Source organism: Lygodium microphyllum, chromosome 24 (genome assembly GCF_053477565.2).
Source record: "Lygodium microphyllum isolate KBCC chromosome 24, Lygodium_microphyllum_v1.1.10, whole genome shotgun sequence".
NCBI lineage: Eukaryota > Viridiplantae > Streptophyta > Polypodiopsida > Schizaeales > Lygodiaceae > Lygodium > Lygodium microphyllum.
In genome coordinates, this window is record NC_141158.1 from 20,028,289 (window position 1) to 20,605,004 (window position 576,716).

At 42.7% G+C, this 576,716-nt stretch overlaps 4 protein-coding genes and 1 pseudogene across 5 annotated transcripts; 2 read left to right on the plus strand and 3 right to left on the minus strand.

Moving 5' to 3' along the window:
- Positions 1-4,915: 4,915 nt before the first annotated feature.
- LOC148014895 (isocitrate lyase-like) lies at positions 4,916-7,678 on the minus strand. Its single transcript, XM_087665404.1, has 3 exons — positions 7,553-7,678; positions 5,859-7,431; positions 4,916-5,203 (listed from the first exon to the last, which is right to left on the minus strand). The coding sequence occupies exons 1-3, from the start codon at positions 7,574-7,576 to the stop codon at positions 5,106-5,108; spliced, it is 1,695 nt and encodes a 564-aa protein (XP_087521530.1). The 5' UTR covers positions 7,577-7,678; the 3' UTR covers positions 4,916-5,105.
- Positions 7,679-50,806: 43,128 nt separating this feature from the next.
- On the minus strand, positions 50,807-75,628 carry LOC148014896 (uncharacterized). Its single transcript, XM_087664980.1, has 3 exons — positions 75,473-75,628; positions 63,679-63,885; positions 50,807-51,539 (listed from the first exon to the last, which is right to left on the minus strand). Exons 1-3 carry the CDS (start codon positions 75,540-75,542, stop codon positions 51,175-51,177), a joined length of 642 nt encoding a protein of 213 aa, XP_087521106.1. The 5' UTR covers positions 75,543-75,628; the 3' UTR covers positions 50,807-51,174.
- A 93,748-nt stretch (positions 75,629-169,376) lies between these two features.
- On the plus strand, positions 169,377-460,764 carry LOC148014897 (RNA helicase family protein). Of its 2 annotated transcripts, XM_087665508.1 has the most exons (23): positions 169,378-169,726; positions 169,836-169,983; positions 215,348-215,422; positions 215,509-215,598; positions 254,390-254,469; positions 295,208-295,277; positions 295,392-295,477; positions 330,343-330,412; positions 330,519-330,614; positions 341,208-341,304; positions 349,956-350,002; positions 350,116-350,199; positions 350,299-350,352; positions 378,705-378,805; positions 395,655-395,745; positions 395,936-396,100; positions 396,291-396,380; positions 396,505-396,576; positions 441,610-441,708; positions 442,016-442,102; positions 442,174-442,227; positions 459,605-459,684; positions 459,792-460,761. In XM_087665508.1, the coding sequence occupies exons 1-23, from the start codon at positions 169,629-169,631 to the stop codon at positions 459,931-459,933; spliced, it is 2,076 nt and encodes a 691-aa protein (XP_087521634.1). In that variant the 5' UTR covers positions 169,378-169,628; the 3' UTR covers positions 459,934-460,761. The 2 variants fall into 2 exon arrangements, with proteins under 2 accessions (XP_087521635.1, XP_087521634.1); XM_087665509.1 differs by lacking the exons at positions 396,291-396,380; positions 396,505-396,576 and having other exon boundaries at positions 169,377-169,726; positions 459,792-460,764.
- On the minus strand, positions 453,863-454,675 carry LOC148014898 (uncharacterized; annotated as a pseudogene).
- A 49,437-nt stretch (positions 460,765-510,201) lies between the features above and the next one.
- LOC148014899 (stress response NST1-like protein) lies at positions 510,202-561,786 on the plus strand. Its single transcript, XM_087665289.1, has 2 exons — positions 510,202-510,882; positions 561,204-561,786. The coding sequence occupies exons 1-2, from the start codon at positions 510,352-510,354 to the stop codon at positions 561,372-561,374; spliced, it is 702 nt and encodes a 233-aa protein (XP_087521415.1). The 5' UTR covers positions 510,202-510,351; the 3' UTR covers positions 561,375-561,786.
- The last annotated feature ends 14,930 nt before the right edge of the window (positions 561,787-576,716 follow it).

A 576,716-nucleotide genomic window follows, 5' to 3' on the forward strand; every position in this document is an offset into this window, starting at 1 on the left:
TGTAACTCAAAAAGAAAAATAGAGAGATAGAAAGAAAGAAAGAAAGAAAGAAGGAAAGAAAAGGCAAGAAAGTACCAAACAAAAATAAAAACAAAGAGAATGGAAATGGAAAGAGAGAATCACACAAAGACACAATGAGCTGCTTATAGACCATAGTCACTACACCTAAGGGTTCTCAAGTTAGGCACGTCCGGTGGCCTCGGTCGACAGCCCGGCTCCGTGTCTAACCCCCTAGCCCTTTTTGATCCCCCACGACACACGCTTAGGGCACCTCAAGGGCAGGACATACCTAGGGAGATAACATTCGCTTACATGTCTCCCTGAGCTGTAACCACTATACCTCACTTCCACACGCACAAGGTCCTCAAGTGTGGGACATCACCCATGCTTAGCTCCCCATTCCACCAGCACAAGCACGATGCACTACATGGTGAGGTAGACACTCCCCCTAGGTAGAGCACATCTTTTCTTTTTAGATACTCCTGGATGTTGCAACCACCAACATCGGAGGCCCTGCCATCCACTCAACATAACCTCGGTCTCTAACAACGCCATCATTGCCAAGCTTCTCAACTACTACCAATCAACACAAGGCCCCATCATCCACTTAGGCAACCACCCTTCGAACACAAAACCCTCGACAACAAAGCCTCCCAAGTGCCATGGGACTGGCACTCGTTTACGAGGGGATAATGTTAAACCCATCTCAAGATGGAAGCAAAAGAAGTGAAATGCGGATGAAATGGAAGAAGCAAGACAAAGAACAAGCAAAGGCGCAAGGGCAGTCGCTAAAATCAAGTTAAAGGAAAAAGTGCATTTTTAAGTGAAAGGTGCCCCAAAACTTTTGTAAAAAAGCATTAGGCTCCATCTTGTGTAATTTGTAAAAGGGTAGACATGCATATACTAAAGAAATAGGCCAAGTAGAAGGGAATGGAAAAGAGGACTTTGCCACAATGGCCGGTCATGTAAAAAAGGGGATGGGTGCCCATGGGATTTTAGGGCATGTATATAAAGTTCAAAAAGTAAATGAGAGCTCATTCTTTGGTGTGTGGCAAAGGTGGGCTCATCTTATTCACTCCTTCTCTTCTCTTTGCTTGCTTTGTGTGTGCTTGAGAGAGGGAGTGTGAGGGAGTGAGTGTGTGAGGGTGAGGGATCAAGGAGGTGAAGCTCTCCACCATCTCCTCTCTTCTTCTTCTCTTCTATTCTCTTCTCTTCTCTTGTCTCGTGTGCGACTATGGAGGATGGAGCTTGGAGGTGGAGGCTTAAGGATGCTTGAGCTTGCATCAAGAATCGTGGAGCTACCGATGCGCTTGAGGGAGGAGGCAACTCATTTGGGCATCGAGGTAAGCTCACTACACCTCAGTAGGATTGAAGGCGCATCGACTAGGTGGGAGATAGCCATAGGTACTCGCTTGAAATGCTTGAATGAAAAAGTGGTCCGTGGGTCTTGGTGGTTGAGCATGAGCTCCCCTCTATAGTCTCTAAAGAACCAAGCTCTACAAAGAAAATACAAATGTCTCCCACTAGAAGTAAATTCGAAATGTAAAGTGAGAAAGCAAAGCTCAAGACATAAGTGTCATAATATCTAGGAAGACCAAGTACATTATAAATACATTTGGGAGTATATACATGCAATATGTCTTCAACCAGAAAGTGAAGAATCATTGAAGCAAATGTCCAATGCCTATATACATCCAATGGAGATCAAATACAAAGCTCAAAGCACCCCATAAGCATATCTAGGCACATGCATTAATATCAAGCATCCATATAAGCATGTAACATCCTTGATTGGCATTCAAAGCATAAAGCTCCATTGTTATATGCTTGCTGTCTAAATTGTATTACATCAACAAATCCTACTAATAATGATCTAAATAAGCTCTATCCAATCCAAATAGCACTGCAAGGCATTAACATAATATTTGGGCATCAAAATAGCATCCTAGAAGCATCACATAAGTATTATGGAATTCAATGAGTACTGTCCACCATAGTATATGACAACTATTTCAAGCAGTGAGGCAATGGTTGAGATCTCCTTCCTTGAATAGTGCCCATATTGTTTCAAAGTACAATGTGGACATCCGATCACATTGGCCTTTACCCTAACATATATAGTTAGGGTTAGTGAGTACGATGGACATCCGATCACATTGGTCTTTACCCTAACATATTCTTTGCCACCAAGGAGTCTAATGGACCCAACTGTTGAAAATAACATTTGTCTAAATATTGAAGTTGTAAAAAGTTAAAACTACTAAAAATAACATTTTTCTAAAGATTGTAGTTCAACTTGCCAAAAATGGAAAAAAGGTAAAAATAGCAAATTGAGTATAAGAGGCCAAAAATAGCCATATGACACTAAATTAAAAACCAAAACAATACAAGCATAACATGCTAAGTCATGCAAAGTCATTTTTAAGTTTCAATAGTATCAGGTATAGTGTGCTAGTATAAAGTCCTAAGTCTCATGAAAATTGGCGATAAGTTTCAAAATCTTGCATCATGAGTCTTGGGATACTCGCTTATCATTTATAAACATCATTACTTGAATATTTTTCCAAAAATTTCAAATAAAAGAAGCCTATGAGCCTTGTAAATAGGTAGACTTTAAAGAGAGAAAAGCAATGGATATTCGTTAATGTGAAAAAGTCAATTCTTGTGTGTGCAGTCATTAAGTCTCTTTCTTTTCTTCTTCTCCATCCTCCATAGCCCACAAGAGAGAGAGAGAGAGAGAGAGAGAGAGAGAGAGAGAGAGAGAGAGAGAGAGAGAGAGAGAGAGAGAGAGAGAGAGAGAAGCAAAGGATATTCGTCAATACAGCATGGGATTTTTGAATTTCAAACTTAATGCGAAAAAGTCAATTCTTGTGTGTGCAATCATTAAGTCTCTTTCTTTTCTTCTTCTCCATCCTCCGTAGCCAAGTGTTGGGAGAGGGAGAGAGAGCTTCACAAAGAGAGAGAGAGAGAGAGAGAGAGAGAGAGAGAGAGAGAGAGAGAGAGAGAGAGAGAGAGAGAGAGAGAGAGAGAGAGAGAGAGAGAGAGAGAGAGAGAGAGGGAGGTTTCTTCTCCCTTACTTCCTCTTTTATGGCTTTTCTGTTTCTTAGAAAGGAGCATTACAAGCTTGCACATAAGGATGATGATCGAAACATTGTGGTATCTCTTACATCAAGATAACTACAATGAGCAATCAAGGAGCATTCATAAGTTCTCCTATTTAAGCATAATAGAGATTGTTGCTTTTCTTTTTGTAATGTGTTGCCATATGGATTTTATTATAAGACATCCCCGAAAGAGCCTGAAGGGAACCATGTCAAGGGATGACAAGTGTTGTAGAGCCATGCAACAACAATTGGGAGGAATTGATACTTGGGACTAGTTGAAATGCACACACCCACGTTACCCGACTCAGCTACAGCCTACATTCTTTCACATGGACGATATGTCTTTCGTATCATGCTCCATTGAGCTATCATTAGGCTAAACAAATGGAGTGTCTGATGAGTTGTACCATTGATCAAGCTTGCACCTTCCATTCATCAAGGGATATCCTATTATTACAAAAAGTAACCCCCATTTGGAGGCATCTTCAAGAGATCATAGATGCATGTGTGCCTATAATCATCAACCCTTCATGTGGAAGATATTTACATTGTCCTAGAAAGGCTATCCTAATAGCATTTAGATGATTGCTAAAGCAAACTAGTTCCCAAAAAAGCATCATCATTTCCTTGCAAGACTCATGTACTAGCTTTCATGAATTTATCTCTTTTGGAGTTTGCACAAGCTCTAGCTACATTTTGGAGGGTTGGTGCATGCATCTTTAAAATTTCCACATTCATGTTGAGGAAGTTTATGTTGAAGCTTTGTGCTAGAGTATCTTCCCAATCTATACCTCACCTATCCTCTTTGAACTTAATAAATAGGGGGGTTGTTCATGTGGCACTCTCTTATGGTATGACTTGAGCTCTCATTTCACATCAAATAGTTGTTGTTTCCTCCTCTTCTATAAAATACAACAAAGCATATCGTTTTGGAAAGAATGGAAAATGGATCTATTGTTACCACCAAGCAAACTTTGTGCTTTAGGCGTCTTCCCTATTTGATCTTCATTGGAGGAGTTGTGTTGTTCACTAGCTGGGCCATAAGTTGAATGGTTGTGTTGGTTTCTACACTCATATTCATCATTCCATGTTAGGGATGTTGGTTTCAAGAGTAGGGAAAAAAGAAATCTTCTTTGAAATCTCATCCACAATGTCATACTCCTTGTAAGAAGCTTCACCAAATCTTAAACATCATATAAGATCATTCATTCTGAATCCTTTGAAAGGAGGCTTCGTTAATGAAGCTTCATCAAATCTTAAACATCATGTAAGATCATTCATTCTCAATCCTTGCAAGAAGGCTTCATTAATGAAGCTTAAACATCAAGTGAAGATTAATCTTCCTTAGAAATCCCTTCCATGATGTCACACTCCTTGCAAGGAGGCTTCATCAAACCTTAAATGTCGCATAAGTTCCCTAGAATCATTCAATTTCAATCCTTGCAAAGGAAGCTCCATTGAAGCTTAAACATCATGTGAGATTATTCATTTTAACTCATGGGAGATCATTCATTCTAACATTTGAGAAGTGCCTAAACTTGTGATACTTTTTAAAATAATTGTGATAAGTAGTCGTGCCTGAATTCATGGAAAGGGAAATAATCATTTTATTGGCTCGGCCATAATACATTTACTTTCCAATTTCTTTTTTCCAAGGATAGATTGAAGTGAAAATCAACCTTCATTGAAGTAAATATTAGAGTAATGTGCCAGCAATACAATAAGAGTAGCAATACTTAAAAGAATTGCACTTTTGATGTGAACATATTTGAAAAGTGCCAATCCTCTATTATAAGAGTAGGAACCACAAACAATACAAGAATAGACTTCAACAATTTTTGCTGATGAACGGTAGTTGATAGAGGAAATATTATTATTTGAGGGAGAGGAGCAAATGGTAGTGAAGTAGAAGATCAGCCTAGGTGACAAGAAGCTTACTTGTGAAAATAATAACATTCATAAGGCCATTGGAGGGGGATGAAAAACAATTGGAGCCTTGCTTCACAATTTGGCAGCCTTGGCAAGAACTATGTCGACTTCCAAGCGGTCACTTGTAGAACTACCACTCCACGAGTCCTTGAATTGGTCCTCTGTCACACCTGAGACATAGAGATAATAGAAGATTTGTTACTAAGTCTAGGTGAATCTAACTTCTTGGCAAGGATTGACCCATAGATGTGATTAATCATTTTGTGTGTTTTTAATGGTTGATTAAATATTATATAGACCATACACATAACCTCATAATTGTATTCACTTAAATGGTAAATTGATTTCAATATATATCAACCATTAGACATAATTCATATTCATATGTACTAAACTAATTTGAGAATTTTTTATCTTTGCCGTCGTAGGTACATTGAAGGCATAATTAATAGACACATAAGAGGTGAATATAACTTCCTAAGGTTAATTCAACCATAGATTGATAGAATGGAATTTGTTAGGACACACACTAAAAGAGGGGAAAATAACTTCCTATGATTAATTGAACCAAGGACGCAATTAACAAGTTTGTGTGGACTTAATGGTGAATTTAATTATGACGTCAACGTATTCGGAAGATATCAACCATAAGGAATTGGGGTAATTAAGTAGTATAACAACCATTAGGATTTGGGGTAATTAAGTATAATATCAACCATTAGGAAGGGGGACTAAGTAATGATGAAATCAACGACGATAGTGATAATTCGAGGCTGTGCGATACTTAAAGATGGGAAAGCTGAATTGTGAAGCAAGTGATTTTACCTTTGTCCATGGCAGCGGTGGCGGAGAAGCCGCCCTGGACGGTCTTGAGGAAGTGGTCGAAGTAGTTGGCGCCGGACCACTTCTGGTGGGCGAGGGTTTCGACGGCGCGGGCGCGCTCCTGGCGCTGGATGGAGTGGACGTAGGCCAGAACGCCGCGCTCCAGGAAGTCCTTGGCGAAGGAGTCCACCACCAGGGAGTTGGCGTGGAAGCCGCCGAGGGTGATGAACTGCCATACGTACCCCAGCTTGGCCAGCTCGGGGATGAACCTCTCCATCTGCGCCTCGCTCATGCCGGCCGCGTCCCAGTTGAACGACGGCGACAGGTTGTAGGCCAGCAGGATGGTCGGGTAGCGGGCCCGGACGCCGGTCGCGAACTCGCGTGCCTGGCCGTAATGCGGCCCCGCCGACTCCATCCACAGCATGTCCGCATGCGGCGCGAACGCCACCCCGCGGGCGATCGCCGCCCGCGTCCCGCCCTGGAAGCGATAGAACCCCTCCCTCGTCCTGGGCAGATCCCAGTCCCAGAACACCCCCCCGGCCCCCAGCCTCTCCGCCAGCCCCCGCGCCTCGTAGTGGGACAGCCCGTCCGCCCTCGCCAGCCACTCTGCCCTCTTCCCTCCATCCTCTATCGCCTCCGCCACCACGTCCTTGTACAGCCTCAGCCTTGCCTGCCCCATCCACGCCTCCTCCACCGCCTGCAGCTCCGCCCCCGACTTCCCCTCCGCCGTCGCCTCGTTCAAGAGCAGCGCCAGATGCCTGCCTCTCAGAGCCGGGTTCGTCACCCCCAGTATGAAGGGGTGGTCCCTCTTGTCGATGTTTGTCTGCAGCAGCGTTGCCGCCTCCGCGTCGGTTCGCGCCACCAGCACCGTCTCCACCCCCATCAGGTCGAACTGCAGGCGCGCCGCCACCAGGCGGTTGATGTGCTCCGAGATCGCCACCAGGACCTTCCCGGACATGTGCCCGCACTTCTTCGTGACAGAGGCCTGGTCCTCGATATGCACCCCGGCAGCCCCGCGCTCCACGAAGAGCTTACAGAGCTTCGCGGTGGCGGTCGTGCCGCCGAAGCCCGTGTCGCCGTCTGCGATGAGGGGTCGGAGGTAGTCGACGAAGGGCGTGCGGGCGCGCTCCTGCGGGGTCATTGCCATGCGGGCCTCCCTCTGCTTGCGGTCGTGGAAGAGCTGCGCGAAGAAGAGGTGTTCGGCCTTGTTGGGGACGGTGTCGTAAGGGTAGTCGGCCAGGTCGGGGCCCGGCTCGTTGGTGGAGGTATGAGTCGACGAACACTGCCAGCCGGATATGTAGATGGTGTCCAGATACTTGCTCATCTGCGCCACCTGCACCGGGTCCAGGCACCCGAACGTCCTCGAGCACGTTCCCTGCGCCTGATGTGCCTTCAGTGTCCGCCACAGCTTCTTCGCCATCACGTCTGACGCGTACTGCTGCCTCAGGCCGCCCCTCAGCCGCACCACGTCCCGCGCCTTGTAGGGCCGAGACGTGAGGCTGAACCTCTCCGTCTTCCACCATGCTTCCATCTCCCTCACCTCTGCTTCGAACATGGCCTCCTCCTCCATCACGAACTGCAGTTTTTCCAGACATTATTAACACAGTTCTTCCATCCATGCGGAGTTGCAGTAAAAACCTACTTCGATTAGCCTCAAGTCCGCTATATTCTTAGACAATTAATCAAAGAGTACTCACCTGCTCAGCTGCACTTGGCCCCATTGTCACTGGTTTCTCTCCGGTGGTGAGAACGGAGAGAAACTATATTAGTCCCACCACCCACGAACACGAAGCAAAGCAAAAGCAAGCAGCTCTATATCGGATCGACTCCGAAAAAAAGCCTGAAAACAGACAGCACCCTTGGGGCATTTTAAAGGTGTTGGACAGATTCCATTCCCTCCGATCGCTGCGCTATTTTCGACATCGCCAAACTCAGAAGTAAGAGACGTCCTGCATCTCGTAGTCATCATCATTGATGATGAACAGCGCGCGCAATTTTCTCTCCCAGGCTAATTTAGCGATTATTCTTTCATCGTAACCCGGTCAAACCTTAAACCAGTTCGACCAACCCAACGTTTCATCGACCTACATCTTGTCGATGCATGCTTCTATAATGTGTGCGAAAGCGGGAGAGCAGACATCCTGTTAATGGTGAAACGGAGCCTACAGGCGACCTTCGTGGCCAATGAGGAGATTGTATCGAGTTTTGAAAAGTATATGCAAATCGAACAAAAGCCTTTTTCTTTAATGCGTGAAATTGGAGAACATATTAACATTACATCACTGTGCTAGTTATTGCTCGACAATCTACCCAGATGGTAATTTCAAATGTCTCTCCGAGAGTGCTTCTTAAAAAGAACCTTACATCCTAGAGTTAGGCGAGTAGATGTTTTTATAGGGGTGTAGCAAATCTTAGAGGTAATAAGCATCCACCCAACCAATGGGATGGAGACACTATATTAGTGTCAACATCCACTTGAGCCACCCTCCCTAGAATAAATGTGGGAGCAAGAAGTAGTAAGTGGCCATAGAGTGATGCATCCTCGAGCCTCCCTCTGTGACTAGCTTAGAGCATTGACTTTGCCTGCTAGAGATCGATGCGTTGGAGCATACCGAGGTAGAACATGCTTGTGAATGCCTAGACAACAATCGGGACAACTCCTAGTTTGCTATATCTCTGAAGTGTGTCATTTGATCCGGAGACATATGCATTAAGATCTCCTACAGCTCCTCATTTGTCACCCCTCAGCTCATCTTGCTCTCTAGATCATCTATAGTGACCTGCATAGCCAAATTAAAGATTTTAGCACAATCAATATAAGGGAAAATGCGAAGCACGATAAAATATATATTTACAAAGAAAGATTTTAGTTTCAAAACATGTTATAAAATACCGATGAAAGCGAATAGTCAATGAATTTGACAAGGGAATGCAAATATACAAGTCCATAATAATTTGGGGGAGTCGTTCATTATGTATATATAACGTGAGTTCAAAATAAGGGGTTTTAAAAATACAATTCCTATAAATTTTTTACATATAGAAGGGTGTCATATACAGGGATTACTTACAGATTGAATAAAAAGAGTTGTATCTTATTCAAGAAAAATTCACAAATTAGGATATCTATAAATAGATCACGAGCACACATTATATAGAGGATATATATATATATATATATAGTGAACTCCTTGAGCATGATAAGCTCTTGGCATAGCTTGGCATATACTAGAAGGTCTATGCATAGGTCTCCACAAAAAGAGGAATCTACCTCATTCTTGAAGTATTCTTATACTCCAGACTCTTCACCTAGATTTCCTATGGTTGTCTTCATCCGCATGCTGTAAGCCATCCTCGTCCTCCACTCCTTGCAATAACGACTCCTCTACTTGTGTACTCTCATCAACAATGCTAGGAACATTGTTTTCATCATACACTCGAGTGCTCTGAGGTGTCGATAGCATAACATATCACCAATGTGATTGTCGTGGGTTTGGTAGAAGATTACCTATTTAATAATATGTCATGAGAGCTTACTGCGAAGAACGAGATTGTTATGGGTTTGGATAGAAGATTACCTGTCCATAGTGAACTGGCAAGACAAACATGTTGTGCCATCCATTCTTCTCTCTATTCCATTTTCCACCTCCAAGAATCCAGAGGGTCCTCTCGTCGAATGGTTGCCCTTGTTCCGTCTAGTACTACTTTAAACCATTGTACATTAAATATGATCATCCAGAAGCTACAGTAATAAACTAAAAGAACACTTTGTAGGTTGCCAAAATACTCCATCTAATCCACTATAATATTCAAATCTGTGGCCCACCATCGACTTTCTTGCTCAACCTTCACCATGACCCCATAGTTGATCATGGAATGCATTTTATCAATGCGTTCATCTCAAAAATGTCACCCATGTGACCATGCCACAATCTAGATTTGGTAATGTATATTGAAATGCCCAAGTAAGCTACTGCTTATAATTGTTAGATACAATAACAAAGACAATGTGTGGTTATCTTTGGATTATATCCTCTCGAAAACTCCCAACATTTTCTCCTCTCTTTGTTTGTGTATTTTCTTCTCTTCTCTTTATTTTCTTGTTTGTGAAAAGATGCATTGAGAGAGAGGGAGAGAGATAGAGAGTGGAAGGGAGGGAGAGAGAAAGAAGAAGGGAGAAAAACAAAGAGGGAAAGAGAGGGGGGAGAAAGAAATATAGAGAGAGGAAGGGAAAGAAAGAGAGAGGAGGGAAAGGGAGGGAGAGAAGAAAAGAGAGAGAAAAAAATTGGAGAGGGAGGGAGGGAGAGAGGGAGGGAGAAAGAAAACAGGGGAAGAGAGGGAAAGAGAAACAAAGAGAGGGAGGAAAGAGGGCGAGATAAAGAGAGGGAGTGAGAGAGAAATAAAGAGGAGAGAGGTAGAGAGAAATAAAGATACAAAGGGAGGGAGAGAGATAAAGAAATGGAGGGAGAGAGAAAATATATATAAAAGGAGAAAGAGAGAGAGGGGGGAGAAGAGAGAGAGAGAATGAGAGAAGGGGAGAAAAGCCAAGAGAAAGGGATGGTGGGTAGAGAAACAAAGAGGTAGGGAGAGAGGGAAGAGATAAAAATAGAGAGATGGAGGGAGGGAGAAAAAGAAATAGAAACAAAGAGAGAAGGGGAGAGAGATAAATAAAATATAGAGGGGAGAGAGAAAAAAGGAAATAGAGGGAGCAAGGGAGAAATATACAAAGTGGAGGGAGAGAAAAAAATAGACATGGGAAAAAGAGGGAGAGAAACAAGCCGAGAGAGAGAGAGAGAGAGAGAGAGAGAGAGACAGAGAGAGAGAGAGAAAGGATTTGGGATAGAGAAACAAAGAGGTAGAGAGAGAGGGGAAGATAAAAAAATAGAGAGATGGAGGGATAGAGAAAGAAATAGAAACAAAGAGATGGGGGAGAGAAATACAAATATAGAGGGGAGAGAGAAAAATAAAGAAATAGAGGGATGGAGAGAAAGAAATAAAAATTTAACAAATAAATAAAGGAAAGGGGAGAGAGAGGGAGTGAGAGAAACAAAGAGAGAGGGGGAGGGAGAGAGAAATAAAGATGCAAGGAGAAGGGGGAAGAGAGAGATAAAAAGAGTGAGGGAGAGAGAAAATGAGACAAGGGGAGAGAAATAAAGAGAGAGAGAGAGAGAGAGAGAGAGAGAGAGAGAGAGAGAGGAAGAAATAAATATGTAAAGGGAGGGAGAGGGGAGAGAGAGAAAAATAGAGAAGGGGAGAGAGAAACAATGAAATAGGATGGAGGGAGAGAGAGAAAAATTGAGAGAGGATGTAGAAACAAAGAGATAGGGGGATAAAAATAAAGGTGTGAAGGGCAGAGAATAAGAAATAAAGAGGGGAGAGAGAAAAATAAAGAGAGGATGTGGGAATAAATAAATATGTGAAGGGAGAGAGAGAAGTGTATTGTTCACCATGACATAGAGAAGATGGACAATGATGAGAGATGTGACGTTCAAGATCGAGAGACATATCTCAATTGACATATCCCATGTCTATGCACTCAATGCAAGCTTGCAATTTGACGAAAACATCACTTATCTATAGACTGCATGTGACAGTTTAGCGAGTTTTAATAAAAATTTGTCAACCAAGCAGTCTTAGACTTTGAGTTACCAGTGAGTAAAGTGTGTATCATTTACACTTTGTAATCAAACTCTAGCGGAAATAAGCTTCAATAATATTAAATATGACTTGTAAATGTTCACAGGGAGGTGCCAATCCATCTCAAGCAATGCACCTATTACAGTCCCTAAGAAGAGTTTGTGGCTGTAGAGTGAAAGGATCACTCGAGCCAATAAATCTGTTAGAGGGTACTTTGCCAACTGCATTCTTGATACTACAATACATTGGGGAATGTCTAGACCTTTCTCAAATACTAGAGCATGAGATGGAGGCTATGATCGATGCATTACTGCCTATGGATATGAGATCATCTGATCCATTAAGAGAGGAGACATCATACAATTATACGATGGGTATTGAGTTTCTCTCTTAAGGCTACTCCTTGTGTTCCTAGGTATACATGCAAAGTACGAATGGAGTGATGCAAGTGTGACCAAGCTGTTCAGACACATATTACACTCCTTTATCTTGATGTATAAATAAAAACAAATTTTAATTTCTTCAAAGGTGTTGGATGTTTTTCAAGTTGCTAAAATGTCACATACTGTCATCTCAAAACATGATGTCAAAGTCTCGTGATGATGCATGACAAGTGTTACCGAAGCTTGGCATGGATTGCTAACCCCACTATAGGACAAAAAAAAGAAAGAAAAAAACAAATCTAAGAAAATTCTAAAATGCGGACCCAATGAAGTCAACAAGAAGAAGAAAAGGAAAAAGACACAAAAGCAATCTTAGAAAAATGCAAAAGACGGAAGGTGAAAGTTTAAATGAAAAACGCCCCTAAAATTTTGCAAAAGAGCGCCAGGCTCCATCCTATGCAAATTGTAAAATCTAGACAGGCATAAGTCAAGGGATAAGGTAAAGGGAAGGGAATAGGAAAAGAGGTGCCCGATCATGTAAAAAAGGGGATGGGTACATGGGATTTAGGGCTTGTATATAAACTCAAAAAGTGAATGAGAAGCTCATTCTTGGTGTGTGGCAAAATTAGTAGCTCTCTTCTTCTCTAGCTTGTGCTTGTGCTTGAGAGAGGGAGTGTGAGGGAGTGAGTGTGTGAGGGTGAGGGACCATGGTGGAGAAGCTCTCCATCTTCTCCTCTCTTTTTCTCTTCTCTTCTCTTCTCTTGTCTCACATAGGCGTGGCTATGGTGGATGGAGCTTGACGGTAGAGGGTTGAGCTTGCTTGAGCTCACATCATGGATCGTGGAGCTACTAGAGTGCTTGAGGGAGGAGGCTACTCATTCAAGCATCAAGGTAAGCTCACTACACTCGTAGGATCGGAGACACATCGGCTAGGTAAGAGATAGCCATTGGAGCTCATTTGAAATGCTTGATACAATAAGCGGTCCGTGGGTCTTAGCAGTCAAGCATGAGCTCCCACTTCATTTTGGTTCTATTGGGCCGGGACCAACGGATTCAATCTTGAGCACTTGGGCACTTCAAATCGAGCGTCGAAGTAGGGTTTCATCCCCGAACTGGTACTTGATGTAGGTAGGAGATTGGGAGTTTAATCTTTGAAGCAAGTAAGTATTTTGAGTTTTTAATTATTAGGCAAGTAGGGTAAATTATTTCAATACTCGAACTTTGATTTTTGTTGCATTTAGAGTAGGATAGGACCAAGCAATTGAAGTGAATCGCTTTTGGGTTGCTGCTGTAAACAGGTCCAAAACAAGGAAAAAAAAGGAGTTGAAGTCCATTGACAAGGCAAGAGCATGAACAGGGCAACACTTGGGCACTAGAACGGGGGGTTAAAACCCAAGGAAGAGGGGGTGAAGGCTCAATTTCAGTCTCAGTAGAGTGAATGAGTGAGAGAGAGAGAGAGCTTGAGAGAGAAGAGAAAGTTCCAAGGCAAAGCATGGATCGATCATCGCATACGAGTGCTTTCCAGCTATGTTAGGTATATACAAACCTTGCTCCTTGTCTATTCTTGCATTCTGAAAGTTTGTGTGGCTTGGCATGCCCAGAATCATCACTGGCGATTCGATTTTCACCTTGTCTGGAACCACGGCCGTCAGAATCAGACTCGCTCGATAGGGTCCAAATTCAAGAATCGGGCTCAAACATCCAATTTTGGATCATTGGATGGTCCGATTTTGAAAATTGGACCACTTGGACACCACGCAACCCATCCGATTGGACATGTGGCTCATCTAATTTGGACAATTGGATAATTGGATAATCGAACCATTGACAATCGGACATAGTAAATCGAACATTGCAAATTGGACCAGAAGCTAATAAGAAATTTGCCAGATCCAGCACATCTCGGGCTAGGTGGAGCACCTCTCGCAATAGGGAAACCTTTCGACCACCTTCTAGATGCATTTGACGGCTCATAGAGCCTCCCGAATACAGAAAGTGTAACTTGACGACCTACAAGTGACAGTTAGAAAACTCATTAGCTGTCTACCCATTTAGAGCCTCAACTTGACCCACAAACCTTGATTATTTCTTATCCAAGCTAAGAAATGCAGTAGAGGCCCTAGAGAACCTATAAGAGCGGCCACCAATTGCGCTTGAAGCCATATTTGGCCAAGAACAAAAGAGGGGGAAAGTGAGAACTGCATTCATCATCTTGCATTTGCACCCCACATTGTTTGTCTCACTAGAAGTGCACTTGAAAGTTGAAATCCTGATTTCACACCATGCATGAAAAGATCATCACGCACACATTGAGTGGACATAAGTTGAGGGCTCTTTGTTATTAGAAGGAACACACTTAGATATAACAAGCGGAACGAACCCACTAATAGGAGACGATCCTCAAACTTAGACAAATGATCGAGAACCTTAGTTTTAGTAGGACCAAGAGAGAGCCAACACAGAATGCTAGAGGCATCGACGAACGGATACCATTGGAGATGCAACACTGTCTGACTTAATTAACCTCATTGATAGCCTAGTGCAGCAAGAATATGCAGACATGTGAGGACCCAACTCCAACTGCGAGAATGACGAGCTCGACTTGGGAGAATTCCCAGTTGACATCTAATAGATGGTGAACAAATATGACTTACAAACCAGGATGGATATTACAGTAGGCCATCGAAAGACATCATAGTATACCTTGAGGAGGAGAGGAGATTAGCACATCTAGTACTATAGAAGATAGCAACTTAAAACCATGAGCATCGAACTAGGATGTTGCAGCAAGACATTGAGATGCAAGAAGTCTAACGTGTTTTAGCTCTAGCTAGTAGGAATTGTATGGGACCTAATGTGGAAAGGGAGAGAGCATTAGTGGAAGTTTTAATGCCAAGAAAGCTTCTCACAAAGTGGCTCATAGACAGTATCTCTGCACAACAAAGTGCAACAGCCTTAGCAACCTTGTTGCTTGCAGGTTTAGGAGTCACCTGGGGCTCCAACAACCAGTCAAAAATCCCCATAGTCACATAGCAACTAAACAAATACCAGCTAGGCAACAACTCGTATGGTTTTGTAGAGTAGTTCGAGCAAGTCTGCAAGGCTAATGGCCTCATGGATCTTACCCAATGCTCGCAAGATTTTGGACTTTGCCTAGGAGATAAGGGTAGGATATGGTACACCAACTTAGACGTGGCAGAGCGCAACAACTTCAACAACCTCAAGAATCTCTTCATCAAGAGGCTCTTTGAGGTTGGGTATTTTGACAATCTCATAGTTAGGTTGATGAATGTCAAGCAGAAGGACAAGGAGGAGATCAGGGATTACGTTACCCATGTGCAGAGTCTCTCTTTAAGAGAATCCCGACCAACAAGTGACCCACTGAGAGAGCAGTCTCCATAGTCTTTGTGAATGGAATTCGTAGCGAGGAACTCTACACAAGGCCTTAGTAGGCAACTCAAGCTTGCTAAGAGACACGCTAGCCAAGGTCTTCAAAGAGGCCATACAAACAACTCAAAGAGAGAAGCTTTAGGAACTCATCGAACTGAGACGATGCTAACTCTGGATTCTCTGATAGAACCATGACATCTGGCAAATGGTCAACTCCAGGGATCCAAGATAAAGGGAAAAGCATTGACCCAAGTCAAGAGCTAGTAGAGATGGAGATGGAGCTAGCAAGGCTATAGGAAATAGGGAGGAGACCTACACATCCACATGTCTAGTGTATGGATTGCAATAGAAATCACCTCCCAGTGGAATTTTAGGACCCTAGATCTCAACCATGCAGCAATTGCGATAGGTTCAGCCATGACACCATGCATTACAGGCTATCAAGGAGGACACTTTCATACTCGCAACCATACAACCAATCATACCTAGGGAATAGGCCACCAAACTTCCTTGGAAGGGGAGCCCCATTGGCTCTTCCAACGCCTAACGATATGAAACTGACCATCCCTAGAATGGAGATTAATCCCCTTGGCATCCCTAGGCCACCTGGACATTTCATTACCCATCCACCGAGTGATGCTTCAGTCCATTAGATGGAGGAACCAAATGATGAGGAGGCATATGTAAACCCTTACGTCTCATACAATGAAGAGGGCAACCCCATTCTCGTGGACTATCGACCTGTGCCGGTGATGGCATTAGTTAGAGGTAGAGGTAGAGGCCTGGGAGGGCAGAACCAAGAGCCAAATGGACTTGTGGTCACCAAGGACACATTTCTTCATGTTGCCCCAAGAGAAGCAAGCCAATAGAGAGAAGGCTGATCTCAGATGTCCAAAGTGTGGAATCACCCATTTGTTCACCATTTCCCGTAGAAGAAAACCATCCTCTAGCTCAAAAATTGTGCCAGCAGTGCCATTGGGGTTGTTCGGAGTTGAGACACTCAACGAAGAGACTATGCCCATTTGTTCACCATTTCTCGTAGAAGAAAACCATCCTCTAGCTCAAAAATTGTGCCGTCAGTGCCATTGGGGTTGTTCGGAGTTTAGATACTCAACGAAGAGACTATGCCCATCTCGTTGCATGTTATGACCTGAGCTAGTAACCTAAACGCAACCTCTATAGGAAAAAAAGTCGTAGGCAAAGAAAGATGAGAACTGAGACAAAGGTCACGCTCAAGACACAGAGAGTGCCATGATGCTACCCGCTGCAGGAAAAAGAGTCACAAATGTAGAGGCAGAAACATTTGCTTTGAAGACTGCAGAAAAAGAGAGTGCTAAGGTTGGGAAGAACCCTAACCCGAGGTGCCAACTTGAAGCCATAGATAAGGTCAAGGAGTGGGTGAGGGAAGCCCAAGAGCACTTAAAGGATGCAGAGCCCATAGTAGAAGATGAAATCAATGAGCTCTCTAGTGTGAGCACACCGGTCTTGTCGACTCAACTAACATCAAGAGACGAATCTGCACCACGAGTAGTACCGCATAGACAAAGCTTAGATGCCATGGGCTAGTAAACTAGCCAAGACCATTGGCCAAGAAGCATGGAGTTAGGAGGGAAGTGGATAGCTAGTAACCTTCTTATGATGCTAGTATCAACCCTTGTGACTCTACACTTAGAAGACCTACTTACAGCATCCAACGTTGTGGTATGTAAGCATCCAACATTGTGGTAAGAGTTGAAGCAGTGGATAGAAGGACCAACCAAGCAAGGGGCAGCTGGCTTGCATGACCTCGATGTAAAAATGTCAGATCTAGAGCATGGCTATGGAGGTTGAAAGAGGAAGAGTGAGCTCACGAGGTAATAAACATCAAGACCAAATGTAACACAAGTGAATTAGGTTCCAAGATGGAAGCTTGGACTCATAAACACAATCTTGTGTGTTGACAATTATACATACACTTTTTTGGAAGTACAAAAGTATTATGACATTGTATTCAAAATGAGAGCAAGTACAATGCTTTATAGGAATAGACTAGGCTACATTTTCTACCACTGTGCATTTGGGATTTTGTATCCTGAGCCCACACTGCTCCATACAAAAAGGCTAAGCGAAGTGTGATTTTCAATATCTCAACACCTCTCCTCAATCACAACAACCAGAGAAGTATAAACTGTGTAAAGGCTTTAGTGAGCAACCACTTGCAAACTGTGGGCACACCACAAACATGGTAAACACCAAAGGTTGTCGCAGAAAAGGCTAAGTGTGGGTACTAAAGATATGGTGGACATCCAAAGGCTATAATAGAGTGTACAGAGGTTGTAGTACAAGGTTTACATGAGGAGTTTACAAGTTTATGTCAAAAGCATTAGGGCTAGGCAATACAAGGCTAAAAAATTCTATCAAAATAGAAGGACTAATGAGGCTTGTCCTTCTCTTGGTGGTCTTCTTCTTCTTTTGCTCCATGTTCTTCTTTTTCTTTAACAACAACTAGATAGGCCTTTTGGGAGCTTGTCCTGGCATAACAAAATTTCTCCGTGGGCCTGATCCTTTTGCAGAAATCACATATCTGTTGATCTTTCTTGCCCTTGTACTTGGTACCTATATATAACATTTATTCATCTTTAGAGGTGCTTGGTTCTTCTTTGGATTTTACCTTCTTTTCTTCTTCTAGCACAAAAGGCCTTAATGTCAACCAGTTTAGGACTAGGCATGTTGATCAACGTAGTTGACACATTATTATAGTCAAGAGGCAGGCTTTTTAACAACACACCAACACAAATATCTTCATCCATCTTGAGATCAATTCTTGCAAGCTGAGTTAAGAGACTTTCCATGTAGTTTAAGTGAATTACAAGAGATATGTTCGATTTCATATCTAGCCTGAAAAATTCAATCAATAATCCATACTTAGATGACTTTGATTGTGCACCAAACAAAGTAATTTAATCTCTTCCATGTATCATTAGAGGTTTCACATGTATCCACATGGTGGATGTAGGTGTCATCCAATTCCAGCATAATGATGGCATGTGCTTTGTCATCATTATTTTGCCAAGTAACTGCAAGGTACGCATCCCAAGGCTTCTTCTCCTTGCCATTGGTAATGGCCCAAAGACCCTTCTTCATCAGAATGATCTTGATGTGGGTTTGCCAAGTGTGGAACCTAACCCCTTTGAACCGAATAGTTGGAGAGTCTTTGCCCATGCTAGAGCAGCAAATCAGCACTAAAACTCTCATATTTGAGCAGCAAAAGATTTAATTGTGTCAAGGGACACAATGAATGTAGTGTCAAATAACACTTGATAAGTATCAATAGATACTATGCTTTCAGGCACTTGAGTTTGATGCTTTAATGCTTAGATTTCTCCCCTCCTTGCTAATTTGATGGGAAATGCTTTCTAAGAACTTCAAATCAGAGTGGCCTTGGCTTGGTTTAAGTGACAAGAGAGAGAAAATGAAGGAAAAAATGAGCTTGAAGGTAAGTGGCTATGGTTGCTAGTTAGAGTTTCAGGACAATAGCCTGATATTTTGGTTGTAGCAGCTCACATAGTGAACCATTTGAGTTGAAATTTTCTCAGGAGGTAGCCCGTATGATAAACTTCAAAAGCCCTATGGTAGCCCTTGACATTGTGAGGCATGATGATGGCACCATCAGTTGAACAACATCACGCTAGCTATGGTTTTTTGCAGTGCCACCTCTGAGTAATCTTCTAATATCTCTCTGCTGGAGCCCTCTTAGCTGAATTAAGTCACCTATATAACCAACAAATGTCCTATGATAACTTATGGAATAATGCTCATTGCATGGTGACATGTTGTATAAGATGACACCCCTCTTAGACAAGTGCTAGTTCTAGGACACTTGCGATTTTGAATTGATGAAGGTTCGATGGTTTAAAAGGGTGGTCATGTGAGTCAATGATGATGGGGTCTTAGGGGAATTGGTCTTGGAAAAAAGCTGATCAACTAATAAGTAGTGAAATTTGTGCCATATCTATGTTTTTCAACAATGTCGGGCTGTATGTTGAACAATGTTAGGAAATTTTGAGCTGGAAAGATGCACCTTGATCTAAGGAACAAATCTCGAGAAGAAAGCTTGAAGAGATATGGCTACTACAACAAAGGTAGGTAAGTGCTATCTATGGCAGCCAAGAGGGATAGAGTGAAGATGGAGGTGGAAAATGAAGGGTTTATGTCAAGCTGAGCTAAACAAAGGTTGAGAGGAGCTGAAGGAGTGATTTATAGAGCTAAGCCATGCCCAAATAGGCTCTGATACCATGTAAGAATGTCAGATCTAGAGCATGCCTACGGAGATTGAAAGAGGAAGAGTGACCTCATGAGGTAACAGACATCAAGACCAAATGTCACACAACTGAATTAGGTTCCAAGATGGAAGCTTGGACTCATAAACACAATCTTGTGTGTTGACAATGATACAGACACTTTGTTGGAAGTACAAAAGTACTATGACATTGTATTCAAAATGAGAGCAAGTATAATGCTTTATAGTAATAGACTAGGCTGCACTTTCCTCCACTATGCATATATGGGATTCTGCATCTTGAGCCTACACTGCTCCATACAAAGAGGCTAAGATGAGTGTGATTGTCAATATCTCAACACTTGATGTAGTGACTCAAATACTGAGCTTGATGCTACACTCAGTACCTAAGTCCTTACATGTTACTGCCTTCTGGGAAGGCGCTAAGATGCATGTGGTCTTGCCCGTTCTAGCACTAGGACACGCTACAAGGAAAGAAATCATAGACACGGGGGCAAAAGTCAATGTACTTAGCCATGGAGTGCTCCAAGCTTGGGATAACCCGCCTGTTAAGAATGCCACGTTAAATGTCACACTCGCCAATGGGATGAAAGTTAAGCCATTTGGGGTGTTGAAGAATTGACCATTGAAGATCGCAGGAATCTTATTTTCAATGGATTTCATTGTCATGAAGGGAGTAGACTACGACATCCTACTAGGCTAACCTTGGATGCACAATCACTACAAGATATAGGCCTTATACCGACGTTAAAAGCGACGAAAATACAAATAACAAAATTTGCCCCCGTCGTCGCAAAAAGCATCGTTATTGGCGACGCCATAGAACAGTCGGTATCAGCGTCGATACCGACGCCAATACCGATGCTGATAGCAATGGTTTGCGATGAAAATAACGACACCAATAATGACACGAGTAGTAAAATTTGCAACGCTAATAGCGACGGTAACAGGGAAAAAAAATTGTGGCATATAGCACTGTGTGCTTTATTAGAGCCATACAAAATAGTTTCTGCACTGTGTACAATGCGCTTGCAAACAAAAACAAAGTATACTGAAATCATAACACTGATACATGAAATAAATACATGATTTCATAATAAGCAATTGGTACAATCATGACAAGATATCACTAATGCATAGAAAATGCCCACATACATTAGGCGACCCAAAAATAAAGGTGTGTGAGCTCCAAGGATCCAAGGGCGAGCTACATATCCTCGCCCTCCAAAAGCTCATGCCGTCGCAAAGGATCATCAAACGGACTCTGCAAAAAAAGAAACAACACATGAGTCCACCATATAATAATGCATTCTAATTAAACATGGTAACTACGGACAAGAAAGATGAGTGACTTACAGGGCCGCAGCGTCTATACAATCGGTCAATCAATGAAGTGAGACCATGCCTCTCTGCATATCAAGTCTCAAGGCTGGTTGGATTGCGATTTGTAATGGAGTGCTGCAAAGAAAATAAAATGCTAGCTGTTAGAAACATGATTGTCAGTACAAAGGATATTGCAAAAAAAAAAACAAGCAAAACAAAAGAAAAACTTACAAAGTCCTCCAAATATGTCATGTGGCCGCCACTCCCAAGATGATGGACCACTCCGGCCTCAAGTCATGCCCTCGCCGCCTCGCGTTGCTGACTCCAACGTCCTGTAGAATCTGTAGCCTCCTTCCTCAGTCGGCGCCAGTTGTCTACATCTAACCACTTGGGCTTTGCAACCCCACTCTTGATTGCCTTGCGTGCGTCGGATTGTCTGTGTGACATATATGCACGCATGCAATCCATCATCCAGCCCGTAGAAAATCTATCTACTGAGGCTGGAACCAGAAACTCCTCATGCAAGGATGCTACTATGTAGTCCTTGCTCCCCTCCGGTATGTTCTTCCAATGATCTAAGACGTTGTGCCGAAAAAATTGTTGGCACAACTCTCTTATGCGAGCCATCACCCTCCTCCCCTCATCATTCATGATGATGGCTCCTGACCTATCATCGACTAGATATCCATATCCCCCTGGAGTCTGCCTAAGATGGGTCCTCTCCCATCTGTGTCCACACTCCTGGGCATATCCAGGAGACCCCTGTGCATTCGGTGTGTACCGACCAGGGTAATATCTCTCGGAGTGGCACTCATAGGGGTGCCACCTGCTGATGGCGGCTGAGTAAAAGCTGGAGTAATTGGTGTAGACGTCCCCACAGGTGTGACAAATTCCTAAGGTGACGCAACTCCAGCTGAACGATGAGACGAAGACACCGTGTCCATGCCTCCACAGCATCCACCTGAGCCTGAGCCTGAGCCACGCTCCCTAGAAGGGCCATGAGAGCGAGGAGTCACACATGTATCATGTGTCCACAGCGGGGTCACCGCATCCGTATCTCTGCAGCATCCCCCTAACCCTGAAGCACTCTCTCCCTCTAGCCCAAGTCTGGAGCATCGAGCTCGTTTGCTCGAAGCTAAAGCATCCGATCGCGCTGAAGTAGATCTAGCAGAGCGCCCTGACGAAGACCGAGACAGCTCCTGGTCTACCATATCTCTGAATCTCGCGATCTGATTTGGAGACATGCGTGTGAAGATATCCTGTAACTCCTCATCGCTCATCCCTCGACTCATCCTGAAAATGTCACCTGCACAAACAAAAAATGATGTTAGAATAATCAATTTAAATCATACAAATCACAGTAATATAAATCCTTTAAAAAAAGATCTCTTTTAAAATGCATATCTTATGTATCCTTATAAGCGATTGGTCAACGAATTGAGTAAGTGGATGCTCCAAGTATGAAGTATCCTATGGTCCCATGTCAATCTCCTGACACAACTCCGCATACACTGGAAGGTCGATAGACATGTCACCACAAAAGGATGAGTCCACCTCGTTCTCAAAGAATTCTTGGACTCCTGTATTTCCATCATTATTAGCCGATGCTGGCTCCAAGCTTTCGGTGGTCTCCACCCCTTGCAATATCGACCCCTCTATTTGCATATTATCTTCATCTATGCTCGGAACATCGCTTTGATCATATACTCTCGCACTTCGGGGAGTTGAAGGTATAACATACCACCATCGAGGTTGTCGGAGGTTTGGATAGAAGATTACCTTTTCACAAACACGTACAAGAGAGTTTAAACCATTGTGACATAAACCATGTCGTAATACAATTAGCAAAGAAATGAGTCCATGCACCTGTTCACAATGGGCCGGCAACACAAAGGTGTCGCGCAAATCCGTCCATTTTTTTTCAGAATCTATTTTGAGAAATCCAGATGAACCTCGTCGAATTGTTGCTCCAACTCCTCCAAGTACCACTTTGAACCACTGCACATCGAATAGTATCATGAAAAAGCTACGGTAATCCACCGTAACAATACTTTGCAAGTTTCCAAAATACTCCATCTCATCCACAACCGTGTTTGGATCCATTGCTCATCGCCGGCTCTCTTGCTCGAACCTTGCCATGATACCACAGTCCATTGTGGAGCGCATTTTGTCAATACGCTCCACACGAAAATACCGTCCGCGCGACCATGCTGCGCTATATATTTTGCACTGTACATTGAAACACTCAAATTAGATATCGCATATAAAATTTAGATACGACAAATCCTAAACCCCTCATCACCTTTGGACTACATCCCCTCGAGAATTTCCACTCCTCCATTGAGAGCTCTGTCCCTTCGTGAGACACTGCGGTCAAAGCTCCATGCAACCATCGTGTTGACATGAACTGCGGCATCTCCTCCATGCCCTCGGGATATCAAATCGGTCGATGATGCGTACTGCATCGGAATTCAGCTCGCGCTTCCTCTCAATCTTGCCTAGCGATCTGGTACTTGGCAAGCCACGTCTCCATAGAGGCATGGTGCAACATACAAATTGAGGCATCCATTCTTTTTTCTACCCCATTTCCAACCACCACATCTCCAGTCAATCTATCATCGTCCTTCAGGATCATAGCATTTCGTTGTCTGGATCCACCATTGGTAGCCATTGTGAAATATGCACCTAGCGTCTCAGACACCAACCAACCTTCAACCATGCTACCTTCTGGCCGAGCTCGTTGTCGCACAAAACCTTTCAGGGTTTTCATGAAGCGCTCCAAGAAGAACATCCATCGTGTATGGACAGGTCCAGCAATCTCCACTTCATCTACAAGATGCACAAGAAGGTGGATTTGTATCGTGAGCATGCTGGTGGGCAGGTATTTCTCAAAGGGACAGACCGTCTCCACTGCTCCCCACCTCGTGGATTCAATAGAGGATGTCTTAATCTCCTTCTATGAGATCCATTGTACCAAAGTTGACAACCTGTAAATGGCCCCGCGTATTTCTGGAGTAAGACATCCTGCGATCGCGATCAGTAGTACAAACTGCCACAAATGAGAAAGCATTATGAATAATGGCTACACTCCAAATAGCAAAATGCGCACACCAATTACAATCCATTCGTAGTACAAACCTGACATATCTTATGCCAGTCATGGGATTTTAGCCCTGATAATTGGTCGTCTTTAGAAAATGCAGACCTGAGAGAACGCATCATACCCGTTGGAGTGCGGATAGACTTGACTACTTGCTTCACAATGCGCTCTTCTTTAGTGGACAAAACCCAAGGAGCGCGAGGTAGATGCACGTGACCATTAGCACTCGACTGTGGCCAAGCGCCTCCATCTTATCTACCTCCTTCAAATCCATTCGTGCCCCTATAGTTTCTCTCTTTCCTGTGATGTGCTCCCGTAGCAAGCTGCCCACATTCTTGAAAATATGCATGGGATCCAACAAGTGGTTGACCTATAAGTGGGTCCAATATGGCAACTCGTAGAAAACTGAGAACCGCCGCATTCTGTTTGGATGTGATTCTACGTGGACCATTTTCAGCTCGTACCAGCTTGCGACGTTCATACGTGTTGGAGGTCGTCCAAGAAAACCTTCCCTGAGTTCATGATCCTCTGGCAAGAAAGTAGCGTGTCCTTGATATACCATCTTCTTCATGGTTCGTGACCTTCGAGAGTCTAACTGTGGCCCGCACAATGGACATGCATGATAACTGAGGTAACCAGACTTGTTTCGACACCACAACCTAGTGAATACTTGCTTGGACAAGATAAAATATAGATATTACCAACGAGAACAGAGGCCTGTTCACCTGAGCACTCTCCGAATCCCGAAAAGTCATGCATCGTCCACATGAGAATGGCTTAAATATTGGCTGATCGCCGACCATCGCACCTGCTCATATCTTGCATGGTGACCCCCTCCTCCCACAAAATCTTAAGCTCGTCGACTAATGGACGAAGATACACGTCCATATTTTTGACTTTGTAGCATCCGGGGACAAGTAAGCTAAGGATGAGATGTCCTTTCTTCGTAGAAAGCCATGGAGGGATATTGTAAGGCTAACAAATGCACCGGCCACATTCCAATGGCTCATGTGTGCCATCTTCAAGGACATGCTTAGGAGAGAGTTAGAAGTGTTCGTCAACAATCTGTGTGTTCACTTGAGTTGGAAGGAACACCTAGACAAGACGCCGCAGTCTTTGAATGATGCAAATTGTATCTCATTGAACCCCCTCAAGTGCCAATTCTGGGTGAAACATGGATGCATCCTAGGGAATGTGGTATTTGAGAATGGCATTGCCACCAACTTCTTAAAATTCAAGGTTACTGTCAATCTCCCACCGCCAACCAACTACAAGGGAGTTCAGTGCTTCCTAGGACATTCATGATACTATCAGCGATTCGTGTTGAACTATGCATTAATCATAGACCACTTTACAAACTACTGATAATATTTGAACAGATCAAGGAATGCCAATGCGCATATGAATAGTTGAAAAAGGCTCTGACAATTGCATCCATTCTATGAGCCCCAAACTAGACCATCATCTTTCATGCACACATTGACGCCTCAAAGTTTGCTCTGGGAGTTGTTTTGTGTCAACCTGGAGAACACAACTTAGACTATCCTATGAGTTTTGCTAGTAGACAACTCATGGATATCAAGATGAACCATTCCATGACTGAGAGAGAGGGTTTGGCCATGGCCTTTGCTGTAAATAAATTTTGACATTATCTTCTAGCAACGCCATTCATCTTCTTTGTTGACCATCAAGCCTTGGTTTATCTTGTAAATAAACCTTGTGCTATAGGAGGCATTCCTCGATGGTTACTTCTGCTTTTAGAATTCGACTTCTCCATGGTGGTACGCAAAGGAAAGTAGCACTACATGGCTGATCACATGTCCCGCATACCCACGGGAGAAGTTGCCAGACAAGGCATAGTAGATGACTTACCAAATGCACATCTCTTCAACTTGTCTAGCAAAAAGGACTTGTTTAGAGCCGGCTTGATGCCATACTGGGCGGATGACATAGTCCAAGTACTAGAGCATGGACTACCCAAAATACCTACTAAGAAGGCTTGGCTTAGGTGACTTATCCTCAAGATATAACCCTATCAATTGATAGACATTCAAATCTATAGGTTAGGATAAGATGGCTTACTATGACAATGTGTGTGCAAACATGAGATGCATGATGTACTCATGGAGGCACACGGCGAAATCATGGAAGGACACTTCAACAAAGATATGATAGTAACTTAAACAAATATATGATAGTACACAAGGTGCTGCAATCCCAATTATGGTGGCCCGCACTTTTCTATGACGTAGCACAATTCATGAAGCGCTGTGATGAGTGCCAATAGACCAAAGTTTCAATTTTCAAGGACAAGATGGAGCTCACCCCAATCATCACAAGACAACCATTCAAAAAATGGGGGATTGACTTCATTGGGTCGATTAGTCATGCAGCAGAAAAATTGCAAGCAAAGTACATCATAGTCGCCACACAGACTACCTCACAAAGTCGGCAAAAACACAAGCCATGAGGAGAACCAATGCTCAAACCATGATCAAGTTACTGTGAGAGCAAGTAATCTCACAATTCAGCTACCCCATTGAACTAGTCAATGATCAAGGGGCACACATTTCATCAATGAAGTGATTGCCTACCTCATGTTTACCTTTCTAATCATCCATAGGAAATCTTCACCTTACTACCCTCAAGCTAATGGCCAGGCTGAGTCCACAAATAAGATCTTAGTGAATGTCTTGACCAAGGTAGTCTCTACTTCTCGCAGGGACTAGGACAACAAGCTGATGGCAGCTTTATGGGCTTATCGAATAGCCTATAAAATAGCTATGGGGCAGACTCCCTTTAAGCTGACCTATGGAACTGAAGCCATTCTACTAGTAGAATTCTTTGTCCCTAGCTTGAGAGTGGCCATCCAAGAGAGATGGGATGGAAAGGAGGCTACAACACCTGTCAAAGACTCGACTTCTAGCCACCCATCCACTGATTTGCAAAAAAAGCATGACATAAAAGCTGGTTTGACAAGCACGTCAAGTAGCAAGACTTTGACCAAGGTGACCTAGTGTTGTTATACTCAGTCAAAAGCCATAAATAGAAGATGAATTTTAGGAGATTAGGGCCTTTCAAAGTCTGTACCATCGACCAAATCGTCAATGTTGAGCTTGAAACCCTAGACGGTGAGGGCATGGGCTTCTTCAATGGTAGCTACATAAAGAAGTATTACCCTCCCGCACATCCATCACACGAGCCTCCAATGCTAGAGTCCTCTGTGAATGTACAAGTTACCACGATCATATTTTTTTAGGACGAATATGAGGAAGCAGTAGCACCTGCTTACCTATGCATAATAGTCACCACCCCATGAATGCATACCTTTGATACCTTGATCGATGAGGGAGCTGATTGTAATATCCTAACTCACTATCATTGGACTCAAATTGGTCGATCGCAACTACAACCCACAAACACTAAACTCAGTCCATTTGGAGGTCAATCATACACACTTTTGGAAAAGTACAAAGTCATGTCAAGTCTAAGAGTGTACTCACGATCTTTTATGTGTTACCAAACACAAAGGATGCCGATAAGGAATCATTGTTAGGATGTGCATTTAAGAAGCAAACACATTGCAATGTTGATTATGAATCATAGCGCATTCACCTTACCGTGGTTAGCAATGTATGCATAGTGAAAGCTTTTAGCAAGGGCAGTGCAGCCACACCAAAGCCCACAAAGCCACCAATAGAGAAACCTACAACCAAGTCTAAGCAGAGGGGTCGTGACTTGTCACAACCCACCAAGCCTCAATGCCAATAATGCGCGATCGAGAGTGCAATCAAAGCCAATGAACCCAAATTCAAATGGGTACCTAAACACCTAGGATTGCCACCTAGAAATTTGCAGACACAATCCCGCAATGCTATAAACTCATACTCAAGTCCTAGGAGGAAAAAAAGGCACTATAGGCATCAATGCATGGTCAAGCTGCGATGGGTTTCCAAAACCCTATTGCAAGCACAAGGCTATTATGAGGGAAATATATGGATGTGGGTGCCTAAAGCCAAGACTGCCAAGGGCATTGCTCAAGTGCAACCCCCAAACTTGTTAAAATAGGCCAACACAATAGTTAAGGAGCTAAAGCCACAAAATACTCAAGCTGTGAAGCCCATAAAGCCCAAACTCACTATGCTTGCAAAGCCTCAATAAGTCCATCAACTAAACACGTAGCTTGTTGCCTCCAAACTACCTGAACGTAGCATTGCTAGTGTTTCAAGAGCCTTGCAAAAGCATCTAGCAGTACTAGAACAAAATTGCAAAAACCACGCCCAATGCCCAATAATCAGAATTGACCTTGCCAACTCCACAAAAGCCACAGCCATCAGCTATTGAACTCTCAAACCCAGTTAAACCCCAACCTCCTACTAGCCTTAAACCCTCTTACAAGCGGCAATCTATTCTTGCCTTGGCCTCAGCCTTAACTGACAATATGAGGGATGACTTGGTCACTTGCATTTGATGCTTAGATGCTACGTTCACCATCCTTGCTAAAAGTTATGATCGATTCGACTTAGGTATTTTAGATGAGCCTTTAGCAACTAAAGTGTGCACGCTCCTGGGAGGAATCTGAATTTGTATTCCTTAATGCTCCCATGATAACTGAAGAATTAATTGACAATGAGATCTCTCGCGAGCAAGCGCGCAAATGACTCATCACATCTTATGATATGTGCACGATATCTGCTATAATCTCGAAAATTGAAGTGTTAAAAGCCCTAACTGACACTGAGTCTACATTCTTGCGTAGATGGTATGCCTCTGACTCCAATGGAAATAGTAGGTCTGCCACATCATGACCAACGCAGAGCAAAGATGTGTAATTAATGATGAGATATTGGCAATCACACCCAGCTTAGCCTCTTTGTATGGAGCAATGTGGACTCAGGATGTAGAATCCCATATGCACAGTGGTGAAAAGTATAGCCTAGTCTATTCCTATAAAGCATTGTACTTACTCTCCTTTTTAATAAAATATATCATGATGCTTTCCTCTTTTAGTTAGTGTCGTTGTCATTGTCAATCCAATACACAAGTTTGTTTTCATGACTCCAAGCTTCCATCTTGGAACCTAATTCATTTGTGGAACAATTGTCTACTCATTGTCTATGCCAATATGAGTCTAACCTTCATCTTCTATCCACCATAGCTTTTTCCATGCTCTAGATTTGGCATTCCAACATGGTATCAGAGCTCAGGTGAGCATGGCCTAGCTCTCCTTTCACTCCTCTCAGCTCCCTTCATCTCAGCCCAGCTCAGTTTGAGTGCATGACCTTGTTTCTTCACCTAAATCTCATACCACTGCCTAGCAACCATAGCCTCTACCCTGTCCACTTGGAGCCTTCATATCTCACTCTACAAGTCATATTTCTTAGTGCTTCCTTTTGGAGTTGTTCCTCTCCTTAAGGCATTGGTTCTTGGCACCTCAAAGTGCAACATTGGCCACTATATGCTCTAGCATTATTCAAAATTGTGCTTCACTACTATGTGTCTACATCATGCGCTTGGTTGCATCATCAATTCTCCTCCTACGCATCGTGATGTTGACCATGATTATAGGGCAATGAAAGCCCATCACCTAAGGCACCCCTAGCTCAAATCTTGTCCAAAATAGTTCACTGTATGAGATGCACAGAGAAAAAAACCAGGCCCCAGTCCTGCAAAACCTAATCTGCCATAGCCATCTTACTTCAATCTCAAAACTACTTCACTTTCTCTCTCATCCTACCACTCAAATCAATCTTCTACCACTCTAGTCTGACTAAGAATTGAAGATTCCAATAAGCTTTTTCCATCAAATCAACGAGGAGGGGAGAAATCCAAGCATCAAACTCAACATCAAGTGCTTAAAAGCATAGTATCTATTGATACTTATCAAGTGTTATTTGACACTACATTCCTTGTGTCTCTTGACACAATTAAATCTTATGCTACTCAAATCTGAGAGTTTTTTGGTGATGATTTGCTGCTCCATCATGGGCAAAAACTCTCCAACTCTTCGGTTCAAAGGGATTTGGTTTCATAACTGGTGGCAAACCTGCATCAAGCTCATCCTAACGAAGAAGGGTCTTTGGGCCATTACCAATGGCAAAGAGAAGAAGCCTCGGGATGCGGACCTTGCAGTTACTTGGAAAAAGAATGATGACAAAGCACAAGCCATCATTAAGCTAGAATTGGATGACAGCTACATCCACCATGTGGATACCTATGAAACCTCTAACGATACATGGAAGAGATTAGATACTTTGTTTGGGGCACAATCAAAGTCATCTAAGTATGGATTACTTATTGAATTTTTCAAGCTAGATATGAAATCAAACACATCTCTTTCAACTCATTTAAACTACATGCAAAGTCTCCTAACTCAGCTTGTAGGAATTGATCTCAATATGGATGAAGATATTTGTATGGGTATATTGTTAAAAAACCTGCCTCCTGACTATAATAATGTGTCAACTACATTAATCAACATGCCTAGTCCTTAACCGGTTGATATTAAGGCTTCCCTACTAGAAGAAGAATAGAAGATAAAATCCAAAGAAGAACCAAGAACCTCTAAAGATGAACAATTGTTATATGTCGGTAATAAGTACGAAGACAAGAAAGATCAGCTGGTATGTGACTTCTACAAAAATATTGGGCACACGAAGAAATTCTATCATGCCAGGAAGAGGTCTCAAAAGGCTTATCTAGTTGTTGTTAAAGAAGAAGAGGACCATGGAGCAAAAGAATAAGAAGAAAAAGAAGAAGAAGAAGAAGACCACCAGGAGAAGGACAAACCTCATCAGTCCTTCTATTTTGATAGATTTTTTTAGCCTTGTATTGCTATCCCTAATGCTTCTGATATAAGCTTGTAAACTCCTCATGTAACCTTGTACTACAGCCTGTGTACACTTTGTGAGGCTCCTATTACAGCCTTTGGATATCCACCATGTCTTTGGTACCCACACTTAGCCTTTTTTGTGACAACCTTTGGTGTTTACCATGTTTGTGGTGTGCATACACTTTGCATGTGGTTGATCACTAAAGCCTCTACACACTTTGTACTTCTCTAGTTGTGATTGAGGAGGAGTGTTGAGATATTGGCAATCACACCCAGCTTAGTCTCTTTGCATGGAGCAGTGTGGTCTCAAGATGCTGAATCCCATATGCACAGTGGTGGAAAAAGTACAGCCTAGTCTATTCCTATAAAGCATTGTTCTTGCTCTCCTTTTTAATAAAATATATCATGATGCTTTCCTCTTTTAGTTAGTGTCATTGTCATTATCAGTCCAATACAAAGATTGTTTTTATGAGTCCAAGCTTCCATCTTGGAATCTAATTTACTTGTGGAATAGTTGTTTACTCATTGTCTATGTCAACATGAGTCTAACCTTCATCTTCTATCCACCATAGCTTCTGCCATGCTCTAAATCTGACATTCCAACAATTAAAACATCAAAGTATGATCCCACTCATGCAGCTCCTACCTCATTCAGAGTCTTAGTCATCACTCATAGTAGTCAAACTATAGATAACCATGAACTCTCCTATCCCTACCTCAACCGTGTCCTTGACTGAGGAGGAATTACATATTGCTAGTTGAATCGCCTCTAGTGACCTTCTAATGGATGTCTTGACCTACATAACATGCATTGGCATTTGACCTTTCGACATGGATTGCAACGTCCACTTGGACTACAACCCACACTTCTATACTTGGCTTATGAAGAAGTAGAACACTATGAATGCACGCTGACTACCCTTAATCCTTCACCCTCTAATCCTAGGAAGGATTCCTCTCATTTCCAAGGGAGGAGGGGGTAAGGTGGAAAAACATACTTTAAGAAAATTTTCATGGATTTTTATTGGATTGTATGGATTGCTTGAATAAAAATTCTCTTTCTGTACTTCAGCATTTCATGCTTCTGTAAGTGCACAATCATTCTCTACTCATCTTCTTGTAAGGAATCATCTACGAAAACTAATGTGTGTCTGTTGTGTTATGATAGGGACACACAATGGCAAGTTAGGAGAAAAATAGCAAACTTCCATTCTCAGAAGAGGAACAAGCTAAGTACAACCTATTTTAGTAGAGACAAGGGCCCTCAACTAGTTTAGGTTCAGGCATGTCCTGAACTTGGAGGATGTAGCTATGGAAGAGCAGCTCCATAAAAATAAATTGTGAAGCAATGCAATCTACAAAAGTACCTAAATAAATTTGGGCAAGCCGTGGATTATTAAAAGTGTGCAGAGTTCCTTCGAACCTTCAATAGGAACCATGGCACTATAACGGTGTGAGAAGAAGAGGAAACCTACCAAGTGGAGAGCTGAGCCCTGAGTTGGTGGAGAGAGCATTGGGCCTGACCAACAAGGTTGAGAGACGACCCAGAAGGGATGTGTATAATATGCTAGGAATGGAAAAGATTTTGGTACATCCCAATGACAACATTAGCCTCACTGGCATCCCAGATCTCTGGAAGTCCAGTGTTGCAAGCAAAGATGGTGCATGCCTTGTTCTCTAGTCATAGGTACAATGCACTAATGAGCTAGATCAACGTGCCTATGCTGGAAAGCATTACAGTGCCAAATCCCTAGACGAAGTGAACCTGAATGGCTTCGTGCGAAAGATGATAGAAACTTCAACAAAAGCATTGGCCACAGGTGGAATACCAGCAGAAGGAGAGTCTTCGACCGCCAAGGCAAGGAAGAAGTCATCCTCCAAGACCTCAACCATAGGATTTGGTGGAGTATTGACGGCCATAGTCCAGGAGGCAATAGGAGAGGTGTGAAGCGAAGAACAAGTTGGGGAGACACCCACTGAAAAGTCACCTTTCCGTGAGCAAGCACAATCCAGCAAAAGAATGGTGAGTAAGGAAGGAGAGCACGAGGCACAATCTAGCCAAGGAGGGGCTAAGAATAAGAAGGAGACGACTGCCCAAAAGAAGGCAAAAGAAGAGAGAAGGAAGAAAGAAAGAACTGACTTCCTTGAGGTACAAAAGGAGTCCAAGAAGGCCAAAGAGGATAAAAAGAGAAAGGCAGATGAAGAGGCTGAGTTTAGAAGGAGAGAAGAAGAGGACAGAGCAAGGGTCATCCACATGTTAGTAAAACATCCCTCCAGCAAGGAGGAGTTGGCTTCCATGAGCCCTTTAGAGAAGAATGCCCAAGAACTAGTGCCCAAGCACTAGACAACATACCACCCTCGATGGCAAAAGGCAAGGGCAAGGGCTTACTTCACCCAATATCCCCCGCATTCATGCTACCTACCCCAGCTACCACAATCGCCTAGAGCACAATGCCCAAAGTAGATGCCAACAATCTCATGGCCTAGGTGTAGTTCGTGCTGAGCAAGGCATAGGAGACAACCCTAAATGTAAGCATAGGAGCCCCAATGATTGGAATCAAGAGACCGATAACTGTGGACACTGAGACAAGTCAGGCCTCCACCACCTCCATTCCCACTGTCATGCCGCTTTCTATAGGCTACGATGAATACATCAAAGAGCTTCTCTCACAACTAGAGAAAGTTAAGGAGGATAAGAAGATAGCAGTAGCTAAGTTGGAGGCTAAGAAGGAGACACTAGTAGCCTACCAACTTGAGAAAACACACCAAGTTTCGAGCTACCAGAAAGAAATAAGTGAGCTAAAAGCAGAGCTCAAGGCTAAAGAAGGAGAATAAGATAAGTGGTAGAAAGGGCTTGAGGAAGACATTAGGAGCTGATCACCCTACAAAGGTAATACAAACTCCTCATAGTGCAGAATGAAGAACTGACAAGGCAAATGGACAAGATCCAAGAAGCCATGGATCGGCTTGCAACAGAAGAAGTAGTGAAAGATCTAGAAGGAGAGGAGTATAAAAAACAAATGGATGAAATGATAGGTAGGTTAATAATGGAAATGGAAGAGCAAGGGAGATTAGAGAGAGAGATTGAATACTTGAAGAAAGAGAAGGAGACAATAACAGAAAAGTGGAAAGAGCAAGAATTGACCATAGTGGTCTTAGAGAAAAGACAAAATAAAAGCTTGGAGGAGATGAAACAAAAAGCCAACAAATGGGTGACAAAGAGTGAGAGAAGAGTGAAAGACCTGGCAAGCCACTTGGCTCTTACAAAAGGAAATAGAGTGTTAGCAGAGAGCAGGGCAGCAGAGGCTACACATACAAGACTAGAACCCCAATGACATGCCTTCCTCAGCACTATATTGGATGTCACATAGTTAGAGGAAGAGGAGGGCATTGAATCACTAAAGAAAAAGCTAGGGTCACCCATAGCAAAGCCATAAGGCATGGGTTGTGTGCTCAATTGCAAGGAGAAGGGACTAGCCTGAGCCGACAAGATCAAAGAGATTATTTGCTAAGGGTAGCACTAACAGTCGAAGAGGTGGACCTACTAGGATTCAAGAAAGGAGAACCACAAGAGCCTAGGAGCAAAGTTGAAATGTAGAGGCCACTTCTAGAAGCAGGATTGAAATTTGAAATGGGACAACCAGACAAGGAACTAGTACTGCAATCTCCCTCTCCACAACTAGAAATGCAACAACAGGTGGACACCACTGCAGAGAGAAAAGCAAAACTCAATAAGAAAAGGGTGAGGATGTTGGAGTAGGCAAGGAGAAGATTAAAATACCAACCAAAAATAGCCCCAAAAACCATACCATCTCCTTGCTAATTTCTCTTTCTCAAGAGGAGAAACAAATACTTCAGCCATAAGTGCCTTGAAAGCTTCCCAATTCTCTACAAGTATGTTTTCTTTTTTAATATACCTCCACCAGGTATGGGCAAATCCCTCCAAATGCAAGGAAGCAAAATAAATCTTCATGTCATCATTTTTAGGGATTATGTCAAAGTAGGACTCCATCTTAGAGGTCCACTCCTCTTAAATCAGATGGTGAAGATGACTGACCATTAAATTTGGCTAGAACAATTTTGTCCTTTAGCTCTCTTTCATGAAAGGGTTGCTGTCCCAAAATAGGCTGATCATGATTACCATGTATGGAACCTCCAAATTGAGACAAAAATCTTCCAACAGGTGGCTGAGAACTACTATGTAATCTTCTTGTTGGTAGAGCACCCCTAGAAATTTGAGTATTCAGTTCAAAATCTTGAGAATTGGCTCCATTCAAACTGCCCAAATAGTCATCATGCCTCTATGAAGCCTCTCCTACTTCATACTAGCTATTTGGAATGCCTCTTCTTCCAATAATCCCATATCCATGACCATTTTGGTTAGATGGCTGAAGTGGGACTGAAGGGTCATTGTTTGAACAAGCTCTCTCCTTAGCTTCTTTTGGTCCCATTTGCATTTGCATCCATTGAGAAAATTGTGCCATAAGTTGAGCATTAGATTCCACTAACTTATCAATAGAAGCCTTTGTTTGAGTCATTGAATCCACCAACTTCTCAATGAAAGACTTTGTTTGATCAATAGATAAAACCATTTGTTCCATTCTTATCAAGAATGAATATTCTAATCAATCAGCATGAGATGCATTTCTGAAATATTCATTCAGCCTTTCATGAGATACAATTGAATGGAAACTTGAAAGTTTGGATAGGAGAAGGGTCTTACCAATGCAATTCAGTGACTCACTGATTGCTAGTACTTACCCTTTTACAATATTTCAGCTTTGGTAAAAGAAATTCAGCCAATCAATGGATTAGAGTAAACAAGTTCATCAATCAATAGATTCAATCAATGGGATTCAATTATTATGCTAGAAATTTCAGATTGAAGCCTCTAATTCACTGATTGGAACTAGTATGCATAAAGCAAGCATTGCATTCATGAATGGATTGATTCAAGCAAAGGTTGGCTGAAATTTGATGGATATTATTCAATTCTTTAATCTCTCAATCAAATGGATTAAGCTCAGCAATTGGATTAATGAGAGAGACTAAGAATTGAAGAAGAGTACCTTTGACATGGTTGATGATGACTTGATCAATCTTCATATGCTTGATAAGCCTCCGGTTGTCCAATGTTGGTAAAATAATCCCCAAGGCTTGTGTATTCAGTACTTAGGAACAATCTTGAAGCTTCAAATGCTTGAAATTAAAGCATTAAACCCGTTTTCCCCAAATTTTTGCTCCATGGAAGCTCTTGAGCTTCAATCTTTGACCATTTCGTGATTGATGAGCTTAAGGGGGCTCGATTTTTACAAAGATTGACTTGAGGTCATGGAATCATCAGATTCGCATGCGAGAGGGTGATGAAGTCAAGTCTGCTTTCAGGATTGATCATGGGCTCTATCATTTCTTAGTGATGCCATTTGGGCTTACAAACACTACAACTACCTTCCAAAGCCTGATGAATAATATTTTACAACCTTTCCTCTTTCAGTTTGTCTTGGTGTTCTTTGACGACATTTTGATCTACAGCAAGACTTTATAGGATCACTTGGCACATATGAGGAGGGTTTTTGATGTATTGAGACATCATAGGCTTTTTGCTAAGGAGAAGAAGTGTTCTTTCATGTAGACTGAAGTGGAATACTTGGGACATATTGTCAGTGAAAAAGGAATACAGGCTAATCCCAAGAAGATGCAATGTATAAAAGATTGGCCAACGCCTACTACTACTATCTCTCTTAGAGGATTCCTTGGTTTATCTTCATTCTATCGCCGATTTATTAAGCATTATACGGCAATTGCAACTCCTTTGACTGATAGGTTGAAGAAGGAGGCTTTCTTTTGGGATGCTCTTGCAGATAGCAGCTTCAACCAGTTAAAGGAACTCCTTACCTTTGCTCCTATCTTAGTATGCCCCGACTTTTCCAAAGAATTTACTATACAGTGTGACGCTAGTGGCCATGGCATTGGGGTTGTTTTGCTTCAGGAGAATGGAGTAATTGCATTTGGGAGCCGTAAGCTTACAGATAAAGAAATGGCCATGAATGTTTATGACCAGTAGATGTTGGCTATCTTGCATGCAATCAAGAAGTGGCACCATTACTTATATGGCAGCCGATTCAAAGTACATAGTGATCATAGGGTACTTAAGTATTTCCTTACTCAGTAGTCCAATCTTACTCCAAAGCAACGTCGTTGGGTAGCTACATTACAGATTTATGATTTTGACATCACTCATACAAGGGGCAAAGATAACATAGTGGCTGATTCTCTTTCTCGTATGGGGGCCTGCAAAGTTTCAGCTATGACAGAATTGCATAATGACTGAATTGAAGAATTACATGAGGCTTATCTTCTAGATGAGGAATTCAGCCAAATTTTTTAAAAATTACAGCAATGTCTTATGGAAGAAAACTCGCATTACCAGCTTAAAAATGGCCGTATTTGGTTGAAAGGCAAGATTGTAATTCCTTCTACTTCTTCTTTTAAGCGAAAATTTATGGAGGAGCTACATTCTTCGCCTCTAGCTGGACATTTAGGAGTTTTCAAGACCTATGACAGGATCAGTAAAAGCTTTTATTGGAAAGGACTGTGGAAAGATGTCAAGGACTTTGTTATGAAGTGTATGCCTTGTCAGCAGAATAAGGACAGCGCCCATAAGCCAGGAGGTTTGTTATAGCCATTGCCTATTCCTACTGGTAAATGGACTCATATTACTATGGATTTCATTACTGCTTACCTACTACCAAGAAGGGATGGAATAGTATTTATGTGGTGGTTGACAAACTCACCAAGGCAGCCCATTTTATTCCAACCAAGATTCAGTTTACTGCTTCTCAAGTGGCTAGTTAGTTTATGGAGCAAATTTTTAGACTACATGGATTATCGCAGGTGATTGTACATGATAGGGACTCAAAGTTTATGAGTAACTTTTGGCAGGTGGTATTTACATCTATGGGCACTAAATTGGCACCATCTACAGCTTATCATCCTCAAACTGATGGACAGACAGAAAGAGTTAATAAATGGTTGGAGACTTATCTTCACCATTTTTGCTATGATATCCAAACCTCATGGGATTCTTGGTTACACTTGGCTGAGTTTGCTTATAAGAATTCTACTCATACTAGTATTGGAGTTTCACCCTTTGAGGCTTTGTATGGTTACAAGGTGCCCTTACCCACAGTCATCTTTAATGAAAAGATCAATCCTCATGGGAAGGAAGAGTTGGAAAGAATGCAGACCCTTCTTCGGCAATGTAAGGTGAATCTAAGGAAGGCTCAAGATCAAATGAAGATGTATGCTGATGAGAAGAGGAGGCCTTTAGAGTTCCAAGAAGGAGAGTTGGTTTTATTGAAGGTGCCCAAGTCTAAGTACTCTACATTAAAAGATGGATCTAGTAATAAGCTTGCCCACAGGTTTTATGGCCCTTACCGGATCCTTAAGCAAATTGGAGATTTGGCATACAGACTAGAGCTTCCCTCTTCTACAAAGATTCATAATGTCTTCCATGTTAGTCAGCTCAAGCCCTTTTATGATGATCCAGTGGATATAGTTGATGAGCTACCACCTATTGATGAAGGCGGTCTTATTCGGTATATCCTAAAGGCTGTTATAGGTCAGCGTGAGAAGAAGTTTTGATCACGTTCTATTGTGGAATATTTGATCAAATGGAGAGGTTTACCACTTGAAGAAGCTTCTTGGAGACCTCTTAGAGGTCCACTTCTCTAAATTAGATGGTGAAGATGATTGACCATTAAATTTAGCTACAATAATTTTGTCCTTTAGCTCTCTTTCATGAAAGAGTTGTTGTCCCAAAATAGGCTGATCATGATTACCATGTATGGAACCTCCAAATTGAGACGGAAATCTTCCAACAGGTGGCTGAGAACTACTATGTAATCTTCCTGTTGGTAGAGCACCCCTAGAAATTTGAGTATTCAGTCCAAAAGCTTGAGAATTGGCTCCATTCAAACTGCCCAAATAGTCATCATGCCTCTATGAAGCCTCTCCTACTTCATACTGGCTATTTGGAATGCCTCTTCTTCCAATAATCCCATATCCATGACTATTTTGGTTAGATGGCTGAAGTGGGACTGAAGGATCATTGTTTGAACAAGCTCTCTCCTTAGCTTCTTTTGGTCCCATTTGCATTTGCATCCATTGAGAAAATTGTGCCATAAGTTGAGCATTAGATTCCACTAGCTTATCAATAGAAGCCTTTGTTTGAGTCGTTGAATCCACCAACTTCTCAATGGAAGACTTCGTTTGATCAGTAGATAAAACCATTTGCTCCATTCTTGATAAGATGGCCTCATGTCATTCCCTATGTCTTTGTTCATGGACGCACAAAGTATTATTAAGTATACTGACTTCTCCTTGTTGTTGAAGCTCTTTAGGGCTCTCTTGAGGTGTATTATCCAACATGGAATCCCTGATTTGTTGAGCATAATCTTCCTGGACCTTATTCTTACCCTTATGTCCTGCCATAATAGTACAGTCTTGCAGTACCCCTTGTCAGAAAAACGGCTAGAACTTTTGCTAGGGAACTTTGATTTCAGAACTTTTTATTTCAAATCGAAGCTAAGAATGCCCTCTTCGAGATGCGCTATAAGACGCTATAACAGATTTAGGACAGAAAATTCTGTAGCTAGATTTTTTAGTCTGAACTGTCTAGGCCTGCACCTTGTCTAGACCTATAAGTGCCCTGTTTTGACCCTGTAGTGCAAGATAGTAACCCCAAATGGTTACCAAACCCTGTAAAAGGGTGTACAGGATCTGTGGGTACCCTGTAGTACCTACACTTGTACTTCAGTATTGAATGGTGTACCTATAACCACCTATAAATACCCTATAAGTGCCCTATAAATTTCATGTTTTGGACTTGTAGGAACTTGAGCCTTTGGAAAGTCTTCAATCTTCAATTCTCTACTTCTTGTACCTGTGTGAGGGATAAAACAACATGACAGGCTCCCTACACAGGCTCCGAATCACCGAGAGGTGGGCAAAGTTCCCCCCGGGTCAGTTGGTTGCACCCCTTCGGGATCTTTGATAGTGAGGGAGGGTCACCTCTCTTTTGTCCCACTATCTCCCCCGGCATCCACCTTTTTCCTCGGTGGGTATATCAACATGGAAGAGGCTAGTATTCTAATCAATCAGCATGAGATGCATTTTTGAAATATTCATTCAGCCTTTCATGAGATGCAATTAAATGGAATCTTGAAAGTTTGGATAGGAGAAGGGTCTTACCAATGCAATTCAGTGACTCACTGATTGCTAGTACTTACCCTTTTACAATATTTCAGCTTGGGTAAAAGAAATTTAACCAGTCAATCGATTAGAGTAAACAAGTTCATCAATCAATAAATTCAATCAATGGGATTCAATTGTTATGCTGGAAATTTCAAATTGAAGCCTCTAATTCACTAATTGGAACTAGTATGCATAAAGTAAGCATTGCATTCATGAATGGATTGATTCAAGCAAAGGTTGGATGAAATTTGATGGATATTATTCAATTCTTTAATCTCTCAATCAAATGGATTAAGCTCAGCAATTGAATTAATGAGAGAGATTAAGAATTGAAGAAGAGTACCTTTGACATGGTTGATGATGACTTGATCAATTTTTATATGCTTGATAGAGCCTCCGGTTGTCCAATGTTGGTAAAATAATCCCCAAGGCTTGTGTATTCAGTACTTAGGAACAAACTTGAAGCTTCAAATGCTTGAAATTGAAGCATTAAACCCGTTTTCCCGAAATTTTTGCTCCATGGAAGCTCTTGAGCTTCAATCTTTGACCATTTCATGCTTAATCCTTACAATTTGTTGAAGAATCCTTGCTGAGATGATCCCACGGGCTAAAAGGATGAACAATCTTCAAGAAATTGTTGAGAAATGAAATCTTGGGCTGAAGCTTCATGGCTGCCCATGGACTGTTTATGTAGGGTTTCAAGAGAGTGAAAAGATGAAGAATATAGCCCCATTTTGGAGTATACACACCAGGAAGTTGAAGAAATAACTGCCAAAGATCATTTAGAAGCACCATAGCTGAAGATTGGCTGAAGAAAAGAACAAGGCTAGAAAAATCAGCGCAAATTTTGGGCTGCTATCCAGTCCACATGGTTGATCCTCCAGACCATAAAATGGTATGCAACCTGTTGCATTTGATGCCTAGAGTGCCATTATGCAAGCCATTGTTGAAGGAGAGCAATGATCAGTCAATAAGGAAGATATCTCAGCTAGAAAACTCCATGGAAGCTTGGGCAAAGCTTGGAGAAAGAGGAAAGGAAGACCTCTTTTTAAAAGTAACCATAGTTTAACCCCAAACTAAGCCCGGTTAACTCTTCTTTACCCTAATTACCTCCAATTTTTCTTAAAATTTTATGACGACCTGTCATTTAAGCCATCCTCCACCATATCTGACCTTGGATATCTCCAAATGTAGTCTCTTACTAACTGTAGATGATTTGCAGCACTCCACTAGTCACTGTCTTGTACAATTTTTGTCTGAAATTGATTTTGATAGAGGAAAATAGGACTGAAAATAGAAGAAAAGAATGGATCAAAGACCAATGCTCTAATACCACTTGTCAGAGAGAGAACTAGGGAGAGAGAAATAGGAGAGAGAAGACTGCAGAAGAGAGAGAAAGACTGCAGAAAGAGAGAGAAGAAGAGTGACGAGGAGAGAGAAAGACTAGATTTAGAGAGAGTAAGATAGGAAAGAGGGAGAAGCCATAGAAGCTATGAGCAAGATGGGAGAGAAAGACTGTAATTGTATTAATGTGTCAAAAAAGATGTGAAAAATTACATGTCCTCTCCTTTTATACCAATGTCAGTGTGACATGGCATAATATCAATGTTATTTACACTAAATCCTTATTCCCAGCTTCTTACAAAGTCTTCCTCATCTTTTATAGAGTGCTCTTCAGACTCCCTTGTGTCAAATTTTGGCAACTGCGATATGTCCATAGGGGGTGTCATGATAGTGGATGGCTCTAGCGTGATGGGAGAGGTTGATACATGTATGATTGTATAAGACATGTGCCTTCTCTAGTTCATGCAAGGTAGGTCTTCTCTAGTCTACTCATTAATTACAGTGGTCTCCTTTATTTTCTCCATGCATTCCAAGGTATTTGCAACCAATCCTAAATGAGCTTTGAGTTCTTCTAGGTCATCTGTGTGGGGTAAATGCCATCAATGCTACTTGTCTAAATAGCTCCTAATACTTGACCATCACAAATACTCTTTTCTTGGCTTGTGTGGTTTGGGAAGCTTGGTCTTCTTGTGTTTGACCCTATGTAGTAGATGTGCTACACATTGTCTTACTAACCTCCCCATGGGTGGCCAATCTCATTTAGGTTTCTTCATGCTATTACTTTGCTAGTTCAATATCTTTTTGCAATTATGCTTCTCCATCCTTCTCATTGGTGTTCATGGTAGAGTTGTTCTTGGTACTAGAAAACATGGTGTGTATACCAGCTTGTCTTGCTTGTGGTTCCCCTACCACCACATTCAAGTTTTGAATTTGTTTGCATTTTATGTTCCTATTCCTCAAAATATCTGGGTTTAAGCTATACTTAGCCTATTTGTCATCTATGAGGGGTATTTGGGGCTTCTTTTCCTCTCAAGCATAACCTTGTCACTAATTTCATCCATTCTCTTAGTGTATCTGCATAAATAAGGGCCATAATGAGGAATCCATAATTAAAAAGTTTGCAACATTTGAGTGATGTACTTATGATGCTCATGCCTTCAAATTGTTTTTTTGAAAATTTTAACTTTTCACTTCTCACTCTCTCCTCACTCATTGCCCCCATCTCCTTCCATGGAAATGTGCAATACTTTCTAGCATTGTGGAGGGTTAGGTGTTGGGTATGGAGATCATCCATGGTGCAAGCATTTTCTTCCTCTCTCTCTTTTTAAAATAAATAAGTAAATGGATACAATTTAAATTCACAATGCCTACATTAACTATAATTATGTATAAGATGATGGGGTGAAGTGATGATAGGTGGTTCTTACTACAATAGCCAATCATAAAAGAAAGGGTTATATTCCATTGACGCATACTAATCCATGTCGTAGGGCTAGATGCTACGTGGAGAGAGAATGAGGGATGAAGAAAAAACGTGGAGCAATATGGCGGCCGTTTTTTGCGCCCTCTTATGATGGAGATGGAGTATGCAGGCTGAAAGCAACCCATACAATCGATCATGGGGCTAATCTTCCCTCTCTTGGCTGGTCTTATCGCCTGTCTTCGCCCGTCAAATGGTGGCCTCAATGGAAATCTCTGATTTCAGTCTTTCTCTCTCCTCCCTCTCTCTTTTCTAAGGGCAGATTCATGTGGTGAAGAAGAAGAAGAAGAATGGATGACGGATGCTTGTCCAATGAAGACTGGATTGCTCCTGGTTCAAGAGGAATAAAGTTTGCAATGTAGGTGAAGACATCTGTGAGGAAATCCCCCCCAAACCTATATGACTAGCCACATGAAGCTCCTCCTCACTTAAAATCTAGTCCAAGTAAGGGTGTAACAAATGTAGACTTCCAATGATCAATTTTGAGTTAGAGCAAGCACTCAAAATGATGTTGGGGCAGTGTATGTGGGATCCAATTTGATCTTGTCATGATTGTGCATCATTGCGTAGCACAACCAACCCTTTTCTACTATCCACATCAAGAAAACCACTTCTACAAAAATGGGGACTCAAACTAGGTTAAGTGATCTAATTCATCTAGGTCTTGTTGTGTGGTCTACATGTAACTACCTTTAAAAGATGTGATCAATTGACCTTTGAGAGCTTACTATCTATCACTTGGGTAGCTGTCAATTCTTCTAAGATATCATGGAGACATTATCACTGGTACTAGTTGATGGCTGCTCCTTTGAAGGAGGTTGGATTTGAGAGTGAGTTGTGGTGGAGGATGATGAGGATTTAGTTATGCTAGCACATAAGATTGGTTCCATGATGTTCTTCTTGTTGGCATTGGTTGGGTCTATTAATGAAGTTGCAATCCTTGGTAGTTTGGATACCCATCTCATATTCCTCTAACCTGGAGTGATAGTAGTTGGTAGTGGTTGGGGCCTCTATTTACCTAGCCGATCTGGTTGTGATGAGGGAACCTTGGACTTGTTTGACTTTGTGGCATTCAAAACTAGCACAAAAGCTGGGGGTGTATTGAGCTTGGTCCTACTTGCCAGGGGGAGGTACACGATTGAGAATATTAAAAGATTCACTTTTTGTTTCAGTTTGTCAATGTGTACCAACTAAGGGATTAGGTTGTGGTGTGATGGTGGAATCAGCATTCTTTTCTATTTTTCTTCCTCTCAAATGTATGTGCAGTGGAGGAGAAAGTGAGAATACTCTCAATCGTTCACTTTAGGAGCCATTCTATTCATTTTGATTGAGCATACTAAAAAAGTTGTAGATAGCTATGGCAGCTTAATAGCACTTCAATATTTTGGTCAATAGCACTTCAATAATTTTGGTCATAAATTTTTAATCCAATATCAAATTGAGTGTACTATAGGTTTTAAAAAAGAGTGTGATGAGTGTTATAGATATTGATAATGATAGAGTTCATTGTATATAGTTTTTAGTTCTTTGTTTTACATTAAACACAAGATTTTTCTAGTTTGGACAACACTTTAAGATAATAGCTCATATTAGAGGCTCTCGTTATTCCCGCCTTTAGATTGCATACAAATTTTGAAGGTTTTTTCATCTTGAAGGATTTGCCATGATAGTTTATGCTCACTTTGCAAAGATTATGTGGGCTAAAATTGATTTTTTGTGAAGGCAGTTTATATGCACTTGGTCTCTAATACTTGCTTTATGCTCAAAAGATAGCCGAAGTACTTAGAAAAGCTTGCAAAAAAATTATATGTCTTTAGTAATTCTAAAGTTTTATTTTTGCATCAACTTTATGTGGGTTTGATGTTTGAATAGTAGTTGCTTAGCTTTGTAGGGAAATTTATTTGCAATTCCTTGGTCTATCTTGAGCTTATAGTTAGGTATATCTAGTTGTTTTTGCTTTACAAACATACTTTTGGCATTGGCATTGTTCAATATTGAAAAGCTTTATGGTATGAACCTTTCATATTGGAAAAAGTAAACATACAATGTATCAGTCCAAAAGAAGCAGAAATAGCCAATCAAATGTAGTGGGATTAAGCCTGAGGACATGGATGCAAATTTATGGGAGGAATTGGATGAACTATTATGTTGACACTCTCAAAGTCTGTGTATTATAATGTGAATGGCACATGGAAAAAGCTTAGGGACCTATATGAAAAAGAAAGTATAGCCTCTTGGGTTTATTAGCTAAAAAAACTCATTGATCTCCAAATGGGAGAGGGGGCCTTGATGTCTAGTTATCTTGATAATTTCAACACTATTTTCAATCAATTGACATCTCAGAAGATTGTCTTTTATGATTCAATGAAGCCCATGTTCTTGTTAGTCACTTTTCCTAAGATTTGGGATACTTCCCTAGGACTGCCATTAATAACTTTGCACATTTGCACATGCAAAGGTGTTCTTATGAGTGCTAATGTTGAGAGAAATTTTCTCCCACTGAGGAAATGAACGAAAATAATAATGCAACGTCAAAGAGCTCTTATAGACATGGTGAGAGGAAGGTCAAATGCCAAGGGGAACTCTCATGAGAGAGAGAGGCAAATCAAGAAGCAAGACATGTTATAAAAAGTTGTGGAATGGTAGTTCTGTAATAAGAAGGGGCACATAAAAAAGAATCCCTTTAAATGAAAGAGCAAGGAAATTAACAAATGTAAATGAGGATAATGAAAAAAAGGAAGAGAAACACAAGGCAAAGATAGAGGAGATAAATGTTGCAGCAGTAATGATGGTGATGTTTTATTTGTATCCTCTTTTGGTGATGCATTTTTGGTTGCCATAGATAATGACATGTCTCAAAATTGGCTTATGGATTCTGAAGCATCATTTTATTTTAGTCCACATAGGGAATGATTCTCTAATTAGGATGCTAGAAAGAGAGAATGTGTTCACCTTGCTAATAATTATGGATGTTGCATCGTTGGCATTGGGGATGCACACTTGTCATTGCCAAATGGTTCTTTTTTTGTCTTGTGGAATGTACTACATGTTCCAAACTTGACAAAAGGTTTAATCAGTACAAGATAGCTTGATGATTGTGGTTATAGAGTGATCTTTGGTGATCATGTGTGGAAGAATTGCAAGGGATCTCTTGTTGTGGCTAAAGCACCAAAATCTAGTACATTGAATCATTTTCATATTTCTAGTATTAAATATGATATTGTAACTGCCACCAAATAACCATCTATTTCCTTAACGTGCCACCATTTGGGATATATATCAATGATTGGAATGAAAGCTTTGTGTCATTTTTTCAATTGTCTTCTTTAGAAAGAAAACTAAAATCTCAAATAAGAGAGGTAGTGAGAGTAGAAGTTTAGAATGTCTTGATTTGGTTCATAGTAATTTGTGTGGGCCAATACCTATGGTTTCATTGGGTGGAGCATTACACTTTGTCAATTTTATAGATGATATCACAAGAAAGGTTTGGGCTTATCCTTTTCGCAAGAAGAGTAATGTGTTGAATGCATTTTGAAAAGTTATTGGCACTTGTAAAAATTCAAGCATACAAGAAGCTTAAGTGCTTGAGGACTAATACTGGCGAAGAGTGCACCTCACATGTCTTTACGAACTTTTGCACAAGCCATCGTATCAAGAGAGAGTTGAAAACTCTTGAACATCCTGCTCAATATGGTATGGCTGAGAAGATGAATGGAACCATTCATGAATGGATCCATAGTATGCTTTCCAATGATGGTCTCATTAATGGATTTTGAACTGATGTTGTAAAGATAGTAGTGCACTTAATCAATAAGTCTCGTAGCCATTGGATGGCAAGATACCAAAGGAGTTATGATCTAGCAAGAAACATAGTTATGATTATGTGTGTGTTTTTAGCTATGATGATTTATGCGTATACCTATGGATATGCGAATTAAGCTTGATCCTAAGTCTAAGAAATGCATTTTTCTTGACTATGGAGAGTCAATTGAAATGGGCTATAGCTTATGAAACCGTAAAGCAAAGAAAGTAGTACAGAGTCATGATGTCGTTTTTAATGACAATAACATGCGTAAAGAGGCCATTAGAATAGTTAACATCAGCAAAAAGCTATTTTAACCTAGCATATGAGTATAATGTATAGTTTGTTCCACATGATGCAAGGCTTAGACAACCGGAAAATGTTTAGGTGGGAGTGCCACCAAATAGTGGATAGCCTCATGTCTTACAAAATGGATAGTGGGATAGAGCTCCTGTTGAGTCAATGTTATGTAGGTCTGCGAGGATTTCTAAACTGCTAGATATACTCTATCTTTATACTATGTCATGGTCACAAATTATGGCAAGCCTTCGTGTTATGCAAATTCTATGGCTAGGATGAAAGTTATAAATGGAAGAGGACTATACATTTAGAAATAGATCCTTTGGAAAAGGATGCTTCATTCCTTTGCTTAAGGGCAAACTTGCACTGCCATATAAGTGGATCTACAAGCTGAAGGTATCTCCATCTAATGCATTGCCTGAGTATAATGCAAGATTGGTGGCCAAAGGATTTGAACAACAGAAGGGGATTGACTTTGATGACATCTTCTAACCAATAGTCAAGATGACCACACTTTGTATAGCCCTTACTTTAGTTGCTGGAGAGGATATAACGTTGGTTCAAATGGATGTAAAGATTGCTTTCTTACATAGGGACTTGCATGAGGATCTTTACATACAATAGCCTGAGGTATTTGTTGTGGAAGGCAAAAAGTAATTGGTGTGTAAGATGCATATGAGCTTATATGGTATTAAACAAGCCTCTAGGAAATGATATCATAAGTTCCTTTATGCAATATTAGGGGGGGTACACTAGAAGCGAGACTGATTACTGATCTTGATTATTTATGTGGATGACATGTTGATTGTTAGGAAGCCTGTTATGAATATGGATGTTTTAAAGAAAAGGTTGAATGAAACCTTTAATATGAAGGACTTGAAAAATGCTAGTCATATTCTTGGTATGTACACTATGTGAGATTGAGACAAAAACATACTCTATTTGTTTCAAAATAAATACATTGAAAATGTATTGGAGTATTTTGATATGGAGAGGGAAAAGGCTATCAATGTTCCATTGCCTCTGTATGTGAAACTTAGCCAAGAGGACAACCCTAAGTCAAATAAGTAGAAGACTAAAATGCCACTGAAATAGCCAATGTTCATTATGCATCCACAATTGGTAGCTTGATGTATACCATGGTTGCTACACGTCTAGACATTGCATATGCAGTGAGAGTGGTTAGTAAATATATGGCAAACCTTGTAAGAAGCATTTGGAAGTAGTGATGAGTATCATGAGATACTCGAATGATATTAAGTCTATGTGCATGTGCTTTAGAAAGAAGAATGTATTTGTTCTTAGATACATAGATGTTAATTTTATAGGGAGTGTAGACTTTAGGAGATCTACTATAGGTTTTGTCTTTACTTCATAGGTGGTACAATCTCTTGGGTCTCTTTATTGCAACCACATATGGCTACATCTACCACTAAGATAGAGTATATTGCAATCAATGAGGCCTACAATGAAGCTATATGGCTTACTCATCTAGTAGCAGACTTGGGTATTGCAAGAGCAATACCTATATTACACTATGATAGTCAAAGTACCATTTAGTTGACATGGAACCCTATCTTTCATACAAAAACAAAGCACATTAAGATGAAGTATCACTTCATTAGGGAGATTCTTAAGGACAAGTGCATTGAGATTATCAAGATTCATACAGATCATAACTTCTTGTAAAGATTTTATCTTCTAAGCTATTTGCATAATGTAGAGTGTTAATAAGCAAACCCGTTGGCCTTTAAGTAGGAAGTTTTGGAGTAAAGAGCAATGACATTCACTTTCTTATTATACTCCCATAAAGGTACATTGGCCTTTAAGTGGGAGATTGTTGAGATAAAGACCAATGGAATATAGTCGAGCATGCATCCTTACATATGCATATACTATACAATTATATATAAGTAAAGATAACAAAGACTAAGGGTACAATTCATTTTATGTCCACATAACTCTCGTGTTCTCTCTCTCAACCCTCTTGCACTCCATAGCTTCTACCTCACATCCCATGGTTGCTTCCCTCTCAATCTTGAAGACATGATCTCTTGCCTTCCAATATATACAAGTAGGCTTTACTATCATTTTTCTTCTTGTCTTTATCAACCTTCTTTACATTAATAGTATTTATAGATTTTTTCTTAATAGCAAAAAAGTAGCCTTTGCGTTTTTTATTAGCCACAAAAGCTTGATTTGCAATATACATAATTGACCTATGTTACCAAGATCATTCTTACAACAAAATCATACATGATGCATCATATAAGCCCATAACTGATAGTTAGTTTTATATAGCTTGTCTACAATAGCCAATATACAAAATACATCACTATTACCAACTATGACCATTGACTTCACTTCATGCAAAAGTTGCTTATATAAAGAAAAATTTGCACAAACTAACACTCTTTAAATCTCATTCAAATCACAAGAGATAAAGCAAAGAGTCTTGATAACTTTGTCCAAGATATCAAAGCCCACTCTTATACCAATTGTTAGATTTAAGCTTACAAGAATATGCACACACTGCTTGAGTAGAAGCTTGATAGCATAGGACACAAATTGTATTAAGAGATATTAATAGAGAAATTTTATAAGACTAAGTATGCCTTAAAAGTGCATATATGTATATACAAGGCCAATGAAAAGAACCTTCTAACAAGGGAAGAAGTGCCTCAATGGTCCCAAGTATACATACACACAACACTACAAAATTCGGTAACTTCCTCTACCTATAAATATTATTCCTTAATGAAAAATGTGATGTAAGAGCCAAATACACAAATGAATGCTGCAATAAAACTAGAAAAATATGAATAATAAACTTTTGCAACTATAGATACTTCACAATTAAGAATAAAGAAAGAGCCTTGACAAATTGTTGATATGAACCAAAGAAGCCATTAGTTCCTTATAGAAGTATTTTCATGCAAGAAATTGTGCCCCAACTAATGATATAGGTGCATTGCATGGCAATATATGACCATGATGCCAATGCTATGCAAAGCCCTTGAAATTGTTTGTTTGACCTCTATTCTTGCTACATATATTATATTTAAACTACTATCAATGCTTGATATATGATCAGCGAGGCCTATGTAGCCTAAATAAGTGGATCTATTTTTAATATTAACACACCCATAATATGCTTAGTCCACAAGCACAATCAACATGCTTTGGCTAGTCTTTCAAGACATTTTGTTGGTTATGATATCTTTTAAGCAACCAATCAATATGCAAGAATAGTTACTCTTGTGTGGCATGACCTAAAACCTATAATATGCATTGCATGCTTCTTCAAATAAATGGTTGGTGGTATAAGATTGTTTGTCTATTCAAATGTTTGATGCTTTCTGGGAGTCTTATGTACAAGCCCACATGGCATGCTTTTGCAAAATTTGTCTTGTCGCATAACACTTTCATTGTTAGTGATCTTAATAATACATCAATGTTTGCATAGAATTTAACAAGTTATTCCTTATAAGATTGTTAGAAAGGAACAATTGATTAGAAATGATCACTGAGCTGAATGCATTGTGCTGCCAATGTTCATCGTAATGATCCTAGTTACACATCTAACTAAATGCTCATGTTACATGTTCGCCAATGTGATGAAGATGTCTGCAAGTTTCTAATAGACTATATTGAATCGCATAAAATCACACTCCTTTTTAATTTGACCTCTTTTTTTATGTCAATGTGTGAGACCAAATTGTATTATGTTTGCTGCCCCTTTTGTATTGTACTTGTAATGGGAAGGCTATATTAATTTTCAAGCGTGCATGTCATGTAATATATCCTGTAGAAAGCATCAATATGTTAAGGAAAGGCCAACATACCATCATACACACTGCTTTTTTGGTGAAAAGATGTGTAATTGCAGTATCCACACCTCTATGTATGCTCAAATTTCCAGAACAAAGTACACATGCAAATGTGTGTGTGTGTGTGTGAGAGAGAGAGAGCATAAGTACACAGCCAAAAAATGACCACCATGAAAATCCCATGTTTTGAACTGGATACTGTTCCCTTTGCACTTGACATGACATGATATCATGTTGCTACTATCAAAAAATTATTCCTTGTAGCTCACTAAAATTTATGTCCTTACAATTTTGGTTTTTTGTAATCAATTTGCTAGCTAATAAGAGACTTCCTTTCTCAATTTGGTTTCTTGTAATCAATTTGCTAGCTAATAAGAGACTTCCTTTCTCTTAAGAAGTGCTTCAACAATGCCTTCTCTTCTTCCATTTGAGCCTCCTCGATCTTGTTCACTGGCTTTGTCTTCCTTTTTTCTGTAAGCATCCACTCAAAAAGGGTCTGCTCCTGGTCTCTTGAGAGTTTTGGCTGTGGCTGATGCTGCACTTGTGAAAGAACTGCAGCCTGTGTTACCAGATTAGCTGCATGTCTACCTTCAGTGATGAGGGATTGGTTCTCTTGCTTTGCCCCTTCAGCCTTGCCATCCCTATCTAGCTCTTGTGCTGCTTCATCTTTCATAGTTTGCGCATCCTCAGGGGTTACTGGTTTCCCCGTAGTTCTGAGGAATGAGTATCCTTAATTTATGCAAAATAAGATGGTAGGTGAGTGTAGTACAAGTATGCTTACTTTGTTCTCATACACAGTTCACCCTGCTAAACAGTACCAGCAGATCATCCCTGTCCACAGGGCAGAAAACAGAAACTACTTGTACTTGCAGACACTAAATCAAAATGCAAGCTATGAGTTGCTCTGAGTGACCAGGACACTTGCTTATTTAATATTCATCAATTCCTGAGATAGATATAGGCTTTGCACAAGCACATGCCATGCAATTTCATAAACTTTATGTTGAGACTTCAAGCTCGTGTGTGTGACCGACAGTGTCTTAGCTGTATCAGCATGTGTGGGACATTTAATAAGTTGGGTTAGTCGGTGTGACCTAACCAGAGTTAGTCATGGTTAGTTAAACCTAGTGTATGACTTACACTTGGGTAATGGAATAATATAGAGTAGGAGTAGAGTATGACTGTGCTCTCTCTCTTGGTTTTTCCACTCTCTCTCTCTTTCCATCTCTCTTAACATGGTATTAGAGCCATTGTGCTCCACGACGCTTTGAGACCTTTGTCAAATGCAATTGCTCTACAAGACCTATTGAGGCAGCATATGAAGGGATTAATGGCTTGCAATGGAGCTTTGCCTGTGAGCTGTGTGACCAAGGTACTTTAAACGAGTAACAAACACGTTGGGACAGAGTAGCCAAGACCAAGCCCTTCAGAAGATTGGCTGTGGCATCATGGAGCCATTCAAAGGATTAAATTGTACATGTTAAAGCTTTCATGAGTGAGCATTGGCTTAAAGAATACAAGCAGCAGCTCATGTGATGGGTTTTTCAGCCTGCGCCTGTTTTTGAAGGGAGAGAATGAAGGGCATTAAAGCCATGCTAAATCAGCATAGCTGTGATCAACGTGGACAGCACAAGGCGCAGTCTTCAGCTGAATACGTGATGGCTATGGCTGATACTATTCAGTAGCTACTATAGAGTAGCACCTCTACAACACTCTGAATATATCTGCTGGCTGAATACTTTGGATAATAACCAACAGCGAAAAGTAATGTGGACAGCAGGTAAAATGCACCAGTTTTCCCTAAACCTTGAAGACAATTTCAATAAGTCAAATTACTGAGATACTGAGCAGCAGCAGGGAATGAATCAAGAAGGCCTGAAGGTCACAAAGCTTGGATTGAAATGTACTTGATGCTCTCTTTGCATTGGCAATGATTAAGGCAGCCCATTGTTGATGAATGTCATACCTGCAGAAGGTAACCATGACTGATAAGTGATCATGCCATTACCTTTGGTTGATTATCTTCAGGGATGCTTGGCAAAGTATATGCGCTATCTCTCATGCATTTAAGCATTGGTTTGGAATGTTAAATGCTCAACTTTGAAAAGCTCTGACAGGCTGAAATCTGTCCTGGAATTTCCAACACCAATACAGGGCACCGTTTGATCCATAAATGCCTTGGAATGATGGAAATGACTATCTAGAATGCTGGGTGAATGTCCGGGCAATACCTGTGTACGACTTTGGAGTGCATTTACAGATCTGAAATTACAGACTGAAATTTGTAATTTGAATGTATGACAGTTATCACTCAAGGTTGAAACATACTGATATCCATTTGGTACCTATCAAGCTTGAATCATGCCATTGATGCTATAGGTATTTTTGTGGGAAATTGTGGGTATCAAATGCCCAAATTTGGACTGGTTTACTGCTGGTTATAACAGGGTATTAATTGGTTTTATTAGCTGGAAGAATATTTACTTCTAGACTTGATGTATAGGCACTGAATTGTACCCGCATGATCATGTATGGACTCTTACATGTACTAGCAGATGTCTGAGAGTTTTTTGGAGCATGTATGACATGTATGACATGTACCAGCAGATGTCTGAGAGTTTTTTGGAGCATGTATGACATGTATACATCTTAGTTTGGTCTTGAAAGAGCTGCTGGTCATTGACAATCTCTGCAGATTTCAGACTGCATGTTTGGTTGACTGCAGTAAGGTTGCATGATACAAAGTTACAACAACTACATGGTCTATGTGTTGACTGATGTATCTACAGGTTATACCACATGTCCATGGATGGTTTGGAGATGTTAATGGGCTGAAATACCCTGATTACAGCAGACAGTTAATTGCAGAAAACTGTCATAAATAGTCAAAGACTGCAGTTGGTCAGTTAGACTTGTTGGCTTGCAGGAAGTCGGGCATTGTTTGCAACATGGCAAATGCAGACAGAACTGACAACATAACCCAAATAGTGGGGAAAAGCTTGACAGTAATAATTATGCCATATGGAAGTTCCACATGGAAAACTTCTTGATAGGTAAAGGATATTGGAACTTGGTGACAGGTGTTGAAGCTGAACCTGAAATTCCAAAGAGAAATCCTACAGCTGATCAAAGACGAGCACACCGAGCTTGGTTGGAAAGAGCTCGTAGGGTGCTACACTGGTTATCTTTGTGTATCTCGGATGCTATGGTAATGCAAATCATGAACTACAAGTCACCAGCAGATGCATGGAACATATTGATCAGGTATTATGGCACAACTACCAGTGCCAAGAAGATACAGTTAAAGCAGAAATTCAACAACATGGAGAGAAAAGGAAAATCTATACAAGATTATGTCACAGAGATTAAGACTATTGCAGATCAACTGGCATCCATTGGCACACAAGTTGAGGATGAAGACATAGTTACAGTGACATTAAATGGTTTGGGATCTAAAAGTCATTTGATACTTCCATCTCTATGTGGGCTGAAATGTCGGATTTTAATGAGTTGGTTGCACTACTTATTCATGAGGAAGTTAAACTTGGATTGGCTACAAGCTTTAGCACTTCCAAGAGCAAGGATGTTGTCTTCTATTCGAATCAACGTGGCCGTGGCAGCCATGGTAGAAGTTATGGTTCTAGCAGAGAAGGCCAACAAAATGTATCCTATAGTCATAATAACCAACAAGGTTCAAATACATAAGGAGTTGAAAATTTTAAAGACACGGGGAAATCTAGCCCTAGAGGCAGAGGCTCCCGGCAGCAGCAACGTCCATCTAACAATCCTAATAAGGATAAGGATTGTCACTATTGTGGAAAGTATGGTCATATTGCCAAGGACTGCTGGAAAAAGCCGAGCAATCAAAAGGGCAAGCAACATGGACATTATGCATCGTCCAATCAAACAGATAATGCTTCTAGGGATAGACTATTTGCCGTGACATATGTGAAAGACAGGGCTGCTAAGAAGTCTACTAAGGATGCTATTTGGTATATTGATTTGGAGGCATCGGATCATATGACGCCTCATGGTGACTGGTTTATTGACGTGGTGTCTAAGAGGAATGGCTATGTATGCACAGGGGATGATACGTAGTATAGCATTGAACATAAAGGCAAAGTACCTTTGGTAATCCATGATGGCAAGAAGAACTTACATGATGTATTGCATGTCCCCTCAATTGCTAAAAATCTGTTATCTGTAGGCCAGATGACTAAGCAAAATTTGCAAGGTAGGTTTAATAAGCATGGTTGCTTCATTAAGGAGTTTGACAATGGCTGCAAATTGATTGCTCATGGTCATAGGAATGGCAGGATGTTTACTCTTGATACCACTTTGCCACACCTGAAATCAGCCATGTTTACCCATGGCTCTGGCATAGTTAGAGATTTAGAAATATGGCATAAAAGAGTGGGGAATATTATATCTTCAGCGGCTGCAAATGATGCAGAAAAAATAGCTTGTTACAGGTCTACCTAAGTTTTCTTACAGGGATATTAGTTATATCTGCGATGCTTGTCACTTTGGTAAACAGTCAAGGTTGCCATTTGTCAAGCATGTAGAAATAGTAAGCGACCGTTGCAGTCGGTTCACTCTGATGTGTGGGGACCGGCCCATAATGCATCTATGGGAGGCTCTAGGTATTATGTGACATTCATTGATGACTTTAGTTGCTATACTTGGGTTTATATACTGAAAACAAAGGATGAGATGTTTGTTGTTTTTTAGTAATTCAAAAAGCAAGTTGAAAAGGAATTTGATTGCTATATCTCTTGTTTGAGATCTAATAGTGATGGGGAGTATGTGTCAAATGAGTTTGACACTTTTTTGGCTGAAAATGGCTTATATGCAGCTAAACTCCACAGCAAAATGGGATAGCCGAATAGAAAAACAAGGTGTTAATGGAAGCTACTCGTGCAATGATGAATGAGAAGAAGATGCCCCTCTATTATTGGGTTGAGGCTGTTATGACAGCCATATATATCTTGAACACAACTCCCACTGCAGGTATTCATTGAACACAACTCCCACTGCAGGTATTCATGATATAACACCGTTTGAGAAGCTATAATCATATGTGCATTTCCCTGATGAGAAGAGGAAGAAGCTCAATCCGAAAGCACACAAGTCAGGTACCCTGTGGATAGGCTGACTTACAGTGGTTATTTTGCAAAGCATTATATGACGAAGGTTATGGAAGTTAAGGAACCTGCTACTTATGCTGAAGCAGTGATGGATAAGAATTGGTGCACAACTATGGATAAGGAAATAGATGCCTTGGCCGAAAATAGTACTTGGGATCTTGTTCCACTGTCAAAAGAAAAGAAGACCATTGGCTACAAATGGGTTTACAAGATTAAATACAAGTCGGATGGCAGTGTAGAGAGGTACAAAGCCAAAAGGATATGCTCAGCAATATAGATTAGACTATGAGGAAACATTCAGCCATGTTGCCAGGATGGCAACCATACGAAAAGTGATCGCATTGGCTGCTGCTAAAGACTAGAAATTGCAGCAAATGGATGTTAAGAATGCATTTCTCAATGGTGATTTAGCAAAGGATGTTTATATGGATTAGCCTGATAGGTATGTACACCCTGATTTTCGGCATTATGTATGCAAACTAAAAAAAGCATTGTATGGGCTGAAGCATGCTTCGAGAGCTTGGTATGCAAGGATCAATAATTACTTGCAGAGCTTGGGATTCACTATCATAATCTGTTTACGAAAAAGGCAGACAAAGGTTTGGTAGTATTGGTTATCTATGTTGATGATTTGATAATCACAGGTGATGATGACTTGGAGATACAGCATGTTATGCGAATGTTGAAATCTGAATTATATTTAAAAACTTAGGTGGACTGTAAGTATTTCTTGGGTATTGAGGTAATCAAGGCTGAAAATGGTTTATGACTGATGCAAAAACACTATGCCATGGAAATGCTAAAGAAATATGGCATAGCTGAATGTAAACCACTGGATGCACCTCTTGATCAGAATATCAAGTTGGCCATTAGCACTGAAGCTGAAATTGATGATGTGACTATGTACAAGCAAATGGTTGGAAGTCTGATCTACTTGACCATCACCAAGTCTAACTTGAGTTATACTGTTGGGCTCATAAGTCAGTTCATACAGAAGCCCAGAAAGCCACATTTGGATGGTGTTAGGCGGATTATGAGATATATAAAGTCCACTATAGATTATGGGCTGTTTTATGTGAAAGATAAGCCCTTGACACTAATTGGATACACAAATGCAAATTGGGCAAGATGCTCATATGATCGTAGATCTACAAGTGGTTATGCCTTTGGATTAAGCAGTGGAATGATCAGCTAGAGCAGCAAAAAGCAACCTACGGTTACATTGTCTAACACTGAGACAGAGTACAGGAATGCTGCATTGGTGGCATGTGAGATTGCATGGCTGCTCAAGCTTATGGCCGATTTGGACATACACGTGGATACTCTAGTGACATTGCTAAGCGACAATCTCATTAGTGTACTACTAGCAACAAATCCAGTTTATCATGCCAGGACTAAACACATTGAGATACACTACCATTTTATCAGAGATGATTCTTACAGGGAAAGTAAATCTTATGCATGTGAAGACTGATGAACAGGTTGCGGATATCTTTACCAAGTCTTTGAGTAAAGATAAGTTCAGTCGATTCCGACAGCTATTTGGTATACAAGTTTTATATTGAGCTTGAGAGGAAGTGTTGAGACTTCAGGCTCGTGTGTGACCGACGGTGTCTTAGTTGTGTCCAGCTGTATCAGCATGTGTGGGACATTTAATAAGTCGGGTTAGTCGGTGTGACCTAGCTAGAGTTAGTCATGGTTAGTTAAACCTAGCGTATGAATTACACTTGGGTAATGGTTTTTCCACTGTCTGTCTCTCTCCATCTCTCTTAACACTTTAGAGGCAAGAAAGGAATTCTAGAGACCTGCACTGTGGCTGGAAGTTTCCAAAGAACAGCAGTGGTAATTGACACGGACAAGGTCTGCAAGACACTTTGCACAACCTTGGAAGTTTTCCTCAACAACACAGTCATTTCAAAACATGGTGTGGCACCAATCATGCCAGCACCCAAAGGCCAAGATATGGCAAGTTCAGGTGATAAACTAAAGCTATTTAATCAAGATATTTACAAGGTGTCCCTCGCATTATTTAACTCCTGCCATGCATCTAGTGTGGTGACAGTCATTTTGATGTGTTAGGAGAAGAGACTGTTTAATCATGTAACTAGCTATATTGCTGATGTTTTGTATGCTCCCAATAGAACATATCCTGATCTCATGGATTTTATACTAGGGTATGCAAGGCAGTTTATTTTGATGAGCATGTGGAAGTTTATTGATCTTACCATAGGAGACATTTCAGCTACAGGTATTCAATGATGTTCTATTTAGACTCTCTCTCTCTCTTTTTTTTTTCGTAAAATAGACTCTCTCTCTCTCTCTCTCTCACACATTTCATACTAATTGAGAGAGAACAATCTGCATTCTCTAGAGCCCTCGGTTTGATTGCCATGCTCCTTGATTTGACCAGTGTATGGCATCAAAGTTTTGTTAATGATCGTTTTCTAGTTCGCAAAAGATCTCTAGACATGGCATAGTTACGTGTCTTCCCGCGCTCACAAAGCATTCATGAGGATGTACAGACTCTCTTAGGACAAGCAACATAGAGTTTGATTCCCAAGGAGGTGACTGACTGCTCCATGGGTATTTTTTATCTTGTTCATACGTGTTTGCATGGACCACAACAAACAGATTCTTTTACGGATGTTTTTCTATTTTTGTGATGTTGGTTGATGCTTATTCTTGCAAACCATGGATTTAATTTATAAATCAGAAATCGAAGGTAATTTCTAAACTTACCAAATAGCTTGGATTTGTTGAGATTAAGGCTAGCAATAGGGACTTTTGCAAAAAGAGAGGGGCATTTGGAGACAGCTCTTTGTTCCCTACACTACCCACAAAATGATAGTGGATGAAAAGAACCACACAATGGTTTGAGATGGCCAGTGCTATGTTGTATGGTCGCAACATGGTAGAGTAAGTATGCTATGCTGTCCAGTGTCTACTCATTAACCACAGCCCTACCTCAGCATTACATGGCATTACTTAGAGGAGGCAAATTCATGAAAAGCACTATGTTTGCTAGTATTTTAACTTAGTTGTGATGCTTATGTGCATGTTCAAGAGAAGAAGGTGGTGAAGCCAGATGCAAAGTCCACAGCATATTTAATTGACAAGTTCTTCCAAAGCCTATCAACGTTGGGATCCACAGTCACCATCCTTTATCATCTATAGAGCTTATATTTGACGAAACGTTTCCCTACACTAGAAAAGGTGTGAGTGCACATGCAGAAGCGGAGAGAGAGAGAGAGAAAGCGAGAGAGAGAGAGAGAGAGAATCAATGCAAAAGTGCATGATGGCCGCATACAAGCAGCCCTGCAGGGTGGCTGTGTGCCACATCAGTGAGGGCACACGACAGGAGCAGGAAGAAGAAAAAGCTGAAGATGATGAAGAGAGTGCCAGCGATGAAGAAGAGGACAAGATGATAACTTACCAAGTGGTGAGTAAGGGCTGTATGTACCCCCTGATGCCACATCTGGCCATATCGATAGAAATGGCCAGATTGCACATGAAATTTAGCTGATCTAGAAAAGTTGGCCTCCAAGCAGCATAGAAAACGAACTTTTAGTGAGATAAAACGGCTTGTTGGTCTTTCTGTAGTGAGGATTTTTTGCAGTTGAACAGGAGAGAGAAGTGAGAAAAGAGTATGTAAGTTATGTGATTCACCTCCAATACGACCTTATTCTGTTGATTTATGAGTCATAACCTTAGTCCTAGTGTGTGCATGTCTGCCACATCACCACCTAACAAGCTCATGGATCTTGACCTCCAAGATAGGAAAAGGAAAACCCATCTAGAAGTGTGTAAATCACAGAGAAAGAGAGAGAGAGAGAGAGAGAGAGAGAGAGTACCAGAAAAATCTGGACCCTCCTGACAGATATTTGGTGAGCTGTGGTTGTTGGGCCCCTCTGACTGGGTCTTTGCTAAGGCAGACTACCCCACTCCAGCACAGCCATGTATGAAGATATTGTTCCACTTTCTCTGATTTTGGGGCTGCTGGCACAACTAGGTCACCCAGAATGCATTTGTTTTTGACTCTGCCTTTGATGTTCACAGACATATTGCTAGGCTCAAGGGTCTTCTACATTGGCAGCTAGATCTCGTGCAGCGTGCTGGCCTTGTCCCTAGGGAGGACTTGGTCCCTTGGCATACAGCAATTTCTTCTGTTTCTTTGCCGTGACTTTTATATTCCTCATGTGATTTGATATAATATAACTGCTGCGCACGTGTGTGCATGTGTATCTGTGTGTGCACACGCGCATGCACTACAGCCCTTGTGTACATACATTAAATGGTTGTAGACCAATATTTAATCTGGCCTAAGTCCTTGTCACACAGGTCCCTTAACTGTGCTATTAGTCATGCACCCTTGAACCTTGTACAGGTATATTCTATATTACATGCACAGTCACAGCTCCTTAAAATACTTTCCCCATCAATGCCACATTAATTAATTAACACCTTGATTAACATGATACCCCTCCCCCCCCCCCCCCCCACCCAAAAAAAAAAAGTTTTCATCCTCAAAAATAGAACTGGAAAGGTCTAATTGCAACGTGAAAAACCTTGTTTGAATGGTGCTTACACACTCCCATGTTGAACTCTCTTCTAAGCAGTCCTTCCACATTACCAAGCACATTGGCAAAGAAAAGTTCTTGTGCATTTGCTGTGAACATTTAAAATCCTCTCAAGCTCATGTGGAATGGATTGCTTATCAAAGAGTTCCACTATCTCCCCTCCTGAGATGAGATTATCAACTTCACCCAATTTTTCCTTAGATTACTGACATGAAAATTCAGATATTATCTTAGTTGTGGCAAGAAGTCAAGAAGTTCGAGCTATAAATTATTTCACCTATCTTCTTAGGTATTATGAATGGACCACAATACCTAGGAGACAACTTTGTGCATTGTCCTATCATCGTGGTTTTAGATTGCTCAAGCACCCTCAGATACATTTGCTTTTCTTCCTCTGATACTAGAGGTCTTCTACGTAGATCAGCACAGGCTCTGGCTCTATCTTATGCCATCCTGATGTTGCTTTATGCAAGTTTTAACATTCCATTTACATCTTCTAAAAAATGTTTTAATTGCCTAAACCTTCTTCTTTCACAATCCCACCACATAAGGAGCTCTAGGTTTGAATGCATACATCAACATAAGGGGACTATATCCATTGGAGTGTCTGGCACTATTATATGCATACTCTACTATAGCTAAGTACTCTCCCAATTAATTTGCCTTCTCTTCACATATGCACTAAGTATATCTACTAGGATCTAATAAACTGTTTTGGATTGCCATCAGTTTGCAGATGATCTGCCGTACACTGTTACACATGCTAAATTTAGTGTCCAGCTGCCAAAACACAACTCTTCAAAAGTGACTATAAAACTTCCTATCCCAATTCTTGCGGGAAGTGGGTTGGAATTGCTACCACCACATCCAAGAACAGCTTGGAAGCTGTCGTCTGGTGCCAACAGGACAAAAAAATGTTGTTGCCTTGCCCAGAATGAAGTCACATGCTGCTGTCCACCTCCCAAATGCTGTTGCCTAGTGCTTGAGCCCTCTTTGATGGCTGGGAATGGCCAGAATGAAGTCACATGCTCCTGCCCACCTCCTGAATGCTGTCTCCTACTGATTGAGCCCTCTTTGATGGCTGGGAATAGCCAGAATCAGCTGGTGACTGCAGCAACAGTACTCTCAACTCCTCCCCCATTCACAGAATGGCTGGAATCAGCCTCAATCAGCCTTCCCCCAGCTTGCATGGGAAAGATTGCCACTTGGAAGCCTTCTAAATGCAATTTCCAGCAATAATTATATAATTTTCAGAATTTAATTTCTGAAAACCACTTAATCACTCATTGTCCCTGTCCAAGAACTGGTTGGTGCCCATTCACATTTAATGTGCTAAACCTGGAACATTAAGTTGTTCCAAACATTAATTGGAATATGATTAGCATTAATTAATACATAGTCCCAATGTCACCATTGGACATTTTAATAGCCCAATTAATGGCATAGACCAAACTAACACCAGGCATCACAAGTATTTGTCCATCGTAACTTTACACAACTTTTGCCATTGTCCCCCAATGCACTACTTACATTCTAGATTGTCACCATGCCTTAACTAACCTGCACTTCGCATGTGCTCCTCACATGTGCACAACTTAGTAATGCCAAAGTTAAGCATTAAAAATAAACATTTCCATGCAATTGTCCCCAATTGCACTGCAATGCAACTGAAGCAAAAGTACTCAACTGGAAAAAGCATAAGTATCATAGCCCAGCCAAGCAGTATATCTGTGAGCTCCTGGCAGGTTTCTCTTCTTTATACCACACAATGCTCCTCTGCCACAACTTCCAGCATCAATATCAGAGCTGCAACCCCTACATATGAATCCGTTCTTCTTACTCCTGGCTGACCAACTGCAAGAGGCTACCCCTTTAAGACAGCCAAAGGTACATCTTTCTGATCAGTTACGCCTCGACAGATTCCCCTCCAAGTGGACAGACTCCCAACCATCCCCCTTCTGCAGTCATACAAAACAGAACCCTGCTGGTCCATCTCAGTGATCAGCTGCTTACACTGTACAGACTGCACATCTAAAACATAACTAACTAACCAGCCATATTTTCCATGCTTCTCTTCTGACACAATTCCAAAGACCCACCATGGCTGCAGGCAGGCGACAGATTCCAGAAGGAGAGAAATTCCCACATGCTGCTTCTCCAGTTTCCTTTTTCCCTCTTATATAGTCTTTGCATGAATTCCCATTCAACCCTTTGAATTCCTAACCCTCACCTCCTAAGAAACATTCAGCTAGGATCAACACTTTCAAATCCAAACAAAGCATGTTTTCGTCTTCCCATCAACCTGCCCACACTCAATGCTATGTTCTTGGTCAGAGAAATCCATCTATCAACGTCACACAGTCTTCCCATCAACCTGTCTACCCTCCATGCGATGTTCTTGATCAAGGAAATTCATCTATCAATATCACACATTTAAATAATCCACTTGCACCCATAAAGAGAGTAAGTTCAACCAGACATGGGATGTTAGCACTAAGCATGGATATTGCATGCAATCTGCCCAAGTACTCCATTCAGGGAAAAATAAGCATGCATCAGCTACATATGCACATGAAAGCACAATCAATGTTTACCATACATCAATTTGTGTGAGTGCAAATCTAATAAAGGTGACACACTAAGGGGGACATATTTAAATAATCATCTTGCACCCCTGAAGAGAGTCAAGTTCACCCTCATTTGAATGAAGTCATGTGTTGGCTAGGATGAGAGTGCCTATGTAGCTTCAATTATCTGAAATCACCCACATACTTAAGATTTTTGAGCTAGTTCCACACAGGTCCAAAGTATGAAACTCTTCCTGATTACCACCCTCCCACTTCCAGACTTTCAAAACATTGAATAAAGCTCATACTTAGATGACAAGGAATCTAGAATTGATCAGGAAACATGCAATTTAAGCTCAAACAACAAACACACAAACCGAACGGCAGTAAGCTACTCCTGTTACATTTATGCAAAAAGACACAAGAAACAGCATATAAGGCAAAGCAATTGTGGAACTTATAACAGACACACGCATATAAGGCAAAACAATTGTCGAAGTTATAGCCGTAGCTCATTAAAGGAGAGTCAGTTGTTCAGCTTTGTTCAGAATTATCCAACAGAAGGGCTGATGTATACCAATAACGAGAGCATTGACAACTAAAAGTGTCGTAATTGCAGTTCTGAAACGGTACCACAGTGGTTGTTGTCCTCCTCCTCCCAGTGGAGCAGCAGAGCCTAGAGAGAAAGAATTTGTCCTCCCACCTCCGCTTGCCTTTCCTGAGTCTATTACAGAAGATGTTGAAGAAGAGTCTCTTGGCAAAGAAGCTTTTGTCGGTTGAGATGCTGAACACACACAACACATGCTATTTGTTAAATTCAGCAAGTTGAACTAAATCTTTCAATTAGAAGTTAAAACCAAATCATTTCTTGGCATAGGTCTTCAAACAGATACAAAAGCAACAAATAAATAGGATGTCAGGCTGATGCTGTTGAAAGAATGTGCGCACTTCTCATTGAAGTGCTTAAATGCAAAGCGAAATTGGACAGTGACACTCAATTCACTTGTATTGTCATTCTTGCCTTGGCACATTATTGATACACTTCCCTCTGGTGTCAAAACTAATGGATGTCTCACATGATGGATACTCTTGGACTGTGACACTAAATCTAAGAGAGAAGTGAATGGAACCACAAAAAGGTGGAAAATATAAACACGCACACACCCTATCCCCATGGGTGTGGGGTGGGGGAGGGTGAGTGGGTGGGTGGGTACAAAAGGCCAAAATGGCCTATGCGACCATGGGTTACTTACCATCTGTGGAGTGATACAGTTGTTTAGAAACGAAACACTCCGTAAAAGCTAGAAGCTAAAGGAAAATCCTCACTAGTACTACCATAGGTGATGAAGGAACTAAGATGCCTAAGGGCCACGGTACAAAAGCCATGGAGAAACATATCATCCTAAGAAATCCCTCATCGATCGTTGTCACATAGACTCAAATCTTGTCCCATGTGGAGAAGAAACATGGGGACCTGGCTCTAGGGGGGGTTTGATGCAAAAGGCCAAAATGGCCTATGAGACCATGAGTTACTAACATCTGAGGAGTGATACAATTGCCCAGAAGAGAAACACTCAACAAAAGCTAGAGCTAAATGAAAATCCTAGCTAGTACTATCATGATTAATGAAGATACTAAGATCCCAAAAGGCCAAGATACAAAAGTCATGGAGAAACATATCATCCAAAGAAAGCCCTCATTGATTGCTATCACATAGACTCAATCTCATCCCATGTGGAGAAGAATCTGGGGGGCCTAGCTCTAGCTCAAAAAAGAATCTCCTAGATTCTCCTATATATGTGTCATCGATGCATGGATCTAGATCTAGCCATCCAGATTGCCAAGCTGGACCACTAAATTAATCAGTATCCCTTGTGTAGATGCAAGTTGGGGCTGAAACCAACCTTCCTTCTCAGCAAGGGTGTTGATGACCTGATTTAACTCAAAATTACAGCAAGCATTAGATACACAAATCTGGAAACACACACTTTACCACTTAATCTTGGACAATCAACACCCGACTGGCCCCAACAACTAACACCCCTTGTTGGTATTTCTTTATCTTGCATTGCTATAAGGTTGAAGCACACTAAGATACAGGCTGATCTTCTTCAATCTTCAATACAATCGGCTATCATAAATGACCAGCACTGCTTGGGCACAATTTACCCATTGATTGTACAACAATCAGTGCTCAAATTAGGTCTTCAATCTCTCTCATGCATGCCACAATAATTTGAGAATGGGCTAGCCCTCATATTAGCTGCAAATTAATGCATTTAGCCACTACACAAGTACTTGGGTTGTGGAAACCCTAATGACTGCTGCAAATCAGGGTGTCAACAGTAATTTCTTCAATTGCTCTTCACCAATGGCTAGAATATATTGAGAATTGCTAAGCGAATGTCAAAGGATAAGAGAGAAAATCAGCTGAAAGGAGTATCCTTTGAACAAAAGCTCTTATGCCAATTTTGATGGTGCCAACAGTTTCAAAAGGGAGGTAATACCCCAATGCAACTAACGAGCCAGAGTCACCTCTCATTGAGGCAGAGAGAAACCTACATGCCCCCTATCCTATAGTTTTGTGCAATCAGTTGTCGCCTCTCTCAAAGCTCATCTAACAGTGGCTCCTTCCTCAGCCTCTAAATGCTAAAATGACTCTCAACCAGCCCCTGTACAACCTTCTCTCAGGTTGCATAGGTAATTTTGACAATGGCAACCCCTTTTGCCATTTGACAGCCTTCTAATTGTAATTTTCAACTTTAATTGATTAGTTTTTCAGAATTTAAATTCTGAAAATTGATTAATTATTTGACCCTGCCCAAGAACTAGCTAGTGCTCTTTCATAATTAATCTGCTAATCCCCATGGGACATTTAATGGTGTGCCCATTCACAATTAATTTGCCAATGCCCATGGGACATAATGGTCCCAACATTAATTGGCCTTGGACTAGCATTAAATTATTGACTAATGCCTAGTTCCACAATGTCACCTTGTACATTTAATGGCCCAATTAATAGCCTAGACCCCAAACAGGGTTGTCTCTTTACGTAGTATGGTACAATCCATACGGTACCATACAGTATGTATTAGTGCAATTTCCTTCAAAAAAAATAGGGAATAAAGGCCCTCGTGCCTTTAAATGTGCTCAGGTGTGAACACACCCTTAGCACTTGTACTTACACATATATATCTATCAAAAAACCTAAAGGTACACACTCGTCATTGTACCTACAAACGTGCACACTCTCTGCTCTACTCTCTCTGTCTCTCCGCGCCTGACGAACACCTACTGTCTCAATCTTCGTGCCTGACCCATCACTACAAACTGGTATCAAAGCGGTGGTTACAAGGTTCACGTTTCCAAGGAGTGTCATGTTGTAGAACTAACAGAAGTCCATTCGACAAGTGAGGCAGAGTGGGTCGCGTGCAAACGACATGTGTAGCATAGGTCGTGCAGAAGACCAGCAGGCAATCGTGTAGAGGACTACCGGCACAAGCAAGAGTCGGGGGCAGCAGCCGGCGCCTGACGGGTAGAAGACTCGCGGGTCGAGTAGAAGACTAGCAGGTCCAGCACGTGACAGGGGCAACAGCCGGTGCCTGATGAGGTAATAGCTGACACTTGCGCTCACGACACGAGGCACTCACAATGCGCAACGGCAAGCACATGAAGACAGAATAGAACCGGCAGCGGGGCTCACGGCGCACGACTGATGGGTCAACGGACCCGTCATCAAATTTTTTTTCTTCTTCAAAATCTTTTGAAATTCCCCCCTCTAACCAAGGTTCATGCACACAAGCACAAAATCTCAGATCTATGCAAAATTGAGCCAAAAATTTGGGGCTTTTCCCAAATTTGGGAATCTTAATGCAGAATTGGACAATCTGACTCAGAAATTGCAAAGTCAGTGCACATTTGCCCGGGAATTTTGGGGCTTTTCACATTTTAGTGAAATTCTTTCAATTCCACTAAAATTAGTGCACGCAAGACTTGGAAAATTTGGTGATTTGTCCAGATTTGGTGCGAGCAAGATGCAATAGTGATATCTGTCTCAAATTTTGCAGGAATTTTGTGACATTTTGTCCCCGACATTTGGGGATTTTCATGTACATGCACAAATTGGGCTGAAATTTACCCAATTTCTCAACATTGATGCATATTGGACCCCGTATAATTTGAGGCTTTTGCAGTTTGGGCAAAATCTGTACAGCATTTGGTCAATTTATGTACATGCAAGTTGAATTCCACGCAATTTAGACATCTACACTCGGTAAAATTTGGGGGTTTTGCTGAAATTGCTCTATTTTGGCAAAATTGGCTTGTCCTATGCATGACAAAGAAAATGCAGATGTGTGGTTGATGCTTTGAGAATAAAATTTTGGGGCCTTTGACCATTCGTGTCAAATTTTATGCCCGTGGGTACATGTACAACAGAAATTGCAGCTAAATTTTGGGATTTCTCATGTAATGTGATGTATATGCCCTTGGAACAGCTGTAATCAGTTGTGGAATGCTGTAGCACATGGTTTGGTGCTTCTAAAAATTTAATTACACATCTGATTGTAAGGATGGTGATAGGATCGAAATGCAGCTGAGAGTGCAGTAGACAGTGTGAGAGTGAGAGAGACAGAGTGAAGCACGACTCCCAATTCAATTGACTGAAAAAGTGTCACATGAAAGTACAAAGTACAACCCTTAAACCTTAGGGTTGTAAGGGGTGTTCACACCCGACATACGGTAAGTGCCCATAAGTGTGTAACAGAAGCACATAAGCACATACGAAAATAAGACTATAAGTCTGGGGGAAAAAACCTCTCCTACCGAGAGTAAAAAGTACCCCAGTGTCCTACTGATCACCGACACTCCCATATGAGCGTAGGCGTAAGTGAGGCGTGAGTCAAATACCCAACAAACCCCCCTACAGAGAAGAGTGATCAAGAGTACAAGGATCATCCGCCACCAAAGGATATCAAATTTAAAGCATCGCGAAATGCTTCAAATTTGTCACGAGGAAGAGCTTTGGTGAAGATGTCTGCCACATTACTGGTGGTAGGACAATAGACAAGGCTAATATTACCTGCATGTAGCCTCTCTTTGACAAAGTGATAATGGATCTCAATGTGTTTCGTGTGGGCATGAAACACTGGGTTCCGTGCCACTACAATGGCACTCTGACTGTCAGTGAACAAAGGAGTAGGCTCCATAACAGATACATCCAGATCAGCTAGCAAGCGTCTAAGCCATACGCATTCAACTGTGGTAGTGAAAGCTACCTTGTATTCAGCTTCACATGACGATGTGGCAATAGTGGATTGTTTGTTGCTAAGCCAAGAAATGCAAGAAGAGCCAAGAAAGAAACAATTGCCACTAGTGGAGTGACGTGTATCATAATCACCAGCCCAATCACAATCACTGTAAGCATGCAACTGCAGTGGTCCCCCCTTGGCATAAAGCAACTCAAGAGATCAAGTACCCTGCAAGTAACGAAAAACACACTTGACAGCTTGCCAATGTGACATACGTGGCTAATGCATATACCTGCTCAAAGCTGAAACTGCAAACTGTATGTCCGGCCTAGTGTTGCATAGGTAGATAAGACATCCAACTGCAGGAGCATATGTATGTATATCAAACAAATCACTGTCATCATGTAATGACAGTTTCAGTCTAGGTTCCATGGGGGTACAAACTGGCTTGCAATCCTGTAAGCCAAACTTCTCAAGAAGCTGCCCAATATACCTTGTCTGTGATAGCCCAATACCTCGAGCATCATGTATGAACTGGATGCCCAAGTAGTAATGCAAAACTCCCAAGTCAGACATGTCAAAAGTTTGCTGCAAATTTTGTTTGAATGCTGAAATCTGATCAGCATGTGTTCCAGTGAGCAAAAGGTCATCAACATAAAGACATATAATCAGCATAGATCCCCCTTCTTTACATACATAAAGGGTAGACTCAGATGAGCTGTTTAGAAACCCCTGACCAAGCAAGAAAGCATCTATTTTTGCATACCAAGCTCTAGGAGCTTGTTTCAAACCATATAGTGCCTTTTTGAGCTTGTATACCAAATGTTCTGAGCCTTCAATTGCAAAACCAATGGACTGCTGTACATAAACTTCCTCCTGAAGTTCCCCATGTAAAAATGCAGTTTTGATATCTAGCTGATACACTGTCCAACCATAATGTGCAGCCAAAGCAATCATAGACCTGATGGTCGTCATACGGGAAGTAGGAGCAAATGTCTCCTCATAGTCAATGCCCTTTTTCTGTGCGTAGCCTTTAGCTACAAGCCGTGCCTTGTATTTATCAATGGATTCATCTGCTTTCCTTTTCAGTTTATAGACCCATTTCGTTCCAATGGCTTTCTTCCCAAATGGCAAGGACACCAAATCCCAAGTTTGATTCTTAGTAATAGAATCTAATTCAGCTCGCATTGCTGCCATCCAATGCACACTGTGTTGTGCATCCTCAAAACATTCAGACTCTTCATTATCAAAAGTACTTGCTGCCATAACAAACTCCATAGTATGTGCTGAATCATGCAAACGAGTTTGCCTTCTAGTATGACCAGCCATGGGTGCATCCAAAGGACTATCTTGCATAGTCTGCAAATACCATCTAGGTAACTGTCTAGCTTCCTGACTGTGTGCAAGCTCTTGCTGAATTTCAGTTTCAACATTATGCTGAATATTCCGATCAGCCAATGGCTGAATTTCTGCACTTTCCATAGGAGCAGTTGGCTGAACATTAGGTTCATTTTCTGAAGCTCCAGCTGAATCACCAAAAGTAATGGGCAGCAGCCCTTCAAAAAAATCACGGGCAGCCTGATATGTGTCCAAACCAGCCAAGGATAATTCTGATTTTTCATCAGAAACAATATCCCTACTGACAAAAACCTTCTTTGTAACGGGATCATAGAGTCTGTAGCCTTTGCTCTCATTGCTATATCCCATAAAAATGCACTTAACAGCCTTGTTGTCCAACTTTTTTCTAAGTACCTGTGGAATATGGGCATAGGCAAGACACCCAAAGGTACGGAAGTGGCCAACAGAAGGTTTACGACTATTCCAAGCCTCAAAAGGTGTGATGGTCTTCAAGGCTTTGGTAGGGCATCTGTTCAAAATATGGCAAGCACACATGACTGCTTCCATCCAAAAACTATGAGGCAAGCTCTTTGCCTTCAGCATACATCTGGCCATCTCCATGAGTGACCGATTCTTCCTCTCTGCTACCCCATTCTGCTATGGAGTATAGGCAGTAGTGTACTGATGGACTATGCCTTTCTGCTTCAAAAAGGAATTCAGCATAGAGGACATGTATTCCCCCCCTCGGTCCGAACGGAGAGTCTTGATTTTGCATCCAGATTGATTTTCAACAAGTGCACTGAAAGCCAAAAATGCAGCATACACTTCTGACTTCTTTTTCAAACAGTAGACCCAACAAAAACGTGTAAAGTCATCAATGAATGTCACAAAATAGTAACAACCGCCCAATGACATTGTTTGCATAGGCCCAGAAACATCTGAATGCACCAACTGCAATCTAGTTGTTGCTCTGAAAGCAACATCACGGGAAATGAGAAACGATGCATTTTCCCCAAAATGCATCCCTCGCATAAGTGCTCAGGAGGTCTCTCCAAGAGAGGTACGCCATCCAGCAGCTGAGTACGCTGCAAAAGCATCAAGCTGCCAAAGTTTACATGCCCCAAACGAGCATGTCATAACTCCGCCTGTATCATAGCAGGAGTAAGAGTGGATGTCAAGTATGCCGACTGATCTACTGAAAGAGCATCTAGCTCATATAAACCATGACACAAAGATCCTGTCAAGACCAAAGTCATGCGTTCTTTATCTCTAACCATGCAACGGTCATCATCAAATGTGACCTGCAAACCACAACGTGCCAAAGAAGAAATAGAAAGCAAATTCTTCTTGATTCCAAGCACAAACAAAGCATCCTGCAGGCGGAGAATAGAGCCATCAATGGCTATGAGCTGAATCTCCCCAATACCACGACCAGGGTATGATGCATTATTGGCACACTGTATAGATTTCCCAATGGGAGGTGCACTAACTGAAGCAAACAGATCTCTACGAGATGTAATATGTCTAGAAGCACCACTGTCAAAGAACCAAGTGTCAGCATCCTCTGTAGAGCTAAGTGCTCTATCGGCCCAAGAGATGTCATAACTGCAAGTGTAAAAACAATAGTCCTTGTCCACAACAAAGGACGCGGACTCGCTAGCAGTGGAAGGAGTAGTAGAAACAGACATTCCTGACTCCTTCTTCTTCTCTTTGGCAATGCGCTTCCTGCACTCAGTAATATAGTGGCCTGGCTTCTTACAATAATGACATTTTTCCTTTTTAGCTTGCGTCCCCCTTGTGTCTGATTCTGTGAGGTGCCCGAAGTGCCAGAACTCTGTGGAGCATTTTTCACCTTGCTGTTTTTGCCTTTCTTTCTTGCCACAAAAGCCTGCTCAGAGAATATAGCATCCACACCACTATTTTTCCTTGATTGCTCCTCCTCTAGAAGCAAACTAACCAGCTGAATAAAAGTGAGTGGGTGCTCGGCAATCCTCATGGTGAGGTTCAATGCAGTATGAAAAGACAAGTACGAAGGAGATAAGGAATTCAAGGTGGTGGATATCAACTCTGCATCCGAAAAGTACTCATCTACATTCATAAGCTGCTCCCTCAAGTCCTGAATCTTATTCAAGTGATCCTGCATAGAATCACCCTCCTTCATCTTCAAAGTCTCTAACTCTTTCTTCAAGAAAGAGATCCGAGTCTCATTCTTTCCTGCAAACATATGCTCCAAAGTCAGCCATGCATCTCGTGAAGAAGATGCTGAACGAATGTGAGGGATGATGGACCGCTGAACGGCCAAAGCAATCAGCGACAAGGCCTGTGCATCACGTATATCCCAAGCTTTTTGAGCTGCAGTTCTTGGAGGAAGTGGCTGAGGTGGAGCGGGCTGAGGTCCCCGTTGTCCACGTGCCCCTTGAGGAGGAGGAGTAACGGGAGCTACAACTCCCGGTCGAGTTTCCTCTCCACTGACATAATCCCATAAATTCTTGGCCACTAATACATTCTTCATCATGAATGACCATAGCGAATAATTGTTTCCGTCCAATCTGTCTTCCTTGGATACATACGTAAATACATCACCTCCCTGATTTGCCATAATGGCAAATTTTCAAAGACAAATGAGCAATGTCAAAGCAGTAAGGACTGGAAATCTGCAAATTTCCAGAAATTGCAGCAAGCACACTTCTGCAATTAATGTGCAAGGGCGTACTCTGTCAAAAACTGTCTTTAATGCACGCTTCCTAAGGTGCAAACAGTACTCAGCAACACTGTAATATCAAAATCCCCAAAATTTTTGCCTCAAATGTGTTTAAAACAGTCTTTCTATGACTGTAACTGCAGTTCATATGCAATTGTCCTCAAAATACATAAAAGCCCCAAAATTTATGATAAATGTGCCCAGAAATTTGCATCTAATTTGTCCCACACATATATCCTGTATGCTGTGCCTGCTGCGTAGGAACCCCGTCTTCCAGAACTTTGTTTTGGAATAAAATGAAAAAAAAAATTCTAAATTACTTGACATGGACTGGGCAGACAGTCAGGTCGCTAACAAACAGGGCAGTCGGACGGGCGCCTGACGTAGACAGGGCGGACAGTCAAATCGCAGGCAGACGACGTGGAGCTGCAACGTCAACGATGCGACCAAACAGGTGGCGTTGGCCACAGGCAGGCGGGTGGAGCTGACGAGCAGGACGGGTGGAGCTGACGAACAGGAGTAGGCAGATGAGCTGCAGGTCGAGCCTGACAAGGATGAGGCGCTGCTAGGACAGGTGGCGTACGCAGGTACAGATGGTGCCTTTAGCTAACTGGCGAGAGCTGCAGAACTGACGGGGGCCGCAGACAGTGGGGGCTACAGTCTGCAGACTGCAGACTGCTCTGATACCAAATGTAAGGATGGTGATAGGATCGAAATGCAGCTGAAAGTGCAGTAGACAGTGTGAGAGTGAGAGAGATAGAGTGAAGCACTGTTAGAGAGATCACAGCCAGGCAGGTTTCAGCCTGGTGCAGTCCAGTCGGACTGCTGCAGTCGGACCTGCAGCAATCGGACTGCCACGTGGCAGTCCGACTGCCTGCTGCAGATTTATTCCAGGCTGCGCCCTATTTTGGCGCCCCGTTCTAGGTGGTTTTTCGCCTATTTATTGCCGACGTTTTCAACAGTCTGGACATTCTTCTCTGTCGCAGATTACAGACCGGTGCCGTGCAGATTTCTGTCTCTGTTCACAGATTTCAGACAACAGACAGTGCAGACTGCAGCAGACTTCGAGGTGGACAGCAGGTCGCATCGTCGAGGTGGAGACACGCAGTCCAGCGCACTGCGCCCGTGTATATCTTTGTATTCAGCATTCTTTATACAGCAGATCTTCAGTGTACACTGTCTCTTTCTCTTCCTTCTCTCTCTGCGTTCTCTCTCTCTCAGTCCTACGCTTCCGCACCGCTGCACTCTGACAAGCACGACTCCCAATTCAATTGACTGAAAAAGTGTCACATGAAAGTACAAAGTACAACCCTTAAACCTTAGGGTTGTAAGGGGTGTTCACACCCGACACACGGTAAGTGCCCATAAGTGTGTAACATAAGCACATAAGCACATACGAAAATAACACTATAAGTCTGGGGGAAAAAACCTCTCCTACCGAGAGTAAAAAGTACCCCAGTGTCCTACTGATCACCGACACTTCCATATGAGCGTAGGCGTAAGTGAGGCGTGAGTCAAATACCCAACACTGATATCTGTGCTTCTACGTGGTTATTTATTGCTGATTGGTACTTGCTTGTACCTTGGTCACTTGGATGACAGTTTTGGTCCTGTGTTTGCTGTTTTTTTGTCACATTTGAACTGAGAATCATGGCTGGCAGCAATGACACCAGTAATCTGATGCACATAAAGAAGCTTGAAGGAGCACGTAACTTTGCAATTTGGCAAAAACAATGCTACAAAATCCTGTTGCAAAAGAAGCAGGCAAAGCCGATTAAGACACAAGCGGCAAAGCCCACTGATATGGAACAGGACAATTAGGATGAGTTAAATGAGCTTGCATGCTCAACCATAGAGCTATTGATTTCTAATGCCTTGTTGTTCAACATTGAAGGTTTGGATTCTACATATGCTATATGGACTAGACTCGAAGAACTGTATGCACAGAAGAGTGCTGCAAGCAAAGTGTATTGGCTGAAAAAGCTTATGGATTTGCGTATGAAAGAAGGTACAGCAATGTCTACTCACTTGAGTGAGTTAAACTCCATTTTCAGCCAGCTAGTTGCCTTGAAGTTCATGATTGACGAGGAATTTAAGGCTACTTTCTTGCTTTGCACTCTACCAAAGAGTAATTGCTATGAGCAATTCTAATGTGATCCTTTTGTTTGTTGATGTAGAGAGTGCTCTACTCATGGAAAAAATGAATCGGCATAACAATGCATCCAGTAAGTCTTCCAGTGCTTTGCATACTAGGGGCAGATCATTGCAAAAAGGCAAATATGATAGCAAGGGACACAGTAAATCACATGGCAAAGATGTTGACTGCCATCATTGTGGCAAGAAGGGTTACTTTAAACGTGATTGCTACAAAGGCTATGTACAAGTGCCAAGGACTGATCATTCTTCTTTGTATTCAACTTTCTTATGGAGTTGATTGCAAATTTTCTTGTCCATTCTCTTCTTTCATTGCAGTATTTCTCCTCCCTTCTCTCTCCATGTTCATGTTTCCACTTCCGTTGCACCGTCTCACATATACACTCTATGTGTTTTGTACACTAGGAGCTTTCAAGAGACTCAAACTTGGGCCTTATTACACTGCAATTAATTTGAGTGTTCTGTAGAGTGGAGAGTTCCTGGATTCAATTATAACATTAGTTTAATGTGTAATTCTCATTGATCATGAAGCAAAGATGTTTCTATATATAGTTTTTGAAAAGCGGGTGCATGCAGCGACATTGCTTCAGACATGAGGCACCCATGGAGCATACAACAGCACAGAAGTTGAGCACACATCAACTAATCTAAAGTTTTGAATGAAACTCTCATGACAACATGTGCAGGGTTACAGTACAAATTTTAAACCGCTTGAATAGTGCACGCACTCCGGGATCAGGAGTCGGCAAGCGACGTTTCCATTGTAGCCTTCTGAGGCTTAAGGCTGAGACCAGACAAACTCGTATCTGGATGTTCAGATGCTATTGCATCACACGCGAGGCACCCATGGAGTACACAACAGCACAGGATGTAGCGCACATTACCTGGTTTAAAGTTTCAAAGCGCACGAAGGTGAGAATGTTAAGTACCTGCGGTGGTTCGCTGCGACTTCTTGGGCTTGTGAGTAAAGAGCTTCGGCGCTGGTGGCGGCTGAGTCATGTCTTTTGGCCTGGCTTGGTTTTCCAATCTCCTCACACAATCGAGAAGAGAGTTATAGAAGAAACCGTATGTATAATATAATGTCATGCTTCTACAATAATTTCATTATATCATACCTGTTGTGTAATGTGTACATGTATGTGTGATACATGCTTGATTGATCTCTCGTCTTTTCTTTCTTCCACTCATGTATACTTATTTTCTCACTTCCCCTTCTCCTCAATGTGCTTTGTCTTTGCATGAAAGATAGGGTTCCATGCCAACTGAATGGCATGTTGACTATCAGGGTACAATATAGATACCTCTCCTGTAATGCCCAGGTCTCCCATTAGATGAGTAACCCATTAAACTTTCTTACAAGTCTCAATGGCTACAACATACTTTGCCTCTGGTGCAGGAAATAAAACCGTACATAATTGCAATTAAGAGACTGAATAGACTATAGAACCTATGAAAGTGAAGACAAACCCTATAATAGACCTCGTAGAGTCTACACTCCCTACATCATCATCTACATATCCAAGAATAGATGTATTCTTCCTTTTGAAGCATATCCACATAGACCTAGTGTCATCCAAGTATCTCACAATAATCTTTAATACCTCCCAATGCTTTTTCCATATACCTCCTCACAACTCCCATTGCATAGGCAATGTCTAGACCTATAGCAACGATGGCATACATCAAGCTACCAATTGTGGATGCATAATAAACCTTGGATGTTTCAACCTTCTACTCATCTTATTTGGGGATGTCCTCTTGGGTAAGTTTCAATTATAAAGGCAATGGAACTATTGTTGATAATCCACCTTATTCCACAAATCCACTGGCTAAGTTAAAGTGGAATATAACACGAGAAAAATAGAGAGACAAGAGCACAAGAAAAACACAACACAAATTGGATAGAAACATCCCCCCATGCATTGAGAGGGCTCTCCCCAACATATGTAGCTATATATTGTCATTACTGTTGTGCCCAATATAACATATATTAAATATCTTGGGCTCAAAAAATAATTGTTTTCCCTAGTCTTACAAGCAAATGATAAAATGTGTAATGCTTGGATCTAGAGTGATGGGAGAGGTTGACTAGGGTATAATAGGTTGTATGAGACCTATGCTTTTAGCTCATGCTTCTCATATTCCTTCTTCCTTAGGTGTCAAAGTAGGCCTTCCTTGATCTCTTTCTCATTCATTAGAGTGATCTCCTTGATTTTCTCTATGCTTTCCAAGGTATTTAAGATCAACCCTAGCCGAGCCTTTAGTTCTTTTGGGTCATTTATGTGTGGATATGGACCATTAATGCAGTACAAACTTGTATACTTCTAACTACACCTTGTGTTGGCTTTCATTGAATAGTTTTGCACCTATAGGCCATTGGAGAGCTTCATTAGGATTGTTTCCTATAATCTTTGTATTTCATTCTCCGCCTAGCCACCAACAAATTCTATTAGACTAGCAAAGATTGCTTCTTGTAATCCTAGGTATGCAACCTTCCAATAGCCTTGTGCCTATTGATGCTCTGTTCTTTGCTTTTCATGTAATTTATTTTAGCTCTTTCTTGGATTAACTCAATGGAATTTTTTGTCCATTTTTTATTCATCTCAAGTATTTGCTTGAATAGCTTTTCTATGTCTTCCTCCTTGACTTTGAGCGTTTCATCTTTTTGTCAGAGCTCAAAGTCTTTCTCTTGCATCTTTGTGTCATGTCATGTAGTATTTACCTTAATTTTAGTCTTAAATCATGTGAACTAGGACTTAGGTATAAAAGGTGGAGATGTAACACTGCGTGGATCTTTTTCCCATTATCAATTTATAAGAACTTCTTCTTAAGGCTCTTCTTGGATGTCCCACCATAACATGTGGCAAGTTGCATGCTCCATATTACAAGAGGTGTGTTTCTTGTTGTTGATCAAGCATGTTCAATGGTGTATTTCATAGCTATAGCCTCATTAAGTCATATGTATAATGTGACTTGGCTATGGCTATTCATTTCCTTGATTTCTTGTAAGTGTTGTGGTTGATGCATTATCACACATATGGGCATTGTTCCATTTCTACCATCTCCATTATTCATAAGGATTGAATTCACAATATTCAAGTGGAATGTTTGTTGAATGTTAGATGATCAAGTTGCTAATACAATGAATAAATTACAACAAGACAAAGGAGAACAATATCCAATCTTTCGATGGCATAATGGACTTCTTTGGTATAAAGAAAGAGTGTACTTGACACTACAAATAACTTTCAATCATTGGATATTGTAAAAAACGCATTATTCACCATTGGTGTGTCATCATGGACTATTTAAGACATTGGCAACATTCATAAGAGCTTTCATTGGAAGGAAATTTGGCAGGATATCAGGGAGTATATTTCCCAATATTTGCCTTATCAATAAAGCAATAATTCCACTCTTCTGCCCAATGGTTTTCTTCAATCTTTACCTATTCCTTAAGGAAAATGGTCAAATATTAATAACGGGACTTCCAACTACTATCCATAAGTGGGATAGTATATTTTTTGTAGTGGATATATTGACTAAATTAGCTCACTTTATCCCAAAGTCCAATTCTTAGCAAAACAAGTTGAGGAGCAATTCATGGAAGGTGTTGTTAAGCTTCATGAACTCCCTCAAACATTGTGTTTGATAGAGATATAAAATTCATGGGTAAATTTTGGCTAAGTTTGTTAAGCTTCATGAACTCCCTCAAACATTGTGTTTGATAGAGATATAAAATTCATGGGTAAATTTTGGCTAAGTTTGTTTACCTTGACTCCAAGCATCACTTGTCATCCTCAAATGGATGGTTAAAACGAGCATGTTAACCAATTATTAAAAGCTTATTTGTGACATTTTCGTCATGACACTCAAACTTCGTGGGATCGATCGTTGCACCTTGCTGAATTTTGTTACAATAGTACTTCTCGTGTAAGCATTGGAATGTCTCCATTTGAGGGGCTTTATGAATACAAGATACAAATACCCTCAACCCTCTTCAATGAAGATGTGAATCCTCAAGCCAAGACCGAATTAGAGAAGATGGAAGCATTGATAGACTCAATGTAAAGAGAATATTTGCAAGTCAAAAGACAGCATGGAGACATGTGTTGATGAGAAGTGAAGGCCTTTGGACTTTGAAGAAGGAGATTGGGTTTTTTGAAGATTCCTAAATCTCAATATGCTAAGTTGGCTCATAGATATTATGTGCCTTACCAAATCATAAAAAATATTGGGGACCTTGCCTACAAACTTGAATCACCTTCTACTACCTACATTCATGATGCTTTCCATGTACCTCAACTTAATAAGTATGTAGGTCCAGAGATCAAAAGGTTTTAAGGAGTCGAATAGCATTGGAATATCTTACTAAATGGAATGGTTTTCCTATGGAGGAGTTCATTTGGCAACGCTCATTCTATCTCAACTCTTTTCCAAGGCCTTTACAAGAGGAAGATTGAATACATTGAGTAGAACATGTTGTTGTATAAAATATTTGCAACAAAATAAAAGAACTTACTCAAACTTGGATTTTTATGCTTTGACAACATGCCTATTTTTGTCTGCTTTGCCACAATACTTCATTTATGTGATTCAAAGCTTTCTATGTGAACTTGTGCCTATGTTCTTATTGTTAGTCATGTTCTCATAGCTTTGCAAGAAACTCACTAGATGATATTCTATTTGTGCATTCAATGGGTGGTCTTCACCATATTAATTGGAATCTTCAATGGGATCTACATCTTATGAAGCCAATTCTTAAAGCTTCCATTGTACACTCTCTATATTTTAATTTTGAGGACAAAACTCTTTCAGGCCAAGATGGCTTGTTAAGTAGCATTTACCTTAGTTTTAGTCTTAACTCATGTGAATTATGACTTAGGTATAAAAGACAAAGATGTAACATTGTGTGGATCTTTTTGCCATTATTAATTTACAAGAACTCCTTCATGAGGCTCTTCATAGATCTCCCACTATAGAATGTGGTAATTTGTGTGTTCCACCATTGCAACAGGTATATTTGTCTCATTAATCCATCATGTTCACCTTTGTATTTCATGGGCTATGGCTTCATTGAGCCATATGCATAATGTGACTTGGCTATGGCTATTCCTTTCCTTGATTTCTTTACAAGTGTTAGTTGTATTTCCTGGTTAAAGGTTAGCTTCATTACAATATGAGTCTTTTGCCTTAATCTAAGTAGCTCTATCACTTGGTCTTCGAATATAACCATGAACTTCCTATAGGCCTCCTGAGTTTCATCCAATCATTTATGTAAATCCTATCTCATTGCTATGGCCTGAGCCTCATCTCTTCTAAGCTCCTCACATAATCATTTCCAACCTTCAACTCTACTTCTTGCACTCTAGCCTCCGATAGGTGGTTAAAGGGTGTTTTTGCATGATTTTTATGGGTATGGTCTATTTTCTAGACTTGTGGTTTCTTTTGCCTTTGTGAGCTCATTTCTGCTTTCACACTCCCTAGTTGTCATTAACTCACAAAGATTTATTAACAGAGATGGTTGTGACTCCTCTAAGACTTTTTCCTTCCCTTTGTATGACTCTCCTTTCTCTGCCAAGATTTGTGCTACTTGTTGAGGGATTAATTCATTTTTTTAATGGAAGACCTCTTCACAAGGAAGCCTTAATTTCTCTCTCATGTTCTTCTTGACTTTGCTTCATTTTGACCTCCAGTTTTTTCCATGCTTTCCTTGATTACTTCTTATTAACTTTGACAATCATTCATCGCTCTTCTATTTTCCTTGATCCAAATCTCTTGATGATGATGATGAGCTAAGCTCAATCTTCTCCCTTTGTTTATTTATTTATTTTTTGGCTCCTTGATAGGGTTTAGATTTTTATATTCCTCCCTTTACCTCTTCTCCTTTCATGGGTGTTATGTTATGTTATGTGCTCCTTTGGTGGTTCATGCTATTGGACTACAAACACTAATGGCATGATGTCGTGCTTAGGCATATCCACACCGATTGCAATGACTTGAGTTAGTGCCCTAATATAATTGACATTGCAATTGTATGACTTTTTGTAATTTAGCTTCACATTTGGGTCATTCATCAGGAAAATCTTATGAGATTTTGAAAATGGTTATGTTACACATTTCAACCAAAGAGCATTCAAATCTTGAGCAAAAATATTCATTGTTATGATATCTTCCAATAACCACTTTGGAACTCAAGCTAGGATGGTGGTAGTCTTCTTATAAGTGAAGAGGTGATGGCCTATGTTATGGCTCAAAACTCTTCATTTGTAATGGCTTTTAATAGCACTTCTTCACTATTTATGATTGTGTTGTCCTACCTTTGTGCAGCTTGTGGTGTTTTCAATGACTTATTGTATTTGCATGCTTTAGCTTTTATTCTAAGAGTTTGTTCTATCAATTGTGGACTGAGCTCAAAACTTATTGTCCTCTTCACAAATCAATCACCTTGTTTTATAGCATAAGAAAACTTGCTGGATTTAGTGTTTAGATGGTTATTTCTTATGAGATCTAAACATACCATAAAGAGAACATTGGTATCCATAACGCAAACATAGTCAACTACGCCACATTTGGCTATCAATTCTTGAGTGGTCTATGAACAAGCCTCCTAGATTGGTCAAGACTTGGAATTGTAGCAATCCCACTCCCCACATGATTGCTTGTAGATCAAAATTAAACCAAACCTTAGCTTGTCCTCATTGAGGGGGTCTTTGATTTAGTATGGGACAAGGAATGGGCAACATATGGGGATAGGCCTGCCATCAACGACCAATTAAAGCTCTCTCTCAACTATGGTTATGGTAGCTTCACTTCCCTCTCTTAGCAGTTCCTCCCTTTGTAAAAGCTCTTCCTCTCTTTTAGTCATTCGTCCTCTCGTCCATTGGTACTGTAGATATGGTAGATGAAGCGCTGAAGATCTCAGAGAGAAAGAGGGAAAAGAAGAGGGCATAAGGTGTTACTGAGAAGATGCATGGGATAGTGGGAGAGGTGGAGATGCAATAGATTATGGTGCCAATGGTGAGAAAGATGTTGCAAACAATTGAGATGGTTCCAAAGATATTATTTATGCTTATGTTGCTCTTGATGTTGAAGACAACAATTATGCTCTATTGAGGATGATAATAAAGGGTAGCTAGGAGATGAAGATATGCATGACAATGGAAAGTGAAATATACAAATCAATGTGGGATCTACATTGTAGTCACAAGCAACAAGCTTGTACCCAATAGTAGTAAACAATTTGAAAAATTCAATGAAGATAATGATGTCGATGATGCCTCTAATGCTACCATGATTGGTCCATGCTTTGAGAAAATGGCTATCCCATGAATCAACAAGCAAACTATTGATAAAGGAGATAGAGATAACAATGTAGATGGTGTTGTTAATTATGGTGGTGATTATGGGAGCTTTATTGATCAAGATGTTGTTTGTGACAATGAAGACAAATCAGGGTAGTGTGTTGCAATAAGGCGGCCAACAATCAAGGCGATGTGGGGTAGAGTGGCAAGATGCAGGGCATTATGTTGCTACTAATGATGATATGATGACCTTGATGGAGATTATGATGCTACTTATGATGCTGATGATTGTGATGATGAAGTTGTAGTGTAGCTTGCGCACAATAGGGTGGCCTCTAGGCAAGGTGACGTGGGGTAGCACACTAATCATGATAGAGTGCAATCGTTTTTCACTTGATGATGATTATTGACTACTACTACAGCTCCAAATGGAGATGGAGATAATGATGATGGCATTGCTAGTCACAAACATAGTGAATGATGGCATGGGCAGTAGACAATAATCCCCCCCCAATGGGGCACTTGTGGATGCTCACGATGATGATGATATTGATGAAGAGGAGCTACCTTGAAAAAGCAATTGCATGTTTTTTTTTGCTCTTGTTTCTCCCTTCCTTTTTATGTTTCTCTATCTCTTTCAAAAGAAAAATCAATCTGGACTATATATATATATATATATATATATCTCTCTCTCTCTCTCTCTCTCTCCTATAATGGAAGCACCATATGCAGTAATATTCCTCACAAAATTCAATATATTTTTCTTTCAAATCCTCCACTACTTCCTTCTTCAAGCATGTTAATTTTCCTTATAATACATGTATACTACTTTTCTACCTTCCTTCGTACTCATTTCCAATAGTAGGAATGATGTTTCTAAGCATGTGACCTAAGACTATGACCATCTACTTCTCCCATTTTGAACTTAGCATGCAAGTGCCATATCCTATTCCACGGTCTTGGTGTGCACGAGTGGCTTTCTTCAATCGAAGTGTCCTTTGTCCTGGTAATAGAACCGAAATGTTATGCTTTACGAGCTTGACATTGAGACTATTGGACATGCTCTTATTATTTCAAGAGGTTCAACAAGCACAAAATCCACGACTAGCTCTTAAATAGCCTACTCACATGACATATTCATATAAGATTGGAGAACATGCTTACCTATACTTACCCTTATTGCAGTCCAAATATTAGCACACTTCATTCTCGATCCAAGTGTATGCTCCTTCACCTTTGATCTCACTTCCTTACTACTGGGATGGAGGGAAGATACCCCTGATGAGCTCAAGGAGATCAAGAGAAAGAAAAGGCTTCAGGTTCTAGACCCCTCACCCTCTTGCACTCTCAACTCACATGCTTTTTGCTCACAAGGTACTCACCATGAAGTGAGATGGAGAAGAGAAGATAGCATGCAAAGAGCTTCACACTCAATGTCCCTCACTCCACATGCTCTCACACTCCCTCTCCTTCACTCTCACTCTCAAAGGGTTGCAATAATTTAAGAGAGCAAAATTTTCACACACATGAATAGCTTTTTCCATTAGTTTTTGTCCTATTTATACATGAAATGTAGGGTTAGGGTTTTCCCATGCCCCTGGGGCATCCTGCTCCTTTTGTGGCCTTTTGACCAATCATGGTTCCTATTCTATGCTTATGGGCCTTAGTCTTGATTTAAAAATTGACTAATACAAGCTATAGCTTCTAAGTGCCATTAGACCATTACAATTCACTCGAGAGGGAGCATGGCTCTCAACAAAATAACATAATAAATTTTACAAATCTTTTATTTTTCCAAAAGTTTGAAGGTCCTTTTCTATTTCTAGTTCACAATGATAATATAATACTACTTTTCTTTTAATGTTCTTCTTTTCATGTTTTGATTATTGACTAATCTTGTTTTTGTCAAATAAGAAATACCAAAAATGTATTACAAATTGGCATGTACATTCTAAAGTAAAAGTACATTTTGTTGAAATTATCTATTGGTACATCACTTGCTTTTTAGTTGAGAGAGGTTGTTTTCTTAGTTGATTTGTGTAGTATTGTGCATACATGCTTGAAATTGACAATGTGCAAATATCAAACCCATTAGTCACAAATGTAAATTTACTATAGTGTCAATAGTTTTTAATGCACATTTTAAATATTTGTTAGTTTTTGGCAATGTTGTTTCTCATTACTGGTCATTGATATTATTGATCTTACTTATCATTGTGTTTCTATATTTAAATTTTTTTAATTTTTAGAGTGTTTCTTATCATGACTAATTTTGAGCTATGTGTTATGTTAGATGAAAATTTTTAGATTTTTTTAGTTGTCATTGCAATCTTATACTCAACGGTCTACTTGATTACATTCATTTCATCAAGTTACCACTCTACTCTTTGTTTTATCATATTTGGTATATTTTTAGTTCAAAATGTGTATATTGTCCTTAAATGTTCGTAAACAAGAAAGTTCATGTGGTTTCAAGGATCTTAATGTTAATGCAAATAGAGGCACACTACATTTCTTGACCACCACACAACTTGTATATTATAGATATGTTTTGAAGTATAGCTAATGTTTCAAATGAGTAATTAATAGCGGGGTTCTGAGGCTACATTCATCCATAAACATTCAATTAGTAGTTGAGACAAGGTAAAATTGAGTATTTGTGCTAAGCAATTGTGTAGCAAATGAGGTTGCCATAAGTTTGAAATTTGTGTATTGCTTGTATGCAGTTGATACAATGTGCACATTGCATGTTGTTTGAATAACTTGTAAGGATTTACAAGGTGTAGAATATATGACATTATGTTGCACATACCTTAGTTATGTCAAAAGACGTGGATCTAGAGCATGGCATGAGCTATGGAGGATAGAAGATGTAGATAAGACTCATGTAGACATAGACACAAACAAGACCAATTGTCACACAAGTGAATTAGGTTCCAAGATTGAGACTTGGACTCATAAACACAATCTTGTGTGTAAGACAATGACATAGACACTTGATTGAAGGCCAAAAGTACTATGACATTGCATTGAAAAGTGAACCAAGTATATCATTATAGTCTCAGACATTTCTTCCTCACTATGCATGTGGGATACAAGAGCCTCTGTTGGGCATCATCATTTGTTCTCTTTTTCAACAACCCCCTTCAAATGGTGAGTTCCTACACTTGTTGGCATTTGCATCCCCCTACATGTAGACATGGCCCAAGAGACTTGCTCTTAAGCAGCCTAGTCAGGTCAAGCTCGAAACTTTACATTCTTGGTAGGATTTTACAAGATAGCATCCATTATGGGAACATACAAAGAATTTTTTATCAAAACAATCTGTTAGAGTTGTTGTTATAGATAGCAGAAGCATCTTCTTCTTCTTCTCTTTCTTTCATGAATAGATTCTAGCGGTGATCATCTTGCACTTGTTGGGCTCTTTTCTTGTGAAAACATTCACTAGCTACATGGCTAGTCTTACCACAGTAGTGACATATAATCTGATCCTTGTTGTTGTTGTTGATGAATCCTCGACCTCTTTCTTTAGGTCTAGGAGCTCCTTTGGTGTATAAGAGGTTTTCCCTAGATGATGGGACACCATCTTTTGCATTCTCGTCCTTCTGTTTATTCTCTTCATCAAGAAGAGTGTGCTCAATATCTTTCTATGACAAATTAGGTACATTGCTGAAAGTAGAGACAAGATTTTCATAAGGATCCTGGTTTACACTTGTGGGAGCTTTTACTCAACCGTCAAGACCCACAGACCGCTTATTGTTTCAAGCGTTCCAAGCGAGCTCTAATGGCTATCTCTCACCTAGCCGATGCGCCGTCGATCCTACGAGTGTAGCGAGCTTACCTTGATACTTGATTGAGTACCCTTCTCTCTCTTGCACTTCGGTAGCTCCACGATTCTTGATGCTAGCTCAAGCATCCTCAAGCCCTCTCCATCTCCAAGCTCCATCCTCCATAGCCGCGTAAGAGAAGAGAAGAGAAGAGAAGAGAAGAGAAGAGAAGAAGAGGAGAGGAGATGGTGAAGAGCTTCACCCTCTTGATCCCTCACTTCCACACACACTCACTCCCTCACACTCTCACATGTTAGATATGATCAATGCACCACCCTCATTAGGTGCTACCAATGATCCATGGTGCTCAAAGTTGTAAGGCCCCCATTATGAGGAGAAGCCAAATGTGAGCCCGGACATTGGTTGAGTCCTGACTTGTATATCAGATGAGGTCTATGTGACCGGATGGCAAAAAAGGTGACTGTTGTGGGTCTAATCTTTGGGTTAGACGGAGTGGTTAAGCTGGTAGCAACTCGAGGCACATTGCATTGAGTTGCGTGGTAAGGAAGTTAAAAGGGGCCCCTATTGTGGGGTCCGGGGGCCGCGGAAGCGGCCCCTGGCTGGGGGGTCCCAGGGGGGCAGCGCCCCCGGCCCGATGGTAAAGGGAATATTCCCTGGAATATTCCCTGGCCGACTAGTGGAGGCTCATATGGTAGGTCGGTCAGCAGGCCGACCTAACGACCTTCGCGGGCTATAAAAGCTAAACCCCTTCGCAGCCATCTTACACTCATCTTTCACCCAGTCAGAGTTGTTGTTCCAGCTAGCCTTAAGCTCTTCACCTATCTTCTGTCTAGATCGCCATCTAAGCTTCACACAGTGGAAGCGCACGGGTGGACAGAGCCATCTTTGTATCAGTTGTTTGGAGTTAAAGAATTTACTGATTCTCCTCTTATCTGTTGTGTACTCTCTATCTCTTTCTCAGATTCTGTTCGCTGCGCCGTGTAATTTTTTTTTTTTTACATCACACTCCCTCTCTCAAGAGCACACACAAGCAAGAAGGAGAGAAGAAGAGAGGAAGAAGAAGACTCTTTTTGCCACACACCAAAGAATCAACTTCTCATTCACTTTTCAACTTTATATACAAAACCCTAAATCCCTTTTGGGCGGTCATCCCCTTTTTCCCTTTTTTATAAGGCCGACCGTAGCCTAGGCCCTTTTTCCCATTTCCCACCACTCTAATTTCATCCTATTCCCAACTAATGCGTACAATTTGCACAGGAGTGATCCTGGCACTCTTTTACAAGGATTTGGGAGCGCTTCCATATTTAATGGTGCGCCTTTTACTCTTTTGTCGCCTCGGGGCGACACTGAGACTTTCTGAGGGTCGTGCCCGAACCTTTAAATTTTTCAGGGTCTGGTTACCGGTCCAGGCGTATTTTTCGCTATTTCTCTTTTTTCCGTTTTCCACTCCTTTGTGCTGTGGGAAACACAGTGACATTACCCCCCTCCTAGCCAAGTGCCAGTCCCACGGCACTGCGATGGGAAGTAGTGGCTAGTTAGGGTTGCTGCGAGGTAGAACTGGTGGGTGGATGACACCTCTTCCAAGGTGGTTGTGTGAATGAGAGTTGATGGAGTTTAGTGACGATGACCAGGGGAGGTTCCGACGTGCTTTAGGCTCCATGAAGATGCTCGCCATCTTTCACACAGTTGTGGTGTCTGTTATGTAGCCGGTCTTCCCTTGAGCATCAGAAACGCTTGAAGCAATAAGCAATCCCTTAGGAGGATGGTATTGGAGGGATTTATTCTGGAGAAGCCCCCCCCCAAACTCTGTCTTGACAAAGACATGGTTTGTCTTCGTATTGAAAATCTGTGCCGTTGATTTGAAGGTCTTTGTCTTTGAGTTGAAGGTCTTTGTTTTTTAGTTGAAGGTCTTCATCTTTGAGTTGAAGGTCTTCATCTTTGAGTTGAAATTCTTTAGGCTTGTGGAATCAATAAGTGATCCGTAGATCTTGAGGCGTTGGGCATGCATCTTTGGAAGATGAGGTTCCAAGATCTATGCCAATGGCAGATCTATCTTGACTTGGTTCAATCATGGTAGCCATCAGCAAAAGCAGATGGCTTGATGTCGGCACATGGAGAGAAGTTTTGGTCATTAAAGGAGGCCGTGGGTGATCCTCTTGAGCGGAGTAGCCAGTTCTTGAAACTCGAACATAACCTGCAAGAAAAGTTGTGCACTCCCTAAGAGGTGTGTCTGCCTCTCCGTGTAGTGTGTGGTGCCCGTGGCAGTGGAACTGGGGGATGGGTCTAACCTTGGGCAAGCCCTTGGTAATGTCCCACACTTGAGGACCTAGTTCATGCGTCGTTGGAGGTGCGGTACGAGTCTTAGGGTGACATGTCTGAAAGTCCTGCCCTTGATGTGCCTTAAGTGTGAAGTGGGGAGGGGGCTAGGGAAAACCCTAGGTGCAGTGACTGTGGTGCATTTCTCTTCTTTCTTTTTCTCCTTTATTTTTATTTTTTGAAATGATAAATAGGCCTAATTGTCTTCATCGGAATGAGGAGGAGAAGGGAGTCGGATAGATTTGCTCAAAAACTGGCGACTTTGCATGTAATCTTTCAGATTCATGCGGACATGAAGAGAAGTGGTGGAGAGGAAAGGGTGATTGCACCTAGTGAATTGGTTGTCGTTCATATTTTCTAGGAGGGCTAGGCAAAAAGAGGGAAGGAGACTAGCCCTCATCATAAGACGAGCCATGGCGCAGTTGTCTATAGCGTTAGGATCAAAGAATAGGGGAGGTAGGCCGCGATCTTGTGGAGTCGGGTCCTACTTAAGAAGTAGCCTAAGTAACCTAAGATAATTACAAGTTGTTACAAAAGCGAGGTCAGGACATGAGGAGAAATCCGCAAGAAAGCGCATCATAGACTCATCTAGGCTTTTAGCGGTAAAAAGAAGGGCATGCTCGAAGGATACTACAGTGGAATTATAAATAATGGGGAAGTCGTACCGCCCGTGGAGGGTGGCATCAAAATCTACCCCTACCCTTCGAGGGTGCGCCATGTAGGCAAGGTTGTTCCGCTCGAATGGCAGGGTTTTACAAAACCCCATCCAGGCGAGCATGTTGATGTCGCATACGTGCCTCCTCCACAGGGGTTGGCTTTTGTAGCCCTGTACAGTGTGTGGGAAAAACTTTATTTTGCCACTAGTTGGCCGCTTTTGTGCCCCAAGAGGTCAGGGTCTTTTCCCGCTCTTCCAGCCATCTTTGCCCCAACTGGCCACCGACCTCGATTATCTCGTCCATCACCTTAAGCGACAAGACCCTCCGCAGACTGTTGGGTAGGAGGAAACTAAAGGGGAATGGATCCTTTCCTAGTTCCTGTATCTCCCACAACACTAGTTCTGCGTGGAATCCTGCGGGAAGATCATCAGGGCACAGTGGGAGAGGTGTGGATGGTAGCACGGCTGGCTTGGCTCTCAGCTTTTTCCTGGCTTCCTCTGCTAGCTTCTTGCGTCTTTCCCTAGAAATAGCTTTTCTTTCTGTAGATGGGTCCTCTTGTGGTGGCTCTTGAGACTGCGGCAAGGGGGGTTGTGGGACTACATCCACCCTAAATCGATTCATATCGATTTCCAATTCTGCTTCCTCCCCCTGCCGTTCTGCGTGTGCTGCTTCTTCCTCGAATCTGAGGGCGTCGATCTCCTGGGGGGTTAGGCCGGCCGGCAATAGGTATTTTCGTTGCTCATCCAAGCTCAGCCTAACCTTCGCAGGTAAGGGTGGCATCTGCAATCCAGCATGTAGGGCTCTTCGTGCCATGCCGAGCTTTCTCTGCATCACCTCCAATGGCTCTCCTTGCGCTACGTAGGTGGCGTCCAGGATGGTGTTGAGAAAGGCCTTCTGTTGAGTGCTGAAGGCCACTTGGGCCGCTTCTGCCTTGCTCTCTGCGATGATTTTCTCCTTTTCTGCTAGAGCAAGGCGCCGCGCCAGTGTCTTCACCCTCTTTTCATTGTGCGCAGTCCGCTCCTCTACTCTTTTGTTCATCACCTCCAAGCTCTCTCCCTGTTTTAGGGTTAGCATCATAAGTTTCTGCTCATAGTCTTCCAATTCCCTGATTAGCCTCTCTTGCTCTTCTTTTTCAGAGGTTAGCTGGTCTGTCAGGCGCTCGATTTCCTCCTACTGTTGCTTCATGCCTTGTTTTCTTTCTTTGTCCCTGGTATTCAACTCAGCCACAAGTGCATCAATCCGAGCAGATTTCGCAGCAAGCTCCTGGTATTGCACTATTAGGAGCTTGTGCTCTCTTTGCATTTTTACTAGTTCCTGTGTCTCGTTCTCGAGCTGCTGCCTCCAATGCTTCTCCCTCTCATCCTTAGCCTTCATTTCTTATCTGAGATCTGCGATCTCCCTCTGCTGCAAGGCTATCATTCTTGTTTTATCCAGTTGGAAGGCGGCCATTGATTCCTTCTCAGCTGCCAACTCAGCCACAACTATCTTGCGTTCCTCCTTAGCTTTCTCCAATTGGGAGAGCAGCTCGGCGAAGTATTTGTCATAATTAGCCGATGGTGTCATCGTTGTGTGGATGGGCGAGGTTGAGGCTTCGACTTTCTACTTTTTGGGCTCTTGCCTGGACTCCGCATCCGTAGTTGGCCTCTTCTGTCCTGTGGCCGTGGTTTATGTGCTCTGTCCCTGGCCCATCTCTTTGTTGATGAAATACTACATCCACGCCACGAAGTTTGACACGTCTGCACTGGTCGGGATGTTGGGGGTGATGGTGGTGGGTTCAGCGGAAGGCACCAGGAGGGTAGGAATCGGATGGATCGGAGCCTTGCCCTTGCCCTTAGGGACTAAAGGTGGCACAAACTCTGGCACCTGTGTGCTAGACCCTGGCCCCTCTTCTCTACGCGGGCTCGGGCTCCTCAGTTCGGCTCTATTGCTTGATGGACCGGCGACGGGTGGCTTTCGCCAGGTCCTCTTCCTCCTTCCTTCGTAGCTCTTCCTCTTCCTCATCCGCTTTTCTCTTCCTTTCCTCCTCCACTTTTCTCTGCTCTTCCTTCTTTTTTCCTTTTTCTTCTTTTTCCCTCCTTTTCTTCTCCTCTGCAACCTGGCCTCTGTGTCAGGGATGTCCTGGATGCTTAAACATTTGTGAGCAACTCTTCCTTCTTCATTTTCAGCATGGCACAAATATCCATTTTTTGTTTCCTTTCTGTCTTTGGTACCAATCCCAAAGCCTTCTCCACCAAAGCTGGATCCAACCGGACCTGTACCTGCTTTGCACCTTCTCCTCTGCCCACTGTTACAATACCACTTTCTTGGTCTGGGTTGTATGTTTTGAGGAACTCCACACACTTTAGGTGGTCCGGCTCCTGCGAGAATTTTTCAATATACTTTGTGAGGTTGCATTGTTCCACCACCCTCATGGCTGCCTCCTCCTTGGCCACCACGACTTCTATGTTGTGGATGGTTCGGAATTTGAGTTGGCTGAAGGCGCGGTTCTCTAGATGGATGCGGTATTGCTCCCTTTCCTCGTCTGTGAACGGGAGTCGATGGGCGCGGTCTTGCTGTGACATTTTATGCTCCTGCCATAACTCGTAACTTTCATTAGTATTTTCCACATATCAATTCGCTGGTTACATGAAAATAAAAACTCTTGAATGAATTTCTTAGGAAGCCATGTAGATTTTCCTTTTTAGACTTGGACTTTTGCCCTTTACTTCAAAGTTTTTCCTGCCCATTTTCCTAACCCGTCTGTTTTTTTTTTCATACTACATGCTTATGCTTTTCACTACCTTTACTTTATTGTGTCCCTTTTGATTCATTTTCCATCTGATTCCTTTCATCTTCACATCACCTTCACCATACCCCCTCCCCTTCCATCTTGAAAAGAATCCTTCCTAGGATTGGGGGTCAAAAGGTTAGGGGCTTTCGGCATGTTGGGGTAGGAGTTACTTGTGAAGGAGCCAAGTATAGAAATTTGGATTGTATTCCAGTTGAGCTGCGCGGTCCAGATCAAAGAGTCGAATTCCTACGTGTGTGACGTATGTGAGGACATCTGTGAGGAAGTCACCAGAGTCGACCCGACTCGCGATGTGGAGCTCTTCCTCTGTTAAGAGGCGGTCAAGGTAGGGATGCCCCTTGATATGCTCGTCCATGGGTCGGCCCTGAAGAGTGGTTAACACTCTATACGAGGTAGGCGCGACGTAAGTGGGATCATACTCTGCCGTTTTGATGGCTCGGCGTTGGACATTATGCGACATCCATCAACTTCCCATTGCAACCTAAGAGCGTACCACTGTCTCAAGAAAGGTGATCCAGTGTCAGCAAGGTGGGATAACCTTGCGAACTCTTGGTCAGTGATAACAGAAGTGGTCCGTGGATCGTATGACGTGATGAGACGTTGTTTAATGGCTTGCTCTTTGGAGATCTCGCTACTGAGCAACTCAGCAGCAGCAGAGCGAGAAGCTTTTGCAAATGCGAATTCAAACATCTCCCAAGAGCAAGGCATATTGCGCACTTCCATTGCAAAGGGTTCTTCTAATAGACCCAAGTCCAAGCGGTCGTAGTTGAGGGCTAGCGATACGAAGTGGCATCGAGTCATTTAATGCATTCCACTACGTCATCCTCGGTGTCCTCCGCAAGGTCAGCAGCTAGCGCCAAAAAGGATTTTCGTTCGTAGGAGGGCGTAGGGCCGACAGGTGGTTGAGGTTTGGCAGAACAAGAGTTTTTGACAATGAAAATGGGCAGTTGGGAGTTTCCTTGAGCTTGCGGTTGGGCTACTTGGAACATGGGTGGATTAGGGTCAGCCTTAACAGATGGACTGCTATATTCAGCTTTGCTTTGGGGAGTCGGATTGACTTGGTCGGGTGATGCCCCCTGTGACAGTGGCTGTTGCTTGGGCCGATAGGTTTGTGCGACTCTCTTGGGCCGAATCGTAGACGAGTCGGATGGTTGGGGCTCTGGAGAGTGCTGTGGTGTATGGTTTCGTTGTGTTGAGGGACGTGGGCTGATCAAGCTTGAGGGTGGCGTACGACTAGTGCCTTTGGCCGTGGGGGCCTTAGGGATCCACAGTGAGGTATTTCCCTCATAGTAGCCTTGCGCATGCAAGAGGGCTTTAGTGACCCATCTTTGCTTAATCACGCGGCTCTTCCTGTGATTGTGTCTTGGCCTCCTAGGTTTAGAGTGCTGGGTCTTATGAGAATAGGCGCATTTAGTCCTAGGCGATTGTCACAGTTGTGTAGGCACCCACTGGAGGCGAGGCTGTTGGGCCCTTGCTTTGGTCGCTGCGGGCTGCGGTTTATGGAAGTCGGGGAGCGGCAACCACGCTACCCCCTCCTTAGCCTTGCCTACGAATGTTTCTACCAGTGGCTTTGCGGACGGTGATGGTGTCGCGCAGCCCTTGCTAAAAGCTGTGACAATGCGCACGTTGCCTATTGCTAGGTGGATGCGCTGCGACTCATAATCAACATTGCAGTGAGTCTGCTTTTTGAAGGTTTGCCCCAGCAATGACTCCGTGCCTGTGTCTGTAGCACTTGGCAACACGCAAAAAAGCATTGGAACAGTCTCAGACTCGATAGAAACGGCGACTCTGCACTTGCCGAGAAGTGCGTATGATTGAGCTCCATATGGGTTTACCTTGGCAGTTGTGGGTTGAAGTAATGGTTTGCCAAGTTGGATCCAATGATTGTGGGTTAAGACATTGAAGTTTGCTCCCTCGTCAATCAAGGCGTTGAAAGCGCATGTTTGCTTGGCAGTGATCGTGACATGGAGATAAGCGGGTTCTACGGCTTCCTCATCATCTTCGTTGATTTCAGTGATTGTAGCTACTCGTACTTTGACCTAACATTGGTGGCTCATGCAAAGGATGAGTGGGAGGAAAGTATTTCTTGACACGTCTGCCATTGAAGAAGCCTATTCCCTCACCGTCTAGTGTCTCAAGCTCGACATTGCCGATTCGGTTGATTGCACGAACCTTGAAGGGTCTGAGACCTCTGAATTTCATTTTTTGCTTATGCCCTTTAACTGAGTAGAGGAGCACTAAGTCACCCTGTTCAAACTCACGCTGCTTGACATGCTTGTTAAACCAGCTCTTGCGTCGGGCTTTTTCACAGATAAGCACGTGGGTGGCTAGAAGACGAGTTTCTGATAGGCGTTCCAGCTCGACCAGGCATTGTGTCCATGCCTCCTAACCTTCCCATCGTTCTTGGAGTGCTATTCTCAGGCTAGGAACGAAGAATTCTAAAGGTAGAATTGCCTCAGTTCCATAGGTCAGCCTAAAGGGGGGTTTGGCCGACAGTCGTTATGGGGCAACCGAAGTGCGAGATCACTTGCTCCCATAAGAATTTGGCAATCGTCCTAGCGTCATTTTTTCATGTGGCTCTTGCCTCTGCCCATTTCGTGAGGTAATCCGTGGCCACTACGATGTACTTGGCTTGTGAGTACTGTGCCATAGGACTGATGGGTCCTATGAAGTCAATTTTCCATTTTTCGAAGGGTTGGCGAGCAATAATTGGGGTCAACTCCATGTGATCTTTATGAATCGGGACTTTTGTCCGTTGGCACTCGTCACAATGCTTGACGAATCGCGTGGCATCGCGGAAAAGTGTGGGCCACCATAGTTGAGACTGCAGCACCTTCCATGCTGTCGTGTCTCCACTAAAGTGTCCTCCCGCAATGCCGTTGTGCACCTCCGAGAGCACATCGTGCATCTCATGCTCACACATGCACCTACGCAGCAATCCGTCTTGCCCCAGCCTATAGAGTTGGCCTGCAATCAGCTGGTAGGGCTGGATCTTCAGGATCAAGCACCTAAGTCGGGGCCTTTTCTATTGGTCGCTCAGGTAGTCCGTGCTCGAGCACTTGGACTATGTCGTCCACCCAATACAACGTTAGATCAGCCTTAAACAAATCTCTCTTCCTGGACAGGTGGAATAAGAGGGCGTCAGGTAACTCGTCAACGATGCCTTGTCCAGCGGCTTCTCCTGTGGGGATGTGTGACATGTGATCAGCCATGTAACGCAGTTTTCCATTTCGTACTACCACAGAGAAATCGAACTCTAGGAGCAGGAGGAGCCATCGAGCTATGCGCCCTGTAGCACAAGGTTTGTTTACTAAATAGAGCAGGGCTTGATGGTCCACAAAGAAGATGAAGGGTGTGGCCAATAGATAATGCCGGAATTTCTTCACAGCGAACACCATGGCTAGTCCCTCTCTTTCTGTTGTCGAGTAGTTCATCTCCGTCTCAGTGAGTTGTCTGCTAGTAAAGCTCACTGGATAAATTAAGTTGTGCTCACCAGGTTGGCTCTCATCATCTTGTCAATTTCCTCTTTGATAGCATGAGCATGTTTTGGATTCATAGGGTACGGTCGCTGCTTGACTGGCGTTGCATCCATCGTCATGGGTATGTTGTGAGTTACAACACTCGGATCTACCCCTGTAGCTCTTCTAAGGACCAGGCAAACACGTCTATGTACTCCCGCAAGAGAGCGACAAGACTCATTTCTTCTTTACCAGTCAAGTCATCGGCAATAAACACTGGTCCGGGTTTTTCCCTTCCAGGGCTAGATCTACCTCCTTGACCTTGGTTGGTCCTTCGATTGGTTCACTCGTCTGCCCTTGACGTTTGGCACCTAACATAACTACCACCCTATCCCCTTGTTTGAATTTTGTGAAGCGTTTAGGGAGATCCTGCGGCTTTCGCTGTTCTTCTGATTGTGTATCCCTGGGGTGCTTTGCCTTTTCCTGCTTTAACCGTCTGCGCCTCAGGTGGACGGGTAGGTCCCCCTTGGTGCGTCTGGTTATGGGCGGCCTAGGGATCTCTGGATCACTGTTCGAAGTAACTTCCGATTCAGAGTCAAACCCTCCATCTTCACTAGAAGAGGTGGTTTCCCCTAGTGGCCGCAATTCAGATGGTGATTCAGTCCTAAGTATTGATGTCATTCCTGGGGCTGGGCTGGGCCTGCTTGCTCAAGGTCTATGGCTCCTATGCATTCCAACCAAGCACGATCACATTCCATGCGCATGACTCCTCGCTCTATTCTAGGGGTCTGCCTTCCCTGCGGCTTGGCGTCTGCTCGTATCTGCTCAATTTCTCGTCCTTCAGTATCGTATTCTATGGTATCTACTTCACCCTCGCTCTCATCACTGAAGGATTGGCAGTCCTCGTATTCCTCGCTGGAATCTTTGTCATCCGACTGCTCGTCGTCTCCTAGGGCTCGGCATTCCTCGTGTCGTTGGTTAGGAACTAGGGCCCAGTTATACATGAGGTTCAAATCATGCACCCTGGTCCATTGCCACTTGGATTCCTCTAAGAGATCCTGGAGTGGTTTGAAATTTGCAGCTGGGTTGCCAGCTAGCCGGTTCGTTAGGTATTCTAGTATCCCCTGGAGTTCCCTTTTGTTGGAAGGTACGTGGAAGGTGACGGGCTCACGCTTTCCTCGGCGGCTTCCTGCCATCATGCAGACTGGTGCAGAGAGTGCTTTGTTAGACTTGCCGATTGTTTTGATGGCCTGCTCATATGCCTCATGATCCGAGAATGGCAGGTCGATTGTAGCGAGAATGTGCATCCAATCCCACTCATCGTCTGGGCATGGGATATACTTGGTCAAGGGCCCATAGGGCTTCTTGACCTGAGTGTTCCCTTTGAGCATAGCAAAGATGGAGTCTAGGTCGACTGGTGTGGTCTTCCAAGTGTCCATCTCTATTCTTATGGCGTCTGTTTTATTGCCAAGGAAGATCAAGCCGTTACCCCAATCTTCGATGACTCTAGCGTTGCACATCCAGGGTCGGGCTAATAGAACATCGTAGTCCACTCCCTTCATGACTATAAAGTAGACAGAGAACTGGACACCTGCGATCTTCACTGGCCAATTCTTCAGTACCCCGAATGGCTTCACTCTCATACCATTTGCTAGCGTGACATTAAACCTAGTAGCTTCAACAGGCGGGTTTTCCCAAGTCTGAAGCACTGCGTGGCTAAGCACACTAACCCCAGCTCCCGTGTCTACGATTCCCTTTCTTGTTGTGTCACCCAGGGCTAGGACCGGCATGACTGTGTGCATCTCAGAGCCTTTCCAAAAGGTGTTGACATGCAAGGATTTAGGCACGGAGTGCAGCGTCAAACTTGGCAATTGCGTTTCTGCATCCTGGTCTCGAGGGTCTGCCGTGACCTGCTCTTGCGATCCTTCGACCCACTGCTTAAGGTCTTGCCATAGGGTAGGGTGCTGCTTAAGCAGATCTCCCAGGCTAAGTGTTACAGGAGTAGTCACTAGCGTGGTTAGGAGATCGTTAGATACTCGCCCTTCCCCTAACCTAGACTGTCTGGGCCAATGGCCGCGGCTAATCTACGGCTCTGTCGCGTCTAGGCTTAGTCTTAGCAACACTGCTTGTGGCACAGTTGCTCCTGCCGACTTAGGTTGCGGTGGTGATATTGGAGTGCTTACGCTGGAGAGGTCATCGATCTCATCCTTTATGATGGGCTCAATGTCTTTGAAGTGTTGTTGAGCCTCCTTCACCCATTCCTTCACCTTTTCTATGGCCTCTAACTGTCGCTTTGGATGCGAGTATTCCCCTACCTTAGCGCTTCCCTTTTCGGCTGTCTTAGGGGCTGAAGTCTCTGCCTCCGCATCTGAAACCTTCTTTCCCGCAGGTAGAGTATTAGCACTCTTGGTCTTTAGTGCAACCTTAGCTTTCGATCTCTTCTTTTTCCGCCTGCGGCTCTTCTTTCCTATTGAGGTTGCGTCAAGATTGCTAGGTCCTGGCAGAGAGATGTCGGCCTGCTTCATTTGGGCTCAGGTCATAACCCACAATGGAATAGGTGTGGCCTCCCAATCGGGGTTTTCGACACCAAACAACCCCAATGGGATGGATGGCAAGTTGGCTGAGCTAGAGGACGTCTTTCGCTTTGGGCACTCTATGAAAAGATGGGTGATTCCGCACTCTACGCACCTTTGATAAGCCTTGTCCCTATTTTGCTACTCTCTTTCAGGGCAACGTGATGAGACATGACCGGGGTGTCCGCAAGTCCAACAAGTGACCGGATCCTGCGGCTGCCCTCCTAGGCCTCTACCTCGTCCTCATCCTAACGCCATCACCGGCATGGGTCGATAATCCATGAGGACCGTGTTGCCCTTGTCGTCGTGCGAGACTTAAGGGTATATGTAGGTCTCTTCATCAGTCGGCTCCTCCACGTAGTGTACTGGAGCGTCGCTCGGTGGGTGGGTCACGTAAGGACCAGGCGGTCTAGGAATGCCTGTAGGATTTATGTCCATTCTAGGGGTGGCTGGTTTCATATTGTTAGGCGCGGGAAGAGCCAATGGGGCTCCCCTTCGGAAGAATGGCTGCAGCCTGTTCGCTAGATAAGGCTGGCCGTAGGGTTGCGAGTATGGAAGTCTTCTTGGTAGTCTACAATGCGCGATATCATGGCCGAACCTACCGCAGCTAGTGCAAGGTCTTGACCTAGGGTCTTGACACTCGGCCGGCAAGTGGTTTCCGCCACAGTATACGCATTGGACGTGGGGCCGCGTTGGTCGTCTCAATATGTCTTGTAACTTGGCCAATTCCATCTTGACCTCAGCCAAGCCTTGGTCTGTCTCGGTGGGCTTTCCCTTATCTTGGGATGATGGGATTGACCGCTCACTAGAGATTGACGTTCTCTCTGAGCTTCGCAAGTTGGGTTCTTCTAGATTTGAGCTCCTAGAGCTCCGCTCTTTCAACTGGTCATCGATTCTGATGGCTTCCTCAAACACTCTAGCCACCACGTCCCGTTGCAAGCTTGAATTGCCTACCAAAGCCTTATATAACTCCTCGTCCCGAATTCCGCTGATGAATACAATCAAAATTTCTCTATTAGTCATCAGTGGCTCGCCTAGAGGGATTCTCTTAAAGATACTCCTCACATGGGTCACGTACTCATGGATGTCCTCCTTCTCTTTCTGCTTGATGTTCATCAAGCGTACTAGCAGGTTATCGGAGTATCCGCGCTCGGCGAATCTCTTGACGAAGAGATCCTTGAGATTATTGAAGTTGGCTCACTCTACAGGGTCCAGGCTTGTATACCACGTCCTACACTTGTCGCCTAGGCAAAGCCCGAATGCTTGCGAACATTTGAGTTTAGTCGTTGAGGCTGTTGGCTTCGCAGACTTGCTCAAACTGCTCAACAAAGCTGTATGCATCGTCATGCGGTTGGTACTTATCGAGTTGCTTGGCAACAATCGGTATTTTGGCCTGGCTTTTTGAGCCTTGGTTCACCACTAATCCTGCAAGCAGCAACGTCGCTAGTGCGGTGGCACTCTGCTCTATTGCGGTGTTATCGAGTAGCCACTTCATGAGGAGCTCGCTCAACATCAAGTCTCCCTTTAGTGCTCTCTCGTGGTCTGTTCGGTTTCACCCAGCTAAGTTCAGCACTCGCTACACCTCATGCAGCTCCATGCTTTGCCTCTGGTTCCTAGCCTACTGATCCCTATTATACTCAGCCATTCCCTGCAGTGTCTTACGGGCTAGCCTTCTCTCCTCCTCTACATCTGCAACAATTGCATCCGTTGTCCTGCCGCGGTGCTCGTACCGAGCGTGCGCATCGTAACTGCTCACCAAATGCTGGATAGCATCTGGGAATACACTCAAATCGAGCTCCTCATTAGACCGATGGTTTGAGCTTTCTTCCGTCATGGTCGAATTCTTGCGCTCCACTATACTCTCGATCAGGTTGAATAGTCTTGACATATCTTCATCGTTGGCATTCCTTGCTTGGTCCTACTCTGTGCTTGATGGTTTGTCTATGTCTTGGGTTCTCTCCTATTGGTGGGTTCCTTGAGTGTTTTATTTGAGTGAGTCCCTTTGGTTATTGAATACAGACCTCAATTTAGGGTCTCTCGGTGAGTGTGTTGTTCCTCGTGCACTTGTGCCCAATCAGGCTTTCAGCTTTCTTAAGTGTACTTCAAGTGCGAAAATTCCATGTGAGTGCAGCAACCAATTCCTCAGCGTCCTACACACTCTCACTTGTTTCGGGCCTGATAGGCTTGTAGGTCCATTTTCTAGCCGTTTTGTCAGGGTCTAGGGTTTCCTTGTATGTTGCCTTGTTCGCTTTTGGTCGATCAAGTTTTACGGTTCAACGGCTCACGTCTAAGTCCTTGGGTCTTGCAACTGTCCACTCTTAGCTGCTAAGCGGCTGCATACTACAATTTCTCTTGTCACGTGTGCTAGAATCAAGTTCTGAGCGCCCGAAGGGTTTCGACAGTTTGCGCTCATGCGTATTTTCCCGGTCAGGTCAGATTTTTGACAGATTTGACAAAAAGTTACACTCGGACCAACTGGTCCGAATTGCAGGGTCCGAGTAGGTCACTCGGACGGGCTGAGGCATGGGGTCGAGGGCCGAATTTCCGGATTTGACTCGGACGATTTTGATTCGGACCGGCAGAATGGTGGATTCGGAACGGGCCGAACGGTGCTTGGCTGAGGGCCGAATCTCGGGCATGGCCGAGGGCCGAATTGGGTTTGGCCGAGTGGGCCAAGTGACAAGGGTTGAGGGCCGATTCTGGGACTCTGCCCAGGAGAGGCCACTCGGACGGGCCGAACGCAACGCACGTAACCTGCGCGAACGCGATTTCAATCGTTTCACCAAATGTAGGCCGGCGCCATGGTCATGCACTTCCAGATCCTATCTAGGGAAGTAGAATGAGAGGTTCGTATACCTGAGCGGGCCGGTAAGTGCGTCGGTGATGCGATCGAATCGACACAGGCTGGAGCTCTCTATCTCTCTCTCTCTCTCTCTCACTGAAATGGAACAAATGAGCTCTCTTTTGGCCTCCTGGCTCTTATATGCCTTCCCAAATGTGGCGTTGACGTCCCCAATCACTCACTTGCTGATCTTAGGCATCGTTAGCGAGCATTTTACACATTTTGCACGATTTTTTCCCTGTTTTGCCCTGTTTTGAAACAGTAAACCCTATCCTTTTCTGGTTCGATTTCCTAACTCTAACCTATGCTAAATGCAACAAAGATTGAAGGCAAAAAGCTGAAATAGATTCTCCATACTTTCCAATCATCAAACAATCAAAATATCCCAAAATACTTACTTGTTTTGAAGATTAAAAACACCCAAACTTCCTACCTATCTCAAGCTCCGTTTCGGGGATGAGTACCCTACTTCGATGCTCGATATGAGGCGCACAAGTGCTCAAGCTTGAATCTATTGGTCCCGGCAATGGAACCAAAATGTGGGAGCTTTCACTCAACCGCCAAGACCCACGGACTGCTTATTTTTTCAACCATTCCAAGCGAGCTCTAATGGCTATCTCTCACCTAGCCGACGCGCCATCAATCCTACGAGTGTAGTGAGCTTACCTTGATACTTGATCGAGCACCCTTCTCTCTCTTGCACTCCGGTAGCTCCATGATTCTTGATGCTAGCTCAAGCATCCTCAAGCTCCCTCCATCTCCAAGCTCCATTCTCCATAGCCGCGCACGCAAGAGAAGAGAAGAAGAGGAGAGGAGATGTTGAAGAGCTTCACCCTCTTGATCCCTCACTTCCACACACACTCACTCCCTCGCACTCTCACACTCCCTCTCTCAAGAGCACACACAAGCAAGAAGGAGAGAAGAAGAGAGGAAGAAGAAGACTCTATTTGCCACACACCAAAGAATCAGCTTCTCATTCACTTTTCAACTTTATATACAAAACCCTAAATCCCTTTTGGGCGGTCATCCCCTTTTTCCCTTTTTTACAAGGCCGGCCGTAGCCTAGGCCCTTTTTCCCATTTCCCACCACTCTAATTTCATCCTATTCTCAACTAATGCATACAATTTTCACAGGAGCGAGCTTGGCACTCTTTTACAAGGATTTGGGAGCGCTTCCATATTTAATGGTACGCCTTTTACTCTTTTGTCACCTCGGGGCGACACTGAGTCTTTCTGAGGGTCGTGCCCGAACCTTTAAATTTTTCAGGGTCTGGTTACCGGTCCAGGCGTCTTTTTCGCTATTTTCCTTTTTTCCGTTTTTCGCTCCTCTATGCTGCAAGAAACACGGTAATAACACTAGCAAGGAGCAATGGCTTCATCTAGTTGTCACTATCATAGAGATTGATTTCAAAGATGACAAACCAATATCACCAGCCTATCTAAAACTAAAAATTGCAACAAGAAAGAACCATGTCGTCAACACCCTAAATGATGAGAAAGTAGATCGCAACATCCTTGCTTACCAAGTTTGGACAAAAATAGGACAACCTCACCTAATACCAACAATGGCTAAGGTCAACCCATACAAGAGTACACCCTATTCCTTACTAGAGAAATGAAAGGTTGTAGGTGACCATTGAGATTGAGAGCATACTAGTGATTTTTTACATTCTTCAAAGTGCTAAAGGGATTGGGAAAGAAATGTTGTTGAAAAGAACATTCAAGCAACAAACACAATGCAATGTCAATTATGATTCCCAATGTATTCATCTTGCCCTAATGAATGTCAGAATAATCACATATTTTAGCAAGGGTAAGCCAACTCCTACAAAAAACCCTATTAAGTGCATAAGGGTACTATGAGGGAAATAGTTGGCTATGGCTTCTTAAGAATTCTAGAATATCTACTATTAGTACATCAAAGACCATGACCACAATAGGAGCCCCAAAGTCCCTCCCATTAGTACAACCAACAACTCTAGAATGTAGCAACTATGTTTATATGAAACTACATGTAAAATCTCTCATGATTGCAATGATCAATTTCCTTCTAGCACCACATGACTAGAGCCCACAAACCCTACGCGATCCTCAAAAATCTTAAAGCCAAGTCATGACAATACAACTTCATCACCTTCAATTGGGCCAAAGAATTAAAATACCCATCAATTTCCACCCTCTACTCGCATTAACATCCAACCAAATAAAAGTGCAAACCTCAATAGGAGAAAAGTACAATTTCACTAACGAATTCTCCCAAGAATAACCATGGTGACCCCAAGGAATTGATTCCAAAGGTCCTTATTGCTCCAATCATGACCAGCTCCCCAAACCAGCATTTTTTGAATGACCAAGCATCGACTAGCGCCAAAAAGATATATCACCCATGACCACGACCAACCCTATGGAATGTACAAAAAAATACCAAGTAAATGCTCCCACAAGGTCAGGTAATGGTATCCACTAGGTATGTAGCACCAAACCCAAACCACCTCCAGGATTGCATCTCTTATATGTCAGACCTCTACAATCAAACTCACTATAGACATGGCTATTGATACTAGTGAAAGTCTTGTCAATAGCATTCGACACCTTGATAATACTTTTACTTTGTATTTTCATAGTTATGAACATCTAGACCTAGGACTTTTGAATGATGATACAATTGCATTTGTCAAGGCACTTCCTTGCTCGTGGTGGGAAGAATAAGAATTTATTCTCACAAAATGCTCCACCATCTCAGAGGAACTAATAGCTACTCAATTCACTAGAGGGAAAGCTCTCAAGGGATGCTTGGTTACATCCTTTAAATGCAATTGTGTGGAGACCACACATGAGTAACTAGAGGAATTAGATAATCTTACCAAGTCCGTGTTTGTCTTTCTACAGAAATGGTTCACCCTATGAGCCCTATGGGAAAGGATCAATTGCCAAGTCATGACTAATATCGAGCAATGAAGAGAATACTTACTATTAAATATGATCCTACCTATTTTGCTCCTATGACATTGTGAGTGGTTACTCTTACTTGTGATTGACCCTTGGAGGATGATATCATGCTTCACCCTTATTTGGACCGAATCTTAAGTGAGAAATAACTTAATGTGGCTAGTCACATAGGCTCAGAGGATTTTTTGCTAATGTCCTCACTTACATTACACACTTAAACATAATGCCATGCGATATGGATCATTGTGCAGGAATAAAACTCTCACTTCTATGAATGGTTATTGTGTTGGGGGTAAAGGCGCCTCTGCCTAGCCGCCCATGTATTACTACACTGACAATCATTGCCACTGCACACTGCAGGTGGCGGGCGCCCATCACCGTCACTATATTCTTTATTCTTTTAGTGACAATTTGAATAAAGGAAGGCCCAATCACACATTGTGACTATTGGAGTTCCCATTTCTAGTCTCTCCCTTTCTTGCTCTTACTCTCCCGCCATAGCTCTCGAGTCCAACCTTCGATCCATCGCTCCCTTTCAACTAGTATCAGAGCTTTGCTTTCTGACTCTTGAGCTTGGTTCATGGCATTCTCAGCATCCAATCAACTCCCTACTTGCATTGGGTCTCCTTCCCCGCTTCCCGAGCACCTTCCCGGCATTGTTGGGCACCTTAGGGCATTACATCAGAGGTATTTGATCATTTTCTTCAAGGTTTACTTTAGTTCTCAGGTATCATAGGCTGTAAACAAGATTGGGGCAGCCACCATTGAAGCTCCCTTGCTTCATATCTCACTTGCCTTTGAATAAGACTTGCTAGAGATTGTTTGAGGCCTTCCTTAGCTTTAATCGGACCCCTCCGAAGCTTGGCCACCATTTTTTGCAGCCCCAGGACCAGCATTTATAGTTGGTGGAATCACGCAACCCTCCCATATGTGTCTTCAGCATTGACAGTCACAACAACAGCTCTCCCTCTCCATTGGCACTTGGAAAGGCTCCATTTCGGGCATATGAACATGCTTTGATGCTTGGTTTTCATGGTTGATGTGTTGGCATAGCATTTGGACTGATTTAACACTATTTTGGAACTGTCATAACAGTCCACAGGTAGTTTATGACAGTGTTACACTGATATTTGATGCTACAGCTTGTTTGGCATTGTCATTTGATGCCAGGTTGGTCCCGTTTGATGCCCGGATGTTAGGGGAATGTATGCCTATTGTTTGGCAACCATTTGGAGCTGATTTTGGTGTTAAAATTCTTAGTTTTGAACAGTAAATCACTTCTGTACACAGTTGGGATGAAGTCATTTTACTCATGTGTACTTATGCCTATGCTTTTCGGGCTATGTTTTGGGCATATATGGTGATGTATTAACACTTGGGGCTCGACATGGAGCTTGGTTTTGATTTGGGATCATTGGTTGAGCTTGATCTTACTTTGCAAAGCATTTGGATGCTCCGTCTTGGATGTACTTATGGCATGTATGTTGCTTATGTCTGACCGGTCTTGACATGCTTAGCCTATGCCATTACTACATGCTAGTTACATTGTTTGGAGCCTATTGCTACTGGAGCTTGGTCTTGGCTTGACCTTGGATTCTCGAAGCTTACTTGAGCTATTTATTGGCTTGCCAGAGTTGTATCTTGGGATGTACTTGATGTCTTACATGCTTATGGATGCTACATACGGATGCTCTACTGCCTACATGTTCGGGATGTACTATTGATGTATTGTCTTGGACTTATGTCATTGGCACTGTGTCTTGCCTTGGCTTGAGCTCTTGAGCTCGTACATATGGCTTTTTGCTGGTGGGAGCATTATTGAATGCTTATCAGACATTGAGTAGATGGTACTTTTATGCATTGAGCCGTTACATGCTATTGAGCAGTTATAGACACTTGAGACTTTGGGACTTCTTACCTTTTGGGATGATACATCATATGTCGTGGTTCATTGTATGCTTATGAGCTAAACCTCAGTTTTGGATCCATATCTTTGTAAACTTACACCTACTTGTGTCAAGTTTTGGTAGTGGTAGAAACACTTTGCCCCATTGCCTGGGGGTGTCCCTACTCACTGGCAGATGTTTGTATGACATACTTGGGTGTTGGATTCATGCTTATCGACCGTCATATGCTTATGCTATGCCCACATGATGCCAGCTTTGGCCTTGGCAGTACTGATTGCCTTGGGATCCGATTTTGGCACTGTTAGCTCTCTTTTACTGAAATCTGAAATTTATTATAGAAAGCATATATGTATGGACTAACATGGATTTTTCATGCTGAAACACTCTGAAATGATGTACTTTCACTAGTACTTGGTGGGCAGCAGCTTTGGTTCCACTTTCTTCCCCATTTTTCCTCGATTTTGGTGATTTTTTGGTCATTTTCTGTAGTAAATAGCAAGTAGTTTTGAACAGTCTACAGTCTTCCAGCCTGTGTTATGGCGAGTTCGTCCACTGATCATGCTATTTTCAACATCACTAAGCTTGATGGTACGAATTAATCTTATTGAAAGAGCCAGATTTGGCAGGTATTGGTACAAAAATCGTTGATCAAACCTTTGAGGTTAAGCGAGCATCCGCCTGCAACTATGCTAGATGAGGAATGGCTTGAGCTTGATGAGTTATGCAAGTCCACTATTGTATTGTCTCTCACAGAATAGGTTCACTATAATGTCTCTGAGGAAGAACAGAGTGCATGGCAGTTGTGAGAAAAGATCAAAAATCTCTACGACAAGAAAAGTCCAGCGAGTTAGATGTATTGGCTGAAGCAGCTTATGGATCTGCGCATGAAGGAGAATGTGACTATGTCTGCTCACTTGAGCCAGTTCCATGCTATACTCAAGAACTTGACTTCGTAGGACATCACTTTTGCAGAGGATGCACTCCTATTTTCTTGCTTGGTACTCTTAATGAGTCATGGGATGTATTCCGCACTACATTATGTGCCTCTACTACTACCTTGAAATTATCTGATGTTGAGAGTGCTCTTCTGCAGGAAGAGGTTAACCGTAAGAATTTGGATGCCTCTCGTGTGTCTCATGCTATGACAGTTAGAGGCAGGAATGATGGATACGGAAAGCATGGCAGTGGTAGTGGCCGTGGACGGGATTCTCAAAAATCTCGGTCCAAGTCTCGTGGGAAGTCACGTAGCAAATCCCATGGCAGAAATGCAGATGTTACTTGTCACAATTGTGGGAAAAAGGGCTATATTAGGCCATAATGCCATGAATTGCGCAATGAAAGGCGCAAAGATAGGAGGAAGGACAAAGTGCAGGATAAGTCTTCTGATCGCAGCATAGTACCTGCAAAGTCCAGTGTTAAAATTGAAGAGATCAATGTTATGCAGCCCGAGAATGTTGATGATGATGATTATATCCTAGCAGCTTCTTCTAGTGCTTCACAGATGACAGAGATACACTCTATGTATGCATAGTGTTGGCTCTTGGACTCAGGTGCGTCCTTTCATGTGACACCTTGCCGAGAGTGGTTTCATTCATATTGTACGGTTTCGGGTTCTGTTAGCTTGGGTGATGACAGCTCTCTTGATATTGTGGGCATTGGTGATGTTAGGCTGCAGTATCCTTCTGGCAGCAGTTTTGTTATGCAGGATGTACATCATGTACCTGCTTTGACGTGCAGTCTCATGTCAGCTGGACAGCTTGATGACACAGGATATCATATATGTTTTGGAGACTCTGCATGGAAGATCACTTGTGGCAGACTTGTGATTGCGAGAGGTGCCAAGGCTCGCAGTCTCTACCCCTTGATTGTATCAACTTCTTCCCTTGATCATGTTTTGTCTGTGGGTTCTATCCCACATGTACCTCTTTGGCATTCCCATTTGGGCCATATGTCTTTGAAGGAAATGAAAATGCTTTCTGGTTTGCAGTACTTACCGCCCCTTGATTATGCATGTTTTGATTCATGTGAGCATTGTCTTTATGGCAGGCAGACTAGGTCTATGCATAAGAAGTCTGGCAAGCCAGGCATGAGTGAGCCCTTGGCATTGGTACATTCGGATGTCTGTGGGTCCATGCCTTGTTAGTCTATGGGTGGTGCAGAGTATTTTGTTACGTTCATAGATGATTTTTCACAGAAAGTTTGGGCTTATCCCATTAAGCTGAAATCCGATGTCTTGGCTGTGTTTTAGAGATGGCTTACATTGGTTGAAAACCAATCTGGGTATAGGCTAAAATGCCTAAGGACAAATAATGGGGGTGAGTATGTCTCACGTGCTTTTGAGCAGTTATGTGATGAGAGGGGTATTAAGCGTCAGTTGACCGCCCCCTACCCCCCCCCCCCCCCCCCATAATGGTTTGGCTAAGTGGATGAATAGAACCATCCAGGAGCGTGTACGCAGTATGCTTAAACATGCAGGCCTACCACAGAGCTTTTGGGTTGAGGCAGTTAGTACAGTTGTGCATGTCATAAACAAATCACCCTCTAGTGGTTTAGATTTCCAGGTTGCAGAGGAGGTATGGACTGGAAAATCTCCCTCTTATGCGCATCTCGTGTCTTTGGATGTGAGGCATTTTGCCATGTGCCCAAGGACAAGAGAAGTAAGCTGGATCCCAAGAGTGTCAAATGCATTTTCCTTGGTTATGGGGATGCAGGCGAGATGGGTTACCGTCTCTGGGATTCGCAGGCACGGAAAGTCATCCACAGTCATGATGTAGTCTTCCATTAAGACAAAATGCATAGGCAGCCTGAGAGAAATGTTGAGATTCGCAGGGTCATATTTTAGGAGGAGTCAAGAGCTCTCGCACAGCCAGTTGGACAGGCTACAGGTGCAGCAGATACTCATGGTTAGGGTGTTGGACAGGTAGTTGGGCAGGCATCAGAGCATGCCGTGAGACAGTCTACTAGAGACAGACGTCCACCAGATAGATTTCAGTCCTCGATGCATTATGTCTTGGTTACAGATGCAGGAGAGCCTTTCACCTATGATGATGCTATGCGCAGAGGTGGCAATCACTCCTGGGAGAGGGCTATGCAGTCTGAGATAGACTCCCTGCATAAGAATGACACTTGGGATTTGGTTTCCTTACCTACGGCAAGAAGGCTTTGCCATGCAAGTGGGTGTACAAGCTAAAAAGTACCCCTGGACACCCCAAGCCGACATATAAGGCTAGATTGGTAGCAAAGGGTTTTAAGTAGGAGCATGATGTGGACTTTGATGAGGTCTTTTCTCCTGTGGTTAAGATGACCACCTTGCGCTTAGTCTTGGCTTTGGTTACTCAGCTTGACTTGGATTTATACCAGATGGATGTCAAGACGGCTTTCTTACATGGGGACTTGCATGATGAGATTTATATGGAGTAGCCTAAGGGCTTTGCAGAACCTAGCAGGCAGCACCTAGTGTGCAAATTGAAGCAAAGTCTTTATGGCTTGAAACAGGCACATAGGGAGTGGTATCATAAGTTTGATGCCTTTATGCAGTCATCACAGGGCTACAGTTGGAGTGCTATGGATCCGTGTTTTTACCCGAAGAAATCCCATGATGGTTCTTTATTGATTTTGGTACTCTATGTGGATGATATGTTGATAACAGGGAAAGCTCATGATGAGCTAGATGCTCTTAAGGCTCAACTCAAGAAGAGCTTTGAGATGAAAGATTTGGGACAGGCTGCTCGCATATTTGGTATGCACATTAGACGTGACAGGCATCAGGGACTCCTCTACTTGTCACAGAGGTAGTACATTCATAAAGTCCTTGAGCGCTTCCGCATGCAAGACGTAAAGCCTATTGGCTGTCCATTGCCTTCTTATGTGAAGGTATCACAGGTTGATTGTCCACAGACAAATGAGCAGAGGGCCGAGATGGCCAAGATTCCCTATGCATCCACAGTGGGCAGTCTTATGTATGCCATGATAGCCACTCGTCCAGATATTGCCTTTGTAGTTGGTGTTGTGGCACGCTTTATGGCTACATCTGGCAAGAAGCATTAGGATGCCATGAAGGGTATCATGAGGTACCTAAAGGGCACTGCAGATATGTGCATATGCTATGACAGCCGGGATACAAGAGTTGTGGGGTACACTAACTCTAATTATGCAGGACATGCAGATAATAGGAAGTCCACTTCTGGCTATGTATTCACATATGCTGGAGGTGCTGTTTCTTGGATGTCCAGGGTGCAGAAATGCACGGCCCTTTCTACTACAGAGGCCGAGTATGTTGCAGCCACTGAGGCTTGCAAGGAGGCCGTTTGGTTGGGTCGTTTGGTTGCTGACCTTGGTATTGATGCTATCCCTACACTGCATTCGGATTCTATGAGTGCTATTTAGCTAGCCAAGAATCCGGTCTTCCATGCGAAGACGAAACACATTGAGGTAAGGTATCACTTCATACGTGGGGTCGTTGAGGACAAGATTGTTGATCTTGTCAAGATCTCGACTGATTAGAATCATACGGATCTGCTCACGAAAAGCCTCTCTACTAAGCGCTTTGCTTGCCTTAGGAGGTTGATGGGCGTGGGATGAGATGACGTCTTTCCTCATCCTGTTATACATGTGTACATGTCTTTTTTCTTTTTCTTTTCACTGCTCACTGGGGCAGATTCGCCTTTAAGTGGGAAGTTGTTGGGGGTAAAGGCGCCTCTGCCTAGCCACCCATGTATTACTACATTGACAGTCATCACCACTGCACACTGCAGGTGGCAGACGCCCATCACCGTCACTTTATTCTTTATTCTTTTAGTGACAGTTTGAATAAAGGAAGGCCCGGTCAAACATTGTCTGTTAGAGTTCCCATTTCTAGTCTCTCCCTTTCTTGCTCTTGCTCTCCTGCCATAGCTCTCGACTCCAACCTTCGATCCGTCGCTCCCTTTCATATTGTAGTGAGCCCAACACCAACACAACATCCCTATAACCTTGTACATAAGTCCACTTAATTTAGAGAATCATCAAATTATCTTGCATGAGCATGCTTAGTTCTTCTTTCTTTCTTTCTTTATTCTTTAAAGAGGGGCTATAATCTTCACCTCAAGGATGACTTCTACATGCCCCAATAACCCCTTGCAAAGCTAGGAAGCATTGTAAGCTTTTAGGGAAGGGAGGGGGCAAAAGATAAGAAGAAAAGAAGAATAATCACAACTCGTCAAAGATTCTCACATCTAAGACACATATACCTTAACCATACAAATAAGGTATCTCTCATTAAGAATGGATTTTGTCATTTTCATCATGTTTTCTCAATTTTACAAACACGTTAAGACAGTGGTTGGCGTTAGTGAGAAAGTCATATGTGAAAAGCACGAAAAACCTAGATTCCCTTTACTGAGCAAGAGGAGAGAAAGTACAACATGAATTTTGACATACAGAGGCATGGAAATCTAAGATACAAGGTGATCCAAAATGTGAGATAAATATAGAAGGTGAAAAAGGAACTCAAGAGTTGGTGGAACAGTGCTCCCTCAAAAAGTATGTTTAGAAGTTTAGGGGAAGAATGAACCACTAGATCTGCACAAATTTCCTCAACAACTATGGTCATATTAGAGGATTGGGATAATCACTAGGGAGATGAATGAAGGCTTGTAGTATGGTAGATGGAAGTGCCCCTCACCCAGAGATTGTACACAGGGCTCTCAACTTGCCAAAACATCATGAGAGGGTGACTAAGAAAAGAGTGGACATAGGGTCCAAGTTCAAATTTTCCAAATTGGAAATGGGCCATGACTATATCAAAATTGAAGCAATTCTTGACTCAACCCCAAGGATGTTGTCTAAATTGATGTGCACTATGCTCTCCAACACCAAACACAACTCCACCACGAATAGAATTCATGCAAGGTTGTGAAGTCATAGTTGGAAGCAAGAAAACCCACTAGAGGAAAATCATAATGGAAGGTAGCTCTAGTTGTCTTTAGTGGAGTACTCACTACCATTATTGAAGAAGCTACGAGAGACCCTAACACAATCAAAGAACTCATCACAAGTGTAGTTGAGGGGATGACATTGTCATGGCCCAAGAAGTAACCTCAAAGCCCAAGGAGACTAGAGGAGGAGATGAAGAGGGAGCTCGATTGAAAAGAGAGGCTAACCTAGCAAAGAACCAATATGAAGAAACACAAAGAAACTTCGCTGCTCATAAGGAAGCTAGCATGACAACTCCTAGTTGTCTACCCAGCAAGCTAAATGCAAGAGAGTGAAGTCTCACAAACAACAGAAGGCAAAAAAAAGAGTGCTGACTCAAAGACTGAAGAAGAAAGAAGAAAAAGGACAAAAGAAGCTCAACACATCGAACTAGAAGCCATACAAAAACAAAAGGCTAAGAAAATAAAGTATTGAGAGGAGAATGACAATAGTAAAACCCCTACCAAGGGCAAAAAAAAGAAGGGTGCTACTAAAAATGATACAAAGTATTGAGGAAGACAATAGTAAAACCTCTGCCAAGGGTGAAAAAAAGAAGGGCACTACTAAAAATGATACAAATATATAGAAACTACCATTAGAAGAAGAGGATGCAATGGAAAGGACTTTGGAACACCCTAAGAAAACAAAAGCTGAATGAATAGCCAAACTCCAAGAAGAAGAAGAAGAGAAAATACAAAGGAAGTAGAAGATTACAACTTTGCCGTCTATAAGTCTATGGAATGCCAAGTAGAGCTAAAGAAGTGGCCACTAATATACCACCTCACCCTCTTGCGCTAGAAGCAAGTTCCAATAATATACCACCTCACCTCTTGTGCCAAAAGCAAGTTCCAATAAGGGCACAGAAAAGGTTGAAAGCACAATCAATGCTTATGTTCTAGTGCTAGCTGAAGGAAAGGGGAAGGAGCCTTTATGGGCTCTACCACCACAGCCACCCCCACCTCAACAAAAAGACTTAATCTGAATGCTATTGCAAAGGGAGGAGTAAGATATTATGGGAGCAAAGGTACTGCTAGCTTCAAAATGTCTACATGGTATGTCAAAAAGCCACTCAAAAGAATAGACACTCATAAGGTCAAAAAGGTGAGCAATTTAGGAGCTTGAGTTAGAAGAAGAGTAGAGAAGCTTCCCAAGATAGAAGGCACATCTATCCAAGTACCCCTCCTCATAGAAGGACCCTTGAGGACTTTGATGACCTACTTAAATCCCTAGAAGAGCAAATTGATCAAAAGGAGGAAGAAAGAAAGCAAGCAGTGCATGCCCTAGAAAAAGAAAAAGAAGCATGTATTGCTCTCCAAAGACAATACACCAAGCATGTGCATAACCTAAGGCTAGAAATGGCCACTCTAATGAAGAAGATACATAACCTAAGGCTAGAAATGGCCACTCTAATGTGCATAACCTAAGGCTAGAAATGGCCACTCTAATGAAGAAAGAAAGCAAGCAGTGCATGCCCTAGAAAAAGAAAAAGAAGCATGTATTGCTCTCCAAAGACAATACACCAAGCATGTGCATAAGCTAAGGCTAGAATACACCAAGTATAGTTGAGTAGTCAAGCCCTACAGATCAAGAAGAGGAAAGAAGATACAAAAGAGGCAGTTGAAAATAAGATACGACTACTAAAGGTAATAAAGAAGTGGGAAGAGGAAAAAGGAAATGTAGAACATCACGAATAATGAGTGGAGGAACCAGCCAAGGAAAACAAGGAGTCACGGTATTGCATCCCTCAAAGCATTGAACTAATACCAAGATAAAGAAGGCAATGAGAAAGATCAATTAGATGGAGGAAAGAGACATAGAAACCATCTAGGACTTAGGTTGCAAGCTAGCCAAAGAGCACTTGGAAAAGAAGTTGGCATTGGACAAGGTCAAAGTAGTAGATGAGTTCTTAAGGATTCAATAATGAAGCTTCACTCGCACAATGACAAACATCACAAACCCAAGTGAAGAAGACAATGTGGAGGAACTAAAAGGAAAACTCTTGGTAGCTAGAGAAGTTGTCCACATTAGGTGATGTAGCAACTACAAGAAAAAGGGGTCCCAATTGAAGTGCTTATCAAGATAGGATTCATGGATTGTGGAAAAAGACTAGTTTCATTGGTTAATTATGGAAAGTTCATAATATGGTAAGTCAGACAAGTTGACTTGATTATTTTCCTATGCTATAAATGGCAGAACCCTCTAAATCGGTATTCAATCTATGTTTCACCTACTCAACGTTCTTCCAACTAGTCTTAAGCTCTTCATCTATGATCTATCTTGCCATCTAGCTTCATAGTGGAAATTGTATCTTTTTTTAAATTATTAAGTTTATCTTCTTATCTTATATGCTATGTACTCTCTACTCATTATCCATATTCTATAGACTATGCTGTGTAATTTTTACAGGAACGCCCTAATTCAATTGTTAATCCAAGTTTACACCATGCATATCTAATGCTTTTTACACTTGTCTTGTCCTTCAACTCAATTTTTCATCATTTAAATCAATCAAACCCAATGCACACAATCCCTTCCTATTCATTTGGAGTGATATGTCCACCATATTAAGAGGAGAGAGTAAACTCAATCCAATATGCTAATCATATAGTTTGTGTTTAACCAATCTGATACAAATGTGAAGCTAACTAAAGAGAGTGTACACTCCATTCATTATCCTTATGCTGAAACCAAAATGTTGAGGAAAAACCATGAGCAAATAAGAATGAAACATGCATGGAACTCTTGCCCTTTAAGAGCTTCTCCACACTCTCATGGTTTCTTACCTTTCACTTATGATACTCTTCATTCACATAGCTTCTCTTGAGAAATCAAGCTAATATATTCTTATCCTCAATCAAAAAACTAGTCTAGATGGTGGGATGAACAAGTTTCAATGCTCCTTGATCCTTGTATATCCTCCAACAACTTCTTTATTTAATGCTTCAATAGTCTCCAATCTCTAGCTCAAACAAGCAAGGAAAGAGAAAAAGAAGGGAAGAAGAGGATGACAAGAGAATGTCCACTTCTCTCACACACTCACTCAAGCTCCCACCTCACACGCTCTTACTCTCTCACAAGCTATGGTTGTTGGAGAGGAAGAGAAGAATAAGATAGAGTAGACTCTAGTAGTTGTCACACACAGGAATGAGTTTCATCTATTAATTTTGAGCTTTGAATATATCGGTTCTTTTAAAGGTCACCCTTGAAATACTTCCCAATGGTTGGTTTTTACTAAGGCCTTTGCAGCTTGCCCATGGGAAATTCCTAATCTCTTTCGCCTATAGGATAGCCCAATGCTTGGATTTACAAGGAAATGGCTCCAAAACATGGCAATATCATATTTGTATATCTTCTTGCCATGTGTGTTCCAACTTCTGTTTGCTTCCTATACTTTTGCTCCTTTCTTCTCACTTTATTACTCGACTTCTTTTTTGTTACTTTTGCGATTTCTCACCATATCATTGCAACATTTAGAAATTGAAGCAAAGACAAAAATAATTGTTGCTCATTAAATTGTAGCTATGGTGCAAAGATTTTGATCTAATACTTTTACACTTATCGTATCAAAATTTTCCTAACTTACAAACCTAAGTAAATACTTCATTGTAGAGGTGACAACCGCCAAGACCCACGGACCACTTATTCTTTCAAGCGTTTCAAGCTGAGCACTAATGGCTAACTCTCACATAGCCGATGCGCTATCTCTCTCTATGAGTGTAGTGAGCTTACCTCCATGCCCGATCAGGTTGTCTCGTCTCCTGAGCACTCCAATAGCTGCATGATCCAAGTGCAAGCTTCAAGCAAGCTCGATCCTCAAGCTCCACGCTCCAAGCTCCATTGCCATGAGCAAGAGAAGAGAAGAGAAGAGAAGAGAAGAGAAGAGAAGAGAAGAAGAGAGGAGAAGATGGAGAGCTTCTCCACCATGGTCTCTCACCCTCACACACACACTCCCTCACACTCTCACACTCCCTCTCTCAAGCACAATCTCAAGCAAGCAAGAAGAAGAAGAAGAAGAAGAAGAAGAAGAAGAAGAAGAGGAGAGCTACTTTTTTGGCCACACACAAGAATGAGCTCCTCATTCACTTTTCAACTTTATATACAAAACCCTAACCCTATTTCCCTATTGGCATGCCCTAGACCTGTGCCTCTTTTACAATTTGCACGTGGCGCTCTTTTACAAAATAAATCATGGTGTGCCTTGCGCTCTTTTATAAAAGTATTGACTTACACGTTTTCTTGTGCGCCTCTCTCTTTGCTTTAGGACTTTTTTGCACTTATTGTATTTCCCGATTTTTCTTGGCACATCTTCATCTTCTGTTTCACTTTGCCTTGGCCTTGTCTTCTGCTTTAGATTTTTCACCTTGTTCTTTTGAGGGTTAACATTACCCCCCTCCTAGACGAGTGCCAGTCCCATGGCACTCTCCGTTATCATAGGTAGCAGGCTTTGGCATGCACCGAAGACGTGGGTGGAAGGGACTATTGTGGTTTGCTGTGAAGGAGTTTTAGTGGTGGTGCAGATGAAGGTCATTGGTGGCACTTTGTTGGCCTGATTGGCTGTTGTAGTTGGTGATAGGGCTATTCTTTGTTGGGAGTTACACTCATGGCTGGCACAGGTGTTGGTGTTCTCGGGATTCTACTCATGACAATTCTTTGGTAGGCTTGCATGATGATAAAGGACAATAGTTCAAAGTTGAGTGTTGATGAAGAGCTGACGGTACTTTCGTTGGGAGTCTTCAATACCTGCAATTGAAAACCTCTCATATGGTCTCTCCCTAGGGGTGATTAGTTTGGGAGACTGGTCAAACTCTAAGCAAGTCGAGAGTATTGTCCTGCTCTTGAGGACCAAACTGTGTATAGATTGTGGTGCATATATTCTGTGAGTGCATGTGTATACTTAGATATTACGTAGTTAGATGACTGATGGTTTAGTTCCTCGTAGCAATGTGTGGATGAAGAGAGGGTTCAATGGGGTGGAAAATTTTGTCAATGTTGAGGAGAAGTACACTTGAAGGCTTCTTGAGACATAAATTGTGATTTTGATAACACGATGTAGCATAATTGAGCTCATTGACGCCAATATTAGATTGCAAAGGCTGAGATTAGATTGAGCGGGTAGTGGAGGTCTTCAACGTCGATGGTTGATTGCTATTTTTGAGTATACTTGAGAAAAGAAAAATGAAGTGCACTACCCGGGGTTGTTTCTACCTCACTGTGTAGTGTTGTATGGTGTCCGTGTGCTAGTGAAATTGGGAATTGGGTTGCGAACCTCAGGGAAGCCTGTGGTGTTGTCCCACACTTGGGGTCCTAGTTTATGTACAGGGGAGGTGTTGTGGATGTCACTTAGGGAGACAGATCTAGCCATAGGCGAGCACAAACTCCCTAGGTGTGTCATGATGTGCCCTAAGTGTGAAGTGGGGGGACAAGAAGGGCTAGGGGTTTAGAGGCTTACCAAGGCCACTGGACATGCCTAACTTGAGGACCCCTAGGTGCAATGTTTGTGGTACTCTAATATACATGGAAAAGCTCATTGTTCCTTCCTTTTGCTATGTGTGGATCTTTTGTTTGTTTTCTCTTTTCTTTTTCTTTTTCTTTTTCTTTCTCTTTTATTTTTGTTTTGGAGATGCATTGGGAGGCGGCATGCCAGACATCATCTTGATTCTCTACAATAGTTACATTTTGAGGGGGCCTAGGAGATTTACCAAGGAATGCATGGCTTGGCATGGAGCTCTTTGCTCATCTGATTGTACTTGTTGTGGGCACAAAAAGGGCTTGGTTCCTGCACTTTTTCTTTCTTTTGTTAATCTAATTTAGAGTCATGCCCTCCTTCCTGGACCAACTCCAGTGGCTCTTGTTGAGGTGGTTGCATTTGTTCTTTTGGATCCCCAAGCCCTAGCAAGGAGAGTTCCTATGAGGTTCAAAGAGTTGAAATTAGGGGAGCACATTGCTCCTCTACTCCTAAGCCAATGTTAGGCTTAGGTGTCTTGGCATGGAGTCCATGTTGCAACAATGTGCCAGCTTGTAGGCTAAATCTTTTATTCCATCTTTGTTAGAGCAATTTCCTCCTCCCTTCTGCCTTAGTTGTTATTCCTCCTCTTCTGGCATTTTCTTGCGCTCTTTTTCTAGTCTCTTCGATTCCTCCTCCACCCTTTACAACTCTCTATTTTCTTTGGAGGTGGATCAAGTTCTTCTTATGGGGATTTTGAGAATGTGATCTTTTCCTCTCCCCTTGATTTGTCAATTTTTGAGCCTTGCTGCTCACGAATTGTCCTCTTGCTCGTCTCCCCCCTATTCTCCTGCTTTGCTGAAAGTGAGATGGTTGAGTTGATGGGGTGGGAGAGCGATGCTCCTCTCGGATTGGTGATTGCTCCGGGGTCTTCTCTGCTACTTCTCTTTCTGCCTCCCCCAAAGTTTCCCGAATGATGGCAGTTAACACTCCTCCAAATCCTACAGTAAAAACCCCTGGCGGTAGGTTGTTTCCTCTCGGACTCCGCTATAGTAGCCAGAGACTCATTTTCTACCACCCTTGGTGCTGTGGCTAGTACCTTTGCCCCAATGCATGTATTAACTTTCGAACGTAGGCGTTTCAATTTTCCTCATCTAAGACTTTGGCTACAAGACTCTCTAGCAATGGTACAACTATTTTGTTCCTGAGAGCATTGCATCTCAGCTTGTGAAGAGGATGTGGACCATTTTAATCATAGGTGAATAGTGGGGTGCTTGATGGCCATCGTGTTAATGTTTCTTTTTTCATCAAAAGTTCTTAGGAATTCTATGCATCTACCGTGATCATTTTTTGGCCAACCTTCTCCATATATTTGTGGAGATTGCAGTCATTGACTATTTGTCTCATCACACCTTCCTTATTCACCAGCTCTCTCAAATTGCTGACGATGTAGTACTTTGGTTGGTTGTAGACTTGTGTTTTAGTGGCCAATTGGTACCTGTTGTTCTTTTCCTCTGAGAATGGAAGTTGGCCTATCATCTTGAGTTCCTCTTTGTAGTAACATGTGAGACATCGAAACAATTGAGGTAGCAATTGGAGTGAGTTGTGCATGGACAAGGGACAGATCATCTGGCGAATTGAATCTTGGTTGATGAAGAAACGTTTGTTATTGTTGAGAGCATGGCTCCTACCTAGATGTAGAGTTTGCCCAACAAAGGGAGAGTAGCCAATGACTATACTTTGGGCCATGCTCAATGCAATGTGTGCAATCTGCAGGGGTGATTTTCTCTTCAAGCGGGGCTTCCATCATGGCTCTTTGTTTCTTGGTATTTCTATCAATTTTTCTGTAATGGTTCTTGTGGGGTTGGTGGTCTTGTGATGACTTGGACATTGAACACTTTCGTAAAGAGACTTGTGTCGTCCCGGAATTCACTTGGCAACTCATGAGAGTACATGCAAGTAATATGCTTCAACCATAATAAACATGTGCAACTCAAAAAGACATCACGTATCTGAATCCCATAGTGTTGACTTCGTTGCATATCACCTACGCTTGATTATCATTGCTTGTGTGTGTGCTGGCTTTACTTCTTTTGGTATTATTTATACACAGTCATAAAACACATTGTTTATTTATATACACATTTATGAATCCGTGTCACTTCATGAGGATAAAAACCAATTGTAGAACTCAAGATTGTAATGGAGTGTGGCATATGTATCTAGTAATCGTGGCAGCCTACTCAATAATAACAAATATTTTGCAACATCGAGTAGCATGGTGCCTTGTTCGAGTCTACTAACAACATGTAGCTCCTGTTGAGTGAGAATTTTATCGGTCAGAGAGTTCCCTTGGCTAGTTCCAGCTAAGTCCATACCCTGAACAATGGTCAATACTCGAAAGGAAGTTGGTGCCACATAGGTCGAGTCTCTTTGAGACCACCATTGGGCTAGTTGCTCCTCTGAGATTGTCAGGGCTCCAAGTTTGACCATTGTAGCGTAGTTTTCAAACCAATGTTTTTCAAATTGACTTCAACCCTTTGATTGTCGCTTTAGTTGCTCTATCTCTAAGAGATTTGGTTGGCAAAGTTCTTCGTTGAATGTCATAGTTAAGCGTAGTTCATTGGCTTCCTCGTCAAAGATGAGTTGCATGCATTCATGTAGGAGCTTGTCATAGTGCTCGTTATGACATTCCTGCTCTTCCCAAGATAGCATATATGACAAATATTACTCAAGTTTCTCCCTAAGGAATGTGCCCATGTCCGCCGCAAGGATGTAAGCATGTGCAAATAATTTGAGTTTAGCATCCAACTTAGTCACAAGCACTCTGTGACACTTCTATGTTTGATGACGGCTTGCTCTATTGCTATCTCATGCAGGGTTCTGGGAGTTTCCCTAGGCTTTAGCATAGCTGGGGGCTCAAGCCTAGATGAGCAAGATTTGTAAGTGCTAGGATTGCTTCTATCATCAGGGTTTTCATGTCTCTCCTGAGGCTTTGCTGCTATTGTGTCATGGTTCTCCTCAGATGTGATTGGTATAGTTTCGTCAACCTGTTGTGACAGTATTGTATCCACTCTTGATTCATCAATGTAAGTTCTGCTAATGGTGGATTGAGCATTGCAAGCAACCATTGATGTTAATGGTTGCTCTAATTTATCAGAATACACGGATGTGTCTGAGGTTTCATCACCGTTAGGAGAGATAGCAATGGGTTCATTCGTGGGTGGTAGACTCGATGCTTTATTCCTCAGCTCTTTAGCTCTCTTGGTCTCAATCTTCTTGGCGTCTATAGGCACTTGCAACTACCATTGTTTTCGTGTTTTCTCCTCTTTTTCTTTGGCAATCAAGGTGCATTCTTCAAAGGCTCGGGACCTTGAACTAGGTCAGTCGCCACCATTGATGTGCTTGGTTGGGCCTTAGAATTCTCTTTTTCTAGTGTGTCCTCATGGGACATAGCTGTGGCCTGTGCAGAACAATCTCGTGAGGTTGTGAGGGTACAACTGCCTCTCTTTTTGGAGAGTCTAGTTCTTCAGCTAATTCCCCTCCATTTAGCCCCTTAACTTAGATTTTTCTTAAGTTTAATTCTCTCTTCTAACGTACATAGGATATTGGCAGAGTAATACAGCTTGGGAATGCTTCTTCGTATTTCGAGTAATATACACATCAGCTATGCATTCTCTTGATATCAAATGGAGAAGTCAAGTTATGTGTATCTTCAACCAATTATATGATCCCTCTTCACTATACCATGAAAGATGTTGGATGTGGGATGGAAGATATTGCTAGATTGATAGTGATCATCTTCCTTACATCTAACTAAACTCAAGAGCATACAATGGATGGAGAATTTGAAAGTTGTTAAGGCTTTCACATTTTGCACATCCAGAAAGAACCCTAGCTTGTTTCACAAGCGGTCAACAAGTTCACGTAGACCACTATATCTATGATGAAGTGACAAAAGTGATCCTAGTTGATAGGATGATTGTACATGGTTACTTTAGTCATCGCAACTTTTGTATAGAGAAACTCCTTGATGTTCCTTGATAATATAGGATATTCGATATTAATAGAAGCTCATAGTTGTTGCTGATAATTAATCACTTGAAACATTAGCCATACTTAAGAATATATTTATAATATACATGTTGTGTGGTGCTAAAGAAACACAACATGCCATTATTTGCATTAACATTAAAATCTTGAAAATATGAATATTCTTGTTTACAAAGATTTCAAGAGGGTATACACATTTCTAACTAAAAATACACCAAAGATAATAAAACAACAAGTAAAGTGGTCACTAGATGAAACAAATGTAAACAAGTTGATCATTGAGTATAAGTTTGCAATGACAACTAAACAAATCATGAAACAAATCTAAAAGTTTTCAGCTAATATTATACACTACACAAACGTGACTAAAAGCAATATTTATGAATCTTTTCAAAAATCAAAAGAAAAAAGAAATACCTTCCACATATTAATACCAATTTTTTTAAAGGAAATATTGATGAACAAAGAGGAGAGAAATGTGGATATTATAAGTTGAAATAGAAACATTGATTCAATATGGAAAATCAAAGAATGGAAACTTATTGAGCTCCATGTAGGACAACAATATTGTATTATAAAAGAACAATAGCAAATGCTCATATTTACATATGTCGCTACTACAATCATATTTGCCCTAACATAGAATTCCCGTCCTACCTAGAATTTAGATGCAATATCTACGAGTAATAGGCAATATAAAGAAGAATGAAAGCCTAGAAGAGAACATGTGTGCTAATTGCACAAATTGTACCAAAGCACACAAATCTTTCACTGAAATGGTAATTGCAAGATTTTGCTTAATAAATTTTGCAAAACATAGAGTCGAACAATATAGAAACAAGATTACTTTCATTCCAAATAGCATTTGCACAAATTCAAGAACCTACACACATGCCCAATTATGTTTACAATGAAGTATAGAAAATGTAATGGTGGTGAAGGGTGAAGCATGGGTAGAAGAATGAGCAAGCAAAAGCAAGAGAGATCCAATCTATGGCAAATGGAATAAAAAAGTAAGAGAGAGAGACACAAGATGTGGAAACTCCAATAGTCGTAATATGTAAGCAACCTTCCCTTATTCAATAGTCACTGAAAGAATAAAGAATAAAGTAAAGTGATGGGTACACACCACCTACAATGCATAGGTGTGTGAGTACAATGTCTAGTGAATACAAGGTGGTATAGGCATAGGTGCATTTACCCCTAGCAACCTCCCACTTAAAAGGGAACATGCCTCGAGTGTGGAGTGAATAAGAAAAAAGCGACAAAGTACAAAGGTATGTAAAGTACAACAAGATGAATAATAGACATCATCACATCTTACACCTATCATCTTCCTAAGGAAGGCAAAATGTTCCATTGAGAGACTTGTAGTGAGCACATCTATAGGATTCTCATCAGTCAAGGACTCAATATTTGTCCTCTATTACCTCCTTGATGAAGTGATAGCACACCTCAATGTGTTTTTTCCTCATATGGAAGACTGAGAATTCTGGGGCAACTGAATGGCACTCATAGAATCTAAATGCAGTGTAGGAGTAACACTAATACCAAGGTGTAATCGTAGGGCCTCCTTGCAAGCATTAGTGGTTGCAATATACTCTATGTTAATAGTAGATAAGGCCATGCATTTCTCCATGGACATCCAAGAAATAATACCTCTAATAAAAGTGAAGATATACCCAGAGGTGGACTTCCTACTATCTACATGTCCTATATAGTCGGAGTCAGTGTAACCCATGATTGTAGTGTCTTGGCCAACATAACAAATGCACATATTTGTATTTCCTTTTCAGGTACCTCATGATACCCTTTACAACATCCCAATGTTACTGGCCAGTGTTGAGATGTCAAGCTCTACATGACCTCACATCTACTATGCGCTTTGGTGATATGGAATGGTATTATTCACTAGTATATTAGGTGAGTGACATGAGGGTGCACTATTGATTCTATAGTTGGACTACACCCATGTAGTCCATCCTTGGTTACGGAACATTCATTGTGCCACCTCTTCTTTCCTTATTAGATTCACACTTATTAATGATCGCAGTACATATGTTGTGGTTATTTCATATTAGTCTTTTGTCATGTTGTAGACTTAGTTGTTTTATGTGGAAGAAGAAGAATAAGAAGATTTTAGTCCTATGTCTTTGTGTGATCAAGTCTCCATTTCTTTTGCATGTGTACTCTTGGTCTCTTCATCTCTCTTCCCTCTTATATGTTTTCATGGTATTAGAGCCGTCCCATGGCTACGGGAGCTCGATTAAAGGCTAAGGTAAAGGATCTTGAGCATGAAAGCAAGCAATCAATGAGTAAGAAGCTCTTTCACCTTACTCTATTTACCGCGGGTTATAGCTACAAGAGGCCCTTGAGGCTAGCAAGGCTGCAACCTTTGATTGTAGTGAAACTTGGTTAGAGAGAAGAACAATGTATATATAAGTGATTTGCTATGATTTTAAGCATTTGAGATCATTTTGGCCTCTGTTCTAGACATGAAAGTGGTCTCAACAACAGTTTTTGGATATACTATAGTTTCAGCTATGTTAATCGTTTACGGGTGCACATGTTACAATTTTCGAATTTCTAAGGTTTCAAGTATTTGTTGGGTTACATACATAGAAGGCATCTACACTAGATTGCAGATTACGATTATTATTTTGCGATTTATGAAAGTAAACACAAAGGCCAGAAAGTTATAGCTCAAGGGAGAGCTAAACCAAGTCAAAAGAGGGAACATATCTATTAATGATTATACTTTGAAGATCATGAGTATTCTGTGGAAGCTCTTGGATCTATCAGTATAGTAGTTGATGATGATGTGTGTTCATTCTTAGATGGACTTGGAGATGAATACCAGAGCTTTAGGTTATCTATGAATACGAGGAATGATATCCCTGATTTTGTAGGCTTGATTTTGTAATACTTGAGAAGAATCTCAGCTTGGATTCCTCTCATTCTCAAAGTAAGAATATCTGAACATGTATTTTATACTACTAGCAAAGGTAAAGGTCATGGTAGAAACCAAGGTGGTGGACGTAGTCAAAGTTATGATGCATAGAAAAATAGAGAAGAATAGTCCCAAGGAAGGGGGAGTCAAAGAGGCCAAGTTGCAGATTCTAATAAGCGGAGATCTACTAGTGGTTTTATATTTTCCTTTGATAGTGTTACTATTACTTGGAGTAGCAAGAAATAGCCAAAATTTTCTATCTAGTACAAAGATAGAGTATAGAGGTGTTGCAATTGCAACATGTGAGCTAGCTTGGCTACACAAGCTACTTAGTGATTTGGGGATGCAAGTGAACAAGAAGGTTATTATCTAATGTGACAACCTCAGTAGCATTCAATTGGCTAGGAACCAAGTATATCATGTATGGACCAAACACATAAAGGTCCATTACCATTTCATTCGGAAGTGGGTTCCTGATGTTCATATGTAGTCGATGGTTGAACCATGTGGTATATAAGAAAAGGCACATAAGGCCCCTACTTTCCTTCTCTATTGCTTGTGGCTCTAGTGGGATGGCAAAAGTTGCTACTCACATGTGAATAAAGAAATACCATTGTTCTCATCCTTGGGACTTATATTAATGGGTTGATGAATTTGCATTTAGCATTAGGCTCCTTATCCTACACACATACAAGTGAGGGATCGATTTGCAGAACCTAGTACCCAATCCATGTTATCGGCCTCCGTCATTTAGGCCGGAGCTCCTGTCTTTGTGCCTATACGGACCCTACCTTGCCAGATGACATCATTACAAGACTACAGAGGATCAAGCAGTTGAAATTTTTACCAAGGCCTTGAGAGCTAATCCTAAAGCTTCAATGCTTCAAGACTATGCTTGGAGCTTATGAGCTCATGCTAAGCTTGAGGGGATGTTGAGATAACGAGCTCTATATGAGTTGGCATCCACCATGTGCCTTGGTGATATGGCAAGATATTATTCACTAGCATGTTAAGTGACCAACATGAGGATACACTTGTGATTCTACAAGTGGACTACACCCACATAGTCTATTCTTTGTTATGGCACATTCATTATGTTATCTCTTCTTTCCTTAATAGGTTCACAATAGTGATCTCATGTACATACATTGTGATACTTTCATATTAGTCTTTTATCATGTTGTAGACTTAGTTCGTTTTTGTGGGTTTCAAGCCATCCTTAGGCATATTAGCATACATGGTTGTACAAAAAGTATCCCATGACTCAGGAAGTATCACAAGGAAAAATAAGGGAGGTAGGTTATTCTTGAACTCAATGCCTTGCAAAGTCAACTAGCTGAAAATTGAGTGAAATCATTCAAATGTGCAAATACACTAGTGTCTTCATTCATGCAAAGGTGGATAAACTATTTCAAACAATACATCTATGAAGTAGGACTTTTCTTGTCACAAATATTGCATATCTTTTCCCATAACTTTCAAGCATTATCCTCAGATGTAATAACATTGAAATAAACCTATTTGGACAATGATAGTATAAGGGTGGATTTACATAACTCATCCAACTCATCCCAATCATCCTGATCCATGCCTTCAAGCCTTATGCTCTTGGTTTTCAATGCCTTAATCTGCTTATTTTGGACCAATACCTACAATACATGCATCTTGGTGAAATTAGTGCCATTGAGCATTTGAATATTGAAAATAGCACGATCATTTGAAGAACCAACCATAATGACAATATACCAATGCAAATTCAAGAGAATAGATATTGTAAATGATTGCCATGAGTTTTAGGTGCTTACCACTCTCATAGGAGAGTTCATAGTCTACTATAGCTTGATATGGTGCATAATTCTCCTCACTACATCAAAGTGGGATTTTCTAGGCTTCTGCATGAATTCACTAATAAGTCCAATTGAGTAACTGAGATCATGTCTAGTGATGGTAAAGTAGATGAGACTTTTTACCATTTACTTGTACATAGTAATATCTGAAATTTGAGCTTCAATATTTACATCTAGCTTAGTATTCCAATCCAATGGAGTATCCAAAGGTTTGAAATTTTTCATATCATATTTCTTTAGCATCTCAAGTGCATATCGTCTTTGCATAAACCAAATTCCATTAGCTGAATTTACAACCTCAATGCCAAGAAAGAACTTCAATTCTCCCAAATCCTTCATATCAAATTTAGTTTTCAACATAGTCATTACATCGTGTATCCCAATATTATCCTCGCCTACAATGATTAGATCATCTACATAGATGACTAGTATCACAAGTTTCACATCTATTTTCTTCGTAAGAGACTATGATTAGCCTTGTCAATTGCAAATCCAAGACTCTACTAGTAAGTACTAATCCATGCATGCCATGCTCTTGGATCCTATTTCAACCCATAGAGTGTTTTTTTTAGCTTGCAAACATAATTCAAATATTTAGGGTGCATATGCCCTCCTGATTGATCCATAAATGCTTCTTTTACTAAGTCTCCAGTTAGAAATGCATTCTTAACATCCATTTGCTATAATTTTCAGCCCTTTGTTGTTGCAACCAATGGAATCATTGTCCTGATAGTTGCCATTTTGGCAATAGGACATAATGTCTCTTCATAATCCAAACCACACTATTGTGCATAGCCTTTTGCCACTAACCTAGCTTTATACCTTTCAATGCTTCCATCAGACTTGCACTTAACTTTGTAAATCCATTTACAACCAATTACCTTCTTATTGTCACGCAATGCAACCAATTTTCAAGTTTGATTTTCAACCAATGCATTTACCTCCTCATCTGTTGCTTTACACCAATTCTTATCCACACCAACCTTACTATATGTAGCAGACTCTTTGTATTCCATGACCTTTGTCATATATGCATAATGCTTTATTGAAAATCCATTGTCTGTGAGCTTGTCAATAAGGTATCTCACCCTCTATGATCATCTCAATTGTGGTGGACTACTTGATTCCCCTCTTTCATGGGGTAGTATATATCTGGTCTACCTAACTCTAGGAGTATACTACTATAACGTACCCACCTTTATTACGTGACAAGTAACGTTTTAGTAGTTGCCCATAGTTTGCCTTCCATTGTACATCCAAGATTCTATCATGTTGAAGTTCAAGTATACCTTGGCTCAGCATTACAACTTGTTGATCATCAAGAATATGATCATGATTAGATACATAGGGCTTCAAGAGACATACATGGAATACATCATGAACTTTTAGGGTTTCAAGAAGTAGTAGCTTATAAGCATTAGGTCTAAGAGCCTTTATGACTTTGTAAGGTCCACAGTATCTTTGGCTTAGCTTCTTGAATTTTCCCAATGATAAAGAACTCCTTTTTGGGGATACACGGATAAAAACCTTTTACCAATTTCAATACCACATGTTTTTTTTTCTAAAAATTTCTATCTGAATTCAATAGAAATAAGATAAGTCTCTTAAGAAATATTGTGATCTTAGAGTATTCATTTCTAAATTATTAGAACATCTTATAGGCTAAAAACTATTAGGGAAACTTCAAAACTCTAGAACTCAAGAGAAATCATGATAAATTTTTCAAGATGGATTTGTTAAGAACCAAACCCCAAAGAAATTAGTCAAGGATATAGTTTACTCTAGAAGCTTTGATAGAAGGTTTTAAGATCGAAAATATCTCTAAGTTGAAGAGACGAACTGAAGGGCAAGAAACTTGGTTACAAGAATGTCATTGTAAACATAAAACTGAGAGGTTAGAGACCCCAAAATCTAGATATCCTAGGGGAAGAGCTCAATGGCTGAATTTCAAAGGTCGATTGCTACGAGATTAATCATCACTTGGAAGTTGCATGAGTGTTTGAAGCCATAATGGCTTGAAGACATCAATCTTGTTTGTGATTTTCTACATTAGATCCTGATTGAATTAAGTATTGAAGCAAATATAAACTGAGGAGCCCTATACCTCCCCCAAGGATAGATGTTGAATCCCCATACCAAGAGGGGATGTTTTGACCATCAGGAAAGCATGGACCGACTCCGATGGCGAGAGGTATCCCAACAGGGAACATATTAAGTAGGAGGTGGTTAAGGTGCGAGGGGGGCTCTGGCTAGTACATCCTTTACACACTTAGAAACTATTTGGTCCCGTGTATTACACAAGTTCTACTTGGGATACCTAAAAACGCTAGCTATAAGTGGATTTGATCTTGGTGACGTGCAGATATATGGCATGAGGTAGCACATGAAATTGTAAATTTTCTCCTGTATGTGCGAGAGAACACACATTATGGAAAATAATCAATGAATTTTTTTTACTATGATTGTATGTCCGTGAGTAAATTACGCAAATGAAAAACTCTGCATAAAGGGATTTTTAATTAAAGAAGATGTTTTTATGTGTTCCTCATAATGTGGTAGGTAATTAGATAACTAAGAACTTCCATAGAGGAAAGTAGGTGGATGGATCCCCGACGAATCCAGTCCTATGGCAGGGTGGTCTCGATTAGCCGAGAGGTTTCCCCAAAGAAAAAAACGCTAGGAAGAAACTCTAGGAAGGGCCGATTCATCAACTTACCTAGGGTTTAGTCTCAGAACCCGAATTGTAAATTATATTAGGGGAGAGGTACGGTGGTTGCGCTAGAGCACTGCGAGGGATTTCATAAATCCTTAGTCTACTATTGGAAAAAAAACATTGTACTCCATGAACCAAGGGTAATGGCAGTCGCTCCTTCCGGACAAGAAGCCTCTCGAAGAACACCTCTGGATGTGAGCTACTCATTGATAGGTGATTGTTAGGTCAATTAGGAAACTTAAGGTCGGTCTTCCATGGGTAAGGATAGGATGCTTCCCCTACAGGGTAGACCTAGGGTTCTGGTTAGAGTACGGATGGTGGCATCTAGGAGGTAGACTCTGAGCGACTACTAAAACGTTACTCGTCATGTAATAAAGGTGAGTATGTTATAAATGGTATCAAAGCCAAAAGAAATAAAAAAACTTGGTAATTGTAGCTTGAGATATGAGTTGTTTTTCCCTTTCCTTGCTAATATGTGTTTTTATCCTACCCAGAGAGACAAAGATTGGGAGCAGTTCCCAGTCTTCCGAGCAATGTTTACATCGGCAATGCATTCTGTAGATTACGGATGGAGAATGCAAGTAATGCGGATTCTAGATCGCATCTATGATCCTTCTCCACTATACCGGGAAAGACGATGGATGATAAGCGGTGGATATTGTTATATCGACACAAATCGTCTTGCCTTCCTTTAGATCAATTTGAAGAGGATAAGATGAATGGAAAACCTCAAAGTCATAAAGGTTTATTTATTCCATGAAGCCAAAGTGAATTCAAATTTATTCACTAGAGACCAGAAGGTTGAACTAAATTGATATATTTACAAGGAAGCGACAAAGGTCATCCCAATGGACCGAATTATAGTTGTTGGTCGCTCTAAATGTCACAACTATGTCAAAGATGGACTTCCTAATCTTCCTTTAAAGTACCGATTTTTAGATATCCATTCTTCAAAGCCTAATTATTACCCAACGGATGTATCCAAATGCCATGCTTACATTGTATTAAGGAAATTTTCTCTCCCAAATAACTAGCCATCCCAAAATAAACCATGTATTTTTCCCCTTCAGCAAAAGAAATTATTTTGTCTATCCATTGAAAATGAAATTGGTTACCATTCTAGCAATTAAGAATTATGAGTCATTAGATATATTTGAAATCCATGGTTAGATTCCTTAAGTTAATTCAAAAAACTCTATCATGATGTAACCTTCTTTGAAAAATTAATATAAATTATTTCTATAATTTTGAAATGATTTAGCATAGACACAATGCACGCACCTGGGCTGATAGTTGATTAATCACGGTAGCAACATCAGACCAACATGCAATTCAAAGTGATGAACCTAGGAACATATGAGTGCCTATTAGGAATGAACTCGTTAATTCCCAATGACACTCGTCTTCATTGTGAAAAGGGCCAAGTCACATCCTTGAATCTTGTAGGACAACAAGTGACCACACAAGGAGAAGCAAGGAAACCAAAGTTTCAATTAGCGAAAGCTTCTTGAATCACTAAAGGTTTAAGAAAAGACTCACCTGTATAGATAATCAAATCAAATAAGACTGAACAAGATAAAGAAGCTGAAGATGAACCATCGTGGCTTAGGGAATATGCTGATATTTTTCCTGAAGAATTAACTACACTTCCACCACAAAGAGAAGTCGACCATGAAATCAAGCTAGTACCAGGAGATGCACCAATTGCAAAGTGACCATATCGAATGTCCATTCTAGAAGCCATAGAACTAAAGGAATAACTCAAACAGCTCTTAGATTAGGGATACATTAGACCCAGTAACTTACCATGGGGAGCTCCACTGTTATTTCAGAAAGGATCAACGAACTACTTGATCGACTACAAGGAGCAAAGATTTTCTCCAAGATTGATCTCAAATCAAGATATTACCAGATCAGAATTAAGCAAGAAGATATCCCAAAAACCACTTTTAGCATAAGGTACGGTCATTTTGCAAGTTTATCATAATGTCATTTGGATTAACAAACACCCCCCCTGCTACCTTCAATAGATTAATGCAAGATATATTTAGACCTTATCTTGATGATTTTTTCATTGCATTCTTTGACGACACCTTAACATATTCCAAGGATGAAGGAAGTTACGAGTCACAACTGCGGATAGTTCTTGAGACAATGCAGACTCACAAGATGTATGCTAAGAAGAAGAAGCATGTGTTCTTCAAGAAGCAAATCGAGTATTTAGGGTTTATAGTTTCAGTAGAGGGAATTTCAATAGATCTCGGTCAAGGTCAAGGATGTACAAGATTGGCCGCCTCCAACCACCATAAGTGAAGTTCGTAGCTTTTTAGGTTTAACAAGATGGTATCGGATCTTTATCAAGAATTATGCTTTGATTGTTGCACCCCTCACTAACCTACTCAAGAAGTAAGTTGCGATTAAATGGACCCAAGTTGAATAGTCTAGCTTTGACATGCTCAAACTAAGCTTTCGATCCTCAAACTACCCAATCTTAGCAAAGAATTTGAAGTGGTGACCAATGCAAGTTCTCTTGCCTTGGGATGTGTACTTATGTAGAAAGGACATCTAGTAGCATATTCATCCAGAAAATTGAAGACTCACGAGGAAAATTATACTACTTATGATGTGGAATTACTTGCAATTATCCACACTCTTAAGTTATGGAGACATCATCTACTTGGGAAGAAATTCTCACTAGTAACTGGCCATAAAAGTCTTAAATGGATCTTCACTCAACCAGATCTAAATATGAGGCAACGTCAGTGGATTGAAGTCTTACAAGAATATGATTTTGAGATCAAATATAGATCGAGAAAAGAGAATGTAATTGCAAATGCTTTAAACCACAAATCATTTCTCAATGCACTTATCTCAGAAGAACCTCCTAGAGCTCAAACACTAACTACAATGATATCAATGCCTAGCAATCCCATCATCAAGCTAGCCAGGGAGAAAGCAAATAATGATCCCAAATATCAACAAATACTGAAGGAAATTTAGAATAAATAACAAAATTCTAAGCTTAAGACAATGTATCTTAACTTCTCTGTTGACGAAGGACTTGTCTACTTCAAGACAAGATTATGTATTCCTTTCAAGTCAAGAACTTAAGAAGAAGATACTATGGAAAGCTCATGATTCCCCATTTTCAAGACGTCCTAGCTATGCCAAAACTCTCAATGCAGTTAGGAAAAGCTATCATTGGAGAAGCTCAAAAGTGATGTACTTAAATACGTAATCGAATGCTTGAGTTGCCAATGAGCCAAATGAGTTAAGCTGCCAGGAAAGCTACAACCACTTGATATTCCTTAGATGAAATGGGAATTCATTAGTATGGATTTTGTAGTTGGATTACCCTCAGTTCAAGGAGGATACAACTCGATCATGGTAATTGTGGACATGTTGACTAAGGTTACCCTCCTTATTCCAATCAAAACTAGCTACAAGGCCTTAGATATTGCTAGGTTATTTGTCAAAGAAATCTTTAGACTTCACGGACTGCCAAAGAGAAATATCAACGATCGTGATTCTTTATTCACTTTGTACCTTTGGAAGGGATTATTTGAAGCTCTTGGTACACAACTTTGTTTTAGTATAGCTTATCACCCTCAAACTAATGGGCAGATAGAGCATGTAAATCAAGTCATTGAAGACATACTTAGGGTATATTGTTGCAAAGAACCTAGACAGTGGATACAATATCTACCTTTGGTAGAATTTGCTTACAATGCGTCCTATCATCAGAGCATTCAGATGACCCCATTTCAAGTTCTTTATGGGCAAGAATGCCTAACTCCGCTAAACTTCTCTGACCCTACCTTGAAGGTTGAAGATTCTAAGAAGATGCTTGAAGAGATGGACGAACAAGTCAAAACCATCAAGTAAGGCATACAAGCTGCTAAGGATCGACAAAAAGCCTATGTTGACCTAGGGAGAAAAGAGCGAATCTTCCAAGAAGGGGGACAAGACCAATCTTGATGAGGACAAGATGCTGACTGAGAAGAAGGAGACTTTATTCCACAAGACGAAGAGACATCATTCCATTCAACCCAAGGAAGGGGATATGTAGGTCTCTTATCCTCTTCTACTCTAATCTGAGAAGAGAAGACAGTGAAGAACTTTATCCTATTCTATCAATCTGGTTAGAAGTCATACCTCTACTCTCATCCCTATTTCATCTACTAGAGAGAGAGAAGTATTACTCTCCATAAGGCAAGAAGAACCATCTGCGAGGCCTATATCATTGAATCCCACAATAACCATCATCATCATTGAGAGTCTTACACCCTTGCTAACCGATATTATTGTCATGTTCTTCTTCTTCTAGAATCATATTTCCATCATGGCCCTGAAGAAAAAAAATTCAAAAGTGAAAATTGTGAATGACCCTACTAACGTGGAAGCAACAATTGGAGTTGTGAGCACCGAATTCACTAACATGGTCACGGGTGCAAATAACAGCCCTTTAGCAATTTTGATACCACGTGTTTTTTCCTTAAAATTTCTATCCGAATTCAATAGAAATAAGATAAGTCTATTAAGAAATACTGCGATCTTGGAGTATTCACTTGGTAAATTATTAGAACATCTTATAGGCTAAAAACTATTAGGGAAACTACAAAACTCTAGAACTCAAGAGAAATCATAAGGAATTTTTCAAGTCAGATTGATTAAGAACCAAACCCCAAAGAAATTAGTCAAGGATATAGTTTACTCTAGAAGCTTTGATAGAAGATTTTAAGACCTGAAATATCTCTAAGTTGAAGAAACGGACTTAGGGCCAAGAAACTTGGTTACAAAAATGTCATTTTAAACCTTAAAATGAGAGGTTAAAAACCCCAAAATCTAGATACCCCAGGGAAAGAGCGCATTGCAAGAATTTCAAAGGTCTATTGCTATGAGATTAATCATCACTTGGAAGTTGCATGAGTGTTTGAAGTCATAATTGCTTGAAGACATCAATCTTGTTTATGATTTTCTACATTAGATCTTGATTGAATTAAGTATTGGAATATATATAAATTGAGGAGCCATGTACCTCCCCCAAGGACAAGTGCTGAATCCCCATACCAAGAGGGGATGTTTTTGCTACCGTGGAAGCATGGACCACTCCGATGGTGAAAGGTCTCCCAACCGGGATCGTATTAAGTAGGAGGTGGTTAATGCCAAGGGGCTCTGGCTAGCATATCCTTTACACACCTAGGAACTACTTGGTCCCCTGTATGGCCCAAGTTCTACTTGGGACACCTAAAAATGGTAGCTACATGTGGATTTGACCTTGGTGACGTGTAGATGCGCGGGATGAGGCAACACATGAAATTGTAATTTTTCTCCAGTATGGGTAGAAGAACACACATTATAGAACATAATCAATGAATTTGTTTTATTTTGATTGTATGTTCGTGAGTAAATTACACAAACAAACAATTGTGCATAAAGTGATTTGTAATTAAAGAAGTTGTTTTTATGTGTTTCACGTGATGTGGTAGGTAATTAGATAACTAAGAACTTCGATAGAGGGAAGCGGGTGGATGGATTCCTGAAGAATCCAGTCCTGTGGAAGGGTGGTCTTGGTTAGCCGAGAGGTTTCCCCAAAAACAAATACTAGGAAGAAAATCTAGGAAGGGCCGATTCATTGACTTACCTAAGGTTTGGTCTCAAAACCTGAACTGTAAATTATCTTACTGGAAAGGTATGGTGGCTGTGCTAGAGCATTGCAAGGGATTTCATAAATCCTTAGTTTGCTATTGGAAAAAAGTGTTGTACTCCATGAACTAGGAAGAAAATCTAGGAAGGGCCGATTCATTGACTTACCTAAGGTTTGGTCTCAAAACCTGAACTGTAAATTATCTTATTGGAAAGGTATGGTGGATGTGCTAGAGCATTGCAAGGGATTTCATAAATCCTTAGTTTGCTATTGGAAAAAAGTGTTGTACTCCATGAACCAAGGGTAATGGAAGTCACTCCTTCCAGACAAGAAGCCTCTCAAAGGGCATCTCCAGATGTGAGCTAGTTGTTTGATAAGTGACTGTTAGGTCAATTAGGAACCTTCAGGTCGGTCCTCCGTGGGTAATGGCAGGAGGTTTCCCTTGTGGGGTAGATCTAGGGTTATAGAGCAAGAAAAAAATTAAAAAATTTGATCATTTTATTAGAGTATGGATGCGACGGTTGGAAGGTAAACTCTGGGTGACTACTAAAATGTTACTCGTCACGTAATAAAGGTGGGTATGTTACATATACACAGATGGAATTCCAAGCTCAGTATCCAAGCTGTCGATCAAATCATATCCAAAAGTTAAAATCCCAAGAGCATCATCAAGAACTTTCTCTTTTCCTTTTGATTTATTTCTCCCCCTCACTTACATAGTGCTATCAATGGATGGTGATGCATGATTGCATAAGCTGCTAGTCCAAGGCAAAACACTTGGAGATACATCACACGTAGGCCTAGACATAGTAGTACTCTACTGCAAAATATCAATAGATAAATTATTTGAAGATACATAATGTGGAATAGCAACATATGCTACCATCTAGGGAAAACAATACAATCATTTCCAAATTCCTCAACAAAACAACCATGTTTATTTAACCAAAATTGCAAATTTTTCTCAATTGATATAGCAGATTCTTAGTGATGGAAGGAACATTTCTTCTTCTTACAATCATGTGTAACTAAAGGAACCACACCCTTATGCTTACTATTATCCTAAGTATCATCACCTATACAGACATAACCATGCTTATCAGGAATCATATCAATGAACCATTCACCATGTGGAGTCATGTGATTAGAAGCTCCTGAATCAATGTACCATATATCATCTAACTTATCAAGTGTAGGGACATTCTTTTGAACATAGGTCTTAGTAAACAATCTGTCAGTAGTAGCATCCTCACAATGACTAGACAAAGCATAATATCCATGTTGCTTGCCTTTCTGATCTGCTTCCTTCTTCCAACATTCCTTAGCCATATGCCTATGCCTCCCACCAAAGTGGAAATCCTTATCCTTATTTGCATTCTCATGTGCATTTTTAGATTGCCATGAACCTCTGCCTCTAGAGTAGGATCTTCCCTTGCTCCGAAGTATCCACCACCTCTAGCATTCTGTACTTGCTAATTATTCACATTCTAAGTTGCATTCTGATTAGTCCCTTGACCACAAGAGGACCCTCTACCACGGTTGGCTTGGTCTCTTTAATTCAAGTAAAAAACTACATCTCTACCCTTTGAGCCATTAGAGCCTATGGGGCTAATCCAAGTTTAACCTCTTCATGAAGAAGCAATGAAACCAACTCATTAAAATTAGGCATCTTCGATCGTACTGAGATAGACATATCAAAGGACATGTACTCAGGTCCAAGGCCATTCAATGTAACTACAACCAAATATTTATCGTCAACTTCAAATCCAACAAAGGCTAGCTGATTAGCAATTGTATTTATCTCTGTGACATAGTCCTATATTGACCATCCTTTCCTATCGATGGTGTTCATAAACTTATGTTTCAGTTGGATTTTCTATGCACTAGTAGTAGTACCATAGTACCGCATCAAGATGTCCCATGCACCTTTCGGTGACTTGAAATCCATGATTTGCATGACCATTGCATCAAGATACATAATGAAAGCTAGTGGAAGACTCTGCGAGCTTCTTCAAGCCAAGCATGATGTGCTCCTTGTTGTTTCACTAGTGGGATTATTTTTCAGAATCTTAGGTTCAACCTCATCACTTGTAATCAAATCCCAATATCATTTTCCAATCAATAAACTCTCCATATGGAATTCCTATATTGCATAATTATTATTATCCAGCTTTTTGTGATATTGTCTATCCTATCAGTATTTGCCATGTTTGTAGATCTATGTATTTATTGCAATATTCCACCTATCAATACTTGACTCCCTACAAACCAAGATATCTTTTTATTACTAATAAAATGCTTACATAACATTCAAGCAACACATGTAATTTTTTTGGTACTTAATATCCAGTTCAGTTCCAACATGTAGCAAACGTTAGCTCTTCAATTAGAATCCCAAAAACTTTAGTCAATTCGCATTAGAAAATTTCAGTCCTAGAGTAAATGACAATAGAAACTCTACAACAATGAAGGTATTTTAGCTCAATAACATGCCAAGACATCTCTAAATATTTGCCATAACATCTATAAGTAGTAGCATATCATATAGATATCATTGACTACATAAACCTTGCACATAAATGAATAAGAATCTTCCAATAACCACTGACAAAAGAGTAGTATGAAATAATTAGCAACAAAACCTCTACTATAACTAAGGTATTCTCTATGCATAATAGTCTCAAGCAATATTAGACATGTGTCATAACCTCTAGAAGTTAATACGTGGTCATATGAACATCAATGCTTGTACATAAATCAAGTAGTAGTGACAAAGGAGCTTCTCATGGATCGTGACCAGTCAGTAGACCTATTAAACTAGCTATAAATAATTCTAAAACTGAGCATTCAATGCTCATAACCATATATAACCCATCCACCAATCATGTAGCATCATCTAAGAATTAATAGCCAATAAATCAAGCTTTAATGAGCTCCAAGCATTACATAAAAGTTGCCTCAAACTTTATGATAGCACTTGGTTTGTTACATAAGGCTTCAGATCACTTCAAGAGTACTCTACCACATGACAAGCATACTTTGGTGCCAATGCTTAGGAGAATCTTCCAATTTTTGTTATGCCAATTGCCAAATGAGCTACTAACTGCTCCAACCAATGCTCAGATGAGGCTCAGATAGCAAGCAAAATTCCCTACAACCCACACTCATCTATCCATGTGTTCTCTATTGCTTAGTTGTTGCCATTTCTAGCATTTAATGATGACTCTAATACCACGCAATAATGCCCAAGGTGTAGTAGAAAACATATAATGTGTCAGTTAGAAATGTGGCAGCCCTTTGAATATTTGAATGTTGTCCATGCTATCCTTAAAAAATAGGTGCAATTTAGGGATGTCTAGGATGATCAGATCCACATGTGTTTGCTCTACTGATTGAAACTCCAAATATTCAACACTCAATGCATCAAAGATGAACTACTTGTCTTCCTTGAATGCCTTAAGAAATCCTGATTAGAAGATATACCATGACATGCCTCTTACTTGAGATTCTCACTAACTGTAGTTCACATAAGCTCCCAATTATGCTTAAGCTCAGCAAAACCTGCTTTGATACCATGTAAGAAGATTCAAGTCAAGAAAGAAACAAAGAAAAGAGGATGAAATAAAAAAGAAAAGCCAAAGAGCTATGTGCTCTCATCTTCTTCCATTATTCTTTTTTCTATAACTCTCTACACTTAGTCTACAATAGTTAATAAGATAGGTCTAACTATTGACCATAGTTAAGTGACTAGAGTTACCCTACCCGACTTATTTATGAAGTCGCACATGGCTAGTGACAACTAGTCTATAGTTGTCAATGTCATGATAAGATGAGCTTGACTCTTAACAAAATTATAGTTGGTGGCTGTGATGATCTTTCTCTTAATCATACTCATGCATGTATATATAATCTAAGGGTTTGCCATCATCCCTGCCACTTACTCCAATTTGTGCTTTATAGCAATCCAAGTGTGTGACAATAAGCTCAACATGTGCAGATATTGATGATGGACCAACCACCTGGTTAGATGGGTCTGTATGTCTACACTTAGCATGTAGGTAGTCATTATGACTCTTACATGGTCATTGACTTGTCACTTATTATGTTTGGTTTGTTATACCTATCTATAACAATTGGTATAGTTATAGCACCAATTGATTAATATAGTCTATTATGTAATGTTTAACTTAGTAGGCCACTTTTCCTTATGTTGTAGGCTTATCTATACTTTGTGTACATTGAAAAGTGAGTGAAAGAAGAAAATATTTTAGTCTCCATCTCTCTTTTTGTGTTATTGAGAGTGAGCTTCTCCTTGTGTATATTATGTGTATTTGGCATTGCAACTTGAGTAAGTCCACCAATCATGCAATTTGTGACATGGTATCAAAGCTGCACAATTGATAGAGGCTAATTCTGGAGGCTAAAGTAAAATAGAAGAAGTAAGGATTTAAGCAAGTAAGAAACGGATAAGAAGCTCTCCCATTCTTCCACTCTTTCTCTTGGATAGTGCTTGTGGAGGCACTTGAAGAAGGAAGAGCAAAAATCTCAAATTGCTATGAGATTTGATGTGTAAATAGAGCACTATAATTCTACAAATAAACTCTTTAGGGCATTGTTATTGCTTTTTTGGCTATTCGACACTATTTCAAGCCTTGTTTTAGACCCACAAGATTGTAGATAACTGTTTTAGGATATATTGCAATTTCGGTTGTGTCGATATGAAAGTGGGTGCACATATTATATATTTCAAATCTATAAGTTCTAAGGTTTTTGCTATGAAGCAAAACAAGTTTTATCTGCAAATTGGTTACAGGTTACATTACTGTTGAGTAATCAATGAAAAAGGTTGCTTGGTGTGTTCTTGTATACTTATTGTGAAAGGTTACAAAAGACTTGCTTGTTATTTTGTATCAATTTTGCGATAATTGCAGAGAATAGTGGAAACCCTATCATTGAGAAACTAGACAAGAATAACTATCTATCATGAAAGTTCTGTGTGTGACAAACTTCTTGATTAAAAAATGTCTCTTCCAATATATTTTAGGTAAAGAAAAGGAGCTAGAGCTTAGTAACCCTGCAATTGTAGGTGAATTAAAGATGCAAAATGAATATAATATAAAAGAAAAAAGAATAATATATAAGCTACCTATAGTCATTGGTTACACTATGTTAGGTTATATTAAAAATGTAAAAAGCTCACATGCAACATGGACCGCATTTGAAATTATGTTTTTTGTAAAGAAGAAGATATGAAAGATTCAACTCAAGTAAGAATTGAATACTTTGAAGAAAGGAAAAATGCTTTGGTAAGGATTGATGCAATGCTTGATGATGACGATTTGGTATCATCTACTATGGGTGGCCTTAATAATGAAAAGGCTTAAAAATCATTTATCATTCTTTGTATATAAGGAAGCCATTTCAAGATTTTGATAACTTGGTCTCTCTTGTGATCACTAACGAGATCAACATGAAGGGTGAACCATTTTTAAAAAAAACTAGTGAACATGTCTATATATTTTACTCTATTTTAAAAAGGAGACATGGCAGGTCGTTTTCAAGAGATCATGGTATAGGATGTGCTGGTGATAACTGGCAAAATAGCTTAAATCAGCATTTTAGTGATATGTAGATTTCAGGAGGTCATGGCAACTTTAGAGATAGGGGAGCTCTAGAGAAAGAGGTGAATGGTAGAACAAAGCTTCTAGAAATTTTAGTATTGTTTGTCATTATGGAAAACAAAGTCATTTAGGGAAGCTCTAGAGAAAGAGGTGGATGGTAGAACAAAGCTTCTAGAGATTTTAGTATTGTTTGTCATTATGGAAAAACAAGTCATATTGTAGTCCAATGCTATGCTAAGAATGATGAAATTTGTAGTAGTAAATTATAGCAAAAAATTATCATCATCTTCACAATAGAATGAGAATAAAAATGAGTGTTTATTTATTATGCAACATATGATGAATGCTATTACAGGAAAGGAGATACATGATGATGTATGGCATGTTAATTCAACTACATCTAATCATATGACCAACCATGTTGAATAGTTTGGAGAAATGTAAGATTTACAAAATTCACACATTGAAAAAGTTCCCTTGTCCTTGCATGAAGGTCAAACAAAGAGTCTGTCAGATGTATTACATATGCCATCCATCACAAAGAATTTAGTGTTTGTTGGTTAGATAATAGAGTAAGGATTGCAAGTTTGATTTAATGCAAAAGGCTATTTTGTGGAAGATTTTAATGATAAGTGCAAATTGGTTATAAAAGGAAATAGAGTTCACTCCATGTTTGCTTTAGATACTTAAATCCTTGCTATGAATGTTGCTATATATGCTAAAGACAAAGAAGTGGTTGTAGACATTGAAATATGACACAAATATATTGGACATGCAAATGTACAAAGGCTGAAGTTAATGCAATCCAAAGGCTTGGTTACAAGGTTGACTGCTTTTAGAGTTATAGAACTTGGTGAAGCATGTGAATTTGGTAAAGCAAGCAATACAACTCTTTTTGCATAATAGAGATGTAAGCAAGAATATACCTAATATTATGCATATAGATGTTTGGAAGCCTACATAGAACATATCCCTTGGTGGTAACAAATATTTTGTCATGTGTATTGATGATTGTTCAAAAAATTTGTGGGTATATTTCATGAAAAAAATGTACTTTAGCAATTCAAAACCTTTAAGGCTATCTTTGAAATAAATATAACCTTGAAAATTAATGCTTGAGATCAAATGGAGGGAAAGAGTACCTCTCTAATGAGTTCAGTGACTTCTTAAGCTCTTATGGGATAAAGAGATAGTTTTATTTACAAGTATATCCCATAACAAAATGGGATTGTAGAAAGAGAAAATATGAATATTGTAGAAGTTGTATAGGCATTGATGGTTGAAAAAAACTTTCTAAAATATTATTGGTTTGAAGTTGTTCGTATTGATGTCTACATTATGAATAGAACTCCCACAGTTGTAGTTCATGGAATGACCCCCAAAGAATGCTTTATAGGAAAGAAGCCCAATGTGTCACACTTGAAAGTGTTTGGTTGTATTGCATATGTTCATGTGCCAGATGAGCCGTAAAATAAGCTTGATTCAAAGGTTGAAAAATGTATTTTTATTGGATATTGTTTAGACCAAAAAGGGTATCACTCTTATAACCCTATCATAGGTGAGTTCAAAGTGAGTAGGAAAGTTATTTTTAATTAGATGAGTAATTGGTATACATCTAGTGGTGATGCATTCAATGATGATGATGATCATAATAGTCATGTGCAAAAAGAAAAGCAAGAATCACAGAGTCTTACTGGACCAAAAACATCATTTGCTACTAGATCTATAGTTAGCCCTTAGTTTGGGAGACTAAGGAGGAGCAGTCCCATATCTTCAGGTGCATCTACTAGTATTGTAGGTAAAGACAAAGGAAAGAAGAAAGCGTTAGATGCTAATGATGTATCTGCTAGTCATTTGGGATTCGATCGAGATTGGAGTGGTTCAAAGAGTTTGGATTATGAGCCTAGTATTCCTGTAGTTAGAACACTAGGTGTAGAGAGAGCACAAGATGATGTAAAGGCTCCATTGAGTGATCCAATGGTACACAGGTCTAGCAAGATCAAATACCTTGTTAAAACATTTGGTTTTGAAGAATATGCACCTCACCATTATGCTTATATAGTAGAGGATATTGAGCCCACTTGTTTTGAGAATGCCATTGGTCATGCTCATTGTTAGGATGCGATAATGGATGAGGAGATGGCTACATTAGAGGCCAACAAGTCTTGGGATCTAGTACCATTTCCTAAGGGTAAGAAATCTCTTGGTTGTAAGTGGGTCTAGAAAATTATTTATAGTGTAGTTGGTTCTATTAGTGTAGGTATAAAGCTAGGCTAGTTGCAAAAAGCTATGCTCAAACATATGGCATAGATTACGAATAGACATTTGGTCTAGTTGCCAAGATTAAGATTGTTAGATGTGTGATTGCTTTGGCAGTAGAAAAAGGTTGTAGTTTGTACCACATGGATGTCTATGGGTTGAAGCAAGCACTTAGAGCATAGTTTAACAATATCGGAGAGCATCTTGTCAACATTGGCTTTTATGGTTTTGATGTTGATCACTTACTTTATGTGAGAAAGGAAGATGTAGGTTTGATCATTATAGTTATCTATGTGGATGACTTGATTATTATAGGTGACAGTGATAGTGGAATTGATGAAGTCAATGACCTTTTGAAGAAGAAGTTTGAGGTGAAGGATTTGGGTGAGCTTAGATACTTTCTTGACATTGAGATAATAAGATGTGATAATAGAATATGGTTGTCCCAAAAGTTGTATGGCTTGGATATGTCGTCCAATTATGATATGATAGCATGTAAGTCTCTTTCAGTGTCATTGGAGCAAAATGTGATGTTGAGTGCTAATAGGGGAATGAGATAAAAGATTCTGCTATCTTTAGAAGAATAGTAGGAAGTTTGATTTACATGGCTATCACAAGGCTATACTTAAGCTATGACGTTGGCCTTGTCAGCTAATTTTTACACATGCCTAGAAAGCATCATTTGGATGCAATCAGACACATATTAAGGTATACGAAGTCCACTTTGCGTTATGGAATTTTCTAATGAGACAGGTAAGGATATACAAGTGTTTGGATATACAAATGTAGATTGGGCTACTAGCATGTGAAAGAACATCTATGAGTGGATTCATGTTTTTCCCTAGTAGTGCAGCAATTATGTGAAATAGGAAAAAATAATAAAATCTACGATTACTTTATTAAGTACAAAGGCCAAGTATAGAGGTGTTGCTACTGTAGGATGCAAGATGGTATGGCTGCAAAAGTTATTGGGTGATTTGGATGTGCAAGTAGATGGTCCAATTGTCATTCATTGTGACAACATGAGTAGCATACAATTGGCTAGGAACCTTGTATTCCATGCTAGGGAAAAACACATTGAAGTGTATTAGCATCACTTTGTAAGAGAGAAGGTACTTGCAGGTGCGATTGACTTAGCACATAGAATCAAACAACTAACATCTTTATGAAGGGTTTGGGTGGAGAGAAGCTTTGAAAGTTTCAAAGCTTACTTGGAGCTGCAGAGATGCAATTCAACTTGAGGGGTAGTGTTGAGACATCAAGCTCAATGCATGAAAGAATTGATGATGGACCACCTTGTAGATGGATCTATATTCTACACTTAGCATGCCAGTGGTCATTATGACTCTTATACTGACTTATCACTTATTATATTTGGTTTGTTACATTTACATATACAACATGTATAATTATAGTGCCAGTTGATTAATATAGCATGTTATGCACAGTTTGACTTAAAAGGCCACTTTCCTTTATGTTGTATCTTATCTATACTATATGTACATTGAAAATTGTGTGAAAAAATAAGAAGAAACCATCATGAAAACATTTTGGCCTCAATCTCTCATTGTATGTTGTTCATTGAGATTCTTCTTGTGTGTATTGTATGTGTTCAATATAGCAGCTTGAGTAAGTTTTCTCACTACATGATTCATGATACATCAAAGGTCACAACACCTTCTGTGACTTTTCTTACCATTAGTAATTGTACTCTAGATTGTGATGGCCCTCCATCTTGTAGGGGTCAACAATCAATCACCTACACTACTATTTTTTTCTAGTCTATTGTTTGCATCCTTTGTTTCTTCTCATTCTTGGGAGAGGGCTATGCAGTCTAAGCTTGATTCGCTACACAAGGACAATATATGGGACTTAATTTCCTTGCTTGATTTAAAATTGATGAGATCTTCTCTCTTGTAGTCAAGATAACTACCTTATGCTTGATTTTGGCCTTGGTTACTTTGGATAAGAATCTTTATTAGATGGATGTTAAGATAGCTTTTCTATATGGGAACCTATATGAGGACATTTGTATGTAGTACCTTGTGGGCTTCATGGAAAGACGTAGGTGAAAAGAGGTAGGAAATATCTAGTGTACAAATTGAAAAAGAGTCTTTATGGGCTTAAGTAGGCACCTAGGGAGGGGTACCATAAGTTTGATGCTTTCATGCATTCATAGGTATATTCTTGTAGTGATATGGATTTCGTCTATACAAAAGAAAGTTTGTAATGGTAGCCTTATTATCTCGGTGCTTGATGTTGATAATATGCTTATAGTTGGGAGTGCTCCGACTGAGTTGGATTCTTTAAAGACTTAGCTAAGAGCTTTGGATGAAGGACATGGGGTTGGCCTCAAACATACTTGGCATGTGCATTACATGCAATTACTCTAAAGGACTTCTTTACTTGTCCTAGAAGGAGTACATGCATAGAGTACTTAAGTGATTATGTATGTAGGATGCTAAGCTTATTGGTGTTCATTTACCTTCTCATGTGAAGATTAGCGAGGCTGATTCTACAAACAAACAAAGAGGGACCATAAGAGGAGCAAGCTTAAGAAGGCTAAGAATTTCAAGTCTGGGGATAAGGACATAAAGTTTGACTCTTACTCCGGTAAGAGAGATCCTACCAAGGCGTCAGCCTTTGTCAAGCAATTTGAAGTTGCTTTTTTTAATGGTAATTTCTCAAAAAAGTCCAAGCTCAGGCATGTAGGCATGCACTTAAAAGATACCACTAGCAATTGGTGGTTGACTCTCATTTTGGAGGGAAGGAAACCTATGACTTGGGAAAATTTCAAGAAGAAGTTTTATCCTCAGTTCTTGCCTCCTGATTTTGAGAATGATGTCAAGAAGGAGTGGGATTGGCTAGGCCAGAAAGAGCATGAGAGGGTCACTAGTTATGTGGACAAGTTTTTGTCTACTCTTCTTAAGGTTACTCCTTTCATGGAGATCAGCAATGAAGAGAAGAAAAGGAAGTTTGAAGCTGGTCTACTCCCTCATTTACACAAAACCATGAAGGTGTATCCACATGAAACCTTATCTCGCATGATGGAGTCTACCATCATAGTTGAAAGGAACTAGAAGATGAGGAGGAGGAGGAACTTGAGTAATCAGGGGAGTACTTGGTTGCTGAGGGAGATTACTTCCTCCTTATCCACCTCACTTGAGGTGAGGTCTTTTTACTCTTCTTGACCTGAGAGTCCTTCTTCCTTCTAGGAAGCTTCTCAGCAATTGGATGCTTGGCACCATCACCATCAATTGGCGCAATGGTGTTTCCTCCAGTATCACCATCTTTTGGAGGATCCAATCCTTCATAAGTAGCTTCTTCCCTTGCCCTTAATTTGTTTATCAATTGACGTACTTCGGGAATTTCCAACATGATACAATACTTTGTGAATTGAGCCTCTAATTGCTCACTTGTAGGCACTTCATCAATTGCCATCTTTACCTTCTTCTTGCAAGGATCGCCTTTACTTTGAGAAAAGAAATGAGACCTACTTTGATACCACTATTATAAGATCCGAAATACACGCTCGACCTTCTTATATACTTAAAAGATATATGGGGAATATTATGCTGGCACAGAGAGAGAATAGATGAGAGAAAAGAAAGATGTAGAGAGAAAGAGAGAGAGATAGAGAGATTGACAACACACTAGAGACTGGAAGATGGGCCAATCCCCCCCCTTATGGAGTTATATTATTGACAAGGAGAAAGCTCCTCTGTTACACATAAACCAGTTCTTAACTTGTAGATCTTGGGGACAAGATCACGGTTCCTTGCATGGTATACAATCGACTAACACTTGCATAACTTGCAAGTTGGCACCTTTTGATCCTTCTTGGGTCTCTCCTTCTCTCCTACACAATATGTATAGGGATCTTCTCTTGGAGCTTGATTTCAGTAGAGCTTCCACAGCACTTGCACAACTCGAGCGTTGGCGAGCTTGAACTTACGCGGATCCTTACACGGTATACAACCGGCACAAGCACTTGCACAACTTCTCTCCTACACAATATGTGTAGGGATCTTCTCTTGGAGCTTGATTTTAGTAGAGCTTGAACTTACACAGATCCTTACACGGTATACAACCGGCAAGCACTTGCACAACTTCTCTCCTACACAATATGTGTAGGGATCTTCTCTTGGAGCTTGATTTCAGTAGAGCTTCCATAGCACTTGCACAACTCGAGCGTTGGCGAGCTTGAACTTACACAGATCCTTACATGGTATACAACCGGCAAGCACTTGCACAACTTAGAATTTGTCTCCTTTGATCTTCTTGATTTCTCTTTTTCTCTCCTACACAATATGTGTAAGGCTTTCTTCTTGGTGCTTGATTTTAGCAGAGCTTCCGCAGCACTTTGTGAGACTCGAACTGCTTTCTCTCCTCCTCTTGCATGCATACAAAGTGATGCTTCCTCCACCTCCTCCACACCCAAGGAGAGCCTCCCTTTTATAGGCTCCAAGAGCTTCTCTTATTAGAGAGAGACTTGAGTGCCAAGATTGGAAAGGTTGATCTTCATGCAAGATGTGGCTGTTTCAAGACCTACTTTGTAGCACCAATTTTGGAATATCTCTCTGTGCATTGCTCGGATGGAAAAACATCCAACACAAAAGTTGTAGATATCACCATTTATGTTAACCTTGCGGGCCATTTTTAGAGATCAGATTTCCATCGTGAGATATTGTAAAAATGGATTCACCATGTCTATTTTAAGAAAATCATCTTTTTAAACTCTACTCTTAACTTATGGTTCATACAACCACCTTGAGCCATAGATAAGGAGAGTTCATTAGATTGCCTTGGGTCTCAACCTTAAGATTGACTTCCACACAAAAGTTTGTGTCATCTTAGATCTTAGAAATAGAAAAGCACTTCTCTCCTCACTTCTAGAGGATCACGTCTCTTGTCTTTCTTAGTGAGAGAGTTACCTCTCTCGTCTTTCTTAGTAAAAGAATTACTTCTCTCCTTAATTCATTAAGAGAGAAAAGACCTTAAACCTCGACTTGTAAGGGAAAGGATGACTCAAAATGAATGCAATGCTCATTTCACACAAGTAAATGTTCCCAAGTGTCCCTGATGCACACATAAATACATATATATAATGCTAATGTACTTTATCTTTTTAGAACTCAATCCATCTTCATTTATGTGTAACTCCTTGGTTCTTTTGTACACTCTTACACTTGGCAGACACTTCCTTCCCCCTTCATAACTTGTACTGCATGTACCAGATATCCCCATCACAGTGCTCTGATCACCCCATTAAGTGATACACTAGGAATATTGGTCTCTAAATGGTCTCATAGCCATGCTAGATCATTATCAACACTTAAAGAAAAGTGAGTCAGTAATTTATTGACATAAATTTACTAAATAGAGAATGCATATAAAAAATCAATTTAGTAACAATTATCCAGTTGTCATTGTAGGGTATTGAATTTAAGACCAATCTTCCACCTTTATTCTTGTTGGTCACACTGCTTGAGTCTTAGGACACATTCCATACTGTTATGTGTGTAAAGATGCCCAAGAATGGGCTGAAATTGTCTGATGGAGAGGATGCACTCCTGACAGAGGACATAAATAGAAAGAATGTGGATGCTTCTCATACTTCTCATGCTTTGACTATTCACAATAAGTCCCATGGATGTAAGTCTGATTTGACATGCCATTATCATGAAAAAGCATAATATATCAGGCTGCACTACCATAAAATGTGCGATGACAAGCACAAGAAAAAGGGCAAAGGAAAGGCCCAGGACAAGTTTGATGGTCACAGCATTTTCCCTACTAAGTCCAATGTTAAGATCAAAGAGATCAATGTAGTGCAGTAACATGACTCTAATGATGATTAGATACTTGTAGCTTATTCTTTGGATGATTCACAAAGTTGACTAATGCCTCGCCTAGTTTTAGTTAGTACTGGTTGATGGATTCAGGGGCTTCCTTTCATGTGATCCCTCATAGAGAGTGCTTCCACTCCTATCGCACTATGACTAGATCTATCCATTTAGGGAATGACTTGGCATTGCAAATATTTGGTATTGGTGATATTAGGCTGTAATTTGGTGAGCCTCTTGCTCTCATATAGTTAGTTAGACATGTTGTAATAGCAGTTAATATTCTAGTAGCCCCCATGGCCATTATGTTCGATAGAATCTACAAGCTCCTTAGTCTACCTTGGGACACTTTGCTAGAGTCAGACATCCTCCTAAGTGATTTGAGCCCTCCGTTGATTATGTGATGGTGACAAATGCAAGTGAGCCTCTTATTTATGATGAGGCAATGCACTATGGTAATACTCACTCTTGGGAGAGGCCCATGCAGTCAAAGAGTTTTACTCTTTACAGAAAAATCATACGTGGGAGTTGGTTCCTTTGCCTAGTGGAAAGTGTGATTGCTATGCAAGTGGGTATACAAGTTGAAAAGCACCCCTGGACACCCCCAAGCTGCAGCCTATAAGGCCAGATTGGTTGCTAAAGGTTTTAAATAGGAGCACGGTATTGACTTCGAGGAAATCTTTTCTCCTGTAGTCAAGATGACTACCCTACGCCTAGTACTAGCATTGGTTACTCAATTAGATATGGACCTTTATCAGATGGATGTTAAGACAACTTTCTTACATGGGGAGTTGCATGAGAAGATTTAAATGCAATAGCCTAAGGTCTTTGAGGAAAAAGGTAGGGAACAACTAGTGTGCAAATTGAGAAAGAGCCTTTATGGCCTTAAGTAAACACCTAGGGAATGGTACCACAAGTCTGATGCTTTTATGCATTCACAAGGCTATACACGTAGTGATATGGATTCGTATAGGCTCGTGATGGTAGCCTTTCAATTTTGGCACTCTATGTGGATAGCATGTTGATCACTGGGAGAGCTCCTAATGAGCTAGATGCTTTGAAAAGTCAACTCAAGAAGAGCTTTGAGATGAAAGATATGGGATAGGCTTCACATATTCTTGGGATGCGCATTAGGCGTGATTACTCTCAGAAGCTCCTTTACTTGTCATTGAAGGAGTATATCTAGAAGGTCCTTGAGCGGTTTCATATGCAGGATGTTAAGCATATTGGTTGTCCCTTACCTTCTCATGTGAAGGTGAGCCAAGCCGATTGTCTGCAATTTGATGAGTAGAAGGCCGAGATGGCCAAGATCCCTTATGCATCCGCAATGGGCAGTTTGATGTATGTCATGATACCCCCTCATCCTAACATAGCTTTTGTGGTGGGAATTGTAGCATGCTATATGGCTACACCTTGCAGGCAGCATTGGGATGCCATCAGGGGTATCATGAGGTACCTGAAAGGGAACAACACATATGTACATATGTTATGGTGGCTAGGATACAGAAGATGTGGGGTACACTCACTCTGATTATGCAAGACGTGTAGATAGTAGGAAATCCATCCCTCCCTATGTGTTTATCTTTGTTGGGGGTGCTATTTCTTGGATGTCTAGGGTGCAGAAATGCATGGCCCTCTCTACTATAGAGGCCAGGTATGTTGCAGCAATTAAGGCTTGCAAGAAGGCTCTCTAGTTAGGCCTTTTGGTGGTAGACCTTGGTGTCACTGAGGTGGTCCCAACACTGCATTCGGATTCTATGAGTGCTATCCAGTTAGCTAAGAATCTACATCACGCTCTATATTAACTCAAAATAGATACAATGCTGAGTCTTAGCTCAATAAGCACTCAATTAGGCTCAAATAAGCCTTGGGAAGCTTCTCAAGCCGAGAGCAAGCCAAAATAAGATGGAAGAAGGGAAGACTCAATGTACACCTTGAGAGGAAAAAACAATGGCTACTATGAAATGTTAAGCTGAAGCTCTGAATCTAGTCTGAAGTAAAGGATGAAGAAGTTCCTCGAATTTCCACTTTGATACCATGTGAAAGGTAGAACCCAAGTGAAAGCACATAAGAAAAAGCAAGAGTAAAGCAAAAGCTATGGTAGATAGAGCAAGAGAGAAAGAGATAGAGACACCATATGCGGGAAATCAAATAATCACAATGTGTGACTGGCCTTCCCTTATTCAGTAGTCACTAAAAGAATAAAGAATAAAGTGACAATGATAGGCACCCGCTAATTGTAGCGTACGAGTATAGGGTCTCAGTGTGAAGTAAATACAAGGTGATGTAAGCATAGGTGCCTTGACCCCCAACATATATAACATCAAGTAAATGTGTGCTTACATGTTTATCATGGAAAAATATATACATTGTCTATTTTTAAAATTGACATCATGCTTCACACACTTTCTACATATGAGTCACTTTGAACTTAGGCAAGTCTATCACAATTTTATGTGACTAGATATTCTTCAACCATTGCACATTTACATAGCCAATATATTTATACCAATTGTCAATATCAATCGCAATACGTGCACCTTATGCAAACCTAGCAATCTTCAACTTGAGTACATTTACATCCAAGGTAAATATCATTCCCATATGCTTGCCTTTTGCAACTAGTTTATATCCATTCTTGAAATATTCTACACACTCGTCATTGTAATTGGACTTTACTTGCAATCCCTACTTAACCATTTGCCGCCCAACAGAGATCAAGTTCTTGGTGATGTCAAGCACATGCAACATGTCAATCAAACACTTAACTTTTCTATCCTATATAGACAACGAGATACTCCCAACATGAGCAATAGGATGTATTGTATTGTCACATGTTTCCACAAAACTAAGCATTTCAAGATTTCTCATTCCTCTAAACCATTCTTCATGAGACATCATATAGTTAGAGATACTTGAATCCAGATATCATACATCATCAGTCATTATTGCTTATGCATGCACATTCACTGCATTCATCATATGTTGCATAACAAACAACTTCTCATTATCAACTTGATTTTACTGATAGATGCATAATTATTATGCTACCTTCTCCCATTTCTATTGTTTCCATCTCTTCTCTTTTCTAAATAGTCATATGCAATGTGATCTTTTTTACCACAACTATAGCATTCTCTATTATGGTAAGTTGCACTCTATTTCCCACATCTCCTATGGCTCCCCTTGTTTGGCCTTTACCACTTGTATATGTCTAATTGTGTGAAATATGAGATTGTCTCTAATTTTGCCCATAATGGCCACCACCATGGCCTCTACCACCACAGCCTCTACCTCTACTTGTGTTGGAGTAGAGCACCTATTATACTTTGTGATGAAGATGCAGAAAGACGTAAGTTTTTATCTTCTAATATCAACATAGATATTAGATCTACAAAATCAAGAATGGTGTTTCTTTTATTGATGGAGATTCAAATCTACTTGAACTCCTCACCCAAGCCATCCAAACATATAACTATTATATCATCATCATCGACCTACACTTTAATAGGTCCAAAAGCTTCAATAATGCTCTTAATTTTCAATGCATAGTCATTATTAAATAGATTGCCATGCTTAATATTGTTTAACTCGGACTTCAATTGTAACTTTCTAGCTTTTGTATTTATACCAAGCAATTTGATCAAGTAATTCCATGATTTTGCATAATTATCTACATCATGTATATGCCCAATCATTATTTTTAAAATATTGATGGAAAGCCAAGTGGTGTTTTCCTTTGGTAACTCTAAAACCTTAGGATTATCTCCTTCAATGTAGTCCCAATGACCTTTATCCATAAAGAAATTGGTCAATCTGAACTTCCAAGCATGGAAGTTATGCTTGTAAAACTTGTCATTAATAATTTGATTAAATCCCTCACACATTGTGAAGCAAGACCCAAAAATTTGCTTTTATCAACAATTTGCTAATTCAGGTAAATCGTCACCTGTAGTAAACTCGATACATAAGCATATCTTGAGCAACACATATAATGTCTAAAAGTATTCAAATACTATCTACCACATTCAACACCTACAACGTGTTTGCAAAATAACAAAATTTGTAGAGTTCGTGTACCTTACCAAGTTTGCACACAAACAATCTCTAACACATGAACAAAGGCCAAAACATGCCCGAAATCAGAGATCGTATGAGAGAGATATCCAAAGGTGTACTCCACAATAGGGATTCTTTGTAGACTCTTATGCTTGGGACTCACAACTCCTTGGTTGAATCCCACTCTAATACAATGAAAAGACGGGGGAAAGAGAGGGAGGTTGAGCTCTTCCAAGACAGATAACACGCATAGAATGCACACAAGATAGAAAGTTGAAAACCCAAGTCTTTCTTCTTCTTCTTCTTCTTCTTCTTCTTCTTCTTCTTCTTCTTTCCCATTATATCAATTACTCAAGAATATGAGAGAGAACAACATACATAATATACAAGAAGTTCATAGTATGAATACACTGAGTAGAAATTAGATAAATATCTTGTGATTCGGGTAGGTAGACTAACCAATGTCCAAGTATAAAGTATCACTGGAATGATATGTCGATGCAAGTACCAATATATGAATACAAAAATGGTTATCTAGGTACGTGAGCATTAGCTTGTGTGTTGAGCTTGACATCTCAATACCTATCATTGTGCATCTTATGGGACTATTGCCTTATGTGACCTTGCTACTCATAACAATGACAAGTGAGAGAGGACTTAAGACCGTGGGGCTAATTACCCATGAGACTTAGACTTGCCCCTATTGGGCTATGGGTCTCTACTATGGTTATTATTCCCTCTACCATCATATTTGTCTCTAGCTATAAGTGTATGAGAAGTAAAGGTTGCATCAACGTTCTTTCTATTCACTTCTTCAATAAGCAATGCACTTTCTACGTTAGAGCATTTAAAGCCATCTCAAGGAGGATTAACACTCATACTAATATGAAATGTATTCCAAGTCACAGATAGTGTGACAAGCAAGAACAAATAGTTTATGTTATTCTTAAAGTGAATGCCTTATGAGATAAGTTAGTTCAAAATGGAGTGTAGCTCATTAAAGTGAGTGGACATAGGAGTGCCCTCCTTCATGGAAAATTCCATAAGCTTCTTCAACCAATACAACTATGAGGTAGAACTCGGCTTGTCATAAAGATCACATATGCTTTTCCATGAGTCATAAGCATTATCTTTAGTCACAAAAAAACATTGAAGTACACCTGCTTAGATAAGGAAAATATGATGGTGGCCTTGCATAGCTCATCGCAATCATCTCTATCTCAAAAATGTTGGCTTTATTCCCTTGGTTTTTAATGACCTCACATGCTTCTTTTTCACCAATACCTACCAAATCCGAGTCTTCAAATATTGGAAGTTATTGCCATCCAACTTCTCTATGTTATAAATAGCACTGTCATTGGATGCATTTGAAACACCTGACATTATGTCTATCAACCAAAGAGAGTATGGGCTACTATAATAACAGTAAATTAACCCCAAAAAACTAAGCCAAAATGCATGCAATAAGAGGAAGATTGAGCCCATACACTATTGCCCACAAGTAGGAAGCACACAATACAAGTGGTTGCTCTCAAAGAAACTGCTCGAAATTGAATTTTTTTATAGCTATTCATAAAACTACAATAAATAAATGTAACTATAGGCAAACGAACAAAACATAAGCTCCCTCTACGAAGAATATTAGAGTAGCAACGAGGATATACAATGCAAATAACAACGCAAAATAGAGCATAAACCACCAAGGTATCAAATACGTAGATGCAATTCTAAACATGAGTAGCACGTATATAAGCCACCTATGTATACAAGATCTCTAGAAGCAATAGAGATCAACGAGTTTGGAACTAACTCATTGCATATGAATAGTGAGGCTCAAGTACATAACCAAGCATGAATACAAAGTTGACAAACCCATTTGACAAGAGGAAGTGTTAAGTGTACAAACCAAAGCTAAATCAACCCACAATTTTCAATATCTACATGAAAAATGTAGGCCATAACCAATTGAGCATATATACATAGAGAAGTAAGAGTCTTCTAATGACTCAAGAGTCCAAGCTCTGCAAAGAAAATATCAAAGTGATCCTATGGAAGCAAACCAAGTGTCCCAGAGCAAAGCAAAGCTCAATAAATATGTCTCATAGCATCTAGGTGCCCAATGACATAAAGCAATACATCCGATAACATATACCCATAGTAAACCTTCAAGACCATAACTAGAAAATCAATGAAGCAAATAGCCACAACAAGTATGCAACCAACAAACTGTTGGGGGTAAAGGCGCCTCCGCCTAGCCGCCCGTGTATTACTACACTGACAATCACCGCCACTGCACACTGCAGGTGGTGGGCACCCGTCACCGTCACTGTATTCTTTATTCTTTTAGTGACAGTTTGAGTAAAGGAAGGTCCGGTCACACATTGTGACTGTTGGAGTTCCCATTTCTTGTATCTCTCTTTCTTGCTCTTGCTCTCCCGCCATAGCTCTTGAGTGCAAGATTCGATCCTTCTCACCTTTCAACTGGTATCAGAGCACAGCTTCTGACTCTTGAGCTTGGCTCGTGGCATTCTCAGCTTCCCATCGACTCCCCACTTGCATTGGGTCTCCTTCCCGACAGCCATAGCTCATTCTCTTGAGCTCCCGTCACCCCCCGGCTTCTCGAGCTTCTTCCCGGCCTATTGAGGCACCATTAGGGCATTGACATTGAGGTATTGATTCATTATTTCAAATATTTATCTCAGTCCACAGGTCTAGGTAAATAGGGTTTTCACAGGTTGTGGGCAGCCATAGCTCACACCTCTTGGAGCTTCCTTCATCTGGATCTTGCTTCCAGCCTATCAAGGCTTGCTGAGGCTTGGTGTAGGCCTTCTTTGGCCCCCATTTGTGCCCCCTTTGGACCCCATTGTTGACGTGTGGGACAGCATACCCCCCCCAGCCAGCTCACATTTTTTTTGCGCCTGTTTCAAAATCTGGCCGAAAAATAACTTTTTTGGTCATATCTCGAGCATTCAGAACCCGATTCAGGCAAAGTAAGAGTCTAAGTTGGGGTTTTGGCCACTCCGGACGTGATGGTGATGTCGAATTTGCCAAATTCTAATGACAGAATATTCTGCAATAAATTTCAGGTCTGAGACAGCATGTATTTGTATGCCTATGCTTGTTTGGACATGACTACATAACCGGTTTGATGCCTATTGCATCCCGATTGATTGGGGGATTGAAGCTACATGTAATGCTATGATTTTGGTCTGATTGTGGGGCTGGAAATACATAGTTTATAACAGTAAATGCATGCTAAATACCCTTGGGCTGAAGCTATATTTCATGCTTTGACATATGCCTATTGGTTCCGGGTGTATGTCTTGGGTTATACTATGATGTATTAATCATCGAGGGACAACTTCGAGCTTGTCATTGGATCTGGATGCTTTTGGAAGCTTGAGCTTATTTCAGCCCACACTTATTGACATCGGCCTATGCTTGACAATGGTCAGTGCTTTGATAGTTATATGCTCTTTGGGTACATGCTTACCTAACACCTACGGCTTGATGCATTTGTCTTGGCACAGTGTACCATGTACCTGTTGAGCTTTAGTGCTCTCTGAAGGCTTGGCTTGGATTTCCATTTGCTATTCCGAAATTTTGTATTAGATGTCACTTTGGTTGTCAGAGATCTTTATTAGGATGCATGTCTTGCTCATGGATGCTACCTACAATCGCTCTGTAGCCGTCATGCTCTTGGGATGCTATTGAGGCATTGTCTTGGTTACCTGTCTTTGGTACTTTGACTTGGTTTGCTTGAGTTGTTGAGCTCATTTATCCGCCTTTTTTTGCCAGTGGGAGCATCTTGTATGCTTGACCGATATTGAGCAGGAGGTTTATGCTATTTTGAGCATTTTGCAGATACTTGAGACTTTGGGATCTCTTACACTTAAATGTTGCATGGTTCATGAACTAATATGTGGAGTTGCTTTTGACCTGAGCTTGGGCTTTGCAATCTTGTGAGCATACACCTACTGTCTAGGGGATATGCCTACTCACTGACGGATGCTTTGGTGACATGTTTGGGTGTTTGCTCAAGGTCTTGATGACTGTTTGATACTGATTTATGCCCGTTTATGACTGGTCATGTCTTGGCTGTCATTTATTGACTTGGTGCAGTGATTTGGTCAGCAGTTGACTCTCACAGTACGCTGTTGTCATTTATTACAGCAAGCACATAACTTCAAACTGACATGGATTTTTCATGTTGAAATATTTTGAAATGATGTACTTTCACTAGTACTTGGTGGGCAGCAGCTTTTGGTTACACTTTTCTCGCTATTTTCTCTCAATTTTGGTGATTTTTTGGTCATTTTCAGCAATAAACAGCAAGCAGTTTTGAACTGTCTACAGTCTTCCAGCCTGCATTATGGCGAGTTCGTCCGCCACTGATCATGCTATTTTCAACATCACTAAGCTTGATGGTATAAATTACTCTTATTGGAAGAGCCAGATTTGGCAGGTATTGGTGCAAAAATCGCAGATCAAACCATTGAGGTTCAGCGGGCATCCGCCTGCAACCATGCCAGATAAGGAATGACTTGAGCTTGATGAGTTATGCAAGTCCACTATTATATTATCTCTCATAGAATAGATTCATTACAATGTATTTGAGGAAGAACAGAGTGTATGGCAGTTGTGGGATATACTCAAGAATTTGACTTCGCAGGACATCACTTTTGCGGAGGATGTCACTCCTCTTTTCTTGCTTGGTACTCTTAATGAGTCATGGGATGTATTCCGCACTGCATTATGTGCCTCTACTGCTACCTTGAAATTATCTAATGTTGAGAGTGCTCTTCTGTGGGAAGAGATTAATCGTAAGAATTTGGATGCCTCTCGTGTGTCGCATGCTATGACAGTTAGAGGCAGGAATGATGGATATGGAAAGCATGGCAGTGGTAGTAGCCATGGACAGGACTCTCAGAAATCTCGGTCCAAGTCTTGTGGGAAGTCACGTAGCAAATCCCGTGGCAGGAATGCAGATGTTACTTGCCACCATTGTGGGGAAAATGGCCATATTAGGCCACAATGTCATGAACTGCGCACTGAAAGGCACAAAGATAAGGGGAAAGACAAAGTGTAGGATAATCTCCTGATCGCAACATAGTGCCTGCAAAGTCCAGTGTTAAAATTGAAGAGATCAATGTTATGTAGCCTAAGGATGTTGATGATGATTATATCCTTGCAACTTCTTCTAGTGCTTCGTAGATGACAGAGATACACTCTATGTATGCACAGTGTTGGCTCTTGGACTCAGGTGTGTCCTTTCATGTGACACCTTGCCGAGAGTGGTTTCATTTATACCGTATTGTTTCGAGTTCTGTGCGCTTGGGTGATGACAACTCTCTTGATATTGTGGGCATAAGTGATGTTAGGCAGCAGTTTCCTTCTGGCAGCAGTTTTGTTATGCAGGATGTACGTCATGTACCTATTTTGACACGCAGTCTCATGTCAACTGGACAGCTTGATGATGCAAGTTATCATGTATCTTTTGGAGACTCTGCATGGAAGATCACTCATGGCAGACTTGTGATTGCGAGAGGTGCCAAGGCTGGTAGCCTCTATCCCTTGATTGTATCTGCTTCTTCCCTTGATCATGTTTTGTCTGTGGGTTCTATCCCACATGTATCTCTTTGACATGCCCGTTTGGGCCATATGTCTTTGAAGGGAATGAAAATGCTTTTTGGTTTGCAGTACTTACCGCCCCTTGATTATGCATGTTTTGATTCATGTGAGCATTGTCTTTATCGCAGGTAGACTAGGTCTACGCATAAGACGTATGGTAGGCCACGCATGAGTGAGCCCTTGGCGTTAGTACATTCGGATGTCTGTGGGCCCATGCCTTGTCAGTCTATGGGTGGTGCCAAGTATTTTGTTACTTTCATAGATGATTTTTCACGAAAATTTTGGGCTTATCCCATTAAGCTGAAATCCGATATCCTGGCTGTGTTTCAGAGATGACTTGCATTGGTTGAGAACCAATCTAGGTATAGGCTAAAATACCTAAGGATAGATAATGGGGGTGAGTATGTCTCACATGCTTTTGAGCAATCATGTGATGAGAGGGGTATTAAGCGTCAGTTGACCGCCACCTACACCCACCCCCCAAGAATGGTTTGGCTGAGCGGATGCATAGAACCATCCAGGAGCGTGTACGTAGTATGCTTAGCCACGCAGGCCTACCACAAAGCTTTTGGGCTGAGGCAGTTAGTACAGCTATGCATATTATAAACAGATCACCTTCTAGTGGTTTGGATTTCCAAGTTGCCGAGGAGGTATGGACTGGAAAACCTCCCTCTTATGTGCATCTCCGTGTCTTTGGATGTGAGGCATTTTTCCATGTGCCCAGGGACAAGAAAAGTAAGCTAGATCCTAAAAGTGTCAAATGCATTTTCCTTGGTTATGGGGATGCAGGCGAGATGGGTTACCATCTCTGGGATCCGCATGCACGAAAAGTCATCCGTAGTCATGATGTAGTCTTCCATGAAGACAAGATGCATCGGCAGCCTGAGAGAGTTGTTGAGATCCGCAGGGTCATATTTCAGAAGGAGCCGAGAGCTCCCGCACAGCCAGTTGGACAGCCTACATGCATTATGTCTTGGTTACAGATGCAGGAGAGCCTTTCACCTATGATGAGCCTATGCGCAGGGGTGACAACCACCTCCTGGGAGAGGGCTATGTTGTCTGAGATAGACTCCTTGGATAAGAATGAGACTTGGGATTTGGTTTCCTTGCCTGAGGGCAAGAAGGCTTTGCCATGCAAGTGGGTGTACAAGCTGAGAAGTACCCCTGGACACCCCAAGCCGCCATACAAGGCTAGATTGGTAGAAAAGGGTTTTAAGCAGGAGCATGGTGTGAACTTTGATGAGGACTTTTCTCCTATGGTTAAGATGACCACCCTACGCTTAGTCTTGGCTTTGATTGCTCAGCTTGACTTGGATTTATACCAGATGGATGTCAAGATGGCTTTCTTACATAAGGACTTTCATGATGAGATTTATATGGAGCAGCCTAAGGGCAGAACCTGGCAGGGAGCACCTAGTGTGCGAATTGAAGAAAATTCTTTATGGATTGAAATAGGCACCTAGGGAGTGGTATCATAAGTTTGATGCCTTTATACAGTCGCAGGGCTACAGCAGGAGTGCTATGGATCCGTGTCTTTACACGAAGAAAGCCCGTGATGGTTCTTTATTGATTTTGGTATTCTATGTGGATGATATGCTGATAGCAAGGAAAGCTCATGATATAGAAGCTCTTAAGGCTTAGCTCAAAAAAAGCTTTAAGATGAAAGATCTGGGACAGGCCTCTCACATACTTGGTATGTGTATTAGACGCGACAAGCATCAAGGACTCCTCTACTTGTCACAGAGGTAGTACATTCATAAAGTCCTTGAGCACTTTCGCATGCAGGACGTAAAGCCTATTCGTTGTCCATTGCCTTCTAATGTGAAGGTATCACAGGCTGATTGTCCGCAGATAGATGAATAGAGAGCCGAGATGGCCAACATTCCCTATGCATCCGCAGTGGGCAGTCTTATGTATACCATGATCGCCACTCGTCCAAATATTGCCTTTGTAGTTGGTGTTGTGGCACGCTATATGGCTACACATGGCAAGAAGCATTGGGATGCCGTGAAGGGTATCATGAGGTACCTAAAGGGCACTGCAGATATGTGCATATGCTATGGCAACCAGGATACAAGAGTTGTGGAGTACACTGACTCTGATTATGCAGGACATGCAGATAGTAGGAAGTCCACTTCCGGCTATGTATTCACCTATGCTGGAGGTGCTGTTTCTTGGATGTCCAGGGTGCAGAAATGCATGGCCCTTTCTACTACAGAGGCCGAGTATGTTGCAGCCACTAAGGTTTGCAAGGAGGCCATTTGGTTGGGTCGTTTGGTTGCTGACCTTGGTATTGATGCTATCCCTACACTGCATTTGGATTCTATGAGTGCTATTCAGTTAGCCAAGAATCCGGTCTTCCATGCGAAGATGAAACACATTGAGGTGAGGTATCACTTCTTATGTGGGGTCGTTGAGGACAAGTCTGTTGACCTTGTCAAGATCTCGACTGACCAGAATCTTGTAGATCTGCTCACGAAAAGCCTCTCTATAGAGCGCTTTGCCTTCCTTAGGAGGTTGATGGGCATGGGATGAGATGACGTCTTTCCTCATCCTGTTGTACATGTATACATGTTGCACTGTTTTTTTCTTTTTTCTTTTCACTCCTCACTAGGACAGATTCACCTTTAAGTGGGAGGTTCTTAGGGGTAAAGGCACCTCCGCCTAGCCACACGTGTATTACTTCACTGAGAGTCACTGCCACTGCACACTGCAGGTGGCGGGCGCCCGTCACCGTCACTTTATTCTTTATTCTTTTAGTGACAGTTTGAATAAAGGAAGGCCCGGTCACACATTGTGATTGTTGGAGTTCCCATTTCTTATCTCTCTCTTTCTTGCTCTTGCTCTCCCCCCATAGCTCTTGATTGCAAGCTTTGATCCTTCTCACCTTTCACAAACCTCAAATCCAAATCCTAGAGCTCAACAAAAGCAGATATGGCTATAATTACCAATATCAAGCATCAATACATCAATGTAGCATCCCCAAAGTATATGTAGACATTCAATACATAAGCCTTCATAGTGGATGATTGCTTCCCATAGGGTATTACAGCAAAGAACCCTTCAAGAAACTAAGCTAAACAAGCTCTAATCTATCCAAAAGCCTTTCTCAAGGATCAATAGATCATCTGGGTATTGCAAACTTATCCCATAAGCATTAATAGAACATAAAATAGGCAAATACTTGCTGTCTAAACACTGACCAATAGGTTTGTTATGAACTATAGAGCAATGCTTGATCCAAAGCTCTTCAAAACTATTGCTCAATATGAATTTAAAGTAAGCCAAAAATACTACTAAAGATTGGGCAAAGAACTAAGGAGAATGACATGACCAAATGGTAAGGGAGGAAGTAACAAGGAAGCCCCCTAAACATGTTGTGCCTCTACCTGCTATGGTTGACCCTTGTAGGTCACTTGGCAATGGAAGGAGGTGCTCTAAAGGCTGAAAAAAAAGCTAGAAAGAAAGGGGAGTTGCTATGTACCTCAAACAAACTGAAGTTGGGCTGCCATGGAAGCTCGGTTGAAGCTCTCTTCCTAGGCTAAAGTGTATATAAGTAAATGCTCCTTGAATGTCCACTCTGATCCCAATTGAAAGGTGGAGCAAGAGGTGAGAGCACAAGTTGAAGTAAAGAGAATCAAGAGCTATGAACGTTCAAGCAAGGGAGAGCAAGATGGTGCATGACAACTCCAACAATCACAACATGTGACCTTGCTTCCCTTATTCTATTGTCATAGAAAAAACAATGAATAAAGTGATAGTGATGGGTGGCTACACCCTCCTGTAGTGTATAGATGTGGGGGCACTATGTACAAAGTAAATGTAGGAAGTTAGGCACATATGGCCTTTAACCCCCGACAACCTACCTATCTCAAACTCTCTCCAAACAAAGAACGTATTCTTTCTCTCTATTCCAAGAAAGCAAAGAACAAAAGACTAACTATAACATGTAGTGAACTCAACAACTTACCTTCCCATGTTGTAGTCAAAAGCTTGAGGCCAAGTATGGTTCCACGATTCAAGTGATACACTCTTCACAAACAAACACCTCAACTCATGCATATCCATATCACGCATGCCCATTATTGAGAGAAAAAGACTGAGAAGAAGAACGAGAAGAAGTAGTCGTAGAAAACTTGGCATTGTTAGGTTCCTCATTCTCTCACAAACTCTTCCTTACATACAACTCCAAACTCAACCTCTTCTCAAATGGAAAGAAGACAAGGACGAACAACACAAAATTGAATTGGCGAGTGATCAAGGCACTCACTTCTTTAATGAAATGATGGAGCACCAATGATCGACTTTTATGGTCATACAAGTCATCTTCCTATTATCCCAAAGCTAATGGATCAATAGTCGATGAAAAAGGTCTCCATTATACCATCAACCAAGAAACTCTCTCCTTCGGGGGGAGACTAAGAGGCAAAGTAAGATGGTATATAAGATGGTCACATGCCAAAGACCATTCTTGTTAATGTATGGAGTTGATGTAATATTGCTAATGGAGCTCTTCTAGCTTGAGAATTGCAATGCAAGGGAATGCTTCAACGTATGGAGTTGATGTAATATTGCTAATGGAGCTCTTCTAGCTTGAGAATTGCAATGCAAGGGAATGCTTTAACGCAACAAATGATCAAAATGAAGAACTTGAGTAAAACCAGGTTATTAATAGACCATGCATTGATTGTGGATAAAGCCTCTAAACAAGCTTTGCGTGACAATCATGTTCAATAGAAGCTTTGATGTGACACAAAAATAATATACAATTGTGAGGACTAGGTCCTTGTGTGAGATAGATATGCACCTCCAATAATGTCCAAAATTAAAGACCCGATGACCAAGGGGATAACCCATTATATATGATAGCTACACTAAAAGAAATTATTTGCCTATAGAATGACATAAATGTATAACTCAAAGTCAAAGCGTCAAAAGGGAAAGTTCTACAGTTGTTCATGTTGATGCAAATTTAGGCTAAAATGTCCTACCATACGAAGTCTGGACATAATTAAGGGAACTAGGACTTGTGCCTACTAACATAAGAAATAATTATTATGATAATAAGTCCTATATATTGTTAGGAGAGTGACATGCCTTAATATGGTCAAAACATAGAGTAGTGATTATATGAAAGTTAGGACATCCCTAAGTGCAATAGCTGAAGATTTAGTTGTGGAGGATGTGTTGTAGCTCCCAAAAGAAGAAGAAGAAGAAGAAGAAGAAGAAGAAGAAGAAGAAGAAGAAGAAGAAGAAGAAGAAGAAGAAGAAGAAGAAGAAGAAGAAGGGGAAGCAAGAGCTTCTCCAATTGGTCCCTCACTCTACCTCACACACACACACACACACACACACACACTCTCTCTCTCTCTCTCTCTCTCTCTCTCTCTCTCTCTCTCTCTCTCTCTCTCTCTCTCTCTCTCTCTCTCTACTTTGAAATAACATATTATTATTTTAGTAAATATGTATGATAAAGAATATAATATGGATATAATAATTTATAATCACTTTAACTAATAAAGATTATTAATCAAAAGTAATAACCATTATTTCAATGATTAACTGATATATATGATATTTATAACAAATTATCAAAATCAATAATAGTTTATATTAATAAATTATTGATACATTTTATTAATATTTTAATAAAAATATTTGTTAGTTATTGATTCATATAACTAAGAAATATAACTATTACGAACAATATAATTGCCTAAATAATAATTATTAGTAATAAAAATTATTATCCTAATTTATCATTGATACAAATCTTTATAATCCTTTAAATATCGACTAAAAAGAATATTATACCAATATGATAAGTTATATATATAGTCAAGAATTGTGTAAAGATGTATCATAATAATGATTTGCACTAATTAAAAATATATGATACATAAATAAAGTTCTTTAAGTTATTTATGTCGAGGAGATTATTAACATAGAACAATGACATGGTGAGAACATTGACATGATGACAAAATACATCTTTTTATATTAAGAGATATTATTTATAATATATATTTTTGTAATATAATTAATATAACAATATTGATAACATAATTACAAACCTCCTAATAAAATATTATTAACAACATTATTAACATCAATAACGTTACATTAAATAATGCTATATAATTTTAGATGATAATGCTAACAACATAATTATTGAAAAAATATATGTCTTTATTATACTTATAGAATAAAATATTACACTACACATGTATGTGTGGTACACATTATAAATTATTATAAGCATTTTCATGATAAGAACACATTAATGGAGATGATATAGAATGAAAGGGAGTGTTGTTATTAAGATGACCTACAAATGTTGCAAGTTTAGGAGCTTTATCATATAATTTGCAAAATAGGGAACCATGGGAGGGAGAGCAAGTAACATGTTGAAGATGAACAAGTCTCTCTTTCTCTCTATTGTGTGAATTGAAGTATACTCTCTAACCGTGGATCATTGTGTATGATGTTATCATGCATATAATCATAGATAGATGGTGCTAAAAGGAGGAGAGGGAAGACAATGCTCCTTCTCATTTATTAATATTGTGTCTTATTGCCAAACATGAGCCAAAGTAGGAGGACAAGAAATGCAATAAGAGGAAGGCCAAAAGTAGTAGAAGGAGGAACATCACTAGCTTTAACTTTCTAATACATGGAGGAGTAGCATAATTATTAGTGTCTAATGGGCGTGCCCTCTTACATGCCACCTAGAAGGTGAACTCCCAAGAGGTACCCCAAGAAAGGTGTGGTGGTCATGTGGTAATTCTTGAGCACCATAGGTTCGCAGAGTGATACACTTACTTATTTGTAAAGAAAATTACATATAATCATGCTTTATCGACACATCTAATAAAGACCGAAAATCTTGTCACACTTTCCTTCAAAGAAAAATTGACAAGCTTTTCATAGTATAGAAGTACCTCATGGCACTATAGTTGGAACAAATAACTAGGCCATAGGAGGGTACCACTATAACTAGATCAAGCCATAAGAGGATAACATTAGGCCTATATCGAACCCTAAGAGGGTATGGAAATACCTAAGGGGATAGGAATAGATCAAGTATAGAACATATAAAATGCAATGATGGTATTCAATCATTCTCATGGAAGAAATATTTATGTCAACGACATATTGCAATCAAATATCATACGCAATTATTGGTAGATTTAAAAGATATCCACGGTCTTCTTTCCAATGTGTGATAGCGAAATGAGAGAGAGAGAGAGAGAGAGAGAGAGAGAGAGAGAGAGAGAGAGAGAGAGAGAGAGAGAGAGAGAGAGAGAGAGAGAGAGAGAGAGAGAGAGAAGTATTAGTAAATATTGGTATAGTTTATGGGTATGTAATTTTGTAGGTTCAATGTGTGTGGATAATATGCATGACAATATGATAGACTCAATGTAAATAAAAATCACCATTAAATTGTTGGTATTTAAGAAGCTTTGAGAAATGGTTATTAGGGCTCTTTAGAGATATAGATTAGGTTTGATCCCGTAAATGTTGGTCTTTTACTTCCTATATATCAAGGAGTGCCACATCCCTACATATTGCATTTTCATGAAGTCAACATTGTATACGTCTAAGTTGCAAAAGCTTTTAAAGTTTGGATTATCTTTGCTATATTAAGTGGGGGTGGGGGGTGGGGTGCCATGCATTGGAACCCCGTGAACTTGCCCATCGGTCCCGCTTGACCATTGCATGTGTGCCCGCATTGCCCTTCCTCCCCCCCTCCCCCCCCCCCGTCCCCCCCCACTTGCGTTTCTTGTGCACCCATCCGGCCCATCTGCGCAGCTAGTGGGCATTCGAACTTGCCCCTTACGTGTTTCTATAAGCACAATGAAGGTCACATGTACCACACAAACAAGTATAAAACAACGGTAGGGGGCAATGAACATACCATTTCTAGGTTCCCTGTGATATTCCGACTTTATTTTCAATCTTCCCAACTTCTCATAAATTAGATTTGAAGAATTCTAGGCCATTAAATAGAGGAATTCTCGAGCAAAATAGTCCGAGGTTTGTAACATGACACTTTCTTGGGTTGATAGGGACTGTAGCGTACGCGAACACGAGTCATGGGCCATAAGTCAAAATTAATCAAACCCATTTAAAACTTAGCAATGCAAGACAAGTCTAAAATCTTTAATCTTTAAAGCTTTATAAAGAAGAAGAAGAAGAAGAAGAGAAAAACGATGACAAACAGGCCACCCCCCCCTTTTATCCAAAAAAAAAAAGGCGCATGATTCTCCCAAATTTGGAGATCCTGATTGCACAAGAAAAAGTTTGAATTCTACTCCTGTATTACAATAGAAAACTCTAGCGATCTCCCTCTCTTTTGAGTTCATTGAGAAGCTTAGATTGAAGCAAGATCATCCAAGAGCCAGGCAAATCAATCGTGGTATCTCTGGCAGCATCTCTAGACCTCAAAGATCAAATCACCAGCATCAAATTGCATCTTGAAAGATTGCTGATTTGCCAAGATACCCTCCATAAAGAGCTCCTGTTCTTGGCCCCATAACCCTTCTTCTTTAATTTAACTATAAATACAAGGCATAAGGAGCCATTGAAAGGCAGATTGAGCAAGAGAGGAGAGGCTCTTTTAGAGAGTATAGAGCAAGAAGGAGTGGAGCAAGAGAAACGCAAGGATGGGAATTCTCATCACTAATTGCTCGCTCCACATTGAGCTAATAGCAATTGAGGACAATTGCTATCTCACCCGAGTGGGATGATACTAGGAGGCATATTCCACCGTAGATTTTGTGAGTTTTTTTAATTCCACGGTGGATTTCATAAAACTATATTTATTTGCCGGGGCTCGTACACAAGGTGAATTCCTTGTGCGAGAATGGAGACACCTATCCTTTTCGGGCATCATGTTAATTTAATGTCCACATGGGTGATTTCACAAAATACATATTTAAACTAATGGACGTTTGTGAGCTTAGAGTGCACTCATATTAAATTAGGGTTATGATAGAGTTCCAACCTATTTATTTATTTTGTAGTTGAAGACTACTAGGTATTCACTTTTGTCGGTTTAACTTTATTATTTTCTAACAATTGTGAATGCTTCGGTTGATGTGTAGAGCAGGCGATGGATACTCCAAAGGCTCTTGGAATCGAATCCTCCATCCGTTTTGCCCCACTTCCTTGTGGAATTAAGACTCTTCTTAATTTTTCTAAATTCCTAGTGATTGCCATCCCCCATCAAACAAATTTCCATCAATCCAATTGCGACAACCCCAAGCTCTTGCAAAAAATCCCTTCTACGATCTCGTAATTAAAAGGCCATGGCCCTGAAGAAGAAAGTTATGAAGGTCACAGAGGCAAATAATGCTACAGACACAATCATTATAAACAGGACGACAAGTATTGGGATTACAAATGAAGTTGCGAATACCATCAACCAAGCACTTATCATGGATCCCCAAGTACTATATTTTTATAATAAAGACACCTAGCATGCCATCATCCCATTAACTGGCAACAAAAGCTATATTCGTAAAATAGGATTTTATTTATTTTATGCATGTAATCTTTTAAAGGAATTCTTAACCGCAAAATTCAAGGGGCAATTTGGGTTTGTACAAGAAGTACCAAGGAGAGTACAAGTGTGTCCCTAAAAGACTTAATGTTTTTTATTTGTATTGTTTTAACAAAACCTCTTATGGATAATCAAGGATGCTAATTCTTGGTATATAAAAGACCTTGAGATGGAATTGTCAAAATAATACTTTTTGTAATAGAACTAACCGATATCTTTTTTTTATCACGGGGAATGACCCATGAAACTCCATTGAGAAAAGTCCACCAAGGGAGTCACTCTCAAAAATAGAGTTCTTGTTAAGATTTAATTCAAACTAGATCCTAAGGAAGGGGAAATCTAAGAAGACTATTGGGAGGTATTGCCACTCATGCTAACTTTTGCCTTGATATTATTATTTTTGGAAAGAAAAGTTTTGTCTCGTAAATAAATTTGTTAAAAGTTTATGTATAATGCATTCGAAAATAGATGTTCGTGATTGTAAGTTAGGTACTAATCTTTCCTAAAATCATTAGGCTAAAAGATGGATGACCGAGTATAGATGGCCGACTAAGGCATTATTCCGGTGAGCACAGAACACCGATTGAGGCAATGTTCTTGATGGCGCTAAACCTCCCCAAAGGCACATGAATAAAACCTACTCCAAAAGGTTTTCTTTTTTGTTTCGTGTTAGTGAGTATAGACAAATCATGACGTGAAAGGTCTGGTCGTAGAGAAGTCTAGTTGGCAGGAGGAGGTGAGGATACCAAGGGGCTCTAGTCATAAACTCCTTAGGCTCTTATGAACCTCCAACTACCCTTCGAATTTCGGATAGTATCATGGAAGTCCCAATACTAGTTTAGGAACTAAACTTGGAAAGAATAATACCTTCGGGTTGACATCACTCTAGTTAGAACAGAAAACATTATAAAAAGTTATTTTTCTTAAAGGAACTATTGAGAAGGGATTGCTTTACTTTGTTTTTGTGTCGTGAAATAAATGCATGTAACGAATTTGTATTAGGAGATAATTCAAAGAAGCTATTTTTATATGTTGAACCTAAGGTGGTAGGTAATTAGGTAACTGAAAATACTCGAGAGAGAGAAGCGGGAGGATGGATCCCCGATGGATCCAAATCTATGGTTGGCTGGTCTCGGTGAGCCGAGAGCTTCCTAAGAATAAATAAAAACCACATTTTGATAGACCATTAGAGATCAGAAAGCTTGACTTGCATCACTTTAGAACCATGGGCAGAAGGGATCAAAGTGCCACACTCTCCTTCGTCTCCCATTCTCTTTGAACCTAGCACAATGCAAACCCATTTCAGTCAGCAAATTCTATAAGGGGTGGAGACTTAAATCGCTGACACTAATCAACCATTAATCGTATATTTGTTTTGTACATATATTATTTAATCTATAAAATATACTATTTAGATTAAATACATGTAATAAGATCTATTATGTAAATATATGGATAAATAAAATATTTATTATTGAGATATTAATTGTTGTACACACACACACAGACACGTTAAGATATATATTTATGTAAATAAACTGTTTATTGTTGAGAATACATTTATGTAAGTATATATTAATAATCGAGGTTACAAATATATATTCATCAAATGTATTTATGCAATATATTACGTAGATATATATGCGAATATATATATATATATATACATATATATATATATATATATATCTCTCTCTTAATGTAAGTATAAATATATATTAACATACACACACATGTATGTATATATGCATATGTTTATAAATAGGTATATATGTGTATATATCTCTTACTATTATTAGGGGGTTGGAGGGTTGCCATTTGGCATGCAAGGAGTCCCCCTATGCAAGTTGTCGACATGGAGTGAGAAAGTGTGTGCACATCCTTGACGAGAGAGAGAGAGAGAGAGAGAGAGAGAGAGAGAGAGAGAGAGAGAGAGAGAGAGAGAGAGAGAGAGAGAGATCCTAAAGGTCTGCCTTTGAATCTTAGCATGAAGCGTCAAAGATTTGTTCAAAATCTTATCTTTCTTATATATTAAGGAGAGGTGGGGAGAGGGGGTGCCACATGGTGTGCACAAAGCCTCCTCTAGCACTGCTTCTCCAGCACTACCACATGGCGCATAGTGAGCCTCCACTCGCTCGAAAAGAACCCCTCGCCCGAGGCATCAACGGCTGCATGAATTGTGATTTTTCCCTCCACTACAACATAAAGTTGATGCTCCTGATCTCCTTTGCCTTTGGTCACAACCGTCTTACTTGTAGCGTAATGTTGCGCCTAGCTCAACCCATCTCTCCCCCCTCCCCCCCCAAAACCGGACTTTTGAGCACGTGTGCATGTATATATAAAAAATGAATATATATATATATATATATATATATATATATATATATATTCTCTCTCTCTCTATCTTTTTGTGGAGGTGATGATGTGAAAGTACATAAAACGTGCATTAAGACACAAACAATGGTGCCTTGAGCTTTAGTGCAAAACATTGAGACAATATTAGCACGAAGTGCCAGTACAAATGGCGCAAAGTGCTAGGAGAAATGTGTTAAGTAATAATAACAATAGTGCACCTTTGCACCAGGAAAGAATTAGGCACCTCGCGCCTAGTGTTTCTTATATCAATCTCCCATGAACCCTCTTAATGCACACCTAGAGAACACCAAGGCCAAAACGACGAGAAAATCTGAAGTGCAGAGCGTGTAGTTTTGCTTCGTAGATGGCTGGACTTACTGTTTTTTTAAAACGGCCGAAGTAGACCGTATAAAATTTTCATAGGAACCAGAATAATACAGACACTGCCTTAGCAGACAGGTCGTATACAGACAAGAATATTACAGACTACTCTCATAGCTTGCATTCTGCTGAGCTCACTGACGAGAGAGAGAGAGAGAGAGAGAGAGAGAGAGAGAGAGAGAGAGATGGCGCAGTTTTGGAGGCCAGGCTCAGAGAAGCCTCACGTTCCCCTGCCTGAAGACGACGATGGACTACTACCTTTCATGGCGCCACCCTCGCAGTAGTAAGTCTCACAAACTAAACCATAGACGAGCACCTACACCGTTGCGTAAGCGAGTAAAATTGACCGCATGTGCCTTTCGTTTCGTTTTTTTTTCCTCCTCCTCTGGTAGCTCCTCTGGATACATGACGATGGAGAAGCAGAGGCAGCGACTTCCAGCTTACAAGCACCGCACAGCGATCCTCTACCTCGTGGAAAACCATGCCACCACCGTCATTGTGGGAGAGACAGGCAGCGGAAAGACCACGCAAATCCCTCAGGTTCTTCTGACACACCAGTTTGGCTCTTCAACGAAGTTTGTACTCCTGAAAATTTTTACCTATGAAAACCATTTCACAATGCAAAGCTGAGCTGAAATTTATATCACCGAAAGGTCTTCATAGTTAAAAACTTTCCACACTGCCCCTCAGATGCTCTGGATTATATGCCACCAGATTGGTTGTTAACATGCCCATTGCATTTGTGATGTACTTGGCTACTCTTTACAGAGTCCTTTGCACTTTGTATTTTGTCTCAGGAGGGTTTGTTTCTCCGAGGACTTATTAATAGAAGCTTCTTTTCTTGGAAAAAGAAGTCTATGAAAACCATTTCACAATGCAAAGTTTTACCGAAACTTATACTACTAGATTTGACCTACGAAAACCTCTATCCACAGCTGGATAATACAACAAGGACATACCTGAATTTCCCATATGACATGCTCTCTCAAACATGCACACTCTTCTCTTAAAGGGTGGAATCAAATATCTGGCATGCATAATCATGTACGTCATGGTCTCTTAGGCAAACACACCTTTCCCTTAAAGGGTGGAAAATAATATGTGGCATGCATAATCATGGTTGCATTTGTAACCCCCTCTTTAGCCTTGGTCTCTATATTGACACTTTCATGATAGTGATCTCTATAGGTTTCCCTCTAAGCCCATGACTTAGCAAGTTAGCACTCTCATAGGCAGTCCTATGTTAATACTTGTGACTCAGTGACAATGGATACATTGAGATGAAGAAGAACTAGATAAAGTGGAAGTTGTTGGCAGATTAGACGTCTCATATATGACTCTGTGCCTTACATTGGGCATTTATTATTTCTAGATGTGATTGGCAGCCCACTTTATTGGTGCTATCTTTTTTGATTGGCCGACCTAATATTTTGGGTCCTATTTGGGTTGGTTGACTTTTGTTGGGTATTTCACTCACGACTCACTTATGCATACGCTCACAGAGGAGTGTCGGTGATCAGTAGGACACTGGGGCACCTTTTACTCTTGGTAGGAGAGACTTATGGTCTTATTTCGTATGTGCTTATGTCACATACGTATGTGCACTTATCGTGTTCGGGTGTGAACACCCCCTACAACCCTAAAGTTTAAGGGTTGTACCTTGTACTTTCACGGTTCACTCTTTCAGTCTATTGCATTGGGTGTCGTGCTTCACTCTCACACTGTCTATTGTTTTCTGTGCTGAGCTTCGATCCTGACTTCATCTCACATTTGGTATTAGAGCATTGGCTCTGTTTAGCTGAGGTTCGGTTCAGCTTAGCTCCGCTCAGCCTTTGGGAGCTCCTCGCTCAGTCAATACCTGCTCCTTGTCGCCATTGCCCAACAGGTCCGCTACTTGCTCCTGCCATTAGCTCCACTTGGTTCCTTACTGTGCCACCTAGCGCCAACGTTTTGCCTTGTGCTCTCGTCAGTCACACTGCCTCTAGCCACGCCTGCCACACTTGAGAACTGCTCGTCTGTGCCCGTCCGTCGTCAGAGTGCCGCCTGTCTGTGCCCGCTCGTTTGTCTGAAGCGCCGCCTTTGCAGCTCGCTGCTTGCTTAGACTGCCTGTTTGCTACTGCGGCCACCGTTTGGCCCTTGCACTGCCCGTCAGCACCACGCTGATCACCCCTCTGGCCTGACACCATCCGCCTGTGGTTAGCGACGTCTTTGCAACCTGCCGCTAGCTCATCATTTGTAAGGTATTTAACAAAATATTTTAATCTTTTTCTTCGAGAATTAATTTCTGGAAGAGGGGGTTTTTACCCATGCAGACACAGAACTATGGATATGTGTCCCGGACACGGTGGGTGCAAATTTCTAGGCAAATTTATCAAACATTTTGGGACTTTTGTGTTTTTTGAGGACAGTGGTACATGTATTGCAGTTTCAGCTGATAGATTGTTTTGAACAAATCTAGGGCAAGAAGTTTTGGGGATTTTGCTGATACAGTGTTGCTGAACACTGAATGCACTTTGGACTGAGTGTATTAAAGACAGTTTTGACAGAGTGCACCTCAATGTACTAACTGTAGAAAGTTATTTTTTGCAATTTTTGAAAATTTTCAGATTTCTAGTTTGGTCCCACTTAGACATTGCTCTTTTACTTCTTTTGGTAATTGATTATCATGGCAATTAGGGAGGAAATGTCTTTACCTATGTATCCAAGGAGGATAGGTTAGATGGAAACAACTATTCGCTTTGGTCCTTCATGTGACGAAGAATGTGCTTGTGGCGAAATTTTTTTGGGATTATGTTAGTGGAGAAGAAGCTAGACTTAGAGTTGTGGCTCTAGCTACTCTTCCTCCAGGAGGATGTGCACAACGGGCACCTCAGTTTGCTCTACTTCAGCCACTTTCCCAAAGATCAGTAGCTCAAAAAGCATGGGATACACGGGATGCACAAGCTTTATCGCTGATTGCATTGGAAGTTCAACGGTCCATCATCCCCCATATTTGTTCAACAGGTTCTTCACGAGAAGCTTGGCTAACTTTAAAGCAAATGTTTGTAGGAAAGAATGAGACTTGCATCTCTTTCTTAAAGAAAGAGCTAGAGACATTGAAAATGGATGAGGGTGATTCTATTCAGGATCACTGGAACAAAATTCAGGACTTGCGTGAGCAACTCATGAATGTTGATGAGTACTATTCGGATGCACAGATGATATCTACTACATTGAACTCATTACCTCCTTCATACTTGGCTTTTTACGGCCTTAAACCTCACCCTGAGGATTGCCACAGAGCCGATCACTTTTCTTCAGTTGGTCAGTTTGCTTCTAGAGGAGGAGCAAACAAAAAGAAATAGTGGTGTGGATGCTATAGTCTCTGAGCAGGCTTTTATGGCTAGACAAAAGGGCAAAGGCAGCCAAGTAAAGAATGCTCCGCAGAGCTTTGGGACTTCTGGTACATCACAGGCAAGTAAAAAACAAGGGGGTACGCAAGCCAAAAAGGGCAAATGCCATTATTGCAAGAAGCCAGGCCACTACATCACTGAGTGCAGAAAGCGAATCGCCAAGGATAAGGAGTCAGGAATGTCTGTTTCTGATGCTCCTTCCACTGCTACTGAGTCCGCATTCTTTGTTGGAGACAGGGACTACTGCTTTTATACATGCAGTTATGACACTTCTTGAGCTGATCAAGCATTTAGCTCTAGTGAGGATGTAGGCACTTGGTTTTTTGACAGTGGTGCTTCTAGGCATGTTACATCTCGCAGAGATTTATTTGCTTCTGTTGGTGCAGCTCCAGTTGGCAAGTTTGTATAGTGTGCCAACAATGCATCATACCCTGTTAGAGGTATTGGGGAGATTGTGCTAACAGCCATTGATGGCTCTATTCTCCGCCTACAGGATGCCTTGTTTGTGCCAGGCATAAAGAAGAATCTGCTCTCTATTTCTTCTTTAGCACGTTGCAGATTGCAGGTCACATTTGATGATGACAGATGCGTGGTGAGAGACAAAGAACACATGACTTTGGTTTTGACAGGCACTTTATGTTATGGGTTATACGAGTTGGATGCTTTTTCAGTTGATCAGTCAGTGTACTTGGCATCCACTCTTACTCTTGCTATGATACAGGTAGAGTTATGGCATGCTAGGATGGGGCATGTGAATTTTTGTAGCTTGATGCTCTTACAGCGTATACAGATGCTAGATGGATTACCTCTACTGGAGAGACCTCCTGAGCACTCGTGCGAAGGATGTATTTTGGAAAAAATGCATCGGTTTTCGTTTCCCCATGATGTTGCTTTTAGAGCCATAGCCAGGTTGCAGTTAGTGCATTGAGATGTCTATGGGTCTATGCAGACAAAGTCATTGGGAGGATGTTACTATTTTGTGACTTTTATTGATGACTTTACTCGATTTTGCTAGGTCTACTCTTTGGTCAAAAAGTCAGAAGTGTATGATGCATTCTTGGCTTTTGTTGCACTTGTTGAAAACCAGTCTGGTTGTAAAATTAAGACTCTCCGTTCGGACCGAGGGGGGGAATACATGTCCTCTATGGTGAATTCTTTTTTGAAGCAGGACATTGTCCGTCAGTACACTACTGCTTATACTCCACAGTAGAATGGGGTTATAGAGAGGAAGAATTGGTCACTCATGGAGATGGCCAGATGTATGCTGAAAGCAAAGAGCTTGCCACACAGTTTTTGGATGGAAGCTATTATGTGTGCTTGCTTTTTTTTTGAACAGATCCCACCAAAGCATTGAAGAAAATTACACCTTTTGAGGCTTGGAACAACCAGAAAACTTCTGTTGAACACTTTCGTACCTTTGGGTGCCTTGCATCTGCACACATTCCACAGGTACTCAAAAAAAAGCTGGATAACAAGGCTGTCAAATGCATTTTTGTGGGATATAGCAATGAGAGCAAAGGCTACAGACTCTATGATCCTGTCTCTAAAAAGGTGTTTGTCAGTAGGGATGTATTATTTGATGAAAAATCAGAATTGTCCCTTGCTAGTTTAGATACATGTCAGGCTGCCCGTGATGTATTTGAAGGGCTGCTGCCCATTACATTTGGTGATTCTGTTAGACAGTCATTTCCTGGACAGACGGTGGACATCAGATCACATTTCCTGGACAGATGGTGGACAGCAGATCAGTGTAGGGTGCCACGTCAGCAGGCGCCATGTCAGTAGGTGCCATGTTTGCCTGCAGTCAGACAGTGTAGACGGCCAGTTATTTGGGCATTATTTTATTACAGTCGGCTGCATTTAATGCAGCCAACTTGGTCATTATTATGCCTTTTCTTTTTGGCTATTTATAGCCAGTTTGTGGCACACTCCAGTAGTTATTCATTTCAGATTCTGATCTTGAGATCTGTTGGCTGAGACAGATTGTGCTCTGGCTGACGGAGATCTAGGTTATCAAGTCTGAGACATACACAGATATTTCCTCTGTCCCCTTGTGTATTTCTGCACTTTTATACAGCATACTACACCAGAGATTTTCTGCGTTTACACTATCTCCTTTTCTCTCTCTCTCTCTCTCTCTCTCTCTCTCTCTCTTCTCTCTATGTTCACTCTCTCTGTCTTTGTCTTATGCTCCCGCATCGCTGCACTCTGACATGGTATTAGAGCGGTGAAGATGGATTGATTGAGGGCTGAACCTATCTGAAGAGGAGATTTCAGCACGACACAAGGCTGCATTTCCAGGATTCGAGAGCGAGCGAGAGGGTTGTGCATCGGATCAAGGCTGAAGCGAGCGTGGGCGTTCGGGAAAGGAGTCTAATCGGTGAATTTGCTATAGGTTATTGCTGTTCGAAGGGGAGGAAGGCTGCGTTTGAGGCCTTTCATTGCAGATTTTACCTTTTCATCGCCTCCGGCGGTTGAAGAAGGTTTGTGTAGTGGAGGAACCAGCCCTAAAAGGCTGTGTTTTCACAGTCAGAGGGGGCTGCTTTTGCGTTTGTACAGGTCTTGCAGGTTAACATGTCTACAGAGACTGATTTGGAGTTCCAAGCGATCATGGACAGGAAGGTGCCTGTCTTACCGGCTCTTCCGACAGATCAAAAGCTTGATGGTGACAATTACCGCATCTGGTGGGTGATGATGTTGGCCATTTTAGAGTCTTATGATTTGGAGGAATTGGTGATGGAGGAGATTAACAGGCCCTCGATGAGGGATGAGTCCAAACTCTCTTCCAATTCTCGTGCGGAGTTGACCAAGGCTCAATCTCATTGGGACAAACTGAATGCCATGATTCGATCTTTTCTGTTTCTGTCTTGCACCACGGCCGTGATAGCTCACATCAAGCACTTAACGGTGGCTCGTGACATATGGCTGGAGCTCGACCAGATGTACAACTGGACGACCATGATGAAGAGGGTTTCTTTGGAGGTGCAGATGCGGACTTTGTTCGTGAATAAGTCTTCTTCGCTTCGGGAACACATCAACAAGCTTCGGCAGCTTCAGATGCAGGTTCAAAATGCGGGAAAGCCTATTTCCTCCGAAGACATGGCGATCACTTTACTATCCCAGTTGCCGCCACGATTCGGTACTTTTTATTCCGCTCTTATTGCCTCAGGGTGGGAGTCGACTCTTCGGTGGAAAGAGTTGGTTGCTATGCTCTTGGACTAGGAGGAACAATTGAAGGGATAGAATGCTTCCAAATCAGAGGCATTGGTTGGTCAAGCCTCTCCGAAGAAGGGGAAGGGCCAAAAGAAGGAGGACAACAAATCCAAGAAGGACAAGAAGGAATCAACTTGCCATATTTGTGGAAAGACCGGTCACTGGAAGAAGGATTGCCCCGACTAAGACAAGAAGGATACCAAAAAGAAGAACACAAAGGACTCTGGAGCGGTGGCTGCACCCTCATCAGCTGCTTTTCTACACTTAGTAGTCATTGAGGACTCTACACCGACAACTTCTGATGTTGCGATGATAGCTCCCCAGGCTCGAGAGTGGATCGTGGACAGTGGTGCCTCCCGGCACATGACTCCTTTATTAAGAAGACTACTAGGGTTTGCACTGAGGAGACACAGAGTGTACGACCATGACAGAAACACAAAGACACAGACACAGACACAGAGGGCAAAACTCAAACCCTAAACGCAAAACTCAAAACTCAAACAAAAGAAGGGAGAGAGAGAACACAACTCTGAAGGGAATGAATGCTGTAAATGAATGTAAGAGTTTACAGTGTGCTCAAGGGCAGAGCATTGTCGGAGTGTGACGTCCACCGAAGACGGATCCCAAGTTTGTGACCACTAGTTGGAGTGTAGAAGTGCTGAATAGTGAATGGCAGCAGGCTGGTCACCAAAACGCAGCAATGTGGAGGCTGGAAACTGGTAAACGCAGCAGTGTGCCACCGATCGGGGGCTGGAAACTGTGCACAGTCTGCTGTAAACAGCAGGCTGAAACAATGTCTGAGAGTGTCAGGGCCTGCAATGCTGAAAACGCAGACTGGCTGACCCTGGAGATGATGGACAGCAGGCTGAACAGCAGTCTGGGACAGTTTGGAGCAGTCGCCAGCAGCTGAGAGCTGTCGCCTACAGCAATGGACAAGCTGAAGATGATGTGGCTGCAGTCGATGATGGCTGGACAGCAGATGGAGGCAGGCTGCAAGCTGGAAACTGGGCGCCAACAGCAGCAGAGGGTGTGTGGGCTGGTGTAACTTGCAAAACAAGGATGATGGCTGAATGGGGGTAGCCTGTCTATTTATAGATGTGGAAGGGCGTTCCAAAAATTAGGGTTTCCACTAAACTTTCTTGAACTGCTCCGTGTTTTAGGGTTTCGACTGAACTCTCTCGAACCGCTCCCCGTTTTAGGGTTTTACTCTAAAAGAGCATTTTTAGTGTGCTTTGGGGCTGTTTAAGAGGCTAACCAGCAAGTAATGCATATTTTAGCTCAACATCCTTCTCTTGTTGGTGTTGCCCATTTGCGACCTTCGCGTGGGCGGATTTGTCAGAAGTGGAGCAGCGGTGGAAGCATAAACATGTGCTGAAATAAACTGCTGAAACACAAGACAAAAAGAGAAAAGAAAAGAACACGATACAGATGAGAACTCAGATGTATGCACGGGAAATGGAATCCATATATCTGAACACGAGACAGTCGCACACAACAGTGAGTCACTGGCTACGTGGGCACTGGCACTGGCTCCTCTCTCCACAGAGTCTGCAGATGGTGAAAATGAAGTGATTGACTGAGGAGGAGCCACTGAGTATAAATAGTCTGAAAAAGTGGGAAGCAATAATGCTGGTCGGACAGCATTAAAGCTGGCCGACTGGTGCATAAAATGCCCCAATGGCATAAAATACCACACCAGAAAAATACCTAAAATACCTAATAAAAATGCCCAGCCCAGATCAAGCTCAGACTCATACATGAGCTGGCAAATACTCTGCTAACACCCTCTCTCAGATCATGAGTGATCTGATACAATACAATAGTACAATGAAAAGGGATCAGAAACTATACAACATAGAACCACCAAGTAGAACCATGGATACCCAAGCAGTGGGTGATCAAGCCACCACCAAGGTGCCTCGGAGAGAACCTGATGTCGATGTCGATCGTACCAAACACCTGAAAATAGAGAAGATCATAGCATGTCTCTGTGTCCATCATCAATGTCTCGCAGTAGCATACAAGACCATCCTGTCAAAAATGCCGCTGAACATATGTGACCATGGATTCTCCGCCTTTGGCCAGACCACCAAAGTGTCCCCTCATGTGAGCTCCAGACGAAAGCCTCCCGCTCTCTGTCAGATAACCAGCTCATCATGAACCTGGATGTCAATCCCAGCTCCAGGATTTGATTCCGCCAGACTGAAGTCGATGCGTCAGGGACGTCCCTCTCTGGAACCTGTGCACCTGTATAAAAGTATAGATGAGGCGCGGCTGCCCCATCTGAACACCCGCTCACACTCCCTCTCTGGCACAAGAGAGTCGTGAGGGATGACCTCATCACCACCACTAGAAAGCAGCCGAGGAAGGGGCCACCAAGCCCTTCCCGCAATCCGAAGAAGAGGATCCGTTCCGCGCCTTGGACTTCACCTTGGTCGGAGGATCGGAGTCGGAGTCTGATGAAGGAGAGGACTCATCGGTAGAGTCAGCATCCCGCTTCGTCTTCTGCTCCTTCTTCCTGGAAGCCGCTAACTTCTTGCAGTCCTTCCGCAAATGTCCCTTCTTGCCACAGTGGTAACACTGGGCCTTCGACTTCTTCTTCCCGTCACCCCTCTCTGAAGCTACATAAGCCTTACCTCCATAATGTGCCGGAAGCCGCCCCTGTAATCTCAAGGATGCCTCATGCTCAAGAAGCATCGAGGTCATATGTGTAAAACTGACAGGAGTCGATGATGTCTGCGCCTGCAAAGCATTGGCCACTCCATCAAACTCCGGGGGGAGCTTGTAGAGGACCGTCCCGACAAGATGCACCTCGGGAAGAGCAGATTGCATGTGCCGAAGCTGGTCCTGTACCTGCGTAACACGAAGAAGAAAAGACTGAATAGTATCTTTCGGCTCAAACTTCATCTGCTGGAGCTGGCCATAAAGTGTGACGGCCCGCATGGTGGAAGGTGCCTCGTACATTTGCTGCAACTTCTGCCATACTTCAGGAGACGTCCTACAGGAGGTAACCGCCGGTAAGACCGCTTTAGAAATACACCGAAGCAACGCCGAGTAAGCACGGGCATCGTCCGAGTCCCATGTGAGCACCGCTTCCTCATGGTTGTCCTCATCAAAGTCTTCAGGAAGAGGAAAAGGACGGAGAGGTCGAGCAAGAGCTCCACAGACGATGTACCATAGCCGCTTTTGCACAAACCAAGCTTTCATGACAGCACTCCATGTGAGATAATCAGGTCCATGTAACTTATCATCAGTGGAAGTGCACGGAGGAGCCATATGGAGAGGATAAGAAGAGAAGTAGAGAAGAGATGGAATTTAGAGAGGAAACACAGCCAAAACACAAGCACAGACTACAGAAAATGAGAGTTCACATGCAAGATAACCCAAAATCTGATCAAGAGAAGACAAAATCTGCTGCAGAAGGTCAAAAAATCAGTCAAAAACTGCCAAAAACAGAGAAAACGGCCTGAAGGAACAGCCACCCAGCCACGAGAGATGCTGAATCAGCAAAACGCTGTGAGAGTGCGCAACGGAAGAGGAAATACGAACACGGAGGGAGAGAGAGAGAGAAAGCAGAAAATAAGGAAGAGAAATCTGCACTGACTGAGATGAATGCTGAATACACTGAAATGGACTGATCAGTCCCTGCACGCAGCCCACAGCGTGAGTAAGGGCACCAGATCAGGCTGATGATGATGGCAGCACCACCACGGGGGAGAAGGAGTGTCGGAATCTGCAAGAAGACAAGTGACCAAGTGGGGAGGGGGGCTGCCAATAAATAGGCAACGGACAAACCCTAACCCTAACCCTAAAATGGGCGCAAACCCTAAAAGTGCCCTAAAATGGGCGCCCCACAACAGTGACCAAAAAGGTGGCCGGGCAGCCAGTGGCTGCCCACTAAAAGAGGCCAAAAAGAAATACACAACCTAAAACAGCCAGTCGAGAGTGACTAGCCTCCCCCATCATAACACATGACAGACATGTCAGAGCTCCTAATGTCCTCGTCTGATTCAAACTGAGGCTCACAGACAGGAGATGACAAGGCATGACAAACATGACTGCTAACAAACGCAGGCTGTAAACTGGAGAAAAACAGGTAGAAAACTGTCGCCAGCAGTTGCAGATGGAAAACGCAGGCAGCAGAGGTTGCGGAGGCAGCAGGCGATGGCAAAACTGCAAAAAACGCAGGCTGAAAACAGCCCCAAAACAGGTCGCCTGGCTGCGACAACAGTCGTCTGATCAGCAGGGGTACAAAACAGTCCTGAAATCAGCAAGAAAACACAGCAGAAACACAAATCCTGAAAACTGATACCATGTCAGAAGTGAAGCAGCGGTGGAAGCATAAACATGTGCTGAAATAAACTGCTGAAACACAAGACAAAAAGAGAAAAGAAAAGAACACGATACAGATGAGAACTCAGATGTATGCACGGGAAATGGAATCCATATATCTGAACACGAGACAGTCGCATACAACAGTGAGTCACTGGCTGCGTGGGCACTGGCACTGGCTCCTCTCTCCACAGAGTTTGCAGATGGTGAAAATGAAGTGACTGACTGAGGAGGAGCCACTGAGTATAAATAGGCTGAAAAAGTGGGGAGCAATAATGCTGGTCGGACAGCATTAAAGCTGGCCGACTGGTGCATAAAATGCCCCAATGGCATAAAATGCCACACCAGAAAAATACCTAAAATACCTAATAAAAATGCCCAGCCCAGATCAAGCTCAGACTCACACATGAGCTGGCAAATACTCTGCTAACAGGATTCTCATCGGAGACAGCTCTTCTGTGTCTATTGCTACGCGGGGTGAGATGCAGCTTATTCCAGATGGATGTGGCGGTATCCACACTTCTGAGGTGTTGCATGTGCCAGGTTTGGGGTATCATTTACTTTCGGTCCATAAGATTTGTGCTCTTGGCCTCTCGGTGGAATTTGACAGAGATACTGTTCGAGTCCTTGATCGTGGATCGAGGAAGGTTTTCTCTGCAGGGTATGAGGAGAATGGCATCTACAAATTGAAGTCTTCTTCAGCTCTTACTTCTCTTCTTCTTACTTCTCAGACACAGTCCGAGTTATGGCATGCACGGTTTGGCCACCTGAACTACGAATACCTTCGGAAGGCATCGCAAGGGTCGTTTGTCCAAGGATTGCTGGACATAGTGGTGAGCCATCAGCCATGTGTCTCCTGCATTCATGGGAAACTGCAACGGGATGCGATTCCCAACAAAGCTTCTAGGCGGTCTACTTCACCCATGGAGCTTGTATCTACGGATCTTTGTGGCCTGATGAGGACCGAGTCCCTGAAGGGGAGCTTGTATTTCATGTTGATCGTAGATGACTATAGCAGGATGACTTGGGCCTATTTCTTAACTTTGAAGCTAGAGACTTTCTCTCACTTCAAGGATTGGCTTCTCTTTGAAGAGAACCGTTCTGGCCGGCGATTGAAGACCTTGCATTCATACAAGGGAGGGGAATTTATGTCTCTTGAGTTTGCTCGTTTTTGTGCAGATAGGAGAATTCACTAGGAGTTTGCTAACACCAACACTCCCCAAGAGAATGGCACTTTGGAGTGGAAGAACGGAAGTGTAATTGAGATGGTGTGCACCATGATGGAGCATCAATAGACACCTCAGTTTCTATGAGCCGAGGCAGTGGCTACCGCAGTTCACATCCTCAATCGATCTCCCACTTCGGCCGTTGATAGGATGACACCTTTTGAGGCTTTCTTCGGGACTAAGCCTGATGTCTCTTATTTCAGGATCTTTGGGTGTGATACTTATGTGCACATTCCGAAGACGCAGCATGATAAGTTCGAGGTGGCTTCCCGACAGCAGGTTTTTGTTGGCTAAGCTCCCAGTCCCAAGGTTATCGTTTGTTTAATCCCGTCAAGTGGGATGTCTACACGAGCCGAGATGTGCGGTTTGTGGAAGTTCCGGCCACAACGGGGGGTGAAGAGCACCTTGTTCTTGAAGATCCAGGGGAGAGATGGGCTCCCGAGACAGTTCCTTTGGAGCGAGCATCTCTTGACGGAGATTCCTTTTCTAATTCCGAGTCTTCACTTCTACCGGCCACTCCTAAGGAGATTCCGCCGGTGGATGTTCCTGAGTCTTCAGGAGATGGAGAGCGATGAAGGGAGGTTCATCCTCCTCCTCGTTGGGCCCGTGACACACTCCGAGATTCAGGGATTGAGGGGGTCCTTGAGGAGTGGGAACCGTAGGATGGACCGCGGCGGTCACAGAGAAACCAGGCACATTCTTCAGAGCTTGTTTGCTCCAACTATTGTTTGCTGAGCCGTGTTATGCAGGATCGTGAGCCCACTTCGGTGAAGGAGGCTTTGTAGTCTGATCATAGGCGGAAGGCCATGAAGCCGAGTTGGAGGCTATTGAGAGGAATGGCACTTGGTCTCTTGTGCCTCGTCCCTCTCGCAAGAAGGTGATTGGTGTCAAGTGGGTCTTCAAGACCAAGTACCTTAGCGATGGTTCTTTGGACAAGTAGAAGGCTCGCCTTGTTGCTAAAGGTTTTGCTCAGTGCCCAAGCATTGATTTCCATGATACTTTTGCCCCCACTGCTCGTATGTCGACTATTTGAGCTGTTCTTGCCTTGGCTGGCCATAGGAGATGGCCTGTCTATCAGTTGGATGTGAAGTCGGCCTTTCTGAATGGTGACTTGCAGGAAGAGATCTATGTTGAGCCGCCTCATGGTTTTGGATCCTCGGATGGGAAAGTTTACAGGTTGAAGAAGGCCTTCCATGGCCTCAAGTAGGCTCCATGTGCATGGAACGAGAAGATTGACTCGTTTCTTCAGTCGAAGTTGGCATATCGGTGCTCTAAGGCCAATCCGCAGCTTTATATGTACACTTTCGAGGTTGGTTGTGTGTTGTTTGTGTTGTATGTTGATGATTTGATTCTGATAGGGGATCATGCACAGAAGGTCCGAGAGACCAAGACAACTTTACATTAGGCATTCGAGATGACGGATTTGGGGCTTCTTAATTTCTTCTTGGGTCACGAGATTTATCAGTCTCAGAGGGGGATTTTCATCTCTCAGCGGAGGTACATTCAGGAGCTCTTGGTGACTTTTGAGATGGAGACTTGTCAGCCCATTACTACTCCTATGGATCTGAATTGGAAGGCCACTTCACACTCAAATTCTCCCGTGATGGATGCTTCAGATGCGTCATGCTACCGTTAGTTGATTGGATCCTTGATTTGGCTTCTTAACACTTGTGTTGATCTTTGTTTTGCTGTGGGTCTTTTGGCAGGGTTCATGATTGAACCCCAACAGGTGCATTGGCAGGCTGCCCTGAGGATTCTTCGGTATTTGAGGGGGACCTCTGACTTAGGGATTTCTTATCCCGCAGGTACAGATGCTTCAGATTTGGTTCTTGCAGGTTGGAGTGACTCGGATTGGGTTGGCGATGTGGACCACCGATGGTCTACTACAGGCTACTGTTTTACCTTGGGTACAGGTGTTATCTCTTGGAGTAGCAAGAAGCAGCCGACGGTAGCCCTTTCTTCTACTGAGGTGGAGTATCGGGCTACGTCTTCCACCACATGTAAAGTTGTGTGGCTTCAGAGATTGTTGGAGGAGCTTGGCTGCCCCCAGACTCGTCCTACTCTTTTGCAGTGCGACAATGAGAGTTGCATTGCCTTGGTACGGAATCCTGTATTTCATGCCCAGACGAAGCACATTGAGATCCAATATCATTTCATTCGGGAGAAGCTTTTGGATGGGACCATTGATGTGGAGTATTGCAAGACGGAGGATAATCTTGCAGATTTGTTCACGAAGGTGCTTCCCCAGGCTCTTCTTTTGTAGCATTCCAAATCCCTCAGTCTTTTGACCCGTCCAGGATCTGAGAGGGGGTGTTAGACAGTCATTTCTTGGACAGACGGTGGACAACAGATCACATTTCCTAGACAGATGGTGGACAGCAGATCAGCGCAGGGTGCCACGTCAGCAGGTGCCATGTTAGCAGGTGCCACGTCAACCAGTAGTCGGACAGTGCAGACGGCCGGTTATTTGGGCATTATTTTATGACAGTCGGCCGCATTTAATGCGCCGACCTGGTCATTATTATGCCTTTTCTTTTTGGCTATTTATAGCCAGTTTGTGGCACACTCCAGCAATTATTCATTTCAGATTCTGATCTTGAGATTTGTTGGCTGAGACAGACTATGCTCTGGCTGACAGAGATCTAGGCCATCAAGTAGGAGACATACGTAGATATTTCCTCTGCCCCCTTGTGTATTTCTGCACTTTTCTCTCTCAGTCTTTGTCCTACGCTTCCGCATCGCTGCACTCTGACAAATTCAGCTGGAGTTTCAGCAAGTGAACTCAATGTTCAGCCAGCTGCTCCATTGGAAAGTGCAGAAAATCAGCCATTGGCTGATTTGAATATTCAGCAAAGTGCTGAAACTGAAATTCAGCAAGAGATTATGCACAGTCAGGAGGCAAGACAAATGCTTAGATGGTATTTATAGACTATGAAAGATAGTCATTTGGATGCACCCGTGGCTGGTCGTACTAGAAGGCAAGCTTGCATACATGATATTGCACATACCATGGAGTTTGTTATGGCAGCAAGCACACTTGACGATGAGGAGCCTGAATGTTTTGAGAAGGCACTACAGAGTGTGCGTTGGATGGCAGCAATGCAAGCTGAATTGGATTTTATAACTAAGAATCAAACATGGGATTTAGTGTCCTTGCCCTTTGGGAAGAAAGCCATTGGAACAAAATGGGTCTACAAGCTAAAACAAAATGTAGATGGATCCATTGACGAATATAAGGCAACACTTGTAGCTAAAGGCTATGCATAGAAGAAAGGCATTGACTATGAGGAGACATTTGCTCCTACTTCCCACATGACGACCATCAGGTCTATGGTTGCTTTGGTTGCCCATTATGGATGGATTGTGCATCAGTTGGATATTAAAACTGCATTTTTACATGGGGAACTTCATAAGGAAGTATATGTACAGCAGCCCATTGGTTTTGCAGTTGAGGGATCGTAACACTTGGTTTGCAAGCTGAAAAAAGCTTTATATGGTTTGAAACAAGCTCCTAGAGCTTGGTATGCAAAGATAGATGCTTTCTTGCTTAGCCAAGGGTTCATAAACAGCTCATCTAAGGCTACCTTTTACGTATGTAAAGAGGGGGGATCCATGCTGATCATTTGTCTATATGTTGATGATCTCTTGCTTACAGGGACACATGCCAATCAGATTTCAGCATTTAAATAAAATTTGCAGCAAACTTTTGACATGTCAGACTTGGAGTCTTTGCGTTATTACTTGGGCATTTAGTTCATACATGATGCTAGAGGTATTGGTTTATCATAGTCAAGATACATTGGTAAACTTCTCGAGAAGTTTGGCTTGCAGGATTGCAAGCCAGTCTGTACATCAATGAAACCTGGACTAAAGCTATCATTACATGATGATAGTGATTTGTTTGATATACACACATATGCTCCAGCAATTGGATGTCTTATTTACCTATGCAACACTAGGCCGGACATACAATTTGCAGTTTCAACCTTGAGCAGATATATGCTCAACCACGCATGTCACATTGGCAAGTTGTTAAGTGTGTTTTCCATTACTTGCAGGGTACTAGATCTCTTGGATTGCTTTATGCCAAGGGGGGACCACTGCAGTTACATGTTTATAGTGATTCTGATTGGGCTGGTGATTATGATTCACGTCACTCCACTAGTGGTAATTGTTTCTTTCTTGGCTCGTCTTGCATATCTTGGCTTAGTAAGAAATAGTCCATTGTTGCCACATCGTCATGTGAAGCTAAATACAAGGCAACTTTCACTACCACAGTTGAATGCGTATGGATTAGATGCTTGCTAGCTGATTTGGATGTATCTGTTACGGAGCCTACTTCTTTGTTTACTGACAGTTAGAGTGCCATTGCAGTGGTACGAAACCCAGTGTTTCATGCACGCACGAAACACATTGAGATACATTATCACTTTGTCAAAGAGAGACTACATGCAGGTGATATCAGCCTTGTCTATTGCTCTACCACAAGTAATATGGCAAACATCTTCACCAAAGCTCTTTCTCGTGACAAATTTGAAGCATTTCGCAATGCTTTAAATTTGATCTCCTTTGGTGGTAGATGATCCTTGTACTCTTGATCACTCTTCACTCCAGGGGGGTTTGTTGGGTATTTCACTTACGCCTCACTTACGCCTACGCTCACAGAGGAGTGTCGGTGATCAGCAGGACACTGGGGTACCTTTTACTCTTTGTAGGAGAGATTTTTTCCCCTAGACTCATGGTCTTATTTCGTATGTGCTTATGTCACACTTATGGGCACTTATCATGTTCGGGTGTGAACACCCCCTATAACCCTAAGGTTTAAGGGTTGTACCTTGTACTTTCACGATACACTTTTTCAGTCTATTGCATTGGGTGTCGTGCTTCACTCTCACACTGTCTATTGTTTTTTGTGCTGAGCTTCTATCCTGACTTCATCTCACAACTTTTTCATATTTGGGGCCTATTTATAGGTAGACACTCCCTCCTAAATAGGCAGGTACTCCCCCTTCCACATTCATTTAGTTAATCACCATACTTGCATGTCCTATTGGAGAGAGGGAGCTCCTGTCCATTGTAGGTGACTCATGTCTTGAGATTTTGTACTGTCCCTTGTCTTGTTATATGGATTCCATTTCCTAAGTATTCTCTTCTCAGGTTCTTTGTCCTTTGCAATGTCTCTTTTTGTATCTTGTGTTTGTGTAGTCTATTATAGTAGTTTCTCACGGTTCCATTGCTTATTCTTATCCATGGAGGCTGAGAAATTGTATATTTCTTTGTTGTAAATCCTAATTTACAGTATAAATTAGGGTTTGACACCAACCTCGGAAAGTGTGCCAGGAGATTGAAGCTTCAAGACTTGAATTTTTAGGGTTGAGAACTAATTCTCAAGAGGATTCAAGTGAGGGACTGTAAAAAATAACAAGTATGCTTACCATGTCAAAATAAGCGGCAGTGTAGAGAGAGAGAGTAGGGTTTGCGGGGAGTAACACTGAGTGTGTATGGCAAACACTGAGAGAGAAGAGAAACTCAGAAACACAAGAACACGGTGATAATGCACCAAATCATGCTATGAGAAGACAAACTGATACAGCGGAGCCGAAGCTCAAAAGATAATTGCATTGTCCTGTTTGAATTAGGTGGCAACTCCTGTGGGAATATGCACAATGAAGGGAGCAAAACGTTGTCCTTCGGGTAGTGGGCTACCGAAGTAATCGCTAGAAGGTGAAAAACAGCTGTTGAGGGAGCGGACCGCAGTCCTTTGATGCGGTCGGAGATGTGGAAGATGATCACTGACTATCGAGGGAGCAAAGCGCAGTCCTTTAATGTAAGGGAGTGACTTGGGCTGTAAAACGCAAATCTGAGAGTGTTTGAGCTATCAAATGTAGGAAGAGTAGCCCAAATGCTGATGCCAGGAGGATAATGATGACACCAAATGATGGAGAATGAGACAAGCTGCAAAAACGCAGGTCCCTGCAGCCAGTACGAAAGATGAGTAATGCCAGGTGATGGAGAAGAAGCCAAATTGCAAAAACGCATGTCCTAGTAGCCCCTGTGATAGACAAGTGATGAGATCACTGACGCTTGATGATGTAGATTGTCGCCAGAGGCCAGCATGTTGATGCCAAGCTAGAGATGATGATGCCAGGCAAGTAGAAGGCTACCAGATTAAAAAACGTAGGCGAAGGTGAAGCCTGAAGGAGAAGGGTGATGACGCCAAGTAGATGATGGTGACGCCAGGTGGAAGCCACTCCAAATGCAAGGCTTGATGATGGAACAGGGTGCTTGAAGCAGAAGAGGAAGGGTAAAGGCAGCCATGAGCCATGAACTGCAATGTCCTCCTGCAGCGGTGTGAGCCTTGAGGGCAGTGGAAGGGGTTGGTGAGAGAAGGGAAGTGGTGGTGGTGATTGAAGGTGGTCAAGAATGATTGAAGAGAGAGAGGAGTGATATAAGTGAAGAATGAAGTGACTGCCTATTTATAGGCATAAGCTATTTAGGGTAGCGCACCACTGTGCGGGCGCCCACTAAAAAAGTGGCCAAAATGTGGACACTAGCCCCTTTTGGGGTTGTTTGTGTGAAACCCTAAATGAAGTGTGTGAATTGAAGAAGTGGTTTCTCAACAGGAATCAGCCAACATTCAAATTTGGGGGCAAATTTTATTTCCCAAGTAGTCGATGAAGGCCAATTGCTTGAGCAAATCAATTTGAAGACTTGCTGGTCATTATTGACAGCAAAGGGATTTTGGATTGCGAAGGGGATTAAGGAATCCCATTGTATTCGAATTCAATTGCAGTCAAAGATAAAGAAATACCAAAAGGGGCATCCATTTTGGAACCAATAAGGTGTGTGATGTCCAAGATTGATTGGTAAATGCTTATGTTTCAGCATTTTATCAATTATTGCTTGCTATAATTAAGTTATAATCAGGTTATTACCACCCCTCCATAGGAGGAAGGTTGGTTTCATGGTTCCATCGCAAGATACCATGAAATCCTTTGAACTGGTGGGCCCAAGGCACTTGATTGCAAGTTAGAAGCTTTGTATTATTGCTGAAATTGTGCTCGGTTGCTGATTGCAGCAAGTATGTCTTCACACGGTAATATGGGAGCAAGTTGTCATGATGCATCTCAGCTTGGTCATTCACATGGTGAAGGGGGAAATGCAATGCATGATCTTGACTTGGACAAGGTTCTCAGCGTGGAGAGCAAACTGAAAATGTGGAAAATGACCCAAATGCAGGGACTTCCATGCCTCAAGATGTTGATGACCAGCAAGAGTGTGAAGACTTTGATGATAGGTTCAAAGATGGGATGAGGATATCAGCAACTCTCTTTGCTAAGTTGGCAAAGGATCCTTAGTTTACTCGATTCTTGAATGCCCCAAAAAAGGACAGCAGAGGCAAAGAGAAGAAGACACCTTCTAGAGCTTTGGGACAGCCAAAAGAATAGAGGAAAATGCCTAAGTTTCCATTTGAAGAGCCCAAAGTTACTGATGCACACAAACAGTTGGTTCCCGTGGGACAAGTGTAAATGCATGGCCAACTTAGTAGTGCCAATCCATGAATATGGACAACAGGGTATTCATGTAAATGCAAACATGGGACAGCAAGGATACTTTGGTGGTGGCACCATTTTTCATGCAATGGTTTGTCAAGGATTACATAGGGGAATGTATGGCACAAATCACTATGGTATGTAGTAGCGAATGCATGGTTCTCAACACCCAATATATCCGGGTATGTCAGGTGGAATGCACAATCCCATGTATGACAGCATAGGCATGATGCCTAGGGTTCAAAGTTGGCCGTATGGAAATGTATTTGCACCCCTTGGGGCTGTTGGAGCACCAGGATTTAGTGCTGGTCATGCAAATGCATTTGACAGTGATTGTTATCATCGAAATGCAGCATATTATAGGTTGAAATTGCCTCCACATTGGTGGATATACAATGCTTTTCATGTGAGCTTACTGAGGCATTTTCATGGCGATGTGCCAAAGGATGTATCTACTAAAATTCAGCACAAGGTTGAGGAGCTAGATGAGATATTGGTACATGAGTAGATATTGGCACACATAGAGCAAAAGATCAAGGGTAAGCTTTCTAGATGGTATTTGGTGAAGTTTTAGCAGCATTTGTTATGATGTCATTGATGTTTCAGCCATGGTTCATGCGATGCTATGGTTTGGTTTTGTCGGATAAGTTCAGCTCATGAGTAATGGATGCATCCCATGATATTCTGGCAATGCTTTTGAGATTCTTGGCAACTCTTATGCTAGTTGGTAATTTTCAGCATGTGTTTGGCAATAGCATGGTGTGGTAGCAGTGGTGGCCAATGTTGTCTTTCTTATGATGCATTGTGGAAATTCTAGTGCAGTACTTTGCTTTTGATGCATTTGATAGTGAAATTGGGGATGATTGCAGGGATTTCAAGGGGGAGGGACATCACGAGGACGTGAAATTTTGTTTGCTCTACTTCACATTTGGAGTATGTGTTGCATATGTGAAGTGCAATAGAGATTATTTCATATTTACGAGCCAAGGACCTGAGGAAATCGATGGATGTCAAAGGCCAAAGTTGTCTAAAGTAATGTCGCATAGATACTTTGTGGTATTTGGTGTTGGAATTAGCCTAAGACATTTTAGTATACATAAGTGTTAGTTGATGACACTAGGGATTTGGCATTTAATGGTATTTAATGTCAATTTGGGGGCTAAAGAGGACTTGGGAACAGTTGGGAGATGAATTATCCTAGCCAAGTTAATTGTTGGTTTTGCAGACTTATTTTTTGGGCACTAAAATAATTATCAAATGATTTTTCAAAAATTTAAAGCTGAGAATTAATTTAATAATGGAGATAATGCTGAAAAATTGAGTTTGGAAGACTACCACTTGGCAAAACTTGCCCATGCAAGTGGGAAAGACGTTTTTGAGGCTTGGGGGGGGGAGGGGGGGGAGAGAGAGAGAGGGTCATTCCAGCCTTGCACAAATTGAGAGAGACAGATAGGTGGCCATAGCTGCTACAATAGTTGAGAGGCCCTTTCCAGCCAACAACAGACCTTTCGGGAGTTGGTGACGTGCCTTGAAGAGACTATAGTAGTAGGTGATAGCTATTTGAGGGTTGTTTCAGCCAAACAAACATCATATTTGATGTGTTCCATCAATGGAGACAACTTTCATGGTTGTCTAGATAGGGCAGCAGCTGATTTCTTCCATTTTCTTACGATGGAAGTTTGAATTTTCTCTCTATTCAACATTCTCTCCTATTCTCCAGTCATTTTTCAGCCTTGCTCCGAAGATCCCAACATTCTAATTGTTGGAGGTTGAGAAATTGTATTTTTCTCTGCTGTAAAAACTCATTCACAGCATAAATTAGGGTTTAACAGCAATCTTGGGAAGCGTGTGCAGAGATTGAAGCCTCAAGACTTGAATTTTCAGGGTTGAGAATTAATTCTCAACAAGATTCAAGCGGGGGAGCAGCCAACATTCAAATTTGGGGCAAATTTCATTTCCCGAGGAGTTAGTGAAGGCCTATTACCAAGTAAATCAAGGGTTAAATCAATTTAAAGACTTGTTGGTCATTATTGACAGCAAGGGCTTTTGGATTGCGAAGGGGATGAAGGAATTCCATTGTATTTGATTTCAATTGCAATTAAAGATAAAGAAATATGGAAAGGGGCGCGAGTGTTGGGGCCAACAAGGTGTCGAATGTCCAAGATTGATTGGTAAATGTTTGTGTTTCAGCATTTTATTAATTATTGCTTGTTGTAATTAAGTTATAATAAGGTTATTACCATCTTTAGCATGTCCGGTGGCACTTCTTTTGTCATCAGCTGCTTTACAGTATGTGAGTCATGAGTGGTGGACATCCCTTTCTCTCTTAGACCGAGATTCAGGGGGGGATTTTCTTTCTTCGGTTTTTGAGGAGGCTCCTACTTCTACTCCTTCAGATTTAGAGGGGGACCCTATACGCCATGAAATTCTTCTCCCACCATCTTTTACTCCCGAGTTTTGGCTCTCTTTCACGTAGTTTTACCTCTAATGATACCCAAGATCTAGAGGACCTTCTTAGATCGGGACCCTTGGATCTTCAGTAGCGACTTGGTGACTAGGCCTTTGTATTCCTTCCAGCATGGAGTCACGGAGCTAGTGGCTTCTCTCTCGAGGTTGAGTTTTGGGTTCTATAGCTCATCCTGTCTCATGATTATCTTCAAAGGTCTCCTTTCAAGTGGTATTCTTAGATTACAGGGTGGATCTTCTTCGTCCCTTGGTCAGCATGGAGCCACCTCGCAAAATCGAGTGCGGGCATATCCTTATGGTTCTTGGCACCACACAAAGTTTGACATTCTTCCTTTGCATTGCATGATTTCATCATCTTTGTACTAGGCACTTGGGCAAGTGAACAATTTTCCCACAAGGGACATTGTCCAAGTGGCCCTTGTTGCATGAGCATTCTTCAGCATGTAGCATTGCATCTCCATCTCACTCTTCTCTTGTTCCTCTTTTTGGGCCTAAGAGGGGATGTTGAGAAACCCTTCACCCTTCACTTGTAGTTTGCGTTTTTGCGTTTTGCGTTTAGGGTTTGCAACCCGAAAAGGGACACCACCCTAGACTGACTGTGCCTATTTATAGGCCACTCTCTCATTTATTTCTCACGGTTGATTCTTTTAGTCGGTTACCTCTTCTCTCCAGCCTCTCCATTACCCTCACACCCCTTTAGGAGGACATTGCGGTTGAGAAACCCTTCACCCTTTACCCTTCACCTGCAGTTTGTGTTTTTGTGTTTTGTGTTTAGGGTTTGCAGTCCCAAAAAGGGGCACCACCCTAGATTGACTGTGCCTATTTATAGGCCACTCTATCATTCATTCCTCACGGTTGATTCATTCAATCCGTCACCTCTTCTCTCTAGTCTCTCCACTACCCTCACACCCCTTTAGGAGGACATTGCGGTTCGTGGTTCGTGGCTGTCTTCATCATCTTCCTTGTGCTACGGCACTCCATGATTCAGATATTCATTCATTCCATTCATTAGAGTTTCTTCTCTCTTCTCTTCTCTTCTTCATGTTTGCTAAGTTCACTCCATGTTTCTTCCCGCAAACCCTATAGTCTCGCTGGTACGTCATCTTTTGACACCAATTTCATAGAGCATTCACCTAGACAACCATCTCATATAGTTTCTGTGCAATCCCATATTGTTCCTCTCACAAACAGAGGGACTTCTTGCGGTGAATTTGTAAGTGTGAGAGTGTGCAATGGATAGAGGAACTCGAATAGAGAGGAATAGAGAGAGAGACAATTTGTAAGAGAAGAAGAAAAGAAACGTGCATTGAACAAGGAACAAATGCTAAATATAGGAGGACTGATCAGTCCTTGCACGCAGTTGACAACATTAGTGAGGGCATGAGATTAGGTTGATGATGACGACAGGACGGGAGAGGAAGACGACGGAGTGCAAGTGTGCAACTGCGAAGGAAGGAGGGAAGATGATGATATAACTGATTGCCAAGTGGAAAATGACTATAAATAGCTTAATATCCCAAAAACTAGCTGACTTGAGATCTGGGGCCAAAAATATAGCCGACTAGCATTTAATGTTGGTAAAAATGCCAAAAATGCTTAGAAAAATCGTGGAAATGGTGGACAATGTTTGACAGGTGAGGCATGCTGAAGAATGGAGAAATTGCACAGGAAATGCGCATATAATCCCGACTGGAGGAGAAAATGCACTAAAATGCAATAAACTAAGTGCTCTAGAATGAGCTGTCTCCTTCATCAAAACAAGTGATAAACGGGTCAAAGCTCCTAAAGTCCTCGTTTGACTCAGACTGAGGCTCACAAGTAGGAGATGACAAGGCATGATAAACATGATTGTTGACACCCCCTCTCTTAGATCCTAGATGGGCGGGAGGCCAAGGAAAAAATGGATCCTGGCGTGGCAAGAGGAATGTCAATGTCGAGGAAGTTCGTCGATGAAGATTGCTGATGAAGAAGCTCCTTACGATCCTGGGAAGTCCCCCTATGAAACACTAGGAGGCAAGAAATCCACAACCACATCATCGAGATCGTCCCTCTCGGAAAGGGATGGGGGGTATGAGGGAACCACCAAAGGAGAGGGTGGGGGATGGGAAGGGACCTGTGGAAAAGATGTTGTATATGTGGGACCGTGTGTAGCAATAGACAACTACCTCGGAGGACCGTGCATAAGAGAAGGGGAATGGAGCCTATAAAGCTTGCTCTTTTGCCAACCTGTCGTGATAATAGTCCGTGTAGAAGAATCCTCAATACAAACGGCCTGCTCGGTGAAGACAACTTGGGTACTAAGCCTTGTAAGGCCATAAACTAAGAGGAACAGAAAGCCCAAATCCGAAACATAAAGGGCTTGTGAAAGGAAGCTCGACACATGGTCGGGAAATAAAGGCAAAGTGTCAACACCACAAATAGGCACTGAAACAATGTCATCAATAGTGTTTGAACCCTTAGGAGGGCATAGATCTTGCAACAAATCACCTCGTGGAGTCGTATGACTAGAAGCTCTACTATCAATCAGCCAAGGGCTCTCAGAAGATGAGGCAACCACCGAAGAAGGCTCCTCCAAGTCAACAATATGAATGAACACTAACTCATGGGTAACTCCTGGAGTAGAGGTAGAAGGCTCAGACGTTCTCCATCCTTCACTCCGAGATGAAGGTGAGGATACTTCTTCCAACATTTCTCGTTTGGATGTGTCCTCTTCCCATCGTCCCTCTTAGAAAGGGATGGGGGTTATGAGGGAACCACCAAAGGAGAGGGTGGGGGATGGGAAGGGACCTTTGGAAAAGATGGTGTATATGTGGGACCGTGTGTAGCAATGGACAACTATCTCGGAGGACCCTGCGTAAGAGAAGGGGAATGGAGCCTATAAAGCTTGCTCTTTTGCCAACCTATTGTGATAATAATCTCTGTAGAAGAACCCTCAATACAAACGGCCTGCTCGGTGAAGACAACTTGGATACCAAGCCTTGTAAGGCCATAAACTAAGAGGAACAGAAAGCCCAAATACGGAACATAAAGGGCTTGTGAAAGGAAGCTCCACACATGGTCGGGAAATAAAGGCAAAGTGTCAACACCACAAATAGGCATTGAAACAATGTCATCAATATTGTTTGAACCCTGAGGAGGGCATAGATCTTGCAACAAATCACCTCGTGGAGTCGTATGACTAGAAGCTCTACTATCAACCAGCCAAGGCCTCTCAGAAGATGAGGCAACCACTCAAGAAGGCTCCTCCAAGTCAACAATATGAAGGAACACTAAATCATGGGTAACTCATGGAGTAGAGGTAGAAGGCTCGGATGTTTTAGGTCCATTCTTCACTCCGGGATGAAGATGAGGATATTTCTTCCGATCTCTCCTTTGGATGTGTCCCCTTCCCATCATCCCTCTCGGAAAGGGATGGGGGTATGAGGGAACCACCGAAGGAGAGGGTGGGGGATGGGAAGGGACCTATGGAAAAGATGGTGTATCTGTGGGACCGTGTGTAGCAATAGACAACTACCTCGGAGGACCTTGCGTAAGAGAAGGGGAATGGAGCCTTCAAAGCTTGCTCTTTTGCCAACCTGTCGTGATAATAGTCCTTATAGAAGAATCCCCAATACAAATGACCTGCTCGGTGAAGACAACTTGGGTACCAAGCCTTGTAAGGCCATAAACTAAGAGAAACAGAAAGCCCAAATCCGAAACATAAAGGGCAACACCACAAATAGGCACTGAAACAATGTCATCAATAGTGTCTGAACCCTCAGAAGGGCATAGATCTTGCAACAAATCACCTCGTGGAGTCATATGACTAGAAGCTCCACTATCAACTAGCCAAGGCCTCTCAGGAGATGAGGCAACCACTGAAGAAGGCTCCTCCAAGTCAACAATATGAAGGAACACTAACTCATGGGTAACTCCTGGAGTAGAGGTAGAAGGCGCGGATGTTTTAGCTCCATCCTTCACTCCTGGATGAAGCTGAGGATACTTCTTCCAACAATTCTCCTTTTGATGTGTCCTCTTCCCATAATATGGGCATTTAGGCTTCTTCAAGTTGGAGTCAGAGTGTGAGAAGAACTCTCCTGTCTTTTAGCCTTTGTGTTCCCTTTCTCCTTTGTTCCCCCTCCCGAATCTGCAACAAAAGGTTTGGTGGAGGTGGATCCACTGGCTATCTCTTTGGCACGCTTGTCATGCTCCGTTGTTGGGAATAAAGGGCCATCGTGCCTTTTATATGTGCACGGGTGTGAACACACTTTTAGCACATTGTACTTTCATATATATATCTATCTAAAAACCTAAAGTGGTATACTCGTCATTGTACCAAAAAACGTGTTCACTCTCTACTCTGCTCTCTCGCACTCTCTCTATCTCTCTCACTGCGCGTAATGACTGCCTGCCTCGATCTCCATGCCTAATCGAATCCTACAAACTGGTATCAGAGCTGGCAAGAGACAACCAAGGTGTTGTAGGAGTTCGACGAGTAGTAGTTGAGAGGCAGTCGATAGGAGCAACGGGCAGGTTGTAGGCAGGCTCGTGTGTTGCAGGAGTTTGACGAGTAGCAGTTGAGAGGCAGTCGACAGGAGAAACGGGCAGTTGACGGGCTGATGAGCGTGCGACGGGCTGGGTGAACTGGCGACGAGCTGGACAGGTCAGTCGCGTGACCAAGTGGGCGACAGCTGCACGAGGACAGCAGTCGTCGGCACGTGGACAGGTCAGTCGCGTGACCAAGCGGGCGATAGCTGCACGAGGACAGCAGTCGTCGGCGCGTGATGGTCCAACGCGTGACGGGACCAGCGGGGCGAGGACATGCCTAATGGGTCAACGGAACCGTCATCCAAATTTTTTTTTCTTTTCTCTTCGAAAAATCTTTTTTTAAAACTCCTCTCCTCCCGACGTTCGCGCGTGCAAGCTTAGTGTGCAGATCTGTGCAAAATTGAGCCAGAGATTTGGGGCTTTTCCCGAATTTGGGGATCTCAACACAGAATTAGACTATCTGACTCAGAAATTGCAAAGTCGGTGTACATTTGCCCGGGAATTTTGGGGCTTTTCACATTTTAGTGAAATTCCTTCAATTTCACTGAAATTAGTGCACGTAGGACTTGGAAAATTTGGGGATTTGTCCGATTTGATGCAAACAAGATGCAACAGTGATATCTATCTCCGAAATTGCAGGAATTTGTGACATATTGTCCCCGAGATTTGGGGCTTTTCATGTACATTCACAAAATTGGGCTGAAATTAACCCAATTTCTCGACATTAAGGCACATTGGACCCCGTGCAATTTGGGGCTTTTGCAAATTGGGCAAAATTTGTGCAGCATTTGGTCATTTTATGTACATGCAGGTTGAATTCCGTGCAATTTGGACATCAACACTCGTTAAAATTTGGGGGTTTTGCTGAATTGCTTTATTTTGGCAAAATTGGACAGTCATAAGCATGATAGAGGAAATACAGATGTGTGTTTGACGCTTTGAGCACAAATTTTGGGGCTTTTGACCGTTCGTGTCAAATTTTATGCCTGTGAGTACATGTACAACAGAAGTTGTAGCTGAAATTTTGGGATTTCTCATGTAATGTGATGCACATGCCCTTGGAACAGCTAAAATCAGTTGGATAATGCTGTAGCACTTGGTTTGGTGCTTCTGAAAACTTAATTACAGATCTGAAATCTGTACTTCTGCGTGGTCATTTATTGCTGATTGGTACTTGTTTGTACCTTGGTCACTTGGGTGACAGTTCGGGCCTGCATTTGCTGGTTTTTTGGTCACATTTGGGCTGAAAAACATGGCTGGCAGCAATGACAGCAGTAATCTGATGCACATAAAGAAGCTTGAAGGCGCACATAACTTTGCAGTTTGGCAAAAGCAGTGCCACAATATCCTGTTAGAAAAGAAGTAGGCAAAGCCAATCCAAACCAAAGGGGCAAAGCCTGGGGACATGGATCAGGATGATTGGGATGAGTTGAATGAGCTTGCATGCTCAACCATAGAGCTATCGATTTCTGATGCCTTGCTCTTCAACATTGAAGGTTTGGATTCTGCATATGCTATATAGACTAGACTGGAAGAAGTGTATGCATAGAGGAGTGCCAAAGTGTATTCATTGAAAAAGCTTATGGATTTGCGTATGAAAGAGGGTACAGCAATGTCTACTCACTCGAGTGAGTTTAACTCCATTTTCAGCCAGCTGGTTGCCTTGAAGTTCATGATTGATGAGGAATTTAAGGCTACTTTCTTGCTTTGCACTCTACCAGAGAGTTGGGATACATTTAGGACTGCTATGAGCAATTCTAATGTGATCCTTTTGTATGCTGATGTAGAGAGTGCTCTACTTATGGAAGAGATGAATCGGCAGAACAATGCATCCAGTAAGTCTTCCAGTGCTTTGCATACTAGGGGTAGATCAGAACAAAAGGGCAAATATGATGGCAAGGGACGCAGTAAATCACGTGGCAGAGATGTTGAATGCCATCATTGTGGCAAGAAGGGTCACTTTAAACGTGACTGCTACAAATGGAAGAAAGAGAAAGGAAAAGGCAAGAAGACAGATGATAGCAAGAAAGAGAAGAAGGACAGTTAGCCTAAGAAGAGCAATGTAAAAATTGATGAGGTGAATGTAGTCACTCATAATAGTGACAATGGGAGTGATGTACTCTTTGTCTCTTCATACTTTGGTGCACATGCTTTACTTGCAGATACAGATGATGACATGCATACATGGATTCTTGATTCAAGTGCTTCCTTTCATGTCACCCCTCATCATGAGTGGTTTTCCGCCTATACAAGGGGTCGACATGGTGTTGTCCATCTTGGCGACAACTATGCATGTGAGATTGCAAGTATTGGCAGTGTGCAGTTACAGTTTCAGCATGGCTCTGTCTTTACACTTCAGCATGTACGGCATGTACCTCAGCTCAAGAAGAGCTTGATTAGCACAGGGCAACTAGATGATGATGGTTTTCATACCACCTTTGGTGATGGAAAATGGAAGATGTGTAAGGGATTTAGGGTTATTGCCAGAGGTTGCAAGAGTGATACCTTGTATCCACTTCATGTATCTAGTGTGCGTGACCATGTTGTTGCCGTGATTGAGGAGCCAAACGTTTCTTTGTGGCGTGGCCGGTTGGGACACATGAGTCAAACAGGAATGAAAGTGCTTTCTCGTTTGGGTTACTTGCCTTGTTTTCATTTTGCTGATTTTGAGCATTGTGATCATTGCATTTATGACAAACATGCACAGACGCCACATAAAAAGTCCCTTTCTTTGAAATCTTCTCCTCTAGAGTTAATACATTCGGATGCATTTCAAATGCCAGGACTATCTTTAGGGGGAAAGAAATATTTTGTCTCCTTTGTCGATGATGCTACAAGGAAAGTATGGGTTTACCCTATTCATAGCAAGGATGAAGTGCTTGAAAGATTTAAAAAATTCATGGCATTGGCTAAAAATCAGACAGATAAGACACTTCAATGGTGGGGAATATGTGTCCAAGGCCTTTCAGGCATTTTGTGACAACAAAGGGATAAAGAGGGAGCTCACTGCCCCTCATAATCCGCCCCAAAATGGAGTTGCAGAGCATATAAATCGGACCATATAGGATAAGGTCCGTACGATGCTGTCTCCTGTTGCATTACCCCTTGGTTTTTGGGCAGAGGTTGTTATGACAGCCGTTCACTTAATTAATCGGTCACCAAACAGGTCTTTGGGGGGGTGGGGGGAGTTTCCCAAGAAGCGTGGTCGGGCAAGCCACCTTCATATGCTCATCTGAAAGTGTTTGGTTGCGAGGCTTTTGTGCACATTCGTAAAGAAAAACATAGCAAACTTGAGCCAAAGTCCTGCAAATGCATTTTCCTAGGATATGGTGATGAGGGTGAAATGGGGTATAAATTGTGGGATCCCAAGAAAAGGAAAGTAGTAGACAGCAATGACGTTATCTTCCAGGAAGATCGCATGCACAAACAGCTCGAAAAGACTGAGGAGGTCCGTAGGGTTGTATTCCGGGAAGAAATACCTTTTGGACAGCAAAATGTGTCCGCTGTATAGTAGCAAATACCTGCTGTAAATGAACCTGTAAATGCAAGAAATGATGATGGAAATGATCAGGCAGCTTTTGTCCATTACATGTGCAGGAACAGCTAGGACAACCAGCTGTTAATGCTGATTTGCAGGCTGAAATGCCAGGACAGCATGCTGAAAATGGAAATTTGCAGGAACAGCCATAAAAAAATGACCATTGGGTTAGGAGATCGTCTAGGGCTACTAGATAACCTGACAGGTTTGTTTCTGGTGCAATTAATGTTGCTGAGTATGTCATGTTGACAGACGGTGGTGAATCGTTTTGCTTCAAGGAAGCAATGGACAGACAGGACAGCAAGAAATGGTATAAAGCCATGCTGTCAGAGATGGAATCTCTTGAAAAAAATGGCACTTGGGACTTGGTGCAGTTGCGTAAAGGGCAAAAAACCCTTCCATGCAAATGGGTTTGCAAGATGAAGGTCACTTCTGGTTTCTCACCAAAGTACAAAGCAAGACTGGTTGCGAAAGGGTAGAAGCAGGAGTATGGAATTGACTTTGATGAGATTTTCTCTCCTATAGTTAAGATGACTACATTGAGAACCATTTTGGGCTTGGTTGCAGTAGAAGATACAGAACTCATACAGATGGATGTAAAGACTGCGTTTTTATATGGTGATCTGTCTGAAGAGATATATATGCAGCAGCCTGAAGGGTTTGTTGGACAAGGGAAAGAAAAAATGGTATGTAAACTCAAATGGAGTTTGTATGGGCTGAAACAAGCACCAAGAGAATGGTATCATAAGTTTGATACACTCATGCAGTCTTAAGGTTTTCATAGAAGTCAAGTGGATCACTGCTTGTACACCAAGAAGGCAGCAGATGGCAACCTGATTATCTTGGTTTTGTATGTTGATGACATGCTGATTGCTGGCAGGGATACTCATGCCTTGGATTCATTGAAGCAAAGTCTTCATGGCAGCTTTGACATGAAGGATCTGGGTGATGCAAATTACATTCTCGGCATGCGAATACTCAGAGATTGATCGAAAGGCTTACTCTATCTATCTCAGCAGGAGTATATCTCCAAAGTTTTGCAGCGTTTCAATATGGAGGGGGGAACGATTGGGGTTCCATTGTCTCCATATGTGAAACTCAGTGCAGAGGACAGCCCTACATCTGATGATGAGAAGGCTGAAATGGCCAAGATACCATATGCTTCAGCTGTTGGCAGTTTGATGTATGCTATGGTTGCTACACGTCCTGACATTGCCTTTGCAGTGGGAGTGGTTAGCAGATACATGACAATCATTGGCAAGAAGCATTGGGATGCAGTGAAAGGTATTATGAGATACCTCAAAGGCACAAAGGAGTTGTGCATCTGCTTTGGAAAGCAGAAGGCATCTGTTGTTGGCTTTACGGATGCAGACTATGCTGGTCATGCGGACTGCAGGAAGTCCATTTCTGGGTATGTGTTTACTTTCACAGGAGGAGTAGTCTCTTGGATCTCCAGGCTACAAAAGTGTGTTGCATTGTCTACTACAGAGGCAGAGTATGTGGTTGCCACTGAGGCGTGCAAGGAGGCTTATGGTGTTCACGTCTTGTGGGATAACTTCGCATCTTAGAGTTACATGTTCTCCATTGTGATAGTCAGAGTGCTATCATGCTAGCACGGAATCCTGTCTTTCATGCAAAGACAAAGCACATACAGGTGAAGTACCACTTCATTAGAGATGTACTTGACAGCAAGAGCATTGAGCTTGTCAAAGTGCATATAGATGATAACCCTACAGACCTTCTCACGAAGGGTCTTCCAGCAGATCGGTTTGCTCATTGCCGACAGATGATGGGAGTTGGATAGATGTATTTTTTTTAGCTTTGTACATACTTAGACTTAGCTGATTCTTTTCTCCTCTTAAGACACATTGTCTTTAGGTGGGAGGTTGTTGGGAATAAAGGGCCATCGGGTCTTTTATATGCGCACGGGTGTGAACACACCCTTAGCACATTGTACTTTCATATATATATCTGTCTAAAAACCTAAAGTGGTACACTCGTCATTGTATCTAAAAACGTGTTCACTCTCTACTCTGCTCTCTCGCACTCTCTTTGTCTCTCTCATTGCGCGTAACGTCTGCCTGCCTCGATCTCCGTGCCTAATCGAATCCTACACTTCCAACAATTCTCCTTTTGATTTGTCCTCTTCCCATAATATGGGCATTTAGGCTTCTTCAAGTCGGAGTCAGAGTGTGAGAAGAACTCTCCTGTCTTTTAGTCTTTGTGTTTCCTTTCTTCTTTGTTCCCCCTCCCGAACCTGCAACAAAAGGTTTGGTGAAGGTGGATCCACTGGCTATCTCTTTGGCGCGCTCGTTATGCTCCAAAATAAGCGGGGCAAGCTCCTCCCATAGAAGTTTCTCATGGATCCTTGATATAAGAAGGCTGGTGTAGAAGACATCAAATGGGGGAGATGGCAGCTGAGTTAAAAGAATCATGGCCATATCCTTTGAAGAGAGCATCTTGCTAAGGGTCGCAAGCTCATTCCTCATATCCTTCAACATGTTGATATGATCCTTCATGGAAGGAGAGTCATCAACAACGAGCATTCGTAATTTCTTCTTGAGAGTAATCTAGTGGGCAAATGTCTTTTAATGGTACAAAGAAGCAAGCTTTTTCCACACTTCTGTTGCTTTGTGTAACCTGCGCACATGCACTAGGATAGAATCTTGTAAGCTCATAAAGAGAAAAGATTGGGCTCTAGAGCTGATCTTGTAAGGCCGCACAATCTATCAATGATCCAACGGTGGGATCCTCCACTGGATGGGGAATAGGGTGGGTAACAAACTCCCAAAGATTGAAGGTATCAAGGATACACTCCATTTTATTCGACCAAAGCGAGTAATTGGAACCATCAAGCCGTTCTTCTTTGGGCAAAGAAGGTAGTACGGGCAACTGTATTGAGGGTGCCATGAATGGCATATGAAGGCTAGTAGAACGGGCCTTCTATGAAACATGGAGAGAATGGGGAGGAGACGGATCCCATACAAATGGGCTAGGTGACCTCTGGTCGTTGTGTGAACTAGTACGAAAATCTATCCCTCTCTTATAGGAAGGAACAAAGACCTCATCCTCTTGAGTCAACAAAGAACTGGTGGTAAGACATTTTTGATATCCTACAAGATACTCACAAGAAATTTGCGTTTTGGCGGTAGACAACCCCGAAATAGAAGGAAACGGCTATAGGATCACAAGAAAGTCGATGTAGAGAGTCTGCTTGAGGGAGATAGATTGTCACTTGCCCAAGGACTATGTGCATTTATTGAGAAGAGGTGTGTGTGACCAGGGAACATTGAGTTTGCAGTAGAAGACTATCACCTGACTGAGGAAGCCTTTCGCCTCTAGCAGGAGAAGAAGTGGGTGAAAACGGGTACTTGGCACAAGAAAACTGAATGGCTCAGCTGTGTTTTTAGCAAAACGCTGATGTGGCAAGGCCGCTTAGCAATCTGGGGTGGTCTCCTCCATGAGAAGTCAGTTTTGTATCTCCCTCTAGAGCCTTGGCGATGATACCTTTTGAGAGTGCGCAATGGAAGAAGGAACTCGAACACAAAGGAAGAGAGAGAGAGAATTTGCAAGAGAAGAAGAAAAGAAATGTGCATTGAACAAGAAACAAATGCTGAATACAGAAGGAGGATTGATTAGTCTTTGCATGAAGCCCACAACATTAGTGAGGGCACCAGATTAGGTTGATGATGATGGCAGCATTGGAGAAGGAGGAAGATGATGCAGTCGGAGTGTGGACCTGCCAAGGAAGGAGGGAAGATGATGATATAAGAGATTGCCAAGTGGCTCGTGGGAAATGGCTATAAATAGCCAAATATCCTAGACTGAGGCTCACAGGCAGGAGATGACAAGGCATGACAAATGTGACTGGTAACATTGAGAATATCACTTTCTTTACGATAGAGTTGCCTAGAAAATGCACTAGACTTGGGATCTTAGAGGAGAATAGAGAATCTCAGCCCTAGTGATGTGATAACGTGTCTTTCTGATACATACATCAAACATAGTAGCATGCCTTGCTGTAAATGGAGTTATGAAGCTGCCAGTTGGATTTGCCGTGATAACGTGTCTTTCTGATACATACATCAAACATAGTAGCATGCCTTGCTGTAAATGGAGTTACAAAGCTGCCAGTTGGATTTCCCATGCCAAGAGGAGAAGATTGGTTGTTGTGCACTGTACATTTATGCTGTTAGTTCATATTCCATGGTTGAAACCTGCAATTTCCATAGCAAAGAAGAGAAGGATAGGTGTTTTCGAACTTGGGCTGCTCAAAATGAAAAAGGAGCCCCAAATATTGAAGGTCAGCTTTCCAAAAAAGTAACTAGTTTCTCCTTAATCAGATCTCATTTTTGATCAAGGCTAATGAATGACTTAGTCATTAATTATAAGTGAGCTACTCACTAGACCAAACTTAAGCTCAAGGCTTGCTTTATAACTCAAGTTTCCTAAGTGAGCTACTTACTAGGTGAAACTTTTAATGTAACTCAATTCTAATGTGCAAACTTTTAATTTAATGAAAGCTTCACATATACCTTGTTGCTTTTGCCTTGCGCTTGTACCACATTGCTTGTATACTTGTCCATTGCATGTCTACTGTCAAGTCCTTCACGACCGATGCAATATTCACTATGTTGAGAGCTAGGGGTGTTAAATATCTTCATGAAGTTTAGTTAAGTCACTAAGCTCATTTCTCATTTTGGTGACAAATTTTCCCTCTTGTTTGTGCATGGATGATTCACATGTATTATAAAAGGGCACTCCTTGCATGAGATTTCGTGCACTTGGTCTCAAGTGAAAAACCATGCATTGTGTAGCGTGCTTTATCCTTTTATACTTTTGAGTGGAGATCCCAAGGACCATCCATTGATCTTGGATTGCCACCACTGAACTTCTCCATGCTTCCATTCCATACCTCATCATTGGCACCCTTGCAGGCGGTTGGGTAGCTTTCTTGTAGACATGAATGTGGGCTAATCATCCATCATTTCCTCCTCGACACTCATAAAAGTAACTTTAGGGATAAATTATCAAAATAAAATAAAAAGCAAAGCCCACAAAAAAAAATCTTTGGGTTCCCGAGGAAAGTTAACCATCACCTTTATCACATTGTAGGTTCTTGGGTAGTCAATGTGCACCCATTGACTGATGCTATTACTGTTTTGGGGTGGAACCTCTCTAAGTGAACTAGAGGACTTTCTCATTGCCTCTGTAGTCTTGGTAGGCAATTGGGCACTTGATGTATACCCTTTGTCTGATGCAATAGTTGCTCAGGGGTGAGACCCTTGGTATGAGCTGTGCTCTGTGGTCCCTCTTGGCTTGAGTTTTTGGGTTGAGAAGGGGTGCTAAGCTACAAAAGGTTAATCAAGCTTCCCCTTTTTCAGCTCATTAAATACATTCCAAAACTCAAATATCAAAAGTCCCAAAGGTGTACGGCCCACATTTAATGTAGCAAAAGTGTTTGGGCGCCACCCTAGATGGTTGGTTCATGTGTCATTTGTCTAGCCACTGCACATTCTACACCTATCATCCTCACCCTCACCCTTGCTGTCCACCTACTGCGGGCTGCTCCACCTAGCTTCCATCATCTAGACAATGGCATTTTGCTGTCCAAGTGGTCATCCTGCTGCCACAACCTGGTCTAGCTACAGATGACCTGTTTCTAGCTGACTGCTTGGTGTTTCCAGCATTGGAACAGCTGCATTTTGCTTCTGCACTGACCTCCCTGGTGGGTGTCATCTTTTGGACAGTCAGCTGGCTGCGTTTTCACTAGTTCATGCTGCTGCCCACTTCTTGGATCATGCATATGGTTGCATTCTTTCCTCCAAAGGCTATGTTTGCTGCTGCCCACTTCTCCGAAACTCTACAATTGCATTTCATTCTTCTGTGGCTGTGGTGGCATCCTTTGGCATCGAGGCTTTGGTGGCATGCTACTTCAAGATCATCTAGAGCTGTCTCCATTGACTCCCTCCTAACCCCTCATGAGAGCCTTTATTCCCAACACAGAGTTGAAGTAGCAATAGGCTGCTCCATATTCTGCATATCCTGGACCGCCATCAAGGAGCGGAAGCCGTCAATATGCCATGCTCGTCAAAAGATGATGTTGCCTTGCTTTGCGCAGGAAAAGCCCAGCAAACGAGCAACAGGCAGGCCTAGAGCATGCACAAGTAGCAAGGCAATCGCTGCAGAACATGAACTGCAAATAGAGATTGCAAGCATGCAGGGAGCAAGGGAGCAACTGTGGAGAGGCGCAGCACACTGGCTGGCAGCATGTAACAATCAGGTACAGGGCCACACTAGGAGACAAGGGAGCGAGTGGCTTTAAGGCTCTCTCTCTCTCTCAATCAATCAATCAAATATTGGATCTAAGTCACCATGGAGACTTGAACCTGCACATCCTTTTTCTACACCTATCTTTTCAATACCACCTGCTTCCACCCCTTCATTCCTTAATCTATCTACACTATGTGAGGAGAATACCTTAGGATTTACACAGAAAACACAGCATAAAAACTCAACTAAAACAACTAAACTCAAAGAAACTCGAGAGAATTCTAAACACAAAAGTGTAAAGTGAAGGAATAACTCAATGAACTCAATAAAATAAAATGTCAAAAGAGTAGAGAAAAACTTGAACCACTCTCTCTCTAAAAGCGGCTATCTAAAAACCTAAAGGTACACACTCTCGTCATTGAACCTACAAACGTGCTCACTCTCTGCTTTGCTCTCTCTCACTCTCTCTGTCTCTCGCTGTGCGTAACAACTGACTGTCTTGATCTTCGTGTCTAACCCGTCACTACAAATTGGTATCAGAGCTAGCAAGAGACAGTTGCAGGCATCGTGGGTAGTCGCAGGTAGTGAGAACAGTAGATAACTACAGACATCGCGGGTGGTCGCAGGACTGACAAAAGTCCACTCGACAAGTGAAGTGAGTAGGTTGAGCACAAGACCAACGACGCCAGCTAACAGTCAAGCGGTAAGCACCAACGGGTAGGACCAGTGGGCATCACTAGTCGACAGGTTTAGGTTGCCGACGAGATGACAGCTTTCAAGTGCGTGACACAGCATCACGCTGAAACCAGCGGGCAGCGACCAGACCAGGGCCAAGTCGACGGGCAAGCGAGCTGATGGGACTGTAGGCGCGCTGCACGGCGACCACGCGACAGGCAGCAAAAACTGATGGGCATCCAGCGGGCAGTCGTCTGGCAAGCGTGACAGGTCACGCGACCCGGTCCATGGGTCAATGCCACGGCGCCGCCCCCCGCTCTCTCTCTCTCTCAATCAATCAATCAAATATTGGATCTAAGTCACCATGGAGACTTGAACCCGCACATCCTTTTTCCACACCTATCTTTTCAATACCACCTGCTTCCACCCCTTTAATCCTTAATCTATCTACACTATGTGAGGAGAATACCTTAGGATTTACACAGAAAACACAGCATACAAACTCAACTAAAACAACTAAACTCAAAGAAACTCGAGAGAATTCTAAACACAAAAGTGTAAAGTGAAGGAATAACTCAATGAACTCAATAAAATAAAATGTCAAAAGAGTAGAGAAAAACTCGAACCACTCTCTCTCTAAAAGCGGCTATCTAAAAACCTAAAGGTACACACTCTCGTCATTGAACCTACAAACGTGCTCACTCTCTGCTTTGCTCTCTCTCACTCTCTCTGTCTCTCGCTGTGCGTAACAACTGACTGTCTTGATCTTCGTGTCTAACCCGTCACTACAAATTGGTATCAGAGCTAGCAAGAGACAGTTGTAGGCATCGTGGGTAGTCGCAGGTAGTGAGAATAGTAGATAACTACAGACATCGCGGGTGGTCGCAGGACTGACAAAAGTCCACTCGACAAGTGTAGTGAGTAGGTTGAGCACAAGACCAACGACGCCAGCTAACAGTCAAGCGGTAAGCACCAACGGGTAGGACCAGTGGGCATCACTAGTCGACAGGTTTAGGTTGCCGACGAGATGACAGCTTTCAAGTGCGTGACACAACATCACGCTGAAACCAGCGGGCAGCGACCAGACCAGGGCCAAGTCGACGGGCAAGCGAGCTGTTGGGACTGTAGGCGCGCTGCACGGCGACCACGCGACAGGCAGCAAAAACTGATGGGCATCCAGCGGGCAGTCGTCTGGCAAGCGTGACAGGTCACGCGACCAGGTCCATGGGTCAATGCCGCGCGCCCCCCCCCCCCCCCCCCCCCCCCCCCCCCCCCCCAACCTCCCCCTCCCGGGCCCTGGTGGAGCAAGGGAGCGAGTGGCTTTAAGGCTCTCTCTCTCTCAATCAATCAATCAAATATTGGATCTAAGTCACCATGGAGACTTGAACCCGCACATCCTTTTTCCACACCTATCTTTTCAATACCACCTGCTTCCACCCCTTCATTCCTTAATCTATCTACACTATGTGAGGAGAATACCTTAGGATTTACACAGAAAATACAGCATACAAACTCAACTAAAACAACTAAACTCAAAGAAACTCGAGAGAATTCTAAACACAAAAGTGTAAAGTGAAGGAATAACTCAATGAACTCAATAAAATAAAATGTCAAAAGAGTAGAGAAAAACTCGAACCACTCTCTCTCTAAAAGCGGCTATCTAAAAACCTAAAGGTACACACTCTCGTCATTGAACCTACAAACGTGCTCACTCTCTGCTTTGCTCTCTCTCACTCTCTCTGTCTCTCGCTACGCGTAACAACTGACTGTCTCGATCTTCGTGTCTAACCCGTCACTACAAATTGGTATCAGAGCTGGCAAGAGACAGTTGCAGGCATCGTGGGTAGTCGCAGGTAGTGAGAACAGTAGATAACTACAGACATTGCGGGTGGTCGCAGGACTGACAAAAGTCCACTCGACAAGTGAAGTGAGTAGGTTGAGCACAAGACCAACGACGCCAGTTAACAGTCAAGCGGTAAGCACCAACGGGTAGGACCAGTGGGCATCACTAGTCGACAGGTTTAGGTTGCCGACGAGATGACAGCTTTCAAGTGCGTGACATAGCATCACGCTGAAACCAGCGGGCAGCGACCAGACCAGGGCCAAGTCGACGGGCAAGCGAGCTGATGGGACTGTAGGCGCGCTGCACGACGACCACGCGACAGGCAGCGAAAACTGATGGGCATCCAGCGGGCAGCCGTCTGGCAAGCGTGACAGGTCACGCGACCCGGTCCATGGGTCAATGCCGGCCCCCCCCCCCCCCCCCAACCCACAAAGTAATTTTCTTAAAAAAAATCAGAAATTCTACTTCTACCAAATCTCTTTTAATCTCTCCCCTTGTCAGGTGTTTGTGTGTGCAAGCACAGGGTGCAAATCTGTGTAGGTTTAGGCCCAGAAATTTGGGGCTTTTCCCAGATTTGAGGAATGTGATGCAGAACAAGCAAATTTGTCTCAGGAATTGCAGGAAATTGTGACATTTTGTCCCCGACATTTGGGGCTTTTCATGTACATGCACAAATTGGGCTGAAATTTATCCAATTTCTTGACATTGATGCACATTGGACCTCATGCGATTTGGGGCTTTTGCAGTTTGGGCAAAATCTGTGTAATAGTTGGTCATTTTATGTACATGCAGGTTGAATTCCATGCAAATTGGACATCAACACTCGGTAAAATTTGGGGGTTTTACTGAAATTGCTCTATTTTGGCAAAATTGTCTTGTTCTATGCATGACAGAGAAAATGCAGATGTGTGGGTGATGCTTTGAGCACAAAAATTTTGGGGCTTTTGACCGTTCATGTCAAATTTTATGCCCGTGGGTACATGTACAACAGAAGTTGCAGCTAAAACTTCGGACTTCTCATATATTGTGATGTATGTGCCCTTGGAACAGCTATAATCAGTTGTAGAATGCAGTAGCACATGGTTTGGTGCTTCTAAAAATTTAATTACAGATCTGAAATCTGTTCTTCTACGTGGTTATTTATTGTTGGTTGGTACTTGTTTGTACCTTGGTCACTTGGGTGACAGTTTTGGGCCTGCATTTGCTGATTTTTTGGTTACATTTGGGCTGAAAATCATGGCTGGCAGCAATGACAGCAGTAATTTGATGCAGATAAAGAAACTTGAAGGAGCACATAACTTTGTAGTTTGGCAAAAACAGTGCTACAATATCTTGTTGCAAAAGAAGCAGGCAAAGCCGATTAAAACCAAAGGGGCAAAGTCCGTGGACATTGAATAGGAAGATTGGGATGAATTAAATGAGCTTGCACGCTCAACCATCGAGCTATCGATTTCTGATGCCTTGTTGTTCAACATTGAAGGTTTGGATTCTACATATCCTATTTGGACTAGATTGGAAGAAATGTATGCATAGAAGAGTGCTGCAAGCAAAGTGTATTGGCTAAAAAAGCATACGGATTTGCGTATGAAAGAGGGTACAACAATGTCTACTCACTTGAGTGAGTTTAACTCCATTTTCAGCCAACTGGTTGCCTTGAAGTTCATGATTGATGAGGAATTTAAGGCTACTTTCTTGCTTTGCACTCTACCAGAGAGTTGGGATACATTTAGGATTGCTATGAGCAATCCTAATGTGATCCTTTTGTATGTTGATGTAAAGAGTGCTCTACTCATGGAAGAAATGAATGAGCAGAACAATGCATCCAATAAGTCTTCCAATGCTTTGCATACTAGGGGCAGATCACAGCGAAAGGGCAAATATGATAGCAAGGGACGCAGTAAATCACGTGGCAAAGATGTTGAATGCCATCATTGTAGCAAGAAGGGTCACTTTAAACGTGAGTGCTACAAATGGAAGAAAGAGAAAGGAAAGGGCAATAAGACATATGATAGTAAGGAAGAGAAGAAGGATAGTCAGCCTAAGAAGAGCAGTGTAAAAATTGAACCTACTGTAAATGAACCTGTAAATGCAGAAAATGATGCTGGAAATGATCAGCCAACTATTGCCCATGATAATGAGTCACTACATGTGCAAGAACAGCTAGGACAACAAGCTGTTAATGCTGATTTGCAGGCTGAAATGCCAGGACAGCAAGCTGAAAATGCTCAACAGCCAGCAAACAATGATCATTGGGTTAGGAGATCGTCTAGGGCTACTAGACAACCTAACAGATTTGTTCCTGGTGCAAATTATATGGCTGATTATATCATGTTGACAAACTGGTGAACCGTCTTGCCTCAAGGAAGCAATGGACAGACAGGACATCAAGAAATGGTATAAAGCTATGCTGTCAGAGATGGAATCTCTTGAGAAAAATGGCACTTGGAACTCGGTGCAGTTGCCTAAAGGGTAGAAAACACTTCCATGCAAATGGGTTTACGAGATGAAGGTCACTTTTGGTTCCTCACCAAAGTACAAAGCAAGATTGGTTGCAAAGGGGTACAAGCAAGAGCATGGAATTGACTTTGATGAGATTTTCTCTTCTGTAGTCAAGATGACTACATTGAGAACCATTTTGGGCTTGATTGCAATTGAAGATATAGAACTCATATAGATGGATGTAAAGATTGCATTTTTACATGATCTGCATGAAGACATATATATGCAGCAGCTTGAAGGGTTTGTTGAAAAAAGGGGTATGTAAACTCAAAAGGAGTTTGTATAGGCTGAAACAAGCACCCAGAGAATGGTATCACAAGTTTGATACATTCATGCAACCTCAAGGCTTTCATAAAAGTCAAGTGGATCATTGCTTGTACACCAAGAAGGCACCATATGACAGCTTGATTATCTTGGTTTTGTATGTTGATGACATACTGATTGCTGGCAGGGATATTCATGCCTTGGACTCATTGAAGCAAAGTCTTCATGGCAGCTTTGATATGAAGGATCTTGGTGATGCAAATCACATTCTTGGTATGCGAATACTTAGAGATAGATCAAAAGGCTTACTCTATCTATCTCAGCAGGAGTATATCTCCAAGGTTTTGCAGCGTTTCAATATGGAGGGGGGGGAAAACGATTGGGGTTCCATTGTCTCCATATGTAAAACTCAGTGCAGAGGACAGCCCTTCATCTGATGATGAGAAGGTTGAAATGGCCAAAATACCATATGCTTCAGTTGTTGGCAGTTTGATGTATGCTATGGTTGCTACACGTCGTGACATTGCCTTTGCAGTGAGAGTGGTTAGCAGATACATGGCAAGCCCTGGCAAGAAGCATTGGGATGCAGTGAAAGGTATTATGAAATACCTCAAAGGCACAAAGGAGTTGTGCATTTGCTTTGGAAAGCAAAAGGCATCTGTTGTTGGCTATATGGATGCAGACTATGTTGGTCATTCGGACTGCAGAAATTCCACTTCTAGGTTTGTGTTTACTTTCACAGGAGCATCAAGGCTAGAAAAGTGTGTTGCATTGTCTACTACAGAGGCAGAGTATGTGGTTGCCACTGAGGCATGCAAGGAGGCTTTATGGCTTTTACGTTTGGTGGGAGAGCTTGGCATCATAGAGTTACCTATTCTCCATTGTGATAGTCAGAGTGCTATAATACTAGCACGGAATCCTGCCTTTCATGCAAAGACAAAGCATATACAGGTGAAGTATCACTTCATTAGAGATGTACTTGACAGCGAGAGCATGGAGCTTGTCAAAATGCATACAGATGATAATCTTGCAGACCTTCTCGCGAAGGGTCTTCCAGCAGAGCGGTTTGCTCATTGCCGACAGATGATGGGAGTGGGATAGATATATGTATTTCAGCTTTTTACATACCTAGACTTATCTGATTCTTTTCTCCTCTTAAGGCACACCTTTAGGTAGGAGGTTGTTGGGAATAAAGTCCCTCGTGTCTTTAAATGTGCTCGGGTGTGAACACACTCTTAGCACTTGTTTTTACACATATATATAACTATCTAAAAACCTAAAGGTACACACTCTCGTCATTGTATCGACAAACGTGCTCACTCTCTGCTTTGCTCTGTCTCACTCTCTCTATCTCTCGCTGCACGTAACGATTGACTGTCTCGATCTTCGTGCCTAACGCGTCACTACAAACGGGAATAAAGGCCCTCGAGCCTTTAAATGTGCTCGAGTGTGAACATACCCTTAGCACTTGTACTTACACATATATATCTATCTAAAAACCTAAATGTACATACTCTCATCATTGTACCTACAAACGTGCTTACTCTTTGCTTTGCTCTCTCTCATTCTCTTTGTCTCTCGCTGCGCGTAACGATTGACTGTCTCGATCTTTGTGCCTAACCCGTCACTATACTCTGGCTATGGAAGTGGAAGAAGATACTGAAGGTGCAGATATGGTACCATGTATCGGTGAATTGGCTTTATTGCTTCCTACTGTCGAGCCATTGGTCAAACGTAGCAAGTATCTCCATGATGGATTTCCTTCTGCTGTAGAGGTCCTAGATGTGGGTGATTCTCTGCTTCATTCGTATGCTCAAGTGGCCTCCCCTTCATAGGATTTGCAAGAACCGAATTGGGATCAGGTGCTCGGGTTGGCGAATTCTCTTCTTGAGGAATATGTGGGGCACAACTATCGAGCTATTCGAACCTGTGCGGAGGAAGAAATTCTGGATACACATGTGCCTACTTAAGAGGTTCTTGTTAAAAGTGGATGCAGCAATGGAAGCATAAACATATGTTGTAATATACTGCTAAACACAAAAAAAAAAGGAAGGAAAGAAGGAACACTGAAGAATACAATAGAGATGAGAACTCGAATGTATGCTTGGGAAATGGAACCCATATATCGAACATGAGACAGTCGCATACAATGGTGAGTCATTGGCTGTGGGCATCGGCACTGGCTCCTCTCCCCAGTAGATGATCCACAAGTGTGATGATGAGTGACTGGCTGACTGAGGAGAAAGAGCCTGAATGAAAATGACAAAAATATGTACTCAATATGATCAAGTCGGCATACATGAACATCCTATCAAAAATGCCTCTAGAACGTACATGACCATGGATTACTGCTTTCGGACAAACCACCAAAGTGTCCCCTCATGTGAGCTCATGACTAGGAACTAATCCCGTTCTCTTTCAGACAGCCCATCATGAACGTGGATGTCAATCCTAGCTCCAGGATTTGAGCCTGCCACACTTCAATCGATGCAGCAGGGAAGTCTCTCTCTGGATCCTGTGCATCTGTATGGATGTATAGATGAGAGGCAGCTGCCCCATCCGTCCACCCTCTCACACTTCCTCTTTGGCACCGAAGAGTCGTGAGGGATGCCATCATCACCACCACTAGTAAGCAGCAGAGGAAGGGGCCATCAAGCCCATCCCATGAGCCGAAGAAGCTGATCCCTTCCGTGCCTTGGCCTTCGCTGTGGCCGAATGATTGGAGTCGGAGTTTGAGGCAGAGGATGACTGTAAGAGGAGTTTGCATCCCGCTTTGTCTTCTTCTCCTTCTACTTCTTGGAAGCTGCTAACTCTTTGTAGTCCTTTCATAAATGACCTTTGTTGCCATAGCGGTAACACTGGGGCTTCTTCTTTGAACCTCTCTTTGAAGCTGCAAAAGCCTCACTAGAACCTCTAGAAGATGACGAAAGCTGCCCTTGTAACCGCAAAGATACCTCATGCTCAAGTAGCATCAAGGTCATATGTGTAAAACTGATAGAAGCGGATGATGTCTGCACCCTCAAAGCATTCGTTACTCCATCAAACACCGGAGGGAGTTTGGAGAGTACAAGCCCAATAAGATGAGCCTTTGGAAGGGCAGATTGCATTTGCCGAAGCTAGTTTTGGATCTGGAAGTAGAAAAGACTGGACAATATCCTTCACCTCGAATGTAATTTGCTGGAGTTGGCTGTAAAGAGTGAGTGCCCTCATGGGGGAAGGTGCTGCGTACAACAGCTGCAACTTCAACCATACTTCAGAAGATGTCTTGTAAGAGGTAACGATTGGTAGGGCTTCTTTAGAAATACATCGAAGCAAGGCTGAATAGGCACGGGCATCGTCTGAATCCCATGCAAGCATCACTTCCTCATGGTTGTTTTCATCAAAATCATCCAGTGTTGGAGTAGGACGTTGAGGATGAGGAATAGCTCCACATACGACGTACCATAGTCGCTTTTGCACAAACCAAGCTTTTATCACAACACTCTAGGTGAGATAGTTAGGTCCATGTAACTTATCATCAGCGGATGTGCACGGAGGAGCAATCTGTAGAGGATAAGAAGATAAGGAGAGAAAAGAAGGTATTTGGAGAGGAAACACAACCAAACCACAAGCACAGACCGCAAAAAATGAGAGTGCACATGCAGTATTCACCAAAATCTGACCAAAACATGAAGAAATCTGCCATACAGGTATGACAACTCTTCAAAGGGGAGCTTGTCTCTATGAAAACCATGTGATGTCGATGATCCTTTGAGCTTATATGGTCTATCCCCCTTGTGCAGTCAGTCCCTTGGATGGGGGACACTGTGCAATAGGGAGATAGTTGAACAGTCATCAGCCAGTCAGCTAGTTAGTTAGCTATAAAGTGAGTTAAATTAATCAAAATTTCAATATTTTTCTAGAGGTCAAGCATATGTTTAAGCTGAGTTATGTTGTGCTGTTTAAGACAGGATTAGGGTCAGTTTTTGGATGCAATTTAGAGGTCATTTAAAACTTCAAAGTGCTCAGTCTTGTACTGCAACATCCATTAATAACTTCATTTCTGAAAATAGATGATGTGGAAACGATCAAACTAACAATGAATAAATTATTGTATATGGCAGTATTTAGTGGAGTGTGGTTGGGCTGATGGAGGAAGGCTGATTGCTTGCACACAGCCAAGGCGAATAGCTGTTCAAGTATGTGTGTTGGGCAGGGGTTACAGTTTCTTTGTTGAGCTCATTTTCTGTGATATTTTTTCAAACTTTGTTCTTTTTAATTGCAGACTGTCTCAGCACGGGTTGCTGAAGAGATGCATGTAAAACTGGGAGACGAAGTGGGTTATTCAATCCGCTTCGAGGATATGACCACCTCTGTATGTCTGCACCCTTTAGCCACAGAAGTAGATAATTGAAGTGAAATCAGGATTTCTGCTAGGCTGTAATGTATGGCACTTTTTTGTTGTTATAATTGATTACTGTGATTAGCATGATACCTGAACTCAAGTAACATTACTGAATCAGCATTACTAATTTTCAGCTTTCTCTTCTAAAGCTATATAAAGATGGGCTTACAGGCCCGGCATGTTACAAAAGGGCACATAGGCCTGGCATGTTAAAATCCCCATATAAATATAGTGCTGTGTCATCTGCAAACTCTACATCAAGAAGCTCAGCAAAATCTGGGATGGGCAACCTGATCTCTTTGATACTTGTGGATTTTGTTTGTCAAGGAGTTCATAGCCTCTGCTACAAAGATGGACGGGAAGGGTTTGAGTGGAAATCTGTGTCTCATTGATCTCTGAGTGCTGAATCGCTCTCCTCTGGCCCCATAGACAAGGACCTAACTATGGGTCGAAGAATAGAGAACAAGAACTGCTGGGGTTGAGTGGAAATCCATGTCTCATTGATCTCTGAATGCTGAATTGATCTCCTCTAGCCCCATAGACAAGGACCCAACTGTGGGTCGAAGAATAGAGAGAAGCAACTGCTATAACCCTCTGCTTTACAAATCCCATCCTGAACATAGGGATCTCCAAGAATTCTCAATCTACTTGGTCATATGTCATCTTGAAATCGAGAAGAAGCAGAATGAAGTCCTGGTTTCCTGGAACAGGCAAGTTGTGGTTTCATGGAAGGTGAAAATGCTGTCTGGGATTCTATTCTCTCAAGTACATTATGTGCTCTCCATTCTGTCCTTGTTGCCCTTGGAAATGAGGTGGATTAATCCCTTGGATAGCTTCTCTGTCACGTCTTTTGATGCTACGATCTTCCAAAAAACCGCGAGGAGGCATGTGCTGAGAAGGTCCCAATAGCTCAAGAAGAAAGCTCTATCCAATCCATCATCCCTTGGGCATTTGGCTGAAGGCAAGGCCATCAGTGCCTACATAAGCTCCTCCTCGGTGAAAGTAGCCATTCCATGCTTGCTCATGCCCTCGATCACCCTCATGGTACTTTTCCAACCATCTCTCAGTCTCATCATAATGGGCGGGGGGGGGGGGGGGGGGGGGGTTCTGATTGTGAATCCTGGCAAGGCTGTGTAGTGCTCTATAGCCACTTGTCCAACCTCTAGAGGCCTTGTGCTATGGATCTATCGGCTCTCTGGGATCTTTGCACTCCCTATCTAAAGTGTATGGTTCCCATAGTGTGGAAGAAGTCTATATTAACTCTATCTGCAGTCCAAGGCCGATGGAAGCTCTTGCATGATATCTGTATTTCAATCTAGCTTCCTACATCACCTCTATCTTTGCCGTACCATGCATCCTCTCAGCCACCTATCTGCAAGCTGGACATTTGTCCTCCTCCCTCTCAAGTGTTGGCAATGATGCTCTAGCAATCTTCTACCCCTCTAGAGGGCCACATGTCCTCCACAAAGCCTCCCTCTGAAGAAGGAATCGATTTTCTTAAATTTATGCAATGGGATCTTTGAGATCCTTGTCATAGTACATTTAGTCTATGAGACAAGCAAGATGGCCTAGAAATTGTAGAAATTTCTGAAAAACCCCAAGTACAAAAATCAGGGTTTTTGCACTTTTAGGGTTTCTCAGGTTTTTAGTGCAGCTAAAAATGGAAGAGATGGGCAGAGACAGGCAAGATGGATGAGAAATTACACAAATGGAAGAGATGGCAGGTACGGTTGAGAGGGGTGGTGGGCAGGGTTGAAAGAGGCTATGTGCAGGGCTGCGCACAGGACTGCGTGTGGAACTGCGGGCAGGGTGTGTAGAGAGAGAGGCTGTGTGCAGCAGAAAATGGGCTGAGATGTTTGGAGTCATGGTGGCTGTGGGCAGCAATGCCATGAGGGACTCCCTGTGTTGGGCATGGCTGTGGAACTGATGTAGCGTTGGTGGCGAGACCGGTGGCATAATGGCTTTGATACCATTGTTGTATTGAATGGACATTGATAGACAAGAAATGGAGTAGAGAGTGAGGATGAGAGTAGACACATAAAGAAGCATGCACGAGTACCTTCACTAAAATGAATCACAAGAATGAGAATACGAGGTACAACCCTAAGGTTATATAGAGTTGCACATTGAAGTGTGCTCACATGGGGAAAAATCCCTCCCATGTAAGAGGTACACCCACTTCATAGAAGATGGAAATGCCCCAAATTCAATGGCTGGCTAGTTGTCCACCTAAATTCAGCTGAAATTCACCTTCAATCTTGTTGAATCCAAGTTTTGGAGCTTCCAATTTCTGGCTCGCTTCCCAATAATATTGCTAAACCCTAATTTCTGTTGTAAATTAGGGTTTACAGGAGAGAAATTTGCAATTTTTCAATCTCCAAGGGTCCAAATGCTGAGATCTTCGGAGCAAGGCTGTGAAATGGTTGGGAGATGAGAGAGAAAGCTGTAGAGAGAGAAAATTCAGAGTTTTGTTGCGAAGAATGACTAAAAATCAGTCAAATGCAGCTGTTGCCCTGCCACAACAACATGAAATGCTATCCCCTACAGCTGAGACATTCAAATCAGCTTATACCTAGATGCAATTGCCCAGCTGTGGAGGGTTCGAATCTGCAATTGCCTCCTCAAAACTTACTCGTGGTTGGGTGCAGTGGCTGAAAATAGAGTGGTCATGGTTGCTCACAGCTCTCCCACCTTTGCTACAAGAAGAATGATCTCGTTTTTTCTCTTCTTCAGCCTTTTACTAGCCTGTACGGGCAAGTTTGCCAAGTGGCAGCCTTCCCAAATGGTTTTTCCACCATTATCCATCATTAAATATTAATTTTCAGTCTTTAATTACTGAAAATTAATCTAATAATTATTTTGGTGCCCAAAAAAATAATCTGACTGGCCAATAATTAAATTGGCTAGTATCTTCCACTCCCGAGTCTCTCTATGTTATCTTTGACCGTTAGATTGGCGTTAGGTACCATTAAATGCCACATCTCTAGTGTCACCAACTGACACTTATGGCCAAATGAATGACCTAGGCCAACAATTGACACCAGATACCACTAAGTACTTGTGCAACATAACTTACAGCATCTTTTGCCTTTGACATCTCGTGATTTTCTCGGGTTTCGGGCTTGTAAATTTACTCTAATTCCAATTGCACCTCACACGTGTAATATTTACTTAATCATGTAATTAAAAATTAATTAAGTGAGGTTTCAAAAATACATGTCCTCATGACACGAGGAGCCCTCCTTTGTGGATAACGCATGGCGTGTAGGGAAGGATCTAGAAAAGAGCTGGGCCCTTATCCTCAAATTTTCTGACTTTGAGACATGACGAATGTTCCTTTCGAAAAGGAAGGTTCTCAAAGGAGAAAAAGTCTATGTTGAGGATAATCTTGCACCTGCCGAGGTGGCCCACCGCAGAGAATGCATGCCATAGATTATGAAGGCCTGCAAAGTGAGCAAATGGGTAGTATACAGAGACGGATGCATCATTATCAAAGATAGACCCAAATAATGGGGCGCGGCCTATGAGACATAGTTGAAGTTCGTAGTGTGGAACCGTAATGGAGCCATGAGGAATGAATCCTGATGCAGGGCTATTGTTGGAGACCTTCATTGGTAGAGACATAATCTTGTACACAGAGACACACTAAATTCCAGGTATGCACTTGCTAGAGGTGAGAGGCTACAGATGGGAAACAACATGTTGCTCTATAAGTGCCTTTTGTTAGGATAGAGATCTCACAGTGAACCTTGGAAAAACCAAGGTTATTGTATTTAATACTTTCTCCCTAGTGGATTCGGCGATCAATACCCCATTTCACATATGGAGAGGAGATAGTGGAGGTGGTCCATAGATATGTTTACTTGGGGATTACATTTTCAAGGCCGAGATTCACTTTGAGAAGGGCAGTAGTAGATAATAGACTCATACGAGGCTATGTGGCTCTAGGATTGATGGAGAGCTAGTGCGCATGCATATAGTTTCGGGAGCCTTGGATGAAGCTCTGGCTCTTCAACACTTTGGTCACACCAACACTTCTGCATGGGGCCCCCATATGGGGATTGACCCTCTACCACATGAGAAGAGCCACCTAGGATCAACTGTTAGCAGATATGTTAGCTCATGTGTAAGCGTGTGCATGCAGAGATTGGGCGCATTATTTAGGATATTTTAGGCATTTTTTGTGGTCTTCATTTTGGTCATATTTAGCATTTATTGCTGGCCGACCAGCTATAAATGCTGGCCAACTTGATCATATTGAGGACATATTTTTGTCCTGTATATTTAGGCTCCTCCTCTTCACTCAATCACTCATTTACCATCACATATGTGGAGACTTTGTGGAGAGAGAAGCCACTGCCAATGCCCACACAACCAGTGACTCACTATAGTATGCGGCTGTCTCGTGTTGGATATATGGATTCTATTTCCCAAGCATACATTTGAGTTTTCATCTATATTGTGTTCTTCAGTGTTCTTTCTTTCCCTTTCTCTTTTGTCTTGTATTTCAATAGTTTATTACAACATATGTTTATGCTTCCATTGTTGCTCCACTTCTTACATGGTATCCGATTTTAGGATCTGTGCTCCTACTATGTTTTCTTTCAGGACTGTTTTGACCATTCCTGATCAGGCGACTGCTGCTCCAATCAGGCGACCTGTTTTTCCTCTGTTTTTGCTGACGTCAGCATCCATACAGCCTGTGTCAGCACCTCTACTATCTGTGTGTCTGTTCTAGCCTGCGTTTTGGTGTCTCTATATCTTTTCTTGGTTGGGCAATTGCATTATCAGGCCATTTTTGCTGTTTCAGGCAGATTGTTTGCCTTTTCGCAGCAGATTTCTTCTTGTTTTGGTCAGATTTTGGTGAATAGTGCATGTGAACTCTAATTTTCTGTAGTCTATGCTTGTGGTTTGGCTGTGTTCCCTCTCCTAATACCTTCTTTTCTCTACTTCTTTTCTAAATTCTCTACAGATGGCTGCTCCGTGCACATCCACTGATGATATGTTACACGGAGATTCCAGTGAGGCTTTTGTAGCTTTAGAGAGGGGTTTGACGAAGAAGTTGTTGAAGACCCAGTGTTACCACTGTGGGAAGAAAGGTCATTTACGGCAGGACTGCAAAGAGTTACTGGCTTCCAAGAAGAAGAAGGAGAAGATGACGACGCGGGATGTGCACTTCTCCAACGAGGCATCATTTGCCTCCGACTCAGACTTCGATCCTTCGAGCAAGGAGAAGTCCAAGGCGCGAGAAGGAGTAGCTTCTTTGGATCACGAGAAGGGATTGATGGCCCCTTCCTTAGCGGCTTTCTAGTGGTGGTGATGACGGCATCCCTCACGACTCTCCAATACTAGAAAGGGAGTGTGAGAGGGTAGTGAGATCATAGATGGGGCAGCCGCACCTCATCTATGCATCTATACAAGTGCAGAGGATCCAGAGAGGTTGAAGTTTGGCAGGTTGAAATCCTGGAGCTAGAATTGATATCCAGGTTCATGATGGGCTGTTTATTTGATAGAGAGCGGGCTTGGCTCCTAGTCTTGAGCTCACATGAGGGGACACCTTGGCAGTGTGGTGGGGCATCCATGGTCACGTATGTTCAAGAGGCATTTTTGACAGGATGGTCATGTATGCTACTGAGAGACTTTTGGACAAACACAAAGATATGCTATGATCTTCTCTATTTTTAGGAGCTAGTACGATTGATCTCGATATCAAGTTCTCTCCAAGGCACCTTGGTGGTGGCTTGATCACCCATTGCTTGGGTATCCATGGTTCAACTTGGTGGTTCTTTGTTGTATGGTTTATGATTCATTCTCATTGTACCATTGTACTGTATCAGATCACCCATGATCTGAGAGAGGGTGTTAGCAGATATGTCAGCTGATGTGTGAGTCTGTGCATGCAAAGGCTGGGCACATTATTTAGGACATTTTAGGCATTTTTTATGGTCTTCATTTTGGTCATATTTAGCATTAAATGTTGGTCGACCTGATCATATTGAGGACATATTTTTGTCCTATATATTCAAGCTCCTCCTCCTCACTCAGTCACTCATCTGCCATCACATGTGTGGAGACTGTGTGGAGAGAGGAGCCAACCAGTGCCAGTGCCCACGCAGCCTGTGACTCATTGCTATATGTGACAGTCTCGTGTTGGATATATGGATTCTATTTCCTGAGCATACATCTAAGTTCTCATTTGTATTGTGTTCTTCATTGTTCTTTCTTTTCCTTTCTCATTTTTCTTGTGTTTCAGCAGTTTATTATAGCATATGTTTACGCTTCCATTGCTGCTCCATTTCTGACATCAGCCACTACCGAGGGGGAAGGAGATATATGATGGTGGGAGTAGATGGAGAGACCCCTAGTATTGATGATTCGGAGTAAGCCCTCTATACCACATGATATTATTAGAGCAGAGATGGGAGCACCACCCGTAGCGACAGAGACTCTCTTCCAAACAATGACCTTTTTGCATAGGCGTTGGACCTTGCTAAGGTGGCAGAGACTTCTGACTCACACTAGAGTCATCTAGACATCTAGCATTCAGGGGGATATTGAGTGCTAGTATGCTCAGAGAGAGGGATGGTAACAACTACATTGATTACACATGGATCATCTCCCACCACTACAGTACAGCTTGGATTGCCTTAGCCAAGAGGAGTCAAACCGCATCATTAGGATTGATATCACTCAAATACACACAGCTAGGACATGGGTGACACTTACTGAGGATTTGGGGGCAAAGATGGCTTTCTAATGGAAGCATCTTTTGCATATATCCCTTGATGGCTTTGTTATTTGCCTGAGATACATGGATGTACATCTGTCTCATGGGGTATGATGCGCCATTGGACAGCTTCGTACATCCTCACACCAACTACAGATGGAGATATGTAGATATGGTGTGTTGGGATGAGTGTGCAATGGAATGTGAGACGAAAATGGAGCTGGAGCAGTATTGAGAGTGAAAGTGAGAAAATCCCAAGATGAGTATACTAGCAAGTCACGGTACACAAAATAAAATGTATTTATATGTTAGGGTACAAAATAAGGGTGAGTTCACACTCGTATAAATTTATACACACGGAGATTAAGGGACTTTACACCCATCAACCTCCCACTTAAAGGCCCGAAGTGGTGCCTTTAAGGTAGCCAACTCCCACTAATCGGATGCAATGCTCATGTTGAGCCTTTGCAAGACTCTTAGTGAGAACATTTGCAAGGTTATCTTGGTTTTTGACCTTAGTCAGTGTAACAAGATCATCATCCAAGACCCCTCGAACGAAGTGGTATAGAAAATCTGTGTTTGGTACGCGTATGAAACATGGCATTCTTAGCTAGACATATGGCACTCGGACTATCACAGCCAAGCACTGGAGTATGTGAAGAGAGACCAAAATCCTTGACCAAACAGCCAAGCCAAATAGCTTCCTTAGAAGCTTCTGTGGTGGCTGAAATATATTCAGCCTTTGTTGTACTCAGTGCTACAATTTTTTGCGACCTTGAACACCAAGAAATAGCCCCACTGGCCAAAGTGAAGACATACCATACCCACTGGTAGATTTTCTAGTATCAAGTTCTTGTGCCATATCTGAATCACAGAATCCTTGCAACTCTAGTGTACCCTTTCCATAGCATATACACTTCTGTTGTGTAGCTTTTAAGTATCTAAAGGCACATTTCACTGCTTCCCAATGTGGCTTGCCAGGGTTAGACATAAATCTACTAACAACTCCCACTGCATGAGCAATGTCAGGGTGAGTTGCAACTGTGGCATACATCAAAGAACCACAAGCCGATGCATAAGGTATGCTCGTCATAGCACTAGCAATTGCATCATCCTTTGGGCAATCAGCTTTGCTAAGCTTTGTATGTGGCGGTAAAGGCATACCAAGAGGCTTAGTATCAGCCATATTAAATCTGTCAAGTACTTCGTTGATGTACTTGTTGTGTGAGAGAAACAACCGTAGCTTTGATACCAGTTTGTTGGGATGAGTGCACAATGGAATGTGAGACAGAAATGGAGCAGTAGTGTTGAGAGTGAGAGTGAGGGTGAGAGAATCCGAAGATGAGTGTACTAGCAAGTCAAGGTACACAAATAATAAAATGTTGACAACATCATAATTCAAATTAGTCCACTAACCATCAACTGTGTACATAAAGCATAGCAAGAGCATGTACATGTCACCAAGTCCCATGGTCTCATTGTAAGATCAATGTAATATTCAAATGTCGAGTAGCGACTCCCATTGAAACAAAATTCAAATGCCAAACGAGCAAACAAAGCTTAAAACATCATGTGGAAGTCATCCATACATCCAAGATCCAAGTAGTATATATAGGAGAGCATCTAACCCAAGTAACTTACAAAGCTCTTACTAGAGCATCAAATAACCATAAATAAGTGAATGACAACCAATATCAAGATTCACCCATATAAGTTTATACACACGGAGATTAAGAGACTTTACACCCAACACGGCACGGACTCTCTCCCCTTGGAGGGCAAGATTTGCCAGCTCTATCAGATCAAGCTAGAGATAGAGGAGCACTACTTATGTAGATGTTCGGTGTATTATTAGATAAGAGGGCACTTCCATTGCCTGTTTAGAGAGGGATTTGGGCCACTATCTAGGGTGATGGATTTCCCAAATTCTCAGCCTCGTCTTATTGGAGTTGTGCCATCACAGAGAGGACCTCTTACGGACCTAGGAGCAGAGATAGGGTGCTGCACACCAGCATATACTCAAATTTCTACAGAGCATAGACTACTCTTTATACTATAGAACCCTCGTCCTCCATAGGGAACCACCCTAGACAGAGCTAGAGAGAGTTGTAGAGCTCGTTGTGCATGCCCAACGAGTTCATGCCCCTGCAGGAGGTATCATTTGTAGGTATAAAGGATACTACACTATCATCGGGGGACCATATCGTGCCGCTTCACCTTCTCTATGTTAGATAGACCCATGAGAGATATCTTGAGATTAGAGTAACTCATGAGTAATTTCACATTGTATCTGGCTTCAACATCATTTTGTACTCATTAGCATATTGTTTGTTGTTTATTCTCCATTTAGTTAGTCATAGCATTAGATGACAACTATTTTGGGACTTGGAAAATTTCTTGACTTTTGAGATGTAATATTTTGGTCTTATAGACTGATTTGGCCTTTTGTAGATGTTAATATAACTTTCTTTCTTTCTTTCTTTCTTTCTTTCTTTCTGTGTGTGTGTGTGTGTGTGTACCGTCTCTAATTGTATTCATTGTGTCCAAACACATCTTCATAGCTGATTCATTAAAAGGGAAGCCTTCCCAAAGGCCTTTGTTGAATCAATTGGTTAGGAGTTGTCACAAAACTTCCTTCACGTGTGAGAGTTGCTCACCTACTAGTTTGGCAAGGTTTTGTGCTTAACCATTTTGTAGTGTGTCAATGACGGCCTGAAGCATGCCCTTGAGGTACTTGGTAGAGCAAGGTAGCATATATGTCTTGTCTTTAGAGAGGTGACAGGGATCTCAACTCTCACATGTGCCAATCTCTATGTGTGTGTGTGTGTGTGTGTGTGTGTGTGTGTGTGTGTGTAGCTAGGTGTGTAGTGCGTCCTCATATTGGAGCCAAGCATGAGTTTCTTGGAATGCATCATCATGCCAGCTGTTTTGCCCACAGGGGTGCCGGGGGCAAAGAGAAGGTTGAATGGGAGGTAGGAACATATGCATTGTGGAGACAAAGTGTGTTGGGAGCTTCTCCAAGGGTATGCATGGGTCCTTGTCTTGCAAGGGACAATATTGTGGGCAAAATTAGTAGATGCGATCTCTTTAGTAAAATGGTACACGGGGTGTTGCTGAGTGCATCGCCATGGTGGAGTTAATGTATAATGCTAGGTGATGCTGAAGGAGAGGTAGGTATGATTTGTAGCAACAATGAGGGGATATGATTTCTAGTAGGTAATTCATGTGGCTCCCATTGAGCCTTTGTATAGCCCTTCTAGAAGAGCTTGCACTTGACCCTCTAAAAGTATGCTTATCTAGAAACCATGTGAAAGCATTTAATTCTAGTCGTCGAGCTAGTCTTAACAATAGCTAGTCTAGTGTGTTCCTATACTTGTCCTCATATAGGAGTGGAGGGAAGTGGAGCCTTTGATGAGATCCCTATGTGAATTTGTCTTCAAAATGGGTTTAATGAACTGTTTCTAGATCTTGAAGTTGTCTCTAGTTAGCTTTGATGCTGGGAACAAATGAATGCCAGCATATCAGCCACAAGATGCAAATTTGCACAATACAAACAAACAATACATGTCAGCAAAATGTAGCTGCTGTTGATGTATTTGCTAACATGGCCGTCAAAAAGCAGCTTTAGCTGCAAAAATCACAGCTTTGGGGGGGATGCTTGGGGCTGTTGCAGTAAAGTGCAACATTGTTGCTACAGTTGCAGCATTGGGAAAGGGTTGGGTAGGCTGAAAACAGGTAGAAAGTGTGGCAAGGAGAGAAGAGTGTTAGAATTGGGCAATTATGGGCAATGTCCAATGTCTTAGTGTGGTACGGACACAGCTAAGTTAATAAGTTGCGTGACTACTTCTAGAGTTAGTGTACCTCCGATTGAGCTAGTTATCACTATCTTGTATCTTTTGAGTGTGGGATTGGTGCCCACTCTTGCTTACTGTCTTGTGTTCACTCTCTCTCTTTTCCTCCATTTTCAATAGTTGGTATTGGGTTCCATCTCATCACCGCTCAACCGGTGCCACCCGTTCAAACTTCACTCAACTGACAAAGGAAGAAGAGGTGATGTTTTAGAGGGAGGAGTTGTTGAGCTAAAATATCATTAACCTTCATTTTACAGCTCCAAACCATGATGAGGTTGGGATTCCCCTAGGTTTGGATTCGCGGGGTCTTCGCCCTTTACAGATTGGCCACTAGCAGGGTTCTCATAGGCGGAAGGCGAGGGGAGGAGTTTCGGTTGGAGAGATCGGTTCGATAGGGCTGCCCCCTGGCCCCTTACTTGTTTCTACTCTTTGCAGAGGCGATGTCTCACTTCCTCAAGTCACATGTGAGCGGATTACTCGGCCTCAGACTTGCAATGAGAGAGGGAGTGAGTTGTTAGACTCAGAGTATGCAGATGATATAGCACTCTATATAGAGGACGATGAGTTGATACTGGAGAGTGTAGCCTCCTCTATTATTCTGAAAATTAATTAAAAAATTATTCTAGTGCTTAAAAAATTAATTCCACCAGTCAATAATTAAATTAGCTAGGCCACTTTGTCTTCCAAGTATCCTTGAGCAATTATTGACACTTAGACCAGCATTAATTAATTAATTAATTAATGCCTAGTCTCTAATGTTGCCAGTGATATTAGCGGCTAATAAATTGGTCTAGGCTTGAATCTGAAACTGGGTATCACTTGGTACTTGTCAGGCATAACTTATCACATTTTTTGCCTTTGATATCCACTGCATCCTCGGGGTCCTTGGCCTGTTACCATGAAATAACTGCCATGTGCATCACGTGCTAATAAACAACCTTGCACATTTGCTTAATAACTTAATGTAATGTTATTGGCAAGATTAAAGCATCTCAAAATTTCACGTCTCTATGACACTGTTTATAGAAAGTTTGGGGTCTCCCAAATTAGGGTTTATATGTGGGACATTGAAACTCTCTCAAACCTTCTTGGACAGCCATATCAGAGTCTTCTCTTCTCTTTTGCAAGTCTTTTTTTGCATTCTTCAATATAATGACGTGGCTTTTTGCAATAGTGGAATTTTCTCTTATTCTTAGACTTATTTGCATCGTTGCTACTCTTATTTGAAGGCTACCCAACATTAGCCTTGGGTTGATTTGCATTTTGCTTGCATGGCTGAATCACTTGAACGTAGCGCCGTATTCTTCTAAGTTTGCTTCTCTAAGCTCTTGAAACAAGAGGACAGTCAACTCTACGAATGTGAGGGGCTCAACTGCCCCCTTGAATGACAAATTCAGTGAAGTGTGAAAACCAAGGTACAACTCTAAAAGAGAGCTCAAAGTGATATTCAACATCTCACCATATTTAATCACCTCATCACGTTGAACAAGTGCTCGCACAAATTGTAAATGTATGTCATGTGATCTGTCATAGAATTATCTTCATTCATGTGAGTATTGGCCAACCTACGCAAGAAAGAGATATAGGCCTCATTCGTGGCTACAAATGTTTGTTGCAAAATAGCCCGAGCTACATGTGAGGTTTTGCAAGATCAAATGTGAGGTTTGATGGCCTGTCAATGACCAATGCCAATGATGAATTTTGAGATTTCACTGCCAATGGAAGTTGATTTCAACAAATGGCCCAAATTTTTAATGGAAATTTCAAGAAATTTCAAAAATTGGTCAAGTTTGCCAAAATCCTTAAATTTCTTGGCATTGAGTGTGAGAAATTGAAAATTTCTTTGAAATTCGGAATGAGACAAGGAAGATGGATGAGAAATTGGACAAATTTTCATAAAACCCTAATTTTAAAATTAGGATTTTGACACTTTTAGGGTATCTAATATTTTTGAATAACTTAAGATGGTAAAGATAGATAAAAAATTGCATAAATTTTTAAAATCCCCCAAATTAAAAAATCAGAGTTTTTGTGTGTTAAAAAAAAAAAATCTACAAAATACTCTAGCCCCAGTTATACCTCACATGTGCAACATTTACTTAACCATGTGATTAAAAATTAATCCACATGCTAAGTGAGGTTTCAAAAATACATGTCCCCATGATAGCTCTCCCCCTTAAAATCCTTGCAATCGTCCTCGATTGCATTGCTAGATGCATCAAAAGAAAAATAGTGGACTGGAATTTTCACAAGGCATCATAGTTAACACAACATTGCACATTGTTGCTCAACCATTCCATATGCCCAACACATGCTGAAAATTACCAGCCAACATAACATAACATATGACTCACAAAGAATCTCCAAAACATTTCTAGACTATCATTTGACATGTCTATTTCTCATGAGCTCAACTCATCTGGCAAAATCAAACCATAGCATAGCGTAAATCAAGCATGAACCATGGCTAAAACATCAATGGCATCATAATATATGGTGCTGTCCACAATACCAGTTGAATACCACTGAATATTAATGATCGTACACTGAAAACCAACATTTGTTAATCAGTCCACAATGATCATTAATCAATGCGAATCTACAGTTTCAGAGCTGCAGTGAAAACAATACCCATTTGCATACCAAACATAGTGACTAGTACATTGAATAGTGATCTCTTGGCAAATATATTGTTAGCTACAATAGCCTAAATTAGTCCATCATTGAGGAGCGGAGGTGCTAGCTCTCTCACAAACATCAGCTAATACTTTGGATCCTTGCTCTACTGAACTTGATTGAGCCTGAACAATGTCTCTGCTTTGAGACGTACTAGAACCTGTATTCAACCCAAGCTTAACTTCCTCATGCAATAGCAAAGCAATCAACTCATCCCAATCAGGGGATTAAGGTCTCATAGAAATAGACGTATCAAATGCTTTATACTCTTTGCCAAGTCCATTCGATGTCACTGCAATTATATCATCCTCAGACACTGAAGATCCAATGGTGGCAAGCTGATCCACTATATTCTTGATCTCTGTAGTGTAGGCTTGAATGCTTCTGCCATTCCTAGATGTGTTATTGAATTGTTGCTTCAGCTAAATCTTTCTTGCATGTGTTACATTTCCATAATTCTTCATGAGTATATCACATGCATCCTTTGGAGAACTGCATCCAGTAATCTGTATAACCATAGTATCTGATATATATAAGGAAAACCAATGTAACACCTTGCATGTTCTCTCCGTCCATAGCTTATGAACCATTTTCTAATTATTTGTCGGATTCCTTTCAGGCATTTCAGGTTCAGTCTCATCTTCTGTACATAAGTCCCAATAACCTCTGCCAACTAAAAAATTCTTCATACGGAACTTTCATAAAGCAAAATTTTTGTTGTCTAGCTTTTCTCCCACAATTTGAGGGATATTGTCAATGCCTTGAGCATTTGCCATAGTTGCAGCTTAGGTATTCAGTGATGTATACAACTCGTAAGTATTTGACTCCGTTTCCTATAGTTCAGGACCAAATTTTTGCTATTCAGGATAGTTTTGTGCAATTCAGGGGAGTTTCTTGCAGTTTAGAGTAGTTTCTTGCAATTCATGATAGTTTCCTGCAATAATTTTTTGCACCAAAGAAACAGGGTATTTCAGCCCTTTACAACCTCAGAAACATCCACAAGCATGTGGGATAACCCGTAGGTATTTTAGTCAATACATAAACTCTGCAAGTACTGTATCTCTGTCTCATGTATTCTTACTGCAGTGAAGAGGATATGCAGTCTAAAACCTGCAACCTGACATTTAGGAAATCAACTCCTTTGAGATCCTGAGTGATAAATGATGCTGTTTTTTTTAAGGAGTGTAGAGAGGCAATGCCATATACTCCATTTACTGTAAATGACCAGCCAAGTAGATATCAAGGCATTTGTTTCATCTCCAGATTTCAATCCTCAGTTGCATCCAATGCTCTCTGTAGTCTTCCAAGAATTCAACATACATATGTCAAGTCATACAAATGACAGGAGCTCCAAAATGACATGTAATGCTTCAGTAAGAGACAATGCTTGTTGCCTACATTCAGTGATAGTTTCCAGCCATTAAAAAATTCCAAATCTGAATATTTTTCAGCATAAAATCCCAGCTCCAATGCATGACATCAAGTCCGTATGACTTCCCAGCATATGCCTATGCTTCAATGGTTCTCCTGAACAAGTTTGAGAGCTCCAAGCTCATATTAGAGGTGCATACATGCTGTAGGTTGTCTGTATACAGCAGACCATTGTTATTTCAGATTTGTAATCAGTTCTTCAAGCTCCTAGATGAGCTCTGAGTCAAGCTCTCTGTCAAGCAATGATGCTATCACCTGCTGTTTATTGCAGTAAACAACTAGTCTGCACAGGTCTGTGCTAAATATCTCAAAATCTGTGAGGAATTTGCAAAAATTCTGTTCTTCAAAGTTGTAGACCACATTGAAAGGGTCAGCTTTAGCGGGCCGTTTCTCCAAAAACTATTTATATAGCAAGATATAGCTTCTACAAAAAAACGGGTTGCACGCAAAGTCTCCTTTGATGACATTTTCTTTAGATCTGATGTCTTGATGTCAAATGGCCACTGCCAAGCCTTCAGGCTTCAGGCATTCATGCTCTGATGCCATGTTGGAAGAGAGAGAGAGAAACGGAGTGGAGCAGAAGATGAGCCTCAGCTCATTGTTGTTCTTCTTCCATTATTTTTCCATCATACTCACTGAAAGAGACTTACACATATAGGTACGACTAACCAAAACTAACTGTGGTTAAGTCACTGACTACACTGACTTATTGAATGTTACACACGTGTATAGCTGTATCCAGCTAATGTTGGTCACATACATAAAGATAGACTGACTGAAGAGTAGCGGAAGCTTGATATTCTAACAATTAGGGCATTTCCGAGTTTGTACTATCAACCGAATCGGCAATGTAGAGCTTGAGACCCTAGATGGAGAAGGCATAGGCTTTTTCAATGGTAGCCACATAAAGACGTACTACCCTCCTACACATGCAATGCACGAGCCTCCCATGCTAGAGTCCCCTGTGAATGTCCGAGTTGCCACAATAACAGACATTGACGAGGAGGAGAATGAGGTAGTAGCACCTGCTCACCTGTGCATAACGGTCACTGCCCAACAAACACATGCCTTTGGTACATTGATCGATGAGGGAGCTGATTTTAATATCTTAACTCACGATCATTGGACTCAAATTGGCCGATCACAACTATAACCCATCAATGCTAGACTTAGTCCATTTGGAGATCGATCGTATGCACTTTCAGGAAAGTTCAAGGTCACAGTCTCTATCGAGTGTGAAAGCATATTTGTAATTTTTTATGTGTTGCCGAATACAAAAGATGCTGATAAGGAATCGCTCTTAGAATGCTCATTTAAAAAGCAAACACATTGTAATGTTGACTACGAGTCTTAGCGTATTCACCTTACTATCGGGAATGTACGAATAGTCACGGCTTTCAGCAAGGGTAGCGCAGCTCCATCAAAGCCCGTAAGACCACTGGTTGAGAAACCCATCACCAAGCCTGAGGAGAGGGGCTGTGACTTGTCACAATCTGCTAAGCCACATTGCCAGCAAATCGTTGAGATCAAATCTAAGGCCCCTGAACCACAATTCAATTGGGTGCCTAAACATCAAGGACTGCCGCCTAGAAGCATACAAACAAGACCTTGCAAGCCTAGGAACTCACACTTGAAACCTAGGAGGCAAAGAAGAAACTATAGGTATCGACGGTCAGGCTGCGATAGGTCCCCAAGACCTTATTGTAAGCGCAAGGCTATTATGAGGCAACCGGTAATGATTCCAGTAGTGCTAATCCTGCCAAGAGAAGATTGCTTCCCAACGAACTGGAATGCAAAACTCATAGTCTAGGAGGAGCAAGAGAATGGCCACGAACCATTCGACTTTAATTTCCGATTCCCCGCCACATTGAGTAGTGTGTTATCAATCAAGGTGGTGGAACAAGTGATTAATGTTGGAAGGAGGTTGGGAGATAGATGGACCTCCAAAAGAGAAAAGAATCCTATCCTATAGGGAACAGAGGCTTCCGACTACTGGGAGAATAAGGTCTTGAAAGTGCCTAGAATATTAAAAGGCTATGAGTGCCAACCAAGATGGAGGAGGAGAATCTGGGATGGGAACATGGACGCCTGGATGTCGTTTTGCACCACCTTGCCCTTTGAGAGAAATAACCCTATCTACATGCCATATCCTAGAAGGGTCGGGGTGGACTACAATCCAAACATCCACTGCAAATATGATTTCCTGAAAATATACAACGTGAATGTCACCTGACCTTCAATGAGAATGACTTGTATGCTTCTATTGACCATTTCCTTAGTGAGTTTTCCTCTTGCCCAAACCCTATCTTCCTTACTAGTAATTATCTTAGACTCCTTAGAGTATTGCTAAAGAAAGATTCTACCTTGCAAGAGTACCACCTTTCGCTGCTCTTTTTTGACCTTAATGCTGGTATAGATAGCTGTGCTATGTCTAGATTGATGATGCGAGTTGCTCTCTTACCATCCTTTTGCATGGCCCTTTTAGAGGACATGAACGACAACCGCTTCACTCAATGTAACCACCCATTCCTATCCACCACTCCTCTTAACTTTTGAATGGGCCTAAAAGGATACATCCAAAGTAGATAATTTCTTAGCAAATCCATTAAGCCTCCAACTTCTCCCTCGCATGACCATAACGACGAAGATTAGTTCGTCGTTATAATCCAAAAAAAAAGAAGGGGAGAAAAGAAAAGACAAAGGAAAAAAGAAATGAGAAAAAGAAAAGAAAAGGATAAGAGAACAAGAGAAGAAAATAACAAGAGAAAGCAAATGAATCACCTCACTATATGTAGGCCAGCTCCACCCCTAACCCCCTAGCCCTTTTTTGATTCCCCACTTCACACTTAAAGTACATCAAGGGCAGGACATATCTATGGCCTCGGTAGACCAGCTCCACCCCCTAACCCCCTAGCCCTTTTTTGATGGCCTTGGTAGACCAGCTCCACCCCTAACCCCCTAGCCCTTTTTGATTCCCCACTTCACGCTTAAAGTACATCAAGGGCAGGACATATCTATGGAGGTCACCCTCGCCTATGGCTAAGACCTGTGTCCATAAGCTGCGCCCACCTTATCTCCCTTATGCACGAACTGGGTCCTCAAGTGTGGGTCTGATGGCCTCGGTAGACCAGCTCCACCCCTAACCCCCTAGCCCATTTTTTGATTCCCCACTTCACGCTTAAAGTACATCAAGGGCAGGACATATCTATGGAGGTCACCCTCGCCTATGGTGAAGACCTGTGTCCATAAGCTGCGCCCACAGCATCTCCCTTATGCACGAACTGGGTCCTCAAGTGTGGGACAACACCTAGGCTTGCCTGTGGTTGTGGTTCGACCCAGCTCCCAGTTTCACTAGTGCGAGCACAATGCACCGCACGATAAGATAGACACCCCTCCCTAGGTAGTGCATCTTATTTTCTTTTTAGGTAAATACAAATGTTGCAAACCACCTTTGGAGGCCCCGGCGTCCACTCAATTCACTCTTGAACTCCACCACCTCAATCATTTGATTAGCTTCTCCGTAGGACCAATCCCCACGAGGCCCCATTATCATTGACTCACACGACCACCCTTCATATTACCAAACCCTCATCAACACAAACCCGCAAGTGCCATGGGACTGACACTCATCTAGGAGGGGAGGTAATGTTAACCCTAATGCAAGACGGGAAAAAGAAAATTCTAAAACATGGAATAATGCGGAAAAAGGTAGCTAGGCAAGGAATAAAAGAGGAAACGCCAAAAGCGCAAGGGCGACCGTAAAGGTTAAGTCGAAGGCAAAGGCGCCATTAAAATTTTATAAAAGAGTGCCAGGCTCCCTCTTGTGCGAATTGTAAAACATAGAGAGGCATAGGTGAAGGGATAAGGTAACTAGAAGGGAATAGGCAAAGAGGACCTTGGCAAGATGCCCGGTTATGTGAAAAGGGGATGGGTGCCCAAGGAATTGAGGGCTTGTATATAAACTCAAAAAGTGAATGAGAAGCTCATTCTTTGGTGCATGGCTGAAGTGGCTTCTTCTTCTTCTCTTCTTCTCTTCTCTCCTTCTTGCTTGTGGAGCCTTTAAGTTTGCAAACACATGCCTAAAGATTGACGCTAGTTGTTGTGGAGTGACGCCGAAGAAGACGGAAGAGCCAAAAATTGAAAATGCAAATTTAGCGACCTCTGATGATGGAAGCGCCAGTTGTGATGTGACGCCAGATGGAGGAGGATGAGCCAGGTTTCCTAAACGCAAGCAACAGTGGTCTTTGGGGTTGTCGCCAACGGGAGGAGGAGATTGCCTACTGTAGAGAAACCTTTCTCCTCTCTTCTTCTCTTCTCTTCTTTTCTCTTAAACCATGCACGACTATGGATGATGGAGCTCGAAGGAGGAGGCATGAGGGTGCTTGAGCTTGCAACTATGATCGTGGAGCTACCCGAGTGCTTGTGGGAGGAGGCCACTCACTTGGGCATCAAGGTAAGCTCATTACACCCGTGGGATTGAAGGCGCGTTGGCTAGGTGAGAGAGAGCTATTTGTGCTTGCTTGAAATGCCTGAAGCAATAAGCGGTCCGTGGGTCTTGGCGGTTGAGCGTGAGCTCCCTCTTCAAGGAAGCATATGTTTTTGCTAGTACTCTTTTGGATGAGGATGAGGTTATATGTTTCAAGGATGTATTAGATTAGGGTTCAACAACATGCACACACTTGCACACACTCATAGTGAACAAGTAAACAATAAGAGAGAAGAGAGTACTGGAAGGTCACATCCATTACGTAAGAATGAATGAAAGTACAATCCATAATGTACTAAGTACCACACCCACTGACGGGTGTTCACATGGGGAAAAAAACCCTTCTTCAGCTAGAAGGTAAAAAATGCCCGTGAGATAAGGGAGCGTTTACACTAGAACTTAGGGCGAACATGATAAGTGTAACAAACCCTCTCAAGTGAATGATGTGAAGTTTGAACATATACAGGGAATAGGTAGATCAATCCCTATACGATATCAAGCCAAGAGCCTTACGAAAGGCTTCAAACTTCTCTCTAGAGAGAGCTTTCGTAAATACATTTGCCAAGTTGTCTTTTGTAGGGATATAAACCAAGTCAATGTCCCTTGGATGGAGCCTCTCTCTGACATAATGATAATGCACCTCAATGTGCTCAGTGCGAGCATGAAAAACTAGATTCCTCACAACTGCCATGGCATTCTGACTATCAGTGTAGATAGGAGTGGGTGATTACTGTCCCACACTAAGATTGACCAAAAGGTGTTTGAGCCATACACATTCCAATATAGCTGTAAATGTTGCCCTCTATTCAGCTTCACTCCTAGATGTGACAACTATAGGCTGCTTCTTGCTCAGCCAAGTATTGCACGAATCACCAAGCATCAAACAATTACCACTAGTGGACACCCTTGCATCAAAACAACGAGCCCAATCACTGTTTGTAAACACGTGAGCAAAGAGTATTGCCATTAGGATAAAAAAAGGCCCAATGTCTGAGTGCCTTTGAGATAATGAAAGACACGTTTAATTGCTTGCCGATGTGTAGTATTAGGGTTGTGCATTAAATGTGCCAACTGAGAGACCCAAACCGAATATTCACCGACGTATTACATAAGTACAATAAACAACCAGTAGCTGCTGATAAAGAGAAGCATCAAAGATTCTCGTGCATCCATAAGCGTAAACCTGTGGCTTGTCTCAGCAGGAGTAGAGATAGACTTGCAGTTGTGCATCTGAAAATGCTCAAGAAGTTGCCCAATGTACTTAGATTGCTGCAAAATAATCTCCCCCTCAAATGCAGTTAACTGTATGCCAAGATAGAAGTGCAAGGGGCCAAGATCTATCACATCAAAAGCATGTTGCAATTCAGCTTTTAAAGTTGAAATCTGTGTCTCATGAGGTCCAGTTAACAATATATCATCCACATAAAGAATGAGAATCAATAGGCTATCCTTATCTTTGCAGACATAAAGTGTTCTCCTAGTGTGTGAATTACTAAAGCCAAGAGCAATCAAGTATGCGTGTATCTTCTCATACCATGACCTAGGTGCTTGCTTTAAACCATAGAGGGCCTTATGGAAACGGCACACTTCGCTTTTTGACCCTTTTTGAACAAAGCTAGGAGGTTGAGTGATATAAACCTCCTCATGAAGATCACCTTGGAAAAGCAATTTTCACATCCAATTGATGCACATGCCAATCATAATGAGTGGTCAAGGCAATGACATTGCGAATGGTGGTCATACATGAGGTTGGTGCAAATGTCTCATCATAGTCAATCCCATGTTCTTGGGCATACGTTTTGGCAACAAGACGTGCATTTGTAGTGATCAATGCTACTACCATCAAATCTGCATTTTAATTTGTAAATCCACTTAGTGCCTATAGGAGGCTTGCTAGTAGGCAAGTCACATAACTCACATGTGCCATTTTTATGAATAGAGTTAAACTCTGATTGCGTAGCTGCCATCCAATGTTCATTTTGTAAAGCATCATGTATAGAAACAAGTTCTTCATTGCATGCAATAGCTACCGGTGCTTGTGCAACCAAGTTACTTTGTGCATGGTGAGTGGTTGTTCTAATTCAAGCGGGATAAGGGATGGGTTGTTTGTAGTCCCATAATGTATCTAACAACCATCTAGGGATTTTTAAAGCTTCGCGAATAGGATTCCTTTGATTGGCCGTTTCATAATCAGCAATGGCTTGATCAATGGGTTGAAAATCAGGTTGCTGTTTAGCATGTGTTTGCTGCTGATTTTGTTGCTCTAAATCCTGAATAGGTTGCTGAAATCAACCAAAATGGGATTCACTTTGCTGAAATAAAGGCAACAAACTGTCAAACATGTCCATAGGCCCCACATTGCAGTCCATGAAGGGATGACCAGCATGTTCAGCAGATATCACATCGCTACTAACAAAAATCTTGTTGGTGGAGGGTTGGTACAAGTGGTACCCTTTACTTTTTGCACTATAACCAATAAAGATGCATTTGATAGCTTTGTCTTCCAATTTATGCCTTCGTGGTTGTGGCACTAAATCATATGCAAAACAACCGAAGACATGGATATGTGACACCATTGGTTTTCGTCCATTCCAAGCCGCATAAGGCGTATAATCAGCAAATGCTTTAGTTGGGCTGCGATTCGACACATACATTGTACACATATATTTGGTATTTTGAGCAATCAAATTGTGATCCTGTGGGATAAAATTAAATATCAAGATGGATTAGAGTGTGATGTAATTTGTTGATTCAGAAAAATCAAATAAATACATCAATTTATTTAAAATAAATCAAGAAAAGTTAAGAAAAATGGGTTTTATATGGAAAAATAGTTTTTGTTGTACCAAAAATTTACAAAAAATTTATAAATGTGTTTGTGCATGTATGATGGGCCTAAGGCAGCTTAGCCTCAATTAAAAACAACCCTCATTCCATTTTAGCTCCTAGTGGCATCAAAAGAGTTACATCCCAATGCAATAGAGGCTAATTCTAGTAGCACATGAAAAGAGGAGACAACTCCTTAAAAGAGCTCGCACGTGATACATATAGGTATGCCTATGTTGCCGAGTAGGTACTCTAGGGCGTCGTGCTTTGCGTAATGCTGTAGCTGTGTCAACTGTGATGCCGCGTGATGATGTCCCTCGATGACGCCTATCAATAAGAGATGTAGTGTTTGGGGTGGTAGCCGCTAGGGGTTGAGCTACACTGAAAAAGTCTGTCATTGCTCTCTGGGGGGGTGGATGAGGTTGGGGTTGCCTCCTATCTCGTAACAATACTGCTTTGCGCGGTTGGAGCTCCAATAAGAAAAGACCCAAACATCTTTGGTCCTCATAGTCCATCACTTGTGTAAGTGGTCCAAAGCCCTTCTTAAAGAGGCAATGATAGCAGCCTCAGATATCATAGTCTACAATACATATGCAAATGTAGTGCTCCTCCGTTTCTGGCTCCCATCCACATAGCTAGCACAACCTCTCATTGGCTGCAATATGACTCCATTGACATGTCTCAATCAACAACTGATGTGATGAGGTGCGAATTTGATCAATATTAACTCAGAGTCCATGAGAAAGTTGAGCATCCATGTATGTCGGCCTCACTATGAAACCAACATGAGAGAGTTGCAAGAAGTGGCATTGGTATCGTGCCATTTTCGTCTTTAATGGGAAAGGGGGCTTGGACTAAGTCCTTCCTGTCTCCACTTTAGTGATATCTACTTTGATCATACTATTCAGCTCTGCACGACTAAGACTCAAAGTAGGGCAATCAAGGCTGTAATCGAATGGTGGCAATCTATCTGTACTCATGCCATGTAAGTTCGGCCATGTGCTCATATGTGCCTACCAACACTGTCTATCTCCCTCTATTGCAAGTTGTCTTGAAGACTCCAGGGCTAGTCTAGGGTATCGGTGTTTAGGGAGCTGCCATATCCCCTAGAGGAAAGTAATTGCTTGGAATAATGCCTCAACTACCATGGGTGCAGGACCCAATTCTGCTCGGATGATCTCTTGTGGTATCGAGGCTTTTGCCCTTATCATATGTGCTATCATCATGACCAGCAGTCTTTCCATATGTTCCTAGCCCTCATAATGTTGTGCTTCTAGTCCATCGTAGTCCATAAGTGGCATCCGTCTAGTATGATAAAGGCTTGGGCCCCAAATTGCTGCCCCATAGAGTAGTGTGGTCATAACTAAAGTGTCAAAAAGCCACGATTTGGTACGAGGCTCTTGAAACTATATGTGTGCACATTGCCACTCTAGGGTACCCAAAGCTGCATATGCCCATGCAAGCCTGGCCTTTGAAGTTTCCTTCCATGAAAATCGTGGCTCTTTGAAAGTGACCCCAAGGTATACATATTGTCTAACCATTTCCACAGGCTGACCGTCATATAGAAAGTGATGCTCTGAACGTGTCACCCAAGCCGCCAAGGTGTTGAAGTCCATAATTTTAGTCTTTCCAAGATTAACCTTGAGACCTTTATCTTCACAGAACACATGCAATGCTTCGAGACGTAGTTGTAATCCCTTAGGTGGATTTGTGATAAGTATCATATCCTCTGCATATAACAGAATTGGTATCAGGACCCTAGCCAAGCTGACTTTGATACCACCCCATCTCTGTATGTAATCAGAAATTTCATCAATGTACAGTCCAAACAGCAAAGGAGAGAGGGGACAACCTTGCTTTACACCAACTGTGCTAGACACTGAATCTGTTGTTCCTCCAAGCACTTGTACTCTCCCTGCCACAATTTCACACAATGCATAAATACATCCCTGCATATCCTTTGGGACCCCAATGGCTCGCAACCTTTCCATGAGTCTTGCATGTGGTATAGTATCAAAAGGCTTGCGGAAATCCACAAAACAACAATGGATTTTTTGTCTTTGTGATCGTCCCTCCTCAATCAAAGCCCTTAGCGTGAATATATGGTCTAGCGTGTTGTATCCGCGGCGGAAGCTAGCTTGTCCTGCAGATCGTATTTTCTTTGTTTCAGTCCACCAACTCAACTCATGCTCCACAATAGAGGCATATATCTTTGCTAGCATATGGCCAATCATAATAGTACGGTAGTTGTTAGCGACCAATGTTTCAGCTTACCAACTCAACTCATGCTCCACAATAGAGGCATATATCTTGCTAGCATATGGCCAATCATAATAGTACGGTAGTTGTTAGCGACCAATGGATCTCCACTCTTAAAAATCAGCACTATTGTGTGGTCACACCAACTTACTGGAAACCCCTCACATACAGCTCTATTGTGAAGAGATTCGCCAAGATAGGGGCCAGTGCATAACATGCATGTGCAAAATGCTCTGCCACAAGGCCATCTTGGTCATGTGCTCTTCCATTCTTCAACCTCCAAATGGCACATACAATGCCCTAGCATGTTCATGCTATACCGTAGGTGATGTCAACTGAATTGGGGGTTGTGTCCCATTAAATTTCCTCCACGCCTTCTTGCTGTCTCTGCTAAAAAAGAGCTGATACATCTCTGACTCTAGTTTGGCTAAATAATCTCTCTTCTTTTTCTGCACAAGACAGCGGAAGACATTCCTTGCCTGCTTGTGTGTGCATGTCTCTAGTGTAATATCCCTTTGTAGGTGTCTGTCTGCACTCATAATGCAACGTTTGCTCTAGAAATTCATAATGCAGGAATGTGTGTGACTGTGTGCGTGTTTCTTGTCTTTGACCACATGTTAGAGTAAATTTTAGGATCACATGGTTGGTTGCTATACCAATGGGCTTATCAGATATCTCAAAATGCTTAATTTTTTGGGATTAACGTTTTCGAGCCCATTACATAGTCCACAACGCTGGCCCCTTTTTTGTTGCTCCAACAAGTGAAAGCATCCAGCCCCGACCATCTTAATAGGCCATTAAATTTAGCCAATTCGTGAGCACTTTCTAAGGCTAGCAGATGAGATCCATATGTTGTCATCTCCTTATCTTGAGATGTCTTGACAAGCCCTAGATCATCCAATGCCAATTCCTTAAACATTTCATGTTTAGTATCATAGAAGGCGGACTGCTCACTTCCTGTTCGAGCATTAAAGTCTCCCACTAGCAGTATATCCCTACTGCTTGCATATCTCATAATATCCTGATGTAGTTTTTCAAATGGTGATCCCTCCCCAGGAGAAAATGTTAAAGAGGCGGGTGGGAAGTAGCATATTGCAACATATAGATCCCTTGGCTGCCCTATCCTTAGCCTTACCCACATATATCTTGCATGCACATCTCGTGACACCACACGATAAAGAATAGCCACCCCACTTGACCCCTTGGTTCCTCTTGGTCTAGGGGGTTGAGGTCTATAGACGCTCTCCCATTTGTATCCCACAACATCTGGTAATCTAGAATTTATACATTGATGTGTCGCTGCATCAAGTCTCATTGAATCATTACAATTCCAAAGGGACATCTTTAGCGTCTCATAGGCCTTGTACCGTCATTGTGACCTTCGTTATGCTATGACTACTCTGCCATCTCTATGCACATCATACTTGCCTTCTCTACGTGCCTCCAACACTTTTGGCATGCTAGCCCTTTTGTGCTCCAATTGTGCGCGTGTGAGATCCTCATTGAGGTAAATCTTTCCGCCCTTCAAAGCCTATCTCTTGGATAGGAAGGCCCTTTTGCTATCCATGTCCTCAAATTTTGGCATGAGGATTGGATCTCTTTTGTCATTTAGATCATCTATTCTCCAAGCATATGTATATATATGTATGTATGTATATATATGTATGTATGTATGTATGTATGTTATATACATATGTATATATATATATATATATATATATATATATATATATATATATATATATATATAGATAGATATATATACATATGTATATAACATACATATGTATGTATGTATGTATATATATATATGTATATATATCTATATATATATATATATATACATATGTATATAACATACATACATACATACATACATACATACATACATACATACATACATACATACATATATATATATATATATATATATATATATATATATATATATATATATATATAGATAGATAGATATATATACATATGTATATAACATACATATGTATGTATGTATGTATATATATATATGTATATATATCTATATATATATATATATATATATATATATATACATATGTATATAACATACATACATACATACATACATACATACATACATATGTGTATATGTATGTATGTATGTATGTACACACACACACACACACACACACACACACACACACACACACACACACACACATGTATGTATGTATGTATGTAGAGAGAGAGAGAGAGAGAGAGAGAGAGAGAGAGAGAGAGGGAGGGAGGGATTGCGACTTGTCGCGACTGTCCTTCTGCACTAGCCTGATGAAACCCTTACCTGTACGAACTCGCACAGTCTGCATAAGGTCAATGGGTCCCTGTCAGTGTGCGCCAGAGAGAGAGAGAGTTTCGCTGCCTCCGCCTGGCCTGTTCGAGTCTTCCGCGAGCCCTGCCCCTGCACGCGTGTTATTTGTGGCTACCATTTTTGCTCTGCGATCAGAGTTTCGCCCAGATCTCCTCCTCATTCACAGTCCTTGAGTGAGGTGAAGGGTTAGCTCTGCCGCGCCTTTGCGTGGCCTGCCTTCACGCTCCTAGGCAGTACGCGACCTATAGTTCTGTAGTCTGCTGTGCATAGCGCCCTTATCCTGAGCCTGCAGACTAGACATTTAGTACGAGTGCAAGCTGCCCCTGTGCCCTGATAACGAGAGCAGACCTGCCCTTGTATAGTGAAAGAGAGAGAGAGAGAGAGAGAGAGAGAGAGAGAGAGAGAGAGAGAGAAAGAAAGTTATATTAACGTCTTCTAAAGACCAAAACTGGCCTATGAGACAAACTGTGATACAACTGATGAGGTCCAGCTATCCAAAATAAAAGTGCTGAATGAAAAGCTAAAAACTGGAAACTGAAAATACGGTGCTGAGTGTGATAAGTGTCGTATATGTCGTATATGTGTATGTGCATATGTAGCTCTGGTACTCCAGATAATGGCTACAAAAGGGGAACAAATGTCGGCTGTGATAGGGGAACAACTGTCGGCTGTGATAAAGTGGTGGGATGTGTATATGTAACAGATGCAGGGAGATATACTATCCTGGGATGTAGTAGCAGTCGTCGAAGTCGCTAATAGCAGGTGATCCCTCTTGGATGCGGGATGTGGTACATCGGCGGTGGAGAAAGAGCAAACTTGAGATCTGAGATACTGGAAGGACTCCTTTGATCACCCGAATTCGTGCTTGGCTACAGTCTATGCTTGCTAGTTTTGAACATTGCTCCGAAGATGTTTCGAGGCGTATGTAGGTCCCCCTGGTGGAAGAGATATATGATGGCTCGAAGGGGCTCTTTGAGGTTCTTTTTCGTTCTGCAGAAGTATGGTCTCTTATTATGCAACGCATTCCTCTGTTTATGGATGGGCAATTAGTTCATGTGGTCCCTTGGAGACCCATGGCTGAGTTTCAGGAGGTTGAGACAGGCATACCCAATTTGGGTAGAGGTGGTGGATTTCCCTGTGCATCTCTGGAGACTCCTCCCTTTGGTTTTGAGATCCACTGGGGAGGTTTTGGTAGAACCTCGGTTGAATTTCCGCAATCGGAATAGGGCATGTATGCTTTGGAATAGAAGGAAACCCCGCCCGAGGAAGATTTGTTTTGAGGTTCCAGGGTTACAAACGTTGGTGTATGAGCTGAAATGGGATACTTTTGCAGGACATTGTTTCTGATGTGGCTAGTTGGGCCATTTCATTTCGAAATGCAACAAAAATATGGAGGTAGGGCAATGCCCTATGGACCTAGATATGGAAATGTAAGACCATCTCCCTCAGTAGATGTTTCAGAAGTCCGTGGCTGATCATGTGCAGCTTTCCCAACATGCCCGTGATGATGGCGGGAAGGTCGTTTCTCATGGTGATGGGGAGCGTGTTTTGCTTGCGGATGGGTGGAATTTGCCTCTTCAGGAGGATTCCTGGGTTACTGTGGTTCGTCGTAATGCAAGATAGGATTCTTGCCCCATTCCTGCCCATCTTCCGCCGCCCCCTATTACTCAAACCTTTCAACGTAGAGGAAGGGGGTTTTATATGAAACCCCAATCTTCGCGTGGGCCTTCTGATTTTGCTTTGTGTTTCGATGGGCGTGGGAGGCTTGTGCCTCCTTGGGATGGTTTTTGCTCCCAGCAACAGCACTTCCCTTCCCGTGCCTCCTTGGGACCAGCAAACAACACTTCCCTTCCCGTGCTTCCATTGCCGGCTTGTAGAAGGCAGATCTTGTTGATGTTATTCGAGGTGAAATGGAGAGATTTCAAGCAGCCAAGGCTATTGATGTAAAAGGGAAAGGAAAAGCGGTGGTTTAGTAGTTCTTTTCATTTGTGATTCATCATGAAAATTGCTCTGTGGAATATGAAAGGTATTTCTTCGTGTAGAAAACAATATCGGTTGTGGAAAGTAGTGCTAGCCGGAAAATGAGATGTTTTTTGTGCTATGGAGCATAAAACAACATGCTTTGGCTGGATCTTTATATGTATATAAGGATTATGTAGTTTTCTTTAGGGGTGGTCCTCCGCATAGATCGGCAGTTATGTTGGCTGTCAAATCCTCCCTACAACCATTGTTGGTCTCTCAAGACCCACGTGGCCGATTTTTGATTCTTGAAATAATTTATGAGGGTGATGTTTTGTGGATGGTAGGCGTGTATGTTCCCTTGTAATGCAAGGGAACGTCGTTAGCTTTGGGAAGACCTGCACTGCCTTGTCATGACTCGTCCATGCTTTGTTATGGGGGATTTTAATGCATGTGTTTCTGTAGAGTAGTTGACCTCTCCGCATTCGGTTATGGATGGTCCTGAGAGACGGGCTTGGGTCGCTCTTGCAGCGGCATCTTTGAAATAGGACATGTGGTCTTGGATGTATCCATGGCCACCAAGGTGCCCCCAACGACCTTCCTCCACACCACCACCAACACTCCTCCACGGCAACCACCGATGTCCCTTCCACCCACGTCTTCAGTGCATGCCAAAGCTTGCTACCTATGACGGTGAGTGCCCTGGGATTGGCACTCGTCTAGGAGGGGGGTAATGTTAACCGTCAGACGAACAAGGTGGAAAATCTGGAAAAGCTAAAGTAGAAGACAAAGGCCAAGGCAAAGTGAGACGGAATACGAAGGCGTGCCAAGAAAAATCTAGAAACACAAGAAGCACAGAAAAGTCCTAAATAAGGGAAAAATGCGCACAAGGAAAAACGCAAGTCAATACTTTTGTAAAAGAGCGCAAGCGCATCATGATTTAATTTAAGGAGCGCTGGGCTTTCACCCGTGCAATTTGTAAATGTAGACGGGTGGTGGAAAGGAAGTTAGGAAGATAGAAGGACAATGGGAAAAAGGGCCTAGGCCACGGCCGACCATGTAAAAAAGGGGATAAGGGGATGACCGCCCAAAAGGGATTTAGGGTTTTGTATATAAAGTTGAAAAGTGAATGAGAAGCTCATTCTTGTGTGTGGCCAAAAGTGGCTCTCTTTTTCTTCTTCTTCTTCTTCTTCTTCTTGCTTGCTTGCTTGCTTGAGCTTGTACTTGAGAGAGGGAGTGTGAGAGTGTGAGGGAGTGAGTGTGTGAGGGTGAGGGACCGAGGAGGAGAAGCTCTCCATCTTCTTCTCTCTTCTTCTCTTCTCTTGCTCGCGGCAATGGAGTTTGGAGCTTGGAGCTTGAGGATGGAGCTTGCTTGAAGCTTGTACTTGGATCGTGGAGCTACCGGAGTGCGCGGGAGAGGAGGTAACTCGACTGGCACGGAGGTAAGCTCACTACACCCGTAGATATGAATGGCGCATTGGCTATGTGAGAGGTAGCCATTAGTGCTCGGCTTGGAATGCTTGAAATAATAAGCGGTCTGTGGGTCTTGGTGGTTGAGTGAAAGCTCCCACAAGGTTATGCTGCATTGCATAAATGTAGGGTATTCTTTTGTATGTATTTTTTGCATAAAATGGAAAAAACATGAACTATAACGCATAAAAAAAAGTAAAACGGAAGCCAAACTTCATGCCTCAGCTTTATTTTATAGCCACAACCACAAATTATAATTTTCTAGATTTTTATAAAGCAAAAATCCTATTTTTTTTCCCATTTTTAACTATTTTTCTCTATTTATTTGTGCATAAAATAGATTATTTTCTGATTTATGATTAGTGACTGGTCATGAAAGCTGAAAGATTTTTTGTCTTAAAACTTTATCCCATGCGCATCTCTTTTCTCCACTGGAAACCAATAAAACCTTCATTTTTGCACTAAAAAGGCACTTTTGGGGTTATAATTTAATTATTGCGACTATTTATTATTATGGATCTGCATTTTTGTTATGCACAGCCCTCAATCATAATACAAACAAGCTCCAAACAAGTTTTTGTTCCATATGAATTCCATTTCAACAATCAAACATAAAAAAGAAGCAAATTTTCTTTGTAAAAATGAGACATACCGCTTATTTGCGTGTTGCGGGTTTCATAATTAAATTTTTCGGGTTGCCAATGGACCGACCAGTCGCAAACTTATAATGTTAAACATCTCCCCTCAACCTCCTCTTGATCTTGGAGCAATCCAATTCATGCCGGGCAAGCATCCTTCAACCAATCTTCATTCTTCGTCTTGTGCATGAACTGCCCCTTAAGGGGAGAGAGGGAGGAGAGAGAAAGACTGATTTTCATTCTCTTTGCTTAGTGCATCAATTCTTGACCAGATCCTGGTAATGGAGAGCGAAGGTTGGGAGCATCTCAAGCCCAAGAGGATTCTTCTCATCTCTCCGATCATAAAATGATGATTAATTTGAGATTTTGGAGGCACTGAAAAACTAATGATACATCACAGCTCTCTACCCCCTGAAAAAACCAAGGCATGAAATCCACAAGGAGTAGGCCTAGCATAATCTGACAGAAAGCCTAAAGCTAGTCACTAACCAACTACTCCAACACGACCAAGCAAAAAAGAACTATCAGAGAGGTAATCCTAAGTGGTGGTCTGAACTGCCTACCTAACGAAGGACAACTCAACCAGGAGCTCCTACTAGACGAGGACTCCTACAGCCTAATCAATAGATGGTGTCTTTTAGCACATTTCCCTTGTAGCTTCGGATTTTCCATACTCGGGAGTGTAAAAAGGAGGGAGCTGAGTGTAGTGACCCAAGGAGAACAAGGCATCGGCCTTAGGTCCTATCTTGATACCCAAGAACCTACCAAGCCTGCACAAGGCGACACTTAATCCTTTTCTAACGCTCACTTTCATTTTCGTTCCAATCCTTCTTTTATTTACTTTGCTTTTCAACTAGTTGCCATCCCCAAGAAGACAAGGCATCGCGGTCTTGGTTCTTGTACATTTATCGTTCTTTTCAGCATCCAAACACTTAAGCCCGACTGGATAGGATATACATCTGTCAAAGTTACCCTTTTCTTCCTGCAGTCATTGATATGCGTGTGAGAAAACAACATATTTTGTCAGATCATTACCCTTTGGTGTTGGAAATGAGCCACAGACCTGTTCATGCATTTAAGGCTCTCCTTGTCCGTTTGCCTCTTTGGTTTAATCAATCTTTTTTGCAGCACAATCAGTTTTTGGCAGGTGTTCAGCAACTGATAGCCTCTTTTAGCTCCAGGGTCCTCTCTATAGGGATGGAAGCATGGGCGGTTTTTAGGGATAATGCGCGAGCGTTATCCCGACAATATGGTATTCATCGTGCTTCCTTGTTTCGAGCTGAATTGGAGCATGCTCAATCCTTGTTAGCTCATTCCTTGTCTCTATGTCAGACTGGGGATTCTAACAATGACTTGCTTACATGCATTGAATGGCTCAAAGGCAGGGTCCAATCTCTTCAGGAAGAGGAATATGCAAAATATAAACTGTTTGGCCAGAGCTGAAGCTTTACATGATAATAACTGTCAAACTCATCAATTTTGTGCACATCTGTATCAGAAATTTGCCCGGGAAAATATTGTGTGCTTAAAAGATGGGCAAGGTGATATGATGAGTGATCCTGCCTCTATTATTCGGATGACTGTTGACTTTTATAGGGCCTTGTTGGGTCCGCAAGAGATTCTTTCCGATGCTGTTCTCTCGGCTCGAACATATATTTGTGACATGGTTAGTAATCAGGTCAAACCAAAATGGGTGAATCTAATGGAGGCTGATATTTCTGAAGATGAAGTGGAAGAAGTGTTGTCTCACTTGCCTAGAAGAATAAGTCCAGGCTGGGATGGGCTTCCTAATGAGCTGTTTTCAGCCCATGTGCAACTACTTAAGGACCCATTAACTCGCTTGTGTCAGTAGGTGTGGAACTCTGGTATGATGCCTATGGATTGGAAGATTGATGTTATCAGATTGTTGCCCAAGGTTCCCTCTTTGACCTCTTTGAAACAATGGAGACCCATTTCTGTTATGGGATTGTTATATAAAATGTTCTCCAAAATTATTGCCAATAGATTGCAAAAAGTTTTTCCGCTCCTCATTCATCCATGTCAATACGGTTTCATTAAAGGTCGGAATATTATGCACAACATTTTGAATGTTCAGCTCGGAATTGACTATGCCAAAGCTTCTAGCCAGCAGGTTGTTATGCTTCAGCTGGATATTGAGAAGGCTTTTGATCATGTCAGTTGGCCTTTCTTGCGGCAATTAATGTCTACAATGGGTTTTGGGCCCCGTATGATTTCTCTAGTTGATACTATTAGTCAGGGTGCTGTAGCCCATATTGGTCTTAATGGAGGGATTACGGAGGAAATTGCCTTATTCGGGTCCCTTCGGCAAGGCTGTTCTCTTAGCCCTTTGCTATTTGCTTTGGTAACTCACCCCATGCTCTCATTACTGGATAGTTGGCAACTCAAGGTGAGATAGTTGGCTTAACTCTTCCTGGCGGTGACCAGCTTGTGGGTCAATCTTTGGCGGATGATTCTTTTATGTTCCTTAAGGCAGATGGTATTAATGTTAACTGGGCAATGGTGGCTTGAAATCTTTTTGCTTTGGCATCGGGTCTTCACATTAATACTCAGAAATCCACCCTTCTCTCCTGTACGGAGAATGATCTGGAGGCCTTGGGCTGGAATGGAATTATGATCACAAGGGGCAATATAACCAGACACTTGGGATACCCTATTGGTGTGGAGGTTGCTCCCCGAGCCTTGCTGGATTGGATGGCCTCCCGAATTCATGACAGGTTCATGTACTGGAAATCCCAGTGTTGGCCACTACATGTTAGACTAAAAGTGGCTCAATGTATAATGATCAGTATGATCTTATTCTTTTTGCCACTACTTCCTTGGACAAAGAAGTCCATTTTGGATTTGGTTCAGCCTATCAGATTTATTCTCTAGAAAAAGAAAGGCAATCGTTTGGGACAGGTATGGATCTCCTGGTAGCATGTGACCACTACGAAAAGGATGGGGGGTGCAGCTTTGCTAGATGTCAATTTGCATATGCCCGCTTTGAGGCTTTCCCTGTTGCAGAGTCTATGTACTCAGTGTCATCCTTGGTCAAACATTGCCAAATTCTTCATAGAAAAGACTGGCATCTCTCATGGTAGCACGGTTATTCATGCTTCCTAGTGGCATTTGCTTAATTCTATGAGGCCTTTAAAGGTCTCCCAGTCTTTTTTTCTTTCTCATTTGATAGCTTCCTGGCAGGAGATGCTTCGTTTTGCAGTTTGGCATCCCCCGGATATTTGTAAAGAGGAAAATTCGCTGCAAGGAGAAATACTGGTTTGCTGAAGGTTATTGGATTGGCCACAGCAGCGAGACAAGTTCAAATAGATGGCTAGGTTGGGGTTGAAGACAGTCCGTGATGGTGTTATTCCTAGGCAGCCTCGTCTTTATTCCTTTAGGCGCATTCGTCAGTACTTTTGGGTGCCTCGTGGATACAAGGACATTTGGTCGTCCATATATGACAGTCTTCAGAGGTTCTTTCCTTTGCTTGTATTACAGCTATTGGATCCTTGGTGTGACTGGATGTTTGTGCTTCCTGATGATTTTGGGAAAAGGTCAGCTAATCAGATATATCATCAGATGGTGGAAGCCAAGAGATGGATCATGGGGAAAGTGAATAGATTATGGCATCGTTGGGACAGTAAAAAGAAGTGGCAGGAAAGATTTATCCAGCTTTGGAAGTCTAAGGTCCCGTATCAGGGAAAAGTGTTCATGTGGCGGCTGCTTATTGGGGGTCTTCCAACGGGTGAAGTGCTCCATGCTCAAAAGATCTCTGCTGGGAGTTGTGTTTTCTGCACTACGTGCATAGTTGTCAGGTACGAAAAGTACGGTATAGTACGGTACGATAAAATACGGTACTAAATGGTACCTTAAGATTTTATAAGGTACAGTACGATATTAGTATGAAAAAAAGAATTAACTTCATTATTTTGAACTATAGATGATAGAACAGATGTTTAAAGTCTAAATAGCAATGCTATTGGTGTATATAAGATGAATACTTAAGGGTAACACGCCAAAACCTCTATGGCATATGCCGCATGGGCAACATGCGCTACAACTTACAAGTACATACATAGGAGTGGATACATCATACATGAATGATCATACAAATAAGAGGCATGTATGCTTGAGAGAGAGAGAGAGAGAGAGAGAGAGAGAGAGAGAGAGAGAGAGAGAGATGAAATGACATGAGATGCTTTATTAACGTTTACAAGAGGCCAAAATGACCTGTGAGACCAACAGTTACCAAACAAACCACCAAAGGTTTTGGTAAAAGATTTATGAATTTTGTTATGGTTTCGTTTGGCATTGCTAAGGCTAAAGTAGCTACCGATGGTACATTCACTAATTCGTGTACTCTCAGAAGGTACATTAGGCCAAGCTATCCTGTGGCCTAGTTTTATTAGCAATGTGTACTAATGCTTTGGGTTGGGTGGTGCAAAATGAGCTGTGAACAAGGGTCAAATCAATAGGATTAAACTACTTGATGATTCTCAAATGGTGCTGAATTTATTTATTGATGACACTAACATATTGTGAAAAATGATGGGACATCAATTAGAAACGTTTGGAACTGCTTGAATACCTTATGTATGGCCTTTGGCTCTAGGATAAATCATAACAAAACATGTATGAGGAGTCTAATCAAGCTTCCATCCCCTTTCTTGGTTGATCGATCAAGGCTACAAAATCACCACCACTACCACAACAACAATAGTCAACAACCCAAACCACCACCAACAACAACAACCATGCCAAAAAAAAAACCCAAAAAAAGAGTGCTTGTTTTTTGGTACGAATTCGTACGGTATGGTATGGTACGAACCGTATAGTACGAACTAGTTCGTACTATGTAGGAGTGCAATTATGACTACTTGTGATGAGACATTGCTTCACCTCTTTGTCTCCTACCCTGTTGCGCGACAGATCTGGAATTTCATTTCTCGTGTCTGGTCCTTGGTGACTCAGAACCGCCTATCGGTTCGTTCGTGGATTATGGGAGATATGTCCTCTATGCCCTCTTCAAATTCAGATTGTTCGTGCCTATTTCATTTCCTTAGATGGACAGCCCTGTGGCATATATGGCGTACTCGCAATGCCTTTATTTTTGATTCAGCATCGGGCATCCATGGGCATGTGGCCCGTGTGCGAGAAATAGTGTTATGGGAGATCTCTATGGTGTCAGCGGACCTGGTTCTTCTGGATATTGCTGCTCCCTGGATGGCGATTGTTCGCTCTACTCCAGCTGCCCCTTCTATGTGATTTGATAGTACTGTTCATGTAATAGGTTGTTCTGGTTGTTTTGATAGCGTGCAGGCCCATGTAAATATTAGTTACACAGACAGTGAGAGAGATAGAGTATGCTGACCTCTTGGTCTGATCTAATAGAAAATAACTGCTACAGACAGAATGTTGACGTGATGGTCTGATGTAAATATTCACTATCTAATTCAATTATCTTCACAGTTATATTAACATCTACAAAAGGCTGAATCAGCCGATGAGACCAAAATGTTACATTTGAAAAGGAAAATTTCCAAGTCCCAAAATAGTTGCCATCTAATGCTATGACTAACTAAATGGAAAATAAATAGTAAATAATACATAGCTGATGAGTACAAAATGATGTCTAATCGAGATACAATGTGAATCTTTTCAAGAGGCACTCTGATCCCAAGATGTCTCTCATGGTTCTCTCTAGTATAGAGAAGCTGAAGTGGCGAGGTATGGTTCCCCAATGGCAGTGTAGTATCCTTTGTATGTGCAGATGATGCCTTTTGTAAGGGCGTGGACTAGCTGGGCCTAGGCGACGGGCTTTGCATCTCTCCGTGGCTTTTACCAGCTAGGCCCTTGGTCGGTCCAACGAGGGCTCTATAGTGGAGGGAGTAGTCCAAGCTTTGCAGAACTTCGTGAGTGTACATTGGTGTATGGCTATGCGTCTTTGCTTCTGGGTCCATAAGAGGCACTCTTTGTGGTAGTGCATCTCTAGTAAGAAGAGCTCGAGACATCTTTGATCTGGGAAATCCCTCTCTGACAAGAAATGGAAATGCCCTTGAATCTCATAGTACACTAGGTATCTGTATAAGTAGTGCTCCTCTGTCTTTGGCTTGAGCTGTCAAAGCTGGTAAATCCTATTCTTTGGGGGAGTGAGTTTGCTATGCATTCACCTGTCTTGATTCAGAGTTGGTGTGAGGATGTGCAGAGCTGTCCCATGGTGCATTGTACACCATGAGATAGGTGTACATCCATGTATCTCGGGGACAATAAAGTCATCGGGGGATATGTGCAGAAGATACTTGTGGTAGAAAGCCATCTTCATCCCTAGATCCTCAGTAGGTGCCACCTATATCCTAGTTGTGTGTATTTGAATAATGTCCATTCTGATGATGTGGATTAGCTCCTCTTAGTTGAGCTCCAAGTGAGGGCAATTCAAGCTGTACTAAGTGGTGGAAGGTGATCCATGTGTAATCCACGTGGTCGTAACTATGACTCTTCTCCGAGCATACCAACAGTTAGTATCCCCCTGCAATGCTAGCTGTCTAAACGACTCTAGTGCAAGTTGCGAGTATCTCTTACTTGTCATACACCAGAGCCTATGCAAGAAAATGACTATTTGGAAGAGGGCCTCTATCACTATCGGTGGTGCTCCCATATCTGCTATGATAATCTCCTGTGGTATAGAGGGCTTACTCCGAATCATTTGTAAAATCGTTAGTACTAGGGGTTTCTCCATTTGCTCCCACTCCTCATATACATGTGGTATAGGAGAAGAAGAGAGTTGAGACCATGGTAAGAGGGGAATTGGCCCCTCTGTCTTTTTATTTTATAGAAACAAACCATGGGCACCAAGTGCTTGAACCACATACAATGGGTTGATTTGTTGCAATTATGGAAATTAAGGTTTCAAATTCCTAATTTCTGTATACTCTGGGCAGCAAGTTGATTTTCTTCTTAGTGCTTGGATTTGATCAAGCTAAGTAGAAAGAGCTTTGCAATTATGGAAACTAAGGTTTCGAATTCCTAATTTCTGTATACTTTGGGCAGCAAGTTGATTTTCTTATTTAATACTTGGATTTGATCACGCTAAGTAGAAAGAGCTTCTTGAATGAGTGCTAGATAAGCATGTACAAGGGATGTGGCTGAAATTTCAGCATTAAAGCTTGATGGAAATGAAGAGAGACCTCCAATATATAGTTGTGGGGCTTAGGTGCTTAAAGGTGGAAAGTAGAGGTTACAAATGACAGATATTTACTGAAAATGACAAGTGTTGAGCAAAATCTCACAGTAGTTTGTTCAAAATGACACGTCCTATTCTAGATGCCACACGTACTTTTCTAGAGAAAGAAGCTTCTAAATTGTCTACTCTAAAAATCTCTCAAATCATTAAGAATTTGAGATAGCCTCCGAAGATAAAATTGTTCCTTGTGAAATTTTGAATCCTTTGACACAAATAGAATTTCCATTTGAATAACTTACAAAACTAGTGGGCTTTTAAATTTTAGGAGTTTCCAAATTTGGATTTAGGAGAGCTTTTTGTATAGGTTCACGGGTTCATGATTTGTTTCTTTGATCATAAGTATCTGGTTTCGCTTTTTGATTCCACTTATTATGGGGCTTCTAGTCAATGTGACCTCTTGAGTGAAAAATATCTTAGTGATTTGGGCTTTTTGGTCAATTCGACTGCTCGACTAAACTTTTTGATTCCTTTTGGATTTCTTGTTAATGAGAAACAAAATATAATTGTAGGGCATTCTAGCCATTGGCCACTCTTGTCTGAAATATGCAAATAATATACAAATCACCTTTCAAGGTATTTGAGCAATAAACAAATTTGAATCATGTGAGCCAATATATCTTGGTAACAATTAATATACAAAAGGTTGGTTACAATACGTATTGTCATTCTTGTAGTTCTAAATGGATATATTATTTATTTTGTTTTGCTATTTGAGAGAGATGTCAACTGATGCTATGTAGATGTATTAAGGCGCACAGGTTAATGCTGTTTAAACTTTAATGCTAGAAATAACTGAGGCATGTTGCTTGGAAGGTGTATTGTTGACATGTGTTGTGGAATTTTGTTTGAAGGGTGTGACAAAGATAAAGTATTTGACGGATGGTGTGCTGTTAAGAGAAATGATGGATGATCCACTATTGACAAAGTACAGGTAGAGTTCCTACTTTAAACTACCATTAGAGTGTGATGATGGAGGAAAGGAGGGTGAGGAAGGGAGGAATGGGCATATTAATGTGTAGAATAAGTCAGAAGGATTCAGTACACAAAAAGTACTACAACTGGTTCCGGACTGTGTGGAAGCTTGCAAGCATAATTTGCTTTCAAGCACAAAACTGAAAGGAATATAGTTTAGTGTTTAAAAGTTACTTGAACACTGCCATGGGGTTCAGCCTTTGGATTATGCTGGAGTGATGAGCTGACTTGCAATCAGACACATAATGCAAGGAAGGCTGGGCTATTGCAAATGCAGCCCAAGTGATGAGGATTGTGCTGAGAATGTGCACAGGAATGGCTAAAGCTGAGATTATACATGAATGCACACTCAAATCGTGAAATGTTGAAAATGTAGGCAGCAGTCTACACAAAAGATGCACAGCAGCTTTGCCCAGAACTGTTTAGAGAAGAAACAGCCCTAGACACACCTGGCAGGCAGCAGGTAACAATATGGTGTAGGGTGAACTGATAGATTGCTGAATGTGTCAGTGAACATGTTATTTTGTCTCTTTTCTTGTGTTCATCTCCGGCTTATGAGCCTCAGTCTGAGTTAGATGAAGACATTAGGAGCTCTGACACTGCTATTGTCGGTTAGTCTTTCTGCTGTGATAGCTGCCTTCCTTACCGGTGCATCAGGTAGAGACTAAGGTTTTTTGACCTTATCCACAGCAGTCCCTGATCAGCTCAGCAGTTTCTGGCAGCCCACATGGCACAGCAGCAGTTGTTTCTTCACTCAGGCTGTTTGTAGGATTCTTCAGCATGGGAGGCCACTTTCCAGCATGGGTGGATAGTTTTCACAGCAGGGGTGATAAATCTTAGACCTGGAGCAGTAACCACTTATCCACTTCGCATTTGCACCAGGTGGCAGCATATTTTGGGCATTGTGGGTGAGTTTTCAGGTTATTAGAGAGCAGTTTGGCCAGTTATTCTTCTTACCTTATTTATAGGGCACATGTCTCCAGCTTTTAGATTGCGTGCAGCTCATCTCTGTCCTGCTGCTGGCACAGTCACATCATCCAGCTGTCATCATCTTCTCTCATCTTCCTCATTTTACATTCTCATCATCTTTTGCAAATAGTATGTGCCTGCACTTACGTGGTGCACACATGTGCAGGGGCTGACTTTGCAGCCTGTAGTTGTGTTCAGATTAGAGTGATAGTCATTAAGTTTTCTTGTGTTTCATCGCCTCTCATACTCTGTTCACTTCTCTTCGTGTTCTTTTGCTTCCTTTGCTCATTCCCACATGGTATTATTGCGAAGTGCTACACAGGGAGCTCCATAACAGCAGCTATGATTTCTCTCTCCTGCTGCGTTCTCTTTCTCTCTCTCCTAAGCCCTCTTTTCATTTTGTTCCCAAAGGAAATGGCAAATTCTACGGGCTCTTCAAGTACTCAAGATGAGGATACCTAAAGGAAAAGATGCAATTATTGTAGGAGAAAGGGGCATGCCATTGAGGAATGCATAAACAGGATTGCTAGTGAAAGGAAGCAATTGGGCATTACGGTTGCTGAAAATTCAGCAAGTGCAAAGGATGCGAAAGCACATTTAGTAAGTTTGGACATTAGCCAATCTTATGCTTTTGTTATGTGGTTTTCCTATGATATTTCTTCCCATTTACATGGTTTATTAGGGCTGAAAACAACAATATATAGCTTTTATGTGTGCATGGCGTTAAAAAGAACTTGCTTTCAGTTTTAGCCATAGCATGTGCTGGTTTTGTGGTTCCACATGGATCCATACATTGTCTATGATTGTAGTGACGGGGATGCCCTTCTTATCATTGACACATTGCACGATGTGCTGTATCAGCTTGATATTGCACAATGTGCTGTATCAGCTTGATATACATGAGAAGAGAGTATTGGAGGATGCGTTACATGCTAATACCACTATTATGGATGACACTGAGTTATGGCATGCTCGGTTTGGTGATCTCAACTATGGCAGTTTACTTCGTTTGAGAAGCAAAAATATGGTCCTTGATCTTCCTTTTCAGATATCTATGCATGTCGATCAAAAATTATAGCTTGTGCATAGTGATGTTTATGAACCCATACATTACATGGAAAGTGAAGCGCCGCTAGTAAGGTCCTGAAATAGATGGCTTTTGTGGTTCCATTATAGAGAAACTTATACTTAGCCTCGATAGTGGAGGGAGCCATTGTCTCTTCCTTATGATTGGACCAAATAATGGGATTCATACCCAAGGAGAAGATGTAACCACCATGGAAATGTTGGGTGTCGAGATCTCCTGCCCAATTAGAATCTGTATATTCCGGAAAAATTAGACCACAACCATAATGTAGACCATAAGAATAAGTACATTGAACATGTCTCAATACATGTGAGTAAGCAATCCAATGTGACATTTTTGGTGCTTTGAAATACTGACAAAGAAAAGAATCAAAGTAAGCTAAATGGGGCCTAGTATAATCAACCAAACAAGCTTCCTTGCCACAGACAAATAGGTGTGCTCATCGAAGGTTGAGCATGGGTATCCTTAGATAGTTTCATAGTGGGATTAAGTGGAATGGCCATAGGCCATGTCTGATTAGTATTGTTGTACTAATTAAAGAGCATATTTTTGTTGAGATACAAATATCTCATTCCCATGTCAAGAACTGTGAGAGTGCAGCGATGCGGAAGCGTAGAACATAGACTGAGAGAGAGTGAACACAGAGAGAAGAGAGAGAGAGAAAAGGAGACAGTGTAAACGAAGAAAATCTGCAGTGTAGTATGCTGTATAAGAGTGCAGAAATATACACGGGGGCAAAGGAAATATCTGCGTATGTCTCCGACTTGATGACCTCGATCTCTGTCAGCCCAAGTACAGTCTGTCTCAGCCAACAGATCTCAAGATCAAAATCTGAAGTGAATAGATGCTGGAGTGTGCCACAGACCGGCTATAAATAGCTAGAAAAATAGAAAATAACTGTACTAGATGCAGCCGACTGCAATAAAATTGACCGATTGCAGTAAAACTGTCCGACTGTAGGTGGTGACGTGGCACCATGCTGACGTGGCACTGCCGTACTCTGTTGTCCAACGACTGTCCAGGAAATGACTGTCTAACACCCCCTCTCAGATCCTGGACGGGTCAAAAGACTGAGGGATCTGGAATGCTGCCGAAGAAGAGCCTTGGCAAGCGCCTCTGTAAACAAATTTGCAAGATTATCATCCGTCTTGCAGTACTCCACATCAATGTTCCCATCCAAAAGCTTCTCTCAAATGAAGTGATACTGGATCTCAATGTGCTTTGTCCGGGCATGGAATACAGGATTCCTAACCAAGGCAATACAACTCTCATTATCGCACCGCAGAAGAGTAGGACCAGTCTGGGGGTAGCCAAGCTCCTCCAACAAGCTACGAAGCCACACAACCTTACATGTGGTGGAAGATGCAGCGTGATACTCTGCCTCAGTAGAAGAAAGGGCTATTGTGGGCTGCTTCTTGCTACTCCAAGAGATAACACCTGTACCCAAGGTAAAACAGTAGCTTGTAGTAGACCGTGGGTGGTCCACATCCCCAGCCCAATCCGAGTCACTCCAACCTGCAAGAGCCAGATCGCAAGCATCTGTACTTGCGGGATAAGAAATCCCTAGGGCAGAGGTCCCCCTCAAATACCGAAGAATCCTCAGGGCAGCTTGCCAATGCACCTGTTTGGGTTCGGTCATGAACCCTACCAAAAGACGAATAGCAAAACAAAGATCAACTCGAGTGTTGAGAAGCCAAATCAAGGATCCAATCAATTGACGGTAGCGTGAAGCATCCATCACGGGAGAATCTGAGTGTGAAGTGGCCTTCCATTTCGGATCCATAGGAGTAGTAATGGGCCGACAAATCTCCATCTCAAAAGTCACCAAGAACTCCTGAATGTACCTCTACTGAGAAGCTTCTCCTGAATGAAGTGATACTGGATCTCAATGTGCTTCGTTCAGGCATGGAATATTGGATTCCGTACCAATGCAATGCAACTCTCATTGTCGCACCGCAGAAGAGTAGGACGAGTCTTGGGGCAGCCAAGCTCCTCCAACGATCTCCGAAGCCACACAACCTCACATGTGGTGGAAGACGCATCTTGATACTCTGCCTCAGTAGAAGAAAGAGCTACCGTGGGCTGCTTCTTGCTACTCCAAGAGATAACACCTGTACCCAAGGTAAAACAATAGCCTGTAGTAGACTGTTGGTGGTCCACATCGCTAGCCCAATCCGATTCACTCCAACTTGCAAGAACCAGATTTGAAGCATCTGAACTTGTGGGATAAGAAATCCCTAAGTCAGAGGTTCCCCTCAAATACCGAAGAATCCTCAGGGCAGCCTGCCAATGCACCTGTTTGGGTTCAGTCATGAACCGTGCCAAAAGACCCACAATAAAACAAAGATCAACACGAGTGTTGAGAAGCCAAATCAAGGATCCAATGAACTGACGGTAGCATGAAGCATCCATTACGGGAGAATCTGAGTGTGAAGTGGTCTTCCAATTCAGATCCATATAGAAGTAGTAATGGGCCGAGAAGTCTCCATCTCAAAAAGTCACCAAGAGCTCCTGAATGTACGTTTGCTGAGAGATGAAAATCCCCCTCTGAGATTGATAAATCTCGTGATCCAAGAAGAAATGAAGAAGCCTCAAATCCGTCATCTCGAATGCCTGATGTAAAGCTGTCTTGGTCTCTCGAACCTTCTGTGTATGATCCCCTATCAAAATCAAATCAACATACAACACAGGACCAACCTCGGAACTGTGCACATAAAGTTGTGGATCGGCCCTGGAGCACCGATATCCCAACTTTGACTGAAGAAATAAGTCAATCTTCTCGTTCCATGCACGCGGAGCCTGCTTGAGGCCATACAAGGTATTCTTCAACCTGCTTGAGGCCGTACAAGGCCTTCTTCAACCTGTAAACTTTCCCATCCGAGGATCCAAAGCCAGGAGGCTGCTCAACATAGATCTCCTCCTGCAAGTCACCATTCAAAAAGGTCGACTTTACATCCAATTGATAGACATGCCATCTCCTTTGGCCAGCCAAGGCAAGAACAGCTCGAATACTTGCCATACGAGCAGTGGGGGCAAAAGCATCATGGAAATCAATGTCTCGGCACTGAGCAAAACCTTTATCAACAAGGCGAGCCTTGTGCTTGTCTAAAGAACATCACTACGGTACTTGGTCTTGAAGATCCACTTGACACCAATCACCTTCTTGTGAGAGGAATGAGGCATAAGAGACCAAGTGCCATTCCTCTCAATAGCCTCCAACTTGGCTTCCATGGCCTTTCGCCAATGTTCATACTGCAAAGCCTCCTTTACGGAAGTGGGCTCACGATCTTGCATAACGCAGGTTAGTAAAACCCCCTCAATCACTGAATCTCGGAGTGTGTTAAGGGTCCGACGAGGAGGAGGCCGAACCTCTCCCCATCACTCTCCATCTGCTGAAGACTCAGGATTATCCATCGGCGGAAGCTCCTCGGGGGTTGTCGGTGGAAGTGAAGAATCAGAAGAAGAATCTCTATCAAAAGACTCTGGCTCCAAAGGAACTGTCTTGGGAGCCCAACTCTGCCCTGGATCTCCAAAGACGGGGTGCTCCTCACCCCCCTCTGTGGCCGGAACTTCCACAAACCACACATTTCGGCTCGTGTAGACATCCCGCTTCATGAGATCAAACAGAAAATAACCTTGGGATTGGGAGCTATAGCCAACAAAAATCTGTCGTCGAGAAGCCGCCTCGAACTTTTCACGTTGCATCTTTGAAATGTGCACATAAGCGTCACACCCAAAGATCCTGAAATAAGAGACATTAGGCTTAGTCCCGAAGTAAGCCTCAAAAGGTGTTATTCTGTCAACGGCTAAAGTGGGAGATTAAGTGAGGATGCGAATTGCGGTAGCCAATGCCTCGGCCCACAAAAATTGAGGTGTTTGTTGGTGCTCCATCATGGTGCATGCCATCTCCATCACAACTTCGGCTGTGCCGCTCCAAAATGCCATTCTCTTGGGGAGTGTTGGTGTTAGCAAACTTGTGGTGAATGCCCCTATTTGCACAAAAACGAGCAAAATCATTAGACATAACTTCACCTCCCTTGTCTGAATGCAAGGTTTTCAGTCGCCAGCTAGAACGGTTGTCCTCGAAGAGAAGCCAATCCTTGAAGTGAGAGAAAGCCTCCGACTTCAAAGTCAGGAAATAGGCCCAAGTCATCCTGCTGTAGTCATCTATGATCAACATGAAGTACAAGCTCCCCTTTAGGGACTCGGTCCTCATTGGGCCACAAAGATCCGTAAATATAAGCTCCATGGGTGAAGTAGACCGCTTAGAAGCTTTGTTGGGAATTGCATCCCGATGTAGTTTCCCATGAATGCAGGAGACATATTGTTGATGGCTCACCACTATGTCTAGCAATCTGGAACAAACGACCCTTGCGACTCCTTCCGAAGGTACTTGTAGTTCAGGTGGCTAAATCGAGCATGCCATAGCTCATACTGTGTCTAAGAAGTAAGAAAAAGAGAGGTAAGAGCTGGGGAAGACTTCAACTTGTAGATGCCATCCTCCTCATACCCTGCAAAGAGAATGTTCCTCTATCCACGATCAAGGATGCGAACAGTATCAATGTGAAACTCCACCAAGAGACTAAGAGCACAAATCTTATGGACTGAAAGCAAAGGATACCCCAAGCCTGGCACATGCAACACCTCGGAAGTGTGGGTACCACCACATCCATCTGGAATAAGCTGCATTTGACCTCACCCTGTGCAGCAATAGACACAGAAGAGCTATCTCCAATGAGAATTTGCCCATGGGAAGGTCGCAAATCAGCAACACCATCGGAAGGAGTCATGTGCTGTGAGGTGCCACTCTCCACAATCCACTCTCGAGCCTGGGAAGCTATCATTGCAGCATCAGAAGTCTTCGATGTAGAGTCCTCAATGATTGCTGAGTGTAGAAAAGCAGTTGAGGAGTGTAGCCACCGCTCGAAAATCCTTCGTGTCCTTCTTCTTGGTGTCCTTCTTATCTTTGTCGGGGCAATCCTTCTTCCAGTGACCGGTCTTACCACAAATATGGCAAGTGGATTCCTTCTCCTTGTCCTTCTTGGATTTGTTGTCCTTCTCCTCCTTCTTTTGGTCCTTCCCCTTCTTCTGAGAGGCTTGACTAACCAAAGTCTCTGATTTGGAAGCATTCTGTCCCTTCAATTGTTTCTCTTGGTCCAAGACCATAGGAACCAACTCTTCTCACCGAAGATTCGACTCCCGCCGTGATGCAATAAGGGCGGAATAAAAAGTACCAAATCGTGGCGGCAACTGGGACAGTAGTGTGATCGCCATGTCTTCGGAGGAAATCGGCTTCCTCGCATTTTGAACCTGCATTTGAAGTTGCCGAAGCTTGTTGATGTGTTCCCGAAGGGGAGGAGACTTATTCACGGACAAGGTCTGTATCTGCATCTCCAAAGAAACCCTCTTCATCAGGGTCATCCGGTTGTACATTTGGTCGAGCTCCAGTCATATCTCTCAAGCCACCGTCAAGTGCTCGATATGAGCTATCACGGGTGTAGTGCAAGACAGAAACAGAAAATATCGAATCCTGGCTTTCAGTTTGTCCCAATGAGACTGGGCCTTGGTCAACTCCGCACGAGCATTGGAAGATAGTTTGGAATCATCCCTCACCGAGGGCCTGTGAATCTCCTCCATCACTAGTTCTGCCAAATCACAAGACTCCAAAATGGCCAACATCATCAGCCGCCAGATGCGGTAAGTATCACCATCAAGCTTTTGATCCAATGGAAGAGCTGGTAGGACATGCACCTTCTTGTGCATTATCGCCTGGAACTCCAAATTAGTCTTTGTAGACATGTTAACCTGCAATACCTGCACAAACGCAAAATCAGCCCCCTCTGACTGTGTAAATGCAGCCTTCTAGGGCTGGTTCCTCCGCTGCCCAAACCTTCTTCACCTGCCGGAGGCTATGAAAAAGTAAAATATGGAATGGAAGGCCTCAAACGCAACCTTCCTCCCCTTCGAATAACAATAACCTGCAGCAAATTCACTGATTAGACTCCTTTCCCGCACGCTTACACTCGCTTCAGCCTTGATCCGATGCGCAGCCCTCTTGCTCGCCCTTGAATCCGGGAAACACAGCCTTGTGTCGTGCTGAAATCTCCTCTTCAGATAGGTTCAGCCCTCAGTCAGTCCCATCTTCACTGCTCTGATACAATGTCAGAGTGCAGCGATGCGGAAGCGTAGGACATAGACAGAGAGAGAGTGAACACAGAGAGGAGAGAGAAATCTGCAGTGTAGTATGCTGTATAAGAGTGCAGAAATATACATGGGGGCAGAGGAAATATCTGCGTATGTCTCCGCTCGATCTCCATTAGCCCGAGCACAGTCTCTCTGAGCCAACAGATCTCAAGATCAGAATCTAAAGTGAATAGATGCTGGAGTGTGCCACAAACTGGCTATAAATAGCTAGAAAAATAGAAAATAACTGCACCAGGTCGGCTGCATTTAACTGTAGTAAAACTGACCGACTGCAGTAAAACTGTCTGACTGCAGGTGCTGACGTGGTGCCTGCTGACATGGCACCCTGCTGACGTGGCACTGCTGTACTCTGCTGTCCAACGACTGTCCAAGAAATGACTGTCTAACAAGAACTACCTCCATGTGCAAAAAATACGATAATGTCCCTAAGAGCAGTTGGAGATGGGGTAGAGTATTCTTTAATTTGTGCAAATCCTTCCATTTTTGAAGAAGTTAAAGATAGTATCTTTATTTCTATCTTTTTCTTCCCATGAAACTGAGGGGGTTTCATATCTTTTAACATTGGGTTACACCTCAGCTTTTGGTGGGGTTCCCTAGGATCTCGCATAGTCACATCTACATCTTTTGATGAAGATGGAATATCTGAGGTCTCTACCTTACCTTTATCCCTTTCTAGTAATAATGCTAATTGGGATTTTATTTCGGTGAGTGCTTGAGTTAGCAACTCCATTTAAACACCCTGTGCTTGCACACAAGCAGTTAAATCATCAAATTGTTCTTGTGTAGCAAAAAATTCTTCCTAGTGTTCTTCTTGCATTTCAGTTTCATGGGTATCCACCATAGGGTGGTCCTCGGAACTAGAGCCTTCCGTTGCCCCCTCTCTCTCTTTTCCCCCCATCTATACATTGGAATTGGAAAGAAAATATAAGAAATTTGTAGACAAAGGTAGGGTACTTTCCTGATTACAAAGGTAGAACAGATGTCAACGGCCTTTATAGCTTAGTGGTAGAGAGAATATGAGGAACAATGTGGCTTTTCTTCGATCTGTACTGGTTGTGTGTAGGTTACGTGGGAACAAAGCCTGTCGGCAGGAGCGCTGGATTAGCGTGTGACTAAACACCACAACCAGGACGTGTGGGAACATGGCATGGCCGGAATTATGATTAATGTGTCTCGTATTGATGCAGGATGTGGCCGAAACGACTTTCGGCGGGAGGATGTGACCCGACTTAAAACCAACGCGGCATCAACAGTAAGATTGGCGTGGCCTAACTACAGTCGCCAACACGGGAAGTGGCGATTGGCGTGGCCCGACTGTAGTCGCCAACACAGGACGCGATCTGAGTGGCTCTGATACCAGTATTAAATCACTGCAACTGTCTTCTACCGACTCCCTTCTTCAAGCACGAGAGGCCTATGCCTTCATTTTCCACCCAGCCACGCTTAGGAGGATTCAGTTATACTAATTAATAACTCTCTTTTGAATTGCCTTGTTTCTACTTTCATTCATAAGGCCCCTAAACCCTGTACGGGCGCCCAAGGTTCCTGGACGGTCATCTCTTGTGACGTTTTCCCATAGTTTGTAAGCAAATCCAAAAGGAAAATGCTATTCCTTAAGGGTAAGAAACAACTCTTTGAAAAGAAACAATATGTACGGCCGAAGCTAAGTCAAGATGACTTTGATAAGGCCAAAAAAGAAAGGCTGTGTTTCAATTGCCTATCCCCTAACCATGCTGCTTGGAATTGCCCTCAAAGATCGAAGGGGGAAGATAAAGGAAAGGATAAGGACAAAGGCAAGGGAAAAGAGAAACAAATCCATGTAATGCAGACCCTGGAATTAAAGGGGCATGAAAAGTATAAATCTTTAGAGGTCTTGCACAAGGATGTACAACATAGGTGTTGTATGTCAACTTCTATGTGGCAACTTACCTTTGGGCCATATGATTCAGTTAGAGTGCATGGATTGATAGCTGGAAAGAGGGTTAGAGTTATGATTGATGACTCTGCCACCCACAACTTCATAAATTATGCACTTGCCAAAAAGTTGAAACTTCCCCAACAACAGAGTGAGCATCAATATTTTGTTCGTATGATGCAAGATCAAGATAATAAAATATGGGATACAATGGTATCCGATTTGGAAATCGAGATCCAAGGATATAAAGATAAGCCTGATTTCCAAATTATGAATATGGAAAGAGCTGCTATTGCTTTAGGGAGGGAGTGGCTATGGGGATTGGAACCATCCTTAAAGCGTAGCTATCATCATAATACACTGAAATTTGAAAGGGATGATAAGACTTTTGTGATTCAAGGTGAACATGAAGTATCTGATAACCCTTTGATGTGTTCCTTTGAAGTTCAGAAGTTGATAAAGAAGGAAGCTTGTGAGATATATATGTTATGGTCCCTTCTTGTACAGGACACTTTTACTTCTTGTAATATAAAGGAACAATTTTCTTATGTTTGTGAGTTGAATGTAAATAATGAATTAAGTGGTTTGTTGGATGAATTAAGTGGTTTGTTGGACAAATCAAGGATTACCTTGATAAGGGGTTTATACAACCTAGCAATTCACCTTGGGCTTCGCCAATTTTATTAGTGAAGAAAAAAGATGGTTCTATGCGACTTTGTGTTGATTATAGAGACTTAATAAGATAACGGTGAATAATAAATTTCGTATGCTCAAAATGGAAGATCTCTTTGATCAATTAGAAGAAGCAAAATTCTTCAGAAAGATTGACTTAAGATCAGGCTATCACCAAGTAAGAATTAAGGCCTAGGATGTTCCTAAGACGGCATTTCATACTAGATACGGGCATTATGATTTTTTGGTGATGCCTTTTGGCCCCACAAATGCACCAGCTACATTTATGAAGCTGATGAATAGTGTGTTACGGCCCTATCTAGGACGCTTTGTAGTAGTCTTTTTGGATGATATCTTGAGCTTTAGTAAATCAAGAGAAGAACATTTGGAACACTTACAGCTAGTATTCCAATTGTTAAGAATCCATTCTCTTTATGCAAAGAAAACTAAATGTGAAATCTTCGCACAAGAGGTTAAATATTTGGGGTATGTTATCTCGAAAGAGGGAATCAAGATGGATCCAGAAAAAGTAAGGGCAATTATTGAATGGCCATCTCCAAGGAACCTGGAAGAGCTGCAGATCTTCCTAGGTTTATCTGGATTTTATCGTAGATTCATTCGAGATTATGCCAAGATAGGTGTTCCATTGACGAACCAACTTAAAGGAAAAGGAAAGAGCTTTAATTGGGGAACATACCAAAATGAAAGTTTTGAAAAACTTAAGGTAGCTATTGCTACAGATCTAGTACTATTAATTGTGGATCTCAATAAACCATTCGTGGTTGAAATTGATGCCAGTGACAGGGTAGTAGGCGCGGTCTTATTACAAGAGGGTCAACCTGTTGCTTTTGAAAGCAAGAAATTAGACCGTGCAAAACGGAATTATTCCGTTTATGAGAGGGAGCTGTATGCAATAGTACATGCAATGAAGAAATGGAGGCACTATTTGTACAGTGCCAAACTTTTGATCTTGTCGGATCATGAAAGCATTAAGTGGCTTAATGACCAACCGGATCTACAAGGGCGTAAAGCTAGATGGCATGAGCTCCTCCAAGAGTTCGACTATGAGATAAGGTATAGAAAAGGAAAAAGTACAATATAGTGGTTGTTGCGCTCAGCAGAATGCCCATCATAAATGAATTGGGTTTTACTCAATTCACTTCCGATTTGCTTGAATCCTTAAAAGGGAAATGCCAGGTTGATCCGGCATATTCCAACATATAGAAAGCAATAGAAAATGGGGATCCAAATGGAAGGGCCTCCATTGCGGAAGGAACATTTGAGGATGTTCAACAAGGAAATGGAGCATCAGGGGTTGCTCAAATGGGATTCAAGTGGAAGAATTTTACCATTGATAATGGTTATTTACTCTACAAGGGTAGGGTATGTGTCCCGAAAGATGAAGAAATAAGGCGCTAGATACTCTTTGAGTGTCATGATGCCCCTAGTGCGGGACATCCAGGAGTTAATAAGACTTATAATCTTATTAAAAGGCAGTTCTATTGGCTTGGAATGAATAAGGACGTCCTTGACTATGTGGTCAAATGTAATAAATGCCACGTTAATAAAGTTGAAAGATTGAAAATGGTAGGACTTCTCCACCCATTAGAGGTTCCTTCGGAAAAATGGGAGAGTATCTCTATGGACTTTATTGTCACATTACCTAGGACACAGAGGGGGCTCGACTCTGTGTGGGTGATTGTGGATAGGTTAACCAAAATGGCTAGGTTTATTCCAACTTCAACTGATGTTAAAACACCAGAATTGGCTAGAATGTTCATAGAGAGCATATACCGATTGTATGGCCTTTCGGCAAATATAGTTTCTGATCGGGATAGAAAATTTGATAGTCAATTTTGGCGCGTTGTATGTAGGAAGTTGGATACTAAACTTAGCATGAGCACAGGAGCACCCGTAAACTGATGGGCAAATTGAAAGCCCAAATCCTTGAAGATATGTTGAGAGCATATGTAAGTAAAAGGCAAACTAATTGGGAAGAGTATTTACCGATAGCAGAGTTTGCATATAATAGTGCCAAACACTCTTTCACTGGATATAGTCCATTTATGCTAATGTTTGGGTTTCAGCCCAGAGCTCCTCATGCAGTAGGACTGCACAAGGAAAAGGTTCAGACAACAAAGGATTTTTTGGAGGATATGAATAGTATGTTGAAAATTGCTCAAAACATATTAAGAAAGCTCAAGACCGAGCTAGAGCTTATGCAGATCCTCACCGAAGAGACATCTCCTTTGAGAAAGGGGAATTGGTCTATCTTAAGGTGCCTGAACAAACTAAAACCATGAAAACGGGAGGATGTCCAAAGCTTTTATCCAGATATTGTGGTCCTTTCACAATACTTAAGAGGGTGGGGAAACAGGCTTACAAGCTCCAACTGCCTGCTGGTAGTAAAACACATCCAGTTTTCCATGTAAGCAAGCTAAGAAAGAAGCTGGGTGATATGGATAATCTAATCTTAAATGATAACATTGAGGAGCTATTAGGTGACCAATCTATTCCAGATGAACCAGAAAGAATTTTAAATGTTCGTAACAGATGAACAAGGAATACTATTTATCAAGAATATTTGGTGAAATGGAAAGATTGTTCAGAAGAAAGCTCAACATGGGAGCGAGTAAGTACTTTAAGGAAAAGGTTTCCCAATTTACAGTTGGACCTCCCAAGTATTATTTTCGAGGATGAAACCAATTCTTAAGGGGGAGGAAATGTTACATTAATGAATGTAACTTATGGGGAAACAACACGAGAGATGACCGTCCGGGAGCCTTGGGCGCCCGTACGGGGTTTGGGGGCCTTAGGAATGAAAGTAGGAACAAGGCAATTCACAAGAGAGTTATTAATTAGTATAACTCCTAAGAAATTGATAGCTAGAAATATGCTAGACACACATGGTTCCTGAATTCTCCTAAGCGTGGTTGGGTGGAAAACGAAGACATAGACCTCTCGTGCTTGAAGAAGGGAGTCAGCAGAAGATAGTCGCAGTGATCTAATATGTTATGAAAGAGAAAACTTGGGAGGTTGCTGCTCATAGACTTCCTCATCCCAACAACCATTTAGAAAGTACTTTTGATGTCCATTTGATAGAACTACTAGGGGTGATGAGCGGCCACAGTAACTAGCAATCTAAATAATGTCAACCGTGCAGTCGAGACACCGAGAGAATGCTCAATAGGAAGTGATATACCACATGGTTGCAAGAAGAAGTTGGTTGGCGACCACTGCTCTCCTTGCTAGTCAGAGTCTTGCAGAGATCCAATAAAGAGGCTTCTATTTGATGCTCAAGAGGAGAGGCACCAATTATTATTCCAAGCAAAGTGATCAGTCTCCACTTCATTTGGGAATGAGGCGATTGTCCCCTTGCAAAGTTCCTCTGGCATAATCCTTGATACCATGATGTCTTGAAAAGTTGAGATGAGTCCTATGTGGATAAGATCCGGTAGCTCAAAAAGGACTTATCCAATCCCGATATCTACTCATCTTGTTTGTGATCACCGTCTTGGTGCTTTGCTAATATTTTGTCATCTTATTTGTACATTACATATATTCATTTCTCCCTCCATCTTTTTCTTTGAGTGTTTTTGCATTGAGATTTCTTTTATGGTATCAAAGCACATGTCCATTCTCTATTGTTTGTCATGAAGAAGAAGCTGACCAAGGGAAGACACAATTTGCAACAACCAGAAGGCAAGTAGATAAATCAGCAGAAGGCCTGACAAAGTCAAACACAGGTGACAATCAAATGTGAACGTTGAGATGAAGATGAAGAAGAAGATAAAAGGAAACTGCATGTCAAAGCGAGATAACTAGTGATGTGGTAGGACCTGAAGTCAATGTGGTAGTAAGGGCCATCAGGGAGCGATGAGGTGGTGAAAGTCAAGTGATACAATTAACAATGCATATCAAGTGGGTTTGGCAACATAGCATATTGTCAATGGAGAAGCGACTCACATTCATTGTACCGATAATAGGAATAAGGCACACATATATATCTAGACAACATGTGGCTGTTAGTAGACATGTTGTACATTGTCATTTTTTGTGTGTATCTCTTGCTTATGGGTCTCGATGTGAGTCAAACGAGGATTTTGAAGCTTTGTCACTATCTTAATTTGGCATTTGTTTTATGTGTCAGCCTTTGTAATTTTAGGTAGGCAGTACAATACACAACCTCCTTCCTCACTTAGACTAGATCATTATTCTAGCCATCATCACTTTGCCACACATCCTCAATGAGATCTTTTGCCATTAGTTTGACACTATGACATACCTCGCTATCGTGGAGGGATTGATGGTATGCAGCCTTGTTTTTGAATCAGTGTTCCTTCAGTTCTTTTGTGTTTCAACTTTGTTCTTTCTCATCTCTCTATAACATGGTATCATGGCCAAATCAAGAGATAGAGTTCCCTTCTATTAGTGCTTTCAATCAGATTTGCTAGGTTTGGACCCCATGCAACCTAGCTACCTCTTCTGGGACCAGTAGCAGTTGTTGACAGTCTAGTCTATCTTCTGCTGATATCATCCAAAAGGCATGTATTCCCCAAAAAGAGCAGGTTGTTTTCATTGTTGTGTAAGTTTCCTCCCCCAATCCCAGTGTATAGTAGGCCTCCCTTATATAGAATGCAAGTTGTCACAGCCTTCCTTGAAGTCATTTCATCCATTTACTAGGTTGGCTTCATCCAATAGCAGAGAACTACACGGAAGGTGGGAGGCCATAGTGTGGCTGGCTGTTGCATCGGTGTTGGCCCAAGGCTTTTCATTGTGTACTTTTCTTGGAGGAGCATGTGAGCGAGTTGATAATTGATCCAGAAGGGGAAAATGCTACCACGACGGGAGAGAGCAGTAGATACAGAATCGAATCAGAGGGGAGTAGATGTGCAAGGAGAGAGAAGGGCATGGGGGCGGGACAACAAGGGGAGTGTGGTTAAGATAACAATTGAGATAGGTAGTGGAAGTTGGAAGCAAAGGTTGAACATAGATTGCGTTCACCTTCTACTTTGTAAAGGATGGGAAATTGGGTACATAGGGTGCATGTATAAAAGGTAGAAGTACCAATCATTTTGTACCCAATTTTGATATAGTACAAGTTTTTTCTCGCTTCATCTCTCTCTCTCTCTCTCCTCCAGCTTTCATGGCTGACATCTGTGAAGAAGATTGTGGAGGCACTAGTAGGGTTTGCACAGAGGGAAACATAGTGTACGACGACGAGAGAAGCACAACGAGACAAACACAGACACAGAAAGCAAAACTCAAAACTCAAACACAAACAAAAGAAGGGATAGAAGGAACACATGTCTTTTTTGAATGAATGCTGTAAATGAATGTAAGAGTATGCAGTGTACTCAAGGGCAGAGCAATGTATTGGAAAGTAACATCCACTGGAGACAGATCCGAAATGTGTGACCACCAGTGGAGTGTAGGATGAAGAGGATACTGCAAACACAAGTGTTAGGAGGGCTTGGAGCACCAAATGCAAGCAGGACAGGTGTGGATGAGGGTTGGAAGTTGTCGCCTGATATGGAGGAAGCTGTCGCCTGATGTAGGGACAGTCGCCCAATTCGGAGGACACCAAATGTAGCAACAAAAAGTCGCTTGATGAGAGAGATGGGTTGCTAGTTGCGGCCTACACACTAGAGGTGCAAACACAGAAGACATGATGGTGGAGATGTTGGCAATGAAGAATAGGGTTAAATGCAATAGAGGGAAGGGTGTCAGACAGTGGATGATAGCGAGGAGGAAGGTGTGAGGGCATTGTGAGGGTTGATGGAGAGAGAGTGGCAGTAGTCGCAAAGACTGGATTGCTACGTGGTAGAAGATTGATGGTTGAAAGCTCCATTGAAAAGTGAGAACCTATATAGATGGGAATTGAGATTGAATGGGGTACCCTGTCTATTATAGATGAGGATGAACCCTCCCAAATTAGGGTTTCACTGAACTCTCTTAAACCACACTTCGCTTTTAGGGTTTTCATTAAAATAAGCTTGTTTGGGGCTGTTTAAGTGGCTAATAGCATGGAATGCATTTCTTAGCTCAACACCATCTCTCAGGCCCAAAACAGGGTGAGAAGAGAAGGCCAACCTAGTTTGCCAAAGGCGTTCTACCCCAAAGCAACTAAGGCATCGGACAAAGGGTGCATGTTGGCTACCCAGTGGCCTACCAAGACTATAGAGGCGATGGTTATCTTACCAAGGGAGTCCAAGTAGTCAGCCCAGAGAGGACAGGGCATAAGACAAAGGGTTCTCGTCGGTTATTCAATGGCCTTTGGCCCTACAAAGGTGGATGGAACTACAATGAACATTGATTTTTTTTTTTTTTTGTTGGGTGTTCTTGAAGTGAGAGATGGTTTGTCATTAATTGAGTAACTAGAGAAAACGGGAGAATGAGTAGGGATGGTTAGGTCTAACCCATCACAAAACAGACAAGCTACCCATCCACTTGAGGATGTTGATGGCAAGGGAATGGTAAGGAGGTAAGGGTGGTGTGGTGTGCAAACTGCCCGTGGAAACAGTTTAGCATGCATCTAGTGGGGCTTTGCACAATGAGTATGCTAAGCATACAATTTGATGTTGATGGGGGAGAAAAAAACCAGAGAGCGTGTGTGCTCTCTGGTTTTTGTTTTTCATACCGTTATTTGGCGTGTCTATCCGCGCATCTAAATTGTAGGAAAAAATGCGCGTCTATTATCGTAAAAAATTTACAGAGTACACACCTTTTTAGACGCGCAGTTACATGTGTGTATAGATGCAGAATATGAATATATCTACTTTTTCATAAATATGATTATATATTTACGGAGCGCGTCAAGCTCATGCAGTAGGTGCCACTTGGATAGTGTCCCTCGTGGGAAATTGGTCACTTGCCCAAGCACCCTAGTACAAAGATGATGAAATCATGCAATGCAAAGGGTGGAGGTACAACAGGAGGGGGAGGCTGATATCGTAGACAGCTATGTATCCCAAAACGGAGTTTCGGCAGGTCCGAAACGGACTAGCCGTTTCGGACCGGGACGGAAACGGGAGCATGCCGTTTTGGGATCTTGCGGCCCGGCCCCGTTTCGCGTGGTTATTCAGCGCCGAAACTCATTCTCCCTCCCCACTTCGTGTCACTCATGCAGCTTTCGCCTCGGCCCTCCTCCTCCTTGGACCTACAGCAGCCAACTCTCGCCTCCTCTTCCTCTTCCTCTTCCTCTTCTCCTTCTTCTTCCTCTTTCTCTAAGCTCTTCTTCTTCTCCTTCTCCTTTAGACTTCTCCTTCTTCTTCTTCTTTCTTCTTGTTCTTGTTCTTGTTCTTCTTCCTCTTCTTTCTTCTTCCTTCTTGTCCTTCTTATTCTTCTTCTTTTTCTTCTTTCTTATTCTCCTTATTATTATTATTATTATTATTATTATTATCCTTTTTCTTTTTCTTCTTTTTCTTCTTCTTTTTTCTTCTCCTCCTTCTTTAATCCATTACTTAGGTCATAACTCCTAAAGGCTAATCATATCATGGTGCCGGACCCATATTGATAATTGGAGGCATGCCACTCCAATCAAGAGATATGAGGGCTTTGGCAGATCAAAGAAGTGGCGGTGCAACTATTGTGGATTGGAGAAATCGGGGAGTGTAACACGGGTGAAAGACCACTTGGCTTGCGTTCCCAACAAAGACATCGGGCCTTGTGTATATGTGCTGGCAGAAGTAACAGTAAGTCTCCATCTTTGGTGCCGAAAGTGTATGTGTATTGAGCTAGAAGAGGATGAATCAACATCACATGGGGCTAATGAAGCACAAGTGGAACAAAGAGAGGCTAGTGGGCCTAGTGGTGCTGGCCAAATTGGAGGTGCCAGGGGCCCATAAAAAAAAAGTGTATCCATATCCGTATCGGGTCTAAGTGCAAAAAGGACCCCATTGCCATCTTCTAGTGGTGGTGGGCAAAATCTCTCTCTCTCATGCCTGCCTGCTGACACTGTTTTTTTTTTTTTTTTTTTTTTTTTTTTTTTTTTTTGATTACTGGCCACCCCCCCCCCCCACCCACCCGCCCACCCACCCCCCCCCACACATCAATGGAAAAAGACAATCAGGATAGTAAGCTGCATAGGGTGTGAGTGGAAAGGTCCATCCGTAGATGCATTACGCACACGGGAGCTTCGAAAGGAGGAAGCATCCATAGAGGCTCAATTGGAGCCCTTGAAGGAGACATGGGTGAAATATGGATGTATAATATTATGCGATGGATGGTCAGATATGCATCGAAGGAATGTTTACAATGTTTTGATGTCTTCATGTAAAGGCACCATGTTCATTAAGGCCATCGATGCCTCTGCCTCAAGTCTTACCATCATGGAAGCTTTCATTTGGGAGCACATGCGACAGGTCATCATGGACATAGGAGTCCAAAATGTGGTGCAGGTAGTGACAGATAATGGAAGCAATTGTGTGTCTATGGGACATATGCTTAAGGAGGAGTTTCCTAGCATAGTATGGACTCCATGTGCATTCCATTGCCTTGACTTGCTTATTGAAGATGTTGGGCAAATATCTTGGTTGGATGACATTTTCAAGAGGGCAACAAGCATGGTAAGATTTGTGAAGAAGAGACTATCCGTCACAAGCATGTTTTGAGCCAATAGCACACTTGAGCTATTGAAGCCATCCACCACTCAATTTGCTTATATGTTTATTGTATTGGAGAGATTGATACGGGTCCGTCCAAATTTGATACGGACCATTGCATGCCAGGAATGACTCACATAGAGTGAGAGAGAGTCTTCAAAGGCTCTTGCTTTTAGGCGCAATATTTTAAATGAGAGTTGGTGGGTTAAGGCAGAGGCATTGGTGAAAAGTCTCACTCCTGTTTACACTATTAGACATCATTGAGTACTTTGGGGCTTATATATGAGTATATGGATAAAATTAGCGAGACCTTGCTTCACAACAACTTTTTGCCCCAAGACAAGTAAGTTTTTGTTTAACTTTTACACATGTAATTATTTGGTATTAACGACTCTTTGATGATTGATCATTATTTTAACTTCTAAGTTCTTAATATATTTTATCTATAGGGTTGATGAGATTCGTGCAGTGTGGAATGCACGATGGGATTGTTTCCATAAACCAATCCATGCTGTCGCACATATCTTGCATTCCCTTTGGCGTAGTGAGGAGGAGTACACTAGTGAGGAGTTAGAGGAGGGCTTCATGGAGTACATGAGGTGCCTCACAAGGGATGATATAGATATGATGAGAAGAGTAGTGGATGATTTGCTATCATTCCGTAATCATTCTCTTCATTTTGGCCGATCCACAGCTAGACTTCGAGAGACATAACTTGTGCCTATCTCTTGGTGGGAGAACTACGACAATTGTGCTCCTACTTTGGTATGTGATTGGTGACTTTTATATTTTGAATCTTGATTATCTAATGCATTATGCAACCTAGATAATAAGTTTTGCAATCTATTGCCCACTCAAATGTTGATGTTGCAGCATGCATATTAGCAATTGCCAATTACTTAACCTCAATCTCTTAAATTTGAATAGAAACGCATTGTCATTCCGGTCCTCTCACAAGATTGTAGTTCAGGGCCTGTTGAGAGAAACTGGAGCACATGGGCCATCTTTCACACCAAAAAGAGAAACAAGCTCACAACTGCCCAGTTGGAGCGTTTAGTGTTTTGCCATTGCAATCTCCAGCTTCTTGAGAGGACCGCTCTGTCTCCTGAGCCTTCACATGTAAATTGGTAATGATTAGTATTATGTATAATTAGCTTTTTAACCTTGAGTCCTTGAGACTTGAGTCTTAACATTGCTAATTTGCTTGGAAGTTGGATTCTAAATTATGATATGTATGAAGTTTAAACATTGAACATATTGAATCTTCTCTCATATGATATATATTTGTCTCGTTCACCTTTACAGGTGAATGTTGACAAGATTGATATGAAGAAGATGCATGAAATTCTGTAGATACCACAAGAGAAGCGGGATATCTACTTCATATTCTATGAGGAGGTATCAGCACCGGTGCATGAGACTCGTGCATAGAGGAGGGTTAGAGTGAGGGCCATATGTAGTCGTGCATCACAGGCAGAGTCAGAGCTAGAGTCAGAGGATGAGGTTGAGGCTGCTTCATCAACTTCTCGGTCAGGGATCTCGGAGTCGGACGAGGAGATGGTGCACAGATCCTCAGAGTCCGGATGACTCGTGATATACACGAGTTAGTTTAGCAGTGCAGAGTCTAGACTAGAGTTGTCAGTTGTTCATTGATGTTGATACTTATAGTCTCACTGGACTTTGGAGTTTTGACAGATAATAGATTATTCACATGACATAGTTACTATTATTGTATCTTGATCCCACTTATTATGCATCTTGATTCTCGTTTCATTGTTCTTAATGTCAGTCTTCACTGCTCTTTAAAGTTTAGATCATAGATTATTCATGAGTCATAGATTCTAATTGATTTTGTTGCCTTATATTTTGAAAATTGAGTCTTTATTGTGTTAAGTTGTCTTAAGTTTCAACCATTGAGTCCTCTGTCTTGACTCCTGAATCTTCACTCATGAGTCGTGACTCATGACTTGTGAAATGTGTAATGAATCATGATTTTAATCATATGATATGAAGACTCAAAGTTTTGTATGAAATTTGAATACATGTTGTTGTAGGCATTGATATATTTACATATCCACATATTACTGTATTTTTTTTAGTGAACAATCCGAAATGCTGTTTGCTCGTTTTCAAAATTTGGTCGAAACTCCGAAACTCTGGTTTTTACCGTTTCCGTTTTTCCCGTTTCCGAAACTTCCCCGTACTATGGTAGACAAGTGCTGGAACATGGAGAACACTAATAGGAGAAGGAACCCTCTTAACGTTGAATAGCGATGCTGAAGGAGAAAGAGAAGCCAAATGTCGAGCTTCGTGTGGTGTTGAGAATCATGGTGAGAAGAAGAGAAGTATCCCGACTGGAAGAGCGAGGTAGAAGTCACCGCCATGATAGCATCAAGAGAGATGTTGTACGATCCATCTCGGGAGGGGAAGCCTCCATGCTGGTAGAAGAGCAAAACTCCAAGTAGATAAAACCATGAATGGAACAATGCGCATCCCATGTCTCCAGCCCAAATAGGACTAGACAAACCTGTATGTTAGCCCTACATTGAAAACAAAACCTGCAAAAGAGATCAATATCTACAATCACAGAGGTCAGTAGTGAGATGCTTTGAGAAAAACGAAACTGAAATGGAAAATGAATTGAATGAATAAGTGCAATAATGTAAATGTGTATGTGTGTGTAAATACAACGGAAGACTTAAAAATGAAAGGCTAAGTGTGTGGTCACCATTGCATATGGCGAGGTGGGGAAGAAATCCTAAAAGGTGTAGTGGAGGTTCTAGGAATGGATGCGTAAAGTGCAATAGGGGAGTCACTAGCAGACCAATTAGTCAACCCCTCGGGAGTAGAGTAGGATGGTTGTTGAGGCTATCTATGTGCCACATGTCCAATTGGCGTGCGGGTTGGAGCAGATGGGTTAGCAACAAGAGATGTAGTCCCACTAGATTGTGTAGTTGTAGTAGTTTGTTGTGGTTTTCAAGGAGGAAGACCTTGGGCCTTGGTACGACACTCCTCGTCCATATGGCCCAACCTCTGGCAGTGTGCAAGACTTATTTTTCTTAGGAATTTGTTACCAAAGGGGTCGTGGTTGTTTGGTTCCGTCAGAGAAAGTGGTATCACCCTTGGTTTGGCTTGCCTTCACATCTTGCGAGTTATTGCCAAAGGTGGTTTTCGCTCCCAAAGAAGAGGCAAGCAACACTCGCCCCTCTGAATAGATATGAGTAGAGGACTTATTGTGGACTTGATCTGGACATCTTGTGGACTTGATCATGCAGGCTCGCATAATGCAAGAACTAACACTCAAACTTGTAGAACGTCGGCAATCTAGATAGTGAGATAATGTGTTGGATAAAATGGAAGTGTTTATCGACAACTTGTTCAAGAAGAACGTGACTTGATCGTCATCAGACTTAGGAGAGTCAGTAGTGGCAAACTTGGCTAGTAACCGCTAATATTCGGTCAACTTGACTTTCAAATTCCCTTAATGGAAAACTCCTAGAGCTCAAAGCCAATGTTTATAATGGCCATGATTTATGAATTGGGAGACATTAACTACACTTTGATAGGAGGGAGATATTTCAGAGGACAATTCAAATGATATGAAAGGTGTACATGCTTTTCATGAGGACAGTTCATTCTTACACAGAGATGGTTTGGTCCTAGATGGAGCTATCTGTGAATATGTGCTAGGGTTTGCACTAAGAAAATATAGAACTATCATTACTTTCATTTCTTGCACTTTGGCTGGTGGATCGAACGACAATGCTATCTTCAATATTGAGAAGTTGGATGGCACCAACTACACCTATTAAAAGGCTCAAATTTGGCAGGCTCTAGTGTAGAAAGTGCAGATTAAGCCATTGAGACATGAGGATGTAAAGCCCAAATAGTTTGATGCAGAGGATTGATTTGAACTGGATGAATTATATAAATCTAAAATCATTTGGTCACTCTCTTAGTAGTTCTATTATAATATTGTCTCTGATTGGACTTCCATGTCTACCCACTTAAATGAGCTTTATTCTATATTATCGATCGCAGATAGATCTAGAGTGCAATAATCACCAAATTGACCTGAGGCTAATGAAGACAAGTGTTGGGAACACAAAAATGACTTGCTGAAGATCATGATAGCTGATCATTGGCAATAGTGGGAGGCTAGGCGACAACGCAAACCACGTAGCAACAATTGCTAGGGCTAGACAGCTAGTAGAAGAGGGCCGATACATAAAACCTGTAAGAATAGGATGAGGCTAAATGATGGGCAGCTTGTCTATTTATAGATATAGAGGGATCCGCCCAAATTATAGTTTTGCTTATGGGACATAAAAACTCTCTAGAATTGCTCCTCGTTTAATGACACTTTTGGTAATTTACATATTTTGGGGTTGTTTTAAAGAGCTAATCCATATGAAATAAATTTTTAGCTCATCACTCTCTCCAAGGCCCCAAACTGAAACCAAAAAGGGATTGTAAGGAAAGTTCAAGCTCTCATGAGGATGTGAAATTTTGCTTGCGTTAGTTAACCTTTGGATCAATTTTTAATCAAATGTTTAAGTGCATGTTGGATATGTGAAGTGAAACTGAGATTATTTCATATTTATGAGCCAAGGACTAGACAAAATCAGTGGATGTCAAAGGTTAGAGGACGTAGTATCTAGTGCCAGAAATTGGCCTAAGATATCTTATTAGCCATAAATGTCAGTTGTGGTGACATTAGGGATTTGGCATTTAATGGTACTTAATGCCAATCCAAGAACTAAGGAAGACTTAGGAATACCAGGAATACTTGGAAGATTGTTGGTTGGTCAAACTAATCTTTAGGCACTATAATAATTATTAAATTAATTTTCAAAACTTAGAAAATTAATTTAATAATGCAGATAATTCTGAAAAATGGGACTAGAAGATTGCCATTTAGAAAAACTTGCCCATGCAAGTGGGAAAGACGTTTTTGAGGTTGGGGGGGAGAGAGGGGGTCATTCCAGCCTTGTGCAAGTTGAGAGAGATAGAGATAAGACTACTATAGTTGCTACAATAGTTGAGAGGCTATTTCTAGTCAGCAAGAGACCGTCTGGGAGTTGGTCACAATAGTTGAGAGACTATTTCTAGTCAGCAAGAGACCGTCTAGGAGTTGGTCACATGCTCTGAAGAGACTACAATAGTACGTGACATCGGTTTGAGGGTTGTTTTAGCCAAACAAACGCCATATTCTATGTGTTCCATCAATGGAGACAACTTTCATTGCTGTCTAAATGGGGTAGTAGTTTATTTCTTTCATTTTCTTACGATGAAAGTTTGAATTTTCTCTCTATTCAACATTCTCTCTCATTCTCCAGCCATTTTTCAGCCTTGTTCAAAGATCTTAGCATTTTAATCCTTGGAGGCTTAGAAATTGTATTTTTCTCTATTGTAAATCCTAATTTATAGCGGAAAGTAGGGTTTGATATCAACCTCGAGAATCATGCAAGGAGATTGAAGCCTTAAGACTTGAATTTTCAAGGCTGATAGTTAATCCTCAGGAGGATCCAAGTGAAGGCCTAGACAACATTCAAATTTCGGGAAAATTTCATTTCCCAAGGAGTTGATGAAGGCCAATTTCCCTAGCAAATCAAGGGGCAAATCAGTTTGGCGACTTGTTGGTCATTATTGATAGTAAGGGGACTTTTGAATTGCGAAGGGGTTTGAAGGAATCCCATTGTATTTGAATTCAGTTGCAATCAAAGATAAAGAAATATTGAAAGGGGCGCTAGTCTTGGGGCCAATAGGCTGTCTAATGTCCAAGATTGATTGGTAAAATGTTTGTGTTTCAGCATTTCATTGATTATTGCTTGTTGTAATCAATTCATAATTAGGCTATTAGCACCCCTCCACAGAAGAAGGTTGGTTTCATAGTTCGAGCACTGAGATACCATGAAATCCTTTGAATTGCTGGGTCCGAGGCACTTGATTGCAAGTTAGAAGCATTGTATTATTGCTGAAATTGTGCCCGGTTGTTGGTTACAACAAGCATGATTTCACATGGTGATACGGAATAAAGTGGTGATGATGCATCTCAACTTGGTCATTCATGTGGTAAAGGGGTAAATGTAGTGCATGATCTTGGACAAGGTTCTTAACATGGAGAGCAAGTTGAAAATGTGGGAAATGACCTAAATGTAGGGACTTCCATGCCTCAAGATGCTGATGACAAGAGGGTGAAGGATTTGATGATAGATTCAAAGATGAGATTAGGACATCAGTAAATCTCTTTGTTGAATTGGCAAAGGATCCTCAGTTTACTCGATTTTTGAATGCCCCAAAGAAGGGCAGCAAACGCAAAGAGAAGACACCTTCTACAGCTTTGGGACAGCCAGAAGGATAGAAAGAAATTCCTAAGCCTCCATTGGAAGAGCCCAAAGTTGTTGATGAGCACAAATAGTTGGTAGCTGTGGAATAACAAGTGCAAATGCATGGTCAACGAGGTAGTGCGAATCCATGGGAATATGGTCAACAGGGTATTCATGCAAATGCAAACATGGAATAGCAAGGATACTTTGGTGGTGGCACCATTTTTCATGCGATTGTTGTCAAGGACCTCATAGGAGAATGCATGGCAGGAATCCCTATGGTATGGAACAGCCAATGCATGGTTCTCAAATCCCAATGTATCTGGGTATGTGAGCTGGAATGTACAATTCTAGGTATGGCAGCATAGGCATGATGCCTAGGGTACAAAGCGGGCCATATGGAAATGTATCTGTACCCTCTAGAACTGTTGGAGCACTAGGATTTAGTGCTGGCCATGCAAATGCATCTAATAGTGCTGGCTCATGGAAATGCAACAAGCGCACCCTTTCATGGGTCCGGCATAGGACTTTGATGAGGGTGGCATGGGCCATTCCAAGTGTTTGAGAGGATCAATGATGTATGTTATAGGCTGACATTGCCTCCACATTGACTATCTGCCATGCCTTTCATGTGAGCTTATTGAGGCCTTTTCATGGTGATGCGCTAGAGGATGTATGTACTGAAATTCAACCCGAGGTTGAGGAGCTGGATGAGATATTGGTACCTAAGCAGATATTGGCACACAAAGAGCGAAAGATCGGTTGTAAAGTTTCCAGACGATACTTTGTGAAGTTTCAAAAGTATTCACCAATGGATGCCAAATGAATGGAGCAGGATGCCTTGGCAGACCATCCTTAGTTGTTACCGGGTAAGAATGCATTACAAACGGATTTGCTCTTTAAAAGTTTCATTAACCGGTGCATGGTCCTAGAGAGTTTCTGTCCCATAAGCAAAACCCTTATTTGGGAGCATCCTTTTGCATCTATAAATAGACAGGCTGTCCACCATTCAACCTAATCTTTGTTTTGCAAGTTAATCAGTCCACACACATTCTAGTGCTGTTGGTGCTATGTTTCCAGCCTTCAACCCTGACCTATCTGCTTTCCAACCATCATCCACAGCAGCCATGATTGTTACAGCCCCTGGCGCCTCGCTTTCAGTTGTCGCCCAGCTATCAAGAGGTGCTAGACTGGTGTGTTTGCTGCCAGCTCATCATTGCTAGTAGTTGATGTCAATTCTTCTCTAGTTCAGCCTGCTGTGCAGGCTTTCCTGCTTCAGCACACATTCAGCACGCTGTCACCTGCTGTTTATAGCCTTGGTGATTAGGTTTCTAGCCTTTGATGGGTGTTACATTGCTGCATTTGCCAGGTTCAACCTCTAGACTGTTGCATTTTGCTGACAGCCTGCTGCCCTTCAAGGTTGAGTCTCCAGACTTGCATTTTGCTGAGAGCCTGTTGGCCTTCCAGATTCGGTGCTCTTTCAGCTCTTACTGGTGGTTATGACACCCACGATCCATGTTTGGTCGGCATCACACTCCAACCACATTCACTGCTTTGCCTTTGAGCATTCTGTAGAGTTCTCTTTCTTCCTCCATTTGTGTTTGTGTTCTTGCATTTTGCATTTATTACATGCTGTTTGAGTTATTGTGTTTTAGGTGTATTTGTATGTTCAGTGTTTTTTCATTTCAAACCCTAGCATATATTCACGCTTACACCCTTCATTTTGTGGAGCACGTCATGGTTGACCTTCAGCAGTTTTGGCATTGAGAGGGGCTACTTATTTCATCCTTCATTCACTAATGTAATTTTAGATGTATCCCACAACTTGCATTTCAGTGTTACCATTTTCATTTCGTTCTCAAAATGTTTTTGAGAGGGGGTTGTAACGTATCTGCCTTGATTATGTGACGAGTGACGTTTTAATAAACGCCCAAAGTTTTCCTTCAAGCCACTGCCATCCGTACTCTAATCAGAATGATCGGATTTTGTCCGGCTAGTTAACCCTAGGTCTACTGTGTATGGGAAGCGTCCTGCTGTTACTCACAGAGAATCGACCTGAAGGTTACTGATGACCTAATAGTCATCTATCACCGACTAACTCACATCCGGAGGTGTCCTTTGAGAGGCTTCTTGTCCGAGCGACTGCCATTACCCTTGGTTCATGGAGTACAATGCTTTTTTTCACTAGCAGACTAAGGATTGATGAAATCCCTAGCAATGCTCTGGCACAACTGCCGTACCTTTCTCCTAAGATAATTTACAGTTCGGTTCTAAGACTAAACCCTATGTAAGTCGATGAATTGGCCATTCCTAGAGTGTCTTCCTAGCTTTTGTTTTTGGGAAACCTCTTGGTCAACCGAGATCATCCTACCATAGGGTTGGCTTTGTCGGGAGTCCATCCACCCGCTTTCCTTAATGAAGTTTCTTAGTTATCCAATTACCTACCAAATTACGTGAAACATATAAAAGCAACTTCATTAATTAAATATCCCTTTATACACAACTTTTCATTTGTGTAATTTACTCATAAACATATAATCAGAAATAAACAAATTCATGGATTATATTCCATAATGTGTGTTCTCCTACCTATACAAGAGAAAAATTATAATTTCACGTGCTGTCTCATTCGAGGCATCTGTACGTTACCAAGATCAAATCCACCTATGGCTAGTGTTTTTAGGTGTCCGAAGTAGAACTCGGGCCATATGAGGGACCAAGTAGTTCCTGGGTGCGTAAAGGATTTACTAGCCAGAGCCCCCCTGGCACCCTAACCACCTCCTACTTAATACGATCCCTGTTGGGAGACCTCTTGCCATCAAAGTCAGTCCATGCTTCCGCGGCGGGTAAAACATCCCCTCTTGGTATGGGGATTCAATACCTATCCTTGGGGGAGGTATAGGGCTCCTGAATTTTTATTTGTTCAAATACTTAATTTAATCAGGACCTAATCTAGAAAATTACAAACAAGATTGATGTCTTCAAGTAATTACGACTTCAAACAATCGTGAAACTTTCAAGTGATGATTAATCTGGTAGCAATCGACCTTTGAAATTCACGCAGTGAGCTTTTTTCCCTTGGAATTTAACTAGGGTATCTAGATTTTGGGATCTCTAACCTCTTAGTTTAAGGTTTATAATGACATTCTTGTAACCAAGTTTCTTGGCCTTGAGTTAGTTTCTTCAACTTAGAGATATTTCCGGTCTTTAAAATCTTCTATCAAAGCTTCTAGATTAATCTATATCCTTGACTAATTTCTTCGGGGTTTCATTCTTAATAAATCCGTCTTGAAAAATTTCTCATGATTTCTCTCGAGTTCTAGAACTTTGTAGTTTTCCTAATAGTTTCTAGCCTATAAGATGTTCTAATAATTTACGAAGTGAATACTCTAAGATCACAGTATTTCTCAAGAGACTTATCTTATTTCTATTGAATTCGGTTAGTAATTTTTAGAAAAACTAGTGGTATGGAAATTTGCAAAGGGTTGTTATCCGCGCTCGTGACTCTGTTAGTGACTCTCATGCTCACAACTCCAACCATTGTTTCCATGTTAGTAGGATCACTCGCGATTCCCGCTTTTGAATTCTTTTGAATTGGGGCCATGACAGATATATGAATCGTAGAAGAAAAAGAACATAGCTGTAATATCGGCTAGAAAAGGTGTAAGACTCTCGTTGATGATGATGGCTATTGCGGGATTCGATGATTTAGGCCTCGCGGATGGTCCTTCTTGCCTCCTGGAGAGCAATACTTCTCTCTCTTTCACCTTGGCCAGTAAGGTTAGGAACAAGAGTAGCACTTCTCTAGTATAGAGCAAGAGCAAGAAAATAGGTATGATTTCTCTCTATAGTAGACGGGAGAGTAGAGGTATGACTTCTAACCGGATTGATAGAATAGGATAGAGTTCTTTAGTGTCTTCTTATCTTGGATTAGAGTAGAAGAGGATGAGAGACCTTCAGCGTATCCCCTTCCTTGGGGAATTGAGATGTCCTCATCTTGAGAGAAGTTGGGGTATTGTTTATGTAGGTTTTCTTTATCAATCCAAGTGGCATCCTCCTCAAAATAATCCTTTCAAAGGATGAGATATTCTATAAGGGTCCTATTCCTAAGGATTCTTTCTTTTACATCCAAGATTCTGTTAGGTTGAAATTCAAGTATATCTTGGCTCGGCATTACAATTTGTTGATCATCAAGAATATGATCAAGATTAGGTACATAGGGTTTCAAGAGACTTACATGGAATATATCATGAACTTTTTGGGTTTCAGGAAGTTGCTGCTTAAGGCATTAGGTCCAAGAGTCTTTATGACCTTGTAAGGTTCATAGTATCTTGGGCTTAGCTTCTTGAATATTCCCAAGGATAAAAAGCTCATTTTTGGGCGTACACGGATAAAAACCTTGTTCCCTTTTTGGAAGATTCGCTCTTTTCTCCCTAGGTTAGTGTAGGCTTTCTGTCAATCCTTGGCAGCTTGTATATCTTGCTTGATGGTTTTGACTTGTTCGTCCATCTTTTCAAGCATATTCTTAGAAGTTTCAACCTTCAAGGTAGGGCTGGAGAAGTTTAGCGGAGTTAGGCATTATTGCCTATATAGAGCTTGAAATGAGATCATCTGAATGCTTTGATGATAGGATGCATTGTAAGAAAATTCCACCAAAGGTAGATATTGTATCCACCGTCTGGGTTCTTTGCAACAATATGCCCTAAGTATGTCTTCAATGACCTGATTTACATGCTCTGTGTGCTCATCAGTTTGAGGGTGATAAGTTATACTAAAACAAAGCTGTGTACCGAGAGCTTCAAATAATTCCTTCCAAAAATGCGAAGTGAATAGAGAATCACAATCGCTGATAATTCTCTTTGGCATAAAGTCTAAAGATTTCTTTGATAAATAACTTGGCAATATCTGAGGCTTTGTAGCTAGTTTTGATCGGAATAAGGTGGGTAATCTTAGTCAACGTGTCCACAATTACCATGATCGAGTTGTATTGTCCTTGAACTGAGGGTAATCCAATTACAAAATCCATACTAATGAATTTCCATTTCATCTGAGGAATATCAAGTGGTTACAGCTTTCATGGCAACTTAACTTGTTTCGGCTTTTATTCATTGACAACTCAAGCATTCGGTTACGTATTTAAGTACGTCACTTTTGAGCTTCTCCCAATGATAGCTTTTCCTGATTGCATTGAGAGTTTTGGCATAGCTAGGATATTTTGAAAATGGGAAATGATGAGCATCCCATAGTATCTTCTTCTTAAGTTCTTGACTTGAAGAAATACATAATCTTGTTTTGAAGTAGACAAGTACTTCATCAACAAAGAAGTTAATATACTTTGTCTTAAGCTTAAAATTTTGCTCTTTATTGTGAATTTCCTTAAGCATTTGTTGATATTTGGGATCATTATTCACCTTCTCCTTGGCTAGCTTGATGATGGGATTGCTAGGCATTGATATCATTTCAGCTAGTGCTTGAGCTCTAGGAGCTTCTTCTGAGATAAGTGCATGGAGAAATGATTTGCGGCTTAAAGCATCTGCAGCCACATTCTCTTTGCCTGATCTATATTTGATCTCAAAATCATACTCTTGCAAGAGTTCAATTCACCGATGTTGCCTCATATTTAGATTTGGTTGAGTGAAGATCCATTACAAACTTTATGGTCGCTTACCATTGAGAATTTCTTCCAGAGTAGATAATGCCTCCATAACTTAAGAGCGTGGATAATTGTAAGTAATTCTTTATTTTTTTGCAAGTAAAATGTGGCTGATTATAATACTTAAAAAAGCTGATTCCAAAGGAGTGCTCTTGCTGAACAGACTAGTTGGGGGTTCCAGATCAGTGGTTGACGATCTATCTCCTCTTGGCAACCTGGGGGGCTCTCGATTAGGGCCTTACGGAGGCCCTGCCACACTCGGAGTAAGCTGCGTAGAAAATGTGATCTGGGGGGGGGGGGTGTGATTTGGGCTGACTTGAAGATCCATCTCAAGGACAGCCTCCACTCCTCACTAAGTCTCAGTCTACAATCCTGAAGGCCCTCTTGCAATAAGACTTTCTAGGTCTGCCCGCCTGGTGTGAGGTTGCGGACAACTAGCTTGCCCAAGAGGGCTATACTTTGATACTTTGGGTCTATGATCCCAAGTCGTCCCTCTGACCGATGCCGTATGATGGTCGCCCACGCTACCTTGGCCCTGGAATCCCTGGACCCATCTGACCCTGATCAAAGGAAATTCCACACTAGGTGGCGAAGTTGCACTACATAGGATGAGGAGAAGCACCAACACAAGGCGATGGACCAAGCCATCGCTAGGAGGACTTGGTTGACCACCAGGGCTCGGACGGCTAGTGAGAGGCGTGCCGTGCTCCAGTACGTCAGCTTTCTCCGAATAGAATCAAGGACAGGAAGAAACTGCTGGGTAGGAGTGATCTCGAGTCCCACGTGGAACCCTAGGTACTGGACGGTTTGTCCTCTGCTCACCCATCTAAACCCCAAGTGGATGCCGCACGATGTGCTAGAGTCCGGATCTGTGAGGAAACCAACCGACTTTTGCCAGTTGATTTTTGCTCCGGCTGCAGAACAGAACACGTCAAGAGCTAGTCTCACTCTCTCCAGCATCAACTCATCGTCCTCAATGTAGAGTGCTGTGTCATCTACATACTCTGAGTCTAACAACTCAGACTCCTCTCTCACTGGAAGTTGGAGGCAGCATAATTCGCTTCCACGTGACGTGAGGAATTGAGACATCGCCTTTGCAAAGAGTAGAAACAGGTATGGGGCCAGGGGGCAGCTTTGTCGTATCGATCTCTCCAGTTGAAACTCCTCCCCTCGCTTTTCACCTGTGAGAACCCTGCTGGTGGCCGATTTGTAAAGTGCGGAGAGCCCGCGAGTCCAAACCTTGGGGAAACCCAACCTCACCATGGTACCCTGTAGGAAATCCCAGTCCACCCTATCATAAGCTTTCTCGAAATCCAAGAGTAGTATAACCAGTCTCTGCCCATTGTGCTAAGCCCACTCTATCGCCTCAAAGAAGGTGAAAATATTGTCTAGGATTCTCCTATCCTGGACAAAGCCTGTCTGTGTGTCATGGATGATGTCTTGAAGCACGGGCTGTAGTCGCCTACCAATCATCTTTGCCAGTGCCTTATAGGCCATTGACAATAAGGTGATCGGTCTCCATTGGGAAAGCTCCGACGGGTCTCCCCCTTTGGGGAGAAGACTGATAAGGCTTGCCGAAAGACTCCCTGGGATCTGTCCTGAAGTGAAAATCTCCTAGAAGGCCATTTGTAGGGGGTCCTTCACCACTTCGTAGTAGGTAGTGAAGGCCTTGGAGAGGCTATCCCCTCTCGGGCATTTCTGCCCATCCTGTGTATGGAAAGCCTTCTCTAGTTCCTTCTCTGTGAAGGGAGCTAGGAGGGAGCATCCCATCTCTTCTGTGACGAGGGACGGGATGTGATCCCAAACCTGCTATCTATATCGCTGTTCTCTAGCTGAGGCTATCTCTTGCTGGAAAAGGCGCCTGTAGTAGTCGGCGGCAATCTCCATCACCTCGTCTGGGATAGGAGTCCTCCCATACTGATCCCGGAGGTTGCGTATCTGATCTCCTGTGGTTTGAGGCTGGTGCACCTGGAAGAACTCCCTGCATATCATGTCCCCTTCCGTACCCAGAAGGCTGCTGAGGTGCGGAAAGAGAATTCCGAACGCCTGTTGTCTAGGCCAGCAATGGCTGCTCACGCTTGCATCTCTTGTGCGTGGAGGGTGGGATCCCTTGGTGTCTCCTGTGATAATCTCTGCGTGGTTGGGAGGTCTCGCCGGAGTACTCTCCCCTCCTCCTAGCTCTGCTGCCTGGCTTGTATGGCTGCCGCTTGGCAGATTTTGCTTGACTCGGCTAGGACCTATGCAACCTCCTTTGCGATCTGGTGCCTCCTTCCCCAGTTCGTTGTCCAAATTTGCTCTATCTGTCTCGCCACCTCCTTCCTCCTATAGATCGAGCCAGGGATGCGACAGGATCGTGTGTCTAGGGCAGACGCTGGGGGATCAAGTGCCAAAAGAAGCGGACAATGATCGGATAGCGTAGTGCCCGCCAACTGCTCAATCTGGCCTCCATGAGAGCCTCCCCACTCTCCCACATAAAACCTGTCTAAACGTTTCAGCAAGACTCCGCCTAACCGCCTGTATCCCTAAGAAAAGTCCAACGACCTCTCTCTCTTGTGAAAGGCAGGGTCTCTCTAGGCATTGCGTGCTTCGACTGCCAGTAGAAAGGCCTCCCATGCCTCTTGCTTCTCCCCCGCCATGCACTGGTAGTTTTTGCCTCTGCCTTGCTGGTCCTCCAAAGCCTCTAGGTTGTTGAAGTTGCCTTCAACGATCTAGGAGTCTATCTCTGGGAGTCCATCCGCAATCTCCACCTAGAACCTGCTGCGTGCCTAACCTCCCTAAAGGCATAGACATTGAGGACTCCAAGGCACGAGTCCCCAATGTCTAATTTGATCTGACCCTCCCTGCCACTATCGTCCTGTGGTCTCATACACAAGTGGTGAGAATCGGGCCAATAGAGGTGCATATGTCTCCACTCCTGCCGTAGGCACCTATGGGGTGCTCCTAGTAAGTGTGCGAGCTGCTCGGAAGTACTTTCCCAACCCACTGGGCCTGGGTGGGAGTAGCTTATGCTCCTATAGGAGTAAGATGACGATCCGTCCGACAAGGACAAGCTGCAGCTCTTGTTGAACAATCAACTTCTTGGAACCACGTGTCCCACTATAGTGGAGTCTATTCACATTTCAGGATGCAAGGTGTAAGCTCATGGAGAAACCTGTGACTGACCGAACAAGCATCTGTTCGGTGTGGAGGCTGCTGATGAGGTGGAAAAACTATGGGACATACAAGTACGCCTTGCCGCCGGCCTAGATGGCGAACTCCAGTCCCCCATCGTGGCCCTTGGTCGGACCATAGGGGTGATAGATGCCAAGTGGTACTATCCATGTATCTATTAGCCATGCTGAGAGTCGTGACTCTGTACACTGATAGAAACGGGCCGCCTGTGGCAGGGGCTAGTCGATCACATCCCTCGGAGCTCTCCACTGTGGAGAGGCTCAAAAGATAATGCTCAAGTGTGGGACCTCGGCACCAGCCCACCAGTTAATGTCCATCATGCAACTGGGCCACTGCTGTGCGAACAGTGCTAGTCTTTCCTCTCCCATCCACTGGGAGGTGTGGTCCGCCACCTGACTCTTCAGCTTCTTCTCTATCTGTGTCGTCGTCCACTCCTCTGAGTGAGAGAACTGAAGGAAAAAAGTGTAGTTTGGTCTATCTGGCGGTGCTAGTAGATGGACCTTGCTCCTCCTTGACTTATGAACCACGAAGATCCCCATCTCTAGATGTAGTGGGAACTCTCTGTGCTTCGCAATTCTCAGGTAGGATCATGGGCCACTGCAGAAGAACTCCTGTGGTAATAGCTGTGCCTGTCTTGGGAAAGTGTGATGGGCGGTAGGGGCGGATGAGCTGGTGGCTATGTGGGAGGGGGAAGATTGCTGGCGCGAGGAGGATGTAGGTGTGTGTTGCTCATCGCCTCTTGTGTTGGGGGGGGGGGGGGGTTTGGGGGGGTATCACTTGAACCATGTGTGGATCAGGGGGGATACTCGGCAAGGGAGGTGGTGGGGGGGAAGAGGGTCAGGGGATGGTGGGATGGTCGGAGGTACGTGGTGGGTGTGGGGAGGGACTAGTGGTCTTGGAAAGGGGGGGGGGGTGTGGGCCAAGGTCAAGGGGGGCATGGGAGGTGGGGGGGGGGGGAGTGGGTGTGGGGACTGTGGGATCTCAGGTGAGGTAGTTTGTGGTGCATGTGGTGGATGTGGGGGACTGCAGTCCTGCCAAGTGGGGCGGGCAAGGGGGGGGGGGGGGGCTGCAGAGTGCTCTGCCGAGGAGGCGTCGCCCGCCCTCCTGTTCCCTGTTGTCGAGGCTGGGTCTCAGGAGTTGGCTGCGGCCCCCTCTGGCGTCTCCCTCTATTGTAAGTAATTCTAGGTCACGAGTAGCATAATTTCTCTCGTGAGTCTTCAATTTTCTGGAGGAATATGCTACTGGATGTCCTTCTTGCATGAGTACACATTCCAAGGCAAGACAACTCGTATCGGTCACCACTTCTAATTCTTTGCTAAGATTGGGTAGTTTGAGGATCGGGGTTGTGACTAAGCTGAGCTTGGGCCTGTCAAAGCTAGACTGTTCAACTTGGGTCCATTTAATGGCAACTTGCTTCTTGAGTAGGTCGGTGAGGGGTGCAACAATCAAAGCATAATTCTTAATAAAGATCCGATGCCATCCTGTTAAACCTAAAAAGCTACGAGCTTCACTTACGGTGGTTGGAGGCGGTCAGTCTTGTATATCCTTAACCTTGGCCGGATCTACTGAAATTCCCTCTGCTAAAACTATAAACCCTAGATACTTGATTTGCTTCTTGAAGAATACACTTTTTCTTCTTAGCGTATAGCTTGTGAGTCCACATTGTCTCAAGAACTGTCCGTAGTTGTGACTTGTGACTTCCTTCATTCTTGGAATATGTTAAGATGTCGTCAAAGAATACAAGGATGAAATCATTAAGATGAGGTCTGAATATATCTTGCATTAATCTGTTGAAGGTAGCAGGGGCATTTTTTAATCCAAATGACATTACGATAAACTCGTAATGATCGTATCTTGTACTAAAATCAGTTTTTGGAATATCTTCTTGTTTGATCCTGATATGGTAATACTGTGATCGGAGATCAATCTTGGAGAAAATCTTCGCTCCTTGTAGTCGATCAAGTAGTTCGTCGATCCTTGGAATCGGATACTTATTCTTGATCGTTACCTAATTTAGCCCTTGATAATCAATGCAGAGATAGAGAGTCCCATTCTTCTTCTTCTGAAATAACATTGGAGCTCCCCAAGGTGAGTTATTGGGTCTAATGTATTCCTGATCTAAGAGCTGTTTGAGTTGTTTCTTTAGATCTATCGCTTCCAAAATGGACATTCGATATGGTCAACTTCTCTCTGTGGTGGAAGTTTAGTTAATTCTTCAGGAAATACGTCAGCATATTCCCTAAGCCACGACAGTTCGTATTCAACTTCTTTATCCTATTCAATCTTATTTAATTTGATTAGGTATACACCTAAGCCTTTTCTTAAACCTTTAATGATTCGAGAAGCTTTCGCTAATTGAATCTTTGGTTTCCTTGCTTCTCCTTGTGTGGTCACTTGTTGTTCTACAAGATTCAAGAATGTGACTTGGCCCTTTTCACAAGGAATATGAGCGTCGTTGGGAACTAACCGGTCCATTCCTAACAAGCACTCATAGGTTCCCAGGTTCATTACTTTGAATTGCATGTTGGTCTGATTGCCACCCAGATTAAACTCCACCTTACTTGTCTGTTGTGTTGAGGAAACTTCTTTTCCATCAGCTAACTCAACTATGAGCCCAGGTGCATGCATTGTGTCTATGCCTAGTTTTCTAGCACACCTTGGCGATATGAATGAATGTGTGTTTCCACAATCAATCAAAATTTTAAAAGGTTTACTGTTACAGGTTAATGATGTTTGAATCGTTGAGAACTGTCGATTTGGTCTGTTCTTGTTGAGAGAGACGTGAATTCTTGCTCTCTCCATGTGGGTTTTCAAGGTGGGACCTTCATCATCTTCTACTTCCTTGAGGGTTATGCTGACAACTCTTCCTCTAGCTGTGGCTGTTCGGCTCAGGTCATTACGGAACTTGCTTTGGCATTCGTTCTGTCCGAGTTTTGGGCATTGCCTTTGGATGTGGCCTGGTTCGTTACAATAATAGCACTTAAAAGTATCCTTATTACCATGAGTAAAGCTCTCCACCGCCGACGTCTTAGCCTTCTTGCTATTAGCAGATTGAAATTGACCTTGGGCTGTTTTTGCATAGCTGCTAGTTATATTTCTGTTTTGGAACTTATTATTCCAAGGCTTATTGTTTCTTGGTTTGGATTGGAGTTCCTGTGCAATCGGTCTTGCTCTTATCAATGCGTCTTGGAGGTCGGATGGACGCATTGCTTCAAGCCGTGTGTTCAGGGGATCATCTAATCCATGGTAAAACTTGGATACTTGCTGCGCAATATCCATAGACGGTGCATACTTGAGAAGTGTTACAAACTTTGAGTAATAGGCTTCTAGTGTCATTCCAAGTTGCTTTAGACCAAAGAATTCATTCATCTTTTGCGTGTGGTATGTTGGTGGGAGATACCGGCCTTGCACTGCATTCTTTAATACATCCCAACTGACAGACGCTTCGGAGATTCCTTGGTCCTTACACCATTGTTTCCACCAAATTCAGGCTTCTCCTATTAGTTTTAACTTGCCGATCATTGCTTGATTAGCTAGGATAATTCCATTGAAATAATCTTCCATGGACTCGACCTATATTTCTACTTCAGCCTCGACATTTTTGCCTTGGCCATCAAACTCAGGTGGTTTGATTTGCTTAAGCAGGAACTTCTTTTCTTGGATCTCAGTAGCATTAAGGATAGGAATAGCTTCCTGCGGTATCATAAGATTTTCTCTAGTCAGCTCTACAAATGTTATCATACAATTTGCTCGTATCTTTTCAAAAAGAGAAATCATTTAAGAAGGATAGAAATACTTTATATTAAATTTTCAAAGAAGGTTACATCATGATAGAGTTTTCCGAATTACTTGAGGAATCTAACCATGGATTTCAGATATATCTACTGACTCATAATTTTTTAATTGCTAGAATGATAACCAATTTCACATTCAATGGATAGACAAAATAATTTCTTTTGCTGTAGGGGAAAAAATACATAGTTTATTTGGGATGGCTGGTTATTTGGGAGAGATGATTTTCCTAATAAAATCTAAGCATGGAGTTTGGATACATTCATTGAGCAATAATCGGGCTTTGAAGAATGGATATCTAAAAATCAGTACTTTAAAGGAAGATCAAGAAGTCCGTCTTTGATGTAGTTGCGGCGTTTAGAGCGACCAACAACCATCACTCGGTCCGTTGGGATGACCTTTGTCACTTCCGCGTAAACATATCGATTTAGTTTAACCTCCCGGCCTCTAGTGAATAAAGTTGAATTCACTCTAGCTTCATGAAATAAGTAAACCTTTACGACTTTGAGGTTTTCCTTCCATCTTATCCTCTTCAAATTGGTCTGAAGGAAGGCAAGACGATTTGCGTCGATATAACAATATCCACTGCTTATCATCCAACGTCTTTCCCGGTATAGTGGAGAAAGATCATAGATGCGATCCAAAATCTGCATTACTTGCATTCTTCATCCATAATCCGCAGAATGCATTACCGATGTAAACATTGCTTGGAAGACTAGGAACCGCTCCTAATCTTCGTCTCTTTGGGTAGGATAAAAACACATATTAGCAAGGGAAGGGAAAAACAACTCATATCTCAGGCTACAATTACCAAGTTTTTTGATTCCTTTTCGCTCTGATACAAGTTGTAACGTACTCGCCTTGATTATGCGACGAGTGATGTTTTAGTAGTTGCCTAGAGTTTTCCTTCTAGTCACCGCCATCCGTACTCTAATCAGAATGATCGGATTTTGTCCCGGTTAGTTAACCCCAGGTGTACCCTGTAGGGGAAGCCTCGTGCCATTATCCACGGAGAATCGACCTGAAGGTTCTTGATTGACCTAACAGTCATCTATCACCAACCAACTCACATCCGGAGGTGTCCTTTGAGAGGCTTCTTGTCCGGAAGGAGCGACTGCCATTACCCTTGGTTCATGGAGTACAACGCTTTTTTCCAGTAGTAGACTAAGGATTTATGAAATCCCTAGCAATGCTTTGGCATAGCCGCTGTACCTTTCCCCTAAGATAATTTACAGTTCAGTTCTAACATAAAACCCTAGGTAAGTCGACGAATTGGCCCTTCATTGAGTGTTTTCCTAGCACTTGTTTTTTGATGAAAGAAACTTACGTTTTACGCAAACGTAATATGTAAGACATTACAGGTGTGTTGAGATAGTGAAAGACTTCTCTTTTGGGTATGCCCAGCTTTTAGCCTATGGCAACCCACTATTTCACACATTTGGTGCATCTTCAGTGGTGTCCATCATTGTCTATTGGTAGAGTTAGCTGTATCTCACAAAATTGATGAGTAGTTATAGAGACAGTCTATCAATAGTCTTATTAGTTCATTGCACAATCTTTCTCTGTCCATCCTTGTGAGTTGAGAGTGAGTGAGTGTCCTTGCATTTAGTTTGCTTTCATAGTTTGCATGTGCCATGTTCCTCCATATGTACTTGTGTCTAACATAATTTGTAGGTCTGTTCCTTCCTAAAAGGCCACTTCTTTTCTCTTAAAATCAAGGTTGATGGTGAGACCTTGTTTTGGCCTACTTGTGCATATATAGAAACTTTTGGTGATGGAAAGCTCAGGATAAAGGCATGAAAATGATGTATGATTCTGAATAGGTGTGAATAACTTGAGAGAAGGGAAGCAAAAATGAGAATGCTGAGTTTGTACAGTATTTTGAATATCGAGTTGATTATAGGCTGTTTTTAATGATCATGAAATTCTATAGGATCTAGTCAGGATGTGCATGGGTGTTTTGTGTTGTTTTAAGAGAAGTAAGATTTGGAGAGGCACATCTTAATGCTAGAAAATGGAGTCAAGCCCAAGGTCTAGAGTAGTTGAGAAGGTGAACGTTGAAGGTAGTAAAACTTAAATTTTATTACTCAGGAGTTTGAAACCATGCAACTGATGGTGTCTATTCATTTGATGGGTGTTGATCTATATATTCTCAAGGTATTCCAGTTCGTTTAAGTGAAATATTTTAGGAGGTAAAGCACATGTGGTACACATATGGTGATGAGTGATTTTGATCTTTAAAGTTTTTCTAACTGTGGTTTGCAGAAGAATTAACATGAATGATATTTCGTGGTTTATCTAGTGTCATCATGGTTGATGAAGCTCATGAGCGTAGTATTTCCACTGACTTGCTTCTAGGTCTTCTGAAAAAGGTTTGGGTTTTTGTGCTTACTTTTTCTGCTTTGCAAGCACCTCTTTTTACACTCTTCATGTTTTGATATATTCTTTAAGCTAAATAAATATATTTTCTGCTCACTATTTGATAGATTCAACGTCGTCGTCCACAATTGCGCCTTGTTATTGCTTCAGCAACTTTGGAAGCAAGATCGATTGCGTCATTTTTTGATACAAGGTACTAAGGCCTACTTGTTGAAGTGCCAACAGTTTTAGTATCTTTCTGGTCATCTGTTGAGTTTTTTGGTCAATTGACAACCATTGTCTTACAGATGCCATGAGTTTATGGGACATCTTAATTTCTAGGAAAACTGATTGTGGTTTTTTCTTTACTTATTAGATGGGTGCTAACTTCATTGGAACTGAGTGGAAAATGAAATGTAAATGAAAGGGCTCTAAGGACTGATTAGAACTGATCAACTCAACTCTTAGGGACTGAACTTTTAGTCCTTGACATTTACTTCATCAGGGCCAAAGTGGACAGATAGAGCCTTCCTATGGATTGTAACTTGTTTAAATCATCTCTGTAAATTATCACCTCAGTATTTTAAATAAGATAAAGATCACTATATGGATTTGTTTAATAACTGCTTCAGGATTGTAAATTATTACCTAAATATTCCAAAATATTATAGATATCACTTTACTAGGCCCTAAAGTTGTCATTGACATCCAAGTATTCAGCTTTGTCATTTGCAAACTCTACATCCAACAACTCCTCAAACTTTGGGATGGGCAGTCTAATGCCTTGGATGCTTATAGATCTATTCCTCAGAAAAGAGCTAATGGCCTTATAACAAGTTTGAAGAGAAGGTGCAAGAGGGTATCCTTGTGTCATTGATCATTGCATGCTAAATTGTCACCTCTAGTACTGCCGATAAGAACATGTCTATGAGCTAAGGAATAAAGAACCCCCTACATCTCTGATCTACTAGTTTGGAAAGCTCGTCCCAACATGGTGCCCTCTAGGAACCCTCAAGCAACTCTGTCATAAGCCGTCTTGAAATTGAGAAGTAACACAATGAGGTCTTGACTCTTGGACATGCAAGAGTTATGTATAGGGTTGCATTCTGTCCATGGACGGATCCATATAGTATGATCCATCTAGTCCGGTTGGACGTGTACAATCTGTCCTTTTTTTTGGCTTTTTTTATTTTTTTGAGTTGGTGTAAAAAGAAAAGTGGCTTTTGCTTTAACCTTTTCTTCTTTATCCTCAGTGACCTCTACCTGTACCTCATTTATCACCTCCTCTTCTCCTACCTCTCTCTTACAAGCTCGTCTACTCTCCTCTCTTGGATCTCCTCCATCTAGTCCTGTCTACCTTTACAAGCTCCTCTACTCTTGTCTCTTGGATATCCTCCATCCATGGTTGTATTCCGTCCATGGACGGATCCATATAGTATGATCCGTCTAGCTTGGTCAAATGTGTATGATCCATCCCATTTTCTTTCTCTTTCTTTTTGTTTTTTGGGAGTTATTGTTTTAAAAAGACAGTTTTTTGCTTTATCCTTTTGCTCTTTATCCTCATTGACCTCTACTTGTACCTCATCTACGAACTCCTCTTCTTCGACCTCTCTCCTAGAAGCTCCTCTATTCTTCTCTCTCAGATCTCTTTATCCACTTCTCCCTATCTGTATATCCACCTTTGCCTTTTTTGTCTCATCCTCAATGTGTAGCTCTATTTCTATTTCCTCTTTCTTTACCTTATTCTCTTTTCCTTTCCCCATCTCCACCTATATCTCTATATTCTTTATCGCTATCACAATGCCTAAGTCTCTTCATGAAGCCTTCGCATTACACACCTCACCTTGAGTCTTAGCCTTCGGTTTATTTTTTGTATCTACTACGTTTTACACTTGCCACTTGACACTTGCGACTTGCCATACCATGATCCATGAATTATGATTTATCATTGCAGCTAGCTTTTTTTTTTTGATCTATTATACATGTTTTCAATCTTGTAAATGAAATCGGATCTTGGAAATTACTTGTGACTACAGTTTTGGATTTACATTTTGTTTCAACCTCTCATCATATTCATGACTCATTGTTGAAAATCGATGAAAAGACATTTGTGGTTTGTAAACTATATTATTATTGGATGGATGATGCCTTGTGACACTCTATTTCATGGATAGCTACTCCCATGTTAAAACAAGTAATATATACTAGCCTAACCCTTAAATTTCTATGTATTTTTTAATGACTCTTAAACACTGGATTTAGGTGACATTTTTTTGTGTACGTTCGGTACTGTGCTAAGTCCACGGATTGCATGGATCGTATTGGACTACCTTTGCCTCCACCCACTTCTCTCTACCTTGACATCGCCTATGTGTAGCTTTATTTCTATCTCCTCTTCTTTCCCTTCGCTTGCCTTTGGCTATATCTTTATATTCTTTACCTCTATCACAATGGCTGAGCCTCTTCATTAAGCCTTTATGTTACACAACTCACTTTGAGTCTTAGCCTTTAGTTTCTTTTTATATGTACTACTTTTTGTACTTACCACTTGGCACTTGTGACTTGCTATACCATGATCCATGAATCATGATACATCATTGGAGCTAGATTTGTGATACTCTATCTCATGGGTAGTGTCACGAGGACATAATTTTATTGCTTTGCATAGCATTTGATTAAATCTTAATTAAATGTGCTAATTTGACTTGCACATATGAGGTGTAAATTAATTATTTCATAATGTGGGACCCAGGACCCCCAAAATATTAGCTAATGCATAAGGCAAAAGTTGTAATAAGTTATGTATGACGTACTAGGTAGTATTTTGTGTCAAATTGGGGCCTAGACTAAATTATTGGCCACTAATATCAGTGGTGGTGACATAAGAGACTAGGCATTAATTGATTAATAAATGCCAATCTAAGGGTCAATAATTGTTGAGGGATACTTGAAAGACAAATTGGCCGAGGCAATTCAATTATTGGCTAGTGGAAATTTTTTTTTGGTCACCAAAATAATTATTAAATTAATTTTCAATTTCAAAGTTAATTTAATAAGCTAGATAATGCTGAAAAATGGGATTAGAAGGTTGCTACTTGGCAAAACTTGCTCATGCAAGTGGAAAAATATTTCTAGGGGTTGGTGAAAGTTTATTCCAACCATTGTGAGAGAGGAGGAGGCTATTAGAGAGCAAGGAGATGTTGTTGATGTAATTTGTAGCTACTAGGGACCACTCTTACAATGGGTCACAACAGTTTGGATCCCTCTAGAAGCAAGTGACAGTAGCCCAAGGCCCTCTAGTGCAAGTGGCATAATATATGAGAGGCAACAATCTTTTTAGTGGTCCTTAGCTGTAGGTGACATTTTCCATGGTTGTTTGAGCAGTGTATCAACAGTTTTTCAGCATTTCTTGCGATGAAACTCTCAAATTTCTCTCTCTATAGTATTCTCTCACATCCCTTGGCCATTTCTCAAGTTATCTCAGCAGAGTCTAACCATTTGAGTCATTAGAGATGGAGATATTGAAAAATCTTTGATGTAAATCTAAGTTACATCAGAAATTAGGGTTTGAGAACCACCTTGGGATGTGTGCTCAAAATTGAGGGTCTAAGACTTGAATTTCGACGGTTGAAATTGAGAAATTTCAGGAAGAGTTAAGAGGACAATCAATCAATATCAGATTTGGGATTGAATTTTTCTTTGGAGGAGTAGGATGAATGCCAATCCTCGAGCAAACTAAGGGGCAAGCCGGTTTGGAGGCTTGCTGGTCAGTCTTGACAACAAGTGGCACTTGGATTAGGGGAAGAGGTTGGAGGATCTGAGTTGTACTTGATCCATTTGCTATTAAAGTTAAAGAAATATCACAAGGGGCACTAATTTTGATGCCAATAGGCTATCCATTGTGCAAAATTAAAGTGCTAACATTTATATTTTCAGTTTATGTGAAATTTATACTTGCTATAATTACATTTGATTAATTAGGTTATTATGACTCTCTTTGAGGAGAAAGGTTGGTTTCAAGGTTCTATTGTTGGGATACCATTGATTCCCTCGAACTAGTGGGTTGGAGGCAAGGTGGTCAGGTACGAAAGGTACGATATAGTATGGTACGATAAAATACCGTACTAATTGGTACCTTGAGATTTTATAAGGTACGGTACGCTATTAGTATGAAATAAAAAATGGCCTTGCTTATTTTGGAGTGTAAAGATCGAGCACATGTTTAGAGCTAAAAATGCAATGTCACTTAAGTTAATAAGATGAATACACAAGGGTAACAAGGAAAAACTGATTCGCAACATGCGCAATGTGCTACAAGTAGATAGATGGGAGTGTATACATGATACATCATATGTTATACAAAAAAGCAAAGTGTAGGGTGGATGGATAGACCCTTTATGAGAGAGAGAGAGAGAGAGAGAGAGAGAGAGAGAGAGAGAGAGAGAGAGAGAGAAGAGATAAGACTCTATTATTGTCTCTAAAAGGCTAGAATGGCCTATGAGACCATAACCAATACAATTGGTATCATCATCTCTCATTAGAGAAGAAGAGATAAATTTATGTGTAGGTCTACATGGTAGATTGGAATAAGAAGTATGGAAAATTGAAAAAGCTGAAAAAACTAGGTTTAAAAAGATTAAAAGAGTGTAGAGTATCTCCCTCTCAGTCTATGGAATCCACCAAGGCTCTGCAAGCTACCTCCGACACTAAGTTAGTGTGCGAATCTGCATCTGTAGCGAGCAATCGTGATACGAATGTGACGCATATGGGCATGCCTATGTTGCCGATTAGGTACTCTAAGGTATCGTGCTCTGCGTAATGCTGTAACCTTGTCAATTGTGATGCTGCTTGATGATGTCCCTCGACTATCAGTAGGAGATGTAGTGTCTGGGGTGGTAGCGGCTGGGGGTTCAGGTACACTGAAAAAGTTTGTAACTGCTCTTTGGAGGAGTGGATGAGGCTGGGATTGCCTCCTACCCCGTAACAACACCGCTCCATGCCGTTGGAGCTCCAATAAGAGAAGGCCCAAACATCTTTGGTCCTTATAGTTCATCACCGGTTTTAGTGGTCCAAAGCCCTCCTTAAAGAGGCAATGATAGCAGCCTCAGATATCATAGTATACAGTACACCTACTAATGGAGTGCTGCTCCGTTTCTAGCTCCCATCCACAAAGCTGAGACATCCTCTCATTGGCCGCAATATGGATCCATCGACTTGTCTCAATCATCAATTGATGTGATGAGGTGCAAATCTAACCAATAGCAACTCGGAGTTCGTGAGAAAGTTGAGCATCCATGTATCTCAGCCTCTCTAGGAAACCATCATGAGAAAGCTGCAAGAAGTGACATTGGTATTGTGCCATTTTCGTGCCTATGGCAAAGGGGGACTTGGACCAAGTTCTTTGTGTCTCCACTTTAGTGATGTCAGCTCTAATCACACTATTTAGCTCTGCACGACTAAGACTCAAAGTAGGGCAGTCAAGGCTGTAATCAAACGGTGGCAATCTATCTGTGCTCATGCCATGTAAGTTCAGCCATGTGCTGATATGTGCATACCAACACTTTCTATCTCCCTTTGCTGGAAGCTATCTTGAAGACTCTAGAGCTAGTCTAGGATATCAGTCTTTAGGGAGCTTCCATATCCCCTGGAAGAAAGTAATTGCTTGGAATAATGCCTCAACTACGATGGGTGCAGCGCCCAATTCTTCTAGGATGATCTCTTATGGTATTGAGGCTTTTTCCCTTATCATATGTGCTATCATCATGACCAATAGTCTTTCTATATGTTCCCAGCCATCATAATATTGTGCGCTAGATCTATCAGAGTCCATAAGTGGCATCCATCTAGTATGATAAAGGCTTGGGCCCCAAATGGCTGCCCCATAGAGTAGTGTGGGCATAACTAAAGTGTCAAAAAGCCACAATTTGGTACAAGGCTCTTGGAATTGTATGTGTGCACACCCCCGCTCTAGAGTACCCAAAGCTTCATATGCCCGTGCAAGCTTAGCTTTTGAAGTTTTCTTCCATGAAAATTGTGGCCCTTTGAAAGTGACCCCAAGGTATACATACTATCTAACCATTTCCACAGGCTGACCGTCATACATAAAGTGATGCTCTGAGTGTATCACCCAAGCTGCCAAGGTGTTAAAGACCATAATTTTAGTCTTTCCAAGATTAACCTTGAGACCTTTATCTTCATAGAACACATGCAATGCTTCCAGATGTTGTTGTAGTCCCTTAGGTGAATTTAAGATAAGCACCATATCGTCTGCATATAACAAAATTGGTATCAGTAGCCCAACAAAGCTGGCTCCGATACCACCCCGTCTTTGTATGTAATCAGAATTCTCGTCAATATATAGTTGAAACAATGAAGGAGAGAGGGGACAGCCTTGCTTTACACCAACTGTGCTAGACATTGAGTCTGTTTTGCCTCTAGGCACTTGTACGCTCTTTGTCACAATTTCATACAATGCATAAATACACCATTGCATATGCTCTGGGATCCCAATGGCTCGCAACCTTTGCATGAGGCTTGTACGTGGTACAATATCAAAAGCCTTGCAGAAATCCATAAAATAATAATAGATCTTTTGCCTTCGTGATCGTCCCTCTTTAATCAAGGCCCTTAGCGTGAATATATGGTCTAGCGTGTTGTATTCGTGGCGGAAGCCAGCTTGTCCTGCTGATCGTATTTTCTTTGTTTCAGCCCACCAACTCAACTCATGCTCCAAAATAGAGGCATATATCTTTGCTAGCATATGGCCAATCATAATAGTACGGTAGTTGTTAGCGACCAATGGATCTGCTCTCTTAAAAATTGTCACTATTATGTGGTCACACCAACTTATTGGAAACCCCTCACATATGGCTCTATTGAAGAGATTTGCCAAGATAGGGGCAGTGCATAACATGCATGTGCAAAATGCTCTGCCGCAAGGCCATCTTGATCATATGCTCTTCAATTCTTCAACCTCTAAATGGCATATCTCACCATCTTTTCTGTAAAAAAGACCGCACTGTGTTGGCCTAGAGTTTGATGGACAGGGTATCTACTCTTGTGATGGAACATCATACCCTAGCATGTTCGTGCCATACCATAAGTGATGTAAAATGAATTGGCGCCGGGGGGTTGTCTCCCATGAAATTTCCTCGATACCTTCTTGTTGTCTTTGCTTTAAAAGAGCTTATACATCTCTGACTCTAGTTTGGCAAAATAATCTTTCTTTTTTTCCTGTACAAGACGACGAAAGACATTCCGTGCCTTCTTGTGTGTGCGTGTCCCTTGTGTAATATCCCTTTGTAGGTGGGTCCTAGTCTGTCTCTAGTCATCATCATACCAAGCATTTTGACATCTGCGTATTGTAGTAGAGCCCATCTTACATGGGAATGCCTTTGAAGCTATAGTATGTAGAACCTTCGCTAGAGATCTAGTCACATCTTCTAGTGGTTCATGTTGGTCTACTTGGCTTAAGCCATCTCATATTGCATCACTATGGATATGTGACGTTTTCTATAGAAATTCATAATGCAGGAATGTGTGTGTGTGTATGTTTCTTATCTCTGACCACATGCTAGAGTAAATTTTAGGATTGCATGGTCGGATACTATACCGATCATCTTATCAAATATCTCAAAATGCTTAATTTCTTAATTTTTGGAATTAATATTGGTGAGCCCATTATATAGTTCGCAATGTTGACCCCTTTTTGCTGTTCCAACAAGTGAAAGTATCCACTCTCGGCCATCTTAATAGGCTATCATTAGGACATGTATTTTTGAAACCTCACTTAACATGTGGATTAATTTTTAATCACATGATTAGTTGCACATGTAAGGTGCAATTGGGATTAGAGTAAATTTACGAGCCCGGGACCGGAGAAAATCATGGGATGTCAAAGACAAAAGTTACTATAAGTTATGTTGCACAGGTACTTGGTGGTATCTGGTGTCAATTATTGGCCTAGGTCATTTATTTGGCCATAAGTGTTAGTTGGTGACACTAGAGATGTGGCGTTTAATGGTACCTAACATTGATCTAATAGTTAAAGATGGCATGGAGAGACTCGGGAGTGGAAAATGCCTAGCCAATTTAATTATTGGCCAGTCAAATTATTTTTATGGGCACCAAAATAATTATTACTTAATTTTCAGTAATTAAAGACTGAAAATTAATATTTAGTGATGGATAATGTTGGAAAAACCATTTGGGAAGGCTGGCACTTGGCAAACTTGCGCATATAGGCTGGTAAAAGATTTTAGAAGAGGAAAAACGAAATCATACTTACTGTAGAAAATGTGGGAGAGCTGTGAGTAGCCATGGCCAGCCTATCTTCAGCCATTGCAGCCAGCCACTAGTGAGTTTTGAGGAGGCGATTGCAGATTTGGACCCTCCACAGTTGGGCGATTATATCCAGGTACAAGATGATAGCTGATTTGACTGTCTCAGTTGTAGGTGATAAGAGTTAATGCTGTTGTGGTAGAGCAGCAGCTGCATTTGATTGAGTTCCAGTCATTCTTCGTGACAAAACTCTGAATTTTCTCTCTCTACATCTTTCTCTCTCATCTTTCATGGCCTTGCTTTGAAGATCTCAGCATTTGGACCCTTGGAGGCCGAGAAATTGCAAATTTTTTTGCTGTAAACCTGAATTTACAGCAGAAATTAGGGTTTAGCAGTAGCCTCGAGAAGCGTGTCAAAACTTGGAAGCTCCAAGACTTGGATTTTTCAAGGCTAAAGGTGAATTTCAGTTGAATTCAGGTGGAGGACTAGCTAGCCATTGAATTCGGGGCATTTCTATCGTCTAAGGCCAATTAAGTGCCCACATCAAGGGGCAAATCAGATTGAAGACTTGGTGGTCACTTTGGACAGCAAGGGCGGTTTGGATTGCTAAGGGGGTCGGGAGAATCCCATTGTAAATCAACTTCTTCAATAAAGCTAAAGAAATACTTAAAGGGGCGCCAATTTTGGGGCCAATCGGGTGTGCATTGTTCAAGATCAGTATGTAAATTTGTATTTTCAGATTTGCATTTATTATGTGCTGTTGTTATTAAGTTGTAATCAGGGATTTACCACCCATCCACGGAAGGACGGCTGGTTTCATAGGCCATTGAATATAGCCAATTCGTGAGCACTTCCTAAAGCTAGCAAATGGGATCCATATGTTGTCACCTCGTTGTCTTGAGATGTCCTGACAATTCCTTAAACATTTCATGTTCAGTGTCATAAAAGGTAGAGTGCTCATTTCTTATTCGAGCATTAAAGTCTCCCACTAGTAATATCTCCCCACTGCTTGCATATCTCATAATATCCTTATGTAGTTCTTCAAATGGTGATCCCTCCCCAGGAGAAAATGTTGAAGAGGCGGGGTAAGTAGCATACTGCAACATATAGATCCCTCGGCTGCTCTATCCTTAGCCTTATCCACATATATCTAGCATGCACATCTCGTGACACCACGTGAATCATGTCTTGGAGGTTGTCATGATAAAGAATAGCCACTCCACTTGACCCCTTGGTTCCTCTTGGTCTATGGGGTTGAGGTCTATAGATGCTCTCCCATTTGTATCCCTCATCTGGTAATCTAGAATTTATACATTGATGTGTCTCTGTATACATAGCCATGTCTATCCCACGAAAAGTTTCCTCAAAATAACCTGCATCAAGTCTCATTGAACCATTACAATTCCAAAGTGACATCTTTAACATCTCATAGGCCTCGTACCGTCATTGTAACCTCCGTTCTACTATGACTACTCTACCATCTCTATACATAGCATACTTGCCTTCTTTACGTGCCTCCAACACCTTTGGCATGCTAGCCCTTTTGTGCTCTAGCTGTGCACGAGTGAGATCCTCATCGAGGTAAATCTTTTCACCCTTCAAAGCCTTTGTTTTGGATAAGAAGGCCCTTTTGCTATCAATGTCCTCAAATTTTTAGCATGAGGATTCGACCTCTTTTGTCATTTGGATCACCTATTGTCCAAGCATCCATAATACCTGTCTCGTTTGCACCCATCTTAGCACAAAGTGTATTTGCATCCTCTTGGGGGTTTCATTTTTTAGCCCATCCCACCACACATACACGCAATGCACGGAGTTTCGACTTTGCTTTCTCTTCTAGTGTTCGGTTTATCATTTCTACTTTGTTTTGAGGCATCCCTTTGTTTCTTTTGACTACCTCAATCCATTGTGCATTTTCGTTCTCTGTTTGCTGAACATTTTCTGCTTTCTTTTGAGCTCCCTCTACCACATTCACCCATGTGTGCATGTCTTTTTTTAAACTTTCCACCACTTTCTTTAATTCTAGTGTATCTGGCATTTCTGTTTGTGCATCCATCATTGACTTGTATGTCACTAATTCATTCTTGCATGACTCTAACTGCCTTTTGAGTTCAACAATCTCCATGTCCTTGGCTGCTATGCATGCATTTGTATCAGATTTCGATTCATCCATATTTGCTTTCCAAGCGTCCGTTACCTTGTTCAAGTTATCTATCATATCCATTTGCAAGTCAACCTTGATTTCTTTATATTTTGCATCATCCTAGCTATTAGGGCATGATTTCCCATTTGCTTCTACAAGAACACTTAGTTCTTTCTTGAATGTCTCCTGTAAATTTTCATACATATGTTTTTGCTTTGTATCCATGTCATTCATGACTTTTTGTTGCATGTTGCCACACACCTTCATGCACACTTTCAGGTTTGCGTCCATTTTAGCTTTCGATTCCTTTCTCCATGTTTCATGCATTGCATTCATGTCACTTGATACCTTGTCAATCATTGGTATACATATTGCTGCAATCTCAGCCCTTATGAGGGCTTTCATGTCATCCAAACCATTTGTTGCAATCAGCCTTTGCATCTTTGTCCATCACTTGGCACTTGTGGGAGTGGCATTTTCACGAGCTCTCCTGTTTTGTCTATAGTAGAACTTTTCCTCCTTAGTGGGGCTCTTGTACCGCCCTTTTGATGTAGTGCCTTCTGTGGTTCACCCAATTGGTTGTGTGTCAAGTTTGGTCTCATGTCCAGTGGTTTCTTTATTAGTAGTCTCTTCCATCTTGTAGTCTAAGGAAGCCAGTCTATGTGTTTTGTATTTATACCTTGCACAGGTCCACGTTGACCTTGTAGACACCCCTAAAGGACTGCCAATACCTCTATAGCTTCCAAGACAATATCTGTCTCCTTGTGTAGAGACGTGACCCTGCATGTCAGTGGTTCTCTCCCTGCGTAGAGACGTGACCCTCCACAGTAGCTCCTTCGCATTAGCACTTATGCAAGATTGCCGTCACTGTTGTCGCTCCCGCCACACTGCCATCTGTGGTGGGACGGACATGTCCTCGTCATGCTAGACACTTCCCATCATGCCAGCGTTTGTCACGTCAGCATCTGCCACGTCATGCATCCGTAGAGAGAGAGAGAGAGAGAGAGAGAGAGAGAGAGAGAGAGAGAGAGAGAGAGAGAGAGAGAGAGAGAGAGAGAGAGAGAGAGAGAGAGAGAGAGAGAGAGAGAGAGAGAGAGAGAGAGAGGTGCCTCGGGGTGCGGACAAAGATAATCTTCGCAAAGCATTAGATGTTTGGGCTTTCTTTGGTCAGGCTTCCGGTCTTCGCATCAATGCTTTGAAATCAGCCATTCTCAGCTGCACGGAGTCAGATTTACAGTCATTGCACTGGCAGGGAATGGTTGTCCCCCGTGGCTCCATTGTCAGGCATCTTGGGTACCCTTTGGGTGTTGATGTTCCCCCAAAGCAGCTACTACAGTGGATTTCACAGAAACTGGCGGCTAAGTTTCTGTATTGGAGGTCTCAGGCCTGGCCCTTCCATGTTCGCCTCAAAGTAGCCCAGACAATTATGTTGCCAATGCTTACATATTTCTTGCCATTGCTGCCCTGGACTACTACTACACTGAATGCTCTTACTCAGTCTATTCTTTTCATGTTATGGAAGAAGGATTCCTTGCATGCAGGCATTTCTTGGATTTCTTGGTCGCATGCGTGCACCCCCAAACGCATGGGTGGAGGGGCTATTTTAGATGCCCAAACTCATATGCTGGCACTCCGCTGGTCTCTTTTTTGCGCCATGTGCTTGGATCATCATCCTTGGGTCGTCATAGCCCGTTATTTTCTTGAGGATCACGGGCTTCTGCATGGTAATACCCAAATCCGCAGCTCTTGGTGGCATGTTCTTAATGCCGATTCTCGGTTCTCCAGTTCTTCCTCATCTCTGCTTGCCCATTTGGTGTGTTCCTAGAGACTGGTCCTCCGGAAGTCTCAATGGCATCCAGCGGAGGATCGCTTGGCTACTAATTCTTTTCAATTTGGAACTGTTGGTAGTCTCGCGGTTAATTTCGTGGGAAGGTAAACATGAGCTTCGACCAAAATTCAACCGCATGGCACGTTTGGGCTTAACTTCGGTCGCGGATGCCACCCTTGCCAGTCGCAATGTGTTGATATCATTTCGTACAGCCAGGAGGCTTTTCAGGATTCCTCGTGGATACAGGTATTTATGGGAACAACTTTTGATGGTGCTTCAAAGCAGACAACCCTTTCCTGCCCTTGCTACGGATCGTCCCTGGTAGGACTGGGACTTTGCAGGCAGGCTGAATTTAGAAAAGGCTTCAGCTAACCACGTGTATCATCTTCTGATTAAAGATCATCAATGGCTGGTTACTAAAGCTAATACTCTATGGGGATTGCATAAATCCCGGTCATGGTGGAGGGTAACTGTGATGGAGGGCTGGTTGAACAAGACACCCTTCAAATATAAGGTCTTTCTTTGGAGGGTAATGATTGGTGGTCTTCCGCTTGCTTCAGCTCTTTCCAAGCGTCGAATCTCCAATGGCAACTGTTTCTTTTGCACCACCACTGTGGAATCTGCCCATCATCGTTTTATTTCTTGCCCCCTTGCTCAGAAAATCTGGTCATTCTTGTCAGCCGTTTGGCGAGCAGTGGTTGGTTTCTCGCTACGTCCGTTTGATTGGGTTTTTGCGTAGCCCAAATATCCCGCACCGACACAGCCACATATGAAGATCTTGTTTCACTTTCTTCGATATTGGGGCTGTGGCACTACTGGACCATTCGGAATGCTTTCCTTTTTGATTCCACCTATAATGTTCAGCAGCATATTGCTAGGCTTAAAGGTCTCTTGTATTGGCAGATAGATCTTCTCCGGCACTCTGACATGCTCTCTCGGGAGGACTTACCTCCCTGGCATATGGCAATTTCCTCCGCGTCTTTGCCATGACTTTGTAACTCTTTGGCCGTCTTGTTCTTGTAGAGAGTCAGTGTGTACACACGATGGGGTAGAGCCATCGTGTATCTTGTAATCATGTAAACTTTTTGTAATTAATACAATTACCTTTTACGAAAAAACAAGAGGTGCCTCGGCCCCTGCAGACACGTTTTTTTCCTTGTGCCACTGTTCAATTGCATCGCGTGCTACTTGAGGCCTTTCCCACATTCGAGCAGGGTCCCGTCTACCCTACTCGACACTATGAGTCCTGCCTTTGCCTTAGAGACGTTTGTTTTTTACCTAGCTTGTGCTCTGGCCCAGCAAGTAGGTGTACATCGTCTACTTGATCAGCGTCCTGATTTTCCTGTGGCGATGTGCTGCGTCTGATTTCGAGGCTCTGAGGCAGGCATGTCCAATTTGGGTCGAGGTGGTTGATTTTCCTGCACATCTTTGGCGACTTCTTCTCTTGGTTCTAAGATCTCTTGGTGAGGTGTTGGTGGAGCCTCGGTTGGCCTCTCGCAATAGGAATAAGGCGTGTATGCTTTAAGATACAGGGAAGCCTTGCTTGACGAAAGTTCATTTCGAGGTTCCGAGGTTACAAACTTTGGTTTATGAGCTAAAATGGGGCTCATTTGCTGGACACTATTTCAGATGTGGACAATTGGGACACTTTATTTCAAAATGTGATAGAAGCCAAGACGTATTGCAGCGGTCTATGGATCCTAATTTGGATATACATTCTTTGAACAAATGGTTTAGTAGCCTGAAGCTGTTCCTAAGCCGATTATTCCAGCAGGGACAAGTAGATGGAAAGAAGGTTGCTTCTCAAGCTGGTATTGAGCGTGAATCGCTTTCGTTGGGTCGGAACTTTCGTCTCCTCAGGATCATTCTTGGGTTACGGTGGTTCCTCGTAATGCTAGGCAGGAGCCTCAATCCACTCCTGTTCACCCAGCCCTGCAGAGACTCACTTAGACTTTTCAACGCAGAGGTAGGGGGTTCTATTTGAAACGTCAACCTGCATGTGGTGCGAATGAAAAATGGGTTTCTGATATTGCTCTGCGCTTTGACTCAAGAGGGAAGCTAGTGCCTGCTCGGGATGTTTTTCGTTCCTAGCAACAATAGTTTCCTTCTCGTACTGCGATTGCTAGTTTGCAAAGGGCAGATTTGGTAGATGTGATTTGAAGCGAGATGGAAAGTTTTTAGGCAGCCAAAGCAATGGATGTCAAAGGGAAAGGGAAAGTGGGGGTTCAATAGTTTCATTTTTTGTGATCCATCACGAGAATTGCATTATGGAATGTAAAAGGTATTTCTTCGGGCAGTAGTATTAGTTGTGGAAAGTTGTGTTAGTCGGAAATTGGGATGCTTTTTGTGTTGTGGAGCAGAAATAGCATGCTTTGATAGGATCATCTTTTGTATATAAGGATTATTTAGTTTTTTTTAAGTGGTCGTGCTCCACATAAATCTTGAGTTATGTTGGCCGTCAAATCTTCTTTGCAAGCATCTTTGATTTCTGAGGACTATCTCGGCATATTTATGATTCTGGAAATCCTATATGAGGGAGAGGTTTTATGGCTAGTGGGTGTGTATGCCCCTTCTATTGCTCGTGAACGTCGTCAGCTTTGAGATGACTTGCATTGCCTTTCCATGGCTCGTTAAGGCTTTGTAATGGGTGATTTTAATGCCTGTACATCGCTGGATCATACGACTTCATAACACTCGGTTATGGATGGTCCCGAGCGACAGGCTTGGAATGCTTTAGCAACTATGTCTTTGAAACAGGACATGTGGTCTTGGATGCATCCCTCTCAGTCAAGATATACTTATCGTTCTCTTCAGCATCCAAACACATAGGCCAGATTGGACAGGATCTATATTTGTCAGAGTGACTCTTTTCTCCTTGCAGTCATTGATATGTGGGTAGAGCAACAACATGTCGTGTTTGATCATTATCCTTTGATTTTGGAAATGACACACCGACCGGTTCATGCCTATAAGGTTCTCCTGGCTCGTTTGCCTATTCATTTCAATCAATCCTTTCTACTGCAAAATCAGTTTCTGGAATGTATTCAGCAATTAATCGATTCCTTTCATTTGAGGGTCCTATCAGAAGGGATGGAAGCATGGGTTGTTTTTAGGGATAATGCGAGTTCATTATCCCGAGAGTATGATATTCAGCATGCTTCCTTGTTACATGCTGAATTGAAGCATGCACAATCTTTGTTGGCTCATTTGTTGTCTATATGTCAGTTGGGGGATACCACTGATGGCTTACATGCATTGAATGGTTGAAAGGATGAGTTCAATCTCTATAGGAAGAGGAATATGCTAAATACAAATTGCTGTCGAAAGCGGAAGCTTTGCACGATAATAACTGTCAATCTCATCAATTCTTTGCTCGATTACATCATAAATACGCCCGGGAAAATATTGTGCTCTAGAAGAATGAGCAAGGTGCTATGGTGACAGATCGTGCATCCATCATTCAGATGTGTGTAGATTTTATAAATCTTTGTTGGGCCCTGAAGAGTTTCTTTTTGATGCTGTATAATTAGCTCGTAGATACATTTGCGATCTGGTTAGTAATTAGGTTCAGCCAGAATGGGTAGCCTTAATGGAGGCTGATATTTAGGAGGATGAAGTGGAAGATGTGCTGTCCCATTTGCCTAGAAGGAAAAGCCTTGGTTGGGATGGGCTTCCTAGTGAGTTGTTTTCAGCCAATATTGAACTGTTTAAGGATCTGTTGACTCACCTGTGTCAGCAAGTTTGGAATTTTGGTGTCATGCCTTCTGTTTGGAAGATTGCAGTCATTCGGTTATTGGCTAAGGTACCCTCTCCTACCTTTTTGAAACAATGGAGACCCATTTCTGTTATGGGCTCTTTATATAAAATCGTCTAAAAAATCAATTCCAACAAATTGCATAAAGTATTTCCGCATTTGATTCATCCATGTCAATATGGTTTCGTTAAGGGTCGAAATATAATGCACAACATTTTGAATGTTCAATTGGGGATTTATTGTGCAAAAGCTTCAGGCTAGCAGATTGTTATGCTTTAGCTTGATATTGAAAAGGCATTTGATCATGTGAGCTGGTCTTTTTTGAAGCAACTAATGTTCACCATGGGGTTTGGCCATGTATGGTTTCTCTTGTAGATACTATTAGTCAGGGGGCAGTGGCCCATATTGCACTTAATGGAGGGATCACTGAAGAAATTGCCTTATCTCGGTCCCTCCGGCAAGGTTGCCTTCTCAGCCCTTTGTTGTTTGCATTGCTTACTCACCCAATGCTTTCTTTGTTGGATAAGTTGGCGAATCAAGGTGAGATCGTTGGTTTGTCTCTTCCCAGTGGGGCCCAACTTGTGGGTTAATCTTTGGCGGATGATTCTTTTATGTTTCTTAAGGTAGATCGCCCGAATGTTGATCAGACAATGGTAGCATGGAAAATTTTTGCTATGGCATCGGGATTTCATATTAATGCTCAGAAATCCACTTTGCTTTCTAGTACGGAAAATGATTTGCAGGCTTTGGGCTGGAATGGTATTGTGATCTCTAAGGGAAATATAACCAGATATTTGGGTTATCCTATTAGTGTGGAGGTAGCTCCTTCTGCCTTGCTAGACTGGATGGCATCCCGTATTCATGATCGGTTTATGTACTAGAAGTCTCAAGGTTGGCCTCTCCATGTAAGACTTAAAGTTGCTTAATGCATTATGATCAGCATGATTTTGTTTTTCTTGCCATTGCTTCCTTGGACTAAAAGGGCCCTATTGGAATTAGTTCAGCCTATCCGATTCATGTTATGGAAAAAGAAAGGTTATCTCTTGGGCCAGGTGTGGATTTCATGGCAGCATGTGACTACTCCTAAAAGGATGGGGGGAGCAGCTCTTTTGGATGTTAATTTTCATATGGTTGCTTTGAGGTTAGTCCTTCTGTAGGCAATCTGTGTTGAGAGTCATCCTTGGACAAAAATAGCAAAATTTCTTATAGAAAGGACATGTATTTCTCACGGTGGCACGGTTATTCATGCTTCTTGGTGGCATATGCTTAGCTCTACAAGATCTGTTAAGGTCTCCCAATCTTTTCTCCTTTCCCATATGATCACATCTCGGCAGGCAATATCACGTTTTGCAGTTTGGCGCCCTCCAGATTTTCGTAAGGAGGAGAATTCCCTGCTAGGAGAAGTATTGGCTACCTCTAGATTGTTGGATTGGTCTGATAAAGATGTGCAGTGAGACAAGTTTAATCAGATGGCTTGTTTGGGGTTGCAGATAATCCTGGATGGTGTCATTCATGGGCAAGCTCGTCTTTATTCTTTTGGACGTATTCGTCAGCATTTTTGGGTGCCTAGAGGATATCATGATATTTGGTCGTCCATATAGGACAAACTTTTGAGGTTCAATCCTTTGCCTACGTCATAGCTTTTGTCTCCCTGGTGTGATTGGATGTTTATGATTCCTGATGATTCGAGAAAAGGTTAGCTAACTAGATATATCATCACATGGTGGAGGCCAAGAGATGGGTCACGAATAAGGCTAATAAAGTATGCCATACTCGGGATAGCAAAAAGAACTGGCATGATAGATTCATGTAGCTCCGGAAATCTAAGGTTCCGTATCAAGGAAAAGTATTTATATGGAGGCTACTTATTGGGGCTCTTCGTACTGGGAATGTGTTGCATGCTCGTAAGATCTCTGTTGGTTGATGTGTATTTTGTACTACATGTGATGAGTTAGTGCTTCATCTTTTTGTCTCTTGCCCTGTTGTGAGATAGATTTGGAGTTCTGTTTCCCATGTATGGTTCTCGTTGACTCAGCACCAGATATCAACTCATTTGTCGATTATGGGAAAGATAACCTCCATGACCTCTTTGCGATTAGATTATTCTTGCCTGTTCCATTTTCTTAGATGGACTGCCTTGTAGCATATTTGGCATACTCGGAATGTCTTCATTTTTTATTCAGTAACTGGCATTCATGGTCATGTGGCCCGAATTCATGGTTTAGTGTTGTGGTAAATCTCCTCTATGGTGTTTGATGATCCGGTTCTTCCTGACATTGTTGCTTCCTGGCTGGATACTGTTTGCTCCACACCAGCTATTCTTTCGGTGTGACATTTCTGTGTGGAGTCTGTGTAGACTTTCCTTTATGTATGTTACTTTTAATGTTGACCTGATGGTTTGGTGTAAATATTTACTAAATTCAATTTTCTTCATGAAAAAAGATAGAGAGAGAGAGAGAGAGAGAGAGAGAGAGAGAGAGAGGGAGAGGCTTGGCAGTTTTGGGGGCAAGGGGGTAGAGAAAGAGAAAGAGACGGAGAGAGAGGCTTGGAATTGCCTATTCATCTTGGAAGTTGGAAGAGAGAGTGTGAGAGAGGCTTGAAGTTATGATAATAAACATAAGTCTTGGAAGTTAGAAGATGTTGTATGGTCCAGTCTTCATGGGAAAAAAGTAGTCTATTTTTTGGTTTGAATTGGTATGGATACGTGTTGTATGGTATGCTACGAACCATATGAAATAAACTAGTCCGTACATAGTACGAATGCAACTATGCGAGAATACAAAATCAGCTATGGAGGAGAGAGAAACGAGACAGTGACAGTGAATGAGCTGAAACAAGAGAGTAGAGTGTACTTGCTGAACTAAAAGATAGAGTGAAGGTACAACCTCAGTGAGATAAAGGGGTTGACCTAGCCAAGCCTCCACCAACTGACTAGACTTAAGGTGGTACCCAGTGTCAAATTTGGGCGTATACTAATTCATTGCCCACTAATGTCAGTGGTCACATTAGAGACTAGGCATTAATTAATTAATTTATGCTAGTCTAAGGGTCAATAGCTGCTCAAGGATACTTGAAAGACAGATTAGCCTAGCCAATATAATTATTGGTTGATGGCATTATTTTTTTGGGCACTAGAATAATTATTAAATTAATTTTCAGAAATAATCTTTTGAAAATTAGTTTAATAAGTTGGATAATGCTGAAAATTGGGATTAGAAGGCTATCACTTGGCAAAACTTGCCTATGCAAGTGGGAAAAACGTTTTTGGGGCATGGTAAAAGTGTAGTCTAGCCTTTATGAGAGAGAAGGAGGTTTATTAGAGAGTAAGGAGATGCTACTGATGTGTTTATAGCCACCAAGGACCATTCTTGCAACAGATGACAACAGTTTGGATCCCTCTAGGAGTAGGTGATTGCAGCCCAAGGTCCTTTTGGTACAGGTGACAGCATATAGGAGGAGACGATTGTCTTTCTGGTTGTCCTAAGCTGTAGATGACAGCTTCCATGGCGGTTTGAGTAGGGCAACAATAGTCTTCCAGTATTTCTCGTGATGAAACTTGAAATTTCTCTCTCTATAGCATTCTCTCTCATCTCGGAGCCATCTCTCAAGTTTTCTCAGCAGAGTCCAAGCATTTGAGTCATGAGAGGTGGAGATATTGGAAAATCTCTATTGTTATAAACCCTAATTTATAGTAGAAATTAGGGTTTGACAGTAGCTTGAGGTTGCGTTCTCACAATTGAGAGCCTAAGACTTGAACTCCAACAGCTGAAATTGAGGAATTTTAGGGAGGTTCAAGAGACAAGCCAGCCAATGTCATACTTGCAGCTGAATTTGTCTCTCAAGGGGTAGGGTGAAGGCTAATTCCCAAGCAGACCAAGGGGCAACTTTATTTGGAGGCTTGTAGGTTAGTTTTGACAGCAAGTGACACTTGAATTAGCATAGGAGGTCAAAGAATCCCAATTATACTCTATCCATTTGCAACAAAAGTTAAAGAAATATCCTAAGAGGTGCTAGTTTTGGGGCCAACAGGCTATCCATCGTCCGAGATTAAAGTGGTAACATTTGTATTTTCAATTTATATGAATTTTATGCTTGTTGTAATTACTATTGATTAATCAGGTTATTAGCACCCTCTTTGAGGAGAAAGGCTAGTTTGAGGTAGCCACTGTCATGTTAAAACAAGTAATATTTACTAGTCTATTCCTTAATTTTGTATGTATTTTTTAATGACAGTACGAAACACCGGATTTTATTCGATATTTTTTTGTGTATGTTCGGTATTGTACTAAGTCCACGGATTGGATGGATCATACTTGACTACCCTGGCTATACATTCCCAAAATATGAAAATATTGTCGAGGATGATGTGTTCCGGAACAAAACTTGTTTGGGTAGAGTGGATGAGCACCAATATAAGATGATAATTTGAGATTCATTGCTTTAACTAGGAGTTGATATGCTATTCCAAGCAAAGTGTCGGTCTCCACTGAGTAATCTCCAATTTGTCTTTGCTGCCTTTTTAGATGAGGTTAATGAATCCTTGAGATAACCTTTCTGGCATATCTCTCGATGCCACCATTTCTTGAAATGCAGCAAGAAGTCTTGTATTGACCATGCCCTAGTAACTCAAGAAGAAGCCCTTGTCCAATCCATCATTCCTTCAGCACTTTCTTGGGGGTAGTGTTGATAAAGCGATCACAAGCTCCTCCTTTAAACAAGTGTTTGTTGATATTCTTTGTTGCTACCCTCCTAGTATTGTGCCATATAATCTCTCTCTCTTTTTTTTTTCCATAAAAGGTAATTGTATTAATTACGAAAAAAAGTACAAGTTTACATGATTACAAGATACACGATGGCTCTACGCCATCGCGTGCAAGAACTCTCTCTCTCTCGCTACAAGAAGTAAACAACCCAAGAGTTACAAAAAGTCATGGCAAAGACGCAGCGGAAATTGCCATATGCCAGGGAAGCAAGTCCTCCCGAGGGAACAAGTCAGAGAGCCGAATAAGATCTATCTGCCAGAGTAAGAGACCTTTAAGCCTGGCCATGTGTCCCTGAACATTAGAGGCGGAATAAAAAATAAAAGCATTCCGAATGGTCCAGTTATGCCAACAGCCCCAATATCTAAAAAAGTGAAACAAGATATTCATATGTGGCTGTGTCGGTGTGGGGTATTTGGGCTGCCCAAAACCCAATCAAATGGGTGTAGCGAGAAACCGACCACCGCGCGCCAAACTGCCGACAAGAAGGACCATATTTTCTTAGCAAGAGGGCAAGAAATAAATCGATGATGAGCCGATTCCACACTGGTGGTGCAAAAGAAACAATTTCCATTGGAGATGCGACGCTTGGAAAGGGCTGAAGCCAGCGGAAGACCACCAATCATTACCCTCCAAAGAAAGTCCTTATATTTGAAAGGGGTCTTGTTCAACCAGGCTTCCGTCACCGTTACCCTCCACCAGGACCGAGATTTATGCAATCCCCATAGAGTATTAGCTTTAGTGACCAGCCATTGATGATCTTTAATCAGAAGATGATACACCTGGTTAGCTGAAGCCTTTTCCAAATTCAGCCGGCCTGCAAGGTCCCAGTCCTGCCAGGGACGATCCGAAGCAAGGGAAGGAAAGGGTTGTCTTTTCTGTAGCATCATCAAAAGCTGTCCCTATAAATCCCTGTATCCACGAGGGACCCTGAAAAGTCTCCTGGCTGTACGAAACGCTATCAACACATTGCGACTGGGAAGGGTGGCATCTGCGACTGAAGTCAAGCCCAAACGTGCCATGCGGTTAAATTTGGGTCGAAGCGCATGTTTCCCTTCCCAAGAAAGTAACCGCGAGACTGCCAACAATTCTAGTTGGAAGGAGTTAGTGGCTAAACGGTCCTCCGCTGGATGCCACTGAGGCTTCTGGAGGATCAGTCTCTAGGAACATACCAAATGGGCAAGCAGAGATGATGAAGGACTAGAGAATGGAGTGTCTGCATTAAAAACATGCCACCAAGAACCCCGAATTTCGGTATTACCATGCAGAAGCCTGTGATCCTCAAGAAAATAACGGGCTATAACAACCCACGGGTGATGATCCAAGCACATGGCGCGAAAAAAAGACCAGCGGAGTGCCAGCATATGAGTTTTGGCATCTAAGATAGCTCCACCACCCATGCGTTTCGGGGTACATGCATGCGACCAAGAAATCCATGAAATGCCTGCATGCAAGGAATCCTTCTTCCATAACATGAAATGAATATACTGCATAAGAGCATTCAATGCAGTAGTAGTCCAAGGCAGCAATGGCAAGAAATATGTGAGCATTGGCAACATAATTGTCTGAGCCACTTTGAGGTGAACATGGAAGGGCCAAGCCTGTGACTTCCAATACAGAAATTTCGCTACCCATGATCCTCAAGAAAATAACGGGCTATAACAACCCACGGGTGATGATCCAAGCACATGGCGCGAAAAAAAGACCAGCGGAGTGCCAGCATATGAGTTTTGGCATCTAAGATAGCTCCACCACCCATGCGTTTCGGGGTACATGCATGCGACCAAGAAATCCATGAAATGCCTGCATGCAAGGAATCCTTCTTCCATAACATGAAACGAATATACTGCGTAAGAGCATTCAATGCAGTAGTAGTCCAAGGTAGCAATGGCAAGAAATATGTGAGCATTGGCAACATAATTGTCTGAGCCACTTTGAGGCGAACATGGAAGGGCCAAGCCTATGACTTCCAATACAGAAATTTCGCTGCCAGTTTCTATGAAATCCACTCTCTCTCTCTCTCTCTCTGAGTTTATCATAGCATCAGATGGTAGCTTTACTGGGACCTGGAAAGTTTCCCAAACATTTTGTATGTAACGTTTTGGTCTCATAGGCCAACTTGGCCTTTCATAGACGTTAATATAACTTTCTTCTCTCTCTCTCTCTCTCACACACACACACACACACACACACACACACACACACACACACAACCTAGAGGTTTGTTTGTCAAGTCCAACAAGGTAGTTTAATAATCTTTGGGCACTTACTCAACCACTTGCGACCCTTGGGCAAGAGAGCCATTTGCTCTCTTAAGTGTCCCGACACCATGTTTCGACTGTCTAGAACGTGTACCTTGAAAAATTTCACATTCACCGTCTTTCTTGCTTGTGGGCAAAAAGAAGCCCCTCGTGGTACTTATACTCTGTTTTGGACACCTTCATAGTATCTATCTTTGGTTTGGTAGGATGCATCCTTTCAGCCACTCACTTGCATTCTAGATGCCTTTCCTCCTCTCTTTGGAAAATGCTACTAATGAAGCTCTAGTAGCCCTCTCTCTTTCTCCAAGAGGTCCTCTCTCCTGCTCCTAGCCTTCTCTCTTGCAAAAGAGCTAATCTCCTTAAGTTTTCATCTAAGTCCCTAGCTGCATAGCCAATTGGGAAGCGCCTTGCCCATTGAATCATGGTAATATTCTTCCTTAGATCCCCATCATAGTATAGGTGGATAGGAACTCTGTCAATGTTAGTAGTTCCCTTGACTTCCTCCATAAGAACCAACTGCACCACTACTTGGTAGATAGAGTGGTCCTTGGAACAATCCCAACTAAGCCCTATTTGTTACAAGCCTAGCCATCAATGTGAAACTTGTTTGTTTGGGGAAGATCCTAGATGTAACTACCTTGTCTCTGCTAGAAAACAAAAGAGATCCAATTGATCTGCCAAAGTCTACCATGAACTAGGAATCCTGTCCCTTGATATGGAAGAAAAAATTCTTCCAAGCTGGCTGGTCTTCTTCTTTGATAATTTCAATTCATTTACTTGTTCTATTGTTCAAAGCTTCTACCATATTAAAATTGCTAACCTACTATTCAATGATCAACACAAAGTAGAGATTCAGTGAGGGTGGTCTAGAACTGTCCTCTCTTTTGCTCACCATGACAGGAATATAAACAGCAATTCGAGTGTCTTAGCTACTCTTATAAACACCCAAAAGTCCCTCCTTGAGACTAGGATGCTCCAATCTTGAATTGCACGAGCCAATGCTTGCTAACAAACAAAAGCCCTTGCGTGGATCTTTGAGTCATTCACAAGAGGAGTTTGGTATATGTGAGTGTGTCCATACAAGAAATTTCCATTCCAGCGGGAAATTTTGTCTTCCTAGAGGTGGTGCTTCTATAACATTCGTGAATCCATTGATCCTCCAACCAATGCTCTTTGAAGATCTTGGCATGAGGCTCACCCCTTGGCAGAAGAGTCGTCCACCAAAGCCTTGAATGTTGCGTCAGAGGACCCTTATGGGGAGTGTTTGTGGAACCGGTGTGGCTCCCTGGCATGGCTCTATGGTACACACCATTGTCTCTTTTGTTGCCTAGTATAGACTTTATTTCGTGTCATCATTGCAAATCTTTGTGGCCTCATGAAGAGGGGAACTCGCGAGAGTCTAAAGAATCATTTGGATTGGTATCCAACTTGTTCTCACTCTCTCCTTCCCTTTATTAGGTATCCAATATTAGTGAAACCAAATCCTGTCTCTCTCTTCTCAAGAGGAATTCCTTCCTCTTGTTGAGTGGCCAAAGATATGAGAAACCAATTGATCGGTGGATACTTAACACTGGAGACAACTGGTGTATCAAGGGCTATTGTAGTCAACAGGGGGGTGTGAGTAGGCTGTTCAGTCCCAAGTGAAGGCGATGTAGTTGCGAGCTAAGATAGTAAGGTGCTTACGTTGCCACAAGTGAATAAACGGGTTTTCCCTGTACTACCACAGACGGCCTTGGAGAGGAGGGCTCAAGCACAACCATCTCTATTGCTATAGATGCCAATGGTGTAGCTACTGTTGTGTCTTTCTAAGCAATAGGGTTGGGGTTTTTGACCAATCAAGTTGTTGCTCCTATCTCTATGTTGCTCCTTGTGTCTGTCTCATAGAAACAAGGAATGGCCGTTTCGGCGTGTAGGAATGGCTTAACGCGTTCCAAACCCTCCGAGGAGGTGAAATGGCTAGGAACGTTCCCTGCTGTTTCCTACCGTTCCCTACTGTTCCCTGTTTGAAACGGCCGTTCCAGGCCTGTTGACCAAACATTGACATTTTTTCCAGTTTTTTCTTTTTGCTTGTGTCACACTCCTACCACATGTTCACCCATCTCCATTGCCTAATGTGCACACACTAATCTCTCTCTCTCTCTCTCTCCCTGTGTTTGAAGATTCAAAGTGTCAAGACAACCCACAAGCCAATTAGGAGTCCATGCAAAGTTCAAATTTGATGCATTATCAACTCTTGCAAATCACAATAAAATTTCAGCCTATCCTCAATTCCAAGGTGATCATCCATTTATATTGGCTAATTTCAAGGGAAATTGGGATAATTGAGGCAATTCAAGGCAATTTGGAGCTAGGGGGTAATCAAGTCAAATTTGGGACATTTGGGACAATTTGGAGCATTGAGGGGTATTCGGGCAATTAGAGGGACATTCTTTGGGGCAATTTGGGTCATGGAGGGCATATTTGGGGCACTTACGACGTGTCCCGTTCGCCACGTTCCCGTTCCCCGACCTTGGACGTTCCCCCCATTCCAGGGGTTCCCTTTCTCGTTCCCCGTTCCAGGTAACTATGGTTTGTCTCAATCCTCTCTCTTGTCTAGTGTTTGCTGGTCTTGCTAGGCATGGGCTGTCCCCACTCATTAGGAAAGGAGGTAAGATGTGCGTAGCAACTTGTGTCACCGGGACTTGAATTTTTGATGATTTGCTTAGCATTTGATTAGATATTAATCAAGTGTGTAATTGGTAGAAACACATTGGTTGTGTGAGTCACAACGACAGGCCAAGGACCCTAAGAAGTTAGTGGGTGTTTAAGGCAAAAGTTGTAATAAGTTATACTAGTTAGGTACTAGTGGGTACTTGGTGTTAGTTTGGGCATAGGGCATTTCATTAGTCAATAAATGTCAGTGGTGACATTAGAAGTGAGGCATTTATTAAATAGTTAATGGTAGTTTTGGGACTGATTAATGCATAGGACCATGTGGGAGTCAAAATGGCCTAGCCAATTTAATCGTGGATGGGCACATTTAGTTTTTTGGGCAGGCTGAAATTAATTTTCAAAATTGTCAATTCTAAAAATTAATATGATGGCTGAAATTTTTAATTAGAAGGCTGCCGCTTGGCAAAACTTGCTCATGCAAGTGAGGGGAAGGCTGTTAGAGGCTAGTTGAGCCTCATTCCAGCATGGTGGATGTTGGGAGAGGATGAGAGAGAGCTGTTCCTGAAATTTTCCAGCCATTGGTGATGAGCCCATTGTGAATTTGGGCTATATGGGGTAGGAAGTACTCATCTGGCCAGCAAAATGAATTGTGATACATGTACCATTCCCAAGCATGGGATAATTCTTGATTTCAATTCATTTGTCAAAGAAGACAATTGCAGTCCGAACATCTGATGGGTCCGGGGCAAGTGTTGCCACGGATTGCTTTGAAATGCTGAAGTTGACTCTGAAATACCCTTTCTTTATAGGAGTTACTTTCATAACCCTTGCAGGGGTGCTTGTGTCATGACTTTCAGTACGTGTATTAGTGGTTTGTCACCTACCAATCGACACCCTAGAATGATGTCTTAAGGTTACCAGTCTATCTCTAATGTCATGATCTGTGTCAAGATCAAACCAGATTTGTGGGATAGTTTTGCGTTCTAGGGGCTGCATTGGAGTCAGCAAAGGTGGAAGGGGGACCAGCTATTGTTTGATGAGTCGAGTTTTCTCCCTCTTCTTCTTATGCAGATTCTTGTGTTGCTGAATTTTTGACTCTGTTGGTGTCGTGCCATCTCTTGTGATGAGGGAAGGCAAGGAGGAAAGGGTGGAGGCCATTGCATGAAACATTGTTGCTAGAGCAGGGAGAGTAGAATCCTTTGATAGTGCAAGAGGCTTCTGGCAATGGCTAGGCAGATGTACAGGATTGGATAGTGTTGGCTGTTGAGCAGGTGATTGAGGAAGGCAGGAGCTAGTTGGAGATGACTGGGAAGGTGGGTAGGAGTCGATGACTGAACAGGCAGATTGGCAGGGGAAAAGAGGGCATGGGCTGCTAGATAGGAGGTTGGGGAAGAAGGGGCGAGGTATAGTTGGAATAGTGGGCAATGCAAAAGTGGGCATTCAAGTAGAGGAGGGAAAGGGCTGTCGGGTTGGAGGCAAGGGAGGTGAAGGCATGGGAGGGACAGTTAAAGGTAGGAGAGGCTGACGAAACACGATGGCAGGGCTGGAGGCAGGGTAGGATTTGAGTATTCTTCTGTTTTATTTCTTTTTTTTCGTAAAAGGCTTCTGTTTTATTTCTCTTTCTCCTTCGCAAATTGACTTCACACTTGGGCTATCTTATGGGCTATGCATTGATTTCCTTCATCCCTTGGTATGAGCTTCTAGACATAACAATTATCACTCAAGAAGAATCAAGACAATACACCCGCATAGTTAGGGCTAGGGTTTTTTTAGGACACTTAGTATACTTAGTCCTAGGGTTTCTATTTAAAGACACCTTGTGCATTCTAGCTCATTAATGTGGGCTATTATTATTTGTACTTCAATTGAGTTGAGTAGATTCAGTGATCATTAGTGTGATTGAGTATTCTTGACCACTTGTGGTTCATTTCTCTTTCTCTCTTTTGCATGATTACTCCACACTTCGGCCAACATTGACCATGTCTTAACTTGCACATTGCAATGAGATGCCCTCTCAAAAAGCTTCCCCTGATACTTTATTGCCCAGATAGGTCTCTGCTCAAGAACAAGGTGGTTTGTGTTGTTGTGTGGATCATGTTGAGAGTACATGATTGGCTGGAAGAAATCTGCTGCTCTACCTCATGGTCTTTTGGGCAAGCCAATGGGCAATCATGACACTATGAAGAGCTGGTATCATGTCTTGACCTATTGAGGGTACACGAAATCAATAATACATTTCATAATTTTCTAGAAAGATTAGATACACAAAAACTTTGGGCAATCATTCTTGACCGCACATTGGATTGGGTATATAGGAACCGGTAAGGACTGGCTAGACCCTGCCAGCTCGGTGTCACGTACTCATCAGTATAGCACCACTATGGATCATTAGGCTTGTCAAGGTAGAGACACATTGATAACCACTTTTGGGTTGGGCATTGTGAGCATGGATCATCAGGGTTCCATGAGCTTCTATTGGATATCTGCATGTTTGCTTGCCATGTGGTAAAGAGCAAGTTGGTGTTTTGATAGCAATGCAAACATGCATAGCTATCAGAAATGGGAAGTGGAGAACACTTTTTTTTTTTGCAAATAAAGTGTGGCTAATTATATTACTTCAGAAAAAACCGGAGTACAAGGAAGTGCTCATGCTCAACAAACTAGCTGGAGCTGATCAGAGTCACAGATATATCAAGTATAGAAGCCTGTTAGGGCGGTTTAGGGGGGATTGGGGCAAGAAGACATGGAGGTGGGGGTGTATCGCCATCCGGGGTTGCCTCCCTACTTCACAAAAAATAGGTCTTGGACGCCTCAAGTGTGCATGAAATGACGTCGGAGCTCTTGACGAGCCATGGACTCGCCTTGCACGTGATCCTATCGGCCGCGGAGGGAGTGGATAATGGAGGTCGAGAGCTCTGCTAATGTCGCGTATACTAAAAGTCTATCTCCGCCAAAAGCTTCCTCACACCGCGCCTTCCAGATATGCTAACCGATAAGAATCTCTAAGATCTCCCATACCTCAGAGCGGTCTGGTGTGGGCTCCAGTACTTGACGGATGGGAAGAGCCTCCAAACCGACCACTGTGCATGACCCTGCCTTGATAATGAATATCGTGTCCTGCATCTCGGCCTCATACAGAAGGTGACAGCCCTAGGTGATTGCCTGCAAAACAAAAAGCTCCCCATGAGATACATCCAAGGCTGGGTGCTATATGGTGAAGGATGCGGCATGCTCCTCTCCACATGAGTTGTGCCGCGCTTTGGGATTTCCAGAGGCTGCTGTATGCAGCGCTTACAACCTCCCTCCTAAAAAATCTGGGCAACCCAACTTTCTATCTCCAAGCCTCCATGTGCCAGCAGCCATAAGAAAAACGATACCCTCCTCAGCCTCCAGCTATCCCATAGGCGGCGCCAGAAGGTCCATCAGAAAGGCTCTGTGATGCTGTGCTCCGCCCAGTGCCTGCTACGTGACGGCACCCAATCCGTATCCTCTTGCATCAGTACGCGTCTACCAATCTTGGCAGTGTACTCTAGGAACCTCGGTGGCTTCTTGGCGACCGCAGTGGCCGGCCATACCCACTCTCCCAGATCCCACTCTAGCTCATCAAGTGGCCTGCCCTCCTAGATCCAGAGGCACCACTCCCTGAGCTCCGTCCAGAAGAGAAAAGGGTCCACCCGCCATGTCTTCCCCTGTAGGCCAATCACCCGGATCCTCCTCCATGAAAGGACAGCTATCCCCTCCTCCTACTGTCCTCTGTCAAGAGCCAGACACCCCCCCCTCCTGTATGGTGAAGAAGATCCCCGGTGGAGTGCCGCCCACTCTATCTGCCACGTGTAGGGGGATGCTTGTTGGTGAAAACCTAGCAGCCCATACCTCCCCGGGCTTTATCGGCTCTGGTATTGGGCGAGCAAGCCATTCCTTTGATATTGCTGTGTCTATCTCCCTTCTCCTCAACGCCACTCCTCTCTGGCAGCTTGATACTTGCTGCAATATCTCCTCGTCCACTATCCTGTACACCTCTCGCCATGTCCTAATGGTACGATCCGGGTCGGCCTCCCAACTAGCCCATTGGATGTGGGGACACTCGCCAATCTGTGCCCCTTCCCAATCTCTGACGTGGGGGTTCCAGGCCACCGGCTGACAATCTGTCTCTTCCTAGCTGCTTGTGGGGCTTTGGATTAGGGCCTTACGGAGTCTGTACCTGTGGGAGCTTTCGCTCAACTGCCAAGACCCACGGACCGCTTATTGTTTCAAGCGTTCCAAGCCGAGCACTAATGGATACCTCTCACATAACCGACGCGCCATCCATATCTACGGGTGTAGTGAGCTTACCTCCGTGCCGTTTGAGTTACCTCCTCTCCCGCGCACTCCGGTAGCTCCACGATCTAAGTGCAAGCTTCAAGTAAGCACGATCCTCCCGCTCCAAGCTCCAAGCTCCATTGCCGCGAGCAAGACAAGAGAAGAGAAGAGAAGAGAAGAAGAGAGGGGAAGATGGAGAGCTTCTCCACCCCACGGTCCCTCACCCTCACACACTCACTCCCTCACACTCTCACACTCCCTCTCTCAAGCACAAGCTCAAGCAAGCAAGAAAAAGAAGAAGAAGAAGAAGAGGAGAGCTACTTTTGGCCACACACAAGAATGAGCTTCTCATTCACTTTTCAACTTTATATACAAAACCCTAAATCCCTTTTGGGCGGTCATTCCCTTTTCCCCTTTTTTACATGGCCGGCCGTAGCCTAGGCCCTTTTTCCCATTGTCCTTCTATCTTTCTAGCTTCCTTTCCACCGCCCGTCTACATTTACAAATTGCACGGGTGAGAGCCCGGCGCTCCTTGAATTAAACCATGATGCGCTTGCGCTCTTTTACAATAGTTTGACTTGCGCTTTTCCTCGTGCGCCTTTGTCTTCCGTTTCTCTTTGCCTTGGCCTTTGTCTTTATCTTCTATTTTAGCTTTCCGGATTTTCCACCGCCTGGCACTCTTTTACAAGATTTCAAGGTGCGCCTTTGTATTTTAAAATGCGCCTTTCCCCTTTTGCATTTCGCTTGGACTTTTAAGGTTGCCCTTGGACTTTTGGACTTTTCTCCTCTTCTTTCTTCAGTCGGGCTACCTTTTTTCCGCCTTTGACCTGCGTCTTTTTTATTTCATTTTGCTTTCTTCGTGTTGGGGTTAACAGTACCATACGCGGAGCAAACTACGTAGGAAGGTGATCGGGGGGGGGGAGTAATTTGGGGTGACGTGAAGATCCATCTCAGGGATAGCCTCCACTCACCGCTAAGCCTCAGTTTACAATCCTGAAGACCCTCTTGCAATAGGAGCTTCGAGGTCTATCCTCCTGGTCCGAGGCCACATACAACTAGCTTGCCCAAGAGAGCCATACTTTGATACTCTGGGTCTATGATCCCAAGCCCTCCCTCTGATCGATGCCATATGATGGGGGCCCACGCCACCTTGGCCTTGGAATCCCTGGAGCCATCTGACCCGAACCAAAGGAAATTCCGCACTAGGCAGCGGAGCTGCACTACGCAAACTGAGGAGAAGCACCAACACGAGGCGATGTACCAGGCCGCCGCTAGGAGAACCTGGTCAACTACTAGGGCTCAACCGGCTAGTGAGAGGCGAGCCGTGCTCCAGTAGGTCAACTTCCTCCGGATAGAATCGAGGATTGGAAGAAAGTGCTGGGCGGGAGTGATGTCGAGTCCCACCTGGAACCCTAGGTAATGGACGGTCTGCCCTGTGCTCACCTATCTAAATCCCAGGTGGATGCCCCACTCCGTGCTAGAGTCCGGGTCTGTGAGGAAATCAACCGACTTTCGCCAGTTGGTTTTTGCTCCCGTTGTAGAACAGAACATCTCAAGAGCCAACCTCACTCTCTCGAGCATCAACTCATCGTCCTCTATGTAGAGTGTGGTATCATCTGTATGCTCTGAGTCTAGCAACTCAGTCTCCTCTCTCACTAGAAGTCGGAGGTTGCGTAATCCGCTCACACGTGACTTGAGGAAGCGAGGCATCGCCTTTGCAAAGAGTAGGAAGAGGTATGGGGCCAAAGGGCAGCCCTGTCGGACCAATCTTTCCAGTCGAAACTCCGCCTCTCGCCTACCGCCTATGAGAACCCTGTTGGTGGCCGATTTGTAGAGTGCAGAGACCCTACAAATTCGAGCCTGGGGGAGACCCAATCTCTCCATGGTGCCCTCTAGAATATCCCAGTCCACCATGTCATAAGCTTTCTCGAAATCCAAGAGTAGTACGGCCAATCTCGACCCACAGTGCTCAGTCCACTCTGTCGCCTCAAAAAAGGCGAATACATTGTCTAGGATGCTCCTATCTTGGACAAACTCTGTCTGTGTATCATGAATGATGTCTGGAAGCACGGGGCATAGTCATCTACCAATCGTCTTTGCCAGTGCCTTATAAGCACTGACAATAAGGTGATCGATCTGCATTGGGAAAGCACCAACCGGTCTCCCCCTTTGGGGAGAAGACTGATAAGGCCTGCCTAGAGACTCCCTGGCATCTGTCCTAAAGTGAAAATCTCCTGGAAGGCCATCAGTAGGGGTTCCTTCATCACCTCCAAGTAGGTAGTGAAGAAGGCCTTAGAGAGGCCATCCTCTCCGGGGCATTTTTGCCCGTCTTGTGTATGGAAAGCCTCCTCTAATTCCTTCTCTGTGAAGGGGGACTAGGAGGGAGCATTCCATCTCCTGTGTGACGAGGGATGGGATGTGATCCTAGACCTATTGTTTGCAACGCTGTCCTCTGGCTGAGGTTACCTCATGGTGGAAAAGGCGTCTGTAAAAGTCGGTGGCAATCTCTATCACCTCATCTAGGCTAGAGCGAATCCTCCCATACTGATCCCGAAGGCTGCATATCTGCTCTCCTGAGGTGCGGGGCTGGTGTGCCTAAAACAACTTGCACATTGTATCCCCCTTCTGCGCCCAAAAGGCTAATGAGGTGCGGAATGAGAACTCTGAGCGCCTGTCCTCTAGACCTGCAACGGCTGCTCGTGCATGCACCTCCTGTGCATGGAGGATGGGATCCCCTGGTGTCTCCTGTAATAATCTCTGCATGGTTGCTAGGTCCCACCACAAGGCTCTCTCCTCCTCCCAGCACTGTTGCCTGGACTGTAGGGCTGCCTCCTGGCAGATGCTGCTTGACGCGGCTAGGACCTCTGCAACCTCCTCTGCGATCTGGTCCCTCCTGCCCATCTCCCTGGTCTAGATTTGCTCAATCTAACTCTTCACCTCCTTCCTCTTGTAGATCGGGTCAGGGATTCGACAGGATCGTGTGTCTAGGGCAGATGTCGGGGGATCGAGTGTCAGGAGAAGTGGGCAATGATCGGGCAACGTGGTGCGTGCCAACTGCCCAACCTGGTCCCCCACGAGAGCATCCCAACTTTCCTACATAGAACCTGTCCAACCGCTCCAGCAGGACTCCACCTAGCTGCTTGTAACCCCAAGAGAAGTCCAACAACCTCTCCCTCCTATGGAAGGCTGGGTCTCTCCAAGCATCACGTGCTCCTACTACCAGTAGAAAGAGCTCCCATGCCTCCTGCTCCTCCCCAGCCATGCGCTAGTAGTTTCTGCCTTTGCCCTGCCTCTTCTCTAAAGCCTCCAGGTTGTTGAAGTCCCCTCCAACAATCCAGGAGTCCATCTCTTGGAGTCCTTCTGCGATCTCCACCCAAAACCTGCTACGTGCCCTAACCTCAATAGGGGCATAGACATTGAGGACTCCCAGGGAATGGGGAACACAATAGGATTCGGGAGGCTCCATTTCAAGTATAGGGAGTGAATGAGACATTAAAAAGTATGCACGTTTAGGAAAATTTGTACTTTATAAATAAACAATTTCACACATATTCAAAGATAGCTTAAAAGCACGCTCTAAACATCATGTTGCACTATGAAAAACAGAATCAACCGTGCATCATATATTAAGAGGAGTCGATGCTGCAATATGTGCATACTACTAAAGAAGTCTAAAGAGAAGAGACTCTTAGAGCGATAAATGTCTAAAGGCCGATGTACATATCTTGAAAGAGCCATAAACATGTGAAGACTGAAGTACAAATGTTGACATGTTCCTTACAAAGTTCTCCGTTGTTGGCATGTTCCTTATAGTGATCAATGTCGGGAATGGGTCAAGGAACCTTCCAGCCAGGTGGAAGGCGTTCCTTCTTGTATGTAATCAGATCTACGTCAGACTGACCTTCTGACCATTAGAGCTAAACGGGCTTACTCACGAGCTTGGGAGCTAGCAACAAATGCGCCAAGCCTCTATGACAAGGGTTATGGGTAGAGCCTCCTAGGCTCTTCAAGTCCAAGAAAGCATTGTGCCATAAAAGTGCGCAAATGAGCCTTAGGGCATGTTCACAATATAAGCCCTCAACGGTTGATGGCCGCTGCATGCACCTTTCAAACATTTCGAAGGATGTAACAAGGACCTAACCCAAGTGGGCACTAAGTTTTAATGCTAAGGTGTGTGGGTGTTTTGCATTGGAGGGCAAGGCACAAGGGCTAAACTATCAATGTATGTATGGTGCTTGGGCTGATCACACCTTCTAGATAAAGAGACAAAGATCAAGAGATCAAGCCTTCCAGACAAAGAGAAAGTTCAGGGGGGCCAAAGGGCACTAGGGGGCAATGTATTAATCCAAGGGTGAAGTTAAATGGTAGTTAGATGTAGCTGAATGGCAACAAGCAAGGCCAAATGGAAAAAACAAAAAAACAACCCAAAGCAGAAAGGCAAGGCCAAGAGGCAATGGCATGGGAAGGTGCAAGGCAATGAAGAGGCAATAGATACCATGGTACCTCACATAGACACAAAATTTCATATTACCATAAGACTTAATACCATACCATATGTATGTACATCAGACATGGGTGTCATGAAAACACACTGTTTAATACCTCAAATTTGCACTGATTGTATGTTTTATGAAGTATATTAGCAGGAATATAGAAACTTCTCCTTTCTCTGTCAGTTATATTCTTGCAGTTGGAGTGATGGACACATTCGGTTATATTTGTTTTTCACTGGCATTGCGGTTGCTAATTTTTGTAGACTTGTTATGGGGGTTGGATTCTGTTGCATCACAAGAGATGAGCAGACTTTGGTAAGGAGATCTGTCTTTTATGACATAAGCCAGACCCTTTCGCATTTTTGCATGATTCAACCTGGAATTTGGTTTGTGAATTTAAAAGCAGTGAAACAATTCGAGTGTCTTTATATATCATAGGACAGTTCATAGTATGCTTCAGTGTCTCACTCAGTAGACAAGACAAAAAGTATCTTTTGTTACGTTTATGGCATTATACTTCCTTATGGAAACATGCACGATTTAGAGTGCTAGGATCGTGTGTGGCTAGATTTAAGACTTTCGTTGATGGTTTTGACTCCCTCTGTGCAGTTCTGAAAAGCGATCTCAAGGAGCTGAGGGAGGTTCCCCGAGTAAGAAGCCTGCCATTTTGTCTGTCCAGGTTTGGGGAATGTATTCAAGCTATATTTGGGCTGATGTAAGATGTAATCACATGGTTTTGTCATCAGCAATCTGAATAAGGCAAGCATCCTGAATCTTTTGAACAGGGGAAGGCATTTTCTGTACAGATTTTTTTCCGAAATGAGGCTGTGAGTGATTATGTAAGGGCTGCCATTGATACAGTAATCTCAATCCATAAACTGGTATCTTTCCGACTTTTTAGTTGTAGCCTTTTTTTAAACCATTTATAGTGAGGCAGCAATGAAAGTAGCAGGCCCTATACCAGTCCATTCTAATGACTTTTTTTTTGGGTGCTGTTTGAAGTTGATATGTGTGTGTCTAGAGTTCACTTTAGTAGTTCTCATAAAAATATAAAAGCCTTGAGTACTGACTGCGATCTTTGCTTTTCACACCTTATTATGTGGTTAGTAATCTTGCACATTTGCAAATTGTTGCCGACTGATCTAATTTTAAAACAGTGGATACCTTGGGTTCAGTACCGTATATCAGCAAGATCAGGCTCTGACTAGGAGCAGCATGCTTGTACTGTAACAAACAGAAGAAAATGTGAATCAACGTAGATCCTCTTTAGGCATGTGAGTCGCAGTTATATCTTGAGGTGTTCTGGCCTGCTTGATTCCACATTTTTATTCTTAATACATAAATGTTTGCAGGGAAGGCATTTTCTGTGCAAAATTATTTCCAAAATCAGGCTGTGAGTGATTATGTAAGGGCTGCTGTTGATACAGTAATCTCAATCCGTAAACTGGTATCTTCGAACTTTTTGGCTGCAGGCATTTTGTCACCATTGATAGTGAGGAAGCAATGAAATGTAGCAGGCCCTACAGCAGTCCGTTCTAATGACATGCCCTTTTTTGGTTTCTAAGTTGATGTGTGGATGTCTAGAGTTTACATTCGTAGTTCTTATAAAATGACAAAACTATTGAGTACTGACTGCGATCTTGCAGTCTTTACACCTTATGATATGGTTCCTAGTGATCTTGAATGCTTTGCAAATTCTTGCTGACTGATCTAATCCTAGTACACTAGGATATATTGGGTTCATTACCGTATATCAGCAGGATCAGGCTGTGACTAGTAGCAGCATGCTTGTGCTGTAACAAGTAGAAGAAAACGTGAATGAACCTAGATCCTCTATAGGCAAGTGACCTGCTTTATTCCATCTTTCTATTCAGTGGTGGTTAATGGCCAAAACACCCTAGAAGTATACTTGAGTCATCATTGACAAGATGCCTAAGAGAAATTACAAGTTTAGTCAGGCGGTCAGATTTGACCTGAAATCCCAAATAACAAAGACTTTTTCACTTGAATAGTCACATTGACTAGAAGCCCATATAATGAGTGGTCTTTGAAAGAAAAATCAGATGTTCATGATCAAAGATACACACCATGAACCAGTGAACCTATACAATTAAGCCCTCCAGAATCTATAATTGGGGACTTCTAAAATTTAGGAGAGTACTATTTTTGAAAGTTGCTCAAATGGAAATTCCATTCCCGTCAGAGGCTTTAAAATTTCGCAAGGAACAATTTCGTTTGCAATAGCTATCGCAAATTCTTAACCATTTGATAGATTTTTAGAGTAGAAGATCTAGAAGCTTCTTTCTCTAGAAGAGTGACATGTGGCATCTAGAATATGACATGTCATTTTGAAGAGATAAATGCATCTACACTTGGCGTTTTCAGCAAATACTTGTCATTTATAGCCTCTACTTTCCACTTTTGAGTACCGAAGCCCCACATCTATATATTGGAGGTCTCTCTTTTCATTTCGCATGAGCTCTCATGCTCAAATTTCAACTACATGCTTTGTACTCTCCTATCTGTCACTCATCCAAGAAGCACTCTCTACTTAGCTTGATCTAGTCCAAGCACTAAAGAAAAATGAGCTTGCTGCTCGGAGTATACAGAAATTAGAGTTTTAAGACACTAATTTTTAGAATCATAGTAAATTAGCCCTTTGTGTGTGGTTTAGGCAGTTGATGCTTAGAGTATACAGAAATTAGAGTTTTAAGACACTAATTTTTAGAATCATAGTAAATCAGCCCTTTGTGTGTGGTTTAGGCAGTTGATGCTCGGAGTATACAGAAATTAGAGTTTTAAGACACTAATTTTTAGAATCATAGTAGATCAGCCCTTTGTATGTGGTTCAGGCACTTGATGATATTGTTTTATTTCAATAAATTCTTGAAAGAGAGAGAGGCAAGTTTCCCTCTCAACATCGTGTCGACTCTCTCTCTCTCTCTCTCTCTCTCTCTCTCTCTCTCTCTCTCTCTTCCTCCCTCGTGCCTTCAAATTTACACAATGATAATTGATCAAGTTGGCTAAGTTCAAAGTATTCTCATTTCATGTTTTCTTGTGTGCTTATATTGGTATTAGAGTGAAGACTTCTTTCTTGCAAGAAATTTTCTTGATGATAAGATCGTTGGGCCCAACTTTGTCACTATGTAAAGAGACGAAGAGGAGAATTTTGATAAACAACCGGAAGACTTTCGACACTCTATATTTGTTTGTTTCTTTGATTATGAAAAGATACAAGGATACAAAAACAAGTTGGAAGTGGATTCAAAAATTCAAGCTTTGATGTAGAGAAGGGCTAAAGCATTGGTTGAAGCGAAGGTCTTTCCAGATTTCCTTACTAAGAAGACTGTTGAGATAGATGGTATTGTAGCTCCAAAGACCTACCTCAACATGAAAGGTATCAATGCTATTGATGCAACTAGATCTACAAAAGATAAGACATCACCTATCATTGAAGGATCCACCCAAGTGGTGACTTCAAGTCTCTCTATACACAAGGTGCCTCTTCTTGTTCCAAGAATTCCTCCATGGACAAGGGCAAGGAGAAAGTCAAAGAACTAGCTATTTCAATGATAGTTGAATCTCCAAAGATGCTTTTAACAAAGGAAAACAATGCTAACAAAGACTTCATGCAAGGAGAGAAGAGCAAAAAGGTGACGGCCCTGGCTGACTACTTGCCAGCAAAAAGCCCCCCATGAGATACATCCAAGGCTGGGTGCCACACGGCGGAGAATATGATAGACTCCTCTCCACACAAGTTGTGCCGCCTCGCAAGACCAAAGGCAGTGCTTTGGAGTTTCCAAGTGCTGTTGTGGGCAGTGCTTGCAACCTCCATCTTGTTGCATCTGAGCCAATCAACTCCCAATAACCAGACCCCCCCATGTGCCAAAAGCCAAAGGAAATGCTACACCCTCCTCCGCATCTAGTTGTCCCATAGGCGACGCGAGAAAGTTCAACGGAAGGCATCCGTAATGCTGTGCTCCGCCCAGTATTTGTTACGCCAGGGCACCGAATCCATGTCCTTGTGTATCAGTACATGTCTACCAATCTTGGTTGTGTACTCCAAGAACCTCAGTGACTTCTTGGCGACAGAAGTGGCCGGCCATAGTCACTCTCCAGGGTCCACTCTAGCTCATCAAGTGGCTTGCTCTCCCATATCCAAAGGGGCCACTCCCGAAACTCCTCCTAGAGCACATAAGGGTCCAATCGCCAAGTCTTCCCGTGGAGTCCAACCACACAAATCCTCCTCCAAGGAAAGACAAGAATCTCCTCATCTTGTTGTCCTCTGTCAAGAACCAACCGCTCCCCATCCTGCACGGTGAAGAAAGTCTCATAAGGGGCACCGCCCACTTTACTTGCCATCTGTAAGGGGATACTTGCCGATGAGAATCTGGCAGCCCACACCTCACTAGGCTCCACCGGCTCACGGATCCTGGGGTCTAGCCACTTTTGAGGGGTTACTGAGTCAATCTCCCTTCTCACCTCAGCTCCTCGCTGACAACCTGATGCTTGCTGCAACACCTCATGATTCGCCATCTTGTACATCTTCCACCACGTCCTAACAGTGCGAGCAGGGCCAGCCTCCGAGCAAGCCCACTGAATGTGGGGACGCTCACCAGTTCATATTCCGTCCCGATCTCTGACCTGGGGGTTCTAGACCACCGGCTGGCAGTCTATCTCCTCTTGACATCTTGGGGGCCCCTGAACTAGGGCCTTGGGAAGGCCTTGCCACACTCGAAGTAAGCTCCGGAGAAAGGAAGATCTGGGTGGCGTGATCTGGGCATTCAGGAAGATTCATCTCAAGGATGGCCTCCATCCACCACCAAGCCTCGGTCTGCACTCTTGGAGACCCTCCTGAAGGACTTTCTGCCCACCTGGTGTGACACCACCTACCACTAACTTGCCCAGAAGGTCGAGGCTCTGGAACTTTGGCTCGATGATCCCAAGCCCTCCCTTAGACCAATGTCCGATGATGGTTGCCCACGTCACCTTGGCCGGAGACCTGGAACCGTCTGAGCCAGCCCAGAGAAAATTCCGTACTAGGCGGCAAAGCTGAACCACGCAATACGAGGAGAAGCACCAATAAGAGGCGATGTACCAAGCCGTCGCTAGGACCTGGTTGACCACCAGGACTCGGCCTGCTAAGAAAAGGCGGATTGTGCTTCATCAGTAGGCTAGCTTCTGCTTAATAGAGTCGAGAACTGGAAGAAATTGTTGGGCAAGAATGATGTCGATTCCCACCTGCAACCCTAGATATCAGACACTTTGTCCCTTGCTCACCCATCCAAACCCCAAGTGGACACCCCATGCCGTGCTAGAGTCTGGATTTGTAAGAAAATCAACCGACTTTTACCAGTTGATTTTCACTCTAGCTATAGTGCAAAATGCCTCCAGAGCTAGTCTCACTCTTTCGAACATCATCTCATCATTCTCCACATAGAGAGCGGTATCATCTGCATACTTTGAGTCCAGCAGCTCAGTCTCCTCCCTCATCAAAAGTCGAAGGCCACGTAGCCCACTCATACGTGAGTGGAGAAAGTAGGACATCGCCTCCGCAAAGAGTAAGAAAAGATACGGGGCAGGAGGGCAGTCTTGCCAAACAAATCTCTCTAGTGGAAACTCCTCCCCCCTCCTACCGCCAATGAGAACCTTGCTAGTGGCCGATGTGTAAAGTGTAGAAACCCCATTGATCCATGCTTGGGGGAAGCCCAACCTCGCCATGGTGCCCTCTAAGAAGTCCGAGTCAACCCTGTCATAGGCCTTCTCAATATCGAGGAGTACTGTCAATCCTTGACCACTGTGCTGAGCCCACTTAGTCGCCTTGAAGAAAGCGAAGACATTGTCTAGAATGCTCCTATCATGGAGAAAACTAGTTTGGGTGTCATGAATGAGGTCTGGAAGCACGGGGTGGAGTCAACTACCGATCTCCACCCGGACAACTCCAACCGGTCTTCCCCTTTGGGGAGGAGATTGACAAGACCTACCGATAAACTCCCTGGCATTCGTCTTGAGCTGAAAATCTCTTGAATGGCTAGTAGTAGGGGGTCCTTCACCACCTCCTAGTAGGTAGTGAAGAAGGCCTTAGAAAGACCATCCTCTCTCGGGCATTTCTGCCGATCCTGTGCATGGAAGGCCTCAACTAGCTCCTTCTCTGTGAAGGGGTCTAGAAGGGAGCATCCCATCTCCTCTGTGACAAGGGACGAAATGCAATCCCAAACCTACTATCTACAATGCTCTCCTCTGGTTGAGACTGCCTCGTGCTGAAAAAGTTGTTTGTAGAAGTTAGTGGCAATCTCTATCACCTCATCTTGGCTAGAGCGAATCCTCCCATAGTACTGATCATGGAGGCTGCGAAACTTATCTCCTGAGGTGCAAGGCTGATGCACCTGAAAAAAGTTCTTACACATTGTGTCCCCCCCCTTCCGTGCCCAAAGGACTACTGAGGTATGGAAGGAAAACTCAGAGTGCTTGTCCTCAAGACCGGCGAGGGCTACCCGTGCACACAACTCCTGCGAATGGAGAGTGGGATCCCCTAGTGCCTCCTGGAGTAGTCTTTGAGTGGCTGCTAGGTCTCGTCAGAGTGCTCTCTTCTCCTCCCAATACTACTTCTTGGCCTGTAGGGCTACGTCCTGCAGATCCTGCTCAACTCGGCTAAGACCTCTGCAGCCTGCTCTGTGATCCGGTCTACCCTGGCCCGCTCCTTAGTCTAGAGCTGCTCAATTTGCCTCCTCACCTCCTGCATCTTGTAGATCGTGTTAGGGATCCGATAGGATCGCGTGTCAAGGGCTGAAGCGGAAGCATAAAGTGTGAGGAGAACCGGGCAGTGATAAGACAAAGTGGTGCCAGCCAATTGACCTACCTGGCCTCGTTGACAGCACCCCCACTCTCCCACAAAGAACCGGTCCACAGCTGCTCCAAAAGAGCTCTACCCAGTTGCTTATATCCCCAAGAGAAGTCCAGCGACCTCTCCCTTCTGTGAAAAGCTAGATCGCACTAAGCATCGCGTGCTCCTATTGCAAGGAGGAAGACCTCCCTTGCCTCCTGCTCCTCCCTTGCCATACCTTAGTAATCTCTACCTGTGCCCTGTTGGTCCTCTAAGGCCTCCATGTTGTTGAAGTCTACTCCAACAATCCAAGAGTCTACCTCTGGAAGTCCTGTTGCAATCTCTATCCAGAACCTGCTATGTGCCCTAACCTTTGTAGAAGCATAAACGTTGAGGACTCCAAGGCATGAGACCCCCTAAATCCATTCTGATCCATGGAACCCTCCTTGCCACAATCGTCTCGTGGTCCCGTACACAGGCAGTAAGGCTCAGGCCAATAGAGGTGCATACGCCTCTGGGCACCGATGGAGTACTCCCAGTAGGTGTGTGAGCTCCCAAGAAGTACCTTCCCCACTCAATGGGCCTGGGTCTTGGGAGTAGGTAAGCTTATGCTCCTGGAGAAGTAAGATGTTGATCCGTCCAGCAAGGGCAAGCTGCAGCTCCTGTGCCGAACAATCAATTTCTTGGAATCACATGCCCCACTATAGTGTAGGTTGTTCATGTTCCAAGATGCTAGGTGTAGACTCGTGGGGAAACCTGTGACTCACCGAACAGGCATTTGTTCGGTGTGGAAGCTGTTGATGAAGAAGAAGAGCTATGGGGCATGCGAATGCGCTTGGCTGTAGGCCTGGAGGGTGAACTCCATTCCCCCATGGTGACTCTCGGGCGGACCATGGGGGTGATAGATGCTCCAGGCGGTACAACTAGGGTGTCTATCAGCCAAGATGAGAGGTGTGACTTTGTTCACTAGTGAAAGTAGGCAACCTGTGTGCGAGGGGCCACTTGATCACACGGATCGGTGAGCTCCACTGGGTAGGGGCTTGAAAAGTAATGCTCAGATGTGGGACCTCGGCTCTAGCCCACCAGTCAATGTCCATCATGCACCTTGGATTCTGCTTGGAAAAGAGTGCTAGCCCTCCACCCATCCATTGGGAGATGTGGTCTACAACTTGGACTCCCACTTTCTCCTCTATTTGTGTCATCGCCCAATCTCTTGAATGAGAGGTCTGAAGAAAGAAGAAAGCATAGTTTGGTCCATCCGGTGGTGCTAGTAAATGGACCTTTCCGCTCCTTGACTTTGGGACCACGAAGATCCCCACCTCTAGAGGGAGTGGAAACTCTCCACACTCCACAACTCTCAAATATTTCCACAGATCACTGTGGAAAAACTCTTGTGGGAACAACTGCGCCTGTCGAGGATAAGTGTGACGGGCAGTTGGGTCAAATGAGCTATTGGCTGTGTGTTTTTTTTTGGGGGGGGGGGGGGGGAATACTGGGCTGCTGGCGAGGAGAAGATATGGGTGTGAGAGGCTCGTCACCCCCTATGGAAGGGGGGGGAATGGGTGGGGAGGGGACACATCTACTGGGTGAGGATCAGGGATGGTCAGCGAGGGAGATGGTGGGGAAGAGGAAGAGTGAACGATGATCAGGGGGCAATCCATGAGGTGGGGGTGGATAGGGGGGGACTACGGGATCTCAGGTGGGGTGGGCTGTGACGCCTTAGTGAGTGGTGGGGGTGGAGGCTTGTGATCCTGCTGGGTGGAACAGGCAGGGGGGACTGCTGTGGGCTGCTCTTCTGCAGTCGCCCCCCCTCTTGCTCTCTACTGCTGTGGTTGTGTTTGAGGTGCTGACTGAGGCCCCCCCTACCGTCTCCCTCCGTATCATCGCTGGACCCGTGTAAAACCGTCAGCATCCACCTGTGGGTTTGCCGGCTGAGCCGCCTTGTCTCCGAAAGGCATGCAATCTGCTGCCTGATGCCCAAAGTCATGGCATCGCAAGCACTAACCAGGCTGCCCTGTAACCATAACCTACTACCTGAAAGAGGGTTTGTATGCCTCAATCTCAAGAAACTTAAGTATGTTCTTTGTATCTTCCACAGCCACCTTTACCTTCGGGACTCTTGCAGCTATCACTGCATCTGCGAAGGAGCGAGGAAGAATGTGCCGAAAAGCCATCCAAAGTCCTCCACTAATTGATGATACTCTACTACCAATCCGGGAAATAGAAGGATGACCGAGTATCTAGGAAACCTGTTGTGGAGCACGAAGTCCTCCATTATTAAGCCACTATACCATGGAACCATATAGATGACCCCCTTTGTGGAGGCATAAGGTGAGCTATCCACTAGCTCACAGGGTGCATCCGCGGAGGTGAGTCCGACCATGAAGTTCCCTTGATCCATGAGAACTGCCTCCACAATTTGCATTGTGCCAATGCGTAGCATGGAGTGAAGCCGATCCCGAAGCTGGGCTCTTGATGGAGAGTGTCCTACTACCTAGCCAAAGATTGTTGTTTCTTTCAGTTCCAGCTCTGTGGCATGGACGGATAAGAGTTGTTCCTTAGAAAGGAAGACACGCAAGGTGTTTGACTGGGGGGCACTCGCAGAATGCATCAGCGTCTGACCAGAGGTTTCCATTGCGCGTCATTGTTGAGGACCTACCAAGCTAGCTGTTGTGATACCGGGGGGAATGTTGTTGTAGACAGAGGGAGCAACGAGAATAGGAATCACAATTCTTTTACACAACAGGTCGTTAGGCTGAGTCAGGCTTGCAAGATGCTACGCACGTCATAGGGACTGTTCGACAGTCAAGCGCAAGTCGCAATCTGTGTTGCAGGCATTTAGATGGCATAGGCAATCAAGGTGAAAGGTGCAAACCACATTGGGCCCTCCCTAAGGATGTTATGGTTGCTGTTGGCCACATGTTGATGCCCCCTAGTTTGAAGGCATCTAATAGAAATAGGATGTGCATGCTTTGGAATATAGCTGGAAAGAGGCTCAACTAGTTGCACCTCAATTGGAATGGTATGCGGCCTCTTTGGTTTCGCCTCAAGTGGGGTACTTTCATTGAACATTGTGTCTCTTGTGGTCAGCTGGTTCATTTCTTCGTAGAGTGTCCAAATTGAAAGACTACCTTCGTGGACCATCCTATGGATAAAGAGCAAAATGCACCCCCTTGTGGTGTTGAGCAACAGATTATTGAGCCCAGTCACTCACAATTGAAACTACCACCTCCTCCCTCGTATTTGGGGACACAAGGATGGACGGAAGCTGACCACACAAAAGGAAAAGCCAAGGAGACTTCCGTACTTGTAGTGCCTGTTGGCCCTTCTTCATCACCAAACCCTCTCTGTACTTATTTGCGTCATCGAGATGTGCAAATTGCTTCAATTTCTACTACGGTATTAATATGTGAGGTATGATACCTATAGTACAATATAGTACGAACCCTTTCGTACGTGGTACCAGTGCAACTATAGGAACACTAAAATTTAGGGTTCGTGGTGGTATGTGCTCAATACTAATCCCAAGCTCTCGGATCCTTCTTCTATTCTCTTGACCCATTTGGTATGCTCTTGGAAGGTTGTCCTTTAGAATGTGAATTGGCATCCAGTGGAGGATAGATTGCGTGCTAATTCCTTGTAGACTTAGTTATTGGTTGTGTCTCAATTGCTCTCTTGGGAAGGAAAACAAGATGGTCACATTGCAGTTTAATTGGATGGCACGTTTGGGCTTGGTTTCTATTACAAATGCGACTGTGTCGACTTGTGGTGTGCTGATGTCTTGCCACATAGCCAGACAGGTTTCGTGGATCCTCTGCAAGTAGCATCATTTTTGGGAAATGGTTTGAGCGGAATTGTAGGATCAACAATCCTTCCCCAACCTTGATTCAGATAATCTTTGGTAGGATTGGAGACTTTTGAGTTGGCTGCATGTGGAGGATGCTTCGGTAAACGAGATTTAGCTTCTTTTGATTAGAGGCTGTCGTTGGTTGGTGACCAAGGCCAAGATCAATAAGATCCATTTGAATGCAAACTCTCCCCTTGGAGGATATCGATCAGTGATCTTCCTTTTGACTTAGCCATTTCAAGGCACCCTATTTCTAATGGCACAACTATTTGTTTTGTTACTACTGGTGTGGAATCTTCTTGATTAATTCCCCTTTCGAGGTTCAAAGTCCTGTTGCTAGGCTGAAAGGTCTTCTCCATTGGTAACTGGATCTTGTGCAGCATGCTGGCCCTCTCCTCAGGAGGAATGTGACAGTTTCTTCTTCTACTGTGCTGCAACTCTTGTGCTTTTCATGATATTAATATACTTTCCCATTACCGCCTGCGGGTGGGGTGGAGAGAGAGAGAGAGAGAGAGGTGTGTCGTGAGGCTTAAGGGTCTTCTCCACCGGCAGCTTGACCTTTTATAGCATGTTGATATTTTGGTCAGAGATGATTTAGTCCCTTGGCATAGGGCAATCTCCATTGTTCCTTTGTGATGACTTTGTAACTTTTATGCACAATGGACTAGAGCCATCCTGCATCTTGTAATCTTGCAATCTTGTGCTTGTATCTTTTCGTAATTGATACAATTACCTACTACATGGAGAGATTAAATTTCAGATTTCTGATGTGGATTGTTTCCTACTGTTTTTTTCTAATTGTAGGAACCACTTGGGGATATATTGGTCTTTTTAACCGGCCAAGATGATGTGGAAGAAGCTCTGCACCTTTTGGAGGACGAGGCTGACAATGTATCAAATGGTATATGTCTTGCTCTTTGTGGTTGCAATTTCTAATCTTTGGCTTTTGATAGTTAAATATGAAAGTCTCTGTTGTGAATCTCAAAACCTTTGAACACTTTGTGGTTAAAAATGTCTATGGACACATGGAATGGTTCTCTAAACTTCACGTTTTCATTCACACAAAGATACACATGTATGTCTGTTTGCAAAACCACTATTCTATCTACTGAGGGGAGCACTCAATTTGAACGTCTTCTTTTGACTTTACAATAAATGGTAGAGGCATAAAGTTGCCTTAGATGCTAATTAAGCCTTCCACTCTACCACAATCATAAAGGAATTGTGTTAGTGAATGATGGTGGTTTGGGAGAATAGAAAGTTGTACTGAGGACTTTATGGAGTTGGCCATACAATCGGTTTTCACAATATAAGCCTACATGGAAAGTGTTTTGATGGAGTGAGGTGGTATGGATGCTCCATCCTTTTTGTGTTTGTAAAAGTGGCTCCCTAACTTTCTTCTCCTCACCTTTTTGAAAGGGATGAAGCTATTGGTAACCATAGTTGAGCTAGTACCACGTACGAAAGGGTTCATACTGTACTATACTATAGGTACCATGCCGTATGTGCCATAAGGTACAAACTAAATGGATACTTCTTTTCCAGTTCGATCCACACTTTAGGATGAGTTAAATGCTTCTTATACTAATATGATTCTCTTGTGGGTTTATGCTCTTTAAGATTCGAACTATTGGGTTTGACTTACACCTATGCTCACAGAGGAGTATCGGTGATCTGCAGTAGAACAGTGCGGCACTTTTTACTCTTCGTAAGAGAGGTTTTTTGCCCCAGTCACATTATTCTCTATTTGTGTGTTTATGTTACATAGTTCGGTCACTTACTGCACTTACACACTTTCAGATGTGAACGCACTTTAAGGCATTTACACAACCCTAAGATCTAAGGGTTGTACTTTGTACTTTCACTTACACACTTGAATTGAATTGGGTGTCAAGTTGTGTCTACACTCTCACTCTCTCTCTCTATTGTTCACTTTGTGTACCGAGCTTGGAGTTTCCATCCCCATCTTCAGCATTTGGTATCAGAGCGCCTAGGTTCACCAAGCTCCCCATCAACTGAGCTCGAGGCTTGTTAGGCTCTCCACTAGCTGGAGCATCAACCACCGATTGCCCCCAACCAGAGTAGCTCGTCCAGCAGTGTCAGCTGCCCCTTGCCCGTCCTATACTCGCCTCTAGGCATCACTACCTGCACAACTTGCCTCCCATGCCTGTCCTCTCAGCCACATCAGCTCCAACTTGCCTGTAGAGCATGAATACTCCGTTGTAACCAGTTTTTTTTAGTAATATAATCAGCCACATTTTACTTCAAAAAGTAGGGATGTGATTTTGTTATGAAAAATCAGAATTATCTCTTGCTGGTTTTGACACACATCAGGCTGCAAATGATGTGTTTGAAGGGCTGCTGCCTATTTTTTTTGGTAATACAATTGGAGCTTAATTAAATGAACAAAGTGTTCAGCCAGGAACTCCATTAAACAATGTGAAAATTCAGCCTATGGCTGATCTGAATAATCAAGAAGATGTTGAACTTGAGGTTCATCAGGAGCATGTACATAATTAGGAGGCTAGACAAATGCCTAGATGGTACTTGCAGACTTTACAAGACAGACATTTGGATGCTCCTGTTACTAGTCGTACTAGAAGACAAGCACATATGCATGTATCATACTAACACAATGGAGTTTGTTATGGCAGCAAACACACTTGATGATAAGGAGCCTAATTGTTTTAAGGATGCACAACATAGTGTGCATTGGATGGCAACAATGCAAGCTGAATTTGATTCAATCATGAAGAATTAAACATGGGATTTAGTTACATTGCCTGTTGGAAAGAAAGCCATTGGTACTAAACGGGTCTATAAGTTGAAAAGAAAAGCGGATGGATCCATTGATAAGTACAAAGCCAAGCTTGTGGCAAAAGCCTATGCGTAAAAGAAGGGCATTGATTACGAGGAGACATTTGCTCTTACATCTTGTATGACCACCATTAGGTGTATGGTTGCTTTGGCTACCCATTATGGCTGGATTTGTACGAGCTTGATATTAAAATTGTATTTTTACATGGGGAACTTCAGGAAGAAGTGAATGTTTAGCAACCCATCGGTTTTGTGGTTGAAGGATCTGAACACTTGGCATCCAAGATGAAAAAGGCTTTATGTGGTTTGAAGCAAGCACCACGAGCTTGGTATGCAAAAATTGATGCCTTTTACTCAGCCAAGGATTCATTAACAACCCATCAGAGTCTACTCTTTATTATGCAAAGAAGGGAGATCCTTGTTGGTCATTTGTCTTTATGTGGATGATCTGTTGCTCACAGGAATACATGCTAATCAGATTTCAGCATTGAAGAAAAAATTGCAGTAAACTTTTGAAATGTCAGATTTGGGGCCTTTGCATTACTATTTGGGCATTTATTTTATTCATAAAGTTAGAGGCATCGAATTGTCACAATCCAGGTATATGTTAGAATTTGCTGACTCTATGGGCAGTGCCCAATGTAATTTGTGTGGCGTGGACACTTATTTAAGTGTCAATGTAAGGTGTGTACACCAAGTGTCTTAGAAACTTAAAGTACTGACACTAGGCTCTAGAGTAAAATAAACCTAACTCTAGTTAGTTGGTAGAAGGCTAGTTAGGTCAACCCTTGACCTAAACATAAGTTGTACTTTCACTCTATCTTTCATTCTAGCAAGTACACTTTTCTCTTTTTGCTTCAACTCACTCTCTTGTTGTCATTGTCTCTCCTCTCTCTCTCCATAAGTGGTTGCCATTTTCCAACATTTGGTATGAGAGCAACTCGTACGTGCGGATTCCATTCAGCCACCATCAGTCGATGCCATCCCGCCCAAGGTCCCATTATTGCCAGCTTGGTTCTCAGCTCGAGGAAAAGTTTTCAGCTGTGCTGTGAGGTGCTGCTGAAGTGGAGGATGAGCTGCAGCTGAGCCATCTCTTGTCTACTCCAAATTTCTCCAGTTTAGCCATCGGCTCCAAATCTGTCCATTTGCTCCAGATCTGTCCAGCTCGGTCATTTGCTCTAGATCTGCTGTTTTCAGCCTGCACGTAGCCTTGCGCGCAATCCAACACGTTGTTCCACACGCAACCCGAGGAGTTGCTATATTGGAAGAGTTGTTGTTGTTTTCAGCTTTGCCCGCCATTTTCTCAGCTCTACCCGCCACTTTCTCAGTCCTACCCACCAATTTCTGCAAACCCTAAAAAGTGCAAAAACCCTAATTTTTAGATTTAGGGTTTTCTCAAAATTTCTGGAATTTCTAGTCTATTTCAGGCATCTCTTCTCGAATCTCAGCTCGTGCTGTCCAAAAATTTGGGGCCTTTACTCGATTGGAGGCCCTTTGCACAAATTGTTACCAAACTCAATAGACATTGCTCAATTTCTTCCACATTGGCTCAAGAAAATTTGGGGCTTTTTCAGTTTTTTGGATCTGGCACGCATCATGAGGCAGATTTTAGCTGCTGTTCACTGTTGGCATGCATCTCAAGGGGACATTACTGCGAAAATTCCAGCTGCAAGATAGAAATTTCTTCAATTTCTTTGAAATTTTAGAAAGAATTTTGAGACTTTTGCTCGACACGCACTCCAAGGCAAGCAACAAGCAGTACAGGAGCATTCAATTGTTGTTACAGTTAGATTGGACAGAGAATTTTGGGAAAATTCAGTAAATTTAGGTAAGAATCAACATTAAGTTGGGATGTACTTGAGCATATGTTTGCAACACACAATTAGGCCAGGATATCCTATCTTCGCAGAGAGTTGGCCAATGTGACCATGGATGAAGGTGATAGCATGACAAAGCACCTTACTCACATACAGGATTTGCGTGAGCAGCTACTCAATGTCGATGAGGTCATTCAAGATGCTGAATTGGTAAACATCACACTAAACTCTCTTCCAGAGTCATATCCTGGTTTCAGACTCTTTGAGGGGGGGGGCAACAGTCCTTTACATTTGTGGAGTTGGAAGGCCTCTTACTGCAAGAGGAACAGACTCGGAAGAATGTGGGATTGTGTTCAAGTGATGTGGCTATGCTTTCCAAGTTCAAAGGCAAAGGAAAAGTTAAGCAAAATGTAAAAAATCAGCAAAAGGGTGATGCTAGACAGCCATCAAATAAGGTTTTCCAAGACACAGAAAAGACTAAAAAGAAGGGGAAATGCCATTATTGCAAGAAGCTTGGTCACTATATCGATGAATGCAAAAAGAGATTGGCCAAAAAGAAGAAAAATAACTCCGGTTTGGCTGTCCAAGAAACATCAGCAAGCAAATCTACTGATGATGATACTTCAGCCAACTTTGTAGAGGACGACTATGCATTTCTCACATGCAGTTATGATCCTTCAATGGCTGATTCAGCATTTAATGCTGCTGAAACACAGCAAACATGGTATTTTGACAGTGGGGTATCAAAGCACATCACTTCCATGAAGTGTTTGTTTATCTCTTTGCATTCATCTCCTGCTGGGAAGCATGTTACATGTGCGAACAGCAGTAGTTATGATGTATGTGGCATTGGGAAGGTCACTATTACTGTTGCAGATGGTTGTATTTAATTATGAAAAATAATACATAATACAAAGCCAAAACTCTTCAGTTTTGCCAAAAAATAGTGTAAAAATGGCACAAAATAAGGAGTTATCATTCCTCCCTCACTAGCTTCAGTGAGCTCCTGCGAACTACTCTAGTCTTCAATAACAATTTCAGCAACAACAGCTCATGGGAAAAATAATTACTCTCCCCCTCCAAGCCGCGAGCGTCCCTGCGAGCATAGCTACAACAAGAATCATGAACATTTGCGACCACAAACATTGCTACATACTCTGCAAAACGGACACAAAAGACTAGTAGACATCGAAAAGAGAATAAAATATGCTCGTTAAAGAGATAAAAATGGCAAATAATGGAACCATTTCATGCTTCTAGATATCTTGTTTGTACTTGGCATTACAAAGAACTTGTGTCTATCTCTGCTTTTAATAAGCATGGATTTTAGGTCATCTTTGAGGATAACAAATGCATTGTTAGAGTCAGAGAGATGGATTATGCACTTAGACTGTCCGGCACCTTGCATAAGGGTCTATTTTTATTGGATACATATGATAGACAGTCTCGTAATACTTTAGCAGTCACTACTCTTTTGCCTGCTATGCAAAATGCGGAGCTATGGCATGCTTGCTATGGACACATGAGCTTTGGGAGTTTGATGACCCAGAGGTGTCATATGGTAGATGCATCACCTCTAGTGGAGACTCCACCTCCTCATGCATGTGAGGAATGTATTTTGGGCAAGATGCATAGGTTTGCCTTCAAAAAGAATGGTGCATTGCGTGCTGTCCGAAAAATGCAGCTTATTCACTCTGATGTTTCTGGTCCCAGGACACGTGCACTTGGAGGTTATTAGTACTTTGTCACATTTATTGATGACTACTCTCGGTATACATGGGTGTAAGCTCATGGGGAAACTTGTGACTGGCCGAACAGGCATTTATTCGGTGTGGAAGCTGCTAAAGAGGGAGAGAAACTATGGGGCATGCAAGTGCGCTTTGCCGCAGGTCTGGATGGTAAACTCCAATCCCCCATGGTGGCCCTCCGTCCAACCATAGGGGTAATAGATGCTCCAGGTGGTACTATCAATGCATCTATTAGCCATGCTGAGAGTCCTGACTCTGTACATTGGTAGAAACGGGCCACCTGTGCCAGGGGCCTTTCGATCACATCCCGTGAAGCTCTCCATTGTGGAGGGGCTCGAAAGATGATGCTCAAGTGTGGGACCTCAGCACCGGCCCACCAGTCAACGTCCATCATGCAATCAGGCCACTGTTGTGCAAACAGTGCTAGTCCATCTCCCACCCACTGAGAGATGTGCGCCTCCACGTGACTCTTCAACTCCTCCTCTACCTTTGTCGTCGTCCAAACCCCTGAGTGGGATGACTGAAAGAAAAAAGCGTAGTTTGGTCCATTCGGCGGTGCTAGTAGATGGACCTTGCCCCTCCTTGACATACGAACCACGAAGATCCCCACCTCTAGAGGAAGTGGGAACTCTCCGCGCTCTGCAACTCTCAGGTAGGACAATGGGCCAGTGTGGAAAAACTCCTGTGCAATGAGTTGGTGGCAGTGTGGGAGGGGGAGAACTGCTAGTGCGAGGAGGATGTAGATGCGTGTGGCTCATTACGTCTTGTGGGAGGAGGGGGGTAGTGCACCGACTTTGCAATTTCTGAGTCAGATTGTCCAATTTTGTGTTGAGATCCCCAGATTCGAGAAAAGCCCCGAATTTGTGAGCCGATTTTGCACAGATCTGAGATCTTGTGCTTACGCGCACAAAACCCCGTTAGTGGGTGAAGCAATTTTCAAAAACAAAGATTGAATTTTGGAAAAATATGACGGCTTACATTGACACTTCAATAAGTGTCCACACCACACAAATTACATTGGGCGCTGCCCATAGAATCGGCAAATTCTAACACCCCCTTGGAGTGGCAATGTGATGAAGTACAAGGATGATCAATCACCAAAGGATAACAAGTTTAAGGACTTTCGAAAAGCCTCGAACTTCTTGCGTGGTAATGCCTTGGTGAAAATGTTTGCAACATTTTTCTGTGTGGGTACATACATCAAGCTGATCTCTCTTGCATAGCATCTCTCTTCAACATAATGGTAATGCACCTCTATGTGTTTCGTGCGAGCATGTGGGTGGAAGGCTGGTTAGGTCAACCCTTGACCTAAACATAAGTTGTATTTTCACTCTATCTTTCATTCTAGCAAGTACACTCTTCTCTCTTTGCTTCAGCTCACTCCCTTGCTATCATTGTCTCTCCTCTCTCTCCCCATAGCTAGCTGCCATTTTCCAACAATATATTGGTAAACTCCTTCAAAGATTTGACTTTGAGGATTGCAAGCTAGTTAGCATACCGATGGAGATTGGACTCAAGCTGTCTTGGCATGATGACAATGATCTGTTTGACATTCATACATATGCTCCAGCAGTTGGATTCCTCATTTATTTATGCAACACAAGGCCAGATATTCAGCTTGCAGCTTTGGCCCTGAGCAGATATATTAGTACATTAAGACCAGTCAATGCTGCAAAATAAGTACAAACAATAAAAATAAAGTCTAAAGAGTTAAGAGCCTAATTTAAAAATGTTTTGAGGCTGAAGTATATATCTTGAAAGAGCCAAGGCCCAAGTGGCAAGGCCAATAGTGGATACATATATAAAGTCAAACAATGAGAACAATGTTCAAGGGCTGCTGGGCTCCTCTAAGATGTCCTGATAGGAGCCCCAGCTTTCACCTCACTACTGCCTTCTGCTGTTGCCTCCTTGGTTACCTTCCCAAGGTCTCAGAAATGCCCTCATGTATGCTCCTCCTGCTCTCCTCCCACTAAGTAAAGGGATCAGCCTTCACTATCACACTCTTGCAAAGCATACACAAGTTTCACTAGTGAAGACAGGATTGTTGGCCTTCTGCATACCAACTCTGTTCCTCTTGTTTGAGGCAATATGATGGTAAGAGCTCCACAATTGCTCCAAATCATTTTGGCTCTCACATTTGTGTTCATGACAATGTGACATCACTATGTCTTTAAACAAGTAAGTGTAATTTAGGTAACAACTTTTAATCGCAGATTTTAGAATAAGATTTTGGAAAGGCAATCAAGATTTTGAAGGGATATTTTCAATTGCAATGGTGGATTATGGTATTGTACTACACAATCTTTAGATATTCCCTTTGGAAATAGACTTATGTAAAATGGCAACTCAGTTATAAGATCAAGGTAAATACACATAAAAGGCAAAAGAAGCAAAGGGTCCTACTAATAAATGCTGTGGAGTAGCTGTTCAATAATTATTGTTTGACTTAACAAAATCAGTGTTCTCAATATAGATCCATATCCAAAGGGGCATTTTTCAACATTTTCAGAATCTTGTATGCGCTAGCTAAAAAAGCATTGCTCCTAGATTAACAAACACAATTGCTATATGTGTGATTTAAATGTCAAAAAGCCAAATCTTGCTGTGCATCTGCCTTGGGTCAGGTGGGAAAGAGGGGTCTACGCTGGTCACAAGGAGGAAGCCCAGGGGGAAGGGAGGAAGATAGTGGAAGTGAAAAGGTTGGGCAAAGGGGGTGAGATGGAGAAATAGAGGGAGACGTAGAGGAAGAGGAGGTAGGAGCGAGATGGCAAGGGAGGGAGCAGGGAGTCTATTATAGTCACATTTATAGAGGCCAAAATGAGCTATGAGGCTATCAGTACAACTGATTGTGATACATCTCATCATGGGCAGAACGAAAGAAATAGACTAGTAAAAGCAAAAGTAGAGGTGGAAGGGGGTTGAAAAGGGGAGGGACTCTTTAAGTGGAAATTTTTTCTAGAGAAAGAATTGTTCTTTGAGAGAAGAAATGAAAGGAGGACGGGAGGGAGAGGGGGAGGAGAGGGGGAGGAGAGAGGTCTATGTTTGGTGCATGTTGCCACTCACAAGTAATGCTGCTTGTTTTCAACATTACTCATAATCATTAGAGGGAGAGGAGGGTGCATGTAGTCACACAATTATTCCTAATCATCTTTTTTGGATGGTGATTTTAGGATTAGCTGTAGCCCCTCTTTATGCAGGGTTGTCTCGGTCAGATCAGGTGACTATTGAGTTCAAGTACAAATTCAGAAAGTGTCTTTGTAGCCTTGTTTGTTTGTTTTTTTATGTTACTAGATTCAGCCAGGGATAATTGGTGTGTCTGTACATGCTTAGGAAATAGCTCTGAATCCTGCACCAAGGGGGAAGAGGAAAGTGATTGTGGCAACAAATATTGCAGAAACTTCCCTGACCCTGGAGGTGTAACATTTGAAGTACACATGTAGTTTCTTGGCTTTATTTAATTTTTCTCCTTTTTTTTCCCTTTTGGAGCTAAAGCAGGTGCTTTTCACATTTTAGGGTATCGTTTATGTTGTTGATTGTGGTTTCTCCAAGCAACGATTTTATAATCCGGTGAGTTGGACTTCATGTGTTGTTCATCTGCAAATGCATTAAAAAACCTAATGCTGATTTTTGAGATTGCTGGGTTTTACTTCCTTCCACTTGTGATGTCCTTAATCTCCTTGACATGTGGCTCTTCCTCAAATTCTTTAGCTACTTTTACAGCAGCATGCTGCTGTGGATCATGAGCCTCTAAAGGGAGTTGCTTTATGTTGTTCTTTTGTTTTTTCTTCTTGTTTGAGCAGATGAAACTATGATGAAAGTGCTCAGATAATATAAAGAATTCAGTAGATTTACACAATTTATCAAGACAGGAGTCCCCATCTCATGATGGAAGATGACCAAAGCAACAATCAAAGAATTGATTTCTTAAATTAAAAGTAACACAGATAATTATGATTAATGAAAGGTTATGCATGATCATGTTCATAATGAGCCAAATTATAACAAGGAATTGATGATTGCTGCATCATGATATGTTCTGATCTGATCTTGTGAACAAACCTGCAGCTTCACTCAGAGAAGCAAACCATGATGAAAAGTAGATATCGAGTTCTCAAGGAATGTATCTAGCCAACCCTACATCCTCCAAAAAAATCTTACATCCTCTTGATATGCATACAAGAAGTCCACAAGAAGTCCACAAGAATCAAGATGAAAACTTATCCCCCCCCTTTTAGCTATAAGAAAGAACTTAGAGGCATCAAGCTAGAATCCAAATTCCTCAAAGGTGAGGTAAAGACTCTAAAATAGCAGTTGTAGTACAATGACAAAGACCATCAAGCAGAGGTTCCAGAATGCAAGAAGGGATCGACAGTCCATATCAAGGATACCATTAATGCAGCAAATTATTCAAGCTCTCAATATGGTTAAAAAAGGATGAAAATAAGTTTAACCTCAATGTTAATGCATCTATAAACATGAATCTTTTGAAAAGAAATAATCCTATCAAAATCCTTCAAGTACGAAATATCCCAAATCAAAAGTAAAAGATTAGTCCTCTAAGGGACTTCAAGAGAAAAGCCTCTCTTCTCCTCCTTATAGTCTTTGAGTCATCCTGTGGACTTTCCCATCTCTAGTGGAGAGTGTGTAGAACCTTTTTCCAAATCGTAAAGAGAGTCTTCTGCTGGGTAGATCTAGTAAATCTATAGCATGACTATTTTTGGCAGTCCAAGTACACCAAACAATGATAACAGTTATTGCGTCACCCTTGGTTGATTGTCTGCAAGAAGTGTGGTGTGGTTATCATGCTCAAGAGTAGAGTAGAAATGAGATAGAAACAACTCCCCTAAACATGCTCACAGTTGCAAGTTGGGCCTCTATTCATGAGCAAAGTTGTAGTCCCCCCATGTTAGTATCATAGTAATGATCGATAAAATCAATATTGATGCCACAAGAGGTTTCCATCTGTCCTTTGTGCTGTGGCTGTCTGTATACAAGTCTGTTGAGGATTGCGCTTGTGTGTAGCACTATGTGCCTGTATGTGCACCCAGCTGTCTGCCTACAGGTCTGATGATACAGTCACACAGGCCTGGGCTGCAGTTATGCAGGATGAGCCTCTCTCCTCTCTGTCACTGGCCATGCAAATCTGTCCATGCTAAACAGGGTGTATGTGTCTGTCCGGGGTCCCAACTGCAGGGCTGAAAAATTCACGATCTTTACCCCCGATGAATTTCTTGGACTGAGCACCCAATTTTGTGACTGCACCCTGTCGGCTGAACCCTATGCCTGCCCACTTGAAGGGTGAAGATTCCCTGCACCTGCACCATGCTGCTGCCCTGGACTGCACCCCAGGACTGCAGCTCTGCTTATCCTGACTTGCCCTGCCTCCTCCTACTGGCCTGACATGACCCTGCAGAGCGATGGATCTGGACTGCACCTCTGCCCTAGACTGTGCCTCTGCCTAAGCACTGGTCATGACCTGGACTGTGCCATATTCTGTGCTTGACATCATGACCTCTCTTTTCTTTTTGTAATGGGTAATTATATTAATTATGAAAGAAATTACAAGATAACAAGATTATAGAGTACAAGGGGGACACTAGGCCATGAGATATGAACCAAATACAAGGGATTCAACAGGTGCAAAAGGATGAGAGTGCAATAGGCACCTTGCGACTAGAGAGATGAAAGGGATCAAGAGTGTTGATGGAATTTGGCTGCGTGGGCCTGAGCCTCTGCTGCCATTGTCTCCAATGCTCCATCTTCAAAGAAGTCCTCCCAGCACTGCAAAAGGATTGGGCCGCTGATGCTCAGTCCGTTAGGAAGGTCCATCTGGAAGGTGGGAAGTAGAGCCTCGATAATTGCGATCCCAAGGTGTGATGACTCGACCTGCATCATCAAAAGCAAGTTGAGCTCGAGGATCACAGGAATGTCGCTGTGTGGATGTTGCTGTTTGGGCATTGTGGATCCCTGGGGCAGTAGCATCTTGAACAGCAGGAGCATCAGAAGACTTGTCTCAATGACACAAATACATGCAAAGGGGGTCCTATGATGTGCAAGGATCACGAGGTACTATGGGCATTGGGGCCTCCTTAGTTTTGCCTTCAATCCCTCAAAGCTTCTGTCCATCCTTGTGTATCTGGAGCAGATGGAGGGGCCAGATGCTTGCCTATCCACTAATTGATCCACCAGGGTACTTTTGTGGTCTGGGCATTCGGTTGCAAAGTGACTCAATTGACCACAGGAGACACAATTGCTAGAAAAAATACCCCACTTGAGTTGAAACCAAAGAGGCCTTATACCACTGCAATTGAGGCACAGCTAGTTAGGCCTCTTTCTGACTGTGTCCCCTAGCATGCACAAACGATTTCTGTTGGTTGCTTTAAGCCTGGGGGTCACCAATAAATGACCCACTACAGCCATAGCATCCTTTAGAAGGGCCCAATAAGCTATCAGGCAATGTTCAACTTCCACCCACACCGGACAAGCTTGCTTGAGCAAACATTGGAAGTCCACCATGGGATGCCATGAAACAATGTGCACCAATTGTTTTCTAAAGAAGAGGGGCTGTTGGGTAAGAAGGCAATCTTGTGCCGAAGGAGAAAGGATGACCTCATAGAAACCACACGGACCAGCAAAAACCTCCTCTATATAATCAACCTGAACAAGAGCTATCGACCACTGACGTATCTATGTGAGGAGCGGTATCCGGCCAATGAAGAAAAGAACGACACCTTGCTCATCGAAAGCAGAAAAAGAGTGAAGAACCTCCAGAGTATTCACCTATATATCCAAAATGTCGTCCTCCACACAAGCAGAAATAGATGGATGATTGTGCTCCACATACTCCTCCAACAAACAGTTGGCAAACTCTAGTAGCTACTCCCGATTTGGCTATTGGGGGTCATGCAAAGGCGAAGCCACCTGGGCATCAGAATGCTGCAGAGAATCATCTGAGTCGAGGGCCTCAGGAACAGCAAGATCTTGTTCATGGAGATGCTTGTTGCGTTTGACGGATGGCTGAACCTTAGGAGAGATTACAGCCATATCACAAGTGTAGGGCACCATCTCTTCTTCCATTGCAACTTTGTCTAGGTCCATGTTTGGTCCCAAAACACCAAAGGCCTGATCCATCTAGCTTGTCTCCAAACCTTCCATCTATGTGCAAGAGCTATCAACAGTTCATGATATGTTCGTGGGAGGTTCATGCAAGCTGACCCTACACACAAGAAGCAGAGGTGCAGCATGCATCAGGAAAGACAGCAGAAAATGATCAAAGGCAGGAACAAGGATAGGTCCACAGTTGGGAGGCAGGCGTTTGGCTTTGACACATTGGAGGCAGCCATTGCACAAGTTGATAGCTGTCAGGCGGGCAACTAGTTCCGAGGGCAGCGAAGGCAGGTTTACACTAGAGCAGAAAGCGAACTGGAAGAGGAGCGAACAATGCGCAAGCCCCTCATGCAAGCAAGTTGGGCAGAGAAGAGGCGCAACCTAGTGCAGAAAAGGATGCTAGAGACACTAGCAACACAGGGTAGGCAGAAACCCTAGACGGGATCTCTGCTCGTCATTGCTCCTCCTCAACTCTCTCTTTTTTTTTTTGTAAAAGGTAATTGTATTAATTACAAAAAAAGGTACAAGTTTACATGATTACAAGATACAATGGCTCTAAGCGATCGTGTGTAAATCTCTCTCTCTCTCTAAAGCACTAGACTACAAAAGAGTTACAAAAGTCATGGCAACAACGCAGAGCCAGGGAAGTAAGTCCCCCCGAGGGAGTAAGTCAGAGTGCCGAATAAGATCTATCTGCCAATGCAAGAGGCCTTTAAGCCTAGCAATATGTCCCTGAACATTATAGGCTGAATCAAAAAGAAAGGCATTCCGAATGGTCCAATTGTGCCAACAGCCCCAGTATCTAAGAAAGTGAAACAACATCTTCATATGCGACTGAGCCGGTGTGGGGTATTTGGGCCGTGCAAAGACCCAGTCCAAAGGGCTTAGCGAGAAACCAACCACTGCTCACCAAACTGCCGACAAGAGTGACCAGATTTTCTTAGCAAGAGGGCAAGAAATGAATCGATGACGGGCCGATTCCACACTGGTGGTGCAAAAGAAACAATTGCCGTTGGAGATTCGACGCTGCGCTGAAGCAAGAGGAAGACCACCGATCATCACCCTCCAAAGAAAGACCTTGCATTTGAAAGGTGTCTTGTTCATCCAACCCTCCATCACAGTTGCCTTCCACCATGACCGAGATTTACGCAATCCCCATACAGTATTGGCTTTAGTAACCAGCCATCGATGATCTTTAATCAGAAGATGATACACCTGGTTAGTTGAGGCCTTTTCCAAATTCAGGCGGCCTGTAAGGTCCCAGTCCTGCCAGGGACGATCCATAGCAAGGGCAAGAAAGGGTTGTCTGCTCTAGAGCACCATCAAAATCTGTCCCCATAAATCACGATATCCACGAGGGATCCTGAAAATCCTTCTCGCTGTACGAAACGATATCAACACGTTGTGACTAGCAAGGGTGGCATCTGCAGCGGAAGTCAAGCCTAAACGTGCCATACGATTAAATTTTGGTCTGAGCTCATGTTTGCCTTTCCAAGAAAGTAATCGCGAGGTTGCCAACAGTTCCTGTTGAAAAGAGTTAGTGACTATGCGATCCTCGGCTGGATGCCATTGAGCCTTCTTGAGAACCAATTTCCAGGAACATACCAAGTGAGCAAGCAGGGATGATATAGGACTAGAAAACCGAGAGTCTGCATTAAGAACATGCCACCAGGAGCTCCAAATCTGAGTATTACCATGCACCAGCCCGTGATTCTCAAGAAAATAACGGGTTATCAAGACCCACGGGTGATGATCCAAGCACATGGCATGAAAAAGAGACCAACGGAGTGCCAGCATATGAGTTTCGGCATCCAAAATAGCCCCACCACCCATGTGTTTGGGAGTGCATGCATGCGACCAAGAGATCCATGAAATACCTGCATGTAAGGAGTCCTTCCATAACATGAAACGAATGCACTGAGTAAGAGCATTCAATGTAGTGGTAGTCTAAGGCAGCAATGGCAAGAAATATGTGAGCATTGGCAACATAATTGTCTGAGCGACTTTGAGGCGAACATGGAAAGGCCAAGCCTGTGACTTCCAATACAGAAACTTAGCTGTCAATTTCTGTGAAATCCACTCTAGTAGTTGTTTCAGCGGATAATCAACACCCAAAGGGTACCCAAGTTGCCTGACAATGGAACCACGGGGAACAACCATTCCCTGCCATTCCAGTGACTGCAAATCTAACTCCGTGCAACTGAGAATGGCTGATTTCAAAGCATTGATATGAAGACTAGAAGCTTGACCAAGGAGAGTCTAAACATCTAATGCTTTGTGAAGATTATCCTTATCCGCACGCAAAATCATAAAGCTGTCATCAGCCAAGGATTGACTAATAAAGTGCTGTCCAAAAGGAAGAGACAATCCAGCCAACTGAGTAGAAGCTGCCATCTGAGATAACATCAAGAGAACCGGATGAGTCGCAAGGGCAAAAAAGAGAGGACTCAAAGGGCAACCCTGTCACACAGAGCGTGCAAGGACAAAAGTCTCGGTAACACCACCATTCAGCATAACTCGCGAAGACGCCGCAACACTAATGGTGTAAATCAAACGAGCCATCGGAGTACCAAAGCCCATAGTAGACATAAGGTCTACAATGAAGGACTAGTCCAAATAATCAAAAGCCTTTTCCATGTCCAATTGAATCAATACCACCTCCTGATTAGAGTGCCTTGCATAATCAATAGCCAGTTGCACATTCAAGACATTATGCAAAATGTTTCGGCCCTTAGTGAAACCATATTGAAGAGGATGTACAATGGCAGGGAGATGCTTATGGAGCCAATTCGCCATTACTTTGGAAAAGATTTTATACATAGAACCCATCAAAGAAATTGGTTGCCAATGTGTCAACATAGACAGCGACGGAAGTTTTGGAAGCAGTTTGATAAGTCCTTTCCATGAGGAAGGCATGAACCCCGTTTCCCAAACCTGCTGAAACTCCTCAACTCTCTCTCTCTCTCTCTCTCTCTCTCTCTCTCTCTCTCTCACAATTAGTTTATCATAGCATTAAATGGTAGCTTTACTGGGACCTGGAAAGTTTCCCAGACATTTTGTATGTAACGTTTTGGTCTCATAGGCCAACTTGGCCTTTCGTAGATGTTAATATTACTTTCTTTCTTTCTCTCTCTCTCATTGCACGCACACACACACACACACACACATATATATCTTGAAGCTCTCAAGCTTTCTCCTCTCAACTCTCAAGCTCTCCCCTATCCCCTCAAGCACTAAAAGTGGTGAGCTACCTTTGCAATCCAATGCTAATAGCACCTAGCATTGTTTTAATCTTGTTTATATATTCCTCATCCCAACCTAGTGATGTATCCAAAGAAGGGGACATGTGTGGATCTCACTTTGAAGGAGTCAAAGAAGAGATATATTCCTTCACTTTTGACTTAGACACCTTATTCCCCTTCAAGTCACATATGCTTTGGTATCTTTTTAACCCAAAGAAAAGGAAAGATTCTATTAATACTCCTCGTAGCAAAGTGTCCCCAAGTTAAAATGCGAAATATAAAGCACCCTTGTAAGGGATTTCCATATCAAAAAATATGTAACAAGGGAAAGTCTATTACAAAGCTTGAACAAATAGCTAATCAAGAGATCTATAATGCCAAACCATGTGGATCTAGAAAAGGAAAAAAGTGATATACCCTAGGTAGTCAATGCTTAGCTGCACTTGGCACCACTCTAATCTTACTCATCTATATCCTTCTCCTAAGCCTAGTGGCATAGCCAAAGAAGGGCACATCTTCAGGCGTCTCTACAAACTAGATCTCTCCATATCCACTCCCCAAGGGCCCACTACACTCTTTGTTGCGGTCTCCTATTGTATGCTCAATGTCTCCATTTATCTATCATTCAAGTCTGAGGGTGTTGGTCTAAGTATCAGGTCCTATCTTTGAACTTTAACTAATCTTGATCTTCTCACATAAGTCTACCATCCATCTCTATTTTGAAAGTGAACACACTCTCTTTGTTGGTGGCTCTCATTGCAAGGACCTCTTTGTTGGCTCTCATTGCAAGAGCCCAATTCATGTGTGCACAATCTGAACACACTCTCTTTTGTTGGTGGCTTTCGCTGCAAGGACATCTTTCTTATGAAGTGCCCAATTCATGTCTACACAATCTCTATGTCAATCCTCCATTCTAGGGGTACCACCTCCTTGATGCTCTCCATTATGGATCTAGCCCCACTAATACTTGGAGTCTCTATCTCTATATATTAGCCGACATCTCAAGAAACGCAAACCACTCTCCCACTATAGAAGCTACCTGTGAAGAGTAACCTCCCCCAAGTAGGAAGGCTCTCTTTTGAATGGTGTGGCCTCTTCAGACATGGATATGCAAGAACACCATCCTCCCCACACACTTTAGCAGCCTCAAGCTGATTCTGAGATGCTTCCCCAACATGGTCAGGATGAAGGTAAAAGAAGGACATTTCTCAAATGGGTCTTGAGCGTACTTCCATTCCGGTTGACCAGAATGTGTCTTCTCGGGAAGATTCTTTGGTTTCAGTGGTTAGATGTAATGCAAGACAAGCTTCTCATCCACCCATCGCCACTCCCCATCACTCTGTCAGAGTGCAGCGGTGCGGAAGCGTAGGACTGAGAGAGAGAGAACGCAGAGAGAGAAGGGAGAGAAAGAGACAGTGGGAAGTGGCCTTCCAGTTCGGATCCATAGGAGTAGAGAGGGCCCGACAATCTTCCATCTCAAAAGACACCAAGAGCTCCTGTACATATCTCTGTTGGGAGAGAAAGATCCCCCTCTGAGACTGAAAAAATCTCATGTCCTAAAAAGAAATGGAGTAGCCCCAAATCCGTCATCTCGAACGTTCGATGTAAAGCTGACTTTGTCTCCTGGACCTGCTGTGCATCATCACCTGTGACAATCAAATCATCAACATATAATACAAACAGCACACAACCATCCTCGGAAGTGTGAACATACAGCTGCGGATCGGCCTTGGACCGCCGATATCCCAACTGAGTCTGGAGGAACGAATCAATCTTCTCGTTCCAAGCTCGCGGGGCCTGCTTGAGACCATACAGGGCCTTCTTCAACCTGTAGACTTTCCCATCTGAAGAACCAAAGCCAGGAGGCTGCTCGACGTAGATCTCCTCCTTCAAATCACCATTCAGGAAGGCCGACTTCACATCCAGCTGATAAACAGGCCATCTCCTATGGCCAGCCAAAGCAAGAACAACTCTAATGGTTGCCATACGAGCTGTAGGGGCAAAGGTGTCATGACAGTCAATCCCTGGGCGCTGGGCAAAACCCTTAGCAACAAGGCGAGCCTTGTGCTTATCCAAAGTACCATCACTGAGATATTTGGTCTTGAAGACCCACTTGACTCCAATCACCTTCTTCTTCGGGGGGGCGTGGCACAAGTGACCAAGTGCCATTCCTCTCAATAGCCTCCAACTCAGCTTCCATAGCTTTCTTCCATGGGGCGGACTGTAAAGCCTCCTTCACGGAGGTGGGCTCTCGATCCTGCATAACTCGGGACATCAAACAATAATTGGAGCACACAAGCTCCGAAGAATGCGCCTGGTGCCTCCGTGACCGCCGCGGACCATCCTGCGGTCCCCACTCCTCAGGAACCCCCTCGATCCCTGAATCACGGAGTGTGTCACGGGCCCAGCGAGGAGGAGGCCGAACCTCCCCTCGTCGTTCTCCATCAGTAGAAGACTCTGGAATGTCCACCGGTGGTAACTCCTCAGAAGGATCCGGTGGAACAGTAGACTCTGTGTCAGAAACAGAATCATAATCAAACGGCACAGGCTCCAGTGGAACTGTAGAAGGAGCCAAACTCTCCCCTGGATCTCCAAGAACGGGATGCTCCTCACCCGTTGAAGAAGCCGGAACCTCCACAAACCGCACATCACGGCTAGTATATACATCCCGCTTGACGGGATCATAGAGTCGGTAGCCTTGGGACTAGGAGCTGTAGCCAACAAATACCTGTTTGCGGGAAGCCGCTTCGAATTTGTCACGGTGAGCTTTGGGAATGTGAACATAGGCATCACACCCAAAGACCCGAAAGTAAGAAACATCTGGCTTCGACCCAAAATACGCCTCAAATGGAGTCATCCCTTCTACGGCCGAAGTAGGAGATCGGTTAAGGATGTGAACTGCAGTAGCCACAGCCTCGGCCCACAGAACCTGAGGGGTCTGTCGGTGCTCCATCATGGTGCGCGCCATCTCGATCACACTGCGGTTCTTCCGTTCGAGAATACCATTTTCTTGTGGAGTATTCGTATTGGCGAACTCCTGGTGAATTCCTCTATCTGCACAAAACCGAGCAAATTCATTAGACACAAATTCACCTCCCTTGTCGGATCGCAAGGTCTTCAACTTCCGGCCTGATCGGTTCTCCTCAAAGAGAAGCCAATCCTTGAAGTGCGAGAAAGCTTCTGATTTTAGTGCCAAAAAGTAGGCCCATGTCATCCTGCTATAGTCATCCACGATCAGCATGAAGTACGAGCTCCCACGCAGGGACTCATTCCTCATAGGGCCACATAGATCCGTAGATACTAACTCCATCGGTGAAGTAGACCGCCGCGAAGCGGTGTGGGGAATGGCATCCCTATGCTGCTTCCCCTTTATGCAGGAGACACATGGCTGCTGGCTCACCACTATATCCGGCAACCCTCGAACAAGCTGTCCCCGTGACGCCTTCCGAAGATAGTCATAGTTCAGGTGACCAAACCTAGCATGCCATAATTCAGACTGTGACTGTGAGGTAAGAAGAATAGTAGAGAGGGCAGTGGAAGACTTCAGTTTGTAAATGCCGTTCTCCTCATATCCAGATGATAGAACCTTCCTCGATTCACGATCAAGGACTCGCACTGTAGAACTGTCAAACTCCACCAGAAGACCAAGGGAACAAATCTTATGGACTGAAAGGAGATGGTACCCCAATCCTGGTACATGCAAAACCTCTGAAGTATGTGTGCCACCTCGTCCATCCGGAATAAGCTGCATCTTACCCCGACCTGCAATAGAAACTGAAGAGCTGTCTCCAATGAGAACCTGCCCACGCGACGGGCGCAGCTGGGCAACACCATCTGATGAAGGAGTCATGTGCCGTGAGGCACCACTATCAATAATCCACTCTCGAGATTGGGAAGCCGCCATCGCAGCATCAGAAGCATTCGGTGAAGCGTCCTCAATGACAACTAAATGTAGAAATGCGGCTGATGAGGGTGCAGCCACCGCAATCCTTCTTCCAATGGCCAGTCTTTCCACAAATATGGCATGTGGAGTCTTTGGCCTTGTCCTTCTCCTTGTCCTTCTTGGACTTGTTATCCCCCTTCTTCTTCTTTTGGTCCTTCCCCTTCTTCTGAGAGGCTTGACCTGTCAACACCTCCGTCTTGGAAGCATTCTGTCCCTTTAACTGTTCCTCTTGGTCCAAGACCATAGGAACTAACTCCTCCCACCGAAGAGTAGACTCGCGCCCTGAAGCAATAAGGGCAGAGTAAAATGTACCGAATTGTGGCGGCAACTGGGACAAGAGTGTAATCGCCATGTCTTCGGAGGAGATCGGCTTCCCCGCATTCTGAACCTGCATCTGTAGCTGCCTTAGCTTGTTAATGTGTTCCCTTAGCGAAGAAGACTTATTGACGGACAAGGTCCGCATCTGTACCTCCAAAGAAACCCTCTTCATCAGGGTCATCCGATTGTACATTTGATCAAGCTCCAACCATATCTCACGAGCCACCGTCAAGTGCTCGATGTGAGCGATCACGGCTGTAGTGCATGATAGAAAGAGAAAGGATCGAATCCTGGCATTCAGTTTGTCCCAATGAGACTGGGCCCTGGCCAACTCCGCACGAGCATCGGAAGAGAGTTTGGACTCATCTCTTACCGAGGGCCGGTCAATATCTTCCTGTACCAACTCCGCCAAATCATAGGACTCCAGAATGGCCATTATCATAACGCGCCAAATGCGGTAGTTGTCGCCGTCGAGCTTTTGATCTGTAGGAAGAGCCGGTAGGACTGGCACCTTCCGGTCCATAATCGCCTGGAACTCCAAGTCCATCTCTGTAGACATCTTCACTTGCAATGCCTTCTCAAACGCAAAAGCAGCCCCCTCTGACTGAGTAGACTCAGCCTGCTAAGGCTCTTCAGCGTCCCGAAGCTCCTTCACCCGCCGGAGGCGATGAAAAAGCAAAACCTGCACTTTTAGGTTGAAAACTCAAACTTTCTCCGCGACAAACAGCAGTAAACAGCAGCAAATCCACCACCTGTACTCCTTTCCTGTGCGCCCACACTCGTTTCAGCCTTGTTCCAAGGCGCAGCCCTCCTGTCTGCCCTTAAACGCAAAAAACGCAAATTTGTGTCGCGATGGAAACTCCACTTCAGGTTGATTCTGCGTTCAGTCAGCCCTCAAACACTGCTCTGATACCATGTCAGAGTGCAGCGGTGCGGAAGCGTAGGACTGAGAGAGAGAGAACGCAGAGAGAGAAGGGAGAGAAAGAGACAGTGTACACTGAAGATCTGCTGTATAAAGAATGCTGAATACAAAGATATACACGGGCGCAGTGGGCTGGACTGCGTGTCTCCACCTCGACGATGCGACCTGCTGTCCACCTCGAAGTCTGCTGCAGTCTGCATTGTCTGCTGTCTGAAATCTGCGAACAGAGACAGAGATCTGCACGGCACCGGTCTGTAATCTGCGACAGAGAATGAATGCCAGACTGCTGAAAACGTCAGCAATAAATAGGCGAAAATCTGCCTAGAATGGGGCGCCAAAATAGGGCGCAGCCAGATAAAAATCGGCTGCAGGCAGTCGGACTGCCACGTGGCAGTCCGACTGCACAGTCCGACTGTGCAGCTGCTGCCTGCCTGAAACCAGGCTATGATCTCTGACACACTCAGACCTTTCAATGCAGAGGTAAGGGGTTTTACATGAACCCTCAATCTTCACGTGCTCCGGTAGGGGATGATAAAAGGAATTCCAATTTTTCTTTGCACTTTAATGCACAGGGGAGGCTTGTGCCTCCTAGGGATGTCTTTTGTTCACAGCAGCAGCAGTTTCCTTCTCGTGCTTCAATTGCTGGTTTGCAAAGGGCAGACCTTGTTGATGTAATCTAAAGCGAGATGGAAAGGTTCCAAGTTGCTAAAGCTATAGATGTGAAAGGAAAAGGAAAAGCGGTGGTTCAATAGTTTTCTCTTTTTTTATTTATTATGAGAATTGCTTTGTGGAATGTGAAAGGTATCTCTTCGGGCAACAAGCAGTATCGGTTGTGGAAAGTCATGTTTGCTCGAAACTAGGATGTATTTTGTGCGGTGGAACATAAACAACATGATTTGGAGTTATGTTTATAAGGATTACCTTGTTTTTTTTAGCGGTCAAGCTCCATATAAATTTGGAGTTATGTTGGCTGTCAAATCCTGCCTGCAACCATCATTGGTTTCTCAAGACCCTCCAGGTCGATTTGTGATTCTGGAGATTCTTTATGAGAGAGAGGTTTTGTGGTTGGTGGGCGTGTATGCTCCTACGGCAAGGGAACATTGTCAACTTTGGGATGACCTGCACTGCCTTTCCATGGCTCATCAAGGTTTTGTCATGGGCGACTTTAATGCATATCTATCTGGGGATCAAGCTACTTCTCTACACTTAGTCCTGAGCGACAATCTTGGGATGCCCTTGCATCTCTCTCTCTCTCTCTCTCTCTCTCTCTCTCTCTTTTTCGTAAAAGGTAATTGTATTAATTACGAAAAAAATACAAGATTACTTGATTACAAAATACATGATGACACTAAGCCATCATGTGAAGAGGTTCCAGTACTACGAGTTACAAAGTCATGGCAAAGACGCGGAGGAAATTGCCATATGCCAGGGACGTAAGTCCTCCCTAGAGAGCATGTCTGAATGCTGGAGAAGATCTAGCTGCCAATACAAGAGGCCCTTAAGCCTAGCAATATGCCGCTGAACATTATAGACGGAATCAAAAAGAAAAGCATTCCGAATGGTCCAGTTATGCCAACAGTCCCAATATCGAAGAAAGTGATACACGAGCTTCATATGTGGCTGTGCCGGAGTGGGGTATTTGGGCTGCCCAAAAACCCAATCAAAGGGACGTAGTGAGAAACCAACCACCGCTCGCCAAACGGCTGACAAGAATAACCAGACTTTCTTAGCGATGGGGCAAGAAACAAATCGGTGCCGGGCGGATTCCACAGTAGTGGTGCAAAAGAAACAGTTGCCGTTGGAGATTCGTCGCTTGGAAAGAGCTGAAGCAAGCGGAAGACCACCAATTATCACTCTCCAAAGAAAAGACCTTATATTTGAAGGGTGTCTTGTTCAACCAGCCCTCAATCACAGTTGCCCTCCACCATGACCGGGATTTACGCAATCCCCATAGAGTATTCGCTTTAGTAACCAACCATTGATGATCTTTAATCAGAAGATGATACACCTGGTTAGCAGAAGCTTTGCTTAAATTCAGCCGGCCTTCGAAGTCTCAATCCTGCCAGGGATGATCCGAAGCAAGGGCAGGAAAGGGTTGTCTGCTCTGGAGCACCATAAAAGCTGTTCCCATAAATGCCTACATCCACGAGGGATCCTGAAAAGCCTCCTAGCTCTATGAAACGATATTAGCACATTGCGACTGGCAAGGGTGGCATCCGCGACTGAAGATAAGCCCAAACATGCCATCCGGTTGAATTGTGGTCTAAGCTCGTGTTTACCTTCCCATGAAAGTAACCGCGAGACTGCCAGCAATTCCAATTGAAAAGAATTAGTAGCTAAGCGATCCTCCGCGAGATACTACTGAGCCTTCTGGAGGACTAGTTTCCAGGAACATACCAAATGAGTAAGCAGCGATGAAGAAGAACTGGATAATCGCGAATCAGTATTAAGAACATGCCACCAAGAACTCCGGATTTGGGTATTGCCATGCAGAAGCCCATGATCCTCGAGGAAATAACGTGCTATAAGGACCCATGGATGATGATCCGAGCACATGACACGGAAAAGAGACCAACGGAGTGCCGGCAGCATGTGAGTTTGGGCATCTAAAATAGCCCCTTCACCCATGCGTTTGGGGGTGCATGCATGCGACCAAGAAATCCATGAAATACCTGCATGCAAGGAATCCTTCTTCCATAGCATGAAACGAATAGACTGAGCAAGAGCATTCAGAGTCGTAGTAGTCCAGGGCAGCAATGGCAAGAAATATGTGAGCATTGGCAACATAATTGTCTGGGCTACTTTGAGGCGAACATGGAAGGGCCAGGCCTGAGATTTCCAATACAGAAACTTAGCCGCCATTTTCTTAGAAATCCACTGCAGAATCTGCTTTGGGGGAACATCAACACCCAAAGGGTATCCAAGATGCCTGACAATGGAGCCACGAGGAACAACCATACCCTGCCAGTCCAAGGACTGCAAATCCAACTCCGTGCAGTTGAGAATGGCTGATTTGAATGCATTGATGCGAAGGCCGGACGCCTGACCAAAGAGAGCCCAAACATCCAATGCTTTTCGAAGGTTATCCTTGTCCGCACGCAAAATCATAAAGCTGTCATCAGTCAAGGATTGACTAATGAAGTGCTGTCCAGAAGGAAGCGACAATCCAGCCAATTGAGTAGAAGCTGCCATTCGAGACAACATCGAAAGAACTGGATGAGTCGCAAGGGCAAAGAAGAGAGGGCTCAAAGGGCACCCCTGTCTGACAGAGCGGGCAAGGACAAATGGCTCAGTAACGCCTCCATTCAGCATGACTCGCGAAGACGCCGCAACACTGATGGTGTAGATTAGACGAGACATCCGAGCACCAAAGCCCATAGCAGACATAAGTTCAGCTCCAGATAGTCAAAAACCTTTTCCAGGTCTAATTGAATGAGTACGACCTCCTGATTAGAATGCCTTGCATAATCAATCGCCAGTTGCGCATTTAATACATTGTGCAGAATGTTTCGGCCCTTAATGAAACCATACTGGAGAGGGTGCACAATGGCAGGGAGATGCTTATGGAGCCGATTCCCCATTACTTTGGAAAAGATTTTATACATAGAACCCATCAAAGAAATTGGGCACCAATGTTTCAACGTAGACGGCGAAGGAACCTTTGGAAGCAATTTAATAAGTCCTTCTTTCCATGAGGAAGGCAGGATCCCTGTTTCCCACACCTGCTGAAACAAAGCCTTCAATGGTTTCGCAAGTTGGGTAGCAAAAGCCTCAAAGAACTCATTGGTGAGACCATCCGAACCCGGACTTTTATCCTTGGGCAACTGTAACAAAACGTCCATAACCTCTGCCTCACAAATATCTGACTCCATAGTAGCTTGCATGTCCTGCGGAACCTAATTGCGGACCAGGTCATAAAAAACAGAACGAGCCTGAGTAGTTTGGGCTGAAGGTGGAGAAGTGGAACCAAGAAGGTCGCGAAAATAATTCCTACACATATGCACAATAGTCTGCGGATCAAGGACCAGGTGGCCTTCTGCATCCTCGAGTCTGGTCATATTCTCTCAAGCAGAAGAGGCATGGAGAGCTCAAAAGAACTTGTGAGTCTGACACGCACTATCTTGTAAAGTCTCCGTCAGATGTTGCAATTTGGCCTGCTGATACGATTTCAACTGAAACTCTTTAATAAGATCAGCCACCTGCATTGCTACTGCTAGTAGAAATGCATCATCCGGAGTGTCCACCAGCAGAGAACGAATCAAAGCCAGTAGGTCCTCCGCTGCTTGTCGACGCCGCCAACAAAGAGGCATGATGGATCCCATACTGCGGAGCAACCCGCTGTACATTAGAGAGCAATCTTTCAAATGAAGCAGTGCCCTGAGAGGAGAAGTCCAATAAGAATTGATCAATCAATTGCTGCATATAGCTCTGAAAGATTGCATGCTTCAAGTAAGACGAGTTGAAACGCAAAGGGAGTGTCTCCAGAAATTACTTGAAAGGCGCAATGGGTTGTGCAAGCAGCGCAAGCTGCAGAGGGAAATGGTCCGACAAGGCATATTGCTGCAACACTTTCATTTTGAGCATCTCAAGAAGAAAATCATCATTGTGCATGATGTATATGCGGTCCAACCGCGACCATGTTGTTGCATACTGGGCAGAATGGAAAGTAAACCCTGTAGAAGACGGGTGTAGCCAGGACCAGAGATCTTGCTTAAGAACAGCAAGAGCCAACTCATGCCACATACGACTTTCCGCCGCGTCCATTACCGAATGCTCCGATGTGGACTGGGAAGAATCAACACACATATTGAAATCCCCCATCAAGAAGCCCCGTCTGCCAAGGGACAAGGAAGTCTGCAAAGACTGCCAAAGCTCCTGGCGAGATAAAGGATCATTCGGAGCATAGAGGCCAAGTAACCATAAGATCTCCCCTTCGAATAAAATTTCAATCACCAGATAGCGGCCATGTACATCATTTTTACTAAGAACAGGCTGATATTTTGCATGTACAATCATGAGCACACCCGAATAATGCATGGCCTATGTCCCTGCATAGAACAAAACGAAATCATGAAACCCTAAAATCCACCATAGCCAATTTTCCACTCAAGCTCAAAAATCTCATTATTTTCTCTCTCCTGCCACCTGGAGCAACACACTGCCACTTTGATCTATTGTCCCAGCATCAAATCAAGGAGGGGAAGAACCTGGAAAGATTGAAGAAGGATCGACGACCCTGAATAAAGAAGATTCAAGCTCAACATTAACACAGACATAGTCTCCGCATAGTGTGTTTTCACACTGTCATTACTTGTGTCTCTTGACACATTGTAATTTGCTCTTCCACTGATAAATCTCAAAATTCTGAAGTTGATTTGCTACTATTTCCATAAGTCTAACATGGGCAAAGACTCTCCAACTGCTCAGTTCAAAGGAGTCGGGTTTCACACCTAGCAGACCCGCATCAAACTCATCCTGATGAAGAAGGACCTTTGGGCCATTACCACTAGAAAAGAAAAGAAGCCTTGTGATGCGGATCTTGCTATAACTTGGCAAAAGAACGATGATAAGACCCAAGCCATTATCAAACTGGAGCTATATCTACCATGTGGATAACTGTGAGACCTCACAGGATACATGGAAGAGACTTGACACCTTGTTCGGTGCACAGTCTAAATCATCAAAGTATGGTCTCCTGATTGAGTTTTTCAGGCTTGAAATGAAGTCCAACACATCACTTGACACACATCTAAATTACATGGAAGGACTTCTAATGAACAGGAAGAAATTGGCTTTGTATCAGGCGAACAAAGGACCGCCATGATTTTGGGGCAGCATGATCATATTCCAACCCCGTCCACCAAGTATGGGCTAAGTCGGTTAAATGTAAAGCTGCAAACTTAATCTTTTCTTTTTCTTTATACTTCTCACGACCATACAAAATTTGAAATTGACGAATAAACTTCAGAAGAAGATCAGGATTTCGGGAACCATCCATGGCAATCCACAACTTTTCTGGCTTCTCCGTGACTCTTGTGCTCAACAGCACATAGGACATCCCACTGATTCTCATGCAGTACAGTCCACATGGCATGTTGCTTGTCGCGAGAACAAATTCCTCGCACATGCCACGTAGCTATTTTCATGTGTATTCAAAACAAAATCAGGTACGAGGCACAGCTTGCCTCGATTTGACTTTTTCTGCGAGAATGTCCAGGACTCCCTCATCCAAGAAATCCGCCAACACAGCAAAAGAGTTCTGAGGACCAGATTTGGAGGTAGACGGCATATCTGCTGGCTTGGGGATGGAACGGGGATAACGATGATCCCATGGGGTAATGGCGTTGCCTCTGGTATCAAAAGCCAGCTTAGCAGGTGGACCCTTTGGACGATCCGAATACATTCTCTTGGTGGGCTGCGGACGGGGGGCAGAGGAAACCATAGCAGGAGCAGCCCCATTTCAAACGAAAGTGTAACAGATGCATGCCAGAGCAATTGAGACGTAACCAAGCAGGCCTTTTCCTTGCAATGTCCCATAACATACACAATCGGTTGCGATTCACAGCCCTTAGACTTGCAGGGACCAGAACAATGCCCACAGCGGCCATAGCATCCTTCAACAGTGGCCAATAGACAGCCGGACAGTTTTCCACTTCAACCCACATAGGGCATTCACATTGCAGCAGACGCTGAAAATCTGCCATTGGGCGCCATGGTACAACATGGACCAACCGGCGATCAAAAAACAAAGGCAGTTTAGACAGGAGAGCAGCACGGTGCGTCTCAGATTTCAACAGCACCTCAAAAAAACCTTGGGGCCCAACAAAAATCTCTTCAACACATTCCCCTTGTAGCAGACTGTGCAGCCACTGGCGAATACGGGAAAGCAGTGGGATTCTACCAGTGAAGAAGAGTATCACAGTGCAATCATAAAACACCGAAAAGGAGCGCAACACAGTTTTCGGGTCCACAGTGGCTTCCAGAACATCGTCAGGTGCAGAGTCAGAAAAGACTTCCTGATTATGTTGAACATAATCGCCAAGTAGAGTGTTAGCAAATTCCAACAAATGCTTCCAGTCAACATCCTGAGAGTCCACAGAATCCGAAGCAACCTGAGCATAGGAACGATCTTGATGATCCATTGTCTCTTCCGAAGTATGCTTGGTGCATTTACCTGCAGGCTGGATGTCAGGACCAGGGGGCATCTCTTCGGTGCACGAAACCATATCCTCAGGTTCCTCAATATCAGAATCCGGACCAAGCGCTGCCACCGTTTGGTCTATAAAATCCAGATCCAGACCAGCCATATTGTATCACTGCGTATACTGGACAGAGGCCGAGTGAAGATCTCACGGGGGGCAGAAACGCGCAGGCCGCTTTCCCTCTCTCTCTCTCTCTCTCTCTCTCTCTCTCTGTGTGTGTACAGGCACAGATCAGCTCTCCGATCTGTGCAGGGTTGCAGTCACGTGCTCCCAGGTGATGGCTCTCTTACTCTGACTTGGCACAACAAACTGCAGAGGGCAGACACCCACGGACAGCAGCAGCAAGCAGTGATCTCAGCACTGTGCCGTCTCCTTCCAAGGCTCGCGGTAGGACAGAGCGCAGCTCCTCTCTGCCCCTATGCTACATCACCTGCCTGCGACGCCTCTGTTCAGGCATCGTCAGCGACTCCGGCTCTTGCCATGTCAACATCAGGTATCAAACGCTTCCTGTCCGCCCCTGTGCCACGCCTATTATTGCGCCGCCTGTCACCCATCAACACCACGCTGACCACCCGTCTGACCTGATACGCGCCAGTGGTCAACGACAGCCCGTCAGACGTCATGTATTTTTTAAAAATTTTCTTTATCCTTTCATTCCATATAAATTTTTGGAAGAGGGGATTCCTATGCAGTAGGCACAGCATGTCTGGGACACATTGAATGCAATTTTTTGGCCAAATTTATCAGACATTTTGGGGCTTTTATGTTTTTTAAGGACATTGGCATATGAACTGCAGCTACAGTCACAGAAAGATTGTTTTGAACACATTTGAGGCAAGAAATTTTGGGGATTTGCTGGTACAGTGTTGCTGAACACTAATTGCACGTTGGACTGCGTGCATAACAGACAGTTTTGACAAAGTGCACCTCTGTACACTAATTACAGAAAGTTATTTTCTGCAATTTCTGAAAATTTTCAAATTTCTAGTGTAGTCCTACTTCGACATTGCTCTTTTGCATTTTTTGGTAATTGAACATCATGGCAAATCAGGGAGGAGATGTTTTCACCTATGTATCCAAGGAAGACAAATTGGATGGAAATAACTATTCACTTTGGTCCTTCATGATGAAGAATGTACTTGTGACCAAAAATCTTTGGGATTATGTTAGTGGAAAAGAAGCTCGACCTGGAGTTGTGGCTCCAGCTACTCCTCCAGGAGGACGTGCACCACCATCACCTCAGCTTGCTCCACTTCAGCCACTTCCCCAAAGAACAGCAGCTCCAAAAGCATGGGATACACGGGATGCACAGGCTTTGTCGCTGATTGCATTGGCAGTTCAGCGGTCAATCATCCCCCACATTCGTACAGCAGCTCCTTCACGAGAAGCTTGGCTAACTTTGGAGCAGATGTTTGCAGGCAAGAATGAGACTCGCATCTCTTTCTTAAAGAAAGAGCTAGAGACATTGAAAATGGATGAAGGTGATTCTATTCAGGATCACTTGAATAAAATTCAGGATTTGCAAGAGCAACTCATGAATGTTGTACTATTCAGATACACATATGATATCTACCACTTTGAACTCATTACCTCCTTCGTAGTTGGCTTTTCATATGGCCTTAAACCTCACAATGAGGATTGCCGCGCAGCCAATCACTTTTCTTCAGTTAGTCAATTTGCTTCTAAAGGAGGAGCAAACATGGAGGAATAGTGGCGTGGATGCTATAGCCATTGAGCAGGCTTTTATAGCAAGACAAAAGGGCAAAGGCAGCCAAGTGAAGAATGCTCCGCAGAGTTCTGGGACTTCTGGCACATCACAAGCAAACAAAAAACAAGGGGGCACGCAAGCCAAAAAAGGGTAAATGCCATTACTGCAAGAAGCCAGGCCACTACATTACTGAGTGCAGAAAGCGCATTGCTAAAGAGAAGAAACAAGAATCAGGAATGTCTGTTTCTAATGCTCCTTCCACTGCAACCGAGTCCGCGTCCTTTGTTGCAGATAGGGACTATTGTTTTTACACATGCAGTTATGACACCTCTTGGGCAGATCGAGCATTCAGCTCTACTGAGGATGCAGGCACTTGGTTTTTTGACAGTGGTGCTTCTAGGCATATTACATCTCGTAGAGATGTATTTGCATCTGTTCATGTAGCTCCAATTGGCAAGTCTGTACAATGTGCCAACAATGCTTCATACCCTCTTAGAGGCATTGGGGAGATTGTGCTCACAGCCATTGATGGCTCTCTTCTCCGCCTACAAGATGCTTTATTTGTGCCAGACATAAAGAAGAATTTGCTTTCTATCTCTTCTTTGGCACGTTGTGGATTGCAGGTCACATTTGATGATGACCAATGCATGGTGAGACACAAAGAACACATGACTTTGGTCTTGACAGACACTTTATGTCATGGGTTATACGAGTTAGATGCTCTTTCAGTTGATCAGTCGAGTGTATTTGACATCCACTCTTACTCCTGCTATGATACAGGCAGAGTTATGGCATGCTCGGATGGGACATGTGAACTTTGGCAGCTTGATGCTCTTACAGCATATGCAGATGCTAGATGGATTACCTCTACTGGAGAGACCTCTTGAGCACTTAAGTGAAGGATGTATTTTGGGAAAAATGCATCGCATTTCGTTTCCCCGTGATGTTGCTTTTAGAGCAACAGCCAGGTTGCAGTTAGTGCATTCAGATGTATGTGGGCCTATGCAAACGAAGTCATTGGGAGGATGTTACTATTTTGTGACTTTTATTGATGACTTTACTCGATTTTGTTGGGTCTACTCTTTGGTCAAAAATTTAGAAGTGTATGATGCATTCTTGGCTTTTATTGCACTTGTTGAAAACCAGTCTGGTTGTAAAATTAAGACTCTCCGTTCGGACCGAGGGGGGGAATACATGTCCTCTATGTTGAATTCTTTTTTGAAGCAGAAGGGCATTGTCTATCAGTACACTACTGCTTATACTCCACAGCAAAATGGGGTTGCAGAGAGAAAGAATCGGTCACTCATGGAGATGGCCAGATGTATGCTGAAGGCAAAGAGCTTGCCTCACAGTTTTTGGATAGAAGCCGTCATGTGTGCTTGCCATGTTTTAAACAGATGCCCCACCAAAGCTTTGAAGAAAATTACACCTTTTGAGGCTTGGAATAGCCGGAAACCTTCTATTGGACACTTTCGTACCTTTGGGTGCCTTGCATATGCACATATTTCAAAGGTACTCAGGAAAAAGTTGGATGACAAGGCTGTCAAATGCATTTTTATGGGATATAGCAGTGAGAGCAAAGGCTTCAGACTCTATGATCCTGTTTCTAAAAAGGTGTTTGTCAGTAGGGATGTACTATTTGATGAAAAATCAGAATTGTCCCTGGCTGGTTTAGATACATATCAGGCTGCCCGTGATGTATTTGAAGGGCTGCTGCCCATTACATTTGGTGATTCAGCTGGAGTTTCGGCAAGTAAACTCAATGTTCAGTCAGCTACTCCTTTTGAAAATGCAGAAAAACAACCATTGGCTGATCTGAATACTCAGCAAAGTGTCGAAACTGAAATTCAGCAAGAGCTTATGCACAGTCAGGAGGCAAGACAAATTCCTAGATGGTATTTACAGACTATGAAAGATAGTCATCTGGATGCACCCTCGGCTGGTCGTACTAGAAGGCAAGCTCGTATGCATGATACTACACATACCATGGAGTTCGTTATGGCAGCAAGCACCCTTGATGATGAGGAGCCTGAATGTTTTGAGGATGTACAACAGAGTGTGCATTGGATGGCAGCAATGAAAGATGAATTGGATTCTATCACTAAGAATCAAACATGGGATTGGTGTCTTTGCCATTTGGGAAGAAAGCCATTGGAACAAAATGGATCTACAAGTTGAAACGGAATGCAGATGGATCCATTGACAAATACAAGGCAAGGCTTGTAGCTAAAGGCTATGCACAGAAGAAAGGCATTGACTATGAGGAGACATTTGCTCCTACTTCTCGCATGACGACCATCAGGTCTATGGTTGCTTTGGCTGCCCATTATGGATGGACTGTGCATCAGTTGGATATTAAAACTGCATTTTTACATGGGGAACTTCATGAGGAAGTATATGTACAGCAACCCATTGGTTTTGCAGTTGAGGGCTTGGAACACTTGGTCTGCAAGTTGAAAAAAGCTTTATATGGTTTGAAACAAGCTCCTAGAGCTTGGTATGCAAAGATTGATACTTTCTTGCTTAGCCAAGGGTTCATAAACAACTCATCCGAGTCTACCCTTTACGTATGTAAAGAGGGGGGATCCATGCTGATCATTTGTCCTTATGTTGATGATCTCTTGCTTACAGGGACACATGCTGATCAGATTTCAGCATTTAAACAAAAGTTGCAGCAAACTTTTGACATGTCAGACTTGGGGTCTTTGCATTATTACTTGGGCATTCAGTTCATAAATGATGCTAGAGGTATTGGGTTATCACAATCAAGATACATTGGTAAACTTCTTGAGAAGTTTGGCTTACAGGATTGCAAGCCAGTGTGTTCACCAATGGAACCTGGACTTAAACTGTCATTACATGATGACAATGATTTGTTTGATATACACACATATGCTCCAGCAGTTGGATGTCTTATTTACTTATGCAACACTAGGCTAGACATACAGTTTGCAGTTTTAGCCTTGAGCAGATATATGCATCAGCCATGCATGTCACATTGGCAAGCTGTTAAGCGTGTCTTCCGTTATTTGTAGGGTACTAGATCTCTTGGATTGCTTCATACCAAGGGGGGACCACTGCAGTTACATGCTTACAGTGATTCTAATTGGGTTGGTGATTATGATTCATGTCACTCCACTAGTGGCAATTGTTTCTTTCTTGGCTCGTCTTGCATATCTTGGCTTAGCAAGAAACAATCCACTGTTGCCACATTGTCATGTGAAGCTGAATACAATGCAGCTTTCACTACCACAATTGAATGTGTATGGATTAGACTCTTGCTTGCTAATCTGGATGTATCTGTTACGAAGCCTACTCCTTTGTTCATTGACAGTCAGAGTGCCATTGCAGTGGCATGGAACCTAGTGTTTCATGCACGCACGAAACACATTGAGATACATTATCACTTTGTGAGAGAGAGGCTACATGCAAGTGATATCAGCCTTGTCTATTGTCCTACCACCAGTAATGTGGCAGACATCTTCACCAAAGCTCTTCCTCGTGACAAATTTGAAGCATTTCGCCATGCTTTAAATTTGATCTCCTTTGGTGGCGGATGATCCTTGTACCCTTGATCACTCTTCACTCCAGGGGGGTTTGTTGGGTATTTCACTTACGCCTCACTTACACCTACGCTCACATCGGAGTGTCGATGATCAGTAGGGCACTGGGGCACTTTTTACTCTCGGTAGGAGAGGTTTTTTCCCCCAGACTTATGGTATTATTTCGTATGTGCTTATGACACACACTTACGGGCACTTACCGTGTTCAGGTGTGAACACCCCCCTACGACCCTAAGGTTTAAGGGTTGTACCTTGTACTTTCAGTTTACACTCTTTCAGTCTATTGCATTGGGTGTCGTGCTTCACTCTCACACTATCTACTGTTTTCTTTGCTGAGCTTCGATCCTGCTGTCCTCTCTCACAAAATCTGACATCAAAATTGTTCCCAAGCCTTGTAGCTCAGATGTGTTGAAAGATTCAATGTGTGCTAGGTTGTCATGGTCCCTCATGACCAGGAGCAATGTTGTCTAATCTCCATCGTAGTAGCTTCTTTAATGACTCCTCGTTTGGAAAAAGGCCCCTCATTATGAGTTTTACCATCAACGCTTTGCTCTGACTATGTGGGTCAATAATTCCCAAACCACCCCTAGATCTAGGCTGAATGATAACATCCTAGGCTACCTTAGCCCTCGCAAGCTACCATCTCCACTTGATCAAAATAAATTCCTCATTAGTCGCTTCACTTGGCCAATGCATGACCTAGAGTTACTACATCCTCTTATGAAATTCTCAATGAGTTGCTTCACTTGGCCAATGCAATGCCTTAATGGAGATGATTCTGCACTGCAATGATCAAATACTGCAAATCTCATTTGGGCCAAGTTTAAGGATGTCTATGGAAAGAAATATGACATCCATGAAGTTACTACTTTGAGGATGCTTGTATCTTTCACTATGTAAGAAGGGCAATCAACAACAGAGTTTGTTGAAAAGTGGCAAACTCTACTTGATGACGCTTTACTCATACGATTAGAGATCTTAGGGAAGCTCCAATCCACCCTTCTTCTCTCCTCCTTACCACAAGGGAAGAGAGCTAAGTGAGAAGCATGTGCAAGATGTTGATGTGCTCTGATACCCTCAATGAGGAAGATGTGGATCTATCCTCATAAAGAAGTCAACATGGTAGTGAGGAAAAGTGGATAAGGGAATCCATAAAGTCAAGGGTGGAAAAGGGAGGTGATCCATGCACTTTTGTTCAATTCATGTACGTGGACTTTGTGGTGTGTTTTTCTTTATCTTAGTGATGATTATTTTCGAGGGGCCTTTAATAGTGTATTATGTTTCAAAAAAACAAATCTTCAACCCTCAAACTCATGGGACTCCTGAACAATTAGGGCCTCCTCTCCTCTTGCCACAAGCTGAAAGCTGTTCTCCCCTCTGTCACAATCTCTAAATAGGTTTGAACTATTCCAGAACTCAAACAATGAGCTCTATGGAGCTATTTAAAACATCATAAGCATTTCCTCTCCTCTCGCTGCAAGTTGGATGCTGTTCTCTCGTGGCTGCCACTGTAACCAACCTTCCTCCTCAGATAGGGTTGTAAATAACCTGATTAAGCACTTTTTACAGCAATTAAAAAGTTCACAAAACTGAAATGCACACTTTACTAGATAATCTTGGACATTGGACACTCTATTGGCTTCAAAACTAGTGCCCCTTTCGGTATTTATTTAACTTTATTGAAGAAGAAGTTGATGTACAATGGGATTCTCCCAATCCCTTTCGGTATTCCAACTCCCCTTGCTGTCCAAAATGACAAGCAAGTCTTCAGTATGATTTGCCTCTTAATTTAGGTAGTCAATTGGCCTTCACGTGCTTTGATGGAGATGGAAAAGGCCCCAAGTTCATTGATTTGCTGAACCCTCCACCTGAATTCGATTGAAAATAGCTTCAGCCCTAGTGAATCGAAGTCTTGGAGCTTCCAATTTTTGGCATGCTTCTTGAGGCTACTGCTAAACCCTAATTTCTACTGCAAATTAGGGTTTATAGCAAAGAAATCTGAAATTTCTCAGTCTTTGGTGATCTCAATAGTGTAATGGTCGAAGCAAGGCTATAGAAAGGTAGGGACATGAGAGAGAATGCTAAGGAGAGAGAAAATTCTGACTTTCTTCGTGAAGAACTGAAGAAAATCTGTCACTTACTGTTGCTGCCCTGTCTCAACAGCTTGTAGATGCAAAGAACTAAAGAAAATCTGTCATTTATTGCTGCTTTCCTGTCTCAACAACCTGTAGGTGCTATCACCTACTGTTGATTAGCCTTCTCCTACCCCTAGCTACCTCAGAAGGTCCTCCAATGGCTGCAAATGGGACCAGCAGCATCTCCTCCCCCTCTCTTGCAGGTTGAATGCACTAAAATGTCTCTCTCCAACCTCTAAAGACGTTTTTCAGTCTTGCATGGCCATTTTTGACAAGTGGGAACCTTCCCAAATGGTTTTTCAAGCATTATCCATAATTAAATATTAATTTTCAGACTTTAAATACTAAAAATTAATCTAATAATTATTTCAATGCCCTGAAAAATAATCTGACTAGCCAATAATTAAATTGGCTAGGCAATTACCATTGCCGAGTGTCTTTGCACCATCTTTGACCATCAGATTGGCATTAGGTACCATTAAATGCCACTTCTCTAGTGTCTCCAACTGACACTTATGGCCAAATGAATGACCTAGGCCAACAAGTGGCACTAGACACCACCAAGTACCTGTGCAACATAACTTATAGCAACTTTTGTCTCTGACATCCTGTGATTTCCTTGGGTCTCAGGCTCATAAATTTACTCTAACCCCAATTACACCTCACATGTGCAACATTTACTTAACCGTGTGATTAAAAATTAATCCACATGTTAAGTGAGGTTTCAAAAATACATGTCCTCATGACAGCCACAATCCCTAATTACATTTGAACTGCCCCAGTTTTCAAACAATGAGCTTTCTATAGATCACAATTACTTATCTTATACTCGTTTTCTGCTTGCTTGTTTATAAATTTCTCCAAAATAGTCAGAAGACTGAATCAGTGGGTAATACCTCAAAATTTAAACATTGTGTATGCTAGTCACTAGAATTCCCTCCCTAAAAGTGTTGGTCATTACACTTTTAATTTTTTCTATCACAAGTTGGGAGCAACCATGGTATTCTGAAGAGAGCAATGGTTGTATTCTGAAGCATATATATAATGCTTGGTTTAGTTGCAATCCTCACAAGTATCACTGCTAACTTTACGTAAGGAGTCCTACAGCCAGTGTTTGGGGTTCTCCTAGTACTTTGGGGGATGGCCGATCATCAACAATGTGATGACTTGTACAATCAGGTGTGGCAGCAGGGAGGACTACTTTGCTAGAGACTATCTTTTGTGTTCCTTGAAGGGTATTAGGGAAGGTTCATCGTGAGGCAGGCAGGCAGCCCTAGATGGCGATATACCCCCCCTCCATGGCTTCTTACCCCCATCTCCCCTAGACCGCCCTGAGAGGCTTGTACATCTGATATATCTGTGACTTTGCATCAGCTCCAGCTAGTCTGTTGAGCATGAGCACTGCCTTATATTCAGGGTTTTTTTCTGAAGTAATATAATTAGCCACACTTTATTTGCAAAAAGAAAATTAGGGAAGGTTCAAGGTGATTCCAAAAGGCTGAGGCAAGTGGTGAAGCCTTTTGCGTGTTTGGAACCAATCTGGATCTACAGATCACTAATCTGGCTTTTTCCTCCCCAGAATCTGGTATGTAGTTAGCTACCCACTAGCACATCCAGCATGCCATGGGCTCTTACTTCTTTTTTTGCATTCTTACATGGGATCACTATAGCCCTTGAAGTCACGTTACCTAATAGGCTGGTCTTTCTTTTCAAAGATGAAAAAAACAAGCGTTTACTCAGATACTTTAAACTGAATTCCACTTTGTTCTCATTTTACAGATTAAAGATGTTGAGGCATTGGTAATAACACCCATATCAAAAGCATCTGCCCAGCAGAGGGCTGGTAGAGCTGGCAGAGTCCGGCCTGGAAAATGTTACAGGTATACAACTTTCATGGTTATAATGGGAGACTTATGTTAGCTGTGAATGTCTGTTTTATTGAAGTAATATGCATTGTTTCATCCACCTGTTAACTTGAAAACAACAATATAGCATGCTCACTTCAGATGTAGTTCTATCAAGAGATGCCATGTTGAGTTCTTCTTCCCTTGATACTCTGCAGCTCCTCATCCCTTCATGACTTCCTGCTGTTTGTCTTGCACAGCTTCCCCATGCACAAGTAAAGTTGACACAGTGATACAAGACACCAGGCTAAATATGTCCAACAAACAGCCATTATTGACTTCTTCAGACGTGGAGTCAGCCAGACGACATAGGTGACTGCCTCTTCAGAGGTCACTAGAGTGTGACCCAAACAAGTGACACTTGACCAAACTATGGAGATGCAGATCATGATTGGAGTACCACTGGTTGATTCAGTCCTCAGTCAGTCCTTTCAGTACATCTCCTTCTCAAACTTATCCTTTCACTGTAATCAGTCAGTAAACCTTTTTGCTTGTAGGACATTGAGCTGATGATGGCCGCTTGTGAGCTCCTACAAGCCAAACTTTTTAAGACTTCAAAGTTGTGTATGACTTAACCACTGGATTCCATTTCCTCCATATCAACTCAAATACTTAATAAGAAAGCATATCTTAGTGAGTAACAAATACATCCTGTTAGAAGTCGTCATATCACAAGTTCAGGAGTGCCCACGGCCTAATTTATGGGCAGTCTCTACATCCTTTATTTGGTAATTGGCCAACCTATTTTGTGGTAGGACAACCCCTTTATTTTTGTCTATAAAAGGTGGGAGTGTGGCCATAGTCCATTATCACACTCATATTTGCAAATGCTTGGTGTAGAGAGAGGGAGCTTGTGGAGTGTGCGAGCTGGCGCTCTACCATTGTACTCTTGTCATAGTGCAAGCAAGGCCATCCTCCCAACCTACCCATTGGATGTGAGGGTGCTCTCCTGTAAACCAGCCTTCCTTCTCAGATAGGGTGGTTTAACCTGATTAAGCACTTAATTACAGCAATCAGCAAATGAACATAAACTGAAAAGCTCACTTTACCTTCATAAACTTGGACAATGGACACCCTGTTGGCCCCAAAACTGGCGCCCCTTTCGGCATTTCTTTAATTTCAATTGCTGATGGATAAATTACAAGCCGAGATTTCACGATCTCCTTGGCTGATTCAAAAGCCCCTTGCTGTTCCAATAATCAGCAAAGCATTCGGGCAAATTGCCCCTTGATTTTCACCGAGGACTTGCTCTAATGGAACCCCAACAGGTCAAATGCTGCCCCAAATTCACAATAGATGGGCTGGCATCTGAAATCTTCACAATTCCACGAATTTCCGGTATTGATTTCAGTGTACAATGCCTTTGCCTGATGACACCGGTCCCAAGGTGACTGCTAAACCCTAATTACTGCTGTAATTTAGGGTTTACACAGTAAACTCTCTGTTGTCTACCAAATTTGGCTGTACTCTGCTACCAATTGCTGAGAATTGCTGAGAATGCTTGAGCATAGACTGGAGGAGATGAGAGAATGCTGTAGAAAGAGAGAAAATCAGCTGAAATGTATCTTTTGATTCGTAGCTCTAATGACAAATCTGATGGCACCAACAGCTTCAAAAGGGGGATAAAACACCAACTTGATTGGCAAGCCCTCCTCTTCTACCGCCCTCTCTTGAGGCGGAATAGAAATCCTGCTGCCCCGTGTCCTGTCGCAGCGCGCGATCAGTCATCGTCGCCTCTCAGAGCCAAATCTGATCACCTCCTCTCTCTCTACCAAGCTCCGAACGGCTACAATTCAGCTTCCACCACCCTCCAACAACCTTCTCCCTAGTTGCATGGGAAAGTTTTGCCAAGTGGCAACCTTCCTAATGCATTTTCAGCCATTAAATTAATTTTTCAAAATTAATTAATTCTGAAAATTAATTTTAGCCCTTTTGACCCTGCCCAAAACTAAACATACCCATCTGTAATGAAATTGGCTAGGTCATTTGCAACTTGGAGTGGTTCCCAACCTCTGTTGACCCTTAGACTAGCATTAGTCCCTAGTGTCACCATTGACACTTAATGGCCAAACAATTGTCCTAGGGTTCAACCTGGCACCAACTGACCACCAAAACCCAGTTGGCATAACTTAACACAACTTTTGCCTTTAACACGCACTGCATCCTCGGGGTCCTTAGCCCGTTCCCATGAAATAATTGCCATGTGCATCACATGTGCTAAATAACCTTGCACATTTGATTAATAACTTAATCAAAGGTTACTAGCAAGATTAAAGCATCTCAAAATTTCACGTCCCCGTGACAGACCTCCCCCTTGAAAACCTTGCAATCGTCCTCGATTGCACTGCATTGGGCCAAAGCAAAAGTATATTGCATTGGAATTTCAATTTGGTATAACAGTCATCACAACATTGGCCACTGTTGTCGAACTGTTGCATATGCGCAAAACTTATTGAAAATTTCCAGCCAACAAAACATAATTAGAAAACTGAAAAATAGTCCAAAATTGTTGCTAGAAATCATTGGATGCATCCATAACTCATGTTTCTCAGCTGTTCTAACTCAAAACCACAGTAAAGCATATTCTCAACATAAACCATGGCTAAAACTATCAATGACATTCATTTACATGCGGCTGTCCATGGAATCAATTGTAACCATTAAAAACTGAGCATGACCTGATCATAAACTGATCATGGATTGATATGAGAGCTGATCACAAATGGCTGCAAATGTGACTCGAAACTGATCACAAGCTGATGGTTAAAAAAAACTGATCAGAAATTGATGCAAAACTCATCCCAAAGTGATCATAAACGGTTCTCAAACTGATCAAAAACTTAGCTGAAACTAATTAGAGATTGATCTCAAAACTGAGGCAAAAACTCATGCCAAACTCGTCCAAAAACTTATGCATAAGTATAGTCTCAGAGTCGCGGTGACAACCATACTCATATACATGTATCTCACAGTGACTAGTACACCGAGTAGTGACCTCATGGCAGACATACTGTCAGCACAGTACCTTGGATGAATGCTCAATACATCCGAGATCCACTACGTATGAGAGCTGTCCAAAACCAGTGGAGTGGAAGTGCTACCTCCCCCTTGATTAGGCAATGCTCTGGACTCCCGCTCTGCTGAACCTGAGTAAGCCTGATCCAAAGTCGGCTCTAACTGAAAGGCATCGAGATAAAGTCGCAACAACTGAGGATGGTCTGTCAAGTCATCCTCTTTCATCCATTTTGCATTCATTGGTGAATAGTTTTGAAATTTCACCAAAATATCTTCTGGAAACTTTACCTCTGACCTTCCTTTCCTTATGTGCCAAAATCTACTCGAGTACCAAAATCTTATCTAGTTTCTCAACCTCTGGCTGAATTTCAACAAATACATCTTCTAGCACATCACCACAAAAAGGTCTCAACAAACTGACATGAAAGGCATTGCGTATCCGCCAATGTGGAGGTAATTTCAGCCAATATGCAACATCGTTGATCTTTTCCAACACTTGAAAGGGCCCATAGTATCTTATGCTTAACTTCGAATACAACCTCTCTCTTCCCTTCATCTTTTTCAGCCTTGCCTTTTCGAAACGCAGCAATACATAATCGCCCTCTGCTGCAAACTGCAAAGCACATCTATGGCGATCAGCTGTCCGCTTTTACTTGTCCTGTGATCTCTAAAGTGCATACTTTATCTTTCTATAGGCTGCATCCAAGCTTTCCACAAAGTGATCAGCCTCAAAGATCTTATCCTTAGTGTGCAAAATAGGTGGAGCCTTCTTGCCACTCTCAACCACCTCAAATGGAGCCTTGCCAGTGGAACTATGCACCGTATTGTTGTATGCAAACTCAACCAATGGCAAATACTGCTCCCACTGTGTCTTATGGTCTAAAACATAGCACCTCAAAAGATCCAACACTGTGGAATTTGCTTCCTCAAATTGACCATCTGTCTGCGAATGGAAGGATGATGAGAATTTCAGCCCGGTACCCATATTCTCAAACAACCCCTTCCAGAATAGACTGGTCATCCGAGGGTCTCGATCACTGATGATCAACTCAGGCATACCATGATACTTGAAAATGTGCTGCATAAATAATTGTGTCATATGATCAGCCTTTATCTTCTAACTCACTGGAATGAAATGGGCTTGTTTGCTAAACCTGCAGATAATAGTCTATATCCCATCATTCCCTATAGGTATCCTAGGAAACTCAAAGATAAAGTCCATAGCAATGCTCTGCCAAGGCCTATCTGGAATAGGCAAGGGCTGCAACAAGCCCGGCATCTTTTGCCTATCATGCTTTACCTTCTGACATATGATGCATGCCCTAACATACTACTCTACATCATGCCTCAAAGCTAGCCAATAAAAGAAATGCTCCGTTGCCTTGACTATGGCATCAATATCTCTATGTCCTGCATACGAAGGAGCATGACTTTCAATGATCACTCTAGGCCTCAACTGCTATGTGACACACAGTCGTCCATGCATCATCAGAAATCCATCTCTTAGTATAAAATGCTCATGCCTTTGGCCATTGCAAAGCTGATCATAAACATTAGCAAAGTCCGAATCAGCAGCATATTGCTCTTTCATGGCATCCAACTCAGTGTGATAAACCATAGTAACGGCTGAAATTTGTGTCTTATGTGACAGTGCATCAGTCACAACATTCTTTTTACCATCAATGTGTACAATCTGAAAATGAAACATAGAGAGAAAATTTGCCCATCTCATATGCTTCTCTGACAACTTTGTTTGCGTCAGAAAGTACCTCAAAGTCTGATGGTCTATCTGCACCGTAAAATTAGCCCCCAACAAATAATGTTTCCACGTAGACAGTGCATGAATTACAGCCAAGAGCTCTTTCTCATAAACCTGTAAATTCCTCTCCCCACAACTCGGCCATCTTACATAAGGACAGCCCCAATGTTGTTACCACATGCATCACACTGAACCACAAATGACTTCCTTAGATCAAGTAACACAAGCACAGGATCTGAAGTCATTTTTTTCTTCAATCTTTCAAATGCTGAAATTTCCACTTTTGTTCATCTAAATGGCACATCTTTCTTTTGCAAAGCATGCAATGGAGATGCAATTTCAGTAAACCCGCGTACATACTTCCTATAGTAAGAACATAAACCCAAGAAGCTGCGGATCTCATGAACGTATTGCTTCGACCTTAGCAAGGTCCATACGAATACCATCAGCCGATACAATATGTCCCAAGAAGTGGATTTCATGCAAAAAGAATTCACTCTTTTTGTCATTGATAACCAGTCTATGCTTACATAGCTTGTTGAAAACAATGTCTAAGTGCTTTCTATGCTTTGTCTCATTCTTTGAATAGACAATCATGTCATCAAAGAAAGTACCCACAAATGCTCTATGTGGCCGAAAGATGCGATCCATCATCCTATTAAAAGTGGCAGGAGCATTCGTAAGTCCAAAAGGCATGACAAGAAATTCATATAACCCAAAAGATGTCCTAAAAGCTGTCTTAGGCACATCCTCTGGTCTAATGCGTATCTGATGATACCCACTTTTCAAATCTATACGGCTGAATATTACTGCCCCCTGCAATCTATCCATAACATCATCGATCCGAGGGATCGGAAAGCAGTTCCTTATCATAATCTTGTTCAGAGTACGATAGTCAATGCACATACGCCATGAACCATCCTTTTTCTGCACCAAAAGCACTGGAGAACAGAAAGGAGATGAGCTGGGTTGAATCAGCCCTTTTTCTAACAGCTCATTTATCTGACTCATAATCTCCTCCTGTTGGGCTACACTGACTCTATAGGGTGGTTTATTAGGAGGGCTACTTCCAGGGATAAGGTCTATGCCATGATCTTTGGGTCTTTCAGGTGATAGCTGCCCTAGAAGTAACTGAGAGAAGCAATCAGCATACATTTTCAAAAATGACATGCGATCCTTCTCTAATTTAGACATATTCCCAACATTCGCACTATCATCCTTATCCTTAGCAAAAACTAAATACACTGAAAGATGATTTTTCATTACTTTAGAAATAGCAGCTGTGGATACAACAGGGACAGATTCCCCTTTCAACTTTACATCAAGTGTGAGTGTCTTTCCCTTATGTTGAATAGTGATTTCTTTTGCATATGAATCAATCACTGCATGTATACGGTGGCACCATGGCATACCAAGCAACACATCACAACCCTCAAGTGAAGCAATGTAAAACTCTTCGCTGTCTACATATCCCTGTATGTGCAACCGAAGATTTCCAATGAGTGGTGTGACAGGTTCTGCATGACCCTTACATGCCATTCCAACTTCCCCCATGGCTCCCATCTCATCCTCTTTGATGCCTAGACAGGTTGCCATGTCAGTAGAGATGAAGTTGGCTTGTGCGCCATTATCAAAGAAGATCAACGCATGCTGATCCCTAATTTTTACCCCATGCTCTGCACAACTCAGTAGCATCATCATTGGGCTGATCACTAACAACATCGGGCACCAATCCCACTGATGTTTTGGGCCTTTTACCCTTAGGATCTCCCTAATTTTCTGATTTTGCAGCTTGCTGCCTATTGGGACAGTTCTTGGCAATATGACCCTCCTGTTCACAAATAAAGCATTTATTTGCAGCCATCAATTCCCTACGTTGTGCCAATGTTTTCGAGCCCTTTCTTTGCTGTTTTGGCCTCTTTTCAGGCTGGTTTTCAGATATGTCCCTTTTCTCAGCCTTAAACAGCTTTTTATTCGGCTTCTCCCCGCTCTCTTGGAACCCTGAATCCTTTCCACGCAACAAAGCATCGGTTGTAGCAACAGTCTCTATGAGCTGAGACATGCTAGACACAGTGGATTTTATGCAAAAATCCCTGATTCCTTTGGGCAGCCGACATATATATTTTTCCACTTGCTCATGAAGGGGTACTGCACGATAAGAAGTGACGAGCAGCAGTGCATCCCAAAGCTTCTTATTGTATTGCTCTAAATTCTTGCATTCCTTTGCATCAAACTTGTTCCAAGCTGTCATGATATCCACCTCAAAGGTACTAGTCAATTAATTCGATGCAAACATTTGCTTGAATTGTACCCATGTTGACGGTGCTCTACCTTGCATCAAGAGCTTGGACCACCACTGCAATGCATTCCCCTTCAAGAAAGTGGCTGCCTTTCGAAACTTAGAGGATTCGGTTAAGTTTCCCCCTGAATAGACTGCATCAAACTGCTGAATGAAGGTCAAAGCTTTCAGCCTATCTTGTGCACCATTGAAGGACTCAAACTTCACTGCTTTTCCACCCTCATCATAGTCTTTTGCTTCCCCTTAAGGAGTCAAGTTGTCAACACTGGCTGCTACAAAAAGGGTGCATTTGTTGTATTTACATCATGACCAAGCCCAAATGAAGTATTTGGATGACCAGCAATCATTCCTTGAGCCCCATAAGCATTCGGGGGTGCAGATGCATTGCCAAACATTCCACTTTGTGCCCTAGGCATCAAGCTAATGCTACCATACATAGGGTTTTGCACATTTCCAGCCATACTCGAAAACAATGGGCCTTGCACACCATGCATTGGCTGCTGCATATCATAGGGATTTGTACCATGCATTCGCGTATGCGGCCCTTGGCCAACCATTGCATGAAAAATTGTGCTACCACCAAAGTATCCTAGCTGCCCCATCATAGCATGCATACCCAGCTGTCGAAAATCCATTGGATTGGCACTTCCATAATGGCCTTGCATTTGCATTTCTTGCCCCATAGGTACCAGCTATTTAGCTTCATTGACCTCTTTAGGAGCTTCAAGTGAAGGATTTGGCACTATCTTCGGTGCACCTTGTTGTCCTAAAGGTGTAGAAGTTGACTTCTTCTTCTTGCCCTTGCTATCCTTCTTCGGAGCATTCAAAAATCGGGTGAACTAAGGATCCTTTGCCGATTCAGCAAAGAGATTTGCTGTTGTCCTCATCCGATTCTTGAACCAGTCATCAAATTCCTCTTCACTTTGCTGGTCATCTACCTCATGACAGCTCGAAGGCCTTGCATCTTGCCCAACAGCAACATTTTCAGCTTGTTGTCCGTCATGAGAGCCTTGTCCAAGATTAGGCATTGCATTTCCTTCATTCCCATGAGAATGTCCATACTGAGAGGCATCATCACTGCTTGATTCCATCTCACTGTATGAAGACATGTTGCTGTAATTTCTCAACTGAGCACAAAAATCAGCACTAGCACAAAGATTTGGCTTGCAATCAGGTGCCTCGGGCTCACCAAATCAAGAGATTGAGTGATTATCCCGGCAATGGAACCATATAAACTAGCCTTCCTTCTTGGATAGGGTGGTTTAACCTGATTAAGCACTTAATTATAGCAATGAGTAAATAAACATAAACTGAAATGCTCACTTTACCTTCATAAACTTGGACAGTGGACACCCTGTTGGCCCCAAAACTGGCGCCCCTTTCGGTATTTCTTTAATTTCAATTGCTGATGGATAAATTACAAGCCGAGATTTCACGATCTCCTTGGCTGATTCAAAAGCCCCTTGCTGTTCCAATAATCAACAAAGCATTCGAGCAAATTGCCCCTTGATTTTCACCCAGGACTTGCCCTAATGGAACCCAAACTGGTCAAATGCTACCCCAAATTCACAATAGATGGGCTGGCATCTGAAATCCTCACAATTCCACGAATTTTCGGTGTTGATTTCAGTGTACAATGCCTTTGACTGATGGCACGGGTCCCAAGGTGGCTACTAAACCCTAATTACTGCTGTAATTTAGGGTTTACAGTGGTAAACTCTCTGTTGTCCACCAAATTTGGTTGTACTCTGCTACCAATTGCTGAGAATGCTTGAGCATAGAATGGAGGAGATGAGAGAATGCTGTAGAAAGAGAGAAAATCAGCTGAAATGTATCTTTTGATTCGTAGCTCTAATGACAAATCTGATGGTATCAACAGCTTCAAAAGGGGGGTAAAACACTAGCTCGGTTGGCAAGCCATCCTCTTCTACCGCCGCCTCTCTTGAGGCAGAAGAGAAATCTTGCAGCCCCCTGTCCAGTCGCGGCACAATCAGTCGTCATCGCCTCTCAAAGCCAAAGTTGATCACCTCCTCTCCCTCTACCAAACTCCAAACGGTTGCAATTTAGCTTCCACCACCCTCCAACAGCCTTCTCCCTAGTTGCATGGGAAAGTTTTGCCAAGTGGCAGCCTTCCTAATGCATTTTCAGCCATTAAATTAATTTTTCAGAATTAATTAATTCTGAAAATTAATTTCAGCCCTTTTGACCCTGCCCAAAACTAAACATGCCTAGAAATTGGCTAGGCCATTTGCAACTTGGAGTGGATCTCAACCTCTGTTGACCCTTAGACTAGCATTAATTAATTAATTAATGCTAGTCTCTAGTGTCACCACCAACACTAATGGCCAAACAATATTCCTAGGGCCCAACATAGCACCAATTGACCACCAGAACCCAGTTGGCATAACTTAACACAACTTTTGCCTTTAACACTCACTACATCCTCGAGGTCCTTGGCCCGTTCCCATGAAATAACTGCTACGTGCATCACATGTGCTAAACGACCTTGCACATTTGATTAATAACTTAATCAAATGTTACTAGCAAGATTAAAACATCTCAAAATTTCAGGTCCCCGTGACATCTTTAATCTATATCTTGTCACAATCTCAAACCTAAGGATTCCAAACCATAGGCCAGTGGTCAATCTCCTCTTGAAATTTTATAAGTCTCTTTACAAGAGCCTTAGGCAAGCCCAGGCTGCAAAGGAAAGAGGATTCTAGTGGCATTGTCTGTGCTATAGTGAAGAGCCATCTCAGGAATGTTGTCCACTCCCCGCTTAGCTGAGGTCTTCACTCCTAGAAGCCCTCCAAGAGGCCTTGGACCACTAGCTTGCCTAGCAAGGCTAGACTTTGAAATTTGATACTCTAGATCAATAATCCCCCCTCAAAGCAATGTTGGATGGTAGTCGCCTAGGCCACCTTTGCACGGGAATCCTTTGTCCCATTTGTATGGGCCCAAAGGAAGTTCCACGCCAAGTGGTGTAGTTGAACCACACATGTCGAGGAGAAACACCTACATGAGGCAATGCACCACGTTGTCACCAAGAGAACCTAGTTGACCACTAGGTTCTTGCTCGCTAGGGAGAGGCGGACCGTGCTCAAGTAAGTTAACTTTCTTCTAATGGAGTCGAGTATCGGGACGAATTGTTGGGCTCAAATATTGTCAAATCCCACCTAGAACCCAAGGTATCAGACTATCTACCCCTTGCTCACCCATCTAAAACCTAAGTGGATGCCCCATTCAGTGTAGGAATCTAGGTCTGTGAGGAAACCAGTTGGCTTTCCTGAGTTGATTTTGGCACTTGCAGCCATGTAAAACACCTCCAATGCTAGTCTCTCTCTCTATAGCATCAACTTATCATTCTCAACATAGCGGGCCAACCCTTGCCTTGCCTTGATAGGGAGCATAAGGTCCTCTTGAAGGCTGTCGAGTCTCAAACAAAGAAAGTAGGACATTGCCTCTGCTAAGAGCAAGAAGAGGTAAGGGGCTAGGTGGCAGTCCTAATGGACGGATCTCTCAAATGGAAACTCAATCCCCCCTCAGCACTCTATCAATGGTCGACCTCTATAATGCAAACACACCTTTAATCCACTCTTGAGAAAAACCGAGCCGTGCCATGGTGCCCTCCAAGAAATCTCAATCCAACCTATCATTCCTTGTCAATGTCCAAAAGGAGCACGACCATCTACTAGTTGTTGTGCCTACTCTGTGGCCTTGAAGAAGGTGAAAACATTATCCAAGTTATGCCTATCCTGAATGAAGCTTGTCTATGTGTCATGAATGATGTTTGGGAGGATGGGGTGGAGTCTGTTGCTAATCATCTTGGTTAGTGCCTTGTAGGCCACTAACAACAATGTGATCGGCCTCCACAGGGACAACTCCAATTGATCTCCCCTTTGGGGAGGAGACTAACTAGACCTATTGACATGCTAACCCGACCAGGGCTGAAGATCTCCTGAAATGTTTTTAACAAGGGGTCCTTCACCACCTCCTAGTATGCAGAGAAGAAGGCCCTAGGCGCCCATCCTCTTCATTTCTCACACATCGTGTGTGTGGAAAGCCTAGATTAACTCCTTACTGAAGGGGGGGAAAAGAGAGACCATTCCATCTCCCTTGTGACAAGGGATGGAATGTAATCTTAAACCTTCTATTTGCATCATGTCACCCAAGCCAAGACTTTATCCTATTGAAAAAGTTGCCTATAGAAGTTAGTGGCAAGCTCTATCACCTCCTTTGAGAAGGAACGAATCCTCCCATACTAGTAATAGAGGTTGTGGAGCTAGTCCCCAAAGGTGCATGGCTGTCGCACCCGAAAGAACTCTACACATAATGTCCCCCTTGTGCACCCAAAAGAAGTTTAGGTACAAAAGAGAATTTTGACCTCCTATCCTCTAAGCTTGCGAGAGCCAACCGTGCAGCCAGCTCTTGGGTATGGAGCGTAGGATCCCAAGGCAACTCTTGAAGTAACCTTTAAATCATTGGTAGATCTTGCCAAAGGGCCCTCTCCTCCTCCCAACATTGCTAACGAGCTTGGAGGGCTGCCTCCTGCCAAATCCTGCTCAACTTCCCGAAGGCCTCTGCAACCTCCTCTGCAATTTGTCCATCATGTACCACATCTTGGTCCAAAGTTGCTCAATCATCGTTCCTCACGCCCATAGGTCAAATCCAAGATGTGGTAGCATCTAGGATCCAACACTAAGATAGGGTCATCAAGCGGGGGGAGCATCAATGAACGATCCGATGAGATGGTCCTTGCCAGTTAACCTACTTGTCCTTCTTGAGTGCATCCCCACTTCCCTACATAGAACTTGTCTAGCCACTCCAAAAGAGCACTACCTAGCTGTCTTTATCCCCTAGAGAAATGCAAGGGGTTGTTGTGCCTTTGGAAGGCCAGGTCCCTCCATGCATTCAGAGCCGCAACTGCAAGGATACATACCTCCCAAGCTTCTATTTGCTATGCTTTGGATGTCCTTGCCTTGACCTTACTCGTCCTCTAATGTTTGTAAATTGTTGAAGTTGCCTCCCAACAACCCAAGAGTCCACCTTGGACAAACTTGTTACGGTCTTCAGCCAAAAACCCATGCATGCATGAACCTTTGTGGGTGAACAAACATCGAGGACCCCAAGGCACGAGTCCCTAGTGTCAAGTATGATTGTACTCTCCCGGCCACAATCATCTCATGGTCTTGCACATAGGCTGTCGAATCAATGTACACACTCGACCATTCCTGCTACGAGCACCAATAGTATACTCTTGGTAAATGTGTGAACTTCCTAGGAGCAGCTTCCCTATTCTACTAGCTTGGGAGATGATGAGTTGCATGTGTGTGTGTGTTTGTGTGTGATGGTGTGAAGGTTGGCATGAAGGTTGATAGAGATGCAGGAGCAGCAAATGGAGAAAATAGCACCAAAGGAATGTGGCACTCCTAACAACATTCCTCCAAGTTGGAATGTTCCTTATAGGGAACATTGTTGCAAACATGACAGGGAACGCTCCTAGTAGTTGGAATGTGTTCCTCGGTCCTATCTGTTAGGGAACGACATTCCCCCATTCCCTTCATCCCATGTTGCTCTGTCTAGTGTCTGATAAAGCCATCCTCGATGTTGTGGAGAAAATGGTCTTGCTAGAAAGCTATCTTCATCCTCACCTCATATACTAGTTTCATCCATGTCCTCTTGGTCTCCCACTGAATAAGAGCCTACTTGATGATCCGTCCAATCTCCTATCCATGCTACGACAATGTAAATCAAACCATTATGTCATCTAGGCATGCATACTTGATGGATCACCCTTTGTTGCCAATAGTTGTGAGGCCTCAAGGGCTAGTTGTGCATATTCATGTCAGGGGAGCTCCCATAAGTTGCTAAAGAAGAGATGGAGCTTCACTAGTCCCTCACTTCCTCTCACGCTCACTCTCTTTCTAGCTCCACTGTCTCACTAACTAGAAAAAAGAGAAGCAAGAATAAGAAGACTCAAAGTTTTCACACACATGACTTGCTTATTTTACTCTTCTATGTCACTAATATACAACTTTTTTAGGGTTTCCATCCTCTTGGGCATCTTGCCCACTTTACGGACCCATGGTGAGTTCTATTTTAATTATATGCTTTTTCTAAGGACTATGAGTCTTTCTAAAAAATCATGAATGAAGCAGATCTTGTAAGAGCCTCTACCACAATTGAAGGGGCTCCTAGCTCAGCTCTTACAATCTCATGTGAGACCAATGCCTTACTTTTGATCATCTTGGAAAAATCATGGATACTAGTGGCCTTTGTAGTATTGAACTCCATCCATCATATCTATGGCTTGATCTGCTATGGTGGTCAAGGCAGGGCCCTCAAATTTGTACTCCATGCAACAATGTGGATGTGAGTATTAAATAGCTAGAACTTAGTGCAAGGCTCCTAGAAGCTTATGTGGGAGCACGTCCTCTCCAACCCTCTGAATGCTATATTACCTCGTCTAAGTCTAGTCTTTGTTGCCCCTTTCATAGTGAAAGTGGGCTCTATAATTAAAACCCCCAAATATGTACGAGAATCAACATACTCCAAGTGTCATCCATATGTAAAACTAGATATTGATCTCTTGACCCTCTATCATGTGGCCTTAAATACCATAACCTTGGTCTTACCAAGATTAATAGAGAGTTCAAATTGTGTGCATAAGACTATAGTGCATCTACATGTCTCTATAGCCCTGTGGAGAGTCAACTATCAGTACGATATCATCTGCATACAATAAGAGGAGTATCCAAGTGCTAGTGAGTGGAATTTCTCTCCTCCTCAATAGATGTAGATGGAGATCTCATCAATGTATAATCCAAAGAGTGTTGGTGAGAGAGGGCATTCTTGCTTCACTCCAATGATAGAGTGAACTGAAGTTGAGAGACCCTTAGGTGTCACCCGTATTCCACCAACCACCTACTCATATAATGCTAGAATGCCCCAAGTGACCTCTCTAGGTACTCCCATACTGTATAGTTTGTGCATCAGTTTGGCCCTAGGCACTATGTCAAAAGCTCTGCAGAATTTCACAGAGCAACAACAGATCCATCTCCATGAGCTCTACCATAGCAGCTAAGAAACGCGTTTCTTTGAATTTGAAACTTACGAAACATTTCTGAGACTAAAAAATGTGAGCGTGTTTTTTTTTTGGTAAGTTGAAACCCAAAACATGGTTTTTTTGACAAAAACCATTGGGCAATGTTAAGCATGATGATGATGATATGTAATGACTCATGAGGGCTCAAGATTTTGGACGAGAGACTATTTTTTTGTGATTTTGTTTAGTTATTGGACTTTGTTAATCTAGTATCTATTCTTGTCTTGAGAGTTGAATATTATACGACTTTAGTCTCATTTATGAGTTAATTATGATATATTATGATTCATTCTTGATTTTGACATTTTGTCAGTTTGTTTTGAAATGAGAATCATGATGTTGCAACTTGACTCAGTCCATATTGTAGATAGGTTATTTACATGTTAATTTCAATTTTCTTTGTATGATATGTATGAATCATTATGTTTGAGTTCTAAACCATAGTATAGCTTGTCCAAAGACTAACTTTTTTTTTTTTGCAAGTAAAATGTGGCTGATTATATTACTCAAAAAAACTGATTACAACAGAATGCTCATGCTCAACAGATTAACTGGAGCTGATGCAAAGTCACCACTACATCATGTATACAAGCCTCTCAAGGCGGTCTAGGAGGGATGGGGGCAAGAAGCCGGGGGGGGGGAGAGCGGGTGTATATTGCCAGACGGGACTGCCTGCCTGCATCACAAAGAATAGGCCCTGGTCGCCCCAGGTATGCATGAAGTGACCACAAGCTCCTGATGAGCCCTGGACTCGCCCTGCACCTGATCCCATCGGCCGTGGAGGGAGTGAATGATGGAGGTCCATAGCTCTGCTAAGGTCGCAAGTGCTGAAAGTCTCCGCTGAAAGCCACCTAGCATCGCGCCTTCCAGATATGCCATCCAACAAGACTCCCTATGATCTACAATATCTCCGAGCGGTCTGCTGTGGGCTCCAGTACCTGGCGGATGGGTAAAGCCTCTAGACCGACCACTGCGCATGACCCTGCCTTGATCATGAATATCGTGTCCTGCATCCTAGCCTCACACAAAAGGTGACGGCCTTGGCTAACTGCCTGCCAACAAAAAGCTCTCCATGAAATACACCCAAGGCTGGGGGCTATACGTCGAAGGATACGGCATGCTCCTCTCCACACAAGCTGCGCCTCCTCACAAGGCCAAAGACAGTGCTTTGGGGTTTCTAGAGGCTGCTGTGTGCAGCGCTTACAACCTCCCTCCTTCTGTATTTGGGCAAGCCAGCTTCCCACCGCCAAACCTCCATGTGCCACCAGCCATAAAAAATACGACACCCTCCTCGGCCTCCAGCTATCCCATAGGCGGCACCAGAAGGTCCGTCGCCGTGATGCTGTGCTCCGCCTAGTGCCTGTTGCATGACGGTGCCCAGTCCATATCCTCCTGCATCAGTACATGTCTGCCAATCCTAGTAGTATACTCTAGGAACCTAGGTGGCTTTTTGGCAACCGCAGAGGCTGGCCATAGCCACTCTCGTGGATCCCACTCCAGCTCATCAAGTGGTCTACCCTCCCAGATCCAAAGGCACCACTCCTTGAGCTCCATCCAGAAAACATAGGGGTCCAGTTGCCAAGTCTTCCCCTAAAGACCCACCACCCGAATCCTCCTCCATGAAAGGGTGGCAATCCCCTCATCGTGTTGCCCTCTGTCAAGGGCCAGTCGTCCCCCCTCCTGAACGGAAAAAAAAGGTCCCCTGGGGGGCGCCACCCACTCTACCTGCCTCCTGAAGAGGGATGCCTGCTGGAGAGAACGTGGCTGCCCATACATCCCCGGCCTCTATCAGTTCTCGTATCGGGGGGGCAAGCCACTCCGGAGGTATTGCTGTGTCTATCTCTCTTGTCCTCAACTCCACTCCTCTCGTGCACCCTGATACTCGCCCAAAGACTAACTTTAACATAAGTGACAAGTCAATAATGGATCATGGATATGTAACGTATTATTCTCAATTGACTCTATTATCACTCAAGCTCAATTGACCATTCTTTGTTCAAGAGAGATTTCCATAGAGGTTTAGAACCTCTTTCCCTAGTTAAAACTATTAAAAATCCCTATATAAAAAAACCCGTGTTTCTTATTTTATCCCCTCTTGAAAGAAACTTATGAATCGCATTTCTAACGTTTCTGGATGCACCGAGGCTCACTTTCTCTGCCCACTAACTCAATTTGTCGCAACTGGCTAGCCATGATGGTTTGATAGGTACTGGATGAGGCAGGATCATTTGACTTAAGAATGGATACAATGCTATTAGTGCTCCAGCTCTTGAGGAAGCCTTCACACATGGCTCCATTGAACATGTATGCCAAGACTTTTGCCACCATATCTCTAGAGTGCAACCTGTTTAGTGCCCCTGCCTGCATTAAATTCTCCTGCCAATTAGACATCCCATGCTGGAAAGTATGACAATGGCCTCATACAACGGCACGAATGATTCGCCTTGCGATGCATGCCTCAAATGTGCTGGTGGGAAGAAACATACAGCAATGTAAAAATCTCAAGGTCTCATCTAGTGTGTCTCACAGACTTGGGTTCAGACCCTGAATCTAGATGATTGTGCTAAATGTCTGCTCTTTTTCTTAATACAAAATACTATCAGTTTTGGAGGTAGATTTGAACTTACTAGATATATTTGCATTGCAGATTGTACACAGAAGATGTATATATTAACGAGATGCACGATGAGAGTATTCCTGAAATCCAGAGGTCAAATTTGATCTCAACTATCTTGCAGGTGCAGAATTATATACCCTAACATTTGAAGTAACAATTAACTTTTTAGAACTCTTTGTTAGAAAAAGGAAAATGTTGCATTTAGTTCTTTCTGCATGAAACATAACTTTCTTCATCAGTAAGGTCTTGGTGATTTAGCAAACCAGAGTGAATAAAAAGTATGACTAATTATATCATACTTCGATGTGTAGCTTAAAGCATTGGGCATAGACAACATCATGCGTTTCGATTGGCTTGCATCTCCGTCACCTGAAGCAATGGTTAGAGCACTTGAAACTGTTTATGCCACTGGTGCTATAGATTCTGATGCAAAATTAACGTCACCAACTGGCTTTCAAATTGCAGAGATACCTCTTGTAAGCTGTTGTTTCAACCTCTGTTCAGATAGAATTTTTTTAGAGTTCCTGTGCTTTATCATTTAGTCAATGCTGAGATCTTTATGCCTATTCCAAGGCTAAAAGTACTAAAGTGCATTAAGACTGCTCAATCCTTTCATTATCCATACATGGTCATTTTTAAGACTGGTGTTAATGTTTTAAAAAGCAGAATCCAATGATTGGAAGGGCGTTAGTTGCATCCTCAGAACTTGGTTGTTCATCTGAAATGCTAACAATCGCAGCATCTCTTTCAGTACAGGTAAATGGCAAGGAAGAGGTTTTGGTAGAGCATATCGTGATGATGATCTGTTAGTGTTGAGCAGTGATAAAGTTTCTAATGATGGTGATGTGTGAAATTTCTACAATCTGACACATGTTGTCAGTCAATTTGGGTTTCTCACAGAGGCAGACAAAAGGAGCTCGATGAAGCTAGATTTCACTTTGCTGCTGCTGAGGTTAGACAACATTAACCAACCCCCCCCCCCCCTTTCAACCACCAGATGATAAAAATATCCTTCCTGAGGTAAGTTAGAGACGCTCTGTATAAGAGTTCAATGATGTCGTAATACATCAAAGCTAAGAGAAATGACAGCTCTCTGCCCTCTCTAGAAGATACATCGCTACATTGCTGTGGCTGATTAGAAGTCCAGAAAGCAAAATGGTCAGAGAAGCAGAAAGTGAAAATTTTGGGAAGGGCCACAAGAAAATGGCAATTTTGGCAAGCACCATTGGAAAAAAACAACCTAGTAATGAGCATATCGTAAAAATACTCCTGAGCTAATGTTACAGAAATAAGCATTGTAGAGGCAGATGAGATATCAACTTCATAGATATCATTTGTAGATACTGGGTATTAGTAAATGTGAATATGTTATTGTTATCATTTTTGTACAATTAGTCTGATCTTCAATGGTTCCTGCTTCTGGTTTTTTGTTTTTCTCGGTGAAAATAGGTGTGTCTAAAGATATTGCTCTGAAGAAAATTACAATGAAGTACATGTGCTCAACAGTCTAGCTGGAGCTGTTTGTAGATCAGAAACCACTCATATATCCAAGGCTTTGAGGGCAGTCTGGGGAGGATGGGGGATAGGAGCCATGGAGGAATATAGCACCATCATGGGTGGCCATCCTCTAATGTGAAAAACAGGCCATGGTCACCCCAGATGTGAATGAATTGCTGTCAAAGCTCCCATTGGTGCTGAGAGTCGCTGTTTAGCTGCCCACGATGGCCCCACAGTGAATGGAAGATGTATAACCATAGCTGTACTAGAGTAGCATACACCAGGTTGCTCTCACCACTGAGAATCATTTGGCACTGTGTCTTCTATATCTGCCACTGTGTAAGGCTCCTAATGATCTCCTAAACCTCTGATAACGACATTGTAGGCTCTAGTACTTTGCAGCTTGGCAGAGCCTCTAGGCTTACCATGGCACATGAGTCAGCCTTGATGATGATGATGATCATATCCTGCAGCTCTGCATCACACAGTAAATGGCAGCTGTGGCTAACTGACTGCTAGCAGAAGGCCCCCCAAGAGATGCACCCTAGGCTAGGCACAACTCCACAGAGTAGGTCACAGGCTCCCATCCACACGAGCTGTATTGCCTTGCATGAACATTGGCAATGCTTTGGAGTCTCTAGGCTGTGCTGTGGGCAATGCTTGGCAACTCAACTTGCCACATCTACGCTTTGGTAAAAGGGGGTGGATCATTCTCTTTATATCCAAGCTGCACATATAGGGCCTTACCATCCTCTTTGGGCGAAGAACCCTCTTTGTCAAGTCTCCGCTACAATGGGACACATTGTTCGGTAGGTGCTGCAGCTTGCCCCTGCCGGACAGATCGACATCTTACTTCTACAAGAGCACAAGCTCACTCCCACCCAGGCCCAGCGGGTTGGGAAGGTACTCCCAAGCAGCTCGCACATCTACTGGAAGCACGCCATAGGTGCCCACGGTAGGAGTGGAGGCGTATGCATCTCTATTGGCCCGAGTCTCACCGCTTGTGTATGAGACCATGGGACAATATTGGCAGGGAGGATTCTATGGATCAAATTGGATATTGGGGACTCGTGTCTTGGAGTCCTCAATGTCTATGCCCCTACGGAGGTTAGGACACAAAGTAGGTTCTGGGTGGAGATTGCGAATGGACTCCTAGAGGTGGACTCGTGGATCGTTGGAGGAGACTTCAACAACCTGGAAGCTTTGGAGGACCAGCAGGGCAAAGGCAGAAACTACCACGGCATGGCTGGGAAGGAGCAAGAGGCATGGTAGGTCTTTCTACTGGCAATAGGAGCACACCATGCCTGGAGAGACCCTGCCTTCCACAAGAGGGAGAGGTCGCTAGACTTCTCTTGGGGATACAGGCGGCTGGGTGAAGTCCTGCTGGAGTGGTTGGACAGGTTTTATATGGGAGAGTGGGGTGGCTCTCGTGGAGGCCAGATTGGGCAGTTAGAAGGCACCGCGTTGTCCACTGATCATTGCCCAGTTCTCCTGATACTAGATCCCCCAGCATCTGCCCTAGACACACAAGCCTGTCGGATCCCTGACTCGATCTATAGGAGGGAGGAGGTGACGAGACAAATAGAGCATGTTTGGACCAAGGAGTGGGGTAGGAGGGACCGGATCGTAGAGGAGGTTGCAGAGGCCCTAGCCGAGTCTAGCAGAATCTGCCAAGAGGCAGCCATACAGGCGAGGCAATAGAGCTAGAAGGAGGAGAGAGCACTCCGGCGAGACCTTGCAGCCACGCAGAGATTACTACAGGAGGCACTAGGGGATCCCACCCTCCACGCACAGGAGGTGCGTGCACGAACAACCATTGCTGGCCTAGAAGACAAGCGCTCAGAGTTCTCTTTCCATACCTCAGTAGCTTTCTGGGCGCGAAAGGAAGATACGATGTGCGGGGAGTTCTTCCAGGTGCACCAGCCTCGCTTCTCAAGAGAGCAAAAACGCAACCTACTCGTTCTAGCCCAGACGAGGTGATGGAGATCGCCGTCGACTACTACAGTCACCTGTTCTAGCAGGAAACAGCCTCACCTAGAGGATAGCGATGTAGACAGCAGGTGTGGGATCACATCTTGTTCCTCGTCTCAGAGGAGATGGGACGCTCCCTCCTAGACCCCTTCACAGAGAAGGAATTGAAGGAGGCTTTCCATTCACAGGACAGGCAGAAATGCCTGGGAGAGGATGGCCTCTCTAAGGCCTTCTTCATTACCTACTGAGAAGTGATGAAGGACCCCCTACTGATGGCCTTCCAAGAGATCTTCACTACAGGACAACTGCCAAGGAGTCTTCCAGCAAGTCTTATCAATCTTCTCTCCAAAGGGGGAGACCGGTCAGTGGAGACCGATCACCTTATTGTCAATGGCCTATAAGGCATTAGCAAAGATGATTAGTAGGCGACTATGCCCCGTGCTGCCAGACATCATCCATGACACACAGATAGGCTTTGTCCAAGATAAGAGCATCTTTGACAATGTATTCACCTTCTTTGAGGCGACAGAGTGGGCTCAGCATAGCAGCCAGAGACTAGCCGTACTACTCTTGGATTTTGAGAAAGCTTATGACAGGGTGGACTGGGACTTTCTAGAGGGCACCATGGTGAGGTTGGGTTTCGCCTAGGCTTGGATTCGCAGGGTCTCCGCACTTTACAAATCAGCCACCAGCAGAGTTCTCATAGGTGGTAGGCGTGGGGAGGAGTTTCGGCTAGAGAGATCGGTACGGCAAGGCTGCCCCCTGGCCCCGTACCTATTCCTACTCTTTGCAGAGGGGATGTCCCATTTTCTCAGATCGCGTGTGAGCAGATTATGCGGCCTTCGACTTCCAGCGAGAGAGGAGACTAAGTTGTTAGACTCAGAGTATGCAGATGGCACAGCACTCTACATAGAGGATGATAAGCTGATGCTGGAGAGAGTGAGGTTGACTCTTGAGGTGTTTTATCTTGCAACGGGAGTGAAAATCAACTGGCGAAAGTTGGTCGGTTTCTTCACAGACCCGAACTCTAGCACGGAGTGAGGCATCCACCTGGGATTTAGATGGGTGAGTAGACTGTCCGGTAACTAGGGTTCCAGGTGGGACTTGGCATCACCCCCACCTAACAATTTCTTCCTGTCCTTGATTCTTTTCGGAGGAAGCTGACCTACTGAAGCACAGCTCGCCTCTCACTAATCGGCCGAGCCTTGGTAGTTAACCAGGTCCTCTTAGCGACGGCTTGGTATATCACCTCGTGTTGGTGCTTCTCCTCATCCTGCGTAGTGCAGCTTCTCCGCCTAGTGCGGAACTTCCTTTGGTCAAGGTCAAATGGCTCCAAGGATTCTAGGGCCAAGGTGGCGTGGGCGACCATCATACAGCATCAGTCAGAGGGAGGGCTTGGGATCATAGACCCAGAGTACCAGAGTATGGCCTTGGACTTCAGCTACAGCCAAGAACTTGCCAGGTAATGCTTTACAATGCAAGTAATATAAAGTCCCCCTTTTGCTACCTTTAACAATCAATATAGAGCCTTTATGGACCTTCCAAGATCCACCACCAAAGGTAGTAAAATACCCTCTAGCATCAAGCTGCCCAACTGATAGTAGACTTTTCTTTATGCCAGGTACAAATGTGACATCTTGCAAAATCCGCTCTTGGCCGTTTTCAAGGGCCAAGTGAATGGTGCCAACACCCTGTATCTCACATGCATAGTTATTACCCAAGTAAACCTTGCCTAAGCAACCTGCAGTGTATTCAAAAAATGACTCCAAAGAGGGGGTAACATGAAAAGGGGCACCGCTATCCAATATCCATGATTGTGACAGCCCATCATGAGCTGAAAGTAAAGCATCGATTACATTCCTTTTGGTGATGTGCATATCACCTGCTGCTGCCATAACGTTTACATCAATGCATGAGGCTGCAACAAGTACCTCTTCAATGTCAGGAAGCTCTTCAATAACCACACTAGATGCAACATTTGCCTTTGCAACTTCTTTTGAGGAAGAGCTGTCATCATCTTTCTTATCATCCTCCTTTTTCTTACCCTATTGTTTCTTTCTTTCTCGCTCTTTCTTGAAGTACCAGCAATCGGGCTTTTATGCCCACACTAATAGCATGTCACATCCTGTTGTTTTCCCTTGTTTTTGCCTTTATTGGCTGCATTACCCCTCTTTTCAGACCTGCCCCTTACATGGTAAGCTAAGCCACTGCTTTCACCACTAGACTTTCTTATGATTTCTTCATTAAGAATTGAACCTCTAACACCATCAAAAGTCAAAGCAGGGTTGTTGCTAAGTAACACAACCAAAGATTCTGAGCTGTCAGGCAAAGTCATTAATAAGAAAATAGCTTTCAATTTATCATTGAAAGCCACCAAACTAGAGTCCTGCAATTGACTCAAAACCACCAAACTAGATTCATGCAATTGACTCAAAACCCTTGTGAAAGCACTCAAATGCTTGGATGTTGGCTTAGACTCATCTAGATGTACTTGATTCACAGGAGTTGTATTTTCATAAGTGTCCTTAAGCTTTTTCCATATAGCATAACCTGTATCAAGACGCTTGATGTCTGTAAGTACATCATCAGACACTGCCATCTTAATGTATGCAATGGCCTTCTTGTTAAGTCTAGCCCAATCCATATCTGTCATAGCTCCAGGCTTAGTCTCCAAGAGAGCATCTTCACAGTCCTTGAGAAACAAAATGCCTGGCATCCTATCCTTCCACAAGTCAAAGCAGTGCCATGAAACCTCTTGATTTCAAAGAGGGATTTAGTGTCACTGCTGCTAGAAGCATTTACAGCCATTTTTCAGCAATACACCAGAAATTCAATGCTGCAATTTATGACAGCAAAAATGAGCTGAATATTCAGCTGATTTCAGCCCAAATTTCAGCAAATAATAGCAAGATTCAGTCCAAGTACATGTACAGCAGTAGAACAAATGACTTTCAGCAATATGACTGCAATTTCAGCATACATTAAATGCATACATCACTGCAAGGTAACTCCCACTTCAGCAATATCACCAAAAATACATCTGCAACAATCCCAAATCTGCAAATGATCACTAAGACTGCTGCAACATGAATAATCAGCAATACATCAACTCAATGGGAGTTGTCCAACATGTGTACAACATACATATGTGCTCATATCAACTTCTAATACACAAAACACCAAGAAATCTCTGCAATTTCTCCAAAATCGCACACACGGGAGATTAAAAATGCTCAAATCACTCTTTTTATGGCAACAAGATTGCTTCATCAATATTCCCGAAGTGCATTTCACACATCAACTTTGCCAAAATCCACAGTTTTCAGCAAAAGCCCCAAAATTTTCACTATCAAATCTGCCCCAATTGCATTAATACATGTTCCCAAGAGCATAAAATGGGAAAATTTAGCAAAATTTCACAAAATTTTGCAAAAGCCCCAAAATTTCTAGGTCCAAGTGTGCACAAATGTCAGCCAATGTGACTCAACTGAAAAAAATTTCACCAATACAGTAAAAACCCCAAATTTCATGGGTCCAATGTTGAGAAATTTTACTCAAATGAGCAAAATTTCACTAAATTTGGTGAAATCCCCAATTTAAACATGCACAATGTCTGCAATTTCTGACTTGAAAATCACTGTCGGGCATAAACAAGGTCAAATCTGGAAAAAGCCCTAAATTCCGGCCTCGTTTTTGCACAGAATTTACAATTGTGCTTTCACGCGTGAATCCCTTGTAAGAAGAAAGGGTAATTTTGAAATTGAAGGAATTTTTTCTTTGATTCCTTACGTAAATGACGAGGGAGGATCCATTGACCTCGCCTGACTGACGTGACACTAGTCACTGGTTTCCCGCCTGGTCGTGTGACTGATGCGATGCCTGTCACTGGTACCCCACTTGGTCGTCGCCATGATGGTTCCCCCCTTGGACCCATCCCGTTGCAACCGTCGCATGCACGTTGGTGACTGGTCAGCTGTTGATAGCAACTTGTCTGCGTGTGGCCTAGACTGAGGGTGCGACTGTCCTCTTGTCAACCTACTGTCTCCCAGCTCTTATCACATTTTCTACTTGCCAGTCTGATCTCAGGAAGCGTGCACAACCTGTGCTCTAATACCAGTTTGAAGGGGAGAGAGTAGGCAATGAAGTGCCAGATAGAGGCGCAAGCAACAGAGTTGAGTTAGAGAGAGTGAACACAGAGATAAGTATACCAGATTGTGATAGTACACAAAGAATGAAAGAATGTATTTATATGTTAGGGTACAGCAAGGGTGTGTTCACACTCGTATGACTATATACACGGAGATTAAGTGACTTTACATCCAACAGATACCTTGGGATGAGAGTGCCTCCTCAATAGTTCCACATTGTATCTAGCTTAGACATCATTTTGTACTCATCAGTTGTATTGTTTACTATTTATTTTCTATTTAGTTAGTCATAGCATTAGATAACAACTAGTTTGAGACTTGGGAATTGCCTTGACTTTTCAAATGTAACATTTTGGTCTCGTAAGCTGATTTGGCCTTTTGTAGACATTAATATAGTAGCTCTCTCTCCCTCTCTCTCTTTTTTTTTTCGTAATGGATGTTATATTTATAAAGTACTAAGCGACAAAAGAGTTACAAAAGTCATGGCAAAGACATAGAGGAAATTGCCATATGCTAGGGAAGTAAGTCCTCCCGAAGGAGTAAATCAGAGTGCCGAATGAGACCTATTTGCCAATGCAAGAGACCTTTAAGCCTAGCAATATGTCCCTGAACATTAGAGGCTGAATCAAAAAGAAAAGCATTCTGAATGGTCCAATTGTGCCAACAGCCCCAGTATCTAAGAAAGTGAAACAAGATCTTCATATGCGGCTGTGCCGGTGTGGTGTATTTGGGCCACGCAAAAACCCAATCAAAAGGCCTTAGCGAGAAACCAACCACTACTCGCCAAACCGCTGACAAGAGTGACCAGATTTTCTTAGCAAGAGGGCAAGAAATAAATCGATGACGGGCCGATTCCACATCGGTGGTGCAAAAGAAACAATTGCCGTTGGAGATTCGACGCTTGGAAAGGCCTGAAGCAAGAGGAAGACCACCAATCATCACCCTCCAAAGAAAGACCTTGCATTTGAAAGGTGTCTTGTTTAACCAGCTCTCCATCACAGTTACCTTCCACCATGACTGAGATTTACGCAATCCCCATACAGTATTAGCTTTAGTAACCAGCCATTGATGATCTTTAATCAGAAGATGATACACCTGGTTAGCTGAGGCCTTTTCCAAATTCAGCCAGCCTGCAAGGTCCCAGTCCTGCCAAGGACGATCCGAAGCAAGGGCAGGAAAGGGTTGTCTGCTCTAGAGCGCCATCAAAAGCTGTCCCCATAAATCACGGTATCCACAAGGGATCATGAAAAGCCGCCTGGCTATACGAAACGATATCAACACATTGCGACTGGCAAGGGTGGCATCTGCAACTGAAGTCAAGCCCAAACGTGCCATGCAGTTAAATTTTGGTCTGAGCTCATGTTTGCCTTCACAAGAAAGTAATCGCGAGGCTGCCAACAATTCCAGTTGAAAAGAGTTAGTAGCTAAGTGGTCCTCTAGGCTGCCAACAATTCCAGTTGAAAAGAGTTAATAGCTAAGCGGTCCTCCGTTGGATGCCACTAAGCCTTTTGGAGAACCAATTTCCAGGAACATACCAAATGAGCAAGCAGGGATGATGAAGGACAAGAAGACTAAGAGTCTGCATTAAGAACATGCCACCAGGAGCTCCGAACTTGGGTATTACCATGGACAAGCCCGTGATCCTCAAGAAAATAACGGGGTATAAAGACCCACGGGTGATGATCCAAGCACATGGCACAAAAAATAGACCAACGGAGTACCAGCATATGAGTTTCGGCATCCAAAATAGCCCCACCACCCATGCGTTTGGGGGTACATGCATGCGACCAAGAAATCCATGAAATGCCTACATGCAAGGAGTCCTTCTTCCATAACATGAAACGAATGTACTGAGTAAGACCATTCAATGTAGTAGTAGTCCAAGGCAGCAATGGCAAGAAATATGTGAGCATTGGCAACATAATTGTCTAAGCCACTTTGAGGCGAACATGGAAGGGCCAAGCCTGTGACTTCCAATACAGAAACTTAGCTGCCAGTTTCTGTGAAATCCACTCTAGTAGTTGCTTTGGCCGAACATCAACACCCAAAGGGTACCCAAGATGCCTGACAATGGAACCACGGGGAACAACCATTCCCTGCAAGTCCAATGACTGCAAATCTGACTCCGTGCAACTGAGAATGGCTGATTTCAAAGCATTGATATGAAGACCAGAAGCATGACCAAAGAGAGTCCAAACATCTAATGCTTTGCAAAGATTATCCTTGTCCGCACGTAAAATCATAAAGGTGTCATCAGCCAAGGATTGACTAATGAAGTGCTGTCCAAAAGGAAGAGACAATCCAGCCAGCTGAGTAGAAGCTGCCATATGAGATAGCATTGAAAGAACCGGATGAGTCGCAAGGGCAAAAAAGAGAGGACTCAAAGGGCAACCCTGTCTCACAAAGCGTGCAAGGACAAATGACTCGGTAACACCACCATTCAGCATAACTCACGAAGAAGCCGCACCACTAATGGTGTAGATTAAACGAGATATCCAAGTATCAAAGCCCATAGTAGACATAAGTTCTGCAATGAAAGACCAGTCTAAATAATCAAAAGCCTTTTCCAGGTCCAATTGAATCAATACCACCTCCGGATTAGAGTCCCTTGCATAGTTAATAGCCATTTCCACATTTAAGACATTATGCAGAATGTTTCGGCCCTTAATGAAACCATATTGAAGAGGATGCACAATGGCAGGAAGATGCTTATGGAGAGAAAAGATTTTATACATAGAACCCATCAAAGAAATTGGTCGCCAATGTTTCAACATAGATGGCGAAGGAACTTTTGGAAGCAGTTTGATAAGTCCTTTCCATGAGGAAGGCATGAACCCCATTTCCCAAACCTGCTGAAACATAGCCGTCAATGGTTTCACCAGTCGAGTAGCAAAAACCTCAAAGAATTCATTGGTGAGGCCATCCGAACCGAGACTTTATCCTTGGGCAAGTGTAACAAAACATCCATAACCTCCGTCTCACTAATATCTGTCTCCAAAGTAGTTTGCATGTCATGTGGAACCTGAGGACCAAATAATAGAAAACTGAGCGGGCATGAGTAATTTGGTCAGAAGGTGAAGGAGTAGAACCAAGAAGGTCTAGAAAATAATTCCTACACATATTCACAATAGTCCGAGGATCAATGACCATTTGACCTTATGCATCCTGGAGTCTAGTCATATTCTCTCAAGCAGGAGATGCATGGAGAGTTCGAAAAAACGTACGAGTCTGACAAGCACTATCCTGCAAATTCTCAGTCAAATTTTGCAATTTGGCCTGCTGATAAGATTTCAACTGAAACTCTTTAATACGATCAGCCAAACGCATAGCCAATGGCAGCAGAAATACATCATCAGGAGTCTCCACCAGTAGAGAACGAACCAAAGCCAGTAATTCCTCCGTTGCTTGTCGACGCCGCCGACAAAGAGAGGCATGATGGATCCCGTACAACCTAACAACCCGCTGCACATTAGAGAGCAATCGTTCAAAAGAAGCATTGCCCTCAGAGGAGAAGTCCAATAAAAATCTATCAATCAATTACTGCATATAACCGTGAAAGATTGAATGCTTCAAATAAGACAAGTTGAAACGCAAAGGGAGTCTATCCAGAAATTGCTTAAAAGGTGCAATTTGTTGTACAAGCATCTCAAGCTGTAGAGGAAAATGGTCCGACAAGCCATATTGCTGCAACACTTTCATTTCCAGCATCTCAAGAAGAAAAGCATCATCTTGCATAATGTACATGTGGTACAACCGCGACCATGTAGTTGTATACTGCGCAGAATGAAAAGTAAACCCTGTAGAAGAAGGGTGTAGGCATGACCAGAGATCTTGCTTAAGTACGGCAAGAGCAAACTCATTTCACACACGGCTTTCCGGAGCGTCCATCACCGAATGCTCTGATGTGGACTGTGAAGAATCAACACACATATTAAAATCCCCCATCAAAAAACCCCGTCTGCCAAGTGACAAGGAGTTTGCAAAGTCTTCCAAAGATCTCGGCGGGATAAAGGGTCATTTGGAGCATAGAGCCCAAGTAACCATAAGATCTCTCCTTCAAATAAATTTCAATCACCACAAAACGACCATGTACATCATTTTTTATAAGAACAGGCTAATATTTTCTCATGTACAATCATAAGCACACCAGAATAATGCACGGCATATGTCCCTGCATAAAACAAGCGAAACCCATGGCAATCCACAACTTTTCCTGCTTCACCGTGACTCTTGTGCTCAACAGCACACAAGACATCCCATTGATTCTCATGCAATAAACTCCACATGGCATGTTGCTTATTGTGAGAACAAATGCCTCGCACATTCCACGTGGCTATCTTCATATGTATTCAAAAAAGAAAATCAGGAACGAGGCAAAGCTTGCCTTGATTTAACCTTTTCTGCTAGAATGTCAAGGACTCCCTCATCCAAAAAATCAGCTAACACAGCAAAAGAGTTCTGACTGCCAAATTTGGAGGTAGACGGTGTATCCACTATCTTGGGGATGGAACGGGGATAACGACGATCCCATGGGGTAATCATCTTACCTCTAGCATCAAAAGCCAACTTAGCAGGTGGGCCCTTCGGACCATCCAAATATACTTTCCTAGTGGGCTGATTGCGAGGAGCAGAAGAAACCATAGCATGAGTAGTGTGCTCTGAACACAACTTGTCTTTCCTGCGCATATAAGTACGCAAGGAATCTTATGAAGCATTAGGCACAGTATCCGCCATGCCAGCATCAAACCTTTTACCTTTTTGGCACGTACATCTACCCAGTCATTGTCACGGAAATCCAAACCCGAAACATGTTGTTTGCCTTTATCCAAAACTTTAGGTGGCTGGGTCGCATCCTGCGACGGAGCATCAAGCACCATATCTTCCATGGGAGGCAAAACATGCTCAGTATCTGAAGTCGGTTGCTTCGCTGGACATTCGGCCATAAAATGCCCCAATTTTCCACACGAAAAACAATGCCCTGCAAAGTTACCCCATTTCAAACAAAAGTGCAAAGGAGCCAGAGCAATTAAGACGTAATCAAGCAGGCCTTTTCCGAGCAATGTCCCATAACATACACAAACGGTTACGATTCGTGGCCCTTAGGCTCGGGGGAACCAAAATAGTGCCCACAAAAGCCATGGCATCCTTTAACAGTGGCCAATAAACAGCCGGACAGTTTTCCACTTCAACCCACACCCGGCATTCGTGTTGAAGCAAGCGCTGAAAATTTGCCATTGGGTGCCATGGCACAACATGGACTAAACAACGATCAAAGAACAATGGCAGTTTAGTCAGCAGATCAGCACAATGCTTCTCGGATTTCAACAGCACCTCATAAAAGCCTCGGGGCCCAACAAAAATCTCTTTAACACATTCCCCTTGTAGTAGACTTTGCAGCCACTGGCGAATATAAGAAAGCACTAGGATCCTACCAGTGAAGAAGAGTATAACAGCACATTCATAAAACACTGAGAATGAACGCAAAACATTTTTAGGATCCACAGTGGCTTCCAGAACATCTTCAATTTCAGAGTCAGAGAATGCTTCATGATTATGTTGAACATAATCACCAAGCAGAGTGTTGGCAAAATCCAACAAATGCTCCCAGTCAACATCCTGAGAATCCACAGAATCAGAAGCAACCTGAGCATAAGAACGTTCCTGATGATCCATTGTATCTTCCGAAGTATGCTTGGTGCGTTTGCCCACAGGCTGGAAGTCAGGACCAAGTGGCATCTCCTCTGTGCAAGGAACCATATCCTCTGGTTCCTCTATTTCAGAATCCGGACCAAGGGCTGCCACCGTTTTGTCAATAAAGGCCATGTCCAGACCAGCCATGTTGTATCACCACTTTAACAAGAGATCTGAAGCTATTTGCAGGGCTCTCTCTCTCTCTCTCTCTCTCTCTCTCTCTCTCTCTGTGCAGATTCTGCACAACTGCAAATCAAGGTTACAGCAGGGCTGCAGCAACATGACTGCCTGCAAAGTCACATAGAGTGCACAGAATACAGTAGTAAATGGGCAGGATCAGAATCTGGTTCATCGAGCTGCCTGCAGGGTGACACAGGTCAACACAAGGTGTAGCACACAGATCAACACACTCTCTGTCGCTGTCTCTGCCAGAGAAGAACTGAGCCTGCACGCTGCAGTAAGCAGGGCATCAGGCAGGCGGGAAAACAGGGCAGCCAAACCCCTTGTCTTGGGCGAGCAGGAAACCCAGGGAAGATGACTGCAGCAGAAACCTTAGGTCGCGGGCAGTTTCACCATCACCATCTCTCTTTCGCAGGGGCTTCAGCAGTCTCTCTCTCTCTCTCTCTCTCTCTCTCTCTCTCTCTCTCTCTCTCTCTCTCTACGTGGCTGCCTCAGCTCTGCACACTGACACAGCAGGATACCGCAGGCGTTCTCTCTCTCTCTCTCTCACTCTCTCTCTCTCTCTCTCTCTCTCTCTCTCTCTCTCTCGTACTACAAAGCAATGTGCAGTGATGTTCACAAGAAACACGCGCGGCCCGCGCAGGACTGACCTTACACGAGTAACGAAAGGATTCCAAGCTCTGGAGGCGCACAAGTTGTTTTCTCCCTCTCTCTCTCTCTCTCTCTCTCTCTCTCTCTCTCTCTTCGTAAAAGGTAATTGTATTAATTACGAAAAAGGTACAAGTTCACATGATTACAAGATACACGATGGCTCTAAGCCATCTTGTATAAAACGTCAGTATGAAACCACAAAAGAGTTACAAAAGTCATGGCAAAGACGCAGAGGAAATTGCCATATGCCAAGGAAGTAAGTCCTCCCGAGGGAGCAAGTCAGAGTGCCGAATGAGATCTATGTGCCAATGCAAGAGACCTTTAAGCCTCGCAATATGTTCCGGAACATTAGAGGCCGAATCAAAAAGAAAGGCATTCCGAGTGGTCCAATTGTGCCAGCATCCCCAGTATCTGAGAAAGTGGAACAAGATCTTCATATGCAACTGTGCCGGTGTGGGGTATTTTGGCCGTACAAAAACCCAATCAAAAGGGCTTAGCGAGAAACCGACCACAGCTCGCCAAACCGCTGACAAGAGCAACCAGATATTCTTCGCGAGAGGACAAGAAATAAACCGATGACGGGCCGATTCCATAGTAGTGGTGCAGAAAAAACAATTGCCGTTAGAGATTCGATGCTTGGAAAGGGCCGAGGCAAGAGGAAGACCACCAATCATCACCTTCCAAAGAAAGACCTTGCATTTGGAAGGTGTCTTGTTCAACCAGCCCTCCATCACAGTTGCCTTCCACCATGATTGAGATTTCCGCAATCCCCATACAATATTAGCTTTAGTAACTAGCCATTGATGGTCTTTAATCAGAAGACGATACACCTGGTTAGCTGAGGCCTTTTCCAAATTCAACCGACCTGCAAGGTCCCAGTCCTGCCAAGGACGATCCAAAGCAAGGGCAGGAAATGGTTGCCTGCTCTATAGCACTAACTCAAGGTGTTCCCATAAATCATGGTATCCACGAGGGATTCTAAAAAGCCTCCTGGCTGTGCGAAACGATATCAAGACATTACGACTGGCAAGGGTGGCATCTGTAACTGAAGTCAAGCCCAAACGTGCCATATGGTTAAATTTTGGTCTGAGCTCATGTTTGCCTTCCCACGAAAGTAATCGCGATGCTGCCAACAATTCCAGTTGAAAAGAGTTAGTATGCAAGCGGTCCTCAGCTGGATGCCAATGCGCCTTCTGGAGAACCAATTTCCAGGAGTAGACCAAATGAACAAGCAAGGATGAGGAAGGACCAAAAAACCGCGAATCTGCATTAAGAATATGCCACCAGGAGCTTCGAATTAGCGTATTACCATGCAGAAGCCCGTGATCCTCAAGAAAATAATGAGCTATAACGGCCCACAAGTGATGTTCCACGCACATGGCACGAAAAAGAGACCAACGAAGAGCCAGCATATGAGTTTCAACATCCAAAATAGCCCCACCACCCATGCGCTTGGGGATACATGTATGCGACCAAGAAATCCAGGAAATGCCTGCATGCAAGGAATCCTTCTTCCATAACAAGAAACGAATGGGCTGCGTAAGAGCATTCAAAGTAGTAGTAGTCCACAGCAGCAATGGCAAGAAATATATGATCATTGGCAACATAATTGTCTGAGCCACTTTGAGGCGAACATGGAAGGGCCAAGCTTGCGACTTCCAATACAGAAACTTAGCTGCCAGTTTCTGTGAAATCCACTCTAGTAGTTGCTTTGGCCGAACATCAACACCCAAAGGGTACCCAAGATGCTTGATAATGGAACCACGAGGAACAACCTATCCCTGCTAGCCCAATGACTGTAAATCGGACTCCGTGCAAGTGAGAATGGCTGATTTGAAAACATTGATACGAAGACCAAAAGCATGACCAAAGAGCGTCCAAACATCTAATGCTTTGCGAAGATTGTCCTTGTCCGTACGCAAAATCATGAAGCTGTCATCAGCCAAAGATTGACTAATGAAGTGCTGCCCAAACGGAAAAGACAATCCAGCCAGCTGAGTAGAAGCTGCCATAGAAGATAACATCGAAAGAACCAGATGAGTCGCAAGGGCAAAGAAGAGAGGACTCAAAGAGCAACCTTGTCTCACAGAGCGTGCAAGGACAAATGGCTCTGTAACACCACCATTTAACATAACTCGCGACGAAGCCACAGCACTGATGGTGTAGATCAAGCGGAACATCCGAGTACCAAAGCCCATAGTAGACATAAGTTCTGCAATGAAAGACCAGTCTAAATAATCAAACGCCTTTTCCAGATCCAATTGGATCAATACCACTTCCTGGTTAGATTGCCTTGCATAGTCAATAGCCATTTGCACATTTAAGATATTATGCAGAATGTTTCTGCCCTTAATGAAACCATATTGAAGAGGATGCACAATGGCCAGAAGATGCTTGTGGAGCCGATTCACCATCACTTTGGAAAAGATTTTATACATCGAACCCATCAAAGAAATTGGTCTCCAATGTTGCAACATTGACGGTGAAGGAACTTTTGGAAGCAGTTTGATAAGACCTTCTTTCCATGAGGAAGGCATGAACCCTGTTTCCGAAACCTGCTAAAACATAGTCGTCAATGGTTTCACCAGTTGGGTAGCAGAATTCTCAAAGAATTCATTAGTGAGACCATCCCAATCGGGACTTTTATCCTTGGGCAGGTGTAACAAAACATCCATAACCTCCTCCTCACAAATATCTGTCTCCAAAGTAGTTTGCATATCAAGTGGAACCTGATGGCAGACCAGATCATAAAAGACTGAGCGTGCATGTGTAACCTGGTCAGAAGGTGAAGGAGAAGAACCAAGAAGATCTAGAAAATAATTCCTGCACAGATTGACAATAGTCTGAGGATCAATGACCATTCTGCCTTGTGAATCCTGGAGTCTAGTCATATTTTCTCGAGCAGGAGATGCATGTAGAGTGCGAAAGAACTTATGAGTCTGACAAGCATTATCTTGCAAATTCTCAGTCAAATTTTGCAATTTGGCCTGCTAATAAGATTTCAACTGAAACTCTTTAATAAGATCAGCCAAACGCATCGCCAATGACATCAGAAATACATCATCTGGAGTGTCCACCAACAAAGAACGAGCCAAAGCCAGTAAGTCCTCCGCTGCTTGTCGACGCCGCCGACAAAGAGAGGCGTGATGGATCCCATACTGCCGAGCAACTTGCTGCACATTAAAGAGCAATCTTTCAAACGAAGCATTGCCCTCAGAGTCGAAGTCCAATAGAAATCTATCAATCAATTGCTGCATATAGCCTTGAAAGATTGAATGCTTCAAATAAGACGAGTTGAAACGCAAAGGGAGTCTGTCCAGCAATTGCTTAAAAGGTGCAATGGGTTGTGCAAGTATCTCAAGCTGTAGAGGGAAATGGTCCGAGAAGGCATATTGCTGCAACACTTTCATTTCCAACATCTCAAGAAGAAAATCATCATCCTGCATGATGTACATGCGGTCCAACCGCGACCATGTAGTTGCATACTGCGCCGAATGAAAAGTAAACCCTGTAGAAGAAGGGTTTAGCCAAGACCAGAGATCTTGCTTAAGTACTGCAAGAGCAAACGCATTCCACACACGACTTTCTGGAGTGTCCATCACCGAATGCTCTAATGTGGACTGTGAAGAATTAGCACACACATTACCCATCAACTTCTCGCACAAAGAATCCTCTTTGTGTATGAGCCCCGGTCATCAAAGTTTACGGAATCCACCGTAAAACCTTACGAAATCCACCGTGGCACGGAATCCACCGTGGAATATGCCTCCTGGTGCGCAAATCGGTCGCAGTATGCTCACGTAGTGAATCCCAGAAGGTCCCCAAGAACAGTGAACTCTACCTTTTTGCACAAAATACAATGTAAAAAGCACGAACGACAAGAGCAAGAGACCAATTGGGTTCAATCTCCCCCCATGCCTTGTGTGAGCGTTTCACAAAGCATGTATTTTATGTATATTTCCATCTTCATGCTCAATAATAGCCCAATTTACAAAAATATGACAAGCTTTTAGCTTTTGAGCTTGCTTTTACAAAAATAGGAAATAAAGCTAATGGACGGTGCCCATAGAGTCTGGCACGCCCAACACAATGTCCAAATAGAAATAACATATCCGTGCGCATAGGCGCATACAAAATAATAATAAATAATCGATGCCTCAATAGACATGACAAAATATAGGCGTGGCGCCTATCAAAATATAATCCAAACCCGAAACATGTTGTTTATCTTTATCCAAAACTTTAGGTGGCTGGGTTGCATCCTGTGACGGAGCATCCAGCACCATATCTTCCATGGGCCACCCAACATGCTCAGCATCTGAAGACGGTTACTTCTCTGGGCAGTCGGCCATAAAATGCCCCAATTTTCCACATGAAAAACAATGCCCTGCAAAGTTGTCCCATTTCAAACGAAAGTGCAGAGGATGCATGCCAGAGCAATTAATACATAGCCACGCAGGCCTTTTCCTAGCAGTGTCCCATAACATACATAAACGGTTACGATTCATGGCCCTGAAGCTCGGAGGGACCAAAACTATTCCCACAACGGCCATGGCATCCTTTAACAGTGGCCAATAAACCGCTGGGCAATTTTCTACTTCAACCCATACCGGGCATTCACGTTGAAGCAGGCGTTGAAAGTCGGCCATAGGGCACCATGGCACAACATGGACCAAACGGCGATCAAAGAACAGCGGCAGTTTAGACAGGAAATTAGCACGATACTTCTCAGATTTCAACAGCACCTCATAGAAGCCTCGGGGCCCAACAAAAATCTCCTCGACACACTCCCCTTGTAGTAGATTGTGCAACCACTGTCGAATATGGAAAAGCACTAGGATCCTGCGAGTGATGAAGAAGAGTATAGCAGCACGGTCATAAAATACCGAAAATGAGCGCAAGACATTTTTCGGGTCCACCGTGGCTTCTAGGACATCTTAAGTTCCAGAGTCAGAAAAAACTTCATGATTATGTTGGACATAATCACCAAGCAGAGTGTTGGCAAACTCCAACAAATGCTCCCAGTCAACATCCTGAGAATCCACAGAATCAGAGGCAACTTGAGCATAAGAACGTTCCTGATGACCCATTGTCTCTTCTAAAGTATGCTTGGAGCGTTTGCCCGCAGGCTGGAAGTCGGAACCGGGAGGCATCTTCTCTTGGCAAGGAACCATATCCTCTGGTTCCTCTGAATCAGAATCCGGACCAAGGGCTGCCACCGTTTGGTCAATAAAAGCCATATCCAGACCAACCATGCTTTTCTCTTCTCTCTCTCTCTCTCTCGCTCTTTTTTTTTCGTAAAAGGTAATTGTATTAATTACGAAAAAAGTACACGATTACATGATTACACGAGTACAAGAGGCACGAGGGCCGTAGGCCAACGTGTGGGAAATCCCGGACTAGGGTACTAAAAAGTTACACCAATCATGGCAAGGACCCAGAGGCAATTGCCAAATGCCAGGAATACAAATCCTCCCGAGGGAGCAAGTCAGAGTGCCTGATGAGATCTAGCTGCCAATGCAAGAGCCCTCTAAGCCTTGCTATATGTCGCGGTACATTAGAAGCCGAATCAAAGAGAAAAGCATTTCGGGTGGTCCAAATGTGCCAGCATCCCCAGTATCTGAAAAAATGGAATAAGATCTTCATATGTAACGGTGGCAGTGTGGGATACTTCGGGCGCACAAAAACCCAATCGAAGAAAGTCAGTGAGGACCCCACCACCGCGTGCCAGATTTGTGACAAGAGTGACCAGATATTCTTGGCGAGCGGGCAAGAAAGAAAACGATGTCGGGCCGATTCCGCCGAAGTGGTGCAGAAGAAGCAAGTGCCATTCGAGATTCGACGCTTGGAAAGGGCCGAGGCAAGAGGAAGACCACCAATCATTACCCGCCACAGAAAGACCTTGCATTTGAAAGGTGTCTTATTCTGCCATCCCTCCATCAGCGTTGCCTGCCACCATGACAGTGATTTCCGCAGGCCCCAAACAGTATTAACTTTCATACCCAACCATTGGTGATCTTTAATGAGAAGATGATACACCTGATTAGTAGAGGCCTTTTCCAGACTCAACCGGCCTGCAAGGTCCCAGTCCTGCCAAGGGCGATCCATAGCCAGGGCAGGAAAGGGTTGCCTACCCTGAAGTTCCGAGGAAAGCTTTCCCCATAAATCACGGTATCCGCGCGAGATCCTGAAAAGTCTCCTAGCAGTCCGAAATGATGCAAGGACATTGCGAGTGGCAAGGGTAGCATCCGCAATCGAAGTCACACCCAAACGAGCCATGCGGTTAAATCTTGGTCTAAGCTGATGTTTATCTTCCCATGAAAGTAATGTGCATACCGCCAACAATTCCAGCTGAAAAGAATTTGTCTGCACGCGGTCCCCTACAGGATGCCAACGGGCCTTTTGGAGCACCACTTTCCAAGAGCCGACCAAGTGCAGTAACAAAGAGGACGAGGGACTGGAAAATCGAGCGTCAGCATTAAGGACATGCCACCATGAGGCTCGAAGCCGTATGTTACCCTGGTGGAGGCCGCTGTCCTCAAGAAAATAACGGGCTATGATGGTCCACGGGTGATGATCCACACACATGGCACGAAACAGAGACCAACGAAGAGCCAGCATATGAGTTTCTGCATCCAAAATAGCTCCACCACCCATGCGCTTAGGGGTACATGCATGTGACCATGAAATCCAGGAAATGCCTGCCTGCAGTGAATCTTTCTTCCATAGCATGAAACGAATAGGATGAGTGAGAGCCTTCAAAGTACTGGGCGTCCATGGCAGTAATGGCAGGAAATACGTCAGCATTGGTAGCATAATTGTCTGAGCCACTTTGAAGCGGACATGGAACGGCCAGGCTTGCGACTTCCAATACATAAACTTCGCGGCCAGTTTGTGTGAAATCCACTCCAGCAGGTCCTTTGGCCGTACATCCACCCCCAATGGGTATCCAAGATGCCTGACAATCGAGCCACGAGAAACCACCTGGCCCTGCCAGCCTAATGACTCTAAATCAGGCTCTGTGCAACTGAGAATGGCTGACTTGAAGGCATTGATGCGAAGACCAGAAGCTTGACCAAAGAGCGTCCAAACATCTAATGCCTTGCGAATGTTATCCCTGTCCGCCTGCAAAATCATAAAGGAGTCATCAGCCAAAGATTGGCTAATGAAGTGCTGCCCCAAAGGAAGAGATAACCCTGCCAGCTGGGCAGAAGCCGCCATGGAGGATAACATTGAAAGGACCGGGTGAGTCGCCACGGCAAAGAAGAGAGGACTCAAAGGGCAGCCCTGTCTGAGCGAGCGTGCAAGGAGAAATGGCTCTGTGACCCCACCATTAAGCATAACTCTTGAAGAAGCCTCAGTACTAATGGTGTAGATCAATCGGGACATGCGGATCCCAAAGCCCATAGCAGACATAAGATCTGCAAGGAAAGACCAGTCCACACAGTCAAACGCCTTTTCCAGGTCCAGTTGAATCAAGACCACTTGCTGATTCGAGTGCCTCGCATAATCAATAGCCATTTGCACATTCAAGATATTGTGCAAAATGTTGCGTCCCTTAATGAAACCATATTGGAGAGGGTGCACAAGAGCTGGAAGGTGCTTGTGAAGCCGATTTGCCAGCACTTTGGAAAAGATTTTATACATCACGCCCATCAACGAAATTGGTCTCCAGTGTTGCAGCTTTGACGGCGAAGGGACCTTGGGGATCAGTTTGATAAGGCCTTCTTTCCATGAAGAAGGCATGACCCCTGTTTCCCAAACCTGCTGGAACATGACCACTAAAGGCTTTACCAACTGCGTGGCTGAGTACTCAAAAAATTCATTAGTGAGACCATCCCAACCAAGACTTTTATCCTTAGGCAGGTGCAACAAAACATCCATAACCTCCTCTTCGCAAATATCCGCCTCCAAAGAGGCTTGCATATCAAACGGAACCTGCTGGTGGACCAGCTGATAGAAGACCGAGCGGGCATGGGTAACCTGGCTAGACGGCAAGGAAGAAGAACCAAAAAGATCCATAAAATAATTTCTGCACATATTGATAATGGTCTGCGGATCAGTGACCATGCGACCTTCCGAGTCCTGAAGTCGAGTCATATTTTCGCGAGCCGGAGAAGCATGCAAGGCGCGAAAGAACTTATGAGACTGGCAGGCATTATCTTGCAATGTGTCAGTCAAGTTATGCAGCTTGGCCTGCTGATAAGATTTCAAGCTAAAGACTTGAATAAGATGGGCCAAACGGCGCTCCAGTGACAGCAGAAAATCATCATCTGGGGAATCCAGGAGCAAGGAACGGACCAAGGCCAATAAGTCCTCTACTGCAAGTCGACGTCGGCGACAAAGAGAGGCAGTGTGAATCCCATACTGCCGAGCAACCCGCTGCACATTAGAGAGCAGGCGTGCAAACGAAGCCAAGCCCTCAGAGGCGAAGTCCAATAAGAACCTCTCAATCAGTTGCTACATATAATCCTGAAAAATTGGATGCTTCAAATAAGAGGAGTTGAAGCGTAAAGGGAGCTTATCCAGTAACTGCATAAAAGGTGCAACAGATTGAGCCCGCATCTCAAGCTGGAGGGGAAAATGATCCGACAACGCATATTGCTGCAAGACCTTCATCTCCAGCATCTCGGGAAGAAAATCATCCCCCTGCATGATATACATTCTGTCCAACCGCGACCAAGTGGTTGCATATTGTGCAGAATGAAAAGTAAAACCTGAAACAGAAGGGTGAAGCCACGACCAAAGATCTTGCTTAAGTATGTGCAAAGCAAAGGAGTTCCACACCCGGCTTTCTGGCGTATCCATTACCGAATGCCCTGAGGTGGACTGAGAAGAGTCAACACACATATTGAAATCTCCCATCAAAAACCCTCTGCGGCCAAGTGCCATGGAGCCCTGCAAAGTCGACCATAGATCCCGTCGGGATGCGGGATCATTGGGAGCATAAAGTCCCAGCAACCAGAAAATCTCGCCTTCAAATAGGACTTCGATTACCAGAAAGCGGCCGTGCACATCATTTTTAACAAGAACAGGCTGGTATTTCTCATGAACAATCATCAGCACGCCCGAATAATGCTTAGCATGTGTCCCTGCATAAAACAGACGAAATCCACGACAATCCACAACCTTTCCTGCCTCACCATGGCTTTTGTGCTCCACGGCACATAATACATCCCACTGATTCTCATGCAAGACAGACCACATGGTATGTTGCTTATGGCGAGAGCAAATGCCTTGCACGTTCCACGTGACAATCTTCATATATTTTCAAAAAAAGGAAGTCAGGAACGAGGCGCCTGTTGCCTCGATTGCATCTTTTCCGCGAGGGCATCCAGGACACCCTCATCCAGAAAATCAGCCAATACTGCAAATGAATTCGGGCGACCTGCTTTAGAGGTAGAAGGGAAATCCACCACCTTGGGAGCAGGGCGGGGATAACGCCTATCCCAAGGTGTAATCACATTGCCTTTTGCATCAAACGCCAGCTTAGCAGGTGGGCCCTTGGGGCCCTCAGAATAGACTTTCCTTGAAGACGGATTACGGGGGGCTGACGGGGCCATGGTACGCGCAACCTGCTGTGAGGTGACCATGTCTTTCCTGCGCGTGTACGTGCGCACGGAATCCGGGGAAACATGAGGCCCAGGATCTGCTAGGCCTGCGTCCAACTTTTTACCTTTTTTTTGTCGTGCCTCAATCCAATCAGAGCTAGGAGAATCCAAAGCTCGGACCTGCTGTTTACCTTTATCCATGACAGTAGGTGGCTGAAGGGTCTCCTGTGTCTGGGCATCAAGCACCATGTCATCCTTGGGCTGCACAACCTGCGCCTCCTCAGAAGACAGTTGCCGTTCCGGGCATTCAGCTACAAAATGCCCTAATTTACCACATGAAAAGCAGTGTCCGGCAAAATTGCCCCATTTCAGGCGAAAATGCAAAGGATGCATGCCAGAGCAATTGAGGCGAAGCCACGCAGGCCTTTTCCTGGCCGTATCCCATAACATGCATAAACGGTTTCGGTTCATAGCCCTGAGGCTTGGGGGAACCAGCACTGTGCCCACAACCGCCATCGCGTCCTTCAACAATGGCCAATATACCGCTGGACAATTTTCCACTTCCACCCACACCGGGCATTCGCGTTGAAGCAGACGCTGGAAGTCAGCCATAGGGCACCATGGTACCACATGGACCAAGCGGCGGTCAAAGAATAGTGGCAACTTGGACAGTAGCTTAGCTCGATGCGATTCCGATTTCAACAGCACCTCATAAAAGCCGCGAGGTCCAAGGAAGATCTCCTCAACATACTCCCCTTGCAATAAATGGTGCATCCACTGGCGAATATGTGAGAGCACTGGGATCCTGCCGGTGAAAAAAAGTATAACTGCACGGTCATAGAACACCGAGAAGGACCGCAAGACTGATTTTGGGTCCACTGTCGCTTCCAGCACATCATCCACAGCCGCCGCAGAGAAGGTTTCATTATTATGCTGGACATAATCGCCAAGCAGAGTATTGGCAAAGTCCAGCAAATGCTCCCAGTCTATTTCCTGCGAATCCACAGGTTCGGAGGCAACCTGCGCATAGGAACGGTCCTGAGGACCCATTGGCTCGTCTGAAGTGTGCTTAGAGCGTTTGCCTGCAGGCGGCAGTTCAGAACCCGGAGGCGGCTCCTCCGTGCATGGCACCGTATCCTCCGGCTCCTCTGTATCGGAATCAGGGCCAAGGGCTGCCACCGTCCGGTCAAGAAAATCCATATCCAGGCCAGCCATACTGCTGTCTTCTCTCTTTCGCTCGCTCCGTCACTGCAGCAGCAGGATGTACTGTCTACAGTCTCTGCTCTTCAATAATCTGCTGCCTCCTAGGCTCAGATCTGTCCTTGTAAAATGTCTATCTGCCTGTCCCTAAACTGTCGTGTCCCGGCCTGTGCAGGGACGTATTCTGCAAGCACACCCTTTGATCCTGGCGATTCTCTGGTCAGGGCTCCTTCCCTCTCGCTCTCTCTCTCTCTCTCTCTCTCTCTCTCTCTCTCTCTCTCTCGCTCAATTTCTGTGTGCCTGTCTCTGTCACTGCTGAAGCCGCACATGAGCTGAACCACAGATTTCTGTCTGCTGTGTCAAAAACCTGCACATCTGTGTGCCAGAACTGAGAACAGCAGTGTTGTTTAGGGCTGCGCAGGTCTGCCCTTCAATTTCTCTGCAGGTCAACGCCTGAACAGCGCCCACCGCCTTCTCTCCCTGCCGCCAGGTCACAGGGTTGCAGGGCGACACCCTTTTGGTCTTCTTCTTCTGCGCGGCTCAGTTGCGTGGTAGGTAGTCTGGACAGGCTCGCGGACAGAATGTGCTTCAGAAGGATGTCAGGCTGTAGATGCCCGGTCGCGCAGGCATATGTCGCCTCCCACCCTGCCTCGAAAACTCATCCGCAGCAAGCCGACGGGCCTGGCGTCCACGGTTGGAAGCGACTCCTCAAAACGTCATGCCGGAGCTCTCTCGTCCATCGCGATTCGTCTGTCTCTCTCTCTCTCCCAATCTCTCTCTTTTTTTTTTTCGTAAAAGGTAATTGTATTAATTACGAAAAAAAGTACAAGATAACTTGATTACAAGATACATGACGCCAATCCAGGCCATCATGTGAAGAGGGGCTAAGTGCTACAAGTTACAAAGTTATGACAAGGGGGCAGATGAAATTGCCATAAGCCAGGGACGGAAGTCCTCCCTAGAGAGCAAATCAGAATGCCGGAGAAGATCCAACTGCCAATACAAAAGGCCCTTAAGCCTCGCAATATGTCGCTGAACATTATAGGCGGAGTCAAAAAGAAAAGCATTCCTAATGGTCCAGTTATGCCAACAGCCCCAATATCGAAGAAAATGATACATGAGTTTCATATGTGGCTGTGCAGGAGTGGGGTATTTGGGCTGCCCGAAAACCCAATCAAATGGGCGCAGGGTGAATCCAACCGCTCCTTGCCAAATAGCCGACAAAAAGAACCAGATTTTTTTTGCGACAGGGCAAGAAATAAATCTGTGGCGGGCTGATTCCACCGCAGTGGTGCAAAAGAAACAGTTGCCATTGGAGATTCGTCGCTTGGAAAGAGCCGACGCAAGCGGGAGACCACCAATCATCACTCTCCAAAGAAATACTTTACATTTGAAGGGGGTCTTGTTCAACCAGCCCTCCATCACAGTTGCCCTCCACCAGGACCGGGATTTTCGTAAGCCCCATAAAGCATTGGCTTTGGTAACTAACCATTGTTGATCTTTGATCAGAATATGATAAACTTGATTAGCAGAAGCTTTGGTTAAAGGCAGCCGGCCTTGTAGGTCCCAATCCTGCCAGGGATGATCTGAAGCAAGGGCAGGAAAGGGTTGTCTGTTCTGGAGCATCCGCAAAAGCTGTTCCCATAAAGGCCTATATCCCCGCGGAATCCTGTAAAGCCTCCTGGCTGTACGAAAAGATATAAGCACGTTACGACTAGCAAGGGTGGCATCCGCGACCGAAGACAAGCCCAAACGAGCCATCCGGTTGAATTGTGGTCTAAGCTCATTTTTGCCTTCGCATACAAGTAAACGCGAGACTGCCAATAATTCCAATTGAAAAGAATTCGTAGTCAAGCGATCCTCCGCTGGATGCCACTGAGCCTTTAGAAGGACCCGTTTCCAGGAACATACCAAATGATTGAGCAGCGACGAAGAAGAACTGGAGAACCTTGAATCAGCATTAAGAACATGCCACCAAGAAGTCCGGATTTGGGTATTGCCATGTAGAAGCCCATGGCTCTCAAGGAAATAACGGGCTATATCGACCCATGGATGATGATCCAAGCACATGGCGTGAAAGAGAGACCAACGGAGTACCTGCATGTGAGTTTCGGCATCTAAAATAGCTCCGCCACCCATGCGTTTAGGGGTGCAGGCATGCGACCAAGAAATCCAGGAAATACCTGCATGCAATGAGTCCTTCTTCCATAGCATGAAGCGAATAGACTGAGTAAGAACATTGAGAGTCGTAGCAGTCCAGGGCAACAATGGCAAAAAATATGTCAGCATTGGCAACATAATTGTCTGGGCCACTTTGAGACAAATATGGAAGGGCCAGGCTTGAGATTTCCAATACATGAACTTGGCCACCATTTTCTGAGAAATCCACTGCAGAAGCTGCTTTGGTGGAACGTCGACACCCAAAGGGTACCCAAGGTGCCTGACAATGGAGCCACGAGGAACAACCAGACCCTGCCAGTCCAAGGACTGCAAATCCGACTCCGTGCAGCTGAGAATGGCTGATTTGAGCGCATTGATGCGAAGGCCGGAGGCTTGGCCAAAGATGCCCCAAACCTCCAATGCGCGCTTGAGGTTGTCCTTGTCCGCCCGCAAAATCATAAAAGTATCATCCGCCAGGGATTGGCTAATGAAGTGCTGGCCTGAAGGAAGCGACAGACCGGCCAACTGAGAAGAGGCTACCATATGGGATAACATGGAAAGAACTGGATGTGTCGCGAGGGCAAAGAATAGCGGGCTCAAAGGGCATCCTTGCCTGACTGAGCGGGCAAGTACAAATGGCTCAGTAACACCACCGTTCAGCATGACTCGCGAAGACGCCGCAGCGCTAATGGTGTAGATTAGACGAGACATCCGGGGACCAAAGCCCATAGCCGACATAAGTTCAGCAACGAAAGACCAATCCAGATAGTCAAAAGCCTTTTCCAGGTCCAATTGAATGAGTACTACCTCCTGGTTAGAATGCCTTGCATAATCAATAGCTAGTTGAGCATTCAATACATTGTGCAGAATATTTCGGCCCTTAATGAAACCATACTGTAGAGGATGCACAATGGCCGGGAGATGCTTATGAAGCCGATTCGCCATTATTTTGGAAAAAATTTTGTACATTGAACCCATCAAGGAAATGGGGCGCCACTGTGTCAATGTAGATGGCGAAGGAACTTTTGGAAGCAGTTTAATAAGGCCTTCTTTCCATGAGGCAGGCATGATCCCGGTTTGCCATACCTGCTGAAACAAGGCCTGCAATGGTTTCGCCAGTTGGGTAGCAAAAGCTTCAAAGAACTCATTGGTGAGACCATCCCAACCCGGGCTTTTATCCTTGGGCAAATGTAACAAGACGTCCATAACCTCTGCCTCACAAATATCGGACTCCATAATAGCTTGCATGTCCTGCGGTAGCTGATTACGGACCAGGTCATAAAAATCTGAACGGGCCTGAGTGATTTGATCTGAAGGTGGAGAAGTAGTGCCGAGAAGATCACGGAAATAAGTCCTGCACATCTGCACAATAGTCTGCGGATCCATGATAAGGTGACCTTCTGCATCCTTGAGTCTGGTCATATTCTCCCTGGGAGGAGAGGCGTGAAGAGCTCGAAAGAATTTATGGGTTTGACACGCATTATCTTGCAACGTCTCTGTCAGATGTTGCAGTTTGGCCTGCTGATATGATTTCAATTGGAATTCTTTAAGAAGATCTGCCACTCGCATGGCCAGTGCGAGTAGAAATGCATCATCCGGAGTGTCCACCAGCAGAGAACGAACCAAAGCCAGCATGTCCTCAGCTGCCTTGCGACGCTGCCGACAAAGAGAGGCATGGTGGATCCCATACTGCCGAGCAACCCGCTGCACATTAGAGAGCAATCGTTCGAATGACGCAGTGCCCTGAGAAGAGAAGTCGAAGAGAAATCTGTCAATCAATTGCTGCATATAGCCCTGAAATATGGCATGCTTCAGGTAAGACGAATTGAAACGCAAAGGGAGTCTCTCCAGAAATTGCTTGAACGGGGCAATGGGTTGTGCAAGCAGCTCAAGCTGCAAAGGGAAATGGTCCGACAGGGCATATTGCTGCAATACTTTTATTTCGAGCAGCTCAGGAAGAAAATCATCATTTTGCATGATATATATACGATCCAATCTCGACCATGTTGTTGCATACTGGGCAGAATGGAAAGTAAACCCTGTAGCGGACGGGTGTAGCCAGGACCAGAGATCTTGCTTGAGGACGTCAAGAGCCAACGCCTGCCACATACGACGTTCCGGCGTATCCATCACCGAATGCTCTGATGTGGATTGGGAGGAATCCACACACATATTGAAATCCCCCATGAAGAAGCCCCGTCTGCCAAGTGACAAGGAGGCCTGCAGAGTTTGCCAAAGCCCCCGACGAGATAAGGAATCATTCGGAGCATAGAGGCCACGTAGCCATAAGATTTCCCCTTCGAATATAATTTCAATCACCAAAAAACGGCCATGAACATCATTTTTAATCAGAACAGGCTGATATTTGTCATGGACAATCATGAGCACACCCGAATAATGCATGGCCTGTGACCCAGCATAAAACAATCTAAAGCCATGGCAATCTACCACTTTTCCGGCTTCATCGTGACTCTTGTGCTCAACAGCGCACAGGACATCCCACTGATTTTCATGCAACACAGTCCACATAGCATGTTGCTTGTGTCGAGAACAAATTCCACGCACATTCCACGTGACGATTTTCATGTATACTCAAAACAAAATCAGGTACGAGGCACTGCTTGCCTCGATTTGACTTTGTCAGCGAGAATGTCCAGGACTCCCTCGTCCAAGAAATCTGCCAACACTGCAAAAGAGTTCTGCGGACCAGATTTGGAAGTAGACGGCATATCTGCTGGCTTTTGGATGGAACGGGGATAACGACGGTCCCACGGGGTAATGACATTACCTCTGGTATCAAATGCCAGCTTAGCAGAAGGACCCTTTGAACGATCCGAGGACATTTGCCTGGCGGGCTGATGACGGGGGGCAGAGGAAACCATAGCAGGAGCCGAGCGCTCAGAAGACTGCATTTCCTTCCTTCGCATGTATGTATGCATGGAATCTTGTGATGTAATAGGCACATTGTTCTCCATGGCCGCAACAACCCTGTTGCCTTTTTTTGCACGGACTTCCACCCAATTAGTGGCGCTAGAATCCAGACCCGCAACCTGTTGTTTACCTTTGGCCAAAGCTTGGGGCTGATGGTTAGCATCCAGCGATGGGGCATCACACACCATCTCTTCCATGGGCGGCACAGCATGGCCATCATGGGAAGTGTGTTGCTGTTCCGAGCACTCGGCCATAAAGTGCCAACTGTCCACAGAAGAAGCAGTGCCCTGCAAAATTGCCCCATTTCAAACGAAAGTGTAATGGGTGCATGCCAGGGCAATTGAGGCGTAACCAGGCAGGCCTTTTTCTTGCAGTGTCCCAAAGCATACACAAGCGGTTGCGATTCACAGCCCGGAGACTGGGAGGGACCAGAACAGTGCCCACAACGGCCATGGCATCCTTCAATAGCGGCCAATAAACAGCCGGACAGTTTTCCACCTCGACCCAGACCGAGCATTCACGTTGCAGCAGACGCTGAAAATCTGCCATTGGACGCCATGGAACCACATGAACCAACCGGCGTTCAAAAAACAAAGGCAGTTTAGACAGGAGAGCAGCACGGTGCGTCTCTGATTTCAACAGGACCTCAAAAAAACCCCGGGAGCCAACAAAAATCTCTTCAACACAGTCCCCTTGTAGCAGATGTTGCAACCATTGGCGAATTCGGGAAAGCAACGGGATTCGACCAGTGAAGAAAAGTATCACTGCGCGATCATAAAATACCGAAAAAGAGCGTAGGACAGTTTTTGGATCCACGGTGGCGTCCAGCACATCGTCAGGTGCAGAGTCAGAAAATGCTTCCTGATTATGTTGAACATAATCGCCAAGCAAAGTGTTTGCAAATTCCAGCAAGTGTTCCCAGTCCACTTCCTGAGAGTCCACCGAATCCGAGGCAACCTGGGCATAGGACCGATCCTGAGAAACGTCTATCTCTTCCGAAGCATGCTTGGTACGTTTACCCGCAGGCTGGATGTCAGGACCAGAGGGCATCTCTTCGTTGCACGGAACCATATCCTCAGGTTCCTCCGCATCGGAATCCGGGCCCAGTGCTGCCATTGTTTGATCTATGAAGTCCAGATCCAAACCAGCCATCGTATATGATGATTTGATCTCGAAGGAGGACTGACCCTCTGTTTTGCCGGCTCACTCGCTTTCCCTTTTTTCTGTCTCCGTGCAGGGGCAGACAAGCGAAGCACAGGCCGGGCGGTCTCCACAGCAGGACGGGACAGGCTGGGCTGCCGGGCAGGGGTCCGTCAGCAGTGTCCGGGAACAGGGCGTCAGGAGGATGCTATCATGAATAGGGCATCAGTGACAGGGCATCTGGGCGTGAACAGGGCGGCCGGAACAGACGACGCTGGCGGCGCCAGAAGCAGGGCGACTGTTGAACTTAGGGTTTTTGGTGGAATAGACAAGGGCGTGAAACCTGATGCAGAGCCTACCAGAGCGACGCGCACTGCTGCAGCAGAGAGAAAACGGCGGACGGATGCCAGCGGCCGATTCCAGCCGTAGACGGAACCTGCGTGACGACAGGACAGGACCTGCGGGACGAGACCTACAGGACTGGACGGGACGGGGACGGGGCCTGCGGGACGGCACCTGCGTGACGACGGGACGGGACGGAGCCTGCGACCTGCAGGCGAGGGCGACGGGCGGGACGTGCAGGCAAGGGCGTCAGGCGTGACCTGCAGGCGAGGGCGTCAGGCGAGGGCGACGGGCGGGACCAAGCAGGAGGCCGTCCATCTGATTCCCTCCCTCTCCTCCCAATCTCTCTCTCTCTCTCTCTCTCTCTCTCTCTCTCTCGTTCTCTCGCTCTCTCTTTCTCTCTCTCGCTCGTTGTACAGGGGCAGGTGAGCTCTGTGATCTGTGCAGAGTCGCAGTCGCTTGCTACCCGATTATGACTCTCTCTCTCTCTCTTTGTCGGCACAAGAACATGCACTTTGCAGGCAACCACAGGCTGCAGACGCAGTACGGATGGCTGGCGGGGCAACAGCTGGGGTGTACGGGTTACCTGGACAGCTAGCGAAGCATGTCGAAGTGGCCAGGCGTGCAGCCCGTAAGCAGCGAGGGAAGGACTGCCTGACGAAAGCAGTAAGGCACAGAACCAGTTGTCGATGGGGGTGCAGCGAATAGGCGAACAGGCAACGGGGTGAACAGGTGACGAGGTGAACTGGCAACAGGGCGAACTGGCGATGGGGCGAACAGCCGAGCAGTCGACGTGATGAACAGGCGAACAGGCGAGCAGTCGACGGGGCAAACAGGCGAACAGACGACGGGCGACCAAAGCAAAAAGTCAAAGGCAGAGCTCGATGTCGGCTTCAGGTGCAGGACGAACCCTACGCAGGTTCGAAGACGATCTCCCGTAACGCGCCATCTCTCTCTCTCTCTCTCTCTCTCTCTCTCTCTCTCTCCGACATTATTTGGCATGTACATTGATGGGATTGCTAATTACATTTCACATGAAGGAGATAGAGGAGCTCCACTAGCCGGCACTTGGATACCTCTTCTATTGTATGCAAATGACATTGTATTGATAGTTGACTCTCCAGAGGGTCTACAGAGACACTTGGATGCATTACACTCCTATACTTTGGACAGTGGGCTTTAAGTGAACCTTAGTAAAACCAAGGTGATGGTATTTAATACTACACCATAGTGGGTCAAGAGATCAACACCTAAATTCACATATGGATCTAAGGAGTTGGAGTATGTGGATTCTTATACATACCTAGGAGTCCTATTCACAAGGCCCACCTTTTCTATGCGAGAGGCAGTATACACTAGACTGACTCGCAGATAACAGCACTAGGTGGTTTGGAGAGGATGTACTCACAGGTGCAATTCCAAGAACCCCGCACCAAGCCATGGCTCTTCGAAACACTGGTCACATCCACACTACTTTATGGAGTACAGATAGGGGGCCCAATCTTGACCACCATAGCAGATCAGGGTGCACTTATGACGGATGGAGGTCGATGGAGAAACCCCTAGTGTCCATGATATCCAGGATGATCAGATGTAAGGCCTCAATGCCACATGAGATCATCAGAGCCGAGCTAGCAACTACACCTATTGTAGCAGAGGCCCTCACCCAAGCGGTCACATACATACATAGCCTATGGGACTTACCCAGACACAGGTATGTACGGTTGGCCCTTGAGTCCTCCAGGCAGCTTGCCAGAGAGGGTGATACTTCATGTTTGTATGCACAGATGTCAGCCTGGTTTGAGCTACATGGCTTTAGAATGGACAAGTTACTCCCCTTCTAGTACTCCCTTGATGCACCATCTCTTGATCTGAGCAGGTCGAAGATTCACAAGATCATCAGAATGGATCTTACCTAGTTGGAATTAGGCAGACATGGTTGATGCCAGGGCAGGATCTAAGGACAAAGATGGCTTTCTACCGCGAGCATGTCCTTCATACTACAAATGATGGATTTATTGCTTGCCCAAGATACATGGACACCCACCTTTCCCATGAGATCAGATGTACTATTGGCCAGTTGCGCACCTCCTCACAACAACTAGAGATTGAGACTGGTAGATATAGATCCATCCCATCAGAGGAGCACATATGCCAAATATGCCAATTAGAGCCAGAGACAAAGGAGCATTATATCTGCCGCTGCCCAGCATATTATGAGATCTGTGGTCATTTCCACCGTCTTTTTAGAGACGGATTTGGACCACTATCCAGAATCATGGATTTTACTGATCAACGATGCCTTGGCCTCTTCCTTCTTGAGGTACGATAGCTTCGTGACATGTGCCTCAGGAGTACAATTGCTCCAGGACACCGAGACCCTCCACAGAGGCAGCTCACAGACTTCTTTGCAAAGGAGACTCAGAAGACATCAATACAGTTACAGCCACAATCCACACGAGAGCCTCTCTCACCGCCACAGTCCAGACATAGACAAGGAGTACTGATTAATCAAGCCATTCAGCTTAGCCGATCCAAACGTCTTAGGCCTCGACACAGACACTGGTGACACCTTCATAGGCGGATACAAGGGATTATTGCTCGGGCTAGAGCTAGGCCCTCCATACCCACATGAGATTGTACCATTTGGAACTCATTGTTACTAGATAGAGCTCTATGTTTTACACATAGCCGTAGTTAGTTTCCTTTCTTATTTGCTTTGTGCTACATATTTTACCAAGACAGTTGTACCATCATACACATGATTGTAACTCATGGTCTCATAGGTCATTTTGGCCTTTTGTAGACATTAATATATCATTTCTCATCTCTCTCTTTCTCTCTCTCTCTCTCTCTCTCTCTCTCTCTCTCTCTCTCTCTGTCTCTCTCTCTCTCTCTCTCTTTCGTAAAAGGTAATTGTATTAATTACGAAAAAAGTACAAGATTACTTGATTACAAGATACATGACGACAATCTAAGTCATCATGTGAAGAGATTCTAAGAACTACAAGTTACAACGTCATGGCAAAGATGCAGAGGAAATTGCCCTATGCCAGGGACGTAAGTCCTCCCTAGAGAGCAAATCAGAATGCCAGAGAAGATCCAACTGCCAATACAAGAGGCCCTTAAGCCTCGCAATATGCCGCTGAATATTATAGGCGGAGTCAAAAAGAAAAGCATTCCGAATGGTCCAGTTATGCCAGCAGCCCCAATAACGAAGAAAATGATACACGAGCTTCATATGTGGCTGTGCAGGAGCGGGGTATTTGGGCTGCCCGAAAACCCAATCAAAGGGGCGCAGGGTGAAACCAACCACTCCTTGCCAAACAGCCGACAAAAATAACCAGACTTTCTTTGCGATGGGGCAAGAAATAAATCGGTGGTGGGCGGATTCCACAGCAGTGGTGCAAAAGAAACAGTGGCCATTGGAGATTCGTCGCTTGGAGAGAGCCGAAGCAAGCGGAAGACCACCAATCATCATTCTCCAAAGAAAAACTTTACATTTGAAGGGTGTCTTGTTCAACCAGCCCGCCATCACAGTTTCCCTCCACCATGACCGGGATTTACGTAATCCCCATAAAGCATTCACTTTGGTGACGAGCCATTGATGATCTTTAATCAGAATATGATACACTTGGTTAGCAGAAGCTTTGCTTAAAGTCAGCCGGCCTTGTAGATCCCAATCCTGCCAGGGATTATCCGAAGCAAGGGCAGGAAAGGGTTGTCTGCTCTGGAGCACCCTCAAAAGCTGTTCCCATAAAGGCCTGTATCCACGAGGGATCCTGAAAAGCCTCCTGGCTGTACGAAAAGATATAAGCACATTGCAACTGGCAAGGGTGGCATCCGCAACTGAAGACAAACCCAAACGGGCCATCCGGTTGAATTGTGGTCTGAGGTCCTGTTTACCTTCCCATGCAAGTAAACGCGAAACTGCCAGCAACTCCAATTGAAAAGAGTTAGTAGCTAAGCGATCCTCCGCTGGGTGCCACTGAGCCTTCTGGAGGACGTGTTTCCAGGAACACATCAAATGAGTAAGCAGCGACGAAGAAGAACTGGAGAACCGCGAATCAGCATTAAGAACATGCCACCAAGAACTCCGGATCTGGGTATTGCCATGTTGAAGCCCCTGGCCCTCAAGGAAATAACGGGCTATATCGACCCATGGATGATGATCCGAGCACATGGCGCGGAAAAGCGACCAACGGAGTGCCTGCATGTGAGTTTGGGCATCTAAAATAGCTCCGCCACCCATGCGTTTGGGGGTGCACGCATGCGACCAAGAGATCCAGGAAATACCTGCATGCAATGAGTCTTTCTTCCATAGCATGAAACGAATAGACTGAGTAAGAGCATTGAGAGTCGTAGTAGTCCAGGGCAACAATGGCAAGAAATATGTGAGCATTGGCAACATAATAGTCTGGGCCACTTTGAGGCGAACATGGAAAGGCCAGGCTTGAGATTTCCAATACATAAACTTAGCCACCATTTTCTGAGAAATCCACTGCAGCAGCTGCTTTGGGGGAACATCAACGCCCAAAGGGTACCCAAGGTGCCTGACAATGGAGCCACGAGGAACAACCAGACCCTGCCAATCCAAGGACTGCAAATCCGACTCCGTGCAGCTGAGAATGGCTGATTTGAGGGCATTGATGCGAAGGCCGGACGCCTGACCAAAGAGGCCCCAAACATCCAATGCTCTTCGAAGGTTATCCCTGTCCGCACGCAAAATCATAAAAGTATCATCCGCCAGGGATTGGCTAATGAAGTGCTGTCCTGTAGGAAGCGACAGTCCTGCCAACTGAGAAGAGGCTGCCATATGAGATAACATCGAAAGAACTGGATGTGTTGCAAGGGCAAAAAATAGAGGGCTCAAAGGGCACCCTTGTCTGACAGAGCGGGCAAGGACAAATGGCTCAGTAACACCTCCGTTCAGCATGACCCGCGAAGACGCTACAGCTCTAATAGTGTATATGAGACGAGACATCCGCGGACCAAAGCCCATAGCAGACATAAGTTCAGCAACGAAAGACCAGTCTAGATAGTCAAAAGCCTTTTCCAGGTCCAGTTGAATCAGTACGACCTCCTGATTGGAATGCCTGGCATAATCAATTGCCAGTTGAGCATTCAATACATTGTGTAGGATATTTCGGCCCTTAATAAAACCATACTGTAGAGGGTGCACAATGGCCGGGAGATGCTTATGGAGCCGATTCGCCATTACTTTGGAAAAGATTTTGTACATTGAACCCATCAAAGAAATTGGGCGCCACTGTGTCAACTTAGATGGCGAAGGAGCTTTTGGAAGCAATTTAATAAGGCCTTTCCATGAGGAAGGCATGATCCCCGTTTCCCACACCTGCTGGAACAAAGCCTGCAACGGTTTCACTAGTTGGGTAGCAAAAGCTTCAAAGAACTCATTAGTGAGACCGTCCCAACCCGGGCTTTTATCCTTAGGCAAGTGTAACAAGACGTCCATAACCTCTGCCTCACAAATATCGGACTCCATAGTAGTTTGCATGTCCTGCGGAAGCTGATTGCGGACCAGGTCATAAAAAGCCGAACGGGCCTGAGTAATTTGGGCCGAAGGTGGAGAGGTGGAACCGAGAAGGTCACGGAAATAATTCCTGCACATATGCACAATAGTCTGCGGATCCAGGATAAGGTGGCCTTCTGCATCCTCGAGTCTGATCATATTTTCTCGAGCAGGAGAGGCATGGAGAGCTCGAAGGAACTTATGGGTCTGACATGCACTATCTTGCAAAGTTTCCGTCAAATGTTGCAGTTTGGCCTGCTGATATGATTTCAACTGGAATGCTTTAATAAGATCAGCCACCCGCATGTCCAGTGCGAGCAGAAATGCATCATCCGGAGTGTCCATCAGCAGAGAACGAACCAAAGCCAGCAGATCCTCTGCTGCCTTGCGACGCTGCCGACAAAGAGAGGCATGATAAATCCCATACTGCCGAGCGACCCGCTGCACATTAGAGAGCAATCTTTCAAAAGACGCAGTGCCCTGAGAAGAGAAATCCAAGACGAATCTGTCAATCAATTGCTGCATATAGCCCTGAAAGAGTGCATGCTTCAGGTAAGATGAGTTGAAGCGCAAAGGGAGTCGGTCCAGAAATCGCTTGAAAGGTGCAATGGGTTGTGCAAGCAGCTCAAGCTGCAAAGGGAAATGGTCTGACAAAGCATATTGCTGCAACACTTTGATGTCGAGCAACTCGGGAAGAAAATCATCATTCTGCATGATATACATACGATCCAGTCGCGACCATGTTGTCGTATACTGGGCAGAATGGAAAGTAAACCCTGTAGAGGACGGGTGTAGCCAGGACCAAAGATCTTGCTTAAGAACAGCAAGAGCCAACTCATGCCACATACGACTTTCGGGCGCGTCCATTACCGAATGCTCTGATGTGGACTGGGAAGAATCCACACACATATTAAAATCCCCCATGAAGAAGCCTCGTCTGCCAAGTGACAAGGAGGTCTGCAAAGTCTGCCAAAGCTCCCGACGAGATAACGAATCATTCGGAGCATAGAGGCCAAGTAACCATAAGATTTCCCCTTCGAATAAAATTTCAATCACCAAAAAGCGGCCATGAACATCATTTTTAATAAGCATAGGCTGATATTTGTCATGTACAATCATGAGCACTCCCGAATAATGCATGGCCTGTGTCCCTGCATAGAACAGTCGAAAGCCATTGCAATCCACTACTTTTCCGGCTTCACCGTGACTCTTGTGCTCAACAGCGCACAGGACATCCCACTGATTTTCATGCAATACCGTCCACATGGCATGTTGCTTGTGGCGAGAACAAATTCCTCGCACATTCCACGTGGCTATTTTCATGTGTAGTTAAAACCAAATCAGGTACGAGACACAGCTTGCCTCGATTTGACTTTGTCAGCAAGAATGTCCAGGACTCCCTCGTCCAAGAAATCCGCCAACACAGCAAAAGAGTTCTGAGGACCAGATTTGGAAGTAGACGGCATATCTGCTGGCTTGGGGTTGAAACGGGGGTAACGACGGTCCCACGGGGTAATGACATTACCTCTGGTATCAAATGCCAGCTTAGCAGGGGGACCCTTTGGACGATCTGAATACATTTTTCTGGCGGGCTGATGACGGGGGGCAGAGGAAACCATAGCAGGAGCAGCGCGCTCGGAAGACAACATTTCCTTCCTGCGCATATATGTACGCGTGGAATCTTGTGAGGGAGTAGGCACAGTATTTTCCATGCCAGCAACAACCCTGTTGCCTTTTTTTGCACGTGCTTCCACCCAATCAGCGGCGCGGGAATCCAGACCCGAAACCTGTTGTTTACCTTTGGCCAGAACTTGGGGCTGGTGGATAGCATCCAGCGACGGGGCATCACACACCATATCTTCCGTGGGCGGCGCGGCGCAACATGGCCAACATCGGAGGTATGTTGCTGTTCCGGGCATTCAGCCATAAAATGCCCCAACTGTCCACAGGAAAAGCAATGCCCTGCAAAATTGCCCCATTTCAATCGAAAGTGCAACGGATGCATGCCCGAGCAGTTGAGGCGCAACCAAGCAGACCTTTTTCTTGCAGTGTCCCATAGCATACACAAGCGGTTGCGATTCACTGCCCGGAGACTGGGAGGGACGAGAACAGTGCCCACCGCGGCCATAGCATCCTTCAACAGTGGCCAATAAACAGCCGGGCAATTTTCCACTTCTACCCACACAGGAAGTACGACAACTCCAAAAAAAGGAGGAGACCACGAAGGAGACTGTTTCTTGGGTAGAGATGCTCAAGAAAACCCAACAGCAAGTAGAGGAGGCGGAGCAATGGATTCAAATTGCAAGGAAGGGGAAACACCTAGCACACGCATGAAAAAGCGGATGAGGACACCAAGGTGCTATACACGTTAATGAATATTAAGAAAGACACGCATGTCTCTGCTTGGAAAGTGGGCAAGAAAAGCACAGAAAGGGAGAGCTCAAAAGAGCGTGCACTCATTCTCCGCTTCCCCACCATGGAGGCTAGGAGAGACTTCCTAGCTCAACGCCGTACATTGAAGGGGACCGGTGTGTTTTTGGGTGACGATCTCACACCAACCCAACTAGCCCACATAAGGGAGTGTATGCCAAAAAATAAGGTAGCCAAGGAGGAGGGCAAACTCGCCTTCTATAGAGGAGGGAGAGTGGTAGTCATGGAGAGGCGCCACAAATGACAGCATGAGACCTATGGGACCTATGGGACCAGCCTTGCAGTGGCCGTCTGCAACTGTAACGGAGCCCTCCGATTGGATGTGGGAGCTTTTGAGGAGACATTCAAAGGGAGAGATATAGTGTTCTACTCAGAGACACATCAGGGACCACATACTACACTTCCATGGGTGACGGCCTATAGGTGGGAGTCAGCTTGTAGGAAGGAGACACGCACAGAGAGGAGCTGCAGCAGAGGATCCAGGTAGTTCGCAGAGATGAGCAGGCCAGATACATGTGGGTGAGAGTGTGTGGTGAGGAATGCACTTCGTATGTTGCCATATGCTATTTTCCCCCTATGATGTCCCGATACGCCCCACCCAAGGGGCAATCACCATATGTGGCTTTGGATGAGGATATTTGGGAGTCCTCGAAGGAGGGAGAGGTTATCTTACTAGGAGACTTTAATGCTAGGATAGCCTCCCATCAGGTGTCTTTCTTTGATGCATCTAAGGAGATGCTACAAGAGCAAGATGTGTCAAAGCTACAACTAGAGAGGACATCTCAAGATATGGGGGAAGTCACCGAATATGGGAGATACCTTGTGGAGATGGGCACACCTCACAGGTTGGCCATTCTTAATGGCCTGGCTAGACACCCCTTGTCCGGCGCCTTCACATGTTATCCTCACCGACATGGTGCCAGCATAGTAGACTATATTCTTGCCCCACCGATGCTGATATCTCACATCTAGGACCTATTAGTATCCCTGCGCCTTCTCGGAGTTGCAGTGGATCATGCCTACCTATCATTCACCATCGACCTCCAATTCACTGACATGCAAAACCATCATGCAGCTCACCGACACCTGAGATACCTCTTTTCCAGAGAGACAAAGGATACCTATGAGGCGGAGATCCTTAAATTGTTACATGATGCAGACCCCAACGTTCCATTACAATAGCTGACTCAACAGTTCAGTGAGGCCCTACACATCGTTGCAGGTGTACCCTTCCCACACTCATGAACAGAGAGCCTCCACCGAGGTGACACCTCGGAACAGCTAGTATGATGATGAGTGCCGTGAGACCAGAGCACGGCTACAGAGAGAGATAGCACTGGGGTCCACTACCCACAGGCAGACACAGATACTCTTTAGACACCTCACACGGTGGAAGAAGAGAACATTCTTGGCCCAGCTAGAGCGAGACCTATATCAATTATTCTTGAGCCAGGACTCTAGAGAGGCTTGGAGGCTTTTCAGAGAGCATTGCCCGACCACACCTATTACGTCCACCGCTGTCTGGGAGGAGTATACATCTAGTCTTTATACTGTGGAGGGTCAGCCACCTCTTCCTGACCTACTTGAGCCTTATCTAGAGACCACCATTTTCTTTACAAAAAGTAGGTTCCGAGAGGCCACTAACAAACTTAGCAGAGGAAAGGCACAAGATCACGATGGATTAGTAGCTGAGCACTTGATCCATGCTAGAGATTTGGTGACAAGATTCCTAGCTTACATGTTTAACAGAGCCATGTGTGAAGGCCTACCAGAAAGCTGGAGCACAAACACTATTGTGCCTATCCTCAAGTCAGGGGACCCTAATCTACCCAGTAACTATCGGACTATCATTGTTGGGCATACATTGGCTAAGTTATTTGCTTCCATCCTTGAGCATGAGTTAAGCAGGTAGGCAGAGATGTGGGGTCTTAGAGCCCAGGGACAGGCTGGCTTTAGGAGAGGCTTCTTCACATTGGATCACATCCTAACACTCAAAGCGATCATTGAGGAGGGAAGGGCCCATGGCCGACGGACCTACTGCTGCTTTGTGGACTTCCGCAAAGCCTTTGACACAATACCGAGAGACACGCTGATAAATAGATTGCATACCATGGGAGTACCGAAAGAGCTCAGTTGGGGTATTTTGGCACTATATGAGAGAGTTGTGGGCAGAGTCCGGATACCTAAGGGTCTTTCCGCACCTATTTACTCCACCATTGGGGTGAAGCAGGGATGCCCCCTCTCTCCGACATTATTTGGCCTGTACATTGATAGGATTGCTGGCTACATTTCACATGAAGGAGATAGAGGAGCTCCACTAGCTGGCACTTGGATACCTCTCCTATTGTATGCAGATGACATTGTATTGATAGCTGACTCTCCAGAGGGTCTTTAGAGACACTTGGATGCACTACACTCCTATACTTTGGACAGTGGGCTTTTAGTGAACCTTGGTAAAACCAAGGTGATGGTATTTAATACTACACCACAGTGGGTCAGGAGATCAGCACCTAAATTCACATATGGATCTGAGGAGCTAGAGTATCTTATACATACCTAGGAGTCTTATTCACAAGGCCCACCTTTTCTATACAAGAAGCAACAGACACTAGACTGACTCGCGGATACACAGCACTAGGTGGTTTGGAGAGGATGTGCTCACAGATGCAATTCCAAGAACCGCGTACCAAGCTATGGCTCTTCGATACACTGGTCACATCCACACTACTTTATGGAGTACAGATATGGGGGCCTAGTCTTGACCACCGTAGCAGATCAGGGCGCACTTATGATGGATGGAGGTCGATGGGGAAACCCCTAGTGTCCATGATATCCAGGATGATCAAATGTAAGGCCTCAGTGCCACATGAGATCATCAGAGCCGAGCTAGCAGCTACACCGATTGTGGTAGAGGCCCTCACCCAATCGGTCGCATACATACATAGCCTATGGGACTTACCCAAACACAGATATGCACGGTTAGCCCTTGAGTCCTCTAGGCAGCTTGCTAGAGAGGGTGATACTTCATGTTGGTATGCACAGATGTCAGCTTGGTTTGAGCTGCGTGGCTTTAGCATGGACAAGTTATTCCCCTTGCAATACTCCCTTGATGCACCATCTCTTGATCTGAGCAGGATCCCGATGGGATAAAGGGTCATTCGGAGCATATAGCCCAACAACCATAAGATCTCTCCTTCAAATAAAACTTCAACCACCACAAAGCGGCCATGTACATCATTTTTAATAAGAACCGGCTAATATTTCTCATGTACAATCATAAGCACACCAGAATAATGCCCGGCGTGTGTCCCTGCATAAAACAAGTGAAACCCATGGCAATCCACAACTTTTCCAGCTTCACTGTGACTCTTGTGCTCTATCGCACACAAGACATCCCACTGATTCTCATGCAATATAGTCCACATGGCGTGTTGCTTATGGCGAGAACAAATACGTCGCACATTCCACGTGGCTATCTTCATGTGTATTCAAAGAGAAGATCAGGAACGAGGCACCACTTGCCTCGATTTAACCTTTTCTGCTAGAATATCAAGGACACCCTCATACAAAAAATCAGATAACACAGCAAAAGAGTTCTGACGGCCAGCTTTAGAGGTAGACGGAATATCCACTGTCTTGGGGATGGAACGCGGATAACGACGATCCCATGTTGTAATCACATTCCCTCGAGAATTAAAAGCCAACTTAGCGGGTGGGCCCTTTGGACCGTCAGTATAGACTATCCTAGTAGACTGATTACGGGGAGTATAAGAAACCATAGTACGCGCAGCGTGCTCGGAAGAAGACATTTCTTTTCTACGCATATAAGTGCGCATGGAATCTTGTGAAACATTAGGCCCAGTAGCCGCCAGTCCAGCATCAACCTTTTTACCTTTTTTGGGACGTGCCTCTACCCAGTCATTGCCATGGGAATCCAAACCCGAAACCGGTTGTTTACCTTTATCCAGAACTTTAGGTGGCTGGTTTGCATCCTGTCATGGAGCATCAAGCACCATGTCTTCCATAAGCAGCACAACATGCTCAGCATCTAAAGACGGTTGCTTCTCTGGGCATTCGGCCATAAAATGCCCCAATTTTCCACACGAAAAGCAGTGTCCTGCAAAGTTGCCCCATTTCAAACGAAAGTGCAAAGGATGCATGCCAGAGCAATTAATGCGAAGCCAAGCAGGCCTTTTCCTAGCAATGTCCCATAACATACATAAACGGTTGCAATTCATGGCCCTTAGGCTCGGGGGGACTAGCACAGTTCCCACAGCAGCCATGGCATCCTTTAACAAAGGCCAATAGACAGCCGGGCAATTTTCCACTTCAACCCACACCGGGCATTCACGTTGAAGCAGGCGCTGAAAGTCTGCCATCGGGCGCCATGGCACAACATGGACCAAACGGTGATCAAAGAACAATGGCAGTTTAGACAGAAGATCAGCCCGATGCTTCTCAGATTTCAACAGCACCTCATAGAAGCCTCGGGGACCAACAAAAATCTCCTCAACACACTCCCCCTGTAGTAAATGGTGCAGCCACTGGCGAATATGGGAAAGCACTAGAATCCTGCCAGTGAAAAAGAGAATAACCGCCCGGTCATAAAACACCGAAAAAGAACGCAAGACAGTTTTCGGGTCCACCGTGGCTTCCAGAACATCTTCAGTTCCAAAGTCCGAAAAAGCTTCATGATTATGTTGGACATACTCGCCAAGCAGAGTGTTGGCAAACTCCAGCAAATGCTCCCAATCAATGTCCTGAGAATCCACAGAGTCAGAGGCAACTTGAGCATAAGAACGTTCCTGATGACCCATTGTCTCTTCGGGCGTATGCTCGGAGCGTTTGCCCGCAAGCTGAAAGTCAGGAGTAGGAGGCATCTCCTCTGTGCAAGGAACCATATCCTCCGGTTCCTCTGTATCAGAATCCGGACCAAGGGCTGCCACCATTTGGTCGATAAAAGCCATATCCAGGCCAGCCATGCTTCTCTCCTCTGTCACGAAATACTGATTCTCGCTGAGGCGAAAAAGAAATCTGTTTACCTGGCTCTGTCACACTTGATCTGTTACCTGAGCTGAGACCAGATGACGACAAAGGTGAGGGGCAGGTCACATGGCCACCATCAACCAGGACCCAGAGAGGACGGCAACTGCTCTGCAGATTCCGGTGGCAGCTGACGGGCGTAAGCCAGGCCGTGGGGAAAGCACGAACAGCAGGGCGCTGCAGGCGCTGGCAGAGAGGCGAAGTCCTGGTCACAGCAGGTGGGCGTAGGCGGACGGCAGCCACGAAGAGGCAGTCAGCGAGGCGGGGCGGCGTTGGCGGAGCAGGAACCGGGCGACCAAGGCCACAGCCGCAGGCGGGGAAGCGCACGCTGTCTCTCTCTCGCGTTCCTGTGGCGAGCTGACAGGCGGCTGCGGACAGCAGAGTAGACGAAAGCAGACGGGCGTCTGCAGGCGAGGCAGCGGGAGTGGTCAGGAAAACGGCGCAAGGGAAACCGTGACGGACCAGGACGGCAATGAGGAGCAGGTCGCATGAAACAAACGCTGACGATACGGGTGGGCGACGGCAGGGACTCCAGCCTCCAGGACGAACGACGGGCAGGCGATGGCCTATGCCGTCTGTACGCGGGGGGAACCAGGCCACGGATGGCGACGAGGCGGCAGGTCGCGAGCGGGCGCCATCTCTCTCTCTCTCTCTCTCTCTCTCTCTCTCTCTCTCTCTCTCTCTCTCACGCACGCACGCACAAATGCGCGTGCACAAATATGATCAAGTAGGGCAAACAAAAGAAAAACGTTTTGTCAAAGCAAGTCATCTACTCTTTTGTTAACATTTTGAAATGCTTCATATAGTTCTACCTTAAAAGACACGCTTCCATGCAATCTTGATTGGACAGTTGTGACAATATTTGGAGCCAGGTGAGGATGAGGCATCTGCCCAATTCGTCCTCCCAAGCTCCCAAATCATTTTCTCCAACATTTCCTTGCCATTTCTCACGGTCATCCTGCAAAAAATTGGGGCATTTGCTCCTATTACCTTGCATTGGCCATCGTGCATTGAGGATGTTATGTTCAGGTCTACTGGTGCTGATTCTAGGAAACAGTGAAGCAAAATTGTGTGATTAGGGATGTTTTCCAAGTCATTCAAATCAGGTACCTACTGCAGCCATTCAACTGAGGAGGTTTACATCCTTCAGCCACTGCCACATTCAAGTAGGCAGCAAGCTATTGTCTTAGTAGTTGACCACCCTTGTCTTTTGGGGTGACATACCCTCTCCACAAAATTTAATGTACTGAAGGCAAACTTCTTAGAGCACTAATATAATTTGGAAAAAAAAACCCATATGCACTATCCACAATAGAGGGTGGAAACACTAGCCCTAGTGGCAAACCATGTCTCTTTTTCAGAATCTTATCTTTGAGTAGTGGTTACTACATGTGTGACATGCCAATTTGAACTGAGTTTCTATTCTATGTACCAGTCCTCAGAATATCCATGTTTCTAAGTTTCTTCTTGATGGCTGAACATAAAGGCATGATCTGAATATTTTGGTTGACATACAGGGTGATCATGTCTCTTACTTGAATGTGTACGAAGCTTTCGTGCGATCACAAAAGTCTGCTCAGTGGTGTCATAAAAATTTGATCAATTACCAAGCAATGGTAGGCTAACCTCTTCCTTTCTGATTTCACTGCAACCATAGAAGGCTGCTTGGTGGTCTCATAAAAATTTGATCAATTAAAAAGCAAGCATAGCCTTTTTCTTATTTTTGACCAAGTAGAAAAAATTATATCAAATGACCTTGGTGGAAATTACTACCAAGGTAAATTACAAAGTACAAGATTCCATCTAAAAGAGTGCCATGACAAAAATTATCAAGGGAAACGGCATCTTCTTAGCTATCCTTATTTCCATTTTTTACATGCCTGTGATTCAGATAAATGTCTGCTTATTATTTCTTTCTTGCAGAGAAAAGTTGAGGACATTAGATCACAACTGACCAGATTGTTGCAGCGATTGGGTCTCAGTGTGAAATCCTGTGGGAAAAACATTGAGGTACATCAACTTCTAAAATTAGCCATGCGATTATCTGCTTCACATGAATGATGTGCTGGATATTTCTGCAGTTGGTGCGCAAAGCTATTGCAACAGGATTTTTCTCACATGCCTGCCAATTGAAGGTAACCTGACTATATGTTCTAAATCTTAATGTCAAGTTATCTTTCTATGTATAGATCTGCACTACAAATGCATATTCTCCTACACTGCTCATAGAGTAGTTTTTGACTATTTACTATTTCTCTTTTTCATGTTACAAGAAACTTCCTTTGGGAAGTCTCCAATATATTAATGTAGTGGTAAAGCTTAAGCTTTCTTGCCAGGCACATTCAAGTCCCTTTGTAGCATTGGTAGGGACACCATTGTCTTACGCAGCTCAAGATTGTAGCTGTTGCTCTTTCAGGGACATTCCCATGAACTGGTCCTGCTTTTGGCAACGTAATTTGTGCTCTGACCAGCAACTCGTCATGTGGATGGGGTCACACAGCTCTTTACCTATCAACACACCATGGTTGGAAGGGGGTAGTACCCCCCTTTTGAATATGCTGTGTGCACATACTTCACACAAAAACATAAATCGTCTGAGAAAGGAAAGCAAATCTGAATAGCTTCATGGACATGCTTCCTTAAATTTCATCATATGACCTAACCCATGAACAAAGGGAACAGTGGAAACATGTATGTAAGGGTTAGACACAGAATGATTCTCTCCACCTTCCTGACATTTGAACATGATACCTGGGCCAGCTACTGAGAAGGATGAGGCAAGAGGAATCTGTCACTAGTCTAGTACGGAGAAACCATGACAACTCAAGCTTGTGAAATGTCAGATGCAACCCGTACATATGCTTAAGAGGAGAGAGCAGCTGGAACATTCGTATGACCAAGTTTATATGGATTCACTGGAGCGCAGCTGCATAAAATGGGTTCATGATGCAGTTGTCCATTTTCAGGTCTTAGAGTTCTTTGTGCATGTTTGTGTAGTGGAGCCATAGGCATCCACTAGGTTTATATAAGATGGGGACCCAGCAGAGCTTTTAAGTGAGTGTCAGTTAATGATTCAAAGTAGACTGCTTTATGTAGAAAGCATTTCTATACTGGATGCCTGTTAGAAGTATGTAAGGTGCATTTGTTTGCAAGAACACTTGAGGCCTGGAAAATGCATGCAAACATTAGTTGGATGTAGAACCTCCTCAATTCTGCAACCTGGGCCTGTTTGATGACTTTCTGTTCTCAGCTAAATGGAACCATGATGCTAGAGAACAACAGAGCCATATTTGTTGAGCCCCTCCACCTAGCCCTGCTGCCACCGCCAACTCCAGCTGCCACTTCACAGGTCCTCTGCCTGCCATTTCCTCACTGCCACAACCCCCCCATACACCCCTGCCACTTCTACCCCTCCATGGCCTGTTGCAACTCCTCTTCATCACTGTCTCCTCCCACACCACTGTCACCCATCACCTTCTGCCCTGCCTTCTGTAAACAGCTGCCAGTTTCCAACCCCTGCTGCGAGACTGTGACCCTTATCTTGCCCACCCTGCCCACTGCCTTTCCTGCCTGTGCCCCTGTCTGTGCCTGGCCTGCCAACCCTGCCTTTTCTTTGCCCCTGTCCATCCTGCTTGCACCCTTAACTGCCTCACCTGCACCCTTGTCTGCCCCTGGCCTGCTGCCCCTGCCACCAGTTTGATAAACCAGCAGCTGCACCTGCACCAGCTCCCTTCCCCTACCTTGCCATCTTGCAATTGTAACCGTGATGTCCCCTCCCCTTGCAACAGCCCTCCCCCTTCAACAGTCAGCCGACTGCAAGCTCTGGAGGTCCTGGGAGAGACATATGCAATGGCAACCTATGGTCTGATGTGGGTGCAACCCACGGATGCACCCAGTCATACACTTCACATGTGGTCCTCTCCAAGGAATAGCTCCAAACAGTCCCTGCTGCGGGAAAGGAGTAAAGGAGTCTTTCATCTGTCCACTCACTCTGCCTTGCACATTGTGGAGATGGTGCTGATGGGACAAGGTGTCTTCATGGTTTGTCATACCTTAGCAAAGGCTGCACTTCAACAGCTCCCGGGTGGTGTCTGCAAAGGAAGTCATGTAGTGCATTGGCTTTATAGTCTCATTCTTTGGGTCTTACCACAAGTTTCCATGACACCCTATCAGTCTCCTCCTCCCAAGTCTTGCACTGAAGTATCGCCTATTGGTGGAGGACTTTGATAGACACTTTGGCACAGTGATTCCTGCCTAATTTGCATGTACGTTGAGAGGAGCGGGGGTACCAAAGGTGCAAGTGGCAATGACTAACATCAAGAAAATACCCAAAGTTTTGGAGATTGCAGTCTCCTCCCCAGCACAAATGTTGTCACCCCATTCCCCCTTTAGCACCCTCCCTAACCCAGTCTCCCTCTTTGCCCCCTCCTCGCCCATCCACTTTGGATGTAAGCCCATATAGAAAGAGCTGGATCACCAAACAAAGTCACATCTGACATGGATGAGGATGGTTTCATGACAGCCTAGTGTCATCATAGCAAGGAACAGCCTACTCCTCAACAGCCCCAGCCAAGAAAGGGCACCTTTTTAGGGGCCACTTGCCTGCATAACCCCTAGTTGTGGCAATCTCCTCCCCAGCACGAATGTTGTCATCCCTGTTTCCCCTTTAGCACCCTCCCTAACCTTGTCTCCTTGTTCCTCCTCTCCTCAACATGGGCTTCTTTGCAGCAAGGACTGTCTCTTCATGAGCCTTACCCCCCCATCCTCCCTATGCCCCCCCCACTCTAGGAGGTGATAAGTCCCACATCTGAGCGCCCTCTCCTTGACAACACCAACGTGGCCTTCCCAACTAATGGGAGGTGCCATAACCCTTGCGATTGACCATGCTTGCCCTCACTATGTGTAGCTGCTCCCACAAGAGTTTTACCTCGATGGGCCTTGGTTATACATGAGAGTGGTGGGACACATGGAATTTCCACTTCCACTAGAAGTGACAATCTTTGCAATCCGCAATCTCAAAATGCAAAGACACACCTACTAACTATAAAGAAATACTCGCCTACAAATAGGGTTAGGGTAACTCAAAGACAATGAACACTGAAGATAAATAATGAATGATGAATATGTGCAATGTTCAATGTAACAAACACTTATGCAAAAGGAATACTAATCCCCAAACTTCCATGTCTCTAGGATTGGGGTAGAGAGTATGAGTTAGAGAGTGTGTCATACTTTGACAGATCCAAAAATGCAACAGATAGCCTTCAAAGATGTCTGGCAGCAACAAATATAGCTCTGTGAAGGCTGGATCAGTATTAGACTGAGCAAAAGGGCAACAAATCAGTAAACACAACCAACTAAGAGCAAACATAGCTCTATGAAGGCTGGATCAGTGTCAGACAAAGCAGAACACAACTCAATAAACACAGCCAGCTGAGGTGAAGCAGCAGCCAGGTGATTTCTGTAAACAGAAAAATGCTTGCAGGGTGTCATGGCAGGGCTAAAACAGCAAACAGAGGGTACATCTGATGATGTGGCAGGCTGGCAACAGTTGATCAGGGGCAAATCCAGGCTGCAGCAGATGATTTGGCAGTAAACACAGCAGTCCAAGTGATGACAGCAAGCTGAAACCAGTCACGAACAAGTATGAAGGGGTCAAGTGTGAACAGCAACCCAAACTGAGGTATCCTCTATGAATGAGTTGTGGACAGCAAAGATAGATGCCAGCAATCTGCAAAACAGGATTAAGGCTGAGTGGCGGGCAACCTATCTATTTATAGAAGTGTGGATCCTCCCAAATTAGTGTTTGGCTTATGGGATACAGATGGCCTCTAGGAATGCACACCATTTAATGAATCTTTCATAATAATTGAGTTTTGGGGCTGTAATAAAGAGCTACTTAGTTTAAAATGCATTTTTTAGCTCAACACTAACTCCTCCAAATAAGCCACACTACTCCTTCCTACAGGCCACAATTTGATGGATGGTCCATGATGCAAGTAGAGAGGTCATCCAAGACAAGATGATGGACCATGTGGCCCGATGGTTGGGAGGGGTTAGTTTGGAGTTGCTCGTGGATCAATGGCTCATATGCATGATGGACATCAATTGGCAATCTCATGTAGAGCTCCCTCATCTTTGCATCCTCATCTGTACTACACAATAGTGGCACCTTCCAATGGCTACTTGCCCAGGTCGCTCGCTACTACATGGTCTCAAAGGCTCACTTGACAATGTGGCTCATGGAGACACACTCCAGTTCAAGGAGCAAATAGCATCCCCCTTCTATGCCTATGGGCCAATATGAGGGAAGGAGTTTGCAGCTTCTAAGGCCCATCACATGGCTCCTAGTTCCCCCTCTTCTTCATCTTCAACCATGTTGAGCAAGAGCCTATTTGGAAAACCTTAGAGTTTCCCCATGAGGATACACCTGGCATCGTGGAATGTGAAGAGCCTTTACTTCAATGGAGTGTGGGGTCATGGAGTTGCAGCTAGTCCTTGCAGAACACATCAATGCCCTTCTTAAAGAGCATAAGCTCTCGTCTCAAGCTAGCAAAGCTAGGAAGCTTTCTTCCAAGAGGATCCCACACATCCTAGGAGTATTCCATGGGCACCCATGGCTAGAGTGGAGCAATAGGCACTTCATTGGTTCAAGCCTTTTGTTTGATGCATGGGATCAGAAGACTATCATTGAAAGATGAGCCTTATAGGTTAGGCTAGATATCAAGGGCTCCTACATTGGAATCCTCAATATCTATGCATTAACAAAGGTTTGAGCATGGGCTGGTTTCTAGACAGATGTAGTAGTTTGATTATCCAAGGTGAACTCAGATTGTTGAAACGACTTCAACAACCTGGAGACCCTAGAGGATCAGCAAGGTAGAGGCATAAACTTTTAGGGTATAGTTGAAGATGAGCAACGGGCCTAGAAGGCTTTTATCTTTGTTGTAGGTGCTTAGAATCTTTGGAGAGACCTAGCCTTTTATCGACATGATAATTCATTGGACTTCTATGGATATAGGCACCTCAGACTCATCCTCCTAGAATGGTTGGATAGGTTCTATGTGCTTAATTGGGGTTGTCCCATGGAAGGTAGATTGGGCGATTCATTTGCACCACTTATTAGATCATGCCTTAGTTCCCCCCTTGACCCACACTCATAACCAATTCGAGTTATGAGCAAGAGGAGATACACATAAAAATCAAATGAGGACCACTTGGCGTTGCAAATGGTATAGCCAATTAAATTGTGGATGGGCACATCTAATTTTGGGCAGGGCCAGAAGGGTAGAAAATAAATTTTAGAATTATTTAATTCTGAAAATTGATTAAATTGCTGAAAATTGCCGGAAAATTGGATTGGAAATGCTCATGCAATGGGGAAGAAGGCTGTTTGGGGGATGGAGGGACTGATTCAATTCATTCATGCTGTGGGAGAGAGAGAAGACAAGCTGCTGATCAATTTTTGCTAGTGTGGAGACCATCAAGAGGCTTCCAACTGCTGCAAGAGACCCAAGAGGAGCAGGCAACAGCATTGGTGGCACCTTGGGCTGCAGGCAACAGCCATTTTCTGGCTCCTAGTCAGCAGGGATAACATTTGGGACTGGTCCAGTGAGGGCAGCAGTCATTTTCAAGGGTTTCTTGAATGGAAAATCAGGAATTTCTCTCTCTACAGCATTCTCACACCTTCTCCAACCTATTCTCTGATAATCTCAGCCATTTGGAGCAGATCTCAGCTAAATTTGGTGGACAGCAAAGGAATTTTTGTTGTAAACCCTAATTCACAGCAGAAATCTGGGTTTAGCAACCACCTTGGGACCCGTGTGAGCAAGTGGAGGCATAGAAGACTAATATCAGCAGCTAGAATTCCAACAATTGCCAAAGATTTCAGATGACAGTCTATACCATCTGATTCAGGGCAGGATTTGGCCAATCAAGGGTCCAATTTATATAAGTCGTAGGTGAAGATCAAGGGAAAATTTGCCCAAAAAGCTTGTTGATCATTTATGACAGCAAGGGCTTTTGGATCAACAGAGGAGATTAAGAAATCTCAGTTGTACTCCATCCAATTGCAATACAAGATAAAGAAATACCACAAAGGCTACTAGTTTTGGGGCCAATAGTCTGTCCAATGTCCAAGATTGTTATGGTAAAGTGTGCATTTCAATTTTGTAAATTTGTTAATTGCTGTAATTAAGTGCTTGATTGGAATTTCACCACCCTCTCCAAGAAGGAAGGCTAGTTTCAATTGGGCATAGGATGGAGGGATTGTAGAGGAGGTGGGACAGAGCCTTGGAGAGTCTGAGCAAGATTTGTCAAGAGGTGATCCTTTATGTGAGGTAGCGGGACAAGGAGGAGAGGGCCATGTGGTGAGATTTGGCAGTCGTTTAGAGGTTGCTAGAAGACTCCCTTAGACACTATACCCTCCATGCCAAGCAATTGTTAAATAAAGTTGATTATTTTGGACAATAGATGGTAGAACACATCTTTAAAGCGAAAATAATAATGCAATTAGAGTATACTATGAGTATACTCTTACTGTCATTTGCAATGCAATAGAAATCCATCTTTTCTCTTCTCTATGTAGGAGCTCAAACTTGTGACCCTACCTTTGAGCTACCTCCATCTACCCTATCCTTGCCAATTGCCCCATGTTGGTGTGCACCCTAGCGTTAGGTGCTCCTGTCACTGTCCACACTACTCCTGCCCTTGCCTATGCAGCATAGGCTCATGCCCATTGTCCTCTACCTCACCTTGTATCCTTGCTCCTATGCTGCTCTATTCCTCTACACTACCCTAATCCCTATGCCGCTTGCATCCCATGCCTCACCCTACTCTAGTGTGACCATCCTCTATCTAGCCGTGCTTCCAATCCATCTCCACCTCCAAACACCACCTCATTTCTCTCTTGGCTCAATAGGCTTCTCATTAGTTGCTCCCTCCTATAGCAACATTCACAATGAACATTCAACAACTCATCCCATTGTCTTCAGAGAACTCATGTAATGGAAATTGTTCATCCAATGCTAGTACATGATGTTGTGGATGCCCCACAATTATATACCTTGCAAGTCTTTATTTTCAAGAAACATCTTCAAGGTATTCACAACATAGAGAAGGAACTAGAGATCCCGATCTTCAAAGAGGTCATGGATCACACCCCTTCTAACATATAGCTTTGAGATTGCCTTGGTCCACCTTAAGCATCAATACCTCGCGGATAGTGAAGGCATGTTGATGGACCAAGGCTTATTTATGATATATCTCATCTCAATGGATGCAATATAAGAGCATATCGAGAGATCTTTGGTTGTATGTACTAAGGGAGTTATCTACACAGTTCCATGATATAGCAAAATCACAATCTTGAATTTTGGCTTCTCCATCACTTTCTAAGATATCCAATTATCCTCCTCTTCCTTGCTATTGTGCTCAAGCTCGTCAGCTAGTGAAGAGGACTTTGGACGACTTTGTGGCATAGTGTCCTCTGCTTTGTTTGTTGATATTGTGATAGGAATAGGGGTGCCAAGAGAATCGCTAAAGCTTGGAGATTGGGGCAAGAAGAACACAATTTAGTAAACAGGTCATAGTCACATGACAACCTAGGTAGTGCCTTAGATGCTATGCTTTGAGACACCAAAATTGAAACTGCACATGCTTTAGGGTCAAAAAAACTCAAAAGGAGACATCCTAGCCATCACTAAACAATAGAGGCTTCACTAGATTAGAGGAACACCAAGATAGGGGATAGCTTTCTTTTTTTTAATCTTGCTTGAAAAAACCCCCTTACTTTCCCCCCAAAAAAAAACCAGGCACACATACGAGAGAGGAGAGAGAGAGAGCACTCTCTTGCATTTAAGTTACTCATTACGAAAAAAAGAGAGAGAACTCTTGCAAGTGCACACAAACTAAAAGAATAAAATGATAATAAGTGAGTCAAAAGTACAAGTGATAGAGCCTCAATAGGCCAATGTGTGTACCTAAACCTTTGACCCTCGTTTAATGCTAAGTGTTGTAAAATGTGTTTACACCTAAATATGCACTCGTACGCACAATAATGTGTGCTTACACTTGGGGTACAATAAAATAACTAACAAAGCCTACTTCGGGGTGACTGAACCCGTGACACGAAACATAAGAAGATGAAAACATGGGAAATTCTTACATCAATAGAGGCAATGTCTTTTACCCTATACAGCAGATTTTGGAGAGGAGATACATAAGTGAGAGAGATGCAACATGTATTAGATCATGTTGTGGTCTACTGGCAAGCTTAGGGACTTGAAGTAGAACATAGTTCAAAGGTGCATGAACATGGTTCAAAGGCTAATCAAAAGCTAGCATGGCTTAGAGGCACAATGCAGATGACCATGGGTATTTTGTAGGCATGTATGTGCATGGCACAAAGGTTGATTAAAAGCTAGCATGTCTTAGAGGCATACACCCCTCCTCCCGAAAAAAACAAACAACCCCCACACAGTTAAAGCAAATAACTACTCCAAGAATCCAAAGAAGTATAACTCGTTTTGGAATAAAATCCAAATAGAGGACCCCACACATTTATTTGATATTTATTTGATGGAAAGGTCTTAGCACATGCATGTGCATGGCCAATGTCTCGCTTCAATCTTTTTTTAAAGAGAGTATATTTTTTATTTGAAATGTTATTTTTAAATTTTTAACCATTTAACGGGAGTGAAATCCCCCCTCAATATCGATATTGAGGACATTGTGATCATCATTATCATCATCATCATCTTATTCTTCTTCTCCTTCTTTAGCTTCTTTTGGCGGATGTAGCATGTAGAGTTGTAGCATTGGGCACTATTGCAGAGTGGCAATGTAAGACCAGAGGATGGTGCAATGTGTGAACTTGGGGATTGAGACAATAGACAGTCAAGATGGTTGAGGCTTAGTCCAAACGCACTTCAATACCAAACTAGGATTGAGCTCCACAAGGTGAGAGAAGGAGCTATGGTAGATGGAACTCCATGAAGCAAAGAGAAGAGAGAGTGTGTGAGACACACACACTCAGAGCAAAGAGCTCTTGTAAGGATACTTAAACTGAAAGAATAAATTGATAATGATGGGTTGAAAGTATAGCTTATAGGGCCTCCATATATAAGCTAAGATATGTACCTAAACCTTTGACCCTTATTTAATGCTAAGTGGTATAAAAGGTATTCACACTTGAGTACACACTCTTACACATAATGATGTGTATTCACATATGGGGTGATAAAATAACTGACGAGTTGCGGGTCATGGGAAATTTCCATCTCCATTGGAGGTGGAAATCTTTGTGATTCACAAGTCTAGGAATAGCAAAGCACATCTCCTAGCTAGCCTAGATGGGCCAAACTACTCCCTCCTCCAAGCTTCCCACTCTGGTGGAATGGTCAGAGGCTCAAGTAGAGTTTATACAGGATCAGGTGTGAGAGCATGTTTCACAATGGCTAGGAGAGGCAAGGATGGAGCTACAATTTGGAGCCACTGCCATAATGCATGATGGACATTAACTAGCAATCTAATGCAGAGTTTCCTCACCTCAACATCCTCATTTGCACCATGTGGCAAGCCCTAGTGGTGCCTATCTTTGGATGTGATCAAGTGGCAGCTAGCCTAGGCCATTCAATGTTAGCAAGTCTTAGAGGTTCACTTGACAACATGGCTCTTGGAGGTGCATTGAGCAATTCAAGGAGCAAACATCACCCCTCTTGTATTCCCATGGGATACCATGGGATAATGGATAAGAGTTCACAACATTTCAAAAGAAATATAAAGATTGTTTCTTACAATCTTTGCCAGGACAGCTGCCAACTACAAGGCCATTTAATCCTTGGTAGTAATACACTGACTAAACCACCATATAGAGCGAGTGCAGCCCAACAATAGGAGTTTGAATTAGGTACAAGAGAATAGGAGTTTGAATTAGGTACAAGAGCTATTAGAGAAGGGGTTGATTCAGCCCATTTCATCTCCAAATTGCTTCTATGTGTTGTTGGTGCAAAAGAAGGATAGGTCATGGCATATGTGCATTGACTATCATGCTGTAAATGAAATCATGATCAAGAATCATTTAATGATTCCTAGGATCGATGACGTGATGAATATATTGCAAAGATCTTTTCAGTGTATTTATCTAAAGAGTGGCTATTATCAAATTCACATAAGGTCTGAGGCTATGCATAAGATAGCCTTTAGGACTTCATTTGGATTGTGTGAGTTCTTGGTAATGTGGTTTGGTCTCACTAATGCTCCAACCATCTTAAATCAAATGATGGATAGGATATTCAAACCACATGGGGCACTAGTAGGTACACTCTTTGATGACATGATTGTACGTTGAAAGCATGAAGAGGAGCATTGTAAGCATTTGATGATTATGTTCAATGAACTCATGATACATTGGTTAGTGAATTTTTTTTGCATGAGATTCACTTTTTGGGGTATATTGTTAATTGTTTCAATTGATGGTGCTCGCATGGACCCTACAAAGGTTGATGCAACTTTTCACCTATTAGCACCCCAATATAAGTTGTAGGGTCCCTCAACACCTTTTCAATGCAAGAGAGTGGCTATTTAGCTACAGATAAAGAGTAGTAGGGTCCTACCTTCCTTGCCATCCCTCGGAGAAGAATCAATGTCATACGCCTTCAAGGGAGGCAGCTAGATCCACACATAGCATCATCAAATATTTAAGAGTTGCAACTCTAGATTTGGGATCATGGTTGTCACATCCAGTGGCATGTGACTAGTATTGTCTAATACTAGTACAGTACTAATCAGACTTACAAAACTTGGATGTATGTCCGATAAAAAGAAAATTGTACATATAATTGTAAGGCCTATACCTAAATAGTGGGACTTAAAATAATGCATTTCAAACATTTAGAGTCTTTAGACTAGGACCTTAATTCATGTGATATCGTGTGGTGCTATAAGACCTTAATTCGGTCCTTTTTTTCCTTCTTCCTTGCTTCTCCCCTCACTCCCATTGCTCTATCATGCATAGACAACAGCTACTTCTTAGCCGGCTAGGCTTCTAAGCAAGGAGGATCCCACAATGATTGTGATGATGTTGATGACATTGATTTTGAGTAACGACTCATGAGAGCTGAGGATTTTGGATGAGAGGTTTACTTTTTTGGAGGTATTAGACTCTATTACTGTAATATCTATTATTATCTCAACATATGATTATATGACTCTAGTCTCCTTTATCAATTATGTATAATGTATCAAGATTCATTTTGGATCTTGATATTTTGTCATTTTGGTTTGGAATGAGAATAGTGATGTTGTAGCTTGATTCATTTCACGTTGTACATGGGCTATGTAGCACATGTATTTCAATTTTCTATGTGATATGTATAGATCATGAAGTTTGAATCATAGTATAGCTTGTCCAAAGACTAAACTTTGACATAAGTCAATAGTGGATGTGTAACATGTTACTCTCAATTGAGTCTCGTGAATTATCACGTGTGGTCAATTGGCCTTTTCTTTTAAATAGAGAGTTCCATAGAATTTTAAAACCTCTTTCCCTAGTTTAAAACAATATAAAATTTGTCTATAAAAAAACCCACGTTTCTCATTTTACCCCTTGAAACTTATGAAACACATTTTTTATGTTTCGTTTCTAAAAATTTCATATGTTTTTGGCTACTAAGGAGAGAGAGAAATGATATATTAGCGTCTACAAAAGGCCAAAATGACCTATGAGACCATGAGTTACAATCATGTGTATGATGGTACAATTGTCTGGGTAAAATATGTAGCACAAAGCAAAATAAGAAAGGAAACTAACTATGGCTGTGTGTAAAACATAGAGCTCTATCTAGTAACAATGAGCTCCAAACGGTACAATCTCATGTGGGTATGGAGGGCCTAGCTCTAGCCCAAGCAATAACCCCCTGTATCCGCCTATGAAGGTGTCGTCGATGTCTGTGTCGAGGCCTAGGATGTCTGGATTGGCTAAGCTGAACGGCTCGATCAATCAGTACTCCTTGTCTGTGTATGGACTGTGGTGGTGAGAGAGGCTCTCATGTGGATTGTGGCTGTAACTGTATTGAAGTATTCTCAATCTCCTTTGCAAAGAAGTCTCTGGGCTGCCTCTGTGAAGGGCCCCGGTGTCTTGGAGCAGCTATACTTCTGAGGCGCATGTCACGAAGCCGTCGTATCTCTAGAAGAAAGAGGCCAAGGCATCGTTGATCAGTAAAATCCATGACTCTAGATAGTGGTCCAAATCCATCTCTAAAGAGATAGTGGAAACGACCATGGACCTCATAATACGCTAGGCAACGGCAGATATAATGCTCCTCTATCTCTGGCTCTAATTGGCATATCTGGCATATCCGCTCCTCTGGTGGGATGGATCTATATCTGCCAGTCTCAATCTCTACCTGATGTGAGGAGGTGCGCGACTAGCCAATAGTACATCTGATCCCATGGGAAAGGTGGGTGTCCATGTATCTCAGGCGAACAATAAATCCATCATTTGTAGTATGAAGGAAATGCTCGCGGTAGAAAGCCATCTTTGTCCCTAGCTCCTGCCCTGGCATCAACCATGTCCACCTGATATCCAACTAGGTCAGATCCATCCTGATGATCTTGCGAATCTCTAACCTGCTCAGATCAAGAGATGGTGCATCAAGGGAGTACTGGAAGGGGGATAACTTGTCCATGCTAAAGCCATGCAGCTCAAACCAGGCGGACATCTACGCATACCAACATGAAGTATCAGGGCCTCTACCACAATCGGTGTAGTTGCTAGCTCGGCTCTAATGATCTCATGTGGCACTAAGGCCTTACATCTGATCATCCTGGATATCATGGACACTAGGGCTTTCTCCATCGACCTCCATTCGTCATAAGTGCGCCCTTATCTTCTACAGTGGTCAAAACTGGGCCCCCATATCTGTACTCCATAAAGTAGTGTGGATATAACCAATGTATCGAAGAGCCATAGCTTGGTGCGGGGTTAGTGCTGTGTATCCGCGAGTCAGTCTAGTGTTTGTTGCCTCTCGCATAGAAAAGGTGGGCCATTTGAATAAGACTCCTAGGTATGTATAAGATACTCCAGCTCCTCAGATCCATATGTGAATTTAGGTGCTGATCTCCTGACCCACTGTGGTGTAGTATTAAATACCATCACCTTGGTTTTACCAAGGTTCACTAAAAGCCCATTGTCCAAAGTATAGGAGTGTAATGCATCCAAGTGTCTCTGTAGACCCTCTGGAGAGTCAGCTATCAATACAATGTCATCTGCATACAATAGGAAAGGTATCCAAGTGCCAGCTAGTGGAGCTCCTCTATCTCCTTCCTGTGAAATATAATCAGCAATTCCATCAATGTACAGGCCAAATAATGTCGGAGAGAGGGGGCATCCCTGCTTCATCCCAATGGTGGATTAAATAGGTGCAAAAAGCCCTCAGGTGTTCGGACTCTGCCCACAACTCTCTCATACTGTGCCAAAATACCCCAACTGAGCTCTTTCGGTACTCCCATGGCATGCAATCTATGTATCAGCCTGTCTCTCGGTACTGTGTCAAAGGCTTTGCGGAAGTCCACAAAGCAGCAATAGGTCCGTCGGCTATGGGCCCTTCCCTCCTCAATGATCGCTCTGAGTGTGAGGATGTGATCCAATGTGGAGAAGCCTCTCCTAAAGCCAACATGTCCCTATGCTCTAAGACCCCACATCTCTGCCCATCTGCTTAACTCATGCTCAAGGATGGAAGCATATAGCTTAGCCAATGTATGCCCAACCATGATAGTCTGATAGTTACTGGGTAGAGTAGGGTCTCGTGACTTGAGGATAGGCACAATAATGTTCGTGCTCCAGCTTTTTGGTAGGCCTTCACACATGGCCTTGTTAAACATGTAAGCTAGGAATCCTGCCACCAAATCTCTAGCATGGATCAAGTGCTCGGCTACTAATCCACTACTAATCCATCATGATCTTGTGCCTTTCCTTTGCTAAGTTTGTCAATGGCCTCTCGGACCCTACTTTCTGTAAAGAAAGTGGTGGTCTCTGGACAAGGCTCAAGTGGGTCATGAAGAGGTGGCTGACCCTCCATAGTATAAAGACTAGCTGCATACTCCTCCCAAACAGCAGTGGACATAATAGGTGTGCCGGGCAATGCTCTCTGAAAAGCCTCCAAGCCTCTCTAGAGTCATGGCTGAAGAATAACTGATATAGGTCTCGCTCCAACTGGGCCAAGAATGTTCTCTTCTTCCACCGTGTGAGGCATCTAAAGAGTATCTGTCCCTGTCTGTGAGAGAGAGAGAGAAAGGGGGCAGGTTGTAGTTCTTGCCTCTTTCAGTTCATGTGATGGACTGATCTTTGGCACATTCAGCAAACTCAATGCTCTTATTTTTGATTCAGACTCGGTATCCCTGGTCATGTGCATCATACTTGCTTTTATGGCAAATTTCTTCCAGGATTTCAACTGGCCTCATAATTGGAGAAGCGATTGCTCCATGCATGGTTTTTGTTTGCTCCATCCTTCTTGTGCCGCCCTCTCTATGATCCCCTTCTTTTGTTCTTGTATATTGGTGTTTTAATAGCCTTTTGGCTGCATGAGTGTTTGATGTCAGGGCTTGGTTGACCTGAAGGCCTAATGCAAATATTTCCACACAGACTGCATCACGAAAAAAAAAAGAGAGTGATTGGGAGAGTGTGCAGGTGTGTTGTGGGAGAGGAAGCCTGAACAACACCTACAACTACCCCAAAAGTAATCCCAAATGGTTACAAACAGGCATTTGGCACTTTAAAACTGTCTGACAGTTTGGATCAAAGTCATTGGATGTGATTGGGCATATCGTCCTAGATAGGATGGACCGTTCTTGTCAATCCATCTGTCAGACATGGACAACTAGGTTTGGGAGGATGAGATGACTGGGATCTAGTGAGTGGATCTGGCTTGCCTCAGTGGTACCTAGAAGCTAGTGAGCTTCTTCGCCTACATGGCCCAAGTTGGATGGTATTTTTTGATGCAGGACGACATTGGACCTCATCACATGACAGAGTTTGGGTAAAGCCTAGTATCACAGATGCTTTCAGTTGAACCTTTTGGTGACACCTAAAGGATAGCTAGCATATGTGAGGAGAGTATCATACTTCCTATGGCTTGTGGCACACTGGGATCCAGCAATCCGCACTTGGTTGGCCCAGATGCAGCAAGGCATATTCTGCCAGCGCTGCCCACAACAGCACCTAGAGAATTCGAAGCATTCCCTGTGGTCATGTGAGGCAATGCAGCTGCTGTAGAGAGGTGGTGCTCACTACTCTGCCATCGAGTAGAGTCTAGCCTAGGGTGTTTCTCATGGGGCACTTTTTGTTGACAATTAGTCAGTCAAGGTTGCCACCTATTGTATGAGGGAGAAATGCAGCACACAATCTTCATCTTCAGGGCTTGCTCAAGGTGTGGTGGTGGGCTTGGAGGCATTGCCAAGCTGGATGTGACTTAGGGAGCCAGGTCTAATCGTAGGCGAGCAGGAGCTCCCTAGGTGTGTCCTGCCCCCCTTAAGGTGCCCTAAGTATGTGAAGTGGGGAAAGGGCTAGGGTGGTCCCTAGGTGCAATGCTTGTGACGCTCGTAGAGTAGAGGTGGCCGATTTCCCTGATGTGCTTCTTTGCTTTCTACTTCCTCACTGCATCGCAATTAGAGGTATGGGAATTCTTTGGGAGGCTCAAAAGGTGGCATATCTGGAAGGATCAATGCCAGTTGATTTTCAATAGAGAATCTGCCATATTGGAGTATAGTGAGACTTTCTCTAGCAGGGAGGGTAGTGGTGGGTAACCAGGTTTTACAAGCCACCATGTTGTATATTACCTCTTTCTGGGCTTTCTCTAGGCCTTATATCGGGTATCATTCAGCCTAGATCTGGAGGTAGTTTGGGAATCATAGACCTAGACAGTCAGAATAGAGCATTGTTGGTGAAGCTGATTCTGAGGGGCCTTCTTCCAAGCTAGGAATCACAAAAGCAGCTAGTGTTGTGGAGATTGGAGTGTATTGTCTCGACTGATGGAGGACCCTAGCAGCTCAATGTTCATTGGATCTAAGCTACAGGGCTTGGGAAAGATATAAGGAGGTTAGATTTGTTGTTGGCATTATTTGGGCTTGTATCCAGCCACAGTTGAAGAGAAGAGGCAGCCTCTTCTCTTCAACTAGTTACTCAGGACAAAGAGGTCACACCATCGAAGAGAGGTTGTGCTTATCATCGGGGAGCTTATTTTCACAGATTGCTTCTATAGCTGGGGAGTGGTTTGGCTTTCTAGAGCTGCTGGCTAAGTCACAACAACAAAGGCTCCATGGCATTAGAGAGACCAAAGACATAATGTGGTGCATCCCAGAGGTGTTCCCAAGTGTAGGGAGTGATACAGACACCTCTTAGACATGGAGTGATACAGACACCTCCTAGGCATGGATTCCAGAGGTGTTCCCAAGTGCAGGGAGTGATACAGACACCTCTTAGACATGGATTGAGCTCTTCAGCGGAGGAGACATTTTTATTACAGTTTTTGTTACCACCAAAGAGAGTGGTCACTTCGCAATACATGAAGATAGTAGACTCAGGGGAAAGGATTTAGATCAGTTAAGAGTTTACAGGATGCTCTTGGCAGAGGATTAGGGTTGTGGCTCATTGTGACAAGACTTGGTATTTAGACCTAGACCTTGTGACTTGCATTGCAGGGTAGGGTTGTGGCTCATTATGCCAAGACTTGGTATTTAGACCTAGACCTTGTGACTTGCATTGCAGATGGTTGGAGGTGTTGGGCCTCGTCAGAGATTATAGTGAGACCCTGGGGAGTGGGTTTTAAGAGGCCTATTTGCAAAAGCACCCTGGGATTCCCCTGCTTTGGATACACCATCATATTGGCAGTAGGATACAGATATAGCACTTGAGCTTTGGTTAGCACAGGGTATCACATAAGTCTTTACTTACAGACTTCTGGAGGAGATTAGAGGATAGCTTTAGACCCAGAAAGATCTTGCTATTTCCATGTTTAGCAGCACACAGGAGTCTGGTAGGAATTCTTCAGGACTTGGACAGAGATTGTTCATACACTTCAAGGGAAATGGGAGAGGATACAGGCTGATTCAAAGACTGAGGAGGAGAGAGGCTGTTCTAAGATTCTAGCACCTTCTTTCACCACCAGTTGTACATGGTTTGGCATTATAGACCTCCTGATGGGCTATTCACTCAGGCCTTGTAATAGGGTCTCACTTTTTAAGCCTTTTATTATTGTTGTTTGGAAAGTCCCTTTCAGGGCTAATTGTTGTATGTGCCTTGGGAGGGATTTGTTAACAGAATTTTCATCTCTGTTTTCTTTTTTTTAATTTTAATCATGACTAACTCTGTTTGTTGTTTTATGATCTTATGAAAGAGGACATTAATGTCTCTTAGTGATGGTATTCTGTCAAACTCTGAGTTTTGAGGCTTTCTTTTTTTGTTGGGAAGTCCATCTTGGAAAAATTTGTCAGAATCATGATTCATATGTCCTGCAGTTATCAAGTGAACAAGGTTGTTATCAAAGAATAATGGACCGTGAAGAAATTTTTATCCATCCATCCTCAGTGCTGTTCAGGTAATTGTACTTCCAAAGTTGGTCCAACAAATACGCACATCTGCTGCATAGAACCTCAACAATCTCCTAGCAGGACTGTACCAGGACCTATTTGTTTCTATGTGCAGGACTTCACCCAAGTGGATTGTCTATGATTCAGTCGTTGTTACAGAAAGAAATTATGCACAGGCAATCACTGTGATTGAATCCACGTGGTTAACGGAGCTGGCTCCCCATTTTTTCCGCCACAGTGAAAGGATATATCCGTGATTTGAGATATGCACTCCTTCGGCCATTTGTTCTGTCAGTGGAAGGATGTATCCTTAATTCTTAGGCCATCTGTTCTGTAATGGTGAACAGATATGTCCTTGATTCTTAGGCCATGTGTTGATAGCTGGGATGTGAATCCTATTTTGCATGTGACAATGGCCCCCTTACAGTTGTTAGCCTACTGTGGAAGAGACAACGGGCATCAACATTTTGGCTTGTATTACATATTGGAAGGCATACATTTTGTCCATCTCACTCTCATTTTCTTTTCTGAGAACCTTTTCACCACATGTGCAAGAAAAAGATCAAAGCTGCATCAGTAAGAAAGCAGTCACGTTTTAGATTTTGACTTAGACAGAGGTCCCTGACACATTTTCTAATTAGAGAAAATGCAGTTTCAATTTCCAATTGAAGAATTAGAGAGATGCTTCAAATATATTGGCATTGGGTCTTCTTTACCTTTACATTTAAAGTTGAGATAGCATGAGATGGACAAAATAGACCTCAAAGAAGAAAATTGTATGGGTGAAGATTGATCCAATGAAATGCTTGAAAAGAAACTGATATCTCATTCGTATCTTAAGGGTTGAGCATGCTCCTCTTCTTCCAAAGGCCTCATAGAAAACATTGAAAGTATTGAAATCTTGCAAACCATTTTCATGGAGTATATGATTTCATTACCTATCAAAAGATGAGTGCTGCCTAGTTTCATCACATATAAAATATATTTTGTCTCTAGATATGAATGTGCAGATTTTGCATTAAGTCTGTAAGCCAACTTCAGAGAAGAATAGGGAAAGTTGGAAATCTACAGCTCCACGAAAAGTCGTTTATATTTCAAAAAGGTTGATACTTCCAAGGATCAGAAACCTCTTTGAAAGAGCTCTCTTTGTGCTAAATAGGAATTGTTTGTGAGAGCGTGCTTGAAGTGTGGCAAGTTGTGCATCTCTCTTTTGGATTTCCAAATGCTCCTATGAATATTTTCCCTCATCTAGCCTTTGTGTATATAGAAATGATTTCATCCAGGGATACAAATGCAAACAAAAACTTAGACGTGTGATAGTGTTTGTGAGATGAGATCATAACTATGAATAATATAAGTAATCAATTTGAGGACATGAACTTTGAATAATGTGAGTAATCAATCTCTTGACACAGTTGTAAGACTACAATTAAACCAACATCTATATATCTGTATGTAATGCACTCGTGGGTACCTTGCCTTCAGCATGCACAAAAGTTAGGAGAAGTCGGTTAACCTCCCAACCACTTAAGACGATAGTCTCTTTTAGCATTGCATTGGTATCTTTAGGTAGATCCATGGACTATTTTTAGACCCTGACTTTTAGTGAGTCTATTTACCTTAATTGTCTATCCTTTGACCCTTTGGTCCATATACCTTTGTGCCTTAATATAGGCTATCTCGTGACCCCTTAACCCATCAACGCCTTAGCATAGTGGTCCATTACTTACTATTAGTACTACAGTTGAGCTATCTTATGAACCGTGTTCACTTGGGACCTTTATCTTGACATTACTCTCCCCTCTTGGAAGAGTTTTTATCCTCGAAGGACTATTTTTAGACCCTGACTTTTAGTGAGTCTATTTACCTTAATTGTCTATCCTTTGACCCTTTGGTCCATATACCTTTGTGCCTTAATATAGGCTATCTCGTGACCCCTTAAACCCATCAATGCCTTAGCATAGTGGTCCATTACTTACTATTAGTACTACAGTTGAGCTATCTTATGAACCGTGTTCACTTAGGACCTTTATCTTGACATTACTCTCCCCTCTTGGAAGAGTTTTTATCCTCGAAAACAAAAGTGAAAAATCGCTTCTCGAGTATTGTAATATTCTTCCTAGAATCTTTTTCAAGTCTATGTTTTCACTTCACTAAAAGTTGTTTTTGAACATGCAACATACATAATGCTTATGAAAATCTAATATCTATTTTGATTCACAAGGTTGAATTGATGGTTTAATAATTTCTACTAAGATTCCTTGGTTCATCAAACTATCATCATTATCAAGTTACCTTCGCAATTGATTAGCATGGAAGAAGATTGTATGGGCTCTACTAGAGAAGGGTAGATTTAATTTACATGCAACTTCACCAATACATTTAAGGATTGTAAATGGGTCATAATATTGTGGAGATAACTTGGGCATTATTTTAGGCTTCAAACTTCTTGAATATTTGAAGATATGAAGTAGATCTTATCATCTTTTTCAAAGATGATCATAATTTTATGTTTATCTAAATATTTTTTATAAGAGTCTTGAGCTTGATTGACATTTAAGCTTGCTACTTTTTGCATATCAAAATAATCTTTAAGAAATTATTTGGCATGTCGGATGTTCTCATTGGTTAATCATACCATAATTAATATTGAGGTTGAAATCTATACATAAGTGTGAATGGACTAAACCTTGTATTCATATGATAAGCACTATTGTAAGCAAATTTTAATATGGGTAATAATCTTCTCAATCATATAGTTTTTATTTTTTGCATATGCTTGTAGCATATCTTTTAGAGCTTAGTTTACTCACTCGGTTTCTTTGTTTGAGGGTGATTTGTAGTACATAGATTAAGCATTGTATCTAACATTTTGAATATAGCTCAAATAGTCAAACTAATTTAAGAGTTTTAATAGTTATCTTTGTTAGAATGAATCTACACAGCTTAGTGAGTCTATCTACTACTCTAAAATGGCATCATGACCACGGCAAGCAGTAGAAAGTTTAACAAAAAATGACTTTCTCACTTGCCATTAGGAATATCTAAAGGATGTAAAAGCTCACCAATCTTTAAACACTTGGCTTTGAGAAGCACATATCCATCATCAATTGTATATTTTTTTCCATCGATTGAGCTATCACTAGTTAGAGAGGAACCTTGTGGAATTCATAGCTTGTACATAAGTTGGTGAGGGATCTCTTCTTTTAACCACATTCAACACCTTTTCATAAGATTGATCATGCTTACATTTGTCTCGTAGAGATTTTAATGTCACTCTTCAATATTATAAATGAGTGTTGATCTTAGGTATTCTACTCAGAGCATCAACTGCAATATTATATCAATCCTTGTGATATTGTAGTATGTAAACTCTTGAAATTCAATCCATCAAGACTTTTTTTCCTTTTAAATCTTTTTGGATAGTAAACCATTTAATACTGTCTTGATCAAAAACTACCTCAAATGGAGCTCCATATAAATAATGTCATTATTTTCCAAAGCATAGATAATTCAGTAGAGCTAGAATAATTTTGTTGGGTTGTATCTAGCTTTTTACTTTTAAAAGCCAGAAGTTGACTGTCTTGACGGAGGAAGTCTCCAATGGATATGGCACTAGCATCAATTTCCACCACAAATAGTTTGTGTGGATCCACTATAGCTAGGATTAGAGCAATAGTAATAGCTGTGGGAGTGTGCAACAAAAGAGAAACATGAACACAAAGAAAAGTAGAGAGAGAGAGAGAGAGAGAGAGAGAGAGAAAGTAAAAGATGAAGGAAAAATACTGCATTGATTTAAAAAGAATGCCGATGCAATGGTCTTTGGACGCAGCTCAAAGCATCAATGATGAGGACACCAAATCAAGCGGATGACAATGGTAGTACCAAGCACGAGGTATCAAAGTATCAAAGCATATATCTGCAAACAAAAGATTTTATGTTCTTGTCCACATGGACAAATGTATCACATCCAAAGATATGAAGGTGAGACACAAAAGGCTTTCAACCAAAGAAAGCCTCGTAGGGAATCATATCTTATAATGCAGAAGTCGAGGAGTGGTTTCAAATATAAACTATAGTAGCCGCCATCTCATCCCAAAGGGTATGAGGAAGGCCTTGATGCTCCATTGATTGGGCCATTTTGAGCATGGTCTGATTCTCATGCTCTGCCACACCATTCTCCAAAGGTGTGCTCGGATGAATAAACTCCACCCAAATGTCGTGATACTTGCAAAACTAAGAAAAAAGGTTAGAAATAGACTCTCTACCATGATCGGCTCGTACGCTACAAACTTCAGAAGTAGTGTCTCCACACACCTTTCACTCGCAGAAACGAGCTTATGTCTCACTCTTGTACTCTAAAAAATAAGGCCACACGTAATGATTGAAGTCGTCTATAATCAACATCACACCATCTTCTTTTAAAGCCCACCCTCCTAGATTTTATCCAAAGAACCATCTATAGACTCATCCTCCACTATCACTACATTTTATTTAAAGACCATGCAGTACCAAGCTGTGTAAGACCATGAATAGACAAGAGATTAAAACCTAAATCCAGTACATAGAGAACTTTGGTTGAAGAAGACTACCTGTCTGGCAATAAAGGAAGTGCCCACTCCTCGAAACGGAAACGGCAGAATTGTCACCAATGGTGACTATGCCCCCTCTGATACTTGGGTCATGAAGCCAATCTTGTCTGTAGGTTATGTGAGAAGAGACCTCACTACCAATGAGTCAAGGCTTCTCCTAAGCGGAAAAAGCAAGAGTTGTATTCTCCTCAAAAATACATACACAATAAACTCTATTGTCGCCCGCGGGAGTAGCCTCGTATCCTTCAAATCCTTCTCCTTTGGCTTCAAATGGGAATACTTTTGCCAATACTTCTCGGGATGAGTACCCTTCCCACAATGTGGACACTTGGGTTTCTTCTTATTTTTCTCATCCTTCTTGTCCTTGGCTTATGCCTTCTTCTTCTTCTCTCCACCTATACCTACAGTAAATGCCTTGGTGGAGCCAAACCACTGGCCCCAACCTCTATGAGTCACTTTTCATCCTTCAAGACAAGTGGTGAAAGCTCCTCCCATAAGAGGGTCTCATAGTTCCTCGATGTGATAAGGCTAGTGTAGAAGACATTGAACTGAGGAGATGCTAGCTGAGTCAAAAGGATCATAGCCATGTCTTCAAAGGACATCCTCTAACCAAAAGAGATAAGCTCACCTCTCATGTCCTGCATCTTCGTGATGTGCTTCTTCATAGAGGAGGGATCATCAAGACAAGGCATCCGCAACTTTTTCTCAAGGAAAATCTTATGGACAAACATCTTGTGTTGATACAAAGACGCAAGCTTCTTCCACACTTCCGCCACGGTCTTTAATCTACAAATATGCACAAGGACAAAATCCTGCAAACTTATAAAGAGAAAGGATCAAGCTTGAGAGTTAAGACAATCCACAAGGCTACTCGATTCATAAAAGTCTCATCTACTAGATCCTCTTAGGACAAAGGTGTCGAGTATGCACTCCACCTTACATGATCACAAAAAGTAGTTCAAACCATCGAGTTTGTCTTATTCAGGTAACGAAGGTAAGACATGCACCTATAGTGAGGGTATCAAGGAACGCATCTTCACTTCAAACAATGCCTTATGTGATAGAGGAATAGAAGGGGGACAAGTGCAAGCTTAAAAGTCCCTCAAAAACCTATTTACATGTAGAAGTGTGGAAGAAATGCTACAAATATTGGATTTTCTCATAAAAACATGCTTATAGATAGGGTTCTATCCTACGGGAGTATTTACTTTGCATGGTTTTAGAAGCTTGTTCCTACACACGAACTTTCATCTTCAACAATGTCAAGGCCTTCTAATAGTGATGAAGTAAATATGGAATCTCCTCTTCCCAGAATGACCCTGTAGCAACAAGTTGATCTTCCCCAACATAATTTGAATGAAATTACCTAGTGCCTCCAACATAATTTGATCTTCTCCAATTACCTAGTGCCTCAAGAGTGTGAACAGCAACAAAAACTATCCATACAAGGTAAGAACAATCACATTGCTTGTATCTTATGAGGCATCTTCAAAGCATAAGAATCAAGAAGAGATAGAAAACCAATCTAATTTCTTTTCTTCTCTAAATTTGATGGTAAAAAAGATGGAAATTTTATCTTATCTTCATTGAGCCAATTTGATGACTACTTCAATGAAGAATCTTTTTCAGAAAAGATAAACTAAAGTATGCCACCAATCATTTGAGAGTAAGGCATCGCTTTGATGCATAGTACAAACCAACCAAAGAGATGGAATGAGTTTTAAGAAAAAGTTATAATATATTTTCTTCCACATCAATTCCATCTTCATGTGAGGCAAAAATGAGCAAATTGGGCATGGCAAGAAGTCAATAGCATGGCTACTTATATCGAAAGATTTTAGCAACAACTTTTGGTGTGACACATGCTTGAGGAAGTTCATGAGAGTCAATGTTTTTCTTTTAGGTGAATTTTTTCTTTTGAGCCTTAAAATTAGATCACAAACAAATCAAGTAAAAGCAGCCTCAGTTCATGAGAGCCAATGTTTTTCTTTTAGGTGAATTTTTTCTTGAGCCTTAAAATTTAAATCACAAACAATTCAAGCAAAAAGTAGCCTCATTTTTTAGCCCACAAAATCATAATGATCACCGAATATTGAAAACTTTGACATAAAAATTGTGTTTTCATCTCCTTAAATGGCTATTTTAATTATAAAAAAAGTATGGATATCCACAAACATCCATACAAAAGTATGTAGCGATAGTTGATAAGGTACCTCTAAAGTTAAGGACATTGTCGCTAAATTATGATCAATTTTTTAAGAAAATGTATTTGAAAAAAAAATCATTGCTGAGAGCACGCTGCTATGAAGGCAGTCTTGAATCTGGCATCCAAGCTAAGTTGAGTTCTCTTAAATCCACTTTCCTTCATGATCCTATTTCCTATGTCCATAATGCAACGAAAGAATTTTAAACCATTGCCCAAATTCTTTGTAGACAATAATCTAGCCAATGTCAATCCCCTGAACAACAATTGCAATCTAAAGTGACCCTTCAATCCTTATGTCCCTAATTTTTTTCTATAAAAACAACCTCTAAACTTCCAATCTATAAGCAAAACTAATGAAAAAGCTAGAGACAATATTTGTGACTAAAGTTGAACCTCTTGGATCTTTTGGATTATCCACTACACAGAAAAAATTATTGGATTCATAATAATATTGCTTTGCTAATGATTATCTACCAGAATTACCACCATCTCATAAAAAAGACCTATATCACAAGATAGAACTTTTTCTTATAGTAATTCCACCACACAAAGCTCCATCCATATAGGCACAATTCTTTGCATCAAAAAGAAATGCAAAGATAAGTGATTGAGTTGTTAGATAATGGTTTGATATGTTCCAACTCTTCTTCTTTTGGTGCTTTTTTCCCTTTAGTTGAAAACAAAAACAAAATCTATAGATATATATAGATTAGAGAGTAGTAAACAAAGTGACTGACAAAAACTAGTACCCTATTCGAAGAGTAGATGATCTATTTGATAGACTTAGGGTTCTCAAATTAGGATATCATTAAATTCACATGGATCCAACTAACTTGTTTAAGAACACATTTAGGACACATTTTTGTCATTATGAGTTTATAGTATTGCCTTTTAATCTTATTAATGCCTTAGCTATGTTTGCATGTATGATGAATAAATATTTTTGGATTCTCAAGATCTTATGATTTTTTTCATTGATGATTTCCCTGTTTCAATAAATCAAAAGAGGAATGCAAGCAACATCTTAGAATTGCGTTTGAATTACTATATAAATTTCACTTCTATGCAAATCTTGATAAGAGTTTGTTTTTCCAAAATCAAATTGAGTACTTGGGACATATAGTTTTTGCTAAAGAAATTACTATGGATCCAAAAAAAGTCAAGCAATAAAAGATTAATCTATCACTAAGAGCAGGCATGAAGTTAGATCTTTTCTTGGCTTATGGGTTTGTATCAAGAATTTATTCAAAATTTTTCCTTAATTACTTTACCTTTGACTATGTTGTTATGTAAACATTTTTTTTTAATGGGACGTAACTAGTAGAAGTCTATTGATGCCTTAAAGTATCTTATCATCCATGCACCTATATTCCAATTGCTAGAATTTTTGTTAGCCTTTCTTTGTAGTAGTGATTGATGTTAGTCATTTAGGCATAGGTGTCATTTTAATGCAGAATGATCACCCTCTTGCCCACAAAAACCAAAAAGTCAAACTCTCAAAGCAGAGTTACAACACCTATGATAAGAAACTATTGGCTATGGTGCATGTTTTAGAAACCTAAAAACATTATCTTATGGAATCCAAAATTATTATCAAAACAAAGTCATCACATACTTATTGCACCAATGACTCGTCCTTGACTGCTACATCAAATGGACATCCTTCATTCAAAATTCTTAGCTAATGATCTAAGACTAACCTAGACATGCTAGTGTAGTTGTGGATGCATTGAGTCATATGCCTAACAAAAATGCTTATTCACATCATCTAATTGGTTTTGATAAAATTAAACATGTGTATCTGAATCATATTTCTACTATTGAGGTTGAAACTTTTGGTGCCATGATTTCCACATATTCAATAGCTTCTAATTTTCCTATCAATTGGCCAAGTTTTTTGAATACTAACAAAGCTAGTTTTTATCATTATACATAAGGCAATGAATTCTTGTACTATCGAAGAAAGTTGTGTATTAGTACACCTTTTAGGAATATCGCAATGAATAAAATGCACACACGAATTCACGTGGGACATAGAGGCATTCAATTTACTAAAGTTACATATAAGGAATATTTTTACTTGCTTGCAATGAAGTAGGATATTGCTAAATTTATGCTAAATGCATTGTGTATCAACACATTAAATGTCACTACAATAAATCCTATGGACTACTTATGCCTCTACATGTACCTAATGGATCATCATGGGAGCAAATCTCTATGGACTTTATTACTAGTCTTTCCACAAGCTACTAAACTATTCATTAACACTATATTTCCTTATTACAAATTTTCAAAGGTAATACCTTCTAATCATGATGGTAGATTTTGTAATCACTTTTGAGTAGCATTACTTAAAAATATACGTTCTAAGATGGATTTTTTTCCATTCTGAAAGAAATAGCCAAGCTAAAGCAACAAACAGTACTATCCTTGACCTCTTTAGATCTTAGACAATTAACTAACCAAACAATTTGGACCAACATTTGCCTACTCTCTAGTTTGTCTACAAAAACATCTCACACTCTACTGCTGGTAGGGCACATTTTGAAGTAGAAATTACATATTTATATGACCAAACCACTATAGCTTTTAATATTCCAATTATTGATAGATTACCTAGTGACTATAAGAAAATTCTAGAAATTGTGAAAAAGATTAAGCAATCACAATTGAGATATGTAGCTCAAGGAAACAAGAAATTCAAGGCCATTACATTCCAAGAAATTTATTTAATTTGGTTACATATTGTAAAGAGAAGATTAAGATCCATTAAAGGTATCCTAAAATTAAACTAGCTTCAAGATACTATGAACCATTCCATATTATTCATCATATCAATGATAATGTATTTAGATTGGGCATTCCTCCTCATTAGCAAATTCATAATCTATTTCACACTACCATATCAAATAAATATGTTCACACCTCCATAAGCCTATTGTGTTCTTCTCATTCTCAACCCTCTTATACTCCATAGCTTCTACCTCTCATCCCACCATTGCTTCCCTCTCAACTAGTATCAAAGTCGTGAATGAGTAGTCTGCACTGGGAGCATCCCATATTGCTTTTAGCTTTGGATTGCACATAGATTTTGATTAATTTTTCATCTTGGAGCTTATTGGTTTCAGTTTACAAAGATAATATGGGATGAAATTAATTTGTGATGAAGGCAATTTGTATATAATTGGTCTTTGGAGGTAGATGTTTTATGCTCAGAAGATAACTAGAATACTTGGGACAACTTTAAAAAAAATTGAGTGCTTTGTAATGCTTCCATGCAATTAAAAATTAGTTGGTTAGTTCAAAAGTTAGTTAGTCAATTAATAAGTTAGTAAGCTTACTAACTAAAGACTAACTAAAGTAAAAAAACTAACTAATATTAATAACTAACCATTTTTATTCAATTAAAAATATTAAAAAATCAAGAGTCATAATCCGACATTTTTCTCAAATTGACAAGGACTGTAGCCATGCTTCATGAAAGTTACAATGTGAACGAGAGTTATGGGCCATATTAATCACTAGTGTTAATGTGTATAGTATGGATGGTCCAAAAATATTAGATTTTGGGCAAAACTAGCATATTTTAGATATTACTTATTGTAAATATCCTAAAAAGCTATTGAGATTTCTAAAACAGGATGTCATGTAAAAAAAAACAAGTGATTTTTTCAGCTTGTTTTGGAGATTTAATTTTAAAAATAGAATTGGCGAAATCATGGACGTCGCGATCGCAGTTTACAAGTAGTAAATAGCACTTCGAACAAGGAAAAGAATAATGAGTGATCTAGAAGATTTCTAACCAAGTATCTTGGTGTCTTGGGGTTTTACCTCCTTTCGGAGCCAACAAAACTATCAGAATTGTGATTTGAGCATCACATTGCTGATTTTTCCAAGATCCCCTCCATAAATAGCTCTTCTTCTTAGCCACAACCCTTCTTCTCTTATTTAGCTATAAATATGAGGCATGGAGAGCAGTTAGAGAAGGACAAGGAGACCCCGAGAGGCTACGAGAGAGAGGTAGAGAGAGGGAGGTAGAAGGATACCCCTCCAAGAGATTGAGAGAAAGAGAGGGAGAGGGAGAGAGAGAGAGTACCCCAAGAGGCTACGAGGGAGAGAGTTAGCTCAATTCCCCCTATCTCGGTCTTCGACTAAGCCATCTTCTCTTACGCTCTCCCATATCAAATCCATTCCTTCTTCTTTATCTCTCGAATCCACTTGTGAACAATGGCCCCCAAGCGAAAGATCTCTCCAAATGTTGAAACTCCCACCACAACCAACGAGACCATGAACCAAGGGACCGCAACTATGAAAAATGCATCTCTTATGAAGCAGGTGCACCCCGTTGTATTAGGGAAAAGAAATTGGGAGAAAAAAATATTTATATTAATTATCACACCTTAATTGAGCATGTTTCGAGATAATGAGAGTACTAGAAAAATTTTGTTCATCGCATTCATCTTAGATAATCAATTAAAAGTGCACTTAGAAGCCGTTAAATTGCACATAAATTACATGGAAATTTTATCCTAATTATATACGAAAAGTTTCAAGAATATGCATTAAACTGCAATTAAGCCAGATAGATTTTATGCATCTACATCCGTTTGCTTGGTTGAAATAATAGGAAATCCTATTACATCTCAGAAAACATAGATTGAACTTGTGATAGAATGCATAGGGTTCCTAGGAAGTTGAAAGAATTTCAAACCCTAAAGAGTTGAAGGACTCTTCTCAAGGCCCATCTTACTTGAAGCTAAAAGGAATTCAAAGTCCTTAAGTAAGTATATGAATTATGCGACAAACCCTAGTTCAAATGAGTATGTAGGGTTTCATTGTAGGAAATCCAATGTCCCAAATTGCAATTAACATTGCAAGGATACTCCTTCATTCAAAAGAATGAGAAAATTAAAAATCTTGGATGATAGCGGGGATAAAGCCGAGACTAGATGCTATCGCATCAAATCAAAATTTCCTTTGGAAGAGAGAACAAAGAATTATCTAGTAGATATTGTGCACTTCTGCTTGTGTTTGTACTTAGAAACACCTGTTTGGAAAAGGAGTCATCTAACATAGGAATTGATAAGAAGAAAATTTTTCAAATTGGATTCAGGTTGAAACACTTGGGAAAGGCATGTTGAGCACCCCCAGTTAGCCGCCAACCCTATCTAAGGGGGTTTTTTTATTAGCCATGTTGGGAATGTGGACCTCAGATGATCTACATGACTCGGGAAGGAATCTCCAGGCCTTGTTACTAGTGTAAGGGCGAAAACTTGGAGGAACATAAGACGCATCCTTACGGATTGTGAGAATCATCCCATGGATGGGATTTGTATCTCAGTTGAAATTTTAATACAAAGTTTACTTTCAAGGAAATTGCATGATCCGGTCAATGCATAAAATTACGCAAAGGAACATGTGGCTAACAAGTTAATTAAGGAAGCTGCTTGAATGTGTTACCACTAATGTGCCCTTAGGTAAGTAGGAAACTAAAGCTATCAAGGGAAGCGGATGGGTGCAACCCCTGACGGGTTCGTCATACGACAGAGTGGTCCCTGAAAACTAGGAGGCTTCTCAACATTCAAATCACGATGATGTATTGACATTAGATAATATAGGGTAGAACCCTAGCTTATATCGTTTTAGGGGACCGAAATGGGACTTTAACCTATGGATAGAGAGGTCAAGCGATGCATCCCTCTCGTTTCCCATTCTCTTTGAACCAAGTTCAATATGAGTCTGCCTCGGTTTAGATGTTGTGCACAAAGTAGATCGGCGGACCGACATTAGAAGGCTATAGAACGACTTGATTGTTAGAAACCCAAAAAGATTCAGGTCGATCCCAACAGGGTTGACTGATACATTTTGTTGCGGAGTAGACTCGGGAGTCGCTAACCAACAAACCCTGTGACATTTTGTGGGAGTGCCAGGTGGCATCTTTTAGATCATAATCTCGATGGACTACTAAAATGTGCTGTAACCTAGGCATGTTACACATTTTTATATCAATTAGTTTGATATTTGGACAGCTATACTACTTAACTTTGTGGGGCACTTGATTTGCAATCCATTGGTCTATTTTGAGCTTGCAATTAGGTATACCTCAATGTCTTTTGTGTGCAAGCATACTCTTGTTATTATGGCTTTTCCATGAGTTCAAATAATATATTGTTTAATGTTGAAAATCTTGATTGTACAGACTTTTCATATTGGAAAGAGCAAATATACAATATATTAGTCCAACAAAAGCATGTGAAGCCAATCAAATGTAATGGGATTAAGACAAAGGACATGGATATAGATGTATGTGAGGAATTAGATAAGTTGGCATGCTCTACTATTATATTACTCTGAAACTCCATGTATTTTAATGAGAAAGATATGATAGATGCATATGATATATAGAAAAAGCTTTGTGACATGTATGAAAGAGTTAGTGTGGCTTCACAAGTCTATTGTCTAAAAAACTCATTGATCTTTGAATGGAGGAGGAAGCTTTGATGTCTAATCACTTCAATGAGTTCAACACTATTCTTAGCCAATTGACATCTCAGAAGATTGTTTTTCATGATTTAATGAAGATCATGCTCATTGCTTGAGAGTTGGGATACTATCAAGAATGCCATTACTAACTCCACACCTGCATGTGGTCTTACGAGTGCTAATGTTGAGAGTAGTTTGCACTAAGAAGGTGAACAGAAAGAATAGTGTAGGGTCAAAGAGCTCAATTGCACTTATGGTGAGAGGAAGATGGAGAGGCAAGTCGAGAAGCAAGTCACACAACAAAAAGAATGTGGAATGCTACTTTTGTAACAAGAAGGAACACATTAAAAATGATTGCTTTAAATGAAAGAATAAGTAAAAAGACTAGAAGGTAAATAGGGATGATGGCAAAGAGAAAAACAAGGCAAATATTGAGAAGATTAATGGATCTGGTAGCGATGATGGTGATGTTTTTTCTATATCCTCTTTTAGTGATGCATTCTTGGTTCCCATGGATAATGGCATGTCTCAGAATTGGCTTATGGATTCTAGAGCACCATTTAGGTTATTCCACATAAGGAATGGTTTTCTACTTATGATGTTGGAAAAAAAGGATGTGTCTGTCTTGGAAACAACTAGGCATACAACATTGTTAGTGGCATTGGGAATATACACTTGGCATTGCCAAATGGTTCTTCTTTTGTCTTGTGAAGTACACAAAACATTCCAAAATTGACAAAAGGTTTAATCAATATATGATAGGTTGATGATTGTGATTATAGAGCGATCTTTGGCGATCATGCATGGAAGATTTGCCAAGAATCTCTTATTGTGACCAAAGGGTCGAAATCTAGTATTTTGTATATTTTGTATGTTTCTAGTGTTAAAGACCATGTTGTAGCTATCACTAAACAACCATTTGTTTCATTATGGCATCATTGTTTGGGGCATATGTCAATCATTGGAATGAAGGATTTATACCATTTGATTGTCTTCCTTGTCTTATTTTTATTACATTGGTTTTATTAGCATTGTCTCTTTGAAAAGTAAATAAAAATGTTGTATAAGAGAGATAGTGGGAGTAGAAGGTCAAAATGTCTCAATTGGGTTCATAGTGATTTCTATGGGCCAATCCCCATGGTTTCATTGGACAAAGCATCATACATTATCACTTTTATAGATGATGTCACAAGGAAGGTTTGGGCTTATCCTCTTTGCAAGAAGAGTGATGTGTTGGATGTATTTCAAAAGTTCTTGGCATTTGCAAAGAATTAGTCACATAACAAGCTTAAGTGCTTGAGGATGTGGATGAGGGGGTACTATAGACCTCCGAATTGAGTTTATGTAGTCAAATTGGAGTTTTGGGCATGTTTTAGGATTCATTCAAGTGTTTTAGTTTTACACATGTTTTACTTATGAGAATCCTTCTCAAAATGGTGTGGTTGAGAAGATGAACAAAACCATTTAGGAAAGGGTCTATATTATGCTCTCTAATGTTGGTCTCACTAATGGATTTTGGAGTAAAGTTGTAAAGATAATAATGCATTTGATCAATAGGTCTCCCACAAGCCATTTGATGGTAAGCTACCATAGGAGTTATGGTTTGCCAAGTGGCCTAGTTATGACCATTTACATGTTTTTGGTTATGAGGCATTTATGCATATACCAAAGAACAAGTAGAGTTAAGAAATGAATTTTTTTGCCTATGGAGAGTAAGTTACAATGGGCTATCACTTGTGGGATCTTGAATCTAAAAGAATAATATGCAACCATAATGTCAATTTAATGAGGATAAGATCCAAAACAATCTATCAAAATGATTAATACCCATAGAGTGGTATTTCACATTACGAGTTGTTCCACATGATGCAAGACTTGGACAGCCTACTAATATTGAGATGAATGTGCCACTGGATGGTGGAAAACTTTATGTCTTATAGAATAGATAGGTGGGACAACCTGAGGCTCCTCTTAAGCTAGTTTTACACAGGTCTATGAGGGTTTTTAGACTATCAAATAGATATAATTTGTATTTAGATTATATCATGTTTACGGATTGTGGTGAGCCTTTGTGTTATGTCGATGCTATGAGTTGGGATGCAGTCAATTCATTTGCCTAAGGCCAAACATGCATTGCCATGTGTAGGTGGGTCTATAAGAAGTTGATAGTATCTCCATCTAATGCATTGCCTATGTACAAGATAAGATCGGTGGCCAAAGGATTTAAGTAGGAAAAGGGGATTGACTTTGATAAGATATTCTCACCATAGTCAAGATTACCACCCTTCAAATAGTTCTTGCTTTGGTTTCTAGAGATGATAATGGAGTTGGTTTGGATAGAGGTAATGACCGCTTTTGGCATGGGGACTTGCATTTTGTTATACATGATGTACATCATGTACCTGCATTGACATGCAGTCTCATGTCCGTTGGACAACTTGATGATGCAGGATATCATGTATCTTTTGGAGACTCTGCATGGAAGATTACTCGTGGCAAGCTTGTGCTTGCGAGAGGTGCCAAGGTTGGCAACCTCTACCCCTTAGTTATTTCTGGATCTACAATTGATCATGCTTTTTCTGTGGGGTCTTTACCCCATGTATCTCTTTGGCATGCCCGTTTGGGGCACATGTCCATTAAGGGAATGAAAAATGCTTTCAGGTTTGCAGTACTTACCACCCCTTGATATTCTCATTTTGATTCTTGTGATCATTGTCTTTATGGCAAGCAGACTAGGTCTACGCAAAAGAAGTCTAGTATGTCACACATGAGTGAGCCCTTGGCTTTGGTTCATTCTTATGTCTGTGGGCCCATGCTCTGTCAGTCTATGGCTTGTGTGAAGTATTTTGTTACTTTCATAGATGATTTTTCATCTAAGAAAGTATGGGCTTATCCCATAAAGCAGAAGTCCAATGTGTTGGCAGTTTTTCAAAGATGGGTTGCTTTGGCAGAAAACCAATCTAGGCATAGGCTGAAATGCCTAAGGACAAATAATGGGGGTGAGTATGTCTCACATACTTTTGAGCAGTTATATGATGAGAGGGGTATTAAGCGTTAGTTGACCGCCCCCTACACCCCTCCCCAAAATGGTAGGGCTAAGTGGATGAATAGGACCATCCTGGAGAGGATTCGCAGTATGCTTAGCCATGCATGCCTACCCCAGTACTTTTGGGCTGAGCCAATTATGACTGTCGTGCATATCATTAATAGATCACCCTATAGTGCCATTGATTTTTAGGTTGTAGAGGAGGTATGGACAATAAAACCTCCCTCTTATGTGCATTTACATGTCTTTGGATGTGAGGAATTTTGCCATGTGCCCAAGGACAAGCATAACAAGCTGGATCCTAAGAGTGTTAAATGCATATTCCTTGGCTATGGAGATGCAAGAGAGATGGGTTATCGTCTATGGGATTCGCAGGCATGGAAAGTCATCTCAGCTATGATGTAGTCTTCCATGAAGACAAGATGCATAGGCAGCCTGAGAAGATAGTGGAGATACGCAGGGTTATATTTCGGGAGGAGCCACAAACTCCCATATAGCCAGCTAGACAGCCTGCAGGCAGCAGGTACTCATGGCCAGGGTGTTGGATAGAATGTTGAGCAAGCAATAGAGCGTGTAGTGTGGCATTCTACTAGAGATAGACACCCCCTATTGACAAATTTCAGCCCTCGATGCATTATGTCTTGGTTACAGATGCAAGAGAGCCTTTCACTTATGATGAGGCTATGCACATGGGTGATAGTCACTCCTGGGAGAGGGCTATGAAGTCTGAGATAGAATCCTTACATAAGAATGAGACTTGGGATTTGGTTTCCTTGCCTAGTGGTAATAAGGCTTTGCCATACAAATGGGTATACAAGTTGAAGAGTACCCCTAGACACCCCAAGCCGGCTTATAAGGCAAGACTTATTGCTAAGGTTTTTAAATAGGAGCATGGACTTGACTTTGATGAAGTCTTTTCTCCTTGGTTAAGATGACCACCCTTCGCTTGGTTGTGGTCTTAGTCGTGCAGCTTGACTTGGACTTGTATCAAATGGATGTCAAGACGGCATTTTTACATGGGGATTTGCATGATGAGATTTACATGGAGCAGCTTAAGGGCTTTGGAGAGCCTAGCAAGGAGCACCTAGTATTCAGGTTGAAGAAAAGTCTTTATGGCTTGAAGCAGGCACCTAGGGAATGGTACCATAAGTTCAATGCTTTTATGTAGTCATAGGGCTACAGTCATAGTGCTATGGATCCGTGCTTGTACATGAAGAAAGCCCATGATGGATCTTTGCTTATTTTGGTACTCCATGTAGATGACATGCTATTAGCAGGGAAAGCTCATGATGAGCTAGATGCTCTTAAGGCTCAGCTCAAGAAGAGCTTTGAGATTAAGGATCTGGGACAAAGGCCTCTCACATACTTGGTATGCGCATTAGACGCAATAGGCATTAGGGACTCCTCTACTTGTCACAGAGGGAGTACATTCATAAAGTCCTTGAGTGCTTCCGCATGCAGGACATGAAGCCTATTGGCTGTCCATTGCCTTCTTATGTGAAGGTACTATAGGCCCATTATCCGCAAATAGATTAGCAAAGGGCCAAGATGGCCAAGATTCCCTATGCATCCATAGTGGGCAGTCTTATGTATGCCATGATAGCCACTCGTCCACATATTGCATTTTAGTTGGTGTTGTGGCACGCTATATGGCTACACCTAGCAAGAAGTATTGGGATGCCACATGAAGGCTATCATGAGCTTCCTGAAGGGCACTGCAAATATGTACATATGCTATGGCAACCACAGGATACAAAAGTCGTGGGGTACAGTGACTCTAATTATGCAAGACATGCAGATAGTAGGAAGTCCACTTCTGGTTATGTGTTCACCTATGTTGGAGGTGCTGTCTCTTGGATGTCTAGGGTGCAGAAGTGTATGACTCTTTCCACTACTAAGGCCGAGTATGTTGCAATCACTGAGGCTTCCAAGGAGACCATATGGCTAGGCCGTTTGGTTCATGAACTTGGTATTGATGCTATCTCAACATAGCATTCAGAAGGGGGAGAGGATGTAATATTCTTGCCCGCAGGGTATAGGGCCCCCCCTAATTTTCAAGAGAAAATAATTGATTTTTTTTAATTACACCCCAGTGTCAACGTTGATAGCTAGAGAGGGGGAGACAGTGTGAAGATGAAGGGGGATGAAGTTGATGGCGTGGAAGGGGGAGAGTAGGTGACGACGTGGAGGAAGAAAAACAAGATGATGATGATGACATGGATGACAATTTGCTCACCAAAATCCTCTCTACAGAGCACTTTGCCTTCCTCGGGAGATTGATGGGTGTGGGATGAGATGATGTCTTTCCTCATCTTATTATACATGTGTACATGTTGTAATGTCTTTTATTTTTTCTTTTTCACTCCTCATTGGGGCGATTCACCTTTAACTGGGAGGTTGTTGGGGGTAAAGGCGCCTCCGCCTAGCCGCTCGTGTATTACTACACTAACAGTACCCACGCTTGCACACTATAGGTGGCAAACGCTTGTCACCGTCACTTTATTCTTTATTCTTTTAGTGACAAATGAATAAAGGGAAGGCTCATCACACATTGTGACTGTTAGAGTTCCCACATTGTGAGTCTCTCTCTCTCTTGCTCTTGCTCTCCCACCATAGCTCTTTCGTGCAAGCTTCAATCCTTCTCACCTTTCACCCAAGGTTTGAACTCACTCACCCATGTACACACCCACACACTCAAACCACTTGAGCTATAGTCCCATTGGTACCAATCTTGTTTTAGGTATAAGTTTTTTTTTTGTACAACACATTGCAATGCATTTTATAGTTTTTGTTCTTTTTATAACAACTTAGCCTTCATGCATCTAATGAAGTAGCATGAACAACAATATAGGAGGGACTCGATGGATAGGAAAGGGATTCAACCACAGTGCCAGGACTAAAGATTTCATCACTAAAGATTTCATCACATTGATGCAATCAAAATTTGAGTCAAAAGCATAGGTGCCAATTATGATTATAACTCCAAAATTTTGGAGCTTAACTTGGTTGAAAACTTTTCATGAGCAATGGATAGAAGTAATAAATTTATGAACAAATGAGATTAAAATCTAGTTTTTTCTTATTCTTACTTCTCTCATTATTGTATGGCTACGTGGAGTACGATATGGCAATTAGTCATAGCTTATGTTGCTTGATCCTTTTCAATTCAAGGGAAAGAGATCAACACCAACATGAACCTACAACTCGTGATCATGAGGTGATGTGATCTCTCTCTCTCTCTCTCTCTCTCTCTCTCTCTCTCTCTCTCTCTCTCTCTCTCTCTCTCTCTCTCTCTCTCTCTCTCTCTCTCTCTCTCTCTCTCTCTCTCTCTCTCTCTCTCTCTCTCTCTCTCTCTCTCTCTCTCTCTCTCTCTCTCTCATAGAGAGGTTCCCTCTCCCCCTTCCTCACTTTTGGGGCTTTGTAGCTATTCCTCAGCATTGGAACCAAATGCACCTATATAGGGAGTAGTGGTGTCTCAAGTGTAACTTGGGGTACACTCTAAATGTGATTTCCTAGACTCAACAATGAATTCTTTCACGTGTAGTATCACGAGAGTGTAGTCTTGAGGTGGATAGATGTTGTACCTTTATTTATTTTGAGTAATACAAGAGCATGCCTTATTCTCACATTTTTTGTGCTATCTTTGAGTAATACAAGAGTGTACCTTATTCTCACATTTTGTGTGCTCCCTTTGAGTAATACAAGAGCATACCTTATTCTCACATTTTGTGTGCTCTCTTTGAGTAATACAAGAGCATACCTTATTCTCACATTTTGTATGCTCTCTTTGTGCCATTTTAAGTGGGTGAGGGAGCACTAATAAGTGAGTTGAGGGTAGGTGCATTACACTTAGTACCAGAGCAACTCTTGCTTAGAGCCAAGGAGTGCTCATAGAAGCAAGAGAGAAGATCTAGTACCCAAAAGTCAAGGTGCAACTTTCCCATAACACACCAGCAACTTCCCTGCAACACACCATCTAGAGCCAAGGCATGACTTTTCCATGACATACAATCTAAATTTTAGGCATGCCTTCACTTCCTCACAACAACAATGGGAAACAACACCCCTAATGCCACTTGATGAGAAGAAGAGGCATGATCATCATAAATGAATGGAGTCCCAAGAAGAGAAGATAGTAGGGTTGGAGAAGTAGATGGCAAACATGTTTCGACTTCTCACCACCATCTGGGAAAAGTAGAAAGGAAAGATGAAGAATAGGATGCCAAAAGGAAGGTTGATAAGTATACCAAGAATGGATCAAACAATAGCAAGAGGAAGAGACTAGGCATAGGGTAGAAGAAGAGGTAGATAGGAGGGCCCAAGAAGAAGCAGTTAGAAAGGGAAAAGAGAAGAACAAGGAGAGAGAGGTACAACCTAAGGCAACCAACAAGAAGAATGATAATAATAATAATAATAATAATAATAATGCTCATGAGAATAGTAATGGAGAAGACAACATGAGCTCCAAATATGAGTATGGAAGATTCAAGACGTCACAACCTACCAAGTAAAATGGAGAGAGAGATGGATTGATTTTAAAGAAGTGAATGGCAAAAGTAGATAAGCACCTAAAGTATGTTGAAGTGGAAGAGGGGAGGAAGGGAGATGCAACCATCTACCTCAAGGAAAACACAACCTACTGATACATGCTAGAGTAAGAACAAGGTTGTGGTTTACCTTCTCACGAGAGGAACTATAAAAAAATACGAATGTTATTTAATCCCAAAGACAAAGAGATCAAAACTAATGTGCATCAAACCACCATAGAATGGTGGTTTGAAGTTTACTAAGGCACCAAAGGGATTGAATTTGACCTTTGCACAAGGAGAAGCCAAGGAAGTGAAACAAGCATTCTCAATGCTAGTTGACATAGGACAATCAAAGGCCAAGTAAAATTCTTGGTGATACATATGGATGACTTTATGGACCTTGAGTTTTATGACGAGTATGTCATAGCAATGTTTGGGAAAGGAGTTAATGAAATGTTACCAGATATGCAAGGAGAAGGAGTACAAGTTCCATGCAAAAGATTGCAAGTTCCAAACAAATTCTAATCAAAGTGCAAGTGAAGGAGAATATGTCAAAGGAGAAAGAAGTGACAACAAAGATAGCAAGAGTATCTTGCCAAGTTGCAAAGTCAGGACCAAACAACCCTTGGGCTTCAACTCCCAATGGAACGTAGAAAGGGACTATGAACAACATGAGTACCAACATTTTGCCTAGAATCATGACATGTAGCACCAAGCAAGTGAAGGAGTTAGCGAAGCAAGGGGATATGGTGTACTTATGCATGATGAGGCCCACAAATGCCGAAACAACCAAAACCCCAAAATTGCATGTGGAAAATAAGAAAGTAGAAGAGGTGTTCAAGAAGTGCATTGATGTGATGCTCCTAGAGTTATCCAAGGGATTACCCCCAAAGAGAGACATGGATCACAAGATTGAATTGGTTTTAGGATCAATACCACCATCTGCTAGGGCCCCATATAGGATGAAGCATGTAGAGCTAATGGAATCAAAGAAGCAAGTGCAAGAGGTAGAGGAGCAAGATTTTATCCATCCAAGTAAATCACCATAAAGAAGAAGGATGGAGGGTTGTGGTTGTGCACATAGTATAGGGCACTCAACAACATCACCATGAAGAACAAATACTCTATGCCCTTGGTGGACGACCTCTTAGATAGATTGCATGGAGCCAATTACTTTAGCCATATAGATATTAGGTCAGGTTATCATGAAATCCATAGAGCTAAAGAAGACATCTCAAAGATCGCATTTTGCACTAGATATGGGATTTTGAATGGCTAGTCCTAGGAATCAGCCTTAGTGATGGTCTAGGCACCTTGTGTGGGTTGATGGACGGAGTATTCAGGGATGTTTCTGTCATCATCTATGTAGATGACTTGCTAATCTATATTAAACCTTAGAGGAACACAAGGCACACTTGAGGAAGGTCTTTGAGAAGCTAAGGTAGCACAAGTTGTAGTGAAGCTTAAGAAGTGTGAGTGTGTAGTAAGATAGTTAGAATTTTTTGGATTCATAGTAAAGAAGGAAGGAACCAAGGTAGACCCAAAGAAAGTAGAAGCACTAAAGAATTGGCCAATACTCGATTCAATAAGGGAAGTTAGAGAATTCGAAGGGTTTACAATGTTCTAGATAAGGTTTGTAAAGTATTATAGCATGACAACATCCCCACTATCATAGCTTACCAAATGAGAAAGGAACTTCAGGTAGGAAGGAGATCAACAAGTAGCCTTTGATATCATGAAAGAATGTAAGTATGAGCAAAACCATAGTGTTCAAAGTAGCAAACTTCACCAAGCCCTTTGAGATCTCAACAAATGCATCAAATTATGGCATTGGGGAGGGTGTTGATGTAGGATGGGCACCCAATTGCATACAAATCCAAGAAGTTCACAATGGCGAGAGCACTCTAAAAAGGAGATGTTAGTTGTGCTACATTGAGTCAGGAGATGGAGGTAATATGTGCAAGATCAGTGGTCTTCATAGACAATATATAATTGAAATACTTCCTTTCCCAATCCAAGTTTCCCACTAAACAAGAAAGATGGCTAGACTTCCTTGCTGAGTTTAACATTGAGTTCAAGATAAGCCCGAGCATAATGTACCCACCTTGTTACCTTAAATGCTATGCATTGTTTGGTGATAAAGTAGTCAAGATGTTGTGTGTCTTGTCATGAATGAGTGGGATTCAAGAGTAATTATGTTGGGGGTGTTGAAGACATTTCCTTTATTGATTTTTTTGAGGCATTGGTAGGAATTGTTCATGGAAAAACATGGAGATTGAATTTAGTCTCTTTTAAAATCTCTCAAACACATAAGGTAAAGTGATAGAGTCTTAGAGCTTATCAACCATGATTGCAAGGGTTTGAATGGATTTGAATTCTAAGTTTTGGATCAAAAGAGCTAGTCCAATATGCCTACAATTTTACATTAAGTTGCATTTAATGCAAAAGGACCATGTTTTTATGGTTCTTGGGCTCCTAAATTTGTAAGGATGTGGATAGTCTCAAACTTGAGTTAAATCTCTCAAAAATCACTCAAATCAACTTTCCTCCATTTGCATTCAATCTCTCAGAAAAGCACACATAATTTAGCTTTCTTCAAGCTTTAGGTAAGTCCCCCTCTTTGTTTATATAAGTAGCCCCCCATGGGTAGTCTCAGACACACACAACTCTCTTGGAGGAGATACCACTCTATGAGTATGGGTGAACCTACACAAAACTCTCTCTCTTAGCTTTCTCCCCCTTGTCTACAATTGTGTGGGAGCTTTACTAGAATGTGCCAAGCTTCTCTCCTCTTGTTTACATATGCACGAAAGCTTTGTCGATTTTCCAAGAGTTTCCTCTCTTCTCCTCAATCATGCGAAAGATTTGTTGAAATCCACCAAGCTTTTTGTCTCCTTTAAAATCACCCAAAAACTTTGTTGAACTTTGCCTAGCTTTTTTTCTCTTTTCTGTAATTGCACAAAAGCTCTATTAAATTTACTCTAAATAATGGTCCCTTAGAGATGCCATGAAGGAAAGAGGCCTTTAGAGAAGGCATTTCTTGAGAACTTGAGGAAGATACTCTACAAAGAACTTAAAAGGTGACATTGATGATATAGACCATATCATATCAAATTACTTTTTATTCAAGTTAAAAGTATTACTTCAGTTGATCTTGAGAGAGAAGCAATGGTGGAATGCAAGGTACCCTTATTTTTTATTATCTTCATTTATATATGACTGTACATTTTATACTTATACAAGGGGTATCTGCCCAGCTATGAGCCATTAGCATTTATCCCAACAACCTTCTACTTAAAGGCATTACACCCTTAGGGGAGTATAAGAAGAAAGTGAAGATACTATCTGATATCCATAAGCATTATGTGGTGTGCAAATCACTCAGAAGATTAAATCTTTCTATGAATATCTATGGTGTCATCATTTGTATGGATCTTGACAAGCTCAATGCACTTGTCCTCAAGCACTTCCCTGATGAAGTGCTACTTTACCTCAATGTGCTTTGTCTTTGTATTAAAGGCAGGGTTTCATGCTATGAATGGCACTTTGACTATCACAGTGCAATGTAGGTACCTCTCCTATAGTACCCAAGTTTCCCACTAGACATGTAAGCTATATAGCTTCCTTGCAAGCCTTAGTGGTTGCAACATACTCTACCAGCTTAGTGGTAGATAAAGTTGTACGTACCTACAATCAAGAGACCTAAGAGACTACACCACCTATGAAAGTGAAAACAAAACCTATAGTAGACTTCTAGAGTCTACACTGCCCACAAAATTAGCATCTACATGCGAATAGATGTATGGTGCGCAAATCGGATACTGTAGGCGTACGTAGCGAGTGCCGAAAGGTCCCCAAGAATAAAGAACTCTACTTTAAGCTCAAAATTCAAGAGAATAGGCTTGCACGACATGAGGCAAAAAGACCAATTGGGTACAATCTCCCCCCATGCCTTGTGTGAGCACTCCACAAAGCATGTATTTAATATTTTATTCATCTCTAAGCTCAAAAATAGCCCAATTTTACAATTAGCATGCTTTAGCTTTTATGTTTGCTTTTGTCCCAAATAAAGAATAAAGCGGCTGGACGGCCCAAGAGTCAGGCAGTGCCCAAATACAATGTCCAATAATAAATATTTAAACCGTGCACCCATGTACATACAAAATAATAAATATATATCAAGTGCTTCAATAAATAAGCGCGCCAAAATAAATATTAGCACTACCCCTAACACATGCGCCCATCAAAATGATAATTTCTTCTAAATAACTTGAATACACACTAATGCCCAATGCTTCCCAATGCCACTGTCGCTTACTCTACACATCAACTGAAGCATTCACAATTGTTAGAAAATAATAAAAGTAAACCAACAAAAGTGAATACCTAGTAGTCTTCAGCTACAAAATAAATAAATAGGTTGAAACTCTGTCCTAACCTTAATTTAATACGACTGTGCACTCTAAACTCATAAATATCCATTATTTTAAATATGTATTTTGCGGAATCACCCACTTGCACATTAAATTAACGTGACATCCGAAAAGGACAAGCGTCCCCATCAACTTTTCGCACAAGGAATCCACCTTGTGTACGAGCCCCGACAAATAAATATAATTTTACAGAATCCACCGCAAAACCTCACGGAATCCATCATGGAATATGCCTCATGGCATCATTGGAATGCTTCAATTGATGTGTAGAGCAGGCGACAGTGGCACTGGGAAGCACTGGGCATTAGCGTGTATTCAAGTTATTTAGAAGAAATTATCATTTTGATGGGCGTGCATCTTAGGTATGGCGCTAAGATTTATTTTGGAGTGCTTATTTATTGAAGCGCTTGACATATATTTATTATTTTGTATGCACATGGACGCACGGTTTAAATATTCATTATTGGACATCGTATTTGGGCACTGTCCGACTCTTGGGCCGCCCAACCGCTTTATTCTTTATTTTGGACAAAAGCAAACACAAAAGCTAAAGCATGCTAATTGTAAAATTGGGCTATTTTTTAGATTGGAGATGAATTAAATATTAAATACATGCTCTATGGAGTGCTCACACAAGGCATAGGGGGGAGATTGTACCCAATTGGTCTTTTTGCCTCATGTCGTGCAAGTCTATTCTCTTGAATTTGAAGCTTAAAGTAGAGTTCTTTATTCTTGGGGACCTTCCGGCGCTCGCTACGTACACCTACGTCATCCGATTTGCGCACCAGTGGTATCAGAGCGCAGCTAAGATTGAGGGCTTCCAATCGCTTACCATCTCGCGCGAAGGCAAAGCTCCTGGAACGAACGAGCTCTACAGTTAGTCTCGCGAAAATCTGTCAATACCAGCGTGTTCCTGGCAGTGAAGAACCCCCTGCTATGTTGTTGAATTACGAAGGACCAGTCTCTGACGGCGGAGGACCACTTTCCAAGCTCCTTTATCAAGTCGTTTTTTCTCAGAAGAAGATAAGTCAAATTTTGCTTAGTTGGAGGTTATAAGATTAATAAGCTTTATTAAAAAGCTTAAGCCCCACAATTCAGTCTCGTCAGCGGCAACAGCATGTACTGATCACCACTGAATTCATCGCCGATGCCCTCTTGTCCTGGACGATTTCCAAACTTTCATAAAGCTTTTCTTTCTAAAGCTTCAAAGTCTCAAGCCTTCCTAAGGCTTCAGAATTCAACTTTAAGTCTTCTCCATAGCAACTATTCCAATTGAATTAACCCCGAACCAGTTTTTCAATTCCAGCAAGCCCCTATTCGTGCCTGCTCTCTGACAGAGACAATTTCCAACAAGCAAACTGACATGTACAGTTTATTTCTTGCTTGAAAGAAGACTTTTATCGATTTTCGTACCTGCGAAAAGAAGAAAGATAGTAAAAAGTAATTTTTAAAAAAGCCTTGTAAACCCGACTTTGAGTTACACTCATCCCACTAACAAGATTTTGAGCGTGTGAGGTTGTTTAAAATTTTGCAGGATGACCGATCAAAATATGGAAGATTTTATGGTCAAAGGTGATTTACCGGAACTAACAATGGAGCAAAAATTAGACCTAATTATGATGCAACTTTAAGAAGAACGAAGAGCACATCAAACTTTGCAAGCTCAATTGGCCACTCTTCAACGGTCTACTGTCGATCAAGATGGACCGCAACCTAAAGATGTTATACGACGTACGATCGATGTGACACTTGAAGCACAATCTATCCGGAAAGAAATCAAGATAAGTAAAATAAATTTCAAATTCCGTACTTTCAATGGGTTACGCGATGGAAAGACTGTTTTCGTTTTTATCAGTCAGTTTGATGATTATTTCCATGAAGAACAATATGCCGAAAAAGACAAAATTAAGTATGTCACTAATCATTTAGTGGACAAAGCATCACTATGGTGGACTGTTGTCCGCAAAAGCATTGATTGTCCTACTACTTGGGATACTTTTCAAAAGAAATTTTTGCATAGTTTTTTTCCACCTCAACTCCACGAAAAAGCAATCAAATAGTGGGATCTTCTGCACAACAAAGAGATCGCGAGCCTATTTCACAATATACCGAGCCTTTCTGGAAAGCTTTATTGCAACTTCGAATGCTCGAAGATGTACCTGAGGTGACCCATAAGCAAAAGTTTATGTCTGGTTTTCTTGATCACTTCTATGCAGAAGTGAACATGTTTAAGCCAACGACTCTTGAGGATGCGATTTTCTTGGCCCATGATGCTGAATACAAAATTCAAGGACGAGAGAAGTGACCACAACAATTCTCAAATAACGATAACTTCAGTATGAAGCAATTCAATTCTAACTTTCGAATATTCAATCAAAAGCACTTTGTTCCATCTTTATTCCGTAAATCTTGGACACGACCCCCTACTTTACCATCAAACACAAATCAAAATCCTAAGCCATATTTCCAAACAAATCCCAACATTCCTAAACTTCTAGCTTCTGACTCTTGAGCTTGGCTCGTGGCATTCTCAGCTTGCCATTAACTCCCCACTCGCATTGGGTCTCCTTCCCGGCAGCCATAGCTCATTCTCTTGAGCTCCCTTCACTCCCTGACTTCCCGAGCTTCTTCCCGGCCTATTGAGGCACCATCAGGGCATTGACATTGAGGTAATGCTTCATTATTTCAGAGTTTTACTTCAGTCCACAGGTCTAGGTAAACAGGGTTTTCACAGGTTGTGGGCAGCCATAGCTCACACCTCTTGGAGATTCCTTTACCTGGATCTTACTTCCAGCCTATCAAGGCTTGCTGAGGCTTGGTGTAGGCCTTCTTTGGCCCCCATTTGTGCCCCCTTTGGGCCCCATTGTTGGCACGTGGGACAGCAGACCCCCCAACCAGCTCACTTTTTTTTTTAATACCTGTTTCAAAATTTGGCCCAAAAATCACTCTTTTTGTCATATCTCGGGCATTCGAAACCTGATTCAGGCAAGGTAAGAGTCTAAGTTGGGGTTTTGGCATGCTCTGGACGCGATGGTGATGTCGGATTTGCCAAAATTCTGATGACAAAATATTCTGCAACAGATTTCAGGTCTGAGATAGCATTTTTTTGTATGCCTATGGCTTATGTGATGCTTCTACTGATGTCTACTGATACCAGATCACTTGTGGATGTTATGCCTCTTATGTCAGATGCATTTGGAGCTGATTTAGCTCAGCCGTTGACTATTTTGAACAATCCCAGATTTGTCCAAAACAGGGCAGCCACCTGTTACTTCAATTTTATGCTTACAGGTCTTGGCATTTGATGCCCGATTATGTCCGGTTGGTGCCTATACATACGGGAATGTATGCCTATGGTTTGCCTATGCATTTGAGCTTGGATTGAGCACTAATTTGCTCAGTTTATAGAGTTTATATGTTGTTGAAAACTTCAGGACTGAAGCTATTTATGCTACAGTTGGGTTATGCCTATTGGTCACGAGGTGCTCCCGGCTACTCGGTATGATGTCATGATGTATTTGGACTATGCCACATGTCTTGTTTATGCTCCAGAATGCTTTTAAGCTGAGATTAGAGCTCGATTTGGATTTGACTGTCACTTCTTTGTAGCTAGCATTTCATCTATGATATGGTTTATGCCTAGACTACCCAGTACGGGTTATGATGTCTTGGTGAATGCTTTATGCTTTGGTTGTGGATGGCAGTTGTTTGAGCTCGTCTCGACATTCATTTGAGTATTCCCTTGGGTAGTTGGACATTGACTTGGATTTTTTCGTTACGACTTGGCTTTTTCCATTATGACCTTTGATGCTATTGAGGCATTGTCTTGGTTACCTGTCTTTGGTACTTTGACTTGGTTTGCTTGAGCTGTTGAGCTCGTTTATCTACCTTTTGAGCCAATGGGAGCATCTTGTATGCTTGACCGACATTGAGCAGGAGGTTTATGCTATTTGTGCATTTTGCAAATACTTGAGACTTTGGGATCTCTTACACTTACATGTCGCATGGTTCATGCACTGATATCTTGGAATTGCTTTTGACCTGAGCTTGGGCTTTGCACTCTAGTGAGCATATACCTACTGGTGTCAGGTCTTGCCAGTGTTATGTATACTTTTCCCTATTGTCCAGGGGGTATGCCTACTCACTGACGGATGCTTTGGTGACATGTTTGGGTGTTTGCTCAGGGTCTTGATGACTATTTGGTACTAATTTATGCCCATTTATGGCTGACCATGTCTTGGATGTCATTTATTGACTTGGTGCAGTGATTTGGTCAGCAATTAACTCTCACAATACCCTGCTGTCATTTATTACAGCAAGCATATAACTCCGGACTGACATAGATTTTTCATGCTAAAATATTCTGAAATGATATACTTTCACTAGTACTTGGTGGACAGCAGCTTTGATTACACTTTTCTCGCCATTTTTCTCTCGATTTTTGGTGATTTATTTGTTATTTTCTACAGTAAACAGCAAGCAGTTTTAAACTATATGTAGTCTTCCAGCCTGCATTATGGCGAGTTCGTCCATTGATCATGCTATTTTCAACATCACTAAGCTTGATGGTACGAATTACTCTTATTAGAAGAGCCAGATTTGGTAGGTGTTGGTGCAGAAATCGCAGATCAAGCCTTTGAGGTTGAGCGGGCATCCACCTGCAACTATGCCAGATGAGAAATGGCTTGAGCTTGATGAGTTATGCAAGTCCACTATTGTATTATCTCTCACAGAACAGGTTCATTACAATGTATTTAAGAAGAACAGAGTGCATGGCAATTGTGTGATAAAATCAAAAATCTCTATAACAAGAAAAGTCCAGCGAGTTAGATGTATTGGCTGAAGCAGCTTATGGATCTGCGCATGAAGGAGAATGTGACTATGTCTGCTCACTTGAGCCACTTTCATGCTATACTCAAGAACTTGACTTCCCAGGACATCACTTTTGCAGGGGATGTCACTTCTCTTTTCTTGCTTGGTACTCTTAATGAGTCATGGGATGTATTCCGCACTGCATTATGTGCCTCTACTACTACTTGAAATTATCTGATGTTGAGAGTGCTCTTCTGCAGGAAGAGGTTAACCGTAAGAATTTGGATGCCTCTCGTGTGTCACATGCTATGACAGTTAGAGGCAGGAATAATGGATATGGAAAGCATGGCAATGGCAGTGGCAGTGGCCGTGGACGGGATTCTAAAAAATCTTGGTCCAAGTCTCGTGGGAAGTCACGTAGCAAATCCCGTGGTAGAAATGCAGATGTTACTTGTCACCATTGTGGAAAAAAGGGCCATATTAGGCCACAATACCATGAACTGCGCAATGAAATGCACAAAGATAAGGGGAAAGACAAAGTGTAGGATAAGTCTTCTAATCGCAGCATAGTGCCTGCAAAGTCCAGTGTTAAAATTGAAGAGATCAATGTTATGCAGCCTGAGGATGTTGATGATGATTAAATCCTTGCAGGTTCTTCTAGTGCTTCGCAGATGACAGAGATACACTCTATGTATGCACAGTATTGGCTCTTGGACTCAGGTTCCGTCCTTTCATGTGACACCTTGTCGAGAGTGGTTTTATTCATACCATACTGTTTCAGGTTCTGTGCACTTGGGTAATGACAGCTCTCTTGATATTGTGGGCATTGGTGATGTTAGGCTGCAGTTTCCTTCTGGCAGCAGTTTTGTTATGTAGAATGTACGTCATGTACCTGGTTTGACACGCAGTCTCATGTCAGTTGGACAGCTTGATGATGCAGGTTATCATGTATCTTTTGGAGACTCTGCATAGAAGATCACCCGTGGCAGACTTGTGATTGCGAGAGGTGCTAAGGCTAGCAGCCTCTATCCCTTGATTGTATCCGCTTCTTCCCTTGATCATGTTTTGTCTGTGGATTCTATCCCACATGTATCTCTTTGGCATGCCCATTTGGGCCATATGTCTTTAAAGGGAATGAAAATGCTTTTTGGTTTGCAGTACTTACCGCGCCTTGATTATGCATGTTTTGATTCATGTGAGCATTGCCTTTATGGCAGACAGGTCTACGCATAAGAAGTATGATAGGCCACGCATGAGTGAGCCCTTAGCATTGGTACATTCGGATGTTTATGGGCCCATGCCTTATCAGTCTATGGGTGGTGCCAAGTATTTTGTTACTTTCATAGATGATTTTTCACGGAAAGTTTGGGCTTATCCCATTAAGTTGAAATTCGATATCTTGGCTGTGTTTCAGAGATGTCTTGCATTGGTTGAGAACCAGTCTGAGTATAGGCTAAAATGCCTAAGAACAGATAATGGGGGTGAGTATGTCTCATGTGCTTTTGAGTAGTTATGTGATGAGCGGGGTATTAAGCGTCAGTTGACCGCCCCCTACACCCCCCCCAGAATGGTTTGGCTGAGCGAATGAATAGAACCATCCAGGAGCGTGTATGCAGTATGCTTAGCCATGCAGGCCTACCACAGAGCTTTTGAGCTGAGGCAGTTAGTATAGCTGTGCATGTCATAAACAGATCACCTTCTAGTGGTTTGGATTTTCAGGTTGCAGAGGAGGTATAGACTGGAAAACCTTCCTCTTATGTGCATCTCCGTGTCTTTGGATGTGAGGCATTTTGCCATGTGCCTAGGGACAAGAGAAGTAAGTTGGATCCTAAGAGTGTCAAATGCATTTTCCTTGGTTATGGGGATGCAGACGAGATGGGTTACCGTCTCTGGGATCCGTAGGCGCAGAAAATCGTCCGCAATCATGATGTAGTCTTCCATGAAGACAAGATGCATCGGCAGCCTGAGAGAGTTGTTGAGATCTGCAGGGTCATATTTCAAGAGGAGTAGAGAGCTCCCGCAGTGTCAAGATTGTGGGAGAGAAGGAAGGAGTCTCACTTGTAGCTTTCTTGCTTGCACAATGGGGGAATACACACACAGGTGGAGGCTGAAAACAGTTTTCCTCTTCTTAGTTGTGTAAGCCAAAAGAACTCAAGTACATAGAAATAGAAGAACCCTATATATGGGTCTCAAACCAAACTCAACTAACTAAGGTGGCATACTAACTGAGCCACGAACTAGAGTAGATAAGGATAGCTATCATCTAGCTATTATTCATGGGCGGTGTACCAACCGCATCTGCAAACTGACAAGTCAGTGACATAAATGCACAACAGTCACCCTGGCATATCACGAGTGGAGCTCGATATCTCAACACTCCCCCTCGAGCTCAATCCCAATTCCTGCACACCAAGCAGGTCTCTAAACTTGCACAGCTTCTCTGTGCCCAATGCCTTCGTGAATATGTCAGCTACCTGATCCTCTGTGCTGACATAAACTAGATCAATAAGACCTAGTAAAACCCTCTCCCGCACATAGTGATAATGCACCTCAATGTGCTTTGTTCTAGCATGATAGACTGGGTTATTTGCTAAGTGTATACTACTCATGTTGTCATAATAAATGACAACTGGCCCATCTGTAGGCTGATGCATATCATAAAGTAGTTGTTTCTTGCTGCTCCAAGTGACTGCAGCACTCCCAAAAGAGAACACATATCCACTGGTAGATCGTCTATCAGAAATACTACCAGCCCAATCAGCATCAGTGTATCCATGCAACTGTATCTGAACCCCAGTCTCATAAAGTAGTCCATACTGCAATGTGGACTTCACATACCTGAGTATGCGTCTAGCCACATCCAAATGCGGTTTCCTTGGAGCCTGCATAAACTGACTTATCAATCCAATAGCATAGCTCAAATCTGGCCTGGTAATAGTCATATAAATCAAACTTCCTACTATGCGTCTGTATATAGTAGGGTCTTCCAGAAGCTCACCTGCATCTGCGCTTAGCTTCATATTCTGCTCCAAAGGAACTGAAATAGGCTTATAGCCTGTCACCCCATATTTGGATAGCATGTCCAATCCATACTGCCTCTGCAAGAGCTGTATCCCACTTGGTGATCTAATCACCTCAATGCCCAAGCAATAACGCAGCTCTCCCAAATCCTTCATCTCAAACTTCTGCTTCAATAGCATTTTCACATGAAGGATATCTTCATCACTGTCACCTGTCATAATCAAATCATCAACATAAATGACAAGTAGCATAATACCTTTCTCTGTTTTTCTCACATAAAGTGAGAAATCTGCCTTGGAAATCTGAAAGCCAATAGTGACAAGATATTGTCCTATCTTGTTAGACCATGCTCTAGGTGCTTGCTTCAAGCCATACAATGCTTTCTGCAACCTGCAAACAAACTCAGGATGAACAGCATACACATAACCTGGTGGCTACTCCATATAGACCTCTTCTTGCAAATCACCATGCAAGAAGGCATTCTTTACATCCATCTGATGTAAAGACCATTCCTTTGATGCAGCCATAGCAATGACTGCTCTTATGGTTGCCATCCTTGCAACCAGACTGAATGTTTCTTCATAATCAATGCCATATGTTTGTGCATACCCCTTGACTACTAATCTTGCCTTGTATCTGTTCACAGAACCATCTGCATTGTGCTTCACCTTATAAACCCACTTACAGCCAATTGCATTCTTACCTTTAGGCAAAGGTACCAATTCCCATGTAGCATTTGCTTCCAAGGCATCCATTTCTTCATCCATGGATTTCTCTGATTTTTCTTTTCCCATGGCTTGCTCAAAAGAAGTGGGTTCTGATTCCTGTATCACTTTGACCATATAGGCATAGTGAATGGCTGTAAATCCATCATATTTCAGTCTACCCACAGGATACCTAGCTCTGGTGGACCTACGCTCCTCTTTTTCTTTTCGTGATACTTGAATACCACTATCTGCATTGCTTTGAGAAGATTCTCCTGATCTCGATCTGCCTGTCCATGGCGAAGGATGTGAACCACTACTAGAGGACGCTCCATGTCCACTAATATTTTGTGACTGCTGCTATGAATTCTGTGTAGCATTACCATTTTGTGCATCTACATCATCAATCACATTTACTGGTTTATACCAGCTACTCATCTCATCAAAAACAACATCTCTACTCACTGTAAACTTACAAGTAGAAGGGTTATAGCATCTATACCCTTTTTGCTGTAGAGAATAACCAATAAAGATGCACTTCTCGGCTTTTGGATCCAACTTGGATCTCAACTGGCACATGAACATAGGCAATGCAACCAAAAATCTTCAAATGAGAAATATCTGGTTTCCTACCAGTATACCTCTCCTCTGGAGTCATCCCATATATTGCTGCAGTGGGAGTCCTGTTCATTATGTAGACTGCTGTAGCAACTGCTTTAGCCCAGTAAAAATCTGGCAAGTCTTTTTCATTGAGCATGACATGAGATACCTCTCCAATATGCCTGTTTTTCCTTTCTGCAATTCCATTTTGTTGTGGGGTATGATTGCATGAATATTGCTGCTATATGCCATGCTCCTGCAGGAACCTTGCAAACTCATTTGAGAGGTACTCTTCCCCTCCATCTGACCTTAGGCATTTTATTTGCAGGCCTGCTTCTTTTTCAACCATAGCTTTAAGAGTTTTGAAATGCTCAAAAACTTCACTTTTCTTTTTCATAAAATACACCCAAACTTTTCTGCTATAGTCATCAATAAAAGTGACAAAATAATGACAGCCTCCAAGAGATGCAGCTTTAGTAGTCCACACATCAGAGTGGATTAATTCCAATGGCTTCTTACTCTCTTGAACATGTCTAGGAAATGGTTTCCTTGCGTGTTTTCCAAACTGACAGGCTTCACATATCTTATGCATTTCTACAACCTTGAATTTAGACAATCCTGCAATAATATTTTGGGCCTGCATTGATTTAAGTCGATGTACATTAACATGACCAATGCGTTTATGCCAGATATCAATATCTGCAACTACACCGGTCCCATGTGCAAACATTGCTGCACTCAATTCAGGCATGTCTGCATCCAACGTAAACATTCTGCCCTTCTTCTTTCCTTTTGCTATCAAGCGACCTTTATTTTTCATATCCTCAACAAAGCATCCATGAGGATTAAATCTGACCTGCAAGCCCTGCTCAACCATTTGACCAAGAGAAACCAGATTCTTAGTGATATTCGGGACATGAAATACATCGAACAGGTATTTCTTTTTCCCATCCTGCATAGACAAAGAAATTTTTCCAATCTGCACAATAGGATGTGTAGTATCATCACCAGTCTCCACAAATCCTGGTTTTTCCATTTTCCTTGCATCCTCCATCCATTTTGCATGACATGTCATGTGGTTTGATGCACCTGAGTCAATATACCATATATCGTTGCTTTCTTCTGCACTTGTCACAGAATTGTTAATGTGCTGTACCATAAACAAATGCTCATTTCTGTCATCACCCTGTCTATTAGAAGATGCATAATTCCCTTGTTGCAATTTTCTATTCGTGATGTTATTCTGCTCTTTATAGCAGTCTTAACCTCTCCAACTAACCCAAAGATTAGACCCACAATGGTCACCTTTTTGCCATCCGGTCACATAGACCTCATCTGATATACAAGTCAGGACTCCACCAATGTCTGGGCTCACACTTGGCTTCTCCTCATAATGGGGGCCTTACAACTTTGAGCATCATGGATCATTGGTAGCACCTAATGAGGGTGGGGCATTGATCATATCTACCATAACCAGCCCACAAGCTTTCATGAAATTCTTGCATTACTTTTACTTGTGAAGCTTTGTCACCCAAAACTCGCAATGGCATACCCTGTTTCTTTTTAGCATGTTTCCATAAGTATCCATCTTTTAAAAAAACCTATACACTTTCCTCTTGATTTTCATAAACTCCTCATTTGACCATTCATCTCTCTTTGTTAATGTACTGAGGTATTGACCCTTATGACCATTTCTTAAAGTTTCTCGAACACAAACACATTCAATGGTGATCTCTATTCACATTGGGCCTATCATGGTATGCATATTATCCTCACACATCGAATCGTTCATTTAGTAGTGATTTCTATTTACATTGAGCCTATTATGGCATTCATATTATCCTTACACACTACATCAATTTGACAACCCATACATGACCCATTTTACCACAGTAGTAGCATTCAACATTACTGTTTGCATTTTGGCTTCTTTGCCATCCACCACGACCTCTTTGGCTCCCCCTACCTCTAGAGTTACCACGTCCTCCTCCATAGGACTGGTTTTCTTGAGTTTGCTGCATATTCTGATTTCTACCATGGCCTCCAGATCGGCCTCCTCTACCTCTGCCTCTACCTCTTCCAGCATTTGAGTAGAAGACAGCTTCTTTTGAAGTTCCTCCTGAAGAAGATGCACCACCATTTCTCTGCTCCTCAGAAATTAGAAGAGCAATCAACTCCTCAAAATCAAGAAATCTTTCACGGACAGAAATGGATGTTCGGAACTGTGCATAATCCTTTCCTAGACCATTCAAGGTCACATAATCTAAATCATCATCTTCCACTGGCGACCCAATGGAAGCAAGTGCATCTGCAATCTTCTTCACCTTCATGTGGTAGTCATTGATGCTCATATTTTCTCTTTGCACATTGTGCAACTCTTGCTTGAGCTGCATTTTCCTGGCTTGCGTATTTGTGCTATACATTTTTGACAAAGTATCCCATGTCTCCTTTGGCGTACTTGCATCTTGAATATGCACAATCATAGAGTCTGAAATGCTGATAGACAGCCAGTACATAACTTTCCTGGCTCTCTCATGCCATGCTTTAAATGCATGCATTTGCTGTTGATTGGGAACATCAGGAAGAATGGGTTCTTCTTCATTTCCTGCAACGAATTCCCAATATCCTTTTCCCATAAGGAAATTCGTCATTCTAAACTTCCATGCTTGGAAGTTGTTCTTGTCAAGCTTTTCAGTGACAATCTGTGAAAGAGAATCAGAATCCATTGCAGAACACTGCAAAAAATTCTGTCACTGCAAAGAACACAGCTTCAGCCTCACAAGGGCAAATCTGCAAAACTAACGAAAGTGGTAATTGACCACATAGTCACTTCCTAGTGACGATTTTGCATCAACAGGCAACAAGGATGATTCTGCAACTCCCAATGTCTCTGCGCACAAGCATACGATGCAATTTTTACAGTAACTTTTCACCGACCTGTAGAATAGTGGTCGCACAACATAAAACAGGGCCTTTTCCTAAGTGCATGCAGAAAACTTCCGCCTCCAAAATAGGCCCCGAAATGGCCTCAAATCAAAAAAACAGAGCAACCAAGGGCTATAGCCCTAACCCGCAGCATATACTGCCCTCTTGCTACACCGCGAAGGGCGTCTCAATTTGAGACAATGCACTCTTGCACTTTCCGGCTGTGCTACCTGCAGAGACTTGCTCCCAAAACAGAAAATGAAAGCAACACTGCTCCTCTTACCAGAACACCGCGAACTTGGTTTGCTTTCTTGAGCTCCTTACCACGAACAAGGCTCTAATACCATGTCAAGATTGTGGGAGAGAAGGAAGGAGTCTCACTTGTAGCTTTCTTGCTTGCACAATGGGGGAATACACACACAGGTGGAGGCTGAAAACAGTTTTCCTCTTCTTAGTTGTGTAAGCCAAAAGAACTCAAGTACATAGAAATAGAAGAACCCTATATATGGGTCTCAAACCAAACTCAACTAACTAAGGTGGCATACTAACTGAGCCACGAACTAGAGTAGATAAGGATAGCTGTCATCTAGCTATTATTCATGGGCGGTGTACCAACCGCATTTGCAATTGACAAGTCGGTGACATAAATGCACAACGGTCACCTTGGCATATCACGAGTGGAGCTCGATATCTCAACACGCACAGCCAGTTGGACAGCCTACAGCTGTAGTAGATGCTCATGGTCAGGGTGTTGGACAAGCAGTTGAGCAGGTAGCAGAGCCTGCCATGAGACGGTCTACTAGAGACGGATCTATTCAGCCCTCGATGCATTATGTCTTGGTTACAGATGCAGGAGAGCCTTTCACCTATGATGAGGCTATGTGCAGGGGTGACAGTCACTCCTGGGAGAGGGCTATGCAGTCTGAGATAGACTCCTTGCATAAGAGTGAGACTTGGGATTTAGTTTTCTTGCCTGAGGGCAAGAAGGCTTTGCCATGTAAGTGGGTGTACAAGCTGAAAAGTACCCCTGGATACCCCAAGCCAGCATACAAGGCTAGACTGGTAGCAAAGGAAGGAGCATGGTGTGGACTTTGATGAGGTCTTTTCTCGCTTGACTTGGATTTATGCCAGATGGATGTCAAGACGGCTTTCTTACATGGGGACTTACATGATGAGATTTATATGGAGCAGCCTAAGGGCTTTGCAGAACCTGGCAGGGAGCACCTAGTGTGCAAATTGAAGAAAAGTCTTTATGGCTTGAAGCAGGCATCTAGAGAGTGGTATCATAAGTTTGATGCCTTTATGCAGTCACAGGGCTACAGCAGGAGTGCTATGGATCCGTGTCTTTACACGAAGAAAGCCCGTGATGATTCTTTATTGATTTTGGTACTCTATGTTGATGATATCCTGATCGCAGGGAAAGCTCATGATGAGCTAGATGCTCTGAAGGCTCAGCTTAAGAAGAGCTTTGAGATAAAAGATCTGGGACGGCCCGCTCACATACTTGGTATGCGCATTAGACGCGACAAGCATCAGCAGGGACTCCTCTACTTGTCACAGAGGGAGTACATTCACAAAGTCCTTGAGCGCTTCTGTATGCAGGACATAAATCCTATTAGCTGTCCATTGCCTTCTTATGTGAAGGTATCACAGGCTAATTGTCTGCAGACAGATGAGCAGATGGCCGAGATAGCCAAGATTCCCTATGCATCCGCAGTGGGCAGTCTTATGTATCCCATGATAGCCACTCGTCCAGATATTGCCTTTGCAGTTGGTGTTGTGGTACGCTATATGGCTACACTTGGCAAGAAGCATTGGGATGCCGTGAAGGGTATCATGAGGTACCTGAAGGGCACTGCAGATATGTGCATATGCTATGGCAACCAGGATATAGGAGTCGTGGGGTACACTGACTCTGATTATGCAGGACATGCAGATAGTAGGAAGTGCTTCACCGACGCTGGACATCCAAGACTTCCTACTATCTGCATGTCCTGCATAATCAGAGTCAGTGTACCCCACGACTCCTATATCCTGGTTGCCATAGCATATGCACATATCTGCAGTGCCCTTCAGGTACCTCCAGCGTCGGTGTAGAAATACTGGACATCCAGGACTCTGATTATGCAGGACATGTCTTCACCGACGCTGGAGGTGCTGTTTCTTGGATGTCCAGGGTGCAGAAATACATGGCCCTTTCTACTACAGAGACCGAGTATGTTGCAGCCACTGAGGCTTGCAAGGAGGCCATTTGGTTGGGTCGTTTGGTTGCTGACCTTGGTATTGATGCTATCCCTACACTGCATTCGGATTCTATGAGTGCTATTCAGTTAGCCAAGGATCCGGTCTTCCATGCGAAGACAAAACACATTGAGGTGAGGTATCACTTCATACGTGGGGTCGTTGAGGACAAGTCTATTGATCTTGTCAAGATCTCGACTGACCAAAATTGTGCAGATCTGCTCACGAAACGCCTCTTTACAGAGCGTTTTGCCTTCCTCAGGAGATTGATGGGCGTGGGATGAGATGACGTCTTTCCTCATCCTGTTATACATGTGTACATGTTGTAATGTCTCTTTTCTTTTTCTTTTCACTCCTCACTAGGGTAGATTTGCCTTTAAGTGGGAGGTTGTTGGGGGTAAAGGTGCCTCCACCTAGTCGCCCATATATTATTACACTGACAATCACCGCCACTGCACATTGCAGGTGGCGAGTACCCGTCATCGTCACTTTATTCTTTATTATTTTAGTGACAGTTTGAATAAAGGAAGGCCCGATCACACATTGTGACTATTGGAGTTCCTATTTCTTGTCTCTCTCTTTCTTGCACTTGCTCTCCCGCCATAGCTCTTGAGTGGAAGCTTCGATCATTCTCACCTTTCAGACATCTAGCAGTGAATTGTCAATTCAAAAAGCCAACTGTTCACATCAACTACTTGGAAGCGACTGAAGATGAAGACCATGAAGAAATGCAAGATTTCACATAAGACGATGATGATATCGGTACTACTTTAGATACTTTACCAGGTATGCCAAATCCCCATTCTTTATTAACGATGAAATGTCTTGTGCATGGTAAAAAAAAGACTATTTTACATGATGAGGGGAGCACACACGATTTTATTTCTACAAAATTGATCAAAGAATTGAATTTACATACTGTTTTCACTCATTATCACATCAAGGCTGCATTCTTAGGCACTAGATATAATGGAACATAAAAAGTGCATAACTTGGAAATTAAAATTGGTGATTATGTCGAGCACAGAAATTTCTTAGTTGTGCCTTTACAATCTAGTGACATTATCTTAGGAATGCCTTGGCGTCATCAATATAATCCCGATATAGATTATTCCACGAATTCAATGAAGATTCATTCTAATGAAAAACAAATCACATTGCATGGTATGCACACTTTCGATAATTTTTCATTGCTTAGTCATACACAAGCTAAACGTGCATTAAGAAAAGGTAGCAAATCCTACTTAATATGGGTGAGTGAAATTGAATTAGTTAAAAAAAATCAGATGCATCCTAGGCACACATAATTTCTTTCACAATTTAAAGATTGTTTTGCTATTGACTTACCACCTGGTTTACCACCTACATGTCTTGAATATCATAAAATAGACCTAATTCTAGGTTCTCAACCACCATGTAGAGCACCTTATCAACATAATTAAATTGAACAAAAAGAAATTCAAACCCAAGTTGAATAATCATTAACCTGAGGACTCATTAGGCCTAGTAGTTCTCCTTTTGGTGCACCTGTCCTATTAGTTAAAAAGAAAAATAACACCTATAGGATGTGTGTTGATTATCATGTCCTAAACAAGATCACTATCAAGAATAGATACCCGATCCCTAGGGTAGATGACCTCATGGATAAACTACAAGTGGCTACAATATTTAGCAAAATAGATCTTAAATCTGGATACCATCAAGTATGACTGGACACATGTGGTATTTTCAAAACTGCATTTAGGACTCAATTTGGACATTATGAATTCCTTGTTATGCCTTTTGGTTTAACTGATGTACCAGCCACATTCAGTCGTATGATGAATCACATATTTTTTAAGCATCAGCATTGTGTCATTGTTTTCTTTGATGACATATTGGTTTTCAGTAAAAATGAGAATGCGCATTATGACCATTTATCCTTGGTTTTCAAATTATTGAAAGATAATCAATTATATGCTAATCCTGAAAAGAGTGAATTTTTCCAAACTCACATTGAATACTTAGGAAGTATTGTTTCATTTGAAGGTATTAAAGTTGATCCTAAAAATATAGAAGCAATTTTGAATTGGCCGATACCTAAAAATGCACATGAATTACATTCTTTCTTAGGTCTTGCTAGCTTTTACAAAAAAATTGTAAGAAATTTTTCATTGCTTGCATTACCTTTGACATAATTATTAAAGAAAGGTATTGTGTATTATTGGTCTGAAAATCAGCAAAAGTCTTTTGATTTACTGAAACATGCCTTAACACATGCTCCTGTATTGCAACTCCCTGACTTTAATAGACCATTTTTCCTAGTAGTCACTAATGCTAGTGGATCTGGAATAGAAGCTGTTCTTATGCAAGATTCACATCCCATAGCCTACTCTAGCTGCAAACTTAAAACCTGTGAACTTAAGTATTCTACCTATAATAAAGAATTGCCAGCAGTAGTACAAGATTTATGACAATGGAAACATTATTTAATGGGATCTGAATTCATGATCAAAACTGACCAACAAAGTATTAAACATCTCCTTAGTCAGCCACAAATCTCTGACCGTCATATTAAATGGGCTACTTTTATTCAAAGTTTTCATCCACTTATCCAATATCAACCCAGAAACAAAAATGTTATTGCTGATACCTTGAGTAGAAAACCAACTATTCATAATATTTATGTGATATCTTTTGATTCTCTTATTCCTATGAAAGATACCTATGATCAAGACCCTAGTTTTCAAGCTGATTGGAATAAATTAATTGCAAATAACTGGATTCCAATTGACTCATTGTCTTATGCTGATGGATTTATGTTTTATGAGAAAATGTTATGTGTAACCGTTCCACTTAGACCATTTGTATTGCACGAAATTCATTGTCCCCCATATCAAGGTCATAGAGGTATTATTTCCATTGTACATACATTGGTTGATTTTTACTGGCCACAGATGAAATTTGATATTTCTAACTTTGTATCTAAATGTTTAATTTGTCAAAGAATTAAACGACACCATGGTAAGCAATATGATTTGTTAATGCCTTTACCAATTCCAGAACGATCATGGGAACATATTTCAATGGATTTTATTACTGGTTTGCCTAACACTCAAGCTAATCACGATATGATTTGGAATATTGTAGATTGGTTTAGCAAACAAGCATATTTCATTCCATGCTAGAAAAAGTTAACTGCATCTCAAGCTGCTCAATTGTTTTTGAAAACTATTTTCACTAACCATGGTTTGCCAAAAGTTATTATTTCTGATCGTGATTCTAGATTATGCAATAATTTTTGGACTACTTTATTTGCTAATTTAGGAACAAAGATTGATTTTTCATCTACATTTCATCCTCAAACAAATGGGCAAATAGAAGCTACAAACAGTACAATCTTGGATCTTTTATGTGCATACACAATTTCAAAACTACAAATATGGGATACACACTTGCATTTACTTCAGTTTGCATACAATAATACCCCACATACAGCTATATGAAAAGCACCTTTTACAATCATTTATGGATATAGATTGCCTACACCTATTACTTCATTGTCAAACAAAGTTAAAGCTGATGATGATATTATCAATATGCATGCTACTATTTTTGCTGAAGTCAAAGACATGATTGCGAAAGCCGAGCAATCATATACAAAACAAGCTAATAAGAAAAGAAAAGCTATGAATTTCACAGTTGATGATTATGTTTGGTTATGCATTGAAAATAGAAGATTACAAAGAGTAGAGAAACACCCTGTTGTAAAGTTAGCTCCTAGATTTTATGGACATTTCAAAATCATTCGCAAAATCAATGACAATGCCTTTAAATTAGAACTACCCCAACATTGGAAAAAATCCACAATACTTTTTCATAACAATTTGTTACGACCTTTCAAAGGCCAATTACCTGTCCACCCTGTCTATGAAAATCCTCCTTTGTTAGAAGAAGAAACTGAAACCCTTAAACCCGAAACTATTTTAGACACTAATTATATGACTACTAGAACTAGCGGTAGATATTCTAGATATTTGGTTAAATTTAAAAATCATCCTGTTGAATAGGCCCAATGGTTGCACGCTCGTGACCTAAGTGCTTACCCCTCACTGCTCGCTCCACATTGAGCTAATAGCAATGAAGTACAATAGCTATCCCACTCTGGGGGTATGATGCCAGGAGGCATATTCCACAGTGGATTTCGTGAGGTTTTACAGTGGATTTCATAAAATTATATTTATTTGCCAGGGCTCGTACACAAGGTGGATTTATTGTGTGAAAAGTTAACAGGGACGCCTGTCCTTTTTGGGCGTGACGTTAATTTAATGTGCAAGTAGGTGATTCCACAGCGGGTGATTCCGCAAAATACATATTTAAATTAATGGATGTTTATGAGTTTAGAGTGCGCACTCGTATTAAATTAAGGTTAGGACAGAGTTCTAACCTATTTATTTATTTTATAGTTGAAGACTACTAGGTATTCACTTTTGTTGGTTTAATTTTATTATTTTCTAACAATTGTGAATGCTTTAGTTGATGTGTAGAGCAGGTGACGGTGGCACTGGGAAGCACTGGGCGTTAGCGTGTATTCAAGTTATTTAGAAAAATTTATCATTTTGATGGGCACGCGTCTTAGGCATGGTGCTAATATTTATTTTGATGCGCTTATTTATTGAAGCGCTTGACATATATTTATTATTTTGTATGCGCATGGGCGCGCGGTTTAAATATTCATTATTGGACATTGTATTTGGGCACTGCCCGACTTTTGGGCCGCCCAACCACTTTATTCTTTATTTTGGACAAAAGCAAACACAAAAGCTAAAGCATGGTAATTGTAAAATTGGGCTATTTTTTAGCTTGGAGATGAATAAAATATTAAATACATGCTTTGTGGAGTGCTCACACAAGGCATGGAGGGGAGATTGTACCCAATTGGTCTTTTTACCTCATGTCGTGCAAGTTTATTCTCTTGAATTTTGAGCTTAAAGTAGAGTTCTTTGTTCTTGGGGACCTTCCGCTGACGCTCGCTATGTATACCTACAGCATTTGATTTGTGCACCAATGTATCCTTCCTTCCAAAGCATAGACACATAGATCTAGTGATGTTTAAGTATCTTATGATATTCTCTACTACCTCCCAATGCTTCTTTCTAGGGTTTTCCATATACTTACTAGCTACTCCCAGTACATAGGCGGATGTGTAGCAACGATTGTGTAAATTAAGCTATCAAGTGTGGATGCATAAGGAACCTTGGCCATTTCAACCTTCTGCTTATCTGAGTTGGCCATCCAAGTACATTCGAGAAGTGAGGTTTTGGAGTAAACTTTTGAGTGAGTTTTTTTTTCTTTTCTTTTGGGTATATATCAAGCACCACTACATTGTCATCACCACCAACACCATCACCACTAGCAACGTCACTACCACCATATCTTATTCTCCCCCTTCTCATTAGAACCACAACCAATTCTCCTCTCTCGCTCCTCATATGTTGGGGACCAACCATCGATATCTCACTCCCCTCAATAATACACCTCTCTCTCTCTCTCTCTCTCTCTCTCTCTCTCTCTCTCTCTCTCTCTAACAACACATTAGTAGTTCTTTGTCCTTAACTTCTTTGCATCACGACATTAAGCTTATGTGATTTTCTAAAATAATATTATCACAATGTTAGTGGTTGAATTACATATATGCAAGCGATATCACACTCATATATACATCCACATCTTCCCTTTCTCAATTATTTGCATATATGTTATAATTACATCATGATGTATTAATTCGTCAATTGTTCACACATGAGCAAAACTACACACACACACACACAAAAACATGAACCAACCATCGACATGTCACTCCCTTCAAAAATACCTCTCTCTCTCTCTCTCTCTCTCTCTCTCTCTCTCTCTCTCTCTCTCTCTCTCATATATTGGGGACCCACAACATGCATCTCCCTCTCTTCCTCCATTTGAATAACAACCTCTCTCTCTCTCTCTCTTTGTCTTTTTCATCCCCAACTCTCTCATTTATTATCTCTCTCCCACTCCGTGTGTGTGTGTGTGCATGTGTCTCTCTCTCTCTAACAATACATTAGTATTTTTCTCTCCTTAACTTGTTCATATCACTAGATTAAGCCGATCTCCACAATGGATGTAGATGTATCTCTTTGCATCCAATCTTCCTTGTTTGCTCCTTCTTGTTCAAGTCATTCTTCCTTGCCCTTGATAATGTTTTGGAGGTTAGCTTCTTCGGATAGGTATAGTTCCATCCTTAGCTTCTAGACTTGATAGTTGTTGCCATTGAGTTTGTTGATCTTGATGTGTCCATTGTAAGAGGTGGTGGCATTGATGAGAGCCATTAGAGTAAAGTGAGATAAGTGATTTGTGATTTTTGAGAAGATATGATAAGCTAGAGAATTAGAACCTAGGGCTTTGATACCATGTGGTGAAATGCAAGAACTAGAGGATAAGTAGATGAGAAGACATTGTGCACAATGAGAGAAAGAGAGATGGAGAATTTAGAAAGTAGAGTGAACTGTAGTTGTTGATTTCATTGCTAGTAGATCTATATATACATGGTACATTAAATGAGGTACGTGAGCTTCTATTATGAATATTTAGGATATTTACAATGAGGATAACTATGGGATCCTTTTATCCATATGAGAGAGAGAGAGAGAGAGAGAGAGAGAGAGAGAGAGAGAGAGAGAGAGAGAGAGAGAGAGAGAGAAGAAAGTTATATTAACGTCTACAAGAGGCCAAGTTGGCCTATGAGACCAAAAGGTTACATACGAAATGTTTGGGAAGTTTTCCAAGTCCCAATAAAGCTACTATCTGGTGTTATGGTGAACTAGGTGAGTAGGTACAAAATGGTATACAAACTCGATACAATCTAGATGCACTTCAAGTGCAGTGTGGAACTGCTCATGGAGCGTGGTCATCTTAAGATGTCCCGCATGGGCCTGTCTAGCATGGAGAGGTTGAAGCGGTGGGGTATGGCTCCCCGGTGGCATTGTAGTATCCGTTGTATCTGTAGGTGATGTCTCCTGCGGGGGCGTGGGCTTGCTGGGTATGGGCGGTGAGCTCTACCTCTCTCTGTAGCTCTATCCAAGGTGACTCCTCGGGGTGGGGCCACTAGTCGATTAGCAGCAACCCTCGTTGTAGAGGGGGTGGTCGAGGGTCTACAGAACTCTTGGAGGGTGCGTTGCTGCATGTTCCCGACTGTTTGGTCCCGGACCCGTAGAAGGTGGTCCCTGTGTCGACGTAGCTCCAGGAGGAAGAGCCCAATGCATTTTTGGTCAAGGAAGTCTAGTGTTTGGGAGAGTGGTTCAAATCCCTCCTTGAAGAGATAGTGGAAGCGATCTCTAATCTCGTAGTACACTGGGTATCTACATATGTAATGTTCTTCTGTCTCTGGCTCCAACTAGCAGGGTTGGCAGATCCTATCCTCTAGGGGGGGGGAGAGTCCACTCTGTATCTGCCTATCTCAATCCGTAGCTGGTGTGATGACGTACGGAGTTTCCCGATGGCACTTCGGACCCCGTGGGATAGGTGTACATCCATTTATCTCGGGCGTATAATGAAGCCATCAAGTGTGAGGCGTAGGATGTGCTCTCGATAGAAGGACATCTTCTTTCCCAGATCTTCGGCTGGTAACACCCATGTCTTGACCATGTGTAGCTGAATAATATCCGCCCTAATGACACGGTTCAACTCCTCCCAGCTAATCTTCAAGTGGGGGCAGTTCATACTATATTGTAGGGGTAGGAGGTGGTCCATGTGTAGCCCATGCAGCTGCAGCCAGGCTTGAGTATGGGCGTACTAGCATTCAGTGTTCCCTTGCGATGCAAGTTGTTTGGATGATTCTAGTGCAAGGCAGGAGTATTTGTGTCACGATAGGCTCCAAAGCCTATGTAGGAAGGTCACCGTTTGGGATAGGACCTCTACCGCATGTGTGTTGTGTGAGAGGAGAGAAAGAGAGAGATGGAGAGAATGAGCTATTTACATGGGGGAGAGAGAGAGAGAGAGAGAGAGAGAGAGAGAGAGAGAGAGAGAGAGAGAGAGAGAGAGAGAGAGAGAGAGAGAGAGAGAGAGAGAGAGAGAGAGAGAGAGAGAGAGAGAGAGAATGTGTGTGTGTATGTGAAGGTGGTGGGGTGAAGGTAGTGATAGTGGTGGAAGTGGAAGTGGAGCTAGACACACCTAAGGGTGGACTAAGCAAAATATGTGGAACAATAATAGAGGGGTTGCCAAAAAAAGCTCGTTTCTTGCCCCTCCTCCGACCATACTCTTGGCTAAGTTTCAAATATGGAGACAATGGAACACTAATAGCCATCCCTCTCTCCATATTAAAATGCTAAAATACCTTCCCAATGTATTCCTTCTGAGACAAGTAAGGTCTCTTTCTGTCTCGATCTCACATAATTTGCATACTAAGAATGTGACCAACATTCCTTATGTCCATGTCAAAGATTTTATGCAATCTATTCTTTGAATCATTAGCATCCATGATTGACTGCCTAGCAAATCACATGTTATCCACATAAAGAATCAAGATCATAAATGGTTGGAGCTATGGCTGCCCCTTCTTGTTGTACCTTGCAAATTGAAATAAACACTCAAAAGAATGCTTCAATACCCGCCCTCAAGGTGCCCAAATGGCCGAGTAGGTGCTTGGGAAGCTGGGAGTGATCGGAGCTCGAAGGAGTCGGATATGGCTGTAGGGAGAATGCGCCATGGTGTAGGGATTCAATGGGATGTTGATGGAGTCATGAACCACACTCAAGTGCTCAAGCAACCATGTTCTGATACTAGTTGAAAGGTGAGAAGGATCGAAGCTTGCACACGAGAGCTATGTCAGGAGAGCAAGAGAGAGACTCACAATGTGGGAACTCCAACAGTCACAATGTGTGACCGGCCTTCCCTTTATTCACACTAAAATAATAAAGAATAAAGTGATAGTGATGGGCGCCCGCCACCTGCAGTATGCATGTGTAAGTACTGTCAATGTAGTAATACACGGGCGGCTAGGCAGAGGCGTCTTTACCCCCAGCATTGGGTTCGTCCTTAAGCATCTTTCAAACTTCAAGCCTTTCTCACAAATAAAACAAGATTGGTTTGTCTTTAGATTGGGAGTTGCACATAGAGAGACTAATAAAATCAAAGGACCAATAGTTTTGCCTATTGTATTATAGCACCCTCTCATTTTTCTTCTTCTAATTGTGAACTTCCATTCTTCTAATCACAATGCAAAAGGAAATACCTATTGGTAGATTTCTAATTTGCAGATATAGTTTGTTGGTAGTTGTACATGACAAGTAGACTATAATCTGTTGGTAGTTGCACATGACAACCAAAAAGTATCAATGGATGCTTACATGTAAGCCAAAATGAAACTAGACATGATCATGATTCAAGGTACCAATAGTATCATTTTCTAGGAAAAAGCTCAATTAGTTGGCTTCACCCAATCAAATAATCCAAAAAAAGGAGAGCCATGTGAGGAGGAAATGATTTAAATTCACTTGAAATGATGTTGTATGTAGCATGCATGCGATTTTGAGAGAGCTCAATAACTTATTGGAGTTGTTGAGGTTAGAAACACTCTACATAGGAATATTTTAAGTTAGAAACACATTGAGCATGCGGCCCTCTCTCCATATTAATGATTGAATGGAATGGGTAATAAATTAATTAAAAAACCATAGCCCAATAATTTTTGTTGCTTGTCAGGGTTTATGGAAAAAAACCAATGCAAATTTCGTAATAAACTAAATGCCTTTGCTAGTTGAAAAACTTGAATCCCCAACCATAATTATATGCTATAATCTCCCTCTTTTTTTGGGGTGCAAGGGAGGAAACGGGAGGGGAGGCAAAAATATGTTCTCATTTGAAAATTTGCCAAAATTTGTATATATATTTTGTAATGCACGGTATTATGTATTACCAAAGGAAGTAAAAAAAGAGATTACATCAAGATAATGCTTTGAGGCCATAGGCCTAGGGGAGTGTCCCTAGCTCTTTGCCAATAGTTTAATGATCCAACGTCTCTTCTTAAGCTGCCTAGTCTCACTGCACAGAGTGAGGATTTCAAAAGGATGACTCTATCCATTGGGGTAGCGTGATATCTATTTTTAAAAAAAACACTATTCCTACAAGACCAAATGTGTTTGATTACAATTGTCCTTACAACATTCCAAAGTGTAAATGTTGCCTCATCAATGTTGTGGAAATCACTAAACAAAGCCCCTCTCATTGCTAATGCATCATTTAGGTTCGCCTCCCTAAGCCATTGTTGTACAACTTTCCAAAGTGCTTGGGATTGGGGGTAGTTCCAAAACAAGTGCTTGCTACTTTCCTCGTTGTTTTTGCATCATATGCACCACATGGGGACCTTATCAATCTTGGAGAGCCTAACTCAGACAAGAAGCTTGTTGATTGTCACATGGCACACAAGTGCATCACGCTTGTTTGATCTCGCGGCCCTCCATGCCTTACGAGCTCTCTTTCTCCATGTTGATGGTTTAGTGTGTGGGAGTTCCTTCCTCCACTCTGCCCAGGTCTTCATAGCCACTCGAGTGGATGGGCCTTTGATGTCCCTTGTTTTCTTGCACACCCAAAGTGGGTTGCTCATGGGAGATATCAGAAGTTTTGCTGGGTGCACCGGTTTGGTGCCTTTGATGACCCTAGAGGATTGTGACAAGGAGGTGCATGTCTCAAAAAAATTATCCACTGTTTAACTTCAATTATGTGGCCTACTTCAAAGCTTATGTGTCTGAATATCTTACTTTTTAAAAAGAGGTTTTTTCAAAAGAATATAAAAAAAAAGATTATACACACACACACACACACACAAAAGGCAATGCTCTTGTGAGTATAGTACGCTTTCCTTCATATATCTAATATCGTACATGCCTCGTATAGGTATAGCTCTCCACATATAGTAGATGTCATATAAGGGTGTCTTAGACCTGTAAACATGCCTGGTGAAAGGTACATGTAGTAAATCTGGTGTCTTAGACCTGTAAATAAGTACATACGCTGTATATGCGCTGCTACATTTTTTGCATGGTCGAGGCGCACTTCTGCTGCATGGTTGTTCATGGCCTTGTCGCGGGTAGCTGTGTTGAGGAAGGCTCTGTGTGCGCCAACGATCCAAACCAGGGCTGCCATTGTCAGCGGGCATGGCCATAGGAGGCATTTCTGCGAAGGGCCTCACGACTCGGAAGATGCAGACCCCAAGGCGCCTAAACCTGAATCTAGCGGAGTGGAACAAGCTCCTAAGCCGCGCACTGATCACGCAAGGGCTTACTCTGAGTACCTCCGTGGAATCATGACTGCAAAGTATCTCTCCAAGCAGCCCCTGGCACGGCCCCATCCTCTCAACAAAAAGATCCCGGAGGGCCTCTGCATGGAGGAGCAGAGATTGCTATATGCCAGGCGTGTCTCTGCCCTGCGGAAGAAGTATGCTATGGAGGTGCAGAAGAAGAAGGCAGCCAAGGAGGCGTTTGCCAAGAAAGAGAAAGAGAAACTGCTTGTGGCCAAAGAGGAGCGGTTGCGAATCAAGAAGGAGAAATCAGCCCAACGTGCCTTAGAAGTTGCAGAAGAGATGAGGATTTTGCAGGCCAAACTGGTATATGTTTGTTGGATCAAATTTGTCCAGCCTCAGGTTTAATCCATTGATAATCTACTAGGCGTTGCTGCAAAGACAATTTCAAAATTTCAATGGTAGCTACGAGAAGATAAACTTGGATATGGCCAGTAGATGTTTTAGAACATTTTGCATCGTGGAGGTTAATATAATTTACATCAAGCGAACTCTAGCTCTTATATATACTGTAAAAATGCGTTGGCTAGTAGGTACATTGTATCCCTCTTGCCAAAACACCCACCCACTCAAAACAACCTTTTGTGAGGCTCTTAGAAAGATCATCGGATGCATGTGCATAGTTTTGGTGTAGGATTTTTTCCTTTTTTTGGGCAATTTTTTCTTGTGCTTTTTTGCTAGGTGCATATGTTTGACTTTTGAGATGAGGCTGGAAAAATTATGAGAGAGAGAGAGAGAGCTTAGCTAGTTAAGTTGAACATATGGTGACTAGATGGTCTTGAGTTCAATTCTTACATTTGCATGGCCATTTAGTATAGGAATAAAAAAGGGAGATTTGAAACCAGGTCAATGGGTTGATAAAAAAAGTGGCTCACCACTAGGGTAGCCACTTGAGAGAGAGAGAGAGAGAGAGAGAGAGAGAGAGAGAGAGAGGTCCCTTGGAGACCAAAGTTGACCTATAGGACAAATCAAATAGTTTATTATATTTCAATTTGGGTATCAATGCCATGCAAATACATAGAAAAAGGAAGGAGAAATAAACTCTGAGCTTTTATGACTCATAAGAGCTTTAAGTACAATATTGGGTTCCATTATAAATGTAAAGGATAGCTAAAATTTCATTACAAGGCACATTTATTTTTGGGGAGGTGGGATGTGGAGATGTGCGAGAATTGCTTTTCTCCTTGATATGTTACCCATTTTCCATTATTTTTTGCTTCTTTGACTTTTGCTAGTTCTGGTTTTTGAGTTGGTATGGAGTCAGCTCATCCACAATCCGTACTTCTTCCTTGTAGCCCTTGTTTTGGGAGGGGGGGTGTGAGAGAAATGAAATGATATATTAATGTCTGCAAAAAGGCCAAAATGACCTATGAAACCATGAGTTTCAATCATCCGTCTGATAGTACAATCATTTGAAAAGAACACTAAATGAAAATATAATAAATGGTACAAGAAGACTAAGAGCCATAAGTAAGAAGAAATCTAGTCGATTCAATCTCATGGTAATGTAGAGGGCCTTGTCAGAAGTGGTGCAGCAATGGAAGCACAAATATATGCTGTAATAAACTGCTGAAACACAAGACAAAAGAGAAAGGGAAAGAAAGAACACTGAAGAACACAATACAGATGAGAACTCAGATGTATGCTCGGCAAATGGAATCCATATATTGAACACGAGACAGTTGCATATAACAGTGAGTCACTGGCTGCGTGGGCATTGGCATTGGCTCCTCTCTCCACGGGACCTCTAGGTGGTGAACTGGCTGATTGAGGAGGAGGAGCCCAGAATATAGATAGGCATGAATAATGCCATAAAACATGTCAAGTCGGCCAGCATTTAATGCTGGTCGATTGGTAGCAATAAATGCCACAAAGCATAAAATGCTACACAATAAAAATGCACAAAATATCTACATAATGCGCCCAGCCCACAATACATGCTTAGACTCACACATGTTGACATACTCTGCTAACAGGCCTGGCTCTAGCTCAGGCAATAATCTCGTGTATTTGCCTACGGAAGTATCATCAATGCTTGTGTCAAGGTTTGGAACGTTTGCATCGGCCAAGTTGGATGTTCGATCAATCAGTATCCCTTGTGTATGTGTATATGACTGAGGTTGTGGCTGTGCTGAAACCTCCTAGGCTTTTTCGCAAAGAAATCTGTAAGCTGGATAGATTATGGACATGTACAATGTAATATGACATATGGGGAAGGGTATTATTTCCTTTTTTATGAGGGCTTTGTGTTAGAAGTAGTGCAATAATGGAAGCATAAACATGTGCTGAAATAAACTGTTAAACACAAGACAAAAGAGAAAAGAAAAGAAAGAGAGAACACAATACAGATGAGAACTCAGATGTATGCTCGGGAAATGGAATCCATATACCAAGACATGAGACAATACAGAAGCAATGTGAGTCACCGGCTGTTGAGGCATTGACACATGCTCCCTCTCCTGAAGAACTGCTAGGTGATGAATGAATGTGGAGGAGGGAGCCTGAGAATATATAGGCTAAATAAATGTCATAAAATATGATTGGTCGACCAGCATTAAATGCTAGCTGACTGGCTGCAAATAATGCCAAATCACAATAAATATTGACAAATAAAATGCCTAAATATCTTTGGTGCCTAGCTTGCTGTACCGCATGCACAGACTCAGCCATGAATTGACTAATCTGCTAACACCCTCTCTCAGATCATGGGTGATCTAATACAATACAAATATAACGATAATGTCTCATCATAGTACATATAACAATGCCCATTAGAGTAGAACCATGGATACCCAAGTAGTAGGTGCGCAAGCCACCATCAAGGTGCCAAGGTGCCTTGGAGAGAACCTGATGTCGATGTCAATCATACCAGCTCCTAAAAATAGAGAAGAATCATAGCAACTCTCATGTCCGTCAATGATGTCTCTGATGTAGCACACGTGACCATCCTATCACCAATGCCACAACGCATAGATGACCATGAATTCCTTTTCTTTGGCCAAACCACCAAAGTGTCCCCTCATGTGAGCTCTAGACGAAAGCCACCCTGTTACATTAATGAATGTAACTTATGGGGAAACAACACGAGAGATGACCGTCTGGGAGTCTTGGGCGCTCGTATGGGGTTTGGGGGGCTTAGAAATGAAAGTGGGAACAAAGCAATTCGAAAAAGAGTTATTAATTAGTATAACTCCTGACAAATCGACAGCTTGCAACATGCTAGACACGCACGGTTCCTGAATCCTCCTAAGCGTGGCTGGGTGGAGAACGAAGGGATATCTCTCGTATCTTCTGCTTCCGTAGTGTGACTGGTATCAGAGCTGTCTGATGCCTGTCCGACGTGAGAGGAGTAGGAAATAATTAATTGACTTGGAGAAGCGCGCCGCTGCTTAGAAAGCCGTGCCAATTCTAGAGCGAGAGGTAGCGTGTTACGTCTCTGGCCTTCCGTTGTGAGAGGTAGCGAGGGAGGTAGCGTGCTACGTTTCCGGCCTGCCGTCGCTAGAGGTAACAAGGGAGGTAGCGTGCTCCGTTTCCGGCCTCACGCGGCTCTCCCTTTCTTCAAAGACCGAAAGATGCCAACCGTCATGTACCGTCCGGGCGGCAACGATCTTGCCCACTCGCAACTTGGTGACGGGCGCCCCTACTGAGGGTCGTATCTATGCATGATTTCGCATTTCAGTTCACGTGCTAGCCGTCACTTACCAGCCGCCGATATCTGTCCCGCTGATCAGCAAGTCTACACCCCTTAAGCAATTTCAGTAGGGAATTTCAGGAATTTCCAGTGGGCTGCGTCCTGAAGACTGAAATTCAGTGTACACGTCTTCGCTCCTTGTTGAGAAATCAAACGGACGCAATAAAGGGAAGTTTCCCACCTTTGTCTGCAAATTTCTTACATTTTCTTTTCAATTCCAGTGTATAGATGGAGGGGAAAGAGAGAGAGGGGGTAATCGAAGGACCACCCTATGGTAGATCCCCATGAAACTGAAATGCAAGAAGAACACTGGGAAGAATTTTTTGCTACACGAGAACAATCTGATGATTTAACTGCTCGTGTGCAAGCACAGGGGGTTCAAATGGAGTTGCTAACTCAAGCACTCACCGAAATAAAATCCCAATTAGCCTTATTACTAGAAAGGGATAAAGGTAAGATAGAGACCTCAGATATTCTATCTTCATTAAAAGATGTAGATGTGACTATGCAAGACCCAAGGGAACCCCACCAAAAGTTGAGGGATAACCCAGTGTTAGAACATATGAAACCCCCTCAGTATCATGGGGAGGAAAAAGATAGAAATAAAGATACTATCTTTAACTTTCTCCAAAAATGGGAGGATTTGCACAAATTAAAGAATACTCCACCACATCTCCAAGCTCTGGAGGCCAGTTTTACCTTGGGGCCAAAAGCATATAAATGGTGGAGAACTTTAAAGGAGGCAAATAAAATACTTGAAACTTGGGCTCAATTTGAATCGGTCTTTTTGAAAGAATTCCTTCCTAAAAATGAAATGGAAAGAAACTGGGAAGATTGGGATTTTCTCAGAAAAAAGGGAAGACCATTGTTGACATATCTCGAGGAGTATTGTGAGATAATCCTCAAATTGGAAGGAATAGATGAATTTCAAAAGACGAGGATTCATAAGGGGACTAGATAAGGTTTGTAAAAAGGAAGTGAAAAGGAGTTCACCCAAGACGCTGGAAGAGGCAATTAAATTTGCATTAATCAATGAAGATAATACGCGTCTAGGTGCACTCACTAGTCTCACTGATACGGAGCCCAAGACTGAGGAATTTGAAGCCTCAAAATTTGTAGGTAAATCCAAAAGAAAAATGCCATTCCTTAAGGGTAAGAAACAATCCTTTGAAAAGAAACAATATGTACAGTCGAAGGTAAGTCAAGATGACTTTGATAAGGCCAAAAAAGAAAGGCTGTGTTTCAATTGCCTATCCCCTAACCTGTTAGAGAGGATCACAGCCAGGCAGGTACAGCCAGGCAGGTGCAGTCCAGTCGGACTGCTGCAGTCGGACCTGCAGCAGTCGGACTGCCACGTGGCAGTCCGACTGCCTGCAGCCATTTTATTCCTGGCTGCGCCCCATTTTTGAGCCCCGTTCTAGGTGATTTTTCGCCTATTTATTGCTGACGTTTTCAGCAGTCTGGACACTATTCTCTGTCGCAGATTACAGACCGGTGCCGTGCAGATCTCTGTCTCTGTTCACAGATTTCAGACAGCAGACAGTGCAGACTGCAGCAGACTTCGAGGTGGACAGCAGGTCACATCGTCGAGGTGGAGACACTGTCAGATGGGAGAGGATCGAGGTGCAGCTGAAGTGCAGTAGACAGTGTGAGAGTGAGAGAGAGAGTTGAGCACGACACCCAATGCAATAGTACTGAATAGAGTGTAAGATGAAAGTACAAATGATAACCCTTATACCTTAGGGTTATAAGGGGCTGTTCACACCCGAACACAGTAAGTGCCCGTAAGTGTGCACCACAAGCACATACAAAATAGTACACATAATCTGGGGGAAAAAACCTCTCCTACCGAGAGTAAAAAGTGCCCCAGTGTCCTAGTGATCACCCGCACACTCCCATATGAGCGTAGGCGTAAGTAAGGCGTGTGAGATACCCAACAAACCCCCCTGGAGTGAAGAGTGATCAAGTGTACAAGGATCATCCGCCACCAAAGGGCGTCAAATTCAAAGCATCGCGAAATGCTTCAAATTTGTCTCGTGGAAGAGCTTTGGTGAAGATGTCTGCCACATTGCTGGTGGTAGGACAGTAGACAAGGCTGATATCACCTGCATGTAGCCTCTCTCTGACAAAGTGGTAGTGAATCTCTATGTGTTTCGTGCGAGCATGAAACACAGGGTTCCGTGCCACTGCAATGGCACTCTGACTGTCAGTATATAAAGGAGTAGGCTCCGTAACAGATACATCCAAATCAGCAAGTAAGCGTCTAAGCCATACGCACTCAACTGCAGTAGTGAAGGCTGCCTTGTACTCAGCTTCACATGACGACGTGGCAACAGTGGATTGTTTCTTGCTAAGCCAAGAAATGCATGACGAGCCAAGAAAGAAACAATTGCCACTAGTGGAGTGACGAGTATCAAAATCACCAGCCCAATCAGAGTCACTGTAAGCATGTAACTGCAGTGGTCCCCCCTTGGCATAAAGCAATCCAAGAGCTCTAGTACCCTGCAAGTAACGAAACACACGCTTCACAGCTTGCCAATGCGACATACGAGGCTGATGCATGTACCTGCTCAAAACTGAAACGGCAAACTGTATGTCTGGCCGAGTGTGGCATAGATAGATGAGACATCCCACTGCTGGAGCATAAGTATGGATATCAAACAAATCACTGTCATCATGTAATGACAGTTTGAGCCCAGGTTCCATGGGTGTACAAACTGGCTTGCAATCCTGTAAGCCAAACTTCTCAAGAAGTTGCCCAATGTACCTTGACTGACATAATCCAATGCCTCTAGCATCATGTACAAACTGGATGCCCAAGTAATAGTGCAAAATACCCAAGTCAGACATGTCAAAAGTTTGCTGTAAATTATTTTTGAATGCTGAAATCTGATCAGCACGTGTTCCAGTGAGCAAAAGGTCGTCTACATATAGACACAAAATCAGCATGGATCCCCCTTCTTTATGTACATAAAGGGTAGACTCAGATGGGCTGTTTACAAACCCCTGACTAAGCAAGAAAGCATCTATCTTTGCGTACCAAGCTCGTGGAGCTTGTTTCAAACCATATAGAGCTTTTTTCAGCTTGCATACTAAATTTTCTGAGCCTTCAACTGCAAAACCAATGGGCTGCTGTACATACACTTCTTCCTGAAGTTCCCCATGTAAGAATGCAGTCTTTATATCCAGCTGATGCACTTTCCAACCAAAATGTGCAGCCAAGGCAATCATAGACCGAATGGTCGTCATACGGGAGGTAGGAGCAAAGGTCTCCTCATAGTCAATGCCCTTTTTCTGTGCGTAGCCTTTAGCTACCAGCCGTGCCTTGTACTTATCTATGGATCCATTTGCATTCCTTTTCAATTTGTAGACCCATTTCGTACCAATGGCACGCTTGCCAACTGGCAAAGACACCAAATCCCAAGTATGATTCTTATGAATAGAATCCAATTCAGCTTGCATGGCTGCCATCCAATGCACACTATGTCGTGCATCCTCAAAACATTCAGGCTCCTCATTATCATGAGTACATGCTGCCATAACCAACTCCATGGAATGTGCTGAATCATGCAGTTGAGTTTGCCTTCGAGTACGACCAGCCAAGGGTGTTTCCAAATGACTATCTCTCATAGTCTGCGTGTACCATCTAGGCACCTGTCTTGCTTCCTGACTGTGTACAAGTTCCTGCTGAATTTCAGTTTCAGCAATGTGCTGATTTACTGCATGTTCCATAGGAGCAGCTGGCTGAACATTAGGTTCATTTGCTGAAGTACCAGCTGAATCACCAAATGTGATGGGCAGCAGCCCTTCAAAGACATCACGGGCAGCCTGATATGTATCAAAACCAGCCAAGGATAATTCTGATTTTTCATCAAATACAACATCCCTGCTGACAAAAACCTTCTTGGTCACGGGATCATAGAGTCTGTAGCCTTTGCTTTCGCTGCTATATCCCATAAAGATGCATTTTACAGCCTTGTTGTCCAACTTCTTTCGAAGTACCTGTGGAATATGGGCATATGCAAGACACCCAAAAGTACGGAAGTGGCCAACAGAAGGTTTGCGGCTGTGCCAAGCCTCAAAAGGTGTGACGGTTTTCAAGGCCTTGGTAGGGCATCTGTTCAAAATGTGGCAAGCGCACATGACGGCTTCCATCCAAAAACTATGAGGCAAACTCTTTGCCTTCAGCATACATCTGGCCATCTCCATGAGTGACCGATTTTTCCTCTCTGCTACCCCATTCTGCTGTGGAGTATATGCAGTAGTGTACTGATGGATAATGCCCTTCTGCTGCAAATAAGAATTCAGCATAGAGGACATGTATTCCCCCCCTCGGTCCGAACGGAGAGTCTTAATCTTGCAACCAGACTGAGTTTCCACAAGTGCACTGAAAGCCAAAAATGCATCATACACTTCTGACTTCTTTTTCAAGCAATAGACCCAGCACAAACGTGTAAAGTCATCAATAAATGTTACAAAATAGTAACAACCACCCAATGACTGTGTCTGCATGGGCCCACAAACATCCGAATGCACAAGCTGCAATCTGGCTGTTGCTCTAAAAGCAACATCACGGGGAAAAGAGAAACGATGCATTTTCCCCAAAATGCAACCCTCGCATAAATGCTCAGGAGGTCTCTCCAAGAGAGGTAATCCATCCAACATCTGAGTACGCTGTAATAGCATCAAGCTGCCATAGTTTACATGCCCCAAACGAGCATGCCATAACTCTGCCTCTAACATAGCAGGAGTAAGAGTGGATGTCAAATATGCAGACTGATCTACCGAAAGAGCATCCAACTCATATAACCCATGACACAGAGAACCTGTCAAGACCAATGTCATGTGTTCCTTGTCACGGACCATGCAACGGTCATCATCAAAGGTGACCTGCAAACCACAACGTGCCATAGAAGAAATGGAAAGCAGATTCTTCTTAATGCCAGGCACATACAAAGCATCCTGTAGGCGGAGAATAGAGCCATCAATGGCTGTAAGCTGAATCTCCCCAATACCACGAACAGGGTATGATGCATTATTAGCACACTGAACAGACTTCCCAACGGGAGGTGCACCAAGAGAAGCAAACAAATCTCTACGAGATGTGATATGCCGTGAAGCACCACTGTCAAAGAACCAAGTGTCAGCATCTTCTGTAGAGCTAAATGCTCTATTAGCCCAAGAGACATCATAACTGCAAGTGTAAAAACAATAGTCCCTGTCTGCAACAAAGGACGCGGACTCACTAGCAGTGGAAGGAGCTGCAGAAACAGACATCCCTGACTCCTTCTTCTTCTCTTTGGCAATGCGCTTCCTGCACTCAGTGATGTAGTGGCCAGGCTTCTTGCAGTAATGGCATTTTCCTTTCTTGGCTTGCGTGCCCCCCTGTTTCTGACTTGTCTGTGAAGTGTTACTACTACCAGAACTCTGCGAAGCATTTTTCCCTTGGCTGTTTTTACCCTTCTGCCTTGACATAAAAGCCTGCTCAGAGGCTATACCATCCACACCACTGTTCCGTCTAGTTTGTTCCTCCTCTAGAAGCAAACTGACAAGCTGAATGAAAGTGATGGGCTCTTTCGAAATCCTCATAGTGAGGTTCAAGGCAGTATGAAAAGCCAAGTAAGAGGGAGCCAGTGAATTCAATGTCGTAGAAATCAGCTGTGCATCTGAGTAGTATTCATCCACATTCATGAGTTGCTCCCGCAAGTCCTGAATTTTGTTGAGATGATCCTGCATAGAATCACCCTCATTCATCTTTAGAGTCTCTAGCTCTTTCTTCAAGAAAGAGATGCGAGTCTCATTCTTTCCTGCAAACATCTGCTCCAATATCAACCAAGCTTCTTGTGAAGAAGCTGCTGAACGAATATGAGGAATGATAGAACGCTGAACTGCCAATGCAATCAGCGACATAGCCTGTGCATCCCGTGTATCCCAAGTTTTCTGAGCTGCAGTTCTTGGGGGAAGTGGCTGAGCGGGCTGAGGTGGAGGGGGCTGAGGTTGCCCTCTTGCACGTCCTCCTGGAGGAGGAGTAGCGGGAGCCACAACTCCCGGTCGAGCTTCCTCTCCACTGACATAATCCCACAAATTTTTTGCCACTAATACATTCTTCATCATGAAAGACCAAAGGGAATAATTGTTCCCATCCAATCGGTCTTCCTTGGACACATAGGTGAATACATCTCCTCCCTGATTTGCCATTATTTCCCAAAAGGCAATTGAGCAATGTCAATGCAGTACGGGCTGGAAATCTGCAAATTTCCAGAAATTGCAGCAAACACAAGTCTGCAATTAATGTGCAAAGGGTACTCTGTCACAAAAACTGTCACTGATGCACGCTTTCCAAGGTGCAATTAGTGCTCAGCAGCACTAAAACATCAAAAGCCCCAAAATTTTCTGCCCAAAATTTCTGTCACAAATGTCTGTTACAAAAGCCCCAAAATGTGCATTCAATGTGTCACAGACAGACACAGCACGTTTCCCAATGTGCAAACAGTGCAGTGCAACACTGTTATGAATAAATCCCCAAAATTTTGCCAAAATCTCTGTCAAAAACAGTCGGTCTGTGACTGTATCAGCAGTTTAAATGCATCTGTCCTCCAAATACACAAAAGCCCCAAAATTTTCTGACCATTCAGTCAGAAATTTGCATGAAATTTTCTTTCCAGTAGATCTGTGCCAATTGCGTGTGAACCGCCGCTTCCAGAATTTTATTCTGGGCTGGAATAACAATAATTTTCAAAATGTTACCTGAGCGTGAAGCAGACTGGCGTGTGCTGGTTAGACAGGCGGCTAAGGTGGCGAGCAGAGCTGACGTGGAGTTTGGCGGGCAGTTTGGCGGCGCAGATCAACGGGCAGTTTGGCAGCGCAGGACAGTCGCGTGTGACGGGTCCGTTGACGAGCGGACTGTTTTACAATCGCGAGCTGCTGACGTGGACGTTTCAAAACGGCGGGCTGACGGGCTGCGTCGTCTGGCGGGCGTCGTTTGACTTAGTGTTGCTGACGTGGACTACAAACGACTCAGGACAGTCGAATCGTGTGGCGGGCGAACTGCAGGCGGACACTCGAGTAAAGGCGACGCACAGAGGAACAGCGCCTGGGCAGGGCGAGTGCAGGTACAGGTGGCGTCTGGGCAGGGCAGTGTTGCGCGCCGTCTGTTGGAGCTGCGCGCAGGGCAGATGCAGAACAGAGGTGGCTCGAGTGCGGTCAGGACTGCACGTTGCAAGCAGAAGCTGAGCTCAGAGCTGAGCTCTGATACCAAATGTCAGATGGGAGAGGATCGAGGTGCAGCTGAAGTGCAGTAGACAGTGTGAGAGTGAGAGACAGAGTTGAGCACGACACCCAATGCAATAGTACTGAATAGAGTGTAAGATGAAAGTACAAATGATAACCCTTATACCTTAGGGTTATAAGGGGCTGTTCACACCCGAACACAGTAAGTGCCCGTAAGTGTGCACCACAAGCACATACAAAATAGTACACATAATCTGGGGGAAAAAACCTCTCCTACCGAGAGTAAAAAGTGCCCCAGTGTCCTAGTGATCACCCGCACACTCCCATATGAGCGTAGGCGTAAGTAAGGCGTGTGAGATACCCAACAGACACGCAGTCCAGCGCACTGCGCCCGTGTATATCTTTGTATTCAGCATTCTTTATACAACAGATCTTCAGTGTACACTGTCTCTTTCTCTCCCTTCTCTCTCTGCGTTCTCTCTCTCTCAGTCCTACGCTTCCACACCGCTGCACTCTGACATGGTATCAGAGCAGTGTTTGAGGGCTGACTGAGCGCAGAATCAACCTGAAGAGGAGTTTCCATCGCGACACAAATTTGCGTTTTTTGCGTTTAAGGGCAGACAGGAGGGCTGCGCCTTGGAACAAGGCTGAAACGAGTGTGGGCGCACAGGAAAGGAGTACAGGTGGTGGATTTGCTGCTGTTTACTGCTGTTTTACGCGGAGAAAGTTTGAGTTTTCAACCTAAAAGTGCAGGTTTTGCTTTTTCATCGCCTCCGGCGGGTGAAGGAGCTTCGGGACGCTGAAGAGCCTTAGCAGGCTGAGTTTACTCAGTCAGAGGGGGCTGCTTTTGCGTTTGAGAAGGCATTGCAGGTGAAGATGTCTACAGAGATGGACTTGGAGTTCCAGGCGATTATGGACCGGAAGGTGCCTGTCCTACCGGCTCTTCCTACAGATCAGAAGCTCGACGGCGACAACTACCGCATTTGGCGCGTTATGATGTTGGCCATTCTGGAGTCCTATGATTTGGCGGAGTTGGTACAGGAAGATATTGACCGGCCTTCGGTAAGAGATGAGTCCAAACTCTCTTCCGATGCTCGTGCGGAGTTGGCCAGGGCCCAGTCTTATTGGGACAAACTGAATGCCAGGATTCGATCCTTTCTCTTTCTATCATGCACTACAGCCGTGATTGCTCACATCGAGCACTTGACGGTGGCTCGTGAGATATGGCTGGAGCTTGATCAAATGTACAATCGGATGACCCTGATGAAGAGCGTAGGACTGAGAGAGAGAGAACGCAGAGAGAAAAGGGAGAGAAAGAGACAGTGTACAATGAAGATCTGCTGTATAAAGAATGCTGAATACAAAGATATACACGGGCGCAGTGCGCTGGACTGCGTGTCTCCACCTCGACGATGCGACCTGCTGTCCACCTCGAAGTCTGCTGCAGTCTGCACTGTCTGTTGTCTGAAATCTGTGAACAGAGACAGAGATCTGCACGGCACCGGTCTGTAATCTGCGACAGAGAATAGTGGCCAGACTGCTGAAAACGTCAGCAATAAATAGGCGAAAAATCACCTAGAACGGGGCGCCAAAATAGGGCGCAGCCAGGAATAAAATGGCTGCAGGCAGTCGGACTGCCACGTGGCAGTCCGACTGTTGCAGGTCCGACTGCAGCAGTCCGACTGGACTGCACCTGCCTGGCTGTACCTGCCTGGCTGTGATCCTCTCTAACACCCCCTCTCAGAGCCTGGGCAAGGCAGAAGCCTGAGGGATCTGGAATGTTGCCGAAGTAGAGCCTGAGGAAGCGCCTTCGTAAACAAATCCGCAAGATTGTCCTCCGTCTTGCAATACTCCACAGTGATGGTCTCATCCAAAAGCTTTTCTCGGATGAAGTGGTACTGGATCTCAATGTGCTTCGTCCGGGCATGAAAAACAGGATTCCTTGCCAAGGCAATGCAACTCGCATTGTCACATCGCAGCAATGTAGGACGAGTCTGGGGGCACCCAAGCTCCTCCAACAGTCTCCGAAGCCACACAACCTCGCATGTGGTGGAAGACGCGGCCCGATACTCCGCCTCAGTAGACGAAAGGGCTACCGTGGGCTGCTTCTTGCTACTCCATGAAATAACACCTGCACCCAAAGTAAAGCAGTAACCTGTTGTAGACCGCCTGTGGTCCACGTCACCGGCCCAATCCGAGTCGCTCCAACCTGCAAGTACAAGATCTGACCCATCTGTCCCTGCGGGGTAATGAATCCCCAAATCAGACGTCCCCCTCAGATACCGAAGTATCCTCTGAGCAGCCTGCCAATGCACCGTCTTAGGTTCACTCATGAACCCTGCCAAGAGCCCAACAGCAAAACATAGATCAACCCTCGTGTTGAGAAGCCAAATCAAGGACCCTATCAACTGTCGATAGCGGGAAGCATGCGCCAAAGGAGAAGCTGAGTGGGAAGTGGCCTTCCAGTTCGGATCCATAGGAGTAGAGAGGGCCCGACAATCGTCCATCTCAAAAGTCACCAAGAGCTCCTGTACATATCTCTGTTGGGAGAGAAAAATCCCCCTCTGAGACTGATAAATCTCATGTCCTAAAAAGAAATGGAGTAGCCCCAAATCCGTCATCTCGAACGTCCGATGTAAAGCTGACTTTGTCTCCTGGACCTGCTGTGCATCATCACCTGTGACAATCAAATCATCAACATATAATACAAACAGCACACAACCATCCTCGGAAGTGTGAACATACAGCTGCGGATCGGCCTTAGACCGCCGATATCCCAACTGAGACTGGAGGAACGAATCAATCTTCTCGTTCCAAGCTCGCGGGGCCTGCTTGAGACCATACAGGGCCTTCTTCAACCTGTAGACTTTCCCATCTGAAGAACCAAAGCCAGGAGGCTGCTCAACGTAGATCTCCTCCTTCAAATCACCATTCAGGAAGGCCAACTTCACATCCAGCTGATAAACAGGCCATCTCCTATGGCCAGCCAAAGCAAGAACAGCTCTAATGGTTGCCATACGAGCTGTAGGGGCAAAGGTGTCATGACAGTCAATCCCTGGGCGCTGGGCAAAACCCTTAGCAACAAGGCGAGCCTTGTGCTTATCCAAAGTACCATCACTGAGATATTTGGTCTTGAAGACCCACTTGACTCCAATCACCTTCTTCTTCGGGGGACGTGGCACAAGTGACCAAGTGCCATTCCTCTCAATAGCCTCCAACTCAGCTTCCATAGCTTTCTTCCATGGGGCGGACTGTAAAGCCTCCTTCACGGAGGTGGGCTCTCGATCCTGCATAACTCGGGACATCAAACAATAATTGGAGCAAACAAGCTCCGAAGAACGCGCCTGGTGCCTCCGTGACCGCCGCGGACCATCCTGCGGTCCCCACTCCTCAGGAACCCCCTCGATCCTTGAATCACGGAGTGTGTCACGGGCCCAGCGAGGAGGAGGCCGAACCTCCCCTCGTCGTTCTCCATCAGTAGAAGACTCTGGAATGTCCACCGGTGGTAACTCCTCAGAAGCATCCGGTGGAACAGTAGACTCTGTGTCAGAAACAGAATCATAATCAAACGGCACAGGCTCCAGTGGAACTGTAGAAGGAGCCAAACTCTCCCCGGGATCTCCAAGAACGGGGTGCTCCTCACCCGTTGAAGAAGCCGGAACCTCCACAAACCGCACATCACGGCTAGTATATACATCCCGCTTGACGGGATCATACAGTCGGTAGCCTTGGGACTGGGAGCTGTAGCCAACAAATACCTGTTTTCGGGAAGCCGCTTCAAATTTGTCACGGTGAGCCTTGGGAATGTGAACATAGGTATCACACCCAAAGACCCGAAAGTAAGAAACATCTGGCTTCGTCCCAAAATAAGCCTCAAATGGAGTCATCCCTTCCACGGCCGAAGTAGGGGATCGATTAAGGATGTGGACTGCAGTAGCCACAGCCTCGGCCCACAGAACCTGGGGGGTCTGTCGGTGCTCCATCATGGTGCGCGCCATCTCGATCACACTGCGGTTCTTCCGTTCTAGAATACCATTTTCTTGAGGAGTATTGGTATTGGCAAACTCCTGGTGAATTCCTCTATCTGCACAAAACCGAGCAAATTCATTAGACACAAATTCACCTCCCTTGTCGGATCGCAAGGTCTTCAACTTCCGGCCTGATCGGTTCTCCTCAAAGAGAAGCCAATCCTTGAAGTGCGAGAAAGCTTTTGACTTTAGTGCCAAAAAGTAGGCCCATGTCATCCTGCTGTAGTCATCCACGATCAGCATGAAGTACGAGCTCCCACGCAGGGACTCATTCCTCATAGGGCCGCATAGATCCGTAGATACTAACTCCATCGGTGAAGTAGACCGCCGCGAAGCGATGTGGGGAATGGCATCCCTATGCTGCTTCCCCCTTACGCAGGAGACACATGGCTGCTGGCTCACCACTATATCTGGCAACCCTCGAACAAGCTGTCCCCGTGACGCCTTCCGAAGATAGTCATAGTTCAGGTGACCAAACCTAGCATGCCATAATTCAGACTGTGACTGTGAGGTAAGAAGAAGAGTAGAGAGGGCAGTGGAAGACTTCAGTTTGTAAATGCCGTTCTCCTCATATCCAGATGATAGAACCTTCCTCGATTCATGATCAAGGACTCGCACTGTAGAACTGTCAAACTCCACCAGAAGACCAAGGGAGCAAATCTTATGGACTGAAAGGAGATGGTACCCCAATCCTGGTACATGCAAAACCTCTGAGGTATGGGTGCCACCTCGTCCATCCGGAATAAGCTGCATCTTACCCCGACTTGCAATAGAAACTGAAGAGCTGTCTCCAATGAGAACCTGCCCACGCGAAGGTCGCAGCTGGGCAACACCATCTGATGAAGGAGTCATGTGCCGTGAGGCACCACTATCAATAATCCACTCTCGAGATTGGGAAGCCGCCATCGCAGCATCAGAAGCATTCGGTGAAGCGTCCTCAATGACAACTAAATGTAGAAATGCAGCTGATGAGGGTTTATAGAACCCAGCAATTCACTTTGGGTTTCGCCAATTTTATTGGTGAAGAAAAAAGATGGTTCTATGCGACTTTGTGTTGATTATAGAGTACTTAATAAGATAACGGTGAAGAATAAATTTCCTATGCCCTGAATGGAAGATCTTTTTGATCAATTACAAGGGGCAAAATTCTTCACAAAGATTGACTTAAGATCAGGCTGTCACCAAGTAAGAATTAAGGCCCGGTATGTTCCTAAGACGGCATTTCATACTAGATACGGGCATTATGATTTTTTGGTGATGCCTTTTGGTCTCACTAATGCACCAGCTACTTTTATGAAGCTGATGAATAGTGTGTTACAACCCTATCTAGGACACTTTGTAGTAGTCTTCTAAGATGATATCTTGATCTTTAGTAAATCAAGAGAAGAACATTTGGAACACTTACGGTTAGTATTCCAATTGTTAAGAACCCATTCCCTTTATGCGAAGAAAAAGCACAATATAGTGGCTGATGCACTCAGCAATGCCCATCATAAATGGATTGAGTTTTACTCAATTCTCTTCCGATTTGCTTGAATCCTTAAAAGGAAAATGCAAGGTTGATCCGGCATATTTCAACATATGGGAAGCAATTGAAAATGGGGATCCAAATGGAAGGGCCTTCACTGAGGAAAGAACATCTAAGGATGTTTAACAAGGAAATGGAGCATCAGGGATTGCTCAAATGGGATTCAAGTGGAATAATTTTACCATTGATAATGGTTATTTACTCTACAAGGGTAGGGTATGTGTCTTGAAAGATGAAATAAGGCGCCGGATACTCTTTGAGTGTCATGATACCCCTAGTGCGGGACATCTAGGAGTTAATAAGACTTATAGTCTTATTAAAAGGCAGTTCTATTGGCCTAGAATGAATAAGGACGTCCTTGACTATGTGGTCAAATGTAATAAATGGCAGGTTAATAAAGCTGAAAGATTGAAAATGGGAGGACTTCTCCACCCATTAGAGATTCCTTCGGGAAAATGGGAGAGTATCTCCATGGACTTTATTGTCGCGTTACCCAGAATACAGGGGGCACGACTTTGTGTGGGTGATTGTGGATAGGTTAACCAAAATGGTTAGGTTTATTCCAACTTCAACTGATGTTAAAACACCAGAATTGGCTAGATTATTCATAGAGAACATATATCGATTGTATGGCCTTCCGGCAAATATAGTTTTTGATCGGGATAGAAAATTTGATAGTCAATTTTGGCGTGCAATATTTAGGAAGTTGGATACTAAACTTAGCATGAGTATGGCGGAGCACCCGCAAATTGATGGGCAAACTGAAAGGGTTAACCAAATCCTTGAAGATATGTTGAGAGCATATGTAAGTAAAAGGCAAACTAATTGGGAAGAGTATTTATCGATAGCAAAGTTTGTATGTAATAGTGCCAAACACTCTTCCACTGGATATAGTCCATTTATGCTTCCTCATGCAGTAGGATTGCATAAGGAAAAGGTTCAGGCAGCAAAGGATTTTTTGGAGGATATGAATAGTATGTTAAAATTTGCTCAAGAAAATATTAAGAAAGCTCAAGACCGAGCTAGAGCTTATGTAGATTCTCACCGAAGAGACATCTCCTTGGAGGAAGGGGAATTAGTCTATCTTAAGGTGCTTGAACAAACTAAAATCATGAAAACGGGACGATATCCAAAGCTTTCACCCACGTATTGTGGTCCTTTCACAATACTTGAGGGTGGGGAAACAGGCTTACAAGCTCCAACTACTTGCTGGTAGTAAAACACATTCAGTTTTCCATGTAAGCAAGCTAAGAAAGAAGCTGGGTGATATGGATAATCTAATATTAAATGATAACATTGAGGAGCTATTAGGTGACCAATCTATTCCACATGAATGATAAAGAATTTTAAATGTTCGTAATAGACGAACAAGGCATACTATTTATCAAGAATATCTGGTGAAATGGAAAGATTGTTCAGAAGAAAGCTCAACATGGGAGTGAGTAAGTACTTTAAGGAAAAGGTTTTCCAATTTATAGTTAGACCTCCCAAGTATCGTTTTCAAGGACGAAACCGATTCTTAAGGGGGAGGAAATGTTACATTAATGAATGTAACTTATGGGGAAACAACACGAGAGATGACCGTCCGAGAGCCTTGGGCGCCTGTACGGGGTTCGGGGGGCTTAGGAATGAAAGTGGAAACAAGGCAATTCGAAAGAGAGTTATTAATTAGTATAACTCCTGATAAATCGACAGCTGGCAGCATGCTAGACATGCACGGTTCCTGAATCCTCCTAAGCGTGGCTGGGTGGAGAATGAAGGGATATCTCTCGTATCTTGTGCTTTCGTAGTGTGACACACCTGCTCTCTGTCAAATAACCAGCCCATCATGAGCTTGGATGCCAATCCTAGCTCTAGGATTTGTACCTACCAGACTTGGCTCGATGCGTTAGGGATGTCTCTCTCTAGATCCCGTGCATCTGTATATAAATATAGATGAGGTGTGGTTGCCCCATCTCACCACCCTCTCACACGCTCTCTTTGGCACTGGAGAGTCCTGAGGGATGACCGCATCACAACCACTAGAAAGTAGGCGAGGAAGGGGCTACCAAGCCCTTCCCATGATTTGAAGAAGAGGATCCCTTCCGTGCCTTGGACTTCGCCTTGGTTGGAGGATCTAAGTTGGAATCTGAGGCAGATGATGACACGTTGGAGGAGTCTGCATCCCGTGTCGTCTTCTACTCCTATTTCTTCTTGGAAGCCGCTAACTCTTTGCAATCCTTTTGCAAATGGCCCTTCTTACCATAATGGTAACATTGGGCCTTGGACTTCTTCGTCTTCGAATCCCACTCTGAAGTTGCAAGAGCCTCACCTGAACCTCCATAGTGTGATGGAAGCGGCCCGCATAGTCCCAAAGTCGTCTCATGGTCAAGCAGCATCGAGGAAATATGAAGAAAACTGACAGAAGTCGGAGATGTCTACACCCGTAAAGCATTCGCCACTCCATCAAACTCCGGAGGAAGCTTGTAGAGTATCATACCAACAAGATGTGCCTTTGATAAATCAGACTGCATAGTCCGAAGCTGGTCATGGATTTGAGTAACGGAAGTAGGAACGATTGGATCATATCTTTGGGTTCAAACTTCAGTTGTTGGAGCTGGCCATAGAGAGTAATGGCCCTCATGGTGGAAGGAGCCTCATACATCAGTTGCAACTTCGACCATACATCTGAAGCTATCTTGTTGGAGGTGATTGCCGGTAGGACTTCTTTGGAAATGCACTGAAGTAAAGCCGAGTAAGCACAGACATCATCCGAATCCGTGTAGGCATTTCTTCGTAATGGTTGTCTTCATCAAAATCAGTTGGAAGAGGAGAAGGCCCATGAGGATGTGCAATAGCGCCACAAACCACATACCATAACCTCTTTTGGATGAACCGGGCCTTTATCACCGCACTCCACGTGTGATAATCAGGTCCATGGAGCTTGTCATGAGTGGATGTGCATGGAGGAGCCATATGTAGAGGATTTAGAAGAGAAGTAGAGAAAAGAAGGGGTTTGGAGAGGGAGCATAACCAAAACATGAGCACAGACTGCAAAAAGCAAGAGTTCACATACAATATAATCCAAAATCTGACCAAAATAAGACAAAAGTTATTGCAAAAAGTCAAAAAATCAGTCAAAAACTGACAAAAACAACAAAAATGGCTTGATAATGCGAGTGCTTAGCCAGGAAGAGATGCAGAGGCACCAAAACTTAGGCTGAAATGGGGACACAGATTGTACAGATGCTGACATTAGCAAAAAACGTAGGTAAAACAGGTCGCCTGGTTAGCAAGGGTGAAAACAGTCCTGAAATCAGCAAGAAAACACAGCAGGAGCACCGATCTTGAAATCTGATACCATGTTAGAAGTGGTGCACCAATGGAAGCATAAACATGTGCTGAAATAAAGAGCTGAACACAAGAGAAAAGAGAAAAGAAAAGAAAGAGAGAACACAATACAGATGAGAACTCAAATGTATGCTTGGGAAATGGAATCCATAAACCAAGACATGAGACAATACAGAAGCAATGTGAGTCGCCAGCTGTGGGGGCATTGGCACACGCTCCTTCTTCCCTTCCCTTCTTCCCAAGAACTGTTAGGTGATGAATGAATGTGGAGGAGGGAGCCTAAGAATATATAGGCCAAATAAATGCCATAAAATATGACTTGTTGTCTGGCATTAAATGTTGATCGACTGGCTGCAAATAATGCCAAATCACAATAAATACTGACAAATAAAATGCCTAAAATATCTTTGTGCCTAGCTTGATGTACCACATGCACAGACTCAGCCATGAACTGACTAATCTGCTAACACTTTGGACCTCTTTGTTGTGTCATGGAGTATGAGGTTCAAAGATGTCTCGAGCTTTTTCTCCTGGAGCTCCAAATATGTCACATAGCACTACTATGGGACGAGATGAGCTCACCAAGAGTTACCAAGGCAGAGAGCAATGGCGGATTTCTCTCATAGACTAGACACCATAGGCACTACTAGCTCACCAGACACAGATCCATCATGCCAAACTACCCCTACTCCACGCCATGGAGTCACACTAGAGAGGGCCATTGCACTTCGTCAAGCACCCCTACTCCATGCCATGGAGTCACACTAGAGAACGCCATGGAGTCACACTAGAGAGGGCCATTGCACTTCGTCAAGCACCCTGATCTCGACCAGGTGGTCGATGACTAAGGGGCCCATATTATAGTCAGATTAAAGCCATCATTACAAGACAAGCCGTTGTATCCCGAGGAGGAAGAGACCAATGTTGAGAAACCACTTCTTTAGTTCACACACTTCATTTAGGGTTTCGCACTGACAGCCCCAAAAAAGGCTGGGGTCTACATTTTGGCCACTTTTTCAATGGGCGCTTTTCAGTGGGCACCCACATAGTGGTGCGTCACCCTAGACAACTTATGCCTCTAAATAGGTAGTTACTTCATTCATTCTTTACACTTGTATCATCACTCTTCAATCATTCTTCACTTGAAAGGTACAAGATAGGTCTAAGATAGACCTAGCTCTAACTCAACTAGCGTTAATTGACTCTAACTCTAACTCTAAGAGTGGTGACACAACTTATATCTTTAGTTGTGTTCACACTAATAACTCAAAAAGAACTGAAGACTAAAACATTGGGCATTGCCAATAGAATTGGCAAATTCTAACACCCCCTTGTAGTGCCAATGTGGTAAAGTACAGGGATGATCACTCACCAAAGGGTAGCAAGTTTAAGGACTTGCGAAAAGCCTCAAACTTCTCAGGAGGTAGTGTTGGGTGTAAAGTCCCTTAATCTCCGTGTGTATAAACTTATATGGGTTTGAACACACTTATTTTGTACCCCAACATATAAATACATTTTATTCTTTGTGTATTGTGACTTTTTCTGGTACACTTATCTTGGGATTCTCTCACTACCACTTTCAAGACTGCTCCTCTCCATTCTTGTCTTGCATTCCATTGCACACTCATCCCAACAAACTGGTATCAGAGCTGCAGCAAAGGTGTGCGTGCTTCCCGAGGCAGGCAGTAGCTCAGTTGTGACCAAGCAAGGTAGGCAATAGGTCGTTTTTGACTGGGCTGACCAGTCGAGGTAGTTGATAGGTCAATCTTGACCAGCTAGGCCAGGCATGAGCTGTGACAGGTCAGCTTGTGCAGGCGACAGCTTTTCAGGCCAGCTCGGCAGTCCATCGTAGAGCAAGCATCCGTCAAACCAGGCAAGCGCGGGTCATCGGCTGGCTGCATGTCACATTTTCAGCAGGCATGTGCAGGCGACAGACTCCGTGGACCAAGGCATTGACTTCTTATCATGTTTCCAGCAGGTGTTGGCAGATGGCAGCATCATGCGGCCAACGGAGACCAGGTGACACCACGTGAGAATTTTTTTAATGATGTGGCACATCTTCTTAAGCTGTGGTTTGTGCGTGCAAGCACAGTCCTCAGATTTGTGCATATTTGTGCCCTAAAATCTGGGGCTTTCCCAAGATTTGATATTGCTCATGCATAACAATGACATTGGACCCAGAAATTGCAGAAATTGTGCACATTGGCTTTGAAATTTTTGGGATTTTTCATGTATCAGTGAAATCTTGCTCAGCTGAGCTGAATTTACTGACATTGGTGCACATTTGGACCTAAGAAATTTGGGGCTTTTGCAAAATTTTGTGAATTTTCACTAAATTTGCCTGTTGTATGCTCTCGGGAACATGTACTAATGCAATTGGGGCAGATTGGTCAGTGAAATTTTGGGGCTTTTGCTGAAATTTGTGATTTTTGGTAAAATTATGTGTGAAATGCGCACTAGGGACATTGCTGAAGCAATTTTGACGTTGTAAGTAGTGAAATTCGAGTTTATTATCTCCCACTTGTGAGATTTTGAAGAATTGTAGAGAATGTTAGTGTTTTTGTGTATTAGAAGTGCTTTTGGGCACATATGTATGCAGTGCATATAGTGCCGGGTGAGGCACGAAGATCGAGATAGTCAGTCTTTATGCGCAGCGAGACAGAGAGAGTGAGAGAGAGTAGAGCAGAGAGTGAGCACGTTTGTAGGTACAATGACGAGTGTGTACCTGTCACAAGACTGTGACAACTATTACCTTTTTGTTGATTTCTTTATTACATATTTTATTTGGTTTTTCTTTTTGGAAGGATCCCTCTTGAAATCTAAATGCCTGAGTTGCATGGCCAGTTTGTGAAACGGACAGGAATGTCTAGTGAGTCAAGACTGGACAGTTAAGGTCCAGTATAAGTTTGGAAGAGACTGATGGCACTGTAGATTGACAAGCTTGGAAGAGACTTGTGAAAGTGTATATAGACAAGTGTGTTGAAGAACTAGCCTAGAAGAGACTAGTTCAAAGTGAAGATGGACAAATCTGCAAGAGATTAGTCCATATGGGGTCATCAGTGGAAATTCACTTTCAGTTGAGCTACATTACAGATTTGGATGTAGCCTTAGTCTGCAAAGATGGTCAGAAGACTAGTGGGGATGTAATGGAAGCAACTCCTAAAATTTAGGGAGTTACTATTTTTGGACCTCAGAATCTGTTCGCGTTATTATCTTCGTTTTTGCACGAGGATTAATCCTCTGGTCTATGCCGCGGTCAAATTCTGCACCGAGGATGGAGAATTTTAGACCGAAAGGTTTAAACAGGAAAATTGTTACATGTATGCCATGTGTCACAATTTGGGCATAAATTCCCAAAAGAGAGAGAGAGGGCAGCACAAAAACGAGTTTTAATGCACGGGGGGCTCATTTTTGTGAAAGGGAGATGGATTGCTGCAGATGGAGAGCTCTTGAGAGCTGGCCTACCTTGTCCATGATGCACAGAGGCTTGAGCTTGCTTCCTACTCTCTCTTTCTCTCCCTGATAGTATGGTTATGCTGCAGAATCAATGGCCTTTCTTCTGATTCAGGTACAGCTGTGTGGAATATGCTGTTTTTGCATGAGGCAAGAGCCTCTTTCTCCAGGAACAGGAGCAGTTGTATGCTGTCCCAGCAGGGACAGGTGAGGATGGTAACCTCACCAAGCAAGAGTCTGAAACAGCACTAAACCAGAACTGATTCTGGACTGTTCAGAGGGTATTTCAGAGCCCAATTGATGTCAGAATCAAGGGGCACTTGGCCCAGATGATGCAGGACAGTGCAAGGAACAGTATGAGCTGAAAACAAGTCTCAGAACAGGTCTGAACCAGTAATTACAGTGGGCAGAACAGCGCAGGGAACAGTATGTGTTGTAAACAGGTCTCAGAACAGGTCTGAACCAGTAATTACAGCAGACTGAAATGGTCAAATCTGCACTCCAACCAGAAGTTTCAGACTTGGGCAGAGTTTTCCCTCCTGGTCAACTTGTTTTGGGTCAGTAATTGTACTGTTATGTTGCCAAATTTCACCCAGAATAGGTGAAAGACAGCCCATTGTACTCTCTCTCTTTTTAAAAAAAATAAAGAAATACTGCAAGGGGCGCCTAACTTAGGGGCCAACAGGGTGTCTGTGTTGCAACGGGAGCATTTTAGCTTCCTGTTTTTCTTCTTGAGTTTGTGTCTTTAAGTTCAGGTAAAGTGGGCGACTGTTAGATTGGGTGAAAGCATTTATTTATTTTGGTTGTACACTACCGCCCTTCCCAGTGAATAGGCCGGTTACATGGTTCCATTGCCGGGATCAAATCACTTTTTCCCTAAAGAGTGAGCTAGGGTCTGTTTGGGTGTAAGACACAGAATTGTGCATTATGGCTGATAGAAAGGAAGACACCAGAGAGGAAGTGTCTACGTCATAGGAGATCCCTGTTGTTCATGAGGTGGGAGAGTCTTCTAGACCTCCACAGTTTGTTACTCCTCCTGCTATGGTTGAGCCACAAGTTCTTACGGCTTCTTCTATGGATGAAGACACTTTCAAGACTCAGCTAGTTGCTGCTGTGAGTATGTTTACTCAAGTGATGCAGAATCCAAGGTTTTTGGCATTTTTGCAGCCATTTGCAAAGATTTTGGATCCAGTAGAGGTCCAGGATAAGGGTAAGCATGCTGCAAATTCAGTGGAAACACCAAGGCAGCTTGGGGAGTCAATGGAGACTTCAAGCTTGGTTCCGACTGTTCAGGAACAGGTGGCAGAAACGCTAGTTACACAGGCATTGCCAGTTCAGCTCGCCACTTTACAACAGCCAAATGTTGGCCTAAATGGACAGGGAAATAGTTTTCAGGCTCTACCACAGGTTTTCCCACCGAGCTCTGTACATCCTGGGTACTTTGGAGGTGGATCTGTATTTCAGAGTATGGCTGGTTATGCGCCTGGAAACCAGATGTATGTACCAGGAACAATGTTTGGGGGTACACAGGGTTTTATGCCAAACCCCATGTATGGTAATATAGGCATGCAGCCTGGATTTCAGGGAGTTCAAGGCAGTTTTGGCATGCCACAGGGCACTTTTGGTATGGCTGGTTATCAAAACCTATGAGAGTGCGCAACGGAAGAACACGAACACAGAGGAGGAGAGAGAGACAGCAGAAAATGAAGGAAGAAAATCTGCACTGACTGAAATGAATGCTGAATACACTGAAATGGACTGATCAGTCCCTGCACGCAGCCCAAAGCGTCAGTGAGGGCATCAGATCAGGCTGATGATGATGGCAGCACCGAAGACGGAGGAAGATGACGGAGTCGGAGTGTGCACCTGCCAAAGAAGGAGGGAAGATGATAATACAACTGATTGCCAAGTGGGAAATGGCTATAAATAGCCAAAAAACCCACAAACTGGCCGATCTGAAATTTGAGGCCATAAATATGTCCGACCAGCATTTAAGGCTGATCTGACCAGCATTTAATGCTGGTAAAAATGCCAGGAATGCTCAGAAAAATCCCGGAAAGGGTGGACAATGTCCGGCAGGTGAGGCAGGCTGATGAATGCAGAAACTGCCTCGAGAAATGCACATCTGAGTGCTCTAGAATGAGCTACCTCCTCCGTCAAAACAAGTGATAGATATGTCAGAGCTCCTAATGTCCTCGTCTGACTCAGACTGAGGCTCACAGGCAGGAGATGACAAGGCATGACAAACATGACTGCTAACACCCCCTCTCAGATCCTGGATGTGGCTGAAGGCCGAAGAGGAAAGAGATCGTGGGGTGGCAAGAGGAATGCCAATGTCGATGAAGTCCGTCGATGTAGACTGCTGCTGAAGGAGCTCCTCACGATCCTGGGAATCCCCCTCTAAAACACTAGGGGCCAGGGAATCCACAGCCGCATCACCAAGATCGTCCCCCTCTGAAAGGGATGGGGGGTACGAGGGAACCACCGGAGGAGAAGGTGGGGGATGGGAAGGAACCTGTGGAATAAAAGGTGCACAAGCGGGAACGGGTGTAGCAATAGACTGCCTCGGAGGACCCTGCATCAAAGAAGGGGAATGGAGCTTGTAAAGCCCGCTCTCCTGCCAACCTGTAGATAAGACAGCTCCTGTAAAAGAATCCTCAATAACAACGGCATGCTCGGTGAAGATCACTCGTGTGCCAAGCCTCGTAAGGCCATAACTGAGAGGAGGGGAAGGCCCAAATCCGGAACATGTAGGGCCTGTGAAAAGGAGCTCGAAGGTCGGTCGGTAAACAAAGGCAATGTGCCAACACCACTAATAGGCACCGATAAAATGTCACCAACAGTGACTGAACCCTCTGATGGACGGAGATCCTGTAACAAATCACCTCGGGGAGTCATATGACTCGAAGCACCACTGTCCACTAACCAAGGCTGCGCAGAAGACACTGCAGCCACGGAAGAAGGATCCTCCTCCAAAGCATGGATATGAAGGAACACTGACTCGTGGGTAACAGCTGGTGTAGAGGTAGAAGAAGGCTCCGATGTAGATCCACCCTTCGCTCCCGGACGAAGGTGAGGGTACTTCTTCCAACATTTCTCCTCTGGATGTGTCCCTTTCCCACAGTGTGGGCACTTCGGGCTCTCTGAATCTGAGTCAGAGCCTGAAGAACTGTCCTTCTTCTTAGCCTTTGACTTCGTCTTCTTCTTCTTCTGTCCTCCCGAACCTGCAACAAAGGCTCTAGTGGAGTCGGATCCACTAGCATTGACCTCTCTGAGTCGCTCGTCATGCTCCAAGACAAGCGGGGATAACTCCTCCCAGAGAAGCTTCTCACGGGTCCTCGATGTAAGAAGGCTGGTGCAAAAGACATCAAACCGAGGCGATGGCAGCTGAGTCAAAAGAATCATAGCTATGTCTTCAGAAGATATCGTCCGACCGAGGGATGCAAGCTCATCCCTCATATCCTGTAATCTGTTGATGTGGTCCTTCATGGAAGGACTATCATCAATAGTGAGCATCCGCAACTTCTTTTCGAGAGATATCCGGTAGGCAAACGTCTTCTGTTGATAGAGAGACGCGAGCTTTCTCCACACGTCTGCTGCAGTCTTCAACCTGTGAACATGAACAAGGACAGAATCCTGCAAACTCAGAAAGAGGAAAGATCGGGCTCTAGAATTAAGCCGATCCCATAAGGCTGCACGATCCATAGATGTCCCATCTGCGGGATCCACCTTAGGCCGGGGAATAGGAACAGAAACAAGCTCCTAAAGATCGAAGGAGTCCAAGATACACTCCACCTTGCAGGACCATAGAGAAAAGTTGGAGCCATCCAACCGGTCCTCTTTGGGCAGCTAAGGAAGTACGGGTGCCTATACAGGGGGTACCAAAGGCTGCATCTTCGGCCCACTGGAAGGGGATCGCCGAGATACATGAATAGAAGGGGGACGGGAAAGAGGAATAGACTCCGGACGACGGTCCTCGTGATAGAAATCACGCCTCCGTTCAGATGAGTGTTGAGACAAAAGCTCGTCATCTGAATCATCAAAGCCCGTAAACTGATGAAAAGACATCTTCCAATTTGCAAAATACCAAACACCAAAGAAAACTGTGCCGATGCCGAAGAATGACCACCAGAAGGGTCACCAACCACCAGAAGAACCACCAAACTCCAGGAAATCAGGTCGCCTATCACCAGAAGGTGAAAACGCAGCTGTGTAGGGCACAAAATCCGGAGGGAAAGGTGCCAGGCACCAAAACGCAGCCAAGAAAAGAAGCGCCAGCTGGAGATGATCCGCCAGGAGGGAATACGATCACCAGATCAGGAAAACGCAGCCTGATGATGTGTCTCCCAGCTGAAGGAGGGGCCACCTAATGGTAAACGCAAGCAGGAGGGGTCGTTTGATGACGTGGCAGCCTTTGGAGAAGTCGTCTGCAGCAAACGCAAGAAGAATGGCCACCTGGAGGGGCCGCCTGGGCAGTTGGAGATGAGGGGACAGCAGCAGAAGAGGGGTGAGGTATCTCTCCACAAGGTTAGGTCCTCCGTGCTCTCAGTCAGGCGATGATACCATGTGAGAGTGCGCAACGGAAGAAGAACACGAACACAGAGGAGGAGAGAGAGACAGCAGAAAATGAAGGAAGAAAATCTGCACTGACTGAAATGAATGCTGAATACACTGAAATGGACTGATCAGTCCCTGCACGCAGCCCAAAGCGTCAGTGAGGGCATCAGATCAGGCTGATGATGACGGCAGCACCGAAGACGGAGGAAGATGACGGAGTCGGAGTGTGCACCTGCCAAAGAAGGAGGGAAGATGATAATACAACTGACTGCCAAGTGGGAAATGGCTATAAATAGCCAAAAAACCCACAAACTGGCCGATCTGAAATTTGAGGCCATAAATATGTCCGACCAGCATTTAAGGCTGATCTGACCAGCATTTAATGCAGGTAAAAATGCCAAGAATGCTCAGAAAAATCCCGGAAAGGGTGGACAATGTCCGGCAGGTGAGGCAGGCTGATGAATGCAGAAACTGCCTCGAGAAATGCACATCTGAGTGCTCTAGAATGAGCTACCTCCTCCGTCAAAACAAGTGATAGACATGTCAGAGCTCCTACTGTCCTCGTCTGACTCAGACTGAGGCTCACAGGCAGGAGATGACAAGGCATGACAAACATGATTGCTAACAAAACCAGCAAGCAAGTATTGTGTCTACAAGCCCTGTAGTCAGTGGTCCGGCAACTTCTATGCCACCTGTTAGTGTTCCTATGTTACAGGCATATCCTACGGACCCTTTGATGGCTCATGAGAATCCAAAGCCATACAAGGAAGGTGGTGCAGCCGTACAGTTTGACATCTTTCGAGGATTTGAAAATAGGACTAAGGCTCTCTCTTCCTTACAGCAGTTTGATGCTGCATTTGTTGGAGGAAACTTTACAGAGCCTTCTAAGGTTCGGAAAGCTGCCACTTTTCTTAAGGACAATGCTAGTCAGTGGTGGAGTACACTGTTGATGCAAGGACAGGCTCCTGCCACTTGGGCTTACTTTAAGCAAGTATTTGCTTCTACTTGGTTGACCAATGAATTTGAGATCGATGTTATGTTAGCTTGGCACAATTTGGATACATCTAAATGCAAGGATCTGGAAGACTATAACAAGAAGTTTTGGGAGGCTTTGCTTCCAGTCACTTCTTACAGGGTTGTGCCATTGACCGAGCAGATAGAGAAATATTGCTGTGGGCTGCCCAAGGAACTCCGGAATTATTGTACAAAGACAAAGGTCACCACTTTGACTTAGTTAATTGAGAATGCTACCACAGGAAATGCATTATTGTTGGGACAGTCAATTGTTTTTGGGGGCAGCATTAAATAGGACAAATCTGAAAAATTTTCAGCAAAGAAGCCATTTGGTAAACAGGTTTATCAAAATTCTCAAAGCACAGGTAAATCTTGGCAGTTCAAGAAGCCAGCCAAGTCCTTTGGACAGCAGTCAAAGGACCAGAAGAAACCTTTTGTGCGCAAGTCTCTTGAAGAGAGAGAGGCTTTAATGGCTGAGAGGAAATGCTTTATCTGTGAGCAGACTGGTCATATTGCGTCTAACTGTCCGGACAAGAATAAGAGATCAGCTGATGATGATAAAGAGGACAGGAAAGGAAAGAAGCCCAAACCTTCAGCAGGTTTAGTACCAGATATGCTGGGAGACAAGCCACACTCGGATGCTAATGAGCTTTGCAGAGCTTGGGGTAAAGTTAGGGATCAATATGTACTTATTTTCTTTGATCCTGGAGCTAAGGAAAACTTTATCTCACCAGAGCTGGCTTCTACTTTGGGCATCAGAGCAGATGAGATGGGCTATACAGCAGAGGCAGGGTTGGCATGTCCTGGCCACTCAGAGTCTGTGACACCCATTCTTGGAAAGCTGCGTCTTCACATACAGTCTTATGTTGATGCATAAGAATTTTATATCATGCCACTTGAAGGCTGTGATGTCTTGTTGGGAAAGCCATGGATGTTCAGAAAGCATGGTGTGTTGGATGCCTTTAACAAGACACTGACTTTGGAACATAGGGGAAAGACTCATGTGCTTGATGTGAAGCTTAAAGGAGAGTTTGTACCTGTTGTATCGACTTCTACCATTACATGTGTAATAAAGAATCATCTTTCTGCATATTTGATTTTTGCACGTGATGTCAAGGATAATGATGAGTCAAATTTCTCTATGTTAGATAGAGACAGGTCTGCTTTCTTGTCTCAGTTCAGTGATTGTTTTTCTGACTCATTACCATCACAGTTGCCACCAGAGAGGTTTGAGGATCGTGCGATAGATTTGGTGCCAGGCAGTAGCCCACCAAATAGACCTCCGTATAGGGTCAGTGCAGCCCAACAGAAAGAGATATTGAGCCAGGTGAATGAGCTGTTAGAGAAAGGGCTGATTCAGCCAAGTTCATCTCCCTTTTGCTCACCAGTGCTCTTAGTGCAGAAGAAGGATGGCTCTTGGCGCATGTGCATAGATTATCGTGCGTTGAACAAGAGTACCATCAAGAACAGGTTCCCCATTCCAAGAATTGACGACATCCTTGACTGTTTGGAAGGAGCGTCAATTTTCAGCAGGATAGATTTGAAGAGTGGATACCACCAGATCATGATTAAGCAAGAGGATGTGCATAAGACTGCACTTAGGACCATGTTTGGTCTCTATGAATTCTTGGTAATGCCATTTGGACTTACTAATGCTCTTGCTACGTTTAATCCAATGATGGACAGGATTTTTCATCCATACAGGTAGTTTGTTGGTACATTCTTTGATGACGTGATTGTCTTTTCAAAGAATGAACAGGAGCATAGAGAACACTTGAAAGTAGTCTTTGATGAGCTTTGCAGTAATAGGTTGCTTATCAATGGCAAGAAGAGTGAGTTCTTCTTGGAAGAAATCCAGTTTCTCGGGCGCATAGTGTCAAAGGATGGTGTCCGAATGGATCTTGCTAAAGTTGAAGCAATTAGAACATGGCCAGATTTGAAGACTGTCCGTGATGTTAGAAGCTTCTTGGGTTTGTGTTCTTACTACAGGAGGTTCATCCGCAATTTTGCAGAGATTGCTTCACCTTTACATGCTTTACAGAAGAAAGGAATCTCTTTTCAGTGGACACAGAAAGAGATTTCAGCTTTCAATCTTCTTAAAGAAAAGATGACTTCTAGTCTAGTGATCATTCTGCCAGATCTTAGGAAGTCATTTGTTGTCCAGTGTGATGCTTGTGGCAATAGCATTGGTGCAGTGTTAATGCAAGATAGCCGTGTAGTGGCATTTGAAAGCAGAATCTTGCGAGGGCCAGAAAAGACTATGCAGGTCTATGAGAAAGAATTGCTGGCTGTGATTCATGTGCTTTCTTGTTGGAAACACTACCTACTTGGGGCAGATTTTATTGTCCAGACAGATCATTAGACATTGCGTTATTTCTTAACTCAGACTAAGCTGTCAGAAAAGCATATTCCTTGGGCAAACTTTTTGTCAATGTTCCATTTTCAGATTGTGCATGTGGAAGGCAAAAAGAATGTTGTGGCTGATGCTTTGTCAAGGAAGCCACAAATTTCAGCTGTGTCAATTCCTTATCATCATGAGCTTGATGATATGAAGGAACAATATGCTGATGATGAAGATTTTGCAAGGATCTTTGATCAGCTTATCAATGGACAACATCATGAGCATTATCTTCTCAAGGATGGTTTCATGTTGATGCATGGTAGACTATGTGTGACTATGCCATTGAGATGGAAAGTTATGACAGAGAGTCATTCGCCACCGTATGCAGGGCATCGTGATATTGATGCAACAGTCAAAGCAGTAGAGACATTCTTTTATTGGCCTACTTTGAGAAGAGATGTGGATGCTTTTGTGCGGCAGTGTTTGATTTGCCAGAAGGTCAAGTTTGACAGGCAAAAAGCACCAGGGCTTTTACAGCCATTGCCTATTCCAGATAAACCATGGGAAAGCATAGCTATGGATTTTATCTTTGATCTTCCAAGGACACAGACAGGAAATGACGGGATATGGACTATTATTTGCAGGTTTAGCAAACAGGCTCATTTCATTCCTGTTAGGAAGAAGATAAAACCAGATCAGATGGCACGTTTGTTTATGTGCAATGTCTTCAAGTATCATGGTATGCCACAGTCTATTGTCAATGACCGTGATCCACGGATGACAAGTCTATTCTGGAGAGGCATATTTGAGAACATGGGCACAACGCTTAAGTTCTCATCGTCATTTCATCCACAGATTGATGGACAGTTAGAAGAGGCAAATTCTACTGTCTTGGATCTGCTTAAGTGCTATGTGTCAGAACACAAGTCAAAGTGGGAGCAGTATTTGCCTTTGGTCGAGTATGTATACAATAATACTGTGCACTCGTCAATAGGCAAAGCCCCTTTTGAAATTGTTGAAGGTGGTAAAAAGGTTCCTCCCATTTTGCATACAAAGGATAAAATCTTTCAGGCAGATCAGTATGTGCAGAGTATGGGGAAAATGTATCAGAAAGTTAAGCATGCCCTTGAAAGGACTTAGGCAAAGCAAAAGAAAGCTGTTGATCATCACCGTCGTGAATTGATATTTTCACTTGGTGATTGGGTACTGTTGCGGTTTGAAAAGGCACGCTTAAAGAAGCGGAAAGACAAGGAAAGTCTTTTCACTAAGCTTAGTATGCGATACTATGGGCCTTTTCAAGTAACAGAGAAGATTAGTGATGTCAGCTATAGGCTGAAATTGCCTGACAATTGGAAGATTCATAATGCTTTCCATGCAAGTCTTCTTAGACCCTATGTGGGTGATGTGCCAGAAGATATGCCAGCTGAGGAACAGCCCGAAGTTGTGGAACTTGATGAAATTCTTGTTCTAGAACAAGTACTGGCACATAAGGAAAGGAAAGTGAAAGGCAAAGTTGCTAGAAGGTATTTGGTTAAGTTCAAGAACTATCCAGCTATAGATGCTAAGTGGATGGACGAAGGTGAACTTGCAGAGTCACCTAATGTGTTGGAACTTTACCTTGAAGCATTTCGCTTGCACCTACCTTGACCCCTTGTATCTCTAAGCTGAAATAGATTGTCAAAGTGACAATTGCTTAAGAAAGAAATTATGTACAGAAACAGATTTTGTACAGGTTAACACTTATTGTGTCCATATGGTTTTCTCAGTGCTAAAGAAGTAAGTATTGCCCGCAAGAATACAGTTTTTACTTCTATTGAATTGAATACATGTTGTAACAATGGTTACTCGATCGGGCATGTATTTTGTGAATTGACTTAGTGGGGATATCATTTTGATGTACTGGCCACTAGATCTCTAGTCAGGGTGATGTGGAGTCATCAAATAAGAATCTGCCACTATGGGGATATCATTGTGGTGTACCGGCCACTATATTTGGAAATAGTGATGTGGAGTCACATGATGATAGTCTGTCATGTTTCACAGTTAGAACATACATGTGTTAACAGTGTGTTCAGTTCACAATGTTGACTGATAGCATGTATGTGTTGTACATGTGCTGCCAAGTGTAAGTTCACTGGGTTAGCTGGAAGCATGTATAACATTCATGCAAACGAGGGCATTTGCGATTTCGAGAGGGAGGTATGCCACAAGACTGTGACAACTATTACCTTTTTGTTGATTTCTTTATTACATATTTTATTTGGTTTTTCTTTTTGGAAGGATCCCTCTTGAAATCTAAACGCCTGAGTTGCATGGCCAGTTTGTGAAACGGACAGGAATGTCTAGTGAGTCAAGACTGGACAGTTAAGGTCCAGTATAAGTCTGGACGAGACTGATGGCACTGTAGATTGACAAGCTTGGAAGAGACTTGTGAAAGTGTATATGGACAAGTGTGTTGAAGAACTAGCCTGGAAGAGACTAGTTCAAAGTGAAGATGGACAAATCTGCAAGAGATTAGTCCATATGGGGTCATTAGTGGAAATTCACTTTCAGTTGAGCTACATTACAGATTTGGATGTAGCCTTAGTTTGCAAAGATGGTCAGAAGACTAGTGGGGATGCAATGGAAGCAACTCCTAAAATTTAGGGAGTTACTATTTTTGGACCTCAGAATCTGTTCGCGTCATTATCTTCGTTTTTGCACGAGGATTAATCCTCTGGTTTGTGCCGAGGTCAAATTCTGCACCGAGGATGGAGAATTTTAGACTGAAAGGTTTAAACATGAAAATTGTTACATGTATGCCATGTGTCACAATTTGGGCATAAATTCCCAAAAGAGAGAGAGAGGGCAGTACAAAAACGAGTTTTAATGCACGGGGGGCTCATTTTTGTGAAAGGGAGATGGATTGCTGCAGATGGAGAGCTCTTGAGAGCTGGCCTACCTTGTCCATGATGCACAGAGGCTTGAGCTTGCTTCCTACTCTCTCTTTCTCTCCCTGATAGTATGGTTATGCTGCAGAATCAATGGCCTTTCTTCTGATTCAGGTACAGCTGTGTGGAATATGCTGTTTTTGCATGAGGCAAGAGCCTCTTTCTCCAGGAACAGGAGCAGTTGTATAACCTCACCAAGCAAGAGTCTGAAACAGCACTAAACTAGAACTGATTCTGGACTGTTCAGAGGGTATTTCAGAGCCCAATTGATGTCAGAATCAAGGGGCACTTGGCCCAGATGATGCAGGACAGTGCAGGGAACAGTATGAGCTGAAAACAGGTCTCAGAACAGGTCTGAACCAGTAATTACAGTAGGCAGAACAGTGCAGGGAACAGTATGTGTTGTAAACAGGTCTCAGAACAGGTCTGAACCAGTAATTACAGCAGACTGAAATGGTCAAATCTGCACTCCAACCAGAAGTTTCAGACTTGGGCAGAGTTTTCCCTCCTGGTCAACTTGTTTTGGGTCAGTAATTGTACTGTTATGTTGCCAAATTTCACCCAGAATAGGTGAAAGACAGCCCATTGTACTCTCTCTCTTTTTAAAAAAAATAAAGAAATACCGCAAGGGGCGCCTAACTTAGGGGCCAACAGGGTGTCTGTGTTGCAACGGGAGCATTTTAGCTTCCTGTTTTTCTTCTTGAGTTTGTGTCTTTAAGTTCAGGTAAAGTGGGCGACTGTTAGATTGGGTGAAAGCATTTATTTATTTTGGTTGTACACTACCGCCCTTCCCAGTGAACAGGCTGGTTACAGTACCTTTAGGTTTTTAGATAGATATATACGTTTAAGTACAGGTGCTAAGGGTGTGTTCACACCTGAGCGCATTTAAAGGCACAAGGGCCTTTATTCCCAACAACTTCCCTCCTAAAGGCAATATGCCTTAAGAAGAGAAAAGAATTAGCTAAGTCTAGGTATGTATGAAGCTGAAATACATATATCTATTCAACTTCCATCATTTGTCGGCAATGAGCACACCGCTCTGTTGGAAGACCCTTCGTGAGAAAGTTTGCACAGGATTATCATTTGTATGCACTTTGACAAGCTCAATGCTCTTGCTGTCAAGTACATCTCTAATGAAGTGGTACTTCACCTGTATGTGCTTTGTCTTTGCATGAAAGACAGGATTCTGTGCTAGCATGATAGCACTCTAACTATCGCAATGGAGAACACGTAACTCTGTGATGCTAAGCTCTTCCACCAGATGTGAAAGCCATAAAGCTTCCTTGCATGCCTCAGTGGCAGCCACATACTCTGCCTCTGTAGTAGACAATGCAATACACTTTTGTAGTCTGGAGATCCAAGAGACTACTCCTGTGAGTAAATACATACCCAGAAGTGGACTTTCTGCAATCCGCATGACCAGCATAGTCTGCATTCGTAAAGCCAACAACAGATGCCTTCTGCTTCCCAAAGCAGATGCACAACTCTTTTGTGCCTTTGAGGTATCTCATAATACCTTTCCCTACATCCCAATGCTTCTTGCCAGGGGTTGCCATGTATCTGCTAACCACTCCCACTGCAAAGGCAATGTCAGGACGTGTAGCAACCATGGCATACATCAAACTGCCAACAGCTGAAGCATATGGTATCTTGGCCATTTCAACCTTCTCATCATCAAATGTAGGGTTGTCCTCTGCATTGAGTTTCACATATGGAGGCAATGGAACCCCAATCATTTCCCTCCCCTCCATATTGAAATGCTGCAAAACCTTGGAGATATACTCCTGTTGAGATAGATAGAGTAAGCCTTTTGATATATCTCAGTATTCGGATGCTAAGAACGTGATTTGCATCACCAAGATCTTTCATGTCAAAGCTGCCATGAAAACTTTGCTTCAGTGAATCCAAGGCATGAGTATCCTTGCCAGCAATCAGCATGTCATCAACATATAAAACCAAGATAATCAGGTTGCCATTTGCTACTTTCTTGGTGTACAAGCAATGATCCACTATGACTTCTATGAAAGCCTTGAGACTGCATGAATGTATCAAACTTATGATACCATTCTCTTGGTGCTTGTTTTAGCCCATATAAACTCCTTTTTGAGTTTACATACCATCTTCTCTTTCTCTTTTTCCACAAACCCTTCAGGTTGTTGCATATATATATCTTCATGCAGATCACCAGGTAATGAGTTCCATATCCTCAACTGCAACCAAACCCAAAATGGTTCTCAATGTAGTCATCTTGACTACAGGAGAGAAAATCTCATCAAAGTCAATTCCATGCTCCTGCTTGTACCCCTTTGCAACCAATCTTGCTTTGTACTTTGGTGAGGAACCATAAGTGACCATCTTGTAAACCCATTTGCATGGAAGGGTTTTTTGCCCTTTAGGCAACTGCACCAAGTCCCAAGTGCCATTTTTTTCAAGAGATTCCATCTCTGACAGCATGGCTTTATACCATTTCTTGCTGTCTTGTTTGCCCATTGCTTCCTTGAAGCAAGACGGTTCACCATAGTCTGTCAACATGACATAAATCAGCCACATTAATTGCAACAAACCTGTCAGGTTGTCTAGTAGCCCTAGACGATCTCCTAACCCAATGGTCATTGTTTGCTGGCTGTTCTTGCAAATTTTTATTTTCAGCGTGCTGTCCTGGCATTTCAGCCTGCAAATCAGCATTAACAGCTTGTTGTCCTGGCTGTTCTTGCATATGTAATGGCTCATTTTCATGGGCAATAGCTGGCTGATCATTTCCAGCATTGTTTCTTGCATTTATAGGTTCATTTACAGCAGGTAGTTGCTGTTGTATAGCGGGCACATTTTACTGTCCAAAAGGTATTTCTTCCCGGAGTACAACCCTACGGACCTACTCAGTCTTTTCGGATTGTTTGTGCATGCGATCTTCTCGGAAGATAACGTCATTGCTGCGTACTACTTTCCTTTTCTCGGGATCCCACAATTTATACCCCATTTCACCCTCGTCACCATATCCTAGGAAAATGCATTTACAGGACTTTGGCTCAAGTTTGCTGCATTTTTCTTTACAAATGTGCACAAAAGTCTCTCATCCAAACACTTTCAGATGAGTATATGAAGGTGGCTTGCCCGACCATGCTTCTTGGGGAAACCCCTCCCCCCCCTTCCCCTCCCTCGTCCCCATCCCCAAAGACCTGGTTGGTAACTGATTAATTAAGTGAACGACTGTCATAACAACCTCTGCCCAAAACCATAGGGTAATGCAGCATGAGATAGCATCGTACGAACCTTATCTTGTATGGTCTGATTCATACGCTCTGCAACTTCATTTTGGGGCGGATTAGGAGGGGCGGTGAGCTCCCTCTTTCTCCCTTTGCTGTCACAAAATGCCTGAAAGGCCTTGGACACATATTCCCTGCCATTGTCAGAGCAAAGACACTTGAGTGTCTTATCAATTTGATTTTCAACCAATGCCAATAATTTTTTGAACTTGTTAATCACTTCATCCTTGCTACAAATAGGATAAACCCATACCTTTCGTATAGCATTGTCGACAAAGGTGACAAAATATTTCTTTCCCCCTAAAGATAATCCTAGCATCTGACATACATCTGAATGTACTAACTCTAGAGGAGAAGATTTCAAAGAAAGAAACTTTAAATGAGATGTTTGTGCATGTTTACCATAAATACAATGATCACAATGCTCAAAATCAACATAACAAAGAAGGCAAGTAACCCAAACGAGAAAGCACTTTCATTCTTGTTTGACTCATGTGTTCCAACCGGCCATTCCACAAAGAAACACTTGACTGCTCGGTCAGGGCAACAACATGGTCACGCACACTAGATACATGAAGGGGTTACAAAGTATCACTCTTGCAACCTCTGGCAATAACCCTAGATTCCTCACAGATCTTCCATTTTCCATCACCAAAGGTGGTATGAAAACCATCATCATCTAGCTGCCCTGTGCTAATCAAGCTCTTCTTGAGCTGAGATACATGCCGTACATGCTGAAGTATAAAGATAGAGCCATGCTGAAACTGCAACTACACACTGCCAATACCTGCAATGTCACATGCATAGTTGTTTCCAAGGTGGACAACACCATGCCGACCCCATGTATAGTCAGAGAATCATTCACGACGAGGGGTGACATGAAAGGAAGCACCTGAATCAAGGATTCCAGGTATTCATGTCATCATCTGTATCTACAAGTAAAGCATGTGCACCAAAGTGTGAAGAGACAAAGAGTACGTCACTTCCACTATCACTGTCAAGAATCAAGAGAAAGAGAGAGAGAGAGAGGGGCTTAGGGATAGAGAAATAGGGAAAGAGACTTTGTTGGGAATAAAGGCCTCGTGTCTTTAAATGAGCTCAGGTGTGAACGCACCCTTAGCACTTGTACTTACACATATATATCTATCTAAAAAACCTAAAAATACTCTCGTCATTGTACCTGAAAAAACGTGCTCTCTCTACACTACTTGCTCTCGCGCTCTCTCTCTGTGTCTCTCACTGCGCGTAGGACAGTCTGCCTCGATCGTCATGCTCAATCGGCCCCTACAAACTGGTATCAGAGCCAATGGCTCACTTAAGGTGTTGAGAGGTGCAGGCGACATGCAGAGTCTCGTGTGACAGGCTTGTGGACTATTGAGGAGCAGGCGAACAGACAGTACTAGGCGAGTAGGCGAACGGGCAGTAGCAGCAGGCGTGACGGGCTGCAGGCATAGTCGACAGGCGACAAGCGACATGCGGGAGACCAGGCAACAACGGGAGCAGCTGACGAGTTTGGATTAGGCGTGGGCCAACGGGCGGGCACTGACGAGCCCAACCAACGAGACTGCGCTGTGGACCAGCGGATGGGCGCGCGACCAACGGGACGGCGCCTGGGTAGGTGACGTGACGTCTAACGTCGACGTGGGTCAACAGACCCCATCACGTTCCAATTTTTTTCCTTTTTTTTCAAAGAGAAATTCAGATTCTACCCCTTTCTTGACAGGGTTTCGCGTGCACAAGCACAAAGTCTCACACCTGTGCAAAATTGGCCCAAAAATTTGGGGCTTTTCCCGAATTTGGGAATCTCAACACAGAATTGGACAATCCGACTCAGAAATTGAAAAGTCGGTGCACATTTGCCCATGAATTTTGGGGTTTTTTCACATTTTAGTGAAATTCTTTCAATTCCACTGAACTTAATGCACGCAGGACTTGGAAAATTTGGGGATTTCTCCAGATTTGGTGTGAGCAAGATGCAACAGTGATATCTGTCTCAGAAATTGCAGGAACTTATGACATTTTGTCCCTGACATTTGGGGCTTTGAATGTACATGCACAAATTGGGCTGAAATTAACCCAAAGATGTGTGTGTTTGACGCTTTAAGCACAAAATTTTGGGGCTTTTGACCGTTCATGTCAAATTTTATGCCCGTGGGTACATGCACAACAGAAATTGCAGCTGAAATTTTGGGATTTCTCACATAATGTGATGCACATGCCCTTAGAATAGCTGTAATCAGTTGGATAATGCTGTAGCACATGGTTTGGTGCTTCTGAAAAATTAATTACAGATCTGAAATCTGTACTTCTGCATGGTCATTTATTGCTGATTAGTACTTGTTTGTACCTTGGTCACTTGGGTGACAGTTTGGGCCTGCATTTGCTGGTTTTTTTGTCACATTTGGGCTGAAAATCATGGCTGGCAGCAATGACAGCAGTAATTTGATGCACATAAAGAAGCTTTAAGGCACACATAATTTTGCATTGTGGCAAAAACAGTGCTACAATATCTTATTACAAAAGAAGCAGGCAAAGCCACAAAACTAAAGGGGGAAAGCTTGCGGACATGGATCAGGACGATTGGGATGAGTTGAATGAGCTTGCACACTCAACCATAGAGCTATCAATTTCTGATGCCTTGCTCTTCAACATTGAAGGTTTGGATTTTGCATATGCTATATGGACTAGACTAGAAGAACTGTATGTGCCGAAGAGTGCTACAAGCAAAGTGTATTGGCCGAAAATGCTTATGGATTTGCGTATGAAAGAAGGTACAGCAATGTCTACTCACTTGAGTGAGTTTAACTCCATTTTCAGCCAGCTGGTTGCCTTGAAGTTCATGATTAATGAGGAATTTAAGGCTACTTTCTTGCTTTGCATTCTACTAGAGAGTTGGGATACATTCAGGACTGCTATGAGCAATTCTAATGTGATCCTTTTGTATGCTGATGTAGAGAGTGCTCTACTTATGGAAGAGATGAATCGGCAAAACAATGCATCTAGTAAGTCTTCCAGTGCTTTGCATACTAGAAAGGAAAATAAGATAGCAAGGGATGCAGTAAATCACGTGGCAAAGATGTTGAATGCCATCATTGTGGCAAGAAGAGTCACTTTAAATGTGATTGCTACAAATGAAAGAAAGAGAAAGGAAAAGGCAAGAAGACATATGATAGCAAGGAAGAGAAGAAGGACAGTCAACCTAAGAAGAGCAATGTGAAAATTGAAGAGATGAATGTAGTCACTCATGACAGTGATAGTGGGAGTGACGTACTCTTTCTCTCTTCACACTTTGGTGCACATGCTTTATTTGTAGATACAGATGATGACATGCATACGTGGATTCTTGATTCAAGTGCTTCCTTTCATGTCACCCCTCGTCATGAGTGATTCTCTGACTATACATGGGGTCGGCATGGCGTTGTCCACCTTGGCTTGATTAGCACAGGGCAGCTAGATGATGATGGTTTTCATACCACCTTTGGTGATGGAAAATGGAAGATCTCTGAGGGATCTAGGGTTATTACCAGAGGTTGCAAGAGTGATACTTTGTATCCACTTCATGTATCTAGTGTGCGTGACCATGTTGTTGCCCTGACCGAGTAGCCAAGCGCTTCTTTGTGGCATGGCTGCTTGGGACACATGAGTCAAACAGGAATGAAAGTGCTTTCTCGTTTGGGTTACTTGCCTTGTCTTCATTATGCTGATTTTGAACATTGTGATCATTACATTTATGGAAAACATGCACAGACGTCACATAAAAAGTTTGAAATCTTCTCCTCTAGAGTTAGTACATTCGGATGTATGTCAAATGCCAGGATTATCTTTAGGGAGAAAGAAATATTTTGTCACCTTTGTGGATGATGCTACACGGAAAGTATGGGTTTACCCTATTCGTAGCAAGGATGAAGTGCTTGATAAGTTTTTGGCATTGGCTAAAATTCAGACAGATAAGACACTTAAGTGCCTTCGCTCTGACAATGGTGGGGAATATGTGTCCAAGGCCTTTCAGGCATTTTGTGACAACAAAGGGATAAAGAGGGAGCTCACTGTCCCTCATAATCCGCCCCAAAATGGAGTTACAGAGCGTATGAATCGGACCGTACAAGATAAGGTTTGTACGATGCTATCTCATGCTACATTACCCCATGGTTTTTGGGCAGAGGCTGTTATGACAGCCGTTCACTTGATTAATTGGTCACCAAACAGGTCTTTGGGGAGGGGAATTCCCCAAGAAGCGTGGTCGGGCAAGCCACCTTCATATGCTCATTTGAAAGTGTTTGGCTGCAAGGCTTTTGTGCACATTCGTAAAGAAAAACACAGCAAACTTGAGCCAAAGTCCTGTAAATGCATTTTCCTAGGATATGGTGACGAGGGTGAAATGGGGTACAAATTGTGGGATCTCGAGAAAAGGAAAGTAGTATGCAGCAATGACGTTATCTTCCGGGAAGATCGCATGCACAAACAATCCGAAAAGACTGAGGAGGTCCATAGGGTTGTATTCCGGGAAGAAATACCTTTTGGACAGCAAAATGTGCCTGTTGTACAGCAGCAAATACATGCTGTAAATGAACCTGTAAATGCAAGAAACGATGCTGGAAATGATCAGCCAGCTATTGCCCATGAAAATGAGCCATTGCATGTGCAGGACAGCCAGGACAGCAAGCTGTTAATGTTGATTTGCAGGCTGAAATGCCAGGACAGCATGCTGAAAATGGAAATTTGCAAGAACAGCCAGCAAACAATGACCATTGGGTTAGGAGATCGTCTAGGGTTACTAGACAACCTGACAGGTTTGTTTCTAGTGCAATTAATGTGGCTGATTATGTCATTTTGACAGACTGTGGTGAACCGTCTTGCTTCAAGGAAGCAATGGACAGACAGGACAGCAAGAAATGGTATAAAGCCAGGCTGTCAGAGATGGAATCTCTTGAAAATCTCTTGAAAAAAATGGCACTTGGGACTTGGTGCAGTTGCCTAAAGGGTAGAAAACCCTTCCATGCAAATGGGTTTACAAGATGAAGGTCACTTTTGGTTCCTCACCAAGGTACAAAGCAAGATTGGTTGCAAAAGGGTACATGCAGGAGCATGGAATTGACTTTGACGAGATTTTCTCTTCTGTAGTCAAGATGACTACATTAAGAACCATTTTGGTTTTGGTTGCAGTTGAGGATATGGAGCTTATACAAATGGATGTAAAGACCGTGTTTTTACATGGTGATCTGCATGAAGACATATATATGCAGTAGCCTAAAGGGTTTGTTGAACAAGGGAAGAAAAAAATGGTATGTAAACTCAAAAGGAGTTTGTATGGGCTGAAACAAGCACCAAGAGAATGGTATCGTATTTTTGATACATTCATGCAGTCCCAAGGCTTTCATAGAAGTCAAGTGGATCATTGCTTGTACACCAAGAAAGCAGCAAATGGTAGCCTGATTATCTTGGTTTTGTATGTTGATGACATGCTGATTGCTGGCAGGGATACTCATGCCTTGGACTCACTGAAGCAAAGTCTTCATGGCAGCTTTGACATGAAGGATCTTGGTGATGCAAATCACATTCTTGTCATGCGAATACTCAGAGAAAGATCGAAAGGCTTACTCTATCCATCTCGGCAAGAGTATATCTCCAAAGTTTTGCAGTGTTTCAATATGGAGGGGGGGAAAACAATTGGGGTTCCATTGCCTCTATATGTGAAACTTAGTGCAGAGGACAACCCTACATCTGATGATGAGAAGGCTGAAATGGCCAAGATACCATATGCTTCAGCTGTTGGCAGTTTGATGTATGCTATGGTTGCTATACGTCCTGACATTGCCTTTGTAGTGGGAGTGGTTAGCAGATACATGGCAACCCCTAGCAAGAAGCATTGAGATGCAGTGAAAGGTATTATGAGATACCTCAAAGGCACAAAGAAGTTGTGTATCTACTTTGGAAAGCAGAAGGCATTTGTTGTTGGCTTTGCGGATGCAGACTATGCTGGTCATGCGGACTGCAGAAAGTTCACTTCTGGGTATGTGTTTACTTTCACAAGAGGAGCAGACTCTTGGATCTCCAGGCTACAAAAGTGTGTTGCCTTGTCTACTATAGAGGCAGAGTATGTGGCTGCCACTAAGGCATGCAAGGAGGCTTTATGGCTTTCACGTCTGGTGGGAGAGCTTGGCATCACAAAGTTACTTGTCTCCATTGTGATAGTCAGAGTGCTATCATGCTAGCACGGAATCATGTCTTTCATGCAAAGACAACGCACATACAGGTGAAGTACCACTTCATTAGAGATGTACTTGACAACAAAAGCCTTGAGCTTGTCAAAGTGCATACATATGATAACCCTGCAGACCTTCTCACGAAGGGTCTTCTAGGAAAGTGGTTTGCTCATTGCCGACAGATGATGGGAGTTGGATAGATATATGTACTTCAACTTTGTACATACCTAGACTTAGCTGATTCTTTTCTCCTCTTAAGGCACATTGCCTTTAGGTGGGAGGTTGTTGGGAATAAAGGCCTCGTGCCTTTAAATGTGCTCGGGTGTGAACGCACCCTTAGCACTTATACTTACACATATATATCTATCTAAAAAACCTAAAGGTACTCTCGTCATTGTACCTGAAAAAACATGCTCACTCTCTACACTGCTTGCTCTCGCTCTGTCTCTCAGTGCACGTAGGACAATCTTCCTCGATTGTCGTGCTCAATCGGCCCCTACAGGCTTCACGAATCATGATTATTAAATTATAGTTTATAATACGAAATTCAAAATTATGAAAGTATAAGTGTGTACCACCCACAAAAAGTAATCGCCAAGTGGACATGAGATACGTATGTTAATGATGCCCCATTTCTTTTATGATTACTCCATTTGTCGATAAGAATGGAGCAACCATATTTAGTCCATGCGGCCCGAATAAGATCGAGGGCTATATCAATTCTCTTCTTCTCTTCATCAAATTTTTTCATCCTCATATCATTCTATGCAACACCAGTCCATCCTTCACATGGACCCACATTGGCAATGGCTTTTAAGATCTTCTTCTATTGCTCTTGCTTTAGGACATTAAATGCAAGATTGCACTCAATCATTGTGCGTGCAATTTCAATATCCACAAGTTGTCGCCTTTCTCTACCCTAAAAAAGCCAACCTATCAACGCACATGACCACAGCTTGAGAGAGAGAGGACCACCTCTCTGGTGCCACATGAGCCTCCACTTTGTCTTTTGCCGAAGCTAGGTGTAGATGTGGAGTCACCACCACCAATGGTGGAGGCATCACCTGCATCTATTGAAGATACACCCCCATTTGATGCTTCTTCATTAGTAGGCATAGGCATTGGTGCCAATATGCCACTTCCTCCTCCAGTGGATCCCCCTCTCATCTCAGCAAAAATCTCGTCCATGATATTTTGAGCAATTTCCTTGCATAGACCAACTTGCCTCCCCCTATCTTGAAAAGATGTTGGAGGAGTTGGGTTGCATCACTTGTGTAGCACTTCCTATAATACTTGCATGTCCAAGGGCGGGAGTTGGACTTCTTCGTGTCCCTCTCCACATGGATGGCATGCAAATTGAAGGTCTTGTGTTTCTCACAAGTCATGATACCAATAGAGAGGCTAGGAGAGAGTGATCAAAAGAGAGAGAGCGAGATGATTGACTCTTGAAAGTTGAAACAGAGAGAGAGAGGATTGGGATAAACCATAGTTACCAGGAACGGGGAATGGGAATGGGAACGGGAACGGGACCCCCTGGAACGGGGAAACACCCAAAGTTAGGGAACGGGAACGGCATTATATATTCATATATATATATATATATATATATATATATATATATATATATATATATAGAGAGAGAGAGAGAGAGAGAGAGAGAGAGAGAGAGAGAGAGAGAGAGAGAGAGAGAGAGAGAGAGAGAGAGAGAGAGAGAGAGAGAGAGAGAGAGAGAGAGAGAGAGAGAGTCAACACTTAAGCCTAGATTCATCTAGAGATATATATCAATTTTAGGCAGGCGGGAGAGGTGCCAAGCAGGCGAGAGAGGTGGGAGTCGCGGGAGGTGGGCCTAGCAGTCGGACACCAGGCAATTGGTCCAGGCAGTCGAGAGAGCCGCGAGAGACGGGAGGCAGGTCAGGCAAGCGAGAGGCGGGACTCGGGCCAATTGGCGCGAGACGGGACAAGACACGATCAACGTTTTTTTCTTTTAAATTAATCCCCATTGCTGAAACGGCCGTTCCAAACAGAGAACGGCCTGAAACGGGCGAGAACGGGACACAGAATGGGTTGGAACATTCCGCCAGTGTTTCCTGGGCTCGAACCTCTCGGAACGCGTTAATCCGTTCCTAAGTACCGGAATGAGTGTTCCCTGTTTCTATGGGATAAACGTAAAAGAGCAAAGAGTAAGTGAGAGGGGAACCTTGATAGATTGATGCTTGAAGAGGGAGGGGATGAGGGGAAGAGGAGAGAGTGAGAGCTTCGCCGCCTGTGGTGACCGAGGCACATTGAACATTTGATATTCAGTAATGGCAATGGTGAAGAGAAAGAGAGAAAGAGTGAGCAGCAATAAAGAGTGAGAAAGAGTGAGATGCACGATGTGTGGGTACAAAGAGTTGTACCTCTTTTAGGTTTTTGTGATAGTTATATGTAAAGTACTAAGTACTAAAGTACAAGTGCTAAGGGTGTGTTCAGACCCGAGCACGTATAAAAGGCACAGCGGCTCTTTATTCCCAACAACCACCCACCTAAAGGCAGCATGCCTTAAGGTTAAGAGAAGAATTAGCTAAGTCTAAGTATGTACAAAGCTAAAATACATATACTATCCAACTCCCATCATTTGTCGACAATGAGTAAACCACTCTACTGGAAGACCCTTTGTTAGAAGATTTGCAAGATTATCATCTATATGTACCTTAACAAGCTCAATGCTTTTGTCGTCCAATATATCCCTAATAAAGTGATACTTCACCTATATGTGCTTCGACTTTGCATGAAAAATGGGATTCTATGCTAGCATGATAGCACTTTGGCTATCACAATGGAGGACAAGGATCTCAGTAATGCCAAGCTCTCCCACCAAGCATGAAAGCCATAAATAAAGCCTTCTTGCATGCCTCAATGACAACCATATACTCTGCCTCTGTAGTAGACAATGCAACACACTTCTGTAGCCTAGAGATTCAAAAAATTGCTCTCCCTGTGAAAATGAATACAAACCCTAAAGTAGACTTCTTGCACTCAGCATGACCAGCATAGTCTACATCCGTAAAGCAAAAGGCAGATGCCTTCAGCTTTTCAAAGCACGTGTATAAATCCTTTATGCCCTTAAGATATCTCATGATACCTTTCATTGCTTCCCAATACTTTCTACCAAGATGTGCCATGTACTTGCTAACCACTCCCACCGCAAATGTTATGTCATGACGTGTACCACCATAGCATACATCAAGCTATCCATGGCTGAAGCATAAGGAATCTTGGCCATTTCAACATTTTCATCATCAGTGTATGGTTGTCCTCTACACTGAGTTTTGCATATGGAGGCAATGGTACACCAATTGCTTCCCCTGTCCATATTGTAACATTGCAAAATCTTAGATACATACTCCTGTTGTGACAAATAAAGAAGACCTTTCGATCTATCCTTCAGTAAACGCATGTCAAGAATATAATTTGCTTCACCAAGATCCTTCATATCAAAACTACTATGTAGATTTTGCTTCAATGTGCCTAATACATGAACATCCCTACCACCAATCAGCATGTCATCCACATACAAAATCAATATAATGAGATTGCCATCCACTGCCTTCTTGGTATACAAGCAATGATTTACTGACTTCTTTTAAATCCCTGAGATTACATGAATGTATCAAACTTATGATACCATTCACATTATGTCTGTTTCAGCCCATACAAGCTTTTGTTAAGTTTACATACCATCTTTTCTTGCCCCTTAGCCACAAAAATTTCTAGCTATTGCATATATATGTCCTCACGTAGGTCGCCATGTAAGAAAGCAGTCTTTACATCCATCTGTACAAGTTTCATATCCTCACATACAACGAAGCCCAATATGGTCCACATAGTAGTCATCTTGACTATAGGAGAAAAGATCTCGTCAAAGTCATCCCATGTTCCTACTTGTACCCTTTAACAACAAGTCATGCTTTGTACTTTGGTGAGGAACCAGAAGTGACATTCATCTTGTAAACCCATTTGCATGGTAAGACTTTCTGCCACTTTTAAAACTTAAACGCAAGGCTAATGGTACCATTGACAGGGACAAAGCACAGTTGGTAGCAAAAGGCTATGCACAAAATAAGGGCATAGCACATTAGGAGATGGATGAGGAGGAGATGAACTTTGGTGAGCTCTATAGAGAGTTTATAGCAGCAAATACTCACAGTCAGCATGCTTGTGGGTGAGGAGATTGAGTATGTGGCAGCAGGGGCATGGTCATTTGGCACCTTCCAACATGGAGCAAGTGTGGTTCAAATGGCTTGCAGATATATGTGAAGCATGGCTCTAGTAGCTCCCATCCCATGCCTCATGATGACATCTAGAACCAGCCTTCCTTCTTGGAATGGAATGGGTGGTGATAACCTGATTTAAGAGTTAATTACAGCAATAAATAAATGCACATAAAATGAAATACACACTTCACCATAACATTCTTGGACAGTAGACTCCCTGTTGGCCCTAAAACTGGTGCCCCTTGCAGTATTTCTTTAGCTTTTATTCAATTGGAAGGAGTACAACTCGAGATTTTTTAATCTCCTCCTGCTAACCAATTGCTCTTGCTGTCATAAATGACCAGCAAACCTTTTGGGTCATTTGCCCCTTGATTCACCGAGGGCTTCTTCTCCAATTCGACCCTTGGCTGGCCAAATCCTGTCCCAAATCAATTTGGGATGGGCTGGCTCTTGAAATCCCTTGATAATCTTCAATTATCAGTTGCTGATTTCAGTCCCTTGAGCCTTCAATCCCTGGCACGGATCCCAAGGTGGCTGCTAAACCCTAATTTCTGCTGTAAATTAGGGTTTATTGCAGAAATTACAGATCAACCACCAAAAATGGTTGAGATCTCCGAATGGCTGAGAATTGCTGAGAATGGCTGAACATAGGCTGAAGGAGATGAGAGAATGCTGTAGAGAGAGAAAATTCTGAGATTTGTTGCGAAGAACTGATCAAAATTAGCAGCTGCCCTGCTGTACCAGCCCCAAACGGATGCAGCAACAACAATAGGAGCATCAGAGACTATGATCTTTAGGAGAAAGTGCATCAGCAGCAATTGCTAGCTTCCCAAGGTCAAGAATATGCAATGTCCATCACCAAAATGGTCTCCAATGGCTGGGAATTGGCCCCAAAAGCTGGCAACAACAGTCCAACACCTCTTTCCAACAGCTCCAAAATGAGAAAACAAGATTTTCCTCTCCCTTCAGCCCTATTTAGCCTTTCCCCCACTTGCATGGGAAAGTTTGCCAAGTGGCAGCTTTCTTAATCCATTTTCAGCAATTTTCAGCCATTTAATTAATTTTCAGAATTAATTAATTTTGAAAATTAATTCAGCCCTTAATCCATGCCCAAAAAATTGACCTTGCCCATCCAAAAATTAATTGGCCAGACCATTTGCAACCCAAAGTGGTCCCATGCATTAATTGACCCTTGGACAAGCATTAATCCATTAATTAATGCCTAGTCCTTAGTGTCACCATTGACACTTAATGGCCAATTAATGAAAATTCACCTAGAATCTAACAAGTGTAGCTTGTTACAACTTTTGCCTTTGACACCCATCTTTTTCACAAGGTCCTTGGGCCTTCAACTGTAAAAAAAGTAGCTTGCACCTCACATGTGCAACACATGTGCATCTTTTAATTGCACATTTGATTAATCCTTTAATCAAATATCAATTAAACATAAGTAAAACATCAAATTTTCAGGTCCTTGTGACAACATCTCCCCCTCGCCATAGTTGCACTAGTATCATGTACGAAAGGTTTGATACTATACCATACTTTAGGTAATGTACCTTACATATTAGTACCATAGGGTACCAACTTAATGGATACATCTTTCCCATTCGAATTACACTTTGGGACGAGCTAAATGCTCCTTATATTAATATGATTCTCCCATGAGATTAGGTTATTTGAGATTCAAACAATCTCTCAACCTTCTCTCTCTCAAGCCCACACTTCTCTTATTTGTATGATAATGCATGTATGATGTATCCACTCCCATCTATGTAGTTATAAGTTGTAGGTAGTAGAAGCGCATGTTGCGCATGCAACATTAGTTTTGGCATGTAACCCTCAAGTACTCATCTTATATACTCTAATAGCATTGCTATTTAGACTTGAAATATCTATTCTATTATCTTTAGTCCAAAATAATCAAGTTATTTTTTTTCGTACTAATATCGTACCGTACCTTATAAAATATTAAGGTACCATTTAGTACCGTATTTTATCATACGGTACCGTATCATACCTGACAACTATGCCCCTTGCCTACACAACCGGCACCTAGGGAGGCATCATTTGATGATAATAGTAACCTCATTAGTAAGGATGAGTATGAGGATGTCTCATAATCGGATGCTGAGGAGTCATCTTCAGACTCTCTTGATGAGCACGTAGATGGTTTTGATGATGATGATGATGATAGTGATGCCTCATCATATGCGTCTCTCTCTTTTTTGTATCTACTTTCGTTGTATCCACTATGATCCATGTATGTACAAGACACTAGTTGTATCGCATGTTGCGCACTACGCATGTAATTGCAAGGGCCACCCTCATGTATTCATCTTATTTTGTAATGGCATGGTTATTTTCACTTTAAACATGTGTTCTATCATTTAATGATTTATAGTTTTTAAAAAAATCAAGCTAATTTTTTTCGTACTAATATCGTACCATACCTTATAAAATCATATGGTACCATTTAGTACTGTATTTTATTGTACCGTACCGTACCTTTCGTACCTGACAACTATGGTCTTCAAACTCCGTTGAGTTGAACTCAGCACCACCATCTGTTCTTCAAATTTAGCCCTTAAAACTAGGAGCCTCCCTCTGACATGCTTTGCAAATCAATTATCAAGAGAGGACACATATGCAGCACAGCAAGAATACAGCTATTGTGGTATATGCCACATTTGCATGCTGAAGATGAACCTAAGTCCCATTCTTAGTCTTTGTTTGTAACAGTACTAGCAGTTACTCTGTTTGAAAGATATGTAGATATAAATCTGACTGGCTTGATTGTGTGCAGGCTTCAGAAAGAGAAGAAAGACGAGCGCATCGTAAACAAAAAGATATACAATTGGAGGAAAGGCGCCTCAGGCAAAGGGATATTATTAGACAACAGAGTGGCTTGTGGATTGAGGAAAAGGATCTGGAGTTATGGATCACCGAGGCATTAACCAAAACTGTTAAGCTCTGAAACTTTGAACTTCATTTGAATTTGGCAGAGAAAATAAAAAAGGACCTTGCCAGGTAAGAGAGCAGTATGGAGGGAATGACTGGTTGTAAACATCGTGGAGGAGAAAACTTTAAGTTTTTGTTGGAGTTGCCGTCGATTCCCAATTTCAGTGTTAGTTTTTTTGGTCTTTAGCTCAAAGTTATTCCATTCAAGTGGGATGTTGAGAACAATTACACAGCCAGTTCTCCTATTGTATCAGAGCATGCAGAGGGCTTTGCAAGTTTGCAGGAGTATCATGAACCCATTCTCTCTACTGGACCAGTTTGTGGAGGATGAGGTGGACGAAGCACAGTTTTCAGTAGAGATCAACACTAAAATCAACAGAGTTGGTTCTGGCAGCAGGGGAGGTAATAGTAATGATGCTAATTCTTAATGCAAGTAAACGACGTGTAAGAGTTTATTTGTCAATATCAACATCAGCACATCTTCAGCATGTATTTTAAACGAGTCATGTGATTACTTGTAGTGGTAACAGGGGGACTTCTTGTGTTATCATTCTGCTTGACCTGTAACATTGGCATCTGTTGAAGGACCAGGAAAACTCCAATCAGTAGAATCTTGCAAGGAATAAGACCTTTAGAACATTAATATGGTAATTGAATACTGGCTCATTAATCATAGTTGGGCTACTATTTCAACAAGGCCTTGTGTAACACTTGCAAGTCATAGTTGCAAGTGGTATGTACACCTACTACTACAACAAGGCCTCATATAACAGTTGCAACTGCCTAGGCTTTTCTCTACATATGCTCGTCTCTGCACCTATTCATGAGGTTCAACCATTTTCAACCTTTGGTCGAAAAGTATAGTCTGTTATGAAGACTCCATTTTCAGCCAAACTCCATTCCTCCAAGTGAATTGACTATCTTGGTGTGCTCCACATTTTTGGCCTCTGCCAAACTCGCTTGAATGACAGTTGCATAGTGGCCAGTGCTTGGTGCAATTGAAAATAGTTGCGCATACATTACTTTATAATGATTTGCTGCATGCAAGCTGTACTGGCATACAAATAATTATGACAAATATAAATGTTTTGAACTCCACCATTCATTCTGTAATTGTATGATGATGGATTAAAGGGAACTTGTCACAGAGTCTTTCTTGTCTAATAAACACAAGTTGATAGAAGTAGCTCAGTGTGGGAAAAGTGGTATACTGTTGTGTTTCAAAGCTCGACCTAAGGAAGAAAAGGGATAGTTGAATGTGCTTCACTTGCTTGCTAGCACCTTGCTAGTGCTTTGTATTGCATTTTAGAGTGTAGCTAAGTGAATAGAAGGTGATCTTTGCACAAATGAACTGAGGTTCAAGTATGTTCATGAGTCATGTTAAATCGCAAGGATCTGTTAGGATATGGAAAAATCGTGAAGCAAAATTAAATGGCCCAAAATGCTTATTGTTAGTCAATTATTTGAGACCATGACATGGTTCAGCCTTGAGATCTTTCGTTTTAGGATTAAACGCCCTACTACCAATCAATTCCTAAACAAAATGCCTGGTGAAATGGCTGTGGACAATTGTCATTTATTTATATAAACCATACACAGTCATCCTAGATCCAATTGGGGAACATGTTCAAATTACATATTTGCGATTTGGGCAAAGTTGATTGCCTAAATTTGACATTTTAGGAGTGCAAATTTTCAAATGTTGAGCATGGTGTTGAAATTGGATAATTCTAATTTCAGATGGGATTCAACATTTGAATCTAAAAATCTTGGCAATTCACCCATTTGACTTTTTTGAGGAAATGACCAAATTTTTGGTGTTAATGTGTGACCCCTAGACACAAGCGTGGTCGCGTATGTGTGCATACATACAAGTGTGCATGTGCACACGCATATGAAGTAATGTATAGGTGATGAGGAAAGGATATTGACTACATTGGTACGAACCAATCTCATTTTGTTAGGAAAAGAAGTCATGGCTTTTTTGGTTCATAAAATTATTGTTTTCATGGTTGAGGGGGGTGATACATTTCACCATTCACTTAAGAGCGTTCCATACATCAAATATGTTGCATGTTTCACCAATTATAGAAAATGTTTCTTTTGGTTATGATGTTTGACATGTAAGGCAAGATTACTAAGACTATGAAGTTGGTAAGTCAATAAAAAGCTTTTAGAGTTAGAGCTTTTGGACTTATAAACTTTGGATTGTACTTGTGGTGTTGCCAACAATGTAATATTGATTCTTTTCTCCTATCCTTAAATCATGCGTGCTAAATAGCTATCAAACAAGGGGTTGGCTATTTGCAAAAGTTTGAAGATCAACTAGACAAAAACCATTAGTGGGTTTGATAATGCCCCCAATTAGTTGTGCAGAAATATATCTTCGTAGGTTACATCAATATTGTTCTCAATGGGGGGAGAAGTTGAGAAACTATCGAAGTTTAGTTTGCTAATAACCATTAGCAAGGTTGAAAAACACTCCATGTCGTTGTGCATAGAAAATACATTTAGAGGAGACATTGGAATGATCATGTAAAAGCTTATAACAAAGTTATGTCATTGTGCCATTTATGCATGTAGGGCTTAGAATTGTGTAGTCCATATTTGTAGAGCACACTTAGTTTCTCCAATTACGTAGCAAAGATTATGAAGATTTTTTGAAAATGGTCAAAGTATGAAGTAGTGGCTTGATGACATGTTTTGAATTATATAAGTTTTTGGTTTCTATTTTGCACACTTTTGACTCCGTGCAACGGATCCATATAGCTAAATAGTCTTTTCAAAAAAAAAGTTGGGGGTGTGTACTTTTACGGTAACCCACTTACGAAATAGTTTGCTCATAGACTTGCCAATCTCTCACTAAGGTCTAAGTGAAGACTTGGAAACCATGACATATGGGCCTTGAACTCACCTTTTGCAAGTTCTTCTAGCTTTTCAAGGATGCTTGCTTCTATCTCAATACCTTGGTTTTTGATACTAAGTTGACTTACAATTCTATTGTGTTATATGTAGTAGTCTTTACTATTAATCTTTGCTTTAGCCCTCATCTAAAACATTATTGTCTTCTTTCCTAACAACCATAAATAACCTCCCTTTATCTATTTGTGATGTTTGGAGTTTGCATGAGCTACACATATTGTTCACATGCGCACATGCACTCTTCAATCAAACCATATATTTCATGCGTGTCAGGAGATTCATCTTTTGTGCTTGACCTTCTCATTGAGCATCGTGATGCTCCCCATCAAGTATTAGAATCTCTTCTCTATTTTTCGAGCTCCCTACTCTATCATCCTATCCTTACTATTTTATGTCGACATTAGAGTTTGCTCCATCTTCTTAGTGGTAGTTTTGTATTCTAATAGATTGTCTCATCCTATCCTTACTATTTTATGTCGACATTAGAGTTTGCTCCATCTTCTTAGTGGTATTTTGTATTCTAAGAGATCGTCTTGGATTCTCATTTCTTTCTCAAATAATACAATGAGGTTCTTGTAGTTTAGTTCAGATTGTTAACCATGAGAGGGAGATATTATAATCCTTGATACTTCTTAAATAAATTTAGCCATCGTATAGTCTTTGGTACGTTACGACTTTGTACCAAGGATTCTTTTGATTATTGTGAGGTGCCTTCTCCAAGAGATATGGATAAGTCCTCTTAGTAGTCGACCGAAATTCATATCCATGTACATCACCATCTAGTCTCCCCATGGGAAACCTAGGATTTGTTTGAACATGGAAATCTCAGCTTTACTTCACAGGGGAAGTGTAGACAAATCACACCCCCCCCCCCCCCCCCCCCCCACCCAACAACAACAATCTAACACCCATCTAAGAAATATCACTTTGTAATTAATCAAAGGTAGGAGTGAGATTAACACTGCACTTGGTTCAAAGAGAGTGAGACAAGGGAGAGTATAATTTGATTCCTCTATCCATTAGGTAAAATCCTAGCTTCGGTCCTCTTAAACGTTATTAAACCTGGTAACTAATCCTACCGATATTGGGAGGGTCATGATTTAATCATCTCTATCTAGTGTTGGAAAGTTACATGACTTATCGGGTCCACCCAGCCATAGGCGTTCGATTGTTAGGATCAAAGTCTTCCACTTTCTTCAATTGGATTTGCTTTAGTTTTCTAATTAGCAAAGTATACTACCACGTTGTTTGGACATATAAAAAACAACTTGCTTTTATTACTTAATTAAATTTGATTCGTTAAACTCAATCTTTAGCACATAACAAACAATTCAAAAATCAAATACTTTATTTCAAAATAAGTAGAACCATCACTCTGTAGAGTGGTGCAAAAATGTTTTTTTTGCAAAAAGACATTGCCCAGCCTAAGATAGGACCTTCCAATATCATAGGATTGGGTTGTATGTGATTGCACTCTGACTACAGTCAAGTTGGCAATCAACATGAAATTTACTGGCTCAGAGCCCATCTAAGCTTCTGTGATTCTTAGGAGCTGTCCTACATAGTTGGGGCACTTATCACTCAGCCCTTTGTTCTCTTAGCTGCTCGAGTGATCAAAAATCAAAAATACCTCTCTTCTTTCGGAGTATAAGACTCCTATCCGTGGGTGAGTTTTTCCATACTCCATAGAGTGTTAGGGAACATTGGGTTGGGGATCCCAATGTGTTGAACCACCACAATCCACAACTCATCCGACTGTTACGAGCACGGAATCATAAGAGAGAGAATTTATCATTCACAAATTCAAAAGTAGACATAATCATAAAATATTTTTAACATACTTGTCAATGTATGGGATGTATAGAATCTATCCCCCTCATCAATTTTCGTGTTTTTTCCTAAAAAGCAATTGATAATACTAATATGTTTTTGTAAGTTTAAGTACATTCTAACTAATTGTAATCATTTTCTTATGTATTAAACTTGACTATCTCCGTTCGGTCATCCATTGTGATTACGGGCTATGATCGCAACCGCGGTTTATTATGGAATAATCGGTCCTTCGGGTTAAATGGATTCAGGGATAACCTTCACTTTTGCGCTTCAGCTTTGTGTTGAGTTCCCTCCAGCAGCAACTACTTCCTCGCAATGGGGAGCTCTCCGAGCATGACCTTCCTCAGCATCTCGATGTCTCTAGGAAGCTATGGAAGAAGCTTGATGGATTTGAGCAGCACTTTTGCGTAGGTGTGGAGAGAGATTTTTGCATGGGTTCTGATGTGACACTCTATCCTTGTTTATATAGTAATCGGGGGAGGGGGGCAAAGAGAGAATACTTGCTTTTTAGTGTTTTTGATGACATAATCAATGATGTCAGAGGGGCTCCGTTTTTAGAACGTAACGTGGAGATAAAGATACGGCGAAGACCGTGCGTTGCGTCATCGAGCAGGTGTCACTCCAAGGCGGTGAACAAGGCATAGACCTTGGCATACTTGGCAATGGGCTACGAAGGCTAGCGCTGTTGACTGCGTGCGAGAAGCTCCCATTAGTTTGTAGGAAAAGCTTCTTGAGAGGTTACCCATCCCAAGTGCACTTAACTGCGAAGTGACTATTCACCAGGCTAATTCTTTTTGTTGTTCCATACTACAAACATAGTTTTAATAAGCTTGTCTTGGGAGGGTTTTCTAAGCATTCCTTCCATGAACTGGCATATGATACCTCATCAATTATCTTTATAGTTAGAGCTAGTTTTAAAAACGTGTAATCTTTACCATTTTGTTTTTAACATAAATAAAAATTTTAGAATGTATACACACATTGTTTATTAAAATAAACTAAGTAATGGGGACATTACATTCTTACCTCCTTAGAGAAATCGAGATGTCCTCATCTCGAGAGAAACTGGGGGTATTCTTTCATAAGTGTTGCCTTATCGATCCAAGTGGCATCCTCTTCAGGATAATCCTTCCATTGCACTAGGTGTTCTCTTAGGATTCGACTTCTTAGAGCTTTCTTCCTTGTATCTAGAATCTTATCGAGTTGCATTTCCAGAACTCCTTGGGCAGGCATGGCTATTTGTTCGTCATTAATTGGTGGGGTTTGGTACATAAGGTTTTTGTAGGCTTACATGATATACATTGTGAATCTTGAGATGGGTTGGCAATTTAATCTTATAGACCTACCTTCCCATTAATTTGATTACTTCATATGGTTCACAGTATCTTGGACTAAGCTTTTTGTATTTTCCCAAGGATAATGTGCTCTTTTCGGGCCTTACGCTTAAAAACACCATGTCACCTTTCTTGAACATTCTTCTTTCAAGATTTGCATAGGACTTTTGACGATCTTGAGTAGCTTGAACGTCACGTCGGATCAATTGGATTTGTTGGTCCATCTCTTCAAGTATAGCCTTAGAAGTCTCTACCTTGAGAGTGGGATATGAGAAGTTTAGAGGTGTACGATATTCTTACCTATATAAGGCTTGAAATGGCGACATCTTGATTGTTTGTTGAAAGGCAGTGTTATAAGCAAACTCCACCAAAGGTAGATGTTCAATCCACCATCTTGGTTCTTTGCCACAATAAGACCTTAGAATATCTTCAATGGTCTGGTTCACCCTCTCAGTTTGGCCATCCGTTTGAGGATGATAAGCAGTACTGAAGTATAGCTGCGTTCCAATTGCTTGGAATAGGCAAGTCCAAAACTTAGATGTGAACTTGAGAGTCTTGGTCATTGATTATGCTCTTTGGTAATCCATGTAGCCTAAATACTTCTTTGATAAAGACTCTAGCAATGTTAGATGACTTATAGGTTGTTTTGACTGGGATCAAGTGTGCAACTTTGTCAATCTATCAATAACTACCATGATGGAATCATATCCACCAGCAACGATAGGTAATTCAACAACAAAGTCCATACTTATTGACTTCCATTTAATTTGTGGAATGTCCAAGGGTTGTAACTCTCAATGCATCTTGATCCTTTCTGCCTTGACTCTTTGACGACTGAGTTACATACTTTAATACATTCCTTTTCAATCTTGGCTAGTGATAGCTCTTACAAATTGCGTTGAGTGTCTTGGCATGTCCAAGGGTTGTAACTCTCCATGCATCTTGATCCTTTCTGCCTTGACTCTTTGACGACTGAGTTACATACTTTAAACATTCCTTTTCAATCTTGGCTAGTGATAGCTCTTACAAATTGCGTTGTGTGTCTTGGCATACCCCAGATGTCGTGCAATGGGGTTGTCATGTGCTTCCCATAAGATCTTGGTTTTCACTTCTGGTCCTTTTGGGACACAAAGGCGATCATGGTAATATAGACAACCATTGCTAGCATGATAATCCTTAATCTTAGATATTTCTTTGTCAGAGCTTCCTCGTTGAAGTACCTTAGCCATAAGTCCTTCATATTTCTTATCCTGAGAAATAGCTTGGCATACAAGCTCAAGTACAGGGTTATCAAGTATGGATATGGTTCTTAAGCTTCAAACTTCTACAATACTATTAAGAAAGGCTTTTCGACTTAAGGCATCTACAACAGCATTGTCCTCCTTGGATGATATTTGATTTCAAAATCAAACTCTTGCAGTATCTCTATCCATATTCTTTGCCTCATGTTTAGGTCAGCTTGGGTGAAGATCCACTTAAGACTTTTATGATCTGTCACTAAAGTGAATTTCCTTCCCAATAGATAGTGTCTCCATAGTTTCAAGGCATGGGATTCTCAGTTCTACTTCACAAGAGAAGTGTGGACAAGTCACCCCTAACATCAATCTAACAACCACCTAAGAAAGACCACTTTGTAATCAATTAAAGACAGGAGTGAGGTTAACACCTTGGTTTAAAGAGAGTGAGAGACCGGGGGGAGTGTAACTCGATCTCCCTACCCATAAGGTAAAATCTTAGCTCCGGCCCCCCTAAAATGGTGTTAAATCTAGTAACTAATCCTACCAATATTGGAAGGGTCACGATTTAATAAGCTCTATCTAGTGTTGGAAAGTTATCCAACTTATCCGATTCACCTAGCCATAGGCGTTCGATTGTTGGGATCGAAGCCTCCCACTTTCCTTGATTGGGTTTGCGTTAGTTTTCCAATTAGCAAAGCATACTACCACACTGTTTGGACATATAAAAAATAGCTTCCTTTTATTACTTAGTTAACCTAGTTCGTTAAACTCAATCTTTAGCACATAACAAACAATTTGAAAATCAAATACTTTATTTCATAATAACAAGTAGAACCATCACTCTGTAGAGTGGTACAAAACCGTCTTTAAAAAAAAAAGACATTGTCCAAAATAGGATAGGACCTTCCAATCTCATCGGATTGGGCTATATGTGATCGCACTTTGTTCACGGTCAGTCCGCGGTCAACAGGGAATTTACTAGCTCAGAGCCCCTCTAAGCTTCCGTGAGTCTCAGGAGCCGTCCTACATATCAGGGGCACTTATCACTCGGCCCTTTGCCCTCTCAAGTGCTCAACTGATCAAAACCACTCAGTCCCTTCTTTTGCACGAGCATGAGTAGCAAGTCCTTCAATCCTTTGTTATTGTGCCTTGTCAAATCCCCATACCATGCTACAGATTATCACCTATTTTTGGTAGCCCCGCTTGGAGCTAACTACTTACAACTGCCTACTTCTATCGCATGAGTCTATGAGGTTGACTCTTTATTTCACATTATGTAGTCTCTAGTTTGCTTGATACACTAAAGTTTCAAATTCCATTAAAGAAATATTATTATTATTATCCTTCTTTATTATTTATCCAACACAAGCCCTAGTTCACATACTAGGCCCTTCCCAATCATAAATGGTGTAAAAATTGAGGATTTTTCTAAAATCTCCCAATTCAGCTCCAATTCATGCAAAAAATTTGGGGATCAATTTCCCTAGATGGATTATCAAATTGAAGAAAATTACTAGAGTTCCTTGGCAAATTTGGGGCTTTTTGTTGGAGATCTTCAATTTGATTCCAATTTTGTTGCCAAATTTGAGACTTTTTTGAAATTTGGGTCTCTTAATCAAAATTGAGGCCTAATTCATCAATAAGCGCATCATTCGACATCATTTGAGTAAAAGTTTCATATTCTTCAAATTTCTCTTTAATTTCATGATAAAATTTGGGGGTTTTCACCATTTGAGCCCAATTTCACCCAAAATTCATTGGAATATTTGGAGCTTTTATAAAATTCATTAAATCTCAGCGAAATTGAGGCTTAATTCACCTTGAGACACAACATTTAAACATCAATTAGGCTATAATTTTATCAAATTTCTTCAATCTCTCTTTAAATTTTAGGTGAAATTTAGGGATGTTGCCCAATATCACCTCTGAGGCACTCAAAATTAGGGATTTTTGCCTCAATTGATTTCTTTGACCTTAATGTGCTAAAAAATCATGTTATTTGGCATCTTGTCCTATTTTCTCTTGATCTTGAATTTCAATATATTTATTGGAAAAATTCTCTCAAATTTTGTAGGCTATCCATATTATTGGAGCATCTCAACCACCAATGTCTCATTTCAACATATTGCTGATTCTTGCCTTGTTCAAGTAATGTTTTATTTTGAAATTATTATTTTCCATATATTTCTTTCTCTCCTTATTAGTAGGAAAACAATAAGAGAAAGTTAATATTCTTCACATTATTTGACTTCTTTGAAGTGGTCGATATATCTTCTATTAGTGGATTATTATTATTTGGGCATTTGTTTTCTTTTTTTAAAAGTAGAAATTATTATTTTATTATCAATTTTCACTCATTGCAAGCAATAATAATGATTTGTTGGGTATTCTTGGCACTGATGAAACAAGCTTGATGGCACCAATCAGCTAATTTGGGCTTTACATGATGTGACATCTTCTTGTCGTGAAGAATTTATGGCATATTGTCAATGACACTGAGCAAAGGCTGGCTTTTGCAACACCAACACCACCTCCCACATCCACATCGAAAGGTGGCTCTCATGATGCCGAATCATCTTTCTCTTCCATGTTGCCCTCCCACTCAAGAGTACATTTGATGGGATGGTTGTGATGCCAAGTGCATGCCCTTATCACTTTATTTGTGAAGAGAGAGATCATTCCACACATTTGATCATGCAAGGTAGTCAAGGATGCATGGGATAAGCTTGCATCATTATATCAAGTGTGCAATGAAGTGCATATTACTTATGTACAAAGAAACTAGAAAAACTTCACATGGAAGAAGGAGGTAATATGGATGCTTATAATCAAAGATCATATTGAGCAATCATTGAATATTGATGAAATGATCCCATATAATTAGGTTGTTTCCATCACTCTGAATGGTGTATTGGAGTCATATCAAGGTTTTGCTACCATCTTGTGGTTGGTAGCTATGGGCAACCAAGTTACCTATAGTTTTGACTAGCTTGTCTCCCTCTTATTGCAGGAAGAATAGAGGCATCTCAATCACAACAACATCGGCAATCAAACAATCCTTTTACCCACCATTGTGGAAACAATGAAAATCAAGTGAAGTACAATCATTCTAGTAAAAAACTAGAAAATGTGCATGTTGGTCATGTATCTTCCTCATTAAATAATTCCTCCAACACACACCTTCCCATGCTTGTCCATTATCTTTCAACCCTTCCAACAGTCCATCCAACAAACCAAAGAAGTGCAATTATCATCGAAAGTCAGGGCATGACACCACAAAATGTATGTCGTAGTGCATTGCATTAGAGAAGAAAAAGAAGGAGTTCGGTCTTGTTGTCACCAACAAAATTGCCAACCTTGTCACAAGACTACCAACCCCATCAAGCACAATGAATATACTTTCTTCATCGAGTGAGTGTAATCCTTCTATTCAGGATGCTTATTCTTTTATCATTGATGCGGCTTCCACTTAGTATTTCGATAGTGGTGCTTCTAAGCTTACCAATTTTTGTTGAGAAATATTCTCATCCATTTCTCATATGCCTAAGGGGGACATAATCATGTGTGCAAACAACGCCTCTTATGCAATTGAAGGCATTAATAATGTGGAAGTTAATACTAAATATGGCACTTCCATGATGTTACATGATGTCCTCTATGCACTAGGAATTATAAGAAGAACCTTCTTTCCATCTCAACCATTGTTTCTTCGGGCTTTCATGTTCTCTTTGATGGCCCTTTTATGATGATTATATTGACTAGCACTCTCTCACATTAGGACTTTATTATCTTGATATCTATGATCAATAGCATGCTAAAATTTCTCTTGATCATGCTTCTTTAGCGAGTGATCCTTTTATGGCATATGTTACTTCAATTTCACATATTTTAGATTTGCTAATTTTTATTGCATATATTGATGACTTGCTTATTATTGGGATCAATGTTGTCCAAATTCCAGCATTACAACATCATTTTCAGTGGCCACATGTTGCCAGTTATGTTGGTGCTCTTTGCTCACCTTTGGCTCCCCAATTTGTCATTGTTGAGGGGGGCATACTTTCATCACCAACAAAGTATTAAATTTCCCAATTAAGCATCATCATTGATAGTCCTCTTGTGAATTATTTGTAAGGTGTGAAGAGTGTGTTCACTTATCTCAAGGACACCAAGGATTTAGAGAGAGAGAGAGAGAGAGAGAGAGAGAGAGAGAGAGAGAGAGAGAGAGAGAGAGAGAGAGAGAGAGAGAGAGAGAGAGAGAGAGAGAGAGAGAGAGAGAGAGAGAGAGAGAGAGAGAGAGAGAGAGAGAGAGAGAGAGAGAGAGAGAGAGAGAGAGAGAGAGAGAGAGAGAGAGAGAGAGAGAGAGAGAGGGTCATGCCCAAATGATGGAGAATTACACCACTTCATCTCGTTCTAATGCTTATGAATAATCTTGCCTCCACAAAGAACCCTCCTCGCTCCATTTGCCTACTACCAATGCTAATCCCCTCTCCATTCCCTATCATTGTTTTCCCCAAGTTATGTCTTTTATCATTGTGTCTCTCCTATTTTATATCTTAAAAAGACCCAAATTTACATTAAAAAATCTCCAAACCATCATATCCCCTCTTCTATCTTACTATTGAAGCTCACTTCTCACAAGCTGAGACTTCTTCTCACTCAACCAAACTCTATACCTTATTTGAGCTCGTCCTTTTGCCTCGATGAGCCTTGAATCTAGAAAGTGCAAGCCTTTCAAGGCCCAAAGATCAAGCAAGTTGAGAGATATACTGGTAAGTTTGCATGCACAAGATGGCCCCAAAATGGAGAAACATTAGAATATGATGAAAAGTAGCACACAGAAGCGATGTTTACATCACAACAACTCAAGTTCACCTGTCTTCCTTATAACTTGGAAATAATTTTGATGTAATAATAATAGAAATCTTAGTTGAATAATGGTAATAACATAGATTGCAACTACTTGAGACCCAAGATCCTTGTGGTCATTCTGAGAATCAAGTATATGGATGAAGATCATAGGTGCTTAAGAGGAAATTCCAATAGGGATAATACCTGCCATGATAGTATTTAGTCTATGCTTAGAATCATTGGATGTTTTTATTATGATGATAAAATGACTGATCAAGAAAATTCATATAAATCAAAGTTAACTTTTGTCCTTTGAAAGTAGATTTATGTGATAAAAACTCAAGGAAGTTAATATAACTAGGAATGTATTTAGATACTATGTCTTAGCAGTTTATAAAATCAACTAATGGGGAGAGATTGACCTCTCAACCTACCAAAGGTTAGGAAAACATTAACCCTTTTGCTAGAGAATTGTCTAGCAAGGTACCCCAATGGAATTGAACAAAAAGATAATCTAATAATGCTTAAATATTTTATCTTTCTAAAAAGGAAGCCTTCATGCTTAAAATAGAAGCATCTCATCAGTAAAAACCATGTCTCAAGATTGAGAACCATGAATTAAATCAAGTGGAATACATAATTGTAAGCTCAAGGCTTAGACAAACACTATCATATTGCTTGTCACATTGAAAGGAATGTTTGTACTATTTGTGGATTTTAAGAAAGAGTTTATCCAACATAGGCTATTTCTTAGATGTGCACATTAGAACTCCCCCAAGGTTAGTTGCATTAGCTCTTTTACCAAGGATCTAGATTGATCACTTTGGATGTTGGAATTGGCACTAGATGTAAGATATCTCTCCATAGAGACTTATTGTCTAGCTAGGAGGCGCTAAGGAGTTATTAGGACTCTTGTTATAATTCCTTGGGTATTCTAGGACTAGTAAGAGGTAGATTTAGAGGTGCATTTGATAAGATTTTAAAGCTTTTTAGGTAGACTCGCAAGGTGTGTTTGGTCGAAAATGAAGATTTAGAGCTTCAAAGTGGTGCACGATTCAAGGCAACCGATGCACAATCCACGGGGCAGTTTAGAGACAAAGGTGCAATGAAGACCCAATATAATGTGGTGAGGGATCTTGGTAGTAGTAGTTGGCATTTAAATACGCATTTTTACTCACAAGAGTGTGTCTAAACACTTTAGTTTTAGGGGGAACATGGAAGTGAACATTTTTTTGACAAAAAAGGGCAAATTTTAAGTAGACATGGCTCAAATTTGAAGGGGTGTGGAGTTAAGGTTTGAAGGGTGTATTTGTTTAATGCAATAAATAATGGGAATGAGAGAAAAAAGATAAACGTGCTTGCATCTCATGCCAACATGGCACCTTGCAACTTTGATCACCTCCTTTGTGATGATGAGCATCTATCACTTCTAAGGGCATAGATGGGTCCTATTCTTCACCCTTTATGTGACGACACAACTGTATGGCCTAATTTGAAGAAATAAGAATGCTAGTTTTTCAGTATTTCCCTCTTCTCTACATTCTAGTCTTTCTCTCTTTTCCCTTTCCATACACATAATGTCCATTCTTATGAGAAAAGGGGGCTAGGAGTGTGAGTGTGGGAGATGAATGCATTGCAATAAAGGATGACCGTGATGCATTGCTAGAACATAGTGGAGTGCTTTTGATTGTGGTAGCGGCTTTCAAGAGTGTCAAGAACTTGGTTCACGCACGATGCAATATGCATGTCATGATGCATAAGCGATTTTTAGGTAAATTCGTTAATTTTCATAGCAAAGGGAACGTGATTGAAAAAATAATTTGGAGGGAGGAGAAGGGAGGTGAATACTTAATTTATAGCACTTCAAATTTTTTGTTTACTATTTTTTGAAATTCTATTTAATAATTATCTAGAAAATAGAAAAATGAAAAAAAAGAGAGAAAACACCAATAAATAATAGATTTTGAGATTGATCTAAAGAATCAGAAAACATATGCACATTCATGTATAAACTAAGAATTCACAAAAAAAAGTGTTTGTGCCTAGTTAAGATGTTTCAATAGCATGCTATTGGTCCCGGTGTTGTTCATCGTGTTCTAAAGGAATCTATGTGCTAAAATTCTAATAATATTCATTGAAAGGTATGGATTCTTGCTACATTTTATGATTAGGACAATTTTGTGTTATTTATGTGTCCAAAGGTAGAATGAGACATGAGGATTCAGTGCCTATGGGGTGTGTATAGCAACGTTGTAATATTAGATAAATTTGCAAATAGATGGAATGAATGTTTGCTACACATATGCACTTTGTTTTCTACACTAAAGATGCTTAAGCATGCTCCTTTGATTGAGATACAAGGTTCATAAGGGGATATAAGTGAGGAAGAGTGGAATATGTGCAATGTTCTATGAAACAAGATGAGGATTGACATACCAATTGCTAACCAGGCCAATACACTTGTGACTAGAGGCCATGGAACTCATGCAAGGAGAGGAGGCTATGGTATGTATATGTGGTGTCCTCGACACCTTACATTGGGCACTCTTGCTTAGAGTTTGGGACATGAAACTAGATAGTGGACTACATAACACAACATTTTAGTGCAAGAGAGAGTTCTTCTAGCTTATAGTCGCTAATTGTAAAAGTTAGAAAGAATATATATTTTAGTGTGGAATTATTAATAATACCTTGTCACACTGACATGGATATAAAAGAGGCAAAACATTGTGAATTTTGACATCTTTTGATAATAATATAAATATTGTCTCTCACCTCACCTCCTTGTTCACAACTTCCATGGCTTGTCTCTCTTCCTTCCTAACTTTCTAGTATTTCTCTCTCCTATGCTCTTCTTTCTATCACCTCTCAGCTCTCTCCTTGACAAGTTGTATCAAAGCTTAGGTTTTTGATCCATTTGGTTTTCTCATTTTCAGATATATTTTCTCTAATTTTCTATCATTAAATCTTGGACAACAAGTACAAGAGCCACATGGGAGGTATTTATAGGTATTCTACTTGGAGTAGAGACTAATCTGGAAGAAATCAGAGAGAGAGAGGGACAAAGGTCAGGCAAGGAGAGCAGCCATGCTCTCTATTCATCTTCCATTATCTTCTCACGGAGACAACTATGTACAATACAACCAACCATACAAAATCAAAGTAACCTAGGTGTAACCA

Bases quoted from the DNA above. Each gene is read 5' to 3' on its own strand.
- LOC148014895 (XM_087665404.1), bottom strand. From the start codon at position 7,576: ATGGGGCCAAGTGCAGCTGAGCAG. The intron at 7,432-7,552 runs GTGAGTACTCTT...GAAAAACTGCAG, and splicing joins GGCCAAGTGCAGCTGAGCAG to TTCGTGATGGAGGAGGAGGC. The intron at 5,204-5,858 runs GTAAAATCACTT...TCTATGTCTCAG, and splicing joins CACCGCTGCCATGGACAAAG to GTGTGACAGAGGACCAATTC.
- LOC148014896 (XM_087664980.1), bottom strand. From the start codon at position 75,542: ATGACTCAGCCGCCACCAGCGCCGAAGCTCTTTACTCACAAGCCCAAG. The intron at 63,886-75,472 runs GTACTTAACATT...GTGTGTGTTCAG, and splicing joins GTCGCAGCGAACCACCGCAG to CATCTCAACCGACAAAAGCT. The intron at 51,540-63,678 runs GTATACATCAGC...GCATAAATTAAG, and splicing joins TGTCAATGCTCTCGTTATTG to GATACTCATTCCTCAGAACT.
- LOC148014897 (XM_087665508.1), top strand. From the start codon at position 169,629: ATGGCGCAGTTTTGGAGGCCAGGCTCAGAGAAGCCTCACGTTCCCCTG. The intron at 254,470-295,207 runs GTAGAGTTCCTA...TGGTTTATCTAG, and splicing joins CCACTATTGACAAAGTACAG to TGTCATCATGGTTGATGAAG. The intron at 442,228-459,604 runs GTAACCTGACTA...TATGTCCTGCAG, and splicing joins CACATGCCTGCCAATTGAAG to TTATCAAGTGAACAAGGTTG.
- LOC148014899 (XM_087665289.1), top strand. From the start codon at position 510,352: ATGGCCTTGTCGCGGGTAGCTGTGTTGAGGAAGGCTCTGTGTGCGCCA. The intron at 510,883-561,203 runs GTATATGTTTGT...GATTGTGTGCAG, and splicing joins GGATTTTGCAGGCCAAACTG to GCTTCAGAAAGAGAAGAAAG.